This window comes from Hippoglossus stenolepis, chromosome 12 (genome assembly GCF_022539355.2).
Source record: "Hippoglossus stenolepis isolate QCI-W04-F060 chromosome 12, HSTE1.2, whole genome shotgun sequence".
NCBI classification, from domain to species: Eukaryota; Metazoa; Chordata; class Actinopteri; order Pleuronectiformes; family Pleuronectidae; genus Hippoglossus; species Hippoglossus stenolepis.
The window spans coordinates 17,354,291-17,917,166 of record NC_061494.1 but is presented as its reverse complement, the minus strand read 5'-3'; the positions used below and the strand labels follow the sequence as shown (position 1 = coordinate 17,917,166).

At 42.5% G+C, this 562,876-nt stretch overlaps 15 protein-coding genes and 1 non-coding gene across 29 annotated transcripts; 9 read left to right on the top strand and 7 right to left on the bottom strand.

The window, feature by feature from the left end:
• Window positions 1-5,043: 5,043 nt before the first annotated feature.
• Window positions 5,044-17,097, top strand: p4ha1b (prolyl 4-hydroxylase, alpha polypeptide I b). 2 transcript variants are annotated; one of them, XM_035171913.1, is made up of 15 exons: window positions 5,044-5,213; window positions 9,000-9,082; window positions 9,251-9,347; window positions 9,513-9,664; window positions 10,097-10,234; window positions 10,376-10,615; window positions 10,771-10,985; window positions 11,067-11,243; window positions 12,251-12,321; window positions 13,940-14,039; window positions 14,226-14,279; window positions 14,367-14,432; window positions 15,006-15,074; window positions 15,251-15,347; window positions 15,457-17,097. In XM_035171913.1, exons 1-15 carry the CDS (start codon window positions 5,200-5,202, stop codon window positions 15,525-15,527), a joined length of 1,644 nt encoding a protein of 547 aa, XP_035027804.1. In that variant the 5' UTR covers window positions 5,044-5,199; the 3' UTR covers window positions 15,528-17,097. The 2 variants fall into 2 exon arrangements, with proteins under 2 accessions (XP_035027804.1, XP_035027803.1); XM_035171912.1 differs by lacking the exon at window positions 12,251-12,321 and adding an exon at window positions 11,428-11,498 and having other exon boundaries at window positions 5,048-5,213.
• A 74-nt stretch (window positions 17,098-17,171) lies between these two features.
• On the top strand, window positions 17,172-36,938 carry actn2b (actinin, alpha 2b). The gene is made up of 21 exons (XM_035171911.2): window positions 17,172-17,511; window positions 22,207-22,321; window positions 22,480-22,599; window positions 22,711-22,797; window positions 22,987-23,074; window positions 23,433-23,511; window positions 26,132-26,213; window positions 26,684-26,769; window positions 26,993-27,085; window positions 27,342-27,572; window positions 27,767-27,914; window positions 28,250-28,400; window positions 31,000-31,108; window positions 31,796-31,936; window positions 32,285-32,467; window positions 32,760-32,894; window positions 33,203-33,382; window positions 33,498-33,644; window positions 34,936-35,001; window positions 35,102-35,260; window positions 35,453-36,938. The coding sequence occupies exons 1-21, from the start codon at window positions 17,383-17,385 to the stop codon at window positions 35,609-35,611; spliced, it is 2,688 nt and encodes an 895-aa protein (XP_035027802.1). The 5' UTR covers window positions 17,172-17,382; the 3' UTR covers window positions 35,612-36,938.
• LOC118118697 (histone-lysine N-methyltransferase 2D-like) lies at window positions 29,157-30,389 on the top strand. Its single transcript, XM_035171914.2, has 3 exons — window positions 29,157-29,248; window positions 29,343-29,401; window positions 29,500-30,389. Exons 1-3 carry the CDS (start codon window positions 29,226-29,228, stop codon window positions 30,282-30,284), a joined length of 867 nt encoding a protein of 288 aa, XP_035027805.2. The 5' UTR covers window positions 29,157-29,225; the 3' UTR covers window positions 30,285-30,389.
• A 1,774-nt stretch (window positions 36,939-38,712) lies between the features above and the next one.
• Window positions 38,713-96,669, top strand: ryr2b (ryanodine receptor 2b (cardiac)). Of its 3 annotated transcripts, XM_047342396.1 has the most exons (104): window positions 38,713-38,794; window positions 41,228-41,347; window positions 41,832-41,936; window positions 42,336-42,410; window positions 42,562-42,640; window positions 42,758-42,870; window positions 43,228-43,351; window positions 43,629-43,725; window positions 43,812-43,886; window positions 44,324-44,480; window positions 44,636-44,800; window positions 44,947-45,068; window positions 45,675-45,855; window positions 45,941-46,076; window positions 46,355-46,450; window positions 46,973-47,091; window positions 47,378-47,511; window positions 49,593-49,834; window positions 50,723-50,915; window positions 51,094-51,313; window positions 51,488-51,592; window positions 51,716-51,819; window positions 51,947-52,030; window positions 52,140-52,299; window positions 52,586-52,733; window positions 52,988-53,196; window positions 53,722-53,896; window positions 54,081-54,289; window positions 54,418-54,604; window positions 54,911-55,043; window positions 55,355-55,469; window positions 55,777-55,937; window positions 56,105-56,264; window positions 56,388-56,474; window positions 56,675-56,901; window positions 57,011-57,224; window positions 57,324-57,953; window positions 58,067-58,267; window positions 58,351-58,462; window positions 59,079-59,216; window positions 59,325-59,601; window positions 59,748-59,862; window positions 60,100-60,232; window positions 60,720-60,823; window positions 61,119-61,254; window positions 61,815-62,001; window positions 62,677-62,785; window positions 63,449-63,569; window positions 63,775-63,944; window positions 64,326-64,546; window positions 65,094-65,184; window positions 65,289-65,429; window positions 66,380-66,543; window positions 66,744-66,822; window positions 67,207-67,296; window positions 67,615-67,752; window positions 67,874-67,951; window positions 68,214-68,289; window positions 68,382-68,505; window positions 68,823-68,938; window positions 69,281-69,357; window positions 70,248-70,369; window positions 70,566-70,615; window positions 70,781-70,841; window positions 71,220-71,467; window positions 71,906-71,987; window positions 72,314-72,444; window positions 72,527-72,847; window positions 72,940-73,177; window positions 73,562-73,649; window positions 73,753-73,839; window positions 73,940-74,101; window positions 74,247-74,309; window positions 75,222-75,350; window positions 75,463-75,575; window positions 76,400-76,496; window positions 77,151-77,281; window positions 78,153-78,204; window positions 78,624-78,677; window positions 78,869-78,968; window positions 79,149-79,228; window positions 79,738-79,814; window positions 80,120-80,193; window positions 80,502-80,582; window positions 80,869-80,957; window positions 81,413-81,541; window positions 81,707-81,811; window positions 81,932-82,013; window positions 82,098-83,386; window positions 83,560-83,624; window positions 83,843-83,987; window positions 84,149-84,235; window positions 84,499-84,708; window positions 84,848-84,978; window positions 85,180-85,222; window positions 86,948-87,084; window positions 87,859-87,919; window positions 88,398-88,544; window positions 88,739-88,873; window positions 89,838-89,994; window positions 90,315-90,379; window positions 93,339-93,439; window positions 95,126-95,177; window positions 96,156-96,669. In XM_047342396.1, exons 1-104 carry the CDS (start codon window positions 38,753-38,755, stop codon window positions 96,249-96,251), a joined length of 14,868 nt encoding a protein of 4,955 aa, XP_047198352.1. In that variant the 5' UTR covers window positions 38,713-38,752; the 3' UTR covers window positions 96,252-96,669. The 3 variants fall into 3 exon arrangements, with proteins under 3 accessions (XP_047198352.1, XP_035029100.2, XP_035029101.2); XM_035173209.2 differs by lacking the exons at window positions 38,713-38,794; window positions 41,228-41,347; window positions 41,832-41,936; ... (14 more) ...; window positions 49,593-49,834; window positions 50,723-50,915 and having other exon boundaries at window positions 51,233-51,313; window positions 83,563-83,624; XM_035173210.2 differs by lacking the exons at window positions 38,713-38,794; window positions 41,228-41,347; window positions 41,832-41,936; ... (15 more) ...; window positions 50,723-50,915; window positions 93,339-93,439 and having other exon boundaries at window positions 51,233-51,313.
• A 21,920-nt stretch (window positions 96,670-118,589) lies between these two features.
• chrm3a (cholinergic receptor, muscarinic 3a) lies at window positions 118,590-193,438 on the top strand. 2 transcript variants are annotated; one of them, XM_035171742.2, is made up of 3 exons: window positions 118,591-118,850; window positions 144,899-145,013; window positions 189,566-193,438. In XM_035171742.2, the coding sequence occupies exon 3, from the start codon at window positions 189,585-189,587 to the stop codon at window positions 191,535-191,537; it is 1,953 nt and encodes a 650-aa protein (XP_035027633.1). In that variant the 5' UTR covers window positions 118,591-118,850; window positions 144,899-145,013; window positions 189,566-189,584; the 3' UTR covers window positions 191,538-193,438. The 2 variants fall into 2 exon arrangements, with proteins under 2 accessions (XP_035027636.1, XP_035027633.1); XM_035171745.2 differs by lacking the exon at window positions 144,899-145,013 and having other exon boundaries at window positions 118,590-118,850.
• trnag-gcc lies at window positions 140,132-140,202 on the bottom strand. Its single transcript has one exon. It is a non-coding gene; the product is annotated as a tRNA-Gly (tRNA).
• Window positions 193,439-196,099: 2,661 nt separating the features above from the next.
• On the top strand, window positions 196,100-232,902 carry fmn2a (formin 2a). Its single transcript, XM_035173190.2, is given in 18 exon segments — window positions 196,100-198,353; window positions 201,178-201,338; window positions 204,723-204,875; window positions 206,026-206,590; window positions 206,593-206,812; window positions 207,342-207,483; window positions 212,199-212,286; window positions 215,567-215,628; window positions 219,776-219,867; window positions 219,965-220,094; window positions 220,197-220,343; window positions 221,365-221,424; window positions 222,085-222,205; window positions 224,517-224,609; window positions 229,437-229,488; window positions 230,453-230,602; window positions 231,642-231,723; window positions 231,921-232,902. Coding segments are annotated over 18 exon segments (4,557 nt in total). The 5' UTR covers window positions 196,100-196,141; the 3' UTR covers window positions 231,948-232,902.
• grem2a (gremlin 2, DAN family BMP antagonist a) lies at window positions 232,848-239,982 on the bottom strand. The gene is made up of 2 exons (XM_035173191.1): window positions 239,516-239,982; window positions 232,848-234,464 (listed from the first exon to the last, which is right to left on the bottom strand). Exon 2 carries the CDS (start codon window positions 234,461-234,463, stop codon window positions 233,885-233,887), a length of 579 nt encoding a protein of 192 aa, XP_035029082.1. The 5' UTR covers window position 234,464; window positions 239,516-239,982; the 3' UTR covers window positions 232,848-233,884.
• Window positions 239,983-240,835: 853 nt separating this feature from the next.
• Window positions 240,836-293,626, bottom strand: rgs7a (regulator of G protein signaling 7a). 4 transcript variants are annotated; one of them, XM_035173601.2, is made up of 18 exons: window positions 293,375-293,626; window positions 292,292-292,413; window positions 266,766-266,862; window positions 263,584-263,634; window positions 249,706-249,812; window positions 248,336-248,387; window positions 247,260-247,324; window positions 246,807-246,883; window positions 246,542-246,623; window positions 245,530-245,604; window positions 245,259-245,357; window positions 244,682-244,743; window positions 244,154-244,264; window positions 243,942-244,067; window positions 242,639-242,825; window positions 242,363-242,452; window positions 241,855-241,891; window positions 240,836-241,703 (listed from the first exon to the last, which is right to left on the bottom strand). In XM_035173601.2, exons 2-17 carry the CDS (start codon window positions 292,367-292,369, stop codon window positions 241,871-241,873), a joined length of 1,380 nt encoding a protein of 459 aa, XP_035029492.1. In that variant the 5' UTR covers window positions 292,370-292,413; window positions 293,375-293,626; the 3' UTR covers window positions 240,836-241,703; window positions 241,855-241,870. The 4 variants fall into 4 exon arrangements, with proteins under 4 accessions (XP_035029492.1, XP_035029493.1, XP_035029495.1 ...); XM_035173602.2 differs by having other exon boundaries at window positions 240,836-241,698; XM_035173604.2 differs by having other exon boundaries at window positions 292,292-292,410.
• A 5,415-nt stretch (window positions 293,627-299,041) lies between these two features.
• Window positions 299,042-301,614, top strand: LOC118119413 (ubiquitin-conjugating enzyme E2 D4). Of its 2 annotated transcripts, none has more exons than XM_035173385.1 (7): window positions 299,042-299,299; window positions 299,800-299,863; window positions 299,967-299,998; window positions 300,317-300,394; window positions 300,540-300,645; window positions 301,082-301,175; window positions 301,259-301,614. In XM_035173385.1, exons 1-7 carry the CDS (start codon window positions 299,276-299,278, stop codon window positions 301,302-301,304), a joined length of 444 nt encoding a protein of 147 aa, XP_035029276.1. In that variant the 5' UTR covers window positions 299,042-299,275; the 3' UTR covers window positions 301,305-301,614. The 2 variants fall into 2 exon arrangements, with proteins under 2 accessions (XP_035029276.1, XP_035029275.1); XM_035173384.1 differs by lacking the exon at window positions 299,042-299,299 and adding an exon at window positions 299,339-299,684.
• A 2,787-nt stretch (window positions 301,615-304,401) lies between these two features.
• On the top strand, window positions 304,402-362,630 carry LOC118118982 (protein bicaudal C homolog 1). Of its 2 annotated transcripts, none has more exons than XM_035172588.2 (21): window positions 304,402-304,939; window positions 322,561-322,607; window positions 331,999-332,068; window positions 336,632-336,711; window positions 337,752-337,910; window positions 339,272-339,325; window positions 342,989-343,171; window positions 345,698-345,949; window positions 347,458-347,589; window positions 349,572-349,776; window positions 351,774-351,932; window positions 352,230-352,417; window positions 352,714-352,855; window positions 355,046-355,199; window positions 356,021-356,180; window positions 356,306-356,345; window positions 356,655-356,809; window positions 356,931-357,087; window positions 357,513-357,676; window positions 357,959-358,058; window positions 359,341-362,630. In XM_035172588.2, the coding sequence occupies exons 1-21, from the start codon at window positions 304,738-304,740 to the stop codon at window positions 359,466-359,468; spliced, it is 2,931 nt and encodes a 976-aa protein (XP_035028479.1). In that variant the 5' UTR covers window positions 304,402-304,737; the 3' UTR covers window positions 359,469-362,630. The 2 variants fall into 2 exon arrangements, with proteins under 2 accessions (XP_035028479.1, XP_035028480.1); XM_035172589.2 differs by having other exon boundaries at window positions 359,324-362,630.
• Window positions 362,631-369,650: 7,020 nt separating this feature from the next.
• Window positions 369,651-387,496, top strand: phyhiplb (phytanoyl-CoA 2-hydroxylase interacting protein-like b). Its single transcript, XM_035173194.2, has 5 exons — window positions 369,651-370,290; window positions 380,369-380,565; window positions 381,725-381,899; window positions 383,298-383,415; window positions 384,670-387,496. Exons 1-5 carry the CDS (start codon window positions 370,185-370,187, stop codon window positions 385,217-385,219), a joined length of 1,146 nt encoding a protein of 381 aa, XP_035029085.1. The 5' UTR covers window positions 369,651-370,184; the 3' UTR covers window positions 385,220-387,496.
• On the bottom strand, window positions 386,121-402,823 carry LOC118119326 (protein FAM13B). The gene is made up of 21 exons (XM_035173193.2): window positions 402,550-402,823; window positions 401,974-402,175; window positions 401,644-401,853; window positions 401,108-401,288; window positions 398,533-398,767; window positions 397,637-397,758; window positions 394,873-395,097; window positions 394,621-394,729; window positions 394,148-394,242; window positions 393,508-393,565; window positions 392,925-393,011; window positions 391,433-391,640; window positions 390,357-390,606; window positions 389,959-390,091; window positions 389,409-389,490; window positions 388,938-389,161; window positions 388,632-388,715; window positions 388,379-388,483; window positions 387,807-388,021; window positions 387,540-387,641; window positions 386,121-387,068 (listed from the first exon to the last, which is right to left on the bottom strand). Exons 1-21 carry the CDS (start codon window positions 402,577-402,579, stop codon window positions 386,909-386,911), a joined length of 3,117 nt encoding a protein of 1,038 aa, XP_035029084.2. The 5' UTR covers window positions 402,580-402,823; the 3' UTR covers window positions 386,121-386,908.
• A 733-nt stretch (window positions 402,824-403,556) lies between these two features.
• On the bottom strand, window positions 403,557-412,055 carry LOC118119366 (monocarboxylate transporter 9). 3 transcript variants are annotated; one of them, XM_035173279.2, is made up of 6 exons: window positions 411,897-412,055; window positions 410,403-410,660; window positions 408,985-409,128; window positions 407,561-407,656; window positions 406,215-407,090; window positions 403,557-405,983 (listed from the first exon to the last, which is right to left on the bottom strand). In XM_035173279.2, the coding sequence occupies exons 2-6, from the start codon at window positions 410,599-410,601 to the stop codon at window positions 405,799-405,801; spliced, it is 1,500 nt and encodes a 499-aa protein (XP_035029170.1). In that variant the 5' UTR covers window positions 410,602-410,660; window positions 411,897-412,055; the 3' UTR covers window positions 403,557-405,798. The 3 variants fall into 3 exon arrangements, with proteins under 3 accessions (XP_035029170.1, XP_035029167.1, XP_035029169.1); XM_035173276.2 differs by lacking the exon at window positions 411,897-412,055 and adding an exon at window positions 411,354-411,766; XM_035173278.2 differs by lacking the exon at window positions 411,897-412,055 and adding an exon at window positions 410,754-410,935.
• Window positions 412,056-415,769: 3,714 nt separating this feature from the next.
• On the bottom strand, window positions 415,770-432,086 carry LOC118118964 (coiled-coil domain-containing protein 6). The gene is made up of 9 exons (XM_035172555.2): window positions 431,690-432,086; window positions 430,347-430,496; window positions 428,302-428,430; window positions 427,611-427,714; window positions 426,269-426,429; window positions 424,093-424,249; window positions 422,523-422,623; window positions 421,128-421,249; window positions 415,770-418,008 (listed from the first exon to the last, which is right to left on the bottom strand). Exons 1-9 carry the CDS (start codon window positions 431,942-431,944, stop codon window positions 417,811-417,813), a joined length of 1,377 nt encoding a protein of 458 aa, XP_035028446.1. The 5' UTR covers window positions 431,945-432,086; the 3' UTR covers window positions 415,770-417,810.
• A 954-nt stretch (window positions 432,087-433,040) lies between these two features.
• ank3a (ankyrin 3a) lies at window positions 433,041-519,797 on the bottom strand. 3 transcript variants are annotated; one of them, XM_047342318.1, is made up of 49 exons: window positions 519,184-519,797; window positions 490,865-490,966; window positions 490,482-490,580; window positions 488,435-488,533; window positions 487,731-487,829; window positions 486,372-486,557; window positions 484,247-484,345; window positions 483,730-483,828; window positions 483,025-483,123; window positions 482,324-482,521; window positions 481,502-481,600; window positions 481,249-481,347; window positions 481,040-481,138; window positions 480,735-480,932; window positions 479,250-479,348; window positions 476,802-476,900; window positions 475,117-475,314; window positions 474,724-474,822; window positions 473,787-473,885; window positions 473,573-473,671; window positions 473,340-473,435; window positions 471,309-471,381; window positions 466,832-466,955; window positions 465,535-465,546; window positions 463,111-463,213; window positions 462,321-462,371; window positions 461,069-461,184; window positions 460,276-460,308; window positions 459,160-459,384; window positions 458,901-459,055; window positions 458,373-458,584; window positions 458,056-458,263; window positions 457,845-457,941; window positions 456,175-456,403; window positions 455,967-456,092; window positions 455,504-455,626; window positions 454,949-454,975; window positions 453,457-453,538; window positions 445,038-452,303; window positions 444,095-444,169; window positions 443,641-443,772; window positions 443,071-443,214; window positions 439,347-440,796; window positions 439,063-439,225; window positions 438,682-438,759; window positions 438,324-438,407; window positions 438,082-438,195; window positions 436,664-436,755; window positions 433,041-435,142 (listed from the first exon to the last, which is right to left on the bottom strand). In XM_047342318.1, the coding sequence occupies exons 1-48, from the start codon at window positions 519,304-519,306 to the stop codon at window positions 436,684-436,686; spliced, it is 14,061 nt and encodes a 4,686-aa protein (XP_047198274.1). In that variant the 5' UTR covers window positions 519,307-519,797; the 3' UTR covers window positions 433,041-435,142; window positions 436,664-436,683. The 3 variants fall into 3 exon arrangements, with proteins under 3 accessions (XP_047198274.1, XP_035028538.1, XP_047198275.1); XM_035172647.2 differs by lacking the exons at window positions 445,038-452,303; window positions 454,949-454,975; window positions 460,276-460,308; window positions 462,321-462,371; window positions 465,535-465,546 and having other exon boundaries at window positions 438,682-438,762; window positions 519,184-519,780; XM_047342319.1 differs by lacking the exons at window positions 438,082-438,195; window positions 438,324-438,407; window positions 438,682-438,759; ... (20 more) ...; window positions 490,865-490,966; window positions 519,184-519,797 and adding an exon at window positions 471,120-471,272.
• Window positions 519,798-562,876: the final 43,079 nt, after the last annotated feature.

Here is a 562,876-nt window from a genome sequence, read left to right as displayed (position 1 = left end):
GGCTCTGCTTCCTCTCAGCTTTACCACCTGTTTGTGACATTCCTGACAGTCCGTCTCCAGCTTTTCCCTGCTCCCCCACACCCCACACCCCCACCTCCTGTCTGGATCCCTCTGTAGCTACACAGGCCATCATGGAGTCCAGCAGGCACATAGCTGCATGAGTGAGGGTCTTCTTAAGTAAACAAACCCAGCAGACCAAGAGGATGGGGGCCTGTGCTCTCTGCAGCTCAGACAAACACAGTAGCAGCGTGAGCACCCTGACTGATCCACACAATAGCAAAAAGCCTGTTGTAGGCCTCAAAAGGCTTTTAGTTCTACCTCTGTGTGTCATTGCGGCTGGTTGAACATCACAAAACACAAACAATATAATGTAGTATGGTGACCAGTCGTGTGTGGAAACATGTGGACACTGATATGAGTGATATACAGAATGTATACACTGTTATGTGTGTTTATATTCTTCACTGAGCCTTCACAGTCTGCCGACTTGTTTCATTAAACTCACTATGGCAGTCGAATAGCAGTTATCAAGAAAAAAAAACACATGTGCACTGGATGAATCATTAAAATTATGTTTTCATGACTGTAGCCAACGCGAGAAGATTTTAGATAAACTTCCATCTTTCAACCCTTTAACAAGAAGTTAATGATTAATTAACAACTTTGGACCATGGACCATGTTTCAAATCCACACTCAAATAAAGACTCCAGAGTTCAATAAAAAATACATCACCGTACATTAAAGAAGCATGAAATGACAACAATTTCTGCACAAAACCATCCATTAAAAGATGTCTGCCAACATATCTGTTCTATTAAGTGCATCCTCTTCCTATTTAAATCAATATAGCCTGTTTGACAAGAACTGTCCTGAACTCTGTTTGGATTTATGATCAACGTGAAACCTTTTTGCGTTCACAGCAAACACTGGGAGTTAATTTGAATAAAGTAGGACTCCAGTCCACGTCTCTCCTCTGAGAACCTGTCACAGCCAGTTACCATGTGTTCCTCTAGAGCACTTAACCACTGCTGCGTTTCCAAGACCACCAATTAAATTAAGGTCGAGGCTGCAGCGGGGCAGAAGAAAGAAGCAGCAACTAATTGTGCATGGTGGGCTCAGATCTTTTATTTCTCAAAGTTTGTTTTTACAACATTTATTTGTTTCTTGGTGTAGCATGTTCTTCTGATGAAGGCCTGGTGGGAAAAGCTGATGCATCTGCCAAATGACTTTAACAACATGGGTGTAGTACTGTCCAGGTAAATCAGTTTCTTTTTTTTGTTAAGTCATCATCAGCTGTCTTGAGATGGTTTGTGCCTCTGTTTGTGTGTCAGAGTGAACAACAGTTGTCGAGCGGCCTCCAGAGAACCTGTCAACACATTCCAAACAGAGAGCTGCATCTTTGACAGAGAAGCCAATAGTACAGCGCTGGTTCCTGCTCTTCCGGAACCAGCTTGTGTGGAGCGAGGCTACATCACCCCACAGCAAGCGTACAACCTGCTGAGCGCAGAGGAGGGCCAGCCTGCCTTATACGATCCTCACTATATTCTCATCCTGGACTGCCGCAGTGCAGTGGGGTCGGTGCTGCACAGATACTCAACACCCCCATGGAAATCACATTATGGTCTTAAAGTTACCAGCTTTCAATCAACACGTCTGTTTCCACACAAAGAGGATAATGATGGAGTTTATTGCAGAACTTTGTACAGAGTTGTATAAGTTCGAGTAGTAGTTTCTATGTTCTTTCATTATTCGGAAGCTGTATGATACTATGAGTTAGTCCTGTCCTGATGTCGAGCACCAAACGTATAGTGAAATTAGTTTCTATGACAAATACATTGATGAGGTTTCTAATGAGATTTCATAGAGAGAGACTCATTATTTAGAAATTCTGCTATAACACTGTGTAAAAATAACATGGGAAGTCAAAGATTTACTGTGTGCATTAGGTACAGGGATCGCCATGTGGTGACAGCGCGGGCCGCTGTGACGGTGATCCACCCTCAGCTGGGCTGTCTGATCAGCTGTATAGATCTGCAGAAGTATTCTATAATACTGCTGTACGCAGAGGAAGGATCCAGCTCAGGTCAGCAATGCACTTCCATTCAGACTCTGGTGACGTTTTAACTTTTTATCCAGCACCACATTGTGTCAAAATGTTTTGGTTTTGAGCAAATACCTGCAAAATGAATGACATTCCCATCAGCCTGAGCTCTACTTTGTGTTCAATCGGCAAATGTTAACTTGCTAACACATTGAAGAAATATGGTGAACATGATAAACCTTTTGCTTAGCATGAGCATGTTGGCGTTGCCATAATGAGCATGTTAAAATGCTAATAATAGTCAGTGCCAAGAACATGACTGTAGACTTGTCTTGTTGAATGAACCAGGCAGTCAGATCTGATTATAGTGATTTACTGTGTTCTTCACTGTTTCTGTACACATTTCAGTGGGTAGCTTGAAGGCCAGGACAGACTCCCCAGACCTTCTCAGCCTTCCACATCCTCTACCCATTCCTGTGCACACCACGAATGGTCCTGCTCGAACCGGAGCGGCACAGCCTCACCATCTACCCCTCAGAGATCCTGGAAGGAGCTCTCTACCAGGGCTCTGCCTCCCAGGCCTCCGACTACCGCATCATCAAAAATCTACACATCACGCACGTGGTCAACACCACCGCCAACTGCCCCGACGCTTTCCCCAACACGCTGTGCTACCTGCGGCTGCGTCTGAGCGACAACGCCCAGCAGGACCTGGTGGAGGCCCTGCCGCTGGCGTTCACTGAGGGGTGAGCCTGCTGGCCACGTCCTGGTCCCCTGTAGCATGGGCAGGAGCCGTAGCTCGGCCCTTACGCTGGCCTTCCTCATGGAGCACCGGCGCTGGTCCCTGCTTCATGCCCTGCACTGGTTGAAGGAGAGGAGGGCCTGCACAGCACCCAATGTGAACTTCCTGCGTCAGCTGCTGACCTATGAGGAGCAGCTGTTTGGGAGCAGACTCACGTCCCTGGACGACATCCGCCGATGACTGCAAAATGGGAATGAAAAGAGGATACACTGGATTGTTTTCTTCCTGCAAAGCACATTGAGAGAATGTTTAAAACAAGCTGAGACTAAACAAACAGATTTGGATTATACTGCAAGAAAGACTCTCAAAGGCTGGATAGGAATATATCTTCCCCCACAAGTTTGACTTTCACCATCAAGCTCCACACAGTGTTTCTTGTGCTATGCTTCAATAACATTAGTCATCATACAGCTGTTTAATTATGCGACCTCAGTATGACTCAGTATAACCCTGGTATGGCGTTTTGTTTGGTGATAGTTGATAGAAAAAGTTTTATCTGTCATGTGCAAGTCAACAGTACAATGAGAGGTGTTGGACGAGATGAAACCGGTCAGCTCAGCAGTGCAACAATTTAAATTACAATAAAGAAAAGGTAGAAAGAGCTTACAATATAATAAAAGTCAACTACAGGACAATACTAAAACGATATACATTCAAAGATGTAGTGTGACATTCGTTGCAAATGTGGTAACAACTTTAACCGTATGAAGTGTTTGTAAATAAGTTATTGATCATGTGTATGTATAGTTATTGCACCGTGTGTCAGCTTTTTCACATTTTTCCAGAGGTGAGTAAGATTTAAAAAAAAGAATAAAGATCAAACAGGCAGGAAAACAGATGTGCAGAGGGTTGTTAGTCATGAGTTGACTACAAGTTTAGAAACCTATGGGCCTGTTGGTAGAAACTGGTTTTAAATCTTGCAGCCCTGCTCCTGTATCATCTGCCAGAGAGTTGAATGGCTGTGGTCCTTAATGATGTTGTGTGCCTTCCTCCGTAGACACTACTGGTGGTAGATGTCCTGGATGGCTGGGAGACTGTTACCAGTGACTCTACCGCTCTCTGCAGTGGCTGTGAGCAGAACAGTTCCCATACCAGACTGGGATGAAGCCTGTCAGCGAGCTCTCGATGGTACACCAGTAGTTTGTGAGGATGCTGGTGTTCATTCCAAATTTATAAAATTTTACATTAGAAATTATTTTTTCATTATTCTTTCCATCACAGTTTCTCAGACTGAAAAGTGATTTATATGATTATTGTCCATCCATTATCTGTACTGCTTGTCCTTTGGATGGTCCGCGGTGGAAACTGGAGCCAGTCCCACCTGACGACGGGCGAGAGGTAGGATACGCCCTAGACAGAATCAAACTACCATTCACAGTACTGTCAATTTAGAGACTCCAATTAACCTCCACCTCAGAGTAGTTGGAGTAAACCCACTCACACATGGGGAGAGCATGCAAACTCAACTCAGACAGACCCCAGCTGAACCGGGATTCAAACCAGGGACCACAGATATGGTGCTCTGGTACTCTCATGCTCCAGGACGGGCCTGCAAATACCCAGGGTTCAGCACATTCACATACATACTGTTTACATTACGCACACATTTGAGCATCTGGAAGTGGTGCAGTCAGTTTTAACAGCCTGCAATGCACACATGCGCGAGCACACACACACAACACACACACACACACACACACACACACACACACACACACACACACACACACTCTTAGCTCCACCCTGCTGACCTCAGATGCATGCATCAGGAATTCCCTCCCTCCAGTCACAGCTTTGGGTTTGGGAGGGGGAAGGAATTTTCTGGAAAAGGTTGGAGGAAATGGAAAGACTGTAAAAAGTGAGGATAGCAAAAAGAAAACTTTAAATTAAGATCAATACAAATGTGCAATGCTAAAGTCACGGTAAACACTGCACAACCCCACAAATCAACAGTTTGTTACATGGTTGAAAATCTGCTCTTTCTTCTTCTTGCACTACTTTCTCAACACGTGGCAAACGAGTGACGACACAGTCCTTTTACTTTTTTTTTTACGTGAAAATCGTAAAAAGTGATCCGTGCCTCTCCGCGGGTCAAGACGTCTGCAGACACCTCCCCCGGCTGCCACAGGCGACAGCCCCCTTCATAGTAAGAGGAGGACCGGGCGAATGTGAGGATCTGCACGTACTCCCCGAGATCCAGCCCTTTACCACCAGATGGCCAACAGTGCATCGCCGGAACACCACCGATAGGAAGAGCCCGGGTCCGTGCTCATCTCTCCGACCGAACCCAGTGCGACCGAGTCCGGCTGCAGCAGCTGAGGGAACCCGACGCATTCCTGCTAACTGCCCCCCTGGATGCTCCCGTCAAGGTAAATAAAACCTCTCCTGGGGCGGATAGAAAAAACAACAAACGCTTGACACATGCACAACTTTAAAGTCTCGTCTGGTAGTTTTCGTGTCAGCTGTGACTATACGCAGTGTCTTTGTTTTTTTTTATTTCGAGCCCGTTAAACGACGCCAAATTCCCGTTATTTCCCAAAGTTAAGTTAGCTTGATGCTAGCTAGCATGAGAACTAGCTTAACTTTAGTTTGGGGGAACTTTGGCTGTTTTGTGGTGGTTTCTCGCGTGCGGGAGACGATGTCACTCCGGCGGGCAGATGTGTGAGGGGGTGCAAGGAGCGAAGTCAGTGACAGAAAGGCGAGGAAACGGGATGAAAACTGAGCATTTTGCACGTTAATTGTCGGAGGAATACCGATGCACTGCAGCCGCCTCCACTCAGCCCTGTGTTGAGGGAATTAAACCAAGAATATACAGATTTTATTTCATAGCAGTCACTACGTTTTGACTTCACACAGTCTGTGTCGCACATCGCAACGGGGAGCTAATATATTCATGAAATATCTGCAGCCAAACAAATCCAACTTCTCCCTCCCCACTAGTTTACGAGTAACCTTCCAGGTGTTAGTCGCCTCCCCCGCTGGGAGCCAGTTAGGATGGGGTTATCGACAGGTTACTGCAGGTTCAAGTATTTCAGCCCGGCTCCACGGAGCAGTCCTGCAGCCCTCTCGTGAGCTTCCTCCGGCGGGGAGGGGCGAGGACGTGGCAGTCCTCCTCCATCCACATCCTGTGGAAGCCTCGGTGCAACCTGATTCCACCGCCTCGGTCCCTGTGGAACCCGGGGGAGATGGTCGAGGTGGAGGCGAAGGAAAGACCCCCACACACAGCTCAGTGCACGATGAGAGGAGACGTCTGTCATTAGGATCAGAAGCTCAGCTAATGTGGAAGTGAATCTGTCTCGTCAGGTTGTGAACTTTAAAAGCCCCTGAATCTGTAGCACTGGACTTTTTTTTGTGTGTGCAAAGGATTCATTCATTCAACAGCTGATGAGATGCATTCAGAGATTCTCATGTAATGATGATATCTGTGGAAAACTGCAAAGTTTCCTCAAGGAGTCAGTTTTATAGCCTTGTTCCTTTTTTATTATAGGAGAGTAACTTTGTCTAGGAAATAATATCCGTACACTATAGTGAGGTAAAATCCCAAAGTTGGTGCAAAGCCAGAATGGTTTGGATTTCTTGGGAGCTGATGCCGACACCGATATTAGAGAGTAAAACATGTATATGATATAAATATACAAACTGACAAGGATTCCTAAGATGTTTTTAAAAAGAAAAAAGAAATGTATGAGCTTGGTATTTTAGAGTTTAACCATAAACTTACAAAATACATTGTATTCTGTACAATAAAAGTTTTAATTTCAGCAAACACCAATATGTATGAAAGGCAGATTTTTATCGACCAGTCTCAAACAAAGCATACATTAATTATTTTATGGAATATTATTTGCAAGAATGGATCTTTTCCATATAGTTTTACCTACTGGATGATCAGATATTAATTACATGGCATCAACTTGTTCATTCCTTAATCAACGAGCACGGTTTCCTCAGGCATTTGCCATTTTGCTGAGGGGTTTTAAAATAGAACTTACAGCTATATTGTAAGTTCATTTATAATCTTGTTATACACATGATTACAAATCATTTAGTATGACATACTCTCATTCTCTTACATATATGATCCATAAGCCAGTGAGCACAAGGAGCATTGGGATATAATTTCCCTCAGTCAACATTACATATAATGAACATGCAAACCTAGTTTACTTCTAATTTGTGAGGTCTGGAAAAAAAGACTGCAGGCAAATTATGCTGAAGAATTTTCGGTGTTCTGTCTAAACAAGTGGCTCCGCAGGTTAAATGTTAAATGGTTTGTGCTCCATCAGGAATGTTTTTCACATGCCACTGAACAGCATTTATCCTCACAGGCACTTTCACTACAACTCACTCTCATGTTGGGCATGAATCATGGATCTAAATTACAACTGCTGTTCTCCCAGCTTTACTCTTGACACTACACTTCTACAGCACAGTGGCTGTCACCCTGTCATTACAGTAATTACATTCTACTGTTTTCTTTTATCCTGCTGGAAGTGGCAAATGCTTATTTATGGTATTCTGGACTGGGTGGCACCACATATACTGGAAGTACTATGGCAGCAGTGGCAAAGGATAATGGTAAATTGCACTTGTTTGTACTTTAATCGTGTTTTATTTTAATAAGTTCTGTCAGATATATTTTCTTTCCTCTAAGATGCCTGCTGCTGACTTGAATTAAAATCCTGTGTGAGGTCATTCCTTCATTTTCACTGAAGGCTTGTCGTTGTGGCAAATTCTGAACCTGCCTGAGCCTGTTGTCTGCTTCCATAGAAGGCTTCACATGCGTATCTACGTAGATGCACGGTTCGTGTGGACATAAGAGTAGATGTGGGTGTTTGCATGTGTGAATTTAAGGAATCTTTACAGATATTTGTATTACAATAACTTTATTCTAGTTTTTTTCCTCTCTTTTTTGATATACTATATTGTATTATACATATATTACACGTCAAGTACTTTATGGAGTCCAGTCCATATGTATAACAACAGAACCAATATGAGACATCAATCAGAAACAACCTGGAGGTTCTTGTCCTTAAATTAGAGGTTGGAAAAATCATTGTTTAGCCATTTATAGTTAAATGACCTTCACAACTTTTACATTCTCTGTGCCCTCTAGAGTTTGCCTGTTAATGACTTAATCACATGGGCCCCTTGTCTCTGTTATATGTGACCTAGAAATACACATTCCAAGGGTCACAATACTGTTTAAGGCCGAGTTTTCGAGAAGCAAGAGACGATTTGTTCTCAGCATGTTATCTTATGTTGTATAAACTTCATAATCCAAGAAAACAGCCGAGGTCCTCTCTGCTGACATGGTGACAAACCCAGTATCCCCACAATATTTGTCTGAGAGAGAATAAATATTTAGACCTGTTGAAGGTATAACTGCACTTGGATGAAAAATAAACGTGCACATGTATCCTATGATTTTCCATTTCTCTCTCTGTTGACGTAGCTCCAGATCTATTAGTTCACTTTTCTATTCATACAGTGAAAATGTTACAATCCAAGCACTTGCACATACTCTTGAGATACTGTGCGTACACAGACATTCCTGGACGTACCTTGCCTTGTCCCGTCTGTCTGTGTCGTACTCTGATTTCTGTGTGTATGAGCTGAAAGATCACAGTGGTAGTTACAGCTGTGCCAACTCCAAAGCCCAACCGGACACTTACATCAACCACAGACTTATATTTGACTTTGTGTGGTGGGTAGGAGGCTGCTCGTACCAAAGGATTAAGTTTATTCTCCAAGTCTTTTTAGTTCAAGGCTTTGACTATTCATTTTGCTTGACTATTTTATAGCTGTTTTCTCATGACCAGATCCATCTGACTAGCTCTTTTAAATCCCTCTTAAAACACATGTTTATATGTGTGTATTCTCAGGACTTGAGATCTGAATTCACCCTCAACATTTTAAAACCGTCCCTGATCTTACAGACTACTTTAATCATTTAATTTTATATTATTCTATTTCATTTGATCTATTTTTTATATTTTTGCTTCAATGTGCAATATTCATTTGTGGCTAAAAACATTGGTCTCACATGACACTCCATGATTAACATTGCTGATATAATTGTTTTTAATATTAATTTTTCAATTTTCAAGTACATTTAAATAACTCATTTAATTCTCTCACCCTTTGTTTAGGATGGAGCTGTTAAGTTGGTGCTTACTGTTGCTGAGCTGCCTGCCGTTGCTCTCAGCCAACAACGACTTCTTCACCTCCATAGGTAAAACCATCAAGCAACATATGGTGCTCGTGTTCTAAATAGTTAGTCTCTCCACTGAATCTTAATGTTTTACTAGACATAGCAAATGTCATCTCACAACAGGAAATTATAAGTTGCAGCCATGTGTAATTGGTCATTGCAGCACTGATTATGTGTCTGATTCCTCAGGCCAGATGACAGATCTGTTATACACAGAGAAAGACCTCGTCACCTCTCTAAAGGACTACATCATAGCAGAGGAGAACAAGCTTGAACAGGTGAAACGGTGAGTTTGTGGAAAAGGATGAGACACATATATAAGCATCCATGTACACAAGCATAGAAAAAGGGTGCTAATAAACAATCCATAATACGTATTATTAAAATGTATGATTGGTTAGCGATACAACTGTGAGTAATGCATCTAACTCGATTGCTTTCATTGTGATAGGTGGGCTGATAAGTTGGAGTTGTTGACAGTCGCAGCCATGCAGGACCCCGAGGAATACCTGGGGCATCCCGTGAACGCCTTCAAACTGATGAAGAGACTGAACACAGAGTGGGGGGACCTGGAGAGCCTTGTCCTCAGTGACACCACTGATGGTATGCATAAAGAAAACCTGGTTCACATTACAACTCGGCAATAACCATGTATGCTGATACGACCGCGTAGTTTGTTGTTTTTCCAGATCCTACAAAAAGGGCCAGATCCGTTAATAATTAAATTAAAGCAAAAAGCTAAAGAAAAGGACTTTAAATACACAAATCCAGGGAAGATCTTTATTTATGTTGTGCTGCATATTTGTTCCAGATAAACAGTTTTTCAGTAGAAGTTTCTGAGATCAAATAGAACATGACTCATTAATTTTCCCCACATGTGGCTTAATGGAAGTATATCTTTAAAGATTAAAGTTGAATCAAGCAGTCTCCCTGACCATTAGGAACGAGTATTTATCTTCCACTTGCTTGGGTTTTATTTATCCCACACAGAATCATCCTATATCTCTTCTGTCCTTTTCTCTCTATCTCTCCCAGGATTTATTTCCAACCTCACCATCCAGAGAAAGTACTTCCCCACAGATGAGGACCAAACTGGGGCTGCTAAAGCTCTCCTCCGGTTACAAGACACATACAGATTGGACGCCAACACAATCTCTATAGGAGACCTGCCTGGTAAGGGTCTTAAATCAGTGCGCACCACATCTATCTGTGATCAAAGACCTAGTTTTTCTTGGTTTCTGTGTGATTTGCATTAGAAACAATGTGATTTAGTTTTTATGTTAATGCTTCCATCTTGTACCCTCTACACACTAGGAGTGACACACAAGATCCGTATGACGGTAGAGGACTGTTACGAGTTGGGGAAAATCGCCTACTCCGATGTCGATTACTACCACACAGAGCTGTGGATGGCCCAGGCCCTGAAGCAGCTCGACGAGGGAGAAGAGTCCACTTTAGATTCGGTGACGGTGCTCGACTACCTCAGCTATTCAATCTACCAGCAGGGGGATATAGATCGAGCCCTGGTGCTCACCATGAGGCTGCTTGAACTGGGTGAGTCTCCATTCATTGTTTTTGGATTCACATTTTCTTTCATTAAGTAGAATCTGGACAGTGCTAAACACCATCCAAGTATAGCCGATAGCCTATATGGCTATTTGTGATGACCACTATAACTATACTGTTGGGTTTGGAATTTTCCTGTGTAGACCCAGAGCATCAGCGGGCCAAGGGCAACCGGAAGTACTTTGAGTTCCAGTTGGAGAAGCAGAAGAAGGCTGCGGCGAGTGAAAGTCTAGTAAAGAAGGAGCGAGGCACAAGAGAAACGGGTGAAAAGAAGAAGTCCAGAAAGAACATCACCAATCAGCTGCTTCCTGAGAGGAAGAAGTATGAGATGCTTTGTCGTGGGGAGGGCGTCAGAATGGTGAGGAAGACAAAGAGACACACAATTTCCTACTTTCAATTTCGACCTCCTTTTATAACCTCTTTCCCTTTCTCTTGTTAGACCCCCCGAAGGCAGAGCCGACTGTTCTGTCGTTACTATGACAACAAACGCAACCCCAAATATGTGCTGGCACCTGTCAAACAGCAAGATGAGTGGGACCGCCCCTACATTGTCCGCTACCTGGACATCATTTCAGACAAAGAAATGAGTACGGTCAAGCAGCTGGCAAAGCCAAGAGTAAGTGTTGCTTCCATACTACACAAACATAAACACAGAATGGTCGTTAGGATTTTTGTTTTGTTGATTTCTGTTGTGGAGTCAAAGCTGTGAGGCTGGTTCATATGTTGGACGAGCACACAGACACACACATCTTTGTATGTGTGCGTCTGTGTGTGGGTAAATCGTGTCCCTGGCTTCACAGCTGCGCAGGGCCACCATCTCCAACCCCATCACAGGAGTGCTGGAGACTGCTCCATACCGGATCAGCAAAAGGTAAGGCAGAGCCAGGAGCCGCCAAGAACAGAGGAGGATGTAGGAGAGAGCTGAGGGGGGAAAGTGAGGATTTCTCCTTTTCCCCCCTCAGCGTGTCATTCCATCTCTCCTGTGTATTCCTGTCTGTTCATATCGCCATTTCTCCGCCCCTTCCAAAGCTTAAAGGCTCTTGAGCTGAAGCACAGGATCCAAATGAGAATCATCAGAGCATAGAAACTTTGTTTTATAGGTCATGTTTTTAAATTTTCAAATACATTATCTTATGGTGCGTACAAATGACTCAAAAATGAAAGAAAAAATTTGAGAAATTTATCCTTGGAACAACTGTTCTTGGGAGGAAAATAGTTTGGATTCTGCTGCTGTTCTTGTGGAACTTGTGTGGATATGTTTCTGCTCAGGAGTCTGCTATAGAAAGGTAACACAAGAAGTTAGAGGAGGAGGAAAGTGTGTTACTTCTTCTCCTAGTCGATATTAACATAGTTTATTTTTGTGAGCCAGGAGGTGCATCAGAGGCAGTCGTCAATTCCTGATACGTTTTCTGAAATGGAGATTTGGTTTCTAGCATTGCCTCAGAAACACTCTGGTCTTTCTGAAGATAAACATTGACAACTAGTGACCACATCTGTCTTTTCTCTCTCTCTCTCTCTTGTTGCTTCTCTTGCTCTCCACTCATCCTCCTGTGTGAATCAAACTCTTTCAATCTTTTCTTTCCCCTCAACCTCCGTGTCCTTGCGCTGCTGGAACTACTGTAGTTAAGGCGAGCCACGGTGCATGACCCCCAAACTGGGAAACTCACTACAGCCCAGTACAGAGTCTCCAAGAGGTAAGGGGCACAGGTCTACAGGGAGGGCCACCTTCCCCTCCTCCTCCTCCTTATTTAACTCCATCTTTATCTCTGCGCCCGGGCTGAAACACTAATTCAGCCCTGCACCAAGCAAACTCTACGGAACAACAATGAAAATGTTAAGTTTCACCATGAAAACTTGACAGATGAGGTTTTAATTTGGTTTCAGTGAAAACTTTAGCACTTCTCTACCAGGACACCAGACTGCTAAAACATCATTTCAACCAAGTTAAACATTCCTCTGTGGTTTCTTGGTGTGGCTGAACATTCTTTTGTCTAAACAAGTTTGGTATTTTCATAGAACTGCACAATTGACAGGCTGTTTTCTTTACCTCAGGTTCAACAGTATGAGATGTCCAGAAAATCTCTATTCCCATTTGCACTCTCCAGGAATGAGGCTGTATCACATTCTCACAGCTGCTGTGACTCTGCTATGCTTCTTTAACTTCCATATCAGCAAGAAACTTCCAAAACTCGAGTCTGGATGCACAAATATACAGATGTAAACTGCAAATGTACTTTAAATGACAGTTTATTTCACAGATATATTTGTGATTGTTAGTTAAACGTACACCCCACCCTAAAAATAGCAGGTTTGGCGTCCAACCAAAACCCCCAAGTTTCTTTGGTTTTACTCGTCCTGGTAATAAATGTGAGTGTGTATATGTGGCCGTAAGGGTGTGGTGTCCCTTTCATGTTCTGTGTGTGTACGTGCTAGCCAGCATGTATTTCCAAACTCACTGAACATCTAGTGATAGCTGCGACAGATGGATGAACTCAGACGAGGTTGACCCGTCTCACACAAGGAAAGAATCTGTTGGCTCACGTTTTGTCCAGCCTTCCATCTAAGATATAACTTATTATCAACTCAAACTCTTAATAAATAAAGTTGAGTCATCTCACTGTTTCTCCCACACACATCTCTCCAAGTAGAAATTCTGAGAAAATGCCTCGTTGTGGGGGAATTGTGTCAGATGCTTTAAACAACCAAATTTGAGTGTTAGAAGCTGGAATTTATTTTGTATTTGTCTCCTGTGATGCTGACTTTATTGTAAGTTTATGGTTCATAATACTCTGTGGTTGGAAGTTTTTTTATATGTGGATAGTTGATAAAAAGGGCCAATTTAAACTCTATATTGTGGTTTGGAGAACTTGAGTCATGTTTTAATCGTTCACCAGAAACAGTTTGTTGCTGGGCTCAGTCAAGAGCTCATTCCAAAGGAGCCTTCACTCACACTGGGTTGTGGGAGTGAGTATGAAAGGCAGGTAGTGTCGGGGTTAAACCATGAAAATACTTTCACTCCTCAACCAGACTCGTGTGCAAAATGTCCACCAGACTCAGTCTGAAATCACAACAACCCTGTACCCTGAGCTGATTGGAGAACCTGAATCTTGGGCCTTTCTTTTTAATTTCACATTTTCCTCCTCACTTCTTTTTCCTGTCACCTGTCAACAGCTTCACTTACAGTTTGAGCTTGTCATGGCAAGTTTGCAGCATGAGATCTCTGTCGCCTGTTTTAAAAGAAATCTTTACCACCACCTAGTGGACGAATAGTCCTTATGTCTCAACTGGTCTGTTTTCCATCCTGTATTCCAGTGCATGGCTCACTGGCTATGAAGACCCCTTGATTGAAAAGATCAACCAGAGAATTGAAGATCTCACAGGGCTGGAAATGGACACTGCAGAAGAGTTGCAGGTAAAAAGCTTTTAATTAAATCCAGACCTTGTTTCTATTGAACCTACATGGTTCTTATTTGCATGTAAAATAAATTCTAACAATCTCCCTTGTCTTTGGGAAACCTTGGTTTGGAAATGTCCTTATGTTGGAAAACCTGTTTTGTACAGTTGTGAGACTTAAATGATGTTTTATTGATCTCTGCAGGTTGCGAATTATGGTGTCGGAGGTCAATACGAACCTCACTTTGACTTTGGAAGGGTAAGACTCTTTGTGATTGACAAGTTATTTTCTCTAAATTTACAGTAGTGGTAACATGTTAAACCTGATGTTTACTCTTCTCCACAGAAAGATGAGCCTGATGCTTTTAAAGAGCTCGGCACTGGGAACCGCATCGCAACATGGCTTTTCTACGTGAGTGAACCTGATAATTACACTCCAAGAACATTGTTGTTGAATTAAATTTATATTATGGCCAAATTTTCTCAGACTCTTGTGTGTCCATCATGACACATGCGACAGTCTCAATATTATACAGGTAACACTCACTCTTTATTTACATTTATGTACAGGTAGGACATGAATAGGATGACGGGAGAATAAAGTACAGCAATAGAAACTGAGCAGTCCCATTCTCACTGGTGAAACAGTGAAGTTTGCTATAAATCTTTTCATTGGTTTTGTTCAGTGTGACACCCTGCTATTATACATCAAGGACTGTGCCTCATCTTTGATTATGGACTTTTCCAGTGAGCAAAGTCTTTGCTGTCACCAAAGTAACATCTAAGTTAAAGTGGGTCCTAATACATTATTATGCAATAAGGAGGAAGCTGTATTTGATGGAAGTGAGAAAGAGACGATGCAAAATATCACATGGGATCATAACCATTCAACCTAGATTCAAGACAAACATACATTTAGTTTTATATATTAAATTAAATCCTCCTACTGAAGTCATTTGACCCCTGAACTCTGCCTCTGTTGTAGATGAGTGACGTCTCAGCAGGTGGAGCCACAGTTTTCCCAGATGTTGGTGCAGCAGTTTGGCCCCAAAAGGTAAATAAGTGCTCATACTTCACCACTTAATAACTATTACTGTCTCAATTGTTTGTCAAAATAGTTAATTTTAGTAGAAGTCAATTTAGGATATTGACACTCTGAGATTCCTGTCTGTTCCTGGAGGCTTTTCTCTGCTGCTGACCTCTCCTGCCTGTTGTCTGTGTGTGTTCCAGGGTACTGCAGTGTTCTGGTACAATTTGTTTGCTAGCGGCGAGGGTGACTACAGCACCCGACATGCAGCTTGCCCAGTGTTGGTGGGCAACAAGTGGGGTGAGCTGGAATTTGAAAGCAATTCAATCGAGTGTCATAGCGTTTAAAAGATGGGTGGACATTTGTACTGTGTCTCAAGTTCTGATTATTTTCTGTATTCCATCTTTAGTATCAAACAAATGGATCCACGAGCGAGGCCAGGAGTGGCGGCGACCTTGTGGCCTAAATGAAACCGAATGATGACAAAATAAATCTCCTCGTCACCTCTCTGCCCCCCCTTCTCCCCTTCTCCCCTTCCTTGTGACCAGAGGACACTGCCGCAGATCACAGATGACACATGTGGAAACATGGGGCTCACTCCCTCTCTTCAAAACACTCCTGTTATTCCCAGCTGTTACGCTCCGAGCCCACAGATTGTTTGGGTTAGCGTGGAGCCCCTGGACAGTGTTAGCATTGCTGTGACAGACATGTTCTTGAGGTTGTTGGCTGGTTTTGAGAAACACACGTGTCCTTTTTTCACTTCTTTCTCTGCACTCTGTATGAACTCTAGCTCTGTGGTGAGGTGGCGTCTGTCAGGACCAGCCTCTACCCCTCCATTTTGAACTTTAAAGGGGACAGTTCACATTTTTTACATACAGGCCAGACTGATGCATTATACTCATGCAAATGGAGCTGTGGTTTGTGAGAGAATGAAAACAGTTTCAAAAAACAATCCCACATTTCAATCAAATCAAGTTGTATTTGAACAGCCCATATTAACAAATCACAGTTTGTCTCAAAGGGCTTAACAAGGTGTGACTTCCTCTGCCCTTAACCCTCAACAAGAGTAAGGAAAAACTACAGCTACATCCGATACCATATCAGTACCCTAAATATGTCAGTTTGTTTTTGTCCATCAGGATCCATGAATTATTCTCTGGGGAATTGGTGAATATATCAAAAAGGCCCGATCTCACAATGTGAACGAAATAGAAAATTCCTGGATCTGTTCCTTGGTCCGGATCCGTGCCAAAATTTAATGGATTCTTTTTTTTGGCCCATCCTTCCACCAAGTTTCATGGTAATCCCTTCAGTAGTTTCTGCATAATCCTGCTGAGATACAAACAAACCAATGGACCGTAACCTCCTTGGCAAACAATGTAAATTATTTCTCTGTAAAATGACTAAATAATTTACACAAACTGTCATGTAGCAGGTTTACTGATTTTTCCTCTTATTTTACATGTTTTTAGCAAACTCTCCTTTTCAATAACTTGGCAATAAAAGATAAAGAAAGTTCTCTGTGGAAGGAAAGAAAGGACTCAGCACATAAGTGGTCAGAGAAGGAGAATCTATGCCAAACATCACATCTGTTGTTGGTCTGCCTCAAAGCTTCAGTGTTTTTAACTGGTCTGAATGTCCACACTTGTTAGATTGGTTGTACTTGAACATACCAACAGTTACATTCACCCAATATGCTGCGTTAAAATCAAGTGTTTTTAGTTTTCAATTTTAAATTGCGACGTTTGCTCCAGTGTTTTGTACGAGCCTGAAAACCACAGAACACGAACATTAGGAAACGGTGGAGCGGACTGGATCACGCCACATTGTGCCATAACAAGTTTAAACCCTTGTTTTTCTTTATAGCGCGACTGATTCTGATCTCGGTTTGTAACAGTGTCGGTAACCAACGCTTTTTTTTTAGAGTGTGAGAATATAATGGTTTTTCAAGGAAGAAGCATTTTATTTATATGTCCCATGTTATTTTTTGTTGTGGTTTTGTTTGAAATGAAAGTCTGATTTTTTTCTACATTAAAGACTGTTCTATTGACCTGTCTCCTGCTCTTTGTGTGTGGGGGGGGTTGAGTGGGAGATGTTAGGTATGAAGGTGTCATGTGACCACCCAGTACTAATGACAAGGCCACTTGTCCCTCTGTGGCACCAGGGCCAGACGTGTGTCAGGACGGGAGGACAAGGGCAAGCGTAAGAGAGACAGAGAAGAGAAAGAGAAGAAGAAGAAGAAGTCAGGAAATTTATCCTGTCCTCTACATCCCAGTCACAGGAATAACCAGGGTTTGAGTTTGTTTGTGGGGGAAACAGAGAAGTGATCGGCACCATGATGATGACCCAGGTGGAGACCACGGTCCACTACGACAACGGCTTCGAGGAGGTGTACATGACTCAGGAGGATGAGTGGGACCGGGACATGCTGCTGGATCCGGCCTGGGAGCAGCAGCAGAGGAAAGTAAGAATCAAATAAATGAAACCTGCATCAAAACTACTGGAGCTGCTTTGTGATTGGTGCAAAGCTGCTGTGACTCAGCATTGTAGTGAAAGTTCAAAGTTTAAAAAGTTTATTTCATGTGTTTCGTATATATAATATGTAGGAATCTGGTTTTTACAACATAGTTTTACACGAATCTGTTGAGACCGTCGTGAAGTTAACCGTAGTAGAAGGTTGGACTACCGGTTGAGATTTTCAAAATAAAATACAATTCAGGAGCATTTAAACTGCTTTTATAACACTTCTTATCTCATAGGAGTCATGAATTTGTCTTTTTAATCAAGTAAATCCATTTGAGTTTTCGTGTAACTAAGTCTGTGCTTGGAGGTTATTGAGTGATGTTCAATAAATACCTTGACTTGGAGTAAATAACCATTACGAACCCAAACATTATGAACCAACCCAACTTGCAGTGTAATAATAATAATAATGATTAAAAGCTTTATTTAAATGACGCTTTTCTTAACAAAGCTACAAAGTTCTCCAACAGAGTGTAAAACTACAATAAAAATGAAAACTTTACAAATTAGAAGGTTGTCTGTAAGCCTAGCTAACCACAGATAGGTGTGGATATCTGTCTTAATATATCTTTTTTTTATTGTTTAAATTGTAGCTCTAGCTGTGTAAAACCATGAAGAAAAAAACAAAAACGTGTCAGGGGTGAGGTCATGGGGGGCATTTGCATTTGCCCCAGCGGAAATCTGATTGTCCCTTAAGTGCCTCGGGTCTCTCGTCTTTTTTAAAAGTTATTAATAAGTCACTTACTAACAATAAATATGATATAATAATACTTTTTGCTTAGATTTTCTAATTCATAAGCTCTTAGTAGACGATGTTGTTGAAAAAGGATCAAAATACATTCAACTATGCGTTGCCTGTTTAAAGCAGTAGAGCTGTAATAATAATCAAGGAATAACTTAAATGTGCACTTCACTGAATCAGGACCTGTGCATGGATGTTGGACATACAATTGTCCCCTCTGTGGCCCCCCCACCTCTTACGGCCCCCTGATTTAGAAAAACCTCCAGCTCCGCCACTGCTCGATGGTGCTCTTTGATTTTGACGCTCCACTTCCGGCCTGGCCCTGCCTGCATGCCTCAGCCCTGACGCGGGCCCCGGGGCTCCGGCTCTGGGGAGGTGGGGGGGGGCCCTGGCGGAGGGATGCGGCGGGTACCAGCTAACAATAGCCGCCCCAGCTTCCAGCGGCTCCGCGCAGCGCCGCCTCTCTCCCCCGCTGATACGCGCGGAATGCGAGCTGTCAACAGATGCTAGCAACACATGATGACGCTCTCGGGATTAGAATGGACGCTGCGTCTAATTTTAGACCCCGGGACCAAAAGGCATTACAGCGGGTTAATCCAGTGTCCTTGGTGCGGGATTCTTTTGTTTATAGAAACCACGCAGAAATATTGAACCAGCACCAGGTCTTCTCAAATATACCCCCGGCCTCACACACCCTTTTTTAGGCCTTTTTCAAAGTTGCCCCAGGCCCTAGTTTTGCTGCTTCTCTGCACAACTGGAGGCCAAACAGCTCCAGACCCCATGACCTCCACGCGTGGCCCCTGCAGAGATGACCAAACTGTGTATTTTGGGCCACAGTGTGATAGTCAGGTCCCTGGTCCGTATGCACCATGTTTCCAGTGTTTATCTTTCTTACTGATTGTAATTTGGAGTTGACAAGTGCTCATTGGAGAGAGGTGCGGCCCTGCCAGCAGCTGTTCACAGTGATCAGAGCTGATGAAACAACTGAGGAAGGTGATGAAGCTGTGCCCGAGCAGCTTGTTATATACCACAGCCTCTAACATTCACAGTATATGAGTGTTGCCATGCAGGGTGGTTTTTTGTTTCCTTCATCAGGGGACACTTTTAGCTGCTTTTTCTAAAATAATTTCTGTCCAGTCGCCTTTGGTCCAGCTCATGTCGTGGTGCAGTCGGCTTATTTCAAATCCCACCAGCAGCTGTGGTAGCTTTCCTTCACTGGGTATTAATGGGACTGTGCTTATGTGGACTTTAAAAAATATCTATTATCTGACTCAGAAGGTTTATTAAGGAGATCGATAAAAGTCATCAGTGCTCGGTCGTGTTAATCCAAATCTTAAACCAAGTAACAGCAAAGAAAGTGGAAGTGCAGAAGTGTTATAGATAAAAAGTGAATCTGCTCATCTGAGTTATAAAGAGTTAAAAATGGAAGAGGGATATTTCAACGTGTTTCAACATTCAGTTTTTCTACTTTTCCATCCTCCTGGACAAGAGCGGTCATCCTCTGACCCAGCGAGGCCCCACAGGCAGTGACAGGGTTGGTCCTCGCTGGATGTGATTCATGAATATTTTTAGCTGTAATCGTCACTGGTCAGTTGTGCTGCGGAGGGAGGGGGCTCGGAAAGTGGGCAGATGGGTTTTGCAATTGTGGCCGAGTCAAATTTGGAGGAGAAGCATGCCACGTTCTTTTCTCTTTTTTTTTTTTTTAATTCATGGAGGAGGGCGGCAGTTCAATGTCACATCGAGCTTGGGGACCCACTCAGAGTGGAATGTGATTTAGTCTGAAGCTGGTAATGCTCCGTTTTTGAACCAGCACCCAGAGGAGAAACCTGAGCGGCTGGAAGGGCACCCAGTCCAGTCCTATGAGTGAAAGGCTGTTGAAGAATAAAGGGTTGGAAAAAGTGCTCAGATATATTTCTCAGTTGATGTCACTTGGCAAATAAAGCTACATATGTGAAAATACACAAATATAAAAGTAAAAAGTACTGTTAAAGTTACTTCTCTACTAACAGCTAATGAATCTCTTACTTACCGTCAGGGTCACAATTTGACCCCTGACTTTAAAACGGCCTAAAAAGTGATCACTTGTGTCTATTTGTATGAGTGAAGGTTGTGAAGTCAAAGAACAACATGTCATCAAAAACCTCCAGTTGATGGATGAAATGATTGACGGACGTTTAGGGATCAAGTCACATGGGATCATGTCACATGGGACTCCCCCGTTTGCTGCACGTCTTTTCCCTGCTCTGTTTCCCTGAGTTTCCTGTTTGTCAAATAAAGCCACAAAAATGTCCCAAAATAAATGAGAGATTATCCAATACCATATTTCCCTTACCAGTGCATTAAATAACAACATATAGGCCTAATAGATTTATCAGCTGAATGCTACTCAGTCTAAATCCTTTGAAAAAGAAAATACATGCAGAAAATGCTTTATGAGATTGCTGCTGTTTTAATAGACAGCACTAATGCCCCCCCCCCAGGAGTCAAAGTCTTGTAAATGAAAACTGTAGAAAAACCCTTCACACATCTGTGTAGTGGCCTGTAAGTCAGTGAAAAGTAAGTAACTCCCGCACACTGTCTTACTTGCAGTGATTTATTTTCAAGTGGCCTGATGAGGGTCCAGCACCGAAACGTCGCAAATAAATCACTGCAAGTAAGACAGTGTGCGGGAGTTTGTCCATAATGTTTGGAACTTTCCACTGTGAAATATCATTATAACAGTAACATTATTCAACCAGAAATCCTCTTCACTGCTCTAAAAAGGCACAACTGCTGTTTAGAAGCAATGAACGAAAAGGGATTTTCCTCGGAAAATAAACTTTAGTCAGGGTTAAACTAATAAACTTTACAGACGTGGTATCGCATCGGTACACAGATTACATGCTCGCCGTTAACCGACTCTGCATATTCGGCAGAATTGGAGGCGTTTCTGATGCTGGTATCGGAATATTTCTAAAATAAAAGAGAAACAAATATTTGCTTAGCGTACTTTACAGATTATTATTGTTTTATTTTTACAAGAACTGATCACCTCATTGATTCAAGCTCATATAAAACAAAATCAAGCTTCTTTAAATATTTTTTTGTTATGGAAGACAACAACATATTCGTCCTTGTGGTTGATCCTGAACCTGATTCTAAACATGAAATTTCAACTATGCTTCCATTCTTTTTCCACGCCTGCCCGTCCTCATACGTCAGCACGGTGATGAGTGCGACCAGGAAGAACAGCATACATGTGATAAAGTTATCTCCGTGCAGCTGTAACCAATCACAGTGACAGAAAGGGACGTGAGGGGGGGGGAACTAGCTCTGCATCCACGTGACATTTTCACTTACGTTGACACGGCGAGACGTTTCGACATTCCCCCCCCCTCCCGCCCTCTTATCGTGAGCCACAGCAGAGCCGTCTAAATTTAACACCTTATATCGGTCGGAATGTGCTCTGTGGTCGGCTCCCAGCTTTCATCCGTGAACGTGCTGAGCGCCTGTAAACTCTGCTGCTGGGGCTGTTGAGGGAAACTTTGTAAAAATAGGAGGAGAAAGACAATGAGCCCGTCTTAACGTGATTCACAGTATTTCAGGAGCCCACGTTTCTCCTGATTGTTGTTAGCGATGGAGCCATAGCAGGAAAAAGCAGGAAACCAGCCACTGAAAGGTCACTGAGGGTTAATCTGAAAATGTAGCACTGGTCAAAGGGGTGAAGATTGATTTGAAATGCAGTCTTGAAGTGAGGACTTGTTAAGCTGCGAGCTGCTTCAGTTTGTTTGGGTCCTCTGCGGAGGGGAATTTCACGCCTGTAGTGTGTTGCATCAGTAGTAGCTTCACAGGAAGTGAAGAGACAGCTGCAGTTTTCACGGTCACCCACGTTTTTTTTATCCCTTTTCCTGTCAGACCTTCACGGCCTGGTGTAACTCCCACCTGAGGAAAGCTGGAACTCAGATTGAAAACATCGAGGAAGACTTCAGGAATGGGCTGAAACTAATGCTGCTGCTGGAAGTTATCTCAGGTCAGCCAACGAAACGAAAACATGTCTGTCACAACTTCATGTCTTCTCAGTTCCTTTTCAATTCCTTTGTTTTTGAGTCAATTAAACAATCTATTAAAACGAGGATCACATTCAGTTACATATATATATCTGACTATTACATAATACTCTGTTCGCAGGAGAGAGGTTACCCAAGCCAGACAGAGGGAAGATGCGGTTTCACAAGATTGCTAATGTCAACAAAGCTCTGGACTTCATCACGAGCAAAGGAGTGAAACTGGTCTCCATCGGAGCTGAAGGTTACCGCAGCTTTCCTGTATACGTGAACATATATGGATCTGGGTGATAATCAGATTTTTTTTATCATCAGTGTTGTCCAAATTGATTTTAACGTGTTGTTGGCCTTTCAGAGATCGTGGACGGTAATGTAAAGATGACTCTGGGAATGATCTGGACTATCATCCTCCGCTTCGCCATCCAGGACATTTCTGTGGAAGGTGAGACGGTGAAACCCAAAGAAATAAGATCGAGATCCTTTTCTATAACACCAGGTCAACTGAGTGTAGACAATTATTCCAAGGGACATACATGAGGGGGTCCTCTGAATATTGTCTACCTTGTATGGGAGTCTTATTATCTCTGCTACATAGTGAACATATTAACCTGTGAATTCACTTTCTCCTCAGAAACATCTGCCAAGGAAGGTCTTCTCCTGTGGTGTCAAAGAAAGACTGCCCCCTACAGGAATGTCAATGTCCAAAACTTCCATGTCAGGTCAGTGTTTCACACACACTCTGTTAACTGAGCTGTTTGATTTTACTGATAGCTGATGCCATTAATAGTTACTCTAGGTTGTCCTCTTATTCCGTGTTGTCATATTCTAAGGACAGAGATGATAAATGCCGGCACCTTTTCCAAAATATTGTTTTTAATTTCACTTGGACATACAAGTGGGAACTGCATATTTTTGGTTTGCACAATAACTAAGTGAATCTTATAGCATCATGTCAGAACTAAGCTATGACAACAGCTTTGTGCCGTTGCACCTCCACCTGGAACTGGACTAACGGCAGCTTCCTGTCTGAGTCGAGCTCTAACTTAACGTGTTCTCTCTGCTCGTCGGCCGGTGCAGCTGGAAGGATGGCCTGGCCTTCTGCGCCCTGATTCATAGACACAGACCCGACCTCCTCGACTACTCTAAGCTCAACAAGGTGTCGTGTGGTTTCACCTGTAACCAGGATGCTGTGTCTCAGCCCCAAACACTAACAGAGTGGTTTCCACTGAAATTAACACCACCTGTTGAAAACGAACACACACTGAACTCAGGACAAGGACATTTCTTGGGGCACTTTTTATGATTTTTTTTTTTACATCATGTTGTGGAACACTAAGGAAAACTAGTCTATACTAGAGCAGGAGGTGTTGATTGCGATATCTGGATTGATGGCACTGTTGATCCAAACTATAGTATAGTTTAAACTTGAAGTAATTTAATGAGATTGCTGGTATTGTTTATGGTTCTGTCCAATATTTATCTATAGAGCTTATCCTTTGAGGGTCGATAATTTAAGGTAAGGTGTCTATGAGAGGTCCACTGAGCAGTAACACATGCTGTAGACAAACACTGTGTTATTGGGCTAATAGACATGCAGAGCATTCTTTTGCAAGTACATTCATTCAGTGTCACCTCATGCGTCATTGCTTCAATATTTATTAATTTACTTAATTTCAAGATAATTTGCATTAAAAAACAACCCGTTGCTTGAATTTTTCGGTCCATTTTGTGCTCCCCACTGTGCCCAGCACAACGTTTAGTTTAATGGTGGTGACTTGTGGCCCCGTGTGTATCACACAAAGTGATAAATATGCGAGCCGAGGCTTGTCTGCCTTCAATTAATGCAGAGTTTGACATTTCCTGTCCATTTAAAAACCCCCTTCACAATGTGGGGTGTATCAGGGAGCGCATTCCACTTGAGCTCCAGTGTTTTTTTCAGGGCAACAAATCCGCAGCTCATTTAAATGTTTTGGATTTGATGGATGGCCACGACTCTCTCTCACAGTGTTTGTGTGCAGACAGTCGAGGGGCTTATTGAGCCATTCTGCACAGCTGACAGCCCCCTCGGGAAAAAGCAGCGCACAAGTAACCAACGCTTTCCCTCCTGAACGGAAGGTGCTGTGCCGCCATGGCTCTGCTTTTGGAATATTTGAGGCTTCGCTCTTCCATTGCACGGCCGGTTAGGGAGAGTGACGTTTTCATTTGCTGTGGAAACAGAAGCGCTCATTTTCAGGCCACAACTCACTGGCCTGACTTGGAGTTGACCTAGAATAGTCACAGAAACATGAGCCTAGTCCCCGCAGAGCTCGGGCTTAGCTTTTCCTCTGCTATTGTCTGCAGTGTCACGTAGCGCTCCCCCAGTTAGAGGCTGGGAAAAGTCAGGAAGATGTTTATGAGATGATATTTCACAGTCAAATATTAAGTATCGTTGTGAGGATGGTGTTTCATAATGAGGATTAAAATGCTCTTGGTGAATGTAAGTGATGAGGAACAAAGAAACCTGATGTTCTCTATCTATTGCTTTTCCTCACTGTCTCCATCTCACAAACATATTCACTCACTCAGTCGCACCTGGGTTTTACCAGGAGACAGGCAGCTGTGCCAGGCAGCTGTTGAGTCTGGCTCCAGGTGAGTGTGTTTGTTAAGCTCGCTGTGTTCCAGCCCGCTGAACCGGTCGGGGGCGCGCACACACACACACACACACACACACACACACACACACACACACACACACACACACACACACAGAGGCCTTGGGGGGTATCCTTCTATCCATCCTTCCTTCCATCCATCCCTCCATCCCATTACTACCATGACTATCCTATCCATCTATCTGTCTGTCCTGCAGTGGATCTGTGAGCAGCTGGCCCTGTCATGTACTGTGCCAATCCTCACCCCCCCACCCTCTACCTTTATGGAACAGTGGTACAGAAATGGGGACAATAGCAGCAGCATGATAGCATGATCCCTTTACCCCAGTGCACTCTCACTGACTGTTCACCATCAGCTGTTCGCTTAATGCACCACTCCCCACTCTGTTATAACTCTTCTCCTGTTTGTCACAAAAGAGAAAATGTATTTGTCACCTCAAGAAATGTATGATGTTTATTGTTGTGAACTTTTTACATGAGTAATGTGGGGTGCCGATTGCAAAGGGTTGCATGCTTAAAAATAACAGCAACATTTCACCATATTTATCAAGTAATTTTGTTTTCCAGATTTACAGCAATATTTGTGAACTTTGTAAATCTTAATCCTAAATGTGAAATGTCAAACCTAAATGGTAAATCTAAATCTATTAGATCTAAATGTTAATGTTGAATATAAGTATTAAACCTAAATGTTGAATTTAAATCTAAGAATTCTTAAAAAACTTAAAAATCTAAATGTCAAATTTAAATCTAAGTGTAAATCTAAATATTAACAATCTGCGCCCCATAGAGTAATGTATTGGTTGATTGATTTATTTTCTATTTGATTAATTAATGACAACTTATCAGAATAGATTTGTCAATAAAGTCATTAAATCAGTTAAGATAAGATTCTTGAATCTTCCTCATGTTACAGACTAAAGGATCAGTACTTTGTCTGTACTGGGTTTTGTACAGAAGCTGTATTGAATATAAATGTAAAAACAAGTGCGATTAGATTAATGTGCATGGACAGTGGGTGGCCAGGGGAGAATAATGTGGTCATCATAGCACAGGGGTCAGTGTGGAGGCATTTTAAGTCCGACATTGCTGCCCAGTGATGCCGAATTGTGTTTCTTTATTTAGGATGATCCTATGGGGAACCTGAACCTGGCTTTCGACTTAGCTGAGAAACACCTGGACATTCCCAAAATGCTGGACGCAGAAGGTAATGTTTTATGAAATAGCAGGCGCCAAATGTTCTTTACTTCATATTAAAATTTTAAACCTTCTCATGTTCTGTTTTTGAAATATGATTGTGTCTGTGTGTACGTAGACGTTTTCTCTATTGGAGGTTTAGTTTCGTTCTTGTCTCATTCACATAGATCCAATCACAAGTTTTATATGTTATTGTTTTCATTTCTATACCGTAATTATATACCTGTATGGAACATAAACCATAACAAACAAGAATGGCAGTGCGGTGAAAATGTTGACCCATACCACATCCTTACACCAAGTTTTGTTTAAATCCGTTTTGTGTTTTTTTGTGTAATCTTGCAACAAACAAACAAAAAACCGACAGGGCAATAAAACTTTCAAACTAGTCTTTCTGTCTCCTCCCATTGTCTGAAATACTTTCCCACTGATACTTCTCTTTTCCACACCTTTGACTTTCCCTCCCTGTCAATGCCATAGATATCATCAACACCCCCAAGCCTGATGAAAGAGCTATCATGACCTACGTGTCCTGCTTTTACCACGCCTTCGCTGGAGCTGAGCAGGTACAGAGGTTGAAGCTGTCCCGCTTCACCAATTTGCATTTTATATTTTGACTTTGTCTCTTCTCTACAGTTCATCTGTATTTTGAGAACAGAGTCACGTGCAGAGCTTAGATTTTGACGTTCCATAATATATTTAGTTGTATTGGAAAGAAGAATGGGAGCATGGCCCGTTCTGTGTTACTTTGCCGATGTGGTACATTGTTCTTGTGTCCTGTGCTTGCAGGCAGAGACGGCTGCGAACAGGATCTCTAAGGTGCTTGGTGTCAACCAGGAAAATGAGAAAATGATGGAGGAATATGAGCGACTGGCCAGTGAGGTAAAACAGTCGACATGTAATCACAGAATATCTTCTCGTATGATGCTTTCAGACGTGCACTGTGGTCCGGACATTTTCCCAAACCCTCACCTGAATGTTCCTGACATTTTCTTGTTGTTGTGTAGGTGTCTTATTCTGAAAATCTCCTTTTGCACTCTTCATATGTAACTCTAGAAAATGTCCAGATGTTTGTTGTATGTTAACATGCAGTTATTTTGTGTCTCGACTTTTCCCACTTTTTCCTCGTGTCTCTCAGCTGCTGGAGTGGATCCGCCGCACCACTCCCTGGCTGGAGAACAAGACCCCGGAGAAGACCATGGCAGAGATGCAGCGGAAGCTGGAGGATTTCAGGGACTACAGACGCCAACACAAGCCCCCGAAGGTGCAGGAGAAGTGCCAGCTGGAAATTAACTTCAACACCCTGCAGACCAAGCTGCGCATAAGCAATCGACCTGCCTTCATGCCCTCTGAGGGGAAGATGGTATCCGTAAGTCACAACTCAATTCAGTCGAGACTGAGTGAACAGCTATCAATGGGTCTTATACCACATCATGTCTATTTGCCTAATAGCTAATGCTGGATTCTCACAAAGGATTTAAGAGAAACAGGCACTGGAATTGTACCAGCAGTGGGTGGTTTGTTTTACACTTCCATCCTTTTTTATTTTCATTTTGTTTCCAGGACATAGCCAGTGCATGGCAGGGCCTGGAGCAGGCAGAGAAAGGCTACGAGGAGTGGCTCCTCACTGAGATCCGTCGGCTCGAGAGACTGGATCACCTGGCAGAAAAGTTCCGCCAAAAAGCCACCAATCACGAGAACTGGGCCAGTGGTCAGTTTGTCACTATGCTTTTTACCTGGATGGTTTGTGTCTCTCACTGCAGTAACTATAAGTCTGAATGTTTTTCATCTACAAGCATCTGTATTATTGCTTTTCTGCATGTTTTCAATGTCGTAATTAACCTTGCAGTTGTTTATACTTGTTCCTAATGAGATTTGATTGAAGGTGTTAGTCTGTTTAAAGCAATCAGCCTCTAGTGGAGGGCAACAGGTCGGTTTCTCCATCAGCAAAGGCCAAATTAGGTCTGTGTTTGGATCTAAATGATCTTGTTTTTCTGTTCTCTTGCCTCATGCTTCCCTCTCTCTTTGCCTATTTTTAATATTCAGGTAAGGAACTGATCCTCTCCCAGAAGGACTATGAAACAGCCACCCTCGTAGAAATCCGAGCGCTGCTGAGGAAACACGAGGCCTTCGAGAGCGACTTGGCAGCCCACCAGGACAGAGTGGAGCAGATTGCTGCCATCGCACAGGAGCTGAAGTACGCACTCCCTAGAGCAGATGTTTGCAGTCGTGTCATGAGGCCCGGGGCAGTGGGTGGCGGGTGGGCAACGATGGGGGTGCCAGGGAAAACATTGTGTAAATATTATTCTAATACCATTAGCACTGCTCTTGCATAGAAGGAAATACTATTCTACTCATTCACCTTGAGGCGTTGAACTCTTTTGAACCACTTTGGTAAAGTGTACTGATGAAGATAGTGAGTTCATGTGGTGCCGGAATAATCGGGACAAATACTTGCAGAGTCAACAAATATTTTGGTATAGCTCTACACAGACACTATCCAGACGTTTTTTTATGATAACATGTGTACGTTTAAAATGATCTATATGTCATTACTGGCCTTTTTTCCTTGCACTTCGTTACTATGCAGATATTAGAATATTATTCAGTTTGATCTTAAACACTCCAAACACATGAAAACAACACATTTTGTTTACAGCATCTGTGTTTTTTTTCCACATTCCGACTTCAAAGCACACGAACGCACCAAAGTCAGAACATCCACTTTACAACTCGCGATGCAGTGTCATTGTGACTGCACAGTGTCATTGTGAATGCACAGTGTCATTGTGAATGCACAGTGTCATTGTGAATGCACAGTGTCATTGTGAATGCACAGTGTGACTGCAGGGGACAAAGGCGAAGGGTGAGCTTCACTGACATTTCCAATCAGCACTCAGCAATGTGCACCTGTACATCGTTACCTTCTCCGTCCGGGATTGGCCACAGAACACTTCCTGTTTCACATTTAACCGGCGCTCTGAGCTGAGAGGAGAAGATCACATTTCAGCTGGGAAGGAGAATGGCTGCCTGGAGTTCTGCAAGGTATGTGACAGTTTAATGATTATGTTTGTGTGTTTGTTTTATGCCTTGTATATAATTTTACTGAAGTTTTTGACCATGCTCTTTTCTTTTACAGTCTGCTGCTCCTCATTTCACTCTTCAGCTGCAATGTCTATTGTTTTCCTGCTAAAAAAGGTAAATGCAATAACCTGACTAATGTTATAAGCTGCCTCCAAAGTTAAATATTAAACTTCCATTTAAAATGTTTTAATACTAACATTTTTCCACTCTAGGCTGGCGCCAGTATAATCCTTATGGAGGCAGTTTCTCAACTGTGGAGACGCGTCCTGGAAGCTATCGTAGCTTATCCCAAGGTCCTCCTGCTCAGTCTGCCAATATGAATGATCCTGCTGTCTCTTACTACTATGACCCTATGAAGGGGGGAGAATATTCCAGTTACTATCCAGCGAGCACTCGACCTGCTACAGACCCCCCCAGTCAGGCTCCTTTTTTGGACGCTGAGGAGTCTACAACTGACCTCAGCGTGTCCAGAACATCTCCGCCCATCATGGACATCAATGTTCTTCCTCCTCCTCCGTTTCAGGCAGGTGAGCTCAAGCACTATGAAGAGAATTTTGAGGATGGAAACTATGAGGGGGAAGAGGATTTTAATGTGCCTCCTCCACCACTTCCTGAGTCTGAATACCAGGCTGGTGAGTTGAGTCACTTTGAGTCCACCTACGAGCATGGAAATGAAGAGCGGGAAGCGGAGGAACAAGGTCTTGGGCCACCGCCCCTCTATGAGCTGTCATCCACGTCTGCTGCTTCCACATCTGAGGAGAACTTGCAGCCAGCTCCACCAGAAGAGGAACCACTTCGACCAAGCCAGCTTTACCTATTCTTGACTGGTCGGCTTCCTCCTGGCGCGCTCTCCCACTTCCAGTCAGAATATGAGCATGGAGGAGACCACTGGAATGATGTCCTCTATGAGAGATACCAGTTTCCCATCGCTCAAAGTCCAACCTCAGGCCCTGAGACAAAAGAAGATCCCAGGGAAGAAGTCTGGCCGGAATACTAAAGAGGACTTTAGAACGAACAAGACCAGGGGGAAAGACCACTCTACTGGTTCCTGCAGTTTATCCAAATATGTTCTGTTTATCTTTCTAATAAAATGGAAAAATTATCACTCTGTATTGCCTGACTAAATATTAATTATTTTACTCGGGACAGGTTTCAGAGGGAATCTCGTTTGTTCTGACGAGCCAAACACACAATCCTCTGAAATGTTGTACATACGTGGGTCCCCTACATAATTTAAAACAAGTCAGCATGTTGCACCAACTTTAAACAAGCGAGTAAACTTGAACATACAAACGCTTGGATGACTTAAATGTCCCATCTCTAATAAACCATAGCAAGGAGACAGGTGAAGTGGGACACATCCTTATAATGAGTGGTCCCTTAAATGTAGACATGGGGTTAGATTACTTTATAAAATGCTCCACAATGTACATAATTATTACCTACATTGTCAATATATAAACTTTAATGCATATTCTACATATAATCTATAATTGGCATTAAGACTACACATGCTTTTAATTTGACTCCTACACTTGTGCCTTTTTGTAATTGGGGTTAATCTTATCACAAACATTTACTACATCATGATTGCTTTTTTTACTTTTTTTTTTTACCCAGTGGCCTTTTCTGAAAAATGCACCTAAATAACTAAATGATGCTGTGAAGCTCTTTCCCACAGCTGAAACAAAGTATGTGCTTTGTTTTTCCAGTGAGCTGGACTACCATGACGTGGCAGCTGTGAACCTGCGCTGCCAGAGCATCTGTGACTTGTGGGACAAGCTGGGAACCCTGACTCAGAAACGGAGAGAAGCACTGGAGGTGAGGGCTGCTGACAATTCAATGTCAATATATCAGAATATTTGACTGAAAGCACATGAAAAGATTTCAATCTTCCTCATATACTCAGTCATTTAAGGTCCCTAAACTTGGAAGGGTTGATTTCTTTTCAAGTGTTAGGACGACCAAGTCCCCACAAGAGTGCGCTAATGTTCCACATTGACTACAATAGAATGAAGTTGGGTCTGAGACCAGTTTAATCAAAATGTAGGTATAGGCATATTTAGTTACAGTGAAGACACAACTGATTGATGAGGAGAGATAATTGGATCCCCGCTAAAACCCCTGACCCAGAGAGGAGGGCAAAAGTCAGAGGGTGGAGGTGGATGAAGGTGAAATGGATGTAAGAGTCTGTCCAGGGAAGTGACTGGCTCGAAGCTCACCAGCCACTTCCTCTGATCCGTGCTGACCATTCCAGACCTGCGAATGTGTGAGGGCGCGGGAAGAGGGCCAGGGATTAAGTCTGAATGACAGGGACAGGGGTCTGTTAACAAGTCCATGCCAGTGTTGTATACCCAGGGATTAGTCATCAAAGGCGTGACGGAATATTTGTTTGGGGATTTTTATGGGAGACACGAAGATGATGAATTACTTCAGGCAAGTGTCTGTCAGATTTGTAGGATTTAAAAATAGACGATAACTGAATGCTGTATGTGTTGATGCTTTCAGCGCACTGAGAAACTCCTGGAGACTATTGATCAGTTGTTCCTGGAGTTTGCCAAGAGGTCTGCTCCTTTCAACAACTGGATGGAAGGAGCCATGGAGGATCTGCAGGACATGTTCATAGTGCATACTATTGAAGAAGTCCAGGTAGGATTACAGCAGTAAACATACAGATTCATTAGACTGTAGAATTTAGATATAGACCCTGTTCAGACCCAAATGTGTCCCCATTCAGGATGCATTATAATACCAGAAGTGAATAGACAAACCTGGAGCAGACCATTTGTGATCGGATCTCTCAGTATGGATGTTAACACCAGGTCTGAACAGGGTCATACATCTGCTTTTTACTCTAAATATCTATGAGGTATTTAATGTTATATAGCGTGTAATGTTTGTAGAGTTATTCCACCCACAAAAAAAAACACCTATTATCACTTTTGACAAATTTGAAAAGGTAATAACATTTCAGGTACTTCCCTTTTCCCCTGTCAGAGTCTAATCGCAGCTCACGAGCAGTTCAAAGCTACTCTACCTGAGGCTGATGCAGAGAGACAAGCCATCCTGGGAATCCACAATGAGGTGCAGAAAATTTCCCAGAGCTACGGGATCAAGGCCAACATTGTGAACCCCTACAGCACCATTACAACAGAGGAGCTTCTTAACAAGTGGGAAAAGGTAGCTGCAGCTTTAAAACTCACTCACAGACTCAACGAATGAAGTCGTTATTTCAATAGCGGCTGTCTGGCCTAATAAAAGCAGTCATTATGAAAGAGGAGCAAAGAGAGCCGAGCCTGTGTTCCACTGATAAAGTAAAGAAGTGCAGCTCTAATGTTTTGGATCTAAAGCACTTAATCCAAATATATTAGAATTATTCTGTTTGATATTAATGGCTCTTTTCACAGGGAAGTGACTTTTCACAATACCACGTAAGGCTGTGACTGTGTCTGTGCGTGTGCGTGTTCTCTAGGTGAAGAAGCTGGTTCCTCAGAGGGATAGTGCCCTCCAGGAGGAGATGGCCCACCAGCATGCCCACGAGAGGCTGAGACGACAGTTTGCTGCACAGGCTAATCTCATTGGACCCTGGGCACAGACCAGGATGGAGGTTAGACATGCAGGCTTCATACGCAATTAGACAGTTATCTCCATCTAATCAAATATAGGCCTAGAATGGAAGATAATTATATTCAAATGCACTGTACGTACAATGATAGTGACTTTCCTGATGATGATGATAACAATAATGAAATAAGAGTAAAATGACTGGACATTATTATGCACATGCAATTCTTCTTCATCAAATGCGGCATGTCCCGACATAATTTAGTCTTCGCCCCAGGTAAACGACTCCCTGCAGATCAAAATTTGTCCAAAAAATGAAGTTAACCTTGCTGCATGTGGTTATCCTGACAGGAAATTGCACGCTGCGCGATGGAGATCGGAGGTGCGCTGGAGGACCAGATGACTCAGCTGAAGCAGTGCGAGCACGTCATCGTCGCTTATAAGCCCAACATCGACAAGTTGGAGGGAGACCACCAGCTGATCCAAGAGTCCCTGGTGTTTGATAACAAGCACACCAACTACACTATGGAGGTACAGGGCCGTGGCAGGCAGTCTCACAAATATATGCACAGTAGATGCATAGATGTACTGTAGGTGTATTCTTTATGAACAATCATTATTTATAAACTCGTCTCTTTATTACCAGCACATCCGTGTCGGGTGGGAGCTGCTCCTCACGACCATCGCCCGAACCATCAATGAGATAGAGACCCAGATCCTGACCCGCGACGCCAAGGGCATCAGCCAGCAGCAGATGAACGAGTTCAGATCCTCTTTCAGCCACTTTGACCGGGTAACGCTCTTCACAGTTCACACCACTGCAGTTTTTTTTTTTTACCATTTCAGTGACTCATCTTAAAGTTAGCAACAGCAGGCTACCGATACATCCCAGCCCTCTTGTCAAAAGACTATGGCCAGATAACACATGAACGCGCACCGCCTGACAACTGCTAGAGGCCAACTTTTCCATCTCTGCTTCAGCGGTGCATGGCTGAAGTCTTCAGTCAGGCACAGTGAGAGCACGGGCAGGATGCACGCAGGTACGCCAGGGAATCATGTTTTTACCCAGTCCTGCGGGGGCCACAGACAACGGCTTATTTCCTTTCTGTATCTCAGAAGACTTTATTATAACTTTAGAATGTATTATTGGCTATTGGGACGTGAAGAGGATTTCAACAAATAGTAAAAACAAATTACCAACCCGACCTTAAAGCAAATCACATAGTATTTAGAGATGATCTTATAACTATGACCACGTTGACCCCAAATCTCACTCAAAATTCTTGCCAGACCCACGAGCAGCATTCAGCCTTTGATACTACATCTGACCCGAACTGATTTCTGGAGGAGAGGTTGAGGATGAAAGATTTTACATTTCTCCCTTGGCCATCACAAATTGCCATAAATAATCCATTAAAAAGAGCCACTATTGTGGAACTGTGGAACGTTTCGTTAGGAGTAAGATCCTTTGCCGTTTTGACTTGAAGTGTAACAACTGATGACTTCAATTATGCCGTTTTCATTTATTCAAGCTATATCTGTACTCTTTCCACAGACTCCCTCACCCTTCCAGAATAACAGAATAATGCATGGATTACACGCCCAACATATACAAACATGCGGCACAACATTGGCAAACTATTACCGTTTAGTGATATCTCAGATAAGGAATATTTTGTGTTTGTGTGTATTTTGTGTTGTATTTGTGCGCAGGCAAGCGTCTGTGATAGTAAAATTTCTTCTTTCCGGTTTTATGTTCTCAGACATTTTTCACAATCTCCAGCATCTTTAATGCTTTATCAGAAAAGCTTAAAGATTATGTGCTTACAGTTTAAATCCTTACTGCTAAGTTATATTTATTTTTATCACAGTATGGTTCATCTAACAGTTACTGATAAATTTAGAGAAAAAAACCGTAAAGACTCTGAATAATACATAAATTCAGCATTTAGTTTTACAATATTGCTGTGATGTTTAATGCTGTTGATCTTATTATCGTGTGTCTCTGTTTTGACTCTATCTTCCCCGACTCTATTTTTCTTATCTCCTGTGTTGTGAACCTGAAATTTGTCCTCCAACTGTAGAAAAAGAATGGAGCGATGGAAACCGATGACTTCAGAGCTTGCCTCATCTCTATGGGATATGACCTGGTATGGTATTTCACATGTGGTTTGATGGAAGGGGGGCTGTTTTCTGTATTCTACACATGTTTTGTACAAACACTCCTTGTATTCTGTCCTCCTTTGCCAGGGAGAGGTTGAGTTTGCCCGTATAATGATACTTGTGGATCCCAGTGGTACTGGACTCGTGTCCTTCCAGTCTTTCATTGACTTTATGACCAGAGAGACCGCTGACACAGACACTGCTGAGCAGGTTGTGGCATCCTTCCGGATCCTGGCAACTGACAAGGTATGCGCGTGCTGGCATGATATTCTTAGCTGACACTAATCTATTCTATTCAAGTCATTATTTCCAAGAACTGATCGTGCCAAGCTGATTTATGAGCGACAATTTTGATCATGACCTTAAGGGATAAAAGGCATTATAGCATTATACTTTATGCAAAACATGCCTGAAACACATTTTCCTTCCACTACGCAGCCCTACATACTAGTGGAGGAGCTGAGGAGAGAGCTTCCCCCTGAGCAAGCAGAGTACTGCATCATGAGGATGCCGCCTTACACCGGCCATGGAGTGCCACCAGGGGCACTGGACTACACTGCCTTCTCCACTGCGCTCTATGGAGAGAGCGATCTTTAACCCCAACTACTAAACCTTTAACCCCGCTGACCGTTTACCTAACTGCCCCCGGCCCGAAAATCTAGAAATCTAGAAGAAAGTTGGATCAAATATGTTGAATGAAATGTGTTTGTGACAATACTGAGTTTTTGTTGATGGATTTTCTGTCAAGTGTCGTGGTACTCTGAAATCCTCTTGGATAAAAGACGGCCTCCCAAATCAATAGAAATTGCTATGTTAAAATTATATTGTGAGAAACAATGCTGTCGCCAGTGCAGAGGCATAAAAAAGCAGATCACTTGGTAATACTTATGATCATGGTGTTTCGGTAGTTTATCACTTGAGGAAATAAGATGTAAAAGTCACCCTGTCATGTATTCTTTTCATGTTTCCTCGCAGTGACTTTGTTTTGGAAATACAATCTCCCCGTGAAAGCCGATGCTTAAAGTGAATTTAAGTTTGCAAAAGCAATTTCCAACAATAAATATTAGAAAACGGATTTCCCAAAAGGCTTAAAATATATGGTACTAACAAAGGGAAAAGTGGGAAACCACTTGAATGCAAAAGTAAATGTTTTGGCAGAGAACATGAGAGACTAAAAAATGAGTGTTTTGAAGATAACTTTTTTTGAAGGCAGCAAAGATGTGAAGGCTTGCATATGCATAGAAATAAGTATAATAAAAAATAAATAAATAAAATGTCAAGTGATTTCCCAACTTTCTTTTATTGACACAGTTGAAAGACTGTCAGTAGAAAAGTATATTGATTTATCCACATTTTAAAAACTTTTTGGCTCCACTTCACTGTACTCATGTTATTTGCCATTTGAAAATAACAATAAATTGTATTTAAATTAGAATTTACATACTTCTACTTCCATGTCATACATACAGTATATAACAGTATTTAAATGCAAATATTGATAATGATTTAACCAAAATGTGCCGGTGTTCATATTCATAACACTTTATACTAACAATACAAATTACCTACTGTTAAAACATACTTTCTGTGAGGTGCTTAATGAAAATAACGATAAATCAAACCTTTTGTTTGTGATTTCACACCCACCATGCAAGAGAGATAAATATTGTCAAAGTAATGGGAATTTTCTGCAAAGAGAATCATTGGCTATTTCACACAACCTTGAACCCAAGGCACTGGAGCACACTAATAATTTAATATCCCATTTGGATGCAAACAACCCCCTTTAGAAGAAAAGTTTATTTTTACTATTATGACTGTTGCGGCAGAAACCCACTGAGCTCTATGGGTCCAAGAGGTTTTTTGGTGAAGGCATTGGTTTGTTCTATTTTGGCAGAAAAATAAAGATACTCAGACACCTTGAGGGATTTACTGGTTCTGTTAAAACAATTCAATCAGTTGTACTTTGTGTCCAATTCACACTTATTTTAAACAACTCCACTGAAAAATGTGTTTTAATCTGTTGAATCAATGCTTGAAGTGCGTCTTTGATTGCAATGTATCATCATATTGGACAAATATACAGTAACATATACAGTAAGTTAAGGTTGGGGCTCGAACAGGTACCAGTTCAATAAAACACTAGCCTACATACTTTGACTGGAAGATACTAGTGAAATAGGTTATGTGAGTTGCATTGGTAGTGCCAGAGGTGCTTGTGTTTAATTTTACAAACTTAAGAAGTACTTTAGTATGCTGGGCCAGAGAGCCAAGCGAAACTAATGAAAAATGTATTTTTCGATACTTGGGAAAGTAGAGTGATTTCTGCAATGTTCCTCAGAAGCTACAATTATTCCTTCACTCTGTCATTTTCAATTGTAGGACGGGAAGAGAAATGTGTAAATGATTTAGCTTTTGCACTGTATTTGTCTCTCAGGGCTAAAAAACTTAATTCTCGGATGGTAAAACTCAAAATACTTCTTTCTTTGAGGGGAATGGATGTGGTCAGCAAATGTCAGCGCTATCAGCCCATTACGTTAAGAGGGTGTTACACAGAAAAGGTCATCTAATCAAAATGGACAGGGATCCTCCTCTGAGGAAAATGAAAGTACTTAGCTCAGAGTTTTATATATTTTGTTTACAAGTGGAACGTTTTGGTGAATTACAGAATGCTGGACTTTTTGAACAATGTCCAAGATGTGTCCCAGGTGGAACTGTGTAATTTGGTCATAATGGGAAAAATTGGTCCACATCCAATTCTTAGACTATCGATTTCTAGGGTAATCCCACCGTCTTTTAGTCACAGCGGGTCAGCTAAACGTGCAGAAAGGGACCTTTACATGCACAGTATGTATTAAGACTACGGCCAGATGATAAAGTTGGAATGGAGATGTTTTTTAACAGCCCCTCCAATTTTCCCAAACAAAATACAAAGTATTCAAATAGCTGTATTCACAACTAGAATACAGCAATTTTGCTGTGTCATACAATCACAACATTGCAGGTGAATAGCAGAGAAAGAAACGATCACTCAGTGCTCCTCTGCCAAATCGGAAGCTACATTAACGTATGAAAATTGCAGAGGTACTTTTCTCTACAATCCTCTCTTTTAACAACCTGAATGAAAAACAAATTTGAAGATATAAAATGTTTCTGAAACTAAAAAACATGGAGCTGCCGTGTTTGTTTACTTTCGGAAAGGGACACACAAGGGAAAATGGAGTGGCAACTTGGGAAAGAGGTAAAAACACTTCTTTTTGTTGTACAGAGAACTAAAGTTTGTTAAAAACCTTTTTGGAAGAGCTGTGACGTAGCAAAACACTTTGGGGTTGTCTGACAAAACCTTCACTGGTTTTCTAACATTGCTAGTTAATGCTAATTTAGAGAAATTGACTCAAAAGTTAACTAATAAATGACGGGCCTGGACCTTTATACTTTTTAGCTACACTAAAACCCTGGAAACATAATGGAGGATAGTAATGCAAGTAGATGGGGGTTACCGTGAGCTGTTGACGCTAACAGGGGACGTTAGCATGATTTCCATGAGCCGTTGTCGCTAACACTGGATGCTAGCATCTTTGACTCCTTCACTTGGAAGAAAATGGCGCCAGGAGACGACACCGGAAGTTATCGGCAGACTCCGCCCACACAGTGACGTGTCCCGTCATGCTCTCCGCCTCCCCCAGCTTCACCTGCGTCACCACAGCTGCTCTCGTGTTGTTAGCTCTGGTTTGAATAATGTCCGACTCTGGAGATGATGAATTCCACTTTCTACGAACGGTGAGTCACACACTTTTCAAACTAGCTCTGGATATAAAGAAAGAAATATATGTAAATAGGTCACACTAGAAAACTACATGTTTTTATACTTACCTAAGCTAAAAACTAGCTGCAGAGGTGTCAACAGTAAACATTAGTGGTGGAAGACTTACACATATTTTTTACTTTCGCTAAAAATACCACATTACATGCAAAGGTCATTTACAAAACCTAAAATATACAAAATGTACTTTGTAGGAAAATGACCCCTGTAGTTTATATACTTTTGATAATTATATTAACATGCATTCATGTGTAAGCAGCAATTTAATGTTTAAGTTGGTTGAGGTTTATTTGTTAATCAATTAATGGTTTAATTTGTAAAATACAGTGAGAAATGCTGATCAGAGTTGGTCAGAGCCCGAAACTGTCAACAAATGAAAAGCTATTGTTTTTTAATCTTTACACGATAGATTAATTTAAGGACTTTAATAATGGTTAACAATAAATTTTATGTCAGACAACTAATTGCTTCAGCTCCCACTGTTCATATCTTATGAAGCCACACAATTTACAACATCGTAATGTCTGCTATATAAAAAACTAAAGCTGCAAAATGTGGTGGAGTAAAACATATAATATTTCCCTTTGAACTGTAGTGGAGTTCATCAAAAGTGCACATGAATACTTCAGTGGAGTAAATGTACTTAGTTACTTCCCACCACCAGTAATGTCTGAAGAAATAGAAGTAGTTTGTTTTCTGTGTAACTGCCTTTTTTTATGAGGTATTTTCTATTATATTTATGTATCAACAGATTTTCTACTGTAGTATATTGAACTTATCACAGCTAGTTCAATATCAGTAAGCATGGATCTATCAAAATAAAATGTGATCCTATGGCACACACTCAAAACATTTATTTACTTTGCAACATGAATGATACAGTAATATTTAATTTACAAATCTGCTTTACTTTCAGTGCACAGCTTTGTTCTTTTTTAGTCACTGACAGTAAAGGATAACCACAAATGGCTTTTTCCATCTTCACTGGAGGATGATATCATTGTTCTGTAGTTGTTAGTTGTCCTCTCACAGCTTCTTATCTTCGTCCGCTGACGAGGGCATGTCACAAGTGTCTGCTGCGGATACAAGACACACACACACACACACACACACACACACACACACACACCACAAACATGCAGTGTTGCAGACCCAGTGCCCAGGGTGAAGTCATTTTTGAAAGGTCGATCCACAATATAAAATTACACTGCAGATATCTGTCTCATACATTATTACATCTAATGCAAGGTATCCCCGAGGAAATTGTTCAGTGGAGGCGGGAAGCCACAGTGATCCTGTCGAATCTCATCCCTTGATCAGTTTAGTTAGTAGAAGGCAGGAGTAGCATTATAGCCACACTTGTGTTTGTGAATGAAGGCCCGTGTTTAATATCACAAAAGTGAAAGTGGTCTTTGTTCGAGGCAAGTTTATCCACCTCCACTTTAAAACACAATGGGGGAAACTCTTGAGTGGACTACACACCAGCGTCAGTTTCAAATTCCAAACAAGCTTTTTGAAAGACTGTTCCGGACGAATGAACATGCATCTCCACGTTGCCAGAGCTTTTGACATTTGGATTAAGTCTCGTGGTGTAGAGAATTTTCACTTGTACCTGGGAGAGGAGCTGAGTCCTGTAGCCATCTGATTGCTCTGCTGTGTCGGGCAGTGTTTTTGACTGACTGCAGAGTACTGCTGATATGAAGAGTGGAAAGAAGGGTGAATCAGGGGTCAGACAGTGCCATATCTTCCCAATATGGAGATATGCAGCCTGGGTAGAGAGAGGTGTCGGTAGTCCTGGCTGGACGTCGGAGACAAGTTGTCTGTTGTCCCTCTCTACAGCTCTTTAAATAGATGTTAAAAGCCTAATTCTGTTGTCTTGGTCCATTGGCATTTAAATGAAGATATGATAAAGTTTAGATAAGAGTGATTTACAGTGCATACTTTTACAGTAGAGATAGAGCATGTTTTCTGATATCTACACCATGCCACTCTTTCCTGAGTATACTTTAATTTAAACAAGATTTAAAAACTTTGTTTTATATACAGTATACTGTTTTTCATGTCATTTCATGTAGCGTTTCTCTCTTTCATGTCTTTAGATATTTGTGGGTTGGTATACAGGATCAAGGCCTGTATTTATTGCATCACCATGCGGGAAAATGCAGATTTAATATTGCTGTGTACCTTGAGATTAATGCTGACTAGAGTATACTTCAGAGGGAGCAGCAAGTCAGCATCAGGGTTTTTTGCCTTTTTTTTACAAGATGGAGGCTTATAGTTGATCCCCACAGCCTTATCCTTCAAAGACAACTACATCGATTCTCACTATAGAAATTAGCTTTTTTTTTAATACACAGGAATCTGTAACTCTTGTGTGTGTGTTTTCTCAGGGAGATGAGTTGGTTCTGCAGAGCACCTTCACCTCCCAGGAGGAACATGTGAAGCTCTGTTTGGCTGCCGAGGGATTTGGCAGCAGACTTTGCAGACTTGAGTCCACGTCTAACTGCAAGGTAAAGGGCTCCACCTCAATGACTGTGCACTTTTCCTTTGTACCACGTTTTATTCATCATTAATCATCAAACTTTATTATTCTTGAATAAGAAGAGAGAGACCTGTGAGATAATGCAAATAATTCAATAAGAATCAGAAAAAACTGCCCTTTCTAGATATAAGTTTAACACCAAGATATACGGCTGACTGATCAAATATTCAGATTACGATATTGGAAACATAAATGACATTAAGTTTTAATGCTTACCGTGTCTGGCCTGTGCCTAGTATATCATTCAGAAATGTATAAAATAGTTTTCTTAAAATTTCTTACTAATTCACCTCTAAATGAATCTTATCACAATTAACATTTTATATATGTTCCATGTTTAATATGTTTCTTACTTGTGTTTTCAGTGTCTATAATATCTAAACAACAATTCCCAAGTAACCAGATACAAAGCTGCTTCAGTGACACAAACTCTACCATCTTTTTTCTTTCAGAATGTTCCCCCAGATTTGTCTGTCTGTGGCTTTGTCCTCGCCCAGTGTCTGTCTGTCCGAGCCCTGCAGGAGACGCTGGCCCACAGCGAGCACTTGGCTGCAGAGGTGAGTCTCTCCTTCTCTTCTCTCGGTTAATGGATCCTAATATTCCCTGAAACATTGGATTGATTTCTACTCTGTCAGTGTCATGGTGCTGAATGTGTGTGCAGAATGATTTACTGGGATTTCAGGGTACTAAACTGACCTCATATCAGCTACTTAAATAGTATAGTTATAGTAGTTTAAGTGAAGTAGATGAAGTATTCTGTACATTATTGACTACAATATAGAGTACAATTTTAACTGAGCATATATTTGAGAAGGATTTGACCTGTATTTATTCATCTTAAGCTACAGAGTTAGTCGTATAACACACATAACAATGACAAATGAGCCAACATAAAACTGGAACAGCTAGTATTTACGTAAAGTAACAAGTGGACATAATTTACTTGTACTTTACAGGTGGGAGCCGGAGGAAACCATCGCACCCTTCTTTATGGCCAGGCAGTGTTGTTCCTACACTTTTACAGTGGAATGGTAAGTCATCCTGACGTAATGCACATATTAATCAGGATTCAGTTTTACTTCCATGGTCTCAGTCTTACTCCCAAAAGTTTTATTAGATTTTTCCAAATATTTCTTCACATGATTGCTGAAAAATATATGTGTTTTTTTTTTTTACTCCCAGTATCTCAGCTGCTTGTCTTCATCTCAGTCTTCAAGTGACAAGCTGGCTTTTGATGTGGGTCTGCAGGAGGATAAAGCAGGTATTTGATGTCAGATCTTTGTAACAGGATGAACATGAATCTGTATGCAAGTAAAGATTTCAGATATGCATTTATTTTTTAAGTACTTCATGTATATTTCCTGTGTGTGTGGATCAGGTGAGGCGTGTTGGTGGACCGTCCACCCAGCATCTAGGCAGAGGTCAGAGGGTGAGAAGGTGCGTGTTGGAGATGACCTCATACTGGTCAATGTGTCCTCAGAGAGGTATCTGGTGAGTCGGTAAAGGAGTGACGTTCTTTCATTGTGAGTTGACAGAAAATCAGATAAGAATATCTCAGATCTGCTTTAAGAAATAATAAAAGATCACTTATTTGGCATTTGAAGTTGATAAATTGAATGTGTGTTTCATTTTCCACTTGTCTGCCCCCTCTATCTTTCTTTTGAGCTTTGTAGGATCAAAAAATTATCATTTCCTCTGACTTCACTCCGTAGTTTGCCATCTGTGTTCTCTGATGAGTAGATTAGCATAACTGTTTGTGATAGCACCTATCATTGTAGAAAAATCAAGCTCTATTTAATGTTGATGAGCTGATTTTTCTTTTTCCCTGAACGTTTTGTTTCCTACCAGCACATGTCCTTTGGCACTGTTTTTGACAACAGAAGCTTGAGTGACAGCCTGATTGTTGATGCAGCCTTCCAGCAGACTCTCTGGAGTGTGGCTCCCATCTGCTCTGGAGGTGGAGTTGCTCAAGGCAAGTTACTTTTATCATCTTTCCTTTTGTTCTCTAGGCATACCGGATAACATGATCAATGTCTAAAACAGTATAATCCAAATTATACCTGTGTCCAAGAAATGTGATTGGCGTGTCCCTCTGTTTTTCAAACTGATGTTGGCGATGGTCACTGAAAGAGCTTTGCCAACCATGAAAGTGAACAATACTCAGTCTGCTATTTTTTTATTAGAAAATCAACCCAAATCTGGCCTGTTTCGGTAGAAAACTCTTCCCATGTCTCTTCTGCTAACACTAGGGTACCTGAAGGGGGGCGACACGTTGCGGCTACTCCACAGCCACAGTGACGCCTGTCTGACAGTTCCCTCCACAGGGCAGGGAGAGGAGCTGCAAAGGTCGGTTACCTGAAAATACTAATCACCTCTCGTGCCCACCATAAACATCCTTTTGTTCCCTAGTCATGTCCGTTTTCTCAATGCAGGATGATGCATTATGAGGTTGGATCCGTCTCCAGCCAAGCCTGCTCGCTCTGGAGGCTGGAGATTCTGCGTGTAGTGTAAGTATAAATGGGATTTGGTGATCTGCTCACGTGCAGTAATTTTTAGCTTTTGATTGTATGAAAAAGATCAGATTTGAGTAGTGGCAGAAGAAGAAAAAATAGTAAATTATTGCTAGGAGCATAGAGGGAGTTAATATCAAGCCGCTGATGGTCACTGCCAGTTCAAGGTCTGGAGTTTTTGTTTCTTCTGTTTTTGCCTATAATAGCTGAGCAGAGAAACCATGTTTGTCTGGCCCAGAACAGAATTAGGGTTGTGTGTCCCCTGCTTGCTCCCCTGCCATGTCAACACTAAAGAGGGAAAAAACTAAATGTAGCAGACAATTCAATTCAGCAGACAGCGTAATTGTAGCAGACAGTTCAATTTCCTGGAAAAGAATACAACAACGACAACAACAACAACAACAGCGCCACACAAAGTCCTTGATATTCCTCAGGTGGAGCGGGAGGCATACATGCTGGGGGCAGCCTTTCAGACTGTGCCATGTGACCACCGGGAGGTATCTGGGTCTGACAGAGGAAAAGGGCCTGTACCTGGTTGATCGGGACAAGGCCGACATCAACACGACCTCCTTCTGCTTCCGTTCCTCAAAGGTCAGGGGTCCCATGAGACTGTTAAGATCAATTCATTATCTGAATCGATTATGAAATGATTGGATTACTGAAGGTCATTAGTATGCAGTGTTCCTATTTATTTCAAGGGGACACATTTGTTTGGGATACATGTGATAATAGATTTTTGCCTGTAGGAGAAGCTCGACACTGGCGTAAGGACTAATGTCGACGGCATGGGGACCCCGGAGATCAAGTATGGAGATTCCATATGTTACGTTCAGCATGTCGACTCTGGGCTCTGGCTCACCTACCAAACCACTGATGCAAAGTCGTCTCGCATGGGAGGAACTCAGCGAAAGGTAAACATGTAAATGTGTAAATTTTATTGATTAAACAAAGGCCTGAGGCTCATTCTATATTCCGTCTATAATGAATATTGAATGTGAAAATGTACTGAATCACACTTTTTATATGGGGAAAATAATTGCAAATGTTGTGCTTCCAGGCCATTTTGCACAGCGAGGGTCACATGGACGACGGGCTGACGCTTTCTCGTTCTCAGAGGGAAGAATCTCACTCGGCCAGACTCGTCCGGAGTGCTACTCTCCTCTTCAGCCGCTTTAGCAGGTGATGGTCCGTGTATTTACACCCTCAGATATTTGGTACAGCGACCGTGACATATCAGCCAGACCAATATTGGCTTATTAAAGATACATTGGTAAAGGTTTATATTGTATAGGCTGATGTGTAATAAGAACAATAACACACACACACAACTGCAGACTTCAGCTGTCTTGGAATGCCTTAAGGATTTTCTTGTGGTACACAGAACCGCAGTGATAAACTAAGAAATTTTGAAAAAATACCATGGGACTCCTACCACGCTTTTAAAAAGTGACTGGTGCATAATTAACTGAGAGAAAACTCTGAGATATGGAATCACTTGAGGCTCTGAACATTTCTCAAACTTTCTATTTTCTCGCTGTAAAAAACTAGAATACATCAGAATCATTCATTTGCCTCCCAGGACTTTACAGTCTGTGTAACATGCATCACTCTCCACCGTTGATTCAGATAAGCAGCCCAGAGCATAAGTCATAGTTGTTGGTTTTCAAATCCAGGCCTGCTTTACCACGAGAAGATTTAAAGGTCTGGTAGTTTGAGTCCAGGCTGGAAACTAATCATGTCTGTGAAATATAGTATTGTTGTATTTCTCATACACATCTGCTGTAGGAAAGTGGATGGCTTCAGTCAGCAAGGACACCTGTCCTCCGTCAGCGTGCCGACAGAGATGGTGATGTGCAGTCTGCAGGATCTAATAAAGTACTTTCAACCTCTGGAGGGGCTTGGCCATGAAGCTAAACAGAACAGCATGGCAGCTCTAAAGAATCGGCAAAACATGTTTCAAGAAGAGGTAACTGCATGTGTGATAGTTTAAACTTGTCCTACATGTTATACGTTTGACAGTGTTTCACAAGTGTACCCCTATTTCTTCTCAGGGTGTGATAGCTCTGGTCCTAGATTGTATTGATCGTCTACACCAGTACAGCAGCGCTTCTGATTTTGCTGAGTCTGCTCAGGGTGAGATGGGAGAAGAATGGGAAACCATCCTCAACCGCTTCTATGAGCTACTGGGTGAGAATGAACACACATCTAGTATAGACACCTTTTCATTTGCAAAACTGACCCCACAACATTTATTATCTACTGACGCAGACACCAAACAGGTACAAATGTTTTCTCTGTAATATCTACTGAGCTGATCGGAACACATTCATATGCATTTTGCTAAAAATATCAATAATTTAAAGTGATAAATTGTTGAAATGTGGTTTACACTCTGTCATTTTGCATAAAATACATGCATCGATGAGTCCTGAGCCTCCTCCTAACACTTCTCTGTCCCTCTCCAGCTGCTTTGATCCGGGGAAACCGTGTAAACTGTGCACATTTCTCAGGTTCTCTTGACTGGCTGATTAGCCGACTAGACCGACTGGAGGCCTCCTCTGGTTGGTTGAACTTGTACTTATTCTATTTTCACTTGCAAAATATTCAAAAATTACCACATCCTTGGGTATCGTTATATCTCCGTGCAACAGCCAGTGTTTTCTGGTTTGTCTGTGGTCCATCTGTCTGTCCCTTGAATGTGAATGTGACATACTAGTGACACCTGCTGGGAATTTTATTACACCTGACACAAACATTTACTTGGACTTAAGGATGACCTGATTAAAATGGTCATAGGTCATAGGTCTCGTGACCTCACAAAACCCTTTTTTTGCCTTATTTTAAGAACACATTTTCACGTAGACTCGCAGATTAACCTATTACATATTGGTGGTCAACGGTAAAGGCCCCGTTTTACATTTGTGATTAAATGGTGAGATATTCCCGGTGTTTAATGTTATCTGCTGCATATTAAGTCTGAATTTATCTTATCTCAGCATCATAGCAGGCACTCGTGATATTAAAGGCTGCACTACAAAGTATCTTCCGCATATTAATGAACAATTACATACTGTCATGTACAGGAGTCTTGGAGGTTCTGCACTGTATCCTCGTGGAAAGTCCTGAAGCACTCAATGTCGTCAAAGAAGGACACATTCATTCCATCATCTCTTTTCTTGACAAGCATGGATGCAACCATAAGGTAATATATTTAGTATTTTGTCTATTTGATTTTAAAATAGTATAAGCTTTATCCATACTGGCAGCAAAATGACCAAATATTGTCAATATGTTCATGCTACATCTGGGTTCATTGGCTGAAAAGCTGCAGCTCGTCCAAATACGTTTTTTGTGCGAGGAAATACAAAAGCACAGAAAAGCCGATTGCAGCCTCAGTCGCGGTTGTTGAACTTTTCCCCTAATGTGAAATCATTTCCATGTGTTTATCGAGCCGCTGCTTGATGGGGTGTTGACAGGTTGCTTTCCAGGTTCTAGAGGTGCTACGCTCTCTGTGTGTGTGCAACGGCGTGGCGGTGCGGTCCAATCAGAACCACATCTGCGACAGCCTGCTGCCAGACAGAGACTCGCTGCTCCAAACACGTCTGGTTAATCAGGTCATCAGGTACGATCGAGAATGCTTTCTCTTTCTTTTGTCTTTAAGTTATTCTTCTCTCTTCCATTCTGTCTCATTCTTTTCTTATTCAGTGTTTTTGGTCTTTTTCCTCTGCTGTTTGTCTCTTTTGCATTTCAGACACACAAACGTTACACAAACTATGTGTACAAATTAAAAACAATAACGTCCAAGCTCAAAAATCAAGTGTTGCAAGGAGAATATCTTCCCATAATCCACCTTACATTTTGTATTCACTCTTGGAGAATCATTTAATGAGTGTTTTTTTCCCCTCTTGTCCCCTCTTGAGCTTTCTATTCGATTTGTTTAGTTAACTGTAGAGATCGCACTGCTGCAGGCCTTTGTGTCCTTGAAGTCTTTCATTCTGCTCTGCTGTACACATCCGTGATACGAGATACACTTTACCTTTCTCCACAGTAGAGCACTCGGCTCTTTCTCTGCTGGACTCGAGTTAATTGAAGAATTACTTGTCTCCTTTTAGTGTTGCCTCTTAATTAGCTGCACAAATGATTGTTGTCTGAAGAGATCAAACCAATAATGTTGATGTCAGAGCTCACATGTCTTTATCTCAGCCGTATCCAATGAGACTGTGGAAAGGTTAGGGGCTTCCTAAGGTGATGTGACACATCTTTGGACATTCTTTTGTCATTTTTTATCATATTTGATCTTCTTCCTCTGTCTCTCAATATTTGGGCCCACTGTGTGAAGCAGTTTCCATTTTTCCTTTTCCTTTGAGCTTGTGTTTTTTCTGCACTCAATCTGCCCTGTCGTCCACAGCAGCTGCCTTCTTTTATCACGCTTTTCTCTATCAACAGCCCATTTTGCTCCTCAGGCCTTATAGCTTATTTTGTTTCATATTCCAAACACCTGCTCTGTCCAATCCCCAGCTCTCTCTTCCTCCTCTAGCCATTACTCATTCTATCACTTTTACTTCTTGTCCAACTAAATGTCTCATTAGTACATCTGCTTTCATTCATCTCATCGGTTTTCCCTCTCTTTTCCGTCTTCTCCTCCTTACCCTACCACATTTTGCCAGTTCTTCCAGATGCCCTCTTACATATTTTTCCTTGTCTGTATCCAGTCTTCTTATCTATTATTATCCAATCTCTTACATCATCTTAACCAAGTCATATTTTTCGCTCCGTGTCCTTTTCCCTTTCGCTCAACCCCCCCCCTTCCATCCTAATGTCTTCACTGTCCTGAGAGCTCTGTCAAGGGCAAGGTTAAAGTCACTACATGAACTAGCATTTATTCTCCAGATGTCGTCTTGGTCCTGATTAAATTCGAGCAACATATTGCCGATTTTCCCGTCCACAAACCTTTTCGTGTTATTGCTTCTCATGCTCTGATTCTAAATCTTCTCTGGTAATTTAGTTTCAGCACCAGCAGTGGAAGGTCAACCTCCAACAAAATGCCTGCTCTGTGTTTGGTTTATATATTTATAACAATGAAATGTGATGTGCTCATGAAAGTGTTATGTTATGGTCTCTGTGGGCTGCACCAAATTCCCCGAATAAAGGAATAGCAGTGTGTGATCCTACACAGAGCAGTACGGTAAAAATAAGCTACTAGTATTATATTGCTGTACAATTTAATTCAATATTCATGCATGACTGTGATGATTATGATGTGTGTCTTATATTTATGGATATTTTCTTTTATCATCCTATGTTAAGTGTCTGAGCAGTGAGACATTTAAATTAAAATTAAAACGGAAAGGATAACAAACATTAAAAGTGGAGAATGGTAAAACATATAGAATAGTTATTAAAAAAATAAAGTGATTGATTCAGCAATACATTAAATGGAGGAGAGCAGTACATTAAATGGATGGGTACTCTTTAATTACAGGCTCATCAAAAGCTTGCAATAATTGGTGTTTTTAATCTGCTGACATTACTTGCAGCAAACCTTAGGGAAGTGGTAGAGAATCCCAGAGAGTGGGTCTGCAATGACATAACTTAATAACAAACTAATTAAAACTATATACTATAACTTCTAACTATGAAAGGCACCATCTTTTGAGTTTTCTTCCATTTTTCTCTACCTCCTCTGGACTTCTATCGCCACAGCATGAGACCGAACATCTTCCTGGCCATGGGGGATGATTCAGCGCAGCATCGAAGGTGGTACTACGAGCTGGCTGTGGACCATGTCGACCCCTTCCTCACATCTGAGCCCACTCATCTGCGTGTGGGCTGGGCTTGCTCGGAGGGCTACCACCCCAGGCCCACCGGAGGAGAAGGCTGGGGGGGCAACGGGGTGGGGGATGACCTCTGCTCGTATGGCTTTGATGGGCTTCAACTCTGGTCGGGTGAGGATGAGACACAGGAGTCAGTAGTACAGTAGAAGTACTTCTGGGGATGCTGCTCACTGAATGAATGCATGAATAACCATATTTCAATCTTGAGTTTTTATCACAATAAAGATGATGATTGAAATGTAGGTTGGTGACATCACCTCCACAGGGAGATTAAAAAGAAAGACAGAAAATGAAACACGACCTATTTTAAAGTTTTTAATTCGTAATCTCTGATCTAAAATTGATTTACAGCCAAGTCGAGAAAATATGAAGACTATATTTTTCCAAACATCCATTTTTAGAGATGATTCAAATTAAAATTCCTATCATTGCTTTTTATTTAGTGCCATAAAAGGATTATATGGGATTTTACCATGTCTGATTAAAAGGAACAAAAAAGAAATTCAATAAAATCGATGCTTCTTAATTATCTTGTAGAAACAACTTGACATTTCAGTGACCCCCATTGTTGAGCAACACGTCATTATTCAGAGGGAGCCAGTGACATGGTACTGTTTGTTCCTTGAGCCTGAACAGAGACTATAATAAATCATCCTCAGCCGCAGTAAATCTTGAGTTTGCTGCGGCTGCCAAACTTTTGATTACGACAAAGATGTGTCCGTGTAAATTGACGATGAACAGACTTGCTGCCTTTTTAGATGTGTCTAGTCGGGGTAAACAACAATGAATACAAAGTAGACTGATTCCATATTGGCAATTTAGAAGTGTTCTGTCAGGATGATTTATGTCAGATTCTGCCAGAATGAATATGAGCCTCCGATGTTAACATCTATGGGTGCATTCATGCATTGTATTCACATTCTTGTATTTTTAAAGTACTGGGAGATTTAATTTAATAAAACATGGATGACTTAAGCAGTTGTGTCTTCTGAATTTTAGGCTGCGTGGGCCGCAAAGTGAGCTCACCTTTCCCCCACTTGCTGAGAAACGATGATGTGGTCAGCTGCTGTCTGGACCTCAGCACTCGCTGCATCTCTTTCCGGGTCAACGGGCTGCCTGTGCAGGGCATGTTGGAGAACTTCAGTGTCGACGGCCTCCTTCACCCTGTGGTCAGCTTCTCTGCTGGAATCAAGTGAGTAGAGGAGACACGATAACTGTTCTACACAGTTGGCTTCTGGTTTATCTCAAGTAAATTTTAAGTCATATGCTGTATTTAATACCATTTGTAATTTCTTTAAGGAGGCTGAATTATTTTTTGTTGAAGTTTAATCTTTTTAAATGCATGCCATGTTCTTTTTTCTCGACACCAGGGTTCGTTTTCTTTTAGGGGGAAGACATGGAGAGTTTCGCTTCTTGCCGCCACCAGGTTTTGCTCCATGCTCGGAGGCTCTACTCCCGAGAGTCAAGCTGAAGGTAGAGCCATGTCAGAAATACATCTTGGATCTCGGAGAAGGAAAACAAGAGCTCATCGGCCCATTAGTACCTGTCACTCCAGTTACCTTCACTCCCACACCAGTAGACATTAGCAAGGTAAAAGAAAGCAATTAAATCAAACCGATTAGATTTCCCCATATTTTGCAAAGATAAATTGCAAATTAATTTTTTTATTTCGAGATTTCAGATAAAAAAAAAATTCTGATAAAAATATTTAAAATATTTACATACAATTTTAAATGCATCTTTCCAATGATATTACTCTCATAGGTGGCACTGCCCTCACAACTTGAGGATATTCGAGAAAAAATGGCTGAGAACATCCATGAGCTCTGGGTAATCGACAAGATTGACCTTGGATGGACAAATGGACCTGTGAGAAAAGAGAAGCATATGCTGGCATTATTTAATCATTGCATGCATCAAATGAATAATTATTTAAATCCCCTATTTACAGTGTTTCTTGCAGTTTGAAAACTATGAGCTTTTGTCAAACAGGTGAGAGATGAGAGTAAGAGGCATGATCCGTGTTTGGTGGAGTTCTCCAAGCTGCCGGAGCAGGAGAGGAACCAGAACGTTCAGGTGGCTCAGGACACCCTCAGGTGAAATCTATGACCTTTATCCTACAATAGAAAAAACCTGATGTCTACTTTAATTAATTTGTTGAACAAAATTAAAAATAACTTACCGGTTGAGTAATCAGTGTTTCTGTATATTTCCGTACTGAAGGACTCTGCTTGCTCTCGGATTTCACGTTGGTTTGACTGATGACCGTGCGGCAGACAGAGTCAAATACATGAGACTAGCCACCAAGTATGTAAATATTATTATGTTTAATTGCATTTTGTTTGTAGCCACAAATACTGTAAAAGGACAACTACATCAGAGCCATTTGGTCATTCTTTTATTTTGTCTTTCTCAGATATGAACAGCCCAGTGGATATCGACCTGCCCCAGTAGACTTGAGACAGGTTTCTCTGAGTCCAGCCCACCAGGAAGTGGCTAACCTGCTGGCAGAGAACGATCACAATGTCTGGGCCAGAGAGCGGATCAAACAGGGATGGACCTACGGAGCCCAGCAGGTTTCTGTTCTGTATTACTGCATTGACCAGACACTGCTGAAGAGGAACAATATTTTTTCATTCATAATATTGCATGTTGCCTATAGACCCTGAATGAAAATGGACATAGACTCCGGGTCAGGAAATTGAAGCTACTTGCAGAAGTGTCTAAAATCTGTATCCTCTCATATCACCAGCAACCAACTCCACTGTTTGTACTAAAAGTTTGTTCTGTCAACACAAACACTGATACTATTTGCTGACATGTATAGTTAACCCGTATTGCTCTTTGAATGTGTGTTACCAGGATGTGAAAGCCAAGCGGAGCCCGTACCTGGTGCCTTGCAGCCTGCTTGATGAAAGGAGCAGGAGAATGGGCAGAGAGAGTGTCAGAGAGGCAGTGTGTACTCTGCTGGCCTACGGTTACAGCCTGGAGCCCCTCAACCAAGAACGGGGTATGTCACAAAGTCCTGTTACTAGTTATAGCTCAGTTAATACCCCCTTTATTTATTGTAACCAGCTTAAGACAATACAATTCAAGTTGCAACACAGCTGTCTTTTTTTATTGAGTAAAACTTTGTATAGCTATTGACAATTCTGCAACTTCTGTGAACATTGTCATGCAAAGTAAAAGTTCTGTTTAATGGGGCTTGAATGCAAATCACTTATTTTGCACATCACCATATTTTCTCTGTTGTTGCGTCTACAGCCACATTATCAAACGCTTGTCTCTCCTCTGCTGAGAAGTGCACAGTGTTCAGACCAGATAAATCATACGCCGTGACTCGTGGGAAGTGGTATTATGAATTTGAAATACTGACACCAGGGAGTATGAGAGTGGGCTGGGCCAGACCAGGCTGTATCCCTGATAAAGAGCTCGGCTCAGATGACCAGGCATACGTCTTTGATGGATATGAGGTGAGATACTTAAGGTTTACAGCTCTGAACACAGCAATAAGACCAGGGAACTTGTTGAAACAACACAGATCACAGTTAGACTTCAAATGTCTGTTTTTTCTGGCATAATGAACTCAGATATGTTGAAAAACATGTCTTTATGTTACCACAAGACATTTCTTGATTTACTCTCATAGTCTACAGAAATAAATTATGTCTGGATCTGGATGTAATAAAAAAAAGTCTTAATCTGTTCACATACTGGTTATGTGATCATTGGTAAAGCTGGAGGAGGATTTTGGGAGAGCAGACAGAACGGACTTACATCACACCTGTAATTAATCCAACCCTGATTTAACAATGGTTGTGATCAAAGCCATTCACCATTATGAAATAAAGTATGAGGGATATAGGAAAAAGTGGAGCACTGCAGCTCTCATTAATCTGCCGGGCTGACTCTGATCCTCCTGCTTCCTTCTCGTTTTACCTCATTCCGAGCTGTGATGATTCCTATTTCAGACTAAATTCTCCTCCTGTTGCTTTCAGGCTCAGTGGTACCACCAGGGTGGTGAACCCCTGGGACGTCCGTGGCAGAGGGGCGATGTGGTTGGTTGTTTGGTGGACATGGCTGAACGCACCATGGTGGTCACGCTCAACGGAGAGGTGCTGTTTAATGACAGAGGATCAGAGCTGGCTGCCAAGGACTTCGATTTCAGAGACGGTCTGGAGGAGTTTTTGACTTTTTATACTGTGTATTGCACAGATTTGATACTTTCTATTGACTGAAAGATAATAAATCACAACACAGATTTTTATTTTCGCAGTACTGTTCCTTCTTTTTTTTTTTTAAGTTCAACATACAGTATATTAAAGATTTTCATTTAGTCTCTCCACATATTTCCTAGGCCTGTTGCCCGTGGTCAGTGTTGGGGTGAACCAGGTGGGGAGGCTGAACCTGGGCCGCCACGTGGCCTCTCTGCAGTACTTTACAGTGTGTGGTCAGCAGGAAGGCTTTGAGCCCTTTGCTGTCAACATGGCCAGAGATCCAGCTCTGTGGATGAGTTGGAAACAGCCTCAGTTTACCTCCATACTACCTGATGATCACAATTTCCAGGTTAGTTTATGCAGTTTATACATTTTCTCTCCTTTATATATTGACAAGTATTTTGTCCTTTGCATGGCTGCTTATAGAACTGGTCAACTCACACTGATCCTGAAAATCTTGTTCAAATCTAACTCGAGGTCACTAAAATCAGTGGCTCAACGGAGTCCTTGTCCAGCCTGAGGGTCGCTCAGCGGTTGTTTGCTCACCACAGCGGAGGCAGTGAGATGGGCTTTTACCGGCTCAGCATGTCTGTTGAATGTGCTGATATCCTCACCAGCCCTGCAGCGGGCGTGCTTCCCTTGGCCTCCAACTCTCTCTCTCCAGGTTAAGATGGTATTACAGCATCATATACAGTGTGGCCGCAGAGAGCTCCACAAGACTTCATAGAAGACGTGCTCGGTTTTGCCAAAACACACAGCAAACACATGACATTATTAGTGCTGCAGCTTGTACAAATTACAGACCTGTTACAAGATGGAAATTTAACAAAATTATGAATGTGTTCGATCTAGATAGCCGTTGCTTCCATTTATCCAGATTGCTGATATTCTTACATTATGACCTTGCTGAGCTGTGCCGTTTAAGCTCCCCCAGGCCTCGCTGTAATTACTGTTCATTGTTCTTTTTTAGGACGGAAAGAACAGGAGGAAGTGGACTCTGACTTTGAAGTGCTGATGAAGTCAGCTCACAATTTCGCCGGCTCGAGAGATGAGCTCAACCATAAGGATCACAGCCAGGAGAAAACATCAAGACTGAAACAACGGTAGATTGTCGAAAGCTAAAATTAGGAACATACTATATGTAAAGAGATGTGTATAATTTGGAATATAGTAGAATTAGCATTGAAGCACAAACCTTGGTTTGAATTGTTAGTTTTGGTGGAGATGTATGATTTTTAGTGTATTGTGTATTCTTTGTTTTTCTATGATTGCAAAATAGGTTTCTCAAAATTAAATAAGAAATTCAAATTGTGAAAAGAAGCACAGATGCAAACAGGCTCTTGTCTCAGTACAGTCATCATTAATCTGCAAAGTTCATTGTGCTGCTCATTAATGTGTGTTTCTGCTCTGCAAGGTTCATGTTGAAGAAAACGAAACCAGGCCTAGTCAGCAGCAACTCGTCTGCACGGCTCCTCGAAGATGTCGTTGTTGACAAAGATGACCATGATCACCTCATCCAGAGCTCCAGAGTAAGGGTCATTATTTCATCCCATCTTAACCAGATAACCACAGAACATATAAAATGAAATCAGCACTAAAAAGAAAACCAATGTTTTTCAACTGTAATATTTAAATGACCTATAATTACCAAGAGATAATAACGATAAAGACTAAATGTGATTTGGGCACCCTGCTGCCTTAGAATCCAGTGAAGTTATACAAATTGTGCTGCAGGGCTTGTGCAGCGCTGGTAGATAATCACCTGCCACATTATGATAATGTAGAATACAAAATGCAAATACCAAACAATGACACCAGCTGACCTCTGGGTTTCAGTATTACTACTCAGTGAGGGTTCTTCCTGGCCAGGAGCCGTTCAACGTGTGGGTAGGCTGGGTGACCTCTGACTTTCATCAACATGACATGACATTTGACACCGACTATGTCCACACCGTGACTGTCACCCTCGGAGACGACAGCGGCAAAGTCCAGGAAAGGTCAGTGTGCCCCAATAATTTACATTTTTAGTATGGATGGTTTTTACCAAGAATTTAAATACTTAAATTAAATGCATTTAGAGATATTGATGATAGTTGCCATGATATCCTTTGTACGCCATATTGTATAAACAAATTAATGATAGTGTCCCTCTCCTTGTCCACAGTGCGAAGCGCTGTAATTGTTACATGCTGTGCGCTGGAGAAGCTACGGGCTTGTCTCAGAGTCGAAGAAGTACAGGGTTAGAAATTGGCTGTTTGATTGACACAGCCACTGGGCTGCTCACCTTCACCTCCAGTGGAGTGGAGATGGCAGCGTTCTACCAAGTAGGTCACACAGGAAACTTTCTGATTGGCAGAATAACTTACCTCATTATCTAAAGGAAATAATGTATTTATTTTTTTCATTTTATTACTAAACTTTGGTACGATTGTTTCACTGTTAATCAGGTGGAAGCCCGTGCAAAGCTGTTTCCTGCTGTTTTTGTCAAACCAACCACGGGCAACATGTTTCAGTTTGAATTGGGACGTGTCAAGGTAAAGGAAGTTTTCATAATCAATCATGTCAAATATGTCAGAGGAACATTGTGATACATAAAAAAGCAACATTGTGGAAAGAATGGATCCGTAGTTTATTAGGCTGTAGCTCAAATCAGTGAACAGAACAGTTTCTTCTTTTACAAAACTTTTGATGGTCTGATATAACATTACTTTTATTTGTCTTTCTCTTGGTCCAGAATGTAATGCCCCTGTCGGCAGGTTTGCTTCGCAGCCAAAGAAGAAATTCCACTCCTCAGTGTCCTCCACGGTTTCAGGTCCAGCATCTCAGCCCAGTTTCATGGACCAGAGTCCCAGAGCACGCATTACAGGTGTCGGTAGATCGGCCAGATGAGCACCACGGCTGGAGAGTCCAATGCTCTGACCCTCAGCAAGTCATGACCCTTCAGATCCCTGATGAAAACAGGTCAAAGAGCAGATATATACTTTGTTAATGCTATAATCTGTCTTTTGTTAACTGGAGTTTTAATTTGTTCTTGATTGACATTTTTTTTTTTTATGATATATACATTTAGGTGTGTCGACATTTTGGAGTTGTCCGAGCTTGATGATCTCTTGACCTTTCACCGCCACACCCTGCTCCTCTACTGCTCTTTATGCGCCCTGGGAAACACCAGAGTTTGCCACGTCCTCTGTAGTCACGTGGACCAGTCCCAGGTCCTTCATGCCATTCAGAATCCCCAACTCCCGGGGCCCCTCCGCTCCGCATTCTACCAGCTCCTTATTCAGGTGATTGCTTATTGGAGTTCATGTTAATTTTATCAGTGACTACAGGATAAGAAATCTTCTTAGTATAAATACATAAATATACATTTTCTTGTTGTTTAGGTCCACCTCAGCAGCCACAGCACAGCATTTCTCATGATGAACCACGAATACATTGTGCCTATGACGGACCAGACCAGACAAATCACTCTTTATCCCAGCCCTTCTGATGGTGTGAACAGGGGGGGCGGTCCACCTCCAGAACGAATTCCATGCTCTCGTCTTAGCACATCCCTTAAACCACAGATGCACTTCTCAAGTCCTTGTTTCGTGAGGAGTGACGGGATAGAAACAGATGATGCAGTTGAAAGCGTCTGCGCAGACAGCCCAGAAATCCCCCTGGACATATTAAAGAGTCTAACTGGGGAGATGCTGACTGCGGGGGTGTGGGCTGTGGGTCAGGGTGTGAGGGATCCTGTAGGAGGCAGCATTGAGCTTCTGCTGGTTCCCCTAATTAGACTCTTCTATACCCTGCTGGTAATGGGTGTATTTGGGGATGAGGAGCTCTGTAAAGTTCTGAGACTGATAGAGCCGGGAGTCTTCTCCCTAGATGTTGAATCCACTGAAGGGAAAGAGGAAGAAGATGTGAGTGATGATAATGAAAAGGAATGGAAAGGGGGCAGCGAGAAGGAGAACGACACTCCCACACAAGGACTTCTTCAGATGAAGCTTCCAGAAGCTGTCAAACTTGAGGTGAACAAATTAGAAGATTTCTCACATTGGATATAATTTTGGCTGAGCTTCAGTTGTGTTGTCACTGTCATACAAGTGGTTTAAAATAAAGCATAAAGTGTTTCTCTCCCCAGCTCTGCCATCTTCTGTCCTACCTGTGTGACAGCCAGGTGCGTCACAGGGTAGAAGCTGCGGTCGCCTTCTCTGACAACTTTGCGGGGCGGCTTCAGGAGAACCAGCGCTTTCGCTACAACCAGGTCATGCAGGCGCTCAACATGTCGGCCGCTCTCACTGCCCGCAAGACCAAGGAGTTCCGCTCACCTCCACAGGAGCAGGTCGGATAAGCTGAAATCAGATCGGAAGTGTCAGAGGATTAGAACCCCGGAGATGTTTGTGTCATCTGTTTATCTGTGTTCAGATCAACATGCTGCTGAGCTTTAGAGAGGAGGAGCAGCAGGAGACGTGTCCGTGTCCTGTGGAAACCCAACAGCTCCTGCTGGACTTCCATCAGCTCCTGAACACGCACTGTGGTTGGAACACTGTATTATCTTTGAGTCTGATTTATGAAAAGAGCCCCTTCTCCACTACTTTTCTTTGTGTACATTCGCTTAATAAACTCTCTGAATTCTTCAAGAATATCTTCTATACGAGGTCGTACTGTCTCATGTCAGCACTCTTTGCTGCCTTTATTCTGTAACAGCCATAAATCAATCAGATCGAATCAGCCTGTCGGACGATGTGAGGGGCTGCAGCTCAATCAGCACTTTTGAAACCAACTTTAAAAGATGTCTTAAAGTTGCTCAGCTTTGCACTTACTGAATTTAATATTCTCCTTCTTCTCGTGGTTTTGAGGACTTGCTTTTATCTGACAAGCATACATTTGTGCTGTTGTGAGTTGGGTTATATTGCATAGCTTGTGTGTTACCTGCCAAGGGACTAGAAGTGCAAATAAGATGGTAGCTATAATCTGTTACTGTGAATCATACAGGGACATGTATGTTTGAACTGCACACTGTCCTCTTTAAATTGATTAAAAAAATGAAATGAATCTATATTTAGTCAGAAAACTATTAATACGCTCCGAGGAGGGTGCTCACCACAATTACCACTGAAGAAGTCACGGCTTGTTTTGCTGTTGTCCTGCAGGCATTGAACTGGACGTTGACTCAGAGGTTGAGGGGGATGCTGAGATGTCTGTGAAAGATTGGCTTCTCAGTCTAGTGGCGAGAGGCTTGGGAGTGAGGAAGTCGCCTGTAGAAGAAGAGTGTAAACCGCAGAGTGGCAGTAAGTGTATCTGTGTTTCTCAATCTCAATCTCAATCTACATCACAATCACAACTCACCCTGCTTTCAAACACAAGGGTAATTTTTTCTCCCGCTGGTTCTTCTCCAGAGTCCCTCAAAAAGCTAATTTCTGAGACGATGGTGCGCTGGACCCAAGAGAGTGAGATGGAGGACCCTGAACTGGTCAGAGCTGTCTTCTCATTGCTCCACCGCCAGTATCAGGGGCTCTGGGGTCAAATGGCGGGACCCCTCAGCAGAACCTACACAATCAGCCAGGCCTCGGTGGAGGACACAATGACTCTCCTCTCCTCCCTCGGCCAAATCCGCTCCCTCCTCAGCGTCCGCATGGGGAAAGAAGAGGAGAAGATGATGATCAGGAGACTTGGGTAGGAGGAGGGTTGCATCTTCTGTGACCTCTCAATTATTGTCATCTTCTGTGGACATTGTTTAACATACTGGTAACGTCATATCCTCCGAAGTGTGGAATATATTTTTTACAGTTTTTGTGAATATTTTGTGTTTTTACATACAGAGACATCATGAATAATAAAGTTTTCTACCAACATCCCAACTTAATGAGGGCACTGGGGATGCATGAGACTGTGATGGAGGTGATGGTAAATGTTTTAGGAGAAGGGGAATCAAAGGTGAGAGAAAAAATAAAATGAATTTGTGGTGATATTTGGAAAAAAGTGTGTAACCGAGCAGCATTGTTGTTCCATGGGGTATATTCCAAAAATGAAAACAGCCAAAGCTAATGTAATGGGCTCTGGCTGATTAACTGGGCAATACTCCATGCAGTCGAGTTTGTTGTTTGTAACATCTGCCGTCATGTCACATTTAGCTTTTTTCTTTATGTCTACGATTTAATTTTGTTTTATTAGGAGATAACGTTTCCAAAGATGGTGGCCAGCTGCTGTCGATTCCTTTGTTACTTTTGCCGCATCAGCCGTCACAACCAGGGAGCCCTGTTTGACCATCTCAGCTACCTTCTGGAAAACAGCAGTGTCGGACTTGGTAAATCCTCCTCTCACACTTGGCTGCGTCAGTGTTTAAGTAACAGAAACTCAATACAATTAAAACACAAATAACCCTTCATTGCGCAACACAACTTTATTTGTTTTCGCCTGTAACTCACAGTTTTAACAGAAGTGTTTCAACTCTTAAGGTGTAAGCTACCATTTCGGTTTGTAGGGTTGTTGTGAGGATGTCATTACATTTTAAGTGTCTAACTTAGAGCGCTTCACAAAGGCAGTTTGCTGAGTAAAAATGTATTGAGGGAGTGTTGCATTGCGTCTGAACCTTTTGTACTTTTTGCTGGACACTCCCTTGCAAACAATGAAATGAAGAAAAAAGTTATTTTCTAAGTTGCTCTTGGTAGAGTTGGGCTGCGATACCCTTGTGATGGCCACAGTATCTTTATCCTTTGATAAGAACCTCCAACGTCCTGACATATAGTTTATGAGCTGGTGCTCTAATTGTCTAATGCCTTTTTGTCCCTCAGCTTCCCCGTCCATGCGTGGAGCCACTCCTCTGGATGTGGCAGCGGCCTCTGTGATGGATAATAACGAACTGGCCTTAGCGCTGACGGAACCTGACCTAGAGAAGGTGAATTCATATTCCTCTACGATCCCGATCTCAACCGTATCCATTATGTAGACATATATAAGTGCTCTGCTCTATATTGAACACGGGCTGCCCTTGCTTATCATTTTTCAGTGTCACTGTCATTTCACTCATGTTATTGATTGTCTGCTGTTGTGAAATCTTTGTGTTCACCCCCCACCACTTTCCTGCTGTTGATTTGATGATGCCAGCAGTAATAATGAGCAACACATTACACAACTGTTACCACTTGCATAAATACAATCTGATCTAATAAATACTAATAATCTGATCTAAGGTGGTGCAGTACCTGGCTGGCTGTGGTCTCCAGAGCTGTCAGCTGCTGGTGGAGAAAGGCTACCCTGATGTTGGCTGGAACCCGGTGGAGGGCGAGCGTTACCTGGACTTTCTACGTTTTGCTGTCTTCTGCAATGGTAATGTTTTTTTTTAGCAATTTGTTTAGTCTGTGGTTGGTTTGTTTATCCCTATTGTTGTCATTCGTCTTTAAACAAGTCATCCATCGTATCTGGGACAAGTCAGTGAGACTATTTGTGTCAGTTCAAGAACAGTAAGAGCAAAATGAAGCTGTGTGATTTCATGCTGCCATTTAAGTAAGCTATTTGCCATAGAGGTAATTAATTTTCTGGTTCGTGTTCTATCGATCTTCTTCACTCTGATGCGGTGCCCAGAAGGCATCAGTTCAAATTGCCCTTGAGGGTATTGACAGTTCAGCCAAAGGGCATTGAATTTCACACCACGTATCCATCAATGATATCAGCTTTAACCTTTTTTCCAGCCCGTCTTTAGCTGTATATAAATTAACTTAAGTGGCATCATTATTTATGTGATTTTGATATATCAATTTCCAGTCCTAAAAATTCACTCATGAGTCTGAGTCAAAAATGTTGCTCTAAGCTGTTCAGTTATTTCTCACAGACAATCATAGAGTTCACCAGTGGTTAGTTTTCTTTGTTATTTTATCATTTGTCGACAGGTGAGAGTGTCGAGGAAAATGCTTACGTGGTTTTGAGGTTGCTGATTCGTAGGCCCGAGTGTTTTGGCCCCGCCCTGCGTGGTGATGGGGGAAATGGTCTCCTAGCAGCCATGGAGGAAGCTATCAGGATCTCGGAGGACCCCTCTATGGATGGACCTTGCACCGCATACCAGTCCAACAGAACACTGTAGGTATTAAATGTGTGCATAAAAACTTTATTATTATACAATCAAACAAAGTCTTATTCATAAAGAAACTGCCTAACGGATGCTTTACAGGCTCTGCAGAGGACAAGACTGCAGTTGCAGTGAATTGTGTAGATCATGTAGAAAGATACTCATAAAATAACTTTCTTTAATTATTTTCTTTATCTCCATTTCTACCCTATCACTTTTTCTCACAGAAATGTGTAATCTTACTGGTTTTGAGTTCACCGGCGAATAAAATCCAATTTCAACATCATTAATCTTAATCAGAGTCGAGAGTTTTTTTGATCTGGAATTACATGGTTTCTGTAACAGTGATTCATCAAGTATAAAATCTAAATGTTAGAATTTTAAATAGGCAATGTGAGGTTATCGAAATGTAATCACTGTATTCAGCCTGCTCATTTGTGTTCGTGTAGAAGTTAACCTAAAAACAAAATTTCAAGTTTAAAAACACTGATATATTCAGCCTCTGGTCTGTCTGCATTTCTATTCAAAATGTAAAGTCTTTAGTAAAGCTCTTATATTGCCTGGCTAATGATATTAGCCAGATATGATATTGCTATATTTAGAAATATTGTATCTTTAACAATCCTCATTGATTATTCTACTTCACGACAAGCCATTCTGACCATTGTGGTTATTTCCCGGAACAGAGATGTTGTCCAGGACCCGGACGATGACCTTGTTCACATGGGGCACGCCATCATGAGCTTCTACTCAGCGCTTATTGACTTACTGGGGCGCTGTGCTCCAGAGATGCATGTGAGTGTTTTCCCAACCTTCAGCAGCCATTTCTCATCAACATCCAGTGATGGCCGAAACAATAAAGCCTAATGGAGAAAGTCTGCAAACTGCTTTTTGAAGATTGAGTCACAATGATGCCCCCCCCCCTTTTCATAAAAAACTCAGTTTAATGCTTTTATAGATTAACCATTCCACATAATGGCTTGGTCCTCATACAAACTTTTTAGACATAAACATGAAACATTAAATATTTAAAAATAACGATGGGAATTTGCTCTACGATTAAATTTAATGTCAGAGTCACTGCTTGGAATTGAAACTCCATGGCAATAAAATGTCTTTTATTGGTCCGTACTGTGTTAATACACAGTGAAAGATCATGTTTATTGTAAACACTCGTATATTATGTTGTTTCCCAGTTTTACCTGGTGCTTTATGATATCCATCAGAACAAAAGCTCTGGTGATATTTACTAGACGCTGACAGATCCTGTCTGAATGTGCTCCGCCTGCACTAGAAAGCAATGTGTTCAGAATACTTATCAAAGGTCATAGAAATGTAGTGAAACCTTTGAGAATATCAGGAACAGCAACTGCAATTGAAAAAAATTACGGGATGTGCCCATCAGTAAATTTCCCATCAGTTGTAACTGACTTTTTTTCTTCTGAATTCTTGGTCTAGTTAATTCAAGGGGGCAAAGGAGAAGCCATCCGTATCCGGGCCATTCTGAGGTCGCTCATCCCCGTCCAGGATCTGGAGGGAGTCGTCAGTATCTCCTTTCAAATCCCTTCAGTGTCTAAAGGTTTAAAGAATCCATCAGTCAATGTTAACATCACTACAGTACAACCTGGTGTGCTAAATTATGAGACATTAAACCCCCACTCCATGACTTTTTTATAGTCACCCATGTCCCCATTGTGTATGTACTGTATATAGATAAATGTACTGTACACATTATGTCAACATGACCTTTGTATCTAATCTCCACCTTGTATTTCTTCCTCCAGATGCTGTGGTGGTTGAGCCTGACCTGTCCACGGTTTTCTGCCCAGACCACAAAGCAGCTGTGGTTCTGTTCCTCGACCGAGTTTATGGCATCGAGAACCAGAGCTTTTTCCTCCACCTCCTGGAAATTGGTTTTCTGCCGGACCTTCAGGCAGCCGTCTGGCTTGACACCGTGAGCAGTGATAACTTAAGTTTCCTCACCCCTGACCCCACTGACTTCATATTGATCCAAGTTGTTTCGTGTCACCAATGAAAAATAGCTACTTCTCTGCCCCCCTGTCTTGAGCATCACAGCTCATAACATCTCTATGATTGTTGAATAGTCCTTTTAAACATGACTTCATGCACTGACTCACAAACGACTCGTCTGTCTCTGTGTTTGATTCCAATTACACAATTATACATGCAGTATATTTTCAGTCTTTATGTTCTATATAAGGAATCATTATTTACTTGACCGTGGTATTTCTTCTTGCTGCCTTCTTCTTCTTGTCAAGTGCCACTCAGGTAATTAGACTCTGTGCGAGCCTAACCTCCTTTTCTACCATTGCAGGCTGATTTAGGATCCACGGACATGGCTCTGGCCCTCAACAGATACTTGTGTACAGCTGTTCTCCCCCTGCTCATCAAGTGTTCCGCTCTTTTCTGTGGATTAGAGGACCATACTGTGCTGGTTGATTCCTTCATCCAAGCCGTCTACAGCCTCTCCAGAGCTCTTAGTTTGACCAAGGCTCAGAGAGACACTATAGAAGATTGTTTGTTGGTCTTGTGCAGGTAGGATTTTTAGTTTGTGTTATGAAGCTACCACACTACTCCACAAGGTTGTTATTGTGAGTTGTTGCTTTTGCTGTCTGCAGGTAGGGTATTCATTTTCCAGCAAGTTACTAATAGATCATATGTGATGCAGTGTTATTTTCAGTAGCTGTAACTTCAGTGGTCTGTTCTTTTTTATTTTTAAATTGTTTAATTGCACTATTAGCTTCTTATTCCCATTCACCTCACTGCCTCTTTGCTGTTTGTCCAAATAAAATGCTGAGACGAGAAATGAGAAACAACAAATAATTGTTAGCTGATGCGCACTCGTTAGCGCTTTCTCATTCCCACTCATTATATTTAATGAATCACTGTAAATCCATTTTTTTTTGCCTAATCCAGATATAATTTACCAAATTCAGTCTGAATGTTAATGATCTGATCAACGTCTTTCCTGTGGCATCTTCTTAATTATGTGTCATTCTTCTGCGACTTAGTAATCAGCCATAAAAACCAGTCACTGTGCATTTGTGCATGTGACTAATCCCGCACTCATCGGCGTCCTCAGCAAACTCCAACCATCCGTGATGCAGCCTCTTCTCCGGCGTCTCGTCTTCGATGTTCCTCATCTCACGGACCATAGCAAAATGCCGCTGAAGGTGAACACACACATTTTGCAGATTGCTACAATGATGGAATATAATAATAAACCAACCAAACATTGTGTGTTTTATCGATTTCAATTAATACTTTTATCTGTTAGCTCTTAACCAGTCACTATGAGCAGAGGTGGAAGTACTACTTGCTAAGTGGCGGGCAGGGAGACCAGAATTTGGCTTCCGAAGAGGAGCTGCACTTGTCTACAACGTTGTTCTGGGGAGTGTTTAAGGCCTTGGCCAAGAAGGTAAAGTACTGAATGAAAGTGATTTAAAATTACAGTCCTACTTTCCTGGAGCAAAGAAAAATATTTGCTCCAATAAGTTTTAGAAAATGAATAATTGATAACCATTGATTTCTCGCTTCATTTCTTTTCCCATTCTCCTAAAAAAGTCAATTTCAGGAGAAACAGCAAACATTAGTACACACTTGAGATGAAGAGTTTATTTTTCATATGCTGGAGGTAACTCATCCTTAAACCAGCCTTGGTAGAGAGAGACACAGAATGAGAGACGTGATCAATAACTGAATCTTCTTTCTCAAAATATTCCTGCCTGACACTTACTCGACTGATTCGGAAAATGAAAATATCAAAGAAATGAGCTCATGGCTTCCTTTCAGGCCCACGGGTGGCACATATCAAACAACCTTAGAAATTGATTCCACAGCTCTCATTGCCAAGAATTCAGTATCTTTTATACTGTATCCAAGTTTTACAGTATTGTTGTATAGTTGAAACTAAAGTTGAAGCTACAGTATCACACACTCTTAACATCCTCTTAAATAAGTGTAATATTGTTGCCTTTTCTTTTTTAACTTGACTTATACAAAATCACACAACTACAAAAAAAAACTTTAGACCTAACTTACTTGGCTTCTGAAGCAGGTTTCTTACATGGAATTTATTTGGTGTGCATGAGAACAGTGGCTACTAGTCTCAGACTTTGGGATCCCTTTGTATGTCTTTCTATCCAAAACAATTAAATCCGATGTGTTATTAAATTTGAATTGAATAAGCTGTTTTTCCTCAGCTGAGTGGTTCTATTTGTAAAATTCACACATATGTCCAAAGTAATGAAAACCAAGGACACGCATCGTTACTGTGGCAGAGCACCCAAAATCAGGCTTAGCCAGTATCTCTCTCTCACCCTGTCCTGGGCTCTCTCTCCCACACTCTCTCCTTATCCAACTCCACAGCCCTATGAGCCTCAGTTATTCAGGCTCTGCGTCCAATGTCTGGCTGCAGTGGCCAAGGCGCTGCCTCCTGACCACGTGGACTCGAGCCGTGTGTCTCAGATGGAGAAGAAATCCTCCACGGACACAGATGGACACTTTGATCCACGGCCTGTAGATACTTCCAAGTAAGATAATGAGCAGCAATTTTTTACTGATTACAGTAAAAAAAATTGCAATTTGATTCTGGGTTTTGTGGAAATTAGCTTTTCTGTTCCAATAATGACTCAAACTAATGTGTTGGACAGAATTCACTTTTGGGCAAAGGAGCATATTCAACTGAGATAGAGCAACAGAAATTGATATGTTATTTCCTTTTCTGCTCTAGCATATCAGTTCCAGAGAGACTGGAGTTTGTAGTGAACAAGTATGCAGAGCACACTCATGAGAAGTGGTCACTTGACAAGGTAATATCATAATAATAATAATTCTTCAGGCTGCTGAAGGTGCAAAGTAGAGATGATGAATAGATAGATAGATAGATAGTTTTATTGTCATTGCACAGTACAACAAAATCAGTACTCACATATAACAGACAATTATTAAATAAGTACAAACTTTACTAATTTAAGTGCAACAATATAAATAAAAACCTCTGAGACAAAGATGTAGGAAACACAATAGGAACTGAATTATTCCAGTTGGAGTATTGCACATGTGAGAGTTGATAGTGCAGTCATATACAAATATATAAATACACAAATACATGTATGTTCATAAGCTCTATGTGTAAAAAGTATGTATGATCACATCTGAACCACCGTATGTATCTGTGTGTCATCTTTTGTCAGTTTGCAAATGGCTGGGTTCATGGGGAGCAGCTGTGTGAGAACAGCAAGGTTCACCCTCTCCTCAAGCCATACAGGGCTCTGGCTGAGAAGGTACACCGAGAAATCAGTTTTTATGTGTGTGTGTGTGTGTATGTCTGTGAGTGTACTTTGTCAAAGGAAGCAGCGAACTGACAAATCCCAGAGGCACGTACATACCAAATGTGGTGTACGTAATATAAAAGATGAAATAGCCTCAGTTCGTGGTCTTTGAATTTTTACCCTGTTGCCAAAATCCTGATGTGTGGGGTGAAAAACACATGCTTTTGAAAATATCCAAATATTTCAAGCATGTTCTGCTCCTCTCCTTTCCTTTTATGACCCAAGTTTCAGTTCGACATGAGCGTTTATTTATATTTCGGAGTTCTGCAGGAGAAGGAGGGATACCGCTGGGCCATTAAAGAGACAATAAAGAGCATGCTGGCCTTTGGATGGACCATAGAGAGGACTAAAGAAGGAGATGCATCAGGCAGCCATACATGTGCACAAAGAGTTTCTCAGTCTGGACAGGTATGTGTACTCCACAGTCCCCATTTAATCAGCCACTTGGGGACCTGACAAGTCTTTGCATAATAAAACTAATGTCATTAAACGTCTCCAATACTGAGTTTGACATGTTTGTCTGTTGTAGCTTTCTTTTGAGGGAGCGTCAACTTTCAGCCCCAAACCAATGGATGTGAGCAGCATCATCTTATCGTGGGAGCAGTGTGTACGTAACTACACCATTTACTACTTTACACATCATTCAAGTCAGTTGAACTTTGGTTCTACTTTAAGTTTGGCACAGAGGCGACAGTGTCCTCTCTTTGGTTTGGTTGTGAATTAGAAAAATAACTAATCACCTAACCAAACTTTATTAACAATAACAGGCAGCTGGGAGATATTTGCCTGCTCTCATCAATAAAGAAAAGCTAGGAATAGAGGAGTTCATGTGCCAAACGTTTGAAAATAGATTTGACTCTTTTCTTCAGGCTATGGCGGAACAGTTAGCTGAAAACAATCACAATACCTGGGCTAAGAGGAAGAAATCGGAACTTGAGAGTAAAGGTATTCCTCTCCGCTCCTCCCCCTCCTCTCCTTTCCTCTCCCATCCTCTCCTCTCCTTAGTTGTAATACATTCAACTCATATCTGTTCTCAGGAGGAGTTAAACCTTCAATGCTTGTACCCTATGATACCCTGACTGCCAAGGAGAAGACCAAATTCAGAGAAAGAGCCCGTGACGTCCTTAAGTTCCTTAAGCTCAATGGCTACACTGTGTGGAGGTGAGTGCAGAATGAGCTTTACTAAGCAGAAAGGTGATGTGATACACTATGTATGAAGTGGGGAGCAATGAGGTGTTCCATGCTCAGGTCCTAGTGGTGTTACTCATGGATGTCTATCAGACCCCAGTATTTTTTTAAATAATTACCAGCACAGGTCATGACCTGAAGTGCACCACAGCCAGTGAATCACATAATTGTATTGCCTCTTTGTCTTCCACATCAGTGTCTTGAAATACTTTCTATAAAAATTTGGGAATAAAATACGTATATACATTATTGTACAGCGTTCAAGGTTAGTGTTTCACTCTCATCCACAGGGATCGGAAGACGGTGGACATGGACTTTCCAGCTGTAGCCAACTGCCTCAGCTACATTCTCCTTCAGCAGATCCTGTCTCGCACGGAGGAGGCCCAAGAGCACATGTTGGAGCTGGGTAACTTTATAGTGATCATGAAAGTATTTTAAAGACCAAAGAATATAAGAAGATAAAACACTTTGATTAACTTTTACATTATACATCCCAAAGATATGAGTGCACCACCTCCCTGACACTGTAAAGTTTTAAGCCTTCAATCTTCACACTTTAGTTTTGTGAATAGTGAGAATCAGTCTCTTGAGTCCACATTCATAAATCGTGCCTCAGGTTTTGCTTTGAATCATCACAAAAATAGTTCAGACAAGGCCTTGTGGCCCGGACTTGTGTGATAGTTTGTCCATAGTTTTAGGTTCAGTCTCGATATTAAAGGACTCAATGTTTCATTGTTTTTCTTTCCAGAGGTGATGCAAGCGAGAGGACAGACGACCAAAGGGGACAAAGTTTCACATCAGGAAGAAATGGATTTTTTTCCCAAGGTTTGACTCAGATCAAACATTATATCCAAACACAGTTGAAATCGCCTGTTTGATTCGGAGTCTCTTACATTGATTCTCAGTGCCCCACCCTCCTCATTTTTCCAATGATATTTTCTTTCTTCTGCTGCTTAGCCATTTTTCTTATTTAATTTGCATAATCTAATTAGATGTTGCCATGGGCAACCCCTCTAAGTAAGACCCTTTGTGGCTGTGTAATTTATTTAACCATTTTGGAAATCCATGTGGGCGTGTCAATTGCCATCGGGACATTGATTAAAGCTTCCCACACACTTCTGCCCCTGAGAAGGCAGCGAATGAAAAGAGTTTATTTTTCATTGATGGGACCCCTGAGTCAGACCCAGTCAGACAAGACCATGAACAGCCATGCCTCAGAGCTCAATACCCCCCCACACACACACACACACTCAACCACACAGTCACACAACCATGCACGTCTCTGTGTGTCCATCAGCCGTTCCATCAGTCTGTCTGAATTTCCAGTGCTTAATAAGAAGAACTAATGGAGTGCAAAATGTTTAACCTCTCTTCCCCTCAGCTCCTTGTATGGTCCATCATTATGAACTCGTGTTAACCTTGCAGCCACTCCTGAGAACTATTTTTTATTACCTTTGAAAAATGTCATGCTGAATTATGAGGCTTCTTTCTGTTTTCTATTCAATGTAATGGTTCAGTCATTAGAAATCGGATATTTGTCTAAGTGAGTGTGACGTAGCCTAAATGAAGCACTGGCACAAGCAGGCACAGAAACCGTGTGTTGTTGTCAAACAGCTTGAAGTTATTTTTTAAATGTAAATATTAAAGCTCATTAGATTAATTTAAGGTGAATGTTGATTTATGAAGTGACCATTGGCCATTGTTCCATTCACCAGGTCATCCTTCCTCTTTTGGAAGAATATGTGAAAAGCCACCACCTGTATTTCCTGTCCACGTCAGTCTGCTCAAGTGGGAACAGAACCCATGCCTCAAAAAAAGAAAAGGAGATGATTGCATGGTATGTGTTTTTTTTTTTTTTTATCCTGGTCTTGAAGATAATATTTTTGAGAATTCCTCGGACATGTTTTGCATAATAACAGTTTTATTGAAGTTGGATTTTTCTGTTCGGTCTTTTCTCTGATTTTAATTCCCTGTCATTACTCTTCCACTCCTCTTCTGTCATTATTTTACTTGTCTCTTCTTGTCACATCCAGCCTCTTTTGCAAGCTTGCAGCCCTCGTAAGACACAGAATCTCACTCTTCGGTAAGGACGATGGGGAAATGAAGCTTATGCAGATGCAAATTTATTGTAATTGTTCTCTTATTTGTTTCTTCCTGAGTTTTCCTCTTTCGTTTTTCCACAACTTGTGCAAATGCATATTTTATAATTGCATATTGCCGTTTTGAATTCATGTGTGTTTCTTCTTAGGAAACGAAGCCTCGCCAGTTGCGAGCTGCCTCCACGTTTTGGCTCAGGCTCTGGATGCCAGGTAGCTATAGATGGCACGACAGTCACACTCTGCCTGGATCGATGTCCTTGCTCTGCTGACAGCTAAGTCAGTGTCACTCCACCGTGTCTGAGGATGACATGACTGGTGTAATTGAGCCACTGATACACTGATGCTATCTAATTGTGGTGGATATCACTTTTATTCCCCGAGGACAAAGCCTCTGAAGCATGAAGCATAGAACCAGACTCTCCGCTCGGCAGAGATTGATAGAATTGGAAGATGGATTATCAGCTGATTAGTCCACTTACAGTCATTCAAAAGAAACCTTTAACATTTAAAGTGTCATTGTTCTTTTCACGACAACAAACAATATTTCTAAGCCTCTAAATTTAAACTCATCTTATCCTTTCACTTCAGTACATTGGTGAAATCATCCCCGGGGCCAATCCAAGCATCTCTGCACTCATTCTTTGAGGCAGCTGCTGCTGATCTGGAGATGACTGTGGAAAACCTCTCCACGACATTGGTCTCTTTACCTCCGAGTCGGATTCAACAAGCTAGAGGAGTGGCTAAGGTTCTCAGCTACACAACCTCTGTTCTTCTGCCCACCCTCACCTCTCTCTTCCAGCATCTTGGGAACCAGAACTGTGGGGTGGATCTCCTGGGTAAGTGCTGACCTTGTTGTTGATCTTTGCGACAGAAGAAAGTCTTAAATAATAGTAGTGTTACATCCTAAAACACACAGTTACATATTGTATCATCTCAGTGGTAGATACACAACCACTGTGCTGATGGGCTGGATGAACATCTGGCTTCCACACTGCTGAAATCACTCAGGGCTGCCCGTCCTTCAACTTCCTACCTTCTACCTCTTTGAAATCAGCTCTCATTAAATATCTCAGTCGTGGCCCCAGAGCAGCTGGAGCACATTGTCCCTCTCACTAATAATCCAATCTTACAGTAACTATCAATTTCCTGAATCAGCAGCTGTTCAGCTTGTCCATCTCCCTGTGATCGTGTGCTGTCAGCTTTCTCACCCTCTGTCCCCTACTGAACGAAACTTCACAACGATGTCAGCTTTAAGCGTCCTCTTGTCTTTCCAGTGGGGGGTATCCAGGTGTCCTGTTACAGGATCCTCAACAGCGTCTACTCTCTGGGCATCAGTAGCAGCATCTACATGGAGGGGTACTGTCTACATTCAAATGGGATTTCAGAGTTGGGGCTGCTGATGAAAATGTCTAATGTTTTCTATACTGTTGTCTTCTCCTGCTTACTTAGATATTTTTTCATTGTTTCATCCAAACATAAAATATTTGGAAATAATGGAAAGCAGATTTATGCCAATTGATTGATTTTACATGATTGTGTCTATGACAAGTTATTGTCAGGCTGAAATTGGGGGAAAGAGAGAAATGATTTAGCCTAATGCAATAATTAGCAATCCTGCTCTGAAGAGCTTGATAAAATGTGGAGATGAGTCAGTCTCAAACTAATGATGCTTATCTGTTCAGGCAAAGACCGGCCGCAGGTGCTTGTCTGGCGGCTCTGACTGCTGCTTTTCCTGTTTGTTTCCTGGAGCCCGACTTCAATCAAAACAACCCTTACTCCATTTACAACACCCTGAGTGCTACTGAGAGAGAAGGTAATAAATAAACACCACGCACATCCAAATCCTACATCCCCCCTGTTCCCTCAGATTTATTTTCCAAATCCGTTTCCCTTAGACCTGGGGCTGCCGGATCAGCTGGTGGACACGTGTCCCCTCCTGCCTTCTCTGGAGCAGGCTCTCGGGGTGGTGGAGGAGTTGGCAGGTGCTGGTGCTGGAGCTCGCCAGGCCCACTACATCCATGTCACTGAGGTCACCTTGCCCATGCTGTGTAGCTATATGTCTCGCTGGTGGCACTGGGGCCCTGAGGGCGAGCTGGGCTTCCCACTCTGCACCTCTGTCACTCCTCATCATGCGAGTGACCTACTTGGCCACATCCTCCATATCATCCATAACCATGTGGGCGCGAGCCAGGGTGACTGGATGAAACAGCTGGCAGGTATTGTGCTGCTGGCTTATCTGGATTCCGTGTCAATCATGCTTCTTATTCTCCCCTTTTCCCTCATGTTTAATAGTTGTCATATGCTTCAGTATTTTCTCAGCCAATTATATTCAGAGCTCGCACGGAGCTGCTAAAGAGCCACTTCCTGCCACTGATGGAGAAGTTGAGGAAGAAGGCGGAGTGTGTGCTGCTGGAGGAGGAGCAGATGAAAGCAGAGGGCTGTTGTGCCTCTGAAGCAGAGTTGCAGATTCAGGAGAAGTTCACTGTACTGGTGCGAGACCTCTATGCCTTCTATCCCCTCCTCATCCCATTTGTGGACTCCAATCGGTAAGGCCACGGAGCTTAGCTGTGGAGAATCAAGTTTATTTTCTGAGGCCAATAGCTCCAGGAGTAATCTGAAGTATTTATAGACCCAATAACTGAAAGAAAATGACTTACTTACTTTATTGTATTTTATTTTGACCTCATCCCCCTAAGAACTATCATCCGGACTTTAAATACCTTTAGAAACTTTTGAGCACACATGTCTCTTGGAGATCTCGGAGGTGGAATTAAACAACTGTACTGAAAACAGAGCACACACAGTTTCTGTAGATACAAAGGAGGATTTTGAGGTGGTTATATCCGTGATTGTTTCAGCCGCATGAATATCTTAACAGGAATAAATTCAGTGGCGATAATGTGATGTGTTCTGTTTGTGTCATGTCTCAGAGCCAACTGGTTGAAAGAGTCAAACCTTGAGGCTGAGCAGCTGTTCAGCATGGTGGCAGAGGTCTTTATATTCTGGGCCAAATCTCATGTGAGGATGACACATCACAGTGTTTTTTTTTATTTATTAAATGCCATAAATACTCAAACCTACAGATAATGTAAACTCCCCCCCCCTGTCTTTGCTGCAACAGAACTTCAAATGGGAGGAACAGAACTACGTGGTCCAAAATGAAATCAACAACTTGGCTTTCTTGGTCAATAACGACACAATGTCCAAGGTCAGCCATATTTATTATTTAACGCTGTAATGTTAAGCAGACACTGATATGTAAGAAATGCATCTTGTAGGAAATCACTAAATGGCCTTTAAACACTCAGTTCGACCACGAGAAGAGGAGGATGAAGAGAAAGGGGGATCGGTATTCAGCGCAAACCTCTCTCATTGTGGCGTCTGTGAAGAGACTGCTCCCTGTGGGGCTGAGGGTTTGTTTTCCTAACGACCAGAGCCTCATCACTTTGGCTAAGAGCGGCTTCTCTCAGGTCGGTTGGAAATGTGGACAATTCTAGAATTAATGCAGTTGCCACGATGAAAAAAACTTTTAAATCACAGTGCAATGAGTTTGTTTTTTGATATTTTTGGTATTTATTGTATATCTAATGCTGGGTAATTGTTGACTTTCCATAGAAGAACACTGAAGATGAGATTCGAGAGCATGTTTTCCACGGACTTGTACATTTTCAGAATCAGGTAAAACCTAAAAACACCTTTTTGTGTCAAAGACCTTTTGTACAATATGACTGAGTATGTGTTTGAACTCATTTTGGGAGGTTTTATGTCTTTGCACAAAATTAAATACAATCCTAAAGGATATGTTGACTGATATTAGTGGCATCAGTCTATGCTAAGTCAGAGTGTAAATAACAAGAACAATCTGATAACATTGATTATATGAATTCCTGTTTGCACTATGCTCAGATAATAAACGAAGTGCATATATTTTCTACATTCTGCAGACACTCTGAATATTCATTGACATGCCTGAGTGCATGTGACTTTTAATTTGTGGAAGGCAACAAGTGTGAGGGAAATGAGATTGAAGAATGCTCGCGTAGCCGGTAACATCCAAGGCTGCTTTTTTCAATGATCTAAATCAATGACTCATTCTTCACCAGAGACATCCATGTGATTTACTCACCACACTGCACAATATATGCACGCAGTGTTTGTTTATTCATCACTCGCTGATAAATCTGTTTATTCATACGTCAGGGATGAAAATTACTTAAATTCTGCTTTCTCATTCGCATAAACAAACTTTTTAAAACAGAAAGTTGTGTATCTTAGGACAGCCCCTCCTGTCATCATTTGTTGGTTGTTAGGAATTAATAATCAACAGTGTGTCTTATTCGTTGTTCAAGCAAACAAATTAAAATAAATGAGAAAAGCAAGATCGAGGACAATATCCCCTAATGATGACTGTTAGTCTGCCCATTTCCAAACAAACTCCTTCCTGTTAAAGGTCTTTAATCAATCTTTTGCCACTTATTGCCTCAAAAGAAATTACTTGTTTCATGACAGCTTTTCTGAAAAGGTTTTTATTTGAATGGTTGAAATATAAGCACCTTAGAAAAATAGAAATAAATACTGTTATCTTTACAGGCATCGAGCAGCTTGAAGCAGGAAACCATTCAGACTGAACACCCGAACCAGTCAGAGGCCGTCACTGGCACCCAGAGGAATGTAGACAGGATTGTAGGAATAGCTCGTGTCCTTTATTACCTGGACCAGGTGAGCTTATTATATATAATGATGTATGATAAATATAAGACAAATCAAAGCCTCTTTGGATAGTGGAAGTTTCGTACATCGCCCTGTGATCTCTCTTTGGTTTTGGGTTCAGGTTGAACACCCGCAGAGAGGTAAGAAACCAGCATGGCAGCAGGTCCTATCCAAGCAGAGGAAACGAGCAGTGGTCGCCTGCCTGAGGATGGCTCCTCTCTACAACCTGCCCAGGTACAGACACATCAAGCATTTACATAATTCAGACTATAGTGCGGCTCAGGCCAATTTCCTGTCTGATTGTCTGAGAGTGAGAGAAAACTAACTGAGCCTGTCACAGAAGTGAATGAAAATCTTTGATTAAGGGTAATCCACTAGTCTTTGACAGAGTTTTTAAATCAATAACTTTGTTGAGCATGTCAGTGACAGCTTTACTTTGACCCACTGATATATGAGTCAATATGAGTCAGGGAAAAACCATCATGTCATCACATTTTGTTAACATTAGTTTTCTTTGGCCTTGAAAAAAACTCTTCTGAACAATAAACGCTGAGGAAGCTGAATTAGATTGTACAGAAGCACAATAGAACCACACACCTATTCAGGCACGTAAACGGCAGCTCTACGTGGTTCAGGAGACACGCGTGTGATGGAGAGGTAATGTGAAACTTATTTAGGGTATCAGTCACAGTTGTGTCAGATGCAAAGGGAACAAACACATTAGCATATTAAAACCCTGTGGCTGTTTGTGGATCGCAGGTGATAGATTCATATTATTTTGGCATATTTGCATGTTGTGAATAATAGCTATAGCTTATGGTAGCGCAGGACTCTTAACTCCCTCACTCTGGATGTATAATTACCCCGGACAGGCATAGGAGTCCTTGACGAATTAGTAATAATGAGTCTAATCAGAGCTTTTTTTTTGTGGTTTAATAGTTTCCTTCTATGCCGCCTGTTTTTCAATGTTATTTATTTGCATTTGTCAGATGCGAATGGGGGACAATATAAATCTCTGGATGTCTCTCACTCTTTCCTCGTCCTCTTCTCCTCTCCAGGCACAGAGCTGTCAACCTGTTCCTCCAAGGCTACAATAAATCCTGGATTTCAGCTGAAGACCACAGCTTTGAGGAGAAGCTGGTGGAGGATTTAGCCGTGAGTGGAAAAGGAGGCCATATTGACATCACAACATGTCTGCATTAACGTCTACATAAAAGAGCAAAATCTTTATAGGCTTTTATTCACTGTGCCTTTCTGTGATAACGAACTAGCAGCTAATTTATTGCCCTGATTAGGCAGCTTTATCCTCCAGGTTGAATATAAATCTCGCCTACTTTGCCGCATATATACTAATAACAACTAAGCTAATTAAAAATGTATACTGACATCCTTGGGTATATTTATGTTCTTTGTGTTTTCAGTGTGGAAATACTGCATACATTTTTTATTAACTAGTAGTATTGTTGTGTAGAATTTAGACAGGATTGTCAGAATATCAGAGCCATTAAAACATCGACATGCTTCCTGGCATTAAATGTGTAACTGTATTCAAGCAGGCGTATCTACACACAAAAGTTAAAACGTCTTGTGATGCCCGATATTTCACCAGGTCGCCGATGCACTGAGGCTTAAATCTCCCTATGTTATTGTCCTCTGTGTGCACTTAACCACGATCCTGTTACGTTTGTGTTTTTGTGTTGGTGTGTAGCAGTCAGCCACCAGGGGGTTGTGGATGGTCAGTGTGTGGCATTATTTAAGAGCATGTATTAGTAGCTTCTCTCTCTCTCTCTCTCTCTCTCTGGACTGCAGAAGGAAGGAGTGATGGAGCTGTGTGGGGGCGACAGAGGAGAAGAAAGGGATGTAGAAGAAGGTGCCAAACCAATCGATCCCCTCCTACAACTCATTACACTCTTCAGTCGAAGCGCGCTGATGGAAAGGAGGTGTGTGTGTGTGTTCATTATAAAAGATCACATGCAGTAAAAACCCCATTCCACTTTCATCACTGGTACTGGTCTTACTGAAAATCCATATCAAATTGGTCAGAAGGGTAATTTATTTTTTGTGTCCAACATCTGTGGCCATTGTTTTCTGAAAAGCCTGAGATCGGCGATATCTTTGTTCAGTTTCTTTCAAAGTTCACCCTGCAGAAATGTTTACAGGTTCTATTCATGTGGACTTTCTCTTACTTAATTTTAAAATAGAGTATTAACAGTTTAGTTTTCTAATTGTGTTGTTTTTGTATTCAGGTTATTAATTGAAACTGCAGATTATGAAATCTTCATTGGCGTTTTGTTTTCTCCACATGCTGCTTGTCGAACAAACATGTAACTAAATATTTTTCTAGTATCCCTGCAGTGTTCTTTTATTTATGCATGTTTAGATCCAGCCATCCCATTGAGGTGTCGCTGTGATATTTCAATTTGATCCCTTCAGAGTCCCACACATTCCACTCATTCACACCAGATATGCTCATATATCTGAGGTCGCGACATTAAATTAACTGCTCGAAGTCACTCTAAAGACAGTAGCGGTGGGTGAGCACTCCCACTCACACCTCAGATGTAATCACATCAGCCACATTCCAGGTGAACTGGTGGCGATCGATAAAAATGTTCACATGGAGGAAAGACACGCTGCTTTGAGACGGTTGTCCTTTCAGTTATGCAATCAAGAGGACGATGTTTAAGCCCTGTGAATGGATCCACAGATGATCAGCCGCACATTTGCTTGGACCCTGTCACTGACGAGCCATTTCAAGAATCCTGCTTGCATCTGTCCTGATTGTATCTCATTTGTCTTCTCTGTCCACAGTAAGCTTGGAAATGACAGTCTTTACATGTCCTACGCTGCTATTATGGCCAAGGTAAAAGAACATGAAGAATGATCTAAATGAGTCTATAAACGCTGTTATTTTCAAATACCTGCACTAAATAATATATATTGTACTATTATTTGATTGGTTTTACTGTCTGAGAAATGAGTGGTTATATTATATTTATTAATTTCGTGGTTTAGGAGGCTAGAAAAACACTCGGTACGTGAGAAACTCACAAGATTCATAATTTAAAAGATCTTCAATTTTCCAGTCGCTACTACAAAGGTTGCTTGTACTGGGTCAAAGGTCAGATACCAGTACAGTAACCACATGCAGTACATGACCCAAAGTGCAAGTAAAAATTGGAGCCCGTGAATTTGTAAATGTTACATCTTTTTCTATATTGATTTACTGTATTTTCTTTCGTCTTTTTTTCATCTCAACCTTGCTTTGTCCGTCGGCTGCAGAGCTGCCACAGAGAGGATGACGACAGTGGAAACCAGGAGGTGGAAAGCTTTGAAGTGAGTGAATGGGCTCTCACTGAGAAAAATACCTGTTTGATGTGGCACAATGTTTTCATCGTATTATTTTCTCTATAGTGTGATAATAATAACTTAAAACGATTGAACATTTATTCAGTCAGTTTATTCAAAATATATTCGTAGCAGTGTGAAAATACTGATATACATGAACTGATCATTCTACGGCTCAGGAGAAGGAGATGGAGAAACAACAGCTGCTGTACCAGCAGGCCCGGCTGCATCTTCGTGGAGCTTCAGAGATGGTTCTCCAAACTATCAGTGCCAGCAAAGGTAGGAAGGATGGTGTAAATTACTCATATTGAGTCTAGTCTGTAGTTTGGGTGAGAGGAATTTCTGTATTTTTTTCAAGTTTCTGTCTCCTTTAATGAACCCCCCGTCCTACAAGTAGGTACCATGATCTGAGCATTATTCTTTTGAGTCATTGTTAGTATTTGTTTCGCATCCCATCAGGGGCCATGGGCTCCACCATTGCCCCGACTCTGAAGCTGGGTATTGCTGTTCTCAACGGAGGGAATGCCACAGTTCAACAGGTACAATACTGCAGTTTTTATCCCTATTACTGTAGTAATAGAGTAATCCCCCAAGATGATTAGAATGAACATAAATAAGATTAAAGATTAGATGAGATGACATGAAAATATGGTCATTCCAGAAGCTCGATTAGACTGCCATGTAAATTGTGTGCAGGAGAAAAGGTCTAAAATATAAACAGAATAATTCTCTGTGTTAGAATCATGTTTATTAGTAAAATTTGTTGTTGACTGTTGAAGTCTGTTTTAAATGAATATTAAATTATCATTGTCTTTTCCTGCAATTATGTTTTTGTCTAAATTAAGCTCCTTTTCCTCAGCATGTTGAATTCTTCCTCATTAAGGACTAATCACTTCTGCATCTCACTATAAACACGGTGCTGTGACTCACAGACACCGCAGCAAAGCTTCTTGCAGTAATGAAAAAGAATAATCTCCACCTAATCTTACCTTCAGGTGAGATCTCTCCACATTTGTCAGACCTTGTCTTTGATGCCTTTGTTTGACAGAAAATGCTGGATTATCTCCGAGAGAAGCGAGACGTCGGCTTCTTTCAGAGCACGGCTGGACTCATGCGGTCGTGTAGGTGAGTGAATGTAGGAAAAAGCCTCTGACAAGGTCTGTCACATGTCATGTCATATCACATGTCATCGAAGGCTGACAGGTTACAGATACTGATTGATCAAAATGGTAAAAATGCACCAGCGTTGCTTATCCTTTCTCTCTGTGTGTGTGTGTGTGTGTGTGTGTGTGTGTGTGTGTGTGTGTGTGTGTGTGTGTGTGTGTGTGTGTGTGTGTGTGTGTGTGTGTGTGTGTGTGTGTGTGTGTGTGTGTGTGTGTGTGTGTGTGTGTGTGCGTGTGCGTGTGTGTGTTTGGTTTTCCCCTATCCAGTGTTCTGGATCTAAATGCATTTGAGAGGCAGAACAAAGCAGAAGGATTAGGCATGGCCATGGACGAGAGCTCAGGTACTGTATTCATATGGAAATTTAAATAAAATGAAAATCCATTTCTGTGAAGCCATGTCACAGGAGAAGAGCCAGCTGTGAGATCCATGGCCTTGAACCTTCTCTAAATTCCCACTCTAAATTCCTATTCTTTCCTCGGCCTTTCACCGTGTTGAATATTATCAACAGCTGTCTCCCTTCACTCCATCGTGACCCAGTTTCCCTCCATCTCTCATTCAGTCTTGTCTTACCTTTTCCTACAGTATTGTTCCATTCCTCGCACGTTATCCTTTTATATCTCGGCCTTTTATGCAAATCTCTTTTCCCAGGGGAGAAGGTAATGCCTGACAAAGAGCTAACCTGTGACCTGTTCCGGTTTCTACAGCTGCTCTGTGAAGGACACAACTCAGGTGATTTGCCCCACATGGTTTCCATTTGCCCACTGTCACAAGGTGCATGTGAATTAAATGAATCTCTGTGGAATAAAGGACGATGATGTAACAGATATTTGAAGGGAAGAATTTGGTTTTTCACCTCGACTGCACTTTTAAAAGATGGAAATAAGAGCTGAGCACTGCTTTATATTCCTGTGCAACACACTGGCTTTGCTCTATTGTCTGATCACATTGTCCACACAGGATGAAATGTTGTTTTCACATTGTAATCAGCATTTTTCTTCATTTCTTCACATGATAGATTTCCAGAATTACTTGAGAACTCAATCAGGCAACAACACCACGGTCAACATCATCATATCCACCGTGGACTATTTACTGAGAGTACAGGTAAGCCTGCACAGACAGGTTTTCCTTTGTGACGCTGGACTAACGAACCGAACAGAGCTTTCAAACAGCTGCTCCAGTTATTGTCCAGAGACGTTTCTATTGTTGTTATCATCCCTGTAAGCTTTTACTTAGCTACTGTGTGATTATGGGTTAAAATACCTTCTAATTTTAAATTCATGACTAGAAGTTCAAAAATAGTTGATCTGACCCCGTAATCTAATTCACTTCACAATGGGTTTTTCCTTGGCCCTTTCCCCACCCTTCAGCTAAGTTACAATAAAATCGGTCCAGTAGTCTTTCTGCTTACACAACAGAAATAAATACCTCATTGGCGGAGGTAATAATGTAATGATCAAGATAATCTTTTCATATTCTTCATAGTCGTCATAGTCTTTTTAACGATCAGAATATTGTGATAATGAGCCACAAATAAATGTTTTTCTTTGCCACACTAGGAATCGATCAGTGATTTCTACTGGTACTACTCAGGGAAACCTGTGATTGATGCACACGGCCAACACAACTTCTCCAAAGCCATCGAAGTGTCCAAGCAGGTCTTCAACACGCTCACAGAGTACATCCAGGTCAGTCGGTTTTCATCACATGTTACAGTGTCACAGCATATTGGCTCTTAAGCGTGACTACAGCTGCCTTCTGGCTCTTTTGAATACATATTTATGTTGTGTCTTTCTATGAGCTGAGATGTTTTTTTAATGAAGCAGCTCAAAAATATCAATGTGTTCATCCAGGGCCCGTGTACCGGGAACCAGCAGAGTCTGGCTCACAGTCGTCTGTGGGACGCTGTGGTGGGATTCCTCCACGTCTTTGCCCACATGCAGATGAAGCTCTCACAGGTATCGACTCACATTCATTCTGCATATTTCACTCTAAAATTCATCAATATTCTCCATAATAAAGTAAGCGTGAATAGATAGTATAATTAGCCAATGTCAAAAGTGTTTTATTACTTACAGGATTCAAGGCAAATAGAGCTTCTGAAGGAACTGATGGATTTACACAAGGATATGGTTGTGTTTTTGCTGTCCATGTTAGAAGGTAAGATTTCCAAATATCCAGCTTTTTATACTTTGTGTTAAAAGTTTTTTATTTTATCCGGTATTTAATTTCTCCTCCCTGCAGGTAATGTTGTCAATGGAACTATTGGAAAGCAGATGGTGGACATGTTGGTGGAATCGTCAGGCAATGTGGAGATGATCCTCCGTTTTTTTGACATGTTCCTCAAACTCAAAGACTTCACCTCTTCAGACGCCTTCAGAGAGTACGACCCCGATCGTAAGGGCTGCATATCCAGGAAGGAGTTTCAGAAAGCCATGGAAAATTGCAGACGTTTCTCCCAAGCTGAGACAAATTTTCTCCTCTCCTGCACGGACACAGACAAAAGTGAGATTGTGGATTACGAGGCCTTTGTGGATCGCTTCCACGAGCCGGCCAAAGACATCGGCTTCAGCATCGCTGTTCTCCTCACCAATTTGTCCGAACACATGCCCAACGATTCACGATTGAGGACATTTTTGGAACTGGCCAAGTGTGTCTTGACGTACTTTCAGCCTTATCTAGGACGAATTGAGATCCTCGGCAGTGGAAAGAGGATTGAACGTGTCTACTTTGAGATCAGTGAGTCCAGCCGCAGACAGTGGGAGAAGCCACAGGTCAAAGAGTCCAAGAGGCAGTTCATTTTTGATGTGATCAACGGAGGGGGAGAAAAGGAGAAAATGGAGATGTTTGTCAATTTCTGTGAGGACACCATCTTTGAGATGCAGCTCGCTGCCCAGATATCTGGCTCAGACATCGGAGAGAGGCATGCTGGGAAAGAAGAAGACGAAAAGAGCAGGAATGAAGAAGAAGACTCGGACAAAAGAGGAGCATTTTTCATATATCGCTGGTGGCTACTGGTGACATGTCTACTTTCTTTAAAAACCCTGAAGACACTGATGAAGATGACTCTGAAGGATATCGTCGTGTCAGCTGTTTCCTTCCTGAGATTCATTTTCATGGCTCATGTCCGATGCATTTGTGTTGTTATTCGCTGCATCACATATATGCTGTACATAGCCTTCGTCAGTGGTGGGCTCATTGAGGGAGCCAAACGGATGAGAGTATCTGATTTGTTCGCTGGCATCCTTGAGCCAACTCTTGATGAGGTCATGGAGGCGCCAAGTGGTGTGAATCGGCACAGGAAGTACTCTGCCTGCGTCCCGTCTCAGAGGGAACTGAGGGAGATTGGGCAGGGGGCAGTTGCGACCTCCTCCAGGGAGGTGGATGTAATGTCAGACATATTCGGCCTCAAAGTGAAGAGGGAGGGAGGTCAATACAGACTCATGACACCGGATCTCACTGCCAGTCTGACTGACCTGTTCAACGCAACCTCCAGAGCAGCGGCTGATTCTTCTGAGAAGCATCAGAGGAAGGTAGGAATCATTTGTATCTTGTATATCAGATTACCCTAATGAGCATCTATGGTGCTCAATGGGTTTTATATCTCATGTTTTGTTTTGTTCAGCCTCATTTTCTTAATTGTATTGCTTTGATAGTGAACTGATTCCTATTAGTTTTTCATTTCTCATAATGATTTTATTGACAGCAGTTTCAGGCCCACGCTGCCACAGAGGAAAAAGCAGAAGATGAGAAAACGCCTGAATTAGAGAAGTGAGTCTCTGGCTGTTCAAAGAGAGGGATTTTTAATTAACACTTGGTATTGATGATAGCACATGAATGGTTTAAAACCAATAAAAAATATATTGTCAATCTAAGTGTTGGTGTCACACTAAAAAATTACTTTTTTTTATTCTTTTATTGAGAAATAAAGTCTGACTTCATCTCTCCCTTGTCAAAATACAATGAACATGTGTCTGGGCTCTTTGCAGAGGGATGGAATCTGAGAAGAAAACTGAGAAGGAGAGAGTGGAGCTGGGATGGAGGGACAAGAGATGCTCTAATAGCTGCGAGGAACCAGAGAGGCAACATTCAGCCTTTTGGGAGATGATGAGCACTTGTAACAAGAGCCTGCTGGTGATAATACAAATACACTCATACATGCTTGTGCTCTTTTGCACTCAGAGACAAACTCAGAGACGGATGCACTCTTACATCCCCTTTATCCTTTATGCACAGAAACAAACATATAAAGTAACATGACCACTTGAATGTTTTTCCCTTTTTTTCCCCCCCAGAACTACTTTGCAAGGAATTTCTATAACATGCGTTTACTGGCTCTCTTTGTGGCCTTTGCAATCAACTTCATCCTCCTCTTCTACAAGGTGATGCTCCTGTGAGAGAAATTCTAAGATAGATATTTTTTGTCTTATCAAGTTTGGAAAAATATAACGTATTCAATGACATGTAGTTGAATGTAAAGTGGGGTTCATACTTCTTTAGGGTCTGTGAATGTTTTGGACAAATAAAAAAATGAGTGAATATTTACTTTTGACATGAAACAATATTTTGAACATTTGAAAAATAGATAATAAATATTTGTCCTTGGTGAAATCACGCCACTTTCCGTCTCTTGCTGTCTTCTCAGGTAGCGTCCTTGCCTGCACCACCAGAAGAGGAAGGAGCGGTTACATTTGTCCACAGCGAAGGCGCGGCTGCTGCTGAAGACAATAATGAGGGCAGAGATTATTTTGTGCTGGAGGAGAGCAGTGGATTCATGGAGCCGTCTCGCTGCTTCCTTGCTGTCGTTCACACAATCATTTCCTTCTGTTGCATTATCGGTTATTACTGCCTCAAGGTATGTCGGCTTAAGCATAAACTTTCAGACTAGTAAATCTTGTCATTATATTAATTGATATTGATTCATATCATTTTGATATAACTTTTTTTGTGTATAATAAAAGAGACGAGATTAATCCAGGGATTTTAAATGACAGGTTCCATTGGTGATCTTCAAACGTGAGAAGGAAGTGGCGCGAAGGCTGGAGTTTGATGGACTGTATGTGACAGAGCAGCCCCCCGAGGAGGACATCAAAGGGCAGTGGGACCGACTGGTCATTAACACGCCGTATGTTCACAGTCACATGATCCACTGCACAAATGTCACTCAAATGAAAACATGTTTCTATCTTAAAGTTCCCAGCACCTTTTTATCATCATGTTACACATTGGATGAATGACTCACAGTGATGGTGCAGCTGTCAATATCATTTTAATCAATTTATTTTCATTAATAATGTTTTTGATACTATATTTCCTATCTTTTCAGATCATTTCCAAGTAATTACTGGGATAAATTTGTAAAAAGAAAGGTAAGATCTTCAAGGCTGTGCACACGGCAACAATATACATGCAATCCTAGATGTGCTTATGCATGTACTGTATCGAATTGTGTGCATATTTCACCTGCTGACACTACATTAAAAAGCTAACTGAGATTTAATGAAGCATTTAATGGCAGGGGTAATTATTCCCTCATCAGGTGACATAATGATTTTATTGTCTCCAGAGACAGAGCAGCATTTTCAGCTTCCTCGTTTAGATTGTCTCCGGTGTTATGAAGGCAGATTAAATTAGTCTTTGTTTTTAAGAAACTTCTCCATGTTTTATTTTGTAAGAACATTTTAATTGACTTGGCGGATTCTCAAATAAATTTAATTAAAAGTGTAGGAGAACAAGTTAATTTAAAATCCTGAAGTTGACACATTGTCGTCGTGTCTTACGAACCAAATACAGATGTCAGAGCCAAATCTCACCGCTTTTGAATTATATTGTTTAAAAAAAGAGCACTTTTATTACATTCTGTTGCATATTGTTCCAGACTTGACTTATAGTGAACAAGAAAAAAAACGCTCTTAATTTGTGGAATGATATTTATCAGTCTCCAAGAAACAGAGATTTTACCAGTCGCGAGTCAGTCTCAGCTTTCTAAAAATGATTAAACCATCTTTGAAAACCGTTTGTTTGATCCATACTCTGACTTTAGTTCGGTCCATGTCCCATCTACTGACAGGGAGGAGGTGGGATTCATGACCTAATACTGCAACCAGCCACCAGGGGATGATTGATGCATTTTGGCCTCACTTTTCGGGGGCTGTCTCGTCGCCCATCTATATACACAAGCACCCACATTAAAAGAAAGTCCCACATTGTCCTAAGAAAGAAATATATTGACTTTGTTCATTGTCATTGAGCCAAGTTGGCACATTTTTCAATTCACCTCCATGGAGTTAGAGATTTTTTAGAGCCAGCATCTAGCAGCCGGCAGTGACTTTGCATTTTAATACACGTCCGCTTCTTCTTCTTTGCCGGGGGAGTGGGGGACTCGTCCTATATAAAGCACGTCTAGCGCTGCCACATTGCATTTAAAACTCCGTATTGCATCATTTTAAGAGCCTGCACTACAATAAATGGTATAATGCCTTCAAGTGTTTCTGCTAATCCAATTTTGAGTTTGGAGGCTGTGGATATTACTTCCCATATGCTGAAGTGCTTATGTTTGTAATTACAAAATGGGCTCCGCAATGAAATTAGACTTTTGTTGGCTCTTGTTTTATATTAATAAATCAAATGACTGAAGTCTCACAGCACAATCAGGAGAAACTCTGCATCCGTCTTATGATGTAGTTAAATAAACATATACCAGCCATGGTTCAATTTACATATTCACACACATGAATCAATACTATATAACAATTATATAACAATAATTATATATTTACCGCATTATTTTTATTTATGTGTTCTTATCAGTCCTTTACACATATCTGCGTGGAACTATGGTGAATGGTTTGTATTTATATAGCGCTTTTCTAGTCTTGATGACCACTCAAAGCGCTTTGGGGCCACAACCACTACAGCCCTTAGAAATCATGCATTGCAAGCAGCACCATCCTCCTGTCAGCAGAGCCAAGCTGTACAGATACTATGGCACAGACTGCAGAAGGATTCAGCTTGTCATTCTGTATTTAGTTAAAAAGACACGTAAGAAGCTGTTGTTTCAGGCACCATATAAACCCATGTTCTCGCCCTGTCAGGTGATGGACAAGTACGGTGAGTTTTACGGCCACGAGAAGATCAGCGAACTCCTTGGCCTGGACCAAGCCGCTTTAGACTTCAGCTGTGAGAGGAAAGAGAGGAAGTGGCTCAGGAGAGATACTGCCTGGGGGGCTGTGTGAGTAGACTCCTCGCACTTCTGCCTTCTTGACGGGATCCACATGAAAAAAGCAGCTATCTAGTCTGTTTTGCATTGTATAGAGTTTCACAGGATGGCATGTAAGTCTTTTTCCCCCTTGTTTATGTTTTGCATACACTGACGCATACTGCATCAAAGCGTGAGATCTTCAAATAATTGTTCAAGCAATTGTGTTATGAATAAGAGATGATCTTCGACTTAGACAGCTCGTGCAGATGGCAGTTGAGTATTTGGCTGCTCTTTAGGCAGCGTGCAGTGATGATAGCCATATGGCATCCTTCTCTGGAGGGAAATCTCTGAGTGTGTTTACATACAAGCGACCTGATATTGATATCAAAAGAAAAATGTGGAATAAGGAAATCGATCCATCCAGCTCTCTCTCTAATGCATTTCTACTGTAGAGGTGAATGTGACTCCTGATGATGATGATGAACATTAACACCAGCTCTTGTTAGTCACACCTTGAAGTACAATTTCAGACGATTGCTTTTTGATGGCCTTTGCCACTATTAATAGCCATTGCACTTATATTACCTTTGGGAAGATGTGTGTGTGTTACCTAAGAGCGGTGACAAAAGAAGGTCCTGGAACATTATGTTGTACTTGAGGAAGAACAGGGTATTCTGAAGCCACCTAACAGATGTACTCTTTTAGAAAAGACACTGTCGCGTCGGGGCACTGATTCAAGCCTCGGACATTTTGACCTAATGCTTTTTTACCATCATGTGTCCGTGATGGTTCTGTTTACTTCAGATTTAACTCCATTGACATGAAGTACCAGGTCTGGAAGCTGGGAGTTATGTTCACCGATCACGTAAGTTCACTTGTGTCTAATATTGTCAAGCTTTTGTGCGTTTTTGTTTTTGTGTGCGCTCTCGTTCCTACAAAAGCAATGAGAAAGGTGTCACATCCTGACGTTCATGCTAACAGATAATGTGATATGCACATGTGATGTTTTATGGCTTATTTCTAATTTGTTTAATCCTGTGTTCTTCTGAGCTAATACCATGCGGTCTAATACAATCACACACATGCTGCAGGAGTGACGGTGGTAATATCCTGTGATTCGGCCTTATCTTAAATACACATTTGTCTCTCCTTCAGGCCTGGTAATCTAAATTGCCTGTTTTACTGTGCTTATGTGCTGTGTGTGTGTGTGTGTGTGTGTGTGTGTGTGTGTGTGTGTGTGTGTGTGTGTGTGTGTGTGTGTGTGTGTGTGTGTGTGTGTGTGTGTGTGTGTGTGTGTGTGTGTGTGTGTGTGTGTGTGTGTGTGTGTGTGTGTGTGTTCACAGTCCTTCTTGTACTTGGCTTGGTACATGGCTATGTCGGTCCTGGGTCATTATAACAACTTCTTCTTCGCCGCCCACCTTTTGGACATCGCCATGGGCTTTAAGACGCTCCGTACCATCCTCTCCTCCGTCACACACAATGGCAAACAGGTGCGTGTGTGGGGGCAAGTCTGTCTTCAATTCTCTTTCCATCTGTCTCGATGTGTGTTCATAGGTCTCATGCATGTGATGTTTACTTTCTGGCCGTAGGGTTATATTGGGGCTTTTCTAAGATGAAGAAGCGTTTATTAGAGACCATCTGCCTCTGTCTGTCCTGTCTGTAATTTTGTGTGTGTGTGTGTCAGTTGGTCCTGACTGTCGGCCTGTTGGCGGTGGTGGTCTATCTCTACACCGTCGTGGCCTTTAACTTCTTCCGGAAATTTTACGACAAAAGCGAGGACAAGGACGCCCGGGACATGAAGTGCAATGACATGCTCACTGTGAGTTTAAGTGCATATCGAGACTCGCACGCACTCGTACATACATGTAGTCCCATGTCGCTCCACATCTATCCACCCACTTCTCTGTCTCTCTCTGTTCATCTTACCTAACACAGCCACACACACCATTTTCTACCTGCAAGGATGGAGAGTGGTAGAGCAGGAGTCTGACAGTGATCCCCCGTTGTTGAAGCGAAAACAGCCTCTTGTCTTAGTCCTCCCGCTGTTTTTCCATAAAATGATAGACACATGGATAGAACGCAGCCCCTCAATCCTCAGCTCTTTGTTTGTCTATTCGCAACATTAACACCCCTTCACCTGCCCTATTCTAATGTGGACTTCACTGTCACTCATGTAAGCAGGCGAACAGGCAGTGAAAGCATCTGAATAAAACTCTGTCAAACGAGGCAGTGGATATTACATCAAATCCCCAGTCGCACCTTTAGAAGCACTTTAGCGACAGTAATTTTCAGTTGCTTTAGCACCATCGCGAGAACGCTTTTCAGACCAGTGGATTGCGACACGATTAAAAATTAATCCATCAGACAACATCTCACTCTCTGCTGTTTCGTCTCCTTTTGAACTTTCACAAAAGAAGTCACAACGATCAAACTGTAAATGTTCTTCGAAAGGTTTGCAGTTGGTTTTAATTCTGCCTTTGTTCGAGTTTGCTCCATCATCCTTGACACTTGAAAGCACAGCTCAGTCTCTGCTACACGACCTGGTAATCCTTCCAGTCTCATACATACAAAACCCAAACCCAAAAGTGGTCAACAAGGAGACAGGTGTCAAAATTATTCTCATCTTCTTATACAGCTTTAATTCAATTTCAAAACAACTTTATTTGTCCCCAGACGGCGATTCTGTAGTATTTCACATGCAGCTTTTTCTTTGACACTTGGAGAAACAACACTTTTGTCCCTCTTCGATGTACGAGACAATAAAAAAAACCATCTTCTTCCAGTGCTACATGTTTCACATGTACGTGGGGGTGCGTGCGGGCGGAGGCATCGGCGACGAGATTGAGGACCCTGCCGGAGACGAGTTTGAGGTGGAGCGCATCGTCTTTGACATCACGTTTTTCTTCTTCGTCATCATCATCCTCCTGGCCATCATCCAAGGTGCATCACACACGCTGTGTTTGTTTTACAAGGACAGCTCCTCTGAAAAAAACGTTCATCGAGACACATCAACACGTTTTAGTCTCAATTTTTTGACTGGAATACACTTGATACATTTTTAATGAGAAGTTGAAAAAATACAGTGTCTGTTCGTTTCATCTGGTTTCTCTGATTCCTCTCGTTCACACACTAGCGCTGCCATGCACACACACACACACACACACACACACACACACACACACACACACACACACACACACACACATGCATCGCTGAGCTCAAACAGATACAGACAGATACAATTGTGCCCCTTTTCTCAGGCTTGATAATTGATGCCTTTGGGGAGCTTCGTGACCAGCAGGAACAGGTGAAAGAGGATATGGAGGTAAGATTTAACTAAATTCGTCTCACACTCACACAAACTCTCTGGTACCCTGGATTTTGTAGTGTTTCAAAATCTAGATACAAAATCTATTGAAGGTTATATATCCTGTTACTATCTGATGAGCCTCTCTAGACCAATTATACTGTGATGATTCGGCAGCAGGTTCATTTGAGGTCAGCAGCTCAGGAACCACAGTCATAACGGCAGGTTAACGGCATCTCGACGATCCAGTTGAGACGTGGTACCACACTCTTCACTATTTCTTAGTGGGGATCCCAGAGACTTGGGAACTCACAGAAACACGTGTGATCAAATGTGACAAGAATAAAAACAATGATGGTCAGGTGGTTGAGCTTCTTTGTGTAAAGTGTGTCCACCTGGCAGTTGTTGTGCAAGCTCTCGTCACAAGAAAGGATCAGACCACTGGCCTTAATCAGAGAACACCCTTAATTGCTTCAACTGGATAATTTCAATCAGGAGAGACTTGATTCCCAATTTAACAATGTTTATTTTGGCAAACGCACAGAAGTATTGTGAATGTTTACAGTCTTTGGCATTTTAGACCCCTGTGAGATGTCATCAGGATTAGAAGGGGGTGGAGCAGAGCATCGAACAGGAATACCCCCCCGGGGTCTAGACACTGGTGGTGGTTCATCAGTCAATCGTTTGTTTGGATGGCCCATATTATGAGCATTGTCCTATTGGACTTCACTAAGTGTGACATCCTCTGCCCTCAACCCTCACAAGAGCAAGGAAAAACTACGAAAACCTTTTGACGAGGAAAAATGTAGAAACCTCAGGAAGAGCCGCATGCGAGGGATCCCTCTTCCAGGATGGACAGAAGTGCAATGGATGCCACGAGTAATAGGTATATTGTCAGGCAGTCTTGTAGATTTTTTGGTCCGCGATCAGCTGCCACCATGACCGGGTGCCGCCATAATCCACGATCCATTGTCATGATCCACTGATACTATTTGGATACATCATCATGGTCCATGATCGCTGCCAACACGATGTGGCATTATACAGTACATACGATCAGTTGAGGTCGGGATCCGGAAGAGGTGATGAGTATTCTTCTCAAGACTGGAGGAGATTGGGGTGGAGGAGGGGTTGTGCGAGTCACTGAATGACAGCTGACTGCAGAAGAGAGGAGAAGGGATTTTAAAAGTTTGACAACTGCTGAATGACTGGCTGAAAGAGACCGCGCCAGACCTGATTGGATATTTAGGAACGCCCACAATCAGCTGATCAGTATGCAGGTTAGGTCTTCCTGACTGAACTTACTCTAAGCTTCATTAGTGGGTAATAGTTGCATGAAGTGCAATCTGAGAAAAACAAATCTCTGGTATCTAAAAATCATTTGACAGTATAATTAGCACACATACAATTTATATTTATAATACACATTATTTATTTATTAGAGTTTCAGTTGTTATTTGCTCTCCACTTCCCGAGCCTTTGCCTCGTGTTTGCACGTGTTGGTGTTGTTAGAAAATGTTCATTTGGAACTTATTAAACGGAGGCTCGACGCCGTAGAATGCAAATGAAGCTGCATTTTACTCTTAATTGCAACTCCACAGATTACATTGCTCAGAGGTGGTGAGCCACAGTTAAATGGAACGCTTGTTTTGTTGCAGCCTGCAGAGTTTATTGATCAGGGAGCTACAGTGCCTGTATCCCCGGGTGGTATACAGGCTACAACAGGTGTGACCAGAACACTGTGAAATGTGTCTCTGCTGGCGGGAGGTTAAAAGAGACGCGTGTGGTCAGACAGGCTGACGATCGACAACAGGGCCGTGGTAGGAACACACAGACGTGTCCAAAGAGAGGCAGACAGGTAATCAAAGGCTGAGTCACTGAGGAAACAAGGCAGCACTGATGATATGAAAAAGAGCAGTGAGCTGCCCTCTCAATTTAAAGGGTTCACGTGTCGCCCACACAATCTATTAATAGCCGTTAACATTTAACTGCTCACCCAATGGATCTGATGTTGCCGGGTTGATTTACCTGTTTGATGAATCAAAGACACAATTACCTAATTCATGTTGGGGATCGAAAACTAAACCACGTACTGAATCAGTAAAATACCTAAACAACAGTTTTACATGGCATCGCTTCTAAATTTTACAAGATTTACAGTTGTTTTTCTTTGTTTATTTTCTGTTACCTTATTTCATCATTGTTTTGTGTCCAATATCTTGACTTTCCTGAAATAAACATATTAAAACTTAATACTTAGGAATTCATTCTAATGTTCATGTTCTACTGACCTATGCTTTAATGTCAGATTCAGTGGATTTTCACTCAATCTCTTTTTTTGTGGTATTTCTCCTCCATCGATATTCTCCACACCTGCAGTATGTGTACTAAAGGCTTTTGCTTTGTTCCACACAAAGAGAAGAATAGTCAATGACATGAAACTGTAAATGTAAACCACGGATCAAATATATGATTTGGAAAAACATGGGGGGGGGGGCGGTTGTCTCTGGGTACATTGGCTTCCTCCTACCGTCCAAAGACAGATTAATTTAACTGGAGACTCTTAATTGTCTGTATGTGTGAATGGTTGTTTGGGGTTTATATGTGTGAAGTTATAATTTATTTCATGACTCTTTAAACTGTATAATTACAGCGTGAGACTGAGACACGGCTTCATTTTGCTCCCATGAGAGAGAACTGTTACTCTGACAACGTCCTGAAGAGCTGGCAGCCAGTAATCCTGGATGTATTTAGTCTTTTGCCTTTTGTGGCCGTCTTTTGAATGGGTTTTTAAGAAGAAGCTAATTTAAAGGCGTCATGTTGTTGTGCGAGCAGAATGAGCATGAAAACAAAAGGCCTCTGCTCTCGAGGTTTTGATTTTATTATGATGTTGTTTATTTAACATACACTCCAGAGAGCATGTTTGTCTGAGCCTGTTTACTGAATCATTAGGTGTCTCATATCTCTCTTCCTGCAGACCAAATGTTTTATATGTGGAATAGGAAGTGAATACTTTGATACGGTCCCTCATGGCTTTGAGACTCACACTCTGCAGGAGCACAACTTGGCCAACTATCTGTGAGTTGACTCATGCTCACTACTTCGAGGCCTCGTGTTGCCGTCGTCTGAGTCTAATCATTTTTGCAAAGGCTGAACCCCGCAGCTTGATGTCTTGTTACTAAAATAAAAACAGGCATTTGTTATGTCACATTTCACAGATATAGAGAAGTGTAAATATCATGCATGCAGCACCGTCACTAAAACTTGCAAACAAAAAGGAGAACATTAAAAAACCCTATAACACTTCTATCTCTGCTTTTAGTTATAATTAACCCACTTGAATGTTTAACACAATGTCCCTTCGAAACATTTCTGCCAAACTTTGATTCAGTCTGTGTTGTTCTGTTTATTTCAAGACCTGTTGTCTTATCTTCACCTCGGCACTTGCATTTATAGTTTAGATTCACACTCTGTTTTGTTTTTAGTGTTTTGTAATTCATTTTTTTTACTAATACGTGCATCAGTTGAAAGAATCTCACTCTGAGGTGTGTGATAACAATCAGATAAAAAGCTGCACATCTCACTGTTTTGACAACAGGACCTAGGATCGAAAACTGTCGTCTGAGCAGGTCGTCCAGAATATTGGTCTGTTTGCTTAAAATGTCAAGGAGCTCCACCAAGATGCTAAAGTGCAGCTCGGGCTGCAATCTTCGATCTGAACCCATCGTCTGAACCTGACTTGAGCCCAATTATTGGCACATGCATTGTTAAAAGAAATCAAGTAGGTAGCGAAGCCAACGTGACCGAACCCAAATATAATTAACAATTTCCAGCCTGACCCATCAGGACCCGTTTTGTCCCAACAGGCTCAGGTTGGGTATCAACCCTAATACAAATACAGTGAATAGTAAACTGTGCAACACTTTAAAATATCCTGTTAGTTTGTCATGAAGTCTGATCCTTGCAAACTGTTCAAGGTCAATCTCGTGTTGCTCTTGAAAACACTTTTGCAGTGATGTTTTTTGACACTTCCTCATCGGTGTCCTGCCAGAGAAGAACATGCTCCATGCAGCAGTGTACCTTACATCACATGTGGCAGACTAACAAACAGTGACGTCACCGATCTCCAGTGATTCCTCTAAACCTTTAGCTCTTACTCTGACCTTCATTCACAATCCATACTGAGCCTCTAGAGTTTTTGTTCACGCTCAGAGAGAAGCCGCAGATCTTTTCTCACTGTGACAGACATTTATTTGGAAGACGTTGTCATCCTTGGCACTTAAAAGCTGTTGCCACGTCAATAATTGCCATTGGCAATAAGCTTATATAAGCATCAATAGTATGGATCCCACTAGATGCATTTGCATCCACTCACTGATGGACTCTCACGCTCATTTATATGCAAGTGTGGTGGCGCTTCATGTGACATTTAGGTTTCCCTGACAGAGATCTACACCTGCAATATGATTCATAATTTCATGAAATTAGTGATCAACAGTATCAATTGCCTATTGTCAATCATCAAAAGGTTTTAATCATTGAAATACATTTAAACCTGATTTCAATGTCAGTCAAAATGCAGCTTTTTATCTCTAGTTGTTTTTGATTTAAAAAAACCTAACAACTGCTTCCATAATCACCACAATCCTGGGATTTGTGCACTGGTTCTTAATTAAATAACTTCTTACCCGAGCGTTTATCTTAATCCAAGTATTTGTGGGAGTTTAAGCTGCTACATGAATTTGTCTTCTCTGTTTTTTACAGGTTCTTTCTGATGTACCTCATTAACAAGGATGAAACGGAACACACAGGGCAGGTATAACAGTCCTCTGCTCTGTTTCACTCTCATGATCCAGTCAAAGTGAGCACAGGATGTGCAGCAATTCTACTGTAATGGCCAAATCTCACATTTCCTAAATATATCCCCCCACAATGGTCCCTCCATGTCGCAGTGACCTATTAATTCCAGCGTTTGCTATGGAAGTGACAAAGCTGTGGAGTAACCTTTTCAGTGGAGACAGAGTCTGCATTCACATTGTCCTTCAAAGGCCGTATCAGTCCTGGCACACACATTTTATGATAATATACATGCCAGGGATGCCCCTCATACTTTCATTGTACTTCTGAGATACATTTAAATAGGGTGCTTCAGATTTCAAGTGGGCGAATGTTGTAATTCACTTGTCCTCTTATATTTTCACTGTAAAATATTTTACCTGACTTGTTGCACGGAGCAAAGAATCAGCGAAAACCTTTTCCTCCTTACTGTGTAAAACGCTGCATCTTCATCCTCCTGTGTCTCGCACTTATTGTGCCTAAATCTGTGAAATGGAAGTTTATCACAATGGAGGAGGACGTGTTTCTAAACGCTGCACGGTGTCACATTAAGAGGAATAAATCCATTCTTATTCGGGGGGTCATTTGGATTTATTTTTTTGATTTATCTCAATGTGCCGCTGCAGGATTAATGAAGTGAGGAAGTATTCCATTTTTTTTTTCCCAGCCTGAAACATTTTAGACAATTTGGTGCAGTTTCTAAATTGAGTCGGGTCCTGGGTCTTATCCACATGTACCGCATTTAATCTTTCTGCACGGTATTTTTTACTGAGGTGTGGATTAATGAGAGCGCGGCTCGGTGGAATCCAGAAAATGTGTCTCCCTTCGGGGGCCTGATGAACGTTAGATGAACTCTGAAAATCGGTATCCTCTGTGGACGCTGTTTAGATTGTTATTTTCACTCATCCAAAAGAATAGATGAGTTAAAGACGTGTTCCCGCTCTGTTGACTTTGCCAGGAATCCTATGTGTGGAAAATGTACCAGGAGCGATGCTGGGAATTCTTTCCTGTGGGAGACTGTTTCCGGAAGCAATACGAGGATCAACTGGGATGACAGGAAACAAGCCTCCCTCGATGATGTCATCACACAGAGGACATCTTTATTGATGCCCTTGGACTCATTTAAGTACCTTGAATTTTATGTGTTTGCACTGCATTGATTTTGAACTTTGGAGTGAGTGCACATACTTAACATTTATGCACACGGTTTCCTTAATAAAGCATTTGGATACTGAAGGATGACGACCACTCGTTTATGATTCGATGCAGAGTTAATGTGCTGTTGGTTTTGGGGGCAAGATGTTTCTCCTCAGGCTGCAAATCAAATATTCAGAGTAATGGGACAGGATACTGTTTTACACATCGTTATCTCAAAGCTGGCAATCCAAATTCAGCTCCATGGCACTTTGCTGGCAGGAAATGTGTCTCTGTGTATCTCATGTTTTGTGAATGAAGTGATTTGTCTTTCTAAACACGGCCTCCCATCCCTTTTTCCCCGTGTGACATCCAGATAAACGCTCTCCCTCTGGCATTTGTTCTTTTTACCCTCCTCTGCTCGGCTTCTTCAGACTCCCTCTTCTTCTGTTGTGCTGATCTCTTCAGGATCCTTCTCCTCCTCCTCCTCCTCCTGTTCTTGGATCTTTTCTTTATTTACTTCTCTCTTCCCTCATCTGTCACTCTTTTCCTTTCTCATTATAAGCTACTATGGAACATGAAAAGCATGTCTCCCGGTGCTCAGGTGACAAAGTTGTCATGGAAGTGGATCACTGAGCTCAGTGACACGACTCAGTGCCGTCACTGAGAGAGGAGACAGTCTCCGGGGGAATCCCGGCACATAACTCTACTAAAGGAGCGGGGCAGGTTCAGTTCAAGTGTTTCAAACTTGCACGGAGCTCAGCAGCGGGATGGTGAGTGTGGGGGGGGCCACCGACAGATGACCGTCCTCTTTATGCAAAGGTCGAACACAGAGCTTAGACAGGTCTGCTAATTGTATGTGGAGAGAATCAGTTTTATTCCATATGAGAAATGTTTCTGCTGGTGATTCTGTCTGTGTCTCTCCTCACCGGTTCAAAGTGATACAGGCTCAGTTGGGAAATAGTGACGTCACACGTCCTTGTACTGTGGCCGTGGCCTCTTCTCATGTTTCCTGGATCAATGCTGATCGAAACTTCTCCCACACTGCGCCAACGAAGCACATTAGCTGAGTCTTTGAGTCTTACGCTCTCAATGAATCAATGACACTCAGGGAATGTTCCTTTTAACAGATCATTTAGAAATGAATATTAAAATTATAAGTGCAAATCAAGAGAAACCACCAAAATCATAAACAATATCATTGTATGTTTCATTTTGAGTTAAACTTTAAGTTATTGTTGAAAGTAATAATGTGTAACCTGCCTACATAAATCTTACATACTTACCTACACTTTTTATTTGAAGCCCACATTTTGCAGGAGATTAATGAGGATCCTCGCTGCCAGCTCCCGAGCCGCCGGAGCTGCAGAACATCGCTGATCATGTGCCAGGTTGGCTTTAGTCCAACGGTTGAGGAATTAGTAGAAACCTCTAATTAAAAAGGCCCATTCCATCTGTCAATTTATACCCTTCCAGTGTTTAAAAATCAATCAGAGCATCATAACGTTATACCCACAAACTTCTAAAAACCACAGTTCTCGTCTGCAGGAGAGACGGGGAAGCTGATTCACCAGGAATTTGAAGCAGGTCACCTAACTCCACCAAAACAGCCAAGTTAAATAAACTGACTGTTCATGGGATAAATGACACATCCACCGGATCAAAAGATGTCGTGGAGAAGATGGATGTTGGTTTGTCGCCGCCAAGCTTCCCTTTGGTTTTCACGATCTTTTCCTCTGAGCGGTTTAGTGATTCTGGGCCTGGAAAGTCTGGATATGGTTTCAGCCCTGGACCATAACTCAGAGGTGGAACTTACACCGTCTGCTGCATGTGAACAGTAACAGAACAACGGAACATGACACACATCAGCTCGGTGCTGTTTAAGTAGTCATTTCACATGGATCTGGGTTTGCTCTGTGGGGAGCAGAGGATAAAACTTAGTTTGAACTGGGAATCTTCTAGTCTTCAATCTTCTACGATTCCTGGCGAACAATGGTGCCACCTCATCGCTGTGGTTATTAACTTCCCTTAGTAACACCAATCTCCAACTGCCAGGAATTCTGACATTAAACACATGACTTTTCTTTTCTATGATTTCTTTCACCTGCACAAGGTAAAAAGCCATTTCCTCTCCACAACGGTAGGTGCCTACTTTAAAGTGCCAACATCAAACAAAATCCAGGCCCAGCAAATAGTGTGTAGTAACCTCAATTCCTTTTTTTTTGTGTGTATTCCGAACAACGACTATACTGTTGTGTTAGTGTGGCAGCAGAAAGTGAGACCATTTGCAAGTTTCTTTTTTTTATTTTCATTCCTAACACTAGAATATTAAAAAAAATTCTACCTGCAGGTGTAATGTACGAAGCCTGACAACCTGCTAAAATTATATTGAAATGTTAATTTGGCACTGTGGCCTCACTGGGAGAAGGTTCTCGGTTCAAATCCAGGTTCTGCTTGGGTCTGTCTGTGTGGAGTTTGCATGATCTTTCTCCCACAGTCCACATTGGGGTTAGATGGAGATTCTGAATGTCCTGCTTATACTCGCACTTTTACCTAATGTTGGTGGGGATTTGCTCCCACTCCCCGGCGACACTCAGAAGATAAGTGTTATGTATAATGTATAGATGGATGGACGGTGGTTGCTGCTGCTGGTTCTACTTTTATCTTCCACACTAGCTTTCAGCATTTGATTTAAAGAATATGCAGAATATGCAGAATCTCAGTTGTTCAGCCATGAACAACGATGGAGCCCCTTTGTCTTTGTCAGACACATGCGACGCTGCATGATCGAGACAATATTCCACCGCCACTGATGCGTCCACTGAGCTGAGACTAAATACAGACAAGTCACTGGAATCAACACTACACACAATCCCCATTACAACCATCACTGAAACTAATGAACCAACGACAGTAATCCTGATACTTGGGGAAAATATCAAGAATGTAAGATGAGAGATCTAGAAAACCTGGAGGGACGTTAACAGACCCCAGGGAGGTGCAGATTGTGCAAAGATACGTCTGAGACAGTCCAGCACAGATCCTGGGACAGTGGAGGAGCACCTGGGCCAAGTGTGGATTAGGATTAGCCAAATGTTAATGGGACATACCACAACAGAGCTATAAGATCCTTTGGCAGCTGACAAACAACCAAACAAGCAGCAGAAGAGGACAGAAGTGATGGGTGTGGAATTCTCAGCTGACGAGTCCAAACTAATTCCTGGGAGGGCCGGCTCCAGTAGATTCCAGGTACAGAATCTCTGTCCAGAGAATTGGTGTCAAACTCAGGACGAGATCTCGAGGAAGATCGCCCCCGGGTGGGGATGAGAGGGCAGCTTTATATATGAGTCCAACTGTATTTCAACAGTAAATCAATGAGATGGATCCGTCATGCATCGCCTCCGGCTCTGCATTATTCAGAGCCGTTCTAATGTATGTGTGGCCAACAACAAGGAATCCAGGAGTTATGCATTGGCAGATGGCTTCAGGTCAGCACGCGGCAGCTGGGTCTGCACAGAGGGCATTGTAAAACTGATTATGGATGTGAGGGCATGTGGCTGCGTCATCCTGAATATCGCCTCACACTTTGGCAGTTGTTTGGGACGACAATGCCTCTGCACCATCGTGGAAATGTGATCTGAATTGTAAATCAATAAGTGATGACAAGAGGAAAGACAGTGGTGGAGAGGGTGCAGCTGTGAATTTACTCATATACCTGAGGCCAAGAATCCTGAATTAAATATGAGCAGCGACTCTGTAGTTACGGCTTCTGATTTCAGTTCGGGAGCTTGTTTCCGCCTCAAGCTGTGACTGTTTAACACATAATAATGCAATGATACTTTATTAATCTGTAAAAGTCATGTATTTACTTTGTTTTGATACCTGTCATTGTTAAACAGTTCTTTCTTGCTTTGTAAAGATTGTGTTGGAGCTCTAGGACTAAGTATGCAATAAAAGATATATTTGATGATATGAACAATGGATTTCTTTCATGTCTGGTTGAGAGTGTATGTGTGTTTATGGGCATTTGTCCCTTTATGATTTAACTTTATCACTGGTTTATTTCTCATCCGTGCCATCAGCCCCAGACGAAAGTCATTACCATCTTTCTTCTTTGTCTCATCACCTGTCAGGGAATCACTTGTGTGTCTGTGTGTTCTATCAAAGCTTCTTAAGGAGAAACACAGGTTGAGTCTCGGTCACAGTTTCACAATGAGGCTAAAATCTTCAGTTTAAAGTCGGCCAGTTGTTTTCAGGACAGGGACTTAGAAAAAAGGAAATAACCTGAGCTTTCTGCTGTTGCTGGTATTTGCAGAAGAACACAAATCTTCTTAATGCACTGGCTGAGAAAATAACATTTCCTCCATAACATTATTCCTCATGCCAGTCAGCAGTGTTCATTATTCCCAGATCTGTCACATGCTGACTCCGTCCCTTTTGGGTGATTAAACCCCAGCAGCCATTTGAAACCATCAGGACACTCATTGAAAAGTGCTGCACAGTGATGCACGTGTTCATCCGATGTGACTAAACCATCGTCTGCTGAACAATAACCTGTGGGTGACATGGTCAAAAATATCCTGCCAGTTTATGTAAACTATTGTAAGGTTTTGGTTAAATTAACGTGAGAAATCCTCGACACTGACTGGATGTCGGCATGTGAATTGGATAAGTGTGTGTGTGTGTGTGTGTGTGTGTGGGCAGAGTGTCAGTTTATTTAACCGCGGTGTCACTCTTCATAAAACAATTCACTCACGCTTTTAGCTTCAGTCGTTTTATTGTCACAAGTGAATTCATGCGTTACCAATCCCATGAGATTGACGCCATAAAATCCTGCTTGTACAGATTAAATAGCCGTGACAACCATTTTGTATACGATCATGGGATTTCCTCCACTACACATGCAAATGAACAGAATTGATCTGCCATTTACTCGTAGAGTTAGTTTTTTAAATTGTCCCGTTAAAATAACCCGTGAAAACACTGTTTCTACACTGTTGCCCTATTTCACAACTTTCATCCCAGATACTCTGTCAGCCAAAAATAAAAAATGAAGGGGAAGGGAGACAAAGAGCGCAGATCTCTCAAGGTCAGAAAAACAAGGAATACCAGAATATTTGTTTACCAGAGGCCTGAGACTTTGACGTCAATGCTTGGATATAAAAATGACTTATTGAAATGAAATACAAACCTGCTGTGTATTTGAAGCACGTCTGACACGTACGTCAGTGTCTGCAGGGAGGAAGAAGTTGCACAAATTGGCTGCATATTGAAATTAAATAAAATGATTATCTCGGATGAATGAAATATGACTTTTATCACAATATAGTTGAGGAAGAAAATGATGAATCAAATTTATCTTTTACCCCTTTTTGGCCAATAATACCACAGAATGGTAAAACTCACTATGCTGCAGTGTCACTCAGAAAGAAAGGCAAGAGGCAATCAAATATTTACATGATTAAAACTACATTAGAAGTTTTCATTAAACTAAAATACCCAAGTCTGAGAAGAGATCTTCTTCCTCTTGTTCTATGTTCACCTTCGTCTCTTTTCCAACACATTTACTGTCTGTCTTTACTCCGTTAGTTCTCTTTAAGATTTAGTCTTGACTATACCTGCATCTATTTCAGTGGAAGGCAGTGAAGCACATTGGACACGTCACATCCAGCAGAGTTAACACAAAGACAACAGGAATTTATACCCACGGACACTTTAGAGACTCCAATACACCCTGAATGTGCGGGACGACACCAAAGGACCTTCGGGAAAACTCAAGTAAACAAGGAGTGAGCACACACACTTTTCACTTAATGAAAAAACAAGTAGGTATTTTCATCTCGACTGTGTTTTCTCGTTCTGAGAGGCAATATGTAGTTTATCACGTGAAGTGCCCTTGACTAGATTCTCCGTTTTGACGTGTATTGTCTCACGACAGTCAGACAGGCCCCTGTCTTCTCATTACAACTCTAATTTTCTTATAGAGTAACTGTCCTTCAGTAATCAAGCATCACCACCGGTGACGAGAGCCAGGGCCTTCCAAATTACCATTTAGATTGGACACCTCCATGCCAAGAGAAAGCCAATTTCTCAATGAGGGTTGGGTAAGGAAACGGGATGGAGGACGGCTGGAGAGTGAGTGGCTGCGCCGGCGGATGAGCTCTGTTTGCATCATTCCTCTTTGAATCCGGTAACGCACCAACATCTTGTTTCATTTCAGAGGCGGTTACTTGAAAATCTGCAGACGGAGGAGATTCGGTGCCTGCGGGGCGACACGTGCACCGATCTGAGCCGCTGAAATTTGAAAGGAGACAGGTGCTGCCGTTAATAATTGAAACTGGCAAATTGGCTCACTCAAAGGTAAGAACCGGCAGCCGGGGAAATGACCCATTTTCAGCCAAGTGGAATTATGTGCATTACAAAAAAAGTCCAGTTTGAGTAGCACTTGTTTATTGGCAGGACTTGTTTGGGCTTTGATTTTTATCGTTGAACAGGAATAGGAAGACGAACCTGAAACCAAGTGAGATGAATATCAATATTATTCTGAATCATCATTTTATTCAATTTACAAAGACTTTAATCTGGAGTCCTGACTGGGTTTAAAGAAAAGACGGTGTCTGTCCACAGCTGTCTGGACATCTGCCTGCTCAGCTGTTATCCTTTGCCTGTGTGTGTGTGTGTGTGTGTGTGTGTGTGTGTGTGTATTACACAGTTTACACAGCACCATTGTAGTAACTCATTTTCCACAAATCAAGTTCCCCCTGAAAGCGAAAAGACAAACCTTTAGGGTGAAAGCTTTCAGTACCTTTGTCTTGTTTAAGGAATCCAGGGGTTAATAAATGCTTTTAATAAGTTTAACAACTCAACAAACCAACTTTTATAAATAATAAAGACATTTTATAGAAATACGTAGAAGGTTTAGCTCAGATAAGAAACGTTAGTGTATGTTATTATTGCTCTGATAAGTGTTATATTGCAGTAAAATGCTCAACCACCAATAGTCCATGGACCAACATGTACTGACTGTTTTGTAAGTATTACAATATATCTGTAAAATGTTCATTTGTTAACTTTTAATTGAAGCAATATAGAGATTTAAAATGTGTGCCTCATGTTTCAGGTTGACATGCAGCTTAAAAATATTTGTTTTCCCTGATAACGACAAAGGAGACAGAGAGATTAGACGTGCATGTTTTGTTGTGCTGCATGCGACGTGTGTGTGTGTGTGTCTCCATAATATTCTTTTTGTTTTCCTCTTTGTTCAGCTATTGTTCTTCCTCTACTCTATATCCTTTTGTTCTTCTCCACAGGATTTGATTCACTCAGCGCAAAAATCGCCCATGCCTAACTTTCTACCACAGCTAATCTCCTAGTGTTGTTTTTCTCTTTACAAAGGTAACACGGTTTTGGATGAAACAGATAGTTTTGGATTCTACTTTAAATATAGTGTGACGGTGTTTCAGCCAAGGAGGTTGTGTTTTCACCCCTGTTTGTTTGTTTGTTTGTTTGTTTGTTTGTTTGTTTGTTTGTTTGTTTGTTTGTTGAATGGTTTGTTTGTCAGCAGGTTTCTGCAAAAAACTACTGAACAGATTTCCGCAAAACCTGGTGGAAGGATGGGACCTGGGCCAAAAGAGAACCTGTTCAATTTGGTCACAACTTAATTAAAGGTCCAGTGTGTGAGATGTAGGTGAAAAGGATCTAGAGGCAGAAATTGAATATAAAATAATCCTTGTGATGTTTTCTCTAGTGTGTTTCATCTAAATTGCACAAATTGTTGTTTTCCTTACCCTAGAATGGGTCCTTTACATTTAAATACTTTATATTTACATCAGGAACGGCTCCTCTCTGCGGAGGCCACCATGTTTTTTACAGTGGCCCAGACTGGACAAACTAAACACCATTTGAGTTTTTATGACAACTGAAGGTTTCCACAGGTTCTCCTTCATGTTTGGAAGGGGAGGGTGGGGTGAGGGGTATTCAGCTGCAACATGCAACTCCACCACTAGATTTCACTTTATTCTACACACTGAACCTTTAAATGTAAGGGGACTGTCGGGCCTTACTGGAGATTCCTGCTCTACTGAGTCACATTCTAGTTTCAAATAAATAAGAAAGTCCGAGCAGTATAATAAAGCAGAAACTAGCTTGCTCGTGATTGTTTAACCAAATAATCCTATTTTAGATGAATCGATGGTTCGGCCTTTGAAATGTGATAAATGCTTTCTACAGTTGAGCCAAGCTGATACCAAATGTTTTCTTCTTCCAAAGTTATTCTTCTCACTTTAATTCAACCTGTTGAAAACCAGTAAATACTCTCATTTGAGGACATTCAGCCATTAAGCACTTGGTAATCAACGATCTGCCTCAAAATTGTTGCTGATTCATTTTCTGTCTCCACAATAAAAATCAATCACCCTTTTAAAGAAAAGACTAAAAATAGTCTCCAGTGCCCAGGATCTATGTACAAATCAATCTCTCATTTCTGTTTGGTACTTACCTGCAGATCCTCACAGCACATTCACTAATAATGTGGCCAATAAAGTTTGGCTTCTGCAAAATCCCTCCTCTCACCTAGAAAGGATCTTTGACTGATACCAATCACAGAGCAAATTATACCCATCTTAAAGTATCAAGGTCCAATCTGTTAATCTTGATAACGGGCTCCTGCCTGATAACACGCATGGATGCAGGAGTCGTCTTGTTCATTATGTCCTGAGGTTTCGTTTTGCATGGAGACATATTCTGCTCACATTCACACCAGCCCTGCTCTGCTCCCTCACTAAACATGCTGCTGTTTGCCAATCATTGTGCATAGAATCAATATTTTGTATATATATTTTTTGCACACTGCTGAAATGGACATTTTAAAACAGAGGGTCCCTCTCAGTCTGGGAATAAATGATAAGCTCACACCCATTCTGCCCTACCTGTGCACGGCAGGGTGCAGGGTGGCAGATGTCGTCAGTTGGCTTTGATGGCAGCGCAGCTGAATGAGAGCAAATGTGGTGTGTGTGTGTGTGTGTGTGTGTGTGTGTGTGTGTGTGTGTGTGTGTGTGTGTGTGTGTGTGTGTGTGTGTGTGTGTGTGTGTGTGTGTGTGTGTGTGTGTGTGTGTGTGTGTGTGAATGGCCTGACTGCTGGCAAATGGGCTTGTTTCTTGTCTCCTAAAATGACCCGGAGATTGCCAAGGGGACCCGTCATGTGCACACAGTCATAATTAAACTAAGTGTTACAATTACACACACACAAACACACACAATTTTCCCCCCGAGTGGACCAATTAAACGCTATTAAGTGCAGATTACACACTAGAAAAATTAAGTTTTTACAGAATTTATTTCATCTAATCAGTAAAAAAAGACTTGTCTCCTCTCTGTTTGTGTTGAATATGGCTCAAGGCGATGACAAACTTTACATAAGCTCGTGTAATTCACAGTAAATCCTCAAAATTCACTTATGAAAACAGCCAGCGGTATTGACTCAAACAAGCGGCATAGTTTCCAAGTTTGGTTTTCTTTCATCGTGCAGCCGCCGGCTTTGAGCACCTGCCACGCTCGATTGGTATAAATCAGAAAGGCAACAATCATGCCGTCTGCTGCTTGCAGTCACAGGGAGGAACAGAGGAATGAAATATGTGCTCCACTGTCAAGGTCACAGAGAGAGACCCCTCCCCTGCCAATGGAAATGCCTGACTGGAGGTTATCATGGAGATATTATCGTTTGCCGCTCAGTGTCTAACTGACACTAATCCCCAGCATTTCCCCAGGGGTCAGAGGTCAGGCTGGAAGCCTTGAGATGTTGTACCAGGGCTGATCACTGGTTTCCAGTTAAAGCCTCTTTCAGCAAATAAATGTAGATTTTTTTAAGCCCTTGTTGGTTAAAAAAAGATCAATTTGAATGTGTTCACGGTGTGAGTCTGTTTTTTGCCGGTGGAGGTTTATGAATATGTAAATGGGCTCATTTGGATGGATGACTGCTGCTGCTCTTCTATATCTTTACTATTAGACTCTGATTATTCATCTACTTTTCTCTTTGACGGAGCCAAATTGAGTTATGGAGGATTTGGTGGTAAATGTCGTGATCAGGTTCCAGTCGTCTGCTCTCTGATGTTAATTTACTGCCTCTAAGTTTAGTTTAATTTGTCTCTCCCTCACTGACTAATGCTTTGTGAATGTGAAGAAATGCCAGTTGTAATCATAGCATATTTCTATCAATCATCCGACACAGCCATTATCCTGTGTCAGAGTAATCAATGGCTATTAGAGGGAAGCTCAACATCTCAGTCACAAACAGAATCCCTGAGCTGAAAACAAGCGCTTTCCTGACGTCAGGAAACAAATCACTCGGATGCAGATGGTAAGGAGAGGATTCGAGTCGATAACATCCACCTTAAATCAAAGACGACGTTCCCCAGCTGCTCAGCAGCCTTGTGTTCCCTGTTACCACTTGTGGACATAAATAAAACTAAAATTACTGCCTGAAATGTTTGGGTTTTAGCCAATCAGGTGTGATATATAGCGTGACGCTGTGGCAAGGAACAAAGTAACTGAGAGGTTTTCTGTGAGAGTCCTTATCTGAGTTATTACTTTAGAAGGTTCAGCGGCATAATGTCTGAGAGAATGTTTTATTCACACAGCACATAAGCAGCTTGATGGATGTCAAGTTCAAGTTTGACCACACGGCCACAACTCTCTGTCCGCTGCTCGTTTCATTCTCCTGTGCCCGATTCTGTCTAAGAAGTTAGTGCAATTAGTTTATAGGCTAATTTGTTGCAGCCCCTTTTTGACACATTGAAATTTCCCTAGATTCAATTTTAAATTACATTCTCTCTGTTCCCCCATCACAACTTTCCATTGACATGCAACATGTGTGCACGTCAGGACCGGCTTTCAAGGAAGGTCAATTTCCAAACAAACCTGATCCTTGCAAATTGCATGGACCTTAACAAATCTAGCAGATTGGCCCATCGACCACACTGACATCATTTCTGTTTTACTCTTCTCCCTAAGGAGAGCGGCGCACTTCTCTGAGAGCAAAACATCTTTCTTCCAAATGGCCGCAATCTGAACCACCATTATTTTTAAGCCCAGGATGGATCTCACACAAGATGCCTTTCAAAAGAATTCAAGTAAATAAAGTTGAACTCTTTCATCCTCAAATGAACTGAGATCCCAATGATCCTATTTAATCTTGTTTTTATTTTGTACCACCGTGTTTGCTCTGAGTTGCAAAAATGACTGTCATGAGGCAGAAGCTGTACTTTCATGTTTCCACCGAGTAACATCGCAGACATTTTAGTGTTTAACCCAATTGCCCCAAAGCAGCTCCTTTTTCAATATTTCTACCTCTGGAGGGATTTGTGGTTATGAAGAGTCAGACTCCGCAGCCTCGCAATAATATTACTGTTTGAGAAATAAGGAAGAAAAAAAAAGTTTCACAATTTTTTGCCCCTGGCTGCTTTTTTCAGGGTCGCTGTGTTGTGTACAACTCTGAGAACATTGTGTGGCTATGATAAGAATGTGTTGTCATCATTGGACTCTGTGTTCCTGGTCTGCTGTCGCTGCTAGCTCAGCCGGTCTGTCTGTCTGTCCGTCCCTGACACATGAGGAATGAGGTCTCGCGCGCGGTGAGACGCGGGGAGACAAAGTGCGTCAGACAGTGTTGCAGTCAGTGAATATGTCAGGTTAAAAAGCTGGGACATTGCTCCTCTGTAATCCCCTTTGGCTCAGTAGATTAGGAGAGACATGGTTAAGTGCCAACCGCCCAATTTGTATTCTGCCCCCACTTCCCTTCTTTCCACGACAGGCGACTTTCAGCCATATTTGCTCCATTAAAAATGCAAATTTCCCCATTTGCTTTCAAAGCAAAATCAAGCCGGGGAGGGACTTAGTTTGCATGATGAACAGGTAGTTCTGTTTTGTCCTTTGCTTTTTCCAGAGGACAAAACTGAATTCATGACCGGACTCTGCGGGCAGAGATGTGCTTTAATTTGCTAATTGACAGATTCATCCATTAAAGTCAGGGGAGGAGACCGACTGCCTGTGTTTGATTTCATGGCATCAAATACTTGTTGAGGAAAACCCAAAAAGTCAATCTCATTGTGACACTAGAAGTGAATCAGGGGAATCACCTGTGTAGTTAGAACTCATTTAACTTACACCACAAATGAGTTGAAAAAGGTGATTGACTCTTTTCAGTTTCACGTGAGACGTTCTCTCACCTTGTTGTGTTGCCAGTGTTGCATTTTATACGTTAAGAAGGGAAAAATCTCTGTTGCACGTTGTTCCCGAGGTGTAAAAAGCAACGATCACATAAAAATCGGAGCCGGAGTCGATAAAAACATGAGTCTACTGAGTCATTTGAAACCGATTGTATCCGATCCCATTGCAAACAAAAGCCAGATGTTAGTGGGTGTTCTTTTGTTTTCAGACCAGAGGAAGAGGGGCTGTTCACTTTGCCTCCTGGGTATCTCCTCAGAATTCTTTTCTTCACTGACATATTTCACATTGTTGCACTGACGGACCAGCAGACCAACGCTGCTTCTGTTGAGTCGTACGAGCAGAGCGTGATAATAACCAAGCCGCAGTTGCACGTGGATAAAGGTTCAGTTCGCTCTAGTACAGATGTGAGTCAGCTTTTGGAGCCATGAAGAAGTGGCTGGAGAGTCACCGTCACCTGGTCTGGTTTAGATAATGACATTTTATCCAACTGTGGATATTCTACACAAGCCTTCAGACTATTATTGATCGCTTATTATCTGTCCTGAACACTTGCCTTTCATTGTCAGCTTTCCATTCTTACAGGGTGCGCCCCCCCCATTCCCTTATCACTCGCACATACACACACACATACACACACACTTTACTTTGTCTCTTATCTAGATCCTTTGTGTGGTGTAAATAAGCCTCGGAGTGCCGACAGTTACTCGGCTACTGGAATTGTTACCTTGACCTGTGGCAGCTCATCTCCAATGCAACCATTTTGGATCCAATTGGGATTTGGCTCTACAGTGTCTGCCCCTGTGTTGCTGTCCCTCTGTCTGTGTGAGCGGACGATGGAGGGACTCGGCACAAAGTGTGGCCGAGATAAACGGTTGTTCATTTCGTTATTCCTCTAAAAAAACGAGAAATACGGGAAATACAAACATTTATTACGACTGAAGCCCTGAGGTTGTAAAAACGAGGAGGCTCAGACCTAGTTTCTCATTTTAGTTGCTTTAATTGTCATCGTAAATTGGGCTTAATTTGTCAGCTGAAATGACATTATGATGATTGGCACAGGAGGGGATGACAATTTTAGCAGCACTAATTGGTTCCTCATCCCGCTCTGTCTAGAGCGAGCAGCCGGCGCGTCACGACCCCTCGTCTCTCTAATAAGGAACAGCAACATTTCACCCTGTCTGTTTAGAGCATTCTATTCTGTTTGAGGTTTACACTCAACAGCGGTGAGAGCCACACACACCGACACAGAGAGCTGTTCCATTTAGCACCTTTAGAATGTGATGCTCTAGAACTTGGCTCAGTGTCGTTTTCAGTTGTGTTATTTAATCTTGTGGATGCGTCCAAAGGTTCAAATTCAATCATCGGGTTCGACATTGAAAACATCTCAGAATATGTGAAAGTAACATTTTGTTGAAATTGTGTCCACCCAAGTCTGAATGCAGTGTCATGTGGGGGGGAGACACGGCAAAGGATTATTTTAAACTTTGACTGGTTTTACTATTGAAAAATCCATATATTTTTTTTATCATTTTATTGGTTATATTTGTTATTTTATGAAAAGAAAATTGCAACAAGACCCGGATCCTGTTTCAATATGTGTTGAATTGGCAAATTTAATTTGTTTTATTATCGTACATTGTTTCTTAGGGAACCCGCCTTCAGTTTGAAGTTTGATGTTATTTCCAGTGTGTTATCGATCGGTTAACGTACAGTGGACAGTAGCTGCTCCTGATGCATCCTCCTTAATGGCTACACAGGACAGATGCCTGTTCATTCCTGGGTTCGACTCTTGTGGCATGTTATCTTTCTCTTAATGGAATGTAAATGGGCTTCATTTTTCCAGAAAACCATATGAAAATCTATCAGGCAGCATTTGAAATTCAGATTCGGAGCTCGGAAGCAATTTGAATGCAGATATGTCCACTTAGGATTTTTTTTTCTTATCAGAATCCTGCATCTAAAAGACGGACGATGTTATGGGAATTAAAGGAGGAAGGAAACACACGTTCACATTTCCCACTGTAGCCGGAAAACTTATTTTGAGAGACTGATGATGTCATGAACTTTACCGTGTTTTCATGTGTAAACACTGAAAATTTGTTTCTGGCCGTCTCCACATCTTAATACAGGTCAAGTGTCACCACTGGATTTGAATAAACCTCTGTCTGCAGGATGTACAGCTGGATGTATGTGAGATGAATTGGTCTGTTTGTTGTTGTTCCTCCTCTCTGTCTTTTCCACTCTCCACTTCCGCTGTTTATCGCCCGGAGGGGATGTGATAAACAGTCTGTCAATTTAAATAACTTGAAATCCTCCGTATGTTTATTGTGGTTTGTCGCATGTTGTTCTCAACTGGAATGAACCACTCAGCTCAGCTGTATGAGATGTGTTTGTGCCAAAACCTCTGACGTTGATTCACTACATGATACATACATCTCTCATTGTGAAAACATGAGAGTGCAGCACTGAATAATTTATCAATAACCAGAATCGCCGCCTGTGGTCGTATCAGTCAAGCTGCGGGAAAACTGGTCTCAATGTTTCTTTCTGTTCCTGAACAATAGTGTTGAATAAAGTGAATAACGGCCAGAAAGTGTATATTTGCAGAACATTATTATCCAACTGTGGAGTTGACGTTCTGACCTTTGGAATATTAAATGTCATCCCATCGTCGAGGCATTTTTGTGTAATTCATCGTAATTGGCTTTTGAATTCAGGAGTTATGGTCGGAAAAAATGTTTTGTGAGGTCACTGTGACCTTGACCTTTGAAATCAGAATGAATGTAAATGTAATTTAATGTAATACTGTATATTCCATTGGAAACATCGTCAGCTTAATTCCTGTATCTTAACAGCGGCAGAGGGATTGTCTGCACATTTGAAAAGATGGAGAGTGTTTCAAGGGATTTTGGCACCAACACCCCCCCCCAAAAAACATACCAAACATCTTTTTTTGCAGTTTTAAAACAATTATTTTAGTATCAAAATGATAAAGTCCATATGTACTGTGCATTCACATACACATAGGAAATATAACGTTTAACTGCAAACCCACCACCATCCCAGCACATCACATTTAGATGTTCCAGTCTTCAACCACACCTAAAATAACACAGTTTGGCAGAAAGTTTGTGGCGTTGGTCCTTGTGAGGACTTTTCTATGTCTCCTGTACATAGACAAATCATAGAATTCAAGGGGGTTCTTACAAAATTGTCATTACTGGGGACAGACGTAATGAGCCGTTGTCAGGGGGCCCTTTCAGCTCGGGCTGCCATCGTCTCCTTTGTTGAAACGCCCCTGATCTGTCACACTGACTTTGTTGATCCCCTGATTCCGAGCTTATGGCGACAGCAGCACATGAAATGTTAATGTATCTGTGTGGGAACATTTCTACAGACATTTACATTTCCCCCATGCAGTGCTGGATCCTCCTAATCCGCTGACTTCCACTGTTGTATCCCTCTCAGGATGAATTGTAATAACTGTGAAGAACCCTCAGCTTTTACACCATCAAGTGAAGATTTGAGTCCTTCCAGTACTTTTCTTTACAACCTCATACACCTAGAGAAATGTCAGTATCAGCCTCAGCTCTGCCTTAAGGAGCCTCAGATTTTAAACATCATGAGCAGTATGTATTTTAACTCATGCTACACCAGTACAATAGTGTAGTCGTGTCACTAGTATCACATCAACGCTCCCGTCGATTTCTGTCCACATTAGCCGAGTGCAGACATCCCAGTGTCTGCAGATGTCTCCTCAAGAGGCAATGAGACGTGATGAACTGTTACCGCCGCTCCGTCTCTCACTCCATCAAAACAGTATGATCCAGCATTATCCCGGACGCCCGGCTGGGATGACGCTGATTAGTCCTGCATGAAGAGCTAATATGAGTTTAACAACCAGGACCAGATGTGTTCTTTCTTCAGAGAGCCGAGGAGAGGGGGTATTTATCAGCACTTAACCTGCTTGTGTAAGTGCGAAGAGATAAACAGGGGAAATTTGGTGTCTGTCAGACAGGCACGCAGACAGACCTGTGCTGCATGCACACACATGCACGGACACTAATTTGTTAACACATTGCATCCCTTTATTTGCCTTTGTTTATCCTGTCTTTGTCCGTTGAGGAGCGAGGAACCAAGCCAAGAATCTGCTCGCCACACAAAAAGGATGAGCGCCTTCCTGTCGGCCTTTGAGGTTCAGATAATATCCAGGACATATAAGGGATCAAAACTCAGAAACCGTGCTCTGCCACTATCCATCCTTCCACTTCTTGTTTTTCTATTGCTTGTTTTTCTCACTGTCTCACTCTCAACGCTTATCACACGCACACACACACGCCCCCATGAGAGCTTTCGTTTTTTCAACTGTACCCAGTAAAACCCACGTCGGATTTCTTCCTTTTATGAATATTGGGAGATCAGTGTTTGGCTAACCAGGTGTGAGGAGCCGGGTAAATCATTAGAGTGAAAAGGGAGTGGAGCCGGGGACTCGGGGAGGGAGAGACAAAGCAGCATTTGGAGAACAAGTCCACGGCGTCTTCATCCAAATAAGTGATTCATGCACTTTGGCTTTGTGTTGTTGGATGTGGGGAAAGCCCTGTTTTTTTGTGGCTCAAGGAGGAATTAGTCCAACTGGGTCTGTCAAAGCTCTGAGCCGCGCTGGTGAGTTATCTCAAGCATGGAAAAGCTTCAGTCTATCCCCTGCTTTATTTATTTTTTTATTATTTTTTCCCTGACTATGAATGTGAGCAAACACCCGATTTTGATGCAGAATTCGTTTGTAAAAATTTCGCATAATGTTAATGTTTTTCGACTTTCAAGCTCCCGCGTGTTGTGTGGTGATTGTTCGTTTTCTGAGGAGCTTAGAGAGAGAGAGAGAGAGAGAGAGAGAGAGAGAGAGAGAGAGGAGAGAGAGAGAGGTCAAAAGATAATTAGATTCATGTTCTTTATCTGAAGGGATGTTCCATTCCGCTGATAGTGATAATTAATTAGCTTATGCCTTCAGTGTAATTAAAACCCCTCCATAATCTGACTTTTGTTCTGACTGAATGGCTGCTGACTTGTGGCAGGACATGGAGAAACAGGGCGAAACAGGGAAACGTGTGGGGGGGGGGCGACTGATTGTGTTTGCCTGCCTCTGTTTTGTACGCCGCCTCTCAGCGATGCCTTCGTAAGCACAGTTGTTCCCCACTTTGCTTTCGCGGTGTAATTTCAACTTTTATCTGATTACATTGAGAAGAATTTGCAAGCTATTTGACGAAGGACACCGTGCAACGTGCATCACAATGAACCGGCGGCGTCTTCACCTTCAGTCTGACAATGAGAGCATGGTTGTGTCGCCGAGACTTCACATTGTTCGGTGGCGGTGAATCAAGGTGATGAGAGGTTGTGAGACGTTTCAAAAAATAACCTTATCCTTGTTGTGGTTTTAAAGGGAGCACTCCTCCAACAGATCAGTTCAACGAGCGATGTTCAACGAGCGATGTCACGGGTTTTGTTATTTATTCACACTGACAGCACTGTTCCTTTATTTCCGTGTTTTCCATGTTGAAAATAGACAGTAAAAAGATGTTTCAGTCGTTTCGAGCTCGTCCTCTCTGACAGATTATTGTCTGTTTGACAGCTTTTTCTTTTCTGGGTTCTTTTCTGCTATAAAGTCGTCAGGAGACAATAAGAACTTGTTTTCACTCGTTATGAATTTATTTCCTCTGTGGCAGCAGAACAAGACTTCAGGGCCACGAGCAGGTTAAACCGTTCCATCCAAACCCTTTTAATGCTGATTAACACTAAAAGACTCAAGATAGACAGAAATGAGAAGACGAGAAACATTAAGGCTACAAAAGACCCATTGTGCAGCACTGTAAAGGATCCTAGTTACACTGGTGCTTCACTCAGAGAGAGAATACCTGTTGTGATGAAGGAACATGTAATTGTGTCATCCTAAAATATAAGAAAAAACTATTTTTTTAGACTAAGTTTTAGAAAATAACACAGTCCTATATTATGGCTCATACAGTTTCCAACTCTCCAGAGTGGTAGATAATTAGCAGCATAGTTTTCTTTGTCAGGCAAATCAAGGGGTTTGTGTCTTGTGTATTCTTGCGTCCAATATATAAGTATATTATGTCAAAGTAAGACACAATTAATTGTCTGGTCCTATGGGCAATCTTGCACTGAAAAAAAAAACAACCTTTATTTATCTTGTGAAATAATGACAAATTCCAAAAAGACTCCTGAGGGCTGATAAATGTCATGGAACACGCTGTCGTGTTTCCACTGATTTATTCTTATCTTGAGTTTGTTGCTAGGAGTTATAAACCATGTGTAGCGCAGTAATGGGAAAATATGCAGCCAGATAGTTTGTGTTCCAGTCGTCACTTTGAAGAGCTTTCATGGTAAAGAACTGAGAATCCTGTTGACAGGCCGTTCGGCAAATAAGTTCTGCATGGACGCTGGATGAGATCTGGCCTTTTTGTATATTCTGCTAACAACTTGCCAAAAGCGCAGGGATGACAGTGGAGATGACAAGTCGGGCTGTGATCAAGGTCAGTGAGAGAATGTCGGCGAAAATGCAGAATTCTTTGGACGTAGTGAGAGGATTATGTTTTTATTCATGAGGAGGGGAGTGGAGAGGCGCCTATAAAAGGAGAAACGCTGGAGCGAATGTTTGTGTGTGTGTGAGCGCTCGAGGTGAGAAAAAGTGAGCGGAAGTACAGAAGTGGGAAGAAAGAGAAAAGATGACAAAGCAGAGTCGAGCTGGGAGAGCTTGATAATTCAACACTTCATTGATATTCAGATGCTAATCTCTCATTGCACATGTCAAGGAAGGACACAGACACAGAAAACACACACACACACACACAAACGGAAATCAGCCTGAGGGTGTTAGCTCCTAATTATTTTTTCAGAAAAATAACATGCTTTCAAAATTGAGAAGCCCTCTGGAAAACCAGAGACTGGTGGAATTCCACATGTCATCTGCACCAGTGCCCGAGCATTGTCAAAACAAATATTGATGTCTTTGTGTAAAAATCTGCTCGTGTGCATATTAAAACTCAGATTGTGTGAAAACTGTGATAATTAGTGTTACATCGTAATTTTCAAATCGGTGCAGATGGATTTTTCCTGATTTATTTACCAACACGAGGTTTTGAAACTTTATAAGTCGGAGCTGCGATCATCAGTGGAAACTACTCATGCTGTGAAATCAGAAACGCAGGCAGTATTTTTTTCTGAGTATGAACCTGAATAACCTCGACTGTGGTGCCTATAAAACATTTCATGATTTGAAGCAGTGATGCGTGAGGTTTTCATGCTGTGACTTTCTTTTTTTCCTGTTCCGACCAAATTAAAGACAAATTATTAAAAATGAAATATACCCTACCCAGTTCATTTGAAGCCGGTCTGTATTTGAATTACCCTTTTTTATTCCCTTCCAATGTTATTACAAATAACAAGATCACAGGAGAATATTACATCTCTGAAACATTTCTGTTATTTTGTTCATATTGCTTTTATGCTATTGTCATACTGATGTTGCCTTTGTGTGAAAGACGCTATGAGCAGCTTCGGTCTAGAGACCGAATTGACTTTATTTTATTCTATTATGTTTTATTTATTGGATTGTGTCATTTTCTAAAGTGGAAATATGTCTAGTTTAGTCTAACAAGCCAAATAAGAACCAGGACACATTAGATACCGTGTGTGGTCAATTTGTTTTTATAGACATGAGAGCTGTTGAATCTGTTTTAAATAAATAACATATACAACATTCATCCAAATAACATTTACATGCTTCCTGATAAAAAATAAATCATTTCCTCGCAGAGATTCTCGATCATATATATTTTTTGTGGGTGCGAATTCTTGTGGTTTTCTTTTTTCTGACTCCATGTTGGTCTCGCGCTTGGCAGCACTTGATGCCCTGCGGTCCACATTGTGTTCAAAGCTTTTTGACTTTCTCTTTTTCACTGAATTTTTATTTCCTGGAGAAGATATCCCAATAGGAGAAGCATATTTCCCTTTTTGCTAACATCTTAACAATAGTTCTGATTCTCTACAGAACCTTGATTTTTTTTTATTTGTTCTGGCTTTCGTGTTGATTAAAAGTTTTTTTTAATGTTTCCACTTATCTCTGTGTACATTTTGTTGATGCTCTTGAGATGGGGGGGGGGGCTGTTGTGGTTGAGGCCATTATGGAGTGAAAACTGTCTCTGTGGACTAGCGGGCTACACTATCAGTGTGTTCATGCAGCTCTGGTGGAGTCAGACAGTGTGAAATTGCAGGAAGGTGAATGTTGAGGCTCGGCTTAGAGTGTGCCGTTTATCGAGGCCCACGCAGCAGGTCTGCTGGACTAGAACCGCTCACCGGGTTACCACTTTATTTCATTTCATATTTTTCTATTAGCATGTGGTTTACACTTCAGGTGCGATGTATTTGATGCAGCCGCCACTTGACGTTATCCCCAGTGTCCCAGGTGTCATTTGCAGCCTTCGTTTTGCACTATCTGCTCTGTCAGCCCAGTGGCAGTAGTGAAATGGGGTTCATGCCAATATTCAACCTTCTTTCTGATTTGATTTATTTCTCTTTTGCTTCGCTACTTCACATCAAGTATAAGATTCTTTAAATACCCGCAGATTAGAGGCTGTAGGATGAGTGTCCACAGCACAGCATGCATGAACTCCACAACATTAACTAACCAGATCAACAGCTGTCTGAGCCATCCTGCTCATCTTCCTACAGCAGACGCTATATTACATAAGCCTACACACACACACACACACACACACACACACACACACACACACACACACACACACACACACACACACACACACACACACACACACACACACACACACACACACACACACACGTATATACACCAGCATCCAGATGGAAACAACTGGTTCCCCACGCGCTGGACGCAAACAAGCCACTTATGGGAAAGTGTCAAGCAGCCTACAAGGCTTTAGGATTAGAGGATGTGAAACTGTGTGAGGAAGCCAGCACAATGTCCTATTCATGTCTCTAACCATTTTATGTTTTCATAGAAATATTGCCCGTGCACTGGGAATCGGGGTGGGGGGGTGGGATGTGGTCCGAGGGTCCACAGTGAGTCTGAGCAGGAGGCTCTGAGGCTCCACTCCTCCGGCCCCTGCAGCCAGCTGTAATTGGCTTACACATTCCTCCGAGGATTACCTCTCACTCCTTATTTGTTTGTAGAAAAAAATATTAAAACATTTGCTTTGGCTCCCTGAATTACCCTGAGACAAGTGTCACAACACACTCCGCTCCCACTTGCCCCATTTCCCTTTTTTGTCACATTCAGTGACATAAATAATTGGAATGAAAATTCCTCCGTTTTGATTAAACACCTTTAAAGTTTTTATTCACGTGTAATTGTCAGCATCAATCCCTGAACTCTGACTGCACCTTTGCTCACATGCTGCTGCTTTTTCTTATTCTCCTTATTCTGTTGCTCTCTGTCTCCTTCTTTACTTGCAATTTTAAACAGCTCCTCTGCCCCATTAGTGGATGCAAATCATTTAAAAACACATTAATTAGACTTTTTGGGCTTCTTCAAAATAAATGATTTGCTGGAATAAAAAATAGAAGCAGAGTTTTTTTGACTTTTATTAACTTCTAGAAATTAGGAAAAAAAAATGGACATTTCTTGTGCCAAATAAGAAATGATCAGCATTTTGTGCCAAAGTAAACAGCATGAAGATTTGGCTGATGACACTCTCCAACAAAAACAACAAGGAGAATGACTCAGTTTATAGAAAGACAACGATGGAATAAGAGTAAATGAGACAACACGTCCTTTCTAAGTACCTGGTTAAGATGTGAAATGTGTTTAGGTTCAGGTTTGGCATGAACTGGTTATGGCTGTGTGTGTCTCTCTCTCTCTCTCTCTCTGTGTGTGTGTGTGTGCACGTGTGTGTATATTTTGAGTCCCTATTGTATACCAGAAGAATCATCTATGAATGAATCTGGACATTTTTATTCGCCGGGTGTGCCACCTGCCGGTGCGTCACGGCCGCTCCGTCCAATCCTGACGCACGGACTCTCCTTGGAGATCCCGCCGTGCGCGCCACATCGCCGTCCAATCTTCGGCTCGGTGACGGTGGAAGGTGGCGAGCCTCGTTAACCGCGTCCCGTTAGCCTGTCAGACGTGACCGGGCTGGACTGCCGTACACAGCCCGCTGTGCCAAACATGGAGCGGAGACAACTTTGACTGGATTGCCAAATTCTCCCGGCGCTGATTTTAACCCCGCGCATCAGTGAGTGCTACGAGGTAGGTGCAGAAAACACACTGGACACGGAAAGTTTGAGAGATATCTGGTCAAAGTAAATGTCGCTCTCCGGCTCCCGGGGACGATTTTACAGCTGCGTAATTGTCTTTGCTCTGCACAACGCTGCGTTTGGAAGTTGCGCACGACACAGAATAGAGTGGTTGCCTTTTGCAATGCCTCCAAAAAGCTTCATATACCCAAGGGTTGTGCAGGAAAGCTCCTATTTGATGTGCTTCTGTCTGAATGCAAGTTTTGGCAAACAAGTGGCGGCTGTGCTCCCTCTCGCTGCGCGGCTCAGCATCCCTGCCCAGCCCTGTGCGCGCTGCATCTCCCCCAGAAGGACCGCGAGGCTTCTCAGGGCTCTTTGTAAAGTTCATTAACAAAAGGTACAAATATTTGTCTTCTATTTATCTTCTCTTCCTCAAAGTGATGGTTAGATAAAAAAGAGAGGAAAAGCATTGTCACCTAATGGGTTGTTCTTTAATGTCAGATCAGATGTAGAAGTATTTGCTTAATTCACGAGTGTGGACATAGAAGATGAATGTGTGTCTCTACATGGCGAGTGGAAGGTTTTCATGAATCGGGGTGACTGTTTATTTATGCTGTCCATAGCTGGCAATGTAAAGGAATGTCCCCTCTCAGTGACCTGGGTGTACTTTGACATTGTGCTGGATAATGAGTAAGAGCAGAGCGAATGGCATCTGTGCCCTGGTGCAAATATTTTCCTTATACTCCACGGCTGCAGTTATTCATCGCAGCAGCAGCCACGGTGTGAGTTTGACAACACGGCCACGGTCGTATATGAATCATAAAAGTGGCTGCAAATCGTGATAGTTTAACATTTTGATATGTTGCATGTATCAACACAACCAGCATGTTTTTTATATCAATACATCAACACAGCCATTGTTAGGGAACATTGTAGTCCAGTTCTGTGTCACGGTCTATTACTAGTCTCTTGAAGGTGGAGCGGGAATGTGTTTAGATGATTGTGACTTTCCATTGCCTGCTGTGGGGAGAGACGCAGCGGAGGACATTCAGACCAGAAGGGGATGAGCAGCGGGGCTCCCTCGGCTTGATGTATTGATTGACTAATATGTTTTTTCCAGGCTTTCCCTCTCCTGATAGATGGATTTGTTGAGCACTGTGCTACTGCCGTATTGATCTTCGTTATGACTCTCCCAAATGGACTGGGGGTGGAGGACGGTACATTGATGGTGCTGCCACCGGTGACAGTGGTGGATGGCTCTAAGTAGGCTGGAAATGTCTTTTTCTTTTGTACCTGTTGGACGTGGGCGCTGCGTTGGCAGACGCTGATGCATTTAGCTTATCGGTCCCAAGCTTGTGGATGTGTACTGATGCTGCTGAAATAATGATGTGCGCTGCTGAGAAGTGTACGCTTACCTATTTGTAATTCCATGCTCAGGGTGTATTATTCTCCTGGACTTTAGTTTACTGGAACTTAGAGTCAAGTTTTTCATTTAGAGCTCAGTTCCTTGATTAAAGAAATATCCCACTGTAGTTTACCTTATAGGGAAATATGCTCATCGCTCTCTTGATGAGAGCATAAGACAAAGATCGATACCACTGTCATGTCTGTGTGGTAAATATGAAGATGCAGCCAGAAGCGAACCACCTAAGCTTTGTATAAAGTTGGAAACACGGGAAAACAGCTGGTCTGGCTCTGTCCAGCAACCTAAACACTTCCCATTCCTTTAGTGCCACCGTCTTCATTAATGTGTTCCCATCATCATGAAGGGAGCAACAACAGGGGACAATTTAAGTCCCTTAAAAATGAATGAATTATTCTTTGAGAAATCAACACAAATGTAAAAATAAGTCCCGATCTGACACTATTAAAGACAGTGAAAACAAATTCTCCGAACCGCCCCCCTGATCTGGATCCGCAGTACATAATGGGTTCTTCCTTTCCTCCTTCCACCAAGTTTCAGAGTAATCCATCAGGTAGAAACAGCCTTGAAATTGCTTGGATGTAAGTCGACATCTTTACCTCATTTACCTCAAACACACGTTTGAACTAGAAACCTACGAAGATTGAAGAACAACAGTCGCCTGTAAGTTGATGATGTCAGAATGGTGATGCATATCTGTCAACATCAGAAATGTGACACTAGTAGATGTTGTGAGTCTTCAGCTTCACTACGTTTTCAAAAAGCTAACAATGTGTCGCTAATGTTAGCTAAACCTTGGTTCTAGCTATTTACCAGCTCTGTCTTAGCTAATTTAGCTAACTTGCAAAACAATGATACAGATAATTGTCTACACCTGGCTTCTCCTCTGACACTCCACATAATGCAAATGAGTCAATTCATCAGAAAAGGGATTTTATATATCACTCTCTACAACTTAAGAAACATGGTGGTTACCGATGTTTTGAGCCTTCAGCTTCACTACGTTATCAAAAAGCTAATAATGTGTCGCTAATGTTAGCTAATCCATGGTCCCAATTGCCAGCTCTTACTTAGCTAACTTGGCTAACTTAGCTAACTTAGCTTGTGATACACTGATACTGATAATGAGCTACAGCTGGCTTCTCCTCTGAATCCCCACACAATACTTTAGTAAAAAGGAAAACGCCGCCATACAAGTTATTCGAATTCATTCTTTAAATCTGTGACGTATGAAACCCTGGCTGTATGTATCTTCAGTTCCAAGGTAACGAAAACTCAGCTACGACTTCGACTACTTATTTCACTCATGGTGTTGCTTGCATCATTTAAAAAACAGCACATGTACAAGTTAACACTGAGATCTTGAAAGAAACCAAAGTATAGGTTCTAAAGGGTAAACTTCTATAAAACCACGTGGAAATCCATAACTTTGATTATCCTCTTAAGTGTTTTAAGGGTATAAACAGGAATAAACAACAGTACACAAATTAATGAATGAGCCTTGAAGGTGCATTTATGTGGAGGTTTTTGTGCTAAGCTAAGCTCATTGGCTAAAGCTGGGGCTTTAAACTTGCTCTTAGAAAAACAAATTAAGTGTATTTCCCAAATTGAGAATAAAAAACGCAATAATAGGGGAAAATAACTGTGTATGATTAGGTGGATAGCTGTTGTTTGTCCAGACAAAAGCCTCACACAATTTAACCCTCGGGGCCGAGCAGACACTGAGTGGCACCACCAGGCTACTTTTAGAGCAGGCAACAGGATGGGTATTTTACGGGAGTCAGCTGGCCAAACAGACGGGCTAAGCCCCCCCATTGGGTTTCATTAGAGCTCATCTTGATGTTAAAGCCTGTTTAATCCACTTTCACAGCCGTGCAGACCACAGCGGAGCGAAGCACGGCGTCTATCTTTAGACGGCACATGGGCAGGAACTTCTCCGTCTCGGCTCGATTATTAAAACAATAACCCAAATTTCCCGTAGTTTGCCTCGAACGTCGAACTTTGCGCTGCTGGTTGAGAACTGGTGAGAAAGGTGATTTCGGCGTCAGACGGGAGGCCGTCGATCGGCGTCTGCGCGGTTAACTTGTTTGTAAACAGCTGTGGTTTGTGCAGCCCTGAGCTCCTGCCCCTCATCTTTGCTTCGTTCCAGTAACTAGACATGTTGCCTATGGGCACAATTTCAGTGAAGCCTTATGAGGCGGGTGTTTTGCCTCTTTGTCTTCGTCTAGACTCTCTGGGCAGCCGGCGATGTGCCATGTTTCATCGCGCCTGCTTAGCTTCAGAGACATAGTGCTGGGAAGACGCAGACACTTCAGTGGCCTAATAAGCAGCTTGACATCTTAGACTTTTTCAGCAGAAATATATATGTTGCCAATAATTTCTATTCAGTACAGAAGAGGAGGTTCAATCATAATTATACTAGGACCTGATACAAATAACGTGTTATTGACTTTTTTCCGTTGCTCCCTCATTACTCGGTGCACTGCGGGTGTAATGGAGGGTTTTATAGTGAACATAACATATGTGTTAAAACTGACAATCATCACTCAATGACCTTTACCAGTTCTTTATAAGGCGCTGCCCCCTTATTGGTGGCAATAAGGAGCTCACTGCAGGGCTGTTAACAGCTCGCTTCCATGTTTACCTTAGGATATTGTGTATGTTAGCACACAGCGATCCACACACACACATTTATGTAATGCAAGGGTGTTGCAGTTCAAAGGTCAGGTGATGGCCAGTAGCAGAAGGGAGATTTATAGCGGCCGGAGTGAAGGTCAGCAGTATTAAGTACTGAGGGTCATGTTGGTCTTTGAGGTAGATAAAGACTGGGTTGCTGTAAACGAACTACCCGCAGTGCTGCCATCCATGTACTTCCATACAGTTTATCTATAGCAACCCCAAGAGCTCTTCAATGCACCAGTGATCTTCTCTCTCTCTCTCTCTCTCTCTCTCTCTCTCTCTCTCTCTCTCTCTCTCTCTCTCTCTCTCCCCCCCAAGCCGTCTCACAATCTTTACTCCTGCACTCTTGACAAAGTAGACCTCACACGAGGGAATTCAGAATCATGTCTAATATACGGTGGCTCTTTTATGTCTGCTGTCTATCTGTTCTTAGCAAATAAATCAATAACAGGTTGTCCTCCATCCTTTTTCACTGGAGGTCCGGGGGGATTGATTCCAGGTATAAAAAGAGACCTGTGCTGCACATATAGAGTGTGAATAGAAGAGACAGGGAACAAGACAACAGAGGATGACAGAGCTCTGGTGAAATATTCAGCTGCAAACTTCCAGCAGGCGATGGACGTGCACCAGCTCCAGCTCAATTCTCAGAGAGTGAGGACTGGTGTTAGTGGAGGAATTACGCTGAAGATGGATGTTTGACTTAGTCTGGACCAGCCAGAAACTCTCATTACGCAACTGAATTATTCTTTGTTCCAATTAATGTTGCTGTCATCGATGGCTTGTTTATTATTCTCAGTTAATGTAGTTTCACATATTATCGATTGCGTTAAAGATTTCTTTGTAGGTTAAACCGTGACATATCGTAAACGTTCTTTCTCTCAATGCGGCACATTGATCGACATCAAAAACGATCCAGGGCGGCTCTGGAACATGGAAGTTTATGTAAAACTAACACATTTCCAACAAGAATGTGCTTTTCATAAACACATGCCGTAATGTGAACTGAATGTTTAGTCTTGCAAAAATTTAAAAACCTCTCGTGTGCCTTCCTCTTTATTTTGAATGCAGGCACTTGTGGCTGCAATTTTCAAGTGTTAATAAGACGGCAATTACCCTCTGTTGACACATATTGGCTTCAGCTTTATAACACTCCGCAGCTAATAATCCTGAAAATGACTTGTACAAGGTCATGTTTAGAGAGCAATGACTGGACGCCTGTAATTAGGGGTGAACTGCTACTGTGGATGAAGGGAAACTGAAAGTGGAATAAGAAGAACGAGAGGAACAGCTGTGGAATACATACAGCAGTTGCTTTTTAAATCATTTAAACTATTTTAAAAAAACATGCCACAATGCATCTTGTGCTTTCTCTTTAATTGTGTTGAGAATTTAAGAGTTTAAGATTCTTGTTTTCTCCAAAAACCACATTGGCCTGATGATGCGGCATTCGTTGTTTATTTTTGCCATAAGTAATTTATGTTCAACCAGATAAGTGCTCACAATTAATTGAAATGCTTTCTCCCATTAAATGTATTATCTTGTTCCCACCGGGAAGCTGTGTCTCAACATTAGTCCATCAGTCTAGACTGTTCAATTTGCACTTGTGGTTTTTGACGGCAGAGTGACAATGATGTCTGTCAGCGGGATGTTTGATTGAATTTTTCAAAACGAAGGAATCCAGAGGACACCGCCTACTGTGCCATCTGAATAATGGCACTCTGAGGTTAAAGCGCGATTTTAATACATAAAGATGAGAGGAGAGATGGCACCTGCTAGGCAGAAAAAAATACCAAGAATTTACATATTAAGATGATGGATATTTCATAATTCATGACGATAATTTCCAGTGACAGATGTTGGTGTAGACAAACATCTGTTGTTAGTTCAATCAAATGCTTCCTTAACTCTCGGGTACAAGCTCCAATAAGTACACAGTCTGATTACATTTCGCTTTATGTGCTCAGGCAACGTTTGCTGCACCTTTTTTTCTGTTGTTTTCTGTGCTTGTTGTTTGTTTTGTCACGCAGCTCATCAAGCACATCCCAAGTGAGGCAATGTGATTATCAAGCAGCCAGCTTTAATTCATATCTTGACTAACACATTTTAGTCACACATTTAGCATTTTTGTGGTTTGTGTCCTGAGATTGAAGTGAGGTGAAGAGCTTTGTAACGTAAATGATTTGTCCTTAGTGCTGTCTGCCATCTTCATTTCCTATAGGATGTTGTTTGAATTGGTGTTTTCCCCCAGAGGAAAGAGACGACCATGTCACCAGGATGAAGGAGAAGCCATAACAGAGAGTCCAATGTTTTTAAATGTATGAAAAACCTGACTTGCGGCTCCATCCCCCGACAGGCAGCCAGGTAGGTTGTATAGATTCCATAGATTTGTCTCATTGCTCAGATAGTGGTGGTTGGAATTGCTTTTGGACATGTGTAAGAATTTAAATCTCTGTTTTGGCTCTATGGGTCTGTGTGATACAGAGTGAAGTGTTGTCCTTTTTTGTTTCACGCTTTTATTTAACACCTGCCACACTATTAAAACAGCACAAGTGATCATTTTCTAAATCATAGCTGATCAAAAACTGTGGAGAAGCATATGGCACAAGAGAGACTGGAAGGGCCGGCCATTATGCCCACTGAGGAGATTATAGCTTTGGATGTGGATAAAGGACACTGTTGAGGGTTTTTTCTGCACAATGCCAAGCTCATAGGGATGCTCTTGCGAAAGAAGGTGAGCGAGTGCCTTTTCAAGGGGATTTGGAGCTCCCGATTGGCCGCTGTGCCAACCTGTTAGCCCTAATGTCTATGCTGAATCACAACCAACTGTGTTTTTGATAAGATTTTTGGCAGAGCTGCTGTGCAAAACAGCAGCATATCCACAGGCTCAGTGCAGAGTGTGTACTGCGATTTAAAACCCTCAACCTGTGTTCAACCCGTTGTCTGATGTGGTACAACTTTGCTCTGCTACTGAGGCATGATAGTGTCAGATTTAAGATATTTTTAGATGGTTGGTAGATACTACGACAACTACACATTTTTTGTTCTTCAGGCCCTCGCTTTTAACACATAGCACCAAAACTGCAAGGATCAAAAGTAATTTGACTCGTCGGTTCTAAATATCTCTTCAGCAGCTGTTTGTTTTTTCAACACTAGTTAATGTACAAAACAAGTCTGAGTTGATTGATTGATTTAGATTTGCCAAAATTCAACAGTTGGGTTCAATTTACAAAGCAGGGATTTACAACCTGGCTCATAGGGCTTGAGGATGACAGGAGTAATCATCATACCATGTTCATTTAATTGCTGGTAATGAAAACATGCAGCTGAATGGAGAATCTCACCTGATTTCACCGAGTTCATCCCCTGAAACAAGAAATCAACAGTGAGGGATTTCTTTGGCTATCCAAGAAACAAACTAAAAAAAAAGTCAACGCAAAGTGGTTGTTAAAGGAAGAAACGTGTGAAACATGTATTCCTATCCCTCCATGCTGATTAAAGTGTTTTCCCTTTCATAACTTCAAATTTTAAATGTTGATCATAAAATGCACTAATTGTCCACATTTTGGCTTCTGCTGCATTCGCTCTCTGTTTGGTGACTTCTGATTTACAGACAGACACACAGAGACCCTGATCTGACCCCACACAGAAACATGCACAGACTCTCCTGGCTCGGCGGTGTGTGGATGAGTTGAGGTACAGCCAGGGTCAGTTCTGCTCTGCTGTCTCGCCCTTACGGTAAATTGGCAACTATTTTGAGAAAAAGAAAAAAAACAGGTCTCAACTCTGAGTAACCACCACATCTGTCAATCGTGCTGGTTATGTTTTGGCTCCTATGTACAGGGCTGCGAGTGGAACTGTTGCACTGGCTTTTATCAACGTTTTCACTGCCGACAGAAGCAATGCAGAGGTACAGGATCCGTCTGTGGGAGCGTTTAGTGCATCAAAATTCAGTGAATGACATTTCATCAATCTGCACCAGGACAATCTGAAATAAACTGACAGGTGAAGCAACCAGACATCTTTCAAGGTGAAAAATATCCTCGACTGGCCGAGTCAATCACCTGATGTCAATCTGACTGAGCTGCACTGCTCTTGCTCAAGGAGTAAAGGCAGTGACTCCACAAAAAGCTTCAGCTTCATGTAGCGCTGTGTGCTTAAATTCGAGCTGCAATTAACAGTCATTTTCATTATTGATTAAGATTTTGAATATATTCTAAGTTATTTGGTCTGTAAAAATGGTAAAAAATTTGGATCTGTGTTGCCCAAACCCCAAGATGACCTTCTCAAATGTCTTGTTTTGTCCACAAACCAAAGATATTCATTTTACTGTCATTAGAGGAGCAAAGAAACCAGAAGATATTCACATTTAAGAAGCCGAAATCAGAGAATGTGTCCTATGTATGTCACATTGTAATGTGTTGTGTGTTGTAGTCAAACCGATAAATTGATTATCAAGTGATGAATCCATTAATTGTTGCAGCCCCGGCTTAAATGACTGCTCTTTATCTTCACACACTTCTATTTATATTCATGTAAACTTTCTGTAAATTGACCCTTTAATGTGCTGTTCATTATTTCATTTCAAATTGAATGTGCTGAAGCCTTAAAAATAAGAATCATGGAACTATCCAAATCTTTAAAGTGTGGACTATATGTCTTGAGGAGCAGAACCCAGAGCCTAAGCCCTTTGGGGATTGAATATTGATCTTTTCTGTTAAATTACAAGTTAATTGTTTACACATCTGGTTTTCATTAAATGAAATCACCTGATTGATCCAGGTAACCACAGTTTGTTTGTTATAGCTGGGCTCTAAATGATGCTTGAAGTTTGGCTCCTGTGCAGCTTTCTACTTGCCTCAGCTCACTTGTCCAAGTTCAAAACCAAACGTCAAAGTTAAGAGTGAGACATTTAAAGTAAAGTCAAACGAACAACACCGCTTGCAATTTCATTTTCTTATTTCTTTCCCCCGGAGCACTTGAGTGACAATTTCCTCCATCCTTTAAAAGAGTTCAAACCAGCACCTGTCTTTGGGTTTTCCTGCTTCCTCTGTTTGATTGACGTTTTAAAGAAAGAGTCAGGTAGTTGTAGAACTTGTACCAGGCTCGGGGAAGATGTAGATCGAGCCCTCTGGCTAAACTCTGGAGAGGAAAATTAATCGGAGCCAACAACACCTGCAGTCCCCAGGCCAGTGAATCAAATCCTGACATTTACACAAGTCTGAAGCAACAAAAGGCTACAGAAATCGTTTTACTGCTATTTGCTGACCCCTCACTGTTTCTCTAAAGAAGTGTTTGGTTCAGTACTTTAGTGTCACTCTTTAACTGCACAGTGGTGGATTCTTAATGGTCAGGTTGAAAGCTGTGACAAAATTAAACAAGTGGGATGCAGATGTACAATGTTACCATGGAGATCTGAGGTAGAAGTAGACAACAGCCTGATGATAATAAGGTAGAGAATTAAAAGCTTTTTCTTTCGTCAAACTATTTAACATTTTTAAGGTTTTGATCCTTTACAGTTAGATCTTCTGTCTTTTTTATACATTAACAATCTGTGTAAAAAATGGGATTATTAATGGAGTAGAAACAAAGAATTCTGCTTCACTAATTTTGATTGAAGTGTTCAGATAATACAAGATAATAATTTACCATGATCCTTAACATTGTTATTTTGTCTATGAAGACAATCTCACATTCATGATCAAAATAAACAAATATAAAAAGCTGCCTCACCTCTTAACAGCATAAAGCCTGCAGGATGCAGCGTGATCACCACCCCCAAAAGATTAATGACAGAAATGACTTTCACATCAGGGTCTCCCACAACCAATTAAACTAATGCAAGATGACAATTTGCATTTGGTCTCTAGTAGCAACACTCGCTGTTGCGATGAGCGGATGCCACCTTCCTTTGCTGGCATTTTCACTCCACCACCCTTTTTTGGATGGAGCAATATAAAACCTTTAACACCTCCCCAGGGATTACTTCCATTTAGCAAAGTGATAATAATCTGGAGCTCATCACAGGAATGTGTGTAACTTGGCATGGCATGAAAGCTTTAAGAGAAAAGTGCAATGACATGAATCACTGGAGTAGGTTTTTAGGACCGGTCATCTGTTTTCAGTTTGTCCTTATCAGCCGTGCAAGCCCTCTGGCTAGAGCCAACCTCGGGCACGAGCCTTATCGAGCAGCTTTGTGAAAGAAAAGTTGTAGAAGTATTTCTGTTGCCTTTGGTCCAATTTTTTAATCCATGTAGAACACAATCAACAGACTGAGGTTTTAGAGAACTAGACAATCACTACTACTTTAAACTTACTGGTGTCTTTGGGATGAAGAGCAGGGCCAGAGGAAAGAAGGATGGATGGAATTTCCTGGCATGTCTCCATACAAAAGTTTTTTGCAGAGTTATGTTGGTAGAAAAAAAGTGAAACTGTTTATTGGCTTGGTACCCTCTGTGTTTCTTTGAAATGTAATCATAACCCCAGGTGGACATATTTATTGCATACACAGGCAATACATTGTAGTCGCAGGAGCTTATTATTTATCAATATTTACTCAGAGAAGTATATAGTGTAAACATGAGAAAAACAATGGCTGAATCAGTTTGATTTAGAAAGAGCTGGTGTCCTGGCATAGAGCTCAGTTAAATCTCTTCAAATAAAAGTGGCAAACAAGGAAGACAAAGGACACAATGGACTGTTATTCTCCAGCAGAGCTGGCAGAGGCACAAAGCCAGGAGCCGTTAAAGTTATAATTTGGGAATTTTGCTGCTTCAAAAACATCAGCTTGTACTGAGGAGGATGAAGAAGCTGATGTTGTGGTCGTACTAATTACCGGGCACACTGCAGATTTGCCATTTTGTCATGAATTTGTGTCTGTGACTCAGACCGAATCTTCACAGTGGTTTTTACATTTCCTTCAGATTCAATTTTAATTTAGATTATTGCAATGGAATATATTGTATTATAGTGTGATTCTGATGAAAGAGTCAACACTGCAGCTACAGCCAGTAAACAGCTGCTGGGAGGATTTTGGGGATTCCTCTGCAAACAATGTATTATACATATATGTATTAAAATATGTAGGTACATATTGAAAGTTAATTTAAGCGTCTACAGCAGTGCTTGTGGCTCTGGGCGGCAATGGTGCCTGAAGCTAAATGCACTATAAGCACAAAGGTAAACACTGATGGTAACAGTGTGGACCAACGTGGTGGACCGACTTACCCACGTCACCATTCACAGAGCCACGCCCCTAGCATGGCTAAAAAATCCAATTTTGATTCCCCCTAGTGGTTTAAAAAAAGTACTGGAGCTGCTCACAACGTGCCCATTTACAATTTGTTTTTAACAGATGCTGCAATTGCATAATTATTTTTACATGTTGGTTGTAAATAACTGAAATGTCCAACATGGTGATGGAATGTAGAAAATGGGATAACTACTGTGATTGCTTGAGGTGTTATTATAAAAGGGCTTTGAGGATAAACTACCGCGGCTCTTTTGGGATATTCACTTAAAAAAGGCTCCGTGTTGTCACTGACCCTGAGCAAGTTCCTGAAGTTTTCTCTCAGGCTGTGCCACCTCTTTGTGACTTCCCCTTTGCTTATTTAATCACTTTTTTATTTTATCCAGATTAGTCTCACTAAAGCTCTTTAAATTAATCTAATTGAATCTCTTTTTCAGCTCAGACATCGAGGGGCAGTTAGAGTTTATAGTCATCTGCCTCATTTTCTTTAAGCTCCTGTCATCACATCAGTCACATCCTGCTTAATCCCCAACTGCTGAGAACCACCAGGGGAGCGGAATAACCCTGTGACTCCCTCGCCGCCACTCTGTTTATTATTGGTGCGTTTGGATATCAGGATTTGAGGTGATATAATGCCCCAACAATGATCGACGGTTCTTTGGAGCGCAAGTGAAACAGAGTCTGAGTCATTTCCTTGCTTTTGTAATGACCCCTTTTATTGTGTCTCAGCTATGGCAGAAAGTTTGAGTGCAGCACTTTGCTCTCCATATATCATAATCAGGATGTGGTAGAGGTTATTTACATTGTTCTCGATCCAGTGTTAGGGATCCTTAATTCCATTGTTAGTTTCCAAGCACTGTCCCGTGCAAGTGTAAAGAAGGTGGATCATGTTACTGCCAGATTTCTTGGTAATATATGTAAGTGTCTTGGTGGAGTTGAGAGTCAGAGCCTCTGGCCTGTTGTATGAAATGCTCCGTCGCTGAACGCTAACATTAACAGGCCAAGAATACTGATGAGACCTGGAGTTTCCAGACGGTCCAGATTCTTCAGCTCACACGTTGGTGTCACAACCAAAGTATTTTTATCTCCCTGCTCAGTGTGGCTCTGAGCTGCTGAAAGCTTAGATGATGGACAGAAATGTGATACTAGAACCTTCATTTATAGAATATACTTCTCATTCCGTTCCCACGATTCAAATTCTTCTTATTCAATTCAGCTGCTTTCAAACATACTCTGAAATCTAGATAATCTTCGGAAATCATCTGGGTGGGCTGTGTGTGAGAACGCCAATGTCCAAGTCAGTTTCTGTGGACATTGTTCAGAGTTTCTCCTGCAAGCCCCCGAGTAAAAACTATGAATAATGTCCGATTGAGCCCATATGAGAATACAGCAGGAAATGACCTGGAGGATTCACTGCAAACGAGTGGGCTTGTTGAAGACGCTTCTAACATAAAACGGAAGCAACACTCTATAAACAAAAAGAATACAAATACATGGAGTCATATATGTAGAAGATACCAACAAAGATTTCAACTTGGACAACCAATGAGATTCAAGAGCTTTTGGTGACAAGGGCCACCGCTGGTGTGGATGTGCTGTAAACAAAAACATGTTTTCATGGGTGGAAGTTTGATGTCCTGCCTCCTGCATGCAGCGCCACGCCTCGCTCGAACACTCTGGAGACTTTTCTGTTGTTGTGAACACGTCTAAGAATCTCCTGCTGTGTTTTTCATATGTGAAAGGCAAACTCCTGAGGAACTCCAAACCCAAGTGTGCAGACATTCTCCAGGGTTCAAGTCTGAAAATGGCTTTTCACTTCCCTGATACACACTTTTGGTCATTGAGGATTTTTGCTGCATCTCATGTGGATTTCCTTTTCTAAATTTATGCACACTTTCAAAAAGATGTGAATGTGGAGTCTTCACATGAGTCTGTGAATCTGCGCCTGTTTTCTCTTCCTCAACGACCACATGCGTGTCCTGGTAAACTGAAATTGAATTGTGGGAACTGAATGTGGAAGAGGTCTTATGGAGAGCGCGTCCCAGCTGGGTGCACCACCGTGCTGTGCCTGCAAACACTTCCATTTTTATCTGTGCTCCTCGCAGCATAACATGCACCAATATTTATCCAGTCACTGTGAGTGCTGCTGACTCTAAACAGACTCATAGCATTTACTCTTTCTCTTTAATAGGTAATCAACAAAATTGTATACGCACTTCGCATTTATTAGCGCCCCCATCGTAGCCTTATCGTTGTGATTGCAGGGGCATGTTTGCCTTCATTGCGACCATCAGTCAGCGGAAGTGACAGGACAGGAGCCAACCTCACACGAGGCTTCTCGGAACACTGAGGTCATTCGATCTTTGCTCCCCCCCCTCATCCATCACATTGACATATGCAGATGTACAGCCATAAGGCCATTGGACATAAGTGCCTCCGAATTCAACCTGCTCATAAGTCCTGTCTGAACAAGACCACCCGTTTTCTAACCTCACATCTCTGGAGTGTGAAAGATTGTAGCATCTGTTGATGTGTTGTTTAAAATGTGTACAGCAGCTTTTTTGATACATTAATACGCTTTCATAGGCCAGAAAATCCACCAATATTATAATTGGGGATTTTACAAGCTAGCAGCATTTTATATCACCCTTTCTTGACTTAACGATGAATTCTACCTCATGTAAGAATTCACTCATGCTTTTACTTTGGGTTATGTCAGCGATAGAGAGGAAAGAAACGAAAAAAAAGGTAACAGGAAAGGATGATATAACATTTGTGAACTTGAACAACACTTCCTAAAATAGAAACTAGAGAAGCAAGACTCTAATCTGTGATGCTCGGCTGAATTTATGGCCCTGAGGTGATCTGTGAACACAGGAGATTAAGAGGGTTGCAGACATGTGTGAACCTTAAAAAACTTTAGTATTGTAGCTATGCCAGGAGGTCTTAGCCTGGAGAAGCGTTCAGATGTGTGAGGGACAAACTATCCCAAAGCACAAACCAGCAGTGTGTCTGTTAATGGAAAATGCTTGTACGACACACACTGCGTTTGTGCAGTTTTCTCAGCATTAATAATCCCCATCTGGAGAAATATTTTTCTAACATGTAGGATCAAACTTTAATGACGTTCTCTCTAGCATCAAGCCCCCCCGCAGACTCCATAGATTCCTAACTTCTTTAATGCTTCATCTTGTAGCACAAAACATATGGCGAGGCTAAGATGTAGTGAGGACTCAAGTGACTGGCCTGAATAAAAAAGAAGAGGGGGTAATTAATTTACAAGGCAGCCCCGGGCGGAGAAAGCAAAATATAACATTTATAATGAATGATTATCAACATTGAAGTTTTGGGGTTTTAGATTTCTTAGGGAGTAGGTTTTCAATAAAAGTCTGTGCCCCTGAAAAACCCATTTTGAAAGTTGGAAGGTTTAGTTTTTTTGAAAAAGTAATAATATGCTGTGGTTTTACAAACCAGATCTGCTGCTTTCAAATCTTTCTACGTGGGTATCTGGATATTTTTTAATAGCTGAGAAGATGTCATGGTTAGCGTTGGATGTGTGTAAATCCATTTTCCTCCCTCCCCGGCTCAGTGTTTGCTTATACTGGGCATAATGAATCATTAATTCACTGCTGTCACTTGCAGCCCACAGTCACTCTGAGCAGAATTAACTCTTGATCCAGCCGAGCAGAGACGAAACAAAGAAGCTGAAGAGGCATGAACCTCTCTATATTTGTCTCACCCATCCAGTAAACTATGGATCCGTTTAGGTGTGGATCGGGTGGCTGTTTTCTAATAAGGTAGTTGTGCTGTGCGCTGTGATGCATGTTGTTTTGGCTGCTTTGCATTTTTATAATTTTATTGACTCTGATTATTTCCCGACCTCCTGTTCATCTGTGCTGCAGGTATTTCTCAGGCTTTGAACAGCAGATGAGTTTCTGTACTACAGTGGGCGACAGAGCATTGCTGGAGGTGATCTTTTTATTTTATTTCTTTCTAACAAAATGCCCTCTCAATCATTAAAGAGGCTATATCTCATGACATAGTGGTTTCCAACCACGGATACCTTTACCCGTGGGGCTACGTAGAGAGATGATGGGGTTTCTCAACCAATTTGAAAAAGCAGAAATATGATATTTATATGAAATCTTTTTACAATTGTATATAGCACTTTTATTCCATTTATATCTTGTTTTTATATTTTCCACATTTATAAGTGTTGCTACTTATTACTACTTTACTTTATTTATGATGATGATTTTTGAATGTCCTCTTCCTGCTGTAATGTAGGACTAATAAAGGATTATCTTATCTTACATATGTAAAAGTAATGTTTAAATGTTCTAAATAGTCTAAAGCTAAATGGTTAAAATAAACAGCTAAAGGTAATGGAAATAGTGAGTTATTGTAATAGTGTTAAATAACATCCAATATTATACGAATTGGAGGATGACGGTAGGTGTCGATGAAGAGCTACATGAGTTCATCTGACAGGACGGACAGACGGGTTAGAAACCACCGTCATAGAAGAAACACTTTGGTCAACTGAAGTAGTTTAAGTGAGTGTCTCTCTCCGATGATGCAGAGTTTGTTTTAATTAGTCTCAAAACTTCTCATTAATGCCTTGTTGGAATCTGGGTGTTGTTATTGCGGAGGCATGTACCTCAGCATCATTATCTCTTCACTGGATAATAAACTGGGCCCCACAGATAAGGTGGTTGGTGTCCCTCTGGATAGTGAGGCAGCTGTACAATAAAACAAATCATGAACCGACGCACAACCTGTTTTCAGACATGAACTCTGGAAACTGTTCGAAAGAATTCTGGACATGTTCCAGAATTTGGTTTTCACATATGAACAATGCAGCAGGAGGTTGTGCAGGTCAGACAGAGACATTGATGGAACATTCAGGTGAGGGGGGGCACCTGCATGCAGGAGGGAAGATATTACGTACTATTTCATTCCCTGCAGCATGTTTAACAGTTTAGGGGTTGGCCCCCAAAGGCTCTCGAATCTTGTTTTCCAGATATTTTACCAGGGCGCTGTCCACAAAACGTCCCTCCGCAAACATCCAGGAACATGTCCAGACTTCAGTGCATGTCATCAAGCTCTTTGTAGCATTGTGAAAGCACCAACATACCCTAAAGTGTCCTTTCAGTTCACTGTTGACATTCTTACATTTTCCTGTAAACTCCATTGAGTGTATTCTTGAAGTTACAGTTGTTATGGTGAAACTGTGTGATTTCTGAAGATGACTGCTCTGTTAAACAGCGGCCAGCAGGTAGCTTGTTACTGTTATACTGTGGTTTTAGTCCCTAAACCTCTGAGGCTCAGTTTCTAAATCTCACTCTCTTCTCCTTCTCGTCTTCTTTCTGTTTTTCTATTCTGTAGTCCTGAGGAGATTTTTCTTTTCTCCCTGATAAGACCACTGCTGTTTCGTCTTTTCTGTTTGTTACCTCCTGTGGCAGAGGCTCAGCTGTTCTGCCCCCCTCTCCTCAGTCACACAGACATAGAGACACAGCCAGTCTAATTGGTAATAACCCTTCAGCTGTCATAACTCCGGCTCACTGCTGCTTCCTGGGGACGGGTGAAGAATACCTGTCTGTTATCGCTGGTGTGCGTTAGCATACAGATCTGTAAGACAACTGAAAGACAGCATCAACATGCTGTCTTTTAGTTTCCAGGATTACTGGGAAGTTTCTTTTACAACTCAATTCACCACATTTTTTATTGTGTCGCTTATTTCACTCCTTCCTGCACAATTATCAGTTTAAATATTGTACTATTGTCTTTAAAAATGCTGCACAGACACAGCTCAGACGTCTCCTCCATTATTGCTCGTTCTTTCAATAAGTTCTCCGAGTGAAGATCCTGTTTCGGCTCCGTTCTGTTTATGACTTTCTGTTTGTGCAGGATTATCAGGTCAAACTGCACAAATAACTTGGGAGAAGGAAAACAAATGGCCCCAAAGATGATGTGCCTGTGATTTCTAAAGACAAGTTTTCACAACACTGGCAAACGTATGATTCTCTCAGAGCTTCTCCTTGAAAAAACAAACACTTCTCAGCATTTTGCAAGTTGAATCATGGCCACGATATATAAAAAAAAACACCCACTAAGTGTCATTAATATGTGAGAAAAGACCGTCTTCTTCTGCATCGTTTGTTTGTATGAGACACACAAAAACCAAGGAAATGAGATTTCACGATAAGTTTCCAATTCTTTTTTCGGAGTCCACAGGAAGAACTTCATGACTATTAGTGGTTTAGTTTAGAAATAGCTTTCGTCTGATTTCTCGTCTTAGCTTTCGTCTTTATTTGAAAACCAAGAATATTATTTCTGTTGGTCCTGGCGGTGGGACAATGCAGTTAAATTCCTTCCTGCATGAATAATTCTTTTTGCTCCTTTTGGGACATCATACAAAAAAAACTTTATTTTCTCATTCTTTCGAGCCGCAACCAGTCCTGAGCTAAATGGAATTGGAACGGAGCGCGGTGTCGGGGAGCCGGTGTTCTCCCATTTCTGATGACCGATGGCAGGAGAGAGATGAAAGGCCTAATGTAAAAAGCCATGCCTCTGCTTCTTCTCCTCCCCACCTCCTCCCCTCTCGTCTTTCCTCCCTCCTCGCCCGAGCTGCAGTGCATCTTTTCACAGTCACGAAAGAATGCAGGCGGAGGGGCCTGCCAGTTCTGTTCATATACACAGCACACAGATGCACAAAGATGCAGACACACATATTCCACCTCTTCTTCCTGTCATCCCCTCCATTCTCCCACTTCTCACTCTTACTTTTTCTCCCTTCCCTTTTCACCTTGTTTCTAGGGCACAGTACACTTCATGGGGGACACTTCCCACACAGCTTTTTGAACATGCTAAGAGCTTTTAGCTTCTGGGTATTATTATTTCTACTTTCGTGGTACATGTCGTGATGACACCCCGGATGATGACTGACTTAATGGACTGAAGAATTTCACCCTGTGCAACATTTGTCAAGCAGGCTGTCTTCAATTATTCATCAAACAGAACATTAACCACTAACATGAACTTCGATAAAAAGCTTATTTGTACACCAGCTGTGCATCAGACATTCAGAGATGAATAAGGATTTGGTTGTTTTGGGGTGATGTTGCCACCAGGAACATGTGGACGGACACACTGCTGTTGATTTCAGTTAGAAAGAGCAGATTCCATCTTAAAAATCTGTTCTCTGTGTTTGTGTTTCTCAGTTTTCGGCTCCTTTGTCCTGGTGGAGTTACATTTATTTATTTTTTCCCCTCTGCTGATCACACCTCCGTGCCTCACGCCTCCTCTTATGCTGTCGGTTCACATTCGGAGTCGCTGTAATTGAGTTTTTGGACAGCTGGCCCGGTCTCAAACGCTCCACGAGAGATAAAAGACATTTTGCATTGCAACATCAAAGGGGCGCCCCCGCACGCTCACCCCATTCCACTTCCATAGTCACCACAACATGACGAAATCAGATGAACATCTAAGGTCAGTGCGGCTCCGAAGGGTTAATGATGTGGAGACCGAGCTCTGATTTTTAATTCACACCCAGGGCAGATAACTGCTCTCCACCCATTCAAGTCTCACTCCCTCCACCGGTGACGCAGGCACTCTTGCACCTTGTGAACAACCTGTTTATTTAAAGCACTTTACATGAATACATTTGAATGTAATTTGACATGACATAGCTTAGACCTGTCATTATGTGACATTGTTTGCTTCAGCAGGATCAATGGGCTGATAATGGAGGTGGATGTGAGGAAGCATATGTAAATTCGGCAATGGCATGAAGTATCAGAGACTCTATTGATATTAGAGGGAATTCAGTGAATTGGCACATTCTGGAAATCACTTCACCGAGGTTCAAACTCCTATCATTTCCCATACAGCTCTCTTAATGTAATTCCCCATATTTTAAAGAGAATATAATACAGCACTTGTGCCCCTTGAGAGAGCAAATGATCCAACTATATTTGGGGGGGGCGTAAAGTGACGGGAGCTAAAACCAAGTGTTTCAGACAGAGGCTGAAAAGAGGAGCGGCAGCAATGAACAGAATGAAGAAAGTGGTGTGTTTTATGAACATGAAGAGCATGTAAATCTTTAAACCAATAAAAAAATGATGGCCGTGAATGTAAGCTCTATTTTAGAAGAGAAGTGGGGATATTTTGACTATGCTTCTCGGCCACTACACCGCGTTTAGTGATGTATTTGAAGCTTTCATATCTGGACCCGCACGAAAGGTCATCAACCAATGACCTTGACTGAGTGTCGTCAGCAAGATAAACACAGGAAATTGTGTGTGGTTATACCTGTGTGTTTGCCCATCCCGATTCAACGCAGAAAGCTCATTAATATGACCATGAGTCATTTGCTAAAATGACAAAAGGTTTTTTATCTGAGGGGCCTTTCAGCAGGCCATTCAAATGTTAACCCAGCAGATACCAGACCTTTCGAGAGCCGTTTACTGTGTTCACAATGGGCTATTATTTCAATGTTGGTATTACTTGCACCACAGGGTCATTGCTGTCAAAGCCACAGTCATCATGAGTATCTCTGCTAAAAGACCGAGGTGGAAAAGGACAGAGAAAATTCAAAGTTTATTAATTTACATTTCAATCACCAACTCTTGTATTCCTGAGGCCTCATGTGTATCCTTCACTCGTCCATTTGTGATGAAGGATTTTTGATTAATTTCATTTCAGCATTGTATATATCTGTTCTTGCATGTCTTGCTTTCCTTGTTGTTCCTTCTTGTTCCTTTGCCAATCTATGAGTGGACTAGCTCGTAAAGCTTGTGTTGAGCATGTGCGTCCTCTTGTCTGGATCTGATTAAATTTGGAGATCCAGGAATTGTTTTTTACTTTCTTTGTCGTGGCAAGATAGGGTATCAGCCTTGCAATCACCAAAGTATACTGATTCTAAAATATGAAATAGGCCCCTTGTGGTGCATGTTTAGGGAACTGCCATATATATTTATATATAATCCTGCTAATTTATTTGTCTTGATATGACATGATAAAGGATAAGTGGTATGGATGGATGATATGATAATGATTTGCAGCTTCTGACATCATTAATAACTTTTATTTATTTGTTGTCTAGTATATATTTAAAAGAGCTGTCAGTTTGAGTACTTTTTTTGAGTGTCATTGGTGGGATGACCTTCATGTTTATATTTGGATTATCACTTTGAGGAGCTTGGCAACTGCCTGGCACCGATGCAGTTTTACTGTGAGGTCACGGTGTCCTGTTCTGCCTTCAGCGCTGCTATGTCTGAAAACAAAGATTGAAGAAATCTTGAATGTGTCCTGAAATGAGCTGTGACAGTAGATATATTGTCTCTGTGCTGACATCTCCAGAGACATGGCTCTTCACAAATGTGAGCGGGTCAGAAAGCTTTCCTTTTGGCAAATTTTCAAAGACACTCTGTTTCTCCCTGGTATCGTGTTTCTTGGAAAGATTACACAAGTATACACAGAAAAATAACAATGTAGGAGAACAGATTAATGTTGTTTTATTGTTCAAATATGCTCAGTTTTCTCTAAAAGTTTTGGAAACCTTAACAAATATAGCTCTAAATTCAAAGTTCTCAGATCATTGATTGATAATGGGAAACTGCTTTTTTCTTTACTGAGGTTTTAGAGAACTTTTTTTTAGCAGAGTTCATTTCATTTGGATTTTATTTTAGCAATGTGGAAGTTTAATGAAGTCGCTGTAAAGTTTCTATGGTTTATTGATCCAAGCACCAGATTTCTGTTCTTCATGGCTAATGCCCAGTATCACCATGTCAAAGCAGTGTTTCATTTTTATCACACATATAAACAAAGCATCCTAACAGAACAGCAAATATGCTCATCATGAAGGAAGCCCCAAAGGGGACAATTCAATTTTTTTTAAATCACTATACTTTGTTGATGTCAAGGGGTACTTAGGTAAAGCCATTGCATTGGCCAGGAATCGGACCCGGGTCTCCCGCGTGGCAGGCAAGAATTCTTCCACTGAACCACCAATGCTGATGAACAACTTCAGAGTTTCTCACGGACAGTAGTACAAGGGGTTCCAGTATAAACTATGAGGGCATTGGTCAAGCACATACCACCGCCAGGGGCCAGCAGTCCGCTTAAATTCAATCAAGCTGCACCATATTGAACACACTCATAGTTATTTGGCCCCTAAATATGCATGATTTTTACACAAAGATCCATGAATTACTCTTTGAGAAATTGAAACAAATAATATTTCTTTATTGCCACTTTCTTCATTCACATGTAACCATCATCATGAAGGTAGCCCCAACAGGGGACAATTAAAGTTTGTTTGAATCACTATATTTTCTTAATTCCAAGAGAAAATTGGGTAAAACTACTGCTTTGGCCGGGAATCGGTCTCCCGCGTGGCAGGCGAGAATTCTTCCACTGAACCACCAATGCCCTAACAACTGCAGAGTTTCCCTCTGACAGTAGAAGGGGTTCCAGTATGAACGATGAGGGCATTGGGCAAACAGTTTCATACAGTAATTATTATCTCCCAAATGTTTCTGCAGGAACTGCTGACCTTACCCGAACCCTAGTCTTGAATTCAAGTCATTACAAGTTCATCTAAACAGCTGGCATATAGAAAAGTACAAACTGAAACATGCTCACACTGACGAGCTAGAAAGATATCTTTTTTTCTCTCATAGAACTTTTGAAGGGAGGCTGTGGCTCGCAGGGTACTTCCTGACTGTTGATCTCCTGAGATCAAAGCAGAGCAAACCTGCTGCACACACACCTCTTAACCTCAGTCCACTTAGGCCAGTTCAGGTCTTATTAAGGGTGAAGCAGTTTCAACCCTCTTTGATTGCCTGGAATTGAGTTTCTCGGCTGATATGCATAAACCAACTAACAGAATATCAAAGTCCACCTTTGTGGCTGGAACGATCCTCTCAGTGAAATTACTGAACAGGATGTGTGACTGCAGAGTGCTTCTTGTTCTCTTTTTTTTTTTACTGCAGTACATTATTAAAGTACACATACAGAGAAGTATCCTTCAGAAGTATCGAAGCCCTTCTTTATATTATTTTTAGGCCTCTATTGTACATGTGAGACTTACGTTGTCTTTATTGCGAATCCAAGAAAATCCTTATGTGGTTTAATCAAACTATATATCCACACAATACACAGAGCCACAGTGACTATCAGCTGCACATGGGGAGTATAGCCGGGCTTATCAGTGGTAGCAGATGGAGAGCGTCCAAGTGAGAGGCTCAGTCTGGCTCCATGTATGTCAGAAGTAAGAGGATGACCTTGGCTGAATCTCAACTGTGGTTCAACCATAAGAAACACACTCTTTTCCGTCTGTCTCCCTGTATATATCTGTCTTTTTTTGTCTCTCTCAATCACACACACACACACTCACACACAAACGGCCTCCCTCCTTCGCATTCTTGCATTCAGAGTTACAGCTGGAGACAATATACACTCCTCCACACTATCACTTCATCAAAAAAAAAAAGCCATTTGTAAGACACTCACTGAGGCTACAGAGGCTCTTGCAAAGCCCTTACAAGCAGGTGATTAGATACTGAGTCACTTTAAGCATTTACCACAGAGGGATGAAGAGTTTGCTGCAAGGTTGTTTGATACATCATATCAGGAGAAGACTCAGTAAACATTCTCCCTCTTTTGCCTCAACATTCAATGAAGTTTTCGCCCCATTTTTTATCACGCCTCAAACATCATAGCTCGCAGCTCTTGCATCAACCTAACGCAGCAGGGCACATGACTTGAATAACACAAATCCTACAGCACATTATTCACAGGCAGTTTTTTTAGTGTCCGTGTCGTTGCTCTGCACTAACAGGGAATGATAAACAGTCAGTGGAAGAAGATATAAATGTATTTTTGGCTAATAAATGTGAAGAGCTTTGGAGATTTACACTGGTGCATAGCTCGGTGAGACAATGGTCTTCATGTCGGAAGAAAACGATTAAGGATTTGCACAATCCAACCAAGTAACACAGTGGCAGTTGTCAGTCCCCTCTGTTGTCCCGAGGAGGCTGTAAACTCTCCCTGCCTCTTTTTATTACACTTGAAGCAGCCAGGTGCTCCTTGACACCAACACGTTTCCTTGTTGTTTAATGCATGCAGAAGTTCTCGTGTCCTCCAGGACCTGCGGCAGCTCTCTATAACTTTAGATATACTGTAGCCTTGTGTATAACTGACGTGTTTGGAGACTTATGCAATCACTTGATTATTACTTTGGACACAGGCACAGAAGAGTGAAGAGATGCAGCAAATAGAACTGGAGATGCCCATATGGTATGAGCCCGAACTATTTGGCCATCGGGTTTGTTTGGTCATTCACTAAGTGAATGTAATGTTATTACAGTCTGTCACAAATACAGCAGATTTATTAGCAGTGCAGGGAATCATAGAAGTGTTTTGTGTCTTCCTGATGGGTGAAAATTAATACGCTAACCATTTGCTCAACCTTTTTTTCTTTTTATATTCCACACAGTCTCATTTTGAAAGAGAACCCTTCAAGATTTCCTACCACAGAATAATTCACTGTGAAATGGAGGACTGGAGCTTATATAAGTTATCTATCACTTTAAAGTCGTGGCCTTCACATGTACTAAATGACACATTTCTCTCTCAGATTGATAATGAGCTATTGTACATTCACAGTCTCTGTCGGGATAATTACTGTTTCGTATAATGGGGGAAAAACCTCCTCATTCATGGGATATTTAATGCAAATTGAGACTCATATCAAGACTTAGTGCAGATTTAAAGTGGAAACTTGAAAAATGGTAATTGTCTCGTTCAGGCCTCTTTATGGCTCACTTAAGAGCGCCCCTCCAGACTTGGGGGGGAAATGTGAAGCAGATCGGCCACGTGAGAGCATCATTAATAGGAGGAAGTACTTCATTTGTTAGAATGCCTTGTTAGAAAACAGTGAGGGTTAAGATATTTTATTTAAATTTGTGTACTTTTACTTTAGTATTCATGAAGCCTTTGTGTCTCCCTGCGAAGAGAATCGTCCTTGCTTGTAAATGTCACACAACTTCCCCATTAGAGGAGAAATGCTTCCTAGATTGACCTTTGAGTTGCAATTTGTGAATGTAAGGGCTGCTGCAGACTAGAGGATTTCTATCTCGTGAAATTGTGGGAGACCACATATATAATGACAGATTTAACCGAATTTTAATCTTATAGTCATCACAACACACACACTGTAAGATTTGGCCAGAACGTCAGACCACACACTTGCTGTATGTAGGAGACAATTTCACAGTGGCGATTCTAGAGACTTGAAATCTCACAGAAACTCGAGATATCTTCTTCTTCAGTTTTTATATGGTGGTTGGCAAAGTACTTTTAGGTGCATTACCGCCACCTTCTGAACTGGAGTGTGAAGCACACATTAATCGTGTCTTCAGAAGAAAAACAAACGTGGAGGAAGACCGACAACGCGCGTTCTGTTTTGCAGCCGAAAAAAAAAAGTTATTGATGTAGTCATGGCTGAGAAGGTGTATACATTTTGCAGCGTGAGGAAGTGGAGCTGGAGTGAGCTGGAAATTGATTGATTCTTTTAGTCACAGCTGTACGAGTGCGCTACATCCGGTTGGTGACGTTTCCCGGTCAGCTCTCTCTCTCTCTCTCTCTCTCTCTCTCTCTCTCTCTCTCTCTCCCTTTCTCTCTCTCTCGCTATTGTGGGTTTCTGTCAGAGCCGATTATATCAAACATGTTTAATATTTAAGATTTGAAATCGGGGACTCAATCGGTAGCATTAAGATTATTTTGTAAACTTCAGGATTATTTGGGCAGATAATCGGCACAGAGTGACCTCCAGTCGAGAACCCCCTCGCAAATTTCTGAAGGGGCAAATCGGGTCTAAGATTGGCCCAAATATCCTCTAGTGTGCGGCAGCAGTAGTGGGCTTATTTGTTTCACAAAAGTGGAGGCATTTATGAATCGTCTGAATGTTAATACTGAGCCCCGGCCGTGACCGTTCTCCACTCATTTGTCCATCCAGGCCAACTATGTCTTCCCCTTATTAATAAATGTTTTTCTCAGTCTGGGAACTGGTCCAATACTTGTGATTATTTTTAATGACAAGCTCTTTTTTTTTATACTACGTTCACATTTGTCTCTTAAGACTTGAAGACTCTTTTAATGAGCTCTCATAAGGTCTGCTTCCTTAGCCCCTGGCCAGATCCAGCTATGTGCAGCAGGCAACTCTACTAGACCAAGACTATATAAGGCATGAACACTTCCCTAGACATGAAGAACTGCCATTCTTCCCTTTGACAGATATTATCCAGCGGGGAATGGTAGCTACAGTAGATCCTTGATTAAAACATATTGCATAAATAAAGCGTAAAGAAAGATTTTAATGCTAGTGCAGATGTTGCGGTAGATTTCAGAGGAACATGAGCTTTTTGGCAGTGACACACATGAAAACACTCGTTGCCGACTGAAGACTTTTGGCGCTGCTTTCAGAGACAGGATGTATATTTTCTGCAGAGAAAGAGCAGTCGTTTTGTCACAGTGTTATGGACGTTACCACCTGTTGAAGCTTCCCATTCATTTCACAAAGGCAAAAAAAGTTCAGTGTTCTATAGGGGTTCCACTCCCTAATTTGGACACATCCTCTTTAACTCCTTCTCTCCTTCTCTTCTTCTCCTCCTCCCTCTGCCCTTCCTGCTCCCTGTCTGCCTCCCAGACGCCATGATCTGGCCGGAGGAGGACAATCGCGCGCGCCCAGTAGACAGCATGGACACCGAAAGGCACTCTGCTGAAAGGTGACCTCCAGACACTTCACCTCCCCAAAACATTTGGTGAGTTAAGACTCAGAGAATCCCTTGTATTCACAAATGACACCATCTCCTCTCCCCCTGTCAACGTTTGGCTTGATGTGCAGCTCCCAACCATCTGTTAATGTTCACGTTAGACATGTTAAAGTGAGCCCTTTAAAACAGAGCACGTTATCATAAGTCTTTTTCACTGCTTTATGTCCACTCCCTTTGAAGTAAAAACATTTTTTGTCATTTTTCTTCCTTCCCAAAGCATTTCTCGACTTGCTTTAGAATTGTCATTTTGCCCTTTGGCCTGAGAAGCACTAACCTTTTCAAGTGAAAAAATAAAACATCATTCAATCATTAATTCGTAATTAAAGGTATCTCTTTTTCTTTAATGAACGAGGTGTATACTGGTATTTTATCTGAAATTGCCTCCAATAGAATCGATAAGCCTTTGCACATAATGAACCCTGTTTGTGCATGTGTGTGTTCATGTAAATGAGCATGTGCATGAAGAAGATATGGTGATGGGTATTGACAAAAATCCAATTTAAAAACACTAAACGCAACAAAACCCATAAACTCATTTATTTATCCAAATGTAATTGCTCAGTAACTTCCTGTATTTGCTGAATACAGCAGCTTGTTGTAAACTTAGGTTTAGTAATTGGTGTATTTGACAAACACAGTTTTCAGCACTTGGTTGTTCTGGTGAGTATTTCTGGCAGCAGGATGGTTGATGTGAGATTGACTCTAAACCGACTGCATTGCTCATGTTAATCATCATTAAGGGAAAATGTAATTTGGTGCTGAGTGTGGCTCATAGTAGTCTTTAGCACAAAGGAATAAGACACATCAGGCTTCATCTCCACAGGTAATTGATAGAGGGCTTTGGTGACAATAAGAAAAATATACAATAGCAATGGACTTTTTGAATTTTACACTCAGATCTGAAAATGATTTAAACTAAAATATCATGCTCCATGTTTGAAACCCAAAGTAGCCATGTGGAAAAAGCTTAATTTGGATCCTCATTCCAGGCAGTTTGTTATTAGCATAAACAAAGGCCCATATAGGGCTTGAGTCCTGAGTGGAGGGTGCAAGACATCTGTAAGCCATTACCTGCGGAAATTAAATATAAGTGCACACGCGACCGAACATTCAACAAAAATGATAATAACATCAACCTAATAAGAAGAACCACAACACTAAAATACCAATACTACTATCACTATCTGAGAAGCCCAGAGAAATAAGAAAATATCAGCCATGACCACAGCGTATGTGTGGTTTGATTGAAACAGGGGGTTAGGTTTGAAATAAGAATGTTATTAAAGGCAAAGTATAACGCTGTGGGACAGGCAGTGTGTTAGCCACTGAAATGGATTTGTGCATTAGATTCATAAATGAAAGGGATATAGGATTTTGGATTGCACAAGCTGAATTGCCTCTTGTGACCCAGCAGATATAAAAGACCTTATGTGATTTACTTCAAACCGAACAGGGCTGAATTCAACTGGTGTGACAACATAGTAATAAAAAGAATGAAAATAGAAGAAGCCATTAGAATATTTTATATTGTCTGTGTGCTTTTTAGGCTTCATCAATCAACCAATCTGGCAACAAAACAATTGGGTAACATGTGGCCCTGACCACACATTAAAAACAACTTGTTCATGGTGTTTTCTAAATGAAAAACAAATGCCAACGGTTATGAAGCAATAACTATGTTTCAAAGTAATAATATTCACCCCCATAGCTAACAGAGGGACGATTTTCTATTATAGTACTATCAACACAGTGAATCATGTCCTGTGCCAAAACATTACCTTCGACTCTCCTAAATAGTTAGCATTAAATAACTGTAGCCATTTTAACTATGGCCTGTGGCCAGAATGGCTCTTTATGTAAATCAGGCCTGGCAATGAAGTGATGATTGATAGCAGACCTCCATTCATTTGAAAGTCGAGAACCTTGGGCTAAAATCAATGCAATCTCTGTAAGTGAAGCTAACACAAAGTACCAAAAGTAAAGCAAACACAAAACAAAACAATTTTCAATAACTCGCCGAAGGCATGGCTCATTTGTCACGGTGGAAGCGGTGCATATGTTCAGTGCAAATGTTGTATCGAGTTCAGTGGGTTTACAGTTTGTCACCCAGCTATCTGCAAGCGTGGGTACAACAGCGGGAGTGGTTCAAAGCACTAGAGCATTGGATAGAACTCAGTCAGCGTGCATTTAATTTGGGTTTGTGGAAGCAGGAGGCGCAGACGTGGTTAGGCTATGCAAGAGAGAGATATGAGGTAGAGAACATTTGGGCACCAGTGTAGGAAGGCGCAGATAAACCATTTGTGTCACCTAATTCCTCACAATATGATTACCTGTCTGAAGCAATGCTTTGTTTTTGTCTCATCTATGTCATGAATTAGTTGTGTCGTTAGATTTCATTGGACATTCACGACGTTAGTGGCAGATTGTTATCATTCGGCTCAAGTTTTAAATGCTCTGACAAATGTTGTTTATCCAAAACCCACAATTAAAGTTGCGCTGGAGAAATCATTTCAACATTAAAGTGTATTGATAATCCAGAAAACTATATCGAGCATCCTCTTCAGTCTAACTTGTTACTTGATGAAGTCTAGATTGTAGATGGAAAATACCATAATTACAATCAATGTTTCTTATGATTGAAAACATTATGATTGAAAACAAGCTTCTCTAGATTGCTGCATGGATGTAAAATGCAGGTCTCGTGAAATTGAGACCAACTCGTAGGGGTCTAATGTTTCTTGCTAGATATTCTGGCCGTGTCTGTCATGGTGCAGCTGACGGAGTGTTTGTGAGAACAAAAGGTGAGCTACAGTGAATAAAACCAGTCTGCTGGGACTTCATTAGGCAGCAGTGCATTACTTCAAACATTATAAAAAGCTATTTGGTATTCAGCCGCATTTCTCAGGGGCTCAAACTTGCAATTACAGAATAATCTATGACTAAGTTAGGAAATCTCTCATCTAACAAGTCCATTACTACACACACACACACACACACACACACACACACACACACACACACACACACACACACACACACACACACACACACAGTGTCCTTACATATTTTACCCTGACTCAGCTCTTATTGTGCACATCAGTTGAATAAATACTGTCAGTCATATATTTTGTACAGTGCCTATAGTTTAGAATTGCTTTGGTTAGTGTGCATTTGAAAAATGAGTTTGTTATGATCTATTGGGACGGGAAAGTTTGGACAGGACATAGAAAAAACATCTCTCTTCCTAACATTCAATTTAAATACAGTTTTCAACCACCTGCAGCACTTAAAATGTGAAGGATGGTACCTGTGGAAAACCCTGATGAAATATATGCAAACTGACTTTATTCATCTCGTTGTTGTCAGCTTGTGTATAACTTCATTAAAACTGTTGGATGCTGTTCATTTTGTTCCCCTTTGTTTATTTCATCAAACCGAAAAAGTGTTGACGGATGGAATACCTGCAGCGCAATGGGTTATATTGAATAAAATATATATATACAGTCTTCAGGCAGCGGTTAGTGATTATTTAAGTTATTATGAAGTCTTTATTGTTCACTTGTTGTAAAGTGTAAATTGTAAATTAAAGATTTCCAGCAAATATTAAATTAAGGAAATTAACAGCAAGGATTATTCCAATAGTAATAATTTTTTCAGGGTTTAAAAAACATTTGGCATTTGAAACCTATATTTATATATAGAATACCTGCTGATTTGAATTAACCAAAAGATAGAGTTTTTGAGATACAATATACACCGCATTGGCCAATACTGGGTACCTGTTTCAAACAGTGTATTTGAAATAGGCACAACTGTTGTATCCTACACTGTTGTATTACTAAAGCCGGTATTGGAACATCTCTAAGTGTCAAAGATGAATCTGTTTCTTAAAAGAATCACTTTACATATACAAAGCATGTTCTATCAAGCCATGACATATGTCAGAAAACATACACCTTGTTATATGTATGTGAGTTGTAGCCAGAAGTCATGTGTGCTCTGTGAATGTCTTTGTTTCCTGTAGCTGTTTATGAATGCGTCCTATGCATTGCTTAAGGCTCCAGTGGTGAAGTTCACAAACAAAGGGCTGCTGAGCTGGAGCCTGGCCCCTTGTGGGAACGAGGCAGAGCTTCTGGGGGCAGATTGAAGAAGTGAAGGTTGTTAGGGAGAGTAAAGGTAGCGCAGCATGCAACAGCGCAGCTCCACAGCTGTGACATTGTTTTCTGATGACTTTCTGTTCTGGAGACAGAGCTCAGAGGTGCCGTCGTGTCAGAGACTGATGCTGTGTCATCCTCAGTAAAGGAGGCTACACATCTTGCCGATAAAACGTCGAGATTTCAAACCAACACATCAAGAAAGTGTGTGATCAATTTAATAGAAAGCAAAACACAATATGGTGCTTGTTAGTATCTTGGTAAAAAACACAACTGATCTAGATCCAGTTATTTCTACTGTTAAAGGGGAACCTGGCTCTATGTTTAGAAATGGGGGCGTGTACATCTGGAAACTTGTCAGATCTCCTACACCTGCAGCTGCGACACAGCGGCAGTGGCAACAATTCAATATTATGGGGCAACTGTGAAACTCCACTAAATGTGCTAATAAAAGGCTCAAATTGTTATTTTGAGTCTGTCAATCTACTGGATTGACTCCAAAGGATTTCGGAAGGCCATTCATTTACACACGCCCACATTTATAAACATTGGGCTCAGGTTGAAAAATACTCAAATTCCCCTTTGAAGAGTTTAGAACAATTCTGAGAGGCCATGCAGTTTTTAATATATTGAGCCATAACTGAGGGATTTGTATTTGTGCTACTATTCTCCAGTGTTCTTCAGCCTCATCTCACCCTCACTCTGCTGAGGTTTGGGGGGATGATGGGACGCACTATGCTGCACGTAACGAGTCTTGTTTGGTTTCTCGCCATATTTCTCAACCAAGTCGCTGACCTGCACTTTTACCAGCTCATCCACTGACTGCTTTGTCCAACGGCAGCTTTGCCTCTAATTGCTGCCTCTTCCTGTCGATATGTTTCGCTCCACAACAATCTGTCTTTTTTCTGTGATTGAGTTTTCCTGCCACAAAAAGCCAGCCCGGCGCTCAGCACTCATCTTCTCTGGCTTTGTTGGCTCTGCACTATAATGTCTTATTATGCCTTTCAGGTACTTCTTTCAAATTTCATTATCACTCTGTTGGCTCTGTAAGCTCCTGTACGTCTACCCTTCCCGTCTGTGCACTCTCCATACACACAGTTCAAAGTGTTTCCCCCTGAAAACCGCACTTCTCCACAGAACATCTTAAACTTGGATGTTTTTTTTATCTCCTTTGCATTAGCAAGGGAACTTATACCAACTCTTATCACCACACCTTTATACTAGGAATCAGGAGCTACACTATATAAACCGTGGGCCTCCAGCACATTTTAACTAGCTCCTGCCTTATCTCCTGAAAACAATCGTTTTTCATAATACCCTCATTTTCCAAAGCTATAATAATGCTGGAGTGCCGTCTGCTTGCCAGGTCTCATAGCTGTGAATATGTTTTTAGCTTCCATCTGCAGGTTGCGTGTGGTTTTAGTGTACGGGAACATGTTAGCACATAGAAGTGAAGCACAGCTGCTCTAACAGCCTTTTCCACTGCTTCCACCCACCTTCATGTTGTGATTGCACCAGTTTCCTTATTATCCGCATTGTGAAAGCAAAGTGGAAATTTGCTAATTTGAAGAAAAACATGTGGTGAAGATCACTTCAACATTAGTGACTCAGTTTTCCTTTTCTTTTTCTTTTCCTCTCCCTTCCTCCACAACGTTTCCTGACATTATCATCCTTCCTACATCAGCATACAAAGTTCAATTCCTCCTAGAGACGGCATCCAGATGTATCTCTCCAACTTTTCTCCTGTGGCATAAATAAATATATTTTCATGTGGTGGTATTCAGCTCCACAGTCAACCTGTAGACAGGTTATTCCTCAGATGTGGAATACAATGGTGGAACCAACACTGCGGTGTAACCTCTGGACATGTTTACAATATTTAATACATCCCAGATACACAACCAGCTCTCTCCAGACACTGCAGGAATATTAATGGGTACATGCTCTACACTTAGTTTTTTTTGTCACCTATAGTTGCTCCAGCTATTAATTCATTTTCACATGTTGTATTCACACAATATTAAATATTTGTTAACCGGCAACATAATTTGGAAACTGCTAGCATTTAAACCAAAATATGCTACAGCTACAATCCAACATTATTTCCAAGGTTCCAAATGTACCAACTTCATAAGCTTTAAAGTCTTACTAAACACATTTGATCAATTACAAATGGGATAAATGCCTTTTCTTTCAAACATGTTTAAAGCAGTCCATTTAAAGGCAAGAGCCCAGTGCAGTCAGGACACTTCATTCAATTGTATTAGCTCAGAATGACTCCATCACACTAACTGTTTTTTTTCTTTTAGCACTAAACGTTATTGGGTGGAACAAGGTAGCACAAGTTGCTATTGCACACTGCTAGGCTACATTATTTGGTGCAAATAAAGCCTGAGTTTATTTTGCTAAATGTTGCTCAGTGTTATACCTATAAATTAAGTATGGGTGTGTGGGTCTATGACGTGACATTGGTGCAGTAGTTCATGTTTTCTGCAGGCACTGAAGTAACTGAAGTTCAGCCATGGTTGTGGCATGGTCTGTTACTTTGGCCTAGACTGATATATCTTAACAACAGCTGTATATATTGCTGTAAAATTGTTTACAGTCATTCATTGTCTCCAGAGGATGAATCCTAATGAATTTGACGATCCTCTCATGTTTCCACTCGTGGTATCATGGATCTATCACAACTACTGGATGGGCTGCTAGAAAGTTTGATTCAGATATTCATTCTCACTTAAGGATGACTCATGATAACTTTGTTGAGCCCTAGAGTTTTCATTTGTCCAACTGAAACCCCAAATCTCAGCAAAAACATTACTTGTTTAAACATCACTATGTTAGCATCGTCATTTTGAGCATGTTAGCATGTCTTGTTGATAGAAATGTCACAATATTATCCAGAAGTTTACGACTAAATGACAACAGAGTACATGAGATTTTATCTGTGGTGTCTGGAGATGAACCAAACTGTGTAAGAGATCCCAGAAATGAAGAGGCGTTGGGCCTGGGACTTATATTTTTATGTATTCGAGTTTGTAGTTTTATTATAATGCACAAAACTTAATCAATTCAGAAGCAAAAGCACAATTAAGGAGACCTTCAAAAGGAACATTAATATGTTCCAAATCTGAATTTCTCCCATAGCCCTCATAATATTTTATACAACTTTAAAATGGAGCAAATCAGATGATTCATTTTGAATTTCAACCCTCTGCTTTACACACCCTGTAGGAATGTTTCCTTTTCAAAGTTAGTGATAGGAATCAAGGTATGTGTCATAACGGAGAGGTGATAAATTGGTGAACTGTATCCGATCAACACTGCGTCTTCGGTCTGTATCGTTATGACAGTGAATTACCGTGGCCCCTGTGTTTGCTCAGCCACTGATAGAGGGTAATGGACTGAGACTTCTGAGCGGAGCATCTCCTCTGCCAATTTTTCACTGGATCCTGACAAAAAGCTGTACTCTCCAGTGTTTTATCTGCAAAAGGTTTCAAAGTGCAAACCAAACCAAACACAGAGGATTTCATCTGTCTGACATAAAAGTCCAAGGAGTCAAGGCCGGTTAAGAATCGTAATGACTGGAGCTGTTGACTCATAGTAATGGCTGTATTTCTTTTTGTGGAAAATATTTTTGCTTAGTCGTCACCGAGCTGAGCCAAGGTGTGAATGTAAGTTTCCCCTTATCTGAAAATACACTTCTCTGTTTTGTTTTCCCGTTCTACTGCACCTTCCAAACTCTCCCCTTAGTTGTTCCTTCTCTCTCTCACCCCAGCTCCCCCCTGCTCTTCTCCCTTTCTCTGCGATGCTCCCCCTCATTTCTCTTCCACCAGGCTATCCATTATAGGCAGTGTCACTGAGAAGCTTGTCCTGGTGCGATGCATTGTGTGCGGCATAATTCACAGATACAGTATAGCGGCTGTGTGATAAAGACTGCATCTGCCGCGTGGACCCCTTCTGCTGCTCTGAACTAAAATGAACCATGTGTTGAACACTCACGCGGGGGGGAAAAGGGGATTTGCAAACTGGAAGTATTTCCAACACCTGGCTGGAATCATGTGAAAACTGTTAATTCCCTTTTTCCCTTAACAGGGCAGAATATGAGAATGTGTTTATAGAATGTAATGAAAGTGTTTTGTCACATTTAAGCTTTCCCATTCATCTGATCACCCTCCGATACTAACCTTTGATGCGTTTCCAGCTTCAGCCCCGCACGGAAACAAACTTCTCTCTCACTTCCAGGAGGCGAGGCGTCCGAAGACCTGAATTGATGATTCTGGCTTTAATTAGTATAGCCTGTTTTAGTGATATCAGCCATTCTTTACAGGCTATGCTAATCTGTGCCAGAATCAGCAATGCAATTGGGATGGATGCATTTCTCCATGACGTACATTAAGGTCGTTTGCTGCACTGCTGTCATTCCTTTAACTTCTTGTCCTATTTATTGCTGGTTTGGAGTGAATGCTTTGAAATATAATAAGGGCAACATTAATAGTTCCTCTAGATGGTTGGGAGTTCATAACAACCTTAACAAGGTGCAGGTCTGCAGATGAGATTTAATTTGTAGTAACCAGAATGAAAAATACCAATGTACAGTAGGTCTATGTGTCTATAGGTGCTGCGACCGAGTGGCCTTTCCGGAGACACCTGCTGGGCAGCAAATTGATGAGTGTAAATGTCAAAGATGATGTCAGTATCTCCCTTATTTTCTCGTGGATCATTGGTGCGAGAAAAAGTTCAGAGAACCCAGACTCCAGAAGCTGCTACCGTGCTCTGCTGGTGTCTTTTCCATTAACCCAGTCATCAGAGGCTGAACCCGAAGACACTTCATTTAACAGCTTGCCAGTCCTTTAAACAAAAAATCATTAACTCTGCTGAAGCTTGTTTGACCCCTATAATAAGAAATGTCTAATGAGAACCTTGTTCATAAATGCACATATGGGGAATTTAGAGGATATATACCCTATGGAAAAAGTGTGATAAGGCTAAATTTGGATAATAGTGTTTAACATGGTATAAAATCCAGATTTGATACTAGTTAAGGCTGGCACACATGTAATTAAAGGTATAACATTTACATAGATTTCATTTATTGAATTCAATAACTCTATTTTGGCTGATATTCTTCATATTGTATAATGTGTATATGTAGATTGTTGTGCAGATGACTTTGCTCTGTGTTTTCATTGTTTCTGTGTAGCTAGAAGCAAATTTTGATACATAGCATTATTTCTTTTTATTTAAAACTATATGATTGGATTATGTATTTTTTACTTTTTTAAAGCAAGCATCTTTTCCTGCATATTCTGTTTTAAAAAATCATATTAGCATTTATTGGACATTATATATGCTAAAACTGACATATTTGTCAATTTAATTGGCCCACCAATATATTGGTCACGCTCTAAAGGATCCATATTTGCATTGGTTCAAGTGTAGCTGCTGTGCACTAATGAAATTTACATCTCAGTAGCTGCTCATAGTGTTTTTTCTTCCCCCAGCGATCAATATTTGTATCATTTGAAGTCATCTGAATGATTTGTATTTTCAGGACATTCATTGCAGTTTTTATCAAATAGTACTCTGATTATACATATTTATCTCTCAACAAATTTCATTTTTATTCATGCCCACCACTCATAACTGATAAAGGCTTTGACTGTGGGTATGTCTTGCCTCTGTGTGTGCTCAGCGGGGTAGAGCACAGTGGGCATGCTCACATATAGGTAAGCCGCCTGAAAACCAGGGCTCTGTGGGACTGGCATTCTGCTGTGGCCCATGATTGGCAGGGGAGCAAATGGCGGAAGCATCTGGAGGCACTTGGATCAGACCGTGATAAAAATGCAAACACACACAGACACGGGCAGATAAACAGTTATGCACACACGCAATGAGTGCAACTAGCCCGACACTAACCCCGCAGACATCTTGACTCTATCTGACAGTGAGCAGGAACATCCCTCCACCTGTGAAGGCTTCAGAGCTGAGGCAGGACAAAAGTGCTCTTATTAACATAATCTCCACGAGAGTTTTTCTCATGTACGACCTTTAAGGCTTAATGTTTAAAGTAATTTGCCATCAGTCATTATTTGGCTTCCACAGGGGAACATGATTAACTTGTACATTTGCCCCGTTTCCCCTCTCGCACACACACAGTTTCCTCTGAAATCGGCAACAGGCTCCAGACTCAGGGTGATGGATTTTGGGTATTTGTTGTATTGCTGCCCACTGTGTCCTGTTATCTACATCAGTGTTGATAAAGCACGTGTCTCTGTGGCTAACAGCAATTAACTTGCATCTCGTCCTGCTGTGTTTAAAACCCTAATGTGGTTGTTTAAATCAGACCCACAGAGTGTTCGACTTTATAGAAAGCCAATGATTGCATTACCCCTCGCCAACCCCCCCCGACCCTTGCATCAACTTGGGCCCAATAAAGTAAATGCCCTCAATTAACCATTCCTCAGTTGGCCTTTTATCTCTGTCTGTTTTTCGTCTCATCAGTGGAAATAATAAACTAAACATTGTTGAGCTATGGGATGTATTTATAGATTTTACATTTGCATTATTTAATAGCTTGCATATTTATGACGGTCGTGACATTTTGGGCTGACGCTTTCCTTCTCAGTCTGCCTGCTCTAATCCACTGGTCATTCAAAGTCCCTGTTTAACCCTGCTGATACAATCCCAGCTGAATCCTGCCCATCAGCAAGGAGCGAGCAGAAAGTGCAGGGGCCGCCTGAGATCACCTCTCCACAGTGTTATACTCCAGAGCACCAGGCCCCTGCGTTTAGCCGAACGTAATTTGAATTCATTACCTCCCCTCCTCTCCGAACTGTATGCATGGAAAGTGTTATGCCTGAGCAGCTATAGGCTCTTAAGCTGCCGTACTTTATGAGATACCCGCCATGTGTGTGGGTGCGTGAGCCATCGCACATGCTGAGTATCTCCAACTCTGTCTCCAAACATTGATAAGCGCCGGGAGGGAAAGTTTCTCAATTTTGCATCGTAGCCTGGAGCGAGAAAAAAAAAAAAAAGACTAACACAAGTTCTATTTTACATTTTCATTTGCAGTAAATCAAGATGAGAGCATGTGATAAGAAATTGGAATCCCAGTAATTTGCTGGTGCTTTGAGGCAACATAAACTTGAGTTATTGAAGATGGTGGATTCTGCTGCATGCAACACGTAGTTATCATATATTTATATTATAGTTTGTAAAAGTTCAAACTGCAAAGAATCTGGTAGTGACAGATTTTTAATAATAACTTGATCAAACACAGTAAAAACGAGAGTTGAGTGACTTGACGATATATAATTTTTGTTTATCATCAAAGATTTTTACCATGGCATCTGTACGTATAATATTTTAGGGACATTGTGGGCGATTCTCCAAAATACAGGACCAGGACAAACCCAAGCTTCAACTTCTCAGATTGGATTTGCTGCTGCTCTTCATCTTTCAATACTGACTATCTCTCCTTTATTTTTAATAGGGAACAATTTGAAAACGTTCCCTTAGGCTACAAAACATTGTAAAGGTCATTTATTACCATTTAACGACAAACAAGTCAACAATCAACAGATTCATTGATAATGAAAATAATAATTGGTTGCAGTCATAATCAATAGAACTTGATTTCATTATGATTTATGTTGATGTATTCATATAAAGATATATACAGTGTGATAGAGGATTCAATCTCCATACCTTGATGAGACTAATAAAAAAAATTCCTCTTCATTTCCAGTGAAAAATATGCTGGGAAGTGGTCACAGACTGTGGGATCTCACTGCATCTATTTTTATAATACTCAAGTTATGCACCCTTCTGCTTTTGTTTTGCTCTCTGATCGAACCTTTGAGGATCACAGAGAGAAAGAACTCACATTTTCTCGAGCAGATTCAGACAATGTGACTTTAATGGAGCTCCACTTCTAATACATCATGTCTTGTTCGTTTCTCTGGAACATTTGAGCCTGGCTGCCCCTTGTCCGTCAGCTGAGCTGACTGCCAGTGTGATTTGTGCGGTGCAATAAGGCTCACAGCCATTTCCTCTGTGAATTATTGGAGCCAAGAATACCACCCTGTCTTGCAATTAATGACACTCCATTGATTCAACCCATTTCCTTTTGGAAAGAAAAGAAAAAAGCTCTCTTGAGGGTTTTTCCTCCCTCGGGACGCTTATATTAGACATAGATTTCTTTAGCTTAATGCACTTAGTTAAAATATTTTCTCTGGAGACATAAGCAGCAGAGCTTCACCAAAGTATTAACCCTAACAGACCCTAAATCAAGACTCCACTCAACTTGATTTGCAGGCAGCAGCTGTCTGGCTTATTTGCAGAAGCTCATATTGTGATGAAGTGGACCAGTCACTTCTGCTTTTGAACATTTCACTCACATCAGCGCAGACTGAGGTCAGTGGAAGCCGGCCGAGGTCTGATTATTCACGATGAGTTCAAATATACTTTTGGGATCGGACAAAAATTCATTTTCGCATACGGATTTCAGCTCATGTCGAATAGCTCGTGTGATTTGCTTTGAGAGCCAAGAATTGAATCATACTGTGGGTTATTTCTCCTCCCAGTGGATTTGAGCCTGAAACAGTCTCTGACATCTCATGATAGTCCTTCTCTTTGTTACTTGGAGAAATGGCAGCAGGTTAAGGAAAGAAATATCATTATCCTCTACCTGTTCTTGCTCTGTCTCTTTTTGTGATTCGTTTTCCTGCCTGTTACTGCTCTCGCTCTGTCTTCTTTTCCCCCACTGCCTTTATGCATCATACTGTACGATCTATTTAGTTGAGAAATAACCTTACAGATGCACTTGCCTCCACACTCACATGGCTGGCAGATGGCACAAAAAGCCTTCCATCAGCGTTATAGGGTGAGGGACCGTGTTATTGGTCTGCATCCAATACTGAGGGATGCGGAATCCTACATGGGGCAGAGGCAAAGTCTATTGAGAGCAAAGTCGCAGCTCTTGTTTGTATTGAGAGTGATGAAAGAAAGAGGTTGGAGGGTTTTGAGGAGCGTGCAGTCCGTCTATAAAACTGAGAACTTTACAAAGTTATGGCAGGGAGCTTTACAGAGTTACCTTGAACGATGTCCAGGATTTCACCTCCTCTGCGACCTTGACGAGTCGATCTGTGCAAAGTGTGAGAGGCTGTAACGTCGTTGATGTCGTGCTCTTATAAAATGTACAGAAAACAAGATAAAACATAGTATTTGTTCTCATACAAATAACTTCTTTTACCAAATTGGTGTTGCTTTGGCTTTTAGAACCTTATACGCTCTTAATATAGAAAGATTGTATAACACTTTATTTGACATTAAATACACATGACCATCTCTTATAAGATGATGCTTATATGAAACTACCTAAATGTGTTGAAATTAGTTCAAACTAATCACTTTCAACCAAACAACATTCAAATGCTGATTTTGATGATCAGCAACAATCGTTGAATAATATATGACAATATAATATTAATGGAGACCGTTTTTTACATTCTTTCACTTCTAATACTTAAAGCGCATCTTGCTTAAAGTACTACCTACAAATACCTTTTACTATTACTTACTTACTAAGTACAATTTTCATATGTTGATGTTGTATTTAAATATATGTATTTGATTAGATATCACCACATTAACTATAGCTGGTCTATATGACTTCAAAATGATATCATGATTATTTCAAACTTAAACTTTGATTGTGATTAATGAAGGATTATTTTATAACACCATATAGAAGCCTTGAAGTTATTTAATTCAGTGTCTTAGTGTAAATAATTTGTAAATAAAGCATAAAAAAAGCAACGGAAGATGAAAAAAAAGGGATTATTCTTGATAAATTTGTTCAAAATTTAGAATTTTCCAATAAAAGCAGCCTAGCTTCTATGATATTTATCAGATTTTTCATTTTGTTTATGTTATTTATTTCTCTATTTATTTAGTTTGTTCTTTGTTCAGTGTAGCGCTTCTCTTTTTACCATCCAAGGTCATTCACTGGCTTCGAAGTGCTGAAACTTGGGGCTGTTTTAAAACTTTTGACTGGTTGTGTATCTTTACCTGAAATCTATCATAAATATTTCAGAGGATTTAGAAGTATTGACTTTGGTCTGTATGACGTCCAAAAAGAAACAGTGAGTTGCAGGCGAGACGGCCACCACTCACTTTTCACAGGTTTTCCACTTGCTGACCATCTGCTCATCTGCTGAGTTTCCTGGTGTCTCACCTCTTTAGGAAATGAATCACCCTTTTATCATGTTGCGCTTTGTGTGAGAAGATCACATTTTGCTTTAATCTGTGATGACCCATTCTACACTTATCTGCAATGAATGATAAGAGGTGTGTTGCTCTTTTATTCAGTTATACGTAGACGAAAGTTAAATGTCTTTCCCTCTAACGCTTGTAGAAACGAATGGGTTATAGATCAGGACCAAGACAAATTTGCCTCAGAAAGGTATGTTCAGCTTAGCAAACACATTCAGTTGCACAATGCAATCAATCCAATTTACCATCAATGAAACAACCGCTACGACGGCTAATGTATTTCTGCCTCGATTTCCTGTCTCGCCCAGTTTCCAGGTTGTATTGGTTTGTGTGGATTCACCTCGTTTCCGCTGCAGTTTGTCTCCCCACACACACAAGTGGACTCAATACGACTGAAAATCTCTTTTGGAGACGAGGAGCAGAGACAATGAGCCTTGATCTGATGTGACTTCCGATCAGCACCTCTGTGTGTAGCCATTGACAGAGAACCGCCCCGGTGACACCACGTTAATGTTTTCACTGGGACAACATAATGCAGAAGCCAATACCCCAGGGCACCAACTGAACCATGCTTATGAATTTGTCCTTGAAGATGCGGCAGGATGGAGCGTAAATGACAAACATTACTTCAGTGCCGATTTATCCAGCTGCTCTAATCCAAGCCGTGTTCTCCCCCGCTGCCCCAACCCATCTGTGTTTTCAATTCATAATTTAAGCATGTCAAAAAAATATCTTACCTCATCAACGTCATATTATAGGAATGTAGCTAAGTAGGACTTATATCAAACCTGTCACAGGCGTCTACGGACAAGAACAAGTGAAGTCGTGACAAGCTGTGGGATTTCACTAGTTTCTGCATGGAAGGGTGCAATTTGAAGAAGGCGACGACAGACCGGGGGTGTGGAAAAGCAGAGACAGATCAAGAGGAGGCTGAAGTTGAGGGATAGAGATTGATGATGGTAGAAGAAAAGACCACAGAGCTTGGAAGTGAAGAAAGAAGGGTGGTTTTAAAAAGAGGAGGCAGTGTGGGTTCGTCGGAGCAGCGAGCGCACGGTGCTGCTGGAGGAGCCGCAGCTGTCCCCCCCCCGTCCAAGTGGCTGATGCCGTCAGACTAATTGATAAGCATGCATGGATAATAAAATCTATAGCCATCTGTGTGAGAGTCATAGTCTCAGTGTGGCAAAGACGCATTGGTGGAGAAAGAAATGACACAGAAAATAGAATCATATTAATCGTCTGCACATCCACTGGAATTATAATTGGACTTGACTGGAGAGGGGGTTGAATCGAACGCTACTCACGGCTCGACATTGCTGCAGTGTGACACAGCTGACGGGCCTGTTTTGCCACTGACATTGTAACGTATACCATATTGTCTGTGTGACCCCCCCCCCCCTCCTCCCACATATCTAGAGGTCATATTCTCCACATCACACGTAATCTGTAAAGCTGCGCGTGACCTGGGACACAGAGCGTGACATTTTACATAACAGAATTCAAATGAGATGCGGATCAACGTGATCTATTAGCTCGTTATTAATGCTGTTGGTTTAGCTTGTATCGCTGATTGTTAAAACATTGTGTTCAGCCGGTGTGTGTGTGTCGGTACAGTTTTGCAAACTGCACAATCTCTAAATTTGTGTTTTCCCGCAGCAATTACAGGCCTAATTTAGTTTGTTACTGTTTGTTGTTTTCTCAATCTGATAAGGTTCCAACACAAGCCACAATTCCTCCCAGGGTTTGGGTGGTCAACACTTGGCATAACTCAGACATGACTAAGCAGAGACATGTTTCCTAACCGACTGCTCTGCTGCAACCGGTAAATGTCTCTGTGGTCTCCCCAGACTGTAACTGGTGCACTAACACAATCACAGCACAGGGACAGCAGTGTAACCGACACCTGACCTAGAGGCCAAAAATAGCACGCCATTTGTTTGTTTGCAAACTTAATACAGGTCACATGGTGCTGTGTGATATCACCAGATTGAATCCCCACGTGGGAAAGTGGAGGAGGAGGCCATCAAATGTGTCCTCGCTCACACAGGCCGGGAATCTGACTTCCAAATGGCTGCGTGGATGATTTAAAGTTCACAGTAATAAACGTCTCACGAGGCAGTGTTTCATTAGGCGCTTGGGTTATTATATGCTTACTTGATTGCGTTGTCCCACTTCCCACAGTTCATCTCTCGCGGGAAACGTTATCTCAGCCCGTCCTCGAAAACCTTAGAATTCACCTCACTCAGATTTTTATAACGAATCAGCAAAAAAGAAAAGTTACACAGAAAACCAACAGCTGAAGAACTAGGACTGTGATTGTCAGCATTATGAGCATGAAAGAGACGTGTGGAGCGAGCGCTGTGGTGATATCAAGTGGACTTTCTTTTCAGTGCAGTGCACCTATTCTCCTGATTCTCTGCAGCTCTGCCACGAATGACTGATGTGTCCTCAGAGGAAGAGCCTATCTTCCATAATGGATTTTCACGAGTGCCTTGGAAATGTTCTCAGGCATGAATTTAAAGTGACACAATGTTGTGAAGACTGACCCACTTCAGAGGGGGGGAAGCCCTGCCTTGTTCTCCTTGAGTGACTGGGACTGCTGAAACATGGCAGAGTGTCCCGGTGCTCAGCGTCGAGGCTTCGCTTCTGTTTGTCCGACTAGTGACAACGGCTCAAAAGTTCCCTGTCACGAAAGGTGTCTCTGGGTGGCTAAGTGCGACTCCTGTCTCCTTATTGAAGAGACGCCTGTGACGAGGGTGTGAGGAGGTTGCTGTTCAATTTATTGGCATGTGCCTCCTCTGACAGACGCCTGTGGTAGCTGCAGTCGCAAAGCTTCATGCTTGTCATTTTTCATTTAAATCTCTCTCCTGCCTCGTGCACGGTATTTCCATAGCGCTGGGAAAAAAAATCCGCTTTACTTTACATGCATGTATTTATGCCGCAAATGATAACTGACAAAGTGATTTAGACAGATTATCCAGACTCTCACATACGAGTCACACTTGTCAAATCCCTGTTATATCTTAATTTCACTTAATTCCAGCTGTCGCCGGTTTAATCTGCAAATTTAGTCATAATTATCAGGATTTATAATTAGTTAATCATGACTCTGATCGGTGATTGGCACAGACTTACCGTGCATTTTGATGGGCACCACTTTGTTGGCAAGGGTTTCCATAGATGGTTAAATTGAATCCCTTCTCTTACTAATGAGCCCACAAAAGACCGGGGTGATACTGAGGAGCATCCCCCTGTTGCATAATTAGGCTTAAAGGTCTGAAAATAAAACGCTATTGTCGTGGTAAATTATACTCCACAGTATTTGAACGTGTACATGTGTGTCAGCATTTCTCACTCGCTGTGTGTGTGTCTGTAGATTCTCAGTCGAGCTGTACGAGTATGTTTTCGTAATGAACATTTACCACCTGAAGAAAAGCATCATTCAAACATTGTTTTCCCTCGTCCTGTCACATCAAAGACGTCCCCCCTCATCGCGCACCGATCTTAATTTCCTCCGGACAGCTTGTTTTCTCTTCTAATGATGCTTTGAGCGTGTTGAATTACTCTAAATGACAGTTTTAAAATGAGCTTCGGGGGGAATAATCGCAGAAAGCTGGAGCTGGAGGCAAGAATCTGTTGCTTGATGAAACCAGTCTCACTGTTGTATTATTCGGCTTCTGTCTCCATCATTATTTTTGATAGTAGAAGAAAAGACCATTCCTTTCATTAGACAGTGACTTTTCATTGTGATGCATCTTAGGAGCGGTTCTGTCAGATCTCCGAGAGTTTTTAAAGGAAGCTGCTGACGTTTGAAAAGATACTTGGGCTGCGTGCTAGGTCTGAGGTAATGATACTCAATGAAAGAGAATTACCACAGGAAGTTGCAGCTACTGGGATTTGTTGGTGTTCACGAAGAAGAACGGTGGTGCAGTGCAGGGCTATGAAAACGTTAAGTGAGGCTACTGTTAACTCCGCCAAGAGGTTACGTTCTCACCAGGTCGTTTGACTGTTAGTTGGCAGGATTACACAAAAACTACAGGATGGAAGGGTCAGAGAAGAACCCCAAAAATAGGTACCAATCCAGATTAGGTTTGGATCCTTTTTTTTAGTTTTTGACTTCTTTAACATTGTGATATTTTCAACATTTTCTTGGATTTCTCAGAGAAAAAAATTCATGGATCTTGATGGGAAAAATACCCCAAGCATGAAGATATATTTAAAAAATATCTGTGAGTGTGTGTAATTTGGTGCAGATCCAATATAAATTGCAGATCCACCCCATTTAAAAGTGTTTACTGTTGGGCCTTGGCTGTTTTTCAGCTGTTTTTCTTATCTACCTAAATGAGCCATGCAGGTTATATACAGGCAGTATTCAGCAGAAGAAAAAGGCATTTAGAGGACGAACATCAATATTTGGCAAACGTATCTCTGCCCTTCTCGGATAACACTTTTGGCAGGAGTTTCCGGAGTGTAAACATCTCCAAATCCAACAAAGAGCAGGAGAGAGCTGCTCACTGTTAGAGGATGGTGGGGCAATACTGCTCATTAAATCTTGTAGCTCGATGTACGTTAAAATCCAAACCTTAACAAACCTGCATCGCCTATTTACAACTGCTAATTGCTGTTTTTTAAATTTCTAACTCTACTAGTCATGCCACTGAATTAATTTTGTAAACGCATGCCTCACGGAGATTTTGCAGTAGCCGAAATTGAAAAGCAAATTTGCTGAACACAACTTGTGCATTTTGCTGAATTCAGCTGAGAGTGGGTCTCAGATGTAAAGATTAAAAAAACAAAAACTAAATATTGCCACATTCCAAGAAGCAATTATTTCCAGCTCTAACTCGCCACGTCTGAATCTCGGCGTGGTCGTACGTTACCATCATCCTGCACTGAGGAGTAGCCAGGTGGAACCGGCTGTAATTAGACCGTAGAGAGAAATGATGGACACGCAAAGCAGTCACACACAATTTAGCCCCGAAGAGGAGACACACTCCTTGCCTTTTTCCGCCCCAACACCCCCGTCCTGTTCCGCGGCCTCGCACAACTCCACCAGCTCAGTCGGATGTTAAAGCCACATAATCATCCGACTCCATTATCCATTATAGGTCATGACGACGTTTCTATGTGCTTATACTCTTCGTCCTACCTTGACCTGCCTTCCCTCGCCTCTCACACCCCAATGCCATGCCTCGTTACCTGCTTGTGTTTTCCCTGGCATCGTCTCGTGTTATGTTTCCCTCCTCGGCTCCTGCAACCTGTTTGCACTTCCCCACTTCTTCATCCCTGACTTTTTTCTTTCCTCTCAGTTTTCCGTTAAATGGATTGTGTTCTCCCGTTTGCCTGTTTTGTGTTTACGCCACACACTGCGCGCGCCAGCGTATTTGCAGTAATTTGTCTCTCTCGTGGTGCCATCACTGTCATCACCCTGAGCAACATAGTTTTAAATCACCTTTTTCTCTAAAGATTATTTTTCATGATAATGGGTAGTCTCATATCGGAAAAATGCCTCTTGGCAAAGACTGTGGCGCTGCATTGTCTCCTTCCAAACTGTGCATTTTCACATTTTAACAGCTTGGCTATCCATCACACATGCCGTGTTTGTCTGTCTCCAGGGTAGAGGTGATTTATTATCCCACTGGAAATTACTGTGCTGGTGCTGCTGTCATTTGGTTAAAAAGAAAACAGCCAAACTCTCAAATTCTGGGAAGAGAAATTGAGACAAAGCCGTATTTTTTTTCCTTCTTGATTGTCTGCACAGTCAAATTCAGGTTTTTTATCAGACCTTTTTTTTTTTTAACTCAAGATCTGCTTCGTCTAATTTTCTCTGTCTTGGTCTGACTCTCCTATCACACACCAATTAGTTTTTACCAAGTTATCCTTTCATTCCACTTTGCCCCTTCCAATTACACAATGATTATTGGCATTCACGTTTATTTACAGTTGAATGTTGACAGGACTTGCCTCTATGGAAAAACACAAGTACTGTACTTCCGCCTGAGAATTTTGCATTTTAAAATGTTAAAACATATATTTTAAATATCTAATCTCATCCTGATTGTCTTCTTCCCATTTTTTTCCACTTCATACATTAAACATGTAACATACCAGGTGTTAGCCAATCAGAGAGCTTGTTACATCCCAAGGCCAATTTGCATTGAAGAGATAGAAGCTAAATGACTCCGGAAATAGAAAAAGCTGATAGGAAAAGCAGAGGAGAAATTGAAATGCAAATGGTAACTGGAATTGCCCTGTAAAATACCTGATTACAGTTTTTATTCTTAATTCAGTTTGCAAATCCAGTTTTTTGTTTCTCTTGCATTTCCTGCATTTGTCTTTTTTGATGAATCAGTTTTTTATTTCTGAAATCCTAAATTGTGTTCATAAATAAAATGTACTGTTTTTCACGATGTCTGTGACACTTGAAGTTCTCCGAAGCTGTTTCACTCTGTTAAATTGCCCAAAGTATCACAGCAATAAAAGTAACTAACAGGAGAAATTGCAATTGCAATTACAAGAAACTTGCCCATTGCCAGAAAAACAAAGCAAACACTGGAACTCACCATGAGAGGTGCACAGCCATTGTGTTTGAGAGAGGAGCAAGTCTCTACTGGACTGTGCGTCCTCTGGTGTTTAGTATTGATGGAGATATTTAATGAAAAATCGATCACACTCATACAATAAATATCGATTTTATTTTCACTTATTTTAACAAAATCCAATATCCCATTTAAATTGAGTCACCAGTTGTCCGTCAATCCATCACTTTAGTCCTTGCTGAAATATCACATTGATTCAGGTTACATGTGGTTCAGACGTGCATGGTCCCCAAGGGATGAATCCAAATGAATCTGGTGACCCCTTGACCTCTCCTCTAGCAACCCCCATTACGTTGAATCTTTTTTTTTTTTGTGAAATGTCATAACAACTATTAGATAGTCTTCCATTAAACTTGGCACACACATTCATGCCCACGCTCTGGGTGAGTTGTAGTACCTTTGATGATCCTTCGATTTCTCATCTAGCACCTTTGTCGTGTCTGAATGTTAATTTGCAGAGAGCTTCAGTGGTTTGTATTAACAAGCTGACTGCCAATGTCCTGTGATATCAGTGATTTGTAAAAGGTTATCAAGTCACAAGTAAGTTATTTTTGATTAGCAAAGCAATATCAAAGAAACTCTGCTTTTCTTTCTACATGAGTTAGTTATTGGAGAATCTACGTATCAATTAAGTAACTTGATGAACAGTTGTTTCGAAAATTGACAAAAGCAGAAGGGAAAAAAAACACAAAAACAGTTTTAACAAATTTGGTGTATGACATTCTTTTTTTTTTTCTCCAGATATTTCAAAAATGTACAGTTGAAAAACAATCGCTCAAGCCTCAGGTTCACCAGCAGAGCTACTGCAGATACTGTTTGGATTTGCTGCTACATACCTGAGTACAATGCCAACTGGGTATCATTAATCAGTCATGTAGTTGAAACATGCTGTACTGTAAATAATTAAGTATCCAAAAGTGAAAAATCGCCCCTATTGTGTGAAAAATCAATAGCAAACCTTTCCTTGTCTGAATCAAATTGATTACGTTCGCCCTGAATCACAATTTTCTCTGCAAAAGGATAAAACCTTTGTACATTTCCCTGTATGGTATTTTAAACGAACAAATGCATTATTACGTTTCTCAAATGTCATCTGCTCTCTATTCTATGAAAGAATTCAATAAGCAACATACCAGACATCATTCCACCGGTGATAAAAGTGGGCAAAGGCTGTCTGAGATTGAATTAAAGGATAAAAGTCTTTTTTGCAGCAGCATCCAGGAGAGAGCTGCCGGGGTCCATTGACTTCTCCCTCAGCCGTTTGCGGATCATGAGGAGGGGGGGAGGTCAATTGGAAGGTGTTCTGTCATCCATGACAAACTCCTGTACAAGAAAAACTAGGCGACATGGATTGATTGGCCGGATAAACAAGATGATGATGATGATGATGAGAGTGACTGAACACTGAACAAACACTGGGTCCACTGAGCATTACCTTACTTTGCTTTTCTCATTAAACTTTCTGGTTGGGTCAGTGGAAGTTAATTAATTTCCCTTTACACGATTTTATCACTGCCACACAGACACCTTTTAGGGGTGTTTTTTTTCCCACTTTTTTAAAGTTGAAATAGCTTCCAGTGTTATTTATCCAAACGTCAATCCAATGCAAATTAAAATAGCATGCAAAGTAGAAATACCAAAGAGTTTGAGGGTAAATATCAAACTCTCTATGGCCCATAAGTATACTAAATTCAATTTGACTTAAAGTGAGACTTTTTTAGCTGAACTCAGAATATATCTTCACCTCTACAAAGCTGTATTGAGACTGCGTTAAGGCCAAAGCCACAACTATGAAAGTGACATTCTCTGTGCTTTTTACAAGGATAAAGTCCCATCCTCCATCCCCGGAAATGATTATTTATACCAACCAAACAGACGGGGAAGATACCTGGACAGAAAAAGGTTGTCCTTGGCTTTGTAAAAAAGCCCCAAATAAATACATCACAGAAAGCGATAAGTTCTGCAAATGTTGAGCTATGTACAGAAACAACGTTTAACATCTCTTTGCTGGGTCACAACGTGTGACTGAATAAATCTACTGAGTCCCAGGTTGAAGCTCATGAATTAGCACGAGTCTCCTTGAACAAATTTAGTCCCTACAATTTCAGATGTGACTACCTTTTCAAAAGTAATAGGTCTAAGCACCTGACACCTCAGGAGGTTATAATCAGTTTACTCATTAAAATATTTCATTTCTAACAGCACATAATCCTAATTTTGTTGTTGAAATTTTGTGTGTCTTGTATTTTGGATTCAACACAAATGAAATGTCTAAACATGGACAAAGGGAAAGAGTCACTCAGAAAGTCTGGAAAAAACCTGCTCTTTTAATGAGCACAGACCCGATTATTATAACTTCATCACAGCTTCATGAACAGTATCAAGTTTCTCTGACTAACACACTGATTCATGATGTGCACAGAAAACCTAAATCAGGCTGAAACTTATACAGGCCTGTTAGAATAGACAAAGACCAGAAACTCTGTGCTAAGTAACCAACACCTTAATGTAATTTATTAAGGCTTGTTCATGGTCCTTTTATATTATATATAGGAAGTGAAAATAATATGGATCTGGATATGGACCTTCTGAGAAATCCCTTCCTTTAGGCATGCCCCACAAAATCACAAAATAATAATATGGAAAATGAAATAATGTTTGGTGTAAAGCTTAACTAAGCTTTGCTGACTTATAAATAGAATAATGCTGATCTCTTTTTACTTCCTTTGACAGAAGTAACAATATATTTCAACACTCCCCCTTCATAACTGTTGGATAGTATTTACCCGCATTTACACAGTTACCTAAAGTCCTGGTTTAACAGGAGAAGGTGAAATATATTTCACAGAAATCCCAGCAGTCTCCCATGTATGTGATGATTGGCCCCTGGGGGGAAAAAAAAGACCTGTCCTCCTACGCTGCAGCACGCACTCCCCAGAGTGGCCCATATCGCCTGGTGTCAGACCATGAGCCTTAAAGTCCTCCAGAAAACCTGAGGGGACAAACACTCCCCTGTGGTGCCGCCATAATGGCCTCTTTGTTGTGTTATCTCTGAAAGTGAAGCGACTGGTTCTTCTTTAGTTTTTCAAGGACTTTTCTTTTTAAGGGAGGAACTCTTTGACTCTTAAGTCCCTTCCCACAGAGGCTCCGTAATCCATTCACCTTGAATCCTCTGATGAAATAGCTGTTCTCACCAAATTTGGGAGACACTGGTGCTTAAATGAACATATAAAGGAAAACTGATTTTGAATGATATTAACTTAATTCCATAAAGTAAAGAAATTAATAAATTAAATGTTACAAGACTAACGGCATGGTTTTTATAGATAAGTATGTCTCCATAGCAATATTTGCTCATTTATTAATGAATTTCACTGTATAATAAAATTATTTGCACAATTGCTTTATGTAATATATCATAATGATAATGTTGGCTGATTAGGCAGCTAAAATGCCCTCCGCTAAGTAATTTAGTTGTATTACTTTTTATTCAGTGCCGTAATCAATTTATTTATCTCCCTGCAAATGTGCCAAACTGTTCACACACACACACAGAGACCAGTGCCAAGTCAGAGTTGAACGTCTGATTAATAACATGAAGTAGGAATATTCAATACATCAATTTGCCTGAAAATATAAAAAGAATTCCACTGGCAAATACACATAAACAGAACACGAGAAGCTAATCTTAATTGAAGTTCTGGGGCATCGGGTTAAAACACGCTTGGCAAAACACAAACTATAGATTGAAGTTCACTCTAGTATTCCTCTAGTCTTATCTCTGCAGTTCACGCCTGTGAGGCCTGCACATGGCTGACGTGGCAGGAGAGCACCTGAAGGCAACCAACACGGTTGACCTCTAGTTACATAACATCCTGAGTCTACTGGGGTCCATCGACTCCCTGTGTGTGTTCCTGTTTCGATGGTAACTTCCACATCAGATGTAATATGTTTCCCATGGGCTGATGTGAGTTTAATGGATGAGTCTTTCTCCTCCTGGGACCAGAAATGCGTTTATATCAATCCAGACTATTCTGAATACTCCTCACTGAGTCCTCACCCTTTGCACTGAAGCTTGCATGCAGGGAAACTACAGAGAGGGAAGAGCAGTATCATAAATGGGTCTCTCCTCTTTCTAAAGATTGAATGTCATGACTTTATTCATGATTTTTGAAAAGAGCAGGGATGATTCTTCCCTAAGGATAAAATCTTAAAAACATCAACTCATGTTTAAATCAATAGATATTCAAAGTCACATTAAAAGCAAATGTTCACTGCATTGCACCTTTTCTACCCTGATATGTTGGAACTAGAGCTCAACAGTGGGGTTCTGTAAGTAAGAATCATTCATTCATTGTGATTATCAGCCGTAATATTTTAACCATCCGAGGTAGACTTCTGCAAGATTTTTATATTAATTTAAATCTACGAGTTTGTGAAAAGATGTTATATGCTCCCTGTAGAAGCTCCAGGTACAATGTACAATGAACCACGGCCACAAAAATCAAGACAGTCATTGTTCAGCTTTACGTCACGTTAGCGACAGAGCAAGCTTGATTTCCCTTTCTAAGATGCTGTGGTTTTTTGATGAGGAAAAGTGTCCAAAGGGGTGAAAATCACTACAACTCAGGTCATCTAATGAGTGTGAGTGAGGCCCAGCTTGTGGCTTCCCTTTTTCAAATATTATTTATATTATATCTGGGCTCTGAATAATTTTTTTTGTGGTCAGGATTTATATTGTAGCTGCTCGGCCTGGTTCCATAAGGGTTTTCTGAAAAGTCAATGGAGAAAAAGGAATGGGGAATTTATTTCCGGCGCCAGACTCATTCTAAAAGTGGGCGGAAATATGATTTATATAAAAAAAAGACAATATATGCATAAATCTAACAGTTATATTCATTTATTTTATTCATATTTAAAGAGAAAAATTGCGAGTCCTCCTTGACAGTCGGTGGAGGCAGTGTGCAGAGGTGACAGCTTCCAAATGAGAGGAACACTACGTGCAGTGTATCAAAGTGGTTAATTATCTCTCTGAGCATATTTCGTATGCTGTAGAAAGTGCTCACCTCTCTGAGGGCAGCTTGTAAGCATTTATTACTCTGTATAAATACCACACGGAAATGCAAGTTTGAGTCAGGAAAAAAACTTTTGCACTAAATTGCCTCTGGTTGCTCTGTCAGCATTGCTCGGCACCATCTGCATCATGCTCAGAGTGGGATCAGTTCCTTTTCGGGGAAAGCAATTGCAGACTGCGATGATAATTACATATTTCACGTGTTGCATGTCAAAACTCCTGACAAATAGGGAGAGCAAGGCATTTATATTTAGTCTAATAATGATAATATGTGTGTTCCAGGGAAGGAGAGAAGTGAGAAAGTGTAAATAACAGCATTATTGTCATTTCACACCAGCCTACGGTTCTCTTACTGTCCACAAAGGCAACCTGTCACCATTCCCCTCTTTTTTTCCACATAGTCAAGGCAACCTCCTCGACTGCGTTGATGTCGTGCAACAGAATTAACAACCAGGTTGAGATATTTCAGATCTCAGGGAAGCAGAACGCAGGGTTTGTTGTGCAAACTCCCTCTTCAACCACCAAAAATCCTCGAGGGCACACTGTAGCCCTTTGCATTTTTCCCATCCTGCAGTCTTGCCTAAATTGAATTCTGCTATCTGGTCTCTGTGGAGACATTTCCACCCACAGGGATTAATGAATCGAAACTTAAAAGCCAAAAGCTTCACTTTTAGAAGCAATGAGTAATCACTCTGCCGAAAAAAGGAGAGCACCTATAATGAAACTTCCACCTCTGTCCTGTGTAACGTTTATATATGATCTCAAACCTGCCTGGTTAATATACATTAGTAGAGCCGCATTAAATCCAATATAGAATAATTGTTTGAAAAAGTAGGTAAATACACATGAGGCGTGTCACATTACAGTGACTTATGCTATATTTGAAATAAGTGTTTGTACATCATAGTTGTCCCTTTTAGTTTGTGCCAATTTCTACCTCTCGGTGGGAACAAATATCCTGTGTTCTGCGGCATCTGTTAACAGTGCGCACACACACACACACACACACACACACACACACACACACACACACACACACACACACACACACACACACAGAATATCAAGTTGGGCTCTTCGGTGAGCAGCTACCGCCTGAGAACCTGTTTGGATCATATCAAACTGTGTGCACATACAGGTGGCAAATCAGAGCACGTTTCAAACGTGGATCCGGGGATCAACACCGACAAGTCGACAGCACTTCTAACATATCCTCATTCTGTCCACCCACAGGCGGAGCGCCTCGTAAAAAGTGTTCATTAAGTGTCCACAGCACTGACAGTCATAGGAAGGGGGCCTAATGTGGTATTTTGGGTAACTGTACATTAACAGGCTCTAAATTCAACACTAACATGACACTGGGAAATGTTCCTTTCCCAGAATATGTGGCAGAATGGGTGGATGCTGTGGCTGGAGCCAGATACTGAACCCCAAGTGGCCCCAGACGGCTGAGCAAACATACAGTAGCACTTGTATTTATGTGTACATGAATGGTTGAATGTGGCTTGTACTGTAAAGCACTTTGATTGGTCGTACTATATACAGTACATTTACCAAAATATCAGCATGATTCTCTTTTTGTCCATTAGGCCAAATGTTTTTATTCTCTAATGTCAGAAACAGGCTATGTTATACCTGCGTCCTATTCTGCGAATCCTTTTCACCGAAATGGCACAAAAAAAAAGCTTTAGTGCGTTTATGTCTCAAAGAGAATTATTGTTGTTTGTACCTTTCCTGGTTCCTACAACAGAAGTTTCTGTTTGATTCTGTTTACCACCAAAGAGAAAAGGTTTCTCAAGGTCAAAGGAGATAAAGGCAGAGCGATACAACACAGAATAAATGATACAGCTTGGAGAAAACATCTCTTCTCTATGAAAGACTTTAAAAGGGGAGATTTAGAAAAATGACAGAGGCACACGGAGTGAAACGATTCTGACAGTGTGAGCCTGGTCATTCTGAGGTTCAAGAATGGATCTCGGCACAGATTCGCTGCTCAAGCATGCAGGAGCTCATGAGGTCAGTGATTCAACATGAAACCAGGCCTCGTTGAACTTTACTAAATTAACCGTAAGATCTTACAAATCAATTCTGAAAAGTAAGGGGAAGTGTTATTTTGTTCAGTGTTATTTTATTTGTACGGTGCTGCCTCTGGGCGATCGTGCTCAAACAGGAATAAAGAATAGTGAGCTGCAGTAATCCAAGCGTGAGGAAGTGAAGGCATGGATCAGTATTTTTCAGATCAGGAGAGGAGAGTGGGAGAGGTTTTATTTTTCAGCAGAAAAAGAGGGACCATTTGTTATGCAATGAGTCCATGTGATCGGGAAACGTAATTCTCATTCGGTCTTGTAGTGTGTGTTTGAGTTTTGCTGTGTTTACAAAGAGGGTTTGCTCTTTTTTTCTCTACAACAGGAACAGAAAGCAGAGTAGCACGGTATCACAAAGACAAACAAGTCAGTGGTGCCAATGCATATCCATTAATGTGACAGGTCCCGGATGTGGATTTGTCCTGAAACTCCTGGTTCAAACTCCTGCGGGCCCTGATCTTAACAATGAAGAGTAGTGTGTGTGTTTGCTCAGACCTAAATCTTCTATCGATCTGGGTGTGGTAATGTAGTCGCCCCAACGACAGAGAGAAACAAGCACACTGAACTGTTTGTGAACTTCAAGTTTCTACAGGAGCTTGAAATGTGTGAATTGGATTTCATTTCGTCCTCTGACCTGATTTTTTTCTGCTCCGTCTTAATGACCAATTCTCCAAAAGTAACACTTTCTACTTTTCCTTTTTAAATGTGAAATACGTCCTCCTCGTCTTCTCACACGAGAGGAAGAGGAACAGCAATGTTACTTCAGAGTTTCAAAGTGAATGACTTTGGCCATATTGGGAGTTGGAAGAAGAAATAGATGATGATAGATGAAATAAGTTAATGAAGCATCGCGTTAGTTCAGGCAGGACGTGTTCTGTAAGTCATGTGCAACCCAGCAGATGATGGTCAGCTGATCCAACACACATCAATCATGTTCAGTGACTCGAACGAGGCTACTATCTGCTCAAGCTGTCAGCTGCTCACTCACCCCCGCACTTCACATCAGTTTACTTAGTAATCAGTGAATAATTACACCAGAACACGCAGAGAAAAGTGAAGTGTCCTCCACAAAAAATGAATCAGCAGTCGCATGCTCCCCTTTATTCATTCATAACATAGTAGGAGAAGTTGTTCCTGGTGATTTTAAGGGGTGTGGAAGTTTTAAACAGCCAATATGACATCATTCAATGAGTCCACAGTCAGCCTACGCCAGATTAATGGCAGCACTGTGTACAGTGGACTCAATTCGCTTTCTGTGCGTCATCAAGATGATTTTTAACATTCAATATTGACAGAGCTCAATGACCTACATTTAAAACACAAAAAAGCCTTTCCCATCACAGGTGGGTGCTTTCTCAATACTACAATATACAACACACAACATGTGCAGGAGCCAATATTTAACCAGTATGGATTCAGAGATGGTTGTTAGAACTCTATGTCGAAGAGATACTGAATGTAGAATTATATAGACGCCTCTACAGCGTCATCGTGTCCGTGGATGACATCCAACTGTGATTTTAATTCCCACATGGAAAGCTATAGGTTGAGGTCACCCGCTATGAAAAGAGAAAGATAATGGAATCATACCAGTCAAATCCAGGCCACAGGGGGATTTTCCCTCCTGCTCTATCTTTCTTACAGTAGCTTCTGCTTCCCTCTGTCTATCTGCGTCTCTCACCTCGTCCTCCCATCTGTCTACTTCTGTCTCTCTAAGCCATTACAAGTCTATTGAACGGCTGGAGATAAAATCATTAGCCCACAGGATGAAATTCTGCACAGGGGATGAGACAAAGTGAGGGATGGTATCTCAGCTGGGCTTTATTGTTTCATATAAACATTAAAGTTTTAAGGCTGGATCATTGTCCTGAGGAATGACTCTTGGGTGGTTATGGTGTTTATCTCATTCCATCTACCTCAACACTGAGTAATAAACTCACCCTCAGCACTGTTTAAATAAGTTTAAGGGCCTTAGAGCCTCCTCATTTGGTGTTGACATCTGAAAAGAGAGACGCACTAGAGCCTTTGGGGTGAGAACGGTGGTCCGGTTGATTAAAAGAGAGGTGGTTCAAAGCTGGGAGAGCGGAAAACTTCATTCTCGACATCACAAGAGGCAAAGAAAAGGATAGATTATTACTTCCTGGCAGCAGAAACAAGTGCTTGAAAAAAATATATTTTCGTGGGAGTAAGAGACTAATTTAATGGAACTTAAAAACCTTCACCTCTCTTTGCTGCTTTCTGCAGAAAATCAACTCCAGTACTAAGGTTTTTTTTTTCTTCCTTTGGCACACGTCAGTATGAGAGTCCATGAATGAAGTGTCAATAAACACAGCAAGCGGTAAGAGTTACGCAACACTGCAGGTGTTATGTGATGATGACAAATGAAAGTTCTCAAGTTGCGGGTTTATTTTTGACAAATAGTGGATTACTGAGCCACGTAGGCACCATTAGTTATGTTGTGACATGTTGCACCTGCGTTACTCTTCTTAGTGTAAGCAGTGGAGCCTAAAATAGTCATTTCAGGTTAGTTGTCACATTTTACTCTACAAGGCATAGACTGATTTTTACCAAACTTGATGTGAATATAACTTGGAACGGTATCTCCAGATTATTAATTTTGGGAGCCGATCGGTTCATACCAGTGTTGCGGGGGACATAGTGCACATAGTCAATCTACAGAGTTTATGCCGAGTCTTTTGTTGTGTTTTAACGGCCACTGACGCCAGTAGGATTTCTCTTGGTGTTGCTGACAGTCAATCTGACTGTGACAGAGGGACAGAGTGTCTCTGTGGGAGAGAGGCAAACAGCGCTGTCCTCCTGTTCTTTTCGACGCCATCCGCTTTCAACTCTTACATATAAACTGCGGATAAAGGACGTTCCACTGCTCGTTCGCAAATTCTCTATCAGCACATGCAGCAGTCTTTTTACAGGGGAGGGCTGAAGGCAAAATCGACAGGTTGTCAAGGGAGGCAGATTTTTTATCATTTTGGTTTAGGGTACAGCCTTTCGTACACACACACACCCAGTGGAGGCTTTTGGAAACAATAGTCAAATTCTTAAACTGATTACACCTGAGTGCTAGAATCTGCAACAGGTGAATACACATGGAGTCATTAAAACTAGAACGTTATTTGGGCGTGTGATTCCTTTATAGCCTCGAATGAGTTTTATGGCTCAACCGCCCACATGATATTCAGGGATCGTGCTCTGGTCTGTGTCGTCTCTTGCAGTTAGTGCTCCCACTCATTGCAGTCGTGTTATAAGTGCAATAGGAGTCAAACAGAGTCTTTCTTCCTCTCAGCATGGCTCCATACAGTATCAGAGGCTTATGAGGATCTCATCACTCTCCATCCTCATAATGTTCCTGTCAGTGTGCCGGATGGGAACCATTACATGCCACAGATCATCATTCACTGGATGCAAGGACCCCCCCCTTCCCCCACCCCATAAACGCTGTCAGTTTTATTATGTAAGATATTAGTCCATTTGTGTTTAAGCTTGGTGCTTTGCCTCTTGAGTTCCTCGGTCGAAGACAATAGGCTCTTGTCAAAGGGATTACACTTCTCCAATATTCCGATTCATTCAACACTATGTCAGTTTATGATCTCTGACTTCTCCTTCGATGAGTCCCATTGTAATCCCGCCCATGTGAATCCCTTTGCTGTGAATGGATTCCTTTTCACGTCTCCCTCCAGCGTCGGATGCTTTCTGACAGTCCAATAACAACATGCCTCGGCAGCGAGAGCCAATTGTCAGTGAGGCTGATCCATCATTCATCTGACACCGTTAGCATTCAAGGTTCATTAGCCAGTAAGTACCCGATATAAAATATTATTGTAGGCTATTAACTTTGACGTTTCGCTCGACCACTGGCATCTGAACATTTTTCAGAATAAAGGCCCTTAGGCTGTTTTCAATATGTGATCTCCAGATTTGTTATATTACATCTGATCAAGACCTTTTAAAACCTTTTTCACACAGTTTTGTCTGTTGTTATGCATCCGTGCCACACAGCAAGTGATCGGAGGTATTATGTGTTTGGGTTTTCAATCCGTTAATCCCAGTCTTGTGAACACGATATCTCTAGACCACTTTATGGGAATTTCTTAAAACTAGTTACATATGTTCATTTTTCTTCACATTTGGCACAAACACTCACTTGAACTCAAAGATGAACTGAGTTTCTCATGCTCTTGTGAACATGATATATCAGCAACAGTCAAAGCGAATTTCACTCCACCTGGCACAAATATACGATTGGGTCCAAGGATGACCTGATTAGAATTTGGAGGTCAAAGGTCAAGGTCACAAGACATAACCACATACACAGGGATGATCACATTAGTTTGTGTTTCTTTGTTGTCTTCTAATGTGTTACATCAACCTGTCTGGGTACTGCAGATTAAAATAAGCTATTTGGCTGAATCTTGGCACATTGATGTTAATTAATGTGCATTTCTCAGATTTCTCAGATCTCAGCATTTCCCTACATTTTTGCCCTGGTGAACTGTTTGCACACGTTGTGTTTACACAGGCCAAACAGCAAATGTAGCCTATCTACTGCACTTGTGTGGGTGCGTATGTGACAGCTCAGACTGCGACTGCTGTCAAAACTCAACAAAAACTCTTTACAATTCCTTTTCCCTGGGTGTTCATTAATTGGTGACTTAAAACTTTGGGATAAGGGCACATCTTATGTTACGTTTGAAACATTCACATGAATACATCAAAAACCCATTTCCTGCCACTTAGAACCAATTTATTCCTGTTAGTGTCTACTCACATTTCAGGATTGACTTTCCATGGAATCCTACGATTTCTAAAATGTGTTTTTGCCTTCACATGCACATTCAGAACTTAAACTCTCATCAACAACAACTCTCAACCAGCCAACACTTATGTATGAAGTATATATCCTTGTAATCACTACTCAATCAAACATTGAACTCTGAGCAGTAAGCACAAATAAAGTAATCCAGCAGGGCAAATAGTTTGTAAAAGAAGGACATTAAATATTGATAGCCACAAAGTCAAACTAGGTAAACTAAAAGCAGCTTTACAACGTTCAATTAAATCTTCAATATCAAGATAATATATTCTGCCGGTAGAGCTCAGGGTGTTGTGTTGAAAGAAATCATTTATATTCTCCACTGATTTAGTTCTGTGTGTGCATGCATGTGTCAAACAACCATATGTATAAACCTACTAATGACCCTTGTGGGTTATTTTTTTCCTTTTTGTCGGACCTGTCTCTTCAGATCTACATCAGGGTCTGAGGCTGGTTTAAAGACAACGAGCTTTACGAGAGAGAAAGACAGATGACACGTCAATGACTTCCAGAGATAAGGGAATCGAATTCAAAAGCTATTTTAGTCTCCATTGCCAGGTACAGACGTGAAACCTGGGCAGAAATTATTGGATGAAAATAGGATGCACCTTCTGCTAGGTTGGTGGGGAGGGGGTGGGCGGGTGTGTAAACCGGGGTGGGGTGCCTGGGAAGGCATTATTTGAGTAAACGAGACAGGAGGAGGCAGCCAGAGACATGAGATTGATTGTGTGAGTCTGTGTGCGTTTGCACGGACGCCCCTGCAAAGAGATCATGTTTGTAATACAGTTATCGCTCCGTCAGCCGTCTATGTAAAGCCTGTCGACTTCCGCCAGGAGAAGTGTTTGGACTGAATTATAACCAGTCCTGTCCGCGCCACCTCTCTATCGTGACGGTACTTGGATCGCTCGCAAGACTACGTTGTAATCACCTTGTTGACTCAGGGCCCCCCCTCAAGTGTTTGAGCTTTGGCAAGTGATGATGTGTGTGTTTTGCACGTCTGTAAGTGTGCGAGTAACAGGGGGACTCAGGTAGACTTGAGGTTTGCATGGTGTCTCAGTCCACGTGTGCTCGGCCTCACTTTGTGTGTGCATGTTGTGTAGCGGTGAACGGTGCAATGGTGGACATGGTCTCCATCATGCTATGTGGTTATAGCTCTGTTTTGTCCCCCCCCCTCTCTCCTAAACACATAATATCCCACTGCTGGATAACGTACACTCCCCATGCAGAAGGTGTGATTACTTATGTCTCCTGACACATTCCTCGCCCCCTACAATATCCCTTCACCCCCCCCCCCTCAGCCTCCTGTACCCCCTGCACAACCCCCTCAAGCATTTAAAGACCCCTTCTCTTCCTGCTCAAGCATGTTTACATAGGAGTGAGTGTGTGTTTTTTCTCCCTCACCGTCAAAGCTTCAAGTGCCTGTTCAATAGGCTTATGGTTGCACTTCCTTTTAAGGGGTTGATCGCAATAGCCTATCACTTACAGTACATGTGTATAGCATCTGTGTGGGATTGTACTGAAGTGCAGGAATGGGGAGCGAGGCAGAGGGTCAGGCCTGGAATTAGCCTCCTGCGGAAAAAACGACATTGTTTCTCGAAGTGTGTTATTTCATAGTTTGGATTGTTCCACTTGTTGGGAGCTGGCTGTCACTGTGGCAGATTGAACGCACAAGTAAAAAGTTTTTTTTTACTCCTGTGTTTCTCTCTGACATCCACCATAAAACTCAGGCCTAATTTCAGTGACAGTACCTTTGCCTTTGTTTTGAAAGACGTACGAGTTATGCATTGGACCTCATCCAGGTTGAGATTTACTACGAGAATGAAGGAAAGTTGAACCTGTGCTTTGTCTGCGCCGTCATCCTCAAGTTGCCGCAGACTTTTTCTTTGACATATTCCCGGAGATGCTCCTCCACCGTCTCTATTTTGCCTTTCTTATTTTTCTCCCTGTCTTTTGCTCACACACACACACACACACACACACACACACACACACACACACACACACACACACACACACACACACACACACACACACACACACACACACACACACACACACACACACACACACACACACATACTACAGAAGCATGTCTGAGTTTCTTAAGAGTGCCATGTCTAAAGACTTCCAGCAGCTTGTTACCGAGGCTGTCAAAAAGCATGGAGACCCACCACAGAGGTGAGGATGTGTGTGAAATCCCATGAGCCTCTGGCGCTGGTCAGATGCATAACAACATCCTACTCCTCGTTCCACACGGAGGTTTTCTCCCCACACGTTACTACTACAACACAAGAGCTGAAGCCTGCAACAAGAAGAATTACAATCCTACTTTAAGCTGTCGGCATTAAGTCTTTTAAAGAATAATACCAACAAAGTGTTAATTTAAATATAATTTTTTTATAAAAAATTTCCGATTTAACTGGCAAAATATGCAAAAAATGTGTTTGCCACATTTGTGTTGTCAAATTGATCCATTTGCATGTGTTGGTTCTATTTAAACGTGTTTCCTTAAATTGTAGTGTGTTGAGCTCTCAGGGCCAGTTTGATTTTGTGTTGTGAGTATGTGGTTGTGAGTATTTGGTTGTGTTGTGAGTATTTGTTCTTGTTGTGAGTATGTGGTTGTGTTTTGAGTATTTGGTTGTGCTGTGAGTATTTGGTTGTGTTGTGAGTATTTCTTTGTGTTGTGAGTATTTGGTCGTGTTGTGTGTGGTTGGTTGTGTTGTGAATAATTGCTTGTGTTGTGAGTATTTGGTTGTGTTGTGAGTAGCTGCTTTGTGTTTTCTTTTTACATCACATCTGTTGTCAAATTGATGAAGATGTTTTCTCCATTTGCGTGTGTTGTCTCTGTTTGTGTGTTTTTTTTCTTAAATCGTAGTGCGTGAAGCTCTCAGGGCAGCATATGTTTGTAATTTCCCTCCGGAGTGACATATAAAGCCATTTTCTAATTTAATGTCCCTGTCAGCAGGACGTCAGTGCCTTGGAGGACTCGATCTGACAGATGTGTGGTTTAAGGTTGCATGTTTAGGGAGAGATCATTGGATTGAAATCACGTGGAAGAAGCTGGGAAACAAACATGGGTGTTTTATATCAACATTTTTCTGATCCATTCATCCAAACCAGCTCCTCCAGTGTGTATACTGTGTGGCTCTAACAACCCCAGAGGCACCTTAAGAGCCCTTATTCTGAAACACCATAACAGTATTTTCTACTTTGCACTTAGGTCCCCAGAGGTCTTTGTCGCTTTAACAAGTGAGGCTGTTGGCTTTGTGGTAGGACAGTCTATATTAAAAATGTGTTTATAACGCACCATAACGCAAAAAATCTGTCAGTTATTTATGGTTTTCTTTGAGCAACGAAAAGCACTCGGTGTGGATGAAGGAGAGATGATGGTTAAATATTGAAAAACTCAACAATAACCTGAAGTGTGAGACAGGACATGTCCCCTGAGTTGAAGTCGAACACACCTCAGCCTTCTCTCTGTGCCTGTGCTGCAGTGTAAGAATGTTAAATGCTTCCTGTGTTGGAACTTAATGTTCCAGTGAATGTAAATCACGATCGCAAAATTAGCTGCGTGTGAAAATTAGGGACAGGGTTGCAAATTGTGAAGCCTGCCACATGTTCAGATTTGGAACAATTCAATCTAACCCAACCAAAGAGACAAACCTTAGGAAGTAAGGTACTGTATATGAGTCAGCTTACGTTTTCCGACTCGTAAACAGTTGCACTGTCCCTCTACGAGACAAATACCAGGTCTTTCCAAGTACCCGGGTTTTGGCAGGATCCTGTGCACAGCCGTCCTTGGCACTCTGCATAACCTCTCACGTTGATTACTATTTCACCTCCTCCTATTTTTACTTAATCAGACCAAGCTCCTGTCAAAATGCCATTTGTGTGTATGGCTCCTGGTGCCAGTGCTAGCAGACACTTCTGCTGCAGTAATCTGGACTGCAGCAAAAGAAAGACACCTCAATAAAAGCAGATCTCCTGGCGGCCCACGGTCATAAAGGAGAATAAACAAGGTTAGAGCAGAATAATTATGCGGAGCTGCTTCCTGGTATTAAGGGACTGACGTGACTTCTTCCATTGTACAGACACGAGACGCTGTTTTCTGGCTCTGCAGGAGGAAGAGTTTACACTGGTTAGGTTTACACTTTCTAATCGAGGAGCAAGATTCACACTTGATGACTGTGTATTCATATTTTTACTAATGTTCATTAAAGCCTAAAACAAACAAGTCACAGTTATTGAATACAAATATTAACGCTTTTTTACTCATGATTCATGTAAATATACATTCAATCTGACTACTATACTAAAATGATGTTAGATAAATTACATAATTATGTCACAAATGCTTATTTTAACAGTTCTCTTCTTTCACTGATCTTACCTGTGAACAAATAAATGAATAGACTCAATAGTGCTATGTTCAGTAAGAACAGTTAATATGTCTTAAATATTTCCAATACCTCTTAATTATATTAACTTTCATTTAATGTTACTACTGTCACACTCAAAAAGTCTGAAATTTAACCCTTAACTGAAAACCTGTGGAAACCCTAATGAAGAACCTCATTTGACCTCAGCGACCTGTCACTTATTCAGCTCCTGCGTCAGAAAACTGTGATTATCTCTGAATTACCAAGGCAGCAACAATGTAAAATCAGCGGAGCCCCGTTCTCTCATCAGCAGCGCCAACAAAGAAAGTGATTAGTTGTCATTCATTCCCGGTGAATGCCGGGAGACAAGAGGCACCAGAGAGCAGAACAAAGTCACAGGGAGTGTGTTTGTGTTCCGTTTATGCAAATGAGGAGCAACAGATTGTAGTAATTTAATGTTGAATATATCAGCGAAAAAAACACAGCAAATGAGGATATTGTAGTGAAAACCCTGAACAACCTCAGGTATTATACGATGATCACGATGTAAAATAACAGCCATGCATATATGGCCTCAGTGGCATCAGGCCAGAAGAGACAGACACTCAGAGACTTTTCATGCATTGCAGGAAACACACGATTGTTTTTCTGGCTTTTTAATTCACCTTATCGGCTCGTTGCATCCTCAAATGTCTGCCACTTGGATGCAGAGAACCTCGTGCACCGTTTGTGATAAGCGATGAATGGTTCGCTGCTTTTGGGAGGAACACTTCATGTCAGTTGGACCAACACTATGAAAGACGGGGCCTTACAGATGCATCTGATAAATTACAGAAATGTAAACTATGTGAAGTCGAAGGTACCGTCATCTAACACTTGGCTCCTGGAACACAGTAGAAAAGTGTCAGAAATACACGGGAGGAGCAGCGGTTGTATCTGTTTACAGTGCAGCCCCAAAAAAAACTGTCATTGAAACTCGTTTGGATAAAGAAGTCAGTTAATAATCAGCATTTTTCCTACGTGACACCGCACACAGCAGGAGGGGAAGGTAAGGAGCTGGAGGTGTGGAGCCTGTCACCTGAAAGCCTTCACTGAACAGCCCACCGCGGCTGCTCCCTCTTTGTTTCATTGCTCCCGGTTATATTTAGAAGTGATCCACTGTCAAAAAAAAGGTTAGCGCAGTCAGCCCAACAGTAGGAAATGTTGTTTTGCATTAGCAGAAACTTCACAGAGTTGTACGGCTGCGGAAGAGGCTGAGACCAGCAATGAAGGCAATTTGAATCCAGGGAGGAAATGACTGATTTCACTGCTGCCAACAAAAACTACGATAAAGAAAAACAACAATACAAAATAAACCAAAAATACAATAGAAATTTTTGGAAAGGGTGGTAACTTGAAACAGAATAATTTTCCTCTGTACACTTGTTTACTGCTGAGATCTATTCTGTCACTATAGCCCCTTTTCCACTGGTCAAGAAACCCACGAAAATCTGACTTTTGTCTGCAATGGGATTGGATACAAGCATCATTCGCTTCCTGGTCAAATGGCTTCACGGTAGACATCGATTATTATCGGCTCAGGCTCCGATCAATAGAGATGGAAACAACACCTTAGTGAGTGCATTAAATTGGCAACACAGCGGATGAGAGAGCCCCTTACTTTCCAGTGTGTTTGTGAGGTCGAACATGATGCACAAGGGTAAAAAACGGGTATAAACGGTTCTGTCTTCTCTGAATTCCTCAACCAGTGGCAGGAATCCACAGATTAAAAGCGTTCAAAGAAGATCATTTTTAAAATAAGCCGATTAGCTTCTATCTGTACCACTTGACTGGAAGAGCAGCAGCAGCTGGCTCGAGCTCCTCCTCCACAGCTTCTCCCCCTACAACTGATTCTGAAGTTCATGGGTCATGGTCGACCTCCTCCATCAGTCACCGCTCTCCTTCTGATCCCATCAGTTGTGTTACCATCGCCCCTCGAAGTGCGGCTCCACTAGTGATTACTTGTCCAGCGAATCACCTTTTGCCCGGTGATATTTCAGGCGAGACTGTGACGTCCTTTTTTTTGAGCTGGAGGTGCTGCAAAGCTGTCGCGTAACAACACACCCCTTTATGATTTCCCTGCCTGAAAATCTGTCAGGATTTTGACTCGGAGCAAACCGACACTAAACGGCACTAACTTGTTCTCGTCAGCACTGAGTACCTGACAGATGGTCTTGTGCTACTTCACAACTCTTGCCACCATCTTCTGGCAGCGGCCCCCATCACTACCAGCTTGTGATAGATTTAGATAACCCTCAGCATCTGAAAAATCCCTTTCTTTAATGAAGGACAGGCCCGGCACCGCTTCACCAAATGATGTAATTGTTCGGTAAGAAATGCTAGGTTTCGCAGAACTTTATTTCTAGTTAAAAGTTGTTAAAAAAGGATAGTTTATTATCATGTTAACAACATTATCAACTATCGTTTGTAGGTTTATCGCTGCCTGTTTTAAATGTAAAGGTTTAAAAAAAATCATGCTTTGGGCTCAGCACTTTCCCCCAAGACCATTTGCAGCTTTGTATTAAATCAGAATAACATCATATATTATTCTGGTTCCCTGTATTGTTTAAGGAAATGCGAGACATTTACAAGCCTACAAAAACCATTGTTAGAGCGGCTGTGACGTCTCACTGGACTCACGTGTCAGTCGTGGCGGGAAAAAGAGCAACAGACCCCGGTTGCTCCTCATCTCGTGTTTTGTGAACAGCTGTGTGCAAATACTGAAATTGTGTCACTGCGCTCTGGGCAACCAAAAGTCAGATCCGTCCTGTGGTGCATACACAGGTTCTGTTTTCCACCACCTAGAATACAGATCTAGTTCAAAGCCATTCCTCGATTTTATTATTCGTTTTTTTAGTCTTGATTAATAATATAGCAGATTGTACAGGATTTGTATAACTCTCGAGATGATGGTACCTTCCTTTAAGTCTCGTTTTAGAAAGTTCTACTGCAGTCATACTTTACGTGTTAATGTAAAATAAAACCTACCCCAGGTTCTGCTCACCAATAAGACTCGAACCGATTACTTCTGCAGTGGTTGTTTTTGTGGCAAAACTTTGCTCGATCACATTTCTCCCTGAATCACAACCTCACCACCTTTTTATGAATGAAAGAATGATCAGAACTTTATTGTCCGATCACGATCTGGATTGGATTTGAAAGTTAAGCCTCGTAACAACATCATTCAGCTTTAAGGTGTAGCTGAGGCTTTACCGACATGATCTAGTGAATGTTTTATAAATAACACAACCAATAAATCCAGAAATCTCTGTCTTCTGTACTTCTCTCTTTCTGTTTACGATTCTCTCAACAGCCGCTCGTCCGTTTGACTTCAAACTTTTGCTGGGGACCTGCTGGGGAAGTGTAGCGTTAACTGTTAAATGTGCAGGATGAGCGGTTCTCGAGACCTCAACCCTTACCCTAACCCCACTTTTAATTTAAACTGTGCATGCTGTGCAAATCTGTTTGCTTGCTTTAAATACATGGTCAGTGTGTATCACTGTGGAAAGTCCTGACTCCCTCCTCTTGCCATAGGCTGCAATCTGCATATTGCGTGACAATGCAGCACAGCCAAGTCAGTGATGGCAATCACAAAGCCACTGCTTGCATCGGCTGGGTTGACTAAAAATGGATGCAGTTCTGCACTCTCGGAATTACCAAAGCCTCGCAACTCTGGGATTGTCAGTCGGATCCACCCCCAATTCTTGATTAGTTTTTCTCTGCTTGTATCTGGCAGGGTGTGTTTTTTTTAATTTTATTTGCTTAGAGTCTGCGGTTGAATCTAATTCTGTTTTGTTTGGCAGAAACCTTTTTTGTGTTTAAGCCACTTATGCCTAACATATTTTTTTTATAATTATGCCTTATTACAGTAAACTCCTCAAACCCCTGTCTGCCTCCAGATGTCTCCCTGTTCTTTGCTCCAGCTCGGAAGTGCATGTTACATAAGGTCGTACATGAACAATGCAAGATCTAACTGTTAATGTTTTAGACAGAGCCCCACAAAAAAGGAAGTTAACGATATTCTTTACTTTCTTTTGAAGCAGACCACGACTAACCCCCTTGTACTGGATGTAAATAGGTCTGCTGGGGAAAACAAGACTAGTTGAACAGATTTCCTGTTAGTGAAGGAATGTTGTGTTGCCGAAGAGGTAATATTATAGCAGCTATAACTTTTGAAAAAGGGGCCTGTCAACATGACTCATACTTGCTGGATATCATCTGCCCGTATCACTGCTCTGCTAGATGAGCTGCTGAAAATAGAAACCTGAAATGGCCTTGTATTAGTCACCCAATCATTCAGATGGATCCTTGGACCCTACTTGGATTGCTTTGTCCAGCCCTGATCGGACAAATGCCTCAAAATGTCAGGGAGCAGGTTGTGTTGCAACACAGTAAACGAGTATCGATTTGTGTCGGCGTACCTGAAACTATCACCTGTCCATGTGCCTGCGAGTCAAACTTAAGATATAGGGCTTAACGTGAGCATGTAGAGATAGACACTATAATAGCTTCCCTGCAGCAGCAGATGCGTTTCAATGGTTTCACGAGCCCACCCATGTTGTAAGAGGGTGAAGTCATCTGCAGCGTAGAGTTTTTAATCTAAAAAAGGCTTTATCAAGTTCAGTTTTAGGGAAAAACAAACTATACTTAACCGCCCTCCCTGTGTTGTGCAGCCAGTTTCTGCTCTGGGGGACTACAGATATAAATTTGTATTAATTTATGGTAGTTCATCAGTGAAATGTGAGGCAGCACGGCTAGGTTTGTTCATGAATAAATATATTTGCCATGGTCAAGTCAATGTTATGCATGAAAACAGAGCTTCAATAAACAGTTTACTTACATTATACAGACACTTGTAGGGTTTTTGCTGAATTGTTCTATACATACAAAACTAGACAGGTGTTATTTTCTCCACCCTGTGTAATTGAAATTGTGTTTTTGATAAATAAGACGGATAAAAGGAGTCTGGTGTTTGGTGATATTTTCCCATAATATCCAGTCTCCTTTCTGCAAACCTCTGACTCCGTTACCCAAAATGGATTTCAAACATTTCACTGTGAATTGATTGTTGTTGTTTTAAAAACGTAGCTATTTCATTTTACACCTTCAGTGTTTACATCAAGTCAGTGCAGCCGATTTGAGATTGTTTTCCAAACTGTTTATGCCCTTGTATTCAAACTCCAATTAAAAGATGTTTAACACTCAATAGTAGCACATTTCTTTCGCGTGTGCACTCAAAAGATTTTGTTTTGTGAAAAGTTAAAAGTTACTTGTTTTCTGAAGTTTACCCCTCATCATATGTTGGAGCTTTTATACAGATTTTTTTGTTTACCTACTCTACTACTGTGCTGCATGTTTCTCTGCAGATTTGTTCTACACGATGCCCGTATTGCATATTTATGTGTTAAATGTGAGAGCATACTATCCGTGTTTGTGCATGGATGCAGTGATATGTGTCCATAGCAGGGGAGCCTCCTGATAACAGTTATTTCAGTGTGTGCTCGGTGTCAGTCGCTGTCGGCTACTGAGGTTCTTTAACAGCTCAGTGGGAGGTCTGAGATTGTGTCAAGGCACAGGTGCAGCACTCTGCTTCAAATACCTCTCCCCTTGGGATGAAATATTATGGGATTGTTGTGGCTGCGCATACATGTTTGTCAGCACATGTTATTAGGGTGTTTGCACAAATGGCGTGTTGTGTAACCGTGGAGATGTTTACAAGACATGAAAGGATGCCTCAAATCCTTAAAGGAAATCTTTCAATCTTTCTCACTTTATTATATTTGTTGTTAAATATCTCATCTTTGCCTGTAACACACAAACACACAAACATCTACACATCTGAATGCAAAACACCACAGTGATAATAATCGACTTCACAGGAAATGTTGAATTGGAAATGACACGTTTATTACAAAAGTCCCCATCTTACTATCCAATTATCAAGAATTGCTTTGACGGAAATCAGCAGGACATTTCTTTTGATTGTTTGTTTCTGCATCGGGAAGTGATCCCCAACAAACACCAAACAGTACGTCACGCTCCCCAGGATTAACGCCGCTGTTAGCTCTTGCGGTGCAACTTTCACTCTGTTTCACCACCGCACACTTTTATCTCTGCACAAATTTCTCTGTCTAAAAGGTGTCTTCAACCTTTTCTTAATTAGGGGGCTTACGGAACATCAGACCTACCCTGGTGGCTAATTAACATGAATTTACATGATCAAACTGACACCAAAAGCCACTGTATTCAGACAAGAAGAGGTAGAAGAGTACTTCCCAAGCCTGTGCAGTGCTTTCTCCTTTAAATGATCTTCTTTGTCCTCCAGCTTCAAGCCTAAACTTGTTGTCTACGTAATGTTGCACCCTACCAGTGCCATTAATTATTTAGACTTCGTGTATGAACAGACACTGCACCTGCTGTTTTTGGGCTGTTGTCTGCTGTGTCGATATTTTAGATGAATTAGTCCACAGAGTGGAAGCAGGATAACTACAGAACATAGAGGCAGAAAGACTGAGACAGAACCAGATGACACCAAACAAAAGAGCTAGAGTTTGATTGTTCATGTGTGTCTTAGTGTGAGCGTCTAAAACTACACCCTGCCTAAGGTTTGATGTTATGCATGGTGCAACAACACGACTGCCATGTTGATGATATCTTACATGTGTGTGAGTGAAATGTCTTTGCAATTTCCCGGATGTCATAAGAAACCCATAAGTGCTGATTGCAATCCCTCTCTGTCGCTGAATGCTTTGGCTGTCTAGCCTCGTTGATTCAGTTGTCAAGTTGTAATTTAATAAATGGCTCGCCGCGTATTTACACTGTTCAAACTGATCGTCTACAAATGTAGTTATGAGTGATTGTTTAACAGGAAAGACAAATTAAAACCAAACATCCTTTCAGTCTGTTCAAACACCCTGCTTAGAAGAACAGGTTTCTAGCCTCACCTACTGGTTGTGAAGAGGAATGACAGCTACTCATGTGTATTTTCTCTGTTTCATTCTCTTTCTCACTCTATTCTTCTCCTCCTTTACACCAAGTCTCTCTTCCCTCCCCCCTTCTCTGCAACTTCTTGCCTCCTCTTTCTGTCTTTCTGCCTCTCTCTCTTTAGAATATGCCAGGACATAAAAATGAGCTCCAACAGCACAGACCCTGGTCTCTTCCTGAGTGCCAACACCTCGCCACCAGCAGCCGGAGGCTACCCACAATCCAATGCTCTCCACCAAGGAGGAACTGGAGGAGCTTCCTTGTTTTATTCCCATGTGAATACCCTGGATGATAATTCTTCTTCCACCAGCAAACTCTTTAACCTCACCTCAGAAACCCAAAATGGAAACAGAACTGTGGATCCCTTGGGTGGCCACCCTGTGTGGCAGGTTGTCCTAATTGTCTTGCTGACGGGAATGTTGTCTCTCATCACCGTCATTGGCAACATTCTGGTAGTGGTATCCTTCAAGGTTAATCGCCAGCTGAAGACGGTCAATAACTACTTCCTTCTGAGCTTGGCCGTGGCGGACCTCATCATAGGGGTCATCTCCATGAACCTCTACACAGCTTATCTTGTGATGGGCTATTGGGCCATGGGCAACTGGGCCTGTGACCTGTGGCTGGCTATTGACTATGTGGCCAGCAATGCGTCAGTTATGAACCTCCTGGTCATCAGCTTTGATCGCTACTTTTCAATCACCAGGCCTTTGACTTACCGGGCCAAACGAACCACAAAGCGAGCTGGGATGATGATCGGCCTTGCCTGGGTTGTTTCACTTGTTCTGTGGGCCCCTGCCATCCTGCTATGGCAGTATTTTGAGGGTAAAAGGACAGTACCCACAGATCAATGTTACATTCAGTTCCTCTCAGAGCCCACGATAACCTTCTGCACAGCCATGGCTGCTTTCTATCTGCCTGTGACGATAATGAGTGTTCTCTACTGGCGCATTTACCTGGAGACCCAGAACCGTTCGAAAGAGTTAGCTGGACTACAGGGTTCAGGGGCTCGTGGTGGGATAGCAGGAAGAGGTGTGAACGGTGGGGGTGACAAAACCCGCTTTGTCCATCAGACAGGAAGTTCTAGAAGTTGCAACAGCTACGAGCTAACCAGGTTGTCCAAGAGGAAGAGCACATGTCGGGAGCTGGTTGGCCGCTTCCACTGCTGGCCCGGGGTTCGTTCTTGGAGACCTGGTAGTACAAGGCACAGCGAGGGCGATCCGGACCAGAGTAGCAGTGACAGCTGGAACAACAATGATGCTCCAGTCTCGTTGGAACACTCTGGGTCTTCAGAGGATGAGGACTGTGGGGGCAGAGAGATGATTTCCCAGAGTCATGCTATTTTCTCCATTGTTCTCAGCCTGCCAGGTATAAAGGCAGCCGTCAACTCCCAGCTCTCCTCATGTGAGGAACTGGACGCAGCCTCAGAGGTGGATCCGCTAAAAGGAGCGGAGTATAGCCGAGACAGTCTCTCAACAGTCGCCACCAACACCACTGCCACCACGACCTCTGATGGAGCAAACAGTTCAGACAATAGCTACCACCAACGCTTCTGCTCACGCAAGATTCAGTCAATGCCTATCATCCAGGCTACGTCTAACCAAGGCTCTCTGGATGATCCTCCAACATCTGCTACCACTGCCCCTGACAGGAATAGCACCAGCACAACCACCAAATCCCCCTCTCTCCCATTGTCCTTTAAAGAGGCCGCCCTCGCAAAGCGTTTTGCCTCCCGAGCTCGGACTCAGATAACCAAGAGGAAGCGCATGTCGTTAGTGAAGGAGAAGAAGGCAGCTCAAACTCTCAGCGCCATCCTCTTTGCTTTCATCATCACATGGACCCCTTACAACATCATGGTGCTGATCAATGCCTTCTGCGAAGTTTGCATCCCGGAGACGCTGTGGGCGGTCGGGTACTGGCTCTGCTACGTCAACAGCACAGTCAACCCCATGTGCTACGCCTTGTGCAACAAGACTTTCCGCACAACCTTTAAGATGATACTGCTGTGTCGCTGGGACCAGAAGAAAAGGAGGAAGCAGCAGTTTCAGCAGAGGAATTCAGTGGTCTTCCACAGGAGGATTCCTACGGAGACCACGTAAAGGACAAGACACTAAGATGGTCGAAATCTAAATTTAACATAGGAAGAGGAAGAAGCATCCATGTATTTATTTCTGTGGAGTTTCTTTACCTAGAGATCCTTAATGTGTCTCTCTGCTGGTACGTCACACAGCGATCCTATGTGGTGGACGTCAGGTGTCTGTTTGTGTCGGTTCATCAATTGAGCGAAGCTGTTTGTATGTGTGAAGGGTTTTTTAAGGCGAGGTCCAGAGATGAAACCTCTCCATCCGTACTTGGAGAACCATGTCACGTTTATACACCTGAGAGAAATGAACTGAGTGGAAACAATAGAAAAGGGCTTTAAAATGTATCGCAGGAGAGTTATTGAAGTGCAGTCGACACAAGGGGAGAAGATATCTTTGTCACAGGGTTTGGGATTCATATTTCTTATCATTGCTCTCTGTGGGTAACTAGATCTGTAACGTGGTTTTGCATTTTAAACAAAACTATGTATCTGTAATATGTCGCTGACAGCCAAGACAAAATGACTTTGTGTTTCACAGGCTTCTACATTGAACTGATTTGACTGGCTTGTGTTTTTATCAGAACATCTGTACATTGCCTTTCTACATGGATATAGCTTTCCTGTCCGATGGAGTATAAAGAAGTTCTTAAATTGTGTCCTTTTCGTCAACAGAGATTTGTTATTTTTGTGATATTCATCTTTGGTTTTTCTAGATATTCCTGAGATTTTTGAGCCAGTCTGAAAATGATTCTTCTGATGAACTGAGTTGTGAATATTCTGTGTGGCACTACAGTCGGTGAACTGCTGCTGTGTTCAATGTGATTGTTGTGGTTTTTATGGTGGAGACAATAAGTACATTGGTGTTTTATGTACTTGCAGTTTTTTGTCAAGAGTATTGATTATACAATGATGATATTCTGTTTGTGTACATTTGGATATTTCTGACTTGATACACAGTGGTTGGTTGCACACACACACACACACATACAGATGTCCATTTATAAAGATGTGTGTTTGATTCTACACTACCTTTTACATTTATACAAAACTACACATCCTAGGAGCTCTTTGTAAAAGGTGGCCCATCTTTTGTATGGTAGAGCAATGGCAGCCTCTAGTGGCCTGAGAAAGACTTGTAGTCCAGACTGTCAATCCAACTATGTTTCAGTTCATAATTTTGCTTATATTGAATAAATTTATATTTTAAATATATATTTGGCATATAAAAAAGAATGGCCACATTCATAAAAGGTACGTTTAACTTTCTGTCGTCATCTGGGTTTTTTCTTTAATTTTATATGATTTGTGGGTGAAGTATTTCTTCTTTAAAATGATTCATAAGACTCGTCATTGATTTGTATATAGAGTTGACACCTGCCTTGGTCTACGGTACATCATGTTTTTCCATATAGAAAATGGAGAAACACCACATACCAACAAAAGTAAGCATTAAGGTGCCGCCTAAGGCAAGAATTTTTATTTGAGTTTTATTTTAATGCACATTATGTTATTCTTATCTTATGTGGATGGTTTTTACATTGTTGCTGCACTGCATTATTTTCGTATGAATATTGAGCTAAAAGTATTTGAGGCAGAGGACAAACTGCATCGCGGCACCTGACGTGCTGAAGAAGGAGTAGAGTGGATTATGTTGGATGCAGTGGTCAAACCTAATGTGCTGTATGCAAAGGAGATGTAAAAAAAAGATATCTCTCGCCTGTCAACAGTGGATATGATGTCTGCTTTCAACCCAATGTGCTCCAGTGTCACCATAAACTCTTCATCAAAATGTGGGATTTTTGTACTTCGATATTGGGAATGTAAACGACCAAAATGGTGAACACAAACATTTTGTTACATTTCAAGTATGCCAATCGTACTCATATTTTAAGTCAATAAACTAACTTTTTGACAAATCATCTGTTTTTTGTGTCACAAGTCCGGACATGAATGTTTCTATTCAGTTTAACTGTATTTATTTCACTCAGAATGCTGAATAAACCTGAATATCAGCCTGCCTCATATTGGCAATATTACAAATTCACATCTGAGACTGGGCAATGAGGTTTGGGTAAGTGTCTCAATATTTTATAATGTTTTGCAAATGTTATACATTTTTCCATCAGTGCTAAAAAGTCAGAACTGTTGTTAGGCCTCAGTTCTTCTATTGTTTTCAGTGTCTTGGTCCATTAAGTACAAGTTATTTTAATCCAAGTGTCACCAAAGGACGCCACAAACATCTACACCCACTGTGCAATATTAGATCTGTAAGGACACATATGAATATGTTCACTGTTACAGCCTCTATTGTTTCTAGGATTACTTTTTTTATTTTAGAAATATGCTCCAATATTGTTTCGTGCTGTTTGCAAGAGCCCCCAAATCAGATTTTTACATTTTTTTTCCAGACCAAAAAATGGCAGACTTGTTTAATCCCATTGAAGTCTGGACCCTGCGTTGTTTTGAGAGTGTTTTCAATAAGTGTGATGTTATTATCTCAGCAGGGTTCTGGATCATTATAAAGCTGTGGAATTATTTAGGCCTAACAAAGGTTATTGCAGGATATTTCAAAACTAATTCATCATTCATGTCACTAAAAATCAATGACTCAAACATGTTCCAACATGATTCACTTACAGTTGAAGAAATTAAGAGTTTTTAAGTCTTTCGACAAATTCATTCGATTTACTTCCTCCAAAAAAGTAGGCTCACTGATTTTTTTTGAATGAATTTGTGGTGTTATACCCAGACCCTGCTCAAATTCGGGGAACGATCAATTCTGTCTATAGTAGTAATAGTATCAAAGCACTGTCGGCTCTTGCACAATAATGACAATTCTTATTTTTTAGTTTCTCTAATATTCTAGTTGTTAAAGAAATACAGTAATTCTTTCTGTCTCTGTAATTGGTTGAACTAGAGAGGCATGTAGAGATTAAGGTCACACACACACACACACACACACACACACACAGAGGCACACACATGGGAACAGGTTTTGTTGGGAGGACACATGCAGCTGACAGTCATCTGTTGATTGGAGGGATGGACTTAAAAGTGGCTCCAGGCTTCACTCAAACAAACGCAGCAAAAACTCTCTCAGTCAATGCAACGTGAGCGGGGGGGAGCGCTTTTATTTATTGTTCTGTTACATGTGACCCTCATCATTGTCTGACAATACAACAACATTAACCTGAACCAGAAACTGAATAAACACAAGAGTGTTCATCGGCTGTAGCCCAGTCCTGTATGTTCCCTGATGAAGTTAGCGAGAGGCCTGTCAGACAGTGCTGATGGGAGATGGCCTCGGAGACCAGACATGTGATGAGGAAAATACCAACTTCATGTGACCCATGGCTAAGGAGCGGCTCGTAGGCAAAGACAAGCACCCGATTGTGTTGCTCCCTCCAGTCAGGGCTGAGCCACTGAGGAGAATCCAGCAGTCAGGCAAGTACACTCGTTTAAGTCCAACAATTGGAAGAAAAATTCAAGACGCTTTGTTTTTCCTCTATTTCATATATGATTGAATTTGACAACAAATTTAGCAAATTTGACTCACGCTGATGTGATTACATAATTTGCGGTTTAGAAAGAAAAGACTCGGACATGTTCTGAAGCACTAAAAATAGAAGAAGAAAAGTTCATCACGAACACAAACTTTGTTGAATATGTTAACTGTTGATTTCTGGTAAATGTGCTTTCTTCTTCTTCTTTGAATTGCGTTCTTTAATTCAAGAATGTATATATATTGTTATGGTTAGGATTGGTGTCATTAAAAAAAGTCAGGAAGTGGTGACAATATTTATAATGTTACAATATTTGACTTTGACTGTACCAAGACGCATAGGCATTAATCACCTCCCATACTTGCGTGTGTTTCAGACTTAAACATACACACCTTATTAAATGTGTTAGCTCTATTTAAACTGTTTTTCAGAGATTTTCTAAAATTTGTGATTAATATTTGCTTGATAATTAAATGTGATCTTAAAATCATTGCTATTTTTATTTTGGATGGTTTGATGATGGTATTTTGTCAATAAATAAACATCGGGTTTGATTTTTACAGTAGATTGCATAGAGAATAATTTCCCAAAATCCATCAGCTGCACAAAATCCAAATATATATAAGTCATACAGAAAACCAGCTAATTTTTACATTTGAGAAACTTTAAATTACTAAATTCATGGTGTTTTGGTGTAAAAACTGCAACCGTTTATGATAAATAGTCTGAAAATAGGTTGTCATTTATTTTTCTGATAAATTAATTGATTAATCAACCTAATAGCTGTACATGTTTCTGTTTGTTACCACAGTAATTTCACTGTGTTTATGTTGCTGTCATCAGGAGCATCACATGAGTCTCACTGGACCTTTTCCTGAATCGCTCCACATATCAGTGTCTGTGAAATGAAAACATTTTTATAAATAACAGACACATACGTTCCAACAAAGTGTGAAAAGGAAATCAATACAAGAGAATCAGTTTGTGATCACTACACATGTGACATAAGAGTAAGATTCATCTGAAATCTGAGTCCTTTTAAATATAATTAGTTGTTTTCTCTTCACTGCAGCCTCTATAGACCATCTCCCCTCTGGATGAAGCCCCAGTGGTCAGGATGCAGACTATCAAGACAGTAGAGACCCAGGTGCCCTTTCTGAAAGAGAGTTTCTTCACCTCCACTTTCAAAGGGAGGAGGAAGAGCAGCGTTACCAACGTCCTCCGTAATCAACAGCACTCGCTCCTTAATCAACAACAGAGCATCATAGAGGATCCCCAGCAGCCCCCAGGGCCATTTCTGTCCCTTTCAGCTGAAAATGGGAAAGGGCAGTGCACTCCAGAGCATCCGCGGCTGGCTCGCTCGACCAGCAGCCCGTTATGCAAGACAGCCGAGCGCGCAGGAGCAGATGGGGATAGAAAGGAGGGGCAAAAAGAGAGGAAGGATCAGAGAGTGAAAGAGGCTGTGCAGGGGAGGGGGGTGAAAAGGCAGTCAGTGAGTGGTAGCAAGCCCGCGGCTGTCAGTGCCAGTCTCCTCCTCCTCTCATCATCAGCATCATCCGCATCAGCGTCGCCGAGGGAGGCAGCATCATCCTCACAGCTGCCTTCAACTGTGGTGGGCAGACAGCGCCGATTAGGCAGCTCTGAGAGTGCTTTGACCAGCAGAAGATCAGCATCGGCCGCAGCCAAGGAGGAAGCCCAGCGTGCCAAGCGTGCCCAGAGTGCCCAGCGTGCCCAGCCTCGACCCCAGCCTCAGCCCCAGCAGTATGGCCTGTTAGCCAAGGGAGTCCGCCTGCTCAGAAACATGGGGAACCAGGAGACAAAGCAGAGGAAAGGGGGAGGAAGTGGCGGAGCAGCAGGGGATGTGTCCTGTGAGGGTGACGCTGATGAGGTGGAAGTGGACAAAAAATCTAAAAGGTCCCACAGCAAGACAAGTAAAGGGGAACACAGTGGTAAGAAGAAATCCAAGTCGGAGTCAAAAGGTTCTGTGTTTTCTGGCATCAGGAAGAGTTTGTCGAAGGCAAAAGGGTTGTCCAAGGAGGACATGTTGGAAGATGGAAGGTCTGCACACGTTGGCAAAGCGGGGCTCAAACCCGGTGCAGAGGCGAACCTGTCAGCCGACGAGATGGGGATGCTATCAGATGTCGAGGGAGACCTAGGCTGTCGGAACACAGAGAGTCGCCAATCTGTGGTGGATGAGCTTGGCCGGAAGGGGAGCTCGGGGTCGGATGCTGACGTCTACAGTTTTCACTCTGCAGCAGCTGAGAATGAAGACCTGCTCTCTGACATCCAGCAGGCCATGAGGGAACAACGTGTGGCCAGTGATGGGGAACTCAGAAGGGTAAACGGCCAATCATCTGAAGCCTTGACCTCCGAGGGGACCAAAGCCCATGAGAAGCTGTTGGATATGGATAAGGAATTTGAAAGTGGAAGTAAAGCTCAAGAAAGTAAAGCGAATAAAAAAGTAGATGACAAAAGCAGTGATTTACCCATTTCAAGTAATTCCTCTGGTCCTGGTTCTCCGAGTGAGAGCGGTCCATCATCTTCTGCCGCTGATACAGAGAGAAGCAGTGGCAGCGTTTTCCCAAAGACCAACAGCACGTACAGCTTCCCTGACACGACAACCACCACCACTTCGTACGAGAGCGCCGAGGAGCCCCAGGAAGACCTGGAGAGCCCGGTTTTTCACCCAGAGCAGGGTCAAGGTAATCGGGCTGCACAGAGCAAAAACGTGAGTGTGCCGAGTGTTCGCTTGGCCCCTGTGGTGGCAGGGCCCGGGCCTCACAAAAGTGTGAGCAGCATGGAGCTGTCTATGGAGAGGGAGGAGCGAGAGGAAACTGGGAGATGGGACTTCCTGTCCCTCAAAAGGAGGAAGAGTAGTATGTCTAATAACCAACTGATGACAGATAGCTCTCAACCCAGACGGACGTCCTCCAGTTCCCCCTCCACTGTCAAACTCTACCCTCCAGTCCACCCCTCATATGTCAAGACCACCACCAGGCAGCTCACCTCTCCCATTGGATCCCCTATCACCAGCCCCCATGTGCCCAGGAAAACAGATGGAACCGACGAATCGGTGGAATATTACGAGGCCCCGGGATTAAGGAGGCGCAAGCAGAGGTCCTGCTCCATCGGTGGGCCCATCACTGGGTCTGCAGACTGGTGCACGGAGGTGGACGAGCACAGAGGAAGGCAGGGTGTCCATTTCCCTGAGCAGGAGGCACCAGAGAGGAGTCACGTAGGCGGGACTTACTGGACACTGGGGTCCAGGAGAGCACAATATGGACGACATCACTCCACGACCACAGCACCTTATCTGGATGTCTTCTCAGGTGAGTCACATGTGAACCACGTCACTGATCTGTTGCCACACAAACATCTGTCATCTGACATTTTGATAAATAATAGATTGGACTTTTGATCTAGACTCCACCTGATTATGTAAATAACCCATAAGCAGTACAACCCACCATCTTAGCCATCATGGTACTGAACATAGATGGTATTGTGAAGCCAGTGGTAGTTATTGTATGTGTGATATTAACATTATGAACCATAGATTTGACTTATTAGTTAAATATTGCGTTACAGTGGTCGCCCACTTTAAGGAACGGTTCTGGTTCTGGAAGTATATTTCCCGTTCATTTGCTCCAGTTATGTTTCAGAAAATCCTTACACACAGAGTTTTACGACTGGAACCAGGCTGAGAACATTTGATTTGGAAAACAAATATCGGTAAACAGAAAAAAGACACTGACTTTAAGAGTGGAGGAACGGTGAGTCTACATTGAATGGTTAAAATATTATATTATAAGAATATTAATGGGATTTGTACTTCCAGAGCCACACTGTTGAGATCTCTATACATCCCAGTGATAAGTGAGAGCTCCCTATGTGGGTATAAGAGTGGAGGAGAGTTGTAGGTTCAGGTAACTCGGCTGGATGGTGTGAACCAGTCTCACCAGCCGGATGATACAGGAATGTGTGAAAATATGAATGGACAGAAACCACGGGGCCTCAGAGGAAGTCATGAATGAGGAGGCAGAGAAGAAAAGGATTAAGTAAGAATCAGTGTTCCACACTCATGACCTCTGGAAGGTTTACGCCCTGACATATGGAACAAAACCTCCATTTATATCCTGTTAGCTAAAGCCAACGTTATATACTTTTGACTTTAGAGAGTGATATAATATAATTTTCTTGTTGTCAACATATCCCATAAAATCCCCCAAAACAGCAACATCACTCCCTTGATGTGTCATTTTTATTGGGAACAATTTTCAGCTCCAGATGTGGGGAAATAAAGATGAACATCAGTTTCCATGTTCATAGTAACGAAGGATCGTGTAACCCAGAGCAACGCTTTGATTTAATGTGTTTTTGACAACAGTAGATGTTTACGACACAGATTTAGATCATTCATAATAGGATTTGTAGAACAATTACTTTTTTGGTTACGGTCTTTTCATGAGAGTTAAGTCTATGATCGTACTTTTGATACTTCCCCCAATGGGCCGAAGTTCACTTTGAAATAATGATTATGGAAATTTCCTTTTTTACGATTTAAATCCTGTTGACTTACAAATAATCACATTACACAAATCATCAACGTCTACGTAAAGTCGTGGTTTAAAAGCACAATAGCTCATGAAAACCACGATGAATCACTGGGGGCTCTTTATTGAGAAGTGTTTTCAGAACAAATGACTCCCTCTAATAAAACAGTGTCGCTTTGTGCTCTCTCTCTCTGTTGTGGTGCCTTCAAGAGCTCAGCTGCTCCGCTCTGTCTGCGCCTGTGCTCGTCAAGCAGAGGACGGAGTGAAAGCACGGCGACGCCATCCTCGTATTCCACTGGCCGAGACAAAACACACACACGCATGCATGAGCGCAGGCACGGGAGCACACAGGCACACACACACACTGAACACTGTTGGACACTAAAACAAAGTGACAGCTTATGTGCATGACAAAAATAAGTCATGATGTCAGATCCACTCCCGTTTCATCAGGTGAATTTACTGTGGCTGAACAATGGAGGTGGATTTTTATCTCAAATTCCTGTTAACATTTGGCCTCACTTACAAAACTCTAGGACTTAGACTTTGTTGTTTGCTTGTTTATCTGGAAAGATTTTGTTCCCTCCCTCACAAGTTCAGCACAAGTGTGAAAACAACCGGTCACAATGTCACAAACAGGCCTAATAGAACAGAAAAGGGGGAAAATCATTTTTAAAAAGCACATTAAAAAAACTAAAACAAGAACAAAACAAGATTACAAGACAAAAAAATCTGGATTTAATCTTTTGAATTATAAATAAAACACAATCAGTTTTATCGTTTATAAGTGTTTGTCAACGAAACTACAAAGTCTTCAAATGATTCTCCACACGACCATGAGTCATGAGATGAAGTCAGTTAAGTCACTGGTGTTGTCCACTGAGTCACATGGTTTCAAAAATATTCAGCCAGTCTAACAACGTTAACAGTGTGTCTGCAGGGTCGGCCCCTGTGAAGTGAGAGAGCTTTGTTTCTTTACTAGCTTCACGTATATATATATATATGTCTTCCAACCCCTCGTGATCACTGCTCCTGCCATTGTCAAGAAACTAAGAAATGATTCTCCACCCGGGATCCACAACTGCTGTGGGACTTTTAGATTATGACAAATTTCTATCATCACGGCTCTAAATTACTTTTCTTTTACTTTGGTGCATCAAAATAAAAGTCTCCATCCTCTGCCTGCACGCTCACCACGACAGAATTGGTCTTTTATTATATTCAAAGGAAGAATTAACAAGCTCTGCAACCACATTACACAGTTCAACCATGTATGTACTTCAATCGAGTCAGTTTTAAAACCCAAATAGCAGTTTCAAAGCTGAGAGCGATAATATTAGAAGCTGTGTGGTAACTTGTGTCTCGAATATCATTAAACATTTGTGCATTTTTTTTGTGCTGCACAATTAACACCTTCTTTCCCGTCACCCATGAGCAAATGGTGCGAGAAGCGTCTGCAAATGTAGGTGTTTCATTACCACATGTGAAACTTGAGACTTCTGTCCTCACCTCGGTTATACTTATCTAAAAATAAGTATAACAAATATTTCTTCTGCAGACCAGTTTCATCCCCGCATTTCATCTCTCTTTATGTTCCCAGGTCGTGTTTTGTTGGACAGGCTGTGTATGCATCATGAAGATGGGTCAAGGGAAGAGGAGGGAAAGGAGTTGTGTGGCCGGATGCTGGGCCAGGGTCTGCTGCAGCCCTTCAGCGGCTCCGCAGAGCAACATGGTGACGGCACGCCCTCTGCAGGATTTAACGTAAGACCATTCTCTTCACTGACACAAGCTTCTCTAACTCAGCTCAGCCCCAAACTTTGGTTTCGCTCTCAGACGGCATTGATTTTTACCTTGAATTAAAGTTGTGTTATTGATTTATCCACAAAGCTTGAGAACAAAGTGAATTGCATTTCTCACTTCTCACGGCAAATCATAACCTGAAGACTTATAACTTGTCGTCATCGGGGAACTAATGGGTGTGACTGGGTGTGTGTATTCCTGTGATGTGTAATTTTGCCTTAATGTTGACTTTTTATATTTAATTACATATATCAAAATATAATTAAGTTCAATGTAAAAGGTCACATTGAATGAAGTGTTTTAGAATAAATCAAATAACTTTACTAAATTGAACTTATTAAATACATTTTCTCTGAGTGTATGTGTAACACCCTGTTGAAAAAGAGATAAATCATCTCGAGCAGTTTATCCCACCAATAAACATTCATTAAAGAGACCACGTGCTTATCAGATGAAATACTTAAATAAGGCCTTAGTTGTTTTCTTATTTGCTTTATACAGACTCCTGTAAAACTCATTCAGTAAGTGTCCCCTCATATATTTCTATGTTACTGTGATTCATCCCAGAATCATTTCATTATCTGAAGAGCAGCGGTGCATGATATCATGTGGAAGTTGATTTAATGAATCTTTAATTCTTCCGCTTTGCTCAGACATCATCTGACAGTTCACCCCCTATCTGGGTCCATGGGTGTCATGTTAGTATACTGCAGGTTTCAGATACATAGAACATACATGTGCTTATAACTTTAATGCTGTTTTACATAAACTCTGGAGCTGCTCTAGCTCGGCTGTGGGTCTTGTTATGTTTGTCTCTTGAAAAGCAAAAGAATGTCAACAGATTAGTGTTGGTCTGAAGCTCCACAATGCACCTCCCCCACAGATTTACATGCATGGATGTAAACTGTACATGCTCATATGCATCCACAAACACAAACAGCTAAACACAAACAGACACACACACAACAAAGATTACGTTCGTGCCCCAAAGCTGCTTTCTTCACAAGCCTCTCAAATTCAGTCACATCTCATTCTGCTTGTGTAGCGTGCGCTCACATTAGGCCACAAATGCAGAACGCTTCTCTTATTATGTGCGTCTCTGCCAACGGCCCGCAGCAGCATGAGTGTGCTGAAAACACATGTGCACTCATACATACAATAGGGCAAGAGACACACATACATGTACAGACATTTCCTCGCATGGCTGGATTAATAGCACTGCCTCGGACACTCAGTCCCACACACACACACACACACACACACAAAAGCACACAGACACACACATCTGTGCTTGCGTAGACCATCTGCTGACCATGTTATGCAACCGCTCCACATGCTGCTCTTCCCCAGTAAAAGATAAAACCCCTCCTCCCTCTCAGCTTGGCCTGGAGTCCTGCATTATTCAGCTTGACCAGGAACAACCTCTGCTTGTTGCCACTGAGAGTCCACACCTCATTGTTATTGCTCTCTATCTCCCTTTAATACATCTCCAGTTTGTTTCTCTGCCACTTTTTCCCATTTAAGCCCTTTTTTAATATCTCAACTTTTCAAACTCGCTTTCCATTATATCCTTCAGAAAATATTAACGAATCGCCTCTTCTCTTTCTCCATCATTCTGTTCTGTAATTTCCTGCTGCATCTCTCATCCCCTGTTTGTCCTGTATATGGCTTTTGTATCAGTTTCAGTCTCGTGAACAAATATGGTTTGTTTTTTGCTCTGCATACTGCATGAAATGAAATACTCCATCAGCTTCAATCAGGGGAAGGTAAGTATCTAAGGACGCTATATAAATCCGGTGTCATCCATTTCTACACTTGAGGAAACATCCTGAGTGGACAAATACTAATGAGTGGCATCGGCTTACATCAGTCTGGGAGGCTTGTTGTACCTGTGTGCATGTTGCTGGCTGCAGCTCAGGTTCCCCAAGTTCAGCAAATTGATTTTCACCTAAGAGACACAGAGGAAATCTCAATATACATTAAAATATGAAGGCCGCAAGTCTCTGGAAAAGATTACATACATGCAACGTAGTCTGAAAACTTAACAGAGAACAGCCTGACACATGATGCATGCACATGTTAAGTAGATTTATATGCTCTGACTGTCCGATGAGCTACGTGCCACTTTCCATTAAAAGTGACTTGCTGTAGGAAAATAGAAAATTATCCACAGTCTCTGGAATAACGTGATTACCTCTAATAAAAGGACAGAACATATTGTGACCTTCCAGCCGCTGAGCAGAGCCCCCACATGACGAGGTTGTCTGAGGGATCTTCACAGTGATCTTCAAAGTCTGGTCTTGTCTTTAGAGTCATTCAAATGAAAAGTACTGTAGCGTGGACGGATCCACCAACACACGGACTCTCACATTAAAGCAGTTGCTTGTTTTGAGGTGAACTATTTGAGAAACATGCTTCACTGCACGTCCAAGAGATTAAGCAGTTGTCACCCTGACCAAGGACGATTATGTAACGACACAGTCTGACAAACAGTTTTAGCTCGGCATTTTTATTTGCTATGGAAAAACACACACACACAAACACACACACACACATTGCACACAGACTATACGCAGCTGTGATTGTGAATGGAATCTTTTTCTTAATAGGAACATTAAGAGACCTGCTGCTAAAGAGGTTCTGAATCGAAGCAAGTAGTTAGTATCGCATAGAGATGTCCAGGAGAGGAACGTTTACAGAAAACAGAAAGGGGAGGAAATGGAAAGGTTCCTTCAGATCGTTAAGTGCAGACGTCATGTTTCATAAAGGAACAGGTTTTTTTGGTCATTGAATATTGTTCCTTTTACATAAGATTAGATATTGTATATAAAGGATTATAAAGGTTAGATATTAGCTTTTATATTATCAGTTTAGATCATCTTTTATTAGTCCCACTGCAAAGAGGACAGTCAAAATAGAAACATCAGTAAACAAAACGGATTAAAAACTATTAAAATGTGTTGAATACAATAGAAATAACATATAAATAGAATACATACTGCACAGAATATAAACTGTGAGTGCACATTAGACACTGAAACAACAAGATGCTCTGAGACATCAAAGTAGCTGCTAATTGGCTTTCACAGTGTCAGTTTTTTGTTTTTCTACATTGGCTGTGTGCAAAAAATGCTGCTTATTATCCTCAATTGTTTCCATATGTGAAGCTTATACATAAAGAGCTATTACTTCTCTGATTTATCTTTTATTCATGATGTATTCCACCAAATGTTCACACAGTACAGTACAAGTCCTAAGAAGGGCGCAGGTAGTTTGAAGCACAAACATCTGACCTTGGCTCCACTTCCACAATATGAACATGGTTGTCTTTTGAACTGTGTGCAGGAGGAGCAGCTGTACACGTGGGCCTCTGTCGGCCTGCCGGTGTCTCCACACCTGTGGGAACTGTACGGCGGCCGGAGCACAGGCCGAGTGCCGACCATGAGATCCCCTTTGAATCAGTCGTCCACCAAGACGCCAGGAGCTCCACTCTCTCAGGTTAATATTTAATAGTATGGTTGCCCTGTCGACACTCTGTCTGTGTCTAATGCCTGGTTTGATTCAGAGCCTAATAACATCAGAAAGCAGTCTTTTTTTTGTCAGCATTTGTCTGTACGTCCTTTTTTCTATTTAAACTCTACAGACATTGAATAAAAACTTCAAAACTTCACAGGTTTCTTGCAAAGTAGATTATTTTACTACCTTGAAAAACTAAATTATGTTCTACACTGAGCCCCATGCAGATAAATGCACCTTTCTTTATCCGAAACTGTGGATATAAATTATTTGCATCATAAGACTGGCACGACTCACAAATACTTAGATTGTCACCAGACTTGATAAAGTATAAGCTAAATGTGCAGGAGAAGAGATTTAGAACTAAATTGCTGGTTGGATTATTTACAGTTTGAGAGACGAGCAGTGAAGGTGATGCTAAGAAAAGCATATTTTGAAAAACAATCCAAGATTATGAGTCATTGACAGATATCATTGTAATTTTTGTGCACATTTGATCTTCTTTTATAATCTGAAACGATGTCACTGTTCAGTTGCTCTGGATAAACTTCCATCAACTCAATTTCTCAACTGCCTTTCCCTCTTTGTCCACCAGAGGTCAGGCTCGTCTTGACAGACTTGCGGGATCGTTGCAGCGACCCTCCCTCTTTCCTCGAGTAGTTAATAAATGAGGAAAGACCAAACTGACCCAACATTCTCCTTAAGACTCAATGATGTGACCACAACTGGGGAATGTGCACCAGCAGACACAGTCTCTCCCCATGTGAGGCCCAGTGAGACTCTCTGTCTCTGGGGTCAAATCTCTCAGTATCCCCTCATCCCAGCTCTAACCAGTCTGGAGCCAGGGGTCTGATGGAGTCTAGACATCGTGGACTTTCTCGACTCCTCTTTCGCTCATAGCTCCGTCACTAAGCTCCTTCAGTTGTGGGTGTTTTTCTATTGTGTACAGAGCGTAATTTATTGAATGATAGTGTGTCCAAGATTTAGCGGCAGCTCATTTTCCGGCTGACTTTGACATTTAGAGAACAAGTTGGGGCTTGATTAGCAGCTTCTAAAGAATGTTTCATGCTGGAAAAAACCCCAATGTGGCTGCATGTTAAGTGAAAATGATTTCTCTCCTGCCCGCTGACAGACAGAACCCAGCAGGTTGAGGTCAGGTCAGTCGTCCTCAGAGGATGAGAGCTGTGTCATCCCTCAGCTGGAGAAGACCATCGAAGACCTGCGGGTGAAGATTGCTGTGTTGCAGGGCCAGCAGGTCTCCTTGGGCAGTGGGGATAACATGGCAGCTCTGAGCGCTGCCCATCACAAGGCCGCACATCAGCCAAGAGAAGGTCGATTGGGAAAGATGAGCCAGGAGGTGTCGGTCCAGACCTCGCCGCTGGAGGAGGGATTTAAGTTTGTGCCTTTCGGCGGAGGATCAGGCGGCACCTCGTCCTCCGTTTCCTCCTCCATCCCCAAATCCACGGAGAGCTTTGTTTGCACGTGTCAGCAGAGGCAACAGAGCAGCACCCAACCAGCGCCTCCACCCCCACCTCCTCCCCCACCTTTACCAGGGGGTGTCGCTCCTCCTCCTCCTCCACCCCCACCTCCACCGCCCTTACCTGGCTCTGGACCATGTCCACCGCCGCCTCCTCCTCCTCCACCACCGCCAGGGTTTGGACCTCCACCACCTCCCCCACCACCTTGCTTCGGAGGTCCTCCCCGCCCCCTCCCCTGCCTGGTATGGGCCCTCCTCCGCCACCCCGGCCTGACCATGGGCCCCCGCCTCCACCGCCACCCCCAGGCTTCGGGCCTCCACCTCCACCAGGCCACATGCCCTCCATGATGGTGCAGGAAGTCGCCCCTGCCAAGGCTCTGATCGAGCCCCCCAAGCCAATGAAGCCACTTTACTGGACACGCATACAGCTGGAAGCTAAAAAGTAAGAATATGCTGCATAAAGTGAAGATAGACACGGGTCATTTGCGCTGAGGTACACTCTGAACAGTAGAGAATTGAGAGGAAGCTTGTCCACTTAAGATAAAGATCAGCCGCATGCTGTGACGGCAATAGAGATGCTAACCTCGTGGAAAATGAAAGTGATGCAGTCCAGGCATTGTGGTCAGCAGCGAATAGACTTGAACCAGGTTTTCTTTCCTTAATAAGGCTTGGAAAGTTGTAGTTGAATAAACATCTAGAAATAGAGCGCTTGATTTACTCGCAACTGAAGAACTTGATACTGAATTCTAATTCTCTGCCTGACAGATTGGACAAGTGTATCATTTATAGAGCTTTACTCGACATATGAGGAGCCATAAAACACAGGAAGATAATCTAGAAATGTCAAAGATGTGTGTTTTGGTGAAATAACATGATTTACGTTACGAGTGGACTTTTTCCAAACAATCCACGGCAGATTGAAGGTCGCCTACGTGCACTGTAAATAATTCCCTGGTTCCTCCTCACTTCAGACAGGCGAGCTCGCTGGTGTGGGAGAAAATCGAGGAACCGACTGTGGACTTTGAAGAATTTGTGGAACTGTTCTCAAAAAGTGCTGTTAAGGAGAAGAAAAAGCCAATTTCTGATACGATCAGCAAGTCGAAGGCCAAACAGGTACAGTCTACTTTATGGCTGTGTATTTGTCTATGGTTACTGAAGTGATGGAGGTGTGTGTGTGTACTTGTACTTATACCTTTGTGAGGTATAGCTATGTGTTTAGGTTAGAGTTTGGGATAGGTATTTAGTTTTGATGGTTAAGGTTAGGGTAAGGGGCTAGGGAATGTATTATGCCGATGAGCGTCCGCATTAAGATAGAAGTACAACAGTTTGTGTGTGTTTGTGTGTTTGTGTTTGTGTCCCATCCTGGGTCCCCCAATCTGACACACTCCTCTGGACTCTCCCCCTCTTCACCCTCACTCATCCGATGCCCGTTCCTTTGCTCATTTCTCCTCCTCGCCCTCGGCCTCCGGGTTGCTTTGAGTGACAGGAGGAACTGCTACAGCCAGACAGTTATTATGTGGTGTGAGCTCTGGCTCCCACCCGACTCCCCCATGACCATCCAGTGGCACCGAGCCAATGTCTCGCGTGCGGTGAGGAAACCTCACGACGGTGATGACTGCTGAGAGGGAGAGAGAGAGAGAGAGGGGTGAGAAGGAAAAAGGGGAGGGAAGGAGAAGCCTGGGAGCCGTATTTCGTGATGTGGTTCCTCCCGTTGTGCTTTCTGTATGACTTGGTTTAATAGTCCGGCTGTTTCCCTCCCCACTGCCCTTGTATGTCACTCCATCAATCTGCAAGTGAGACATTATCTACAACCTACAAGCTGATCTAGTTCATATTTATCTGGTGAAGTCACAGTATAAATCTCTTGTTGCAATGTTGCTCCGAGGTGACGACATTGGTGATGAAATCTTGACTCAAAGATTGACTTGCATGAAATGTATCGGTTTCCGAAGATACATTTTTATTCCCAGTGATTTTCCCGTTCCCATTGTCTTTGCTTCATGTCTGAAAGGTGAGAAATATCTGATGTCCTCTGGGACCATTTTGCATTTACTTTCCCTCCAGCTTTGATACTTGATACTGAATCTGAAGGAACTGTCACACACCAGGCTGAGTGGGATTTTTATTCTGCCAGACATTATAAGTAATGGCTGAGTTGCCAATTCCAGTAAGACCCAGTACAAACACAATATCAAGAATTTGTGTTGCTATGGGATATGTGACAGACGAATATTGGCTTGTGTTTTTGTCTTTTGGGGTTTTCAGATCTACACATAGTGAATATAATGTAGTATTGAGGGATTTTGTTACTTTTGTGATATCAAGGGTTTTTAAGTAGTTTTTACTTTCACAAATCCAGTCAATAATCCCACCTCATTGTATACTTCTGTTTACTGCTTGTATTCTTCTGTCTATAGCAGATATCCAAGCAGATACGGTTGTTAACGTTGCTCTGACAAACTGAAGTTGAGTACATGTATGAAACGGGGGTGGAAAACTCACCTTGCAGCTTTGATCCAACAGAGCACAAAAGTCAACAGCAACGGGAAACAGTAGATAAGCTAAGTGAGTTTGTCCTTCACAGGAAAAATCACACTTTCATACTGGAATTCCTTTTCAAACCCACTTCAGAAATAGCCGCCATCAAGCATGTTGACACTAGCGGGAGCTGTCGGGTGATTACTTCAACACCTGAGAGACACAACCGAGGGAATTCACTGCTGCACAACTAATGTGATCTAGGCAAGGACACGGGGCCGGGAGGTGGCGAACAACCACAATGAGTATCCTCTTCTCTAATAAAACCAGCTCTCCATATACTGTGATGTTCTGATTGATAGAGCTCTAAATAAGTAAGCCACCACATCATGAGGCGTCTCGTGTTGTGGTCGTGTTGCTAAATTGCGCGAGACAGGAGACAAATTGAGGTGGGTGTGGGTTTAATTCCCCTGGTCGTGGCTGTTGCCGATGTTCTCCAGTACAACAATGGTGCTGCAGATATTGCAATCAATAACGGCAAAAACAAAAAACATACGCAGAACTGCGAGTGACCCCAATTTGGAGCCAACCTTTGACATTTCCAGCTCATGTGAATCCGCCCCGGGCCCCAAGACAATTGATCACTCTCCTGCTACATCCAGCTCTTCCCATCACCCAGTGTGTTGTGAGTTTAACTGTTTTCCTGATTGGAGGGGACAAGCCTCCTCTGCAGAGCGACCACTAGAGAGCAGCTTTGACGTCAACTGGCAGAGGCCAGTTTAAAGGCCTCCGCTGACATCACTATCAGATGTGAGGAAATGCTACCATGTGTCGGTGATGGTTGTGTTGACCATTGCAGAGAGAAGGAGAAGCGGTTTTACAGATACAGGCAAAGCGGCTCAGTGAATGTTAGGTTCGTTTGTGTGAAGTGAATTTGAAATGGAAGATGTGGGACTTTTGTTTCATTGTTTTTTGTCCAAAATAATGTTGAAGCACAGTTTACGTCTCCTCAGTTTCTATCCTGCAAGAATGATTTATTCTTATTAGAAGATTATGGATGACAGGAGGGCTACAACTGATTTTAATGATCATTATAGATTAATCTGCAGATTACTTTATTTGGTTTATCCTTCAGTTGTGATTTGTAGGACGTAAGAAAAACGTTTCCCTTGTTGCATCCTGCCAACAGGTCAACAACCCTAAAGATATCAGGAATAAGACTGAAAAGCTGGTCTTTGTGAAGTTATGAAAGTAGTTTGAGATTCATTTTTTTGTTGATCACCTCAAAACTTAACACTTAAGTAATTTTGTCACTTTATTATTATTCCAAGTGTTACTTCTAGTTTTCCCATGATGCTTTGGGGGTGAAAACAGGAAGTATCATGTTGCCATGCCACTCAAGCTAGTTAGCTGTTTGCCACAATTTAAGCCCATGTTTAGTTTATTTTCGTTTTCATGTCATCAAATTGGCAGAAGTAAACAATGCCGAACTAGTTACTAAATGTATCTTTTCGAAATAGACCCAAGGGAGTACAGACAAGTTTTACTTTGTTACTTTTATGCTTAAAACTATTTAGAAACGTGATGATTCTCGGGCAAGATCTGGAGGTTAAAGGAGCGTCTTTTGGTAAAAGGATTTCTGAGCGGATATGGACGTTTATTCGTGATACATGTAAAGGTGTTTTCTGTCCTGTGTTGTCAAGAAATGTTCATAAAATGCCAAATTGTGGCTGCATATCGTATGTATGCATTTTCAGTAATGAACTTGAATGAATGTAATAATCTCAAACACATTTAAGTGATTCTGATTATTAGTTTCAGCTAAATCCAAAGTTTAACTAAATAAACAGAGACAAATAGATTAGAGGTAATTATTACTTTTTGTGCGACGTGCGTTTCAAATCTCTTTTCGAAACTTTTGAGAGAAAACATTATACCTCAGGGATTTTGTTTGTGACTCAGTGCCGAATGGATTTAATGAAAGTCTCTATTGGCCGAACCCTGAAATGATAAATGGATCAAAAGATGAAGATAGGATATATTTAAAAGAATTTCTTTAAACCCAAAACTCCAGACACATGGCTCTCATGAGACCAAAAAACCCCGCTGTATCAGATTAAAATTTCAGGCTTGTTTAGGATAATGTTGAAGATGTTCGTCAAGAAAAATAATTTCAGTGACTGTGGCGGCTCATCCAGCTGCGTTTCATTATAAAATAATAAAATAGGAAAGTGATCCTCTGTAATATCAGGGAGCTCCGCAAGGGACTAAACTACTGAACTCTTTAATGCAATTTAAACCTGTTTGTACATTTGAGTCTCAGGTCAGATAAAACAGGACTAATATCTTATTCTTCTGAACGCCCGTTATGAGGCCGATGTGCACTCGCTATCACGGACTCGCTGTGGAAGCCACTCGGCATCGTATCTCAGACGGCCTGTCCCCTGAAGCTGTGGTTGAGCCAGGAAAACAAAGACAGTCGGGGCCTGGTGATATAACTTCCTGTGTGTTTGAGAAGTCTGTGGTCTGTGTGATCTGGTTTAGATGGAAGCGTTCTGTCTGGATCGCAGTAGGCTCTGGGTTTCAGGGCCTGTCCCTTCACCACTCGGCTTCACCCAGTGCTTACTTAAACTCGCTATGCTTCATAATCGCCCCCACCCCTTGGATCCAGCTTCTCATGCATCGTAACAACTGGCTTGATATTCAACTCCTGGCTCCTTGACAAGTGGAAGCTATTATTATTCAGCTAAGTCGAATATTTACATCGACGCTTTCGGAACTGTTTTGATTTTGGAAAAAGAGACGTTTTGATTACAAACTATTATTATTCGATATAATGTAAACAAAAGCCTGCAGATTCTCTGTGTGTTTAAACAGTCGATCCGTGTCATCACGCTCTACTTAGCAAATAAGCCTCCTGTTGTGCAAATGATCTGGAAGTTTTTAATCTCCAGACTGCAAGATGATGGATGTGGAGAATTTGGAGAAAATGGAAAAAAATATTAATCACTGTAATTATTCGAGGGGAGAATTATCATTTTCCAAATGTTAGTGTGTGAATAGACTTAAGTTTTCCTCCCACAGAAAGAAGCAGACAGAGGGGAGTGATGATGATGTCTCTGGTTTCCGGTCCAGTCATTACATCTGTGTGTGTGTGTGTGTGTGTGTGTGTCTGTGTGTCTGTCTGTCTGTCTGTCTGTCTGTCTGTCTGAGGCTACATTTGGGCACAAGTTTTAGACCAAAGCAGGTCAAAAAGATGATTTGTGAGTCTAGAAAATAATGTGTGTGTGTGCGTGTGTCTGTAATGGTATGTGTAGTAGTAATATCCCTGTTCTCTCATCGTCTTGTAGGTGGTGAAGCTTTTGAGCAACAAGCGTTCGCAGGCTGTGGGAATTCTGATGTCCAGCATTCATCTGGATATGAAGGACATCCATAATGGTAAGTGTTACGTGGTCATGTATGCGAAGTGGTACTTTGTGTAGTTGTTGGACAATAGTGTTCTGACATTCTATGTACCTTTGTTTCATATCCTAGTAGTATGCTAGAAGTGACAATGCCCCTCTGTCTTTAATCCAAGCTGTAATATCACAGTTCGTAAATGTGAATAAACTGGAAGGACATTTTGTACAGATATTCATGGTTCCCAGAGGATGAATTCTAACTCTTGCATCGTCATGATGTTGACAGTTGTGGTTTCGAGTGAAATGTCGTAATTACTATGGGATGGATTCCCAGGAAATGTTGTGCAGACTGTTGTGTTCCGATCAGGATGAATCATAATAACTTTATTTGTCCACGAACTACAACCACCATCCGGCAAATCCCCATCAGCCTCAGCTGTATTGAGCCATAGTTAGCAAATATTAGCATGCTAACATAGCATAACTAAGACAGTGACTTGGTAAACATTATAGCTAAACACCAGCATGTCAGAATTTTTTATGTGAGCATGCTGATGCAATTATCATTTTATGACAACAAAGATTTTCTAAAATCGTCTACAGAAAATGTGGACCTTAGGGGTGAGAAGTTTTGTTTGTTCTTCGAGTGCTGCTCTGCTGTTGGGTTGGTAACGTACATCTTGTTCCAGTCTGCTGAGAGGAGAAGATTGACTCCTGGCTGAGGTCATTGCCAAATCTCCAACCTTCCTCTAGTAACTTTATCACATGTCACAATGTTGCAAGACGTCTGAAATGTTTTTCCTTTGTTTCTCCGGTCTCATTTTGCATAATCTCTCCCCATCGAACATCCCCATCGTGCTCCTCAGTGGCTCCCTCAGTCTTCCTCTGACGACTTGTCACCATCTTGTCTAAACGTCTTAGTTAACGTTGATGTCATTCAGGAGATGTTGATGGGAACAGACTCTCTTCCTGTTTTAGTTTCTCTCTGATTGCTCGCCAGTCTTCGCTCATCCATGTGTCTAAACACTCTTCCCCTTTTCTCTTCCATCGTATTCAACACTTCCGCAGCCGGAGACTTCATTACAGCTTCAAATCTTTCGTCTCCATGTTTTTGGCAGCTGCAGCGAAACGAATGTGTACCACCGAAGCTGTGGATGTACATATTGTCTACTTGTTATAAAGCATTACTGTGTAGGGCTGTTGCGTCTGCAGTATCTCCAGAGCATCTCGCTGACTGAATTTTAGTTTTCAGTCTGTGCCGCATCCATCTCAGGTCAGAGTGGGAGGGCAAGCGAGGGCCACTCTCATCAGCACTTTCATTCATCTCCTATGTTAGGACAGCTTTTGCCATAGTGCATAATTAGCCCTGATTGGAAACTTCAGTATATCATGGAGAGTAAGATCAGAGTGAAGATATCACAGTTCGCTCAGTATCATGTGCTTGTGTCTCCTCAAAACGGTGGGATTCTAACTGCCATGCACAAAGTAACCCTAGAAAGAGTTTTTTTTACTTTGTCTCGCTTTTTAATTGAAAGATTATTAGGCATGAACAATTATAGCCTTAAAATATGAATCGTTTCCCATTTTAAAAAAAAAAAACTAATCCCAAGAAACTTTATATTTGCAAATACGTTTGTTTTCCCATTCCTGAAATGATCTCATGTTCCCTCGTGCCATCAAAGGTTTAAGATGATTGAAGAATGTTCTTATGATTCATTTCGTTTAAACCTTTTAATTGTCCCTTCATGTGAAGTGAATCATTGTTTTGTTTCCCCTTGATTCTGTGATGAAGGCAATGACGAGCGAAGCCCTCGTCACCCGGATATCTCTTCCTAGAAGAAAAACAACTTCTGAATCATGGATTTAGATTGTGTGTTTTATGACAGCCCAGTTGCTCAGTGAGGAGTCAACACATTAGTCTTTTTTCCTCACAGCTGTTGTTGTTTGTTCTCAGACTTGGCCCGACACTCTGCGTGTTTCACAGGACACTTCCGTGTGGCGTCTGCTTCCTGCGAGGCTTTGGAGCGCCCGTCACAGTATTAGATGGTGGTTGCTGGCGCCACGCTGGGGTTTAATGTGGCAGTCGAGGTAGACCCGGGCAGATGGGTCGGGCTTTGTGGTCGCAAGAGGTCCGTGTCAGAGCGATGATACGGCTTTTCACCCATGTCTTTTTAAAAACCCGTCACCAGGCAAACCAGCCAGCCCAGACTCTGGTTCACATAGTAATGAAAACCAAATGCTTACGAGTGCGAGAAACAGAAAAAAAGGGAGAGTCGGGGAGAAGGAAGTTATTTTTGTGGTGGCTTTGGAAGAGTGTGAAGAGTTTAAAAGAATGACAGCAAACAACCAGGGAAGAGGGAGTGGATTTGCCCTTGTGGCATAGAAGTGATGAGATTAAAATGGTTTCAGGATTAAATAAAGAGAGAGAAGAGAATATCAAAGGTAAAAACATGACACAGAACTGACAGGATCAGTACTCTCTCGTTTTCTCTTGATCTTTTTTCATTTTTCTCTCTTAAGTTCATATTAGTGGAAAGCTTAGAAGAAGTCCTGTCATATCCAATGTCCAGACACAAGACGTGACGCAGAGTGAACATTACGCACGGAGTCCGTTTCTCCCGGCTCCTTTATCCCGTCTGACATGAGTTTTCCCCCTGTACCTCAACACCAAATCAGCAGATCAAAACAATGTGAGTAATTTGGACACCCACAGCACGCGGTGAAATACATATATAGGTGTCGAGTGCTTCGCTGGGTGACTGTGCGGAGAGCAACACCTCAGCCTCAACACCGCAGACCCCCGGGCTCTGTTTGTCTTTAAACATTTACTTTCAAAGGATTAATGCTCACGGGCGCCAGGTCCTCGTGCCGAGACAAAAAGGCGACACCAGGAATTCAAACACTGGAGTTCAAACACAGATCTTTGTACCTTTGACAGATTTCTAAGACCTTCGTATTTATGTTTTAGTTTGTGGCCCCTTGCATGCTATCGTGATGAGGGCTGATAACTATGTAACTCGCAGCATACGGCGCATGACGCTTTCTTTTGGCCTTACAGGGAGAGTTTTGCCCTTGTATCATGCCCCCCTCCTTCCTCCTTTTCAACTCCAGTAAAATAAAATCAGATTTGAAAATGTGTTTCTGTGACTGTTTATGGTGAAATAGCAACAATCTAGAGGTTCTGGAGGCGACGGCCTGTTTGCTCTGGTTTGATTTCTGACTTGTTAACGGCGTTTCCTCGAAGGAAGCCGAGAAATGTCACGACATGTTTTAGTGTTAACGTTTAACATGAACCATGTCGTCCTCTCCTTCCGCAGCCGTCCTAAATATGGACAACACGGTCGTGGATCTGGAGACACTGCAAGCCCTGTATGAAAATGTGAGTACAACAACGCGCTGTGGTGCTACTTGGAATTAGACATGTCTTTATGGTTTCAACAGTAATAAACATTTTTCAAATCTTGCAAATTCTTTGACTTTGAAGGGGGGGGGGGGGACGATGAAGTCTCATGTGGACAGTGGTTTCAGTAAAACCAGCAGACCAGTGAAAAGAAAATTCATTTCTGCACTTTCCTGCCAATGCTGAATCATACGAATACAAAGTGTTGAGCAACAAGCCCAGTGCAATTATTATACAAAGTAACAGCACTGACAGTTCAGGCTGATCCCGACTGCAGCGTTCAGGCTGGGAAAAAACTTTTTCTCCCCCCTTTCCCTCTGTGGTTTTGCAGTGAAAGTGTTATTTTGGAGCAGTTTTTCTTGTGAGAAATCGCCTGATTTATGGTTACACATTTCATGCCATATATACGAAGGCAACGAGGACGATCATTTTATTAGAGGAGGAAACCTGAGAAGTCTCAACAAGCTGTGATGTCAACAAAATGGCAAAAAAGAAAAAATCACTCATCGGCTGTTAGTGTTGTTTTATTTGGCACTTGACTGAGGGTGAACCGCAAAACATCAACTGCCATCCATCAAAGGATATACTCAAGATCAGCCTGAACGTTTGTGTACAGTGTAGGTGGGAAAATATCCTCTTTTAAATGCAATTCCAGTGTCTGTAATGTCAGCTCACTGTCAGGGAACATATTTCTCTATGTGGAGCTCTTATTCCAGGCTGCACTTGAAGGAGTGAAGTCAAGGAAGTGTGCATTAGATACCAAAACAAACAGGCGAGTCCCGAGCTGTACTGGTATGTGCGCTGTTTGGCAGCAGAGTCGCTCCTATACACGTCTGTCTGCTGGACTGAAAAGAGACCAATATTTTTACATAGTAAATATGTTTACAGTTATGTTTTCATTTCTGTCTGTTTGTCTATTGGTTGGTTTGTTTGTGAACAAATTAACACAAAATTAAATAAATGGATTTCCAGTGAACTTGGTCACTTTCTTTAATATTGCTAAATTAAGTGTTTTTCCCTTTTTTTTTTTTCTCAGAGAATAATTAATGGATCTTGAAGGAAAGTAAAAGAAAAGTTGTACAAACAAATCTGTACCTAGTGAAATTCAAATGGGGTCTTATAAGGGAAGTGATGGCTTGGTGTATGCTCCACTGATTGCCATTATACTTTATTGTATATTTCAAATTGCACTTATGGCATGGGTTATTGTTTGTTGTGAAAACTGGTGAAGTCTACATGTGTGTTGCCGTGTGGGGGATATTGACTTGTGTTGTTGTCTTTTGTTATTTTCGTGATGAGTCACCAAAGTTTACAGACTCATAGTGAGTATAATTTCTGAGTGAGATATTTTATTAATTTTGTGGCACCAAAGTTTTTCCTTTTACAAATCCACACAATAATCCCACCTCATCCTATAGTTCTCTTCTCTCCGACTCAAAATCCAGCTTTAGCGAATTTAAATGTGGTTTCACAAGAGGACTGTTGGGCCTTGGCGGAGGTACGAGCTCCACTGAGTGCCAGGGTAGTTTTTTATACTGGATCTGATTGACTCCATTTTTCTAATGCCCCCGCACAAAGGAAGCGGTAGTTGGAAACCCACCAGTGTTTGTGTCATACGGCTTCTCTTGAAAAAGACTTCACTGAGCTCTGCCAAGTGAAATGACCACATTGTATCATATAATATTAGCATAAATAGAATTACGGAGCTGTCATCTGTTTTCCAACAAGTCTCCATTTTGGCTACGAAGGCTTTATAGTAAATACGTATTCATCAACCTTCACTGATAGAAAGTCTGCCCCGCCCAGTGGAAGCGGTTCAGGTCCCGGGTCAGTAAATAATGGAACATGAAAACGGGCATGTTTTCCACATTTCAACAGTGATACAGTTTTTAGATGCTGTGAAATTCCTGTGAATTGCTTTTTGGCACAACTACACAGGAGAGGCCTGGACCTTTGGCTGCCAGAGGCATATTAATAATGTTGATCATGGGAATGAGACTGAGGCTTGAGACAAGCCGTAGTTATGAACCAATGTGTCATAACTGAGGATCAAAAGTCTTCTAACCTCTCTGCTCACCCCGAGACTTCAAGCGCTCTCCCTCTCGCTCTCGTTCCGTCTCCCCCTTATGGCCCGAGGCTGTGTTATTGGGTTGAGGAGCCAAATTGTTTCTCTTTTGTATTGCGAGACTCCATCCTGTCTGTGGGTCTCCAGCCCCCTAAACCACAGCTGGCAGCACAGTCAGCCTGTTTTGAGGAATGCGAGGGGCTTCTAATGGTTACACCCTCGCTCCCTGCGCTCGGAGCTCGATCACACGCTGCTCTCACTCTCTCTTTTTCTCCTCACACACACACACACACACCAACGTGCTCACAAACAAACATGTTGGCCCACACCAATGTGCACATACTGTACTGTAGGACAAACACACAGAAGCAGGGAAGGAGTTGCTCGGCCTCAGAGCTGTGGATTACAGCCACTCCTCTTTGAACAATAAGCCAATACCATTAAAGGGGTCACAGTGATAGTGGGACGCCGCTCCCTCCCCTCTAATGTCACCAGTCGTAATCTGGGTCCAGACTGGTTGTCTGAAGTTGGCTCCTTTCAGCTGACGGTAGCGAAATGTCATGGAGGTCAGTAGAGTTATAGTCCCTCCGACGAGCTTTAACACTACAAATCGTGTCCTCATGCTTTTTTACACCCTTGTGAAGTCTAAATATATTTATTACATGATACAGTCATATGGGCCTTTTCTCATAAATGGCCTTTCATTGAAAATTGAGTGACATAAATCGTGATCAAGCCCTAGCTGGCTCAGTTGGGCCCTGCTCTAGAAACACGGCTAATGAATACCACTTGGCTACCGCTCGAGTGCTGGCATCAGGAATATCATCCTCCTTTCCTTTGCATTCGATATTCCACATGGGCCTGTATTTCTCATGCTAACAGCCGCTGCAACATGCCCTAGCAATTCAAAGATCACACGCTAATGCCTACTTGTCCCCAATTACACCAAACACTGCTGGGCTCCACCGCTGCCCTTTGAAATGGATCTGCTTTGTGTTAAATATATTTACACTTGAAAAACATCTCGAGAGGAGGCGAAGGAGAGCTTGCCTTCCTCGGCAGAAGGCGGCAGTGTGTAGAATACTAATCGGGCCCTCGGTTGCGTTTGATGCCCGTGTTTGATGTTTTCCGAGGATCCATGCCGATGCTGAAGCCCCAGAGAGGGCGACGGAGAGGAACAGGAGGAAGGACCAGACTGCTCAGGCTCAGGGGGTCGACGGGGTCTGGGGGGACTGAGAAAGAGTTTACATTCTCCTCCTGGGGATGGTTTTATTGTTTTGCCCGTGTGCGTCAGACCCATTAACATCTATTGTCTTTGCCTCTTGTGAAACGAAGGGGCATTTCTGGCCTGTGTTTTTTTAAACCACCTTGTATAAAACTGTGGTCCAGCGTCTGACAGCAGCATAATGGTCAGGAATGTACTCTGGCTGAAAGCAACTCTTCATCAGTTATGAAATTTATACTGTATAGACTGGCATACGGTACGAGTTTGAGCACAGAGTGGCCCAATTTGAGAATACTTTTACCCTTCAGCGCAAGTTGGTCAAGGTCCATTTGGTCAGTGGTGTGGTGCTGTCAATCATCTCATACGATCCTCATTAGGAAAAAACTATGCTGCCAATATTGTTGCAATATTATTTGTTGGCGTGTGCGGAGAGTTGTGAAACGGTATCTCAAGCTGTGTGTGTGCGTAATCAGATTTGTTAATGTGTACAAGAATCCACTGTGTGCTGGGATTAGCTAATGTGTATTCAGAATGTGTGTGTGCGTACTCAGATTTGCAAACGTGTAAAAGTGTGTAATGAGGTTTGTGAATATTGAGAATGGTACATGTGCAAATGCATCAATATTAGTGGCTGAAACGTTTTTAGTTTCTTTGCAAGTCATCAGTTACAACTCAGACCTTCCTCGCAGTTTGCTATTGGTTTTTAACATGAGATCTGCAGATACGTGTTTTGGGGAATTTGTCCATATCCACGATGTGTACCTGGTGGTATTAAGCACTTAACTATTTATGGTACATTTCCTACCTAAATAAATCTGCCCTTTTTAATTTGACAGAGAGCTCAAGACGATGAGATGGATAGCATTAAGAAGCACATTAAATCATCCAAAGACAAGGAGGATGCCAAGCCGCTGGACAAGCCTGAACAGTGAGAGCCAAACCTCCCTGCTCATCCAAATTCATTAAATGAAGAGCTGTGTCATCGAACAGATATGTTATCGTGACCCATCATGTCCCTTCGTCAGGTTCCTGTTCCAGTTATCCAAGATCCCCAACTTCTCTGAGCGGGTGTTCTGCATCCTGTTTCAATCAACTTTCCACGAGTGTGTCACCTCCGTCCTCCGCAAAATAGAAATCCTTCAGAGAGTGTGCAAGGTGAGCAACTTGCCTGTCTCATTTCCTGTTTATTTTCTAAATTTAACTTCACATCTTTGTCTCATTTGTGTGTGTGTGTGTGTGTTTGTTTGTGTGCACCAGATTCTCCAGAGTAGTCAGATTGTTCTGCAGGTGCTCGGCCTGGTGCTGGCTTTTGGCAACTTCATGAACGGGGGTAATCGGTCCAGAGGGCAGGCCGACGGCTTCTCCTTGGACATTCTGCCAAAACTGAAGGACGTCAAGAGCAGTGTGAGTGTTACAGTGAGAGTCTGTGTCGCGCTACAAGAGCAGACTCTCAAGCTGCGTCTCAATTCAGGGGCCGCAATCCTTTCGGAGGCTGCATTTGGAGAGATCACAGCTGAGCGACTAGACTGTCCCATTCCCGAAGTCCAACAAATGCGTCCGAGTAACGTCTGGGCTGTAACGGGTGGATCCATCGTGGCGCTTTGGTGACAAACGTTTTTTCAAAGAGGTAATGGGGCCGGCAAGCGACGAGAAGTAACGGTACACATGTTTAAAATAACCGAGGGGCATTAAAACCTTCTCATCGTGTCCAGCTTCAGCTCTGTTGCTAGGCGACAGCAGTAAGGGCGGGACAAGCTGGTGACGCTGATCGAGGAAATCCTCTGTGGACCAGACCGTCTCGTTTCAGCTCAGCCTTTTGCGGCCCACGAAGACCACCGGCCCCCCCTGAATTGGGACGCAGCTTCAATGAAATGTTATTCAAGCAAACCGAAAATACATGTTTGAATCTGTGCAAAATGAGGAAAGGAGACAAGCCCCCGTGATTTATCTGCAACCGCAATGTTATTCTGAAATAAAAAATTATACTTGAAAATATGTGATAAACACAGATTCCAGGAGCAGAACGAGACCGAACCCCCCCCCGCTGCCAAACATGTAGAACGTAGCTGTGCAGATTTAGAGGCCATTCTGTTTACTGTTCTTATTTAATATCACAAGCGGCTCAGCGTACCCCTGGCACTGCCATATAAGGACACAGTGGTTAGAGTTTTTGTGGTGGTGGACTGAGTAAGGTATCCATAAAGAACATCAAACTTTCCACCAGCTCTGAGTTATGACAGCCAGCCCAGCACAGTTGTGTTTTGTTGCATTGCTGCTCCAACGTCGTGATTTATCCCCAACTTCTAAGGCCGCTGTCCTTATTCTTGTTTGCCCCGCGCAAATTAAATCATCCTGCTCCGAAATGATTAAATTAATAAATAAAGAGGTTTTAGTTTATTTATTTGGATCGTTTTCTTTCTTTCAGGATAACTCCCAGAGTCTTTTGTCTTACATCGTTGCTTACTATCTAAGGCACTTTGATGAGGTATGTTTTGGTTCCTGTTTATTTGAATCACTTTTCTGTTTTAGACTAATTTGCTTAGAAATCCTTCCAGAGCTCTCTTTTCATCTCCCCTCTTGCCAGAGGATACCATGGCTTATCCTTTATCAAATTATTTATTTTCCCTTTCCTCATTTACGGCAGGAACAAATCTCTCTCCCTCTCTGGCTCTCTTCTGATCCGCTTTCTGTCTTTCACTCTTCATCTCCCGCTCTCCCGCTCCGCTTTGGTCTGGCTTCATTCAAACCTGCAGCCTGTTCATTGGCACAGCATCCAAAGGAGCGCTAGTGTAAATAATTAGGTTCTCCAGATGAGATGAACTCAGTAGAGTGCTGCCTGCCAAAAACAACCTGCATGACATGAATATAGCTCTCATAATATCCTTGTAGTAACTCTGATGGAGAGAATTGCTGTGGACTTTCTGCACGGAGCTTAATGCTCATTTCTGCTGTACTTTCAGTCGTGTCTTCTCTGGGATGTTTGGGCTGCTAATGCATGCATGTAGGTCTCTGAGGACCTTTATTTGAATGTGGCCTGGTGTGTACAGTATATACTAGAGAGGCCTGCTCTCATTTGAGGAAGATTGACTTTGATATTGGTGTGTGTATGTGATTTTTTGTTTTTGTTTGTTGTTGCTTTTACCAGGATGCAGGCAGGGAGACGTCTGTCTACCCTCTGCCTGAGCCCCACGACCTCTTTCAGGCCTCCCAGATGAAGTTCGAGGACTTTCAGAAAGATTTGCGCAAGATGAGGAAAGATCTCAACGGTATGGTCGCCGATTTCCATTCTACGATGTAACTTCTGTTTGAGCACATTCAAAACCTTGATCACGCCATATAGCATAATGTTTAAAATCCCATACATAAAAAAAACAACAACCAGTAGACGTTAGCAGATGTTAGGGACATAATTTCAGTTGCGCGCTGAAGCTTTATTAAGTGTTTTGGCCTTGAAATCAACGATACAGGCCGAACTTGAGGGTACGCTGAGGCTACAGGTAAATCTGACTGGCTACTGGCTCGTAAGGCAGAACTATGAAAGCCATGTGCTCCGTAGATTAGACATCATTACCTCTGTGCAGTCTGATGCCATAGATTATGTATTAATCTATGTGCATATCTCCTGGTACAATGGAAAATAATTTCCCAACCCTTACCAGCTATGGTTACGTGTGGATCCTGGAGGCGGGTCAACACAGAGATAGCATCTGTTTGTCGTACAGACGAGCTAACCAGAAGCAGATGGGACTTGTCAGATGTAGACTCCTGTTGAACCTGGCGTTCCTTTACTGTCCTCATGAAACAGAGATCAAACTATACAGGGGCAACGTCTGGGAACTTCCACTACCTGTGTGCACTGTCAAAGGTTCATCAGCCTGGAAGACTCTGTCCTGCAGCTCTGAATCACCTCGCTGACCCTGCGAGCCACAAACCTCCAACACACAACAATGAGAATTTCAGAATATTCTGTGCACGTCATAGGTCGTCATTTCGCCCAGAGGGGTCCACAATGTGATTCACAGACGAGCTGACTAATAGCTGACTAAGTCGGAGCTGAATGGTTTAATATTTCACTCTATAATAACTCTTTCATTTTTTTCAGCCATTCATTATTCAACCAGTTCCTGAACCAATACATGTGGTTAATCTATTACAAAACTTTTCATTTTCTACCGACCAACAGAAATGTCATGAACTGTGATTATTATTCAGTAAAACTTTTATCATCACCGCTAATCAACTTTGAGGAAAAAGGAAATAAACCAACAGAAATGATTTGAGTGGGTTTCACAAGCCAAGAAGTTTGGAGACTGAATTTTCCGTTCAGCTCTGATTACATTTATTTAATCTCTCAGTGAAATCGAAACACAATAAAATGAGACCCACGATGACAGTATGACCTCATGCAGAGACCTGATATGTTACATTTCGATATATTCAACATGCAGTTGGCACATAGATTATCTTAAAATGTTGTGTGCGAGAACGAATGTGCCCTGTTGCTGCATGTCAGGACCTCGGGAAGTGTGGCAATTGGATTATGCTTGACAAGCTAAACTGAGCTGTTGAGTGAAAGAGAGTCCTAATGAATGAGGCAGTTGGGAAATACTCCCTTTCATTACTCTGTCTCAAGTCACACAGCACTCGGAACACTTTCCAAACGCTGCACTTCCAACAGGTGGTAAAAAACGTCTGTGTATCTTTGTGCAAAACGTGTGAGTGAGTACGTGTGTATGTGTGACTTTGTGTGCTCGTGGCTCGATCGACAATTCCCCGAACCTGGTCTGTTCTCTATCATGTTTTATGTATCTTTGCTGCTAAACCAATCAGGTGCCTGGTCCGTGTTTGCCAAATATTGTTGTTCCTCTGCCATAATGATTCTTGAGGCTGTTCATTATTTGCAATTCATAAAGATGGAGTTGCTCGCTGGGGAAACGGACTTGCGTCTGCTCCGACCCCAGTGGCAGTGGCACATGCTGTCCCTACATAAATACATCATCACATGCTATACCTGCAGACCTCTTCATTACCTAGCGGGGCCAGCTGAGCGCTCTAACAGACGCGGGGCTTCGATGACAGTTCCCAGAGGGAGGTTCTAATCGGTGGGCGGCGCAGAAATGGCCTTGGCTGGCCTGAAGGACATCAGCACAACACAGCAGAGTGGAGAGAGCTCAGTGTGTACCTTTCAGGTCGAGGCGCCATATGGTCTATGAATTACCATTTGCCTATTCCCAACCTTCCCGTTCCCTTAAGCGTCTCATGGCCTCTCCACCTCTAAGGCCTTGGCAAAGTTTGTGTATCTGTTGTGTTTGCAGATTGTGCGTGACGATGAGTTTCTCCCGGGATCAGAGCGCAGGCCTCCCTGGCTCCTGGGGGGGGCGTTATTAGTCATTATGGGTCATTATGTCTTTGCTCATTCAGCAGAAGCTCAGCAGCGATTTATCAGAGCGAGCACGACCAGGGTGAAGTGTAATGTCAAGTTTGTGATCACAACAGAAATTCTGGATAGGATATTAACGCTGTATCGCTCTGACAGACGTTTTCCCCTCTGATGCTGATCATCTCTTGCTGTTTCAGCGTGCTCGACGGAGACGCAGAAAGTTTGCAAATTGTCCTCTGAAGAGATCCTGCAGCCTTTTAAGGACAAGATGGACACATTTCTTAGCCAAGGTGAGCCTGTTTTCCAAATCAGTTGAAACAGATAACTGATGAGACTTTCAACAGTCTCATTAAAGGGAGATATTCTTCATTTTTAATTCCTGTTAACAAATTCCACGAAAAGATCAGAAGCAACAAGGAATTGATCCAACTAACAAGTGTTGTCTGTGTTTCCCAAGACTCCATAGTTGTCCAATAACAAAATGGAATGGTACTCTATTAAACATTTCTTTAACAAGGTCCAACAGTCCCCTTAGAAAATCACATTTAAATTCACCACATCCAGATGTTTATGCTAATCGGCACCAAAATGTCCACAGTCACAGACACTTATCTCCTAAATGTGCCTGATTTAATTTCTCCATTAAAATCCAATAATCATTTACAGAGAGGATAACGAAAACATGTCAAACCCCCCCCCCCCAAGATGTTCAGATGGATAGGAAAGTTTTGATGTGTTTAAAATAATTTGTCTATTCATTATATTCATGAGAATATCGCCAGGCTAATCCTTTTAGATATGATGTATCAAGTGAGTCTGTTTAAACATAATCTTTGCTCATGTGTGTTACCATCATAAGAGGGGTTCAAATTTAATAAGGCAAATAATGTTTTCCTCCTGATTTAATAGATTATTCTGTGTCGGTGTTCTGTTGGTATATCTGAGCTTAAGAGTCCTCTGTGGTGTGGGAGCCTGTGCAGCAGCTCATCACTCAGAGTGATGGAGGGTCTTCTATGTCTGCCGACACATTTCCAAATCTGTTTGATGCTGTTTTCACACGAGGGTTCACTCAGTGTTGTTTCCGCAGGGACTCGTGTTTATTCCAGGGTGTATTGAATAACTCACAGCTATTGTTTTGAGTTTGCCTATCTGCTTTGACGGATTATGATCGCACTTGGTAGCAACACTGTTTATCTTGACGAAAAAATGAGAACATCTTATTGTGCCTCAGAGGAGGATTCAGGGTGGTTAAAGAAGGTGAACCTGTCACGCAGTTAAATCGACTGCAGAGAGCAGAACTGGACACCCGAGAGGCTGGAACACGACGGACTTGTTCACCACACGATCCCTTTCACTTAGAGCTTTTGACATCGAGAAATGTTTTTTGTCCTGCTATGTGTTTGTTTCAGTTCCTAGCCTCCTTTATATTTCCAGTCGTCTTTGCTTCTATCACTCCACGCGCGTTAAAAAGATAACGATGAATTTAAAGAAACTGTGGACTATAAACGTGCAGCATTAATATATTGAATACTGCCAGCACCTCTGCAAAGCTGTTTGTACACAGGTACTATGAGCTGGTTGAAGATCTCCTGTATACGCCTAATAGATCAAGCTAAAGACAGAAGAAACTAGAATGGCATTCAGTAGAGTGCATATCTCCACCAAAGCCCAACTGCCCCCTTATGAAACATTTAAATTCACTAGATCCAGATTTTTTTTTTGTCAAACTCCGTGAATTATTCTTTGAGAAATCAATGAAAATGTGGAAAAACGACATATCTCACAATATTAAAGAAAGGGTTATTTAAAGAAATTTAAAGGGTTCTTTGTTTGGTCACACCACAGCCCTCCACAAAATTTCATGGAAATCTGTTCAGGTGTTTTTGCATAATTCTGACAAACTAAAACAAATAGACAAACAGACGGGCATGAAAACACAACCTCCTCGGCGGATTTCCAACACTTTTAAATCTCCAGTACACACTATTGAAGCAAGATAAATAAAATACATTTTGTGTTTTGAGTCTAAAAGCTAGAATTACATTTATTTAGATATTTGTACATCCATTTGTAAATCCATTGTGAACGCAGTCGTGTTTGTGCCTCACGTCCAGCCGGCGTCACGTACTCATGCTTTAATCTCAGTGATCTGACAAGTGGTTCACTTCAAATGTGTAGTTCGATGTGCATGTTTTTAACACGACAAGCCAACTGTCATTCCCTGTGTGGCGTTGGCTGTGAACCCCGGCTACATTCATTTAACTGCGTCCAATCTGTCGGAAGGACCCGGCTCGCAGGCCTCTCACCAACTGCTTTTGTATTCAAATGAGAGTATAATGTGTAGCATGTGTTCTTTCCGCGGTAATGCTCACTGTCCATTTTAAAGGAAGTCTGCAGATGAAAGCATGTCTCCCATTTCCACCTCTCCCCCTTCTCCTCTCCTCTCTTTTCCTTTCTCTCTGTGTTTGGGAGAAATATGGGAGCTCTTTCTTTGATGCAAATGACGAGATTTCCCCCTTCCGAGAGCAGAATGTACGCACCGTAACATGGACATGTGACTTCGAGAGGCTCCAGACGGGATTCTTGGGGTTCCTCCACTGCTGCGGTGAAAAAAAAGAACAACAGCCCAAATGTCTTATTTTTGTTATTTCTGTAATTTCTGAAAGCCTGAGGTTAAACTGTTTCTGGCTCCATAGTTTAAGCCGCTTTTGTTTATTTTCTGACCATGAAACTAACCACAGAATAACAGTGGGAGCGGACTTGTTGGAGCTCGGCTGTTTGGTCTAGCTCAATTTTCCCCGCTCGCTTCACAAATTCTCATGCATGCAGGCCTTTGATGGAGTCGCTGTGACTTGCGAGGGAGCATCGGCCATGTGATAATGTGTTTCTGATGGACGTGTAGATCAGTGAGACTGGCAGACTCATCCTGTTACATTATGTAGGTGGATGTGGTTTAATATCAAACCTAAGAGAATCTTTTTAATGTGTGTGTTTGTAAAAATCCCCCAAAAGTAGACATGTTGATGTTGGTTCAGTAACACAGACGGCCCCTTTTTAAATAATGTACTTAAAATATATCCGTATATTTTGTGGGTCTCATGTTGTCCCACTTTATCTTCAGATCTACCTTCTCATTCTACAAACTTCTGTCTGACTGTTGCTCGCATATCTCGAGAGGCGTTCATCTCACAATTATCACTTGTATTGTCGATGGCCTGAGAAAGTGCAGTGTTGAATTTGATACGTTCTGGACACACGATACGTTCAGTATTAATAAACTTTGATTAAACAGACAAACAGTGCTTAACAGTCAGTCTTCCTTTACATCCTTGGGTAATTTACACTAGTGCCCGCGGGTCAAAACTGGTCCACCAGCAATAATAACTGATAATTCGATTATTTTTATTTTACCACACATTTGACGGGAGTCGCGGGTGCTGATCCCCAACCTAGCAGCAACATTCAAAGAGTCATATCCGATTCCAACAATTCTCTACAACGTTAAAGCGCAACCTTTTATTTTTAATTTTTTGCTGCAATGTTTTGTATTGAGCTGAATTACGAAGCTTTTATTTTGAAAAGCTGTGAAGTTGGGTCTGAAGATTGTGTCATGTTGCTTAACAGACCGAAGAAATAGCCAACATGCAATGTATAGAAAAATAACTCTTGTTAAGTCCATCTTTTAACTATATAAAACACACGGACAATAACAAGGCAAATTCTGTTTCATTTTATGAAACACATTGGAGATAAACCAGGTAGGATGAACACAAAATAAAAAGTGACTCTATAATTTAGAGCTGTTTGAGGAGGACTCGCTAATGACAGGGAATAATTCGGAAGTAGCTCCGGAGCATTAACACAGGACAAGAGAGCAGCTCATTCCAAACAGGGAGGTCCAGAGCAGGCAGTGCACTCATCAATAAGACGAACTCCATGAATCGCTCAGTGTCAGGGGAAGGTTTAGTTAAGTATGTCAGAGTTTCCCCTTAATTGATATTCGATGTTTCTAGGAATAGATTTCACATCACAACAGCATCTTCCAGAGTCAGTGTTACAGTAAGTCGCATCTTCAATCATCTGAACTGTCAGGACTGGAACACATTCCTGATATTAACATGCAACTCACATTCCCATGTTTTATCAATATGTCATCATTTATCGATGAGCCGTCAGCAGAGAGAGAGAGACGTGATGGTGGGCCACAGGGTGATTTAGCACGGTGGACTGGTAGAGCGTAGTGCTGCTCTCAGCGGGTTTGTCCGGGACCTTTTAGATGTGGCTCTGGCTTCAATTACACGTAGCAACCAGATATTCCCAACATAAGAGGGCGGAGAACACAGATCGGTGCCAGGAAAAGACTCTCCGTCCCATCTACTGTCATGTGTGTCTTGGAAAAGCCACGACGAGGCCATTTCTGGTCATTTGACAGTTTAAGCCAAAAGCGACTTGGGAGGGGGGGGGCAGAGAAGCTGTGTGGGAGAATTTATTGTCCAACCTTTTGTCCGTCAGCGCACTGTAGATACAGGCCGGCATAAAATACAGCTGGATTGACTCCACTGCAGCTCTTTTATATATTAAAAATCAGCCCCCTAGATTCTGAAATTTGATAAGTAGGAACCTGTGGGAATTTCCTGACTGAGGCTGTCACATTTCACTGCTGTTCTCCTATATCATAATTTATAACACAGTCAAAAGGGGCCTGATGGCACAGCGAGATAAATGTTGCGGCCTGCTGGAAATATCTCCTAATGGGTACCGTCGTGTCCAACTCCTCGTTTTCTTACCTTCTCTCTGTTACTCACACATCTCACTCACTACACACACACACACACACACACACACAGTCATCTGTCTCCATTCGCAGTTACCCCGCACAAAGAAGCACTTGTCCCGAGGTCTGCAGTGCTCATTTGTCAGTTGTGCAACAGTGGACAGTTCAACACTTAATAACCTGGTGGCACAACACTGACCTTGAAAAGACGGGCGGCTTTAAGTAATGGTGACATGTGGAATCCTCCTGCAGGTGAAAGATGGATCTTCTCCTGTGAATGTGATGGTTCTTTATGTACCAATGATCTGCTGTCCCCCCCCCCCTCTTTTAATTTACTTCACAGCCAAAACTGAACTGGAAACCCAGGACACGCAGCTGGCAGACACCCAGAAGATGTAAGAACTTTTTTTTTTTATTTAAATGTTTCCCTGCAGCTGAAGAGTAAACGCAGTCACTTCTGTTTCCGTCACATTTGTTGCTCTTTGTCTCGAACGCGGCCCCAGTGATCAGTCCATGAATTTGAAATTGAAAACGCGGAATAGCACAATTCCAATGCATGCATTCTCGCTGCAGTGAAGAAATATAATCTCACTGCTTTGTCAATATTTAGGACTCCTGGTTCCTACAGTTACACGGAAGGTGCGGGCCGTCATGCCAGGCCAGGCCATCAGTAGACGGGAGGCCCCCTGTGCGGTGTCTGCGTTGTTTATCTAAGCGGAGCGAGAGTAGACAGCCTTGGCTCCAGGCTTCTGTTACTGCTGGCGAGGAATGTGTTCCTATAGCACACTCCAAACAAAGAGACCCCAACCTGTCCACTGTATTGATCCACTGCGAACGGCGTCCGCATTCACTCTGTACACGTGTTGTCCCCCCCCCCCGTCATGTGTTTCTTTGGCTCGATCTGCCTTTGTGTGCAAAGTTGTGCATCTTTTCTTCTCGCTCATGCCTCTACAGCATGTGGGTGTTTATGCACACACACGCAACGTGGAAGATTATGCACGCCAGGGAGCTCGTTGACAAAGCTAAACCCTGTGCATGATATTTATAAGAGTTTTATTTTGGGCCTGGAAGTTAATCCCACAGAAAACACAGAATGACTGTGCGGTTTCTGTGTCAGTAGATGCATTTTTTCTTTCCTCACGCTTTTCCCTCTGAAATGCAGAGTCATCATTGGGTTGTGTTTTGTTCGTGTCACTTCACCACTAAGTCTGTCAAAAAGCATATTATTCTAAGATTAACTTTCATATTTTGCATATTTGCGTAGCACAGCCCGATTTCACAACAATCGGTTGTATGTTTCTGTAATCTCATGTTGTAATAGTTTGGTCTTGAAGTAATGTTTTTGTTCTCTGCCCTCAGCTTCTTGGAGCTGAGCATGTCCTTCTCAGTCAAACCCAAGGCAGGAGAGAAAGAGGTCTCTCCCAACACTCTCTTCTCCATTTGGCACGAGTTCTCCACCGATTTCAAAGACCAGTGGAAAAAGAAGAATAAACTGATGTTACAGGAACGGTGAGAGAGGTTTCCTGTTTCGGAATGTGACATGAGATACCTTCTTCTGACAGGACACTTGAAGCTATCGGCCCAAAATCAAACCCCTTCGGAGACACCAGGGTCTTTTCATTTATTTGTCTTTGTCTTTGGGGGAGGTACACCACACTCTGACCCTTGCAATGTCATTACAGAAACATCAGTGTTCCCTACATTTCGAATTCTCCCCAAGCGTAATTTTCCGAACCATTAATAACTTGCAGGCCATCTCGTGTTCGCTGCAGATCCTATCAGATTCATCCAAATTCATGAAGGGGAAAAGAGGTTAAATGACCCGAATCTATGTCCTCACCCCAGTAATGAAAAAAACACATGGAGCATCCAGTTAGCTTCCAGTGGTTTGATGAATATAAAGATACTGCTGCAAATGTCAACAAAAAGCAAATTGGTCCATTATGCCAAATGAAGATTGAACTGTGATATGTATTTGTGAGAGAAGGGAAATGTCACAAGCTTTGCTTGTACAGTAGGAAAGAATAAAAACAAATTTGAAAGCACTTGCCCTTTGCCATCGGCAGTCATCCCAACATACTCCTGCTTTTTTTTTTTCCTGTTGGACTGCAGAGGAACTATAGATATTAATCCTCGCTTGCACTTTATGGACATGCAGTGCTGGAACTCAGAGTATCCATGTGATGAGTAAAGGCAAAGATGCAAGTCTGTCAATGTAAAATGTTGTACTCGCTCATTGCCAACATGCTGCTGATCTGTCTTTTTAAAGCCCCAATGAGTGACGCTGCTGGCTCGCTCCGCGCAGTAGTAAACTGGAGTGAGTCACTTCAGAGTTGGAGCTTTGGCCCTTTGACAAACCGACAGCATCGTGTCCAAATACCACATGACCATCGTCTGGATGATCCAAGAAAAGACTTTTGTGCAGGCTTTCTTTATTAAATGGTTAAATTCTGAATTCCAGCAGTGTGCATGGGTGTGAGTGCATCCAGTCATTTGCTCTTTAATTCTCTTTAGCATGAGTGATATTTACTGCTGGTCTTTTTTTCAGGGTCAAAATGGCTGAGGACTGTTTCAAACAGGCCAGGGAGAAGGCTGCCTACAACGTGAAACCCAAACACGCAACTGGAATAGTACGTTTTCTGCTCTTCTTATTACTCTCTGCTTCTTTTAATTTAATTCCAGCGGCATCAACCCTTTTCCCTTTTCTTCACTTGGTGCATAGTATTTCCTCACCTGGGGTGTTTAGAGTGAACAGTCCCAACTTATTGAGATGAGTGCTGGAGCTGCCAGTTTGTAAATAACTCTGACTTCTTATTTCATTCCACAGAAAGCAAAGCTGGGTCAGAAGATCTGAAGCAGAAAGTGGAAAATGATCATCATCAAGCCTGTTGCACAAGCACTGTTTGTACAATCTGACATGAGTCATCAGTCATTTTTATATTTATATGCTTTCCGTATTTGTTTTCAATTGATTTAGAGCTGTTTTTATTTTAAGTTGGTTCAAAGTGGATGTTATATTGTTTGTTTAAAAGCGGAATCAAAACATTTCATTCTCGGCCAACTTTTGATGGCACCAGCCAGAAATGCTGCAGAGACACTATTAAGATGAGATTAAATGAAACTGAGTCGTTTAAATGAAAATGTGCATCAGATAATTCGTAGCAACACGAACCTCTCTCAGTATTTTTAAAGCCATATGTAGTTTATTATCATTTTTAGTCCAACGTCAAAGCCGACTTTTCTCAGTAAGACACAAACCCTGTCTCTTCATTTCTCCCTTAGTGGTGAAAAGCACAGAATTTTATAACCTTTCTATACGTTGGACAGAAAAGTGCCTTATCGCACAGCAGTGGTCGAATGAGTGCTGCAGGCCAGAGTTTATTTTTGAGACACATCATCTGTGATTAAATGTTACACGTAAAGAAGAAGAGTCGTTTTGTTTTTTTACAGGCTGATGCCTGACTTTTCTTAATCATTTCATCAAGTGTGTTTCAGAACTAGTTTCACAAGCGGCACCTGATCTAATGTGTTTAAATGTTCTTTCAACAGAAAAGGCCTAAGGGGTGTGATCTCATATTGTTTTATTCAGTGCTGTTGTGGAACTTGTTTTGTGTTTTGAGCTGATGTCTATGCATTCGTTTTGCCTTTCCCACTGTGTGCGAGTGTGTGAACTCCCATATGTTATTTGAGCAACATTTATCATGTGATGTTCGTTTACAATAGGCCAACAACATGTTTTTGATTGAATACCCTGGACCATGAAAAAATATTTATTGAATAAAAGAAATTACATAAATCTTTGATATAAATTTAGCTGTTGCTGTTTTCTTTGTCACTTGTGTAACTCAGAACTAGATGCACTCGCCGCTGTTTTATATGAAATAGATTTAATATATTTTTTTACATACATACTTACACACATACACAAAACATATATACTGTATATATTGCATTGCACCCCGATTACACATGCTGTTTTATGCTTTCATGCTGGCGAGTGGCGAATGTACAGTATACAGCCGGGCTCGTGTCCAAGCACGTAGATCCCACCGGTCGATGCTGTGTTGCTTCATGTTTCTTGACTTCCTGTCCTTCACATAAACGTGTGTATCATCTGCGACATCATGTGAGTGAAGGAAAAGATACAGAAGAGCAGATACAATTCTTCTAAAACAGTCAATTTAAAAAATATAGTTGTCAAACTGTAATTACTGCAGATGTCATCTTACAAAAACATTTTAAAGGGGTCACGGGGTACAGTTTATTTTTTTTTAGGCAATTGATTATCAGCATGGTCTCTGACGGTGCACATGATGTGTCACAGAGCTCAAGAGTCACATTCTTATCTTCTTTATCACAAAAGAGCAGATCTACAAGTAGCAGGTAGATGTGAACGACGTCTGTGTGTCTCCACCGGACTAACCCTAACCCTTCAAACACAACTTTATCACAAAGGATTCTAGTAACAAACAGTCAAATAGCAGGTAGATATGAGTTTTGTCAAATAACAGGAGGAACATTGCTTCATCATCAGTGTCTCTTACGCAGCCACTTGGATCAGTCTCAACAGCATCAGCTCACCAACATCTCTGATTAAATCAATGTTGGCCTTTGTGTATTAATATCAGTTCCATGTTTTATGTCATTTTATTGTGTGACAGGCCATTATTTGTCAAACAGGATGCAGAATAGTTCAACTTGAAGCCAGTCTTTGTTTGGCAAAGTTTGGGAATATCTGCCTTTTGACAATATTCAGATGTCCCTTCGGTTTTCAGAGACCTTTGAAGTCCTTCACAGTTTCCCATGGCTGCTCACTTCCACAGACATGCAGCGACACTGTTTGACCCGCTGCACCTTGCGGTGTCTGAACGGCGGCTGCAGGTCCGGACAGTCCAGCTGCACCGTGAGCTGCGTGATGCGGTGCGGCCTGCAGAAGGAGCAGGACTGGAACGGCTCCTGGGCCTTGTTGTGGTTTTTCCTTCCAGACCCTGAGGCCTGGCCGCGGCTCTGGCCCTGACCGGAGCTCGGGCCCATGTGACGGGGGATATAGAAGGAGTTGCACTGGCCGTAGCAAAAACGGTTGACCACCGTGCGACTGCGGCAGCCCTCCTCGCTGACTGTCTGGCGGAGGGGTTGGGTCTTGCACCAGTCTCTGCGGAGGTAGCGGCGCTCTGTCACCACCAGGGCCTCTCTGCTGGAGGATAGCACCTCTGGTTTCTGCTGCAGTAGCCGGTGGTTCCGTTCTGAGGACAGGTTCCCTTTGGTCTTGTGCGGGGACGGGATGGATCCCTGGGGCCGAAGCTTTTTGGTCTCCGCGGTGATGCAGAGCACGCCAGCCAGTATGACTGGGATAGTTATTCTCCACAGCATTCTGCAAAAAGAAGGAGACACACTGCGATGTATTACATGTCTCAACAGAGTCAAACACGTGTTGTCACATTAGTTGAATCACGACAGCCGCTGACATGTTATTATCGATCGTGTTTGCAGTTGTGTGAACGTGCGTTCACGTCGAACCACCTCTGGAGTGGAGCCTTCCAGGCTTCATTGAGGAAATGAATCCATCACCAGGGCCCCCATTTGTCAGCATCTCTGTGTCATTACTTCTATTTGCTTTCCTCTCGGCTACGCAACTCTTCCAAAAATAAACAGATCCCTGCCATCAAAGGATACACTTAAACACCCATAACGAGAAGGGGAAGTTGATTTTATTGGTCCCGTCGCCGGGTAAAATAATTAGGGCTTTGCTTACTTTAGTCATGAACTATGCCGCAGATATGTAAACAGGCATTAGAGAGGCCCATCTGTATGTTATTAGGGGAAGAGATGGGGAACTCTACAGTACCCTTTGGGAGTCACCGCTTCTTCTCTTTGGTGATATAGTGTGGAGCCAACTGAACTGAGAATGACCTGTGTCCATAATCGCCATGGTATCTTCTGTATCATGTTAGAGAGACGTATGAAAGTTAGATCCAGGGAAATTATTCCTCTGCCATTCAGGACGGAGTAACCGCCCCGCGTGCACACGCTGTCAGTATCTGTGCCAGCACATTTTTGACCATCACTCAAGCATCTTTCCAGCAGATGTTGCTCCCGACAAGCGTTGCATGACATCAAGTCAGAAATTCTGACAGAGAACCAAACTGCCTCAAGGCCACTGGCTGCTCATATTCAGAGACTCTCCTTTGCTGTGCAAATGTAGCATGTTCCCTTTCTTCTCTGTCTTTCTTTCCAGGACCTAAAACTCACGCTGACATGGAACAAATAACTTTTTCATAATCCTACTTAGTTTTTTTGGCCTCCTTTTCTCTGCCCTTGACCTCGAGGTCATGGCAGGTTTGCCCCGAGCTGCACGAGCACTTAAACCCGTAGATGACTGTCCCAGCAGCACTTAGAGTGAGCTACACAGCAGCTGTGTGTCCATCGAGCTGAGATGCTGCATGGATTCTAACCAGCCTTTTTCTCAAGGATATCAGGAGACATATTGGAGTTAGATAGACACAGAACATGTACTTTCCCTTTTAACCCTTCCTTATGTTCTTTGTTTTCTTCATTGAGAGATCAAACCTGTGTAGGAAGGAAGTATTTTGGATTGTGTGAGTTATCTGCCAAGAAATCAGATGTAGGTGTTCTGCACTTACAGTCAAGTCTCTCGTTGATGGATCTGTGAGCACACGCACACACAAGCCAGTGCACACGCCCACACCCATCATAAGGTTAGAATAACTAAACCAAAGACTCCCACTGGGTCCTTCCACCACCTACAGCATCAGGGAGTCATGACCCCACTCCATCTTCCAGTGATCTACCTTCCATGTGCTACACAGTCTCATTTGTCTTTCACTTGCACTGTCCTGCTGACTGTGTGTTTAAAAGCATAAACCCCTGGTCAGAGGAACAGGCGAAGCTCCTGTGTGCAGAGTCTCGTTCTCTGTTTTCCACCATCCATCGCCTAAAGAGGCGCCCCGTTACTTCGAAGAGCTACGGTCTGCAAAGCCTCAGGGACTGTGGGAGGGATGACCCGAGCGACTGTGTACACATGGCATGACGGATGGCCCATACAGTCAGCAGCCGCGCTCCCTCTCCACTCCCAAACTCGGGCCTAAGTATGATAGTGCCGGCCCTGCCAAGCTATCCTCATCAATCTCTGCGGCAAGACAAATTGTGGTTTTGGGGCAGGGATTCGGGGGCTTCGGGGGGGAGTGCTGAGGTGGAGGGGCGGGTGGTTAGTGGTTGAGGTTAGAAGATAGAAGGAAAAGGGGGTGAAGATGGTGGGGTTTGGGACAAATGACCTACTGGGAAACAAAACCAGGCCTGCTTGGGCTTCATGCACAGTTTCTGCCGTCCCTCCGCTCCTGCATATCTTTCCACAAGCTGTTTGTCTCCTTATTTCCATCTGTCTCGCTCTGTCACTCTATCGTTCTGTCTCTCCTCGACGCACAGCACTAATCATCGCAGAGTCCCGGAGACGGAAGGAGACTGTGGTTTCGTGTGTTAATGCTGAGACAGGACTAAAAACCTAAAACCGGACCTTTCTGTCTGCTAAATACTAATATTGTCCACAAACACAGCTTTATGTTTGACCAGAACCACAAATACTTGGGGCTACGCTTCACTGAACTGTGGCAGAACCTTGGTTCCAAAATTCAGACCTCTAATGAAATTACAAATACCAGAGAGACTGCTGAGCTAGACACAAGGCTTTTTGAAAACAGCCATTATCATCAGTGGGAACTTGTTCTGTTTAGTTTTTTCAGAATGGCATTATAATACCCTGGTAATGTTTTCTGTCTGTGTAGTAATGGGTCTTTTTTTTTTTATATCCGCCCCCCTGCTGCTAAATATTTGAATATTTCAAAATCCGCTTGTTGAATAATTGAAGAAAGAGACGAGAACTCTGTCAAGTTTTTTCAAATTTGTACACACAGATGTACTTGGGCTAAAACCATGTGAAACATCCTCCCAGCTTGTCTTCAAAGGCAGGTTAAAACAAACAAAACCTGATGCCTCAATTATTGGTGCGTCAGAAAGTCTCATACACAGACTGGTAAATGCAGTTAATTACAGTAGAACTGCATTTAATTCACCGTGCAGCTCAAACCTCAATCACACACGAGTATCTGCGCGCACGCACGCACACACACACACACACACACACACACACACACACACACACACACACACACACACACACACACACACACACACACACACACAAACACACACACAGGATACAGAGGGAAAGAGAGGTAAATGAAATGTTTTCACTTGGAGCCAATTACACAAAGAGGAACCATGTCATTATCTGCATTTGCGGATTGTACTTTCCCATACGCTCGGCTGTTGGCTCATTAACAGTTGGGGAGTTGGTGGGGGCTCCTTTCGGGGGCTTTTCTGTGCAAATGTGTTTAATGCCAACATGGCCAGGAGGCTGCTCTGGGCCGTTCGGGCAGCCATTTGTCACCACAATCCATCTTGATAATGACTAGCAGCCCAGATATAATGCTTTCCAAGCTGAGCACTGGCAAGAGTGTGAGGCGACTCCTCTGCCTCGGTAACACGAAGCGCTTTGGTGGAGGATGAGGTGCAATTAGAGATGCTGTGATAGTGCAGGGTTTCTCCTTCCGCATCAGGATGACACTACTTAGCTGCGGTGATTAACACGATCTTCCACTTGCACTTAAAGTGGAGTTTATTTATTCCTGTTAATATAATTTTTTTTCCCATCACATTTCCCCCCTAAGTATCTTTAAAGTTGCTAAAATGGCCTCATTTCACACTGTCGTACACTGTCACATTTACAGTCTGTATCGGCTTCTTCCAGATCTCTACTGAAGCTATATATTTTTTTTACGAGTGAAATAGCCCGAGACCGAGACGGTGCATTTTATGGCTTTGCCATCAATCAAACAGAAAATATTTCACATGTCCCGAGCATCATTTTAAATCTATTCAAGTGTCTTTGGAAACTTTCGGGATCTCCACTAGAGCCTAAAATAAAGTTCTGCGGGTTTGAACAATGTTTGGCCCGCGCAGCGTGAGTTTGCAATGCCTGGCGCTCTGACAGGCCACAGCATGTTAAACAGTTTAAATACATTTCTTTAAAGCCATATTTTGCACACAAGCAAAAAGGAAGAAAAAAACCCCAGAATGCTCTATTGGTTGAAAATGTCGCCACAGCTGGATGAAGTGCAGCGTTTCTCCGCCACTTTAATCCACTTTCCTGCAGGATTTTCTCGCTGCTTGCTCATGTGTGAACTACAGGTCTTAGGAATGCTGTTAGGGTTTCTATCAAATACCTGTTGTACTATCTTTAGAGGCTTAGAATGAAGTGTTTTCTGTTGCTAAAGAAACTGTAATGTGTCCGCGCGCTAAATCCTCTTTGACATCAGAGCGGACTGTGCAAGGTGGTGCAGTCGCCGGAGCTGTAAGAGGGATCAGAGGGAAAACGCTCCACCATTCACCGCACGCACACTCACTCACTCACATACATACACACACTTAGATACACATCAGTATACACATGACTACACACAAATACACCAATGATACAAAAGTGAACACCCAAACATGGATATATTCCTGTACACATGAACAGAGAGAAAAATATTATTTTGTAAACATAAATACAGGTTATTTATATATATATATATATGTATATATTTTTAAAAATTGTCATTATCTCTCCTTTTTTATGTTTTTTATATTCAATGGAAAAACTAAACTGACGCTTAATCTCACTGAGACACGGTACAACATACTGTCATCACTCACTAATTCTCTTACTCACAACACTAATTCCCTGAAACCTCCAGCCACTAATTATAGTCATTTAGGAGACACTTTTATCCCGCACACCTTACAGTACCTTGAAGGCACCACATTTATTTTTGCCATGGGTGGCCCCCAGTGGGAATCAAACCATCGTTGTTGGCAGATATAACTAAATAGCTGCACGACTGCTGCTGTTCAAATTACATGGTTCTGCTTAGTCACCCAGAGACTCACTGAGTCACTCGGTCTCACACTCACGTGGGAGCGCCGGGATCACTCAGCTGCACTTTTCTCACTAACTCGAAACAGCACATGATGCTTTCACAGATACAGTCACAGTTTTATCACCTGCACTGCACAGAATGTACATCGTGAGATTATCTTTTATATTATATGTTGAAATCATGTTATTAGGAATTAGAATTCAAGCAATAAAATGGCTAAATTGGAATATTTCCATATGTAAACTCTTACGTGAAGAATTACCTTGAAGGAAACATGAATTTGGAAGTAGTGCATGCTATTAATTATAATACTCTACATTTTAAAACATCGATAGAAGGTTTTTCTGACGTGTAAAACTTTTGAAAGAGCGTTTTGACAAAGAGTTGTAAAAAAAATATAGAGGATAAACTGTGGTTCATGTACCTCTCACCACAGTGTGCAGTAATGTGTCAAGGATGGAGTCAAGGATGGTCGTCCACCTTCACTGGTCCTCGCGCCCGCTTCCAAGTTTGGGTTTCCATGGCAACATAATCTGTAGTATCCTCAGGCTCGGCTCGTCCTTGCTTCTCTGCTGCTTTTTTCTTCTTCTCCCTTCTTCCACCTCCTAAAGATTTAAAGTCTTGGACACACGATCAGTTTTCCATCTCCCTGGAAAATGAGTATCTCTCTCTCTCTCACTTCCTGTCTCTGTCTAACTCCCTGGTTTGGGTCATGTCTTCGGGTTTAAGAGAGAAGCTCCAGGTTGAAGTCACAGTAAGCCTGGATCTTAGCGCTGCGCAGACTGCCTCTAGTCTGTCTTTGGAGAGTGTTTGACTCACTGTAAACCCTGCCTTAGTTTGAATCCCCACCACCTCCTCTTCCCTCCTCAAGACTGGGAGGGTTTTTCCTATTGGCCCTGGTCATTGTGTGAATCAAACCAAGCCTCACGTCTTTTCGTTTAAGTCTGTCTCCCCCTGTGTGTGTCTCTCTCTGCCTATTGATAGTTTCATGTCTTTTATGGTAATTCCCACCCGTCCACAACAAATTCAAAACTGACAGCTTTTCCTTTATGTGTTTTTTTGTTTTTTGTTTTTGCTGTTTGACACTTGTGTTTGTGGTTTTTTTTTTTTAGGAAGCTTGAGACATTTTGCCACTAAGTAAAGAAACAATGATCTCCTCATAAAAACAACCCTACAGTAAATCCCCCTCCCTCGTTGACACTGTAACCACATCACATCACAGCCCCATACTCCCCCAATCCATAAATCACTGTACGCCAGACACAGCAAACAACATGCTTTGAAAAAAGGGGCCGTAATGCAAACGGAGACAAAGATGTTTGTCTGTGTTGTGGCCCCCTTTCTGTGCACTGACCACTGGGCACAGACACTGTCACTTGTGCCATCAAAGAGCTGAAACGTCAACAGACCCTGCGGAACCTCAGCCTCTGCGAAAAACGCTCTGAACAATGCGCCCTTCATCAGAGCGGAGGATGATGATGATGATGGGTTTTGCACGACAAAACTTCATTTGTCTGAAAAGGAGTGTGGTGCATTCTGCTGAACTGCACTGATGAGGAGCTGCTTGTTTAAAAGGAGGCACGTCCCTGCTGTAGGAAATAATGTATCACCCTCTGCTGGTGGAACACAACAGTGCATTGTTCGGTGTGTGTGTGTGTGTTATTGTGTTGTGTTAAAACCCTGCAGAATGAGACAAGACATTTTGTGTTCACACAGAGAGTGAAAAAACAACATCCATGCATAGTAACAGATAGAGGGCCAACTTTAATAATACAAGTAATTAAAAGTGTCTTTAAATATGGTATAAAAATAAATGCAGGAGAGAATAACAAAGAATTATGTTCTACATAAGACAGGAGACAGCATTTTATGTTTGATTTTGAATGTGACTTTACAAGTGCAATGGAAACCATATGTGCTAGTTATTGTAGTGCAATAAAATAATGCAAAGTAAAATAAATGCACAATAAATAATCATAATAATCATAATCATAATAATAATATATGTATATATTTATATATATATATATATAGTATATTCATTCTGCACAACACTTCCCATAGCGTGACAAAGTATCTGTGACCTCAGATCATGTAAAGCAATGACATTGGTTAGATTTTTCAGTTGAAGCTGTCATTTTATTTTTTTTACCTTGTGTTTATCTTTATTTTTTTTTCTCTCTGACATCATTTGTTTTAGCTGGAAGTGAGAGAGGGGGCTCAAATCCAGCACTTACGATGGAAAGAACAGGAATACTGGATTTTTATTCTTTTTTCTCAATGACAATTTTTTTTTTCATCTCGCCAGTCTGTCAGTGTCCTCACAAGTCCAGTAGTACCTCCTCTGTGGGAATACTGGAAATATAGCAGTTACTGTAAGAGGAGAGAAGGAGGAGCTTCCTCTCCGTGGACATGCAACATCCTGTGGACGACAGACGGACAGACGGCCCGACTCGTCGCCCAGCTGAGCCGAGAGCAGATGGACAGACAATGATGAAGAAGAAGAGATGGGATGGTCCCCCTCCCCATGTCCCAGAGAGAAGGATGGCATTGATTTTAGCATGATGGCACACGACTGGTCAGCCTCTTGGACGCTAGTGGTTTCCCCTGCGCTGGTGGAAGAGAAAGGAAAGGGGAACAGATGGAAATGAGAGAGAATGAATGAATTTATTTTGTGGCTGCAGCATTTATTTGTGGTTTTATTAAATTTACAGCAACCGAAATGCAAATGTTTAATATGAATGACTTTGTGTGGGACGTTACCTGGAAGCGAGAGCCTTCAGAACAAGTTCTTACTTTTCTGTGAAGATAAAAAGGGAAATGAAAAGACTTTGACTGACATCGTTATAAAACCATTAAAAAAGAGCAAAAATACACTTTGGGAAATAGTGAAGATTTTCTTCCAGTGCATTGTATTCACAAACAAAATGCTGTTGATGCTGATGTAGATTTGTCTGTTTCTACCTCTTTTAAATCTCCAGCTATAGCAATAAAATCGTCTTTTCCAGAATCACAGGCTGAGAAAGTGTAAGAGGTGTAGCAGGCACATTAATCCACCTGTGCTGAATGATTCTTCATGTTATGGCAGCTTCACAGCAGCTCCTTCGAGCTCGACAGGAGGCCTGATCAGCTCCTCCATCATCCTCACCTCCAGCAGACTCTATTAATGTCCTGTAGTCCCTGTCCCTGTCCCTGACTGTCATCTCCATGCACTCGTCTACGTTTCATCTTATTTATCTTGTGTTCCTATCAGTATTCTTGTTTTTTTTACCTTCTTCTTGGCCTGTAATAACTCCTGGTAGGCACTGGAACGAATGAAACGACTGTAAGAATCACTCTTCATCAACTTGTAGATATGTTCCTGTTTGGAAACAAATAAAGCGAACATGATATATTGAAGCATCAGATGCAAGAAACAGAACTGTGCTGGATAGAAATCGTGAAACGCAATATTCCGTGCAAGGATTCATAAGTAGCGAGCGGTGAAAATGTTCAAAATTGTACATATTGTATTTGAACTCCTATTATCTTTTTGCCTGACACTCACCTGTGCGTCCTCGAAGGCGTAGCGACCGGGATCTTTGACATTCTGGGTGGTTTTGGCGTAGCTCTTGGAGTCCACGTTGATGGCACTGGGCGCTCCGGGAGCCAGAAACTCCTGCCAGATCTCCTGGACCCGGGTTGGAACCTCTCTGATGGGACGTTTCTTTAGCTCCTGGACCGCTAGCCAGAACCTGCAGATCACAGTCAGTCAAAGATAGTTGCATCTTAACACGGCAGCGCTGGTCAAGGAAAGTTTGAGATCCACCCTGGTTCTATTTCAGAATGTTGTCAGCTGATTTATGATAGGTTTAGTAATTAATTCATTATTTTTTTAATGTCAGAAGTCAAAATAATAACTTTTTTGTGGATCAACCTTGATGTGAGCTCGGTTCTGGATAAACCCACAGACTTTAATTTCTACATCAATCAATAAACTTTATAAAAACAGCGGCTTGGCAAGAGACCTAATGGCTAATATGTAAAAATGATGGCTCACAAGCAGAGGAGGTGCTGGAGCTGAGACTCTTATTGCTGCAATATTAGTCATTAAAATACTTCAGAGGGAATTTACAAACAACAATCAATCATCAGTGACTAATATTTAGAGCCCTGCCTCGCAATTTTACACATAATACATACAATTTTGTTTGTTTGTTTGCACCTTTAATTCACTGCAGCGTTCCTGCTATACCATGAATAACATGATATTCCTGCCAACCTGTCTCATTCCAGCCACAGCTACAGTCGTGCATATGTTTTTTTTTAAAAAAGCTGCATCCTCCAGCTCTCCCTGCTTTGATTAAATTCTACTAAACTCTATTACTGTAGGTGTCTTCATTATACAAGACGCAACGACCCTGGTAACATACAACACGACAGTGACAGTTGTCAGCCTCCACGCTGCTGTTGGAATGAGAACGTAGCCGTAATTATGTGAGCTGTAAAAACCCATTTAAGTGAGATATTACTGGCCAAGCAACTCATGTTTATTTATTCCACTCGAACCATATGGGCGAGTACACAGGGATACCTGCAACGTTTCATATGGTGTGTGTCTGTGTGTGTGTGGTGTCGATAGGTTAAAGATCTAGAGAATGAATTCTTATTCATTATTTTAGTGTTTGTGTGTGTTAGTGAGTGTGTATATACTCCTTTATATATATAAAATAACCTCTCTCTCTCTCTCTCTCTCTCTCTCTCTCTCTCTCTCTCTTCTCTCTCTCTCTCTGTTTGTGTGTGTACTCCTTTAAATACTTTATATATAAAATAACTTGTCTCTCTCTCTATACGTGTGTGTGTGTGTGTACCTGAGATTCTCTGAGCTGAATTCAGACTCCAGGAACTTGAGGAACTGCTCCCTCCCCACAGGATCTTTGAGGACCTCATCGATGCCAAAAGCCCACCTCTTCACCCTCTGCTGGCCTGGCTCCTTACTGGAGAAACACGTGAACTGTTAAAACACATATCAACTGACCTCTGTGTCTGTCTGAATGCATTTACACACGTGTAGTGCACCCACCTGGCTTCCAGCTCCCAGAGCGTGGCGTCATCTGAGATCCAGGGGTTGGACGGATCTGAAGGCGTGAGGAACGGGTCGTATTCGACGTACTGCTCTGTGTAGGCCAGTAAACTGTGAAACAACAGAGAGCGTGTTAATGAAGTCACATCTCTTCCACTGTCTTCACATCTGTTTAAATTATGCTCCGTACCTCTCTGTGAGTGATTGAATTATTTATGAGCGTTAAACGGCAAAAGGATAAATGAAATCCTCTTGAGAACAAAACTGGAATGAAAGGTCTGACGAGAGACTGACCTCAGGGCACGAGGACAGAGAGCTCACTGCTGAATGCACCTTTCTATCAGTAAACACAGACACATTTGTGCGTGCCGTCCATGCAGCGCCTTGCTTTGTCCGCACTATTAACGCCCACACAATCGCACCTCAAGGTCACCAGGGCTCTTAATCCCACGCCACGTTAGGCCGTTTAACAGCTCGATAAACAGATCGATGGCCAAACTGAATAAAGACACAGAGAACATCACTCACCTCTCCGCCACTTTGGACATTTTCAGTCGATGCCGGTCTAATTGCAATTGCCAAAAGGTGATCTGAAACCAAAGCAGGGAGCAATTAGCAGGCATCCGTCTCCATGAATACACAAAGACATTTTGGTTATATTTAAAAACCGACTTCAAGGTATTTCTGTTATTTAACTTGACTCGACTACATTCTGTGCTTCGTCTGCTTAGTTGTGTCAAGATCAGAATTCAATTAAAGTAGTGAGATAAAACACATAGTGGATAAATCTGCCAAGGCTCAACAGATCCCTTAAATCAGATGCAGCTGCACTAAATTGCACTAACTCAAAGAAATCAGTTCTCTGAATATGCCTGACTTTTTTTTTCCCCATTAAAAATCCAATAATTATTCTCTGGTAAATTGTGAGAATGTTGAAAAACGCTGTATCTTGAAATGTTTAAAGTAAAACACAATTCCTGGATCCACGTCCTGACCCAACGCAGACTTCCTGTTCAGTAGTAAACCAACCAACAAACTGACAGGGGTGGAGGTAAACTGTTAAAGATCCTGTCTGTAATAGTGAGGCACCCCCTGCTGGTCTAACCTGTTCCTGCAGTTCCTCTTCTGTGGGCTGCTTGGCCTCTGGGGCGGGGGTGTGGGTCGGGCTGTGGGTGCGGATGTCGTTCTGCAGCCCGTACACAGACTGAGACAACAAGGAAAAACCATGAAAAGAAGAGACAACAATGACTTATACTGGACTTACAGCAGTGGACGAGCACAGCATGAAACAATAAGCCCGTCAGTCCAAGTGAGAGATTCAGTGTTATCAGCCCTGACTTTAACAGAGAGGTGGGATGTGAGAAGAAGTGCTGTACCTTTCTGGTTTTGTGGGGGTTTTTCATTCTGGACGACTTCTTTATGTCGACTTCTGTTGTGTTCACACATCCAGGCTGTGAGAGGAGAAAACCAGCATCGATTTAAATCAGACTAAATCGTGTTTTTTTTACGACTTAAGCATTTATGTAGGCTGGCGCCTCAGTCAGATGTGGAAAGGTGCGTTTTGTTGCCATTAGATGAGTTTTGTTAAATTAAATCCAACGTGCTTATGGCTGGGGCGTGAAGTGATGCCGAGGAGTCAGCGCAAAACAATGTGTCAGACGCCGGTTAATTAAACAAATCTAGCAAAACAAGTAAACCAGAGGGAAATCAGAGTCTTAGTGTGCAAATTCTGGCTGATTGAACAAGCGGTCTAATCTAGGTCTCTTCCACAAGAACAGAGCTAAGTAGCTTGACGGCGTCACTGTGAAATTTGAATTAATATTGATTGTGTTGCTCCAAGGACGCATAAATTGAACGTGTTATTTTCCAATTAAGCATGGAGCAGTGGCTTTCAGAGAAATACAGCAGAGGAGACCCTGAGACCTCGGGGGGGGGGGGACTAAAAATGCTAATGCTCCGAAAGTGTGTGTGAACAAGGTGAAGAGCAGCGGTAAAGCTGATGTGTTGTGACAGTTACTGATGTGACGCTGCGTGCGAATGGCAGAGAAGCACACAGCCGAGGGTTTACAGAGTTCGTCTCTTCGCACCATTAAAAGTCAGAGGAATCATAAAAAACATTTCATAATCTATGAAGTGCTTTTTCAAAACACCATCTCCTCGTCACACCGCTTGACGAATCCCTGCTGCAGGTGAAATGTGGGGAAGCCGATAAAAAAACAACCCGCAGAGCGTAGACGATTCCCCCGTGAAGCATTGTGAAATTATTATTTTCAAAAATTTTTTTACTTTGCTGGAGGAAAAAAAAATCAACACAACGCTCATAATGTCAGCAGTGATATCAGCAGGGCCAAAGGTGATCGCCACAGCAACATCAGTAATTTCACTCACCACTGGTCTGTGCACATCCCAGAACGCTCTTTCCTGACTGTCGAGGATTTTCCTCTCAATTTTGTCTCTTTTCTTGTCCACTCTGAAAAAAAAGAAAGGACGAGGAGTTCAGACCTGCTTCAACACGTTATCTAACTTATTCCAGCACTTCTACGATCTGTAGACCCCCCATGCAGGATTAGTCTGTGAAGGTGTGTGCAGGAAATTACAGGAATGCTGTAAGGTTAATCATGACATGATGATTATCGTTGTGTATGAGTCTTACTTTGCTTGTGCTTCTGCTTGCATAAAAATGAACTCCCATTTCCGGGCGAAAGCTCTCTGTAGCCTTGCTAAGCTCTCCTGCAAGTAAAGCAAGAGAACCAAACAGGAAAAGAAAGGTTTTTTTGGGGGGGGTTGTCGTTTTGAGGGATCTGATCCGATGATTACATTTACTGCACATGCTGCGAGCGGGGCACAGCTGGATTCCATCTTTAATGATCCCTGCTCGCATACAAAACAGAGAAAAACCCTGAGTGCAACTGATTCGTTTGATGGCATCGGTTAAAGGAAAGTAACAAATGGTGCAGTGACACGCAGGGGAAAAAACACAAACGTTTCCCGGTGTCTGTGTGCGAGCAGGAGATGGCGAATAAATCTTGAGAGAGGTGACAACACAGGAGCAGAGCAGATATGTGAGGAGGGGGAGGGCTGACACCACAAGACCTCTTTCACTTACCGCTTCATAGTCTGCAAGCTCCAGACGTGCTTTATTTTGCATTGTTCTTTTGCAGAGGTAAACAGCTGAGAGAGAGAAAGAGAGAGAGGGGGTCAGGGAGGTTGGTAATAGAGGCAGAGCGGGACCTCGGCTCGGTTATAACAGCCTTAAGTGGCCCAACCGCGTTTACTCATCTAATCCTCTCAACTGCACATTTACACTGGCCTGCAAATCACAAAGGTCATTCTCTGTGGATTGTGTCTGAGCGTCTGTTACAGCTTGCGTGTGTTTTGTGTGTGTGTGTGTGTGTGTGTGTGTGTGTGTGTGTGTGTGTGTGTGTGAGCGTCTGTTACCGTGTGTGTGTGTGTGTGTGTGTGTGTGTGACTTTTGATGTCTTCCTGCACTATCATCATCCCTCCTTCCCTTTGTTAACTGACCATTATGTGGAGGCTTTCATTACGCCATTAGACTGTTTTCATTAAGGTGCATCGTTCACATGAATCACGCGCCACATGCGAGACTCTCTAACTTCCCAGAACACCCACAAGCCGAGTCCCACAATGAGCAGAGGCCCCTTTAGTCTTGAGTCCCACAATTCAAACAACAAATGAAAGACCTGCAGGGCGGCGGCAGGCTATTCAACCTGCACCATTTTCGGAACAATGAAATATGAAATGCCAATATCTCTCACTGCGTTACACTGGAAACAATGAGGAGCTTGTCTTTCTTTGTCACTGTGAAAACGTTCAGTGCAACACAATAGCTGCACACATCCAAACACATTCCTGGTCACCCTCGCTGTAATCAGCCTGCGTCAGCCAGCGTCGGACTGAGGACGGAATACATGGAGATAAATACATTTAAATAGTGAAATATAAATAAAGCAGAAAGCACACAGAGTAAATACATGCCCGCTGCTCTATAATTGATTGTGCTGTAACTGAAGCATTTGAGTAGAACTAAATGTGATTTTACGCTTCTCCCAACCCATCCACGTTCAGCAGCTTCATCGTTTGAACCTTTGCTGACGTCAGCACTGATAATACATCTTCAGCACCCAGTAAGAACTCAGACTGTAAACGGAGCCGCTCTCTCACCATAGTCTGTGTTTTCTGGTTCCCAGCAGTTTGATGGCCAAAAGTATGGAGTCTGAGAGGGAAAAAAAAGAGCAGGTCATTAAAGAAACTAAAAACTCAAAAAGAAAGCTCGCTTTTGACAGCGTGCAGCTAACCGCATGGTGTTTGGATTCAAAGCGTGCACTGTCATGCGAGGTGGGCATGCAGGCACAGTGCCGCATCTGTCACAATAAAAGATTTTGTTGTATAATGGGGTCGGCATAATGTCTAAAGCACATAAGCTCCTTTGGGCGAGCGGAGAGAGCAGACAGCAGCGGGAATCTTGACCACCATTGTACGCACTGGTTTCCGATGAGAGCTGATTACATGTAAAGAGCAGAATGAAGCCCGAGACGTACACAGACACACAGACATTGATTTACTTTGCTCAGTCCTGTGCAGCACACTTCAGGGAGCTCACTGGATGTAAAATCACTAAAAGTGTCAGTCAACCCATTGACAGTCAGAGCAGTGGGTTTTTTCTTCCTTCTTTCATGAACCTGTAAATATTATGGAATGCAACAGCTCCTAATTAGTCTTATAACTCCAGGAAATCACACAGGGACATTTTCGAAGATCTCTATTTATTCCTTCTGCCTGTTGCTCCATTTATAGATACAAAAAACATCTCATGACTGCAGGTATTAGAGTTGGAAATGCATTATATTATATTTGATTTCCAATTGTTTTTTTTATATAGACTAAATTTATTTGTGTGTCTATAAAAAATACACAAAACAAATCATTTAATATCCCTGTAGACATCTCGTGCAACCCTGTCAGCTTTTCACATGACTCTGGGGCTTAAAGATATTTTTACATAAGGGAATTTCTCCCATAGGTCACGTGAAGAGATGACATATGGTACAGAATATGTACAAATACAGATGGATATACACTGTATTTCACTGTATATAAACACACACACACACACACATACACACAACACTCCCGTTTATATACATACATATAAATAAACATACATGCACATGCACAGATACATGCCTATGAAGAAATATCCAATAAAACAATTACATTAATCTAAACTAGTATTATTAATATAATTACTTTTTAGAGCACAATCCCATAATATCATTCTTAATCAGTTGGTAACAACATTATTAGACATAAAACATGTTTAATCAACATACCTCGAGTTTACAAGTAAAACTGAACTGTATTTTGATTTATTTGGTCAATTGAATGTCATTGACCCCATCACTTACAATTAAGATCTTCTAATTGTTTTATTTTCTGGAGGTCTTTATTAAAATAGCATTACCCTGTACAACTCAGGGCTGATATATGGCTTGCAAATAAAAATCATTGCATTACTTATATATCATTCTTACCTGAAACCTATAGAAAGTGCCATCGTCTTTGAGAGTGAGGACGTGGTCTGAGATGGGGAAGAAGTAACCATGTGCAGCCATCAGAGTTCCTAAGTGAAGAGCCTCCACTGGGAGAAAACACAGAACACAGAGATTTACTTTCATTCATTTAAAAGATTCACACACACACAAATCATGATGTCTTGACATTGTGTTCAGTGAAGTTCAGGAAGATGTTGTTCTTCCCAAACAGGAGAAAGTTTCCACGTCTTTCAACAATGGCGTCAACTGTCGAAATTATGTCATATGTTACATATGTGTGCTGAAGTATCATTTTTCATTTGAATACGTGTTAAAACTAGTTTTCTATATGTTTTTTATATTCTATAAACACCTACCAATACAACATATAACAAAAATCTGAGGCATAGACACAGTGCATGTGAACACACACGACTACAAGTAATTCAAAGGAAAATGAAAACAGGTTCAGGTTTAGTTCATGTTGTCATTACTCCTCATTTAAAAAGCTGAACAGTAAATCGGTTCTCATGCCTTTAAAGGGGTTGTACTGTTTTTTGCCAAAAACCCAATAAGCATGATTTCCACACTGTCAAACTTTAAGTACAAGGGTGATAAGACTGTTCTTTAATTGAAATTCAAAGAAATGCTCTGTTTATAAACACATTCACTTTAACCTGAGGTGTTAAAAGATAAATCAGCTCTCGGATCCTTTTCTTTTCTACTTTGTTCAAATTGGATTACTTGACAATCAATACTCTCTCATCTCAGATCCTGGGCCAGCGTGCAGCCCTTTTTAGCTCCCAGCCACTAATTAAAAATGTTTCACCTTTTCACCCCCCAAGTATAAAATTCCTCCTTGACAAATGGCCGGACTGAGCCGTGTTTTAATAGACTCTGACACAGCTTTGACAGAGCGATGGGTGGGTCACGGCTCCTGAACCCAACAGGACAGCGGGGGGGCCTGGCTGATTATTCCGTCTTCAGCCGGAACTCATCAGTCAAACCACTCGCTGTGGTGTCGGAGTGAAAACCTGCTTCCCTCGGGCAGCTCCGCGGCACATGACCGTCCCTGATTTAAAACCATCAGATAATGAAAACATGTAATCAACTGCGTGTCTCGCCTGCTACCAATTACTCCCTGCTGCTCTCGACCTGTAGGGGTCTGTGATTCATGTTTGGTTTAACGTCCTCACAGTTCTTTGTTAAGTCCTGGTAAAATGAAGAATAGTGGGAGAGTTTGTTTACACGCTGTTCCGTGTCCTCCTCTATTCCTGCCGTGTATTTGATTATTTATTGGAATGGTTTGTGCAAAGCCCAGGAGAGACTGGGAGTAAACTGGCCTAACACACTAATAAGCTCAGTTCAAATGCTTGACATGCTCAAAATAGGCGACGTTGTAAATGCTATAACTATGCATGCATAAAACATGCAACATCCCTGCTCTCTCACTCTGTCTCACTCTCTCTCACACACACATACACAGAGTGGGTGTGTGTGTGCGTGCACAGTTGTGCTTATGTCTGTCTGTGTGTGTGTGTGTGTGTGTGCATGTGATAATGAATATAGGTTGGCTTTCCCTTCACTACTGTCACATCTTTGAGAGGTCAGGGTACTTATATGTGTGCATCTGTGTGCATATGTATGGCTGGGGTCCATAAATTAATAAATTATGAGTCATACGTTATTTAAGCCTGTTTATAAACACACCCCCCCCCCTCCTCCTCCTCCATCCACTGTACTATTTCTAAAAGCAACAGCCTCTTTATGTTTATGTCATATTTATAAATACATATACATTTTCTCCATATATTATATTTATGTGCTTTGATGTATGTTACATTTACATCAGAATGAAGCTACTGGATGAAGCTACTGTCCATGAAATACTGAGGAAATTCAAGAAGACAGACATTTACAAACAGAAACCGTTCATCCGTGGACCCTTTTTACTTATAATCCATTCAAATATTTAATTTTCTGGATTGTTATCTCAGTAGGAAGGATGTCAGATGAAAGTAAAGTCAGCAGAGTATGAAAACTGACATCTGACAGAGATCGCTGTCTCCCGTCCTTCCACCACGGGGCTGATGTGCTCTGATGTGGTGTTTGAGCGTCGCTGTCACCTGTGACTGCTCGGCCCGTCGCTCTGCTTTTATCTCAGTGACGCTTTGACATTTTTCTGATGGTATTTTGAGGATGGATGCTGAATGTAAACTCCCGAATTGAATTTGTCTTATTTGCACTTGAGGATCACATTAAAAGACAGGTATTCATAACAAAGATCTACTTTCATTTAGTATATAGAAAGTATTCAAATGCACGAAGGTTGATGTGATGGAGAGTTTTTTTAGGAATGAATAAAAGATAAACCAAGATGGTTTTTTGTTGTTGCATTTCTGGTATCGGAGTTTATAAGGATCAAGTGGTTACAGGGGAGTTCATTTAACACAGCGTAGGCTTTTCTATAAGCTTTACAGCTGAGTAAACCTTGGACTGGAATAAGTGAAGTTGTGGAGAAGGGCCGGCCTCAGAGTCCAGGGGGAAAACACCCTTTGATTTCATCATATTAGCAGCTCGGTGCCAAAAAACCCAGCAGCCTGGAGGCCTGCCAAGTGGAGTGTGGGAGCCGGTCGAGCTTTTCTGAAGACGTGCAGGAGATTGTTATAGTTTGATGATTTATGTTTCCACTGTTCACTGTTTGAAGACGTTGAGGTGACGACGAGTCTTTGTTTCAATTAGAGATGAAAAGTAATTAAACACATTGACTCAAGTATAGGTGCAGATTTGAGGTACTTGTGCTTTAAGTATTTCCATTTCATGCTTCTCCACAGGATTTTAAAAGATAATAGAATAATAATAGAAATAAATATTGTTCTTCTTCTTCTTCTTCTTCTTCTTCTTCTTCTTCTTCTTCTTCTTCTTCTTCTTCTTCTTCTTCTTCTTCTTCTTATATATTTAGTGTGTTTCAAGTGCTAATCTTTTCCCGTAAGTTTGGTTTTAATTTGTAATTTGATGCTATAAAAATATGATTAACAGCTAAGACTGACTCGTGATTGGATTTGTGTGTATCTGCAGGACTTGTGGCTTCGCTCCATCACTAGATGCAAAGACTCCAAATGGCATCAAGAGCACAAGATGGCGGCATCTGAATGCGAGATATTTTAGCCCCATTTTTGTACGACGGGAGGAACTGGAGACACGTCGTCCATCTTGTTAAAGTCCACATAACCACATAATCTGAAAGAAGACTTACACTTTGATGTTTACTGTAGGATTTTGAATACATTTTACTTGTAATGGAGTATTTGAATTATTGTATTGATAGTTTTCCTAAGTAAAGGATCTGACCACTGTTATTCCAAAGCTTTTATTGAGCTAATGAGGAGGAGACAGTAGCATCATACGAATAAAATGTGCATCTGAACTAATAAGGGGGCTGATAAAAGACGACTGACACTAATGCATATATCAATGCTTTTCCTTTGAAGCGAGTTGCCGACTTCATGCCACAGTAGCGGCGCACTGATCTCAGGAGGCTGAAAAAGACCATATGAAGTGCTCCACTGCAGCAGTGACTCATGAGGATCAGGAGGCTTAGAGGAGGCTGCAGGAGGAGACCAGGACCATTATGCAGAACAGTGTGCACCCTCTCCCAGGCTGTTCTGACGAGCCATATGTCCCCTCTCTGACATCATGCCACTGTTTCCTGATGCTCCGCAGAGCAGATCATAGGTGCTCTTCCAAATGCCATTCACACCCTTGATAATACACTGGTGTGCGCTCACTGACAGGTTGATGGATGCTGGTTTTTGTGGATGTGCTCGTGGTGGAATTTGACTTATTTAAACGGCTGGTGTTAAATCCCCCTTAAGAATTTGAATTATTATAAATGAAACTATTTGGGGGCATAACAATAAACTATTTCACATAACATTTAAAAAATCAAAACACTTCTTTTAACTATTGTACTACTATTTTATGTAAGCTATGGTGATTAAATGAGAGTTTCATTCATCTGTTATCTCTTCTCTTTCCTCCACACACACACAAACACACACACACACACACACACACACACACACACACACACACACACACACACACACACACACACACGAAAGGTCGAAAGGTCAAACAAAACATCATCCTGAGGGGGAGAGATTTTATCACCCTCACAAATTTCACTTGGTGTTGTGTACGCTTCAGATTCTATAAAAGGGACAGTGCTGTGTTCTTATCCTATGTGTGGTCCAGCTCTATATATTGACTTTTTCTCTCCCATAAACACACACACACACACACACACACACACACACACACACACACACACACACACACACACACACACACACACACACACACACACTGCTTTCACATCAAGAGGACAACCTCTGCGACTCATCTTCTTATTTTTTATTCTTTTTTAACAGTTGTGACAGAAAATGGTTACAGAAAACAGACTTTTTTTTTTGTTTGGATGTGGTAAACTGGAGCTCCCAGAGTGAATCCACACCCCTTCAGCAGAAGACACGTATATGCACGTCCTCAATTAAAGCATTAGAATTTCTACCGTTTAAAGAATCTGCTCAAAGAGGAGAAGAATCTGGACATTCTGCTGGGTTTTTTGGACATGTGGCTTTCCATAGAGGCGGCGATTCTTTTCTCGACCTCTGGTTCTTTTCGATAAATGGAAAGCAGCAGCGTTTCTGGACAGTCCCACATCTTACACAGGTCCTTGAACACGGCCTTGTGGAGGACATTGATTATATCTGGGGACATGTCTAAGTCAATGTCTTGGACTTCGGCCCATGTTTTTTCAAACAGGTATTGAGTGAGGTGTATTGATTCGTCACACAAGTTCACTTTGGACTTTGCATACACTCGAGTGACGAACAGGTCAATGACGAGATTGACATACATCTTTTTGCGGGGCTCTGCCCGTTCCGTTGCACTGTTGATCTCTGAGACTGGAGATCCTACTATGGGCTCAATCTCCATTAAAGCGGAGGTCACCCTCTTGGTGTAGTCACCGGCCTGTTTTGAGAACCACCAGTTCATCAATAGCAGGAGAAATTGATCACTCTCTCCTTTATGTCCGCGTACATCTTTCTGTGGGACTTAGGAACAGACACTTTCGTCACTTCAGCTGGACTCCCCACTAAAATGTCAGTTGTGATGTACGTATAGAGGACATCGGTAAGGACGGGGGCGTTTGCAGGTGAAACTCTGTCCTTGGTCTCTGTCAGAAGCAGAGACTCCACACTATCCATCAGAGACTTGACTGACTCACTGCTCGGGACTTGGCTCTCCTTACTGAACTTCTTCCTGACTTGTGTCCCCATCTTGAGCATCGATGCTGTCGCAAAAACTTTGCAAAAGCTTCTTGATCCTCTTCCCCACTCCTTTCCAAAACTTCTTGTGGCTCTTTGAGGATTTGGAGCCTCTACTCGAATCAGATGATCTGACGCTCTCCTCTTCACTAATTATCTGATAGATTTCATCTGCAGCAGCTTTAAACTCCAGAGAAGATTCAGATATCAGCCCACTCAGGTCAGATTCTGACATTTCGTCCACAAGGGGCTCGATGATGTCGCTCACCTCCTTCCCGATGATTTCCTGGACAGCCTCACTTGTCCTATAGTCACTGCTGCGGACTGATGATTCTGAGGATGATGCTCTGTCAGAGCGAGAACTGCATGATGAAGTGTCAGTGCGTGAAGAGGTTGGTTTCCCCCTAGGGAACTCGTTTATCAGCTCAAATGTCTTTTGACTGCGTAGTTTCGGCTTGAACGAGCCCTCGATGTCGCCGGCAGATTTCTTCAACACTTTGCAAACACAATTGACCATTTTCTCAAGTTTGTTGGCTGTGGTCTGGTGACACTGTGGCAGTCTGGTGGAGCATCCGCTGGTGGAGCATCCGCTGGTGGAGCATCCGCTGGTGGAGCATCCGCTGGTGGAGCATCCGCTGGTGGAGCGCTCAGACCGGCGGGAATTGACCCTCTCTATCATCTCCTCTGCAACCAACTCAGTGAGTTGATCCAAACTCACAGACTTTTTTAAGCTGCCCGGTGCTAAACTCTGACGGAGAGCGTCCCCCAGACTGGACTGGATACTCTCCGCAGTAAAGGGAAAGTCGTTGTGTCCATGTGCTGTGATCAGGTCTGAGGACACAGACAAAGTCATGTTCAGAAGAAGTTCTGCCAACAGAAACCTTGTGACCTTGTCTGGTGTTTCTGATTTTAACAGTTCCCACTGCTCCGCAGTCAACTTGGTATAAAGATCCTCAATCTGCATGCGAATAGTTTCAACTGTCATGCTGGGAAGCTCCAATGCATTAGATGTATCCATGGTGAATGTCTGTATTGCAGTCTCCTCCATATCTGGGTTTAGGTCTATTTGATCCGTTTCTTTCCACTTAGCGCTGCTGACCAAGGTAGTACAAAACGCCCTTGATATGGGACATGAAGGGTATCTTCTTCCAACCATAAGTCATATAGACATCAAAGACATGATAAAGAACCAAAGACAATTTTAAAGATCTCAAATAATGTTGAAGATCAAAGCCACAAAAAGATTGTGACTTTAATAGAAAGTCCGGCCTCTTGTTCAAATACATTGTTATTTTAAGGGCGTTTTCAGTCATGAATTGCGGAGGATGTCCGAGCCTCTTCTTCTTCTCTGTTTGGTTTATTGGCGGGTAGCAACCAACGTCAAGGTGCATTACCGCCTTCCACTGTGTGTTGAACCCCCCCACAAAATATTTTATAGAAGAGTCAGTGGAGCATGTAATGCTTCACTTTAATAAGTGTGTTCGAGAACGAGAAAAGCTCAAGAGGAAAAGTGCAAAGCAGAGAGGAAGAACTAAGCTTGGAAATAGTAGTTACCTTTGGAATAGGGAGTATGTTCCATTAGCTGAGGGAGACAGGATTGGACAAACTGATTTAATATGAGCTAGATAACTCTGATATACACTCCAACACAGGAGGTTGTCACCCGCCACTCAACTGAACGAAGGAGAAGCTATCAAATATCAAGGGTAATAAGAGATACGCTACCGAATGGGGAAGAAGAGGAAGTAGGATATTGAAACACACACAGTAGTGGGCGGTAATGCACCTTGACATTGGTTGTCACCTGCCAATAAATCGAATAAAGAATGAGAAGAAGACTTGGGACTGGACTTTCTTTGGCGATCGTTTTTCACACGTGAAGAACACAGCAGGAGGTCCTGGGCTCAAACTCTTAAATTCAAGGAAGCACAACAACGAGAAACAGAAAGTAAATCTCGACGAGTTGTGTTTCATGCTGTACTTTTCTTAAAATAAAAATAAAAAAACTGATCAGAGATCAGGAAGTGTGTGTGTTGTTGTGATGGACACATGTTTGAGTAGAGTAGAGAAGCTGCTGTTAAAACAAACCCACATTTCTTCATGAGTACTGGCAGAGAGGTCTGTGGATGGAAAGCTACTGTTGGTCCAGTGTGTGGAGTTGTTGCAGGGAGTTGGTGGGCGTGTCCGCCTCACTCTTTGTTGTTATGGTTGTTGTGTATGTGAAAGTTCAGTGTTCAGGCTCCACGTCAAAACACTCTCAGTTTGTATCTGCACTCTGAAATCAAGGTTCAGGAATTAAAAGGTAATAGCTACAACCACTGGGCAGAGGGTGTGCTTGCCACATGCACACACACACACACACACACACACACACACACACACACACACACACACACACACACACACACACACACACACACACAACTTCATGCTATGAGATGTGAAAAGAGCTCATGGGACCAAAGCTCGGTTCTAATGAAGCAGACCCCCGCTGTGCTCCCCCTTCTCCCCCTCTTTCCTGCATAGTCCTCCTCACACACTGGCTGCTTTCACACCAAGAGGACAACCTCTGCGACTCATCTTCTTATTTTTTATTCTTTTTTAACAGTTGTGACAGAAAATGGTTACAGAAAACATTTCATGAGACTTTTTTTTTTGTTTGGATGTGGTAAACTGGAGCTCCCAGAGTGAATCCACACCCCTTCAGCAGAAGACACGTATATGCACGTCCTCATTTAAAGCATTAGAATTTCTACCGTTTAAAGAATCTGCTCAAAGAGGAGAAGAATCTGGACATTCTGCTGGGTTTTTTGGACATGTGGCTTTCCATAGAGGCGGCGATTCTTTTCTCGACCTCTGGTTCTTTTCGATAAATGGAAAGCAGCAGCGTTTCTGGACAGTCCCACATCTTACACAGGTCCTTGAACACGGCCTTGTGGAGGACATTGATTATATCTGGGGACATGTCTAAGTCAATGTCTTGGACTTCGGCCCATGTTTTTTCAAACAGGTATTGAGTGAGGTGTATTGATTCGTCACACAAGTTCACTTTGGACTTTGCATACACTCGAGTGACGAACAGGTCAATGACGAGATTGACATACATCTTTTTGCGGGGCTCTGCCCGTTCCGTTGCACTGTTGATCTCTGAGACTGGAGATCCTACTATGGGCTCAATCTCCATTAAAGCGGAGGTCACCCTCTTGGTGTAGTCACCGGCCTGTTTTGAGAACCACCAGTTCATCAATAGCAGGAAATTGATCACTCTCTCCTTTATGTCCGCGTACATCTTTCTGTGGGACTTAGGAACAGACACTTTCGTCACTTCAGCTGGACTCCCCACTAAAATGTCAGTTGTGATGTACGTATAGAGGACATCGGTAAGGACGGGGGCGTTTGCAGGTGAAACTCTGTCCTTGGTCTCTGTCAGAAGCAGAGACTCCACACTATCCATCAGAGACTTGACTGACTCACTGCTCGGGACTTGGCTCTCCTTACTGAACTTCTTCCTGACTTGTGTCCCCATCTTGAGCATCGATGCTGTCGCCAAAAACTTTGCAAAAAGCTTCTTGATCCTCTTCCCCACTCCTTTCCAAAACTTCTTGTTGCTCTTTGAGGATTTGGAGCCTCTACTCGAATCAGATGATCTGACGCTCTCCTCTTCACTAATTATCTGATAGATTTCATCTGCAGCAGCTTTAAACTCCAGAGAAGATTCAGATATCAGCCCACTCAGGTCAGATTCTGACATTTCATCCACAAGGGGCTCGATGATGTCGCTCACCTCCTTCCCGATGATTTCCTGGACAGCCTCACTTGTCCTATAGTCACTGCTACGGACTGAAGATTCTGAGGATGTTCGTCTGTCAGAGCGAGAACTGCATGATGAAGTGTCAGTGCGTGAAGAGGTTGGTTTCCCCCTAGGGAACTCGTTTATCAGCTCAAATGTCTTTTGACTGCGTAGTTTCGGCTTGAACAAGCCCTCGATGTCGCCGGCAGATTTCTTCAACACTTTGCAAACACAATTGACCATTTTCTCAAGTTTGTTGGCTGTGGTCTGGTGACACTGTGGCAGTCTGGTGGAGCATCCGCTGGTGGAGCATCCGCTGGTGGAGCATCCGCTGGTGGAGCATCCGCTGGTGGAGCGCTCAGACCAGCGGGAATTGACCCTCTCTATCATCTCCTCTGCAACCAACTCAGTGAGTTGATCCAAACTCACAGACTTTTTTGAGCTGCCCGGTGCTAAACTCTGACGGAGAGCGTCTCCCAGACTGGACTGGATACTCTCCACAGTAAAGGGAAAGTCGTTGTGTCCATGTGCTGTGATCAGGTCTGAGGACACAGACAAAGTCATGTTCAGAAGAAGTTCTGCCAACAGAAACCTTGTGACCTTGTCTGGTGTTTCTGATTTTAACAGTTCCCACTGCTCCGCAGTCAACTTGGTATAAAGATCCTCAATCTGCATGCGAATAGTTTCAACTGTCATGCTGGGAAGCTCCAATGCATTAGATGTATCCATGGTGAATGTCTGTATTGCAGTCTCCTCCATATCTGGGTTTAGGTCTATTTGATCCGTTTCTTTCCACTTAGCGCTGCTGACCAAGGTAGTACAAAACGCCCTTGATATGGGACATGAAGGGTATCTTCTTCCAACCATAAGTCATATAGACATCAAAGACATGATAAAGAACCAAAGACAATTTTAAAGATCTCAAATAATGTTGAAGATCAAAGCCACAAAAAGATTGTGACTCTAATAGAAAGCCCGGCCTCTTGTTCAAATACATTGTTATTTTAAGGGCGTTTTCAGTCATGAATTGCGGAGGATGTCCGAGCCTCTTCTTCTTCTCTGTTTGGTTTATTGGCGGGTAGCAACCAACGTCAAGGTGCATTACCGCCTTCCACTGTGTGTTGAACCCCCCCGCACAAAACAGATCAGAGATCAGGAAGTGTGTGTGTTGTTGTGATGGACACATGTTTGAGTAGAGTAGAGAAGCTGCTGTTAAAACAAACCCACATTTCTTCATGAGTACTGGCAGAGAGGTCTGTGGATGGAAAGCTACTGTTGGTCCAGTGTGTGGAGTTGTTGCAGGGAGTTGGTGGGCGTGTCCGCCTCACTCCTTGTTGTTGTGGTTGTTGTGTATGTGAAAGTTCAGTGTTCAGGCTCCACGTCAAAACACTCTCAGTTTGTATCTGCACTCTGAAATCAAGGTTCAGGAATTTAAAGGAAATAGCTACGACCACTGGGCAGAGGGTGTGCTTGCCACATGCACTCACACACACACACACACACACACACACACACACACACACACACACACACACACACACACACACACACACACACACACACACACACACACACACACACACACACACACACACGTGACTGTCCTCCCTGTGCAAGAGGCTTATTACAGCCCATATTTATGTTTTATTGTTAGGTGACCTCATGCGCCTGTAGAATATACAATGGGAGCAGAGAAGTGACGTACGAGTGACGGAGTGGAGACCCTGGTGGTGCGGTAACCTTAACTGCTTCCTTATTAAATGTTACCATGACGACCTGATACGTCAGCATCAAACACAGATGTATACGCAGTTTCCGAGCTCCCTGAACTAATGATCTACTACTACACGTGGCTCATAATGATCTGAAGAGGGTCACTATTTTGCAGCGAAACTATAGTGATGCTACTTTATGTGTCGGATTTGCTTTTGAATAAATGATTTCATTGTCATATTGATATGACTTATTTTAAAGAAACAGACCTGATGCATGTGTAAGAGCTTTGAAGCACCATAGAATTTATTTCAAGCAATAAACGGCCATATTGACCAGTTCTACTCCTGCAGGGATTTATTTTCAGGCAGGTGAGAGGTCAAAAGAGCTGGTGACACTCATCGGGTTTTTACGACCCTGCTGCTCTAATGAAATCATAATACAGCAAAGCTAATTCATAGAGTAAGTTACTCTGAGAGAATCAGTCTTTAGTCCATTAACCCCTTTGACCCTTCGGCTGTTTTTGCTCCATTTCCACTCTGCTCGTTTACAGGCTTAAGGCACCGCTACTATACATCTCTCAGTGACTGCAGGCTCCCTATACTGTTTATTTATAGTGTGAATAGTGCTTCTTGTTTTCTCTGTAACGTCAATATAACAATAGTTGACTGAATTACTTTATATATACGACTGTGTGTCATCAGCTGATAATATATAATCAAGGGAACTTATACAGTGAAAATAGAAGGTTGCAGATCATGTCATCCTGTGGCTCCTCGTTCACATTTATCTTCTAACTGTTTCTAATCCCTGCCCTGACTGAGCTGCGCTGTATTTGCCTGCTAATTAATCAAATCTGCCTGCCAAACCAATTGTCTCTGGGAGAACAATGACTGGCGATAATCTGTACTGGTCTGAATTGTAATGAAAGTATTATGGTTAAGCGTAACAAGAGCAAAACCGACTTCTTAAACATCCCCCTGAGACGTCATAGAACGTTTGAGATGAACTTTACCGGCAGAAATTTGCATTGGCTAATATAATGTAGCATTGGATGGAAAAAGGATTGAGGCACTGCAGAGATTGCCCAATAGGACGATAATGGGTTCATCTGGAGAGCGTCTGTATATTATCCGTGGCATGCATTTGGCAAAAAAACACTCTAAATCCCCAGTCATCTTTGATATAAACTAATCTGCCTTTATATAATAAACATGCTGCTACCGTGCTGTGAACCAAATTAATTGCATTTCACTTTGCCGTGTTTTGTCAGCCCCGCCAGGAGCTGCTCTGTGCTGAGAGTCACGTCGTTTTGCACAACGCTGTGTTGTGTTCACCACCGCAGGGCAACTGACAGCGGGTTTTGTATCTGTTTGCAAAAAAAAAAAGTGCACGGATAATAGAATAAAATCTTAAAGGACAGAGAACATCTGCTCGGGTAACAGATATAAAACTGCAGATTTTGACAACTTTAATTTAGAAAATTGCAGGTGACACAAATTATAGCACTATACATGTAAATTTGCTTGAGGTAATGACACACATACACACAAACACACCGTCAGGCACGGACGCACACTCACACACACAGACTCACACACACACAGAATGAGACAGGAAGATCCTTACATACAAATGGAACCACACAAAGGAATTCTGAGTCAGCTAATTGCACAATAGACAATGTCACCACTTCGAACTCGATGGTACAACACTGAGGCTCATACACACTAGAGTGGGTAAACACTGGATAGATGCACACACACACACATATAAACACTGCAATAACAGCAGTAAACACACACCTACAGAACTTTTTACATTGTTAACTGTGCTTCTCTTTATCTGTAATTCAAGCAAGCAAACGGTTTTTACTTTCCACATTCATCACAGCTCAAACCTGCCAACTTTTAAGTTATTTTATGTGCAGTGAAAGGTTCAACTAATGATCTGGCGACCGCCTCGAGACACGCTGGTTCTACTTCATCGCAGTGGAATGGAAAAAAAATTCAGGAGGGAAAGAAAAGAGGAAAAATAAGAACAAGAATTGCACAGTTTGATGTAGCTCAAGGACACAAAAAGACAGATCAAAGGAGAAGCAGAGCTGTGTACATTTACATAGAAGCTTTCACGCAGGATCCACAGGGGCACAGAAGAGGAGGGGGGGGTTCTTTCTTTCAGTGTGGACTATACATTTTGGGATGATATAAACATTTATTATAATGCTGCGACAGAGTCAGTCAGTTGGGTGTGGGTAACAACTTAAGCCATATTTTAGCCTATATTTGTTTTTAGTTAAAGATATAACATGTAACGATTATTCATCAAAATGTCTTCAAACAAGTAGACCTTTGTTATATATGAACCCAGAGAAATCCCCAATTGGATTCACAGTTACCAGGTATGAAAAATTAAAAACACGCTGCTAACCAGTTGGCTGGTTTTTCCTTCGTCTGTTTGTTTTGGTTCCTTTGTCATGAACAATAATTATTCATTGTTGTTCTCTGCACGTTCCGTCCCCAAAGCTGCAATCACACAGGGTCCCCAAGCGACCCAAGATAATGGGACAAGAAAGGGTGGGAAGGACAACAACTCCCAAGATCCCACGCTGCTTCATGACGTCATCAAACTAGGTCTTTTGTTATTGTTTTGATGGACACACCCATAGTGCATGAAGTTACTTATTGTACATTTAAAATCATTGACATTTTTTTGAAATTAGAGCAGAAATTTGTCTGAATTGGCTATTAGCAATTCCTTTGGAAAATGTATCAACCCATGCTATGAAGTAAATTCCGTATGATTCTAAGTTCTTGATCTGTGGGTGTTGTTTTGTAGTCAGGGATGATGAAGATGGAAAATGTAAGTAGCACTGAATGTCAGGATATATGTATCATAACCCTCTGACTGAGTTATGACCTCTAAAGCCTCCATGAGCTGTGTGACTTCCACTGCTGCAGCTCCAACATCTGATCACAGATCACAAATCAACTCCCCAAACCCTGAACTGTCCCACAGATCAATACTGATCAGCTCTTTTACCTTGATCTTCGATGTCCAGATTCTTGATCATCCACTGAACAATTTCAGCACCTGAAACCAGAGAAAGCACATAAATATGAATCACAGAATCGCTGATGTATTCACAGGGTGCTGAAACATTTTCTGCATATATATGCAAATGAAAGAGAAAACAATGGCACTGTTAACTCTACCCACCACCCGCCATCATCACAATGCATACCAATTCCTCTCACCTTGCACCACGTGGGTGGGTAATGGGCCATCCATTACCAAATATTATTTTCTGACATCCTCTCCGAGCCAGCTCTCTTCGGCTTTGGCCCATTAATATAAATGACCAGAGAGGCGCAAAGGCATAATGAAGCATCCATAGTTTATGGTAACAACACAATGTGTACGACTGAGTGACAGCACAGACATTGCAGTTGTCATTTTTAATTTAGTGGGTCTGTGCATCATGTTGGACATATCCAACACTCTCAAACAAAAGGTAAATGATGAAGACAGGACACTGCATCATTGTTTAAAAAAACGACACAGTGTAGTCATCAAAAAGTATTTTAGGCAAAAGTCTAGACATGACTAGTAAATCACCTTTTGCTATTTTCCATCTGAGGATGCAACTTAATCATTTTCACATCTCAGAAAAACAGTTCCCTCCGTCCCCCGGGCATTTTCACACCTCGGCGCAACATGAGACTTTGGCACTTTGGCTAAATATATATTTTCCGAGTTACTATTACTGTCTGTCAGGCTGACAGGTGAAGGTGTGTCGAGGAGACAGAGCCACAGCAGGCAGGGGGGAAAAGGTGTGAAATGGAGATATGAGGGAATTCATGCGTTGAGACAGTGCGTCCCTGTCTCTCTCTCCATCAGGATAACGTTCTGTCCGTCTGTGGTTTGTCTCTGCATTTCTTTATCACTGCACCCACTTCTGTTCAGTGCCCCCATAGCCAGATGAGATTTTCCATGGATTAACATCATTAATACAACCCCATTTTCACACTATCAAAGATGACCCACTTTCTAAGATAGAGTTTTAATGAGATGTGCAACGTAATCCTGTAACAAGGCTGTTCTCAGAATTGATTAATATCATGACCATAGATTGGTGTGTGTGTGTGTGTGTGTGTCTGTTTCTTATAATGTAACAATAATAAAAACAAAGCGATAAACAATAAGATCAAATCCTAATGATCCCAGTGATTGCACATATGGGATAATTGCTGCAGCATAGGGCAGCATATACAACTGCAAAGGAATACTTCAAATAGAGATGATGCATGAATAAAAGTATGAAATGAATTAAACGTACTTATAGCATTTAGAGGTTGTTAAAATCACAGCAGCAAAATCCTTTGAGTTGAAAAAATGAAAAAAACAAATAGTCGTAAAAACGGTATAAATGGAAATAAAATGATGATGACAGAGTTGCTTCTTAGCTACGTTTGTGTTTCTCACTTAATACTATTCACAAAACACCATAAAAGACACGAACAACACAACTGTATGAGTATGCACATGTAGCTATTAACAGTAAATGTTAGTAGAAATTAATGTATTTTGTCAAATTTGTGGGTCTAATTGGTGCAGAGGAAGAAACCTGCATTGGTAACATTGTTGTTTACAGTTTGGCCAAGTGGCAGTGTTCACAGAGGGGAAGCTACACAGGCACTGTTACAGCCTCAGAGACTGCAGGGGAGCTGTGTGTTTGCGGGAGGTTGAGTCCAACCCTCACACTCCTGAAAAAACAATTATACCTAAAAAAACAATGCACAGTTTGACTTCATTTGTCTGACATTGAAATATACTGTGATGGTTGTGTGTAGATGAGATACTAGTATAGTATTGTAGTTTGTAAATGTATTTACTGAACAGTATGTGCAAAACAGGGCTACATATAAACGCCATCTGTTGCATTCTGGGATGTCCGTGACCCCGTTCATGTTTCCTGCACTGATTCGAAAATATCTGACAAAAAAAGAAAGAACAGGATCCGAGCCGATGTTGCTTGGTCAGGTGTAAAATCATTGATCAGTATTGTCTGACGCTGTTTGTTTTGTTAAAGACAAACTCACACTGTGTAGCAGACTTGGCATCAGAGAAGACCTGTGCATCAGCTGCTCTTTATCTGCCCAAAGCATTCGTCATTGTTCCTCCCACGTCACCACAGCTAAATTTAGCCATTTAAATCTATATGTGTGTTGATGCATTGGTGCCACTCACTGCCACTCTTCTTTTTTAACGTCCTAACCAAACATGTCAACAGATCCAGGACATGTCCCTGGTTGTGACAGGCTCCTTTATTAGCAGTGATAGCAACCAGTGGTGGTTCTGGCCATTGTTGGGGTCCTGAGGTAAATGCATCCTGAGAGAAGTGCACGTTTGTGCACAGTTGACAGGAAGAAGAACTTATATGTAAATCTAAAAATTACATTCAGGATTTGGATTATTAATTCATAAGTAGACTTGTGTAAATGTTTAATATCTTATCAGGACGTTGATGCTATATTGATCTGTAGCTGTGGAATACACTATGCGTTGTTAAAAGCTCTAACTTATATTAGCTGACATAGGCTTTTTGAAATGATGCTGTAGTACTTTAAGTTTAATACAGTAAGTGCATATAGAGCACTTACAGGGCATTGTTTATTTTTATATTCCTATGCAGTAAAAAATAACATCGATGGCTGAGCGCTGTCTAGCTTTTAAATGCAGTGTTTAACTGAGCTCATCTCTTATAGAGTATCACTCCAGCATGAATCTTATCTATTAGGTTGCACAGCTCGAAAATCCAACATGATCCTCTTGACACCAGCACTGCCGAGATGAAATGCAAAATGGACAACTCTCTAAATACTTTCAGTGTTTTGTTTGGCATGAACAGTGTAGTTGGGTACTTAGTGTGTGGGAGAAGAGAAGAGAAGAGAAGAGAATGGAAGACAGGAGAGGAGAGGAGAGGAGAGGAGAGGAGAGGAGAGGAGAGGAGAAGAGAAGAGAAGAGAAGAGAAGAGAAGAGAAGAGAAGAGAAGAGAAGAGAATGGAAGACAGGAGAGGAGAGGAGAGGAGAGGAGAGGAGAGGAGAAGAGAAGAGAAGAGAAGAGAAGAGAAGAGAAGAGAAGAGAAGAGAAGAGAAGAGAAGAGAAGAGAAGAGAAGAGAAGAGAAGAGAAGAGAAGAGAATAGAGGAGAAGAGACTTACCTGAAAAAACACTGGGGATCTTGGTAAGAAAACTTTTCACCGTTCGGATGGGGATGCCATTTTTCTCATCTTGCATGCGTGCTATTACCTCCTCCATCTGGACAGCACAGGGAGAGATGAAAAGGGGGGGGGGAGAGGAAGAGAGAGGGTGAGCTCTTTCCATGAACTTGCCTTAGAAAGTGGAGGTTGTGTGTGAGCAGCTCAGAGAGACGTAAACAGATACAAACGGCCGTGTCTCCAGGGGAAAGTGAGGCAAGTAAGTTGGCGACTAACAATGTCTGCTGTCAGATTCCTGCCTCTTTTTGACAAATCCTCGTGATTTGTGTCATTTATCACAGAAAACTGCCAGTAAGCTGCACTCATTGAGTTCTGCAGCGCGCAAATTGAATTTTGGAAGCCTAGCAATGAGGTTTCTAGTTATTATCCATCACAATATATCTGTGTCCCGAAACAGCCACACGCACAAAATTTTGTGCGTGCGGAGAAGATAAATGTTTGTCACTCAAAAGTCAAAACACATTGCAGACACAATTGCTTTGTGTTCTGCTTTGACGGAGCTGCACATTTGAACCAAAAGCTGCACGAAGCGATGACATGCACGGTCGAAAAGACACGGACGGGCACACATGCAAACACACAAACATTCGCGAGCGTCACTGGGACTCAAATGTACTGGGAGTTGTCTCAAGGGCCTGGCAGAGCAACACAAGGCAGCAGCGTTTCCAAGAACACACAGAAGGGAGCGAAGCAGAGAGCAGAGCATGGCCCCGATACAGTGCTTCAGCCAGATCAGATGCCAAGAGATCTCCCTCAACTCCTTCCTCGGTGTAAAAATATACACATGGAAATATCTACGCAAACTTTAATTGCCTGGCAACACACTGATATGGGAAACAGGCACACAAAATGTTGAGGTAATTGTGTGTGTGTATCTTAACAGAGAAATAACACAGCCGGTCGATTTACACAGAGATTAATCTGAAAAAAAGCGATCATGGGCATTAGCTGTAAGACTTAATTAATTAAGGTGAAATTGTTTGTCAGTGTCTTTACTTCAAAATGATCAAGGTTGGTAAACAGTCTCATTAAACCCATTAAAGCCACTATATGTAGAATTAGAACATTTCTGACTGCTTCCTTTCAATGACAGTGTTATTATGATAGACAGTGATGCATGCTTCTCTAATCGGGTGCTTGACCTTATTAATCTCTTAATCAAGCAAATGTTTCCCTCAATAAACTCTTAAAATCTATTCTTAACAACACAGTGAATAGAAAGAATAATTTATTCAGATTCAAGAAGTTGCAGATAGTTCTATAAAATCCATCACTATTCAAAATAAGACAAACCATTTTGCCACAAATTTACACCTATATGACAACTTGTCTTTTCTACAAAATGTAGTTAATTTTCTTTAATGAAAAACATGTTCACAACATGTAAACATGCAGGGACCCAAGACAGATCCCTGGGGGACACCACATCAAAGAGGTTGAAGGGAAAAGGGTCAGTACAAGATAATAAAGGAATCTCTTCTGGAAAGAGACAAATTCCTACATGACTAAAGACATTACCACTGTAAAGTTGTACGTTATGTTTAAAATATGTTTTATCTAATTACTCCAAACATAAAACCAATCGTAACCTTGTGTATGAAAGTTTTGACTGTGACTGTGCACTGAACTGAAGTGATAGGTTGTTCTCATAGGTCTGACTTCATGGTTCACCAACCACAATTTTGTTTCCCCTCCGTGTTTGTGTAACACACACACACACACACATACACACACACACACATAAACACACATTATCGGTGGATCTCATCTTGGAAAGGCAACACAAAATTTAAATGCAGCCAGTTCCATTTTGTAACAAATGGAGGTTTTGTGTGGGCGAAAATAAAAACTCTGTGGCAAGAAGAAGTGGTGGAGAAGGAACAGTTCTGATTATGGAAAAAGAAAATGCTGGGTTTGATATGTAAATCTGCGATTACTTGGGTTTGGCACTTTCATGAGCTGGTATGAAAGCTTTTAGCTAGTCAAACCCCCCGGAGCTAAAAATCCTCCCAGTTAGTGATCGGAGCCCAATTCACAATGATGGAGCACAGGCAGCTACTGTGAGAGCTGCTGGAGGAGAGTTGAAAGGCCAAGAGAAAACAAATTGACATTAGAAATATACACTTTGTAAATGTAAGAAGATTTAATGGGAGGCAGGTTGAAGGGTGCAGCTCAGACAGACTTAGAATATGTCATCACATCATAATGGATGGAAGCTGTTGAACTTCAGGAAATGTTGACATTTGACAGTTGAATATCAAACGTCGGAATCTTTCTTTGGTGTTCCTCAACAATTCGAGGTAAAGTGAGACAGGAAGTCGGTGCTAAAATAAAAAAACACAAATCATCCCAGTATTAGAATCACTCTTCAGGCTGGTATTTTTACAGAAGCAAAGCAGAAATCTCCAGTGCTCGCGTGGCCTACTTTTATGTGCTGTGTGCATCAATCCTTTTGTTGTTTTTCAAACATATGTCTCTAAATTAATCCTAATTGTGTTGAGCTCATCCCAGTCGAATAAGCATGGCTTATAACGGCAGCCTCCTCCCGGCATCTAAGTCTCTCTATCGTTCTCTGAGAGTCAGCTGGCACCGGGAGACACAGAGCAAACGAGGACAACAGCAGCAGTGATCGATACTTCACACACCCGCTCCTATCTCTGCAAACCCTCACCGCCTACACATGGTGAAATGCCACCAGCGTGAATATTCGGGATCTAAAGCTCTTGAAGTCAGGATGCTCTCTGGCCTCATGTTGAGAGGAAGAGAGGAAGAGAGGAAGAGAAGAAGAGAGGAAAGTCAGTTCCCACAAGAGAGAGGGAGAGCAAGACTCTCTCTCTCTCTCTCTCTCTCTCTCTCTCTCTCTCTCTCTCTCTCTCTTCTTCTCTGTCCCCCACCCATCCACCCACCCAGAGCCGTCTGACTGCATCTCTGCAGCCCCTTAACAGATAAGAGTGAGTGTTTTGGCTGCACAGTGTGAATCATTGAATAATGATGGCACAGGACTCAGTACATATGAAGTGACTAACAGAAGCTCCGGATATCAGCACATACTGGGCTTCGGCGCATGGCTCCGAGCACTTCAAAGACAATCACCGAGGGCACTCAGGGTGCAATCACCATGTTCTGAAGCAACGTTTGGAGGAAAGTAACATTTCAAACCGGGTTTGTAAATCGATACTGGCCTCTTAGATTTCTTTTTAGGCGTTGTTAAGTGCACCATAAGTCCACTTATTTGACAGGCTTTTTCGAGGGAAAACGAGCCGATAAAAGGGCCAGTTATTTGAAAGCTTCTACCCTGAGCACACCAGGAAGGTGGGAGGTTTTTAAGAGGGAACAACACCATTTTTTTTTTCAATATCCTAAGACAACCCCAGGAAGGATAATAAAAAAAAGGGAGGCTGGAAAACTGTTTTGCTGCCTCTGTAGCAACAGTGGAAGGTGGAAATGTGGAATAGGTTCAACTCGAGCGCATTTTGCAACACACAAAAGTGAATAGTTGTTCAAATAAGATCCTTCCCAATGTGCAACTGTGAAAAAGAATAAATAAACATCATGATTCGGCTTGAGAGCTTTTATTTAGTTGGAGTTCAGAGATGTTACGATAGAGACCTTGGTGGGCTCACTGATGCAGGTGAAGAAATGTGGCTCATTATTTCCATTGAACAACCGTCGACATCTGAATTGAGCTGCAGGAAGGAGGCGTTCGTTCGTTTGTTGATTGTGCTGCGCAATCTACAGGCTGTAGTTTCGAGTGTTGACCTAGATTTATAAGATAGAACTAATTTCTCAGGATGCAATGAACTCAAAAAGTTGCACCTGCACTTTAACACTTCTCAACTGTGCACTATTCCCTGTGCCATGATTATCTGTCTGTGCAATATAAATTCATATATTTCTTTACACTGTTTATATCAGTCTAATTCCATTTGTGTTCTTCTATATTTCTATATATTTCTTTTATATTTCTACTTATTACTGCTTTTATATTGCAAATTACTAATAAAGGACTTCTTATTCTTATTTGTATTATTCAACATCCTTACCTATGAGCTCTAAATCCTTTAAGACAGATCAGAGCTTATTAGAGACTAAATAATCCATAAAGATGCGCTTTAATAAAGAAAATGTTGCCATGACGCCCACTGACAAAACTTGCAGGCCTGCACACTCTTTGAAATGCAGCTTGTCTTTCTGTTGGAAATTCATACCGAGTTAATTCCAGTTTCTGTCTGTCTGTGTTGACAGACTAACTAACTGTGCTGCTGGGGAAATTAAAAACTCCCCTATTCTCCATCTTCTCCTCCTCTCCCTCTCGCCTCTTCATTCCCCCCCCCTCAGCTGTGTTGCCTGTGCTGTGATGGGTGAGTGCTATACTGCATCAGATGTGCAGGCAGAACGGTATTACCTCGACAGTGTTATCTGTGGACGAGTGTGTCTACATGGGGAGAACAGATATTCCTACCAGCTCAACATCATACATTACAGAGGGGAACGCAAACATCCACACACGCAGAGAAACAGCATAGATAGTCCCATCATTACAGGATGCACAGAAAACACAGCAACTATCAGTCACCGTGCAAACAGAGCAAGTGGCAGAATGCACACACACACACACACACACACACACACACACACACACACACACACACACACACACACACACACACACACACACACACACACACACACACACAGTCTGAAAGCTTGTGAACCGCGAAGGTGGGGATGATTATATTTTATAATGTGCATCATCAAAATAGGTGAGCAACCCAGCTCATGTCTGGCTGCCTGAGGCGGTGCAGGGGAGCCTGAACAGACCCTGTGGCTACACATGGCAGCTTCCGCCAGATAAAACAGTCTTTGCAGTTGGTTGATCTCGGTTCCTTCTGAGCCGCAGACCTGGGCTCCGTGAACGAGGCAGAACCCGCGGTAAAATGAGCGATAAAATGTCACACTTAATTTTTGCCCTCAAAAACCAGCCGCGGTTTTTACATAAAAATACAGCACGCATATCAGAACTGGGGTCAGTAATTTTTAATAGGATCAATACTATGATAATAAAAGCACTCAGAGGTTCTGCAGCTGCATTAAGGAACATGGACACGCTAAGTCACCACAAAATGAATCACACATGTCTTCCAGACAGCCCGCTGCATTGGCATATGAAGCAAGTCCAAAGACACGATGTTCTTCATGCCATACTTTGGGGGACAAGAGTGGGACACAAAGCAGGCAACGCAAACTGTGTCTCAAAGAATTGCTCCCCCCCCCCCCGGTGCAGCTTTTGATCGAGTTACCTCTCGAAGTTATTTGGTCTTTGATCGACAAGGTTCCCTGCCTCCCTGTGTGCAAAGGTGACATATTCAAATGTCTCCGTTCCTCTTCGGCGGTGACCTAGATTTAGGTGAGGAGGAGAAATCGCAGCGCTTGATGAACTCAAACTGCCGTAATTAGATTATCCGTTCTTATATAACGCTGTAAATCTCTGAAGACAGACGAGTGCTTATGAGCGGGTGAAAGACTTTCTCTTCTTCTCTGCCCATCACGAGACATTAGACACACACACACAAACAAGCAGATGATGAATGGACACGTTTCCTAGACCCCACTGAGGAACGTAGAGGTCAACTGCTCATTTACTACCAAACACGGGGGAGATAACCTGACCAGAGGCGTTCATACCATAATAGCCCTTTGTTAAACAAGAGCACTTTGCATGGGCATTGTATCGAGCTCTTATATACAAACACATCAATCATATACGTGACAGCAGTTATAGAAACATGTCTGGCACGGTGAAGCAGCTTTTGAATAATTAAACGGGAGACATTTTCACATCAATGATTGAGTTAAATAATTCAAATATTGAAAGACAGTAAAAGACTTATCCTTCTATCACAGAGCAGTAGATACAATGCATGACAGACAAATGTAAGGGTTCAACTTAAAAGCTGCACAATCAATACGGGTGTTTTATTCGTGAAAGTCTGAACCAAGATTCGTGTCTTACATTGTTTACATTTGATTTAGGGTTTTCACATCGCAATTAAGAGAGGAGACCTTTGACCTTCTGTATGACAAACATACGTCCTGTCGTCATTCATGTCATCATTCTGCCCCTCAGGGAAAATAAAGACACCTTGAACCTATGTTGGCTGCGTTTACCTATACTTGACATCGATTGGTAGACAGGCATGTGTATCTGACGTTGTTGTGTTTTAACGTTTTAATAAACTACACAGAACTCCTTCGATTTAAACTGAGAAAATGAATGAACCAGTTGACATTGTTGCCACTGTAATATCATGAAGGTTTTACTTCCAAAACCAATGTCCTCATTGGTCAAACATTACACTGTCTTTTGAGTTCTGTTTGTTTTCTTATGATTTAGGCCTGTTTTGTTTATTTAGTTTATTCCTCCAGTTGTTATCTGTCTGGGCTCCTATAGGTCAACTCGGGTCCTATATGAACGCTGCAATAGAGAACGAGAGTTAAAGAGTATTACAAAACAAATATGTGTTAAAGAATAATGTTCTTTTGACTCAATGCTTTGTACAGTCACCCTGGGTTAGAGAGGCCCAAATATAAGATCAGGACGTTTACTAAGTGAAAGAGTATTGAAATAAATTCACAAAATTAATGAGACAAAACCTGTGTGGAGGCAAAATACATACCCAGGATTACACACCCAAAATAACATTTATTGTATTTTTATCAGGTCATAATAACACTCAACTGCAACCAACCAATTATATTGCAGGGCACTCATATTTGTGTCAGAATAAACACTTTATATGTCAAATAATAAAAAATAAAACACTGCATTTACTGCAATTCTGTGCTCAAATGCTGCACCAGATAAAACATTAAACGTATTCGCTCTGCTAACTGGCTGCTGATCGCTGACCCGAAAGAAAACACTGGAATACACACAAAGTTATTCAGACCTTCCAGGCTGCACCTGTAATGCACTGCACCACTCGGGCATTGGAAATGAGAATTACCCTGCAGATAGGTGAGGGAAGTTACCGAGCTCACGCTGACAAGGTTGTTGAATAGATGCCATGAATCTTAAGTCTCTCCGAGGTTACCGCTTCCGAGTTACCACAGCAACACGGCCCGCGACCACTATCACAAGGACATCTTTGGCAGCCTGCCATCGCTCATTCATAAGAGAGAAAGAAAAGAAGGTGGCTGTGGGGGCGGTGCTGAGGGGGAGGGGTCAGAGACAGGGCGGAGAGACAGAGGAAGATATTGTCTATAGGGGATCAGAAGATGGGATTTGGTTTTCTCTTCTTTTTCCTTTGTTGCCGTCACGTAATAACCTTCAGTTTACTTAGAATTTAATCATTTGTTCATCTATAAGCTGCACGATACACTGTGTGTGTGTGTGTGTGTGTGTGTGTGTGTGTGTGTGTGTGTGTGTGTGTGTGGTACATCAGAGAAATATTATTATTGTTATGATTCCACAGTATTATTTTGTACTGCAGCAGAGTTAGTTATCACCAACAAAGTGACGGGAGGAAAGCGAGAGGGCAAAAAAAAACGGCAACTCTTCCTTCTGCCCCGGCAACAGATGGTCATGCTCTGTTGGCTTTGCTCACATTAAAATCGTACATGCAACCGTCCTGATTCATAATCCATCCTATGTAAAATGGATTTGTATTTTCTTCCCTCAATACTCACGCCTGCTTATTTCTGCATTTTCCTTTCCTTATTTTTTTCCCTTTTCCCCGTTCAATTCCCCTGAATTGTGGAGACGCTGACTTCTCACACGCGGATCGGACAGCAGTCTGTTTCACAGCGGGCCCGGGTCAGAGAGCACGAGCAGCAGATGTCCAGGTGACAACACTGCCTGCAGAGAAGGCAATTACTCCCATCCAAACACAATGTTTATTTCTCCATGCTGCAGGCAGACTCTGCAAACCAGTGATTAGCCGTTTAACAGCCTCTGCAGTTCGGTGCTCGATAAGGCTTTTTGCTTTCAGTTGTATTCATCGCCACAGTCTCCGTGCACACAATCAAGCTCCATTGAGCCATCAGTCAGACGAGAGCATCTGTTTCTTGGAATGTCACTTCACAGTTTCACACTCCAGGATGCTCTCTCACTCGGCACATTTGTTCCCCCTGTCATCGTTGTTCTTCATTATATGTCATTTGTAATAACATCGCATTCTGCATAAAAAGAACCTGAGGAGGTAACATTCCTCTCTGCCATTTGCAGCTCTCATCTTTATCTTTGCAGCAAACTATGAATTTTTTAGGTGGAAATTATTCCTCCTCGGCGCCTCCTCTCTCTCGCTTCACACCTAATATTAATGTGTTTCATAATGTACCAGTTGGTGGTGTACTGCTGGATCCATCATTTCCATAATGGAGGACTGCAATAGGAAAAGCCTGACGCCACTGGAAAACACTCGTTTTCCAGTGGCATCAGGCTTTAGTTGCAGTATCATCATGAAGGACAGATGGTCGTCTTTCTGCAGACGTCGGTTTATTTGGACGATTACGAATGTCGTCGACCCCGACGCCTCCTCAGCTCTGAAACGATCCTCGAGGTGTGAGTGAGAGCCTTGTAATGACTTGATCTCATTTTGGTCGGATTTGCAATTGGATGAAAGTGAGACTGATGTTCGCAGGAAACAAGTAGATCTGTGATTCCTCGTGTGGTGTCACTGACTTCAAGGAAAGAGATATTTTGCTATTTCAGTTATTTCCTTTGCTCTTGTGTAAGGAAAAGTTCAGCAAAGTTAAAAAGCCCAAAGTCTTCGGTAACGGGAGCTCTTCTCCACCAGAGAAAACATAAACGCTCCTGAAACGCCTCGTCGGTGGTAAAGCGAGAGCAGAAGCTTAACTTTCCTATATGTGTTGGAAGTGGTTGACCAATCACAACAGAGTGGTCCCAGCTGGCCAATCAGAGCAAACTGGGCTTTATTGGAAGGGGGGGCTTAAAGAGACAGGAGCTATAACAAAGTGTTTCAGTCAGAGGCTGAAAAGAGGAGCTGCAGCAATGACACTAATCATACTGTCAGTAATCATACTGTCTATTGCTGAATGTGCTTTCTGAACATTAGAGCGAGTAAACCTCTCAAGTAATAAAACAAATGAAACCTGGCTATGAGCAGAATATGCAGCATCTTGTGTCTAAAATAATAATAATGTAATACTTCAGTGATTTGAAATAAATGAAATACACTTGAAACTTAAAACTGATTGTTTGAATCTGTAGCCCTGTGGAGATTTCTTGCAAACAAACAAAATGCTAGTTTACTCACAGCATGGTCAATTAAACAAATTGTTTGTATTCTCAATGTTTAATGATTGTAATTCTAAGTGCTAAGATATCTTCAATTCCAGCATTTTTAAATCGGTGTTTGTTTCTTCTAATTTCCTGCCTAATCTGACAGATGCTGCACATCCTGACATGTTGCCACCACCTGTAGATCAGCACAATACTGTAATACCATCGGCCGGAATATGTGACATGTCCTCCCTGAGCACACGTACAAGATGAACTAAACAGCAGCCCACTCATAGGGTCTGGAACCTCAAATGTTGCTAAATAAATAAATCCATTCATGTTTCTTTTGGGCTGTCAAATAATGCACAAGAAGTTATTAAAGATTCATCCTCATCAGGTCCAGAGGGGAAAATAACATCAAGCGTCTGTGACAGGTTAAAAGTGCACAAATATCAAAAATACGTGTTTTGACAAGTCCTCTAACTTTCAGAAACCGACAATCCCGACAGCACACAGCAGATTCACAGGCGTGCAGGGGTGAGGAAGTAGTTTGAGCTTCTCTTTCAATCTCACTTCTTTCATTTCTCATTTCTTTTATTTGTCCTCAGATGTGGTTGGACAACACTTCATACCGACTAGTTCATTTTGAGCAAACTGACTCGGGCCCATAACACATCTCTTCTGCTGTTTTCCTGCAGCAGCAACACACTGTCTATTTTGTGAGATAAATAAGAATTGATAAAGTACAGATGCGATGGAACTCATAATCTTTTAACGTCACATCTCTTAAGGGTCTTCTGCCGGAAGATTTCAGTCGATTGTGTTAAAGCCCCTAAACCCACAACAAATATATAAACGTCCTGCTGAAGGCAAAACAAGATGAGATACTGCAACTGCATAATGAACGACCGGCCTCTAATTTATTAAAAACTGCTGCAGTGAACAACTGGTGTTCTTCCCAGGCAGACAAAGACCAATCAGGGCCCAGCGAGTGTTGCCATATGAAAGATCGATGCTGATGTCGGACTGAAGCAGAGAGCTGTCAGTCATCTGTTGTTCAGCCGTCTTGATGTCTGTCCCAAGCTAATCCGTGCAGACCACAATCAGCAAAGAGTAAATCTGCATGACGTTGGCCGATTAACAATCTTGTATTTGCTGGATTATTATATTTTCACTTTGCAGTTATCTTATCAGTCATCCATCTCCTTTGCAGATCCAATATCATTAAATGCCTTTTTTTATAGAACAGACTACTTGGTTGGTGTTGCTTCTTCATCTAATGATAAAAAACACAATGCCACAGAATTCCTGTGCAGAAGCAGCCGTCGCAGTGTTGTCATCTGGTTTGACGGGCAGATGGTATTAACACTATTTTATTTAAATGCTTTCCAGATGGTTGCCTCAGATACTTCCACTGTGTCCTCCTTCGCAGTGTTTCCCGTCAACTTCTGCAGCTTTTTAGAACACACGGCCTCTCTCCTCCCCCCCCGCGTCCCCAGAGAATCATCATCCCGGTGCATGGCTGCAGAAGGATGCTCAATATTTCCCCTGACTCCTCAACATCACCCTCCCCCAGGGACGACCCTCTGCTATAGGCAGAAAGAGGCGAGCGTTGAATCATGGATGAGAGGTAAACAGCCGGCTATGCCTGCTCCCCGGAAAGAAACAAAATGAAGCACGGGCATTTATCCCCGTTTGACATTGCTGCAGTTAATGCAGTTCTTGTTTTGAATTTGCCAGCCAGTAGGTCGTCATTTCATGTTTTATGCAAAAACAGAACGTTTTCACAAAAGTATCATATGATTTGTGGAATTTGTGTTGTATAGTCTTATTTTGTAATTCAATTTCAAGTTAGAATTCTATGTGATGACTTTTTCGACAGTAAAATACAAACCCATCATTGTATTTGACTCTGACATGATGCAACTACCCTTTTATTTTAACAATAGACCCTCAAGGATTTGATATTCAAATATATGACTGAATGGTACTGACATCTGTTTTTGTTTTTCATGACTAATAAAAATGTTAGAACATTGCTGGTGCAGCTGTGAATGTGTTTCTCTGATCGAAAAGAACTGGGCTTGTTTAATGTTGTTTACTTGTTTAAAAACCGACTGCAGTTCAGATTTATGTCTTTGTTTGATGCTGTGATGAACGAAGAACGTTAAATTTAATACTTCTACTATAAAAAAGTAAAATAAATAAACTTCATTTATTCACAATAAGGCAGCATTAGTCATTTGTATAGCAGTGGATCACGTCTACATGGGATTGGAGAGGGGGTTGCATGGAGAAAACCCCACAGCAATCATCCAACTAAAGGATATTCAAGTTCTATTGAGCATTATAGCAAATTTTAGCTCAGTTTTGGTTTGAGTACAACTTCATTGTTTTGTTTCCTTCTCATTAATTTCATCAGTTTCATTTTTAAGCCACAGCAGGCAGCTGTTTTCAGAAAAAAGAAACTTATTGTTTGCTACTTCTGCAACAAACAGCAGGTAGACAAGTCAGTGACTGAGCAGAGAACACAGTTTAACAGAGAGAAGCTTTATTTCAGAAGATTGTTGCATTGAACGACTCGGCTAAAAGCAGAGTGAATATCAGATTTAATTAGGTGGACAAAAACATAAATGCGAAGACTGTGTCCACAAGTTAGCATCGTAAAAAAACAATAAATATAATATAAATTACAATAATACAATACTGTGTACATATTATTGTCTTGATCCTTTACGGCCATTCTCTCTAAAATGTATTGTTAATCTTATGTGTCTTACATGCAGCCTAATCTACTGATAGTATTAGTGTTGAGTATTAATAGAAAGTTGTAGTAACGGAAGATTAAATAAATGATGTTGATACTGATAAGTGAAACTCTGATTGTGTGTGTGTGTGTCAAGGTCGACAATAACAGGTTGGTAAGAGACAAATAAATGCTGTGCTTTTTTCTGACAGACGTGACTCAGGGCATTGAATCCATGAACACACATTCACACACACCCACGCACACACACTTTATTACTTCAGTTTCAGTGCTGTCTTCTTGTTTGTTTTATTCCCACCACTACTCACATTGCACTGTGAGTTTCTGGTCCATGTCGGGACAATAATCTTGCAGTAAAACCGTCTTTATTCCTCTGTCTCCACCTTCAGCTGACTCTGTTTTGCAGACACTGATTTCTGTCTATTTCTAAGTCTACTATGATCTGCTGTTCCTGGCTGCTGCTGCTGCTGCTGGTACTGGTGGTGGTGGTGGTGGTGGTGGGATAGTGTTCCGAGGGCAAGGCCTCTCTCTCCCTCTCTCTCACTTTCACACTCTCTCTCTCTCACTCTCATCTTCTTGGTGGGCGGGCAGTGGGCGTGATGACTAAGCCAAGGTTGGCCATGTGCTGGAACATAATCCACTGAAAGCCAATATCCCTCCTGCCCACCTACCATGATTTCATCACTCAAACAGCATGCTATCATAAATTAGCAGATAAAGGAGGAAGAAAGCTGCATCACTCTCAGATGTACTGTGCAAAAGTTTTCCAGAAATTAAGTTTATCTGCCAGTAATTGGTAAAGATTACTGAAAGGTGTACACATGCATGGTCTATTGATCAGTCGTGCACCGGTTACATCCAATCTATAATTCAATCAAGATTGGTTTTAAAATATCATACAGTGATTACACAGGAGGATTTTTATTTAGGAGTTATAAGAATCAGACTGTTGGAGGTTAAACTGTGCAGTCTGGCCATTGGAATCCTGTATCACCCCTATAGTTATTCCTTCATTAAAGCTGTTAGTGGCTAGACTGTCTGGTATTAAGTTTAAGGAGTCTTATCATTGGGCAGCAGAGAGCATGTTTACTGATACCAAACAGAGGAACGAGGAGGAAGAGGAGATGGATGAGAGGAACACAGAGAGGGAGGCTGAGTATGGAAACATGGATGCACTGGGAATAGAAAAGAAGGGAGGATGCTGTCTATTTTTAGGTCCAGATAACATGAGAGAGATGGGGCCTCTCTCCTCTCTTCCTCCTCTCTCCATCCCCTCGTTTCCCACATTCCTCCTTGGCACGTGCAACAGACACTCAGGACGGCTCGGTGTGACCTGAATACCAATAAGAGAGAAGCAGCTGGATACTGGCAGGCTGACATTCTTCTGCTTTCTCCTGTCTGCACAACAGAGACAAGACAAGGACTGGGTGTCTGACAGGACACACACACACACACGCACACACACATGCACACACACGCATGCACACTTCAGAGGACACATCAGTCAGGATAGACGATAAACCGATGAGGGCCGAGCGTTTGACGTAAGAGACACTTGAACCGCTGGAAAGTGAAGATGATGGACGATTGTTGAACCTTTCAAAGCGACCATCGGCAGGTAGAAACCGTTAATATGCGGATGCCTCACGCAGATAAGTGGAAAGCAACAGTACCACACTTGATGTGCTAAATATGTTATATACCAATTATTATTACCACTAAGGTGTATCTGAAGATTATCAGTCATCCAGGTCATGGTGTCTTCCAAAGTCGTCCACTTACAGGAATCAACAGCCTTTTCCCAACTTGACCCAGGTGATCCCAATGACCCACTAGCTGGTGGGGGGGTCAACGACCTGCCTGTTTAAAGCCCCTACAAGAGGTTTTTTAACTGGTTATAAAACGGTCTTATTTTAATATTGCTGCCGCTTTATGACCTAAAACACTTAAAAGAGACGATCAGGGAGAAAATTGGCCTTTTCTATAAACTATTCTCGGTGTCTTTCGCCGGGGACGGATCCCCCACGAGGTCAGAATGAGAATCACGATACATCACCTCATCACTCTGCATCCTGCAAACAGCTGTGTGTAATGGTGTGGTTTGATATTCCAGCCAAATTGAAGCCCCTGTACATCGAGTGACTTGGTCTTGTCCCAGGTGGGATGTTCCATTTGCCCACAGTAAGAGGAGGGGGAAGTATGGGTTTCTCAATGGTTATTTAAAATCAGTTTTAATATTGTTAGACGATTGCGTTAACAGACAAATGGGATCACATATTATTCATCTTTATTTTTATATGAACATGTTGAGTATTTTGATCCTTGAAAACATTTTTACATCTGGAGATTCAAATCATTCACGTTCATCCTCACCCTGTCATTTCCTCTGTCTCCTGCCTCAGTATAAGAGCTTTTCCTGTACAACAGATGCTGATATTGAAGCCAAGGGGAAGCTAATATCAACAAATCAAATCAGGCTGTTGCAAAGAATAGAGACCCTTCCCGCCATATCCTAATGCATTGTTAGATCCAAGCTCGCCGTTTTTTTCTCTACTGAGCTCTGGCTTAGATAACAGATTTTATTCTTTGTCCAGCACAGGCATCAAGAAGGAGATGCGTGCTGGGCTTATATTGAAAGATGAGAAACACTACTTACAATATCCAGTCACTGATATACAGGCTGTGCAGAGAATCTAATGCAATCATATCTTTTATTCAAGTAAAAGTAAACAACAAAATAACAATAGTAAAAAGTGTGAAATGAGTAAAAGTACTGAGGTTTCAATTCTTGCCTTGCTGCAGTGACGTAGATGTGTACTTCAGGGTGGGTCAGTACACAGTGACATCACTATGTATGGGTGTGGTTACAGATGCCACAGAAATCTAACTTCTAGCCACAGAGAGGCAGTGGAACTCAGTCTGGTGGTAATTTACTCTTTGACCTGAGTCATGAACAAACACATTTGATCACAAAAGATGATGATGAATCTTTAATAATACAACTCGAAAAGTGATTAGTGCTTCATCATCGGTTATTGGTGATTTCTTGATTAATTGATTCATTTCTTATTTTTCTAAAGAATCTGAGGACTGTGAAAATGCCCTTTACAATTTCCAGCCTCCTATTATCAAGTCTCTTGTTTCGTCCGACAAATGGTCTAAAACCCACAGAAATGCAATTCACATTAATGTTAAGACGAGGAAAATCTGCAAATGGTGACATTTAAGAAGCTGGTCTCATCATGTTTGGCATTTTGATTTCAAGCCTGACTTGGAACTCGGAAAAAAAGGTTAATAAAGGATATTCATTGGATATCATCCAGTGAAAAGCACAATATATTTTATCTTTATATCTTCGGCATAAACATATCAAGAAGCAATACAGTGAAAAAAAATATGAAAGAACGTTAATTTCTCAGGTCTGGTGATCCAAGAGTTTTTTCATCCTTATATTTGTGTAGTTGGAAAATAAATGTTCTGGTGACAGAAGCATAAACTCAGCCACTGCACTCACCAGACGGAGCAGCGCCCTTAAAAGCGTGTAAATGTTTGCTCACTCATACACAGTGACACGCACAGATACACAGAACGCACACATGTACACACATTCTGCCGCTCAGCTCAGGCTGTGTTGGACACATTCTTGAAGTGTTTGAGATAATAGCACTTGACAGGCTGCTGGTGTGGTTGTCATGGGGATCCCGATAAAACCGCCACCAGCCAGCGCAGCACAAACATAATGGAGGGCAGGAGAAAGCACAACCATTCTGGACGTGATCCTCTAAATGCAGGGACGTCACCTCTCAATTAACAAATCAGACACTATTGCCAGGAGTCAGTGTCTGGGGACACAAGAAAGTAATGACCCTTGAGGTGAGGAATTGAAATAAAAGCAGTGGGACAAGGGTTTTGTTGAAGATATTGGCCACATTATTCCTGAAAAGAGCATTTAGTTTGAAGTCCACTTCAAACATAAGAAGGTGACATGCTAGCAGCCTTGTTCACCTCTTAATGCTTTCCTTAACATACAAGCAGGTGGAAAGTACCAAGCACAGCTGAGGCTGATGGGAATGTCATTAGTTTGGCAGCTATTTTGTCATAAACTGAAGTATTAGAGAAGTTTAAACGTTTGAACTGATGACTAAAATAAAATCAGTGGGATCACACGTCTTCCTCTGTAGATCGTGAACGTCTCTGCAAACTTTCGCAGCAATCCATCCAAACTGGAGTGAGAGATATTTTAGTCTAGATAAACGTAGTATAGCCGCCAACGTGCCTAAAAACAGCTCTTATCCTAACAACGTGCATTCAAGTGAAATTGAGAATTAATATGCGTTTCCATTGCCAACACACCAGAATATCAGGGATTCATCATCTTGTTTACATCTCTACCCCGGACAAGAAAGACAGAACTCGATTTCATCTAATGAGGCCAATTCTTCTCCACACAGATCCTTATTTACATCCATCAAATGCTAAAATATATGGAAATAACATTGGCTGCTTAGCGTTTGCTTCCAGATTGCATAAGATACTTAAACCCCACATTTTGAATCTTTCATTTACGTCCCGGCATTTACAGATCTCATCTATATTTATATATGTAGAATGCAGCTACGTGTAGAATTTAAAGTTTGCTTGACTTGAACAACATTATTAGGGAACTCTGCTGAGGCTTTATTGTTTGATAAAGGTGCACTTATGTATACAGCCGGGCTATTTAAGCTGCGTGCACTTTGTTTACGGCTTGAAATCTTTACGTTGCAACCCTCAGCAGTGGAAAGGCACAAGACGAGAAGAGGAGGCAGCAGCCGGCTCAGTCAAGATGGCGCCCGAGGTTTATAGACGGGGCCGTACTGTGGATGGCTGAGCTTGCTAAGCTGAACTAATGGTGTGAAGCTGTGAGCCTCAGTGGGCTGCAGGTGGAAGCAGCTCAGAACATTGCAACAATCAAGCTGAGCGTGTGTGTGTGTGTGTGTGTGTGTGTGTGTGTGTGTGTGTGTGTGTGTGCGTGTGTGTGTGTGTGTGTGTCAGCCGCAGTGAGAAGTTGAGAGGTCACAGGTTTTATTTTTTGACAAAGGTGTGTCTGTCTGTTTGGCAGATGAAGACGTGCATGGGTTTGACTTTTATTATTTAATCAGTATTGGATCAGTGCAACGGCACTAAGTCGCGGCAGCTAATCACTGAGACGTGATTGCTTCTGGGAGAGCGGCTCCTCGTTTTGAGGAAAGAGGCGCGGAGCTGCGGTGGGACCGTCAGGCCAGCACTCTCAGTTACAGTTACAGTCAATTTGGATAGAAAATGCCACATCCAATGGTTGTTTGTTTAGAGAGGGAGAGAGTTCCCAATAAAGCAATGAGTCACAAGTGAATCATTTCATACAGGAGGAGAGATGACTGTGCTCCAGCAGGGTCTAAATCCATTCCTCTCCTGTGATGATAAAAGCTGACTGGAGTGGCATGGGCTCTGACTAGTGCGCTAATGACTTCAAAGAGAGGCAAGCGATGTGAGAGGAGGGGACAGCGAGATAGAGGTGGAGGGATGCTTCACAGGTAGGGAACAAAACACAGGGGAGGAGGAGAAGGAGGAGGAGGGCGGCTGGGGCAGGGGGTGGGGGGGCGTAGAAAAGAGAGTGCACGTGTGTCGGGGAGCGTGCAAGCGAGACAAAGAGAGAAAAGTTAGTGTGATACTGCGAGTGTATGAAAAAACATCAAAGACCCGAAACTGAACAAAAGAGGCCGCGAGCGTGGGAGGGGAGAGTGAGGAGAGTGAGGGGATAAAAGAGATGGAAACGAAAAAGGGCAAAGTGTGAACAACCGGAGCATGAGACACACAGAGAGGCTTGGGACACACAGAAATATTTTCACAGGTCTAGACGCAGAGAGACAGACAGACGTGCAGAGGGAGAGACATAAGAGTGAAAGGGATGTCTTGCAGAGAGACAATATTCTTCCTGCCTCGAGCTGCCAAAACACACGGAGGAGAGGGGAGGTAATGCATGAGATACTCCGCAGAGAAGATAACAAGATTTCTTATTTCTGTTTACTTTTGAAGGCGCTTGACGTGCAAAAATGATTTTAGCTCTGGCAACGATTTTTGAGGCTGCTGTGAAATATGCAGCATTTGTTTGGAGAAAAGCGTCCGTCCAATTATTTTATTTTTCTTTGGCAGAATGCTTCAGTGGATTTAATTATTGATTCGAGAAGCTCTGACGTAAAAAAAAAAAAAGTAAATTTTTTTCCATTTAGGAGATATTAGGTTGGTTGCGTTTTTGTTCCCATAATGGATCATTTATTAAAACTGATGCTTCACAATCCAAATGGTGTCTGCACTGCAAACATTAAACCAGCACATGTTGACATTACAGTTTTTTACAGTAATGTAAATATCTCATTTATCTGATTTATGTCACAGCAGAAGAAACAAACCCCTGCAGCACCCGCCTGTATGAAAATGGTGCTGTGAGCTAAATATAACTCAAAGTTAAGGTATTTGAAAGGTATGCAATTGCGAAAGACAACATTTCTAACATGTCAAGACAAAGAGACAAGCAGGCAAACTTGATGAGACGGCATGGACATGAAATGCAGATGGTGTGTGTGGAGTTGGAGGCTGGGGAGAGGAGGGACACAGACATAAACAAGGAGAGAATGAGCACATGTAGATGTTAACCAGCGTGTGGTGGACATGGAGAAACATGGCAGAGAGCTCAAACTGTCGCGCTGCCTGTTTCCCTTACTGAGCATCTCTGTCCTTAATGAGACCATCACACCGGAGACGAAGGAGGACTCATTCACGACTGTGACCTCGGTTTGTCCCGGAGTCTCTGGCTAAATGCTGAGCTGCAGTTAAGTGACCAGACGGATGCGAGGCCTGAGTCAGCTTCTATCTTTAATGCCCGGGCCTCCTCAGACCCTTATATAACCCAAGCAGACAGGACCAAAGACTTGGCAGACGTATAAAGAAGAGAGAGTTTAGAGCAAGACGGGCGTAAGTATTTTTTTTAACCGTCTTCACAGAGCAGCCCAAATCCACTGAAGTCCATTTTTGTATAATTACCACTTAATTTATACGTTTAACTACATTTTTTACACAAAATACAATTTCAGCAATTTTTTTAATCTAAAATATGCAAATAATGTGCGATGACAAACTCTGCTCATGAAAAACAAACAACATCCATGTACACATCTGATACTGGAGACCCAGGATCATTCTCAACTTCAGCCAGGTTGCATGAAATGAATTATACTTTAAGGAAATTCTTGATAGCAGATAAGAATATTAATATCTTATGTGTGTCTGTTCACTATATGAAGCCAGAGTCAGGAGACAATTACCGTAGATTAACATAAAGAAAGGAAGGAGCAAACATCGAGCCTGGCTCCGTCTGAAGGTGAGACAATCCTCCTATCAACACCTCCAACCTCATATATATCACACTGTATTCCATTTGTTCAAATCACATACTTATATCTTTGAACTTTTCCCCTATAATAAACCAATTAACTCCGACAGTGAATATGTAACAGATACTTAATATGATGGTGCAGCATTGTCCCCTCATGGCAAAGCAGGTCTCACTGTGTGGAGTTTGCATGTCCTCGCAGAGAAAACCAATGTACTGTATGTGTGGATACTCATGGCTTCCTCCCACAGTCCAAAGACATTCAGATTAATGTTGAGGTTAATTGGAGACTCCAAATTGTCGATTTACGCTGGCGACCTGTCCAGGGTGTATCGCTCCTCTTGTCCAGTGTCAGCAGGGATCGATGCAAGGTCCCCCCATGACCCTCAACATGATAAGAGATAAAAAGAGATTTCTGTGTGTCACAGTGTCATTTTGTGATTTTGTCACAGGAGGGTGCCAAAGTTGGATATTTTTCAAATTCTTGAAAAAACTAAACCATCCCATACAACCACTCCTAATAAAAAACAGTGCCTCTATGGGAGTAATGGTTTGCAAATGGTGGCAGAGTGTCACTTTAACGGATCTGGCTCTCAGCCCAACGTAGTTTATATCGCCAAAACAAGTTTCAGTATTTAAGTTCAATAAGCACTAATGTTCACTAACTGTTAAGCTACCAAAGACAGAACCAATGAAAACAATGAGTGTTTAGATGTAGAGACAGATAAGGTAACAGTGATCACTTGCCTCTAACATCGTAGTACCACCTACTGCGTGTATTCTCTCTGTCTGTTTGTTCTTGTCTTTTCACTTTGTCTCTGTGAAGACTAAAAGTAGGACTGAGGAGGATGAACTACCCACATAGACGGCACTCTGTGCATTCTCAAATTGGTTTTATCAAGAGAGCCTCAAGTCATTTGTGGCATTTGTGCAATGTATATATATAAATTTAAATTGCATTGTGACAAGATGCAGCATGACCGGATGGATTATCTGAGCCCCCCAGCCGTATGACGGGATACCAGAAGAACCCCGGAGTAATATTGACTGTCGCATGTGTCAGTAATGCCAGCAGCTCTAATTGGCGCTGAGGTATTGACGTCAGAAAATCCAAACAAAATGGATTAGATCAAAGCCATAAATGCCATTTTCCATCCGACCGTGTCTGCCAAACAGCCACACTTTGCCTCACAGTGTGTGCAGGGAATAAAAGAAAGAACATGTATGTTTTCAGACACTGTGGGAGAAAACCGCCCGGCTGGCAAGCTGACATACAAAGAGCCGTACTTCACACACAAAGACTTCTCTCTGATCTGGCAATTATGGATCATCCCACCTCACCCTTCTCTCCCCCTTCTCTCCCCCTTCTCTCCCTCTTTCCCCCGGTCTTACTGATCCTCTGATTGCAGATTGGGGGAGACAGGCAGCACGAGAACCCTTCAATATGACTCTTAGCTGAGAAAAAGCAGAAAATGTATTCCGTTGCCTCTGCTGTACGACTCTTGAATCACACAGGATGGTTGGGAGATGGTATTGATAGCAGAGCGTGGCTGATACCTGAAAACTGTTCTCCAGCGAGGAGATCTCCACTGAATTTCTCGCAATGTAAAACAAGACTCGGCGTATTAATGTGTCTGCATCCCTGCATCGTCTAATAACACTGTATTACTGCTGTGTTGCAGTGATGTGGAGGAGAGGGGAAAATCGTGTTCCAGCGAAATGATCTCTTGTACACAACCACTTAATCAGCTGACAAATCAATAGCCTGCTTTAATACCTTTGCCCTGTTTGTTATTTCTGTTTGTTCATTAGTGAGTCACACAGAGGAGAAATGGTTTAAATCTCACAATGTGTGCATCAACACCTCTTTGAGAAGTGTTAAGGACAGAGCTCCCTGTAGCTGAAAACATAAAGAGTGCTATGATCGGTAAAGTACATGAATACACACAATGCGTAATCTTTCTACTGTCGGCTACAGGTCAAACATAAACATGAAGGGATATTATAATTTAAGTGAGGTGTTATATTCCATTATCTGCCACTGTTTGGCCTTAATAGCTACAGACACAAAGTGCCAAGTGGTGAAATGTACATAAAAAATAAGAACTGCAGACTCATACATTGAGCATCATCGTCATCTGCAGAAAACACGAAGTTTCAACAGGGGACCAGTTACTTCAAAGATGCAGGGTACTGACATCCATCTGAACAGCAGAATGTAAAACAGTCCTCCCCCACATCGACTGAAGACAACAATAACTGCGTGATGGAATATTTTACGTGAAAGGGAAAAAAAATCACAGAACAGAAAAAACAATAAGCATACAGTATAGGATTAAAGGCTGTGCACAGAGACAGAGGCTGGAAGAACAATTGCCGGATGCACGTTGGCAGCTCAGATGTAAATAAGAGTGGGCTGTCAGATACGACACCACAGGGGACGATCAGGCTCCTGCTGTTAAGGTGCAAAAAGGTGATCTTGATAATCATTTATTTTATCCTAAATGGAGTCGTACATTTTTTATCTTTCTAGAGACAATCTTCAATTGTTTTTCGGCTAATCTGGAATCAACTGCAAATATTCCCCCGTGAAGTGAAGCTGCAAGTTAAATTTAGTCGCTTATGAATCACGAAAATAGACAAATCACTCACTCAGATGAACGTTCTTGTTTTCACTAAATCTCGGATAATTCGATGTGGTGTGAGATGCATCTGAAATTTTTCACATTGTCTCCTCCTGTGCCATTTCTAAGAGGAACTGTGTCAAAGATATAAAGCTACACGAGGGAGTAAAGGTGGGTGTCTGGTACATGACAGGATTTCAGTTGGGAGACTGTTGGCGGTGTCTGCAGCCACGGCGCTCGACTTACATTCTTTTCTTACTAACAGAGCAAAGTTGTAGGAAACTGGTGAGTAATACAGACCCTCACTTTCTGAGGGTGATGCCACATAGAGAAAAGATCAATATTTCACTTTGTCTTTCACCTTTAATATGCTCATTATTATTATTCTTTCTTCATACGTCTTAACTAAACGAGAAACATCACAAGCGCACACAAAGCGTCGGCGGGTGAAAGAAGATGTTCCCTCCCCTCGCTGAGTAGCTGTGAACTTCGCTGGAGCTGTTTTAGGCTCGCATAAAAAATTCAGGACTCTCTCTGAGCAACGTTCGCCCTACATACAGCACACACACACATGCTCACACATGCATCACGGCATTATTCATGGTGCACACATGTGAGCGGGCTTGAAAAACACACGCACACACACACAGGTACACTTGATGATATAAGCCTGGTTAATGTGTGAGCAGCGAGACATCACAAAGACTTTTATATGATTATCCTTTGAACAATGAATTTTTTATTGGCATTTCACGATGAACCGAAGCAGTTCTGACACATTACTTGTTAGCATCTTCCTCGGATCCATTGGGTGAGTGAGGACATTTTCCGGGTCAATCGACTGTTGCATGTAATTCAGTTACTCACAAGCTTTGTTTGTGTGTGTGTTTGTTCATGTGTTTTAAGCACATGTAACAGGATGCTTGTGTGTGTGTGTGTGTGTGTGTGCTTTGTGCATTTAGATTTTTGATATAACTGTATTATGCATTCAAACAAGGCGCTCGTGTGTGTGCGTCTCGGCAAACATCTCCACAGCAAGCGGGTCAACACCTCAGCTCGGCCATCCATTTTCATTAGACCATAATGACGAGAGTGGAGGGGTAGATGGACCAGAGAGAAGGAAAGATTGAGAGAAGTGAAAGGATATTCCCAGTAGAAAGACTATCAAAGCATGATCGGCTGTCCTCAACTATAAAACTCCCTCTGCTGATATTACATAATCCTTCTACTCCTATACATCAGCCCATTGTCAGGTGGACGCAGCCGCCTGCTTAATATGTAATCATTTTATAAAACACTTCCTCTGTATAGTTACTGATGTGAGAGGGTCTGAGCGGCAGAGCACAACATTAAAGCAGGTTTTCCACTTGAGAATTCGGCTCCATCTCCGTGTGGCCCAGTCAGTGTGGGTTGCAACACCTCTGCCAAGTCATCTCCATCTGAAAAGCATTTGGGGCACTCGCTCGCCCCGACAGCTTCCACATGTCTAGAGACGGCGCTCTTTGAGTTAAACCCACTCCAGAAACGCGATTTCATCCTCACTGCTTTCACCGTGTTCTTTCACTCTGCAGTGTACCTGGGTCAGTCAGTTTACAGAGCCAAGCTGTGGTCAAGTTGTGAGTAGAGAAGAATTTCACGATTTCTGAAAGTTTAATGACTGAGGTATTAATCTGGCCGAGCATTTGACCGCAAGCAGTTACTTAAATCTAAAATGATTCTTGCCTCTTTCTAGCTCGGAATTAATATACACACACCCTGGTGTTTTCCTGTTTGCATACCCGCTTCAGCAGATCCTTAATGGCATGATCGAAAAAGCAGGACTTTCAAATCAATAGAAGGAGAAAGAAAGAGAAGTGGCATGTAATTGAATAGCAAAGACCTCAAGTCAATATTTGATGCTCTTATACAGGATGCAACTGGTTTTAGAGGCCCTCATAAATTTCATACTGGTCCGTGTTAAAAATGAAATTCAATAAGAGATTTCCTCCACTGTCTCCACAAGTAAAACTTACAAGGAAAAATAAAACCGATTCACTCATCCATCTCCATTATCTTTAATATTTGGCCCACTTTATGAACAATCTACTTCACAAACCTGTTGTCCTACTTTGGGGAAATGCAGAAAATTGTGTCTCAGGAAGAAAGAAAATTGCAAAGCACCCCTTCCTCCTAGAAGCATAGCAACACTTCCAGCAAATCTTGTCCCATACTGGCAGTATTATTGCCTAACACGCTGTGAGGGCTATAAAGGACCGTCAATCTATGGTATCATGCTAAGCGTATCCTCTTCCCGGTGTGCAGAAGCAGTCAGTGATGGAATAGGTGCATTTGCCGAGAGGTGAAAAAGAAAGAAATGAGGAAATTCACTCAATGCTTGAGTCGTCTACAAGTAAGACGCGAAAATGACCTCTTCATTGGTGCATCCGACTCTGAAGTCAAACATTACACTGCCCATCACGCCTTGTCACGTCCACAGACATACAGCTGTTGGGGAGATACTTTTGATGTTTAATACATTCCCAGGACACCAAACGAGAAACCACAGCCTCATTTCATTATTGTGTAATGATGCTTAGTTTAAGTGAATTATGCACAAGATTTCATGTGCAAGAAATTAACATACCATATGTTTTTTACTAAAAAAGATCAGAAAAAAAATAACCTTAACTCTTAGACAATAGCTGATGTGCCAACAGGGAACAGAAACCTGGTTGTAGCAAAAGCAATTTTCTAAATGGCTTATTTGTAGGTTAATCCTAAAGTTAGCTGTTTTTGTCCCGGGAGAAGGAAACATCAGAAATCAGCGCACGTACCCTCATACATCTATATTCCACCCGACATGTGCTAGAGTTTCTTTAACTGGACCTCGAGCCACAAAGTAAACAAGTGCTATTTTCCCTGCGGATTATTATTTCATTAATCCATTTGATGTTTGGAGCAGTACTGGATTAAGGTGTCTCAACATTGGGCCATTTCACATCCCACCCGCTCTCTCATTCTCTAATATAGGAACAGATTTAACAGTGAAGAAATACACCAGTGGAACTGTAATGAGTGATGCTTAAAAAGCCTTTGGCTTCCTTTCAGCTCCATTAATGTCAGTCAGATAAAAATCCATCCTCGGACTTGTTAGCGATAAAAGCTGATGGTTTAACTGGGAAATGTGGGTGTTTATTTATGTGGGTATGAATGCTATTAATCTACATTGCATGTCATGTATGATGTGAAATTAAAATTGCATGTTCTCTCCATGCCCTCATCAAGCCGAAATTACACCCCTAAATCAACCACGGCACAGGAACAATGTCTCGGCATTCGTATTGGCAATTTCCATTGCACTGTTCGTCATCAAGTAAACAGATACAAGAGAGACACATTCACAAACACACACATGCACGTGCAGGCTAAAAATAGCAGCAGCCTTACCTTTCTGTACACTATCATGTTGGGGGACTCATCCGCCACCCCATTGGTCCCCTGCCCACCACTGTTGGTCTGTGCCATGATCCAGTAAGTAAATCTGCCACAGGAAATGTCAGGTGCTCCTGCTGTGGACAGAATGGATATTTTGGTCCGTCAGAAGAACAACAGAGCTTGAACGTTGCCCCTTACCTTGCCCCTTACCAAGAAGGGAACAATTTACATAGCTTGTGTGGCCTGGATCACCTCTCAACATATTTGACATTTCCACATGGAACAGGTGCGCAGATCTGCTATTTGGCTACACGTGTGCTCTTCTCACAAGGTCTTGACAAGGACATTTATTTGAAAAGGAAGGGAGCCGATTTTTGCACAGGTGAAAAGTTTAAACTGAAAAGCAGTGATGGATGAAATGCAGGAGTGCCATCACTCCTTTTTTCGGGTGCATTCATTGTGCGCGAAAAAACTGTCTGAACCCGTCATTATTTCTGTTTGTTGACATCGGTGCACTCAATCGTCTCCTCCTACTGCAGACGCATGCTAAGACTGAGAAGAATAGGATGGGGTGAAGCCCCGGACCCTCTCAGCCAGCGGCAAATGCAGTAAAACAAAACACCGTCCCTGGAGGAGGCTCCACAATGCAGCTCAGCTTCATCTACTCGGTTACAGCCACCGTGAGCCAAAACACGCACGATCGCCGCGGACATCGCATATGCACGTTGCAGCTCCTCGATGATTTCCTCCCACACGACATCCTCGGGAGTCTGCAACACCGAATCGCCCATAGCATGCAAACAGCGGAGTCATGTAACCTGCTCCGAACACGAGGCCGTTTTTCTGTATAAACACTGGGCTGGGGTTTCTTACCACGAGCCGCTGGCCGCTTCAGCACCTTGGACAGCGACTGCACACACACAAAAAAAAACACGCCCGCGCCCGTTGTATCCGTAATTCAGCTTTAATGACGAATAGATGCACGGACAACACAACACAACACAGAGGAGGAGGAGGAGGAGGAGGAGGAGAAGAGAGAGAGATACGAGGAGGAGAGGAGGAGAGAAGGAGGAGAGGAGGAGGAGAAGGGCTTACCTGAAAAAACGCGCAGCCCCGCTATAGGACTCCTGAATCCGTGCAGCGGTGGAAGCCCGTCCCTTCTGGTTCAGGGTGTCAACTGGCAGACATAGGAATGCGAGGACTGTTCATTGGCAACGCGAGGGAGACAGACACTCGGTGGACACTCGGTGTGGCAGCCTCTCCGTCTTGCTCTCTCTCTCTCTCTCCTCTTCCCCTATCTCCCTCCAAACGATGCCGTATACCGAGGCACGGGCTCGCCACCTCCGAGCGCCGTGAACGCGCATCGATCCACGACCAATTGCGTGCGAGGAATAAATTACAACGCGTTTTGGGAGACAAACAGCCATTCTCTCAAATTGTGCTGCTATGCTGCTGCAGAGATATATGTGCTGCTTCTGGAGAAGCTGGGCCGTGATAGAGAGAGACTTGCAGTTTATTAATATTTGAACAAATGCCAACCTTGCAGTCAAAGGTCAAGGTTCAAAATGCTGCATATTTTATATTTCATATTTCATTTTTTCTGAACCTGGAGGAGAAACTGTCTTGCCTGTCTGCATCGGTTACCCATACACTGTAGAATTGATTTTAGAATTCTTCTAATTACATATAGAGCACTACACATGCAGGCTGCATGGCCCCTCATTATATTTCTGAATTATTGTGTCCCCTGCACACGGTGAGATCTTTGCGGTCGACTGACCAAGGCCTTCTGGCCATCCCAAAATCCAGATTAGAAATTAACCCTGGGCATTTTCTGTCATGGCTCCCACCCTCTGGAACCGTCTTCCCTTAGTAAATGCAGAAACCGTTTTAAGAGACTGTTAAAAACTCACCTATCTGGTAAATATTTAAACTTGGTCCAGTCCTTATGGTTCCATTGTTTCTGCTTGCCCTCTGTGTAGTGTTTTAATCTTCTGTTGTTTGTGTTTTACTCTGTTATTTACAGTCTTTCTCTTGATGTTTATTTTGTACAGCACCTTGTAACTTTGGTTTTGAAAGGTGCTTTATAAAATAAATATACTTACTACAACCGTTTCATGAGAAAACATTGCTATAACACTGCACTATTGTTGCATTTGAATGTTATGGGATATTGTTTTGTCTTAATTTGGTAAATTGGATTTATTCAGTATAGTGGAAAGTGACTATGAGTATATTTACTCAAGTATAGGTCCATAGTCTAAAGTAGATCTTATACTTACGCATAAACTACAACACCAATGTATTTTAATTTCTGTTGCTTTGATTCTACAAGAAACAGAGGGGGTGAAAATTCCAAGATATTCCAAGAGAAGAAGATATCCAAGTAAAATTCTCCATTTTTTTTTACAGGAAGTTCCATAAAACTGTGTCAGACACCAACTGCAAATGTAAGAAACTGTTATAAATCATCTATGAGTTTCTGTGAATCAGCGGCGGAGCATCCAGCTCTGCGGCGATAAATGAATAAACAGAAAACCTCGTAATTCACTTGCAATCTGTGGCTTTGAGATATGCAGCAGTCCAGGCGTGAAAGATGACAGATGTGCCCTTTCTCCCCATGTAGCTGCTGTACGTGTCTTTATGTTTATTTTCCTCCTGTCCTCCTTATCAACCCTGTGGCCCTCTCTCAGGACTGAAGCTCTCTGCAAGATGGATCTAACAGTCCACTCAGTTTCAAAGTGAGCTGCAACATCAGAAAACACCCAATCCTGGATTTAATAGAATTGGTAACTGATGTCACAGCGTTGGATACTGAGTCAGATGATGTCCATATTTCATTCTCTCTTTGCATTATCTCCTTTGTTTTGCTTGTGTGTCTATTTTAAGCAGGATCTGCTGCAAATGGGTCACTTTGATCAGGCTGTCACTTATTGCCTTCTCAAAAACAAGCAATACAAAAAAAAGCAACATAAAATACTTAAATCCTACGTTTATTGGGCAATTATTAAGGAAAATTTAGTTTTCAGGTCAACAACTTCAACATAAAAGGATCTTATCTGAAAATGCCATCAGAGAGCACTATTAAATTACTTATGTCTTTATGATTCAGCAAAAACATCCGACTGTGCTGCAGGAAATTAATGCAGCCTTTTAAACCGCTGACAATAAAATACTTTTAAATAGACTGGACATTGATGATTGGTTGTCTACTACAGTTTTCTGTTGGCTGCGTAGAGGGCAGGGGTCATGTTGTTAACATTTGCCATCATGAATCTGTTCATGAATCTGATCTAATCGCTTCGATTTACAGATTCATTATGCTACTTTTAATCTAAATCCCGTAATCCCGCCAACTACTCTAAACTCGCTTCATGGATGTAAATGCATTAAGAGACTACAGAGAGAATTAAATGTTGGTGTTATAATGGATTCAGATATGAGCTCCAGCAGCTGCGTCAAAGCAGTCGTGGCATCAGTCCATTATGATCTAAACATCGCAACAATTAAGATTCATTTCTACAGAAGGTGAAGAAAAATGCAGTCTCGAGGAACCATTCTGACATTGTATTATCATTCCAGTAAGTTATAGAGTTACATTGTTAGTGTATACATTTCTTAAGGGCTAATTGAATACATGTTTTAAGAATAATCCCAACGGACCCATCAGTTCTTCAGGAAGCATTCAGCTAAAAGTGCCTCAGGCCAAAATCAAACGGCACATTACACTGAGTGACTCTGCTGCTCACAGACAGAACCAGCTCCCATTTATCCATCATGTACTTTACCTCAACTTAACCACGTTGAAAGATAAATTAAATATAAAAATATCCTTTCTCTTTGGCTGAGTATATTCTATTATGTATAAATTCCCCCCCTATATTAGATGCATTACACTTGTAATGCACTGTTATACTGTACAATAATATATGTTGAATTATATTATTCTCTGTTGATACATCTATTTCATCTCCATGGGTTGGCTCCTCCTTGTGTACACATTCACAAAAATGTTTTAAACATGCTGCCTCTCTTCCCTTCAATAATCTGAAATAGAAACTTGCCCGAGCTGGTTACAACGAGGGAATTTAAATCGATTAAAGAATTGAGAAAACAGCTGTTATGCTCACATGTGGATATCCTTTAAATTGTTATTGGAATTGAGATTGCACGTGTGTTGTGTGTGACAGCCGTAGTTGTCTCTTTGTTTTGTGTTTTATTGATGTTGTAACAATGTTTTGTTGCCCTCTCGCCACGTCTCTCTTAAAAGAGATTTCAATCTCATTGAGACTTTTACCTGGGTAAATAAAGGATTTTTTTTAATGTTGTTTCAGTTTCTGTGTTAAAAAGCTTTAATATAAATAAACTTGCCTTGCCTTGTTTTTTATATAAATATTTCATGCTCATGGTGATGCCATCCATCTGTCTTGCCTCACCCTGACCAATCAAACTGCTCCCCTCTGCACATGAGGACACTTACAACCACAGAAATAACCTTTCCCACAAAGCAGCATTAGGTCAAGGTCTTCCATATTTTATTTGAATTTCTTAAAAATGCCACAATTGAAAAAGAAAATTATATTTTTTAAAGATTTCTTCAAACCAAAAAGGCAGAGGCTACAGCTTATTGTACATAACCTTTTTACAAAACACATTTGACATCAACTCTGTTGCTGACATCTAACAAAAACATAAAATATGTCTTTTAACTGGAGGAGAATTATATCTTGTATATCTTTTGGTCCTCTGTATTTGTTGTTTAAACGTGCAAATCTGCTCTCTAATAATTTCCAACTGTATGTTTTGCACCATTGAAATTGTTAACGCCATTAAACAGCTGGTTGATTTATGGTAAGTAGTTTTATTTACAATCTCTTCTGACTGTTTTTACTGTATCTTTTTAATAAGCAAAGCGCCGAAGATATCATCAACTCATTAGTGAAGCTTACATCATAGTCACATCTGTCCAGTTCAAATACCATATGTTCCTGAAAGGTCAGTCATCAGTCACAACAGGGCCCTTAGTGCAGCTCATACGTCAGAGCGCCACTGATTCTAAAGCTGTAAATGCAATAAAAAGAGGGTAATAGACAAGCACATGTCTAGAGAGAGATAAGCCCTTAATTTGAATGTATCCTTGTCAAGTATGATTAATTTGAATAGTAAAAATATAACAGCTTTGCAGAAAATGTGTCAGAGTCAGCTGTCATTCCCATCTGCAGTATTGTCAATGAGAGGTGAATAATTTATATGTAATGTGACTGGCTTTTACATTCAAGAATAGTATAATTGAAATAAACCTGAGGCCTGCACCATCAGTTAGGTCAAGCCCGGAGGCTCTGAATCTCTTTGCCTGGGGAGATTAGACTGGCCAGCACTTTAACAGTTATTAAATCATTTCTTAAAACATATTCTTATAGGAAACGCATTTTCGTTGTTTTAAATACTTTCTTTTATGTTATCTTTCTTATTTTGGTTGTTTTGTTTTGTTTTGCTCTGTGTTGTTTTAGGGCATTTTGTAACATTGTTTAGATAAGTACTGTTATTATTATTTTTTTATTATTACTTTATTTTTATTATTATTATTATTATATTATGGAACTCTGAGTTTTCAACCGCTTAAAGGGACCATTCACCCAAATAAATAACTAAAGGCTGGTTATGAAATTAGTAAATAGGCTATTGTAAACAAGACTATATTAGTAGTAGTAGTAGTAGTAGTACTAGTAGTAGTAGTAGTAGTAGTAGTAGTACTAGTAGTAGTAGAAGACTGTTTCTAGCCAACTTACTACGTTTAACAACCAGCATTTGGTCACGTGTTTCGGGTGAACGGTCCCTTTAAGAGGCTCGGGCGAAAACTCAGGAGAGACAGCGAGCTCTAATGGTGGCAGCGGCAGCTCGTAGAGGCACTTCCGGTGGAAAAATAGAAACTGCCACTGATATATAAAAGGCAACTGCCACACTGTTTGGAGGCAACTACCGCTGTTTATGTGTTTATGACTTATCCACAGAGAGTTGGACTAGTTTATGAACGTACTTGTTATTGTTCCGGGGCATGGATGGTTGAGACACTGCGTACAGTGGTGTCATCCCTTCACATCTGTTTTATTCTTTTTCTGCTTTCTGTGCTCACATGTACAGTAATTTTATACAGCTGAATTCCCAAATAAAAATGGTCTCTACTAAATATCCAGTTATTGGTTTTCATCTGGAAAATGTTTTTAGGGGTTTAGTTCAACTTTAATAAGATTTATTAAGCATTTTATGGGCCCATGCCATGTTAATTATTATATTTTTCAGACTCCTAACAGCGACACAGAACAAAGGACATAATATTCAAAGCCATTACAATAGACAATGCTATAATTGAGTTATTGTGATCTGCATTTGCACAAATTACTCAAACATAAAAAAAAATAAAGGCGATTATTAAACACATTTTGAATGTCTATCTTTCATCAAAAGCGAAACTATTTTTACTTTTCAAGTTGTACTCTGTAACCTTGGTGGAGATTTACTTGAAATTACTGTTTAGCCAGGAAAGTATAAATAGCAGTTTGCTTCAAATCAGTACATTTCACTTTATTTGAACAGCCTGTATCAATATGGCTGGCCACGGAGTCAGTGTCAACACCAAAGGCAGCTGCCTCCAAACATGTAAGTATAAAAGGCAGCTCCTTTTAAACAGTGTAACAACGATGGCAGCTGCCATTGTTTAAAAGGCAGCTGCCTGTACACATCAGTGGCAGTTTCGTTTGACACCGGAAGAGCCTCTGCGATCCGCCGCTGCCACGACTCGAACTTGCCCTCGCCGAAACTCAGAGTCCCACAATGCACTGGCGCATTCTTCGTCGTCAAACAAAAACGCGGAAACAAAAGAAATAATCAGTTTGTCAAAACAAATAAGCCCGAGTCGCCTCGAAGTGAGCTCAGTAGTAGCTGACAGCTGTCAAAGTTAGCGCCGTAGCTGCTGCCCGACCGTCCCAGCGACCCGCCATGGCCCTGAAGAGAATACAGAAGGTGAGGCTGCTGTTTATCTGATGCGCTGAAAAGGTCGCCGCGACACGGAAACGTCGCCCCAGCGTTAGCCTCCCGACCGCCTCGTAGCATCGCTCTGCTAACCCAGCGTGCCCCGTCGTCGTAGCCGCGTCTTCCCCCGGACCCGTTTTTTTAAAGGCTCCATCGCGATTCCGCCTCCCCTGGATTTCGCCGTCTGCGAGTTGGGGATTCGAGCCGTTGGCGGTGACACGACAGTAAAGCGGTTAAACGCGATCTAGCTAACTTCCTGCTAAAGACGGCCTAAGCGAGGCGAGCTGTGCGGAAGCGGGGTTTTTTCTCTCCGAGTCGTCGCTGTGTTCCTGCGCTGTGCTCGATGTCTTCTCGGTGTCAGAGGTTGTTGTTAAAGGTCGGTCAGCGCCGTTAGTCCGTTAAATGTGAGTTTAAAGCCTGTTAAACGTTGGGCGGAGGCAGTGAAACAATGAAGTTGTGTGTTTTTTTTTTTTCTCTCCTTCCCCCCACAGGAGTTGAATGACTTACAGAGAGATCCTCCGGCTTCGTGCTCGGCTGGACCTGTAGGAGAGGACAGTACGTGGCAGAAAAATACAATAAAATGTATAATTATATGTGTTAATACTGTAAAAATAAAGATCCCCACTGACTCTTCCTTTACCCGTTTGGTTTCTTCTAGTGTTTCACTGGCAGGCCACCATCACAGGACCGGTGAGAGTTTTCTGGATGTGTTTTCTGGATATTTGTGTGTTTTTTAAAAGCCAAGCTGCTTCTGGATGTCTAGACAATAGTGTTTTTTTGTTGACTTTACAGTATTTTCTGGTTTGTGTGTGTGGGGGGGAGCACACGCACACTGGCACACTCTATCCCAGTGTTCCTCACTGAAGCCCACAGCATTATAGGGAAAAAATACCATAATATCTTCATTTAAGCATCTTTTGTTTCCTCTCTACCTGGAGGTAGTTATTTTATCTCATTCAGGATCCATCCTTTTATTTAACAATTTAGTTTAATCCTCTTGTTTTTCAGAATGACAGCCCATATCATGGAGGAGTGTTCTTCCTCTCTGTCCATTTCCCCACTGACTATCCCTTTAAACCACCAAGGGTAGGAATAATATGTCTCTTTAACACTCGTATCCCAAAAATACACATTATTGTATTTGGTCATTTTAAAGTATCTGTTAGATGCAGCTTTGTCGAATTTTTTTTTTTTCATTTTACTGAGGTTTTTTTTTTTTCTTTCTCCACAGATTTCCTTTACAACGAAAATCTATCACCCAAACATAAACAGCAATGGTAGCATCTGCCTGGACATCCTGAGGTCCCAGTGGTCACCTGCGCTGACAGTGTCAAAAGGTAACACCGTGAAATACAGTAGAGAACATTACAGCAGCACGTAGTGTGCTCTGGGTTTGTACGATTCAATTTGATTTAACAAGGATTTTATTTTTTCAAACAAATTTGAGTGAATATGTTGGAGAATGTAAATCACAACAAGATAGGTGAGGCAGTGAAACCTGTTTGGTTACACCATCCCTGTGCTGTGAAGCCATAATGCTCAGCCTCTAGAAACACAGGATTTGCGAACACTTTGTTGTTGTGACATTTTAGAAGGTTTCAAGGACCTGAAACCAACAGTATTTTGGTATGATGGAACTTGAAATCGAAGCTTGTTCATTTATATTTAAATTGGTTGGTGGAGATTGAGCGCAGAAGTTGAAAACGTCGTGTTTACTTTAAAATGAATAATATGATTTTTTTTTTTTAACCTTATTCTTTTTTTCTTTTCCAGTTTTACTATCCATATGCTCTTTGCTATGTGACCCAAATCCAGATGATCCATTAGTCCCAGACATTGCACACACCTACAAATCGGACAGACCAAGGCAAGTATGAAAGCTGAAGATGTTGGCTTGTGGGAAACCTCAACACTCAACAGCCCATTCTAATGTCCTTTTTTCTTTTCTAGGTACAACAAACTAGCCAGGGAATGGACCCATAAGTATGCAATGTGAAGGAACGTAGTCTCTGCAACCACGACGCATCCCTGAACACCTCGAAATATGACAGTACTGTTCGAAATGCTCATCCACACTGGTTCTAGCTGAGGTGTTTTATACGCTTGAAGCACTTTCTCTACTCAGATTTTACTTGACTCAACTGTTTTTACTGTTTATTTTTCCCCTTAAATTGGCATTATTATTATTAGCAGTGGTGAGATACCCGGATTGTATTTTTCTTTTAAAATATTTACTGTATATTGTACAAACCTGTACTGAATTTATTTTGCATTGTTTTGCATTAAAAGCATTAATCGAAATCGGATTAACTTTGAGGTTTTTTTTGTGACACATAAAACATTATATTTGTATTATATTTATATATATATTATCTTTCTGTGGCATAAAATGTGTGCATTGTAATTTAAACAGCGAGAGGTGTTTATTATTCATATGACCACTAGGGGGGAGTCTTTACTTTTTACTGCCCAAGCCTTTTTACATAAGAGCCTTTTTGTCCTTGACAACTGGATTTTCATATTTGCGTTACAGCCAATCCAGGCCCATTTGCCTAATGGTGATTGATTCATGTGGATAGTGTCTATCACAGTGTCTTGTTTGTGTAATGAGAAGAGAAGAGCTGCTCTGTCCATTGAAATCAAACCGGGCATTATCCTCACTTCTGCTGGCTGCAGCACAATGACTGTACAGCTTTTCAACAATAATAACCCACCACTAGCAAAACATGATTGAGGACAATTAAACATGAAATGAATCATTTTAGCAGGGACGGGGTCATTGCTGGGAAAATTGTACTCAAGGACAACTTGTATTTCTCAAGTAGAAGTAAAATTACCTGTTATTCAGTTCAATTTCATTCAAATTCGTGCACGGTGTACAATAAAATTAAGTACAATCCATTCTAATGAATAAACATTAAAACACAAGCAATAAATTGAATACATCATAGGGTATTAAAACAGATAAGCGTGTGTACTCAGTTATATTGCACATGATAATATTGCACAGTTGGATGTTAAGTTCTCTAATGGCACAAAATTAAAAACTGTATAAAAGTATTAAATAAGTAAGTTAAATGTACTGAGTAAAAGATACTGCATTGAGAAGGGGTAAGATATTATATGGTGATAATAATAATATAAGATCCATACATCCATTACCTGTACTGTTTGTCCTTTGAGGGTCGCAGGGGGTTCTGGAGCCAGCTGACACTGGGCGAGAGGCAGAGACAGATAGAAATCCACACAATCATGAGTCTGTGATTGACCTCACCTCAATCTGCATGTCTGTGGCCTGTGGGAGGAAGCCGGCGAAAAAAGTACCCGGAGAAAACCCACACAGACACAGGAAGAACATGTAAACTCCACACGGAGGGACTGGAATGCAAGTGAGGAACATTCTTGCTTTGAGGTGCCCAGCATGATGTAGGATACAACTGTTAGATTGAAGAGCATCTTTAGGCTCTCAGGTGTACATGGGGGGTGTATATGTGGAGCTCTGCCCTCCAGCATCCACAGACCGTGATGCTCCAGACTCAACAACAGCTTCATCTCTGCTGCAGCCAGTGATTCTCACACAGGAAACCATTACTTCATGTGAGTTTAGGATTTTGACCCTAAATCGAGCAAAGAAAAATACTTAAAGTACAAAACACTTCAGAATGAAATTCCGGATTTTAAAAAATAAGGTAGGCTACTGAAAAAGTAACTACACAGTAATGAGAGTAAATGTAACTACTCCCACTCCTGTAGTTTAGACAATGAGGAGCCTGTCTTAACCCTCTGGGGTCTTAGGGAATTTTCTAAATTTGTACATGTCGTCTTTAATTTACCTTTTAGACGCACTGGCAAAAAGCCCGATACCCATTTATATCATTTTCATCAGGACAATCTAAGTGTTGTCTATATCCTGGGGCTCAAATGTGACCTGGAGCATCACGTAAAGAGATAACTTGGCCCTAATAATGAAAATCTGATTTCAGAACTTTAAGAATTTCTTCAAAACTCTTGTGAAAAAATAGCAAATTTAGGTTAAAGACACAAATTTCAAAGCTGATCCCAGTTTTTAAAAGTTCTGTTGATGGTTTTTCTCAGAGTAAAAAATCCAGTTATCAAGTCATTTCTACCTTTGATCCCAGATTGTATAACGATCAGTTGTTTTGTTTTTGTAAATGAGCAAGAAGTGGACTGAGAGGGAGACCTGGTCCTGCAGCTCTATGGCTACTGCTTTGTAAAGTGGGCCCCAGCTGCCAGTGAGACTCACACCTGACTAGTTTATTTAAACATGAAGATTAACAGAGATGGTGGCAAAATATCACTAACAACACGGCCTGGCATGTTCAGGGATGAGAAAATATTATTGCGAACATGGAGAGTGACCAACAGACACAAGACGTGTAAATTCATCAGATGGAAAACCTCATTTAACAAGGTCATATAACACTGGGAACTGTCATCAATCATTTCCTGGACACAGCGTGAGAAGAAGCCCAGAAGAACATTTCTACGAGGACCTGCAAACTTCACTGGGCTCACAGACCTCTTGGTTCTTTCTTACTTTACAAGAGCATCTTTGTTTTTTTGGGGATTATGGCCTCTTTTCTTTTTTTTTTGAGTCTGTTTAACTTATTGCAGACTTACTCCACATTGTTTTGGTTTCCCCTTCCTGTATTGCTTCCTTTCAGCACTCTCAGGATCTGTAGTGTTTCCTCTATAACCAATAAATGGGAAGCATGGGGTGTTACCAGCACCAGCCATGACATATATAGAAATATAACTGCATCTTCAAGTCAGGCCTGCTCAGTTGTTCATGTTTACTTTATTTATACAATGTAGTGGTATGACATTGACTTGTAATGGGATTTCCAACTCATAATAATTGTGGTTTTGTTTGCTCTAATTGGCTATAACCCCTCCACGGTTTCCCATAAACGAGACATAAAAAGTCTTGCAGTGCACAAATTGAATCCAGTGAGTAAAGTTTTGGGACTTTCACAGGAACCCAGGGGGGAGGTAGTAGATGCTGGTTCTGGGAGGAGTCCTGCCTCCTTTTTTTTTTTTTTTTCCCAGTAGGATGACACGTGAAACTTTGCTGAGGAGGTGCTGCTGGTTGGTGTGTTTGCAGCACTGAGCCGTGCGGAGCTCCGTTCACTTCGGGAGGGACTCAAACCCTCCACACCCGTGTGGCTCCTGCCTATTTTTAGACTAATGGGGGGAAACGAAGGGGCTTGAGGAAAACTGCAGAGGAGAAAGGAAACGGGTCTCGACTGAGCTGCGATGAGCTCGCACAGCGCCGCGGAGTGACGAGGGAGAAAACTAAGAATCCAAAGTTTTTTTTCCTTTTTTACTGAAGCTCGACGCTTTTGGCTGCAGCGAGAACTGAACTTTGAATCAGTGGCCTCCGGAGCAGCAGCAGCGGCGCAGCACCAATGGCTGCCCTGTGCCCAGACACTCTAAGCGGATACTTGCAGCAGCAGCAGTCGGACCAGGGCTCCAACAGCGAGCGCAGCACCGACTCCCCTCTCCCCGGCTCCGAGGAGGACCTGAGCGGACCGCATCCGCTGCCCGACCCGGAGTGGACCGAGGAGAGGTTTCGGGTGGACCGTAAGAAGTTGGAGGTCATGTTGTTAGGTAAAGAAAACACGCACACACATGTGCTCGTTTATTGGAATAGTCTCACTTTTTAATGCGTTTTTAAACTTCCTGCCCACTTTTATATATATGTCCTCTGACTTTCCTTTGTTTGTGTTTCACACATAAAACAACATTTAAACAACACAACTACCACTTCTACCAACCTCCATGTGTTGCATTAGTCGTGAGCGTGATCAGGGAACTTCAGGGTGTCACGTGCCTTATCTGGAACCAATCAATTAATCCAATTAACGCGAGTCAATTTAGGACTTCCAATTAGTGTCACCACCTTCTATAAACAAAATAAAAACCCCATTTTCAATCTTTTTCCGGGTTAACAGTTGTGTGATCGTTCAGGCTGACTGAAACTTAACTTTGGACATGAAGGTTGAGGAGGTCAAAGACATGAGAGAAGGTCAACCATCAGTGAGTCGTGGTGTGTGCATGCAGAGGTAGTAACGTGCCCCGGCCACAAGCTGTCGCTGTGCAAACTCCCATGGCGCCCATTTGTTTGTAGACTAAACTGAAATTGACCTGAACTTGCAGCTCACTTACTTATCTGCAAAACAGTTTGCATGGAGACACAACTGATTCAACAGTCCAACAGTGGACTCAAACAATAACAGAAAGTCAACGTGATAAATAATCATAAGTACATTAACCACAGATTTAATTAGAAAATGACACTTTCTTTTCTGTCATTGATGCATTTAGCCTCAAAACTCTAAACCAGAAAGTTCCTTTGTGTTGCAGGCTACACGCGACAGCACATGTGGACTCTCCCTGCTCGTGTTGCGTTGCTGCATGTTTTCCTTTCATGATTAAATTGATCTAGTGTGTGATCTGTAGCTCTAATGACGTGACAGTGAACAGTTAAACAAACGATGACAGGCTCATAAAGAGCCAAGGCCGGGCCCTGAGGTCCCTGGAAACTCGGGAGGTGTTGGGCATTTATCACATGGAATGGAATATTGTTATAGCGTTAGGTAAGTTGGCTGGATTCCTTATTAAGTCCACCGGAAGACAACAAGCCAGAGCCGGGAAGCAGCCAAACATGACCTTATGAGAAACAGACATACTCGCCCTGTAGTTAAAACATAATATTTACTTAATCCACATTTCTGATGTGTATAGCTTTAAAGATACAAACTTGATGAAAACTGCTCGTTCGTAGTATTTAAGTTTGTGACTTTCGGAGTATCCTCAGCGAGCAGCTGGTCCTGAAGTAAGTTTATCCTTTATCCTATACACACAGACGCACACACACATTTCCCCCTGAGAATGTCCTGGTTGCTGCCTCGCTCCTCAGTACATTCCTCAAAGCTCCATGTCATCCCAAACTCTTCCAGGAAAACAACTTAACCAGAGGCCGGCCCTAAATCTGAGTGTCCCGGACATGCCGCGCGCCACGTCACACACAGGGCGTCTAAAAGTGCCTGTACGTTGTGTTTAATCCATGTAGTTTACTGTATCTTTACCGTTTGTTAGTTTACTCTTGTATTTCTGCCAACATCCTGTTTCCCAACTGTTGCTTCGTGACATCATGGCTGACGCTGGTCGTGTTGTTGCTGCTGCTGAGATGCAGAACAGGAATTACCGCTGTGTTCCACCATGTCCCGGTCTTTCTGGTCAGTTGTAGGTTCAGGTTTAAATACCACGTTATCTCCACTGTGAAACTGCTTTAACCTTTGACCTCAGGCCTTCGGGGAGAATCCAGGATGTCTGGTTGCATCACATGTTGCTTTGTTATCTCTCAGTAGACATTACGCAGTCCAGGCATCTGTTGACTTTTAGACATGATGTATTAATAACCACAAACGGATAAATTATGATCTGGATTTGTTTCGACTTAAAGAATCAGAGATTCTCATCCCGTTTTTTGTTCCTTGACTGAAATTTGAAACTCGAATATTCTAAATAAAAAAAAATAGCATTTTTGGTCTCATCCAGTTCAGCCCGAGCTGTATAACATCTGGCTGTGTTTTGATTGGATATAATGTAGATTTAGACGCGGTACATCATGTTCTGAAGGCCTGAGTTTCGACTATAATTAAATAATTTTATGGGAACTCCAGCATATTTTTACTCAGTGTTTTATTGTCTGTGACGGTATCTCTGCCTTTTTTTTGTCCTGGAAAATGAATTGTGCTTGATCCGACGGCAAAGAGCCACACGTTCAATCAAACTACAATCACTTCCCAAACAACAGTAAGTTAACATGTTTTTGATAGATCCAGGTAATATGTCTGCACGCGGTTCACTGATCACCTAGTCCAGGAAAATTACATATTAAAGATGCTGTGACGGACGCTTGGAAGGATTCTAGTATGGCTAAATATTTATTTTAACACATTTCTGCCACACACATTCATTAGAGATTTGGGGTGAAAAATAAAGATTTGTTTCTTTTGAAATACAGAATCTGACCCGATAAACACGTTAATCAATATATTGTACAAATAATACAAATTAATCGAACTATGAACAAAAGATATTTATTGGCTATTACATGCACAATTGTCTGTTTTTATCATCAAAAATAATAGTAATCTACTGATTAGTCACATTCATTTAAATAGCACATTTAAAAGCAACAGGAGTTGACCCAAAGATTAATCATCAAAGCAATTAAACATAAAGCTATAAATAGTCAGGATGAACTGTAAGAAAAACAAGAGATTTGAATAAAACCAACCACAATAAAATGGCATTAAAAACAGGTAAATAAATTAAGATTTACACAAATGTGTCTTGAAGTTTGACTTGTTTTGTTGTGAGGGTGACCTTGGTATCAAAAAAAAATTGTTAGGTGATGTGGAACTAACCATGAAGGACTTTTTTAACAAAAGATATTCTGTATTTCACCACTGGTAACCTGCCCGAGCAGGAGCGATGTATTGTCTCTTTTTAGTACCAGTTAAAAGTCTGGCAGCTGCATTTTAAATGATCATTTGTAGATCAGAAAAAGTGGAATAGATAAACCCCCATTTACAAGGATTTATAGTAATCCAGCAGAGAGGTGATAAAAGCCTGGACGACTGTTTCCAGGTCCTCCTGAGACAAAAACAGCTCTAATTTGGCTGCGGTTCAGAGCTGATAAAAACTGCCCTTTACAACACTGCAAACTTTTTAGTTTCAGAAACTTGTCCAAGAACAAAATACGATCTAACAACATGGTGTAGATGGAGGCTGAAGCACAGGGGGCAGACTTTAATATCAGTTTTCATTTTGTCATTACGGCAATTAAAAAGGTTCTTCATTGAGTAGGTGCTGTCAGGTGTATATGGTTGGTATATTAGATATATAGAATATTGTATTTCTGGAAGATAGAGAGTCAATGCATAGTGATAATAAAATTGCACAAGAACCAGAAACAGCAGATGTCATTGTGTACCTGGTGGAAGGTTTTCAGTTAGGAGGAGGACTGGGGGAAGACAACTCCTTCCTAAATATTTGAAATAAAAGGTAGCTTGGAAATTGGCCTGTGTGATTATGATGGTCATCGAGATCTGGGCTAAAAGGCAAAATAAAGGGGGGAAATTGCAGTTAAAAACCTCCTTTTTAAAGAAGCATTATTAATTCAGTAATTTTTTGTATATCGCTCAGCATTTTATCCACTGCCTGATTGATACGGCAGACAGACTGTTAAAGTGTTTAAGGTACTGCCAGAAGTCCTTTAAGTTTATTGTATCTAGTGCCAAGGCAATAATAGCAATTATTTTGGCCGTTAATTATAAATTGGAAGATCTTTTCCTAATAATAAGCCTAGCTGTACTCAGACGGGTATAGGAAGTTGGTCATAGTGGGACGTGGGACTGGTGGAGAGGCATATAATCAGGGGTTGCATGAATTCTGCAGAGTAAAAATGGCTCAGAAGCTCACCGGGCTCATTAAAACCTGTTTGTGACTCACCAGCGTTTCCCCGCACTGAAGCGAAATCCCAGCGTACACACTTTAACAAGCCATTATTTGACTGTCGTAGTTTAATTCCCCCGTTCGAGCCCAATTTGCATCAGGAGAAAATGGCAAATTATTAACTGCTGAGCAATTACAGATTTACTGTCTCTCACTGGCGCTCAGGTTTCTGTGCTGAGATCGGTAAATAGAGTGTAAAGTGACAACTAGATCTCACCCTGACAGCATCTGGGTTTACTGTTGTACTGCTGGCACCCTGGAATAGAACTCTCCAGTTAATGGCTTGGAGACCTTGACAGAGGCACGAAGGCTTGAAAGATAATTTTATGCGTTCAGGGAACAGTGTAAGAGAACTTTTGTGACTTTCTTTTTTTTTTTTTTTTAAACATTCATTATGAAGTTAAGAGACCAGGGACAAGTGTGGGAAAGAAGTAACATTTTCTCCAACCATGATGAATCGCAATTGAGCATCTGCAAAAAATCGTTTTCCATGGATTTATTCAAGCGTACATTACCGATGTCTTCTAATGCGATTGGGCCAGTTTGAAGAGCTCTTCCTGCTCAGACTGGTATTAATGGGAGTTCAGTGACTGTGCATAATGTCCTGGTGGAGCAAAGTGTGTGTGTGGGCACACATCGTAACAACATGTTTGCTGAGTAACGGCGACAACAGCCTACAATTAGGCTACATGAGGCTAAGTGAATCATTTTCCTCATTGAGCTAATTTGTTTTGCTGCTCCTGAACCACAGACCATTATTGGGTGGCTTCGTCTCAGAATGGGGAAAAACGGTTCCATATGACAGTGATTGGCAAATTACAAGGGTGTCACAGGTATTTTCAATATGTCGTGATAAGTATAGTATTAGACCTGTTGTATCTCTGGTTACTTATTCTTGGAGTTTTTCTGAATGAGCATGTTGGAAAAACTGCAATTTGAGGCAACAGACAGAAAAGTAAGTCATATTGGAGGCCAGTGGAAACGCTTCCTCTGAGCAAGTAAACCATCCCTCCAGTGAAAATTGGACGATTACATCTTCAATATTTCTCTCCTTAATGTTTTCACAATGATTTCTCTGGCTTCTTCTATGCCCACATAATGAGGGGAGTGTGTGTGAGGGCCTCATCCTCCTCTTCCTCCTGGGTGCTGAGTAAGACTCGCAGACAGGAAGGAGTGAGTGTCTTTTGGGGAATGTGCTGCAGGCTTCGCTCCCTCGTGTCCCCCCCCCCCTTTTTTTTTTTTTGTTTTTGTTCCCTCTCAAGCATTCAAACACTGCTCTGTTGTTCCAGCTTCCATCAGATCCACTACGGAGTCGTTGGACCTTCACGGGTCATTATTCCTACACTACAACACAATCCTTCCTCTAACCTCCGAACTCTAACCAAAGCAAAACCAAGCAAAAATTTTATTGAATTGACTGATTGTAGTCCTCCGCTTTGAAGCCAAAAAGTGAAGCTATGGCTGCACAAGTAAAAACAAACTGGTCGTTATGTACAATATTGAAAGTATTTTGAGTTTCAGACATCGTGCTGTATCTCATGTAACCCTGTTGTATTTCACTAATCCAAAATGACAAAGATGGTGAAGTAGGGGAATCTTACAGAGACCACCCTTTGGAAAAAATGCAGTAAGGAGTGGAAAACAATGGACAGAGCCAGCTTTCCACAGGAAAATCCTTCTCATGTAAAGATGTGAAAATCCCTTATCCCCTCAGATGAGGTTATCATCTGTCATTCAGCGACATTGTGTTGTTTAAACTAGATTCGGACTGGATTCTGTGTGTGGCAGCTGTGGCCGTGCCAAAGCAGCTATTGCTTTTATTTTGGAGCCTCGGATCCACTTAAAGAGAAGTTGCCGCTGTCGGGAGAAAGAGACGCTTCCTATTCAGTAAAGTAGAGATGTGTTTACTTCCAGATGCATTCAGCTTGGTCAGTAATAGGTTCTGGACTTTAGTCTGATTGAACTTTGGCCTGGGAAATGGTGAGATTCTTCAGATGTCAGTTTAAGGTGGATGGGTAAGATGGAGTGACCTGCAGGGAATATTGTTAATTTGTGTGTTTGTCTAATGTCTTGAATACAGGATGGTCATTGCATTTAATTAAGAGCAAGAACTAGAATATGGGGGAAATAAGTGTTGGATTAGAGATCATGTTCCGAAGTTGAGTTACTAGCCAGGTTCGCTCCAGCAGCTTTTTCCTCAATATTATTGTATTGTATAAACTATATTCTTTACAAACCTCTTCACTTTTATTCAGTAGTGAAGATATACGTAACAATTCATCATTAAAATGTCTGAAAAATGTCTAGACCCTATATCTGCTCTACCTGTGGCTTTGCCCGTCTCTGGGGTAAATGATGAACTAAGATCCCGCTGACAGCCAGTTAGCCAGTCAGCTGCTTTTCCTTCCACAGTTAATGGATCATGGTTATCCATTACCGTTTTCCTCTTAACGTAAATACAACTTTAAACATTCCCTCATCCGAGCACATAATTTGCACCCTGAGTATCGTCAGGTAGATTTTCATCGGCCATGGCTGTGAAGACAACAACTCCCATGATCCCACGCTGCTTCACGGCGTCATCAAACTAGGTCTTTGATTGAGAAGACCCCTAGCAGCTGAAGTTACATATTCTATGTTCTGATCACAATAAGACATATTAGAGCGAGTAGAATTTCTCACCTCTGCATCAGTTGAGAAATATTTTGGTTTATCTCCAAAATGGCCACTTTTCCCAAAGCAAGAAAAATACTCTGGCATAAGCATTCGATTTCTTTAGTTGGTCCAGAAATGTCTGGTTTTCACTCTTTAGCAATATGTCATCCTGCCTTCGGGAAAATAATTAATCATTTGTCTCTGCCAGTGAATCTGTTGAATGTTAAGTAGAATAATTTCAACAAGCACTGTTGATAACATCTTAGATAGAACATTTTGCAGCATTTTAAAATGAATCCAAAGTGTTTTTAAGGAAAGTACAACATCAAAACAACCAGACTCCAATTTAGATGCTTCAGTTGATTTAATTACTCAATTCCACTCTTCAGTCGGCTTTGCCCAGTTACCTCTCGCCACCTTCCCCCCCTCTCCCCTCTCTTTCGTGCCGCTTTCACAGTAACATGCTGATACAATTAAACAATTCTATTCAACTTTGCTTACGCGTTGAATTCCTTCATCCTGGGCATGATGAAGCTTTCAGGAGCTGTAATATAGTTCACCTTCAGTCCGTGGAAAAACCTGTAATTCATTACTCGAGAAAATAAAACCGGGAGTCCTATTTCAACAGTCCAAGTGGAGCTGGAGTGCTGTGACCCATTTCCCCGCTCCTGGAACTGTAAATGGGCTGAAATGAATACCTGTTTTTCTACATCCCTCAAAGCTCTTTTTCCTCAACTCTTTTCAAAGTGCAGATTTACATTCTGTCTGGTTTGTGGTTGCTATTTTAGAAAGGTTTCTTTGGGGGGTGCAGCCCTGACTGATGCCGCACGCGTGCGCACCCCCGACGCACACACAAATGCAGAAACGCGAACGCATGCACGCCACCCAGCCACTAACCACTCCCCCCCGAGAGCTTTCAGTGTTTATCCTTTGGAGAACCTCGGGTTTTGGTTTGTTGTTCTCACTCCTCATTCAACATCCAGCATAATCTGCCTTTTCTCCACTTGCCTTGATTGGAGAGAAAGCCTTTTTATAACGGTGCCTTTTAAATCTGCTCGCTGCTGCTGCTGCCAGATTATCTCCAGTTGAACAAAAGACAGAAGGTGGGGAAAGAGGGAAGGAAATCTAGTTCTGCATAAATTGGTCCAAGAGCTGGCGTTTGATTAAAGACCATCGAGCTGTTCTATTATGCATAAATTACTGCTAATTCATATCAGTAGAGATAACTGAGGCTGAGTTATCAAGTACAATTATTGAGGAAAGAATGTCCATCTTGGAAATCCTGTACAGATTCCATTGTGGAAGCAATGGTTTGAAAAACACAGACAAATGTGAAATGTGAGGGATTTCTCAAGACTACAATGTTGACAGTGCAACTCTCGACCCGTGAAGTGAGACTGACTCCCTTCGCTCCATGGGGGGTTCTAACACAGTAGATACCAGGCACCGGGAATGTACAGTGTTGTGTAATCACTTGGCAGCGTTCACACAAGGGAGATGAAGGAGGAGACGATAACCCAAACATCTTACCAGTGACGGCTTGATGCTTGATGTCTGGTTTCCTGGACTGTGGGATTCAACTGTGTGAACTCATAATGGATTTAGTGTTTATGGACGTAGTGAAAAAAACAGTTAAGACCACCGAATATTTCTAATTACTTCTCCACTGTGTCATCCGTGTGACCCCGGGGTCAGTCAGTCCTAGTTTCCTCTGGCAGGCGATCGTCTTTGTGTGCCAGAAAGCAACATCTGGCACTTGGTGAATGTATTTGATAGCACAGTTACTTGGCAACGCTGCAGGAGTTGAGAACGAGGCGTTCTAAGTACAGAGGTGACTTCTGCTTGACACAGAAATACATTGACAGGTGTTCAATTTTATGGGAGATAATTTCTTTACCAAAAGCTGGAAGTGCTTGTGGTTTCGAAGCGTCAAGTTATATTCCTTAGGATTTCAGTCTAGTGTCACCCGCAGTCACTGGTGAGAGCAAATTCAGTTTAATACTAAAGTACACACGCAGTGAAAGCTGTTTTCTCAGAAATGCAGCAAAAGAGACATTTTTATCTGTTTTAGTGCAGCCAAATAAACTCCATCCATCCATTATCTATACCGCTTATCCTTTGGGGGGCTAGAGGCATTTCCAGCTGATATTGAGCGAGAGGTGTGTTCACCCTGAACAGGTCTGCAGGATATCGCAGGGCCGACACACAGAGACAAACAACCACACACGCTCACACTCAAGGATTGGAAGTCTCCAATTAACACCAATCTCTATCACCAGTCTTTGGATTGTGGGAGGAAGTAACCAGATAAAAAAACCCACACAGACATGGCAAGAACGTGCAAACCTAAGAACCTCTTAGTGCTAAACCTGCAGAAATAAGTGCAGTTGTGATCAGAGTTTTTGCACAGTTAAACATTAACAGTGAGACTGGATTACATTCTGTATCCCTGGATTTCCTTGTCCATTAGTCAGCAATTTGAATCTGAGGGAATGAATGACTTTGCCACAATCAATGAAAGCTACTATATAGAGGTAAATACAGAACATAGAAGTAAATACAGAACATCAAATTATTTTGTATAATAAAAAAATCTAAATGTATTTGGTTTCCTATTTGTAAATGGGCAGTAAAATATCATTTGGTAGGAATCCTGCCATCACTTTCGCTCAGAAAGCATCTGTGTAAAGTGAATCTTGAGAAACAACCGTTATGCAAAACATTTCACATAATAAATAAAAGGCATAACAACAGTTCTGTTCCAAAAGCAGGATTTGTAGTAGGAGGAAAATCACGAAATATAAATAGCCTCCAGTTTTTCTTTCAACAAAGTTAAAGCAGTCGGTGTTGAAAGCTCAACATGCTTCTCTGGCAGTGTTGATATGAAAGGGCACATAAGGTAGACGGCTGCTTCTGCTGTATATGTGTACTGCTCCAATCCTTACTTGGTGATTAGCTGCCAACAGTTGAAGTGTTTCTCAAGATGCCAACTTGCCCAAAGTGTTCCAGAGCAGCTCACAGGGAGACGGAAGTTCATAACACATCTTTTCCTTTTATATCTCTGCAAGAATTCAGCGTCAGATCTGGATTGACGTACTTGTTGCACCTTGATTTGTCCGATTTTAAATTTTTATGAAAATCCTCAATGGATCTTCTGGGCAATTTACTATATCATGACACTGTACATATCAATATGGCAAAGTACTATTACAAAACTCTCAACAGAACTTAAACCAATTCACCTGCTCTCTCTGAATGAGTAATACAAATATATATTGATACTAGTTTAGCCTTTAAGTAAATTGTTTGTCTCACTTTTACTTACCACATTATCAGTAATTTCAATATAAGAGAATCAGAAGTTTTCTTGCCAAGTAGGTTTACACATACAAGGGATTTGCTGTCCAGGTTGAAAAATGGTGCTGTCTTACTCGGGCCCGCTGACGATACAGTGAAAATACACAGAGCAATGAGCATGGTTTCTTACCTAATGAGCTTGTTGCAACACATGTGTTTTCATGTTTTGCTGCGGCTCCCTGAGGCTTCCATGTTGAATCAGCTGTGAGCTGCTGCCTGCACTGGAGGGAGGGACGTCGGAGAGCTGGTGCCCACCCGCTCTTTAAAGATATCTAAGGGAAATGTCCTTTTTTTTTTTTTTTTTTCAATGTACTAGTAGTTGTCGTCTGTGTGTGTGTGTAAGGGGTGGGTCAAAAGTCTGGCTTTAATACTAATCTGTCTCACTTCAGAGGACTGACATGTCGACCGTTTCCTAGATTAGGGTTGTCATTTGTTATGAAATCCTATCCAGGGGGAAATAGACTTGAAATGCCTGCGTAGACGTTTTCGGTGAAATGTCCCACGTTTCACCTTAAGTCCTCGTGTGGTTATTGCCAGTACAGAGGATTTGGTCTGAGCAGCCCTGCAGTTTTGAGATTTAGCTGGTGCCTCTGGGCTCTTTTGCTTTTTTGTAATCTAAATCCTCCCGTCTTCGTCGAGATCCTTCGACGTGAAAGATTTCGCTCAATAATTCTGGGACAGCACGAATCTCTCGGCAGCCAGGTGTACAAACTCCCCCTTTCATTATTTGATACTTTTTTTGAATGACTAATATAACTTGTTAAAAAATAAGTGGATATTGGTTTACATGTGAGCCATGAGGTATTTTCCCTCGTGTTATTATAAAAGTCATTGTGGATTTGTCAATTCTAATTTGGCTTTTGTTAAACTGCGCCTCACTCTCAAGCGTTCCATTGTACCTGGTGTAGTGTAGAAAGTCAAACACGCTGATAGTGAAAACATCCGTATCAAAAATGTCCTCTGATTGGATTTATTCGATTTAAATGTCTATTGTTTGTTTGATTGTTGCGTGTGCATTGAAGCCAGGGCTGCAGAAATCTGCGCTATTTACATTCCTCCAGTGTCAAAACAGCGGAATCTCCCAGAAAGTCAAGTCCCTCCACAAAATAATGGAAACCAGACCCGGTCACATCTGCCAACATCCAGTCCTCTATGCTTTTCCACTGTAACGTCTCTCACTCTTATTTTTTAAAATGTGACAGTAATTAGAAACATCAAATACTGTAAATTCGAGGATCTGATTAACCGTGTTTATTTGATTAATAGATTAATGTTCCATGTAAAAAAAATAAAATAAAAAAAAAGCGGACAGAATTGATTGCGACACGTGATCAAAGCTCAGGGGTCTCGTGTCGTGGTTCAGCTGTGATGCCTTTACAATCTGCTGCGCTGGGAGGGAGGAGCGCTGCAATGTCCTCATATAACCTGCTTGAAAAGAACAACACCATCGGACCATTCTAGCACTTGTGAAACAAATGAAGCAAATCCGCTTTGATGCAACTCAAAGCTACTAAACTCTGAAAAATGTACTTTAACCGAGGGGTATTCTCTTCAACCCCTCGTCCAATCATTCCATCGATTTGACATATGAAAGGCCTATAATTTACACCCGGGCTTTTTGGTTGGCAGACAAAGAAGTGGGTTTCTGGGCTATTTAAGTAATGAGGCATGAGCTATGCATTTTTGTGGTGAAATGCCTGTCAATACTTTGAGGAAGGGGGCAAAGACAAATGTAAAAGATCTCCCCGCTCTGCTTCTCCTCCTTCTAATCTTATGTCGTTGGCAAGTACAATCTACAAGTAAACAGAGACGTCTTGTAGAAGAGAACGTCAATTTGTTGACCGCCGTATTTGATTTTGGTGTTTTCCGGCATTGAAAGGTTTGCCAGTCAGCAGCCATCTCCATAGTGCTGTGTCAGCGCTGGAGAACGGCTTGGCTGCACCCAGTATCCTTCTGCTTTAGGAAGGAGAAAAAAACACAGTCTGGCTTGTGTGCGTTTCTTTTTTTTTAATCGCAGTCGTCTTAGGTGGCATGGATCCAGCGACTACTGCTGCAAAGTACCGACAATCCCTTTTTTAAAATTGCTGGGAAATGCCTCAAAAGCAGAATGTTGCGTGACGGCGAGTTTCACATGTGCGCTGAGAACTTCCTGTAGCAGAGGTGATTTGGAAAATGGTAACAGGCTGGAGGTCGAAGGGGAGGAGAATGATTCCAGAAAACAGAGGCCCAATGGGTGAGTCCAACTAGTCAGCAGCCGAAATCTGAGTGCACCCTTAACTCTAACAGTAACTTTAACAGCAGAGATCAAGAAGTATATTCAACGTGCAGTTTTAATGACCTAGCGCAGTGTCGAAGTCGGCGTATAAACGGATTGGACTGGCTTCTTGAACTTTTCTGTTCTGTCTTCATCGTTCTCACTTGACATGAAAGCTGCAGCAGTGGCCAGTTGTTTTTAGCACTCCACTTAATCATTACCAGCATTACCGACAAATAACTCGACCACTGACCGTTCGGGTGGAGATTCAGTTGTGTTACGCTAGTCAGGATTAATGCAGCCCCGAGCAGAGGATCCAACTGACACTAATTTTAGTGGCATCACTTGTGGCAACTCATCAGACTTGGAACAGCTTCCTCTAGAGAAGTTTTATACAACCTTCTTTCTTTTTATGCAGTAGTTGTCCCCAAGATCTTTAAACAGACTTTCAAGTGTTCCTCTTTAACGTTTGACAATCTACACAACCGATGTAGCTCTGCTTTTCTGGCCCTCGCACTGGATGATAACATCATCATTGCTAACACCACTCATATCGATGAGCACAGCACTAAAACCTTCTATTCAGAGGTCATGAACCGAGCGTAGTGCTTTGGGTAATGACCTTTATCTGCTCTGTAAGAAGCTTGAGTAGCTGCAAATGCCTAAAGCAGCCATTTCATATAGAGCAGATCCAAGTTAAAACTGTCATTTGTGTGTTTTTAGGAATTTGTTTGTTTTCCTTATTGCAGATTTACAAAGACACCGTACTGATGTATATCTCCGAGCTCATAGCACGCCCCGTGCTGCACCTCTCCTCTCTCCACTCTGGGTTCTCCCATGATCAGTTCACACAGCACACATGTTCCAACAGGATGTTTTGCTCTCCGCACATGGCTCATATTTTCACTCATGTTCCGATTCCTTTCAGCTCCCTGCGCTCACATGCCACAGATTATGCTGCATTGTTAGTCTCAGTCTTCGGTTGCTGTGAGGTTAATAACCAAACACACTGTATAAGTTAGTTGTCGTTATTTGTGTCTCTGAATCATGTCGTGGCCTCGTTTGACCTTCTTGTTTGACTCTGACCAAAGTTTTTTACTTGGATCTGAATATTTGAAGATTCAGAACCAAGCAAAGTTTTATAGTCTGTGTTCTGTTTGAATTCATCTGTTGTAATACATCTTTGATTTTGTGTTTTGGCGAAGGTGAGACTGGATTAGAAATGTTCCTGATACAGATTCCGAAACCTGGACTTTGCATATCAGTCAATAAGGAGGACTGATCCAATACCTATGCGTGACGATTGCTATCATTGTTGAATGTGCTGTTACTAGTGTTGTTATTGGCAACCCCCCCCCCCGAAACTAAGGTCTTGCTCACAGTACACATGGCCATTTTACTTGTGGAACATTCCACAGTGAAACCTTGCCAAATGCTGACATTTTATTCGGTTCTGGTTAATGTTACTCTCCTGCAAATCACTTCCCCTTCTTCACAGCTCTCATAGCAGTACTTGCCAGTGGCAGTAAAGTGCAACTGCAGCTTTGGTGTGACGAAGAAGTGATTTCTGGGAAAAGAAAATTGCTGTTTTATCTGGCTGAAACTAATTCACTGTTTATCAGATCGGTGCATCGATTTGCATACTCGTCGATGTCCAACCCAACATTTTTGGCAGTATTGGAGGTGTTTTGGATGCTTGGTATTGGAAAATCTCTAAGCTGGATGTACGGAGACTCGTTGTCATGAATTAATACTATGAAAATCATATTCCATTCGGCACAGAATAAAAAGTGTTATTGAACTAGTGTTATAATGAGCAGTTGGTGGTGTTTGTTGTGTAATTACTTGATCTGACTGTCGCATGGCTCTGCTGTAGCTACACACCTTTTGTCACTGACACCATCCACACAACTCAGGCAAATCAGATGGTCTTCTTCTTTTATTCCTTCTTCACGCATGCATCGTATTCTTCATAGAGAAAACATCTGTTACACATCCATGACAGTACTAGTTGAACATTTAAGCAATACAGAATGATCAAAAGGAGTTTAGCATCATTACCAAGGAGAATTTTCTCATGCAAATTTCTATATAAGTGGCATTTTAATTGGTTTGCCACGTTCCTGGTTGCATTAATTTGCCACTGAGACTTTACTTTACCGTTGGGATCTATTATTGGTTATTTAATGAAAGACTAGAAACCACAGAGAAAAACAGCCACTGACCTGCTTCTGCTAAACTGTCTCAGTAGACGAGTGGGGGGGAAAAACAGGCTGTTAGATGTTACTGCTCGTCTTTTTTTGTTTGTCTTAGTTCTTACAGGAAACGTTTCCAGTAACCGGGTCTTTCATAATCTTGGATAACTGCAGGCCACCTAGGAACTGAGAGCTTCCGTCACAGCTGTTCCTCACGAAACTAAACAGTGCCCGTGCCAGTAATATTCATTTTCAGTGTTAGTTAATCTAAGTCATTTTTAATTAGTTATCCTGTAAATTTCACAAATGATGGCAAGTAGCCCGACTAATTCCCACAGCTCTAAATCTCAAACCTCCAGTTATTGAGTGTGGGAAGCTGCGATCAAGTGTGTTTTTATATTTTGCTTACACAACAACTGGAATTACTAAGAGGAATTGTTTAAAACAGAGGTCTTCAACAGTCTTTTTTTTTTTTTTTTTTCAACCAATTTTTATCCCACGAATCTTATTGTCTTTAAATACACATTAACATGAATCCAACATATTGGCAGAAGACGTTATCTTTCAGTCAGCAATGCACACATTCAGTGACACACAGGAGCTCTCTCAAGCTGGGCACCGGTTCACTCACAGCACGAGACTAGCCTAGACCTGTCCCTCCAAGCCTCCTGTACACAAAGAGGAGGACCTCTTAAAATTGTGTATTAAAAACACATTTTATACTATATATATATATATATATATATATATATATATATATATATATATATATAGTAGGGGGTCCCTGCTCCATCTCTCCATCAGTCCTTGGCCTGAAAAACGTTGAAGACCCCTGGTTTAAAACTATTGTAGAATTGTTTCAGCGATGGTCCTAACTCCTCACTGAGACGTGTCAGTGTTCTTTGGCGAGCCGCACGTCATTTCCACTGTCTTCACCATTCTCGGCATGATCTGTCATCTGATTATCCACAGGCTGCGTCACTGCGAGCATTAGCCACTCGGTAACACTGCTGTGACTTTAAACAAAACCTGGCGGCTCTGGAAGCTGCAGAACAAGTGTCAGAACTTGTTTTCGCAACTTTATTTCATCATCTGTGACGGTTTCCATCTGTTGATCTCTTTGTAAATTTCTGTCACAACTGCGTTTCCAGAGTAGGGCATGTATTTAAAACATGGGCCTGCAGTAATTGGATGTGTCACAGGTTTACTTTTGTGGGTAAAAATACTGAATTGGACATCGTCCTGTTTAAATTGAGGCTATGCAGATTAAGCGGGATAAGAATGACGGAAGGGTGATAGTTGGCGGTTGGAATATTTCCTTCATTTCTTTGACCGCTTTGAGAAAACAGATTTGAGAATCCTGTGAAACTATCGTGTTTCTCTGCGTTGGACATCAGTCTCTGAACTACGTCCTTCTTGAATTTCCTTCAAATCATTATTTATCAGCTGAGTGCTGAGCTGAGCAGTTTACTTACACAAACCTCATTTTCAATTATATCACCAATTCAGCCAAGTCAGGCCACTCCCCATGTGTTCGCAAACCGCGGCCTGTTGACTGGGCAGCCTGCGTAAGTACACGTGTTCAATTCTTCCGATAACTGCAGCAGCAATGGTTGGAAATGAAACTGCTCAGCGATGGTTTTCATTTTCTGTGTTTCTCCTTTTGAAATGTAGTGTTGACAGTAGGAGTTATAACAATGTTTTTCACACCCAAGTTTAAAATGGTGATTGTCCTTCAGCTCTGCGTGCAGTGCTGCCATTATATATTCTTTCTAAGGGCAAGGGTGTATACATTACAATAAATTTAGCATAAAATAGTATCTAGAGAATATAAGTTTCCATTAAGACTCATTCTTACAGCCGTGACATTTTCAGTCTGAAGGAGAAAACACCATCATATATCATCATCCATCTAATAATTCCAGAAATCTGTCTGTCTGCATTTGGCTCATATATCTCCAGAACCGTTGGCTTCACACTTGCCATGTGTATAGATAAGTGCAGGAGGAAGTGCAGTGTTGGATTTGGTGCGATTTGTACAGGCAATGTTTCAATAATAATATACTTTGAATATTTGTATCTTGTATATAATTGACGACCAGCGCTCTGGACTCATTTTAATGTAATTGACATCGTTGATCATAATAGGGCGTTCACAACAATTGAAATGAGAACATACTTATTCATTTTCTGCCCTTCACAGTTTCCTAAAGCCCAAGGTGACATTTTCAGATTGCGCGGAACAACAATCTAAACAATAACAAACAATAAAGATACTGAATTTACTTGAGTTGATTGTATAAAAGTGGATTGATCGAAACAGTCTCTGATGAACGTTCAGTCGACTCAGCGATACTTTTTCTTTAAGCTATCATATCGTTCTCTTTGAGCAGCGAGCTCAGCTTTTACGACTGAACTGTTTAACCCGGATCGACTGTGCTGCTGCTCCTGACCCAGATTTGCGCAGACAGCAGCAGATCCATCCTGGAGAATGCTGGCTGATATGCATCATTAAACCTCCCCTGTTCTCCCAAATGACAGAGGAACATGAGAGTACTTCTTGGAGTGCAAAGATGTATTTTGCATCAACAGAGCCGCCCGCAACTTGAAGGATTTGCAGATGTGTCTTAGTGACTACAGGCCCCGACTTTCTTTGGTCGTGGGCCCTGGGTTTCTATCCAGCCCACTGTATCAGCTGCGGATAGAGTTTCTTGGCTTTTTCACCTGTTTGGGAAAACTACTTTAAAACACCAGTGCTCTCTCTAAGTGCTTATTTAGTTTACAGGTTGTTCACAAGTTTTCATATACTGTGGTTCCCAAGGCCGGCAGCGCACTGTGTGCTGACAGACGGATTTCAAACTTGCGAACGCCTCTTTTGAAGAAGTGCGAAAACCGACACCAGTGGACTTTAGTGTGGTACGAAATATTCCATTAACTGCTTCTGTAATATGCCCAAATATTTTCACTGTATCCATCAATTTGTTACACGGAAGCTGAATCCAATCTCTAGGATTATAGAAAATGACTTGGAGAATTTAACGCCGTTACTGCAAATGAGCAGCGCGTGTCCCGGTGCCAAAGACAATATCCAAAGGAACTGAGAGCCGCTGTGAGTGCGAGTGAAGATACTGTGACACTCTGAGGTGACCAGATAATCAGTGTGTGATTTGGCTGTGTCAACTTTACACCGGGTTCCTCAGAACGGATATTTATTTCTTCTCCTTCTCCGTCTCTCTCTCTAGCTGCCACAGAGGGGAGAGTCAACGGCGGGGAGGATTTCTTCCAGAAGGTGAGTTTGTGTGTAGTCTGCGTTTGGGTCGTGTTTGCTTTGTCTTCCTCATCTCTTTCGCTCCAGCCCCCCGAGCAGCGCTTCTCTGTGTCTCTCTCTCTCTCTCTCTCTCTCTCTCTCTCTCTCTCTCTCTCTCTCTCTCTCTCTTCTCTCTCTCTCTGTCTCTCTCTCTGTCTCTCTCTCTGTCTCTGTAAGGCTGCAGATGTCGGGTGCTCCTCCGGTCACTCATCCAAACAAACAAAGACAATAGAACGAAAGTGACGTGAAGTCACTCCGGGGCTCTGATCCTATAACACAGCTGACACAACACACTGAGCCCCCTCTCTTACATAATGTACCATAGTAAACCAGATCATCTCTGCAGTTTAATATGAGAGAGCAGTTAAACACAGGCTTCACCAGGACAGAACTGCCTCATTGACTTTGTCCCTCATTTAATTAGTTAATGTGATAAAGGTTTATTACACGCAATGAAACAAGGATCCGCCTCAGTAATTTTAAATAGTGTCGAATGGGAATTCTTTACTCAGTGTGTGACCGTGTTGGTTTTTGCGGTAATTTTGAATTAATGATCTTTATTGCAAGCTATAACTACAAGGATTTTTATTAAGTTTGGGACCTATTAAAGCTTCTATGTCCTTAATAAATAAATTATATGTGAACATTCATTCATCGTGCTGCTATTAGTTTCCTCAAGTTTTATTGTCTAGTCCTGATCATGGCTGATAGCTGATAAATATCAACTTTATAAAACAATAAACATGCGTGTGAAAAATTCCTCAATAAGACAAAAAAATGCTGCTTTCATAAATGACAATTTGCAGTTATTAATCAACTAACTTCATTAAAAATCAAATTCTTTACACTACTCGAAATACTTTTGGGTTTCCACTCTTTTAACAAAAATCTGCATCTACGCCTTTTGTTTAAAGAAATATCTCCGTCCAGTTTTGCAAAATATCCGCATTAGTGTTGTTGAAGCACCAGTGCTCCATTGTACACTTGCTCACATTTTTCAAGGTCGGTCAGTTGTTGGAAACTTTGCCTTTGTTCCTCTGAGGCCGTCTCAGTGTTTTCTCTCACTTCTTGTTCTCCTCGTCACTGAAGATGGTTCTTTATGACTCTGTGTTTGGGTCGTTGTCGTGCTGCAGTATTAATTCTGGCCTCCCTCATGGTGTGTGATGGATAAGAATCCAAACTTCTGAAATCTACTTTTCAAAGTGCCGTATATATCCATCGGAAAATAATTAATCTTGGTAAAATTCTTATTCCATATTTTCTAACTCTAATCTTGACACAGTTCATTGTATTTTTGAAGCAAAATCTGACCACAGTTGGCTTCATTATTAGGAAAAACAGACATTAACGGCTTTGGAGTGAGAACATGTCTTGTGAATTGGCAAATAAATAATTCTGATACACCCCATTGAAATCATTTAAACCCTAACGTGCGTGTGTGTGAGTCGTGTCATGATAAATGAAGTCATGTATTGAAATGAATCTGAAAATAATGAAAACGGTCACATGTCAATCATCACAGTCGAGTATTAGCGTTAACTGAGTTTCATAACCACGGAGGTATCCTGTTAATCATGTGGTTTTCCTTTTAAGTGTCCGAAGTGGATTTGTTTGTGTTTCCTGAGAATGTTTAAGTCCCTCTATAGCATGTTAATGGGCTGTAATGAAATAAATGATGGACGGCGGTTTGTTTTAGTATTCCCCTTTTGTCTATTTTCCGTATTTGGTTTTGGAGGTTAGGAAGCTTGAGTTAAATGTCAAAGAAGGAGGCAATTTAACTGTCCCTGAAGCAGTTTTTTAAAAAAAAACCAAGTAATGCAAACCAGGCGCCTTGAGATTCTGCTCCATGGAATTTTAACAAGAGCTATAGATGTACTGAAGCTGTGTCTCCACCTTTTTTGGTTTGGATGTAACTGTAAAGTTTAGATGTTCAATGTAGGTGTGAAGACTGAAAAAATATGGCTGCTGGCGCATCAACTTCTACCGGTCGTGATTTTTTGTTTTTGTTTTAAGTCCCTGGCTTAAATATTGTCACAGTTCAAAGAGTCGGTGGTTAGCAAAGGTTAAATTGTCAATTATGAATTTAGTGTGCAGCTGTTTGGGTTGGCAGGCTGGTGAGCCTGGTGGAGGAGGAGTACATTCATGTTTTTACTGTAGGTTTTCCATTTGGATATATACAAGGTAGGGTCCCTCTTGATAGCGTGATCACCATACATGCCCAATTAAAGCCAGGAAAATAAACCCAGAGCGCGACTGGAACGGTATTGTTGAAAGAATATGGATGAGGTACGTGTGTGTGTGTGTGTGTGTCGAATACCTTGAAGTTGATGAAAATGGAAATTCCTAGTTGGACCGCTTCCTGCCTGTCCAACACACCCATGTACTACACACACACACACGCTTGGACTAATAAAGAACAACGCTCTCCCTCATGTGAGACGGCGTTTGCTCATTTCTGACGCACTCTTATGAGCAAAGCTTTGGGAATGAGACTAAATGTTTTTTACTTGTTTGCCATGAAAGCACGAAATAGGCTGTTTTATTTAAAATTTGCCCTTTTTAAAGATATTTTTATATCTCACAGTAACTTATGTGTGATTTGCTCCTGCATTACCACTGATTTTAACAACTAGTGAAAACTTGCTGTTGTGTTAGAGGGTTTTGATTTGTGTCCCAAGATACTGATGTTAAGACAACATAGGGAAAAGCTGAAGTAAAAGTGTGTGTGTGTGTGTGTGTGTGTGTGTGTGTGTGTGTGTGTGTGTGTGTGTGTGTGTGTGTGTGTGTGTGTGTGTGTGTGTGTGTGTGTGTGTGTGTGTGTGTGTGTGTGTGTGTGTGTGTGTGTGTGTCCCTTCCTTTATAGTTATTTCTAACAAACTTTATGGTTAACCTGTAAAACATAAAACCTCAATTTCATTTCTTTGTCAAAAGGTTTTGATAACATCTTGAGAATTATTGCCAATGTTATTTTTAATGTATATATCGATCAGTTGCAGTATTGGAAAAATGTATTCGTATTTGGATCAACCCCCCAAAACATCTGTCCGCCTCTTATGTACGGGAGGGTTTTAAGTCAGAGGACATTAATGGGGGATGTAGAGTCTAGTATTTGATTGAGCTTTGTCACTTTAATGATGAGGAATTATTTAAAAATAGTTGAGTTATATCGTCTGAAAGGATTTCCCCTGTATTTTAAAGGCACAGAATCTGAATCATATTTCCTTTTCAGTTGTTTTTCTCACTCAGAAGAAACTAGAGGTGAACCAACGGCCACAAGCAGGAGACCTCATGACTGTGATGATGACTCTCCCTCATGAGAGGAGCCATGTGGTGATTTCTGATGCACGTGCACTCTAGACTTTGGGAATTAGATTTGGTCGTTTCCTCAGCAGTGAGAATTAGAGTTCAGTCTCTGACGAAAGCAACATGAGATGGTCCACCCCCGCACTTTCTCCCCTGTTGCTCTTGCTCCCTCTTTCTCAGTCTGCTGAACTTCCTCTCAGTCCAAAGAAACATGTTTGCAATAGAGCGCAAACAGTCCTCCCTCTTCATGCAGTCAGTTGAAAAGTATAAAGGAAGACGTGATGAAGTGGGACCACAGGAGGGTGCCACAGCTGGGAAATTAGCCATGTGCACGGCCCTGCTGCTCACATGGGGGAATCTCACCAGCTTCATGCCCCTCTTTCTTTTCCATCTGTGGTTTAGTCTCAAATCTCAGTCTCATGTTTTCCCTCCCGCTCTCCCCTCATCGCTGCTCCTCCCTCCTGCTGTTTTAATGTTATTTCATCATTTCACTCCATCAAACCACAAGTGTGTCATTGTTATCAGTCTGTAAAACGGGGATTTCTCCACAAATTAAATGCTCGATTGTTGAACAGAATGAAAAAAACCGTGTCATTGGACTGTTTTTGCAGTGAAAGTTTTAGACTGAACTGTCGCAGCATCAAAACCAGGACACAGACCAATTAGCTGTTTGGGGAGCTGTGTGCGATAACTGGGCACCGCACCGCACCGCAGTAGAGCTCGCAGTGGCTTTGTGTTGAGAGACTCCTTTGAACCCCTATAGTCACTTCATCCCTCTTCCATGGCTCCTTCCCGGGAGTTGTGGTTTGCGTGAACAGAGCCAGACATGACATGTAAGTGCCAGTGCACTCTGATCTCAGGCCAGGCGTAATTCATTTCATTTGGTTTTATAGCATTTGCACATCTCACGTTTCTGGGTGTTGAAAGGAACAAAAAAAAGGTTAGAATATTTGGGTGACAGAAAATTGTGAGATGTTGAAACAACTTGGTCAGTATGAGCGCCATCAAAGCAAACTATAGAAACTAGAACGACACTCGGTTCAGTGCATTAATGCCACCGGGGCACAAAAGGCACCTTAAATTCAATCATGCTGCACCACACACTAGAACATATCAGTGCCTTAAAGGTTTGGTTGGGGATTTGTTTCTGAAAGACTTTTTGTATATCATTTGTTGAAATCCTTTTCAGGTCCCGACAGCCATCAATAATAAAGTTGTCTAAAAGAAAACATCTGGTGTTTGTGGGTCTCGTAGGACTGTGATAAACACGACCAATCATTTCATTTGGACTGTATGAACTGATTGGTTGGTGTACCTGTCCATCACTAATCAACCTGCCTACCCGAGCTCTCCCTGTGCATGAGTCTTCTGCTGAGGAGGCGTTCTCGTGTTTTGGGGGCGTAGCTTTGACGAGGGGGCCGCTGGGAGGGGGTGGGATGTATCTGTTGCGTTTTCTTTTTCAAAGTGTAGCCTGCTCTTGCTTAAGCGTCTCTTGGATTACCAACCCTAGATTCAAATATGCCAATTTTTCATCAAGACCCATGAATAATTCTCTGGGAAATAATCAAAAATCGTTCAAAGTGGAAAAAAAATCCTGGATCCACACAAAAATGTTCTGTCGTGTTCCATCTTTCCACCAAGTTTCATGAAATTTGCGTAATCCTGCTGACAACAAACCAAAAGCTACTTGGACGGGGGTGAAAATCTTTGATTCAAATCTTGACGCAAAGGAGAAACCTTCTGCAGATGTTGTAATTTGAGTTGCTCGTCTATAACCGTATGTTGGTATTAGACCCGAGGTGTAATGGGGCTTTACCTGCAAGTTAGCACTCGGACTGTTAACATGAACTCGGTTATGACTGAGTCTCAGGGGGTTGGTCCAGTCTGAGCTGACAGATTTCAGCTCTTTTGTTCCCTCAGTCGGTCTTTACACCCCCCCAACATCCCTCGGTGCCCCCCTCCCAATCACACACACACACACATGCACACGCACACATTCCAGCTGAATAAACAGCTGCACCATTGCAGCGCGGCCCAGGAAACATACCTCCGCCATGCTGATTGCTGCTTTTTACGTACATACAGAGTCACGTGTGTGACACATGTGCCGTCTTTCAGGACTTCACTGTTTGGTTTCACCCAAACGCCTCCGTGCACCAGCTGCGGACCTCTTAAGAGCCAATCATCACGTCAAGGTCGTGCCATGGAACTGATCAGAACCGTCGTCATTTATGTATTTATTCTTTTCAGCATGGGTGGGGCGGCGGAGAGGAACACTAAATGCGTAGGTAACTCAATTTGCGCAAATATCTTGACCCATTTGAGAGGTATTTGCTCGCTCCTTCGTAAAAATAAACGGCGTCCACCCTTTTAAAATGGTGTGTGGTCTGTTAGAAATCAGTCCCATCTGCAGGACGCTGCCAAGAACAGCAACACTGGACAGGAAACAGGTCTCTCCGAACAAAGCCCTTTAGAGAAAAAGTTGATGAGGCATAGGCCATATAGTTTGATAATTCAAGGAAAGTGTGATGGGAGTCACCTGATATTTTTGCTGTTTCTATCGTAAGCATTTACTGGGTTTGTTTGGTGTTAAATGTTTTTGCATAGTTGGTAAATAAACAAGTCTATTATTCTTGTAAATTTCTACTTTTAATGACATTTTTATTCGGATCTCTGTTCTCTTCTGTAATTCCAACAACCTCCGAGTCGCAGTCATGTTTTACTTCTTTCCCTTTTAATCTGTTTTCCAAGAGACAGAATTTTAAGATCAAAAGCCAAACAAAACAAAAAGTTGGAGGCAAAGTGAAGGATTTTCTCCTTATCACAGAGAACAGAATGTTTTAATGTTGCTCGTGATGCGTCCAGCTGTTGGTGTGAACATGTGACTTCAGTCGATGACGGACAACTGTTTTGGCGTATTAGTGAATTAATGTCTTTCCCCACATATAACCTATCAAACGAGGTTGAGGTGGTAGATTCTCCAGGCTTTTGCCTCCGACTGCTGAACCCTGTAACACGGAAATCATCAGTTGTTGGTTTGACGGCTGAAATTCATTACGTGTAAAAGTGAGAGACTGATGATGATGATGATGATGATGGTGCAGCAGGTTTCTGGTTGAGGGGGGGGGGATGATCGGTGAGAACTATGCTTGGCTTCGTCACTTTAATGATACCATAGAAGAAGAATTTACTAAATTAGCCAAGATCATCAGAAAGGAATTCTCCTTTATTTCCACAGCACAGAGTGATAATCAGATTTATTTTAGTTTTGTTATTTTGATTCAAACTGGAATCAAACACCACAATCAGGAGACGCAATAAGAAGTAAGGATGTTTCTGTCTGTAGGTAATAATGATAACAACCAAAGGAATTCAGTGATGAGCCAAGAGATGAAGAGGGAGAAAGAAGAATCTCACAATAAAACACATTGGTTATACGAATGTGTTTTGCAATTATTTTATTGGGTCACACTTACGTGTTTTTGTGAGCAACTTAAGAATCTCTCACTGCAAAAGTTCTTCCATCTGGTTGTGATAAATCTAAAGATGCTTCGAAAAAGTTACACTCCCGAGTCCAGGTTTTATTTTGGTTTTCTAGTAACAGAGGTTCCTCAGGCTGCCGCTCATCACGGCTGTTCACTTTCACCTCGGCCAAGGAGGGTTTTTTTTTTTCTGTTTGTTTGATTTTAAGCAGGATTACACAGCAAGTAATACTAAAACAAAGGGAAGGGCGGGCCATGACCCGAGGAAGAACCCATCCGATTTTGTTGTGGATACGGATCGGGGGGCAGATCCTGGAATATTCCCCTCAACATTGCACAATTTTCAAAAATGTTATTGTTTCTCAGAATAATAAAAAAACAAACAATAAAATGAATGTGTTTACGAGTGTTGGCAATTTGGTTCAGATCCAAATAAAAATGTGGATCTAGTAGATTTAGATGTGGTTTCCTAAGGGGACTGTTGGGCCTTGGTGGAGGTCTGCGCTCTACTTGGTGCCATTCTAGTTAAGTGATTGTAATTGTAATTTATTCATAGAGCCCTTTTTATTCGCTAAAGCCAACCGCTTCACAAAGAAACAGACTGGAAACAAACTAACCAGGATTAAATTAGAAAAACTAATTGGTGTATAAAACAAATTCAGCAAAAACATGTACCCTAACAATCAAAAATAGAAATCAAATTAGAAATTTAAGCCCAAGTAAAACCAGGTGAGTCCAAGTAAAGAAATCACAGAGTGATCCGTCCTGATTTGCTCAGGCAGATGGTTCCTGAGCCTTCAGGCCTCGACTGCCACTGCCCCGTCCACTTTTTATAGGATTTCACAGAAAATCATTGAGGCTTGAAAGGGCTTCCAGTCAACCATCATGGACTGTGAGTAGCTAGCCGCAGAGTAAAGAGCAGAGCTGTCTCTGTGCTTTACAGGTGTGCGTCTGTGTGTGAGACTGGCAGTGGATTCGCTGTCAGGTTTTGTTTTAAACGATGCCAAACAGACTGTGCTACTTCCACAACAGCATATGGAGGAATTTAAGCACTTCCCTTTTTGATTTGTGCACCGGTTCCTCTCGGTGTACAGGCTGTTGTTTTTGTATATTTTTGGCAAGGAACAAGAGCTGAGATAATTCAAACATATTTGTGAAAAAAATTAAAAGGCTGTGAGCTGCTGCTGCAGTGTTAATAAAACTAATAAATAATCTTCATAGGAAGCACTTATGGCTCTTAATGCACCTCCTCTCACATTTGAGTTACACTATGCTGCTTATTGCGTTAATGCACCGGACCACCAAGGAATATGAAGAGGTAGCTCATGTAATGGGTCGAGGGAATCCTCAGGTGCATGATCACGTGGCTTCGAGAACTTTTGAGAGCTTTTAAGAAATTCATATTCTGAAAGCACAAACCCCTGGAAAGTACTAAAACAAACAAACCACAGGGCCCTTGTGAAAACAAGGATAGTGCACGTTGAGGACATTATGAGACACGGCCTCCCTCCTTTTTTAAGGTTGGGTGGTTTTTTCCTCTTGTATTTTCTTCCCCCTTCATATTTTTTTCAAAAGGGTTTGTTTGTGGGTTTGCAGCCAAAAAGCCAAGCGATGCAAGTTTTCCTCTGGGTTGAGAAGAGGAGCAGGAGATCGGGGGAAAGACTTGTCCTGATTGGACCGTCGACAGCATCTTCACCGGCACCTTACACCGGCAGCACTTTGCTTTTTTTCACGTCAGGACATATGCTCCTGGTTACGATGACTAGACTCGTCAAAAGGCTCTCACGTTAATTGCAGTTGGCATTTTTCACATGTTCCGAAGCCAAGTGTACTCCTCCGACTTCTCCGGGTTCCATAACGTATGAAGAAGTCGCTCTGTGCCACTTTTCATCATGTTAGGCTTTTCTTTGTTGCTGCTCGCTGCTAATAACTTGTTTCATATGTTCTCCTAAAGTCAGCAGAGTTAAAGTTTGCTAGCACGGGCGAATCAGTGAATAGTTTCCCAAACTTCATGCTAATCCAAAGCCACATTAAGGCGCTGGAGAAAAAATCTACAAATTCCAATATAATACTGACGAGAGCCCAGTGGTTACTAGGGTTTTGTTACTGGTATTAAAGCATAAAACTGGAATTGCACTCTGTAGAATGCATACATCAGCTTAGAGCCAACAGTCTCCTCATGAAACGACATTTAAATCCTCTAGATCATGATTTTTATTTGGATCTGCAGCAAATTGCACACAGTGATAAACGTCAGTCCCCTAAATACCAGATTAACCAAAAAAATCAAGATCAATTTTTGGATTTCTTTTTCCTGCGAAATCTGTTTTAATGTAAAAATGTCCAATCCCTAATGTCTGGACATTATCCGGAGTTTAAGTCTGAAAACGACCATATTTAATCAACATAAACTGAATGTAGGCTGATGATCTGTTATTCTTCCGCCAACTTAAATGCTTCAAACTGACAGTTTTCTCCTATGAAACTATATAACCATGAATGTCAAGATTGATAATCAACATGTGTTTGTTTGCTTGTGTTTAACATGTGTGTTGAGCTAACGTCCGTCCTCCTTCACTCTGTTCCAGATCATGGATGAGACCCAAACGCAGATAGCCTGGCCGTCCAAACTCAAAATTGGAGCCAAGTCCAAAAAAGGTAACTTTTTTAAATTTCCCACGAGGTGTTTTCATCATGTTACATTTCACGACTTTCCTTGAACGTATCACTTCACCGCCTGTCACCAAGGCTCACAATTAATTTGTTAGACGGCAACAAGACCAGCAGCTGGACTGAATGTGCGAATCTTAAGCTTGCAGCTCAGGTTAATGATTACGAGTCACTGTTGTTTTTAACCAGACATATGTTCTCAGCAACGTCACTGGTCTGTCATTAGTAATAAGTCAACGGAGAAGATGAAAGCTCGCATGTTTTCTGTTCCTCACAAGCACGACATTTCATCTGCACTGAGGAATTTGGGAGTTTCTTGTATGAATCTCACACATTTATTGGCCGAGGTTGTTCCTGCTCTCCTACCAATAACAAAAAAAAAGACCATGGTTATTTAAAGCTGTTCCGGGAGGGGGTGAGGCGGGGTTTAAGACGAGTGGGGGGGTGCAGTTGTGCCCGCTTTGTTGTTCTCAGGAGGATTGCGAGTGTGTGCGTCCTCCAGCCAGATGTGGAGTCCGATGTCATTATGTAACTTCCTCACTCACTCGCTCTCTGTACGGGAAGGAAAGTTGACGTGGTTCCATCAGAATCTCAAACATTTGTCTCTCTGGATACTTAATCAAACTGCAAGAACTGGCAACCCACTCGCACACACACACACAATCATTTATTTGACCCAAGTATTATTTCATTCACAAAACTCGCCTCCAGCACCACCTGGGAAGGATGTTCTGTTCACGAAGTGAGAATATAAAAGAATCTGACCCATGATTTGGCGCATGGCAGATTTTTTTTTTTCCTCTCTGCGTTACGTAAACGGAGAGGAGAGGAAGAGTGTTGGGTAATCAGCCCATTGTCTTATGAGACGTGTGAGTGGTCTGACCACCTGGGCTCATGGGAGGAGGGAGCGAGTGCAAGAGAAAGGACAAGATGACTAGATAACATATCTTCTTACTAATTCCACACGTCTGTTTGTGGAACGCATCTCGTGAACCGTTCATCTAATCAGCTTCACACTAGGCTTGTCTATGGTTAATTACAGAGGGAGGTGCAGAACCTAGAACATGTCTTCTTCTACGTCCTCGGATAAGCCACAGCGGTTGCAGGCTACTGGGTCAAACCCTAACCCTAACCCTGTCAATTGCTGAACACCCCTCTGAAATAGCTGACATGCAATATATGAAAGAATAACATCAGTTCAGTAAAATCAAGATTATAAATATGCCACACACACACGAACAGTAATTAATTAAATGCAGTTTCTTTTTATAACAAAACATTGACTGTTAAATCTTCATAAACCAGGTGGGATTAACGCAAAGTTTTCAAGTTTCACTCTGCACCATAGACTGTTCTCTGCTCTACTCACAACGTCCAGCACACAGACAATAAAAAGTGACAGTATATTGTAGATGTGTTTGAGGAGGAGTCACTAATGACCAGGAATAATTCATTAGACAGACAGACAGATGGATACTTTATTGTTCCCAAAGGAAATTAAGGAACAAGGAGGATTGAAACAGCCCATCTCAAACAGGCAGGTTTAGAACAGACACTAGTTCTATTCAATTTTAGGACAACTGAAGATGTACGAGGGGTTAAAACCTCTTGGAGGCCACCAGGAAAATGATGATCCACATTCCTGTCTCCCCTCCTCATCTAACACAGGATGTGACAACACGAAACCCACTCTGCACTTAAAAATAGCTGATGATGTAGCTATTTTGGTGCTGGATTATTTTCAGCTATCCCGTTGGGTTTGTTCGCCTCGTTTTCCTGGAATTCTGCATCGGCGTCTTCTTTCTTGTGCAGTCTGGAACCAGTTACCCTTGGCGGGACGGCGGCTGATGCGATGGGGATTTTGTCTGTTTGTAACCTCTGCCCATGCGGGGCCGCACTCCATCAAAACGCCAGCTCCGCCTTTTCATTTATCCCCTGCAGCTAGCTATGGCTGCCACCTGCATTAGTGTGATAAGGGCTGTTGTGAGCCTCTGGGGCAGGACGTCATCAGGACGCTGTCTGCGATTTAAGCAGCCATATCGCTCACGTGTGTACGAGACAGCTCTGTGTTGCAACTTCTGGCCTGCCTTCCTGTTTTAAAGCACCTTTTAATCCTAAAAGTTAAATGTATAATATTTCTATGCAGTAAATATTTTAATACCGCTCCCTGCTCCCTGCCATTTGTCTGTTTCAACATTTCCGCAGATGTTTTGAATGAGAAACTCCAAACCAAAAGGACTTAATTCCCTTCATTTGTGTGGTATTCTTCCAACGTAGTCCCGAGCTGGAAAAATGCTTCGGCCGTGCCAGTACAGAGCTGCAGGTCAAAAGGGTTTTTTCTCTGTCAAGTGAAACTGTGTAAAATCTGTGCGATTGAAAACACTTCACAGCTGCAAGCCTGCTCTTGTTTGTGTTTGACTCTATATGTGTTGCCTTTGCCGAATTAAGACTAAAGGTGTTCATTTCTTATTCCACAATCAATCATCAAAAAAAAAAAAAGCATACAGCACACTCCGCTTTAGAAAATACGGGGGTGTTCTACATCCCGGCTGCAACGCTCGTTCAGCCTGGCTAATGTTTGCCAGATGTGCTGCACAGGTTAGACGCTGGAAGAATCATACTCCCTCCAATGGTCACATGAGGCGCCACAGGAGGAAGTGTAAAAGATTTCTATTGTTCACGGCAGCAGCTCAATGGTGGGAAAGTTTCCTGGAACCGGTGTTGAGGCCGCGACGCATCTCTGACCGCTCTCGCTGCTGTTTTTCTCTTTTTGTGTTGTTTACCTGTGTCAGTCTGCAGCTTGGCTCTTAAGTTCTGACCCCTCGAATCGTCTTGGAGCGGTTGTTGCTCCCTGCGACGCGTTGTGTCTACAAGTGTGTTGAAATCGCCTGACCCTCGTGACACACTTAACAAGATCAGTGCTTGTTTGCTGGCGCTCGGTGGTTCTCATGGTTCCCAGGGCCCATTAAACAGAGCGCTGGAGCTTCTTCTGATGTGTCAGAGCAACAGAATTCTTCAAACTCCGGCCACGAGCCAGGTTCTGTCGCTCTCTGAAGAAAACATGCAAGTAGAGAGCAAGCATTTTAACTTTGATCTCCAATTTATCAAGGAGGTAATCTAGACCTACTTCAAACAATCCTATCCCACTTTGGAATAGTAATTGTAGCCAAAAATAATACTAATAAAAGGTAATAACAAGAATAGCGGTGCATTTAAATTGTCCGAAGATGCCCAAAAACTCCTGATTCCCATGAGATTTTCCATTGATTTACAAGAGAAAAATTCATGGCTCTTGATGGAAATAGACATGTTTACAGGACTGATATTTGCGAGTGTGAACTATATCATGCAGATCAAAATAAAAACCTGTATCTAGCTAATGTTAATGTAGTTTCATAAGGAGACTGTTTGGCCATGGTGGAAAACCGTTGAGGATTTTTCACATGCAGACCTCTGCAAAAATGTAAACACGCATAACCAGGGGGTTCTCCAAGGTCCCGGTGACTTAGAAAAAATAAATCTGATTCAGCAGGTCCTGTCTGACAGCTATACTGTAAATCTGAGGTGTGTGTGTGTGTGGGGAGGGGTATTCCTGGAACGGGGCTTACTTGACTTCCTGCTGCACAGTACAATTAAGACGATGGGCCATGGGTATGTAGTGTGTATTACTGTGTGTGTGTGCCCACATATTCACATTTTGATCCCCCAGGGGTCGTGCATGTACCGGAGCCAGATGTCGACCACAAACACGAGCATTAGCTTTCAAAACTTTAGCTATGCAGCGTTTGTTATTGTTGTTTTTTCTTCTAAGTGGAGTGTTTTGAAGCTGAGGAGTTCTGCGGAGGCAACGTTTTCTCAAGCTATTAGCTCCATAATTGCACGTTTTTTCTCTGCGTGCACTCTGTGTATTTCCACTGAACACTGGGATGTCGCAGTGTCTGCTGCGGCCTGGTATCATGACGGCTTGAATTTGCAGAAACAACGTTGGTTTTGTGCGTGTCAGTTGAGAGAGAGCGCACACAGACACACTGACTCCTTTGCTACTACGTCTGCAGAATCACTGACTGTGTGTTTTCTGAATGACAGAATGAGGTTTGGGAGAATGTCGTGATAAACATCACATGATTGCGTCCGTCTTGTATTGAGGCTAAATTGAAGCAGAACAATTATCTTCAGCTCACAGTGTCTCTATGGAGCTCGACTGACTCAGGGATTGTATACTTCCACTCATCTGCGTGTACCCCCCTCCCTCCCCGTGCCGTGTGGTTACTCGCCGATTTAAATGAGACCCGGCAGATATCAAAGCACCAATTACTGCTGCGGAGCTTTTCTCTGACGCGCCGTAATTTGTTGATAAATGCTGACTGCCGTGTCGTGTTTGGTTAAATGGGGTTTCACTTGTGTCCCACTTTCACATTCTATCTGCCATTCATCACCACTGACGGACTCACTCACACTGAACTGTTTGAACAGGCACACGTATTAAACACCAGCTCTGTCTCTCCCATGTTTAATGTTGCTCTGTCTCTTTTTTTTTCTCTCTCTCTGCAGACCCTCACATCAAGGTGTGCGGGAAGAGGGAGAATGTGAGGGAAGCCAAAGATAGAATCATGTCAGTCCTCGACACAAAGGTACAGTACACATCTTTATTACAATGTAGACTTCATGTTTCTGTGTGTACTTCTCTCCCTGTCTCCTCAGCTTCTCACACTTTCTTGCTTTCCAGTCAGACTGAACGTATTTCACCTCCACTGTCCCTTTTGTCCAAGTGACAGATTGCACACAGCAGCGCGGTGCAACTCGGCACCAATCTAGCCAGATACTCGCATCCTGAGCTTGCCATGTGCGTGCAGGTTTCCGTTGCCATGGCAACACGAGAAATCCCCCACCTGGGCAACTGCACCGTAGCTCCCCCTGGGGGCAGGCAGTCATCCTTGCACCTTTGGAACAGCCACACACCAAAGGAGCAACACATGATTGGCTTTGTTTGCAGCATTTCATGTGGTTCTGTCACGAAGAGACTGCTGCAGTCTGGCAATCGCTGCAGAGTTATTTGACATTTTGACTTTATTTTGAACACACTTCATATTTTGTTGCTCGTTCGCTTCATTTCTAAACAACTGCAGCATGTGAGAGTGTTTAAAGGAGAGGAAATTGTTTTGGATCTTGTTGCTATTTAGGGAAGGATGCAGATGCTGAGCTGGACCGACTGACTAGCATCATTTATAATCAGAGGAGCAGGGGTGCAAACCAGAGAGAGCACTTGGGTTTGCTCCTCCTGGTTTTTGCACTTATAAAAGTCACTTGGCCATAAAAACAGACAAATTTAGATTTGAACCGAGATGGCGGGTACTGTAAAAGATTATTATAACCTGTCAGAGGAGATATTAGACACACAATCCGGCCTCAGGGACACAATCGACTGTACAGTTTGTACCAGATGCCTGCACGCACAAGTCATTTGGCCGATACAGCAATATTTTTCACAAATAAATGCGGTGTAGGACATCTACGGGATAAAGTTCAATATTTGGTCAGACGCTGTGGCTTTTTTCAAATTGCCTTGTTTCTGCCGTTCTCATACACCTTATATTCACAATCCACTCACACATCCGTTGTTAAGTGTTATCGATCTTCATTTCACCCCATCCCTGTCTTCTCTGCTCATTAGAGTAACAGGGTGACGCTGAAGATGGACGTCTCCCACACAGAGCACTCCCACGTTATCGGCAAAGGCGGCAACAACATCAAGAGGGTGATGGAGGAGACGGGCTGCCACATCCATTTCCCCGACTCCAACAGGAACAACCAGACGGAGAAAAGCAACCAGGTGAGTGGAGCTGCAGACATGGATTCACACAGTGCAGACACACCGGGTCAATTACGAGTGGAGCGAGATGTTTCCTGCTGAGTTTGCTTCTTTGAATCTTTAATCTTAAAGTCTGTTGCGTTCTGCTGTCTCGACTTAACTGTCATCATCTCTCTGCAACAGGTTTTCTTCATAGCTTCGGTTGTTGGTTTTTCCGTTCTGGAAAGTGTATTGGATCTCTAGTCTGTTCACTGAGTGTCACAGGGTCTCAGACTGGACAGGTTGCAGAGAGTTGGTGGACTCGGCTGTTTAGTTTGGCCGACCCAGAGGAAGCCGGCGTGTTTTGGCTGGACTCGCTAGAAGAGCAGTAGGATCCTGCTGTAATTACCATCAAAGTTTAGTACGAGTATTTGAGGAGAGCTCGCTGCCAGGCACGGCATCAGAACCGCATGTTTGCCAGGTGCTCTACAGTTCACCTGTGAAAGTACTGACAGGTTCCTTTTTTAACTTTATCCATTTTGACCTCATCTCTGTGGGTTTTGCATTACGTGCACCCCATTAGACATCTCAGAGCATCTCACAGACAGTCGAACCGCCTGCAGTCTTACTGTAATGATGCAAGTACAGGCTGATAAGTAGCAAGAGACTCCTTCATTAGACATAGGAGCCCTTAAGCAGTGTCTATTCAAAGGCTTTCTCACTGCGGCAGAAAGCATCTTAACAAGCACAGTGATGCTGATGAGCGAATATATATATTTTTTTTTTTTTAAAGATAAAATGGTGTTCACAGCACAACCAATACCCTGCAGTTTGCGTGTGTGTGTGTTGTTCTCTCATTTGTGAAGGTAATGAAGACCAGAGAGTTTTAGTAATAGTATAGATAAATAAAGTGTGTATTATTTTGCATTGGTTAACCAACTCTCAATGTTTCCTGTTCTCAGTCCTGTTCTCAGTTTCATTTCTCTTTCAACAAAAGCAGGTTTTGATTTTAACCCAGAGCAGAAACACTGGAGCAGCTCTTGGTTTGTTCCACATCGATAAACGGTTCCCTATGAGCGAGGGGAAAGAAAAAGAGACGAGAAATCTGACAAGAGTCTATGTAGTCCTGTTTTTTTTTTTTAGCCTCTCATCTCGGTGGTTTTGTTTAAAAGAAAATCACTTGAATTGTGAGGGTGACTTACTGATTATGATGTTAGTCATGGCATCATTAGTGATGTGGTTCATGAATATAAAACGTTAGTTTTAAGTTGAGAGGAAAATGTTTCCTGTTGTTTGTCCTAGATTTTGCTCTTTACACTGAAATCAAGTGCAGCTATATGCAGTGATGTGAGCCTGGCGAACTGGCAAACGGATTTACATTTGTTGCTTTTTATTGTGAACAGGTGTCCATCGCAGGGCAGCCAGGAGGGGTGGAGGCGGCTCGAATGAAAATAAGGGTAAGTTGGAACCCGGCCACGTCTGTCCTGAAGGGATACTCCATCTAAAGTCCAAAGTTTTGAGTATCAGTCATTTCCTGCCCTGCAGGCTTGTAAGTTTGTAGTTTTGACCTTCATTCAACAGGGCGATAGCGTTCCAAGAGAAGAAAATATCAAAACATCCATATAAAAACTTTTAAAACCCCTCCTGCAACATTGTGCTCACTGTGCTCATAACAGGCCTGTTTCTGCCAAATATACGTCTGCTGCTGCTGCAGTTTGGACACATGACGACATGTGGATTAGTTTCACAGATTGTTGTGAAGTCCCATTATATTCTATGTATGACAGGTGGAGGATAATACACCAGCGTCCTTTGTCTGAGTTCAGTCAGACTTAAAGGTACAATATGTAACTTCGGCCACTAGGGGTTCGTCAATCAAAACCATAACAAAAGATCTAGTTTGATATCGAGAAGCAGCGTGGGATCATGGGAGTTGTTGTCTTCTCCACCATTGCACGTTAAAATCCATCTGATGAGGCTTTAGGATTAATCTCTCATTCAGGAAATATAAATTATTCATATATTTGTTTTAGAAGTGCATGGCTGAATAAAACCAGCAGCAGAGATGGAGGGATTCTGTTGAAGTTAACTGATTGGTTCAGGAGTTTCCCTTTAAAACAGATACTTCCTCAATTACCAGACTCGACACAGCCAAGTTCACTATCGAATCATAGGAATGGAAGAGCGCCAGTTTTATAGTAGATAACCGTGCACTCCAGGGACCGTTTCAGCACTTCCTCTAAGCCACGAGCACTCTTCCTAAATTATTCCCAGACCACTCCTCTAGAACATTTATTGAAATACAGGCCTTTTCACCAGCCAATCTCCAGCCTGCGTCCAAGCCTCATCTCCCTCTCGAGTTTCATTCTGACTGGAAGCTGGACCTCCAGCCTCGGCTCTGTGGGCAGAGGGTCTGCATGCTCACGTGCACTGTTAACGGCCCTCTACTGTGGACTGACCGAGCCGTGCGTGCATGGGAGGCTGTCTGAGTGAAGTGTGTGTGACGAGGAGGGAGAGGGGGGGTGGGTGGGTGGAGAAGGTCATACTGGATATTTGTGCGGTGTGTATTGGCGAATGTCAGCGTGTATGCATACCCCCTCCCTCTCCGCGTTTAATGGTTGTTTTCATAAGCAGCAGGCCACAACCCAGTTCATCAGCTTTTTTTTCATTTTTTTTTGCTATGGATGGAGAAAAAGAATTAGAATCAAACCTAAACGTAGCAGCTTTGTACAAAGGGGGTTTATAGTATAAGCTGTAGAGAACCACAAAGATTGTTCTGCCCTCCAAAGAACACAGAGTCAGCGAATCAGAGGGCTGGATCTAAAGACAGGTTTCCCTCTCCGTCAACTGGGCGTCTTTTGATAGAACCAGACCTTGATACTCCCCTCGTTCCGTGATCCTCAATTACCTTGAATGCTGATCCATAAAACACTCAAAAGTCACAACTACACAGTCCTTCCACATGTGAATTTAATCTTTTATTAGCTTTACCACTAAACCTGGAGGCAATTTCCTCAAAGTGCAAGCGAGTAAAAGGACACTTGAAGCGCTCTGGAGCACTGTACAACGCAGCTCTCCTCAAATACAATATATGCACAATCTAATCTCCATATCTTATTAATGGACACCAAATTTAACAAACATAATTTACTTTTTTATACCAGTTATGCTTTAAAGGATTTATTTCCTGGCTTCAAACAAAGATTGGAACTAGTAGAGCACTCTGAGAGTGTACACCTCCCCCCCAAGTCTAATTCCCCATCTCTCCATGTCAAGTCAAAGCAATGTTTCCCAATTAATTATCTAGACTGTGATGAGCCAACATATTGTCCTGCCACATTTTCATAATAACCCATAATGTTGTGTATGAGAGCGATGTTAGCATGTGCGCACAGAGAAAGTGAAACCAAATTCCACCCATTTATTTGGATCCGCACCAAAATGGAATGGGTTCCCTCCTGATCTATACCGTATCCTCTTGCCAAATTTTGTGGTAATCCATCCAGTAGTTTTTGTGTAATCCTATCCTACTATCTGCAAAATCCCTTATTTTCATTCTAAGCTAATTTACCACCTCCTTATCCCAGCTTCATATTAAACAGTCAGATACATTAAGAGAGGATTTAGTGTTTCTCAAAAATCAATTTAGATTTTGGCAACACACTGTAAAATACAGAAGTCTGGGTTTATTGCAGTTTCTTGAACCCCCCCGCCCCCGCCCCCAATCACCACTACCCCACCCCTACGGCAGAGGTTCACCATTGCATAACATAATACAGATCAGTGTGTTTGGTCCTGGGTGGCCTTTAAAACCACATCCTCCCTCCCTTTCTTCCTGAGCTTCACTAGCAAAAATGTCCCTTTTGACTTGCAGATACACTGTTGTGGACATTTAAGATCAAACTGTGTTTCTGAGGTCTTCTTGGGTGGAGCTCTGTTTGAGTCTGTAACAGTCGGTTGTTTAGGTGATGGATTCTCCGGGGGGTTTTCTAGGAGGTGGAGCTGACGGGCAGGTGATGAAAGCTCTGGCCAGTTGCTAGATCTTGAAGATATTGTCATTTCTCTTCATCTCTCCCCCTCGTGTCAGGAGAACAGAGGCCTTTTAACGCCGCTCTCAGACTGAATACATGTGAAACTCATATCTGCCAGGTGAAAAAGCTGAGGTCAGCTCCAGCAGACAAATCAGTCCATTCTTCATCCAGCTCCCGACTCCTGCTGTTCAGCCTGTCCTCTCCTGCATTTCCCTCAGTGCTGACCTACATTTCTCAAGCCCTCAGAGAGCGAGTGCTGAAACGTGATATAAATGTAAGGCCAAGCGCATATGGGACTGATCAGGGATGCATTTCTTTGGTCAGAGCAATTCATGCTGCTTGCCCTTCACTGGCAGCCAAAACCATAGTGGCGCTCTGCCCAAGAGTCAGTGTTTGGATAGCGCTCCGTGTGTGCGTGCGCGAGTTCTCTGTGTGTGTGCACGTGAGCGTGTGTCCTTTGTTAAGTGTGTACGTGTACATTCCCTTTAGTCTGTCTGTGTATGGGTGTGTGACTCGTCTCCCATGCATACATAAGTACGTGTATACACAAAGCAAGGCCTTCCTGTCTGCATCTATTTTGTTTGAGCGACTGCTGCGATGCAGAGGACGGGAGCTAATGCCTGTTGCTGCGCCTGTGGTTTGAATCGCACTCTCGAAATTAATGTATGAGAGTGAACAGAGCACAGATCTCTGCTGTTTTGCAGAATTTTAAAAAACATGAACATTGAATGACTGTGTCGCCATAATATTTCAATGAATGGCCCCAATGATCCCACCGCGGTGTACATTACAGACTTAAAGCAGACTTAGATGCCACCTTATACTGAAGGAGGGGTTTTGCATCAATTCACATACGTCTGCACCATTTAAAGAAAGCATTTGTTTTTAGTTTGAGTAAAGATACAAGACTGTCTATTGTCTGTTCTTTGTGTTTTATTTCCCCCTTTGCAGAATCACAAGGGTCAAATATCTGCAGTATTCCAGTTGTGATGTTTCATCTCCACCTTCATGTAGAAATCTGATTCATTTTCTCTCACTCTCTTTCTTTCTCTCTTTCTTTCATTCCCCCCCCTTCCTCTTCCCCTCCAGGAGCTGCTCCCTCTCGTGTTGTCATTCGAGCTCCCCGCCATCATGCAGTCCGACCCCAGCTCCCCCACCGTGCAGCACATCTCGCAGACCTACAACCTCACAGTCTCCTTCAAGCCCCCGACGCGTCTCTACAGGGCCACGGGCGTGGTCCGAGGCTCGCAGAATAACGCCAACGCGGTCAAGGTGAGGAGAGAATTTAAATCACATTTCCTCACTTAAGTGCACTGTTGGGCCTTGGCGGAGGCCGGCGCTCCACCGAGTGCCATTCTGGTTGTTTCAGTGCTAAATGTAAATTCCAGGCCATCTGGTACATTCCATCCAAGTAAATGGAATATGGGCTGTATTTATATAGCACTTTTCTAGTCGAGACCACTCAAAGCGTTTTTTAATGCAAGTCACATTCACTCGTTCACACACGAACTCATGCAACGCTTCTATATGCAGCACATTTTTTCCTCTCACACGTCATTCAAACACTGTGGGCACAGTCGTTAGGGGCAATTTGAGGTTCAGTGTCTTGCCCTGAGGACACTTCGGCATGCGGACTGGAGCAGCAGAGGATCGAACCGCTAACTTCTAGTTGGTGGACCAATCCGCTCTACCCTCTTAAGCTACAGCCGTCTAACTTAGCACTAACAGTACAAATTTACCTCCTCAGCAAGAGACCGAATCATAAGATCCTAACAGCCAGTGTTACTTTAATAACTGAACCCTCTCTCTCGCTCTCGCTCTCGCTCTCTCTGTCTCTCTGTCTGTGTGTCAGTCATTTTAGATTAGATCAATATTTGCCTTCGCACCCTTGCTCTTCCCCCCCACCGTTTACACGGCGAGCCACAGAACCAGAAAAGGTTTCCAGAGCCTCACCGCGTCGAGGCCCACCAGCACTGTCGGTGTTCCTCACTTTTCTTGTATAAACTGCCTCATTACCCATCGGCACCACAGGGGCAGGAGAGTGCTGAGAGATGTTCGGTAGCTTGAGCCGGACATTGCTCGTCTGCACGGCTCTTTTAACTCGGGCCCACTACTGGACCAGCAAGTTCAAACATCTCCCCTTAGTCACATTTCTGTTTGAAAATTGGTCTTTGAGTTTCTCACTGTTTCACTCCTGCAGCTTCATGAACATGCTGTACTTCTTTAATGCGAATGTCCAGAGCTGTGTCTAGTAAAAGGTGCCAAAGGGTCCTCCCATTATCTCTGCCAAGAAATCCTACTCACCAACTATCCTGTCCACTACTGGGCCTCATGTCACTTGGCCAGCAACTGCATTTGCAGACCCACGTGCCGTGTAGTGCACATTCCTGTGTTCTGTGTACTGCAAATGCATAAATGTGTATGCTTCAGCACAGCCTCTGAATGTGTGGTAGGTCCGAGGGGTCAGTCGAGATGGGGAAGCGTGCCAGATGAAGCCTGGAGGAATATGTGTGCGATGTTTTGTGGTAGTGTGAGACCCTTGGATCACCATCAAGTTGCCAAAACCACCGCGGATTGTTGTGTTACGCTGGCCGCAGTGTGTAGATTCCTGTAGCACGCTGGAAATGACTGACTTTACTAGGCCAAGTGATGACTTGCAGAGGCACAGCAGAGACAGTGAGGAATTAAACTGTTCAACTGGGCAGCAGACGCTGTGGAAAATACAGTAATAAAGATAATCGTTTCCATCGGTTATATAGAAAATACTGTTGCTTGTTTAACTTGTAGAAACAGGCCACATGGTTCAACATCTCTCATTGTTCACTGGTATTAATGGATATTCTTCTGCACTAAACATTTTAATGCTCTTTTTTGAGCGTTAAAAGTGAGATTTTATTGTGTCATTACACTACACACTTAAACATTAGTGCTGAAAAGAGGTGTTTATTTACCGTTAAAATGAATGAGGTTAACTAAAATAAACAATTGACAGAACAATTTATTTATCTCACATAAAGTGACAAACACTCTCTGGCTCTTGTGAGGATTTGTTGCGTTTCTTTGTTTTTTTGTGGGTAAATTGAAGCTCTTGGGGTTTTAGACTGTTGGTTGAGCAAAACAAGTAATTTGAAGATATCACATCAGGCCGCAGGGAAATGCAAAAGTCATTAACTCTTTTCCGAGCTTGTTGCGGACGAAACAGTTCCATCCAGAAAATGATTCACAGATCATAATGAAAACGAACAGCAAAGTCTGAGAGCATATACCACCACCACGAAGGCTTATGCCATATCTCAACATGTCAAAGCAGTGTTTGTTTACCATTAATTATCCAGACTGTGGAGACCCACCATATTTTAATTTGTCCCACCACAGTTTCATAATGAACCCCCCAAAAATGTGACACTACTCGTAATAACATACGAGATGTTTAACTTGGGGTTTTGCTCATTTACTGCATTGTATAGCTCTGGATGTATTTGTTGCAATGCAGTTCTCTCTCACGCACAAACTTGTATGTCACTATTTAGTGTGTGTATCTGTCAATCATGACCTGTTGCACTTTAGCGTTTGTGTGCATCTGCCTCTGCCACTGCTGTAGATGGAATGAATTCTGTGTGACATAAAAATAATCTGTTTGGAATAATAATGAAGACAAGGCATTAACACACTTTATCCTTAAAACAATGCCGACTATAATTATTTGGTAACAATAAGCAAAACACATCTTAAGTGCAGGGAAACTTCTATTTCGATGTTATTTGAATGATTTGTCTCCTGTGGTCCTTGTTTCTCCAGAGGGGTACAGCTCTGTTGTTAGAGCACCTGGCTGGCAGCCTGGCGAGCACCATCTCGGTCACCACCCACCTGGACATCGCACCGCAGCACCACCTCTTCATGAAGGGCCGCAACGGCAGCAACATCAAGCACATCACCCAGAGGACGGGCGCCCAGATCCACTTCCCCGACCCCAACAGCCCCCAGAAGAAATCCACCGTCTACATCCAGGGCACGATCGAGTCGGTCTGCCTGGCACGGCAGTACCTCATGGTGCGTAGCTCTGTGTTTGGTTTATTGGCGTCTGCTGGTTAAGAACAATAACTCAAAACTGCTAAGCATTGTTTATGTGGTTAAAGGGTGGCAACGGCAATATATTCTTCACATGCACAGACTCCACATGCAGTGCGGTCGCTGTAATGGGATGTCATTGTTTCACGAACGTCATCATGGTATGTGTGAGTGATGCCTGGGGTTTGAGATGGGACTCCGCCACGGATGCCTTCGAGGGCTTTGACTCGATTCTCTTGGCTCTGCTCAAAACTGGCGAAATGTTCTTGTCAGTTCGTCAACAATCTGTAGCCACCTCAAAGTCGGTCTGCGTGATTTATGGCTACCACATACCTGCCAGTGAGGAGGTCACGCACATTTGCATCAGATTCCCTGCGTTCTTAATATCCCGCGTGTATGAAGATTACCCTTATTGGTGTTAATGGTTTGGCTTGACAGTAGATTTTGGCGAACTGGAATTTCGTCCCTGCCAGTAATTCAGAGGTCAGCACGTTAGCATTAGTGTTTTGGAGCAGCAGCCTCAGATTTAAATTTCTAACAGCTGAAATGTTATGTGGTCATTCTTGTCTTCTTGCCGGTGACCGCTGAGGCTGCTCTTATCTGAACGACTAGAGAATATAATCAGAAATCTGCTTCAAAAATGTCCAAAAGTGATGGCTGCTTAATTACTGTTGGCTCGGAGCTTCTGCTGAGCTGGTGTGTATGAGACATCCCGGCCATAAACAGCTTTGGCTCCGTGTTTGGAGATCGGTAATGTGGGGCAGTAATTCTGCCAGAGCTGCCTTCTCTTTGTCTGCGGTCTCCCATTTGGCCCCGGAGACATTTAGCAAATGCCAAAGTTGCTGCAATGACTAAACAGGACTCTCTCCTGCTCTGGAAACAGGACACACAAGTGGGATCCTCTCACTGTCTGTCTGAGTGGGAGTGAAAAGCGGCGGATTTACGAGAGAAGAGTTGAAGAAGAGGGAGCAGAAGCGCAGAAAGCAGGGGGACTGGAGAGTCCATTGAAATAGAAGTTTAAAGAGGAGTCCGGGAGTCACTATGAAAGTAAAAGCCGTCCTGCCCGCAGCTCCGCACTGTGTGATTTGGCCTCTTCCAGCCAGACTGTAGATTACAGCTCCGATCCCAGGCCCTGTCACAGCCATCCTGCTCCTATACTCTGCTGCTAATTACACCCACTCACAATAGGAGCGCTGTCCAGCTCTCGGCGCAGAATATAGATGTCTGTGGCACTTGCGGTGGTGATCATGCAAAACAGATTGCCCTCTTGGCGGAATTTCCCCAGCCCAGTGTGGGATGGATCCAGCAGTGAATCTTGTATTTATTGGTATATGGCGAACATGTAGGTCTACAATGGTGAACTATAAAGAAAACTTTACTACTGTTGTGAGAAACGGCTGAATATAGGAACAAAGATGCATTACGGTCTGCTCCTGACCAAGAAAACAAGTATTTTTGTTGATGCATTTGATCTTTGTTTGCTCCCGCAGGGCTGCTTGCCTCTGGTATTAATGTTTGACATCAAAGAGGACATCGAGGTGGAGCCTCAGTGTATCACAGCACTTATGGAGCAGCTGGACGTCTTCATCAGTATCAAACCAAAGCCAAAGCAGCCCAGCAAGGTAAGAGACCAGGCCTGCACAGTCACACCGCCCACTAAGCTTTAGGGAACTGTTAAATGTTGAGATATTGACTCAAATAGTTCAACTTTTGCTTTGATTGGGATTTAATAATTTTGCCCACTGGTTGGTGGTGCCCAGTGGATGGTTCCCAATGACTTTGGTGTTCCCTTCAGATTCCTCTGGGGCCAACATGAGGTGCAAGTCCAGGTTTTTGATTTAAACGGCAAGTAGTTTGGTGCAGGCGCTCCTTGTGCAAGATACTGAATCCCAAATAGCCCCTGATCGCTGTGCACATAGTGTATGAAAAAAGATGGCTGCACATAGGAGATGTGTATGTGTGTGTGACTTTAAAGTTCATTGAGTTTTCGATAATACTGGAAAACACAACATGAATACAGTCAATTTACAAGACAAATAAAATGTTTCATTTCTACCAAACCTTAAAGTTTCGAAGGAAAAACATCCTAACTCTTTACACAGAAAAAACATAGCTGCTGTCGTACTTGTTCCAACGCTGCCAGGCAAAAAAAAATAAAAGGACAACCGTGAAACAAATAAGCCTCTGTTCTGTTGAGTCACTACTCATCATCAAATGTACCAGCGTGACACTGAAATAAATCACAGATTGCCATGTCACATTTCATCACCTCTTGATGAAATTTAAAAGGAAAAAGTGGAATCTTACACCAGGAGGACTCATGCCACACCAACACTGAGAATAGTTTTGGCAGATTTGCCCCGATGGGGGAGTCACAGTGTGCACACAGCTTGCCGTGTGTGCCTCTCCTGACTGACAGAAAAACTAAATATTGTTATTATGCCTCAGCTCTTCCAACTAAGAAATGGCTGACTTGATTTTCAGTGTTTTTTTAGTAAATCATGTCGTAAATTGGCCTTTCAGTAAACTGAGCCTGCGTCAGTAAATCATTCCAAAAAAAAAAATTCATAATTTTTCATATATCATAAGAGGATTTGCTCACGCTTACACTAACATGTGCTGCACCTGCGTTGTATTCAAAGACAACCTCCGATGTTTCTCGTGCTCTGCTGTTCCACCACACATAATATGACTTGTAATCATGTTTCACCACTTGGCCCCATCCTGACTGTCTCCTCGAGGTGCCCACGTTCCCACCCTGAGCCAGGGCTCGATGCCCGAACCAGACAGGCCTGTGGGGACTGGTGTGGAGGTGCCAGTGTAAACACGGACCCAGCCCAGATCCTCTTAAGACCCCTTCACTTTAACATTTTAACGAGGTGACAGCGGTAATCCAAAAAGGCCCGTCCAAACACATTCCGTAGCCTCTGTGCTCGCGGCGCTTTGGCAGACCTGTGAGTGACCTGAGTGTGTTTATGTCTAAGAGTGTGTGTGTTTGTGTTTGTGTGTAAGAGTGTGTGTCGGAGAGACCGATCCTGATTGGGATCCATTTTTCCTACGGCTCAGCTCTGGCACAGCACAAAGAGCCCGGGCATGATTTATACACGTGTCTATTTTTATTTGATGATGCTAAAGGGCAGGGGTTTCTGGTAAATGAAGAAACAGTTTCTCTCACTTCAATCTTTACTGTTTTTGCCACTCGAGTGTTGATATGGTGCTTCGACGTATATGAGCAAATAGTGTTATCTCGGCTTCTCTTCAGTCATATCAGTGAGCTCGATATGTGTTTTATGCAAAAGATTGAGAAACGCTTTCCGTCAGACTTTGCTCCCATGTCTCCTTCTCTCTCCCACACTGCTTCAATGTTTATCCTTCTAATCTGCCTTTAATTCCCTCTTCCTTCCTCCCATTTATGTTTGTCTCCCCCTCATCCTCCCTTTCGCTCCCTATCTCTGGGGCCAGCATTCCCTACCCTATCTATCCCTCCCTCCTCTCCTGCCTCCTTCTCTTCTGCCTCTCTCCTTTCGTCCTCTGCCTCTCTCCTCCACCTGCTTTTTTTTTTTTTTCGTTGCTCATCACCTGTTTCCCTCAATCTCTCTCCCAGTCTGTGATCGTCAAGAGCGTGGAGAGGAACGCAGTGAACATGTACGAAGCCCGAAAATTCCTCCTGGGCCTGGAGAGCAACGGGGTGTCGTGCTCCTCGCCCTCCGTGGCCCTGAACCCCACCAGCAGCGGCCCGTCCCCGTCCCTCATCTGCCCCGTCGGCCTGGACATCCTGGCCTCAGCTGGCCTGGGGCTGAGCAATCTGGGTAACGACACTGACTAACTTATTAAGAGGCTTTTTTTTTTTTTATCACGATGGAGGATAAAGATAAAACCTTTTTTTGTTTCTCGCATGCAATCCATTAAAATTTGAATATCTTTTGCAGATGAACGAATGCTCTCGTACATCTGTGTCGTGTCTGTACGAGAGAATTTTCCCTCTTAGCAGCAACAACCATCGAAGATCTCTCGGAGCCAGATGTCCCTAAAGCCTCCTATCTCCGTGTTTTCCGAATAATTGAGTGCATGTGATTCTAGATACAAATATTTTCTTCAGCGTCCACATAAATCACATCCATTGAGCCGTGACGCCGTCGTTTCTATACGCACTCTACCATACGAGATGTTTGTCCGCAAAACAAACCTCTGGATTTCATGCGAGCTCCAAATGTGGAAATCTTTGATCAGTCAACCATCAGAAAATAACCTCAATACCAATTTAGTTGCGCTAGTTTGAATGAATCATGAGCTTATGAATCACAGGATGATGAAGAGTTATTATGGCGTAGGAGTTTGTTTGTCTGACCTCAGCGTGAAGGCACAGAGTTCAGCTTGGAAGGTATCGAGATTTTGTTCAGTGTTTCCATGGGCAACTTTTAACTGGAATTAGTAAGTTTCGTGTTGTAATGGATATTTAGCCCTGATTATCTGCTCTTTGCCTTCGTATGATGCAGTTATTTGGGCCTCGGATGCGACTTGGAAATGAGGACGTGAGTAATTTATCAAAGGAAATGAGATAGTAGATTAAAATGATTTATTGCTACAAGCGCTGCTGCTGCTGGCAATGGATCCATCACAGATCTGCTTAAGTTAAATAAATGCAGCATATTTCAAAGTCTTGCCACAACAAATCTACATTTATATTACTGATAGATTTACATGTTCGAAAAGAGGAGGAAGATTATGATCATTAGATAATATCCATGATATGTTTACATCTGCCAAGGAGTTCATGTTTGCAGCCACGTTTGTTTGTTAGTCTGTTAGTAAGCAGGATTAATGCAATAACTACTGGACGGATTTCCACGAAACTTGATGGAAGGATGTGGTTTCGGTCAGGAATGACGTGGTGCGGATCTGAATCATTGCATGGATCCTGGAATATTTAATCTCATTCTTTAACATTGCAAAACATTTTTGTTAATTTCTCTGATGGATCTAAAATAAAAAAAAAAACAGGCATGTTTAGAGGACAGATATTTATAAGTGTGTGCAATTTGCAGGTCCAAAAAAATGAGCCCTGATTTGTATTTGTGTTGATAATTTATTGATTATTCAAATCTTTGTTTTAGATTTTGGGAAAAATGTAGCACATCGATCTTTGCAGATTAGTTTTTCTCTAATGAGAATGTATGGAGGTCATGATTTTCTTGGTTTTGTTTGATGTCCTCGTGTCTTCACCAATTCAGATGGGACGATCAAATAAAAAAAAAAAAAGCAAAATGAAGAACAATGTGCCATGAAGTCCCAGTACAGTAGTATTGGGTTCTTACTCTTTAGTTTAAACCCAGGGGCCTGGGGGTGAAGCTGTGGACGGCCACATCCTGGCCTTTAGTAATTGCTACATGCTTCTCTTCCTCAGATTACAGGCCCGTCTGCCAGCAGAATCCATGGCATTATTCCTGGAGCCAAACTAGCCCCTTGTTAAAGCCACAGACCTGCTTCTTTCTGTTTTCATACACTGTCTTTGGGTAAAGACACCAAGCACCACATTGTTGGTGCTCTCAATAACATGGTTTTGTTGGGTATAAGGACACACGAGATATGTACTTTTGCATCCATGACCTTGTAGAAATGTAAGAAATCCTTCCCGTCATTCGCTGTCTGGTTGATGGCAGTTTGAGGGAATTCCAGTTAAATAGCCTGAAGACCGAAGATTATTTTCTGAGGGCCTCGGTGTAACGTGTGATTAGCTTGAAAAATGGCTCCACGCTCTCGACAGGACCACCGCTGATCCATTCAGCTCCTGTTCTCTCCTCCTCAGGTTTCCTGGGTGCAGCGGCGGCCCACTCCCTCGCCAACTCGGGGGCACCGAACGCCGTCCTCAACAGCTTAAACTCGTCCATGAGCCCTCTGCAGACCCCGAGCCCCAGCGCCCCCACACCCCCCTCCCTGTGGCCCAGTTCACTCACCAGCACCCAAGGTCCGTCTGCAGTATTTCTGTCACTTAGTCGCCCTGGTGTGTGGTTTTGTTGGCAACCTTTCATTTTAAGTGTATTTCAAATTAGAGGTGTTATTTTTACCAGTGTGATATTGTAGAGAACTTATACTGTCCATCATAAAAAACAACAAACATAGCTTGTGGTTGAACTTTATAGGTCATTTGTTGGGCTTTTCCTGTAACTACTATTGTAAAGTATCTAGATGCAAAAACACACAGTAGCCGACAGACCTTGTATTTCTCTAACGACTTCATCAAATCTACGTTCTTTTGTTCCAGGCTTCTCGTCTCAGCTGATGCTGCACCCGGCCGCCCAGGCCACCCTGAGCAGCATCCTGCTGTCGGGCGTGCAGGGTTACACACACAGCACGCCGTCCCCTCCTCCGGGCCTGGCCCCCATCGACAAGCAGCCCAACGGGGTCCCTGACTGCAGCAAGGGCTCCTGCACTCTCAATGGACATGTCAAGGTCGGCACATGCTGCAATTACCTTTAGTTCATTCGGGGATTCTGCATGGTCTTAAAAAGTCTAAAACAAGTCTAAAATATAATAATAATTTGAATTTAGGCCTTAAAAAGTCTAAAATATGTACAAATATTGGTAGGTCTGTTTTTTAGTGTTCATTTAACACCTCTTTCATTGGCTGTTAAATTAAATAATAACAACATTATTTAATTATGGTCTTAAAAAGGTTTTACATTTAACACGTTGACGCCTGTTCATCTGTTTTGTATGTTTTACATGTTGTATTTTTTTTTTTTTAGCATCCTGGCTCAGTCTATGGGAGAATGGCGACTGCGTCACTTGCAGAAACAGTTTTGAGCCCAGCTCAATGTGATTCGGTCCAAGAGGCCAGCGGACACAATCCGTCTGAACCGCTGTCGAGCAAGTCGAGCCCGGATGAAGGTATTCCTCTTGAGTAAACTCTGCTAGCCCGGCCTGCACACTGTGAAATCTCTCCTTGTGGCCACTGGATGCGGTTTTTCGCATGAATTTCCAGAGGCCGCATTTAGCTGCAAAAATCTTGCATCATTCTATGAAAGTTACAAAAAAAAGTATGAGGGCATTTTAGAAAAATAGATTAAGGTTGTGTTATTGTCTCTTCACAAAGATGCAAATTCTGGCTTTGTGCATGATCCATCTGCTCATGTTGCAAGGGCTCGCATTCAGATTTATGTCTGTGCCGGTTGCACACACTGAAGAACATGTGTAGAATATGTCAGTCTATGCAGCCATTTAATGTCGTCTGGATAAAATCATGTCCGCATCTGTTTTGAATATATTCACGCAGTATATTCAGCTCTGCAGAACATAAAGGTTAGTGAAAACACCTGCATTCCCAAGCTTATGTGCTAATCACCTTCCATCCAAAAAACATGAGCTTATCCTGTGAAACGTTGGAAGTTATGAGGTGAGCAGAGCCCCCACATGCCCGTCATCTGTACTGTCCTAACTTATCCAGAGACGCTCATGTGTGTGTGTGTGTGTGTGTGTGTGTGTGTGTGTGTGTGTGTGTGTGTGTGTGTGTGTGTGTGTGTGTGTGTGTGTGTGTGTGTGTGTGTGTGTGTGTGTGTGTGTGTGTGTGTGTGTGTGTGTGTGTGTATTCCTTAATGTTTTTAGTACACATAACAAATAGAAAAATTCCCAGAAATAATAGAAAATAAAATAAAGAAATACAAAATTGAAGACATTTAAACAAATGGTAAATATATCATAAAGTAAAACTTATTCCACGATAGTTAGACTAACAGTAACAGATTGGACTAATCCACAGGTGTAATATGTTCTCTAGAATTTCCTCACATAATTTTTTTAATCTCTTACTGTTGTAAGAAAGGTGTTCATACCATGTAGAATGTGGGAGACAGCCAGTGCATTTAACTATTTATTGTTACTACAGTTGAATATTTATTTTAAGAAACTTTCTTCGGGGATTAAATATTAAGGAAACCATTGTGAACTAAACTTTCTACGAGGCTCAGAAGTCAATTGTTTAAGTCTACTTAAAGCAGGTATCTCGCCCTCTTGTGAGTCACTTCAGATCTTTCTGATTTATGTGTTATTCTAACACTGGAGACACAATTTTTGAGCTGTTAACATTTTTGACTCCGCTTCACCTTGGCCTTTGCCGACTTAACATAAATGTACAATTTAAACTTTTCCACTCGAGATTTATGCAACCCCTTAAACCCACTTTGAGGAAAACGCCTCGAATGAACTTATTTCTATTTGTCTGCACTGTCCTCTTAACCTCATACTGCCTCTGACTACTTTTATTGTATTGGAACGGAGACAGATTAACTGCTGGTCTCCTAGTGGTTCAGAAAGGCCCTCATTTCCTCTGTGTCTCACACTCGCGGTTTTCCCCTCAAACCTTCACTCTCACGCGTCTCGTTTTTCCCCACTGTTTTCTGAGCCGGTCCTCCCCCGACTGCAGCGGGTCCTGGTGAGGTTTCCTCTCCCGCTCCTTGCCTCCTTCTGTGTCCCGGAATTGTTTGGACTGGCTCGCCCGGTCCGAGCCGACTCTGCGTCGCGGAATGAGGGAACGCTGTTGGAATAGTTCAAACATTAAACCCCAGAGAGCTTTATTAGATTGACTGACATCATATTATTTTATGTTATACAGTACACCATGCACATTCAGGCTCTTGATTATACAAATGAATGCACACTCACACACACACACATGGCACGTCCTGTTACACAAAGCAGGTTCCTGTCAGGCTGAAAGTAGAGAAGCAGATGAAAACCACTGTAAGTACAGAGCTGCTGTGTTTTTAATTAATCCAGGATCCAGCTGAGACTAGTCACACTTTAATGCACACATAGTGTACTGATGCCCACCAGGCTGCACACACTCTTTACTTTACACTCAGTGACCCAGCTGAGAACACAATGGCACAAATTGAAAAATTCAATAAGCCAATAAGCATTTCAGATATGCATGTCATGTATTTTCTGCACAGAGGACAGGAGCCAGCTGTAAAGTCTGTTTCTGTGTTTTCACTTGAAATGTAGATGTCGATTTAACTGGAAAGAAATTTTAAAGAAGGGATTAAATCCAAATGTGCTTGTCTTTTGTTTTTTTTGCTTCAGGCTCTGACACGTTCGTGGAGGTGGGCATGCCCAGGAGCCCCTCGCACTCAGCCAATGGGAACGAGCTGAAACAGATGCTGGCTTCGTGTAAGACGTCATCAGGGAAGCGACAGGCGGTGGAGCTGCTGCAGGGCACCAAGAACTCCCATCTACAGTACGTTTGAATGGAGAGATCGTTTACAGCCTGGACTGTTTATCATCCCCTGTGGGAATAGAATGTCTGGCAGTATTCTATTAATCCCTTTAGACATGGATGTAGTGAGGATAACCACAGAAACACGGGTGGAAATACATCCAGTACAATCAGAGTGCACACTTTATTTGTTTGTGCCTGTGAATTGTACATTGAAAAACGAATTAATTAGATAAAACTGGAAAGTGATACAAATGGACATTTTGTCCCATGTGGACATTATGGGTTTATTGGCTGCTGCGTGAGCTGGACGATTTTTACCCCAATTCACTTGCCAACAAATTATGGAACATAAGCCCCAGATCGGAGCCAAATCGGCGTCTGATCATCAGTTGCTAATCTCTACTGTGTGAACGCTCGCTGACACATCGTCTCCTCAGTCCAAGTTTCTAACTAAATACCGAGACAAATCTGCAACAGCAATGTGCGTAGTTTGGAAACCTGACATACTAGTGGGCGGTTTCTCCTCGTGAAACATGGTGTAGTGTGTGTGTGACCCATTCATGTGTAGTATGACCCACAACCCAATACTTCCAATCACAAGACAGCAAGTCATGAAGTGTGAACTGCACAGCCATCTGACAACTTTGAAAGTCTTGTAGAACTGAAGTAGGCGTTAGAGTAACCAGCTGTAACTTGTGTGCAGTCAAACCCAGTGAGCTGGAAACTTTAAAAGCCTCAGAGATGATGTGAGGAGAAGATGAGTTCGGAGGAAAACAACATCTGGAGGCTCTGCACTTTCTGTGTGTCACAATACTGTTGTTTTCGTCTAATCCCAACAGTTCAGACTGTCTCCTCTCGGACGCCGAGTCCAGCTCGTCAGACAGTCCCGTAGCGGATAAGAGGGCGCCGGGTAGCGAGCGGGCGGCCGAGAGAGCGGCGCAGCTGAACGAGAGGGAGAGAATCCGACTGTCACCACAGGCGTCCTTCGCCAACATGCAGGTACACGTGCACTCATGCACCCAACACACACACACACACACACACACACACACACACACACACACACACATCATGCTCAGTTTTTGAGGATTAAAGGAATAAAACTCTGTTTTCTGACTTTTCAGGCATTTGACTATGAACAGAAGAAGCTGTTGGCAACCAAAGGTGAGTTTGTGTCATTAGACCATAACTTCACTTTGTGTAATGTTAAGGTCACAACTGCCAGTGAATCTCTTCATTGTTCAAATAAATAAAATATTATCTGAAAATGTAGTTAAGATTTCAAAGATACCAACACAGTGAATTATTCCTAAATGTGCATAAATTACCACAAAATGAATTTCACTCAAGAACATTCAACTAATTCAAAATCATAATCTGTTTCATTTGGGGTCGATTTTAAATGTTTACCAGAAGTATTATCGTCTCTCTGTTGGTGTATGTGTGCATCACTTTATGTCTCTATCCACGCAGCGATGTTAAAGAAGCCTGTGGTGACTGAGGTGCGGACCCCGACCAATACCTGGAGTGGGCTGGGCTTCTCTAAGTCGATGCCAGCCGAGACCATCAAGGAGCTGCGGAGAGCCAATCATGTGCCCTACAAGCCCAGCATGAGCACCACATTCGAGGTCAGACTTTCAGGCCCTCGGTGTTTGTCAATCTCGAGTTTATTTATTGTCATTATGTGTGTGTTTGTAAAAGATTACATCGATGCAATGGCCTTATTAATGTTTGCGATGCCTTGCTCAGGGGTCCCCGCTGTCCTTGTCGCGATCCGGCAGCCGGGAGCTTGTGGGGAACGGCAGCGACTCGGAGAACTGGCGAGACAGAAATGGTAACGGGCTGCCGGGTCACCCAGAGTTCCCCTCCGCTGTCGGCAGCCCCAAGAGGAAGCAGAACAAATCTGGTCAGTGGAGCAAATGTTTTTACAGCATCTTTGTTACAACGACAAAAAAGCACTGATCATTTCTCAGCAGTGCAGCTTTAGCAGAGCAAAGTTTAACAAGATGTTATTACATTTATGGCTCAGGAGGTAGAGCAGGTCGTCCACTGAGTGAAAAGTCTGTGGTTCGATCCCCGGCTCCTCCACTCGGCACGTCCTCAGATTGTCACTGATGTAGCAGCATGTTAAATGTTGTCATCTCACTTTTATCAGTTTCATTTTTTTACTTATTGAAAACACAGCAGTCACTTCGCACTAAATACTTTAGCTTGTTTTTTGTTGTACAACTCTACATCTGTGGGAGCTGACAAGTGTGTAATCTTCTTTGCTTCCTTCAAAATTATCTTTGTTTTTTTCTTCCATTTTGGTCTTAATCCTGGAATGGACAGCTGCGGAGCATTTCCTCAGCAGCAGCAACTACATGGACTGCATCCCCTCTGTCACTGGCAGCAACGGCTGCAGCCTGAACTCATCTCTCAAAGGCTCCGACCTCCCTGAGCTGTTCAGCAAGCTCGGCCTGGGGAAGTACACGGACGTCTTCCAGCAGCAGGAGGTAGCGTAGAATGTGAACCATCTTCAAATATCCAAATAACTATTGAATCATCAGTCCCCAGAGGATGAATCTTACAGACTTTGCGGATCCATTTGCTCTTTCTTTAAATATTTTTATCAAAGGATGGCATGTTCAGGTTAAAATAAGTTTTATGATAGTGTTTTTAGTCATGGATATAATACAGCACTTGTTGTACTCATGATATTTATGGTTAAAGGCCTTAATTGGAACATGTTTAATTGTGGCAGTAGTTGTATTAAATTGACTTTCTGCTGCCTCCAGATTGACCTCCAGACATTCCTGACTCTGACGGACCAGGACCTGAAGGAACTGGGCATCACCACCTTCGGCGCCCGCAGGAAAATGCTGCTCGCCATCTCGGGTACAAAAGAAAAAGAGCATCTGTTCATTACACTTCATTTTTCATGTCTGCCCAGCAAAGCCGTAACTGACACAAAGAACATTAGCATGAGGATGGATGATGGTGCAGAGATGCCTTCATACGACCACATTAGTCATTTTCTGTGCCTGTTATCACTGATGCCAACTGAGGGCTGTGTGCTGCCAGCTCACTTCTGCTGAAGGCAGTTCACACAAATAGTTTTTTGTGTTTCATTAGTCTTTCTTATTTTGTCACTGCTATGTGGCAGAGTAGAGCCTAGCTGCACGTGCACAAGACAAAATGTGTGCATCTCCTCCGCCAACCTCTGGATGTGAGAGCTATATGTGGCCCTTATTAGTGTCAGAAGTTCAAAAGAGTGCTACTCCAACTAATTTTCTCGTAAACACATGAGGAAACATGTTGCAGTAATTTACACCAGCAGGAATAAATGGCATGAAGGCACATTCCTCTCACATGAGTATATTGGTGTTTGTCCAGTGGCTCCAGCTGTCTCCCGAATGCTGATGTGTCCTGCTGTTGCACCGGGTCTCAATTCACTCTTGTGGGTGTCACACTTCATGACTGATGTCATATGTTGGACGTCGTAATTGCCGCAGTTGTTAGCCTGCGAAGTCAATCATGCACGTGTTGGGATCAATGGTTCGGACCTGAGCCAGGCCGGGCTGAGCGAGCAACAAGGGGAAACTGTAGAGGCCAGTGCTCTGATTAATAAGGAAGCAGAGTGGTCCAAGGCTAAAATAGTTTTGCCGCCCGACGCCTCAGCCAAGTGCAGGTCAGCTTTCATCTCTGCTGACACAACTCAGCGGCTCCAGAAGAGGAGCATGCACGTCTCTTTGCTTTTGCCGTGTTATTCTACCTCTTTATAAAGAGATCGAGAGCCAGTCGAGGCAATCCAGGTTTCAACTTCCTGCAGGTTTGCCAGTAAAAAGAGCTGCAGGAGTGAGCCGCCTGTCTCCAGAAATTTATCTGGAGGTTTGTACTGGCAGCCGCAGGACGTGGCTATCGTATGAACAACCCCGAGATGCCATGGTGCGCTTCTGACATTTTTATGAAGGCGTTTGGTCCAATTTGTAAAACCAGATGGACACAAAGAGCTTTTGTTGTTCTGAGCAATCCTGTAATGATTTAAATCCCATGTTTATGTCACAGACTATCAATGGAGACGTGTACATTATTTTTTTTTCTTTTCTTTACTTTGATTTACAGTGGCTGCCCAAATGACTTCATTCTCATTAAAAAAATAGTGTTTTTCTTTCCCCAGAACTAAACAAGAACCGGAGGAAGTTATTTGAGCTGCCCATCAGGTCCTCTTTCCTGGAAGGGGGAGCGAGCGGCCGCCTCTCGCGCCAGTTCCACGCAGACATGGCCAGCGTGAGCGGGCGGTGGTAGTCGCCTGCGGACGTCCAGCCCATCTCTGAACCGTCCACGATGGAGATCAGCCTCAAGCATCAGCAGCCCAGGGTTCAGCGGTTGTTTACCTTCTTTCAGCTGAAGTAAGACTGTTACCATATAGTATAAATAAATACATGTGTGTGTATATACATACATACATATATGTATATTAAAAAAGCCATAGTTTTACCTGAAGTGCCAACAAGAAAAAAAGGGATTTCTCAGACACATGCGGTTCAGTGTTTACTCCTGATGGAGACATTCAGTCTATTTGGAGCATTTATATATGAAGGTTGTTCTGATTCTGAAGAAAAGGTACTGTCCAGTATTTCTGTCCACTTTGTTGTTCAAGGGAACAGGCGGAATGATTAGTACAATCATTTTACACATTGATACTACCTGCATTTGTATTATGCTGTCGTATCAGTGACATGCACTTTAACAATACTCGACTTTTGCCTGTGAGAGCCTTAATTCCTTAGACTGAAGCAATGAAAACTATGCATTTTTTTTTTATTTTTTATTGACTAAAAAGCACAGATGCATTTTGTACCAAACGAAATGTAAGCACTTAGCCAGAGATTAGGGCGCCACCAAATGAAGTGCAGAGTCGCCAACGTGGCGACTTCATCAACACATCTACCAAAGAAAAGTATCCTTGTGGCCTTTGACCTTTGGCTGCCTTAAGTGTTTTAATTGGTGGACATTCCTCCAAGGTCAGTGTTCGTGTCCAACCACAGTCTGTTTGTCTGTCTTTGTATTTCTAGACAAAACTAAAAAAATAAAAAAAAACATTTTGTACTCATTATACATTATGATTTTAGTTTTAGTTTTTATTACTATTTTAGGGGAGTGGGTGGGATGTTTAACGGTAATCAGTTTACATATGTATTTTTTTATACGTTCATGAACGAGTTTCTATGATTTTTTTTTTTTTGTAATTAGATTATTAGTATCTTTTACTTCGTTGTTTGTTCCTGCCCCTTTCAATCTGTGGAGCCGTGACGTGGCTGTGCCATCCGACAGCAGCAGAGGCGTGAGGCAGTTTGGCCTGAGCTCTATAGGCCTCGCTCTGATTCTGTCTACAGGCATTTCTCTGTGGTTTGCCCTCTGTTTGTTTATAGTGCATGGTCTTTTGTCTGATGTGTTATTTGTCAGCGTCTGTCGGCCTCCTCTGTGGCTCCCTCTGTGTGACTAAAATCTCAATGCGCTCCTCCATATATGCGGAAGAGGAGTCGCCTCGCTAGAACCGCAGCGTGATATTCTTTCTTTTTTTGTCTTTCTGTTCACTGGCTGTCCTGTTTCAGAGCGAGGAGCGACCTCATCGCCGAGCAAGCCGTGCCTTTGTGGTGAGAGGTGCCAGAAAAGTGCCAATGTACATAACTAGTTCTTCAGCAGGGAGATATTTCGTTAAGAACACTAATATTTTTGGTCTGACCTTGCTCTCCAGATAGGAGGTGCATCACACAAAGAGCCAGTATATTCACAGCTGAGTCCGTTGCATATGAGCGCTACCGCGAGAAACAAGGGAAGAAGAACCGAGTCGTTGAAAGGACCGTGAGATTTAAGATGAAAACAAACAGAAGTCTGGAATTTTCTAGTATCAGCCTCGCAATCAAATATCCAGAGAGACCAGGTTAAGTGTTGTTTAATGAAGTCGCAGGATTATGCATGCAGCAGCATTTATCATTAAAGCTTGTGTTTGTTCTACGCTCCTATATTTTGTTTTGAAAAGGGAAACATCCTTTTTTTTGAGCAGTTCATTAACTTGGGATCACTCCAGTGTTTTGTTTTTTTTCTTGCGTGTGTGATGTTCTTCAGATTTGTCTGAGGATTTAGCCTAAAAGCCGAATCGTCTTCCAAGGTCCGGAGCATTTCGTATCAAGTGCAATTAAGTCTCTTTGTAGCTTGTTTTTTTTTTGTTTGTTTCTGGAAAAGATGTTTATTTGTAGTGGATTAAATATAAAAAGCTCAGACTTTCTTATCTTGGTTTAAAAGAGAATACAGTGTTTGAAATCTATCGAGTATGTAGAGGACACTTCTGAGAATTCGAACATTAACGTAGACAAATCTGACGGAACGTTCCTCATGTCATCTCGGAGATAAGCCAGTCGCCTCTTTTAATTTGCAGCGATTCCTTTAATTTGTTGTTTATCATGTTCACTTTAAACCACTTTCCATCTTCCCTCCCATCTGATTAGAGCCGTTCTCAGTGGATGTCACGATAATAACACTGCTCTGAATAACACTTCGACACGGTTGCTGACGCCAACCAGATAATTGTCTCGTTTTTCCCCTTTTGTTACATGTCACGCCCCCCCTCTCCACCCAGTGTCTCACGTCCTGTCCTCCTCTTTGCTGTTGACTGCCCTACAGAGGCAAAAAAAAAGCCAAAAAATAAGTGAAGATAAAATAATATTGGGGGGTGGGGGGGTCTTTATCCTGAGAGGAAAACCTGGGGCTGGTTCGGGCCCCCACTCATCATGGTACTAGATTTAAATTGTTGAGCACTGATTCTCCCAGTGCTGTGACTCGTGTTCCTGCCAAGCAGACATTTGTTTTCATCCTTCGCCTCGTTCGGATGTATGTGCTCGGGGGGGGCAGTGGAGGTTCTTGTCTTATCAAGTGAATGTTGTTTCAAAATAAAGCAAAATATTGATGCATGTTATTGCAGAATTATTATGGATCAGTGAAGGGACTCATTAAGTCAAAAAAAGTTTACTGCCAAGCTTGTCAATTCTTTGCCCTCGATAGGATAGTTTCACAATTATGTCTTTTGATTTGTTGCGTTTAGTCACAGTGTTGTTCCCAAAGGGATTTATTCGAAGGAGTCTTTTGAACTGCAATCAAATGGTACATTTATAATAAATGTAAACCACTAGAGGAAATGATGTATTGCATAACGTTTGTACAACTTTTTTCATCTTGTACAACCTTTTGTTTTTGTGTGTGAGAAAGGTACAATTCTGCACAAAGGTTCCAGAGGAGAAGAAATTTGTGTGTAAACATTGCCATGTGGCCAAAGCTCTGTTCACTGTTGTTGTTATTCTGACTGTGTTGTAGTGCAGACATAAACAGGAGAAACTGTCAAGCAGGCAAAAGGAGATGTTTGTTCAAACATTCAAATGATATTAAGGTAATAAATGTATGCAAACAAAATGTCTGTTTGGCTCTTATTATAAAATGTTGTGTTTTCTGCAGCTCACAGAATATAAAGGGATCGGCGTCAATCGTCCTTGTTTGCTTCTCCACAGTCTGGAGGGAAGATGATATCTGGCAGCTCTCAGGAAATCCTGGATTTCACTGCACCGACTTTTCCATCTCCAGAATATTCTGCAAGTAGCAATATAGAAATAAAAATAGCGAAAAAACCAAAGCACAGAAACACTGATTCCTCTGCTGCCGCCAGCAATTTTAATGAGGGTGTTATAAAATCAGAACATTTTAAATATTTATGCCAAAAAATACCGCTGACAAAGTTTTATAATATTTTATTCATCTTACACAACTAAACAGCATGAATTGTAAAACATGAAAAGATTAGTTCACATTGTTGTGAACCTATTTCAAAGGGGGAAAGGGGGGGGTCAATGTGGTAGGTGTGGTCGACCCTCTCTTCAGGAGGCAAACAAGGTTGTCGGATATTATATCAAAACGTTTTCACAGCTCTGACTCATTCAATAGGAAAAACTTTAACTGTTTCTCTGGGAGGTTTTTCCTTCATGAACAAAAACATTGCCTTACTAGAAGTAGAAGTTTAACAAATAAACTCACAGTCCATTGGAAGAGGAGATCTGCCCTGAAGGTTTATTCAGGAGAAATAAGACTGGTTCTGTCTTTGCAATATTTTTCATAAACCTGGATCTTAAGGGACATTGACAGATACAGAGATACTTTACCTGACAATGTTAAAACTATGATAATTAAGGCTGGTAAATAGCCTCTTCTGTTTTTTGTTTTCACACCACATCTCTGTTTCAAAGCCTCACAGTCGACCACAATGAGAACAAACACACACTCTTGCAGGTTGAGGAGCAGCACGGTGCCGTGCCGAGTCGTTGCAGCACCACGCATGCAAACATGAGACCTAATCCGCACAGCTTGGATCTGCTTAATCCATCAAAATGAATCTGCTGTGACTGACGGGGACCATACATGCTGCAATGCACGAGAAGAAAATCAGGATGGAACTGGGTGAAGGGTTCAGATTTTCAACTCATCTGTTGGATTGAGGTCAGTGTCCCCACCTCTCTGCTCTGTGTCACTCAGCTGGGCCACGTTTACTTCAAGCCATGAGAGTGCATCTTACTTTATATGAGCATTGCAGCAAATAAGAGAATGAGACCAATGTATTTAAAAGATAAACAGACGACCTATGTGGTTTAATGTGATGATTTCCTGTTGAATCACTGACTGTGCTCTGCGTTGCAGTTTCATTAAAAATCTCAAGGGGGCAGTGTTGCCACTCATAAAGGACAAGGTTACTCACCAACAGATAACATTAACAAATTATTACAAAAATACAAAGATACTGATGGTTATTTATGAGATTCAACAAACTTGCTTCAAAAAAGGTTTTGAGTAGTTTAGTCAATTAATTAGTCAATTTGTGTTCACAAAATACAAAACATGCACCTTCGCTTGAGGCGAGGAAGGAGTTTTCATTTTAGTCATCTTTTTTTAACTGCTCCAGTCGTCGTACACAGGCCTGCCTCTCTCTCTCTCTCTCTCTCTCTCTCTCTCTCTCTTCCCATCTATCTCTCTGTCTCTCTCTTCTCTCTCTCTCTAACTGTCTCCTCTCCGTCTCTCTCTCTCTCTCTCTCTCTCTCTCTCTCTAACTGTCTCCTCTCCGTATCTCTCTCTCTGTCTTCCATCTATCTCTCTGTCTCTCCGTCTCTCTCACTGTCTCCCATCTCCCCTCTCCATCTCTCTCTCTCTCTCTCTCTCTCTCTAACTGTCTCCTCTCCGTCTCTCTCTCACTCTAACTGTCTCCTCTCCGTCTCTCTCTCTCTCTCTGTCTTCCATCTATCTCTCTGTCTCTCCGTCTCTCTCACTGTCTCCCATCTCTGTCTCCTCTCCGTCTCTCTCTCACTGTCTCCCATCTCTCTCTCTCTCTCTCCCTCCCGACTCTTATCCACCTCAAATTGAGCCCTCGACAGAAACAGGTGGTGCAGTTGATCTATGTTCTGTGGCAGCTTGTCACTCGCTCACGTTCTCCTCACTCTGTCATCATTTTCCAGTGGAGCTTCTCGAGCTAAAGAACACAGATCGTCTTCTTGTTTACATAACAACCTGAACACTGAATAATACGATGTAAATATACTGGTGTGTGTTATCCTGAGGAGTCCAGGGAGAATGTACTGGAAGGATGTTAAGAAAACATTCATCATGGTGTCTGCTGCCAAGTCCTGAAAAGTAACTTTTTTATCTTGATCAGAAAACAGTTTGATCTCTTGAGTTTCCATGGGAACAAATGTACATTTTCACCCATATGCGTGAAGTATAATAGTTCTGGAGAAAAGCTTTTAAATCACATATCAGAATCTCTCCATTTCATTTTCAGCAATTACGTGCATGGCACAGCTGCCCATCATTCTTAGCGCCCAGCATGACTAATTTTAATTTCATGTGCTATTGTGACAGACAGACAGAATGAAGGATGGCTGAATTGCAGAGAAATGGAGCAAAGGGTTTTTAATCACCAACCGAGCATGTATTTATTCAGCATCCTGGCGCCCTCGCCTCTTGAAGACCAGCAGAGTCCAGGGGCATCACATATTGTTCTCATGGGCAGCTTGCCTCTGCAGGAAAGGTGTAATATAGAGCTGGGACTTGCTGCCTCACAGTACCTGGCTCGTGTCCAGTGGACAATATGCTCTCAGTGTCTGATCCGTCTGGCTCATTGTGTCTGTCTACCTTCTTTTTTCATCCTTTCTCATGCAAAATGACTCAAATCTCACAGAGAACCACAATGTTCCCACTGTCTGAATATCAGCAGCTCTTAGTGGATTCTCACTTCACTTTTCAGTGTGTTTGTACTGCTTTCATTTATTCCCTCCGACAAAGAGGATCAGCCATGTGTGTGTTTGTTGGCCGGTTTGTTCATTTTCAGCAGGATTATGCAAAAAAATGACTCAACTGATTTCACCCAAAACTAAATGGAAGGACGGGACGCAGGCCAGAAGAGAACCCATTACAATTTGGCCCCAGGGATTTTATTTTCACTTTATTTAACATTGTGAAAGGCAGATTTTAATTAATGGAGCCTGGTGACATTTGGTGCAGCTTGATTGAATTTAAAGGGGACACTTGGGCCTTGGTGACGGTTTGTACTCTACTGAGAACCATTCCAGTTTATCTCTCAAACTGTTTTAGATAAAAGTAGAGACAATTTGAAGACAACTTATTTTAGAAATAGCAGTTTTCTTGGGAGGGTAAAATTATGATTCTTTGTCTCTGAACACAATTGATTCATATTTTTGAAAATACACTTATTCACAGTGTTGCTATGAGATGAATGAGAGGATTGATGCCACTCTTACACTAAAGATGAAGCTAGAGGCAGCAGCACCTTAGCTTAGCTTAGCATAAAGACTAAAAACTATGGGATATACCAAACCTTGCTCTGTCCACATGGGCATCAAAACCCAGCATCATTTAAAACTCAGTAACTAACATGCTGTTTGGTTTTGGTTTTTTTGTACCAAACCAAAAAGGTGAGGCATTAAAAGGTTATGAATGTTATTAGTTATTATTTGTTTTATAAAGGCCTCCTCTATATTTCTTGGTCAAGCAGCCCATTGAAACTCCAGGATGTTATTGTTCCAGCCAGTTCAAGCTAAATTGATATTGATTGAAAATTTCTTCAACAAAGCAATTAAACGTATTTCCCCAAATATCACACTGTTCCTTTAAGCTTTTCCTACATTATATTAAATAAACTGAATAAATTAATAAATGTTCTGACCCTGATTCAAATAGGTGGGTTTTGTTCTTGAATGTTACTTTAACACTCATTATCTTTTACCATGACAACAGGGGGGGGGGACAGTGAAGGCGTTCCGTTCATGAAAACCTCAGATAAACAGACACACACACACACAACCCTTATCAATCCGACAGCAGCCACGCTACAGGCAGAGCTCATGCTGAAAATCAATGACACACTTCATTTGCTTCCCCCAGATAAATGTGGTTGTGGTGCACGCACACACGCACATGCACACGCACACACACACACACACACACACACACACTGAACCCTGCAGACTATGGTATTGTGTTCTGCTCATTTAAAATGTTGTGACCTGTGCTCCATATACTGGCTTGGATGAGAAGTGATGTGTGGTGACTGCAGGGTGTGTGTGTGTGTGTGTGAATGTGGGTGTGTGACAGCCAGAGGAACATGTAGAAAGTGATGAGTAAACATAATGAGATAGATATTTAGCGATGGATCACTTCTTTGTCCTCCTCCTTCTGTTATTTTGAAATTTGGCCAGTTTGGTCCTATACTGTCACTGCACCTCTTTTCCTGCGATTTCTCCATCTGTCACTGTTTTCATGCGGCCTGAGCAAATCCGAGTGGACTGCCAATACAGGGCATACTGTGATGTGTAGTATGCACACACAGACACACACTGACACAGCAGAGTCAGGTGCACCTCAGAGACCAGGATTAAGAGAGGAGGGAATGTGGGAAAAGTGATGGAGAGAAAAGGAGACAAGAAGGTTGAATCTGAAGAGGGAGAGAAAGGTAGAGGAGTTGAGGAGGAGGAGGAGGAGAGGGAGGATATCAATGAAGGGGGAGGGGAAGGCCTTGGCTGGGTGTGCGTTGTGTCGGGCGCAGTGTTGCTTTCCCCCTCGTCCTCCTGCAGCTCCACTGGAAACACTGACGCTAACACAGGGTGACTCTGGCTGGAGGGGATGCGAGTGGATGGAGAGAGGGATGGCAAGGAAGACAGATTGGAGATATAGGATGAGAAGGAGCCCACGAGAGTCGGTCAGCCACATCCTCCACCTCCTCCTCCTACTCCTCCTCTTCCTCCTCCTCTTCCTTTCCAATAGCAGATAAGCGCATCAGGCGGAGCGGGGGAAATGGACAGGGGGAAGGCCACAAAGAGAAATAGATGATGGTGTACATAACAATGAGCTGTGTTTCATTTGGTGCAGCTACTTCAGGCCATTAGATGAGCTCTGGTTCTTATTGTTTATGTTTGTAACCACTAGACCTTGGATGAGCTCACTCACTAGTTTAGTGAGAACAGAGTCAGGGTCAGACATGTGTATATATACTGTAAACATAAAGCTGCATGTAACTTCCCTGCACTAGGGATGCATAACAGAACTCAGATCAGTTCATCTGTTGATCCTGACTCCAGCAGCGCCCTCTCCTCACACACAGGCGATGTGCACGCTGACCTTCACTTTTAATCAGTTGTATTTCCCAGGCAGGAAATTTGAGCCGGATGCATCGTCGCCCTCGTGAAATCCGAGCGTGGAATAAATTCAGGCCTTCTAGTGGTGCATGCGTCTGATACCGAATCTGAATGCCACAGTGATTATGAGCTTACTCTGAGTTTAATTCGCCTGCCCGCCATAACCTCATTCACTAATCCTGGGGCATGCATGAAAACGCTCGGCAACTATATTCTGGTTTGGTGCATGATTGAGATTCTTACTTCCTCCTCATATCTAGAAGTGATGATGATGATGATGCTGTGTCAGATGAGTTAAGGTGGCTTCCCTCCTATGATTCAGTGCAGACTGGTGCAGCAGTCCCGGCCCCCCCCTGTCGTTTTCAACAGCATGACTCAGGGGCCCCACGGGCGCAGCTGCAGAATCCGTTGTCCGCTGAATAGATAAACACTGTGTCGCCTCTCCTCAGGGCGCCGTGTATAACACACGGAGACAAAAACTAATGGTAAGTGACACCGCCTCAGTCTGATGTTCCCCTGTGAAGAATGGAGAGGAGACAACACTGGTTTAGGAGAATGAAAATGAAAATGTCTTCATGATGATCAGATTTCACTTCGGCACGTGTGATAGGAGCAGACAGTTAAGAGGCGCCTGCAGCCTTCATTGTGCATTTAGCCACAGTTTACCCACGCACTTGACCTTTCATGCTTCAGCAATGCAGCCTCTGTGGACCACTGATAAAGGAGGTGTAGTGAGCTAGAGTCTGTAGGGAGATAACACACACACACTCAACCTTGTACTTCTACCTTGGTGAGGACATTCATTGGCATAATGCATTCCCTAACCCCCTAACCCTGACCTGAACCATAACAACTACATAACCCTAACCCTGACCTTGAATCGAACCCTTACCCTGACTGGAACCCTAAATACAAACTAAACCTCATTCTAACCCTATCCACATCCTAACCATGATCCTAAATCTTACCATAACCCTAAACCTAATTCTTACTCTTACTCTTAATACAGACTCGATCCATACTTCTAACCCTAAGTACAAACTAAATCTCTTTCTAACCTTAACGCTTACCACATCCTAACCCTGATCCTAATTCTAACCCTAACACCTAAACCTAGTTCCAACCCTAACTACATCCTAACCCTAATTCTAATTCTAACCCTACTCTAACCCTAATTTAATCCATTCCCTAACCTACACCTAATTCTAAACCTATCCCGATCCAAACCTAATTCTAACACTAACCCTAACCTTCATTTTAACCCTAATTCTCACTCTAACCTTAATCTAACTTTAACCTTAACCTTACCCTTAACACAACCTTAAAACTTGATTTACGTTACGTTTGTCCCCATAAGGAAGACAAGTCCTGAACCCCCACATACACACACACACACACACACACACACACACGGAGCCCAGCATAAAGCACATGGTCCTCTGACATGTTTTGCATTTTTATTATGTGCCATTATGTCCACAGCGCACACATGGTCCTTTATGAGACATGAAGGCAGAGGGGCTCATTCATTATGCGGAGCAATATGTCCGAGTCATCCCACTGCTCATTACTGGGCGCTCCTCCTGCACCTGAGACCTCTAGCTCACCATATAAGGACACGTGAGACCCTCATCGGCCTGTCGTTGAAAGGGAGTGCATGTGTGGATGGAGACCTAAACCGGAGAGGGGGGGTCGGGGGACACATGGATAATCTGGTTACATAAGAAGCCATTGAATTTGCAGAACGTCTCTGCCGCGCTAATCCACTGAACTATTCATGTCCAACTGTCCCGCGGCGCACACTTGTGGCTCTGAAGGCACCAGACAATGCGCGGCGTGCACGACGGAGAGCGCGTGGAATAAGAAAAACGCACGAGACGACGAGAGTCTCGGAGGCTTTTAAGTGCAAACGCGTCTCTGCGGGAGCTGCTATGCTCCACGTCGCCAAAAGCCGAACCTGCAGCTCGGGCTTGTGCTGTTTCGCGCCCGTGACGATTCCGCTGACGCGCCAGTAGCCGCACCACCCAGGAGACAGAGAGCTGAGCTGCTGTGCGCGGCGGAGCGAGTGGAACAACGCGTCTCTCTCTCTCTCTCTCTCTCTCTCTCTCTCTCTCTCTCTCTCTCTCTCTCTCTCGCTCTCTCTCTCTCTCTCTCTTCCTCTTTCCTTCCTCCGTGCGTAAAGGACCGAAGCTGTTCTCCTGCAAGTCCCGTGGACGACACTCAACGAGCCGCAGCATTTCCCCCCCAGTGACAGCATCACCCAGGCACCGCTGCAGAGATGGAGGTACCAGCCTTGGCGCACAACATCACCAGTCCGCTAAGTCCCTGCGAGGGGATGATCAAGGACCTGAGCCTAGACGCCATACAGTTGTGCGAGCGAGATGGTGAGTAGGTTTTGCTTTCCACATTACAACATGCATTACAGGCCCAGTCTGCAGTTTGCTGCGGCGCACAAAGAGTGTTCCTCTTTGGCTTTAGATGCATCATGTTCCCGTGTTGTGTGTTTTAAGGGGATAATAGGGGCCGCTCGCTCCGCCGGTTCCTCTGCTGAGTGGATGGATGGATGGTGCGCCTGTGCCTGTGCGTGTGTGGAATAGCTGAGCGTCTTTTCTGTTGCAGTCGGGCTTTTGTGCATTAATTCTCTGCTAAAAATCGAAACGTGCATTCCTGCAAACTGAACGTGCACAGACGAGGGGACAGTGTTAAGTGATGGGAGACTTGGTTTCAGCACCACAGACAGAGGCCGGCGGACACCCCGCCTATGACCGCTGCTCCTGGGCTTCTCTTCTCCGGCACCTGCCTCAATTCATGTATTTGCATCTAAAGCATGACACAAACAATCATCTTTATAATCTCATATCCCATAATCAACTGGTAATAACTCCCACTGGGTTTAGGTTTTTGATGCATTAAGTCATTCACCTGCATCTGTGCTGGATAAAAGTTTTCTTTTCTGTATTAATCATAAAATATAGTCTTGATATCAAATTGATCACTGCTTAGAATGCATATATAAGCCACTTATATTATATCAAAGTATAAAAGCAGTTTTTAAATGAGCAGGTTTAACAGTGATGCAAATATAATGGTGAGGAGGGGGAAAAAAGCAAGTCATCATCAGGAGAGAATGAGAGGCTCAAACATGGCTGCACCCACATGTGTGTGTGTGTGTGTGTGCACAGGCGGTGGAGCCCTACACACCCATCTCTGCAATTACAACCCATTGATTCCACATCTGAGACTAATGGTCACAGCGATTCCCCCCTTTTAATTAAGCGTGTCGATTAATGCACATGCATGACATTGAAATGAGACGGCACCTTTTCAGAGCTGAGGGGATTTTAATGAGTTTTTCCCAGATTTTCTTGATCTGTATTTGGATTGGTCGGTCAGGACGCGCCTGGAGTCAATGGTGTGTCATCGCTGAGCCTTCAAATGACCCCTAGCCTCTTATCACTCTGCCGTCATTGTATCACACATGCTTCATTTTCTCATCTGCCGGAGCTGCTCCTCATAGTGTAATACAGCAGGATGCAGTTTATATCCTCTTAGTGCTTCGCTGGCCTGATCCTAAAGCTGTAATTTTAATAATGGTGTACACAGGCTGGGGCTGGACTTCTCTCTAATGGACCCCTGTGCCGGTGTTGTGCTTCCTATGCTGCAGCTCAGGAGCTTTTATGATGAAGCTGTGTTGGTCTTTGCAGCAAAACAGCCCCTTTCCTGTTTGTCAAATAGATTGTCCCGGTGTAAATAGTGCCTCTGTTTCATTACGACACCCACATAGTGTCTGTTTGTGGAGCAACACAGTCACAATGTCTAGCTTCTGTGCAGAGGATCTATCAGTGGTTTCTGGAAATGACCGTCAATAGAATATGGACCGAATTCTCTCCACCAAAGACTTCAAGAGAGTTACTAATGCTTTTGATTACCTCGCAGGTCGATTATTATAATTCCTTGTGTGTTGGTGTAGAACTGACTTCTCTTCGTCATGTGCCTCATCATCTTCTAACTGGAAAAAGAAAGCTTGATCACATTCCACCAGTACTGGCAATTTCCTGTGAAATTCAGGATGGATTTTAAGATTTTATTGTCTAGTTTTTTAAAGGATTTTAAATGAACTGGCACCACTTTATTCAGTTTCACCCTCCTGCTCCATCCTGAGCACTGGGGTCGACCAACCTGATGTTTCTAGGCTCAAAAACTGAGGTGGCAAATCTCTGCAACAGTTTATCAGAACCACTGTCACCATAGAAACATCCAAATCATTGTGTTCAATTCAAGTCGAGTTTGACACCTCGATTTCATCTTCCACTGTGCAACATTCTAATTCTCAAATATCCATGATGTTAAACATTTAGTTACTTTTGTATCTTCAATTTATTTGGACTTTTTATATATAAATATAAATTAGTATTTCTATATTCTAAGCCTGTTCAGCACTTTGGTTAAATGTGGTTGATTTGACTTATATCCAAAAATTCCCTCTTTAATTAAGCAATTGATGATTTTTGCAGCTTGCTATGCAGATGATTCAGTCTGATCACCAAGGTTTGGTTTCAACACACATGCGACAAACAAACCTGAAGGCTACACTATTTCGTGTACAGTATAATCCAGTAGTGTCCTCCCTCAGTCAACAGTAAGTGAAGCTTGTCGTGTTAAATTCTGGTTTGTACTGTTTGTTTTATTTAGTTTTGTTCCTGTTATTTCCCTGAAATTCGATGTTGCACACGTTCATTTAGAATAAGTTCCAGAAATACTGAAAAGTTTCCACCTGCCCGGCCACACCCCGTGTAGCAGACCGCCCACTTCCAGTTTTCCCAGAAACAGACTATTTTTATTATCCGATCGATACGCCCAATCTTTTGACCGTATTCCTTTCAGTTAAGCACAGCTGTCTAAATTTATCTCCCATATCCATTAATATTTAATTGAGAGGCAGGAGAGGCTTACGTGCCTTGTGCTGACCCAGCAAATGGAAAATAGATGCAGCTCCAGTAATCTGTGGGAAAGAGCTTTCTCTCCCTCACACACACACACAAGGACTGTTTGAGAATTTCAATGCACAAAAGTGGGATACAAGTTGTTTCTGTGTGTGAGCCCTGTTAGAGGGGATGTCACAGCCTTAATGGTTCGGTTTAGCGACGGGGTTGTGACATGAATAAGCAAGAGCTGGGGGATGTTTTGCTTTTACTGAATCTGCACTTATGAAAGACACGTCTCTGTTGCATGTGTGTGCGGAGATCTGGGGACACAGAGCTTCCCATAATGTTGTGCTGGACAGAAATTTGTCCCCAAGCTCCGAAATGTTGTGACTGAAGGGACCACCTGTTTGATTCCACATCCACAGTTACTGTGTATTTACAGGGGATAATGAAATACATGCTACATGTCTCCGAAGACCCTCCACTGTGGCCGTTGACATAATTCGGTTGCCGTGATGGATGACTGCCATTTATGCATCCAAGTACTCTGTCTGCACTCTGTGAAATCTCTCCGAGCGAAAATACTGCAGCTCCAGCTGTGTCACCCTCAATCTGACAGTGTGTGTCCATGATAGAGAGATGGTTGTTCTTTCTCGCCACTTTTCAAAAACACTGTTGAGCTGAGAATCATCATGAAAATTAGTTTTGCAAGATTAAATCAGCAGCTGTTTTTCTATTTGATTGCACAAAATATGCTGCTTCTCAGACATAAGTTAATATTTTTTTTTAAATATGAAATGTTGGGGTGAGTCCAACACAGTCATAACTGAAACATCTAAATTATAGTGAATATATCATATCCACGCTATCCATCTTTTTCCAATGAGTAAGATTGATGACAATCTTATCTGTGCGGGCTAATCAGCAGACGTTAGCCTGTTTACATGCTCGGCCAGGATGGTAAACATCATAGACTGTGTATAAAGATGGATGACGCATCTCTGCTTCCTCACGATGTGCAAAACCAAAGCTAAAATATCCCGAATTTGGGTGCCGCCATCTTGGGGAGTTGTATATTTTCGACCAATTCCCAGTCAGTCAATCGAACGCTACATCGATGTGATAAGAAACCATCTTTGAAGAAAAATGTTGTGAATGTGTACTTTTTTAGTTTGCTCCATGTCCCATCTGCTAACATGGAGGAGGTGGGGTTTACGGCCTACACTGGAACCAGCCACCAGATCAAGAGGATTTGATAAACACTATATGCTGAGGATTAGTGAAACATTCAGACTCACAGTGCTGCGCGATCTTGTAGAGAACGACAACTCCTGTGAGCTCAGTCAGTTTGTGGTGGTGCAACAGGCGGCCGGCCCGGTGACACACAGCAGCGGCTGAGTAAGCTGGCATTTCAGTTTGGCCAGTGCTCAGTGGGAGCAGTTGTTTGCCATGACTGTGCTGGCAACAGGCTCAGGTGGTGCACTGCCACTTATATTTGACTTTACTGATTTAAATAGTGAAGAATGTTATTTGTGATTGATTTGCTGTGGAAATCAGCTTCAAACATTTTCTGTCAGACATTTTCCTTTTTGGCATGAATGCTTTAAACATTGATAAACCTCGCTTCTTATGTTTGACACTGTTATTTCTCATGAATGTTTAAAAATATTGTTGTTTTGTTTTATAACATTTTGAATAAATAGCGGTAGTTTTAATCTTTTCACTCTAGTCGAGGCTTCAGGACTGAGGGTGTCGCACCTGAACCAATGTTAAGCCGTCTGAGGCAAACTGGGATTAGTGAATATGGGAAATAGAAATTTGATTTGAGACACTAATGCTAACATAAAATCCTTGTATACAGAATATATGGATTTTTACTGCAGATGCTTTTAAATTCAAATTCTATGCCAATGAGAAATGATGACTCATTCTGGGTTTGGACAAATTTTGACCTTCTATTAAAATGAATGTATAAGAAAAGGGGCGGGGCAATTCTGAACCAATGAGCACATTTGTGTTATTTATTTGTCGTCGTTTGCTGTTCAGGAGCTTGTTGGTTTTGTAAAAAGGTGGAACTCCACATTGTTAACCCAGATGAACGGGGCTTTGTTTATCTCACTCGGAGAGAAAGATGCTTCCCCGTTGGCAGCTTCTCTCGCTCCCAGCGTGGTCTCTGTCTCTGTCTGTGCATTCAGAGGAACAAAGGCCTGATTTTCAAAAGGCCTGCGAGCACCAGCGCTCAGCGACTGTCTGCTGCTCTGCTTGTGTCTACACCTCAATTTTAGACCTGAAACTACTGCAACTTAAACTGTAGGAGGCTCATCCGTCTGAAATGAGTGGCCACTTATGTGCAGTCAGAGACGGTCAGTCTCTTTTTCACATCCTACACCCTCCTACACTTTTTAAATTGATTCTTCCACATTAACTTTAAGCCTTTATCTTGGATATGGTGGCGATTTTTGAAAACAATATAAGGTAGCCTGATGTAAATGGTCTGTATCTTTTATAAGGCTTCTCTAGTCGTGTTGACCAAGATCAACTAAAATTGAAGAACCACTCAGAGCACTCTACAGAACAGTTGTTGCATCTACGTGCAGCCCTTTCTCTGTCACACATCACTCACACACTGCTGCCACAGCTCTCAGGGGCAATCTAGGGTTTGGTATCTTGCCCATAGACACTTGGGGAGACTGGGATCGAACCGTAGACCTTATGATTAGTGGACGACTCGCTCTACCTCCTGAACGTCAGCCGCTGATAAACGAGGTAGAAGAACAAAGTGATAAATGGGGAATGTATTTAATTGTTGTGTACTGTCTGTGTTTCGACATGAGACTATCTGTAAATATTCCCCTATGAGCTGGAGGAAGTGATGAAGGGATGGACGTGGTGTTGGTGCAACAGAATTGATAATGTAACAGTGGTACAGTGGACGTTGCACAGCTTTATTGGACATTTCACATTTAAGTACTGATGCCCTAATGTTGAGGGTTAAGGACAAAGGATGTTGCATCATGTTAAGCCCTCTGAGGTGAATTGTGATTTGTGAATATGGGCTATACAAATAAAGTTTCTTAGAGGTTTTTTGGAGCTGATCTGTGGCTTGTATTTCTTTGCACCTCTGTTCAAGGCTGATTGGAGATTTTTTATTTTAGTGAAAATATGAAAAGTAAGAAAAAGAAGTGTGAATCTTCAAGTGGAGCCACACACGTCTCACACTGTTTACTTCCAATGTTCTGCTGAGTACATTTGGCCTGAGAGGGAATTGAATCACTCACTAGCTCGAACAAGTAGCTCACAGCATCAGGCCAGGTGTGACTGGAACCAACCCCACCACAGAGAGCCATTAGGACCAACCCATGCACGCACGTTACCAAGATTCGTATTGATCCTGGTGCATCTGCTGCTATTCCACTCTGGCATTTGGCTGCACGCTGAGTGAAAGGGCAGCACGCAGCGTTTGATGGGGTTTGTCAGAAGAGTACACTTTCCATCTTGTGAAATGTGATGCTTTCTGCAGCACCAGTGCAGATATTTCTGCGTCCTCCATTTTGTTTCTCTGCTCAAGCATGTGTGCTGCTCTTGTGTATCAAGTTGAATGTGCTGCTACATTCTGTTGACCCCCCCCATACATGTGTGCACAGCATGAGTAATCTGCACAGCAAGGGCTTACAAACTGACTCATTCTGCTTGATCATGATTAGACAAAAATCCCCCCACCCGTTGTGACACAACTAAATGAATATTGGCTGCAGCCGCAACCCGGGTGCAAGAACAAATCTGTAAGAGCGATGCCGGCTACAATACTGGTCTAATTATGTGACGCTGAGGGGTTCAAGTCTCCCATGTGAGACTGTAAAAGGTTCTGCTCTTCACCTTAATGACCTTGGCTCTCACTCCTCCATCTTTCCTCCTGAGTCCCAGAGGAGTCGGTGCCGAGCTAAACCGCTGGATCTCACTAAGCCGGTGTGTTTACCTGCAGGCAGCTTATTGAATTCATATTGACAAGCTGCATTTTTTAAAATACATTTGATGATTATGTTTGCATAATGGTATACTGCCAAATTACATTCTCCATCTGTTATATATACTTCTTACTCTGCAAGGGTTGCTGGGGCCAATCCCAGCTGGCATTGGGCAAGAGGCGGGGTGCACCAGCACATCACTGGGCCGACATGTAGAGGCAAACAACCATTCACATTCACATTCAAACCTACGGTCAATCTGTGGACTGTGCAGAAGCAGGAGTATCCAGAGAAAACCCACGCAGACATGGGAGAACATGCGAACTCCACACAGAAAGACTCCTGGCAGGGTTTCGAACCAGGAACCTTCTTGTTGACTCAAGAGAGTTTAACCTTTGGATCTCACATAGCCAGAGTGTTTACCTGCTTGTATATTATATTTATATTCATTTTGATGTTGAATATGTTAGCATGATGGTATACTGCTTAATTAAATATACATATATAATACATGTGTTTGTTAATGAAATTCATGTTTTTATATTGTTTTCATTTCAGAAGAATAAGAGTGAACAGACGTTCTGTTCTTTTCTGCCCAGTAGACTGAAGGCGGCCCAGATCTTGTTTTCCCTGATAGCATCATTTTCAGCCTGACTGAGCGGCCTCTGGAGTGTTGTGTGGGCAATATCTGATTGCGTTAGGAAAGCCTCGCTGTGTCGGTGTAGTGCCTCCGTGTGCAGGTTAATTAAGAGAGCATTCGAGTAAACAGGAGCTAAATCAGCAGTGTGGAGTCTGAAGGAGCTGCGCGGGTGAAAAACCTGCATGAGGTCTGTGTGAAGGGAAACATCAGTGTTGACGTTAAACCTTTCAGGAGCTCGCTCATTCAGGCTCAACACAGCGACTGGGTCAGCAGGAGCATCGCTGCTGGTTGGTTCAGGTTCATGTTTACAGTAACGTTCAGGTCACACTGTATAAAAATTATCCTTCAAGGGATTCAACCTAAAAACTTAAGTTTAATTGCTGCCTTAGAAACGAGAGTAAACTCTACTTCAAGGTGAGCTTTGTTTCAGCTTAAATTTTAAGTTGTTTATTATTTTTTATCAGTCATTCTTTAAAAACTTGATACTTTATTCTTTTATGTTAAGTCTTCAAATTAAGTAGACTAATGTTTAACATTTTTATACCATATCTTGATTAATAATCGCAAGTTTGATAGTTTCCTTAAACATAAATTTGGATGAATTTATAATTAATCTCTTCAAAAAGTATTTATTGAAACAGTTACGATCATCTCCTTCAAATACACTTTAGGCAGATGAATTAGACAGAAGCCTAAAAGCTGATGTAAATGAAAATGTTTATCCAAGAAAGACCTACACAAGTGAACAGATGTGTGTTGGAGTGAGACCATAATTTAAGAGACTTAATTTCCTAGATGCAATAATGTCCACATTTTAAATCTACTCGTTTAGGTGTAGTACTTTATTTTTGATTGTGTCTGAACTTAAGTGTCTTTTGGACTTTTCTTCTTTTCCCTGACACAGACGCGAGAGATGTCTTTTTCTTGTTTTTGGTAGAGGTCAGCAGCAGAAGGTCTCAGGGGGGACATGATTTCGCTGAGATCACCGTCCGCTCCGCGCTGCGCTGACTCACTGAAGCAGTTTCTGACAGAGTTCTGCACCGTCATGTCCCATGTTGACCCTCTCAGTCTGAACCGAACTTATCAGCTTAGTGGGGTTTAGTACGACGAGATGTGGATCAGCAGCAGGACGAGGTGTTTTCACAAAAAACGGACAGAGTGCTCACATGATTTCTGATTAAAAAATATAATCTCATTTTTAAAAACACCAGCTTTCTCTGGGCTGAAGATTTATATAATTTCTGTCTGGTAAAGTCATCTTTAAACTCTTAATTCCCAAGTGCATGTATTTAGTGTTCATCGTGAGCAGCAGTATCTTCCAGGCACTTAACGAAAGAGGGTTTCTATTTAGGTTAAAGATGATTATTTGCAGTAATCAGCTATAGTCGTGATTAGGAACTAGTGATTAGGACAAAAGTAAGTAGGGGGTCTGGTCTGGTCTGGTGGTGGAGACCATACTTTTGTCTATGTGTTATTTTAAGTCGTAAGTCATGATCGAGAAAAGAGCCAAACCAGAATAAAATTATAAGATGTTCACTGGTCGTAGGAGTCACTTCCTGTTTTGTCCGTTTTCCTAAAATGATTCCATCTACAGACGCTCTCATTGATGTGTTGAGGCGAGACAGAGGAGTCCACACAGCCCAATTATGGGATTACTCTTTTATCTGGCCCGCTCTCAGCTGATGAGCGGAGATGGATGTTCCATGCTCGGCTGCTTCTTCCTTTGTTTGGTCTCCGTGGACTTTCAGTGGAGTTGTGCATTTTCTGCATTTTTGTTTTTTACTCACTCTCGTGTTTAGACCCCTGAGCGTGCACAGAAAACGCATTGTTGCGATGCCAAGTGGGCGTGTCCCAGCGTGACGCAAAGTCTATATTCATCCTAAAACTACAAAGCTCTCATTCAACCGCTGACATTTTCTGTGGCCTCTGTGTGCACTTGGGATTGTTCTCCTCTGTTCCATGTTGTGTCACTTGCGGGGACCTGATTAATTGGTGTTGTGAATTTCTGACCAGGTTTATGCAACTTAAACTTTCTAAGCTTTCACCAGTATTTTAAACGTTAAAGTTTCAGGCTCTTAAATAACTTGAGATTCAAGATTCAAGAACTTTACTGTCATTGTGCACGAACGACCAAATTGCGAAAACGTCATTCTCAAAACAAATTGTGCCTGTTATACAGATTTACAAATATGTAGTAGCTCATTAAAAATGACTCTATATGCAGAGAGGAGATTCATTCAGCGGCGTTTGAAATATTTAATGCAGCGTATGTTCTGAGCAGCAGATAGGTGTGTATGTGTGTGTGTATATGTGTGTGTTTGTGTGTGTGTGTGTGATGAGGGACTGATGTGTTTCCATGGCAACTCTCTGGGCTTGGCGGATGGTGGATACACTACGAGTGCTGTTTCCTGAGAGACCGTAGTAGTATGGAAGGTTTACGTGCAATACTGAGGGCTGAATAAAAGCTGCGGCACGGTGATACAGTTGTTAACCTCGCAGCAGGAAGGTTGCTGGTTCAAATCCCAGTTCAGTGAAGAACCTTTCTTTGTGATGCTCTTTCCTTATCTGGGTTTTCTCTGGGTATTCTGGCTTTTCTCCCACAGTCCACTGCCTGTAAATAAACCGTACAGGTGTGAGTGTGTGTGTGAATTGTTGTTAGTCTCTGTGTGTCGGCCCTGTGATACGCTGATGACCGGTCCAGAGTGAACCCCCCCCTCTCGCCGAATGTCAGCTGGGATTGGCTCCAGGGGTTCAGATAATTGATGAATAAATCTTGGCATAGATACAGAATTTAAAAGTCTGCACCACATGTTACAATCACTGACGTCTTATAACGCTGAAGACATTATGAGCAAAGTATTTAAGGCTTAACTCGAATGATTAAGATCATTATTATCTGAAACGTCAACATTGATTGTTGTTACCTTCACAGGGAGTAAATCCCAGGACGGCAGCATCTCGGAGATGGAGGAGCTTCCTGTTCCCCAGAACATCAAGATCAGCAACATCACCTGCGACTCCTTCAAGATCTGCTGGGACATGGAGCCGCGCAGCAAGGAGCGCATCACACACTACTTCATCGACCTGAACAAGAAGGAGAACAAGAACTCAAACAAGTTCAAGCACAAGGTAACGGTTGAATCAGCTCGTCTCAACAAAGGGCCTCAAGTGGAAGTGTCACTCGATGGAATTTGTTGCTTTTTCACAAAGAAAAGGAAGGAATTTGTCGAGAATAAGAGGATTTGTAAAAAACGTGATTCAGTGTGTGAGGAAAAGTGAAAAATCACAATGAGCTTGCAGAGCACAAAGAAGGCAGCATGTGAGTTTGAGTATTTTACCAAATTCTAAAAACATGAAAAATGTTCCCAGTGATCATTCAGCTCCAAAAAACTATTTCATCTCTTTATTTTAATGTCCTTGAGGTTTAAATCTTTTTCATGAGCTGTGTGGCCAAACTAAAAATTCTAACATAATTTTTCACATTCTGAAAAAATGGCAAGAATCACTTGACAGTGTTTTATGTTACAAATATGTATTTTTTGTGTAAGTGATGCATTTATAAGCAATAGAAACTATACAAATGGTCCTAACCATTCTGAAACAGTCTGTATTTTGATTAAGTTTGATGTTTGAAACCTGAAATGTCTGTTTGAGGCTCAGACACAGGTAACCATGTCAGATAACATGTCTTTAGGCAAGGAGACACTTTGTTCACAGTGAGCCGGCGGTCTGAGCTCTAATGGGCGAATATCACACACCCAGTCTCTCTCGCTCTGCCTGAGAGTAATTGCTTTAGGGGCAGCAGGAGGAGGAAGAAGAGGAGGAAGAAGAGGATGAAGACTGCACCTTCTTACAGACTCCTTTTAACATTCTCCTTCCTCTCCTCCTGCAGCCACTTCCTGGGTGCAGTTAAGGGTTTCTCCTCTCTGATATGAACCAGGTTGTGTCTCTCATAATTTTCTATTCCATATCTTCAGGTTTCAGATTTTGTCTGTGACCAATAGTGTTTGTGCAGCGATGGCGCTGAGTCTGTTGCTAGGCAGAGGCTCCTGGTCCAATCAATGACCTGCTCACACCCACAGAGACTTGGGCGGGTTAAATAGAGTAAAAAATGTTGGACATACATAAATAAAAGTGCAGTGACAGCCACAAACTACAGTCCAGCACTTATATATATGAAGTGTTTACGAGCAGACGTCTGCCAATACCTGCATGTGGCTGAAAGACGGCCATAAATGGAGAAGTTCCTCCTGACTCTCCGACCCCCTTCCTCTCTCCCTCCCTGCAGGATGTTCCGACCAAGCTGGTGGCCAAGGCCGTGCCCCTGCCCATGACGGTCCGGGGCCACTGGTTCCTTAGCCCACGCACCGAGTACACCGTGGCCGTCCAGACCGCCTCAAAACAGACCGACGGGGACTACGCCGTCTCCGAGTGGAGTGAGATCATCGAGTTCTGCACCGGCGGTGAGAAACACAGGTCACGGGTGACATCACACATTTCAACAGTGACCAACTGAACCAAAAAGGACAGAGAAGGAGGAAACAATGGAGTAAAGGACACAGCACAGTGAATATTAAAGGGAGGCTAATTTAAATTGAGTGCAGGCAAAGATGGATGGAGAGATGGAGGAGGGGAGGGCTGAGGAAAGAGAGGGATTAAAGGAAGGAGGGGAGCTGTGCTGTATATCTTCTGATGCAGGGGTCACAGAGTTCAACATTGCAGGCTGGAGGCTTAGCGTGGGGGAGGAGGAGAGAGATGATGGCGTGGAGACTGGCGAGCAGAGTAATCAGAGAGGGTGAGGAGGCTAAAACATACAAGATGTAATCACATGTAACGGCCCCCGCACCTCCCCCCCTTTGTTTCCTAATGTGCACATGCAAACATGGTCACAATGACATGTTTATGTCTCGAGTTTACAATAAACTAAAGTATTAATCAAACTGAGATTGTGTCCTGAAGTTAAAGTGTCACGAAGCATCGGGTCCCCTCAGGACTGCCAGGATTCAATCAGTCAAACTTTATTTATATAGCACCTTTCAAGCTAATCAAATGGAATCCAAATCACTTTGTTGTTATATATTCAGATTTATCTTAATGAGTTCTTCTTTGGGTCATGTGCCACAAAATGTCAGGGAAATGGGTTCAGTAGTTTTTGTGTAATCCTGCAATCTAACAAATAAATGCCCATGGAAACAAATCCTCCTTCTCTCAGTAGAGATTCAAGTACATACATGTGAGAGAATACAGAAAGAAATACATGTGTTGAAAAATAAAGTGTGTGTGTGTGTGTGTGTGTGTGTCATACGAGGAGGTGATGAAGGAAAATACTTAAAGATGTTGCTGAGACTTTCTCTTACTATAACAAATAGGCTCAAGGTCTAAAAAATGTTTTGACAGCTTTAATGCTGAGTAATCCTTCTACAACAAGCTGATATTACACTAATAAAATATGAAAATAAACAGTATGTCTTCTTTCCTTTTCCTCAAAATGAGAGAGTAGAGAATCTTCCCTTTTACTCAAATCGTCCTCAGTGGTGTGTTCGAGTTCCCGTAGTGAAATTGGGATGACTGCATCATTCAGATTTTTTGCTTTGGATCAACTCCACACCCAGTTGGCAGAGCTGTGTTACATGGTTGTGAGGGAGAGTAGGTTATATTATAGGACTGACTGAGAAGGTTTCTGGTCTAAATGCTGAGTCATTTCAGCCTGTGAATAACTATGGAGACGTGAGGGAGGGCAGAGCGTCAGGATCCCTGAGCTCATATGCAGAATTCACATAAAAATAATTGGATTTCTTATAATGATGTTTGTCAATTTCCTTTCACTAATTCCATTAATGAGCTGCTCTGTGTTTTTGCAGATTATTCCACGGTGCATCTAAACCAGCTGCTGGAGAAGGCAGAGGCCATCGCCGGCCGGATGCTGCGTCTCTCCGTCTTCTACAGGAACCAGAACAAAGAATATTTTGACCATGCCAGGTAAAAGGCAAATAAAGACCACGTAGACTTAGGCTGATGCATTGGACTCCAGATTAATCTGAGGATCCACCTCTAGAGTGAAGCCTGATGATTAGATCCATAAATCCACACATGTACCTCAATCTACTGAAGCAGCATCCAGTGACTTCCTCTGCACATGCACTGTACAGTTGAATACAACAGAGAATAAAGCAGCAAAAGCCTTGTGTAACTCTGTCAGACAATAGCAGACAGTTGCTCGGAGATGCGGGCGAAAGAATAGAGACAGAACAAATCATACTCGTGGCAGCAAAAGTCTGCTTTTATGTAGGAGGAGAATGTGACAGACAGAGACGGAGAAAATCGCTGGAGCTTCTGCGTTCGCTGCTTTAGTAGAGTGTGTTTTCTCCCCCTTCCCGTCTCGTCCTCCTCTTGGAGTGTTGTCTTTTTGTTCTAATGGCTCCTCTCCATCCTCTCTGTCTCTGCACTAGAGCCTCAGCCTGTGAGCACTCTTTTGTTGGAGCTTTAACACATGACGTCATCCGCACAGGCTTCATCCCCTTTTGCTGAGTCGCAGCCGCCACGGTGTGCGCTTCTGTCAAACTGCACCACCGTGTGGCGAACAGCAGTACCGACCCGATGAGGCCTCCGATCATTTGACCTGAGCTGGGAGCTGTATAATTCTATAATGCCCACAACAAAGCATCAATTATGAATATAATGACAACCTCTGGAGTGATATCACATAATTATGATTCATAACTGGAGCTTCGGAGATTAGAGTTGCTCTGCGGGGGTGGTGCAGCTGCCACAATAGTGTTCATTGCTTTGAGTGTTGGTTTGTTAATTTGCAGTCTGGAAGCAGCTTTTGTTTTCTGGCACTTTGTGAGAATGATAAAGAAAAGTGTGGGTTTTTTTTTTTTTCAGCGACAGTGAATTTTCTCTCCCGAGGACGAACTGGACTCTGCTAATGTGATTACAGCTCGAGAAATGCTGAAAGTACAAGAGAGAGTTCTCTCTGCTCGCTGTGTTTTATACATTCAGACAGTTCCCCCCCCCCACGCTGTCTCGACACTGTTCGTGATACTTTAATGAAACTGAGTAAAGTGGTGCCACTGCTTTCTGGCAATTCAAAAATCCCTTTAATTGGTTTAGGGGGGAGAACTTTATTAAAAGATGAGCAGTGTTTGTTACTGATCGGCCCCAGAGGGAAGCTGATGAATCGTTTGCTGCTTGTTCACGACACATTTCGTTCTCTTCTCTCCGAAACTCCAGGGACGAGCAGGAGAACCGAATGCTGCCGTCGGTGAAGGACAACAGTGGCAGCCACGGCTCGCCCATCAGTGGGAAGCTGGAGGGCCTTTTCTTCAGCTGCAACACAGAGTTCAACACCGGCAAACCACCGCAGGACTCCCCTTACGGCCGCCACCGCTTCGAGGTTCAGGCCGACACGCTCTTCAACCCCGACACCAACCTGTACTTTGGGGATTTCTACTGCATGTACACGGCCTACCACTTCGTTATTCTGGTCCTGGCGCCGAAGGGCTCCAGGGGCGACGACTTCTGCAAGCAGCGTCTCCCTTTGCTCGACATGGGCAACAACCCTTTCCTCACCTGCAAGCGGATCGAGGAGGGTGACGGCGGCGGCGGCCTGCTGTTTCATCACGCCCAGGACGTCATACTGGAGGTCATCTACACGGAGCCCGTGGACCTGGCGTTGGGCACGGTGGCCGAGATCAGCGGGCACCAGCTGATGAGCATGTCCACGGTAAACGCCAAGAAGGACCCGAGCTGCAAGACCTGCAACATCAGTGTGGGGCGCTAAGCAACAGCAGATTGTAGGAGAGCAAGGGAAGGACTCGGAGGTGACCGCCCTCCGCACACACACACAGGAAGTCCACGTGTACTGATGAAGCAGACCAACACATGCATGAAGCAGCAGATTTAGTAGACTCCCAGACATGCACACCGACATCTCTCTGACACAGCTCTGTACTCTGAAGAGGCCGACAGTCCCCAAAGAAGAAACGGAGGAAAAGAGAGGAAGGAACTCACACTTTGACACCTGCACCATTGTCTCCTCGTCTTTAAAGGGGTCGCCCTTAAATGTTGAAAGCATACATTAGATCTAACCTGAAGATGTCCACACAAGGGACCACCAGCTGACACACCACCACAGACTCATCCATCCATCCTGCAAGTCATCTCTGGCGTACTGACCAAACCCTTTAACTCTACTAAAAACATGAGCTGCTTCCATTCAGTTTCCTGTTTTTTTTTATCTTCATTTTGTTCATGACCTTTGCCTTGTTATTATAGATATGCTGTTGATCGAGCGTCCACAACCTGTGTGGACGAGCATTTTGTTGTTTCCAATTTTCCTCTTTCTAGAAATGTTTTGTTCTTTTTCCATAGTCGAGAAAATCTGACTTCTGTTTTTTTTTTTGTAACCTCCTACTAGTGGCATGAAATGGTACTACAACATTCTAGGGCTGCAGCATTAACGGTCATCTTTCTTTAAACCAAAGGTGTTAAAAAACCAGACATGAAACTGCTGTGGAATCTAATGCAACAACCAGTAAAAAATGTGTATTCATGTGAACTTCTCATGAAAAAGCAGCAAAGCATGACGCAGTTCTGAAAGCTGACCTCTAACATAGCAACCTTTTCTGTAACATTCTTCTTTTACTGTAGTCAGTGGAAAGAAAGTAGAACCATAAACTGTGTTTAGCAGAATAAATGTGAAAAAATATTTATTTTTTATTGATATTCATATATATATTGTATATATATAGAAAATTATATAAACCAGAAGTGCACAATGTCACACACTCTGATCATTGTCAACAACAGCATTTAGGGGGAATTAACTAAACAAAGGCAAAAATGGGGGGGGAAGACAAATTCGACAGCAGTAAAACTTGCACTACAATGTCAAAGGTTCACCATCATTTACATGGTCACGATTTAGGTTTACTATAAAATTCAGAATGCATTTCATAGCACAATGCAGGACTAAAAAAAACTGACATGCACAACCACGACAGGATTGTCTCACTGATTGCATTTAAACATTCGCCTTTTGTTTTACAAAGACAGGACTTTTTAAAAAATGCAGTCTCCACATTAACAATGGACACAGTTGTCCAAAAATAGAACTTTGGCAAGAAAAAAAAAGGCAAAGTGCGATAGCTATACGTACGGTAATCTTAAAATAACTAATATGTAACTAACATCAAGTAGTTACAGCGCTTCATCTTTGATACGGACTAATGCTACATAAGATACACGTGCTACATCGGGTTTGTAACGAGATATGTCACGACATGATAAAGGATGTGTTGTTTTTGGGACGAAAAAAAACAACTCTGCAGTCGCCCAGAATTTCTGTCAGATTCTCTCCAGCTTCCATCACCGCTCTCCTCATGTAAAGTGCGTCCACATAATGAGCATGGCATGTAAAAAAAACAGACCAGGCCCACCAGCTTCTCAGATCTGATCCAGTCCTGTTAAGTTACATTAAAGTCCCACTGTGAGTCAACTCAACTGGTCTTGGTCTGGTTGAGTCCTGTTGTTTACTGAGCAGGGCCTCCAGTAGGCGGAGCTTCGCTTTGAGGTTCTTATACTGGCAGTACTCCTCCGCCATCTGTCCACGGTCCTCCTTCTGACAAGCCCTGTTCAAAACACACGGAGGAAAGACGATGCAAACAAAGGCAAAACTTCTTTTGTAGTTTCTTAACAACCTGCAGCAGCTTCCATAACTGGTTGATAGTCCCTATGTTGCCTTACTCAGATTGCTATGTACAGTGTGTATTGTATTCAAGATCTGACTGTATTTGCTTTGGACGACTAACATGTACAGTACAAAGGATGTGAACAGTCCAGAGCAAACGTCTTCTATCTCTTCGTCTCTTTCCTGAGCTCTCTGTGCTGTGTTAACGTTACGTAAGTGTGCATTACACTAACGTCGTACCACTGCGACGTTATTTCTTTTGTGGATGTTTTTTTTTCTTTGTTTTTCACACGGCGTTGTTGAAAACCAAATGTTCCAAGTTTATTAAAAGACAAAAATAAAATTCAAAAGCCAAGTAGTTTGGATGGAGCTGTGTGTGTGTGTGTGTGTTATTTGTGTGTGTCACTTTTACCTGCCAGTCTGCGCGTGGAAGTGGTTTTCAAACTCTCGGAGTGTTTTGTGAAGCCTCCGCTTCTCTGATCGAGCGACTCTGAGGTGATCCAGCAATTCTGATCTAAATGAACAGAGAAATAAACAATTTATTATCATCTTTTTAATCATTATTTACAATTAAGGATGCAGTGGTGCATTTAATTCAAATATAACAAGTTAATTTGAGTTGGAAGATAAACTGGACATCCCACTGAAGAGCTGTTAGAGCTACATGCAGAATCCATACCTGGAAGCTTCGTGTAATGTTGCCATGGTGATGATCTGCGGCTGGAGACTCTTCGCCTCCTCCAGCGGAGACACCAGAGGCGTTTCGGACATTTCTAATGAAGGCGGTTGCAGCAACTCGTCTGAGGACGCACACCTGGGAGATTTAAGCCAATGTGGCGGCTGCCTGGGGCTTCGCTGTTTGGGATGACCTTCATCAGAGTCCTCCTCTTCTTCCTTTGTGCACACAGAACACAGGGGGGTTCATTTTCTCTCAAACACATACAGCAGTGTTAACAGTGCTCTGTTGTTACCCATTCTTAAGGAAAATATCTGAAAATGGTGAGTGACATTTATTCTCCATAAATATTAGTTCAATAATCAGCTGTCCATTGTTTCATAGAAGTTTAATGTAGCTCTTCTATCAGGCCATGAGGTGGCAGTAGAGTGACTCTGCCCTGGCCCCCTCAGAGGCCCAGCTCAGTTTTATCCTCATGGGTGAAAAACAGCAGGGTTGTGTACTTGTCAAGATGTTGTTCCTGTCTACAAGAGCACTCTCCCTTATTCAGAATTCAGTATCAGATGGTTACTCACAATAGTTGTAATGACTGTCGAGGCCACAGAAAAAAGCAGAAGCTGCTTGAGAAGACGGTATCGGTCGTAGAAAGGTTTCATGAGAGTCCGCTCCTGCTTTGTACTCTGATGACACAAACGAGACACAAACAGAAACCCCTTTGTTATTGGTGATAATATAGAAATACAAAGAAAGATAAATCAGTCAGGACAGAGAGAAGAGAATCAAACTACTTTGGGTAAGAAATAAGAGATGAACACAGTTTGTTCTTACCGGTCGTCCGTGCAGACTCTCAAAGTAGAGCAAACACTTCTGCATGCTAGTTTTCTCCATGGTCATCTGGTAATGAGTCATCTCCTGCACAAGTAGGCACAGGGAACATTGTAAACAGACCATCAATCAGTAAGAAAGTTTCAAAGATGATTGTGATGCTCTGTTTTGATGTGTTATATTGCAAGAGAATAAGCAAATGGTATTTTCATCCATCCAGGGTCAGTAACTCACAGTTTCTCCCTATCTCCGGTCAATTAGAACAACAAACCCATGTAACAACAGGACATTTCATTTCTTATTATCCACCTTAATGTGGTCGGGCAGGCGAAGCTCCCTCCGTCTCTCCTTCAGCCTGTTGGTTATCATGTTGACGGTTTCCTCCACGTTTGGCTTTGTGTTGCCGTTGTTGTTGAGCTGCTGCAGCTCCGTTCCTGTCAGTGCTGCCTCGCTCTGGTCTGTGTTGGTCCTGCGTGGTTTGAAACGTCCCCGTCCTCTCAGCCCGGCTTCTTCTGTTTGTCTCAGCTTTAGCTCTGAAGGGATAATCGGAGTTTAGAAAAAGAAAGGACATGAAAACCTGTAACTTGAAAATCTAAAATGCGGAGGTGTGAACAACAAAAAAATATTTAGCATGTTTACAACTGCAAAATAGATTTCATCAAGTTACTGGTACAATACATATATTTGACATTGTTTTAATAGCACTTTTACAAACTCTAAGTCTGAAATACCGATGCAGTCATTAGGACTCGACTGTGTGTTTATGGTTATGTAACTGACCTTTAAGCTGCTTGCGAGTCTTGATGAGCTCCTTCATTAGTCTGGCCACCTCTGGATCTGCTGTCTTGTCATTATGAGCAGGCTGGAAAAGAAAATCATAACAAAATCTCATCATGAAAAGTACAGCGGCTGTCTTGAGATCAGATTTCTTTAGTTAGTCCCTTGTTCTGGGTCTGCTCGGTTGTCATAACAGTCAATGGCTTGTGTGCCGCAGCAGTTTATCAACCAGTTGCCTGAGGATGACTTGTGTAACACACAGTAATTTTGTCCATGGACCAGCAGAGGGAGTAATTCACTATAGTATGCATGACGTGTTGGAGGTAAGCAGCAGCAGCATCATCTGTTAAGAACCTAAACATCATCATCACCAACAGTCAGGCATGGGATTAAAAAAACACGATAAATGAAACCCTCCATGGCTCTGAGAGCGCTGGTTATGTGTTTGGAAAAAAAACCCTTAGTTTTTAAATTCTAAAGGAAATAACTTCCAATCCAATCATGACTCAGGAGAATAAAACTGTCCAAGCAGCTCTGATTTCTCCCTCCTCACCTTATAGTGCCTCTCCTGTTCGAAACGCTCCTCAAAATGCCTGATCCTCCTCCTCAGGGTGTGGATGTGTCTGTTGAGCATGGAGATGGACACGGAGCCCTCGTCTGGCTCTGTGTGGATGCTGCAGCGGGCCCTGAGGACAGGAAAGGACACATCAGACCATTTGCATTCTTGACGTCCTGCATATTTATGCCTTATTATGAAATCAGGACTTTCTAAAACACATCCAAGTAACTCATTTCCTACCAAAGTAGCAAATCCTCTAATGTGTCACCTCATTAACACTCAGATTATTTACAAACTACATCCAAACATGCATCAAGAACATAAAAACTGAGACTATCCAAGCTGTGAGCCACTACTCCTGAATATAGCTGGTGAGGAAATGATCTTCTTACATGCGTATGTGTTGCGAGCACGGTGGAGAAGGGGCTGTCTCCGGGTCTAAGTTGTAACGCAGGCCGTGGCTGAGGTTGGGGCAGCGCGGCGAGGGAACGGGGCCGTCGGTCGTCGTAAAGCAAGACAGAAGTGGGCTGGTGTTGGGGCCCGTTGTGCTCGACAGGGTATCGTCTCCTGAGATGTCCTCAGAAAGAGTGGCAGTGGTGGGGACGGGACTGGACTCCGATGAATGAGGGGAAGGTGTCTGTACTGTAAGATAGAAAGCGAAAGGACAAAGTATGAACTGAAATCTTCTGCTAAGACAGATGGGACAACATGAGAGAAGGGAGATTGGAGAGAAAGGGTGGAGGAGGTAGAACAGAAAACAAGAGGGAGTAGAGAAGGAAGTAGAATGAAAGAATAACAAACATCTCTTTCCTAAACAAGCTAAACATGTGACATCTTTCCTGGAATTCTTTATTAATTTGGTTTGTTACAAATACAGCTTCTTACCTATATAGTTAAAAAACACTGTTTTCTTGCAGTGTTTACTCAGATCAACCATGAGGAAATAAATGAGAGCAAGAAAAGAATCTACTTTGGTGTCTTGATATCAAAAACATTATATATTATGGAATATATGAACCTCTTCATTATGTCACTGGTGGCCGTACAGTGATGCAACAGTGACAGCATCGTACCTTCGTGTACTGTTACTCAACTTATCAAGAAAAGACACACCCAGCTTTGGGAAATGATGAAGCTCGCCACTCGCTGAAAAGCGATACTGACTGTTAATGAACATTTAGAAGGAATTACAGCAGCTTGGAAGATGCTCTGAATGAAAGATGACAAACGCTATAAATAAAGGTACTACTACAGCATGTACAGAGTATAGCTCTTGCACTAATGGACTGAAAGTACTCCACTGTGCGGTCCTTTGAGAACACAATGGCATAAATACATTTATGATATAGTGTCATTATGACTTTTATTTACTTTTTATTAAGGCGCAGGAGGTAAAATCTTAACAATCTTAACTCAAAACCTTAAGTATTATCAATTCTGTATATCATGATGTGTGCCATTGTCTTACCAGGCTGTGATAAGTCCACCGTGTTATAATCCTGAGCAGGTGGTGATGGTGGCAAGTGGAGGAACGGCTTGTGGCTCAAATACAGACTCTGCTCTTCAGGAGAAAAAGGCTGTTGCTCCGCAGGAAGGCTGTCCCCAACTTGGGGGTCTCCTGCCGCTGGCAGGGATCCCGAGTCAGCCTCCAGGGCTTGTAGCTTGAGAAAGGGGCTCTGGAAACAGAAGCAGAACATGGCTTCAGGGATGCAGACGGACAGGGAGAGGAGAAGTCAGGGAGATGTGTCGTCTTCAATGTTTCACACACTGCCCAGGAAGCTGGAGAAGTCCTGCAAAATCATTTTATTCTCTCATAGGAAAAGAAATAGTCTGGGTGGTCTCCTTGTCCTCTTGAGAAAGGTTGTAGTCAAAGCAGGGCTCTGCTTTTGGCTGAAGTACTGAGGACAAACTTGTAAAAAATATCTTTCAAAGCTCCCAGTCAGGTACAATCACTGATAGAAATGGTCAAATCCAGAAACAGACTCTCCTCTGCTGCAGCTCTCCTCAGGTCTCCGCCAGTCATCCAACCAGCTAAATGTATCCTGCTGAATTCAGCCAGTGAGTCAGATTCCGAACGTGCATCAGCATCCAGCGTGGGATCCCTAATAAGCGACACGCTTTCCTTTTAACGGTAAAGCTGTGAATCCCATCACCAGGTCGGTGTGTTTGTGGGTGTGTGGGTGTGTGAGCGTAGCTGCCCCCCCCTCAAAGAGAATCCCTACATCCACATGGTTTTTCCTCTGAATGGCATTCCCGGCACCTCAGCTACTAAACTGCCTCCACATGGATTATTCATCATGCTGAGGAGGAAGGGGGTCGGCGGGAATGCCGCTCCTGTCGGTGCGTGCGGTGTGGGCGTTTGCGCGAGGGAGGAGAGGTACTATATGACGAGGCGTTTCCACGGCAACGTTGTCAGACCGAGTCTGTTTGACAGAGCTGCAGGGAGTCACGTAGCCGTTTGCCTCGGTGTGTGAACGTGGATGTATATTTAATGAATTCTGACGATCAAATAAAGATTTCACTAAAAGCATCCTGATCTCAATGAGGAGGTTATAAAGCAGATTGTTTTTTTGTGTGCTCTGACATTCTCAGCATCATCATCATCATCATCATCACTATCATCATCATCAGCAGCAGCAGCAGCAGCAGCAGCAGCAGATAAGGGCTTGGTTTCTCCTTTCTCACCCTCCTCGGCTGTTCATTCATAAAAAAAAAAGAAACGCTGCTTTGTGCGTCACACAGAGGAGGCGGAGGGAGTCAGGCTGCTATTACTGAAGCAAAACACCCACAGGCAGGCGAGCTACACCTACAGACACACATATAGGTGTGCACATAAACACACAGGCACACATCACGCACACAATCACCGGAGGTATCGATGGTCCTGTTGTCATAGATACACTAAACCTAAAGGTTTTAATTTGTGTATCTAAAAAAGACTGTGGGGAAGGAGAACTTACATCATGGCTGTTGTTCCTGCCTCTGCAATCATTGTGACTGTTAGAAGAACCACGACCTCCTCCTCCTCCTCCTCCTCCTCTTCTCCCCTGTAGGAGCAGACAGCCCTCATACTAGTATGTGTCACATCCACATATAGTGACACATAAATAAATTAAATACATTTTTATATATTTTTCACCAGTGAAGAGTTTGAATAGTTTCTTGAACAAAAGTCAACACAATTATATTTTCAAGTTTGACAAATTTAGCCCAGATTGGGAGTCATTGAAATTGTGGGTGTCTTTTGTTACTGCTAAATAAAACCATCAATTACTGTCTGTTCTGGTGTCTTCACTGTCAGCACCTGTTCTATGCTATAATTTTACACATCACTAAATTAGTTTTTTTGAATTCTAGTGAACTGACTGAACTCTCTCTCTCTGTCTCAGTGGTGGGTTTTAAGGTGCATTAGTGAATTGCATTTCACTAGTTTGCAAACCTAAGGCTACAAACTCTGTAACCTGGCTTTCACAGAACGATCCTCTCCGACCTGACTTTAAACAGTTGCTTTATGAAATGATTTGGAGCTTGCTGTTTGTTTACCTTCCAATCAGGCCCTTTGCTTTTGTCATCTGTCTTTGACTCGATGCAGCACAGCAGACTGAAAAACAAAATGATGTCAACAACATAAATACACAGTCCATATAACCGTGACACACAGTGTGCTTTATCTGTATTTAGTCAGCTGTGTGCTATATGTACCTTGAAGGCCAGACAGTCATCTGGCTCCACCGTTAAGGTTATGGCTTATTTATGTGAGACACTAATGAGGCACAACTGAGATGACCCGTCCTGTGGCTCATTGGAGGCAGCGCAAAAACAAAAACACCAGCACGCCACCATGCTAGGTCGACCCAGGCAAGCTAGCTCGGTCGGCCTGCACCACGTGGAACCCTGTGGCAGTCAGTGTTATTTGGACTGGAATCTTATCAAAACCATGACTGTGAGCAGCACATTGCTCCCATAACCTACTTCCCATTTGACTGCAGGGCTGAGACATGAGCTGATCCCAAACCACCAACACATCCCGTCTCACTAAAGTGCTTCAGTATTTATGCTTGTGTTTGAATCTTGGTAGAAATGTTTTGTTATTTAAATGTTTTACGATAATAACTAGGAACAAATGTTTGTAGAATCAACATTGTGATTGAATTTCGTCTTCATGTGGAAGCTTTCGTCTCACCTCTCTTTGTGCTGACTCTGCATTTGGGTTTTTCTCTGTGATCCATTGGCTATGCAGCAGTCGGAAACAGATGTCCTTCCTGGATTTGTAGAAGCCTGAAAAACAATTGAATCCATGATATATAACTTTTCAGTCATATAATAAAGGACTTTCCTCTTCACACATTATAAATATCATTGTGCAACACTCCACTCCACAGAATGTATTTATCAGCATATGTAGGAGGCGGCAAGTTACTGTACATCGTTTTCACCACACTTTACAGGTCTATGAATAAATGCGAAAGACCATAGAAACTGTTGATACTGAATGATATTAACACTCCGAATCGTGACTACTGGAGAGTTTAAAGGCAAAAGGAAGACTGGGAATAAAAACAAGAAATTAAAAGAGTAATTTAAAACAAAAACCCCAAAACAAGATGCAAAGACTACGAGACCTAATAAAGATAAAAGAAAATGAACACTGCACACCAGTGAACAGTCATCTCTAATGGGAGAGGACGGTGTCCGTCTGTCCTCGTCCTTGTTTCCTTCTGTCCTCTCTTTCCCTTTTGATGACGAGTTGAACGGTGAAAAGGTCCTGTTGAAGAAAAATAACACAATTTCAAGGAGTTCTTTAATGAAAACTGATTGTGCATTAGAGTTTTGTGAATAGAGAAAACACATTTCTCAGTTTAGGGGGAAATATATCCTGTGTGTATGGCAAACAGCAAAGACACTCACCCCACTGTGGTACACATCAACTCTGATGAGGTCTCTTGAACCTTTTGAAAATGTCCCCTCTGGTGCAGATGGTGCTCTGGCCCTGGGTCAGCGAGGCGGAAGGGCACACAGCCTGCCCCTGTACTTTTCCCCTTCTCTTCCAGAGCCTGCCGGTCTGAAATCAGCCTCTGAATGTCAGCACTGACGTCAGAGCTGGTTTCACAACTCTGCATCAGAGTGTCAGCACTATGGAGGGACAGAGAGAGACAGAGGGTGAGGACAAGAAAAGATGAGGAGAAGATGAAAATAACAGTCTCTGTTGAGGCATCCTTTTTAAAGTATTAAAACAAGAACTCCTGTTCTGTAGCTATACGTTGATAATATCGTTAATAGGTGTTTTTGAATAATTCATGATATTTTTAAATAAAAGGATAATACATGGATTTTGCTCCAGATTCTCTGTGGCCCTGTTATCCAGAGGTCTTTGATCAAACACTCATTTGTAGAGATTTTCCTGAAGAACAATAATGCTTCTTAAAACCAACCAGTGCAATTTCAGTCTACATCATTTTTCCCCCACACTCATATGAGGTCAGCATGATCTTTACTTTTGACAAATGCATCTAATCAATTCATCTTTGAGTCCAAGTGACTGCTACAACTAAATCAGTAAAATATTAAACAAGTATGTAAAAACTGGCAGTAGCAGACCCATGTCGTGTTGGAGGGGATACACGCATGTAAAATCTATGACTGCAGATTTTAAGTGTATTACAAGGCTAACACGAGTTGTGTCCCACACTTAGTCCCTGAGAAAACTGTTGGCCTCTGCAGCAGGTGGGAAGAAAAAAAATGCAGAGCATGACTCAGCAGAGCTTGATTTAATGCCACAGAGGCTCTAATGAGCTGCTCCCAGCAAAAACAAGCACAACTCATTTGCTGTGACGTGAACCAAAAGCCGCCCATCTGTCACGTATACTTGGGTAAAACGGTGTATGACTCCGGAGCTGTAACCTGCAGCCCGACGGGGTCAGTGCGGCAGCAGCAAGAAACTAATGACTGTTACTGCTACATTAATCAAAGAATGAGCCGAGCAGACGGCCGCTGCATGATAAACATGAATCACTTCTGTGCTTCGAGTCCCCCGTCCTCAAACATCTTTCATCTGAAGAGAGGCAAGGCAAGAGTGGCAGAAACAAACAAACTCGTAGGAAGGATCTCCTTCTGTTTGGAATGTCATCTTTTTCTACACCTCACCAAAGTGTTGTTTTACAGGTGTGATGGGTGAGAACTCACGAGGCCTCAGCAGGAATGTTTCAGATCAGATGTTTTATGTTTTGTGTTCGGAGTTACCATCCTGTCTCCTACATGGAGATAAGATGAACCTTGAGAGAGTCTCCGCTCTCACCATGATAATGACGATCCTGACAAGAATTGCTGTGACCTTGACTTATCATCTGTCCCCTCCCATATGGTATAATACTGAGGTGCTTCTGTTGTTCTCTTGTGCAGCTGCCTGCATGTGAGACGTACACAGAATCCTCTCTGTCGACAGTTCTGTGAAGCAACAACAACTGAGGCTCTCAAATTTGACTCGTGAATTCACTACAAGATTTTTGATGTAAGACGATGCTACTACAGAGGGACGAACCTGATCCTGCACTGGACGACATGAGGAAACCGTTTAAGTGTCTGATGGACAAAAATAGCGATCTGGCAGGTGGGCAGCTGGTCTGAGTGTCCTGAATCAACATTAGCTGAGGAAATTAATACAGGGCCATGTCTGCTGTGCACAGACTTGGACGTCTACCAACCTTTTCCCATGTCAGCTGGGAAAGACACACACACACACAAACACACACGCTGCACATTTCAAGCCACCTGTTGGACAAGAAAAAACTGGCCCGCATCTACTGATGACTCATTTTCAAACTGACACGTGTGGGTGGTTTAATTACGGTCTGGCTAGTCCGACATCTGGCTGCCATATCATGCTGCAGCCTTGGAATATTTCTGTGACCTTATCTCACTTTACTTTAAGTCCACCACAATATTATCAGTAACCTACTTCATGCGTGTTTTCTGAATTCCACCAAGGACGGATCGTTGTCATTGCCCGTCTGCTTAAAATCACAACAAGAAATTGTTTATATATCTGTTAGCGTCATTAAGCAGATCTCTCATCCACAGAGGAAACACAAATTAAGACAGCAGACACACAAATACTCGCACACATGGCTAACTGCCACAAAATGAATCAGCGTGTAGCGAGCCTCAGAGTGCACATAGCCAACATGTCACATGCTCACTGGCAGCAGACGGAAACAGATAATATATCAATGTAATTTGATTCCTTTATAGCAGGCTCGTGGCAAACTACGCTCACGAGTTACAAATATATAATTGCCCGGTAACTTTGAAGTTCACCACAGGCAGATGACTGTCATTACGTTGATTCTGTCTGGGTGACCAATTTGTCATTATTCTACTTCTCTGCTCCATCCAGCAGGAAAACAGTGATGCCTTTTTCAGACACAAGCAACAGCTCTATTTCCTGTTGACTACTTGGGGGACACAGTTTGTGGAGCCAGATATGTAGCCACCAGTGTATATTACTTCAAAGTAAGATTGTTCATGTCACAAACAGCACTGATGTCCTTTCATAAGATTCAGATTAGTTCCAGCACTATCTATAGCACCGATGAACAGCTCTAGTTTGTTCGAGGAAATGGGACCTGATCTGATTAACGTTAAAACAAAGCGACATCTATCCCCATGACAGTACCTTTTGAGTTGAGCTTGGATCCATACTGTTTGGTTAAGAGCACTCGTCGCTGAGACGGACGTGGCGTCTCGCTCCAATCGGTCCACGCTGCTCTGCTCTGAGTGACAGCTGCTGGGTCGGACCTACGGAGGACAACAGGAGTGAACAAACACAAAGCACTGTAGAGAGGCAATAAAACCTCAGAGCGTATTTGTGCATTATTTTTATTGACCTTTTTAAAAACCTCTTTTCATACTACACAGAACACATTTTGTCTTCACAGTCATACCAGTCAGAGAACGATGGAAAACCAGTAGGGACGGTGAAGCCTATTATAATTTATTACTTGTATGAATATATTGAGATTTAAAAAGCTTTTTTGATTCCCCTGCTGTATATATTATTAATTCCTAGTAACTGAAATATACTCAATCAATTTACAAAACCTGGAACCAGAAAAGTGGAAAGCGGTGGATTAACTAATTAAAACAGAATCTTATTCAGTTCATTTTTCTAAAAACTGTCACTTATCCATTACCATTTAATGAGCTATTTAGCAACTACTACAGGTCTGATGCCACGAATCAAATCAAACCAAAAAAAATTGAACAGCCTGCAGCAACAATCCTACATTTAGTTTAAAGGTTTGAAAATCTTACTGTATATGGAAAGCAAGACAAAAAATTTCAAAACCTTTTTAAATGTGATTTCCTGAAGCTTTTTCCTAAATCTTCGAAAATAATTTGTGAGGGAACTGAAAGACTTTATAAATTCTTGTGCTTCTTGTATGACATGAGTTGAGTGACTGGAATAACCATGGCTACTATTTGTCAGTAAGTGCTAAGATTACTTACTGAATAATTCATGTAATTGAGAAGTTGAAATTTCCACCAGAGGGAATTAAAAAAACTGTTCACCTCAAAGTGTGAGAGAGCGGAGAGAGTAGGAGGAGGTGGTGAGGAGGAGGCGATCGAGGAGGAGGCGATCGAGTAGGAGGCGATGGAGGAGGAGGCGATGGAGGAGGAGGCGATGGAGGAGGCCAGAGTGTTCTCGGCTGGGACTGGAAGGAGAACGCTCTGATGCTGGAGAAGATGGAGCAACAGGGCATTACACACACTCTGCTCCTCCAGCATCCTGGGTCCTGCTGGAACACTGCAGGAAGAGGAGATGGGAGAGCAACAATGCAGTGTCACACATACAGCGCCATGTACTGTGTGTTCACAATGGTCCTCTGATAAGTGCTGCATCACAGATAATTGCAAAGGGTTCCATCTAGTGGCAGAACACAGCACAGGCATGAGATAAACTACTCAGACTGCAAATGGTGAAATAAAACCCCAAATACTTTTCTCTTATCAAAATAAAATAACAGTCAATTAAATGGAAAAAAGCAGGCAGGCAGGATAAGCTAATTAAGTTTCCCTTTTACGTATGAAACTTCTACATGTCAGAGATATGTGGAGATTCTGGTCACAACACGTCTCTAAGCCCCACCTCCAAACAAAATGTCTGAGACTTCAAATGGAAGCAGCTATTTTTTACTATTGGTACGTGATCGTATATTCTGCTGTTGTCGCTATCATCCATTCTGTTTTTTTATTTATGTTGTGTCGCATGTATACATAGTAGGCACTGGTTGCCATAGCGAACACCCAGGGGAAGAGAATGTGAAAAATCTGGGTAAAAATAGATATCTGTTTGTTGTGAGGACAGGAGCAGTCACGTGGATTTCCTAACAAACACACTCACAAAGCCACGGGGAGATAGAAAGTGGCTTGGACATATATGCAGGAGTTATTTGGGGGGTACGTTGCCAAAGAACATGTCACGTGAAGAACATGTGCTACAGAGTTTCCCAAATACAGGCTGTGCTCAGGCAGCCTGCTCCACCCAGGTTGATTAAGAACCACTCAGGGAGATTACTTCACTTGAGGTAAATCTGTTGCGTGCAGTAACCAATTATATGTTTCTTTGTGCCCTACTGCTTAGCTAGTATTTACTTTATACAGACTACTACTATCCTCCATATCAGGCCTTTAAGTTTTCACTGTCTCTATTTATATAGCACTTTTGTAGTTTTGATAACCTCTCAAAGCGCTTTACAGTACATTCATACATTCATACAGTGCATCTGTGTGCTGCCCTTTCTCTATTATACATCACTCACACAATGCAATGTAATTTGGGGTTCAGTATCTTGCCCAAGGACAGTTCCCCACCTGGGGAACGAGGGAGACTGGGGTCGAACCACCAACCTTCTGGTAAGTGGGTGACCCGCCCTACCACCTGAGCTTCCCCAATCAGAAAACTAACTTGGGCTACACTCTCCACATCTAAACTGCATGAGTCCTCCAGCATCCTGCATCGACCTCTCACCCACGACCACAACAAATTCTCAACCTGTGTGAACTTTTTGAAATATTAGTAATAGCAAAAAATAGAGCCAATATGTGCCTAGACATACAGTCCCTATTGTTTGGCACAAAATAACAGCTTTTTTTTAGCTTGATACTTCGGCATATATTTATCTCTTAATCACTCTTCATTCAAATGATTATACCGTTCCTTTCCTGCCCTGTTTGTTATGTGAAACCAACGGCAGAAAGCACACGACGTTCCCTGACCCCAAGCCTTTGATACCAACTCAACAGCCAGCAACCAACTCTTCTTCCTCCAGCTATGATCGTCTGACATTTTGCCAACATGTGCCGAACTTCACAGTGTGACTAATTCCACATTGCACTGACATGCCTTTATCTTTCACAGGGAAACAACTCTATAGACATATTGTAGATGAGACTCTTGGGAGAATAAGAGTGAAAGCCTGCTGTTTATATCTCTTTGATATTGTAATGTCTTGACCTACGCTGTAATGAATGTTGCGAAATGCCGCAATATAAATGAAATTGAATTATATTGAATGAATGTAATGAGTCTTTTCCTCAGTGGCAGCGACTTACAAGTCTGATAAGTATGAGTCTTTCCCCGGAGAGATTGTATTTGTTTACAGTGACGTCAACGTTCTATAAACAAGAAACGACTAGAAAGAAAAAACGACTGTGATATGTTTGTCTTTCTGAGTGTCATGCTCTCCGTTATCAAACCATGATCCACAACCATTTCCTTGAAGGGACGAACCCGACTCCACCCCAACTTAGTGGAAAATGGAGCAGACACAAAACCACTGAGGCTGATGAACTGGGCCTGACATGTAAAACGCTGCTCTCTCGTGACAATCAGACAAAGCAGTGTTGCTGTTGATCATACTAAGAATCTCTAGGTGTATCACTCACTACAGCAAAACCGGTGTGAAAACCATCAATTAAAAATGTCTAGACAGGGGAACATTCTTTTGTAAATTGCACAGTGACAAGTTACCCTTCAGTTTTCAGGTCAGAACGTATCCTGAATATACTGATTTGTTTAGAGCAGCCTTGTGTCCTAACAGTGGTTTGAATAGGATTTGAATGAGACATTACAACAGCAACTTACTGAAATATACAAGGCCCAAAGATGGTTGCCAGGTTTTCCACGGGCATGTGATTTGTTTGGCTGTGAGCAGCCACTCTGGACAGGAAGCGGATGAGGTAAGACAAAATAATGAGGTTGTCGGCAGGGAGGTGGCGAAGTTTCCCCATCAGAGACTGGTTCAATTCTGCCTCTTCTGCATATCCTGAAAATAAGCAAAAACATAAAAACACTATTTATCAACCCACACTTCCATCAATGTCTAAGAATCCTCAGCGTCAATGGATATTCAGCATGTAACCAAATTTATATTGCATTTGTTGGTATTTGAGCCCATATGTCCCCTGAGAATTGCAATTTTGCACATATGAGCATGTGAGAAAAATTTAAAAAAGCTGTTGCTGATGGACCTTGAATAAGTCTTGTTTATTATTTTCTTATTGAACATACAGGGTGTGAACACAGGGTACATTAGCGTAAGAGACATGGCGTTTTTTGGCTTTAAACACATACAGATCATGAAATCTGACCCCGACAACGTCAGCATGATTTCCTCGTACCTGAAAGGCTCAGGAGGAGCTGTTGGCGCTGGGGTTCGGGCACCACGGGGGTGGGCAGCTCCCGGAGGAAGAGTTTGAGTAGCGAGGCCACAGTGGGGACATCAGCCTCTTCCTCCAGGCCCACTCGCTCTCCATGGTCCCACAGCTGCCTCAGCTGCCTGGTCCGCGCCACCGAGCTACACAGACGAAACAAACCCCTGTGATGCAGTCCTGTGATGAGAACACAAGTATCCTCCATCAGTGCACAAGCATGGGATGTGTGAGTATTTATTAGGATTGGAGAAGGCAACAGAGATGTATAGGATGAAAGAAAGGATGTGCCTGTGTTACCATTCCTCTCCAGAAACTCCACCATGTCTCTTAACACGAGGGGCACTCCACAGACCATCTGCCCTTCCTCCCTCAGCGTTTCCAAGGCAACACCAAACACACAGCTGGCGGCCACTTCAGGCTCTGAGTCCAGGGTGGGAGCAGGGAGCTGCGGGTTGACCTTAGCGCTGGGCCTCAGGATCCTCACCGAAGACGGGTCGTTCTGTGAGGAAACAGGACGCGCAGGGGTTAACTCCAATGGAGGAATTAAATTAGTTTATCTTGTTTAGATAATTGGTTGCTCGGTTATTAAATTAGTTCATCCTGGATGTTGGCGATGACCCATTTCACGATGCTTTAGAAAGCAAAAACAGCACAGGACACAATTAATTCCACATTTTTGGATCGAAATGACATAAAATTCAATGTAAATTCAGCTTTTACACTTAGTGGCATAACACGAACTAACTTATAGCGTCACGTTTCTGCGTAAAACCAGCACTTTTCTTTATTTACGTGGAGCCACTTGCTAATAAAACAGCGACACTAGCAGCTGAACACACATCAGAGTAACGAGATAACAACAGACAAACTCACACACAGCGCCACCGACGCCCTCGCTCCCATGTTTCAGCTCGGACCGTGACATCTCTCCATTTTTCCCCCCCTTGGCAGACGTGTTGTTTCCCTCCTCCGCACGACGAGCCCGCCTCTCAAACTATCCCGAAGTCCCGCAACCGGAGAAGGGAATGGCCGCCTCGGTCCCAACACCACCCGACTCCCGCCGCCTCACGGTTCGTCAGAATCCCGTTATCCCGGTAAAACCGCGGAGCGTCGCTAGCAAGAAGCTCCCGCAGCGTTAGCTCCCTGACAGTTGTTTACGTTGCTAGTCACGTGACAGGTGCGTAGCCATGGCGACCAGAGGCGGGGTTGCCAGGGGGAAATGAAAGCAGGAAGATGCTAAAACTGAAAGTTCGCGTTTAACGTAATGTGTATGAATACTTCCTGTATTTCACCAGGACACAACCTCAAGGTATGTCTTTAAATCAATGGCCTTTACTTCTTCGTCTTTTTGTTTATTGCTCTATGTTTCCTCGATCATTTTCCATAACTTTTAAATTATGTTGTAATATTTGAATCTGCTGTCCTTGATTTTGAATTGTATCTTTGATTTAAAGGCCATTGTATCCATTTGCTTCTTCTCATTCTTTGATTTTTCTTTTTTAGAAAGGTGCTATATACATTAAGTTATAACAACAACAATAATAAGTGTTTTTCTTATTATTATGATTAATAGATCAATCAAATTTTATTTGTATAGCCCATATTCACAAGTCACACTTTGTCTCACAGGAGTTAATATGATGTGACATCCTCTGTCCTTTAACAAGAGTAAGGAAAAACTACTAAAAAAGAGCTTGTTGCAAACTAAATACTTGCACACCTGTGTGGAGATATACTGTATGTATGTTTTAATTATATTTATGATATATGATATAAGAATATATATTTGATATATTTTCAACAAATGTTGAAAGCTGTTTTTTACCTTTCATTTACAATTTCAAATGTAGACTCCATCATAAATATACCAACATCTCAACTTCTTTAATCCAAATATATTGTATTGGCACTTTATAAACGAAATAATAAATCAGAAATACATACATAAATATTGTAATACTGGCATAAAAAATAAGAGTAGCTAAAAGGTGACAACAAACCATACTGTCACTTTTAGATCAGTACTAATTGTACCTCATCAGCACACTGTGAGTATCCTCTACACAAAGAACACAAAGAAAACACTAAAGTCTGAAACTATCAAAACGACATTTGCAGTTGTGTATTTAACAGCATTTGAGTGATTCTCAAAGTGTGTTGCAATATATTCATTACAATTGTCACACTAATCCTCTTTCAACTTTAAAATAAAAAAAATTACAGCTCTATGGCCAGTTTTGTGCATACAAAAGTCACTAGCATGTGGGACTTCACAAATTAGTGCTAGTACAAAAGTTTATCAAACAATGCACCCTCACGCCTGTGCACGTAGGAGGGTGTGCATGTGCAAACACGTACACACACAACGCACACATTAACATATACATATATACGTATACACGTACACAACATGATGAAAAGGACCAGCCAGGTCAAAACGAATGCCAGCAGAGATCATGATAAACATGCCACAGAGAATCAACATGCTCATGACGTTGGAAATACAGTACGACCTCTTCAGTGTGTTTACATGTTTTTGAATCAGCATCTTAAAAAGGCTCTGTATGATCCATAAACACGAGGTATGTTGAACTCAAACAATTAAAAAAGGTAAAAATTGAGTCAATGCACTTGAAAACCAAAATTATCTTTAAAGCAAGGCTTTTGTATTGTTCCAACAGGCATTATGTGTTGACAGGCATTGACTATAATTGATGCTTTGGTAAGATACATATTGGTGTTTTAAAGATATAGTTGTATATATTTAAACCAAAATACAAAACAAAAGGTGTGTTGCTATAATTACGATTATCATAAAAAAAGACTCCCTCCTTCATTCCGATCCCTGTATTGTCTGTTCAAGTCAGATTCCTGGGAGATTTTTGTGCATTTGCAGAGCGATTCTCACTGTGACAAATGAACCGCAGCATTAAGTTAACCGCTGATTTTACAGATGTCTCCCTACCCAGTTTCCCATGAACAAGAACATGTCTTTTTTTAGCTCTGCAGTTAAGTGACAGCCACTGTTTGTATTAACACAGTGTAGAATTTGGGAGTTGAACAATATTGCTCAGTTTGCCTCGTAAAATGAGGCAACATTAAAAAAAGGATTATCAACACAGACACCAGAGTCAAATCTTTAAAACCAGACACCATCTTACAATGGGAGCTCACCAGTTCAAACCCATGAGTACTCAGAAGTTATTATTATTATTACATCATTACTTCTCAGTACTCATGGCTCAGACCCATACACAGTATATAAGGAAGGACAACATGACAGATCCTCAAAAGGGAAGCCAAAGTGTCTGGCTGCAGTATAGGTCATAAACCCCAGCTCCTCCGTGTTAGTGGATGGGACATGTACCAAACAAAAAGTCAAAGTGCATGTTAAATACAGTTTCTGTTGTTTTAGGTAGTTCTTATCACACTGATGTTTTCTCAAGAGTTAATCCTCCTTGTAAGTTTGATTTTAATTAGATATTTGATGCTATAAAAACAGGGAGACAGCTAAGACTGTCTCGCAATCGGTTGAACGTGTGTATCGGCGGGACCTCACTACAGCTCCATACCCTGATCACCTCTGTGCAGACTCTGGCCCCAAATGTGCCACATGGCAGAGTTCGAAGGGTTCTAGGACATTTTGGCTTAATTTCTGAATAATGGGACATGCCGTCCATCTTACACACAGTCTACAGTCAGACCACACCTAACTTTGAACTCAGCCTTCATTTTGATCACAACCATAAACCTGTCAATCTTTGTGTCTGTATCTTTCACAGTTGCCAAAGTATGCCAAACTGCCGCTGTGGTACAGTGGGTGCAGTACTCCACCACATTTTGCTATGTTGTCCAACACGAAGACACACAGGGTGAAAATAAAACTAGCCCTGTTGGTTGGTAAAGATCTCCAGTAAAATTGATTGAACCTGAGAAATGCAGGCAAAGTGCAGAAGAAAGGCCTGAATTTCAAAACCTCTGCAACTTAATTTGGTAAATTAGTTTACAAGAGGGGAACCCCTATATACTCAAAGAAAAATTCTGCTACAGGTGGTTTAGGTACAGTGGACAATTGTTTGGCAGTAGGGATAAGATGTGAGTCCTTATGAGAGAAGGTCATATTCAGGCTACAGAGGCAACTTTGTCACAGTTGCTGGTGTAATGGACGTCTGGTCTGTCGTTGTCAGTGTGCTTCCTGTTCCAGCAGGGAAGGGTGAGCAGAGTGAGAATGAATCCTCCCAGCACCACACAGCTCCCACTAAAGTAGAACGCCAAATCATATGACTGTGTCCAGTCAAAGAACCACCCTGGGAGGAGATGAGAAAAACAGACAGGAGCTTGGTCAGCAGAGATTCCTGGCAGATGCAGCAGTCAGCTAAATGACAAACCGCCTGACTGTCTGATTTAACATTAAGATTTTTGAAAAATCTCTAAAAACATGACTAGGTTTATTTCTGCACAAGTAAAAAAAAATACATGCACCTAGAATCACTAGTTTATCAGTATTTAGAAATGTAAATAAAGACAAGATCTTTTACCTACAACCGGGGGTCCAAGCATGATCCCGAGTCCGCCGAAGAACATGAGGATGCCGTGTGCTTGGGTTAGTCTGTCCAAGCCCACAATCTTTGTGGTGATGTAGGAGGTGAGAGACCAGTTTCCAGAGAAGAAACCCAACACAGCAGACAGGATCTGCAGTCCCATGTAAGTCTTAGTGAGAGGTAGAAGGAGCAGCGTCACACCGCCTGCGAACATCGTGAAGGCATACAGATAAATGCTGTTGATCCACCGGATGTCCACCAGCCCACCGAGCACTAGTTTACCCACACACGTGGCGATGGCCCCTATTGATACCAGAGGAATGACGCTAACTTCTTCAATGAGTCCCTCAGTCTGCGCAACATCCTCTATAAAGAGCACAGGAGGGAACGACCCCAGGCTGAACAAGAACACAGCGAAACAGAATGCCACCATGGCTTGGTCCTGCAGGATCTCATACATGGAGTGCATGTACCTGGAGTACGCCTGCTGCTTCTTCTTGATGACTTTCATGATGGCCCACCCAGACAGGAAGCTGCCTGTCTTCTCCGTCTGGATGGCCACATCCTTGCCATCGACGGTGATGAGCATCTCCTTCACTGTCAGACTTTTCTCTGGACTGGTCACGGTGGAGCCTGCGGTGATCTGCAGGTCATTCACCTGGGGCTTCTCGAAGAGCTGCTCCTCCGTGTTGCGCTCCAGGGCGGCTTTCTGTCTGAGGTAGTACCCCGGCATGTAAAGAGGCCTCATGAAGCCGGCGCATGCCATGAGGTTTAGTGCTAAAGCACCGATGATGAGCAGGCAGCCGTCCAGGCCGTACAGTGCAATCAGCTCATTCTGAGCGGTGGCATAGATGAACGCTCCAATACTTGTGCCTGGGTGAGGTAGGGGAAGACAGAAATGTTTTGTTTGTGCAAGAAAGTCAGAGACTAATCAATTATGTGTAGATTTTTAAATGACTGCAGCACTATTCAAGTTATTCTGATGCCATGAAAAAATAATACAATCCTGGAAAACTTTTTACATCACTGCAGCAAGGCAATTAGTTAAAGCACTGGAGGTCAGCAAGATTTAATGGGAAGTTTATTACACTTAAATATTCAGACAGTGACAAAGCTAAATAGTTCAGGATTTACAATGGACTGAATAAACTTTAGAAATAAACTTAGGTTCCAGAATGTGAATTCAAATTTTACAAATTATAACTATACAAGTTTTGATTCACAGCTCAACAAAACCTGGTAACTGGCCACACTGGGTTTGCTTCTCTACAGATGTTTTCCTTTGCTTCAAAACGCTCCCTATGGCTCATGCACAAACAAAGTACTGGTGTGCACAGCAGTACCTGTGGTGACGATCCCAAGGGCGAGGCCGCGTCTTTTGTCAAAATACTGACAGGTGATTGTCAACGTGGCAGCGTAGACCAGACCACAACCCAGGCCTTTGGCAGGAGAGAGGACAAAGACACACAGAAGGAGAATTTCCATTAGGCTGGATGAAAGGGCAAAATACTTTTCGGTTGAATACAAAACCGGGGGGGGGGCACATATATCTATTCCTGTCACATCACAGCAAGGAGGTTCTGAGTTTGAACTTGAACCTGAACCTGAAATGTTCTTTCTAGGAATTCCGCCTAAGTCATAAGACAGGTTAGGTTAAATTGGTGACTCTAAATAAGTGTCAACATGACTGAGAATGACTGGTGACCTATCCAGGGTTTCACCCTCAGCTCGGACTGACCCTTCAAATGATGAGCAGTAAAACTAGGAGGTAAGTGGATTTAAGGATGTTTCGCTACTAAGATGCAGCAAAACAAGACTGTGCTCGCTGTTGTTTCGATGTATGGAGTCAAGGAATCATCACAACCATGAATGTACAATGAGCGTGAACCTCCAAGTTCAGAGGGCGGTGCGCTCAAGGTGTCAACAAGCGGCAGTAAACAAGCGGCACGTGCATGCACGGTCACAGCCATCATCTAAGGGCATCTCTAAAAATAAATGTCTGTCTTCAAATATGCATGGCCTCCCCTCTCTCTCTCCAGTGCTGCATGTGCCAAAGACCTTCCTGACTGTGAAGGGGTTCAGCAGGATTAAGCATGACTGAGCTTTGGTGTCACTTAATGCAGGAGAACAGGTGGTGCTGGGCCCACGCAGAAAGACTGGTGAAGGTGCAAAGGCAATAAAGGGTCACATTGGGATCGAGTAATCTGTAACAGCGTTAATATCTATGAACATATTACATATGGTCTGGATCTGGATAATGATCCAGATTTTATGAATCAAAATAAGTATGTGTAGGGGGGGGTGACCTTTACTCTGTACAGTAACAATATTCCTCTAAAATACTTCAGAGAATTGATATTTAAGCATTTTACAGAAAACCTATGTGTACGGTGATTATATATCTGATCTCAATAAGGAAAAAAAGGGTGAGGGTTAGGGTTAGGGGTCCAACCCTAACCCTTGGAGCAGATCCATATAAATGGGTGGATACAGGATTTTGTTATTTTCTTTAAGGGTGTGGTGTTTTTTTTGTCGACAACAATAGTCATTAACTTTGTAGTTAGATAATAATTGGACTTGGCATATCAACGAGCTTGTTTTACATGATTATACAATGTGTTATGAAATTTTCAAATGTTCAAGAGATAAGAGGCTTAGTTAAGTCCCATGACCAAAGCAACTTAGAACACTTTATTAGCGTTAGCTTTGCAGTTCATTTACATTACTGTATAGTATAAATACACACAGGAATCAAATGGTTCCTTACCAACAACAATCCCATAGGAGAAGATGAGGAACTGCACGTTGGGAGCAAAGGCACTGAGCATCAGGCCACCTGCCACCATTACGCCACTGAAGATGGTCACGGGACGAGCCCCGAAGTTGTCCACACATGCACTGCATATGGGACCTGAGGAAGAGTAGAGAGGACAAAACAGAGGGTCAGACAGTAGAAGAGCTAGAAGGAGACGGTGAGGGACAGAGGAGCCAAAAATACTGAGAGAAGAAACAACGTGGTGATAGCTTCTGTCTGGAAAAACAGAGTTTGTGAGGAAATCAAACCCCCGTCTCACCAAGCACTGCTGAGTCTGACCATGACACCGTCACACCACATTAGGTTCAAAGTGGCAGCCTGACAGAGGTGTCGCAGCATCACCGAAGAGGATGAGAGGACCGGTGTTCATCCTCAACTCTTTGTTTACCCGTTAGTCTCCCCTTTGACTCACTTTCAATTTGATAAAACACCAACTTATTCCTTCCTGCAAGTTGGCATCACATGTTTGTTTATTTCATTGTTCCAGCTTTTCATTAGCGCTACATGATGTATAAACTGAGTGCAGCATTGAAACCTAAGATGCAATGTTTCCTCTGTGCTTAGTGAATACTCCAATGCCCTGAGGCTGTTGGACTCATAAATCATGTGATACATCATTTACTGTTTCCTTCCCTCCAGTCACTGGGGAAGACCCTACTGTTGTGCAGCCGGAGGTCGTATATTGCAGCTGCCTGACAGCTAGAACACATGTCCAGGACTTAGCCAGGTCCGAGGCTAAATCTGTCCAGTCATCAGAGACTCGCTGAAGGATGACATGTTCCTACTTGTTTTCAAAGTCCAGCTTTAACAACGCGGCCAAACCTTTAGACTCGTAGATCAGGTTCAAGTAAGTTTCTACACGCTGCCACGCAATCCGTCTTCCTTTTCCTCCCTCTGGGGTTAGATTAAGGGCTAAGTGATCCTCCTACATTCCTAGTGTGGATGACTTGCACTTGCATCACTCTGTTAGAAAATCAATAACAGCAACGCAGCTCAACTGAGTGCCAGTCTTTATGATGGCAGTGGCATTTCTTCTCCTCCATCATGTTGAAACGTTAAAGTAAAAAGGACTCTCTAACACCTGTCGCTATGGTAAATAGATCCCATGACGACAGCTTGATTGCAGTCATGGTTTTTGACTTGGCACATTTATCGTATCTGCTTTGTTATCAATGGCATTATGTATCATCGTGAAGGAAATAGTAGGAGGTGACGTGTAAAGGTGAGTGTTTATTGCTTGGTTCTTTTAGCCATATAAACAGATACAATATCTCTTCCTCAATCCTTCATGTCAGCAGATATATTCCCCATAATGATATATAATGCCAAAATATCGGTACAGATGCATTATTACAGTGTATAATACTCACTGGCTATTAGTCCCACTCCACCCACGAGGGAGCCCACCCAGGCCGTCATGCCCTTGCCCTCCTGGTAGGCGTGCAGCCACTCGGGGTAGAGAACGCCCACTGACTGGGGTGATCCATAGGCCAGGAGCTGGGCCATTAAAGAGGCCACAACGATGGCCCATCCCCAGCCTCCGTCCAGCACTTTAGCGGATGGAGCCATGGTGCTGAATTCACTGCTGCCCTCTGGGATCTGCTGCAGCTCGGACGGAGCAGGGGTTCCTGGGAACGGCACACAAAACACAGAAATAAGGATGAGAGCCAGATAATTGAAAAGATGATACAAACGGTCCACTTCCAGCACACAGCACTTACACAGAGCCTCTGTGTGGTGAAGGCTGCTGCCGAGCATGGCCTGGCCAAACAGGCAGGTCACCTGTGTGAGGTCCTGATCACAACAGTGACTGCAACTAAGATCCAGCCTGCTGCCCCTTTTTGTTCCTTTCTCTAGAACCACACCTTGGAGGAGGAGAAACTAAAGAACCTGCACTGCCTGGTGTGTGTGTCCCCCCCTCCCCTCCCACACCGGGCACCCTGAACACACATGGGAAAGGCCTGTCTCCTGTGCCGACCTAAGTTTTTCAGACCTCTTCCATGAATAATTTGTAGACCACAGCAACTTCATAAATCACTGCAGCAGCATTTCTTTGAGAATGTGAGAAAAGAAAAGTTGGCGCAGAGCTCTGCACATTTCACGTGTTTGCTTGTAAATCAGGTTTACTTCAATGTTCCAGCGCATTAAAAAAAACCAACGATGACAGCTGAGGAAAATCATGGAATGCCCACGGCTGGAAAATAATGTCATCTCTATGTTCACCACCAACACTAACCGTGTTGTCATCATAACACCGCGTTACTTTCATGCAAACACACGCATATTGTGCTCGCACCGTTAGAAACACAGGATGCACTCACCTCAGCATCTACACAAACATCAGCAGCAGCAGGCGCCTGCACAGCTGCGCGCTCCACAGGAACTTTCCATGCAGGAGCGTTCACCGAATAAAACCCCTTCTTACAGGATCCCCAGCTAATCACGCAAACGAGAACGCATCGTCCGCGGATACTGCTCCACCTGAGCCTCCGTGTGAGCCGCGGTGCGTGTGCGAGGAAAGGACCGAATAGCAACAATGCGCATTGTGCATCAGTCCGCTTTGGTAAGATGGCACGAAACCGGTTCAAAGCTGTTCCTGCTGGTCCAGAAGCAGCAGTCGGGAGGAAGAGCGCCGCTTCCTCCTGCGAGTCCGGGAGCGAACAGCTGACTGAGGAGCGGCACGGCGCGGCACGGCGCGGCACGGAGCGGATGCGCTCAGAGATGCGGCGGCGCTGCTTTCCGGGTCAAACTGTGCAAGGATGTGCGTCTAATAATGTTAAGGGATAAGAAAAACTTAACGAGGAGCGTGCACACACACACACACGCTCACTCACGCACATGCACAAACACACAAAACGGTTTACCTGATAGGTGCCCAAATCAGAAAAAAGCATAAATGTACATGAGAAATGATATCAACTTATTACAAAAATGAACATAATCTGTTTTATTAGCTCGTCTAAAAGATGTGCTGCAAGTTGTGGGTCCATGTGCTGAGGCTGAGGCTGTGTGTGTGTGTGTGTGTGTGTGTGTGTGTGTGTGTGTGTGGAGCCACATCTCTCCAGGAAACTGTTAATATTGCCACCAGGCCAGTCTGAACCGGTTGATGGATGGGAATAACAACACCACCGTGCACCAGCAGGGCGCAGCTGCCTGGGCTCCTCTCCCCCATGATTAAAGACGTACATGCACAAACCCCCAGAGTCCAAATCCTTCTCAGCCGTTCACGTGACTCCAACACATCAATGTTGATTAAAACTCGAGGAAGTTCAGAGCAAAACAGGAAGTGGCAGCAACGTTTCGAAAAGAGTCAGGCCGACACAATGAGTTAAAAATAAACCAAAAGGGGGAAATCCTGCAGAGACTGGAGGGAGAAACAGACAGTTGGTGTTGAGTGTTACACAAATAACTAGAAATGCAGTTGACATGTGTGAGGCTGTAAAGAGTAGGGTTCCACAGTGGGGGGGATAAAATGGTTGTAACCAAGGAAACACAGGTGACTTATAGACCTAGAACTCGTAATTTATTAAGGCCATTTATCCACTTTCTCATTTTCTAAAGGTCTAAATAACTTAGTGGCATTTTATTGGCTCCAACTTCACATGTTTCTACTTGAACACACAGGAATAGACACGTTATATTATTACTTACATTGTAATGTGTTGTTTTTGCATTTATTCACAGTTGCGTTTGTTGATTTCATGCATTCACATAGCGAGAGACACACTCCTTCTTCTTCTTAACCACACCGCAGCAGCAGCAGCATCAAAATGACACCCCCATGTTACCGTGCAGCCTTTCTCGTGACCTGCATGTCAGTCACAATGTGGAGCAGAGTTAATGGAAAGAAGAACCCAAAAGAAAGGTGGAAACAAAAGATGAAAGCACAGGGAGCAGAGCTAGAGAGAGCGGGGGAGGGATGAGGAGAGCAGGACCACATTTCAACCTGGTTTTCGCACTGAATGACCCGAAAACTCTTCAGAAACTTTGATGCCTTTTCCCATAGCTGAGGTCTGCAGCCAGAAAGGGTCTTACAGAAAAGATTTGGCTCCTTAATCCCCCCTCTGCCTGGAAAAACGAGGTGAAAAAAGAACAAGAGAGGCCCAGTTAATTGTACTCTACACTGGCATTACATTGACATGTTGTGCCAGACCAGTTTGAACCAGAAACAGTGCATGTAGGGGACAGTGTGTGTGTGTGTGAATCTGAGGGGTAGGGGTGTGGATAGTTACACAGCAGCTATGATTCGCTTGTAACACTATTGACAAGTGCAAGAATCAATGTTGGTGCGGAATTTCACATGCTGACATAAGTTATTCAATACTAGAATTGAAACATTTCCAGTTTCTTTATAGGGACCTCTTCTTCTACTGGGTTAGATGAGTAGCAGTGAGTGTAGTGATCTGGAGGAGAAAAACTACCTTTGATTTTCTATACCCTCGCTTTGATGCCAGCAGAGTCTGGGATTTCCTGCAATCTCCACATTCCAGCCAGACTATCATAAAGAGGCCGTATACCTGCAGCCCTAAAAAGCCCAACTGTTTATATCATTATATTATCTATCTGATAACAAGTCTATGTACAGTACCAGAGCTGACAGGTCAACAGCTTAGCACAGGGCACATGAGGGCAAATAAAGTCTACTGGCCCACATTCCTATGGAAGCCAGATGCATCTAGTTAAGAAAAACATGTTTGCCCTGTGTTATTGAATAAACAAGTTGATTATGTTAGACTTAGAAGGGTAGTAATGTTAATTCAGAATAACAGGGTAAAACCTGTTCTCTGCAAGTGGTTCCACTGTGTGAAGGTGGATATTCACTGTTGACTTAAATAATACGTCAGTAATGTTCTCTGGCCACAGCGGTGACGATTTTGTCTTCATTGTTGTTGCAACTGCTGTTGTGGGTGACATTGTTTATCTGATGAATAAAGTGTATAGAAACAATTTTATTAGTTTGATTGTTTGAAAGTGACATAGTGTTACACTCTTGAGGGTGTCCCACAAGGATCCATTTTGGGGCCCTTTGTTTTTGCTCAATATTGACACATTCCTTAATTTATTCAGTACTGTTTTCTCAAATTTGATGTTGATCTTTTATTGGTTCTGCTACATATTAATAACATCTAAAACCACATGTATTATCTTAAAAGCCAACGGTCTATTTGGCAGAATATCATTTGCCTTCTGACGTAATATATTAAAATAGCAGTACAATTCACAGCTATTTAATCTTAACCCCTTTTAATCATAATTTTACAATAAGGTGTAATTAATAAAAACAAGCAGGGACTGAGATTTCATGTTCATTGGTGTGCGGTTCAAACCAACACTTATTACTTTGCTGTGCTTAGGATAGTTTATTTAGTCAAACTTTAGTCAAGTTACAAGGTTTTGGTATTTTATGTGTCATGTGTCACCTCAGAATTTATTGTAAGTATGAAAACTACAAAATGGACTAATATGAAAATTGTATTGTTTCCTTCAGCTGGAGGTGCGGAGTTTACATTACCTAGTAACAGACCATCAGTAAACACACCGGTGTGACTCAAGATAACATTCCATTGACTTACATGAACGTTTAGACTTACTCCAACCTTAAACACCACTACTACCACCTGGCGAACCTTAACATGTATTATTCTAACTATAACTTAAATATATTTGCTTCTTCACCTTAAAATGTAATGACTGATGTTATGGGGACTTGCAGTTTGTGCCTTTTATGTGCCAGTGTACTTAAGTCCCCACAACATGATAATACACCGTGGAAAACACACTTCCCAGCAGATTTACATGAGCTGAACTCGTATTTCTTTAGTATATTTTCTTTCTCGCTCTCACTTTTTGTGACACCCGAGATCCAGCCCCCTGCTGACATTTTACACAACAGGCTTGGCAGTTGTAAAAACACAGAGCCACCCTGCCGTCTGGATAAATCACTCTGGGTCCAGGCCACCTATATCCATAAAGCCGCAGAGGTGAAAGACCAACTTCAATACCCAGCGTGGCGAACCCGAGCCTCCAGTCCAGATTCCTGCTTGGATTAGTTCAGGTTGCCGGCTTCAGCAGCAAGAGAGAAAACTGGAACATAGTAGAAAAACAAAAGGTATTCACTTCAGTTGTACCAGAACTCAGCAAGTGGATGGACACAAATATATTGATGTCAATCTTATGGTGGGGGTGTAGGCCTATATTTTCATCCTGGGGAGTTTGAACTCATTGTGTCTGTGAACAAGCTACAGTTACCTGGGGAGCCTGTCGTCACTGCCATGCTCCCCTTCAACAGCGCGCACATTATAAAGGCTAACATCTTAAATGATCCTGGAGGGATTCATTTATGAACAACACCCCTCAAGTCTTCAGCCAGTTGGAACTGGTTGAGACCACCGGTGTTGGATACAGGCACAAAACCACACGTAAGAGGCTTATCACAAGATGTAGTGGTGTCACAATAGATTGATGTCAGAGCAGAAGTGCTTCCATATTTAAGGTTTAAGTCATGCTACATGCATGGCTGTAAAAGTGTAAAGGCCCATCTGTTGGTTGGTCGGTCCAGCTCCATTGTTTTGATTTGAACATATAACTTTATGAAACCTTAACCATGGGTCAAATGCTGAGGATGCTAGTACTGCATCTCACAGGGTAATGGAGTTATGAGAATGGTTGATATACAGTTAAAACAATTTGAAAACTTGTCTGAAACAATGAAAGTGAAGAATGATAGCAGGTATGTGTACGATGAACATCAATTTTCTTTAATAAAATGTAGCATGCTAACATTCACTAATGAGTAGCAAACAAAAAACAAATCAGCTCTTAGCTTGAAGATGGGGCTATAGATGAAATGTCAGAGGATGATTATAATGACGAATCATTGTCTGGGGACCATGAATGTCCGCATGTATTTTTTCTGCCAAACATGCAGTAGTTGAGATTTTCCCAAAAGCATCAAAAGAACATTCAGGGATCAAAGGCAGTTGGTTTTGACAAACACGGGTACCAAATTTTATGGCAATCCATTATGGTTAAATTTATGGTGGTGCTGAGAGTAAAAAAGTCAAAGGAATCACGAAAGTCATTGGATTGCTAGGAAACGTTAAAGATATTCCCAGAAACTTTAACTTCTCGGTGGCAATAGATGAAACGACAGTAAAGATGTTTAAATTTATCCTCAAAGGACCTTAAGAGTCTGTTGCAAATTTTGTGGCAGTCCACCCTGTAATTATTGTTTATTTCAGTAAAGATAACACAAGGACACAAAAGACAAAAATGAAAAATGAAGCCTTACCAGTTTTCAAGCGTAGCCTGAGAGGTCAGTTTAACATGTTTCTCATTAAGCTGGATGGTAAAATCTTTAGATACCTCCGTGCACATGCAACACTAAACGCAACTAAAGGGGATTGTTCTGTGAGGTCTGATGGTGGAGTTTTATTTAAGGCACAAACACTTTCCATCAACTGCTGTGGGGGTTTAGTGGGACATCATGATTTGAAGGAAACAATCCAGTGAAGCTAAACACACAAAAACATCAAACCCACGTGGAACCATTGCATCGCTTAGGATCCGTTAAATTCTGTGTTTAATGAAACGGACGTCTTCTGAAAAATATGACTGTTCCTACATAGTCTACGAAGCTCGTCAATGCTTAACTCTTGCAGTTTTCACAATACTATCCATAAAATTGACAATTAAAAACAGAAGTTGTCATCTCAAGAGCTTTAATCATACATAGAAATTTAGTTCAACAGTACCATTCATTTAGAATGTTTTTAGCAGTATGTATATTTAGTGTAAAGAGCATTATGTTTTTTTTCCTTTTTCTGATGAGGAATATCCATAAGGATGATAGAAGCTTTCAGAAATACACCAGAGAGAGAAGAGCAGAGAAGAGACCGAGTACATGACTAAGTTGTAACACCTCAGACTACATTTTTAAACACCTCAAAAGGCAACATTTATCTGTGGTTTATGTCCCCGCACCCGTCCTCCATGATGTTTGTTTTTTTTCCTTTTCATTTGAACTGAAAAGCTGCAAAGCCTCAAATGCTTTCAAAAACTAAAATAACTGTGGCACATGCCCTGTTTGATCAATGCCCTATAGTGGAGAAACTCCCAGCAGTCTTCTGTGACACTTCTTGTTGACCTAATCAAAGCTGTTCAAACTTGTGGTGGGGGGGTGGAATGTTGACACTGCTTCGGAGACCTAACGGGGCAGGGGGATGAGCTGGAATGGCGGACATTACTGCGGTTGAGTGTCATATTATAGGCTCGCAAAGAATCAACCACATCCATCTATCAATTCATCAATTTCTCTAGCCATACATCCATCCACTGATCCAAACATCCAACCTATCAGACAACACCACCATGACACATACTGTATGTGCTGTTTGTGCTATCTTAGAAGCGCCACAACAACAATTCCAACCAGCTACAGTCCCAAGCAAAGAAAACAAAAACATAACATGTACAAGACAGAAGGTGGAACAGATAATTGGCCTACAAATCCCAGAAGCGATTATTTTTCTGTCCATCCATTCCTTAAAAGAGTAGTTAAGTAACGCCACGTGTGGATTTGGCAGGCGGCTTGCTTCATTCAGCTGCCGACTTGTTTCTTTCCACCCTAAAACTTGTTGAAGCTGCTTCTTTTGTGGAGTTGGTAGAGATTAAGAAACTTGACTTCCAGAGCTGGTAATGATGGAAGCTGCTGTTGCGGTAGCGTCGTGCCATTCAGTGGGCGCACTCACGCGCAAAGACAGAGACTTGTGTGTGGCGTTAAGGCTGGGAGGGAGGATGATGTGCTGCTGCATGCTGCGACATAGCTGCCGGGGAGGACATGGACTGGACCATGGGCTGCGCTGGTGGGGGTAGCTGAGGCTGAGCCTGCTGGGCCCCTGAGTGCGTGTTGGGGGAGGGTGGGGGCGTTGGTCGCTTGAATTTGTCCGGGCTGGTGCTTCTTCTTGGAGAGGGCCTCTGTTTGAGAAAGAGAGAAAAACTAATTAATGAGCCTGTTCTATGAAACAACTGGATGGCACCATCTATACCTTTGGTGCAGAAATGAGTATTTAAGCGGTTTGTAGAAAATCTGTCAGAGCAACATGTGTAACTATTCTCATTTTGAAATTTACTTGGCAGATAGAGCAACAATGAACCTCAGTGTGTACAGCAGTGTACAAAAGGGAGGCAAATTGAAGGGCTTTTTTGTTAGACAGTTTCCAGTGTTCCAAACCATTGAAGGAAAATAAAATTGTTGGTGAGTCATGTTTTCTCCACAGAGCTATTGCTCACGAGCTGAAATTTGCAATTCCACTTCATCAACCAGTCAAGCTGCAGTGTTACATGTTGTCGTCTTTCAGGTCACAGTGACCTTGGACTCTGAACAACAAAGACGTTCCCTGGAAGGTATTCCTGGTATTATTATGTTGTTTTTGTGATACGATCACAAGCGGGCAGCTTGTACAGTACAGATGTGAACGTACTCAGATCGGATAGAGATCACATCCCACCAGACCAAAACCGGAGGTGGTCTGGGCAACGCAAATCTGTCCTGGGCCACATATGAAGGACCTCCTACTCAGCTGACATCCTCTGAGCCGCTGCAGTTTCACCATGAACACATTTTCTCTCTTCCCGTTGATTTGTTTGTAACCACCACGACATAATGATAGATACTTTCATCTGTGTTCATGGAAATTCAACAGACAGATGGACAACTAGAATTCATAATGCCACTGGCCGTGGCTTTTGCCAGCAAGGAGGCACAAAAAAGGGGCTTTAGAGAAAAATTAATCCTTCTGAAGTTCTGATCTTCCAGACCAATTGTTACACTCCTGGGTGGGCTGTGGGGTGATGGGAGAGATATGGTCTGCATGCAAGAGAAAATGAACGGCTGCAGAGCAACGGGAGGGAGAAAACCAGAGACACAGGCTACATCGGCACTACTACATTTTTGTTTGAAAACGCATCAACTCCGCTACGTCTTTTCGGTCAAGACGTTGCCTTCGCCGATTGGTCAGGCTCCTATCACATGACCCCCCCCCCGGAAGAAAACAACCGCCATTAGACTTGGCTACCAATGTAGAACACAGCATGGATGATCAATTACGGGCATTGCTGACCCAGTTGTCTTTGTTTACAGTGGTTGTGCAGTTAAAATCTGAATCTTCCAATAATACAACTGCTGACAGTTAGAATTCGAGAAATCTGCAACCCCCAACCCTCAGACCTGCGAGCTGTGCATGTCTTCCTGTTTACATCGATCCACACATGCCCAGTGTACATGATTGGTCATGTGCTGGGCGTCTTCATGCGTGTTAGTATGGACGGGGATTAAAACAAATCCAAAACTCTTGTGTGGACAGAGATCGCTTTACTTTGAAAACACCCTTTCAAACTAGAACGTAGTAGTATGGATGTATCCAAGGATATAAAATAGAGTGGGAGGTAAAGTTTAATTATGGAAGAAATAGTTTAGAGACTAGTTACTATAAAGTCATAAGGAGGAAGGACACACTTAAGTGGTCAGTTAAAACTATTTGAAATACAAGGTTAACGTGTACAGATTGTAAAGTGAATTATAAAAACGTACGATAAAAAAATATTTTCAAGACAAACTTCACATGTCCGTGTTTGTAGGAAAATGCAAAATGTTAGCAAATGGTTCAACAATGAGTCAAAGTTGTCTCACAGTAACAGTCAAGACTCAGAGTCACAGTGACCTGGTAAGTGCCTAACTGGCAGTGTTCCCACGAGAAGTGAGTGACATGGGCGTAATGAGCTGGTACGGATGAGCAGAGAGAAAAGAGACTTAACTCCGAAAGCAAACCAACAATGACATTTATTCTAATCTTTCTCATCAAGCCCTGTCACGGCCTGAATACGAAACTTTTGGCAGCATTTCTGCTTTTACAAGACTGTCAGAGCATTTAGACTCATCCATTAAGAAAGCTTGTGAAATCTTTATAACATTCTTAGTTGAGATATTTTCATAAAGCTCTCTGTTAATTTCCCCATCGCGGGACTAATAAAGTATTATCTCATCTTATCTGATATCATCAGTTACATATTAGGTAATTTCATGTCAAATCAACAGATGCCGCCCAATTAACCATCATGGATGTGCATTATACTTTATAAAGGTTTTCAGCAAGCTATGATATGTATAAAAACTTACCAAGGGCTAGAAAGCAATGCCAATTCAACTTTTGTTTTGCTCCTATTTCAAACACTAGCCCCAGCTTGTCCCATCTCATACTCCTCTTAAGATAGTGAGTCACACCAGCATCCAGTGTTCGCTTAGTCCAGGGGGGGAGGACGCACTGCTCAGAGAGAGTGATCTGACCTCTTGTTACCTCCAACAAGGATATTATGTTGGTTTGTCAGCAGGATTATGCAACAAATACTCAACTGACTTCCATGGAATTTTGTGCAGCATGATGAAAGAAATAATATTTTTTCTGTAATATTGCCAGATAGGATATTTTTTCAACAATGTTGTTGGGGACTGTTGGGCCTTGGTGGAGTTATGCACTCTATGGAGTGACATTCCAAGCTCCTGACAGGCAACCTGTATCACCACCATCACCGGGAAGAAACCAAGTTCGGCAAACCTTTACAAGACAACAATTAAACTCGTACATAAATGAAAATGTCCCAATACTGAAACTGTCCAGTACCAGTGAACAAACTGGTGTGATGGCCAGGGCAGCATCTTCAATAAAAAGAAAGGGCTGAGCTTGTGCCTTTTGTCAAAACATAACAGAAACAAAAAGTGGAACATCTCACTCAACAGTGCAAAGATCACATGGGAACTAAGATTTTTATAACTTCTATTAACTTGGAACACATTCGGTTTTACTGCTGGTAGAATAATGGGAGAAAGAAATATATCCATGATTCTTGTTGTTTACCTGTGTTGTCACATTCAAACCAGAGCAACTAAAATTTCAGTTGGATCTGCTCGCTCTTTGCAATAATTATGAGAACCTTGGGCTGCAAACTCCAGACAACAATACACAACACCTAACACATTCTGAAACATTGACAAGTCAACAGATGTTTGTTTAAGATGTGTGGATCTGCATGTTACTTACTGCTACGGCGTGAGAGGAGCTTCCGTGAACGTGCAGGGCAGGAGTGTTGTAGTGGGAGATGGCAGCTCTGGACAGTGTAGCTGGAGGGGTGAAGCCAACTGTGTGGCTGCCATATGAGAGACCTGTGACAGGAAGACAACATTGTACACAATGTAAGCACTTTTATTTTTTAAAAACAGGTTATTATATTATCATGATTGAAAGTGCTGCCATTTTCTTTAGAACCGGTTCTATGATTATTTAGTCCAAGAATGCGTGAACATAAAGTGTATCTTGCTGACTGAACAGAAAAACAGCAGTGCTTTGGCACTGCAGCTCTGTTTTATGATTGAGCAAACATTTGGGCTGTAATCTGATATCATGCTGAATCACAAAAAAGCATGACTCAACGAACTTTGAACCCTGAATGGCCTGATCCCCTCTGCATTGTATTTGCCGTTTTTACAATAGGATTCAAAAGACACCCAGGGCTCAGTTTAGATGATAAAGAAAGTGGGAAATTTTGATCTACAAAAAATACCTGTCAACATCACAAGTGTGTACATTTTATGTCCCTAATGTGCTTTTCCCTCAGTACTTTGTTTGTTTTGTTTATCCTACTCTTACACCAGTTCCACACTAATGGTTATGTTAGCTGAGCAAGAGCAGCAACAGTTCTATCAAACTCTCTGTGTGGACAAGATCATATTACTCATTAACTATAGTGACATAAAAACCAGAGGTACAACTGGTCCTTCCTCTTGAATATCTGATAAACCTAAACAATGTCTGTTACCTGGTTTGGAAATAAAAACTTCTGAAGCTGAGATGACTTCATTAGCTATGTGAACTTTTCTCTATCAGACATTTTTGAGTATATTTTGGGGGTTTTAGCCTTTATTTTGATAGAGACAGTAAAGGATGGACAGGAAACGGGGTAAGAGAGATGGAGGAAGACACACAGTCAGTCAGGAGTCAAATGTAGACGTGCTGCTCTTCCTGGGATACACGGCAGTGTGGTCTGCACCCAAACTATTCATCAACCCACCGTCATTCATTTTAATCAGAGGAATGAATTTGATTTCCACAGAAACAGGGGGCTGCAGATACAAAAGGTTTAGAAGGGCACAATAGATAAACTGATTGGCCAGAAAGGGGATAAATAAACATTTTTCACTGAAAATGAATTTGTGGTTTCGCTGACCTTAAAGAAACTTCAACTTGTCAAAGGATGTTTTTCCAGATTTGATTATGGATTTAATGATGAACTTTATAACTAAGATAAAGCTTGTGTTTGTGCCAATAAGTCATATCAACTGACACCAAAGGTGTTTTTTATTGTCGGCCACCCTCTGATGTAATGTACCTTGTTGACTGCTGTATTCTTTGGACAGTGGCCATGTCAAAACTACCTACCAGGTGATATGGGTCGGCTGGAGCTGGGGGAGGGGGTGTAGGGGATGGGGCTGGACACGGTCCTCGCTCGCAAGCCCTGTGCAGACATCTCATTGAAGTACCTGAGAGGGTGAGAATTTACAGCTGGTAAAAATACATATAAAAACATGCTATAGTTGTATTTAAGATAAACATGAAACCGAGAAGAAGAAGAGATATTTTAGCTGACAGCAACATGTGATCAGAATCTGTGTATGCAGGCATGTCCTTACATAACTTCTTACTCTGATAAGATGCTAATAATAAATTGGCAACCATCATTGACATTAACAGTGCAGGGTAGGAAACATTCAGTTTATCAGGTGCAAAGCGTCACAGTCTGATTTTAGTGGTTGGTCCTATCAGCTGTAACTAATTAACTAGAGAACAGACAGTCACAAATTAAACTCGTCTGTTGTCTGTACATCAATGTCTGATCGAAGATAGTGACAGATGAACCCCCAGTCTGTCACACAACTGTACAGCTGCGAGGTCTTCTGCTGTTCCAACAAATCCAACAGAGTGAGACATCTTCAAGAGTTTTGTTTCAAGTCACCGTCAAGGATGGCATCGTCTAAAAATGAACTTTGATTTACATCATATCAATAAAATAATTTGACAGACCTGTGACCTCCAGTATTCAGAACAAGAAGCTCATAAAAACAAGGTGTGTGAGATTAACACGTCTACAGCCGCATGGTTTCACTTTGTGAGATTCACAGGCTGTTCTATAAACATTTGAGTATCGTAAATTCTATATAGGATCGGGCTCAGTTCCTGCAGATACCCAATACTGAACGAAAAACTTGAATGAGGACATGGTTCAGAAATGGTCGATCATCCTCGTCCATTGGCCCAAACCTAGTGAAATGTTTATAATACCTTGCAAACTAAAGGTGAGCGAAGAGTATTTGAATGTTTTTGCGACTGTACGTGAAGCTTAAGAGCTCACGTTCACTAAGAAACAAAGCAGTCACTGGCTTAAATGATCCTGAGAGCTTGGCTCCTTTTCAGTTATAATGAGATCTGGCAAAACTAAAATCAGCTGCTGTTAATATCCAGTGTTACCACTGGTGTCTTAAGTAATCATGACAGCTATAGTGTGATTCAACACTGAAAGAAAAAACACAGGCAATGTGGAACGACGTGGTTGGTGACAAGTTGCCAACAGGCATGTTTAAACAGGCAGGTTTTGTTAACTTCCTTATCACAAAGAAAGCCTTTAGAGCGCTGAAAAATACCGGCCATTAGGAGAACAACTGCTCTGTGTCTTTCACATCTATACCTCTTTTGTTCCTTCATCTTTTTATTCTAACAGGTTCAGGGCCCCTTCATCCTATCAGCAGTGTCAGCAGTATGAATGGCCAATGGAGCCAAATGACTCTCCGGCCTCTCCCAGCAACATCAGACTCCAGCAGACAGGCCAAGCCATTTACTGAGATGAATTCTCTTTCATCCATTTACCTCGATTTGCTGACACATATGGTTTTTTCACCCCAGAGTTATTGCAGCGTATTTATTAATCTGTCATATCATGTGTCCCATCCTCTACCTCTCATCGTCCATCTCCAGACTGGATTCACTCTCTGACAGTTGTCTGCACAGGGCCTCCCTGCGCTCCATCTCTCTCTGAAGCTTTCTCTGCAGCCGGATGTTCTCCTCCCTCATGTGTCGCTCCTCCTCGATGTACTGGGCACGCTTCTCTGTGTCTGGGAGGGGGACAGAAAACAGATGACATCAGCTGAGACTATGAAGTCACTCAATAGAGCACAAACCTCCGCAAAGGCCCAACAGTCCCCTTAAATACATTTAAGCTGCACCATAAGTCACACACTCAAATATCAGTTCCCTAAATAAGCCTCATTTGTGTCCCTGAAGATCGATGAATTAATCTCAGGGAAAATGTCCAATCCGGCAATGTTAAAGAAAGTGAAAAATAAAACCCTGGATCTGCACCAACATGTAATGGGCTCTTCTCTAACCCATATAGAATGCATCAATCAGGTTTTCCTTCAGTTGTTTTTGTGTAATCTTGCTTACAATTAAAACAGACAGGGGGGAAAACATAACATCCTTTGTGGAGGTAACAAGGTCCATCTAAAAAATGTGCAGAAATAACACCCCCCCTTCCTTCCTGAAACATCCAAGAACAATCTAGTTTGATTGTACTGGAGTGGGTCAATGCTGACTGCCACTAACACAAAGGATTATCAGTGAGTAAATGCAATGGTGTGATTTTCTCCAGTAGAAGATTCAGTCTAGCTCCTTGTCGCAGCTTCTCAGACAATGTGTTATCAGTTGGACTAAGATAAAATGAGATAATCCTTGATTAGTCCCACAATGAGCAGTAGTTACAGCAGCAAGAGTCAAAAAAACATCAGCAAGTAATAAGTAACATGCAATACTGAAGTGTAAGGAATATAAATATATATATATAATATGAATGTAATTAAAATAAGATACAGTGTAAAGACAGGAAAAGTATACGCACAGTGAATATTGCATAGTTGAGATTTAAAGGGTTTCAGAAGCAGTCCATAATGTGGAGTGGTGCATGAACTTTTTACTAGGAGCAGAGCTGGTTGTACAACTACACTAACAGCTCCCTCTAGTGGTGAAAACAAAACATTGACAATATCATATTTAGTATAATCTGCTTTGATTCAAATATTTTAACACAGTTTAGACTGTTTTGTTAACTCCCTAAAGGTAAAGAGTTGGGGGTCTCATCCCAAAAAACATTAAACAGCTATTTTGTCACTTAGAATAAAATGAGAAAAACTTTGTTTGTTAAGTTTGAAACTCATACTGTGAATAGGGTTATTTTATCCCTATGAAAGAGTTGCTCTTGAAAAGTATCTGGTGCTGTAGTGTTCTTAAAAGGCATCAGCAAGATTACTTTTCCCAACAATCACCTGAGGCATCCTTGAATGCACTAAACACTGGTACTTAAACTGGAACCTGTTTGCTAATGTATTTCCATGCAGTATTGCTGTAATATATAGTGCAAAATATAGCTGGGAATTGTGTTTGATATGTTTATTAATATTTTATGGTTGAGTGTGGTATGGTGTAGTGCTTACTGTCATAATTATGGTCTTCTTCATGGTATCTACTTTTTAAGTTACAGGTTTCTACAGCAGGACTGGAGCTGCAGCTTGTATAATCGCAATAATTGTAATAATACTGATCAGCTTTTAACAAAAATAAGAAGTATTTTGCTCCATCTGAGGCTTTGCACAAGTTGAGAGCGTTGTAGTCAGAACTGTAGAATAGTAATAGATAGTAGACAGAACATGTTCACAGGTTTAAGACCTTTAAGAGAATCATTTGGATATTAATACAGAGCTCAAATGTAAAGGGTACCGCTTTCAAAAGGAGTTAAGAGAAAATATTTGTATTTTAAGATCAGAGAATCTTTCCTTAAAGGCTTGTTGCTGACCACTGTGCAGTTCCCCTTCTTTATAAAAGGGCCATCTTACACTGTCTCAGGTTTTAATTTGACCAGTAAATGACAAGAAGGTAACAAGGCTGTAAACTATGTCAGCACAAAGCCAGAGAGTTCCCTGTTCTCCATTAGCCAGTACTGGTTTTAGGGGGAATCTGCCCGTCACAGCTTATCTGATTATCACTTTTACCAATCACATCCTTAATTAGCCATTAGGGGAATTTGCCCCCCAGAGAGGCTGCAGCCCCTGCGGATCATATGACAAGTTGAGGCCACTTACGCTGCAGCTCAGTGGTGCGCAGGCTTTTCTTAAGCCTCTCCACCTCATTCTTTAGGAAGCGGATATGCCGCATCATGTTCTCCGGTGAGTCTATCTCCATGGAAACATCTCTTGGGGAGGGAGGAGCTGATACGGGCTGGTCCAACTTCTCCTGAAGGATTCTAGTTTAGAAAAACAAAGATAACACATCAGTGAAATAATTAACTGAAATAAGCCGTTTTTAGACATGACCTGCGGGTAAAATCCGGAGAATTGGCTACGGAGTTTACCCGCAGTCTGCCTTTCACAAATGGACAACACAGCGGGAGGTTCTCTGCACAGACGCGTTCACAACAGAAACAGTGGGGGATCCCCTGCTGTGTTCTCACATCGACATCTCTTGGATTTCTACGGACATTGTACTAGGAGGCCAGGCACACAAATACCGCAGAAACTGAGAAGCGTCTCACTCAGACCTTTGCGTTCACACATGCATCACCTCCGGAGAAAATACAGAGGAACTGGGAGTTCAGTGAATGTCTGAAAGCAGCTTTAATGAAAAGGTTTTTTAAATAAAAATCCATATGAGATCCTGTAGCTTTAACATATCTCTGGGCTACAGCCTACTGGCCACATCTGAGACTATTTATTTAACTCTCAAAAATGAAAAAACCTTTTCAATCCTTCTACTGCATCCGTCTGCCATATTGAATATTGATATATAATCAAGCCTTCAGGATGCAATTATTCACCCTATTGTAAATCACTCCAGTAAAAACATTGACCTTAAAATGTGTCATCTAGATCAGAGAGTTACTGTTATTCTGCATCAAGTGAAGATGAGTCAACTGTTGAGTGACAGACAGGCATTTTATTTATGCCTGTGAATATGTGTGTGTGTCTGTCAGACACAGAAAACCGACCAGAAATATACTTGCACAAAATAATTATTTTTCTAGAAAGAAAGGAAAAAAAATTGCTGAAATTTAGACATCAAGACATTTTGTCTTCTCTTAGGTAACTAGGAAACCACAGGAGTGCACTTGCAGAATAGCTTTAAGGTAATTCTAGATTAAAATGAAGGTTCTTTTGTAAAAAAAATAAAAATAATCATGTTTAACATAAGTATAAAGTTTTTGAATATTGCTAAATGTGAAGCAAACCCATTAGGCTTCATATTAACTAGTGCAACTACTGGCCAATTTATGGACAATCATCAGATGCTATATGAAAGCCACAATATGTTTTGCGAAAGACACTACAAATTTTTAATTGGAGTCTCTTTTTTGAGTATGAATATGGGTGTAAAAAGGAGCAGCATCTCTCGATACTTAGACAGTTATCATATATTATCATTCCACACCTTTTCTCAGCCTCCAGTTTGTCCATCCGTTTCCACAGTCTGTTGACCAGGGCTTCTTGTTCCTGCTCTAATGTGTTCTCAAGGTCAATCTTCTCCCGCCTCAACTGGAGAATAAAAGAAAGCGTGTGACTTCCAGAGATAGAGAAAAACATGACTTTGGAAAGCATGCGCTGATTTGCACAGAAAATATGCTGCATTGCAAAACCAAGGTCTCTGTCCAGATAAGCTTCTCTTTCAAAGAACTGCAGTTCTTATGTCTGCTTGTGAGAGAGCCGGAGTGATAGAAAAACAACATTGAAGAAACAAGATGTCTTTATCACCGACTGATACAAAATAACCCCACAACAAAACTAAGCTGCTGATTTGTGTTTTTGCCTTGCACCTCCATCCGGGCAAAATGCACAACAGTATTACATTAGTATCACTCTTACATTGTTGAGTGAACAGCAACAATAAATACACACATGCACTCCTACACAAAAATCCTGACTTCAGAGCATGGAAACTTTTTGGTTCTGCACTCACAGGTCTGAATCCAGCCACAGACCAACATGTTCTTTCCAGCTAACATTCAATGGGAAGAATTAAGGGTGGTGAAATGTTGGCAACTCGCTTTACCGCAATAACTGGACACAAGCTCAGAGATGTGTAGTTCCACACTGGATACTTTGCTCCGCCATGTTGTACATACCTGTTCCAGTGTTAGCTGCTTTGAGATGGTTTCGTTCTCCATCTTCTTGATCTTTTTCATGAGCTTGTTAACCTGGAACTCCTGCTCCTGTTCCAGGTGCTGCTCCAACTCCGCCTTCTCATGCTGGAGCTGGGATGGAAAAGGGGAGGATAGGGCAAGGACAGAGGGGAAAAAAGGAGTTGAATGAAACAAAGGAGATGAGAAAGAAGGGAGAGAAGCAACAGCAAAAAGAGACTTGTGGTGAGTCGTGTAAGAAGTATTTGATGACCACAGTGAACAAATACACTCAGATTATGTTATTTAGCTTACACATAGAGAATAAAGTAAAATATTACAATTCCCAGAGGAATAAACAGAGTAAAATAATGATTTGGCAACCAAAGTAACCACCTCTGGCAGCTCACCAGTACAAAGAATGGGTGCGGCTCAGCGCTGATTTAAAACGGGACGGCTGTGTGATTTATTGCATAAGTGATTACTCATTACAGGAAAAAGGGGGATGCAAATTCATTTATGGGAAAAGACTGGAAAGGGAAAAATAACAATTTCCATTATGCTACCAACAGAAACCACAAGAAAACCTCAGAACAAGGCAGTTCATCTTCACTTATGAGTGCGGTGCATTCATAATGGAGTGCTCTGAAGTATCCTGGCTGAGAGAATGGCCAATAGAGTTTTGACACACCCGGTGCAGCCACCATCTTTTAATTAACAAACTAAGAATTTTAGGAATTGTTTGGACAGGGTTCCTCCCTTAAAGTAAATCAACTACTGGCTACTACCCTTCGTACTGTGTGGTGAGTTGTAGCTATGCCCAGGTCTGAGTGAAAATATGTCTCTGTATTTTCAGCCTATGGACACCTTGAGATATTATATCCCCATTGGATTCTTCTGTCCTTCAAGCAGAGGCCATTTGTTAGCAACACTAGAGCAGTGGCAATGTGTGCATGTGTATACAGACGTGTATGAAGGTATCATGACAGACTCTCCCCCTCTCATTAGTCCATATATTAATAACAATTGATCTGAAATAAATTATCAGCTTTCTCTATAAAATTAAATCCTATTGGCACTTTAGAATATATCAGAATTAACAGTGTATGGGTCATAAAATCAGGACTGATTCAAATCCTTGCTGAGGCTGATGCATAATTTGGCTACTGAACTTTAGACAACTTCAGCAAAAACTCCCATCGATGGGGGAAATCCAGGTCAGACTAAACAATCGACAAAAGTGCTTCTCTTAAGGAGCATATACACACCCAGTAAAACAAATGACCGCATTTCCTCAATTCTCAATCCATCATCACAAGACTAAAACACATGCCCATGTACACAGACACAAGCACGCACGCACACACACACACACGCACACACACACACACACACACACACACACACACACACACGATGGGGCATTTGTCAGCACCAAGTCTACAGGCAGAGGGAGGCACAGGTCTACTTCATGTTAAGTGAGAAGGTAAGACAACAAAATCCCAAACAAGTCCATCTGACCTTAAGCAGGGTCTGCTGAGGCATTTGCATGTGTCCCTTTCAGACTCCCACGTCATGACACATCAACACACCATTAGTCACCCTTCAGTTAGCCACTGAAAGTGTGCATGCACATGCTGCGTGCTCTGCAGTTGGGAAATAAGATGTGGAAAACAGACACAACCAAATAACCGACAGACGGGAGGAGAGTAATTTGAGAGTCATTTGGAGCAGCTAGCAGCCGCAATGAAGTCATCCTGAGCCTTTCCAGGCTCCAGGCGAGTACCAGGACAGTTGATGATAATGCACTAGCTGCCCTGCACTCAAACATAGGGTGGTGTCCATAGATATACACATACAGCAAGCTTATGCTGAACATGTTTGGCAATGCCGTAGCCACAAACTTTGCATAATGGAGCATAAAGAAAAGCACATCTGTGCCGCACTGATGTTTGATATCAACATGATTAGTTATCAAATAGGGGTTCAAACTATTTTCTCTATTGTGCCCGATATTGACAACTACAATCAACGGTATTGTTCCCACTCACATGCATGAGTTTCCTTGACAGTTCATTGGTGAGAAACTCCTCTTCCTTCTCATAGTTGACCGCCAAGGTCTCTTTCTCCTTCTGGAGGGCCTGGATCTTCTTGAACAGGGTGTTGCTGATGAATTCCTCCTCCTGCTCTGCTCTCGCTTGCTGTGGGGATGGAAAAGAAGAAGAGACAGCGGCACAGGCGAACATCAGTCCGGTAGCATGTGAAAACTGTGATTTTCAAAGTGTATTCAGATTATAATGTGATCAACGATGCACTGAAGTATACTACAAACACACACCACCCAAAAATCTGGTGCAGTGAAATGTGTCAGCCAAAGAGGAAGCGGAATTCCCCCCCCTCCCCCAGTGACTCAAGAGCTGCTGCAGTAATGGGTAGACTGACAGTGAGGGAAAGAGTGAAACATGGGAGATGTGTTGAGGCAGCTACAGGCAGCTACAGACAGCTACATCAGCTAGCATTACAGGGCGATGATACGTCTGTCCTTGTTAGCGCCAGTCTCAAATTCTCCACTGACCTCAGAGCAACAGTCTGTTCTGCGAGCTGGACCTTTTTTTTTTTCTCCTTGTGTCAGTTGTTCATAAACATGGAGAAGGACAATAGAAAGCAAAATGCTGGTTAAGCCTGGCACATTTTAGGAGGGTGATGCAGGTTGCAGTGTGGCTGACTTGCCAACATACGAGCCTGGCATTTAGCTAGCTCGCTAAGTTTGGCCTACATACTTCCCATCTATCCATCAGATCAGTTACACATTAGTACGAAGCGGAGGCTGATTAACCGAGCATGGAGACGTATGACGCATCGCCCCATACCAGTGCTGCTGCTGGGCTATTTATTTCCCAGTGAAGTCACTTACACCACCTCTGACGGAGGTAAACGTGGTGACAATGGCTAACGCCGAGTAACCAGCTGACCAAACGGCTAACTAGCAGTCCGGTAACTGGCATCGTGAGGCGCACACCTACTTTTTAAACGCCCCTAACCCTGGCGCTAGCCGCTAAGCTATTGTTAGCCAAGCGCAGGCAGGCAAAACAAACTAGTTCGACTGACGATGCCCAGCCACCCCAGCGAGCGTTAGCCCGCTGGCTAAATTAGCAACATATCCAACCAAATGCTAGCTAGCTAATATTAGTAGAGCTAGCGCTAGCAAAACACCAGGAAGATGCGCTCATACACAGGTAACACTGCGAGTTAACTCATCTAACGTGTCGCCGTTGGCCGCTCGGCGCTAACCACGCAGCAGCAGCCGCACCTGGCTGACTGACAAACGCAGTGCAAGTGGCGTGAGGGGGGGGTGGTAGCATGTAGCTAGTTAGCTCGCTCTCCCGTTACTCACGATGGTGACGCTAGCTTTGCGGAGGTCCCGGTTCTCCTCCTGCAGCGCTTTGCACTTGAGTTTGAACGTCTCCAGCTCGATCTTCAGAACTTTGTTCTCCTGCTGCAGCGAGGCCAGGCGGTTCGTCAGCTCCTCCAGACGGAACTGGGAGATCACTATGCTCGGTTTGCCCGAATTCGAGGCGGAGGACGACATCGGCGTGGCCGAGCTGCTGCCCGCCCCGTCGGTGTCGCTCTCGCTTGCGCTGTCCGCCATGGCTGTGACGGTGTGAAGGGGAGAGGACGGCGGCAGTTTGAGGAGCGAACACGGCAAAGCTACGGTTCAACCGTGCGCTGGTACACCGTGTGACCTTGCTCACACATGTCGGCACAGCGCCACCACCCGGACGGCTCCAGTACCGCCCAGTGCACCATTGATAAACGACACGCTCCATCCACGACCTGGTGCTGATGATCTGACACCTGACAGCACGTTCACCTGGAATGATAACTTAACACGACCACTGCACATGGACGCGTTATAAGACCTTTTAATACTATTATACTGCATTAGAAGACATTATAATACAGTTTAATGAAGCCAAAATTGCATAATAATACATTTTAATATTATTATACTGCATAATAAGACATTATAATATATTTTAATACTATTAAACTGCATTATTAGACATTATAAAACTGATTAAAAAAGCTAAAGCTAGATTATAAGACATTGTAATAGTGTTAAAGAGCATTATAAGACATTATAATTATGTTTAATGAAGCTAAAGCTGCGTTATAAGACAATATAATAGTTTTTAATGAAGCTAAAGCTGCATTATAAGACATAATACTGTTAAACTGCATTACAGGACATAAAACAAATTAATGAAGCTAAAGCTGCATTATAAGACATTATAATACTGTTAAGCTGCATTATAAGACATTACAATACTGTTTAATGAAGCTAAAACGGCATTATAAGACAATATAACAGTTTTTAATGAAGCTAATGCTGCATTATAAGACATTATACTACTGTTTAATGAGGCTAAAGATGCATCATACTAATACTAATACTATTAAACTGCATTACAAGACATTATAATACTGTTAAACTGCATTGTAAGACATAATACCGTTAAACTGCATTGTAAGACATAATACTATTTAATGAAGTACTGTTTAATGTATGAAGTACTGCAGTGGCTACAAATTAGTTTCGTCATCCATTCAAAAGACCGCCCTATGTGTTGTTAATATTAAATCTGGTTGAAGGACAGCGTCTCTCATCACATCACCGCCGCAGCCGTTGCTTTACTTAAATAACAAAACCTTCAAGGACACAAAGACAAGAACAGAAACGAATGTACTGCGAAATCAATGCATTTTTATTTATTTTTTTGTCATTTTTAGTTTGATTTTTTTTTAAAGACGTCTGAAACATTTGTGATGGCATCATTGCTGCTATAGCCTCTAAAAGACCTTGAATAACCAAAGTGCTAGAATAGTTACATTTCAATGGCTTCACGCTGTTAGTAAGAATTGTACATCAAAAAATCTGCTCGTGAAAACACATATCCAACAAAATTGACAAAAATTGATAGTTAGACCATATCAAAGGGTCCCTATACCCCTTGATTGACAGTTTACGGGGATGTGGTACAGCACTCGACCTGATTTCCTTTTAACCCCCCACCAAAAAAAAGAAAAGTTACATAGTCTTCATGTCCACAGCATAGACATCAGCATACTGAGCCATCGCCCCAGTAGAACACCACACTTTAACTACATGGGTCATCTAATGAAAACCAATACAAAAGAGAAGTCCTATTGTAATGTGAAGTAAAAGTTTTGCCAATGAGCTAGTGAAAACGACTCTATTCGACACTGCATATACAGACTCTCAAGCCTAAAAAGATCACACAGTTTCAGAGTTTAACACAATTCATTTAATGCTTAAATAATTGTTTGTTGACCATCCAGTGTATTTGTAATACAATATGCTATTTAGAGCTACAATCAAATAATGTCTTTATGTGTCCTTAATGTGAGTAGTTTTAAATTAAGGAAATATTTCACCCCAAAAAAAAATAAAAAATAAAAAATCCTAAATAAAATGCCCCCAGTTTTCCTTTAATACCACAGCAGCCGTTAGGAAACCAAATTGACACACTGCTAAAATGATTACAAACAGTCTAACAGTGTACAGAGACTCCTACACCTTATAGCCAATACGCACAATAACAGTTATAATTTTACAGCGAGCCAGCCTTCTAGCATTTACATTCAGATTATATCGTTCTTGTAGCAGAAGCTGCCCTCCTCCGGTTTTACATAGACAAGACATCACACCCTCGAGAAGCCATAGATCCTTTTTTTTCTCTCATCCTCACCCCGACATGATAAATGCTTTTAATGGTTTCCTTTTTCAATTCAAAATATAAAATCGGTGACAAATGTTTGGACTATATGTGTACACAGATAAAGGGTTTTATTTGTTATTTGAATACAGTGTTTGCAAACTTGTAAAAATCGTACTTAAAATAATGTGAACAGCATGCATGAAAATAGGAGTACTCTGAAAGGCTGCTTTTTTGCAGGATTAGATCCACTCCCACTTTGGGAATTACTGAAATTGATTTTCTGGAAATGTCCTCTGTTAAAATCAAACCAGCTCTTTTTTTTTTCATGTACAAACATTATACCTGCTCTAATAATTAATTATACAAGATCCTGTGAAGTTACACTCAAATCTTTAAAAGAGGAACTGTTTCCATCAATTTTGAAAGCACTTGAAAAGGTTTGTCTCCTCAGTGCGTTCTCAACCAGAAACATGCCCTTTTTTTTTTTAAAGAATTTTACACATCGCAATTTTATATACAGAAAAAAGCTTTTGTGTTGTTTAAGTTTTTAAAAAGGAAGAAAAAAAATCCCAAGACAATTTACATCCTGACAACAATGGGTTCAAGAAAAAACTATAAGGCGAGTGTTGAAGTTTGAATCAGAAGTGTTCAATTGGATATTTTTTGTGTTATTGTGTCTACTTCATTCTTTCCACCCACCGAGTGGATTGAGCTCTTTGTGCCATCTTTGGTCACAGTTGCGCCTGTGGTTGTCAGTACCGGAGTCTTTCGTTTTTCACGAGAAACGATGCTCCTCCTCACAGGGCTCTCACGTCACCAGTGGACCGATGGCATTTATTATTGTCTCACACAAAACGGGAAGCAGAATCATTGTCCACAGGTCCACCACAGTCGGAGCGTGAGAACCTCCTGGGCCTTTCTGATTGACAGGGAGTGAGTTTTTCATGCTCATGCGTAAGTCAGAGGGGTCGACTCCTCTCACGTGAAGAACGCTTGTTTGAAGAAGACAGCTGCAGACTGGACCGGCGCCTGCAGTCCTCACACCGCAACTCTTCTGCCCTCTGAACACATATTCCCAGGAAACATCTAACCCAGTTCCTGTACACCTGTAAAACACAAGATGTACATCACATAATCAAATACATTTTATGAAACGGCTAACAATTTATATATAAATTTATATATTTTTAGTTGGCTAATTATATAGATTATATAGATTTATGTTTGCTGATACGCAAACCTTTATTTAGCGGCATAAATAATAATGCAGAAAAGATGTACATTATAATATGTTTAGATCTTACATAAAAAGTTTATCTATTTTTTGAATTCAAGTTCTACATAATTGGTTGTATTTATTTTTGATTATTTATAATTTATGAAGTTACAAATCATCTTAGGAATCAGTTGGGCTCTATTTATAAGGGATTTCTTTTTAACATAATCTTAAATGCCAAACATTACCTTATATCTAAAAATAAAAATGAATGGAAATATCTTAATTTACAGAATATAAATACAATTTACAGGGTGTAACTTCTCTACAATGTCTGAAAACTCAAAAACACTGTTGCAATCTTTCACTTCTTTGTGTAACAAGATGACAAAGTTAACAAGACCCGATGGGGTTGTTATGGTGATACTATAGAAACTCCATGCCAGGCTCACAGCAGTGCCATATTATTTCTGAGTCACTTTTGTACAGATGGAATGATTCACTGCAAACACAACACGAAGGTGAACAGCAGTGGGGATTAACAGTCTGGCCAGTGGGATAACAAAGTCTTTTGGATGCTACAATGCTGTTGTTGAGTTGGGGATTTACTGGACAAAAACAGGCACGGGGGGAATCACTGGGGTAACATAATGCTGAGGTGTGTACCATCCCTCGGCCCTGTTTCCATTGTAACTGCTCCCTATTCACACGTACACACCCAGTGAACACAGAGGGCAGAAATGTTGCCAGAGGATGACCACGCTCAGGCACCAGTCAGCCCTTTGCAGCCTGTGGGACAGAGCGGCTATCCGGGGAGGGGTAAATTAAAAAAAGTTTGGACATTTTGGAAAACACACTCATTTGCTTTCTTGTCCAGAGTGACTCAAAACCACCATCATGCGAGTATTAAGCGCAGGGATGGAGCCAGGAGGCAACTAGTTAGCTCACAGGCTGGAAACACAGGGAGACAGTTGGTCGAGCTCAGTCAAAAGTAAAAAAATAGAACTACCAGCATCTTTAAAACTCACTAATAAGCACTAAGTGTCTTATGTTTCTAAACATGACAAAAGACAAAGACATGTCTCCCATAAAAGTACAAAATGTCCTTGTCATATCACTGAAACAGTGAGTTAAACCTGAGGATTGTGGGTAGTGTAGTAATTACAGGAGCATCCATCTTTTTCACTATCTCGTAGCTTGTGGTTAGTCTACCGTGGATGGTTATAATATTATGGCTGATATTCAAAATCTCTAATCAGATAATGAATGGGATTTTTTACTTCTGGAACCACACTGTTGAGCTCTGTGGTAGAGCTGGAAAGAATGGGGAGAACAATACTGCACGGACACTGCACACTGACACATACACAAACAAAGACAAAACACAGTGTTACAGAGAAACCAACGGTACCTGGTAGAGCACAACCATCCCTATGAGTGGAGCTTCTTATCCCCCGACCTTCTCTCATCCTTCCGCCTGCTATTCCTTGACACGTCTCCCTGCTACAAAACACACACAAGAAGATACAGTTGAGTAGTGGTCTAATTTTCTTCTGATGGGAGGAAAATAAGGAGCAACCCAACACACAAACCTGAAAGTGACACAAAGGAGAAGTTAAACCACACACGTACTGCAGGAGTCTGACACTAGTAAATGGTAGTAGTGTCTTTTTTGTTAGAGAATATAATTAGGACCCAAACCACACAGCAACCAGACACCTGGAGGAGGAGAATGTATGTTATGTACGGAAGGCGTTAGAAACAAAAGAGGCAGAGTGTATTTTCACAGCACTGATTAGTCATACTGTGGAATAATCAGTTAAAAAGACCATTAGAACCACACAGTCAGGGGGAGCAGAGTCAGCGTCCCCATTGTTCTGTAAACACAACAGACACCACACTGTCACAACACAAAACGCAAGGCTGCACTTTAAAAGGCGGCATTTAGGGTTTTTTGTGGGGTTTTTTTCCAAGAAGAGAAATTAGGAAAAAATATGCAGAAACAGCTAATGTTAGTCAAAAGTTGACCTACACCAATGAAAAAGAAAACCATCACATCAAACTGATTCCATTTTGACTTGACTGTTTGACTTAAAGCTGCACTCAAAGAGCACTGAGATGTAAGTTAGAGGTTTTCAATATGTAAAAATAACATATGGTATCAGTATATAATTTTAAACCTATTTAAAACCCAATTTACTTCTTGAAATTCATCCCAAATTTACATTTACAGTTACTGTATGAGTTTATTCATATGAATGACTATGTCATAATCAAGCATCTGTTTTTTCCAACACTTCAGTGGATGAAATATGTGGAATTATATAATACTTATATATATATATATATATATATATACAGCAGCTGGTATGTGTAACAGGATTATAAGCAACACTATGCAATCTTTTTAACCTAAAAATAGAAGCCTGAAAATTTGTTTGATGTTACACTGACTTGGAATAGGAAGAATGATGCTTAATCGCTCGGACACAGAGCCCAACAGAATTAATCATGACGTGTGGCTGCAGAGGGAGGGCGCTGTTGCTCGATAAAAGTTACATAGTGTTGCTTTAATTTAATAGGTTACTTCTAAGTAACTGTACATTTCTCCTTTAGATAGGATTTGATTTCCTTTTATGTTGCAGCTTTGTAACTTTCTGATTATGTTGATCAAATAGGTTATTTTTAACCTCAAGTGTTGCCCAGTGCAGCTTTAAGCCTAACTTCTGCATTGGCTGTGAACCTCCCACATGCTGATGTTTTCCGACACGAGGAGAACACAGGTCAGACTTTGAACCCAGGAACACAGACGGGTGTCTTTATGCCAACCTCAGACCCGTCTTCCTGCAGAGTGGGACTGTGCGGAAGGTCCCGGAGCCGCTTGTCACCTCCTTGGTTTTCTGGTGTGGGAGTAGAAACCCTCCGAATAACCTTCCTGATTACCTGCCCGAGGAAGAAGGAGGTAGGAAGAAAAAAATCTCATCCTCTATTGGGAGAGAAAAATGATCTACTCTCCCAGTGGTTGGTTGTATTTCATCTGGATGGGAAATGGAAGTGAAGTTATACATTACTTTTCTACTGATGAGGTTACCATCTCGGTCCATATAGTGTTCCTCGGTCATAGACTCTCCTGGCATATTCTTTGCTTCTTCTCCCTGCAAGTATTTCTGGTTAGCACATGAATACAGGCTCACAGAAGATGCCATCCCATCACCACACCGAAACAACACCTCAGGAGAAAAGAACTGCGATTGACTCAGCAGTGCACAGACACAAATACATCTATGCACACACATATCCACACTGGCATAGAGTGTACAACTATGCGAACACCAAGCACAACTAGTATTATGCACACCAGAATTGCCACGTCAACTACACCAAACCAACCCAACCCCGAGCCGACGCCCAGCCTCTGCTCCAGGGTACCTTTAAAATGATACGGCGTCTGAAGATTCTGGTGGTTACAGTCTGTTCTTCCTCTGAACCGGAATCTACACTAACCTTCTGCTGGGGAACGCATTATCACATCATTACACAAACACATGGAGGAGTCAGAAGGGGAAAGAAGCACATGTATGGGCATGATAATTGGTTAGTTGGAACATTTTGTACATTTATGAACTTTGTTTGGCTGGATCACAAAAAAAGAAACCTGGAATTAAACACTGAAGTTTGTTTCTTTAACCCAACTTGTACCATAGTTTCTTCTGCAATTGCAGATTAACAATTCATAAAGTGCTTTAGGAGATTCCAGACTGTAATAGCTACAATTTATTCAATTGTATTAATTATTATTAGTAACATTACCTTGACTTTTTTCTCTGAAACCAGCGCCCCCTCTTCCTTTTTGCCATTCGATGACTCAGAGGAGCCGCCCTGAGGTGAGTGCTTTGAGCTGCCGCCGTTGTGCCGGGATCTCCCCGATTCTGCCCTTGACGAGGAAGTGATGGACTCACTGGAGATTTCTTGGCTGTTGGGTAAAAGCAAAGAGTAAGAAAGATTTCTGAGGTAGATGCATGAGGAAAGGAATCACTTTAAAAGTCTGGTTGGCATGAAATTAATGAATTCTTTGAGACTTAACGGTGACTTACCTTTCCCGTCTGTCGAGCAGGTCTGAGCTGACGCTGCGGCCTGGTGTTGGTGGTTCCACGTTGACGCTGGAGGAGTCACTGTGCCAACCTGAAAGTGAACACAAGTCTTTTTCTGCCTGTTCAACTGGATCAGCGATCGCCTGAACCCTGTCCTGCATCATCTCTGCGTCCTCCTCCTTTTCCTCTGAGACCTCTTCATTCTTCACCTCCTCCATCAGAGTTCCCAATGCCTCTTCTGGGGTTTGTTTGTCTCTGTGTCCCTCCTCCTCTTCCTCATTAGATCCAGACCCACTCGACTGAAGTTCTCCAAGTGCCTCAACCCAGGCCTGAGGGGAAAGGCGAACCACAGCCTGGTCCTCGGCCGCCTGGTCCCCTTCTGCTGTCCCGCTAATATCTTTTTCACAGTCACACGATCCTTCATCTTTAAACTGGACTTGTCCATCTGTGTTATCCACTCTGTTACTCTCATGGACCGAATCATCACCGCCCCCAGCCCCCTCCTGTACCTCTGACTTTTCATCAATATCCTCTTTCACAGTCATTGCTTTTATTGTGGTACAAACCTTTTCCAATCCCTGCTCACTTTCTATCACATGATTCTGTTCTTCTGACAGACTCTGCACATCTATCACCTCTTCCATCCCACAGGCCGTCTCCTTACTCTCATCTGCAACAAGGACGTGCTGCTCTTCCAGTGCAGACTCCTCCCTCTGTTCAACCAAACCTTTACTTTCCTCCGCTAACTTAGACCTATCTTTTGTTATCATCTCACACTTTCTTTCTACATTTTTGATCAAGTCCTGCTCTACCCACTTTAATCCATTTCCCTCTGCTACCTCTGCTGCGACCATCTCCACAACGTTCTTTATCTCTTCTGTCACTTTCTTTTCACTTCCTTTCAAACCTACAACACCCTGTACCCCATTGGGGGAACCCATCTGCAGTCCTGTGTCTCCTATTTGTGCTCTGTCAGGCGTTGAAGGGGTAATAGATGATATTGACGATAGCGAAGGGGATGACGTGAAGTAAAACGTGTCTAACTCGCACATCGCGGGGAAGGACGGTGACTTGGGCCTGTGGCTCAGCTCCATTTCATGACAAGGCTTGTCTTCCTCCTCGCTCAAAAGCAGCTGGTCGTTCAGCGCGATGTGGGGCTTTCTGACCTTGGAAGGGACAGGATCGGGGAGTTCAAAGACTGGGAAGGAAAGGGTGAGCTCACAAGGCCTGGGGGGGCTCCTGGGAGGGCTGCCTGGCTCTCTGCTACCGGGCTCTATCTCGGGGCTCCAGGGCAAGGGCTGACGATGGGAGTGGGCCAGCAAAGGGGTGTCTGGTTCTGGCTGGTGATGAGCAAGGGAAGGGTTAGGGGTGACAGGGAGTTCGGGATCCAGGAAGTGGGGATCAGAGTGCAGTGCGGCGGGAGACTGCAGCTCCGCTAGAATGCTCTGATAATCTGTTGGTGACAGGATGAGAGATGTAGAGACATATCCACATATACGAAGCATGCCACAAAAAAAAAAAAACACGGAAAAACACCATATGACGTGGACAATGGCACAGAGGTTGAAATGTAAAGCATGTTTCCAGGAAACCACCAGCTGAGATGGTGATTTGTCAGTAGCCAATGGCGGTAAATCCAACATAGGCAGTAAAATGGAAGGAATATATAAAATACATATGTCTATGTATGTTTGAAAATATCATATTGAAAAATATAAAGAAATGTAAAGAAGCACATTCATATTGACAGTACTAGTGCCCCAATTTTTTGTGAGTATTCATTCAGTAGCTGCGGTTGCGGTGAGACATTAAAAGTTGGACACGTTAAGGCCATGTTAATCCTGTAGCATGGGATGTAATGAGTGTAAGATACTAATATTTGCCAGGATGTTCTGTTACATGTTCACATGAGATAAGTGACAGATGAGAGATGTGAGAAGGAATAGGGGAAGAGGGGGAGCGACATAAAGGGCTGAACATGCTACATGTACATCTCCGTTGTTAAAGGATCAACAAGAGTTTGAGCGGCAGGTGGAGGGATGGAGGGAGTGCACTGGCAAGCCGGGCAGGGAGACAGGGAGCGGAGGGGAGGGGACAGAGGGCTGGGGCTAGGACAGCGGGACCCAGAGGGAGAGACGGGAGGGAGAGTAGACAAGGAAAGAGAGGAGACAGGGCGGGAGGAGGGATCCAGCTGGGTCACTAAAGAGTCCCTGCTATGAGAGGCTGTTACAGAGGGTGAGACTGTACCTGAGGGTGGGCAGGAAATCGACGAAACAGGTATGGTGATGTGTTCAGATAGGGTAGGGTCCATAGAGGAGGATTGGGGGGTGAGGTAGGTGGGTGTGCTTACAGGTTTGGAGGGGGAAGTAGCCTTAAAGGACAGGTCAGAGGTAGACGAAATTTGTTCTGAGGATTGTGATGGTTTGAGAGTTGCCATAGTGAAGGAAGAGGAGGTTGGGGCAGAGGTGGGAGAGCATCGGACACAGGTAGCTGACGGAGGAGTAGGTGATGGAGAGTTAGCAGCAGATGAGTAAGGTAAAGGTGAAGTAATAAGTGGGATCGGCGAGGAAGGGTTGGGCGAGAAAGGGAAGGCAGGGCATAGACAAGGTTTAGCAGAGGGGCATTGAACGAGGCACGAGGGAGTTTGGGAGAAGTTGAACTTTAGCTGTTTAAATGGCACTGAAGGTGCCAAGTCTTTGAGCGAAATTGAGGACTCGTAGCTGGGTGAGCGGCGTGGGGGGAAAGGACAGCAGTGAAGTGCTGCAGTAGGTGTGAGGGGAGTTGGTGGAGGTGTTTGGGTTTGCGATGGAAAGTAGGGACCGGGTGTCTGCACAATGAAGGCAGCTTCAGTGCTTCCGGGAGTTAAGGGGATGATAATGCAAACTACGGAAAAGGAATTAGGCAAGAGGTAAACAGAAGAGACAAAAATGAAAAAGTGGAGAAGGAGGAAAAAAGACATCATGAATGATTGTTTGATGTGAAACATGCTTGCACAACAAGACAATGAATGGCATCACATGAGGGAAGTGTGTAGGAGGCACGCAAGGGATGGAGAAGGAGAAGGCACACAGCGCAACACATGACTCTTAACTTGTTAAGAGCGGTTATGTGCTGTTAACAGCAGTGGATGCTGCTGTAGAGGTGATGGGAGGCAGGAGGAACAGGAGGAGGAGGAGGAGGAGGCAGTCTGTTTGCAGAGGAAGAGATTCTCTCATCTATCCAAGGAAGGCTCAGAGGAACTGGAGGAGAACTAGGAGAACTAAGCTAAATCATTACAGGAAAGCAGATTCTACAGGGTTATGTCATTTCTACACAAGTCAGACATGACTGAAAAACATTTAAAGTAGTATATAGTTTGCAGCATGCACCTAATGGATATCGCTCATTTGTGACAACTGGACACACTAGGAGTTTACACCCTGAGCAAGACCTGACTTAAATAAAAAGAGTGGTTACTTCAGCTGGAGCCAATTCAAATCAGTGTGTTAAAGTGTTTAAATAGATTTTTGGTTCAAAGTAGAATACTATAATTATTTCATTGGCATCCAAATGATAGAATGTGAAACTCAGGATTGTATTTGGGGAAGAGCGGGAGCCAGTTGTCCTAACTGTAAATGAGTTTCTCCACAGATTTGCACTGGGACTGTTTGTATGCAGACCATGCACTGGAACAACAGAAAGGTAGCAGGGAGAGGTAAGAGGTCAGCTAGACAGAGCTAAACTTTACCATCAGCCTGATCCCGGAAAACAGCGTTATCATCGGCAAAACATCTCGTGCCTGAAATGTTACCATAGTCGAATATTGGGCCCTCCAGTAAAGTCACAATATCCATCCGATTGACTTTGGTCAGCACTGTAGTTAAGGCATCCGCTGTGGAAGAAGAGAAGAAGGAAAACGTTTGTTGAGACGCCTGAAATGATGGAACAAATTTTGTACACTTGAGCAACACAGTCTTTTACTAATGAGAATAAAATACATGAAAAGAAATATTAGGAAAGATAGATAAAATTGGGTATTTTGCTTTAGTTTTTTTACAGGACACTAAAACAATACGTCTGTTGTCCAGAGAGACAGGATATGAATGTTTTAACAGGTAAGAGACAAGACAGACAGAAGAACAGAGAGCAAGACAGACAGGGAAAGTACTAATACAAAGATGGACTACACAGAACCTTTCATTTCCCTATGCTAGCAATTGTAGTTTAGAAGAGACAAAGTGAAAGAAAAACACACAGAGGAGAAATAGTGACAAAAACAACATTTTCAGAAAGCGGAATAATAAAATCATAGTCTTACTTGTGGCGTTTTTCCCTTCCCGACTGACCCATTTCTTGAGCAGCATGAAGCTCTGTGCTGTCAGAGAGTTGGGGTTCTCTAGTCTGATGTGGTTGATCTCATCCACTGTGAAGTTCATCTCCCGGGCCAACTCTGTGATGGGACACAAAAGAATACTCAAGACATAAATACTCAAACTCTAATATGCAGTATTCAAGTGTCTGTTATTTTATTCATAGTGCAAATACTGGATTACATATTAAATATACACATTTCATAATTAAAATCCATTGAAAGGCTTATACTGTCTGTAACAAGGAGATTCATTATTTTAGCTCTTCCTTTCCAGGGCTACAGGTAACATTATAATTCTTTGTGAGATATACTGTTAGCCTGAAGATGGCAGTAAATTACAGGGTTTGAGATTGAGAAAGAAAGCCAGTTAGGTACATGAGCAATGCAGAATGGGCCTCACCTGTCCAGCTAAGTCCCAGGTGATCTGCAACGATAGCCATGCGCAAGTCCGTCCGCTCACAGGGACTTTGGGGACCTGGGGAGATAAAGGACACGGACCCATCAGTACCATTCACATTCCCATTCCCCTATACAGTAATGTAAGAGAAAAATAAACATATAAACCGTCCTTTTCTGGCCACTTATTCATCAGAATTAACGTGATTAATCAAGGTTGTGTTTAAAATATCATAATAGTTATAGCATGTTATTGTTAACATAGCTGTAAGATTGGTTAAATTCTTCTCATGGGATGGCAAGAAAAGGATATATCACACTTGAGACATTATGGGCAACTTAAACACGCTCATAGAGTAAGTGGGTTTCTGTGATTGTGTTTGTGTATCCTCTAGGCAGGCAGTAACAACAAAACATAACATGACTCTCAATAACAGACTGATCGCTCTACAAATCTAGGGTGGAAAGTTCGATGTTACGAGCTAAAATGTTGACATGCGAAGACGCTTTTGTGTGTCAATTGCTAATACTAGTTAGTATAAATGACAATTGAAAACTGTATGAGAACAAACTACTAGAGTAACTTTGGTAGCCACCCTGCACAGACAGACAGACAGACAGACCAGGGAGTTGTCAAACAGGGGACTGGTTGTGCCAGTGGACCAGTCACTACTACTGGCATGCTCTCTCTACTATATGGGGGTTAAAAGGGGTTGACAGTGGGGAACAGAGGAAAGAGAATCTTGCAACAAGGACAATACAGTACACAGTACATCAATGACAAAAAAATAAATTTAAATGACAGCTAATGCTCTAAAGAGAATATGTAAACACGCCACAGGCATTCCAGTCAAACCATTAAACGATCACAACGATGTCATGCAACTAAAAGTGAAATATATAAATATATAGATGTATTTTAAACATAGTGTGAAAGTTTTACAAACTAGGCTTGATCTCTGCGATGGGAGGCGTTCGAGACCCTTTGAGTCCCTGACTGCCCTCCTTCCCACCAGTCCGCCTACTCCTCCTGCTCCTCTCACTGCCGGAGGCCCTGTCCGTCGTCGCCACCTTTGCCCTTACGGACGCGGCCCCGGCCTCAGCCCTCGAACCTCTACCAGACCTGGATGAGCGGGAGGGCTGGGAGGGCTGGGAGGGCTGGGAAGGCTGGGAGGCGTCCGACAGAGAGGTGCTCCGGGAGGTGCTGTCTTCCTCCGACTGCTCTGTCTGCGTCTTTTTCTCCTCGTCTGACAGGCGGTCCACCAACTTTAGCGTCTCCCCGCTAATGTCTTTAAAGTATTCAATGGTGCGCTTACAAATTTCATCAGGTTTTTCCTGTCTGCCCTGTCTATATCCCTCACTCGTGACATTGCTGACCTGATGCCTGTCCTTCAGTGGTAGCCTTGTGGGCAAACGTATGGCTGCTCTCTCTGAGTCCAATGCCCTCTTGGGCTGTGAGGTAACCCGAACTGAAACCAGTGAGCTAGCTGCAGCAGCAGGGCTGCTCTTTTTAACATCCTTGATTGGTATTCTAGACCTGGGCTCTACTTTGGCTATGGCTGGCTCTCCTCTTTTCCTGACTTCAACTTTCACTGCTCGCTTGGGCTTCTGTTTGCCTATTGCTGTTCCCTGCGTGTGAAATGACCACCCTGATGCTTTAACTGGAAGCCTTGACTTGGGCTGTTTCACTTCACTCTCTTTGACGGTCTCACTTTTCTGGTCCTGCCCTTGATCGATGCTGTGAACATCGACTCTCTCTTCTACATCCCTACAGGACAGTGTTTCTATCCTGCTAGCTTTCTGAAGAGTGGGCTCAGAAGAGGACTGCAAATTGAACACCACACTACCACACTGAATGTAGTTGGCCTGAACACTGGAGGACTCAAGGTTATTGTTGTTGTTGCAGTTTTCTGAAGGGTATTCTCTTCTCTCTGTCTCGGACTCACTCTGTCTGCTAGACTGATTCTCCGTACACTGACCCTCTATACTGATGTATTCTGGCACCATTTGTCCCTCTGACATCTCAGCTTTACACTCTGTGAGATCCCCTGAGTCTTTTTTCACAGTTATAGAGGCAGCTATGCCCATCTTAATAGGAGTGCGTAATTTGGGATCAACCTTAGAGGCTGTAATTGTGCAAGAGGAGGCGGTCTCAGCTATGGCTTCGCAGGTGGGGGCATCAGTACCGGTATGGCCAGTGTCACTGCCAGGCTGTGCAGGGCTGCATTTTGCTGTTGTTGCTGTTGGTGTTGCTGGTGTAGTGCTGCTGTCTGTGGTAGTATCTATAACATTCACCTTTCCATCTACTGTGGCCCTCTCCCCTGTTTTTGACTGAGAGGAAATTACCCCCTGGATCTGGCCCCCTCTCCCCTTTTCCCCTGTTTTAGGGTCAGAGGAATGCTCACCAATCTGGAAAAACTGAAGCCTCTCTTCAACAAAGTCCCGCTTGCTCATGTCAATAGCACCACTGCGGGTCATCTCAAACATCTTTCCTTCGTGGAAAGGGAAGGGGTTAGGCTCACTAGTTGGTGTGCTCTCATCAGTCGGTGTTCGAGCAGGGGTTGTGTCAGGTGTTGTAGCCTGTGATTTGTCGTCCACCGATAAACCAAAGGGCTTAGGATCCTCGTCTTTTGTTTTGGAATCAAAAACTCCATCATTATCGCCCCCCTTGGTGGACCAGGGGTCAAAGTCCAGGCCTTTGGTGGCAACAGTCTTAAACGTTGAATTCAACTCCTCTTCAAGTTGGTAGGCAAAGCAATTTTCTCCATAGATCTGCCTTTCTGGATGTCTTCCTTCAAGGGTGTAATCTTTTTCTTCTTCTCCACAATTTACTGACGATGTACTGGTTTTAGCCTTTCCATTATCCCCTCCTTCCTCAAATTTCTCTTCCTCAATGACTTCAAGCTTGGACTGACTAAATGAGCGGTCGGTTGGTTTTCCATCAATGGACAGACATGATGTTTTAGGGTCTTCAGTCAGTCCATCATCCTCATCCTGAAGGTCATACCCATCTAAAGAGTCTATTTCAGTTGCATCCGTATCATGAGAGAACTCAGCAGTGGATGCTATAGAGCAGTCTGTGATTGACTGGTCATTGCCGTTTTGTTCATAGTCAACATCTTCTACCTTTACTTCACCATTGATCTCAGACTCAATGTTTTCGTTTTCCTCAGATGGTTTGTTTATTAAGCGTTTGTCTCCCTCCTCTTTCATTTTGAAGGTGTACTTTTTGACAGGGATGGGATGGAACACAGATTCATCATCACTAGAGTCACTGTTATCAGCTCCAGGGGGAATAGGGGATGGAGGCTGCACCCTGATGATTGGCTCAGCTAATAGGTGCCTATCATGCTCCTCTTGTAGATTCACCTCTATCATCTCTGTCTCTGCCTCAGAAGAAGCACATGATCCCCTTTTCTCAGGGTCAGACTGCTCTGTCTCTAAAGGAGGAGGAGGTGGGAACTCTATATAAGCCACTCTTTTCTCTTTTGATTTCTGTCTCTCTGTATCATGTTGTTTTTTACTGCGAGTTTCTGGGTGAGCTGGCTTAGATTTTTCCTTCGAGGGCTCCTTGTAGATGAAGGTCTTTCCTTCATCCTCCTCGGACTCCTCTGCGATAGTGCTTGGCATCCCGGGTATAAGGCCTATCACAGAGTCTGGTGCTCTTGAGGTCAGGCTGACTTCCTCAGAGCTGGGGGTCTCAGGGGTAACAGGACTTTTCCCAGAGGTATCCATGAAAGTCACTTGTTCGAGAGTGTCATCTTCTGGGCTTCCTTGAAGAGATGGAGACTGCTTTTGCTTGACAGTGTAAAATGCACCCCTTGTCTCATGCACTGTCCTACTCTCATGGCTTACTATCTGTTTGTATGTTCCCAACTGCCCCGAGGCTGTTTCTTTCTCGTACTGCTTTCCTACTTGGATGCTAACATACACAGGCAAGGGTTTAATATCTTTGAAACCCTCTGTAACAACTACAGGAGTTACTTGATCCAAATACTCTATTTGGTTGTCGTCAACACCGTTGCACACTATGGTTGACTGGCTACCATCTGATGAGTCTGTGGATTTTCCTAGTGATGATCCACGAGTGGACTTGTTGGATTCAGAGCTACTGTGTAACCGATTTCTAGTTAAAGTCGGTATATGAGACCCCGCCCTCTCACATGGTTCAACAGAGGCATCTAATTTTAAAGGGGTGGATTTCAGATTTTCTGAGAAATTAGAAAGCTTTCTAATAGGAATTTGTGATTCCGAGTTTTTTTTTAGACTATCATTGGTATTTGGACTTTCATGAACAACAAATTCTGTGTAGATTATTTTCTTGGTCGTTTCCTGTCTTTGGGAATCACTGTTATTGTCATCATTCATGGAATCATGGATTAATGAATGAGATAGCTTGGGAGATTGGGGTTTGTAGCTTCCATAACCTTGGCTCTCCCAAGTTTTGAATAGCTTTTTCTCCTCCTGAGCATTTTCACTGGTTTCGTGCTTGGGGGAGAACTTATTTGATTCACTACCCAAACCTCTCCTCTGATTTCCTGGACTGTCTGGAGTTTTGGGAATATTTGTTGAACCAGCAAACACTTGATACACAGGTAGCTTACTTTCCTGTAGTTTCCTAATAGGAGCATTGGAATTTTGGACACCTTGAGGAGTCCTATCCTGCCTTTGAGCCTCTTGCTCAAACTTAAGCCTCACTGCGCTCACTTTTGAGGAAGGTATTTGAAAAGGTTTAGACATTTCCTGGGATTTACCATCTCCTTGTTTACTTGGGTCTGAATCACTATACTGCAACAGTACTCTCCTCTCTGGACTGCTGGGTAAGCTGGCACATTTCCTATCACTGGAGCTGAACCGGTCTCTAAGCCTTTCTCTGCTCCACTCTTCCCCACTTGCCCCATTCTTGTACGCTGACCTCTCTGGACTGCTGTGTGTAGAGCTCGGCCCTGATCGCGATTCTCTGAAGTCGGCTCTACGAGATTTTTTCTCTGGAGATGAGAGCTCATCATCGAGCTGTTCTGTTCTATCTCGAAAAAACTGAGATACTTGACTGAGTTTTTCCTGTGCCTCTTTCACAGTTCTGTCCACTCTGTCCTCATACATGAGCTCTTCTCTCTCCTTACTCTGTGTGTCATCTGACACCCGCATCCAAACAGATTGCTTTGGGCTTCCAGGTTCAGAGGAATACTGCAAAAGTGTCAGTTTGTCAAAGTTATCATCAACACTGGCCATTCTTCCTGATTTGTCAAACACATTTCTCGGCGACCTGAAGACATACTCTGTCCTTGGCCCAACAGATCTACCCTCACTGTTACTGCTTCTCTCTGGTGAGTGGAAGTGAGTCCTGTCTCTCAGATATTCCTCTGTGTCAGAATGAGACTGGTCAAATTTCTCAGAGAGAAGCATTTTCTCTGCAAAATTATAAGATTCTCCCCTAAGCTCAGATGACTCATCCTCATTGTACTCTACAGACTGCTGACTAAGTAGCTTTAGGGTTTTGTAAGAGTCATCTGCCATGAGCTGGGCTGAACTAGGGCGACTGTCTTCCTCCTGAGACATGGGTGCGTTTACTCTGGGGCAGTCAAGGTACACTGGAAGTGATTCCTCAGGCTCATCCACTTCCTGTCTGTTCCCTGGGTAGTAATACATCTCCTTCTCTTTTGTCTCTCTGATGATGACCTCTGTTGGTTCTGATTTATTGCCTTTTTCAATGTGAACCTCGATTATTCTTTCAACTTTAGGTTTGGAGTTGAGGTCCTCAAGGACTCTTTGTGATGTCTCTTCACTGCCAGACTTGTGTTCAAAGAGTCCAGCCAGTTCTCTAGAAGGGTCCTTGCCTGACTGAAAAGCCTTCATTATGTCATGCACAGACATGGTTTCTTCACACCTCTCAGATTGTGCTTCTTTGCCAGGTTTGTGGTAAACCATCCTGGTGGTGGTAGTGATGTGAGTCTCCTCCTTTACCCTCATCCCCTTTCCCATTGGATCTTCATCAGGACTGACTTTTATTGAGTAGCACTTATTCTGTTCTGAAGTTGGAGTAGCTTGATTTAGATACCCTTTAGAATCTGAATCAATATATCTGACAGCAAGTGTATCCTCCATTGGAGGTTGTTTGCTATCTTCCGGAGACTCATAGCTCCTGATGACATGGACAACCTCAGTCCTAGTCTCAGTGATCACTGGCGGAACTGGGATATCCTGAAAAAGGGCCTTGGGGCCCATTCCTTCAGCACTTTGAGGGGCAGAGGGTGTCCTTTCACTCCTGGTCTCAAAACCACTGTCTGAGAGGGGGCTTTTATCCTGTTCATGAGATATATCATCAGGGGATTCTAGCACAGTGTCAGCTCCAAAAAGTGCACCTGCCACTTTACTGATCTCTCTGTCTGAAGCTGAAGATCGCATGTTTGTTGGAGGCATTTTGAGTTTGTGCTCCTGAACGGCTATGGTGGGTTTCAGGACACGTTTCTGCTTCTCCTTGCCCTCTCCTTCTCTCTTGCTTTCATCGGCTTTATGCTTTGTGTCATGCATTTTGGAGAAAGAGCTGCTACCAACATCATTGGTCAGGTAGTCAACCACTTTGGAGAGATTGAAATCTCTATCCGGTATTGTTTTTGATTTGGCTTGAGGAACCACAGTCTCGTATCTTGGCGGATAGCTCCAGTTGCTTGGTGGTTGTTCAACTTGCACTTTCGAAAAGTGTATGTCATCCAAAGCACCCCTTGCCAGAGAAACCCTACCATCCTTCACAGCATCTTTAGTAAGGATTTCGCTCACTTTAACCAAATCTTGTTTTACTTTCTCCACAATCCTGTACGGCTCCTCGTCCTCTATTTTGACCTCCTTGGGAGAATCAGACTGAAATCCTTTATTGGCTGTGGAATTCGGATCTGTCTGTAAAATGGCTGACATTCGTATCAAGTCTTCTTTCATTTCAGCTACATCCTTCAGAATCTCTTGGCTGGATGACAATGGTGATATGGTGTTTGATTTTAGGCCAGCAGAAAAAAGAGAGGCTTTGATGGGAGAAAGAGTTCTGGAAAAGGAAGACTGCAACTGAGAATTAACCTCAGTGGGCACAGTCTTCCGTGGGGACAGGAGGGCAGCAGCTGATTTGGACACCTCCGGTAACTTTTTAAACTGGGGCTCTGGCAGCAGATTAATAACAGAGTACACTGGGACAGTCATTGTACTGGATGTAACAGCAGTGGTGGCATTTGGAGAGGGCCTTAGAGAGGTGTAAAGGGAATTAGAGGCAGATGATCTCATGGACTGATAGGAGGAGGATCCGGAGGAGGACAAGGACTTCAAGGTGCCATAGCCTGCAGAACAAGAATTCAATGTTTTTTCAACCTCATCAAATGCTGCATTGACATTTGTAGTCGCAGCATTGGTGGTTGCTTGTATTCTCTCTTGCAGGCTGTTGGAGAGAAGAGATGTTGGGGATGAAGAGCGATACTGTGAAGGAGATGCCGTTCCATTGATCAGAGATGCAGCACTTGGAGGGGTGTTGGATTTAAGTGGTGATGTAAGAGATGAGAACAGGTTTCTTACAGGGCCAGTGACTTCTGAAGCAAAGGAACGCACAGACGAGAGACCAGGGACTGTTTTGATTGGTGAGGAGGAAGGTGTGGAGCCACACGAGCCCCCCAAAACAGTCTTGTATGGTAAAGGTGAACTGAACATATTCAGAGATGATTTGGGAGAAGTTGGTGGCGTCATGCCTATGGATGTTCTCTCAAGAAGAGTGCTTCCTCCTCCAGAGACAGTTAGAGGGGAGGTCCTAGCAGATAATGCCGCCAGTCCTTTCATAGACATAGGATCTGGGGCACTTTTCCCTGGTGAGGCCAGGGGACTAGACAAGACCTGGCTCGGGTACTGGACTTGTTGGACTACAGTTTTTATAGGAGAGGAGATGGTTCTGTAAGATCGGATGGGAGAGGCCATGTCACTAGCTGACTTAACAGAAGAGGCAGGTGATCCAGGGATGTTGGTCTTGATGGGGGAGGCAGAGTTGATGGACCAGACAGACTTTAGTGGAGAGGCAGAAGGCGTGTTGGATGACGAACTGGAGTGGGAGCCAAACCCAGATTTGGCTTGGCCAGGGACGGCGACAGGAACAGGCGACCACGCCTGATAAGATCTCGTTGAAAAGACAGGTTTGTGAGGGTAGCTAGTAGGCTGTGTTCTCGGCGAGCTTCGATCAGTTGTTTCTTCGACCATAATTTAAACGAAAAGCAATAAGGAGGCAAACATAAAATGTAACGTAAAATAATAAGAAATAAAAGATATAAAACAAGAAAGAGAAATTTGAGTCAGTCAGAAACAGCATTATTGACGTTGGCAAGACAAAGGTTCAAAACAACATAACAGTTCAAACTGAGAAAGTCTGTCAAATGTAATAAAGGCCCTTATTCAAATATCCAGGATGAAATGGCGGTGACTAATGACAAAATACACCTGATAAACAACGTATAGGAACAAAAATGATTGACGTGATAAAGGTGAAAAATAAATGACATAACCAACAAAAAATGTCATTGACTTTTGATGTGCTTAATCTATTTGCCTTCTCGCAGCAGTGCCTTGTACAGTTTTCACTGACTTGTGATCATGATTTCATTTGGTCCATTTCCAATGCCAGAGACGACCCCACAAGTGTATAGAATAAAATAAATATCACTTTACTTGTCTGGTCACGGCTTAAAAATAAAATACGAGGTTGCACTTTACAAAAAAGTAAGGAATCAGTCATCGTTGTTTACAACACATTTGTTTTAACAAATGACACAAGTGGATCTGGAAAAATAAAACAAAACACAGACATCTAAGAATGTGTAACACTTGTGTGTCCTTAGAAAGTGCAGCAAGGACACTGCATTTATTAATAAGGATTCCATTGAAACGTATGCCGACACTTTGTAAATGGCAAAATGTTCTAACATAGTCTCGCTGTAGAGAAATCACATTATATAAAGTGCAACCCGTTACCACATTGATATACACAGCAGCACACAATCATAAAGCCAATAAGAGTGAAATGGCCACTAAAAGAATGCGAAGAATTCAAAAAATATTTTTATTCAACACGAATTGAAACATTTTTGTCCAAATGATAAATGAACAGACAGACAATGATTCCCAGTGTTTTCACAAATGTAAAATAACAGTTGAACCAGGGAGACTTTTTTTTTTGTCAACATGGGGAATGTGAGCGAAGCGTAACACACAGTAAACCATGCAAATGTTTGATGAATGACAAATGACCAAAGAGTATGTGTCACATGAAGAGGGCATCTGATTCAAATTACAAAAATATCTAAAACCAATTGAGAATTTTCACGAAAGTAAAAATGGGAAACTCACTCGCTGCTGGGTCGGTCAAATAGCTGTAGCGCTTACGCAAAGCTAAGGAGGCAAAGGTATGACGTCGTTCGGGCTTTTCAGTCTGAAACAAACAAATAAAAACAAAAGATGCTTTAACATAAAAAAGTGGAAGGTGAAATGTGGTTATTATCTTTCAGAGTTAGGTCTAAAAGTTAATGTTAGTCGATGTTTTTTGTTAATTGGACGCTGTGGTGCGCAGACACTGTCCTGGTTTTAGTGAATCGGTACATGCTGTTAGAACTGGCACAAGGAGGCACTGCAGGAGAACTGTAATGTCTCATCTGAAGAGAACTGGACTGTTTCTCTACATCGCTTCTCTCACTGCATTTCTCAACGTCATTGCACTGAAATAATTACAGACAATGTAAGCTTTGTCCGTATGGCCTATTCCAGCAAGTGACTAAATTCAACCTCCATCACATGGAAGTGACATGTGACAGGTGACATGGGACACCTTAATAAAATTACGATAGCGATAGGATAGTTGTGTTAATTTCAATTCAAGGCCTGTGATACACTTTCAGCCCAGTCTAGTTTATAATGGACAGTTCTGCAGTTCAATATCTATAGAACCAGGCAGTTCAGATAATAGTTTGCACTTTAGAACAAGGTGGAAAAATAATGCTGCCAAATAAATGTGGTTCTAGAGTCTATGTATTTAGTTTTGTGTCACTCTAAGACAATCAGTGCTGGTTTTTGAAAGTACGACTAGTCTTTTGCAACTGTGTGGTAGTAGATGGAATCATTTTTGTATGTTGGCATTGAACACAATCTGGATTTAATAATCTGGTGGTTGTCCAACATAAATATTCTGTCTAGTGAGAGGGTTGATATATTTGTGTTGAAAGAGCAAAACAAACTCGAACGCCACCTACGTAAACACTCAAACATTAAAACAGCCTAATTTCCCTTTGATTAAACTTGTAAACGTGTTGGCATGCAGCTCAGAGTGTTAGCGTTCAATATAACATAAAGGCAGAGGACGAGGGTGAAGAAAGGATAATCCAAATAGAACGCAACAGTGGGACAAATAATAAGAGTTTCATCTTTCGCCCACAAGAGATACCAGAGTCCAGTGTGAACCGTTGGACGGGTTAATAGTAAGGATGGAGATTTGGTGATTTCTTGTTGAACACGTATGTGAAGGGAGATAGAGATGAAAAACAAGCCGAGGTGTGGCACAGTAACTGTTCTGTACTGGACTTGGGATGAAGACAACAATAAATAAATCCTCGCTGATTAAAACAATTGCCACTTCCACTCATGCACTACATGGGGGTCACTTCAGCAATGACGTAGCTGCGTTTAAAAAAAACAAAAAACGTGCGGTCAGAAGCATCTTTCACACGCAGGTGCTGCACAGAGACAAAATATTGGCCACGCGCATATTTACCACAGCATCTGCAGTAAAGCAAACAGAAAGGACAACAAAGAAGAAGCGGCTCCATGTGATGATGAAGAATCTGTTTACCTCATCATCAGGATCAGACTCCATATCCTGTGGTAATCCAAGATGCATTGCAGGAGAGGAGAGAGATGACACAATGGAGAGCAGGGAAGTTATCGGGAGCGGGGGGGGGGAGGTAGAAATTAAAATTCAGGGGATGAAAATGGAGCAGCAAAAACAACAAAAGGCATCAGAAAGAACCTGAGATTAATCAAATAAACAGCAAAATAACAAAAGCAAAAGCAAAATGATTAAAGTTTCCTGTGATCAATCAACACCACAAACACATGGAGTGTTTTTTTTGTTGTGCAAAATTCGTATGCACCCACAGTGAGCCAGGCAATACAGCAAAGCATGATGTGCATGTGCGGCCGTGTGTGTACGTTGTGGGGTCTTATGACTGGCACAGGCTTTAACACCAATAGACACAAGCAGCAGGCAGTCGTTTCTAGACCAAATGAATGTCAGTGGCTCCTCTTGACGTCAGGACAACACTGCTTTCTGTCTCTCAAGGTCATTTACATGTGGATGATATGATGTGGCCCTTTGTGGATTAACTATTCAAACACTGGATCCTACCTTCTTGTGGGTTGGCAGTGTGATATTCAAATTACAGATGGCAGTCTGTGGAAGGCCTTTGGCGTTCTTTGGCTCTCTCAGGAAGGAGAGGCGGCCACATGGCTCCTGGCCCATATCTCTGATCTGTAGGAGATAGCCAAAAGATTGCATCACAACTTGGCCGTGGCAAAATTTGAAGAGCGACGCCGCGAAGTGGAAAAAGGTGAAAAGGTGGTTTCCTTTCTGAATCCAGGAATACAAATTTCTCAATATTTTTTCCTACCTATTCCCATTTTGTAATAATTGTAAAGCTTAGTGTAATTCGGTTGTTTTCCTGGAAAAAATGCATTAATCATGGCAAAAGAAAACTGTTATTTCTATATTAACGAGCAAGGCACATTTACAAATTAAACGAGAGTGAACAATATGCAGAGTAAATGCTTGTGGAAAGAGGGGATGGTGATATAAGGAATAAGTGTTTTACCTTCACATTGAAAGGAAGCCTGTTTTCCTTGAAGGAGTAGAAGTTAAAAACCAACTGCTGGCCACTTTTAGTGAGAGGGGACAGGTTGCCATAGCAATCCACATGGATAGGCTTGCCCTCGAGAACCTGCGCAAGAAAACATGTCATTTGAACAACATGCAACAGATATATTCATTTGTTAGTGTTCGACACGAACACACAACCCCACCTCGATATCCTTGCTTCGGGCCACTTCCTCAAAGTTCTCCTGCTGCTCCAGCGTCTTGTCCACCTTATCGTCCGTCATGCAGAAGCAGCGCAGCCGAGCCTCAACTATGTCGTTCATCTTGGCGAACACCACAAACTTGGCCAGGTACGGCACGCAGATCAGCTCCCGGTATAACTGAGACGCTAGACTCACCGTCTCAGGAATCTGGTGACAGTCTGCGAGCCAGAACCTGAGGAGAGGAGAGGAGAGGAGGAAAAACACCAAAAAGGAAAATTACAAATCTGAAAGTCAGCCAAGTGAACAATTTGCCTGATACTAGGATGATTTAAAAATAGTCTGGAATGGAGACTATTTTTGTATCAAACCTTTTTTTGGGCCTGAAAAACTATAGGATAATTGAAATGATATTAATTTAAATAGTAAATAAAAACGACTGAGGTCATTTCCCTGAAGGTTGAACACGGACACATGACAGCTGTATAGTAATTAGCAAGGAGTGCTCCTTTAATAACAGGCCACACACTCGCCACATGATCCAAATCTAGTTAAGATAAGAGTTCATGACTTTGTGTCATGTAACCGAGAGGTTCGCTGGCTGAGGTCGAGGCCTGACTTATCAATATACTGCTTGTGTGACACTGTGTCCCCTCAGGTAAATGTGTGTGAAGGTGAAATTGTTCCAGGGACACAGAGAGAAAAGTTGACACGAGCATCAGGAGGAGAAAAACAATATCAATATCACCTTGACAAACAGATTCAACTTTCTAACTGTGTTCGAAAGTGCATTGTGCATTTGCATTCGCGGTATCTTCTTTTTCCACTTTTGCTAGTTTATCGGAAGTGAAAAGGTAGATGCACCATTTTGCAGCATTGATTTCAAATTATGTTTTTAATGGACAAAATCAATTTCCGCTGCCTCAAGAGAGCAATGTGTCAACAATGCTCCTAAACAAAATGCAGATGTTTGTCTGCAGAACACGAGGAGGGGAACACGCTCTCTTTGTGCGTGCACTGAAATAAGCAGATTTGGGGGGAAAACAGGAGTCAGGAGAATAAACTGCTGTTCTGTGGATCCGAGTGCCAGCTGACAGTAATTTGAGATTTTCTCTTGTGATAGATCTTTCAACTCACTGCCAACTCCTCTCTGCGTCATAGTGCTGCACTGTCTCTTCTCTGAGGGCCTCCGAAGAGGTCTACTGTCTACTGGCTGTGACAGGGAGTAGGACAGGGCTTTTAAATAATAAATAAATCTGTCAATTATATTTTCCACTATTTCTTTGGTACATAAAACACAATCTGTCTTGGTTTGTCCAAATAAAAGTCCAAATTTTTTCATTTAACAATCTGGATCAAATGCTTTACTTAATTCATTGTCAAATTAAATGAATTTTATTTTCTAGCAACGGGGAAGAAAAACAGGACATGCTCTCATTTGGGCAAAATGTGAATTATTATTAGATTTTTGTGTCAGCACGACTATACTGTGTCTCATTAGTTTCCTATTTAGCTTCAGCAGTCAAACTTTGGTATTTCAACAAAATATAATAAGCTCTACATTAGCTGAGTGTTAATTCCCTATATCACAATCAGAACTCTCTTCTTTGTGGTGCTACATGTATAATCTTTTGTTGTGCACTGTGTGTATATGCATGTGTGTGTGTGTGTCTCACCTGGCCGACACATTTGTGGTGAAGGAGACACAGTCAGTTACAAAGGACAGCGGTGTGGTCCCTGTGATGTCCTCCCACTGGGCAGGGGATGTCCCTCCTGTATGAAGCAAAGGACAAAGCATGACCTCACTGAACTTTCAGTCGAACCTGTGTTTCAGCTTTTATACTCAACATATATTTTCCAGACTCTATCGTTTGCAGGTTCACTTGCCTGTGATGCTGCACAGCAGACGTAGGCACGGGGCAGCGTCCCCCCTGTGTCCGCTGGGATGTCCCTCTGCCGATCTAGGTGGGACAGGGATCGTCATTGTGATCGGCTTGTGGAACTTCCTCCTCCTGGGCTCCACGGTGACGATGGGGCTGAAGGTGGCTCTGTTGCCGAGGACTGCCCTCACCATGTCATCGGGTACAGGCTGGGCCTACACACAGGATGATTCAAAGTCAATGTTTGTTCATTTAACTGTGAGAACTTAAATCACTTCCTAAATGTTCTGTTTAAATGACTGGGCAGCAAATCACTTGCTGTACCTGCAGGCCAACACGGATCTTCTTGGTGAGCGCCCCCTGTGGGAATGACGCCTGCACCATGGGCACGGTGCTGCTGGACAGCATGCCTCCGTCCGGACCCATGTGGTTCGACTCCTGCTTTATCCGCGACACCACCGCGAAATACTGAGGGAAATCTCTGGTGACAATGCGGCAAATGCGTTTCTTCTCCAGCTCAACAGGGCTGTCCAGCTCTGCGAGAGAAAATAGTTCCATATACATGTGGTTTTAAGCAACATTAAATTGGTGTTATCTTTTTCCTAAGCAGTTTGACCATTGGGTATCATTTGAAGTATGGCATTTTGGTCAGTATCATGACAAAAAAAGACAGTAAATAGGCCAAACTGCTTAAATTAAAAAGAAAAAAAAGCTGTTGGGGTGGAAATCTGATTTTCTAGGTCACCAGCTGACATAGCCCTGGGTTATGTAGTATAGGTTTTTCCTGAGTGGTACAGTTCACCTTCACTAACTCAGAAACACTGTGGAGAAAATGTATAACTTTTCCTGTACCTTCATCCATCCCAGAGAGCAGTTCATAAAGGTCTTCTGGTCTGGCGTCAGACTGGTGCTCCTTCCACGCGTCACCATTGTCGCTCCTCAACACAATCAGCTCCCTCTCCTTCCCTCGCATGGAACCAAAATGAGGGATCTCCACAATCACAGGGCTGAAAGAAAAGAGAAGTTTCTTGTTAATATGTTGCAGTACATTATTTGAAATGATTTGTCAGGGGCAGGAAAACAACAACTCATGAAGTCCTGCGCTTCGTACCCGAGGAACTGAGCCCCGGCTGGTCCAACCTCCACCAGCCGGCTGACCAGCCCCTCTCCCTCCACCATGGGAGGGGGGTAGGCCAGCTTGTGCCTCTTGGCCAGACGACATGTGATGCGTGTGGGCGCGGTGCACTTCCTGGGAGGGATGATGATGCGCATGCCATTGTGGCGGCTGCCTCTCATGGAGCCACCGCGGGCATCCACCATGAAGCTGACCAAAAACCTGCGGGATCAAAAAGAGCAATGTTAGAGGAGGGGGGGGGGGAAAAGACAGACAGGGAGAAGGATGGACAGAAGTCAAACCATGGACACAAGTGAGGAGGACGATTCCCATGCTGTGATCACCGTACACCCAAATAAAGAAAGGAAGAGAGAAAATAACAAAGAGAGAGAGAGAGAGAGAGAGCAAGATATAGAATGAGAGAAAGAAGAAAAAAAAGGTTGCTTTGAGTTCTGAAAGTTTCTCAACTTCATCGGCCTCAGTTTAGAACATTAAACACCATCTGAAACTAAACTGGGTGCTAATGAAGGCACAGAGAGTTTAGTTTCCAGTTCTGAGGCTGAAAGTTAGATTGTTGCCAAAGTTTCAGTTTCTCTAAAGCGGCATTCAGTGATCCAATATTAAACACCTGCACAGATGTTTTCACCAGGAGAGGGTTAATGGGATATTTGTAATGTGTCCCATTCTTCTTCCCATTAATACAATCATAGACACGACTTAAGTGTGATGATGGAGTGGAGTAGAGGCGTAAAAACTCTTCATTGTATTTTTATTTTTTCCTCAAATACTGTATGTTGCGAACACGAGAATCCCTGTGATGTTTTGTGGAAGATGTATTCTTTATGTGCACTGAGAGAGAGAGAGACTGTGTGAGAGAGAGACAGCACATCAAAACTCCCAAACATGTTGTACCACACACTTCTAAAGTCTACGCAGTGCAAAATGTAACACAAGACCACACAGATGAGACGAGCACAGACTGGAGGAGTAGAGGAGGCTAAGAAGAGAAGAGAGAGAGAGAGAGTGTGAGACGAGATGAGGGGGAGACAGAGGTGGAGGAGTGAGAGACATCACTGCGGCATCATGGGTGTAAGCAGCGAACTCAGTCATCACCTGGAGTCATACTGAGGGAGCGGGGAGGAGAGGCTGCAAAATAAACACATGGAGACAATGCAGGAGGCAAATCCCCAGAACTCAGTTTTAGTATCAGAGTTTCACAACCACTGGTGGGATCTGTTATAACTACAGCGGATGAAATGGGAGATTTAAAATCAAAGGAAACATTAAGAGACACAAAGGACTTAATGGCAATGAACAAAATAATATAGACGGACAAACATAGACAGCGTCGGAGATACGTGACATGACAGATCCCTCATATCTGAGTATAAAAACGAGGATATGAAAAGCCAGCAGCCTTTATAAAGAGCAAAATTTACATATCATAACGTCATATATTCAAAGTGCATGAAGGACATGAGAGCAAAATCTTATCAGTTTATACAAAATGAAACAAATGAGCCCCTGAGCTCAAACAGAGGCTGTTCTTTGTAACTGCGACGACAGGACCGGAGCATATCAGCGAACACGGCGAGAGCTTTAGAGGATGAACTGTGGATTTATGCTGTAATGTAATGTGCACAGTAGCAGCACTGCAGAAATCCCACAGCCCTGCACCTTGTCTGCATCAGTGCTGCAGGGTTTGCTGAATATTGAGTCTTGGTGGGAGGGGGGTGCGGAGCAGAATACAATACATATTTGCGCAATAAGTATATATAATATGTGATTTCAGCATAAATTGCATGGATGCACATGCAGAATATGAGTCTATGTAATATACTGTATGCGTGTGCATGCTGGTAAACACGCTTTGACAGATCACATGAGAAAGTACAGCTGCTCTTACCCAGAGTGAATGGGGCTGGACACGGTGTTGTGGCTGTGGCTGTGGTCCACGGTGTCTGGAGTCCAGCTGTAGCGCCGCATACACTCCGAGCTGTAGTCCCTCGTCACGGCCAGATGCTGGGAGACGTCGGAGGAGAAGAGAGGAGGGGAGAAAGATTTAGGAGTGGAGGGGGGGGAGATAGGCAGATAGAGATTGAGGTGAAAAAGGAGGGTGTGAGAAGAACAAGGAGGATAAAAAGAAAAGGAGTTGAGATAAATCATTGAGATAAAACAGAATAAAAGACAAAAAACAGATGATAGAGGATGGAAGTTAAAGAGCTAATTACTGATCACTGCATGAACATAACAGGCAACTTCCCCCCTCCCTTCTTTTTTCTCAATGGTCCCTGAGTCATGCAGGATATGGAACAATGAGCTGATGTCATTCACAGCTTCTTGACTCATTTTCTAACCTTTGTCTCTCCATCATCAGGACAAAAAGACACAAAAAATACCAGTAAATGTGCAACTCTAACGATGATGATGGTTGAAGAACTGGAAACTGAGAATCAGCTTTAATAAATCGAGGGCTGTAGTCTCCCATTCGATTGGTCAACCAGTTCAATATGCTCTCGTCCGACTAAATTATAATTGGTGTTACATCAATAACCTTCCAAGATGAACCCCTTATTTTCAAGGGGTACAACTTTATATTCATCGGCTCCAATCTAGTTGACATGATGTGAAAAAAGTCATCAGTGTGGTAGCATTAAGTTTAAGCCTTGCAAACTTTGCAAAAAGCAGTTCATCTAAAAACTGTTTCCTGTGTTAGAACAATTTGTGTTTAACGCTTGAGGCTTTCACTGCAAACTGGATTGGCATATTTTAATATGTAGTTTTTAGTTTTAATCTGTAGTAACACTAGTTTATTTTTACTGTGGCCAATTAAATTAATGTGCAGATTATTTTTCCCCAAAGAAAGCAGGTATGATTTCAGGCAGTCGACCAAGTTTGTCTCAGTTTGACCACAGCCCTCAGTGAAACATTATCCATGTGAACACTGACACATGGGAACTTATATACAGCCAAAGTACCATGGGAACAAACCATCCACTAAAAGCAGACCGGCACTAATGAATGAGATGAGAATGGCAAAGACCCAAAATAAACACATATACAAAGACCAAAACTCAAGAGCTGAACCACTGCGGCCGAAAAAATAAGAAAAACTGACGAGTGAGTCAGACATCGACCAAACGCTTTATACTTTATACCTTATTCAGTGGGTCAACCAAGTAGGAAATGTCTTTACAGACACTCTGAAGCTTGGGGGAGAAGAGAGACGGTTCAGAAGTCACACTTTGTTTCACTAGAGGGTTCAGTTGCTGCCAAAGATCTGATCTCAATGAGGACGAGCCTTTAAATCTAAAGAATCCTACTACGCTTTAGGTTGTAGCAGATTAGCAGATTATACAAAAGCACTGAAACATATCCATGTATAGTTTTTTAGCAGATATAAAACCAATCTATATAAACCTTTTTGACAAAGTAAGTCTGTCCAAAACATGTTCTTATTCTGTCGAAGGACAATGAGCTTATTTTGGCCATGTATAGTTTGAGATCCTGGGTGACGATGTCCTTGAAGTTGTAGGTTATATTACTAACACTGTTTATAAAGTAAGAGGTTACGGTTTCTGTTTTTGCTCCTGGCCACCAAAACAAGTACTGGACAGGCAGCTTGAGTTTTCCATGAGAAAGCAAAGAGGGGCCTCCCGAAGCCCTTAGGTTTGGATAAACTCTTCGACAAGGTGCTATACACTCCCCCTCAGCACTTTGGCAAAAGTAAGCATGGCATCAACACTGCCTCTATTATGAAGGATTATATTCACCCAGCTAGTGTTTTATAAACAGCTAATTGACAGAGGGACGGAGCACAAAAGTGCAAAATTATGGTGAACGATAAACATTAACGCTTGAAAAACAGACAGTTGAGGAAAGAGAGGACAGGGTGAACTGAAACTGAGATTTTTAAAAAGAAGAAGAAGAAGAAGACATGGGTCTTACCGTGTCCTTGGTGGGGGCCAGAATCTCCTCGATCATCATGCTGTCTCGTGCATACGAGCTCCGGTTGAGTGTGTTGGACCTATCCGAACTGAAGGAGCGGAGGCTACATGTTACCACGCAACCCAACGCCGCGGGCAACGACAAACGAAGGGCAGGGGAACACGAAATAAAACAAAAAGGAATTCCATTATTACATGCAACCTCCAGGGAATCAGTTTTGTACTTGGACAGAGAGAGTCCAAGAGAAATATGTGGGAGAATAGAGGGAAACGATAGAGCCCGCAGTTAGAGAAAGATAAGATACTGCAGCAGGTTATTCAGAGATGGAAATGAGAGCAAGGTTCGGTTGGTTTGCATTAAGAGAGAGACTGAAAAGAGGACAACTGTTTCTACATGAAGGTGTGGATAGGGGTTCGAACACCGATGTGAGTGTATCTAAAGGATGACATATGACAGATTAGAGGACTGGACATTTATATATAAGGCCGGAAGGTGAGAGTTTAGGAATCACAAGACGTCTCTTGTGATAATGACGGTGAAAAGAAATACGATTTCAAACTCGAGCCTCAAGTCTGACATCGCTTTATTCTAAGATTAGCAGCTGACCTCGACCTGTTTCAGAGCAGCCCAACATGAAAAGGAAGCTGTTCTCCTCTGTGCGTCCTGCTGCAGTCTGCTTTATGCCTGCGTGCGGTGACGTGTGTCTATTTTTGCAGCCTCTCTGGCTCAATGCGGTGCTTTGGACTCCTTTCAAGGTTTCTGTCTTGTGCTCATTTCGCTGCGAGGAATTGATCAGCGCACAGGAGCCGAACCGTCTGCAGTCGCTTGCAACATGTGCGCTCGCTCGTATGTGCGTGGAAATAACACATGTGATGAGGAGTATGTTTTTGTGCGCTGTAGGGGGCTCGGAAAAGGGGTACCATCAAAGCTGATAGCTCTGGCTCTCTCTTATTTTGTCAGAGGGTGTGTGTATTGTAGATGTGTATTTATGTGTCGTGTGTGTGTGTGTGTGTGTGTGTGTGTGTGTGTGTGTGTGTGTGTGTGCAGGAGGGGAGCGAGGGGGAGAAAATGCAGAGCTCAGCGTGTTTGAGTGGGCACACTATTCAGCACAGAGAGAAGCCCTTTATTCAGCACAGCGCTGCCTGCCCCGCCATCCAAGTTACCAAGCAACTCTGTGCGGCCTGAATGGACTCGCTGGCATGGCAGACGAACCCCACCCCCCACCCCCACCTCGCCGCTCTGCTTTCACCAGGACTGTTTGTTCTTCACAGCTTCTTCCTCTTTCTCATTCTGTCCATCCTCCTCTCCCTCCATAAACATCCGTGCTTTTTCCGTTTCCTTCCTTCTTTGCTCTTTCTCTTCGCTGTCTGTCGCCTCTTTCTCCCTTTCGCCCCCACCACCGCTTGTCTTTACGACGCTGTCCCATCATCTCGTCCCCATTTCAGAGTCAATTTTCTCGATTACGCTGCAATTAACTCCATGGAAGACCCCCCACCACCCCATGCTTTGTCACCACCACCTCTTTCCGCTCATCCAATCTTTGCTTGTCACCTTCCCTCCCCTTTCCACACCTCTCCAACATGACTTGCTGTTCCAATTTTCTAAACCACTTGTTTTCGTCTTTCTCATCTCGACTATATTTTTCTAGGGGGGGGGCGGGGTACCTGTGTCTGTCTGAGTCATTGTGCATCCATGAGACTGTGTGTGTGTGTGTGTGTGTGTGTGTGTGTGTGTGTGGCCGAGTCTTTCTTCGATGCATGGGGGCGATTTATATTATTTTCCATCTCTGCAAACCGTTTAAATCCAGAATAACTGGGACATCTCCAATTACTGGCGTGTAAACATTGCATTACATGTCATTTGGCGGACGCTTTTATCCAAAGCGACTTACAATTAGTTTATCCATCCATTAGTAAACATGGTGGATAAAAAAGATGGATTATGAATAAACAGATTTTTTTAATCCCTGGAAGTTACACTGGGCGACACAATAAAAAAAACTAAAATGAAGTGCCACCTTAAGAACAAGCCACGTTAACAAGTGAAGCGATTAGTCCGCACAACTCAAACTTAAGAAAACGTCTGCACAACACACAAGTGTCTCTTTTCCACACTTGCAGCAGAAAACACATTTTTTGTGATGCGATGACTTAAAGGTGACGGGTGATGGGCTAACATGGAATGATGATTTCAGAATAAAACACACGAGACAGCAACAGAGTGATGAATCTGCTACCACACACACACACACAGAGGAACAGCGAAAGTGGATGACGCCAATGTAGGATGGATGACTGGTGGTTTGGATTAGAGGTTTTTTTATGGATGTAGGGAGTTAAACAGTAGATCAGGGGGTCACAAGGGAGGGACACCATTCACAGGTAATGTTGCCTATGACTACTACGACCACTACTCTTTTCTTACCTGATTCTAGGGCTAGAATGAGGTACGGGGCGCAGGGGGGGGGGAAAACAAGGAAAAGAATAAAATAGAAGAGTGAAAAGCAAAGCATTTTGCAGACATTCAAGCATGATGTGGCTTTCTTCTTTCCCCCATATGACATTGATGCTGTGCCTTTGCATGGTCGCCAGCTACGACTATAGGCTGCATGTGTTCCTGAGGTTTACATGAGTGTGTTTGTGTGTTTGCAGCCCAGGGAAAAATCAAACCATGCAATGTCGATGTCATAAACAGAAAGCTAAGGAAAGTAAAAGAAGTCGCTCAGCATCAGGCATTCATCGGTCAATCAACGATTTCATATTTTTTCACAGCATTACATTCACACCCCTGCAAAGACACCTGTCGAGAATTTTTAAAATCTATTTCTGCTTAATCTGAAACAGTAAAAATAATAATAGAAACAACTTTCATATCTGTAATAGCTGATTCGAGTAAGTACCACAAGAGTAATCGTTACAAAACCCAATGTACTTTCTCACCATTCAAACTAATGAACTTTCCACGTAATTACATTCGCGAATTCTATCATAACTCTTTCCGATATTTATCCAAGAGCCTCATCAACCAGGCTTGTTTACATGGAATCTCTGGGTTTAATTCAGCGTTTCCCTTGTTTGCTGTGGCCCTGCTGACGACGGCAGCTTCCTCTCACAGTTAGCCTGGTTGTTTTTATCAATCCGACCATCACAGAGCATCTGCCATCTGTCAGTGTGGCTACAGCAACACTGTGGGGCCGCACGCCACCGCGTCGCTGATGTGTTTTCACCGGCGCCTGCCAGGTTTCCACTGTTGAAACTGTACTTAGGCCCGAGCTGGGCTGGATCTCAGAGTTCAGAGTTATCAAAGTTCAAAGTTACACCTTCACTATCAAAGTTCAAAGTTACACCTTCCATGGAACGTTTGTAATCTTTGCACGGGGTTTGAATGAGGACACACAAAACGCTGAATCATTTTGTCAGGTTGAATCATTCGATGGCAACTTTCCAGCTGCTTTCTGCAGCGAATTCCATTATTGTGTGTTTGTGTGTGCATTTGTGTGAATGCTGAAGGGACTGGCCAGTATCGTATCGTCTGGACCAGTCCAACATATACAGTCAAATCTGGCAAATGGCCAACCATATCAGGTATGGTATTATAAATCTACGGGTAAACAGCCACAGCATCAATTGCCAACGTGATACTTCAGTTGAACATAATGTGGTTGACAGCACCTGAGTACATCAGTGTTTATATGTCTGTAATAGAAAGGGCAGGTGCCTACCTGGCGGAGCGGGCTCCTATGCTGAAACCCATGTACCCCTCCTGGGGGAGGGAGTCGTCCCCCAGCTCTTTGAGGTCCTGAGGCCGCAGGTATTTGTCCGTGTCCCCGGTCATCGCATCCTCACCTGGTGGAGGCATAAAATCATGAGATCCTCCGGTTGACCACAAAAATAGGAACAACAAACCGGAGCAGAGAGGCGATGCTGCACCACAGCAGAGAAACACCAGCCCTCATCTCATCACTTAGAGGAGGCCCTGGGATAACTGATCAGCAGCAGTGTGACGCTGAGCCAAACACAGGCTGCCTCACTGCAGAGCCCACTGCAACTTTTCCTCTGGTCTCTTTGTCAGCGACACAACAACAACAACAACAACACACAGCAACAACAACAACAACAACCACCACACACAGCAGCACCTGTGCACGACTGTGTCACGAGGTGAGACAGCAGTGGTTCAGGAGCGAGGTGCCACCGGAGGCTGCAGCAGCAGAGCCGGTGCTCTGCATATGTGCATCGCTCCTGTAAAACACAACGCAGCTGCAGTCACATCACCCTCAGACACAGCCGGAGGTCCCACAGCCACCGGAGCCTCAGCACAACACCCGGAGAATCTACACACAGAGCCCGGCCGCACCGCACCTCGATCCGCGGACCGGTGGACGATGACACGCCGGTCTATGAAGCCGGCGGAGCGGCCACAGCGCTTCTCCTTCTCCCTCATGTCCGGATCCGTCCTGCAACAGTCCGCTCCTTCACCGCAGCCCCTCCCCCCCACCTCCAACTCTGCCGCACTACCAACACACCGTCACACTGCGGGAGGGCTTCCGGTGACACCTTTCAAAATAAAACCAGCAGGCTTCTGCTCGTTCAAGCTCAGCCACCAACCAATAAAACAGCCAACAGCTACAATTCAGACTAAAGTCATCAAATCAACCCTCAGCGGTTTACAGAAGGGCAACAGGACACTGATGATGAAAATAAATGAAGTGGAAGGAAGGAAATACTAGTTGGTTTCCCATTTTATCTAAAGGGTTTTCTACTTATTTAGACAATCACATATTCATCTGTCTCACTGCAGCAATCTTTGAATCTTGAATAAATGCATCTTGATTAAACATACATTTCTCTTGGGATCAATGAAGTAATATCTATCTATCTATCTATCTATCTATCTATCTATCTATCTATCTATCTATCTATCTATCTATATAATTGAAAGAGTGATGATAAAAGCAGTCACAAAGAAGAAATACCTATGTTTTTAGATGTGCAAATAAAGTGACAATTTCTTTAGAAACTGTTACTTCTGCACAGTTGTTGTATTGTTTCCTAAGTTTGTTGACCTCTGTGAACTCTTTTCCCAACACTTAACACAGAACAACACACCGTGTGTCACCATGGTCTCATATGGAGACTCACCATCCATTATTAAACATGTATCAACTCCAGAAGAAGGAAACCGTCATGATGACATTTTGCGGATTTCTAAGAAACGTTCTGCTTTTATTGTTGTGTTAAAAATCGATCGATTAACTTCCCGTCTCTCTAGTGGTTTCTGTCTGACTTGACAAAACTGGAAAACATTTAGCTCCCTGCTGCCCTCATACACCACACACGCACGCAAACGCACGTACACGCACGCAAACGTAGACACACAACCCACGCACACACATGAACACAATTACACGCGCACACCCATTGTACAATTTGTTAAAAATGTTAAAAGTCACTGTATCGACGCACACTATGATTTTTCCTCGAGAAACAATAAACAACTAAATAACACGAGAAATATAAAGTGTGTGTTAACTTCGATCCATCTTTATCCACATAGAGAAGTAACAACTATAAAAGTGAAACATTTTGGGAGATCAAATTTCTCCTCCCACCAGTTCACCTGAATAATAAATCAGCCTCTCAAAAAGACCAAACTCCTCTTGGCCAAAAAACTTACCTTTGTCCAGTTCTGCCATTTTCACTGGTCACTATTCTTCTTTATATCCCTGAGTTTATTTCTCCTGTAAAACCTCCACACAGAGAGAATCCAGTCTGTTTCTATAGTCCCTTCAGTGTCTGTGCTGCTGATGGAAAAAAAGTTGCCCTCCTTTCACCCCACGCACTTCGCTCCACTCACACCAAGTTGCGCCTTTGTTGCTGGTGCGCACATCTCTGCCGCCTCCTCTGCGCAAAACACACACAACTCAACTTCCACTCAAGTTTTCTCTGCAGCAAAAAATGAGAAAACGCATCGGAGTTGAGCAGCAACAGAAACCATCTGACATCGCTATCGGTTAATTCTCCTGCAGGCGGGGTCACGACAAAAAAAAAAAAAAAAAAGCCCGTCTTATTGGATTTACTGGGAGGAAGCGTCGGTGCGTCCCTGCAGCTCAACAAGCAGCAGCGACAACACACTGCGGGCTGAGCGGCGTCACCACAGGCTGAGCACAGTCAGCTGACACAGGGTTGGAGCAAATGCACGGGAAGCCTCAGTGGAGGAGACAGTGACGGAGAAAAATATCAAATAAGTTACTTGAGGGAGTTTGGCTTCGTGTCAAACTGGGAGTGAAGCTTCAAATATTCACTTCATTCATCACTTTGTCAACTTAAAAAAAAAAAAGGATTGAGCAACATCTCCCTGCTCAGCTCTTCCTTCCACACGTTGCACAAACAAGGAGTAAAAGTTGCACAAGTCTGACATTAAGAACAATTATGCAAGAGGTGTTTGACAGTTACAGAACCTGCAGTATACAGAACACTATATATATATATATATATACAGTATATAAAACACTATAGAGCACATAGCACCAGTGAGTCCAGTGCTACAGGGATTATGGAGATATACTCTACAGTGGGATGACAGTTTAGAGGACAACCAGGAGTTGAGGTGTTACTTAAGGTGGTGTATAGTAGTCTATAGAAAGCAAGGGGTGAGCGTGTGATCGCGACACACACACACACACACACACACACACACACACACACACACACACACACACACACTCAGATTGAGTCACTTCAACTTGCAGCCTAATAGGATTGACCTCCACCATATAGGATTAAACGGAGATGTGGAAACTATTTACTGCCACTTTCTCTCTCTCTCTCTCTCTCACACACACACACACACACACACTCACACACACAGCGATGATGAAGAAGTGCAGGCGTGAATGCAGCAGCAAACAGAAGCCAGTCTGGTTCTGGCCACACATCACAAATACAGTACTCATGAATTATTTTTAAAGGAATTCTTGTTGAGAAACAATGATACACTGAATCATCCATAAAGCATTGAGGATCTTTATCACGTAGCTGGGGCACACACCTGATATGTGTGTGAGTGTGTGTGTGTGTGTGTGTGTGTAACTTGTTGAGTCTGGCTGTATCGCCTGACATAGAAACTCCACACCCCCCCCTCCCGTGCGTCCCCTAAGCGACAGTCTATGAACAAGCTCATCAATTTTGCAGACCCATCGGCTCTGTGTGGTTCCAAAACAAAGGACAGCAGCCTGAAACTGTGACGCTTGCACCACAAGCTCCACAGTGCTGTTTGGCTCTGTAGTTCTACAGCAGATATTCTACATACACTGATATAAATAATGCTATTAATGCTAGTTTACATACAATAGGACATGATCATTTGTTGATTATATGCAGGTCTCCTTATAGTCTATTACTTGAATTATGAAGGGAGTCACGTCGGCCTAATTTTGATTTTCTTGCAGGAACTCCTTCATTGCAGGGTTGGAGTCAGGACGAGACTGAACAAAGTTTCTTTGATAAAGAGCAGAATGAGACTTCTGATGTGCATGTGGTTAAAAATAACAAATCTGTTTTTCTTAAGTAGCAGTGAAAATAACATCAGCAGTGTCAGTTAATGATCGGAAACAGACACTCAAAGCTGCCAGGAAAAAAACCAAGACCAGATTCAAGGATAAAACAGCTTGAAAAAATAACTGCTCAAAGTTTGCTGATGGATTTCTTGGACAAAATGGAAGTAGCTGAGACTTGGGAGGGGGCTGGAATTACAGCAAATAAAACAAAAACAAACAAAACACAAATAGAATATCTCCAGCTCTGTCCAACCCCAAAATAACAGCAAAATAACAAAACCGACAAACCAACGTTGGGTGAGTGAGCTCTGATTCTGCTGCAGAGTCTATGAGAAGCAAAGCTCGATGTTAGCTCTTCAACAAAGGCAGGTTGTTAGTTCTGCTGAAGCGTCTCACGTTAGAGGAAAACAAACTATCTACAGAGCGCTGGAGTCAGACTGTCGACAAATACCTTCGTCAACATCAGAGTAAGATTCCTCTTTGAGAATCTCTGGCACATTGGCCCGAACTGTGACGCACATACAGTGAAACATGCACATGTTAACGAAAATGGCAAAACCAGTAAAAATTAATGAAATCTTAGCAGCTAATTGTTGAAGATGAGCAAGATAAAGAGAATTTGTAGCGTTTCTCTACGTACCTTCATCGTCTGACATGTCGAGGAACTCGTTCATGGTCTCTGGAACATTGATCTTGTGTTTTTCTGATGCACTCTGTAAATATGATGACAGAGAGATGGACATTTCAGTTTTTTTTAATAAAATAAATGTATATATTCCAAACTAATCCCTAACAGTCTGAGCCAGTTCAAATCGAAACCCCAAAGTTACAAAGCTGTAATATGTTTTTCAAATAATATTATTTATTATAATATAAAATTATCATTTCAGATTGTCACATGACGCAGTGTTTTGCCTGTTTCCTGTATATTTACTCGTTGACATTTTCAACCTGAACCTTGAAATTAGAGCCAGAACAATATGGATTTTTGGGGGCTGATGCCGATGCAAATATTAGGGAATAAAATACATTTGTTACGTAAAATGTAATAATATAATAAAAGTTTTCAAATCGGCAACCATAAACATTGATACCTATATATATATATAAAGGCTCATGTCCACTGATTTTATCTACCAATCAATAAACAAGTTGCGCTCCACTTGAAATTATTCTTGCTGTATTGTTAAAGTGGCCAAACATCCTCAAACGTCCTACCAGTACACTTTTGATGTTTTAAATCAACATACAGTTATTAATTTCGCTTTCATCCAAACCAAAATCAGGGATCACATCTCGAAGGTCTGACAATATCACATCCCCTGAAAACGAGTCAATGTTTCAGAGACAACTGCGTCAATTAAGGACAACGTCAGCAGTTACATTCCATCTTGTGTGAAGTGTGACCTTCACGTGTGTTTCCTGAACATTTAGCTGAATCCTAGTTGTGGCTCCTGTCCCATTAAAAAGTAATAATAGGTGTTTGAAGGCCACATGACCCCACACAGCTGAGCAGGAACAGGTCCAACAGAGGAATGAAACAACGAGGCCTCTGCACAGTGAATAATACATCACTCACACACACGGGCACGGAAACGACCTTGATCTTTTACTTTCATCCCTATCGATAGAGACAGTTATGACTAATACACTTTGCTGCTGATTGTGCAGTATCCTCAGTGACCTCCCATCTCCTCACCCACTGTCCCCCCCTCACACGCCTGTCACCACTTCATCATACCACTGCCACGCTTTCTTTACCACTCCCCCTTCCTCACAGACACGTGTGTTGATCCGATCGCTGTTAGTGACCTGAGCTATTAGAGGAGAAACCTTAAGCTCCAATCTAAGCCCTCTCTCTCTCTCTCTCTCTCTCTCTCTCTCTCTCTCTCTCTCTCTCTCTCTCTCTCTCTCTTTATCAGGACTTCACACACGTGACACATGGTGGCTGACTGATTGACTTGCTGGCTGATTTCGCAGGATTCACACACTGACTCTACCTCCAGTATGCTGCTGCCTGACTGGCCAAGTTTTGGGCAAAGAGTCGCTCACACAATTCAGCTCAAACCAGCCACTGAACACTGGAGCATTTACTGGTTTCAGTCCAGTAGTTAGAAAAACTTCACATTTCCACATAAGCTGCATTTTGAAGCACATCATCCATAGTAGCTATTTTTTCTTGTTTCTTGCTTCTGATTGCAAATTAACAACCGGTGCTGGTAAAATGCCAAAACATTTTAAAGTGACAAATCATTAACAGTGATGAAATTAACGAAGATTCCATGATTCTTATACAGTTAAAGTGTCTTTAAAAATCTATAACTGCCTGGAAGGTGAGAAATCATATGGAAAAAATAAAATGTTTACATACTGAAAATGAATAAATGATGCAACAATATAACATATGTAAATATATGTATGTACTAAAACAGGCAAAATGTATAGACTGTATAAAATAATACCTAAACTGATGATGCTGGATTATTACTTCCTAAAACATTTAATACTTTTCAATGATAAACGTTTAATTAATTCAGTGTCACATGTATTGTATTGACCTGGCTCTCGTTCTCAGTCTAAGTCCATGTTAAATAAAACATCCACAAGAATGGAGTTAGTGTGGAATGTATTGGTGACACCTTCAACCATCGACAGGAAAGCGGTGTCTCACCATGGTGGTCAGGTTTTCGTCCGTCATGGGCCTCAGAGTGTCCACCACAGAGATGTACCCGAGTCGATGGGCGACCGAGAGGGCAGTGTTCCCATTCTGAGCAGCGACACACCGAAAGAGAGTTATTCAGAGGAGGCGCACGGAAAACAAAAAGAGCATTCAGTGATTCGTCAAGCTCCGGCTCTGTTGGAGGGTGCGTGTGTGTGTGTGTGCCAGTGTGTTTGTGCACTGACCACGGTGAGCTCGTTGGCCGAGGCCCCGTGCTGAAGCAGCAGGTTGATGATGTGGGTGTGGCCCTGCTGAGCTGCCTGGTGTAGAGGCGAGTATCCGTTCTGCACAGAGACACATGAACACAGTCGGCTTTAGAGAGGAACAAAGATCTAGACAAAAACAGTTACACAAGAGGGTGCGTTTGACAGGTCGGTGAATGAGCATGTGTTTGTCTACCTTGGTTTTGCCATTGATTCTGGCTTGGTTCTGCAGCAGGAAGTTTGCCATCTTTGCGTTGCCATAGTGACAAGCCACGTGCAGCGGAGTGTAACCCATCTGCATGGAGGAGAGGAGAGGAGGAGCAGACACAGACGTGAGAGGTCGACTCGATGAAAAGACGGTTACGTATGCGAGCTGACATCTTTTTACGTCACAGATAAGAATTATTATTATGAGAAAAAACTAACAGTTTATACATGAAAAATAATTAATCTTATATTTCCCAGCATGCTACCTGATTCTAAATATAACTTTATAACGTCCAAACTACATCACATGTCATGTCCCTGTTGAATAATGTGTGTGGTGCATAATGATAATGGAGATCAGCGAGTGAATAACCTGTTTGCTGTAAACAACTGTCCTGTCAGCACAAACACAAACACACACACACACAAACACACACACATGGAGAATATAACCTTGTGTGAGCCCAACCTTCAGCGAGTACGTGTTTGAACGTGAGCAGCGTGTTATGAGGCCTGTGAGTGTTTGTGTATCAGTGAATGAAACTGAATATTAGATCGTGTATGAGCTCATGTGCACGTGTGTGTGTGTTTGCTGCAGTGTGTGCTGCATCCGTAAAGACACAAACACCAGGCATCAATTTTTTATTTAAACGATAGCAGATGAATGTGTGCAAGTACATTTTTTCCATTTGCTATTAATACATTGAAAAGAAAGTTCCAGTTAAAATAAAGAGCAAAACAGGTCATGCCTCAAACCTCAACCACAAAAAGAGAATTAAAGACGATTATCTTGTGTGTGTGTGTGTGTGTGTGTGTGTGTGTGTGTGTGTGTGTGTGTGTGTGTGTGTGTGTGTGTGTGCGTGTGTGTGTGCGTGTGTGCGTGTGTGTGTGTGTGTGTGTTTGTGTGCCTGTGTATGAAGCGTTACCTTTGTTTGTGGGTTGACATCAGCACCGTGGTTGAGAAGGACTTCTGCAACATTGACCTTGTCCTCCTGAGCTGCTAAGTGAAGTGGTGTAAGTCCGCTCTGTACATGAAGGAAGGACACACAAAAACACGTGAGAACACGTAAATACATTTGTTACAGTGGGAACATATAACAGCACTGACACATGTTATCCTTCAGGAAAAATGATGCTGAAAAATTTTATTAAAACTCCCAAGACACTTGTTTTTCTACTAATTTGATTGTAACCAGGTACAATTCAGGATACTAAAGATGTATTTACTTCCAGAAATAGGTCATTAGAGAAATAATAGCACAGAATACAGGTTAGGTGCATGCACTGCTTGCTTATTTTAGCTTTGTGACTGAGTTCACCTTATTGCACATGTTAACGTTGGCGTTCTTGGTCAGCAGCAGGGACACCAGGTCCACGCTGCCCTCCTGCGCTGCCAGGTGAATGGGACTGATGCCTTGCCGCGTCATGGCGTTGGTGTCGGCGCCGTACTCCAGCAGTGTGGTCCCGATGTCCATTTGGTTCTTTTTGGCAGCGATGTGCAGTGGAGTGTAGCCGTTCTGAGGGAGGTGAAAGATACGCAGGAGGTTGGATTGAGCTTGGGGGTGTTGTTTCATTCTACTGAGAAACAGTGGTTATGCTCAGTGCTGCACAAAATAGGTGTTTTCTTCTCTATAATGTAGTTGATTCCATTCTGAAACTAAATGGAATTCACATCGTACGTTATAGTCTAAAGTGTGGACAAAGCTACAGGATGGACACAATGATCAGGAGAGATTGTTGTTTTTATAACATCTAAATATATTTAAAAAATAAAGAGACAGAAAATGAAAAGAAACTATTGAGAGTGTGAGCTGTAGCTGGGCTTTATTCAACCCTCTGGGCAGCTCTGAGGTTCACAGAGAGGTGGGTTCAGCTTCAATGAAAGTCAATGATTAGTACGAAAAAGAAGAGAGTCATATATTGTGAGTCTCAGTGTCACTACTGTCACTTTGCATTGAGCACTAAAAAACACACAGCTATTACTTTCAAACCATCCATCTATGAAACGTAATTGTCTCTCTTGGATTGTTAGGATCAATGAGACAAATTTCATGAGTCATAATATCCTCAGTATCCTCTTGGCTCAGATATACGAGTAGATATGTTTTGTGCAACTTGATTATTATTCACTGCTACGTCTGTGCGTGCAAATGCTCGTGATCATCTCCTCTACTCCACACGGATGGATCCTGATTTTCAAAATGCACTTAAATTACACCCAGCAGACCAATTTATAGAGGAGGAAACTGAGAGAAAGGGCGGCAGGGAGGAATGAGTAAGAGTGTAGGAGGGAAGGAGGCAAAGAAAAGTAATAAATAGAAACAGATGAAGATGAAGGGAGAGAGAGAGAGAGAGAGAGAGAGAGAGAGAGAGAGAGAGAGAGAGAGAGAGAGAGAGAGAGAGAGAACATGCAGGAAACAGAGGCAGTGACGAAAGGGGAAGATCGAGCACAAAGACAAATTACTGCTGCAATCTTTGGTCTCCTCTTTCCAGATGTCTGTCTTGAAAAAAGGGGCATTTCCTGCCATGTTTTGTCTCTACTCCTGTCATCCTGCTCGTACTTATTCTGTGACTTCTAAAGCTGAACAGGGGATGAACCACAACGACGTGTGATTGTGTGCGTCAGACATTATGAAAGCAGTATTACTATATTAGTATTTTCTTTTTGGGAACGCACAAAATGTATGGCTTTGGAAGAGAGTTCACAAAATTGGGCGAGTGAGTAATTTATGACACGTAGAAAACATCATCCGTCCGTCCTTTTTGTGAGAATACTCATGAAATGTAGCTGAATGTAAAGGAGATAATATTTCAAAAAGTTTGCTGAGCTCAGAGAAAAAGCCACACACACACTCACTGTGTTATAAACAACAAAGGGTGGAATGAGAGAAGGGGAAGGAATGAGATCTCCACGCACATCACAGGAAAAAAAACTGTTAATGGTTAATGGAGGAGGCACTGGGTTGGTTTTAGTGTGAGTGTTTATGTGTGTTTTTGCGGATACCTTGGCGGCAGCGTGCGGGGAAGCTCCCTGATCCAACAGCAGCAGCGCCACTCTCTGATTATCGTAGTGAGCAGCTACATGCAGTGGAGTTAGCCCACTCTAAAACACCAACACACACACACACACACACACACACACACACACACACACACACACACACACACACACACACACACACACACACACACACACACACACACACACACACACACACACACACACACACACACACACACACACAGATGCAGAGACACATCCACACGCAGGAAAGCAACACAAAACGGAGTTAGAAGATTGCCAGACTCATACAAGCAAAAACACGAGTAAGAAGCAAACAAACGCGTGAGGAGAGATGGACATCAAACTGATGGAAGATATTTAGTAAAGGAGACCGTTTGACCGTTTGTCAAAAGTCTAGAGCCTAAATGAACCAAAGGCAACTCTTGACCCACATAGGACATTTTACAGCTTTTTCCCACATACACACTTGTAATGTTCAAGCCTTGTAAACAGACTCTGCTGTGGGACATTTGTTGAGTTTCCCCTTGTTTTATATCAAAAAGAATCAAAAGCACCAAAATGGGAGATTCAGGGTTTTCATTAAAAAGTGATGAGGAGACACTCAATGCATATTTTTAGCAGCAGCAGCAGCAGGAGTAGCAGTGTACAGGTCCTCTGCAGACACGTTTTCAGACATATATAATAAAAACATGTCTGATAGGGTTTTAGACAAAAAATATCAATTGGCTTGATTGAAAAATCTTAAATTACATCTACTCCTTTCCCCCTACAAGAAAATCTACACTATGCAAGTACTTTTCAACTTCTTTTTTTCACAACACTGGTGGACATAGGGCTGAGAGTTAGATGATGGAGCCTCACGCCTCTGAGCTACATCCAAAGTATTACATGCACACAATACACAACTTATATCCCACTCAGAAACCAGCACTGAGTCAGCAGGATGCTCCCTGAGCCACTGGAATGTCCCACTTACTGAAATGACTCAGAAAACATGTGTCCCAGAACACGTCCTGATAATCTTCTGACCTCTTACGATTACAACTCTCGTGCTTTTGGTCAAAACGTTTTTTCATTTCTTTGTCTCTTGTCTTTCTTCTCATTTCAAAAGAGTTAAACTGCAGTAGGAGCCCTGGTTTTGCTCTAAGTTTAGACTCAGGATTACAATGGGACCGATTTGAGCGTGACACCAGCGAGCAGAGTGGAAGCGTCATTATCATACCTGACCGCCATTATGTTAAATGCTCTCAGATGGTGGCACAGACACACACACAACCAGCGAACATTGTAGTCAGTGCCAGTAGGTCTGTGCTTGGTAAATGTGTCAATATGTGTGTGGATATAAACGCATTTGTACAAGGGTGCACACGGAGTGTGTGTCATCTTGGCGATAAAAAAGCAAATCTGCCCAGGAGGTTTTTTAAGAAACAGGACGAGCATCTGTTTGCGGTGTGGTCCCGAGATCAGTCCCCAACCTGCCACCCCATCCTCACAACCGCCACCAGCCCCCGTGTCCAGCTGCAGCTCGGAGAATTCCTCTCAGAGAGGGTCCTGTTTACTCTCTCAGAGACAGGGTGGATAAGAGCGGGCGACCGAGAGACTTGCAGGATGATAAATGGACACATTATCTGAATGACTTCCTGATTTGGGCCATTTGTTATCTCTCCAGAAATGTTTACAGTCTGCAGCTCAATGACAGATCTTTACAAAGCTTCAGGAAAGGTCAACACTGCAGATGTATAAATTCTTTGTTCATGCTCTATGCTTTGTTGTACATTACTGGTTTAGTGCACGTTCTAAACCATGGGCTTGGCCTGGGATATTTGCTGGTTGCAGCTTTCTTTCCGAAATTGTAAAAGGTGACCTGCAGCATTTGAGCCGCGGCAAATAAAGACCTGCTGCTGGACTCAGTCCACTTTACCCTGAGGCTGCAGCTGCACAAAGCTGTTCACCTGTTTAATTAAAGTTCAGTGAAGCTCACTCAGTACACAGAACCCAGAGGTGGAGAATCAGTGGCTGATGTGATCTACAATATCTCTTTTGTTGATGAGTAACAGCCGCTGTTTTATTAAAGGTTTATCAATACCAAATGTATCACGTGTACAAATTGCACCTAATTCAAAATTACACTTCTTTGGGCCCTAACAACACACATGCCAAGTGTGAAGCCGACAACATGAACGGTTCTCACGATATGCAAGCCACAGACAGTTTGAATTATTAAATTAGATTATCTTCTATATACAATTGCCAATAATCAATAATAAGACCCCTTGCTGCTTGTTACTTTTGACGATGATTAGTTTGTAAGTTCTGTGCCAGGACCCCCCCCCCCCTCCAGCAGCAGCACATCTGAAAACATCCTTATATGTTGGTCAGGATTCGTTCCCTGACACTAACATGTGTTGTGAGCTCTCCACATCTCACCTTTCCAGCAGCATCAGGCGCAGCTCTCTTCTGCAGGAGGAGACTGGCCACCTCCATCTTGCCGTACTTTGCTGCCACGTGCAGTGGACTGAACCCTTTCTGTTGGACACAAATTAATATCCATCACTAAAATGAACGACAGTAGAGAGATGAACAAATAGAGAGGAGGATTAGAGACGGGTGGTAGAACAGGAAGTGAATATTTGTGATGGTCTGTATCAGCTTTCGTTGGATCTGCTTCATAAGGAAATCGTTTTTCACTGAGTTGTAATGAACTTTGAAATTTAACTGCAATGACAAATAATGTGTTTTCACAAAACCTGTTTCATCCATTTTCTTTAACTACAATGTTTGAATAACCTTTGACATGAAACATGTTCATTTTATCAACAGACACAAGCTAAAGTATTTGTTGTAGAAGAAATTAAACTTTGTGTAAAAAGGTTTGGGTTTGTTTAAATCCAGTTACAGTTGATTTTTAGAATGAATTCATTTCATCGACAACAATGAAATTCATGATGACCGGTTATTGGTCTAAGCTTTGCAATACCCTGAGAAACTCTTCAAATCTATAAATGGCTGTTGTACAATGTGATCGTGTTAATCTTGGCTTCCATCTTGTGTGTATGTGAAGATATTTAAAGACATTAGGTCAGATTGTCCACAGGAATGTGAGACTCCCACAGATTCTCATTCCACGCTCTGAAACACTTGGCCTCATTTTCGCCACTGTTCACATTCCCCTTCTCTTACAGTTTACACAGTGAATGATGGACAGACGACAGATTGCTGGATAGAAAGACGGGTTTTTAAATGTTTTAAAATTAGCCCACTTCTTTGATGTATTTTTTTTTTACATAAACATCAAAAAATGGGTCAAATTCTAGTTCTCATCCCCCATTTCCCTTCTTCCCAGGTTGGTATGACATCATTTCCCTGAGCAGGTGACTCAGGTGGCGTCCCAAAAGATGGCAGCATAGGGTTTAACCTTCATTCATCTGTTCCACTGACAGAGGTCACCTTGAGAGACAGCCCCCAGCAACAAATCACACGTGCACAAACCGAGCTCGTGAAGTCCCTGTGACCTTAATCTGCGCAATTAGACAGAAATAAATGACAGTATGTTTCCATGGTTGACTGCACGCATGAGAAACTTTAGTATTACCTCTGACCTGAATGTGAACGCTGTAAAAATGATGTTAATCCACAACGTGACCGAAATTCACAATAGTTTGAACAGTGTCAGGTATTTGTAGGAAGGTTATGGGTCTATAACAGGAGACTATGAATGATTTTATTAAGAGGAGAGAAATTATCAGGAGCAACAGACTCCAGCTAATAAACATAGGACAAGCTCCAAGGAGTCTGCTGGAAACAGAATAGCGCCCACTAGTGGAAATATAAGGCACTGGAAATCATTATAAAGAGAAAATATTCATCTCAGTTATCTTCTGCACTCATCTAAGGACCCTCCTCCAGTCTTACCTTAGTTGCTGAGGAGAGTGAGGCTCCATTATCCAGCAGCATGGCAGCAACGTCTTGGTGTCCTTCACGGGCAGCCAGGTGAAGGGGGGTGTAGCCTGAGGTGGTGGCGGCGTTGGCAGAGGCGCCGCACTGCAGCAGCTGTTGGACGATGTCGACTTTCCCCAGTCGACTGGAGATGTGCAACGCTGTCTGGTCGTCCTGCAGAGAAGGAAAAAAAGTCAATTTTGCCCCAGAATTTGATCTTCGTTTGTTTTTGTATTTCTTCACCTGACACAGTGATGGATAACGGGGCTCAGTGCTCTGACCTTGGACTTGGTCTCCACCTTGGCTCCGTTCTTGAGCAGGTACTGGACGACGTCTGCCTGCCCCGCCCTGGCTGCCATGTGGAGAGCGGTCTCACCCCGCTGGAACACACACAGTGACTGAATGTCAGTGGGAGCTTTTTATGTGCAGCGATGCAAGTTGAAAAAAAATACTTAAAATGTAAAAACCACTGTATGAATGATCCACTCACTACGTTGGTGGTGTTGGGTGATGCTCCGTGATGCGTCAGTGAATGGACAATGTTCTCATGACCCATAAAGGCTGCCACGTGGATGGGGGTCAGGCCAGACTATAGGGAAAACACATAAAAGATCCACATAAAAGTACTGTGAAGATTAAACAGTAGAAGAAAAGCTGTGAATTCTGACATTGACAAGAAAGCACTTCTGGTGTCCTGAGGAGGTCGTGAAGCAGAGTGAACGAGTGTCAGTGTGGTACAGTACCTCAGTGACGGCCTGGATAGACGCTCCGTGTTTAAGTAACAGCTCCATCACTTTCACTCTGTTCTTCTTGCAGGCGATGTGAAGTGGAGTGAAACCGTTCTGCACACACACAGAAAGAGGACATTGGTGTAAAGCCAAAGTGTAAGGGATGATTTTAATTGGCTGATGAGTAAATTATCTGAAAATGTACACAGTGCAATGGTAAAATTGTATTTTTATATCTTTGCATGTTATTACCTCTGCCATGTGGATATGTTTTTGTTTTTTTTGTTTATAAGCAAGATTAGGCAAAAACTACTCAACAGTTTACGACAGACTTTGGTGAAGAGAGGCCTCAGGGGTGGATCTGGATCAGGAATGTTTTTATGACTTTCTTTAATATTGTGAGACAAGGTGTTTGACATTATCACAGACTTCCTAGATAATAATTAATGGATCTTGAAACAAAAATAAGGCATGTTATCATTGATATCCATGACTGTGCAGCTTGATTACATTTAAGGGGACTATTGGACCTTGGTCAAGGTATGCGCTCTACTGAGTACCTCTCTAGTTATGTATTGATTTAATACATTATTGTATTATTCTTTAAAGAAAGGATCCAACTTTTTTGCCAAGAATTTTGCGGGAGAAACTTAAAGCTTAGTTTTTAATCTAGAAAAGGATCAAACATAAAAATATTCAACATCAACATGAAACTATCCACGAGTTACTAATGATATGACCTTTGCCTTCAAACACCATTATCTTCTGAATGCTTTTGTGCAATTTGACCGTATCACTTTTCATTTTCAGCCCCGGTATCAACCCCTGTATCCCTACCAGCGCCTTGGCGTTGGGGTTGGCCTTCTTGTCCACGATGAGCTTTGCCACCTTGTAGTGACCACAGTGGGCGGCGACGTGCAGCGCCGTCAGGTAGTCGTTGGTGACGTCGTCCACCGGCACGTCGTGCTGGAGCAGGAGCTGGACACAGTTCAGGTGGTCCCCCTGAGTGGCCATGTGGAGCGGTGACAGACCGTTCTATAGGTGGAGGAGAGAGGGAAAGAAAGAGAGAGAGAGAAGAGAGAGAAGAAAGAGACAAACACACGCAGACGGACACATAGACAGATGGACAGACACAGGAAGTTAGGGCGTGGCCATGCCCTGCACAGAAAGACTGTGAAGGAAGTTACAGAAGCATTGTTATAACGAGGCCATTACAACAATGTCTATTTTGTTACACTGGTCGTCCTGCGTGGCCAAACTGTGGAGCTACGCAGCGGAGACAGGCTGTTCTGGAGAAGTCGCACAGATGTTATGGAGACAATGCGACAACACTACAGCAACAACAACAGACCTGCTATCTGACTGGTTAACAGATGTCAAATAGCTGTGTGTTATAAATCAAGTGTGGCCCTGTTTGAGTGAAATGTGATGGATTCTATTCTATTTGACAAAAGTGGGAATAAAACATGAGTTTGTGACCTTTCCTTCCCTAATCTTATTAAAGCAGTGAATCCTGAATTGATCGTCCCAGTAGCTACCTTGGTCTTAGATAGGAAAGGTGCTCCTCGGTCGAGTAGAATTTCTACCACCTGCTCGTGTCCGCTCCTCGCCCCACAGTGGAGAGGTGTCAGGCCGTCCTGGAAGAGAAGAGGGAGGGCGAAGGTGTAGATAACTCATGGGAAATATAAAATCCCACATGGTTTCCACAGATTCTTGAATATCAAATTCAAAGCCTTTTCAAAGACCAAACATGGCTTTGATTGAGACATGGAACATGGTTTATTAGTGTTACAACAATAATGAGAAATATCAGGCTTTACAGAGGAGGAACAATTAAAGAGAGAGTTTTCAATGTATGATTCACTCTCTATTGTGTTTCAATCTCTACATTTGCGAAAATATATCAAGCACTTTCAAAGACCCATGTTCATTTATGTCTATTTTCAACTGTTTTTCTCTCAAATTCACGAACTATAAAGTATTTAAATGACCCGTGGGCTGCGTGAACTGTGGTTTGCTGCATTATCTCACAAATATCCTCACAAATCTTGACAAGAAACATCAGACAAGACAGATTTAAAGACTTTTTCACTGACTTTTTTCTCGCAACATATGTATTTTGGGCAATAGGTACCATTTTCACAAATGTGCAGAATACAGAAAAATCGGCCTGCAAAATACCGCATCTCTCGGCCTCATTTGCTTTATCTCTGATCACAAAAAAAATGGGTCCCCGCTCTCACCTTGGTCTTTGCATCAATTTTGGATCCTCTGTCGAGCAGCAGCTTGACCATGTTGCTGTTGCCCCTTTTCGATGCCACGTGAAGTGGTGTGATGTCGTTCTGAGCAAAGAGGAAGAAATAGCTGTCAAATCACATGTGATGTTCAGGAATTACACAAAAGCTTACATAATGTATTCCCATTTAAAAAGTGAATCCTATTAGACCACATGTTGTTGAGGACTGAAAACTAATTGCAGTGCTTTTATTTCTACTTGGTCGGCTCTGATATAAACTCCACACTGTCCTGATTAAAGGTACATAGTCATTTATTATCAATCAGAGACAATATTAATGTTATTACTACTTAATAGTAAAAATGTCCTGAAGGAATATAAGGTTCTTACACTTTTGGTGACAACAATAAGTCATAGAAATCCCGGCCTCAGCATTTAGCATTTTACTATTTACTCCTTTACTCTTGTTTACCTTTACTCATGGTAATACACCTCCCAGACAGCAGAGGGTAGACTAAACTCACCCGAGCCATGAAGTCCACAGCAGCTCCCCGGTTCAGCAGGAGCGTGGCCACGTTTATGTTGCCATAGTGAGCGGCGATGTGGAGGGGGGTGAAACCACTCTGAGGGTTGAGGAAAACCGTACAACACGCACATGCAAACAGACAAACACACACATTACGTTACAACCGATGAAACGCAACACTCGTGTGCCAGGTGAGGCCTTACAGGAGTCTACAAAGGCCTGTGGTTGATGTTCACTCACACTCCAACAGACACATTTTACTACACACTGTTACACTAACACCTGACTTTTCTCTCACAGCAGCAGAAAAAGTCTTTTATTGACGCATCAAACATGGGGCCGGTGGTCTGCTGACAACTGGAGGGGTTTAAATTCAGTATACCATGTGTGCTTCTATGTGCTTTCATGATACTGTGATATACTGTAAATACACCTTGGTCAATATGTAATATACAATTCAATAAGCAAACTGTATATACAATTCTGTTATCTATAGGCATCCTGATAGGTTTAGTGTTCTGCAGATGAACCTAAAGTCCATTCGCTGACTTTAAAGGGTGATTCCCCGACAGAACCCCTGGCTTAGTGCGCAACAGCTGTCAAAGCAACAAAAGGACAGTGGAAAGAATCTCGTCCAATGAGCGCGGGAATCTCACATTAAGCTACTTAATCGCTGGAAACCCTATTTGATAAAGTCAATAATCTAGTAGGAAGCAGGTGTCTCGGAGTTGAGACATCTGGTGTCCAAAACCTAAAGCAAAACAACTACAAACATCTAATATTTAAACTTCACACTCATTGTCATCCAAAATGAAACACAAAAATCTTTTAATTATCTCATGTTCCTCTATAAAATCTGAAATCATTTTCCATCAGCATACGATGCAAATTTGTTTACCAACCATGCACGAGCCTCATATCAACAAAGCCGTTTTTTTTAGACATACCAGATAAAAGGCCCGAAACCATGCCAGCCAAAATACAGGCTCGCCCAGAAGGATGGTCACCTGGCTTTGGTGTGACAAAGCGCTCCTGGTTGCCATAGAAGCAGTGTCGAGATAGCGTCTCGCTTTGGTCCCATGCAAAATGCTTGAGGTGCAAGGGTTGAGGGGTTGTACTAAAATCACTACGGGGTTGCAATCTAGTAAATTAATTAAACTGTCTGTTGCTGGAAGGCTGGGTTCCTTAACAGCTCAATGGGGATTTGGTTGCCATGCAGGTTACAGACAAACCGCTGCTATTCAATGAATGATAACCACATCTCATGCTTACACTGGTTATCATGTTAATCAGTTTCATGGACGGACTGTGTCGGGACACATCAGGACAACATGTTGTCCACAGTCACGAGGAATTTGGCAGAAAGAACAGCCGTAGCTTAAGCTTTGGACACCATGAAACCATTAGAATCAAGGAAAACCTTGATAGCCAAGCCTCCAGCCTCAGGATGAACTACATCAGTATTAGTGGAACATGCGCTACTCTGACTTTCTCTACGAGCGGAGATATTATTCACTACATGAATGAAGCGATGAGGAGCAAGAAGACGATAGTTGAGTTAAAATGGAAAAGGAGAAGTGAAAGGGGGGGGCTGCAGATACACTACTGCATTAGGTCAGGGGCACTGAAGTGTATTTTTTTTTCCCAGAGTTTTTTAATGAGCTGCGATGGAGACTACAAAATGTACTGAGTAGAGGTGTACCTCTGTTGTTCTATTCACCATCATCTACAAAGTCAGCCAAGAGAGGAGAGAATGAGCGGTTAGTGAGCAAAAAACTGAGAAAGGCCTCCACTGACAAGAAGTGGAGCAGCTCCGTACAAAACATACACACAACAAGTCACTGTTATTAAAGATTCAGGATGATAAGATTTGAGTTTGAGAAAGTTATTCTCAAACTCAAATCTTATCATCTTCCATACAAAGTGTTGCTCCTTCCCCCTTTCTGCCAAAACAAGCATCAAAAAACAATTTCAACCGAGAAAGAAGGAAAAGCAAAAGGCAGCGAGAAAAAAACAAACCGACAAAGAAAAACGCAATCAAAGAAACAATCAAAGAAACAATCAAAGAGATAAACCAACTGAACGTCCTCCCGCAGAGACAGACATCAGGCGTCGTCGCTCACCTTAGACTCAACGTCGGCGTTGTGGTCGTTCTGCAGGAGCAGGGCCGCGGCCTTGGTGTCATCCTTGCGGGCAGCGATGTGCAGGGCAGGCAGGCGCACCTTGCCCTTTGTATCGTTCTCCAGCAGCAGGGAGACCACCTGGTCATGGCCCTGCTGTAGGGCCACCGCCAGAGGGGTGAAGCCATCCTGCACGTGAGGGGAGAGACAGAGAGGAGTCACCGAATAATAAAGGTGTTAAACAATGATCCAACAACTTCAGGCTTTTCTTTATGTCTTTTGATGCTTTATCAAATCTTTTATTTGGGATTTTTTGGGGAATAGATCCATAATACTTTTGAGTTCAAGAACCACATTTCAAACAGATGCAGATTTTCAAGCCTCTCCTCCATATAGGACACTAATGTACGTTACATAATGAGAGGATGTGGTGGAAAAAGGTTTCTCCCACACACTCGCACACATTACCCTCATGATGCATAATTTAGCTGAAAGCTCCCTGTTCTGGATACTGTATATCTGTGTATATCTGTGTATATATTGGTCACTGGCATGTGCTGGCATTCATATGTGATGTTCACGCGAGTACTGGATCTGTGTGTAGTTCTGTGTGTGTTCTATTTGTGTATACATGTCTTAAAGGGCATCCCCCTGTTCTACCATGTAACCCATAGATGTAAACCAGTGGACTGCAGACTGGCCTGGGTATTCCATTAGCTCCATCAGCGGTTTGTCTTCATATGTGCACATCACATGCTTGTGTGTGTGTGTGTGTGTGTGTGTGTGTATATACGTGTGCTGACAGGTAATTATGTGTATGTATGGGTTCCACAAGGCTGAGCATCGTAAATCAGAGCAGTAACGTCAGCAGCAGCAGCAGCCGTGGAGGAGAGGCAGCGAGCGGAGCGGACCTCGTGTGTGACCCGCTCAAGGTCACTCTGCCTCCACCACCGCCACCATACACTACCAATCAATGAAGCTCTGCCCAGTCGCTCATGAAAGAGATGGGGAGAGGAGGGAGGAGGGGAGGCGGAGGAGAGACAAGCAGGAGGAGGAGGGAGAGAAGACGGAGACAACGAGAATGTGAGACAGAGTGGATGAGGGAAAAGCAGGGGAGTAAAGACAGATGAAGAAGGAGAAGGAGAAACAGGCAGATGCAGAGTGAGCAGAGTCGGGATGACAAAGGGAAGACGGGAAGGAAGGAGGAAATGCAGGTGGTTAGTACAACACATGTAAAGACCATACATGACTTAGGCAGAGAAAATGCACAACGGTACAACAATAAAGAGGTGAACACAGGACTGACACACATATGATCACACACCTGATAAAACACAACACAGACACACACATGTACAGTACCTCAGTGGCCATACTCTGGCTGGCGCTGTGCTCCAGAAGGAACCGAACCACCTCCAGGTGATTCTCCTGGGCGGCCATGTACAGAGGAGTGAAGCCATTCTGTGCACGACACGGAACGGAACACAAACACGCACGTTCAACAACATGGCAAAGCACCTTAACCTTGAAAATACAAATTGATAGATAAATCTGTGTCGTCAGTTCTTTTAGATTGGATTTGAGAGGTTTTCTATTATCAGAACATTACAGACTTTTCCCTCCATTTTACATTTACATCATAAAACATTATTATATTATAGAAAATAAGAATCTTGAGAGTAATATGATGATACGTAATGATGTGAAATGTTCAGGTAGGACTTTTGCGATGGTCTTACACACTATCGGCTTCAGGGTTTGATGAAACCAGACAGAAAGACGGGGTTTGAAATCTGTCTCCTCTCCTTGATCTGTCAGAGTTAAATGCAACGTGCCGGAGCAGCAGTTTTCTTGAGAGGCCCAGTTGGAGCGATGCCAGATTCTGCCGATGAGGATCTTTGCAGCAAGTGATTCCCTCAATATAATTGACTTCATGACACAGTATCATGGAAACAAATGTGTGAATCACAGCGGGGGCAAATTCCCCCAGTAGCCCAACATGACCTTACTGTCACTGTGACATTGTGCACGTGTACGTGTGCGTGTGCACGTTGAGTATAACCTACCTGAGACTGTGAGTTGACATTGGCTCCGTTCGTGACCAGCTCTTTGACGACTTCCGTTTGGCCGGCCAGCGACGCTATGTGCAGAGCAGTGTTTCCTTTCTGGATTAAATGGAACAACCACAGGGACGCGTGTTAAGCTCTGTCCCACCTGTCCCGCCACATTGCTTCAGTGTGACTGTCACTATCCTCTGTATATATCCATGACAATCCCCTCATGCCCCGACCATACTTTTCTTTTTCTTTTTTTTAACAGCCTGCGTTCCAGCTCTGGCATCCCCCTGCCCGCACCGCCAACAATGTGTCACTTCCGATACCCCTGGTCCTAAACAAGATGAGCCCCCACTGAACCTCTGCTATAAATGAAGACAGGACAACAGGAGGCTTCCCACAGGACATGCACAGGTCCTTGGGACGGCAGAGTTAACCCCTGACCTGTGTCCTGGACGAGTGATACTGAGCCACGTTATTATAACTGCTGTTACACAATCGTGATCATGTGTCACATGTATCATACACTACAGAGAGACATCTGCTGAGGCCAAGGCAGAGTAATATAGAGACAGACAGGACTGGTTGGTTTATTATGCAGCTGAGGACAAGAGTTTGATAACTCGTTTCAATTTCTTTTTCTACGGAAAGTTGATTGTTAAAGTGAAGTTGCAGGAGATATGGTCTCAATCATCCCTTCTGGTCTGAGTTATGATGTTAAATAATGTCCAGAAATGTTTTTTGAAGATAGTCATTTCATCTTTGAGTCCAATTTCACATCGTTAACCAAATGTTAGTGAATTCCTTCAAGGCACTGCAGAGATATTGCCTTCACGAGAACGGCACAGATGGAAATACAGACAAAGTGAAAACATAAACATAAAATCTGGCATTTTGAAGCAACAGACCCAACGTAATTAATTAACATTTATTCAAAAACCACCATCTGCGCTTGGTGCGTCCGCCACCAACACTAACAACCTCCCTGTGACTTGTTGGTGGAACAAAGCTGCAGCTACTACTTCACTGGAAAAACATCTCCTGCCCTAAAACACATCTTAACATTACAAAAACTAGGATCGTAAAGGGATTGCTGTGAGATAGATGCACCATGAACGGTTCAGTCCAGAACAACAACAACACTACAGACTAAATATTTCAGTTCAACCATCTTTCTTTGACTGTTTCAAACCGAACAGTGAAGGCTTGAGTTAATCCAACAGTCTGAACACTGAGGAAATGACAAACCCTCTTGTTTAAATCTTCCAAAACAAGAACATTAAAGGGCCTGATACAAAATTACCTCGATCATCAAAAAAGCCACAAATTTAAATGAAACACTCTGCATAACTAAGTCTAGATATCAACAGCACTGCCTCCCTGAATGCATAATATAACTTGTAGGCATTCAGGGTGCAGCCAGTGGATTCCCAAAATCTCAAACTAATCCCTCAGCCTCCTCAGGGTCACAACAGAGAGGTTTTTAATTGGGGAAGGTTTTCTCCTTGATCTTGAATATTTCATCGTGTCCTGTGTTTATGTCAGCACCAGGCATATGGCCCGTGGCAGAGGAGCTGAACCAGACGACTAACTTGGAGTGAAACCCCCCTGGAAACAGATCTGGGTTATGTTTTCAATGGCTCTCCATCTCATCTCCTTTCAGCTTCACAGCAAAGACGCTTTCAAGGAGGAGCTCCTCCCTGGATGTATTATATGATATGAGATCATATTGTACAGTAGATAAAATATAACAATAGTGCTACAACTGTTGCTGCTTTTAATCACGTACATTTAATATACTCTGCTGTTGAAATCATACATAAACGTTCCTTTTGCTTCATTTTGGCATCTTTTTCACTTCCTTCATTCTCTCACTGTTTCCAGTTGTGATCCCCACAGGGGTCATTAAATATTGATCCGATATTGAACACTAATGAAGGCTTCACACTCGCAGCAGCCAAACTGTAACTACACTGCAGCAATACGTTTCGTGCAGGGATCCAAATATAGTCGACCACAACATCAGGTGAGCTGCAAGAGGTGACAGGGTCTCCTTTACCTTTGTGGCTGCATCCACCGCGGCTCCGAGCTTCAGCAGCTCAGCAACAACCTCCACATGCCCCTCCTTGGAGGCTAGATGAAGAGCGTTCAGACCATTCTGAGAAAGACACACATTCAGCTGAGTAAGCGCAGCTCATGCACGAAAATGACGCTGTGACATAATGTGTAATTGTGCTTAATGGATGGATTAAAATCATAAAAATGTTCTGAAATAATCCTGCTTGTTCAGTTCGAGCCCTCGAGCTCTTCATTTGAAATTTAGCTGACGCAGCAGTATGTGATTGAAAAGCATGTTTACGTGTGTGGAGGAGAGACCCTGAGGAGGACAAAGATTCAAATGAACATTTTCCACTTTCTTAATTAGAGTGTAAGAAAACTTGCCTGATTGCAAATGTTTATTTCAACCCCCGACTTGAGGTAGTCAAGGACCTTTTCAAGGTTTCCAGCCCGGGCTGCTCGCAGGTAACTGGCATTACTGTCAGACTGCGAGAGAAAAACGAGACAAGAGAGAAAGAGAAAGAAAAGAGAAGAAGACAATGTCAGGTCAGACACTTCACATGTTTATCTGCGTAAAATTTCCAACTGCATCAGCATTTCAGTTGTGCACAGAGGAGAACAAAAGCACATACAAATGCCAAAATGTTACTGTACCAGGTAGAACTCTGTCATAATTTCTCACACATCCAAAGAACATCTCAACAAAGGGAAAAACAAAGCCAATATCCACACACAGAGGAGGTCCATCGTCCCTTTTAAGTTAGAAGTCTGCTAAAACGCAAACAGTGCAAAAAGTAAATCCATGAGAACGCAGCCGCAGCACATCTTCCCAACATGTCACATCACCCTCGGTCACCCATCACAGCCGCTGGACTGTTGTTTCAGCTTTCTTTAATCCAAACGTCTCTGAATCCCAAAGGTGGGAAGTATGGTGGCTGGGTGGTCCTCACAGCTGCCACAGAGACCTCCTCTCTTCCCTCTTCCACAGAAAATCTCTTCTGAATCCAGCAGGAGAGCAGTTGCGACTCAGTGTCGCGTTGCTACGAGAAGCAGAGCATCTTCTATTCTGCTTGGCTGTCCCTTTATTTCACTACAGAAATAGGGCTTTGCACACCAAAATAAATTGATGAGGCAAGCATATTTTGTCCCTATGACAAATGTGGTGTGCATGTGTGTGTGAGAGGAAGAGAGAGGGAGGGGGGGGATGGAAAGAGGGATGAGAGTACACAAAGAAAGAGAGAGGGAGAAAGCCAAAGAGACAGAAGAAGAGACGAAGGTTCATGTTTGCTCCTAAGACGTCTGGTTTGACATAAAATGACACACAGCCAACTCTGCACATTTTGACTTCCGTCCTCGCAGCAGCCTTGTTAAGAGCTTTTTGTAAAACTCAGCACTGGAGCCGCTGCGAGCGGGAGGGCGAGAGGCTGTGAAAATGCTGCTTTATAATCGAGGCTCAAAAAATACAAATTCCCCTGAATTATCAAAAGCAAAGACGTGCTAAATTTAGTCTTTGCGTCCGGAGACACTAAGGATAAACCCAGCGCAGCCAAACAGTACGAGCGGTTATCCAACATTGTGCTCTCCGCCTCCCCCTCGGTCACGCTTTTCCAGAAATAACTCTGACGAACAGAGAGGGATGTGACCCAAAGCCAAAATGTGAGAGACCAAGACATGCAGCATCAGATTGTTCCACGGATAAATAAAACAGTAAGAGGAAAAGATGTGTCACTTAAGCATTAGGGTAAACAAAACACTGGCAGAGGAAACAAGGTTAACTTGAAACTAAGTCATTCCCCGATTACAAGGGACCATTAAGCTAAATCTCTGCAGCTAATCAGTCCGCATCTAGAAATGTCTTCTTCCTTTTTCCATAACCCCCCCCCAGCTCCCAGAGGACTGCTCCATCGCACCGGACAACTAATGACCTCTCTGTTCTTGTGGCCTTGAGAAAAGTCATGATGAAATACAAAAATATTGAGCAACAAATGTGAGGCATAGGTCAACAACGATCACAGATAAACCACTAGCATTACTAGGTTAGTGTGTGGAAGTAACATTGTAAAACATGTAAAAGGTTTAAAGACACTTAAAAATGATTTCATAATACTGCTGGAGGTAATGAAGTGAGGGTCCCTGGTAGCACTGCATTACAACCACTGCTGCCCTATGCTGTGAAATAGGCAATTGACTGTGAAAACTCATACACATCAAGTACGCTGGCCTAAATCTCCTGTTGCCACACGACAAAAAGTTTGTGTGGATGTGCAAATGGACACTTCACTTGGCTTGTGAACTCAGTTGTGTTGTGTTTCTATGATTCTAGATGTCCGTGATGAAGAGCAAACTCATGAGACTCATAGATTCTATATCTTCTGGATGATAGAATTAGTAGAGACCTGTTTATTCCCAGAACTCAGTATCCTCCACCAGCTCTCTGTCAAACTCCTGCTGGGACTTTTCCTCGGATACTTTCCTTTACTGCTGCGTTAAGTGTACAAGTCGTATATAGTATCAGCGTAATTCACAGTGACTGTTGTTTACATGTGGTGTCCTGCAGGAATGAAAACACTGTTTGACTGATGAGAGAACATATATACGAACAGGAAGGGAATCTAAACTGAGCCAGATCATGAGAACATTTAGACAATTTATACATTAACTTACATAAAGATCTATTCAAACAACTCGATGTTCGACTGTATAACTGTTATATTTAAAGGAGATGTATTATGCTTTTTCACATTTTTCTTTCCTCTAGTCATAGATATAGTTTTCTTTTGTGAATAAAAAGTCTTCAAATTTAAAACAACCACTGCAAAGTCCCACAAATGTTTCCAGGGGACCCCAAAAAGTGAGGAACGTGGCTGTAGTTCAATGCTTTGTGAAGTTATAGAAGTCTGCTACTTGCCAGTGGTGGTGGGTTTCTTTCTGGTTATGTGCACTTAGAATTTTTCCATTTATCTATTTGTTTTTAGTTTTTTTTATCTTATTGTATTTTACTTCCCTGGTAGATCAACAACATTTTAAAAAAAGTTAGCTAATGCCCAAAATCCAACTAACTTCATCAGCAATTATTCAATTCATAATATCAACATAATATAATTTCTGTGCAGCATGTGTGTGTGTGTGTGTGTGTGTGTGTGTGTGTGTGTGTGTGTGTGTGTGTGTGTGTGTGTGTGTGTGTGTGTGTGTGTGTGTGTGTGTGTGTGTGTGTGTGTGTGAGCCTCCATCCCAACAGTTGTCCCATCTCTTACGTAATATGTGTCCTCAGTGAGAGCCATGCATTGTACAGCAGTGTGACCCACGACTCTCAGGCTTTGTTCAAGTGTCACCAAATGCTTGACGGCTCTAAAACCTCTGACATTAGAATACACAGGGCTGCACTGCTGAGGACGGGCAGCGTGCATCACAACTACTCAGTGATTCACAGCTTTAAATATTATATAAGTCATGATATCTAATACTGTAATCTTGTTGCTTTGTCCTGGCAGATGTGGTTTTTTATATATATAACACAACAAGAAGATATTGACGCACTTACAGAAATCACAAGCTCTCATTTTAGGGAACAATTTTAAATATAACGTTAAAGTGTACATGATTTTTGAAGGGTTCAATTTAGCATTTAAATATCACTCAGTGTTCTTTGCTTCTCCTTCAGCATCTGCTTAAGCTTAAGTGCCAACAGATTAAGTAGTCTTCATCCATAAGTCACCATTCATTGCTCTCGTCACTTTATCCTTTAATGCCTGCAGTGGAAACCAGTGACCAACATGTCCGACCCGCCGCGCGTATCCGATCTACGTCCAGCACGACGGATCTTCAAGTCTTTGTGAACGAAGCATTACCGAGGACGAGGAAAGAGATTAGCAAGAGAAATATCATTAAGCCGCCGCAGATCAGAGGTTCAGAGAAAATGGGGCCATTACAGACTAGGTAAGCCTGAAGGAAAGCATTAATCTAATGGTGGATAGAAGGGAGAGGGTGAAAGAGAAAGAGGGAGAGAAATCCGACGCACGGGTAATAACTGGTAAAGCGGTGAGTTTAACCATCATTCCCAATTACAGTCTTACAAAGTCAGAAATGGCGTTAATTTTGAGGGCAAGTTGCTGTAAAAATGACAATTAACCGTCTCATATCTAATTAAAAATGCCCTTTGGTTAATGACTGCTGTTTTCAGACGCTCTTTAAAGTATAGGGAGAGAAAAACGTTAAAGTTTAACGGCTGAAGTATGTAGGTTTGATAAAATCTCTTCAGCTCTTTTCAGACATGAACTCTTGACTTTCACATATGAAGAAAACAGCAGGAGATTGTCCGGGTCAGACGTGTTCACAACAACAGGAGATGATCCTTCAGGTGAGGGCTGACACTGTGGAGCTGAACATGATGGATACATTCTGCTGTGGGAATCAGAGGTTTTTGTTTACAGCACATAAACACCAGTGTTGTTTTCAAAAGCTCTTGAATCTCCTTGTCTTTTCCTCCAGGCCTGTTTGTATGGCTCCTCCTTTTCATCCTGATATATTTGTATTGCAGGATTTGTCAGTCGCGTGGGTTAGGGTTAGGCTAACCCTAACTCTATTTCCCTGCTCTATTCTCACATGGACTCACATGGACGTTTTCCAGACATTTCACTAGGGGGCAGGTGGGAAAAAGTTCTGTGAGCAACTAACATTTATATTCTCACATTCAGCCCCTCTGGAAAAGATCAGGAACATGTCTGGACTTCAGTGCTTGTCTGAAAGCAGCTTTACTGTCAAAGTCGTTGAAGATGAGCAACATTAAAGCTCAGTGGTGTTGACATCGCTCCTGGAAATGTATTTGTGACAAAATATATGAATAGAAATATAAATTAATTTGCTCTCTGTTTCTGGAGTTTAATTACACATTCAAACAGCCACCTGGCGGCTGAGGTGAAAACAAGTAGCACTGAAATGGGACAGGGTGTCTCTCATGATCTCAAACAGTTCACCTCTTTCCCTCCACTCTGAGTTTAGAGACATGTTGGAGCAGCAGAGCACGTGTTGTTCATTCTGCTGAATCTGTACTTGGCACTTCTCCTCATGACATCAACGCAGTGATAATCTACACGGATAGAGGATATTTAGCTGAATAAAGACTGATACGATGCCAGACTCCAATATGTCAGTCTGGCACTCTGCACCGAGCATGTGGCAAAACAAGGACACATTTAGCTCTAAAGACAAGTACAAGAGGGACAACACCTACATGTCTGCAAACTCTTTTTGCACTGTTCACATGCAGGTGAGAGGATGTAAACACAAACACAGAGACACAGGGCGTGTTGATGTTATCGGCTCTGGGTGAACTGAGCGAGCTTAGGGGAGGAGAGCCGGACCAGCAGCGGCTGCATTGTTTCACTTTATCCCCTGCTCTCCTGACAGCACAAAACACTCCGTGCTCCACAGCTCTATGAGCACAAAGACAGGGGCTTCCAGTGGTCGGCCACAACACCCAGCGGTGCCAGAGGACCTCAGCCCACCCACCACCACCACTTCCATTACTCCCATCTTTAAACCGCCGCACTCCCCCAATCCCCCCGACTGCCCTAAATAGTCCTTCGTAGTATCCTGATTCCTCTGGTTCTTTCAAGGCTAAATATAGCAAAGCCATTGATGAATTAATGCTCCCATTTCCCTGTCAACATGCTCATGCCAGAAAATCATTATCAAGGCTGATAGAGGTAAGGATGGAAAGCATGATATTGATAACACAATGAATAATAATCTATAACCAGAGAGTTCAGATTTTCTTGTGTGCATGCATCGTGTTATCTCAAGCATCAACATGGCTCTAAAACAAACACAGCTGTAGGAAAAGCATCGTGGAAAGCACCACATCTTTCTTGTAGTACGACAAAGGAGTGAAGTGGTTTGATGCTGTTATAGCAGCGTCCTGCCTCCTGATGGCCACTAGCAGGAATGACATTCAATTAATAAGTAAGTAAATAAAAGAATGAATGAATGAGTAAATACTATAGACCCATTTCACATCTAAAAAGGCAACAATGAACCTTTCTCCAATGAAATAGAGCTTTACTGAGAAAGAAACTAATGCTTTATCAAATTCTACAAACGCTCTGTTTCAAGTGTGATTCAGCTCCTCTCTTTCACTTCCTCTAATAGAACCAACATTATATGTAGATACAACTTTATTAATCCCAAAAAAACAAGATACAGACATGCACTGACAAACATTCACTTCAACAATAACACAACAAAACAAGCTGTTCAGCTGCATTGAGCTAAAAGAGCAACTGCTTTGAAAATGTCTGGAGAAGCAAATAAGCATATTTCCTAAAATGTCGAAAGCATATAAACAACATGAATGAAGTCAGTGGGCATTTGAGAATAATACTTAAATGTGCACTGGAACAACATCCTGTATGTTGTTGCCATGCAGTTTCAAACATGTCCCCCTTTCAGGCACCGTTCTGATTCTGAGTTCGTACAGAGCCAAACCCCAGTTCAGTCATAATTCATGATACACAGGACTGTAGTTGTTGCATCACTGAATCCACAACATCAACCTCAGACATCAGCACACAGCACAAATCTCAGTCTTCAGAATAAAGCAAATGAGAATAAATCCAAGTCTTAGCACTACTCACTTGTGTCAGGAAGACAGCACCGTCCTCCACAGCCATGTCCACCTCTCTCTCTCTGTCTTTCCCTCCTCTGTGTGAAGAGGAGTGAAACCCGAGCTCAGACAGTTAACCCCTCATCTGTTCTGTCAGCTCCGTCTTTATCTTAACCTCTTGGGCACCGAGCCCACTCTGAGGGACCAGCAAGGTGCCGTCAGCTCAGGTAACAAGAGTAGAAAAAAAAAAGGGAAACGAGATGCTACAGCACTGGAGGATACAACAGCTCCTTCCTCTGCCTGGTTAACGTCGTGCACCGGAAAGAAAGAGGGATGGAGGAGTGGGGAGGAAAGAGGAGAGCGGGTCTATCCAACTCTGCAGCGGCGAGTAAACAAAGCATCTTTCAGGGACACACTGCAAATCCCTTCTGCTGCTTCTCTCTCTCTCCCTGTCATCCCCCCATCTCCCTCTCTTTTTTTTTTTAATGTGTCAACATGGGTAAATCCCGCCGCCTCACAGGAGCTGGCCCCTGCCCCAGAAAGCATCTTCGAAACGGATGGGAGGGGGGGGGATGCAGGAGGAGCACTTGACTTACCATAATAGCCGAGGCGTCTCCCTCCTCCCTCTCTGCCTCCTTCCTTTTCTTCCTCACCTTCATTTACTCTGAGGGGTGGTGGTGGTGGTGGGGGGGCGCTGACACTGAGATCTTGATACCCAAGGTTGGGGAGGCAAGAGGGGCCGAGCTGAAAATAGCAGCTGAGACAAATACTTTAACTGAGGTGACTCGAGTGGGATATGTCAAACCCCCTCCCCTCCCCTCTCGTGTTATCCCACCCACTCTCCCTCTTTCCCTCCTCCCACTCACTGGTTCACTCCCCCTGCCATCCTCTGCCAACACATGGCTCTGTATTATCATCCTGCTGATCAGCTTTTTCTCCTCCACACCGACAAAGACCAGCGTGAATGTGTGTTTCCAGGCTTATTGCTCTAACAGTGCTGATTCTACGTGTGTCTGCTCAGGGAAGTTTTCAAGTCCAAATAACAGCAGAGAGCAACAACAATAACACCAGACGCTATTTATGGGGAAAGTGGACCAGTGGGGGGGCCGCCCCACAATCAATGGGGACACTGTGACAGCGGATTAGGGGGCTTTTCCCTTGGTATTAGGGACACCCTCTGTACTCCCACCTCTCACCCCTCAGCAGTCAGCTGAGCAGGAACTGGGGATGAGAAGCTCACCCCCACTGATATCCCCCCCCTCCCTCACAAATCCTGCTCACTGTGCAGGAGACCAGCAGCGAGTTAAACTCCCTGCTCCCCTGGAAAATGTGCACAAAGAGCCTGGATCTGATGCAGCAGAAGAAACGGAAACGTCCACATCAAGTGTAGCATGCAGCATTAACCAGTGTGTCCATGTAACATGGCCGTTTCCACAGCCCACACTTTAACGTGCCACAGGCCTAAATGTTGGATCTTGGGTAATTACACCTGTGAAGCATGTGATGTGATTATCTTATCTCGGAGGACCACTCACAACTGTAAAGATCTCCCACGGCTTTTATGTTCATGTTTAAGAGGCCATATGATTTCATACAAACACAATTTTGAAAAAACTACTCGTTAACCATCACATTTATGAATGCTAGAAATTAATATTTTTACTCTATAGCTTCATGTACTTTTTTCATATATTTGTTCGTACTGCCAACAAACTCAAACCAAAAGGTGTTCCAATATTCTCTCACATCCTTATCATGTCTGTGGCCCTCGGCCCCAAGTCCACATGCAAATACAAAATACATTTGAATTTATTGAATTGATACATTTCCCAAAACAACTGGGAAATAGCAAATACTCAAACTGAAGTAAATAATGCATTTGATGGGATCACTTTTAGCCATGGATTTTTAATGAGGCTCACTGATGTGTTTTTAATCATTTTGGACAACAGTGAATCCATCACACTGCTGGCACACCGATTTGGGGTGTCTTGCCAAAGAAACCTTCCATTCACACTTGAATGAATGAATGAATGGGGGAGGCTGAGATTGAGCAGACAACTGTCTGGTTAGTGAACATCCCGCTCTACCTCCGCTCTACCTCCCCTTTGCCACAGCTGCCCCTTCATAAGACGTCCCAACTTCATGTTCCATTCCTCATCACCAGTGTCTGGTCTTCGGGGGAAGTCAACTTCTATCCAAAGCTCCTAATTCATACGACTGTTTCCAAGGCTTAACTTCTGCCAAAGTCTGTTCCTCTTGTTCACAATAAATTACATTTCATTGTCAGTCTCATTTGTTTCTCTTTAAGTCTCGCCTGATAGAACTACTGATTACCAATCATTCAGCAAATAAACCAAACATCATGTCCGCCTCAGCCGCTACTAGCGGTGCAGCATCGTTGAGCAGAAGCATTATTCCTGCAGGGAAACTTGGCTAAAAACACATTTTTGTTGTTGATGGAAAAGTCGCTCTCCACAGCTGAGTAAACAAATGCTGTGGCCGTTAACTTCTACAGCATCTGGAAAATCCCCTGGACACACTTTCCATCTGCCAGCAGCATTTTGATTATGAATGATAAGCACAGTTCATCAGTGTCCCACCCGTGCATGTTATTTATAGCAGGAATAATGCTGTCCTGGCAGCACTGCCTGTAATATCATGCAGCTCGTCCATCCCTCAGCCGCCGCTTTCACATTCTGTCACTATTCCAGAGGAATGGCACCACTTGCATCATGGGTATTTTCCAGCGCTATCAGCTTTCGGACGAGAGACAAAGAGAACTGGAGAGCGAGTCAGAGAAATTCGAAAGGAGGCCGCGACAGAGAACGTGAGAGCTGACAGAGGGAGTGACAGATGCTCTGGACCAGAAGAGGTGACTTGAACATGTGATCGGTGGATCACAGGCTCCTTCACGCTAACGCTGCAGCGAGCAGCTTGGATTCTGCCGGGTTGCCATGGCTACGGGGGGGAAGTCACAACAGAGGAGGATGGGAGTCAAGCGTACTTATGAAAAATGATCTCTATTGTCAACAATCAAATTATATTACATCTGAGAATCATTTTCTATTTTATTTACAATTAATATAATTTATATCTTTCTTATATTGTCATTTAACATTATATTTTCTCTTTATTGATTTGTACAATTGAGATCTTAAGCTTCAAATGTTACTATAGGTAGATTATAATACTTTATTTATTTGAAAAATGTACTACTTATTGTTTCTCACTGGTCTTTTGAGAAACCATTTATAGATAAAATCACCAGATGTGATATGTAATGCAACCAGATGTAATATTGAGTGTGACTGTAATCTGTGCTTCAGGAAACATTGTGACCAAATAAATGATTTACTGTTCACTTTATTCAGGTTAAACACTCAAATAAAATCTGTAACTCGTTTTTATTATTTCTCAGTAATGTGCCTTTGTATGATTGATGTACTGTAGAATGTAATGTCAAATTATAGCTTGGATTATTAAGCAAAAGAAATATATAATTTCTTGGAAGTACTACTTTGCATCCGAACTGTGTTATGCATGTTAAATTCAAGCCTGAAAACACATATATGCTTATGTATTCAAATGGGAAAGAAAGGGCTGTGGGGCAAAAGCAATAATTGTGACTGGTTTTCACAACCATAATGTGTGAGCTCAGCCATCTGAGGGAAGCTGTAAAACATCCCACCATTCTCATTCTGGAGAGTATCCTCTGTATTTGCGGAGAAGATACAGCACATAACACACACCAGACGGAAATTTACTGCCCCCGCTGCACAGAGCCCGCTCAAGGGCACAGCTCCTCTCTGTCACCTGGGACATGAAACCGTCAGGGAGGGAGGGGATAAGGAGAGGAAGTGAAGGAGGCAGGGAGAGGAAGGGTAGAAAGCACAGAAAGAGGAGGAGAGGAGAGGAGAGGAGGGAGGGAACTTGGAAAAGGAAAATAGGTGAACCATTCAACTGGAGCAATGAGTGAATATGCAAACCTCAGACGTCATCATGCACCACCACAATATCAGATTCATTACTGAGCTATTACTTTATCAGAAAAATCTTACAATGTAAATAAATTAAATATCTATTAAATCCACATCATTTTAAATACTACATTCCTGTTTTTTCTGGTACTAAAAAAACATTAATTACTTCCAAACTTATTATCATATGTAGTTCTACTACACACGAAGCCTCCTACTGTCTCTCCTGTGTCTGGGACCAGGGGAAATAACGCTGACCCTGACTCGGGGAGAACCTGAATGTCGCATTGGATTTCATCCAACTGACTTGTCAGCTGTTCGGGTGAAACCTACACACTAGTGCACGATGCTGGATCAATAGCTGTCCCGCCAAAAAGTCACCATAAAGACTCCAGAAGAGCAAAGAAGAGGACAAAGAAATACAGACTGGGGAAAAGAAGTGGGGGGGGAGTAGGTTTGAGAAGAGAAAAGGTCAGAAGGACTGGAGAGTCTAAGGAGAGATAGAGGAGAGTGAGAGAAGACCTGAAACGATTATTAGATTAGTCGACTGATGATCCAGTTTGATATTTGGTTAATCTTCATTTTCAAGGATCTAAAAGTAAATGTGCTCTTGTTCTGAAAAGGCCGAATTTGCTGCCTTACTTAGATAGTGACTGGAAATCTTTGGGTTTGGGGATGTTGTTTTAACAAGAGAAGACGTCACCTTAAAGGCTTTATTCACTATATGGTCACTTTGGCTGTATGCTAGTTTATTGACCAAACAATTACAAGGTTAATCAACTAAATACTCAACAACATAACCAATAATAAGAGAGAGAAAAGAGAATGTAAGATAGACACAGAACAGACAAAGAGGAGGACACAAAGTTATAGAGCAGAAGAACAGAGCTCTCAGCCAAACAGCGACAAGAGAACAAAACTACACAACATGTCAAAGTTCAGTTAAATCGAGCACAAAGTCAGAGACAAGTCAAACATCTCCTCTTCCTCCTCCTCTTCTGCTTTTCTCCTCTATAGCCTCAGTCGGACCTGCAGCAGATTCTGTTCAGCAGTCAAACACTGGACTCTGGTGGACAGTCTCCTGCATGACAAGTACTTTCATCATCATGAAAACATCACAGGTCTCACATGTGTCCACATCTGGAGTATTTACTTAAGTGGAAATGCCACTTTAGTCATGAGATCAAAACACACCCAGAAAAACTGCTGCTCCTGTTCAGATGACAATTGTCTCCACTGAAATATGGGCTGTATTCATGCTGTTAGATGTGCATCACACTGTAGAACAGAAGTGACGCTATCTCAGGTTAATGACTAAAGAGACTTAAGTCCATAAACCATCTTCAAACACCTTGTGGGTCAAAACGCCAGTTCTCCACTGATACATGATTTCTTATGAGTGAGTTTTTGATACATCACTGGAACATAAAAATGCAAATGACGAACCATGTGGATGCACTGAAATTACTTCTACCAATAATAAGAGGCAATCTTGTGTGAACAGCAGGTCACATGCATGAGCTGCAGGAGGTGGAATTAGATGTAGAGGAGAGAGGGGTACATGTGACACACACATTTTCAAATTTCAGTGAGGGCAACACGTGACAAAGAAAGAGGTCAATATGTTGTCGTTAGAGAAAAGATTAAAGCTTACTAGAATAATAAGACTAAATCTCCTAATCACAAATCTCAGCCACCATACTTCATCGTCTTCCCATTAAACAGAAAAAACTCAAACATCTAGTGAATATGTGTTAAATTGCCACTGAGAGAAGATACTTTCTTTTTCAAAACATATAAACCATTTTATCAACTGCAGACGCCCATTACTACAGTGTCCCTCTATTCATGGTGGAAAAGAACTGGAGGGACTTATGTGAAAAAGCAAGAATCCACTTCTTTCACAACTTCTCTGTCTCTATCTCCCTCCTCCATCTTTCCACCATCCACCATGTTCCCCGATTATAGCCTTTTCTGTGTCTTCATGTCAGACCCCCAACCCTAACCCTCCTCGTGTGGGTCTGCACATGTGTCACAGACAGGTACAGTCTATGATGTGCCATGTGCGTTTCTAAACTGCCCTAGTGTCCTTGAAAGCAACAGAGATCAACAAGTTTACCGCCTTCTACACATCCTATCTGTTGCACTGGTTTAGTGCCACAGCTGCACTACAGTAAGGGAGAGTAAACTTTGTAATAAATGTGCATCTGGCTCCACAGGGCATTGTTAAAGTCAAGTTAAAGTCAATTCTAAGTGAACTCAATTCCTCTTTTTTATCTTCTGCTATAAGTTTATTTTTCCATTCATCCTTTATTTAACCAGGAAGGTCACATTGAGATACAGTATCTCCTCTGCCAGGGAGTCCTGGTCAAGATGGGCAGCAATGAAATAAAAAGCTTTAAATATAAATACATGCAGGGGAAGATAACACACACACACACACACACACACAAAAACGTTCAAACATACAGGTTAAAAACACAGAAAAGACATACAGGAGTAAAAGAAGCATCAATATATCTGGGAATGCCAGCTAGGCTAGATAATTGGAGTCACTTATTAAGTCAGTTAATTCAAGATATTGTGTGTTTTTTGTGTATGGATCTGCCACAGACACACTGTACTGTATATACAGTGTGTGTGGGGGTGTGTGTGTGTCTGGCAGTGATAAATATCTCTCTGCTGAGACCCCTGCAGCAGACGGCGAGGCTCCTCTCCAGACTTTGTGGAGAAGGAAGAGGCCAAGTCTGAAAGCTTTTTGTCCACATTATCACTTCTCACTAAACCACCACAGCAGAGAGTCCCATACATTTAGCTTGATGCTCTCACATCCTGCAAACACACAGACTGTATCTAGGTTGTGACCTGGCATTCATTTGTATGGGAAGACTTGAGTGGAACAACATGAAATATCTGTATAATTGTTGTGTGTATTTTACTTCTCTGGATTTCAAATTCTAGATATACTATGTTCTGTAGTATACTGTCTCGCAAAAGAGCCAAAGAATAAAACCTGGTATTTATTGTAAAATACAGTCCGTCAGTGAGCCCAAACTAAATCTGCTGTAGATGTAATTTCTGTAGCTTCGACTCCAACATTATAATCGCTCATAAAGTTCTCTATAAAACAGAAAGAGGGCTGTTGTGTCGGCCTGTCGTCGAGCAGGCCTGAATGGAGTAGTGCTGAGTGGTGTAATGGTTTGAGCCTGATCTTTGGCAGGCGGAGAGCACCAGACGAGAGCAGACCATGAACCATCTGTCCCCCCTGAACCCCCTAGTCTCCACCCCACACACACACACACGCAGACACAGTCACGATCATGCACATGTAAAAACCTAAACTGAACACACACAGACGTCTCAGTAAACGTGTTAAAATTGAGGGACGATATTCTAATCTTCTACCTTTGACATGAGGCCAAGTGGATCAAAGGCTCCATCCAGACAGAAACGGATGAAGAGGAAAGAGGAGGAAGGAGTGAAGCATAGTGAGGAAGCGTGAGAGGGACAACGTGCTTGAATTTATCCAATGTCCAACATCCTGACCGATAAAACCGCTGATCTTTCATGTATACTTCTTAAATCTCTGCTCCTCCACAAACACAGGGGTTATTACACGTTGCAGCCTTCTATACGCTGGAGTAATGGTCTCTCAGATCCTGGCGTTCCTGCTTGGCCAACAGAAGGCTATTAGGTGCTGAAGCAGCCAGCTGCCCCTCAGGCAACACAAAGTAATAGGCTGTTGAATGGGGAGGCCCAAATCCATAATAGCAGCAGCGTGGCAACAAGACAGACAGCGGCAGTGTTGAGAGTAAAGAAATTCACCCGTGTTTTGTTGCTATGAAATGGTCGTTATCCCAAAAGACAAAGCACTATACTACAACTGCAACACAGCAACACGCATTCTGAAATGTATATATTTCTTTCCAGCTGGAGGCATGACAGCAAATACTCTGGCACCTTAGTCCCTTAACAGCAATTATGACGCCCTGACCAAAGCACAACCTCAGACCCGGAGGTCATGGGAGTTTAAGGGGTCAAGCGTGGCCTGAAGGAGGATTTCATTATTTTTAAGGGGGCGGCAGGGGAATGATCATTCATTCCGTCTGTAGACCGGCTCATTTTGAATAAAAACACCAGCAGATGTCAGTGCAACAATCCTCGTCACTGCACGTCAGGTGGACCCTGGGAGTCGCATCATGTGACTTTCTAAAAGGGAGACAAGAGAATTAAAAAAAGCTTTCTCTGATGTCATCTCTCCTTGTGTCGCTGGCCGGGCTTATGAGCAGCGTCTCTCTGTCAAATGTGCTGTGTTGAGACATGGGACACGGAAATCGATAGAGGGAGGGGTACAGGATGATCCAGAATGTCTCTCTCCTCCTTCTCCTCCTCCTCTCTGGGCTGATTTTCTTTCAGCGGGACACTGCAACATGAATCTGCTCCACTAGTGTTCAGTAATACAGTAACGCAGGATTTAGACCGATCCTCAGGAGGCACACAGGCTCAGGTAGATCCTTCATGATGGATATTCGGCAAAACACTTTACAATACAACTGTAACAAGTCTCAGGTGTGGACTCTTACTTATTGTAACTTTATTTCAGACATGCAATACGAGGTTGAAAGGGAAAAGTAACCAGAACAGCAAGAAAAATCCAGCTGCCATCATTTGTAACTGTCACCCAGCAACACATCCACTCTTGTTTGTTCAAACTGTGCAAAAACTAGAGAATAAAAAGGAATAAAAAGCAGCGAGTCAGTGTTTAACCACTTTTCTGATGCATCACATTCTCAATAAGTCAAATATTTGGGTGAGAACTTGATGTGGTCTGCACATCACAGTGTAACTGTCACAGCAGGTAAAAGGCAACAAGCAGCAAATGACTGCTGGCAGTGAGGACTCAGCCTCTTGTCCCGAACGGCAGACATATATTTATTTTTATTGTGGGTGGCAGCACTTTTACTTTAGACCAGTGTTAGTGACATCCTCACGAGCCGTCCCCACCCCCCTTTGCATGAGGGCATGTTGGCTGACCCTCTGTGACACCCCCCTGTCCATCCATCCATCACACACAGCTGACCGCTCATCTACGGTGCAGCCGTGTACGCCCTCACAACACGTTTACATACAGTAGGCAGTCTTGAACACGATGCAATACACAGAGCAGGATGGGTGCACGCGCACACACACACACACACACTCATTTTGCCTGATATGGTGCATGTGCATGCAGCGCGCTTCAAGGTCGCAGCTGAGCAGAGAAACTAATGACCTATAATAAGACACAACCTTGACTGATGATGGGTACAGTTGGTTAGCTTGGCTAGCGCACACACACACACACACACACACACACACACACACACACACACACACACACACACACACACACACACACACACACACACACACACAGAACAATGATGCTGAGCTGCTTTCTTCACTGAGGTGGTTTCTCATCTGCCACACTTATAATTTGACCTAATATTTTTCAGCCGTTGTCTCATCTCTCCCTTTGTACCGAGTGTTTCTGTTTTGTTCTCTTTCGTACTCACCCCTGACCATCAGAGATTTCCGAAAAACGTGGATGGTTTTCTGTTTATTTCAGGGGACATATCTGCCACATATATCCTCCATGTTGGTTTAACCTTGTGGTAAAATTGCGTTGACATGTGTGGCTATGTTGCCACAGCAAGGGGGACACAAACATGTTATATCAGGGACAGAACCTAAAGGGTTCTCTTCACCTGATTAAGTGATATGTGTTTCCATGAGGACACTTTGAGGCCATGACGGTGTCAGCAACAACTCAAATGATCAAGTCACGTCTAAGAGCCTCCACCCCCACACTCCGCTCACCTTGAAGTGCCTCTTACATACAACATTAACATGTGGTGGGTGTAATCTACACTCACACAAACACACATGGACAAAAGGCACAGGTTCAAAGACTCAAACACAGACACACACTGCATATACACAAAGAATGTGTATAATGTTGATACTGTATTAAATTATACAAAACATTTTATTGAATTGACTCTCTTTCATGTTTGGAAGGTCAGGGTGAGGTTCTATTCACCTGTAACATGCAACTTCACCACTAGGTGTCCCTAAATTCTACACACTGAACCTTTAAAGACCTTAAAAATCAATTTGAAGTCAATACGCTCCATCTAATTTAAAAGGTCAAAAGTACAAAAGTCACGCTGACCCTGTGAAACGATGAACAAGCACTGCAGCTTTTTTTTTTCTGTTGCTGTCTCCTCTGTGTCATTTCTGCTTAGTTCCAACACTTCTTCTAATTGGACGCTTCAGCAACTTGCATGTATGTAACGGCCCGAGTGGCCATTTGGCTGTCAGGGTAGGAAAGGTCCCGGAAAAGTTAAAAGCGCAATGTGGGTGTCAAGATGGCTGACACACAGCTGACAGCATCCCCATTCAGCAACACACACACACACACACACACACACACACACACACACACACACACACACACACACACACACACACACACACACACACACACACGGTGACAGCAACCTAGTCAGCAGCAACACTAGCAACAATCTGACTCATGTTGCTGCGTCTCGTTGCATCAGATCAAACCTTCAAGCTGACAGATTGCAAAGTGTGCAATTAGACAGTAAGGACAATGTGGTGTCTACTTTTTAAACTGTAGTGTATAACTTCTTACTGTACTTACTGTAATACCAAATCTCGATTTTCAACATTTTAAAATAGAGGAGAGAAGTTTTTGTCGCTCATTAGTAAATTTAATGCAAAAACTATTTCAGCAAGTACCTGCTCCGACACAACTGTAATACCAATATGACAGGAAGTGCCAATAAAGTTGTGGTAAACCTCAACTTTAATTCAATAACAGGAGGATTTTAGACGAACACAGAAAGGAGTCCAATCCTTGTTTGTTCTAAAATCGAGACAAAGCGACAGCACACAGACGATCTGCTGTCTGTGCTATTACTCACTTCCCTCCAGGTAGGAAATGGCTGGGTGGGAACATACTAGTACTATAGATATACGACGACATCTCTGAGTCGAGCTGCTTTCAAAACAACAACCAGAGAGGAAAACCGAAAATATCCAGTGTGAGATTGTCAACACAGGAACACACATCGTCATCAAGGGAGCTGGCTGAAAGATGCTGCAGGGCTGTTCTATTTCCAACGTGACGGGTGTTTGTTAAAGAGGCTGAAACCAAACAGGGTGAGAAGCACCAGAGGAGGAAGAAGAACGGGATGATGCCGAAGATCATTTACAACCTGTTGGTTCAGTGATGGTGGAGAAGAATTAACAACCACATTGGGAAACAAGAGATTTCACCGTGACTCAGTTATGTCTGGGAGAGCGGGCTCATGTGTTGGTATTGACTGAGTGAGCTGAGAGATGATGAAGCAAAGATCAGGTTTTACCCTCATCATCAGTATTAACGGTCTTCATTCCTGTGTGATGTTAAACAACAGCATTTCACTCGTGACAGATCTTCCCCGATATAAATAACGTTGAATTCAGAACAGAAGAAATTCCCCTTTGCAACTTTCATGAACAACGGATTATTTTTGGGGATAAAATCAACCAATTATTTGGGTTTAGAAATTGTCAGAAAATAGAAAAATATGTCTGTTACAATTGTGACGCTTGAACCAATGAATACTTTGCTTAACATTGAACGATTATCACAATTGTCCATCCTTCTATTCATTCATTATCCAAAGTGCCAATCTGCATATATTTGGACAAAGCTGCACCCAAAGACAGTTTCAACCTAGATCCAGTCTGTGAGGCTGATACATTTTCTGTCAATCAACAAATCGATTAACTGACTAATCATTTCAGCCGTGATAATGGGTTTTATCCATCCATCTGTTCAAAATCCCGAAAATCAGTTTATACGATAAATCATTTCCCGTGTCGACTCGTTTAGTTTCGGCTTCATTGAGCATTCTTAGTCCTGCTTTACTCTTTTCACTCTTCACACCACCTCTCCTCCTCCTGTGTTTGTGCCCTTGCTGTACAGTATTAGTGATGGATTTCTGGCAGGAACAGTGGGCTTGAAGGGCACCTAGAGCCAGAGCACAGCATCAATCCTGAATTACTGTTCTGCCCTATGGGGGTAAACTCATATCACAACATATACAGATAGTTCCCCTCGTGGCACCAATCCTTTCTGGATATAAAGTCTGATTCAAGTCGGCATAAAATAAAACATCTAGGATCTGTGAGACCAGATAAATGTCACATTCAATATAAAGATACAACAGAAAACGATCTCTTTGATAATTCTCAGACACCAATGGTCATGTAGGCGTATTCAAGCCAACCATAAATGTAATCTCACATTTTCCTGATTATTCATGAACAGAGTGGAACCAGTAAGAACCAGTAAGAAGAAGTAAGGAAAATCAAAAAGAAACATGGGAAAATCCTCAGAAATGAAGCGGAAGCACAAACACAGACGTGATCTCCTGCAGTGCCTCATCCTGGGTTTTCACACATGGTACAACTTGATACTGTAATTCAGGAATCCTCTCTGATAGTAGATAGTAAACCAGGTTGTGATGTTACGTCACGATATTAATTCTCCGCGGCCTCAGTCACGTTCCGGTGACGAGAGTCTTCACGTGGATGATAAAACACACTTGCGTCCCCACAATATGCTGTGAGCGGTCACTGACAACAGAGTGCAAACATGTTGGGCAAAGCTGCTCGTGAATAATTCAGTATCAAACATTAGGCAGACAGAACGCTTTGCTACTGTTCTGGCTGTGCACACAACTGTTAGAAAAACACACGAGAACTGCAGCCAAAGACCTCACTGTGCATGTGTGTGTGTGTGCGTGTGCGTGTGCGTATGTGTGTGTGTGTGTGTGTGTGTGTGTGTGTGTGTGTGTGTGTGTGTGTGTGTGTGCGTGTGCGTGTGTGCGTGTGTGTGTGTGTGTGTGTGTGCGAGGCTCTACTGTCTAAAGGTCTATTTATCCAGTGATCTGACACATAACCAGCTGAGTAGAAGAATACCAATCCCAGCTCGGAGCTACAATCAACCTTTCCCCATCAGCCGACATTATGCTGAATTACAGCGTTCTGCACAGGACCGCTTTAAACTTGTATCACACAAGCCAGCAGATGACAAAACACATCATTTCACCTCGTGTTTTTACCGCTGACTGTACCGCGCGGTACACACAAGGCCACGCACACGCTGAAAATACAGAGTTTCCATGCTAAGACCACACTGCTACACAGACCGCAACCTTTTCACACTAAATTACCTCCTTTAAGGTGCGATGGAGTCGCTCCCCCAGGGCCAGAAGCAAAAGTACATTTGTGACAAACCGGGTTTAAGAGCCACTGTTGTCGCTGAGTCTATTAGCCGGACATTGCACGAGGTTTATTGTGCTTCAGAGTAAACATTTCAGAAGAAAATAAAAGAGAATGAACCATAACAGATTAATCCTTTACAGGGAGAAAAAGAGCAAGCGAGTTGTATTTGGAGAATGGGGGACGGCTGGACATGCACAAGACAAAATTATTTCCCAGCACAATCAGCATGTGCAGAGAGAAAAGGTGCATCTATGTTTGGGAGTTGGGGTTTGGTAGATGGGACAGAGGGGGTGGGGTGAACATGTTCTCTAATCATGAATCCAGGCTTTTTTCTGCTCCCAAAGGGACCCTGAATATCAACCCCTCCGACCCCCCGTGCTGCTGCCACCTCCTCCTGCTGCTTCCCCCCTGTTTTACTCTCCCTCTCTCCGGCCCTTTTCTCTCCCTCCCCCCACGCGAAAGAGCTAACTATGAAGAGGTGTGATTACCATCGATCTGTCCTAACAGAGCCCATTTCCTCAGCCTCTGAGCTCCAGCCTGCATGGCGGGGGGGGTGCCACGGGACCAGGACCACACCGTCCCGCCCTTGCCCAGCGAAAATGTGAGAACACGAGGGTGACGTGACCTTTCACAGATATCGTGAATTTAAAGTCTGAGACATGTTTAAAATATATTTGCATTGCCGTTGTCTCCGTTGCTTTCAGAGCTGAGCTGGGACCTCGAAGCTCGTAGACGGAGCCAGACGACAAAAGTGATGATCTCTTGATTCCAGTTATCGCTGCACATGATGGTGGCGTGGCAGGTGGTTAAGTAGAGGACAGGGAACCGGCGTGGTGGTGGAGACGAGCAAAAAGAAAGTAATTATCAAGCCATACAAGCATCAGTCCCATGGGTCAACAGAGTGGTGTGTGTGTGTGTGCGTGCGTGCGTGCATGTATGTGTGAGGGAAGGGGGGGGCAGCATCATTTCAATAGGATAAGCTTTATCTGTGAGTGGATGACTAGCACCTGCCACATTTGCATTAATGCACACACACACACACACACACACACACACACACACACACACACACACACACACACACACACACACACACACACGCACACACACACGCACACACACACACATGGCTGCTTCAGTCAACACGTCCTTTTCCTTGGCCACCATGAAAGGCGCTCTATGAATCAAGGTTATTATTACTAACATTATTATTATTATTATTACTGATCGTTCACCGTCCAACTGTGTGAACGTGTTTGAATGGAGCGCCGACATCTTCCTCTGCCGTCTTTCATACACCAGCTGCGCCTCTCGTCCACTTCTCTATTCTTATCTCTCTTTTCTCTTATTCCCTTTTTCCACTCCAACAGATCCTCTTCTCTTCTTCTCTCTGGAACTCCTCCACACCTGCCCACCGCCTCTTGACCTTTCTTTTCTCTCCCTCTCCGTCCATGCCTCATCAAGTCCGCTGCTTCGTCTCCTGCTCTTTCTTTCCCACTATTCCGTCTCTGTGCCCCCTTACATACCATTCAGCCCTGTAATCACATCATTAAGCAGCATTACTGTATCTGTAACTACGCGCGAATAATCTCACGGTGAACTGCGCTCGCTCCTTTTTCGGTCTCACCCTTGAACATCAGAGGTGAGGTTGTCCCGTTTAAATGAGATGAATGGATGACTGATGGAGAGGTGAGAGGTAACTCTGTGGCAGACTTGTTCCGAGGGGAAGGTCCCTGCACTCCGGTTTAACCTGGTGTTTTTAGAGATGTTCCTGCTCCAGTGAATCTTACTATCTGCTCTTGTGGTTGGTTTATGTGTTTGCATCCAACTTCAGGTATAATGCTGCATCTTCCTTCTTCTTCTCAGATAATATGGCCAACTGCAGAAAAGCCATATCCTGCCCGGGAGGACTTTTAAACCTCCGTTACTGAGCAGGATTGTAGATTCATTCATCCGATGCAAACAAAATTAATGAAACACTTTATCGCATTAATGTACCGTTCATTTGTAAAGCAGAACAAATACACCACAAGCCCAGGTTGTATATATTAACACGCTTATTATATTCTCTAAGCCCATGGCCACAGGCTGCATTACATTGTTTCTGTGCGTTTGTTGCAGCTAATAATTATTTCCATAACTGATGAATCTGCTTATCGCTTCCTTGATAAATCAACGGGTCCATAAAATGTCAAATAACAGTAAATCCTAATCCCAAAACGATGCCAGTTCACTGTTTGTTTTGTCCAAGGAAACATAAAACAAGACACGTAAAAATATTCAGACTGGTGTCACATAAAACAAGGAAAAGCAGGAAAGGCAAAAAAAACTGCCATACCGCAAGTTTTATAGTTAAACTTGAAATCTGTCAAATAATTTCGGCTCTTGATCCACTGACGGTGTCACTAAACCCCCAATAATTATCTACACGTGCAAGTTTAGCCGACCAAATAACAAATGTGAATTTAACACAGGTAAAACTCCACATTCTTACATGGTTTGTGTGGGAATATGTGATTTTCACACAGAAACTGATAGATATCACACGCGAAGACAAAAATTTGAAAGGATTTTTTCATCAATCTCCATATTTTACGATTTTCTGTCACGACTGAAGGACTTAACGCTCCTTAACCTTATGGATTCATATAAATCTCCTATGTCTTCTAATACATGCTAACAACCCTCTGAGTTGTAAGGAAGTGAGAACCTCCGTTTGTGTGTCATTCTTACTCATTTAAATGGATCCAGCAATGAGCCCTGAGATTATGTAGAACTTTAATCTTTATATATGTGTCATGTGGAATAACATAAGTAGTCCAACATACAGTAGGGCACTACTTCAGAGAGAGCGAGCGGGAGGAGGAGGAGGAGGAGGGAGGGTGCACATGGATTGGAGGAACGGCGAAAAAGACGCCACTCACCTTCAAATGACCTTTAGGCTTACGATCATGCTCTCTCTCGCTCTCTCTCTCTCTGACTGACTCTCTAATTCTCTACATTTCTTCTTATCTCTCACTTGCTCCTCTCTGTCACACACATGCTCTCTCTCTCTCTCTCCATCTATTAGTCCTCATCCTTTCCTCTCTCGTTCTCTGCCCCTCCCTCTCGCTGCTTTTCTCTCTCCGACTCTTCGGTGCAAACACACACTTCATCAAGCGCCCGCATAAAAAGACAGACAACGTTATAATATAGTCTTGAACACAACTTAAATAACCTGATTGCAGATGTCAGATCTTCTCAACCGGGAACCACGACTAGACAACATGGATTTTTCTCCCCAGTGGTAGGACAAACAAATCCCCTCTTGCACTGGTTTCCAGTTACGAAGGCTCCATAAGAAATACCATCACCACAAACACACACACACACACACACACACACACACACATAAGCACACGCCATCCCCCAGCAGTACTCTCAGTAAGGACCCTCAAAGTGGTGGATCAATAATTAGAACAATCCTTATTACACGCTCTCATTTCCCCTTAGAGACTGAAGCTAATCTAGAACAATAGCAGCATACAGTAGAGCATGTCGCCCATTGGAGCATCCTGCACGTTTGCGGCCATGTGAAATACAAGTGTGCGGATTAAAGACTGACTGATTAACTTGTAGTGTGTTTAAGTGGATAGAACGATTGGATTGACATTCAACGAAATCTAATTTGATCTGTAGATCTCTGACCTGATTTCAGTTAGTGCAGCGGATCTGAGTTTGTCTTAGACTATAACGTGGCAACAATATTTATGGAAAAGGTGGAGGCTGAATGATGTTAAGAAAGACAATCACAAATATTTAATTTGCTTTAGCAGGAATTAAGTGATTAATCAAGTGCGTAAAATCTATCAATTTAGCACCACTAAAGATTAGACATGAGACTCAAATAAATAACAGAGAAATAGTGGTGTAATATAATTCTGATATGGTGTAAAGAGAGTGAACATTTAACTGTGAGATCAATGAGATTAAATTGTGGTGGATTAAACTCCACATTGTTTTCTCGTGAATCCCTTTTTACTTAGGTAAGCAATCCAGCGTGTGAGAGGTGGACTCCAGCTAAAACTATATGGAGCGGTAATTACTGAATGTTAATACTTTGAATGACCAGTGCGGAAGCAATGCAGACCATAATAGTCAGGTGACCATGTGACCACAGCAGTGCACAGTTTTGCTCGCTCTAATCATTTCTCCTGTTCATACTATTAACTGATCCATTCCTACGATGACAGTGATGAAGGACAAAATCCTCAATCCTCAGTTTGCTCTACATCTGATTCTAGTGTATGAGCTGATGTGTGTGTGGGTATATGTGCTCATACACATGCAAAGTTTTACTATGACCTGCAACAACTGCTTTTTAGTTCAATTTACACACATCACACTCCCACCATGTTCATAAAAAATACAATATACTCGACATCAATTGTCATTTCAATAAACAGACGCTTGGCAGGCTCCGCAAACTCACTCCTGCCAGCCGTCCTGGCGGTGGCCATCTTGATGGTGAAAACATTTTGTAATAATGGGAGGGGTTCCCAATGCCAATGCAATTAGCTGAAGCATGCATGAGCGCTGAATTCATTAACCTCCATCATTTATGGGCTGGTGGGGAGGGGAGGAGGTGAAGGAAGGAGTAGATGGGGGAGAAGGGAAGCGACACACGTGCCGGCTTTGTTTCAGCCAGGACAGAAAGTGGAGTGGAGAGAGATAGTGAGCGAGTAAAATGAGACAGAGAGCAAAAGAAATAAAGAAAAATGAGAGATAAAGCTATTACATTATGCAGTGATATTATGTATCGTCCCTTCATGCTTCCCTAAAGCCTGATGAGTGTTTTCCCCCACGGTTTATTTTTCCTCTCAGGGCCAGGCAGACTCTTGCCTTGCCACTGTTGCCATGGGCTTGCTCTGAAGGCAACCAGGCTGACATCCAAATTCAACACTCCCCATCGCCTTCCAGCAGTCTGCTCAGATTCACCACTGAGATACGGTTTCAGACTAACTCCCCAACAATGGTGACGAATGATGACGACATTCACTTCTGATGATCGGAACATGCCGGTGATCTTTGGAATTTTGCAATTTTGTAAATTTCTATTTTCATTAGGCTTCCAGTAAATAAAGTTGGACGATGCATCTCCACTTTTATTAGAAATTAAGTCATAATATCATTGAGTCTGAGATATGCAGTAGCAGCAGGGGGTGGAGCCCCTGTGCCTCCGATGTCAATATTTTTCTAAGAACATACACTGGTGTAATAAGAACTATCTAGAATAAAAGACACCATCTTTGAGAAAACATTTTGGACGTGTACTTTGAATGAGGAAGCAGAGTTTATGTCCTAGTTTGCATCAAGCTGCCAGAGGCCGACTGAGCCGCTTTAGCTTCACATTTGAGAAGCTGACATTTCATACATCCTCATATACAGTCTACGGTTTAGATAATGACACAATAATTGGATGTAGTTAAGAAACACCGGCAATCAGACGCAGACATTCCTTAGAAGATAAAAACACGATCAGATTATAGCGTTGGGAGAATCCAGCTCATGGCCCATATAAGCCCTGTGAGAGACACAATAGGTACAGTACCAAGCGTATTCTGTGTACCGGAACAGTGCGTAAAAATTGGGACACAGCAGAAGGAAACCTATGCTTTGCTTAGCTCTCCCTCTCCCTCAGGGAATCCATTGGGGGCTCCTGGCTCTAGATAAAGTCATTAGAAGTAAAGCAGCTTGGAGAATTTATGTAACAGTATAACAGGGGTTTCCCGTTCAGATGCCCACTGTTGGTACTGAGTTTACACTTGTCACAGACTTTTTTATTTATCACAAGCTCTCAGGAAAATGAATCCACGCAAAAACATTTTAAAGAAAAACAAAGATGCACAGAGACGTGGCTTCTTCTCTCTAACTCGTCCTCAGAGCCTCAGGTGGACATCCTGGGATCCCCAGGGTGCTAAAGTTAGGAACTTTATTTTATTCAGTGCTGCTTTCCTCACACACACATAGTAAGCCAAGTTGTTTGGCATCTGGCAGGGATCCCTCCCCAGACACCCTGGACTCCATTAGACCAACACTGAAGTGAGTGGCGTCTGATAAAAGCAGCATCTACTCCCTCACATGCGCTTTTTTGTTCTCATTCTGCATTTTGATAGTCAGTTACTCAGGCTGTGTTCAATACAGTGTATGATATCTACTCTCTAGTATTTTACTGGAGTCCATGTAGAGATTCCCACAGTGGAACATACCAAGAGATGTTCATGGTTTGTCCACCTAACTTTCTATGCGACTATACAGGTCTGTGATGGATGACAAGACCAAAAATCCCCATGTTTATTAACACTAAACTATAGAGAAGTTAGAGAGAAGTGAATGTGAGAATGAAGGCGTGATTCTGGACACAGCCTGTGTTTCATTGAACTGCACATTTCATAAAACAAGATGGGAAATTGCAATTTAAATAAAACACGAGACTGGAATATCCACACTGACACATCCTTCAATAAATTAACTTCTACTACTACTACACTACCTTAAACTAAATATGGGTTTGCTGCATTTCGACCTGCTTGGTGACTAATGCAAATGAATACACCAATGGGAAGGCAGCACTCTGCCTTTACAAGTGTTCTCTACATAGTTATACACTCGCTTTACCTAAATATAGCGTGTAGCTCTCTGACAGGAGTGACTCAAAGCAGTTTGATGCACAGTTTGCAACAAGACGAACAAATGGGTTTACAACAGGAGCAACAAAGCTTAGTTTGAGGTAGAAAGAAAACACTAATGACAAACTGGTGATACAACTTTAACATTATTTGGGCTCCAAAGGATTTTCACACATGGAGACACGTTGAATGTCAAACATTCACATTTCTGTTTTCTTATTCTGCAAATCTTTCATAGAGTCTCTGTCATTCTCTGTTGCCGCCTGTGACTGAAATATTCGACTTATCTCTCTCTTGTGTGTGTGTTTTATTCACACGTGTCTGTGTGTTTCCATGTGTTGTTGGACACTGTGAAAGTTGGAAGGCCACCAGCAGGGGTAAGCATTGCGTGATCAAGGTCGGCCAAAGAATAAAACCACAGGAGTGAACACAGGAGAGAACCTGGTGTGTTGAGAAACACATTTGTGGCTGATCTGTGAGGGTGTGTGAGTGAGAATGACCCACAGCGACAGTCTACGGTTCAAATCTCTCAAGTAAATATGACAAAGACCCAGAAAAAAAAGGGGACAGAAATAGTGAGCAAGACAGAGGAGGGAGAGAATGGTAGATTGGTGTGAGGACAGAGGGAAGGACGGAGAAGAGAAAGCTTATTATTCTTTGGATGGCACTGTGCACAATCCAGTCAATACAGCAGCTCTCCTGTCTTCTCCTCTCCTCTCATCATCCCCTGTTCTCGTCTATGAAACACGAGCCATCATGAGGACTATAAAACCTCCTATACTGATCAATATCTCAGACACATCATTCTCATACACAGAAGCACAGGAAAGATAAAGGTAATGCGCACCCACAGGCATGTTCACAGACTATCCTCTTTGCGTTATTTATTTTTTGGTTTACAAAAGATTAGACCGTGAGAGCTTTATTTATGTTTAGGCTAAGGTCAAATAACATTGCCAGCAGCATAATTCAAAACCCGGCACCCATGGGCGCAAAGTACAGTAAATGTCACTGTTATTGACTCACGGTCAGAACACACCACATTCAATGTGTAGATTGCCGACAGTTCAGACTGTTGATGTAGATGACAAGTTAACCTTTCAAGTTAAAATTCCTGTTTCTATCAAAGGTAGCTGATCGTTTTTATACCTTGTGGCTCCTTTTCACTATTTTGCCTGAGTTTCTCCCTCTGGTTTGTCCAAAGTAAAGAGCTGACATGTAAGAGAGGAAGAGGAGCAGGGAGGGAGACCCACGTGCACTTCAGTTCCTCCTCCATCATATGAAAAGCTCTGTCATCAATAAATCAGTCGTGTATGCATTATACATGGCTGTCTGTGCATCCAAGCACACGCACACACACACACAGATATAAACCCACTGAACTACACACACACACACATTTCCCCCCAAAAAAGTAAAAGGAGTGTGAGATGAGTTTTGGGGGTTTTGTGCATTTTAAACTGTGTATAAACAAATATGACCTCACAGTTTACACAACTCCCAGCCCGCGTCTAATTTGAAAGGAAGCCCACAACACGGTTGCACAGATCGTACTCCTGGCAGAACAACTGACCAACTCTTTGCTCACTGACACAGGGAACGATACGCAGATGTTTAAGGAAGCCCTGAGTGACGTAGTTTTGCTTAAGAATCGAGAAACGTTCAAAGAGTCACAGGCAGGAAAACAAAACGCTCCATGTGTCCTTCTGTACAGCGTTCACGTCTAGAGGCGGCTCGCTGGGATCATCAGGCACAAACAGGTGAAGTTATGTTACACTCTCAGCTATCGTGTAAAAAAAAAAGACACACACAAGCATATGCACACACTTCACAACACACCAGCGCAACATCATCACACACGCACACATTTAGTCCACAAGGTTAAAGATGCTGCATGTCTTGAGTCTCCACGTGCACATGAATATGAGCATGTACATGATGTGAGGAGGAAATCTCCAGACCAAGTTGATGTTGCTGGTCAAGAGGAGATGTAGAGACCCACACACACACAAACTCACACACTCACACACACACGCACGCACACTCAGTCATGCTCGATTGATGCTAGCGGAGCAGATGAAGCCACCAGCCAAGCCAGCCAGTCCTCGTTACCTTCCTCTTTTGTTCCCGGGACGCTGCTCTCCTGCTCTTCCTCCGCTTCTCCTTCTCGTCCTCTAATGCATTCACATCCACTTCCCCCCGATTCTTCTTCAATTGGGAGGCCGCGTGAGCCATGATAGGTAAAAAAATTGAAGAGGCACCACACACCACACACGCGTGCCTCACCTGAAATCCTAGAGAAGTTCAGAGGCTATTGACAAAACCAGGATCTCAGAGGAAAAAATGGGGTAGAAAAGGAAAGGGGGGGAAAGGGAAGAAAAATGCCCTCCTTGAAAAGGAGAATGGAGAAGAGTAGGGTTTCTCTTTTGATGTATATCCTGTGTGTCCTTTCTTTTGGTTGTTCCTTTGGTCTGATATGCCCTTTCTCTTTCTCGTTCTCTCTTTTTCTTCTTCTTCTTCTTCTTCTTCTTCTTCTTCTTCTTCTTCTTCTAAAGTGATGAAAATATGGGAGAGAGGAGGAAGCAGCTTCTCCTCATCTCCTCGTCGTCCTCATCCTCCTCCTCGTGTGTCATCCGCTGGCAGTGTGAGAGGAGCGCGTCCAGGAGAGGTGAGGACAAACCGGATGGAGAGAGGAAAGAGACACGAGCATCACCAGTACAGAGGTGGAGGGAGGAGAGAGAGAGAGAGAGGAGGGAGAGAGAATGGAGATGGAGGGAGGGAGGGCGGGTGCGAGAGGAACGGTTACCATGGCAACCACGCTCTGTTTCTGGTCTGTCCTCTTAAATGTTTCTCTTTCCCCCTCCTCCTCCTCCTCCTCTCGGGTCCTCACCTGGTGCTCCACCGTGCAGTTGTGTGTGTGTGTGTGTGTGTGTGTGTGTGTTTGCTCGTGCACGTGTGTGAGATACGGTGTAAAAAAGATTAATTGTGTGTTAGAGCGTGCGAGTGCATGAATGAATGAAGCAAAGGCACCGGGGGTAAGAATAGGAAAGGAAATGGTGAGCGGAAGAAACAGCAGTGTGTGTGTGTGTGTGTGTGTGTGTGTGTGTGTGTGTGTGTGTGTGTGTGCGTGCGTGCGTGCGTGTGAGTGTGTGTCTGGGAGAGAGATTGTATACCCCCCACCTATTGGCTATCACACACACACACATTACCAGATGGAGGTGGCCAAGTGTGGGGATGGAAATGGTGATGAAGAGAACATGTAAAGGACACGGGTGAAGGGAAAGAGGGAGGGAGCATAGTGCACTAACTTTACAAACACACACACACACACACACACACACACACACACACACACATATCAGCATAATTGACTAATGCCAGTTAATTGCTTAATTGTAACTGCGACAATGTACTTGAATTTTTCATGTAATGCTCATACCAGAGAATGAATGAATGGCAAACGAACCCCCCCCCAAAAAATATAGAGTGAATTAAATATATAAAAACGTATTAATGATTCATCAAACGACTGCACAAATAAAAGAATCTCAGTTCAGAAATGTCCGAGTTCCTGGTCGTGTGCCTCTCTAACCTCAGTGTGCTCCTCCCACCATCTGGGTTCACTGACACCATGATGGGGAGGTCAAACAGGACCAGGGGAGCTTTTGTTTCTCCAAATCACTCAGGTCTTTGTTGAAAACAGAGGAACAGAGGAGGAGGAGGAGAAAGAGGAGGGAGAGACAGGAATAAAGAAAGATTTACACAGAATGGGCGAGAGAGAGAGAGGGACACAACAAAAGATCCTGTTTGATTTTCTGTGACTGAGGAGCGGAGGAAAGCGATGAAGAGGAGGAGGTGAAAAAACACCAGACGTCTTATTTTGGGACGTCCTTCACATCGACCACGTCTGACATGGCAGCGGGAGACAGACGTGAGCACGCAGCAGCCATCTTTGTGTTTCTTTGCCTGCCTGCTTGTCAGAGGCACCTATGAGCCCCGGCCGGGTCCTGTTGATACCGAGAGGCTGCCTCGCCACATGCCTGTCGGCTTTCGACAGGATCTACTGTATCTGTGGTCACGCCTTTAACTGTACACACAACCAAATGGAAACCATATGGTGAAAAGCCGAGAACAAGCGAGTGGATGATCGAGCACTGCTGCTGGAGAGAGAGGAGAACAACCCTCCAGGGAGAGATGACAGGTTTAGCCAGTGGACACCAGCCATGTAACAATACGAGCGTGAAATTCTCTTTTATCCACCTCAAATATATTCATCCCCTCCGCTTCATCTTTCTTTCTTTTCAACCACAAACCCCAGCACGAGGGGGGGATGATGCTGACTTATAGCCCCCATCATGCATCAGGGGGTGTCACATTATGCCAAATTATCGTGCGGTTGCTAGGCGAGGGCCAATGGGGTGGCTTTGGGGAGGACAGGATGGATGGATAAGGAGCGTGGAGGTAAGAGGGATTGGGAAGGGAGGGAGCAGGGGGGGGTGGGTGCATGTGCATGTGGAAGCATGGCGAGGACAGGGGATATGTGCACATGATAAACAAACCGCTATCATCAGGGAAAAAAAAAGAATAAACCCTTTGTCCGAGGAGAGATATGCGAAGAGGAATCACGATGAATGAAGAGGAGCAGAATGTTTTAAGAGGGATAAAAATACTGCAAAGCAAATATATATAAACCTACTACAATAATGAACTAGGGTTTAGTCGCTGCCAGTTCTAATGCCTTTTTAACAATTCATTAAGTGACTGAAAATAATCCATTCACACGTTGATAGCCAAGAGAACACCCCCAATAGCCGTAGTAAGAGCCACTGCCAAGGTGGCCTATATTTCAAACAGCGTTTTACAAGCAAGGAAAAATAAAGACGACTACAACAGAGCAGAGTTGGCCGGTGGCCGCTGAACTCTATAGAAGTGGATGAATATTGGACGTTTTCCACTGTTTTTCAGGCACTTTGCCACAAGTTACAATAAACACACACCCTGGGACGATAAACCACACACACACACAATGAAGAATGTGTACTATACTACTATTAATGTACCTACCACTACTAAACATTAGTGGTATTATTAGAGCTGAATAGAGAGTTAATTTACAACTATATTGACAATCAATTAATTGGTTTTATTTCATTTAAAGTAAATAATGAGTATATTTGGGTTTTGATGAATTTGTTTCTGAAACCAATCAATTTATAGAGAATTTAATCTATAAAGCATTTCAAATCCATAAAGAAAATAGTTGAAATAAATAGAAGAGATCATGTTACAGTGAATCTATCTTTGGTCTTTTCGGAATATACATATTAAAGTTAAGCATTGAAAGTACAAGGTCAGAAGGGAAACTTTCTCAATCCTCATATGTCTTTTAAAAGCCCCCGAGACGATGTTACTGGGCTCAGTTTCTTCACTGTTATGAGCTGCGTTGTCCTGACTCTGTGTGACCCGCTGCTGCAACTCCCGTGGGTGCAACACGACCAATCGCGGCATCAGTGTCATTGGCCCTTTTGACCTCTGCAGCCACAACAGTGTGTCCCTGTACACCAACAAAAACAAAAAGGGCCAAGCTAAGACAGCATCTGGAGGATGTGAGCTGGACAGGTCACTGTGAGGTTACAGAAGATTACCAGCACAGCCGAGCTCTGAATTGAACTGCCCTGTTACTGTCCTGTCCACGTTATTCACCATCACCTGTCCTGAATACTAGTTCCTTTTTGCAGCCTTGTATAGATTATTCACTCACATGCACGAGCACAGTCCCCGTGCTGCAGGAATTGTCACAAACTGTAAATCGTGTGTCGTCATGTCTAACATCTGATCTGAGGTTCAGAATAAAGGAAGGAAAAGAAAAGCAGCTTGTCAGTCCAGCGTAACTGAATCATTCTCTGTACTCTGCTACCCTCCAGTGGTCCACAGCATCAACTGTCCCATATGTCCTGGGAGCACAGCATGATATCATGTAAATATAGGTCTTGGATAATACAATTAAATCAGTGTTTGTAATTAGAAACATAAGCAAAGCAACGCGTATTTGTCAATTTATGCCAAATTGTCATTGAATAACATCAAAGCCAGGTTTGAATTCAGGCAACATGACCTCAAAAGCGAACATGTTGATCTGGTATGAGTAATACATGAATGGATTTCACATGCTTTTATGAATTTCACCTATTTTAAAGGTTCCCAATTTCAAATATTTAACATTTTTCCTCTCTTTCTAAAACGTTCACATTCTAAACACCAGATCTCGAACCAAACTTAGATCCAATATATAGAAAATAAAAAACTTAGCTACAAGGCCAGGGTCTACCTGTCAGTGATATATATTCTTTATACAACATAAATCTCTCTGCTAATCCCAGAGTGTGAAGAAATCTTCGTCTGCTCTGACCGGTCTAGAAACACCTCGAGGAAGAACGAAGAGGAATATGAAAGGTGCCGGGTCAAAAGGCAAAGTGGAGAGACTGACAGGAAATGATCCACCCACACAGAAACCCCTCCTACGCCACCTACACTTAGCCCGAGGCCTAACGCATCAATATGGGGGGGGATGTGGTGAGAAGAGGAGGTGATGGGGGTTGAAATATGGATTTGAGTTTTGCAATATATCAGAGATCCAATGAAATATCTGGAAAATTGGTTGTGGACATTTTTCAGTTTGTCTTTCACTTATCAACAATGCAGCAGGAGATGCTCTGAGTCAGATGTGTTCAGAACAACAAGAACCTTTTCAGGATATTCAGGTGATTGTTTGGAGGAGGCAGGAGACAGGACTTGATAAATGACGCTGCAGGAATCATGTGCTTTTGTTTACAGCACGTTGACACCAGCGTCGTCCCTTATCGCCAAAAGCTCTCGAATCCCTTTGTCGTTCCTCGTTGACAAGTGCATGCCACCTCTTTTTCATCCTGACGTATTTGGATTCTTTCTAATTTCTTTCATTTTTCATCTGTCATGTGTTAGAATAATCAACACACCCCCTTTTTCTAAATGTGAATTTATGGGATTTTGCTGCCTTTTTTCTCACATGGGCGCTCACTCGGCCATTCTCCAGAGAATGTGTGGATCCACTGATACGAACATTGGCGTCCTTACATTCGGCCCCTTTGGGAAATTTCAGGCTAGTGTCCACACTTCAGAGCACGTCTGAACGCCGCTTTAGACATTGTTTGGTGTTCGAAGATGTTTGCAGACTGGTTATTAAGGCCGAAGCTTATAAGGCAGTTCAATATCATGGTGGTTGTTTCTTTTCAGTGTTTCTCGTGTCCACTCCGGCTCAACCAGTCATGAAACAGTGTCTCACTCTCACACAGATCTCTCTCCCACACCCTGTATTCTACCTATCCCCCTTTTTCCTTTACTCCATCCTCATAATGATTTGAATGACTCCCCTCCAGACAAAGCATAATGTACCCTGAGACATGCGCTTTGGCTTTAACCCACTTAGCCACCAGTAACCTACCTAAATGTGTGTCACGACCGAGCACTCCCTTTCAAACCAGAACAAAATGTCCTTCCATGGTTTCCCCACTGAGGGGCAGACAGGACATTCACAGTGGAGAGGAGAAGCACACTGACACACATACACACAGACGGAGGCAGGCGTGTGCACCATGAGGGGGGGTCCTCTGCAGCTGACTGACAGTTGGGGGAGGTACGTTCTTTTCAGTTTGATGAGCATGAATTGCTTTTTATTTTTTTCATGATGCAGTCGTAGGCAGAAAGATTCACTGTTTATACTCACAGATACAGATTATATGGGTCACATCAAAGCAAGGAAATTAATTAATCAACCGAAAAATTACTGAAGTTACTGAAAATGTGGTCACGATGCAGAGGGAATAAATGAGATTTGAAAAACAAGCTCTGATTTCACTCACAGAGAAACCAGCGAGCATTTCTATCGCCTCCATCATCAAAGCATGATTATTACAATTGTGCATGCATGTACTGCGACATGTTCCCTACATGCTCCACCACCTCCTCCTCTTCCTCACTAGAATCAGAAGAATGAGAGGAGCTGATGAAGAGCAGCAGGTTAGCGCAGGATCAACCACTAGGGGAGGAGTGATTTACACTAGAAACAAAAAGGGTTTGGATTTATGTACCTATAACACCAGGGGAAGAGTGTGAAAAGTCAACGGCCATATTTTCAAGCATTTAATTACCACAGTCTGGTTTGATGGAAGCAAAGCAGTCGTGTTTACGACTCAGAAGCCATTTACAAGCAAAGATACTTTGAAAAATAATAAAAATACTAGGAAAAACTGTTCAGATCTGTGATGCAATCAAGTGTTGTTGACTAATCTAAGTCCATACGAGGACAAGAAGAAATATAATCAGTGTTTTAATTAGGCTGAAGCTTTTTTTCCTAGACAATAACTCCAGGGAGTAGCAATGACTTCAGTGGGATATCCAAGTAACAAGGAGAGCGAGGCACTGTTGCCGGTTGATTACGAATTTCCGGTGAGCAACGGGGAGTTAATTTTCTTGGCTGAAACAAGTGGCGGTGTGACAGGCTCGGCTGTGCAGTGAGGGAAGTTATCCCTTTTCTGTTTTACACAGGAACGGCAGCAGAAGAATAAACAATTTCACGCTCGGTTGGGAACAGTAATACATGGCGTCGCACAATCACGCCCGGTGTCTTCCTCACACTGCAGAGGGTTCTGCAATAACTCAGGGCTTTAAATAGTCGGTCAAATCCTGTACAAAACAGCGAGAAAACAATTTGGTCACCCGGGCAGTGTCTAAACTTTCCGGAGAAATGATTTAGAAGTGGTGCATTTTGATGAATGTCTCTCCTGTGCACTTGTCTATTAAATGTCTCGCTCTTAATTCCCACTACTTCACTGCTGGTTTACAGTAAGTCCAGTTATGTTATGTAATCTGTTGTGGACAGAATAATTATATCTGTGGCTGAGGAGGAAGTTCAATTTGGTCATTAATAAAACACCATTTCCTGATGGAAGCCTTTACGATGCAGCTTGAGTGGTTTTTAATTGAAAACAGACAGGGAAAAATGCTGAAATTCTGAATGTAATGGAAGGGCAATGGAACTGATGGTGAGAAGCAATAAAGTGAAATAGTGAATCTGTTGATGGTTGGATTCGTGGCCTCAGAGGTCATGACCCTGTCACTCAGCCAATCAGAAGCCACGTTCAACATATCAATCTTTGAGATATGACTCAACACCATAGCAACTGCCTCCCTATATGACAATACAGTCCCTGGACAGTTACTCTCTGGTGGGCAAGGTGGTGGGATGTTCCAGGAACTTCCCATGCAGGACAAATATAGAAAACAAAAGTTGCCATGGAAACTGTGGGTTGATTTTGCTGACGAGGGAATTAAGAGGATGTTAAAAGACTGAAAACACTAACACGATTAATGTCTACATGATAATATGGTTCAGGAAGAGTGTCAGTGGTTTTAGCATTATAGGTGAACCATCTCTTGTAAAAGACAGGTGTTTGTGATGTTGTGGTGCAGTGATGAAAGAAGAAATTAGAGCTTTTTATTAAGTAAATGCAAATAAAAGTGTTAAAAAGTCCTGATGGCAAGTCTGACTGCTTATTAATACAACCGATTGTTTTTGTCTACCTTCATCATATCACTGAGGACCAGGTTTCCAGTTCAAACTGAGATTTGAATGGTTGTTTGTTGCTTTGGACACTAGCCAGGCTACTTGCGGTAGCCACGGTTCTGTGACAGCAGCGGGGGGGACTTTAGATTCAAAATAAAAACAATCAACATGTTTGTGTGTGTGTGTGTAATTTCTTAAAACACACAAATTGCAAGTTTGCTCACAAGTGTATAGTAGCCAGTGGACTACCTTTTCCGTAAGTCAACTGTAATTTTTTATAAAAAAAAGAAATTATGTAGTAAAGATACACATACTGTTAAAAACTGCAGTATTAAACCCAGGACTGCAAAATCACAAAAACTGGGGAGGAGGCCTGTAAGAGCCTTTGTATTTGATTTGTTTTTTTTAATAATGAGACAAAATAATGCAACCCAAACAGTTAGTGATTTTTAGGCAGCACTTTATGTGCTGTGCTCTGTGATTTGGAGGCTGATCAAAGGCAACCACAGAGCCTTCCTCCCATGCGAAGCAACAGAAGCCACCAGCACCATATGTGTGGGCCCATCAGTGGGTCCACATGCCATATGCCTGAATGTGCTGGTGTAATGCTTTCTCTGTGCCAATCATCTCAGCAATGGGGGTGTTCATTAGTACAGTCTTGGGGGGGTGTACTTATGCATGCATATATATATATATATAAATACACACATTATATTACATATACACATATATACAGGTGTTCAGAGGTGTATTAATGTAGTTTGGCACACTTAAGCAAAACTATGCACTGTACATGTGGTCCTATGTTAGGGTTGCACAGTGCACAGTGTGTGAAGCCCTGGGTGTTTGTGCAGCCATAACCTCAGCAGACCCTGTTACTAGAATTGCAGGAGCTGCGTGTTTGTGCAGCCTTGTTACCCTCCCTTAGCTGCTGGCCAGTGGAATATCCTCCCCAGTGTCGAGTTTCCCCGTCATGATGGGATCATAGAGATGTGCCAAGAAACACTGTGTCTGGGGAGCCTCACTCGCTGTTGCACAGTACGCAGGCCCCATATCAAAGTATCATCACACACACGAACAGACACAAACACACAAAGCAACCACCTGGAAAGTGCTGCTGCACCCTGAAAACCCCCAGTCCTGTGTTACAGGGAAGTGCACACACATTCAAGCACAGACTGACTCATGCTATTGCTTTTCTTCACTGAAGAAAGGTCAACTGCCACCTGAGCATTTTCACTCCGTGCTTATTGAGCCTGGAGATATTTACCATACTCGTAAAAGTCATTTAAACTCCCATCACTCAAATGTATTTGGTAATAGATCCACGTCTTTCTATGCCCCTGGATGAAGTGCCAACACACCTCAGGCTGATTGGCCAATGTACAGTACAAGCAAGTTAATAACATAATAATCATGTAAAACAGTCATTGAGTTGCAATGAATATCACGTTTTGAAATAAGATGCATGCACGTCACAGCAATTCTCACCAAAATTAAGCCAAGTAACCAACTGTAAGATCAATGCACCTCCCTCTATTTCGAGCAGTATCCTCAAAGCAAGGTGACATATAAATACACTACTATCAGTTTCTCAGTGCCATCAATTATGATGTTAGCATGCCGGGCAGACAGTCGTCCGGCAGACAGTTTGGGAGTGCTTCACAGAAACTTGTGCATTCAGCCAAAGTTGTGTTTTCAAGCATTTTACCTTCCGCGGCTCTCTGAGACCACAGATACCAGACGTGTCTCCTGTCAAAATATAAACGTGTAGCAGCGCAGAGGGGAATGAAACCTACCAACTGGAATTAAGCCCAGATTTTACAGTAGTACCCTCTGGCCTAATGACAGTAACAGCTCCGACGCTTGATCACATGCAGGCCTCATGTTCAATCAGTGGAAAGAAGAAGCCGAGTGTCGGCCGGAGGTCCGAGCCATCCAGACAGCTGCCGCGTACAGCCAACTCTTGATAATGGAAATGTAGCACTACTACGCTTAGCTCATTCCATTTCTCGTATAGGTGCTGCCAAAAGGTCGAAATGCCGTCTGATATGGCATCTGGAAACGAGAGAGCAGGGAAAGGTTAAAGATTGAGTTTACTGAAGTTCTAATTGGATGCAAATCAGCTAATTGTGTTTGCACAGTGGGAGAGCGGAGCAGCAAAGTCCGTGAACTAAAAGTCTGGGTCACATGCATCCAATCACCTCATGTTTCTCACACCTTAGCAATGGTCGCCATGCACAAACACACTCACTGGGATGGTGGAGGTGGTGTAAATGTCAAGTCTTCTCACTCACCCACACATACTCTATTGCAAAGTAGATGAATATTATGACACGTTTTCATTCTATATAGTCAATTCTACGCAATTACACCGACAATGCATGAGTCAAACATATATAAGGCAAAGTAAAAACTACACAAGTGTTCAAAATAACAAAAACTAACCCAAATAAGTCAGTGAAACATTTGAGGAAGTGTCTATGGAGATCCTGGTATAATCACTTAGAGCACTCGAAGTAACACTCTGTTCTGGCCAGAAACCCATTTGTATTCAACGCACTGATGCGGTTTCATTAATGTGGGGCTGAGAACATCAATTATCTCATCTTTGGTAGCTTCGGAAAACAAAACCAATGTCATTCATTCGATGCTGCCAACATCACGGAGGCTTCCATTCGCTCCATCACTGAAAGCAATAACGCACGGAGACAGAGGAAGAAAGGAAGGGAGAGAGCTTATCATTGTTTTTACCCCATAAACCATGAAGTTGTGAGATCTTGCCAAGTCTGATAAGCGACATCCAACGCGCCTCTCTAATGCTCTCTCTCTCCCCTACTCGTTTCACCCCACCCCACCGCGACCCCTCCCTCCCTCTGCATCCCGACAGCTGGGGCCCCAGTCCCACATCAGTGGAAATTTCCTGAAATGTCACTCCAGTAGATGGTCTGAGCGATTGGATCGCGTGGGGAGTATTGCTGCAAAGGCCATACGCAGACACACACACACACACAACTCTCCCTCAGCCCATTGTCCCCAGTCCCCACACGATGGCTGTCACCCAAACTTCAGCACTTCGAGGCAAAATTTGTTCGGCCATGCGTGTATTATTCTGTCTCAAAACCCCGCTGTGGCTCGCCTCCCCTGAACCCCTTCACATCGCGTCCTCGCCTCCTCTTCTCGTAGAGTTCAACCTGTCACCGTGGCTCAGCCGGGGGGCCGGGATGAAAAGGTGAGGGGGTCAAACGGGACACAGGAAGTCTCTTGGGCCATGAATCTACACTTTAAAGGTTAACGTAAAATTGGAATCGATCTACACAGACTCTAGGTTGCTTCAAGACAAAAACAAAAAAAAGTCTGTGATGCTAGCAGCTCTGTGTGTTTTAAGCTTAAGCAGCAGCAAGCTAACACTTTTACAATAACAAAACAAACATGCTGATCATTCAGCAGGTGTAATGTTGACCATGTTCACCGCCTTTACTTTAGAGAGCTGTAGCTTGAAAACACTCTTCAGTGAAACGAACAATACGTAACTTCATTGGTCAGGGGTCTCTCAATCAAAACAATAACAAAAGACCTAGTTTGATGACTGAATAAGCGTGGGATCATGGGAGTTGTTGTCCACACCACGAGAGCTGTTGAATATCTACCTGAAGATACTCAGCCCCACAATCCTTCACAATATGGTTAGCGGATTTGACCACAATTAAACATACTACTTCCATCCATAAGGCAATGAGGACTTAAAACGATAGCAAAACAAATAAGAGAATGACAAAGCACATTTATTAGATTGAGATCTATTATTGTTTCATCCATTAGCTACTTACTGGCAAAGGAAACCGCCCTACATGACTTCCCATTTTACTTAGATTCACACCGACGTATCCAACTAGCAGATATAGGTTACCAAAGTATTCTTGGTGTTATCCTCGTGTTAGCCACACTGCGGGAACACCCGTGCAGAAGATAAATGATATGTAAACAAAAACATACAGCTCCATGTGCTTTCATACTCACGCTTTCCGCTCTTCGCATCTTCAGTTAATCCCGACTGTCTCTGACATGGTCCGCAGGTGCACCGGGTGCGAAGAGGGAAAGTGTTTCTGAGGCCATGAGCCGACTGCAGCCGGGACAGGGAGAGTGTGCACAAAGCTCTGCCCAACCCACTTCAGCCGCAAGTGGCAGCGGGGGTTACAGGCAGGCAGTTAATCAGACAAGTGCTAATCTGGTTAGGAGATCAACCAACAAATGAGCCTCTCAGTGCTGAAAAGGAGGACACAACCCCCGCAGACAATGGAGCGGGTCAATGCCATTGTGTAAGAGAACAACAGGAAGGAGAGAAAGGGAGAATCACTGTCATAATTCAGATCAAAATTAGTGTCGAGTGAAGAGCAGGAGCATTAAGCTGCGCCTGCTAGTGGGAATTTCTACTGGAATAATCTTTATTGGACTAATTGTTGCATGGACTTCATTTCTGAAAGCATAAAGCATAATATGATATTTTAGAAGTATTGAAAACAAAAGTAATGGCTGTGAGTGTGGTCTATAACTAAAACAACCACCTGTTCATTCTAATTGGCAATGTCAAGAAATTGTGCCTTTGCACAGTGCCTGGTCCTGAAGGTCTGTTAAGGGTAAGTGGTGGCGGCTGGCAGCACACATGACAAAGCCAGTGACCACAAAAGGGGCTTCAGGATCTCCACACCTCTTTTGGTCTCCATGGAAACAACGGCGGGGATTTTCGGGTGCACAGGAGCCGCGAATACACCGTCACAAGGGGAGAGAGAGAGAGAGAAAAAAATGAGTCCTGCTACTGACATTTCACACAATCCAGACGTTTTCTCACCTCCTGGAATCAAAGTGTTGTTTATGATCTACAAAATTCAGAGTGGGTCATGTCACTGCACACCTGATGTTGTACACTGTGTGTGTGTGTGTGTGTGTGTGTGTGTGTGTGTGTGTGTGTCTGCTGTGCTTTAAAATCAAAATAGGTCAGACAGGATAGTCTGGCATATTTAACTACTTTAGGGCTAAAGTGACAGTCGTTTTAATCCATATCTAAGCCATAACAAAATTCCTCTTAAAGGATGGTTCAGATCATTTACAGTTAAAGCAAACTTTGGCCTGAGTTGGAAAAATACATTATTTGTATCCCCCCAGTTCCAAATCATGATGTGGACATAGTCTGGTGATGACTGATGCTTTTAACAGTTAACGTTCCCATAAAGAAACTGTTATGCTTCGACGAAGAGCATCTATAAACTGTTATAAACACACTAAGACAGTGTTTATTAAACTTTGCAGTAACAAAAGTGGCAAATTGCTTTTGCTGTCAAGCACATCCAAACAGTGGCTGCTCAGCAATGACCAAGGGAAGAGCCCCCCCCCTCTGACTCACATGCATTAGATTGAACTTTGCAGTTTTTAAAAAACAGATGGTCATTTTACATGGGAGGTTATATAAGAGCCCATTAACTTTTGGAAATAGATGGAGATCTTCAGACATTTAGGCGACTGATATCTATAAGTTTGTGCAATTTGGTGCAAATCTCAATAAAAATCCAGATGTAGCTGATTAAAATGTGGGGGACTGTTGGGCCTTGGTGGAGGTATCTGCTCTACTGGGCCATTCTGTTGATAATGTGGTCTCATACGATCATTGTTAGTTCAAACATCTTTGATAAATTATTCTATTTTAGGCTTTGTTCCGAGCAGTCATTTGCTTTACGTACATTTTGGACAGGAGCAGATGATCAGTATCAGGGACTGACCCAGACAGAGGAGGTGAGCGACTGAGACAGGGACACAGACAGAGACAGAGAGAGAGGGAGCTCTTTCCTCGTCAACATTAACAAACACTGTCCTCTCCGTCTGACCTGTATCTTAGCTAATGATGATACCAACATACGCCAGTGCAATTTACAGCCAAGGTGAACACACATTTCCTCCATCTACACCCACGGTGACAAGCACGCCACACACACACACACACACACACACACACACACACACACACACACACACACACACACTGGGGGCCTTGTTAGTGCGCTTGCAGGCAGGTTCCCGTTGCCACATGCTGTCTGAGTGGCAGAGCCAAAAGAAGAACAAGACTCGGAGTAAACACAAACATTTACAGCTACAGCTTTGTCGAGCACAGACAGAGAGGTACAGTGCAAGTCTGTTTCACATTATATCTCCTACCCCGCCCTACCTCACCTCATCTTCTGCCTCTCTCTCTATCCTGGGCTGCCCAGTGATCTGGCTTGTCAGCAGAGAAGGACCGGAGCTTTGATGTTTGAGACTGTGACTGTGTGTATGTTCGTGTGTGTGTGTTAGTTGGTTTCTCAAGTCAGAAAATTGTGCCCTCCTTCAGGTTTTCACAGTTACTTCCCATCTCTCTGAGGCAGCAGTGAGAAAACGAGCAGGTTGACACTGAAGGGGGGGAACTGAAGAAAGAAACCAAAGAAGACAGTGAGAAAAAGAGAGAGGGAAAGAGGGAGAGGTGCAGCAGTGACTCTGAGGAGAAAAAGGAGGCCAGACAGTGGATAATGTTTTATTGCACTGGGCCAGAGAGTGAATGCCTGAAGCTGTAAGGGAAGGGAGGAAGAAAGGAAGGGAGGACAGAAGGGAAGGAGGGAAAGAGAGGAAAGAAAGAAAGAAAGAAAGAAAGGAAATGGATGGATGGATGCTGGTACAGTATCATGAAGTAACATGTGACTTCAGGATCATTTTAAGACTCTTCTATTTTGAAACATCAACTTATATTTTCTGTTGTTTGGTCCTTGGAGTCACATGCTGTCATCACAGAACTTTTCCCTTTTCCTCCACAGCAAAACACTGAAGGCTTCAAAAGTGTTCAAACACAAAAACTCTGAGCAGAACTCTTGAATTGCCAATCAATTTCATTACATTCTCTGTCAGACAAGCCGCTGCTGGGTTTGGCCTTTTCACTCACTGGCTGCATGATGTTCCTTCATTATTTCTTCCTCTCACACACACACACACACACACACACACACACACACACACACACACACACACACACACACACACACACACACACACACACACACTCACACACACACACACACACACACACACACACACACTCTCTCTCTCTAATCATCGCTCTTAGAAACGCAGAGGGTTTTGCAGCGCCTGGTTGAATGGCACATTCTAGTACAGATTATCAGCAGCTCCAATTAGCTGGTATTACAGATGGAATAAAAAGGTAAATCTCCCGCTGTGACACGTAGAGCGTTTGTCCTCTCCAATCTCATCCCCTCGTGACACCGGAGAAAATCCCTGCACATGAAACCGTCTTCAATAAGAAGATAATCTGACTACAAAGTGATGTGAAGTTTCATCCGACAAAAAGAGTGACCTCGTGCCTTGGCCTCAAATGCCTCTGCTTGTCTTTTTTATTTCTTGTTTGCTGTAAATGTTCAGACCCAAACATCAAAATTGCTCTTGAGCATAAACCCCAGTTAGCTGATTTCAAAAGAGGAGCAGAAGTCACGTTAACTTAATTTGCCTGTGTCTGCCGCTCTGTCAGCCACATCATCCTCAGCTCTCCGCACATTACCCAGTCACAGGCTCATGTAGGGTCAATACTAATGTTGTCTTTATCCATTTCTAACTGTGACACTGCTGCTAAAGCAGATAATAAGATGCCAGTTTCAGTAAGGAAATGATATTTCCTCTGAAACGTTATTGGATGTTTTAGCTCAGACAAGACAGCTTGGCGCAGAGCTTTTATTACAATCGTGCTAATCAGACAACTATCTGATTTTATTAAATTAAATACAAGCTTCCAGCTACGCAGCCTTTTATGAGACAGAAATATTGAGGACAACACTCCTCAGAGCTCACTTTGATAGACGACATGTGGATAATTAAAACATGCAGCCTTTAAATGTCTTCCTGGCCATGTCTCTTTGGGTAAGTAATACATTTTTAACAATATTTGCCATCTGCATGAAAGAAGTAGGGCACAAGGGGAACCCTGGAGACGATTCGGGAGCCAGTTGCTCGAGAGGATGCTTAAAACTTCATGTCTTAGATACAGGGACATAGTCAAATATAGTAGGTCAAGTTGAAGACAAGTTCATGAACTAGTACAGTAGATGATAAAAGTCCTACTGCATGTCACACTGCGGGAGATGGTCTGATTAAGTATTCACACAATCTCTGTCAGACTGTGTGATTCAAGTTCTGGGATGGTGCAATACGTGCCTTGTAAATCATCACAATGTTTACATATAGTGAAAAACACAAATGCAAGCAGAGACATGCCGTCAACTCACATCATGTACTTACTGTACTGTTTGGAAAATGTTGTCAAATATTTAATCATAATAAACGAGAAGAGTGCATACCTCCGAGGCTAATGCCCAAACTCAGCATGTTAACAAGAAAGTGGAAAAACCGCCCCTTTATCTGATCCAAAATTTAAGGGCTTCTTTCTTGGGTCATGACCCTCTCCTCCACAGAATTTCTGAGGAATCGTTTCAGACATGCAAACAAATGGAAATAAAAAACATAACCTTCTTGGTTGGTCACAGCACCGACACTTCTATGCAACCACAAGCTGATAAGAGGAGGATGTGGAAAGTGGGATCAAGGAGAAGCGGGAAACGTGGGATTCCAATTCTACGAAATGCGTCATTTCATGTTGTCGTCTGATGGGATAGTTTGCAAAAGTGGGTCACGGCAACAGTCAAATTATGGGATTTTGGTTTAGTAATTTCAGGCACAAGCTGCTTTTACTCACTAAAGCAGAGAAAAGGTTGATTTCAACATCAGGCAGAAACAATTTGATCAAGTTCAATTCTTTATTGTAATTTTTTATTGCGAATAAAAGGGGATCTTCCTCCAAACAGGTGATATTGACGCAAACTTCACAGTAAACGCTGCATCTCATAGGGTCCCCAGCAACAAACCCTTCTAAGTTTGAAGTCAGTCGTCAGATGGTTGGGGAGAAAAACGGACAGGGGATGAAGATTTGTGGATTTATTTTTCCCCGTTTAAAAATATGTCTGATGGTAAATGCACACAAAAAACTGCCTGATAGGAGAAATGTGTTGTGTTCAAAAAACTCACGAAGCAACATTCTGTGACCATGCTTTTCTCTGCAGGGAAAGAACTGATAATTTTAACTTTGAAAGTCAATTATACCTCCAACTATTGCACTTTCTGACTCCTTCTTTGTCTCCACGTCTTTTACATGCCTCTGTAATGAAGAAACACACAAGCACTGACGAATAACACGATCAATCACAGCCCCAGTGAAACACTCAATCCGTCTCTGTCTCGGTCAGCGAGGAGGACGTCTCCATTGTTTAATGACGCTGAGGGAGGAAATGGTTTCTCTTTGTTCTCTTACAAAAACCATTACTTCCTGCGTGGCTGTCCAGTACAGTACCGAGTTGACAAGACTACATCACTTAGTAATTTTGCCTAAACGTTTTTTTCTTTCTCTTTTATTTTAGGCACCTATCTTCTCTTCCCACTCGCTTTTATATAACACCCTCCTCTGCGACTGTATTAAAGAGGGCAGTGATTTTTTAGATAGATTCGTGTACTGTTATACAGTCACAAAAACCTGCACATATACGGTGGTTATTGAGTTTCATCTATAACCTTCAAAATAAGTTGTTGATATCTGATCATTTATTGTAGTGTTTATTAAAAGTATAATTTTGATACTAGACCTTTCTCATCATTCATCTTTCACATATTTTTTGCAGACTGGAGATGTTTTTACAGATATTATCACAGTTGCTTCCGTGTTCCTCTTCACATGGTTTTTCTGTTGTTCACGCAGGTATTATTAAATACAGGGGGTGTCCACGTTGTTAAATTGGTTTTCCCCGATTCACTTGTGCTGGGTAGTTGATGACAGATGAAGCAATCGTCAAGCGTCCCCAGCTGGCAAAACACGACTTGGCTTATTCTCTGAGGGTAAACCAGGACATCTGGGATGAGCTATAACTATGAAGGCCCCCTGGTCCACGGCGGGCGAGACAGCGAGGAGATCTCAGCTGTGATTTATTCATGACACAAGTGGGTGAAGACTCTGCCTTTTCTCTTTCCACCCCTTCTCCCTCAGCTCCCTCTTTCCCCTGCTGCCTCCTGGATACCTTCATCATCATCATCATCCCCACATCCTCTCTGCTGTATCCCAGCACATTAACTCTCTCCATCCCTTCATTTTCTACCTACTGATATTAATCACATTAAATCACTGGGCAGCAGGGGCCATTCATTTTCACTCCCTCGGCATGTACTGGATGTGCGTGTGGAGACTATTTTAACTTCATAATCATAAACAATTGATGGATTTAAAATGCATTTACAGTGGTCTGAGACTGTGGTCTGAGACTTTTGGGACCCCATGTTCAAATCATAGCCTGGAAATAAAAATGCGTCAACACTCCCTCCCACTATCCACAAATGAAGCCAAAATATCCCCAGATGTGAAGGCGGCCATCTTGTGCATCTGGAGCCAGTCTCACCTGTTAATCAAGATATTTTCACAAATGTTAACAGATAAGTAATTCAAATTTAATTTACTGGAAAAAATTTAAACTTCAACATAGAACAGTGTAATAAGAACAACTTCTTTGAGAGAGAAAAATGTATTCAACATGAACATTTTAGTTGGGTCTAGACCCCGTCCACCAACATGGAGGAGGCAGGATTTAAAACCTAAACTGATAACTATATATAAAGATGGCTGTTATATTATTATGTTTAAGGCAATAGTGTTGAAGTAAACGTTAAACCATTTCTCCACATTACATTTAATAGATATTAAATGTACATTTCACTGTACTTATCTAGTTTGCTTTGTTATTCCATTAAGACAATTTGCTGCTCTACTGTGATGTGTTGTGAACAGCTGATGACAGAGTGATCTCTGTATAACCTTGTGTAAGATGTTTTCACGTAATTCCATTAACAAACAGAGGCACATATACAAACACACACTGGTCCTGAGGGTATCTCATTTGCGGACTCACACCCTCCCAGCTGGGTTGTCACATAGTGTGTGCTGTCAATGACCATAGGGCAGAAGAAACCAACCCACACACCAACCTTCTGCGGAACCACTGGGCAATTCAACAAACACACAAACATAGACCCTTTCTTCGCCATGCGATCCATGTACGACTCCCACATGCCTCATTTGAGCCTCAGGCAACGCTACTCTCACACCTCAGCTTATTGCAAGGCCAGTAAACACAGTTCAGTGTGTGTACACAACAATTTGCAACTGTGGCTAGAAGGCACGCTGCACTGGGGCCGCAATCCATGATCATTTTCAAAATCCATAATCTTCTGTTTTTCCCATTTCAGGTAACCATCCATCCGAAACCGGTGCTTTCCAAAGCAGAAATACTCTCTACAGTTTTATGGCTGAAAATCCCATCATTGTGTAGTGTCAAGAGAGAGACAGGTTTGTTTTAAATGCTGATGTGATCGTGAACTTTCACAGACGTAGCTGAGCTCCCTGTGATGTGGAGCCAACTCTCTGTCAAGGTTCTCAATAAAGCTGCTCAGAATTTACTGCTGGTCAACAGGAAGCATTTATCACCTTTTCGTCCAATCACCGTCTAAATCTAATGTTTACATCCGACAACTACAACAACAAAATGCTCGTACGTTTTTTTCTGTGTTCATCCTTACACCAATGAAGTGATGGCACCGGAAAAGATAGCTTCTACAGCAAACTATCCTCGGCCCATGTCATCCATCTTTTTCATTGAATGGGCCATTACACCACGGCTATTTGTTCAGTAGACACCATAAATGGAGGTCCTCAGTAAAACAGCAATAACATCTTGAGATGTGTGTTGCTGAGTGAAGCGGGTGTTTTGGAAAATGAGCACATATTACCATATTACCTCATTAAAGTCAATGATGTGGGGAATAGAGGAGAGGATGTAATAAGACCAATATTGAAAGTTTTCAACATCCAAATAAAGACTGAGATGACCTGATCGTTAAAGGTTAAAGTTCGCTTGAAGCCAGCACACAGGCACATTTTACACTATCTCTGAGGAACAGGGAGTATCGTCGAATCAAAGCCACAGTGGTCCGTCTGCAACAGAAATTGAGTTATCAATATCGATATGAAAAGATTCCCATCTGTCTGGCTCCTCAGCTGTGACTGCAGAGAGGAAGGCAGAGTGTGACAGGACAGAGGAGGGGAACAGTTTTGTTCTTACACTGAAACCAGGACAATTCCACGAGTTATGTAATAGTACGAGAGAGAAAACTGTAGCATCACTGTCACAGAAGCACCTGGGAAAGTGGATCTCATGTATGCCTGCAGGGGTTGATTCTAGGCGCACATGTGAGCCGTCACTTACATACATTCATGTAGTCATCGACTTCTCCTACAGCTCCTCTCCTCCCACTCTTTTCTCTACTTAACATCGCCCGATCCCGTGTGGTTTCACCTGTCATGATTTCCTGCACTCTGCTCACTTCTAAAGATGTTTCCCACTCCTCCGCTGTCTCTCATCCATCATCATCCTCCGCTCTGCCTCTCTGTACCTACTCCTTCCATCCCAAATGCCATGATGCCATTCGGCTCAGGTGATGTAGCCTCAGGGCTCACATTATGCCGCTGTCAAATCCCTGAGCTGAAGTCCAAAGAAGGGAAAATGTTGAACGCGATCGTCGGCTGTCACATGTGCTGTTTCGAGAACACCGCTGATAGAGTTGCCCCTGTAGAAAGCCAACAGACAGCCTCGGAAAAACCCATGAATAAGTAAAGCGTAACATTGTGGAACCCCTGCTGAAGGCTGATGAAAATCCCACGGTTCATGCAAATTTGAATATGTAAAAGCAATTCCTCCTTGGACAGATCACTGATATTGGTTTCATACTGATCCTGCCTCTCACCCAAAGTCTATAGGATTGGCTCCAGCCTACCTGGAACCTTTAAAAAGGTACAATGGAGTCAATCTATTCAACTCCGTGAAGCAGTAGACTGGTACATTTTGCTGTAAGTTGGGCTAGCAGCATGGGGGGGAGCTAAAAACAAAGAATTGGCAATTTGGAGGTAATTTACCTTTGCTACACAAACAAGATCTATGTCTTGGAGCAATCCCAGTCGCAGGCGTATACAGTTTATTAGTAAGTTGTGGTATCAGATCAGTACTTGGTATCGGTGGATAAAACCTAGAAACCCTGTAAATCCTGTAATGTTGACCAATATTTCAGTGATCCACAAGGGAAATTATCTTTTTACAGCTGTGCAGGTGTTTTACAACAGGCTCAGAACAAGGTCTCAATATTTGGGGGAGAGGGAACATTTCTTATCTCATCCAGTTCATTTATTTGGTAGAGTGGTGAAACTTTGTTATGGTTGTGTTGTAATTGTATTAGGTTTGAAAAATACCTTATAGTCTTGGTTTGATATTGAAAAAGTCAACCATGACTTCAAGATTGAGACACAGATTTACCTAAAAAACATTTACTCGAAACCATGATCTTTCCATAAACTTAACCAAAGTGCTTTTCTTGCCTAAATCTAATCACACACAAGACTCAGGATCCTCTTCTGAGTGAAATTATCAACTTTCTATAGCGTCCATCCATCCCAACCACCTTTCTTTGACTTCCATGCACTATAATGTACGACACCTAGCTCCCACAAAACATAACACGCGCAACAATTATGTCCCCATCAAAACGCATTAATGTCTCCAGGATGTCGCCCTCACCCAATTTTCCTGCTAGTTTAGCATAAATGGTGATAAATTGGCGATCTGCTCTATATTTAAAAACACAACCAAAGTTCTGTTGCTTCCTGGCAGACATTTTGAATTTCGGAGGAAGCCAGTTCCTGCGGTTAAGTGCATTTTCAAGCTGAGCGCCAGCACAAGGGTCTTGACACACTGTCTGTTTGAGAGACACTGCAGCTATCTCCTCTGCCTGGGATTACATGCTTCATCTTTCATTTCATTCACCTATTTTAGTCTCTCGCTAAAGCTTCCATTCTTCATCCCATGGAGGAAGCAGGGGTGAGCCATCTGGTTTGGCTCCGCTGTGGATGTATTCCTGATACATCATCTGACTCAAATAAACAACACCTGAGAACCAAAGGGACAGCGAGCGTTGCAGACAGCCTTTCCTCCTCGTTTAGTTAATTAAAACTGTGTTAAGTGAATTCTTTCAATTACAAACAGCTTTGGATTTTGCGTCGCTGGCACCATTCAGATCCTGGTGGAGTCGCTGCTCGGAAATCTGAAGACGGTTTTCACCCACCACAGTTTGCCTGTCTGCATTTGTTGTGAATAAACACAATAAGTCCGCACATCAAACACGATGAAGAGGAATTTAAAACATGCGGCTGGAGGTATTTTCCCTGCAGCTCTACTGTGGGAATTAGTGTGGGAATAGTGTGATCTCTGTCAATTCTCACACAATAGATGAGATGTTATATTCCCTGCATCGTGACCTCGGCCTAAATAACTCATACATCCATTTTCTGTGGTGATAATTGTTTGTGAAGGACAATTAACAGCCAGTGCATCTGTGACTTCATGTGGGTATTGTGGTCATAAATAAACTGGTGACTTTAATCTGTCAGATTTCATACATTTATACAAACATTCAGTAAAACCACTGATGTCAATTATAAAACAAGATCACAGTGAGTTTAAACCTTTTGTCTTTTTGGAACACGACAAAACCTTTTGTTATCCTGCTCTGTTGCATTTTACAGTTGCTATGGTGACGCTGAGCCAGGAGAGGCTAAAGCAGGATCCCAAAATTCGATAAAAGGGGGTTTCTTAAATGTGACAGCTAGTGGAAGTTTTTATTTGACTCTGTCCTTTTCTCTTTTGTTTTCCATCACTGACTCGCACTGTGCTGACTCTTGAAGTGGGGACAAGAGGGAGAAGAGGAATGGAAAGAGCATAACGGAGCGAGATGTGAAGAGCCTTCCGGATGAAGCTGTGAAACGGAAGGAGGCGGCCGGTTCCAGGCAGCTGCGCCTGCCAGCAGAGGAAAACACCAGTAGAGTGGATATGAAGGAACACATTACTACAATGTAGACGTCCCTAGGCAACTCGTCTGGGCCTTAAATGAATGAACAGTTTGATTTATATGAAATAGATAATCACCTCGACCAAGGAGGCCATGTTGTCCCCATGTCAATTTGTTTCTTGGATGGATTTCCACAATACTCGGATGGACGGGACACGGGCCAAGAAAGAACTCATTTCATTTTAGCGTTAAACAAGGAAAAAAGGGGCAGATCAAGGCATTTGTTGGTATTTTCACCAGAAATACACATATAGACCGATATGTATGAGTATGTGCTATTTGGCGTGGATTCAAATGAAAATCTCGATCTAATGGATTTAAATGTGTTCATATGGAAGGATAGGCTTTTTCAGCCACTGTACAGTACTAAACTGTCAAACTGCGGGCCAGACTTCTTTAAGTCTACAGAAGAGTTTCACAAGTGTTTAATGGACAGAATCGTTCTGATACCAACAGCCCGACACATGTGAGAGAGAAACTCACTTCAAATTGAGCCGAGCTCTCACGGGAACAGATTCATTCTCACCAACAGCACATAAAAACCTCACCGAGGCATTTCTTCAAATTGCTTGCCTCTGTTGATGTAGGGGGGGGGGGGGCTAAGGAGAGAGGTTCGTGTACAGACGTGAGAGAATAGTGGCGAGCCCTTGTTAGGCTTTTTTGTTGATTGGGTCTGGTTCAACAACCTTGTTAGTTGGCCATGGCCGCTCTATTTCTGTCAGTAGTGTGTGTGTGTGTGTGTGTGTGTGTGTGTGTGTGTGTGTGTGTGTGTGTGTGTGTGTGTGTGTGTGTTTGTGTACTGTGCACTTGTATTCAGACTGAAGCGTGCTCGAGTCGATGAATGCATGAGTCTTTGTCATACAGCAGCTGCCTCAGGTTTACTGTATCTCCAGAGTCGTGTTGTGATTTATAAAGGGAAGCCATAAGAAAATCAGTCAAATAACTAGACCTTCAAACTGTCAGAGAGAGAACCAGTCCACCAGTCAACCAGTAAACCATAAGAAAAATGCCAGGACCACGTTATGTCTGGAAAGTCGATGCATCAGTAGATTTTGGTGGATCGGTATATTTATAGCTGTTTCAAAAGGCCACATGCTTTGTGCATCAGTCATCTAAACATCACCTTAAAGACATGATGTGGCAGTTTCTGTGTTACGAATGAAAAACAAAAGCTTGAAGGATCAATTCATTTCCAAACATCTCACCCCCCCTGCCCAGTCACTTTGTGAAGTGAACTTCAGATTGTCGGTTTTAGCAAGTTAAAGTTCAAGTTAAATCCAACCACATACTAATATAAGTTCTAAGACCAAAACAATCTCATTCTAGCACCAGTAATAATCTAAAATAGTGTGGATGTAATCAAAGAAACTGTTGTACAGAGCCCCCTCTATTGTGACTTTGGAGACATGTGTCGATAAGAGGTTCTGCGGCTCTTTGACCGTCCGACAGGCTCTTCAGATGAATCATTCTGGCCCCTTAAACCTCCACTACAAGCTGAAAGTTAGAGATCAACAGAGAGTTACAGAGAAAAATAAAACACTTCTCCTTCACACGTTCCTCTCCCCCCTCTTTTCCCGTCTACTCCTCCGTCACTCCCCAGCTCACACCTCACTCGCACTTCTCCCTCTTCTGTCGGTCTCCTCATCCCTCTCTATTTCACCTCCTTCTCTCCCATCCACATCCCCCTCTTCCGCGGCTCCTCGTCTTCCTTTTTCACCTCATCCCTTTCTCCGACCGAGGCAGTTCATCTGAAGTAATGGAGCTCTGACAGGCTGATCCCTCTGCCCTCTCCCCGGGGTGTGCAGCTGTGCCCGGGCTCTGCGACGCCTACCTCCCCAAACACACATCCACGCAGAGTGCCAGAATACACCCACCTACACACATGCATGCATACATTTATAGAGCTGGAGGGAGCACACATGTTCAGGCACTCACCCCTCCACGCGTAGAGCATGTGCGTATAGAGCTTTACATAAGACATCACATTTCCATGCTGCACAAAGGATAACCGGCAGAAACAAGTAATGTCATGGAGGTGATGGGAAATCACAAGTAAAAAAATGTCTGCCTCATACCAATATCAAGTTGTTTTTATACTGTACGTTAAGGGAGAAGCATGACTTCGCAACTAAAAGAAGATAAATGTGATTCTTGATTGAATCTTAAGATGTGACATTTGAAATGTTTTTGAAAAGTGTCAGTCCTTTGACATTTTTCTGTGTTTCATACTGACAATATCCGAACAGACTTCAGTGCACTGTGGCCAGTATGAATAGACATGTAGGTTCTTGATTCAGCAATAGGGTTGAAACTGATGTTTATTTTCCATCATCAATTAATCCATAAATAATTTTTCAAAGATTTATTATCATAACACTTTCCTGTAGATTCCAGGGCCAACATCTTCAGAGTTACTTTCTTGCTTAGTCCACAACCCAAACATTTCTTCCTTAGAAATATAAAGCAGAGAAACACAGCAAACTGGATAAATATTGATATTTCTGCTTGAAGATGACTTCAACAATGAATAAATGATCAAATAATCTTTCGAATGAGCCACTAATCGATTAATTGCTTCAGCTCTATAGGACAATTTACTGTATTTACCGTATTTTCCCCAGAGAGCGCACGCACATTTTCTCCCAAACAGCCCATCAAGCATAACCTCTTAAGGGTTTGATCTGTGCCAAGTCCATTAGCCTAATCTGAGACACTAAAGCAGCACTTTGTTTGCTCTCTCTCTCTCCAAACACACACACAGACACACTTCACATCTTCCATCAGCACTTTCACCAGTGCCCTGCTGATATCTGGGGGATGTGATGTGCCATTTTTTCTTTGAAGGCACTGTCACAGAACGGCTTATTTCACCAGTCCTCCAGACGCGGGGCTATCTGTCTCTGGCAGGGTTTTTCCATCCGAGACAAAGAGCAGAGCTGCCTGAGCCTCGCTGCCTTACTGCCTTGGCTGTCTCATTTGGAACAAGACAACACAAAAGAGACATATACACAGTCTGGTGAAAAGTGGAAAATGAGCTCAAGTCGATGTCCTACTTTTTTTTGTGCTGTATATTTATCTACGGTACAATAAGAGTTCAGTTGGTGAACAGCTGTTTTTTTGCACGCTCGAATGTCACATGGATTCTACGTGTTGCTTGTGGTCATGTTGTGAGTGTGAAATATACTGTGAGGAGCGAGCAGCCGATCATTCTGACGGCGCAGACGCACGACGAGCTGCAGTGACTTGTTTTTTTGTGACAGAATTTCGGTTTAACCACATTTCTCAAACGTCTCCATTCATCAACGCGTTTGACAAAAACAGCGAAAACAGCTCCGCTCGGGCTTGTCGGACGGGGACAAGAGAATCGCTCCCTACACAAACCTTACACAATCATCATATGTGTAAACACGTGGCTCGTCTTGCAGTTGAGGGCAGATTATTTTTGGGAGATATAAATCTGGTGAAACTGACCTGCACTGGTGGGTGAGCGTGGTTTTATATAACAATGTGTTTACTTTGCCGAGGAGACTCATTGGAAAAGCCGCGGATGTGGACAAACTGTTATTGTTGGCACTACATCATCTCAGCTTCAATTTCATTCCCGGGCTCACATGCTTTTATCGTCTGAAACCTCCAACATCTATTGTATATGAATATAGTCCAGTATATATATATAGGAATATAGGGAACATTAAGTCTTTAGATCTGGGTTAATAAAACATTTACTGTTCTGATAACATAAGCCCTTTCTTCCTCTCTGTAGTGAAGCAGCTAAATGTTGTTGAGCTCAGTTATAGTTATTAGTATTCTAGAATGGAGATACTTCCATGTAGGTCCTCTGGGGTCTCTTTATCTCGCAGGCACATTTCTGTCTTTTGTGCGAGGAAACGGTTCCATGAGCAATTTAGGAGACTAAACTACACTGAAAAGACAAGCGTGCACTTCAGACATACGTGCACACACACAAACCCACACACAAATATTCGGGTTCTCGGTTTCCCTTGACCCGTCAGCAGCTTCTGTGTGTGTTTGTGCATTTGTGTGTGTGTTTCTGTGTGTGTGTGTGTGTGTGTGTGTGTTATGTAAAGCTCATTATCTCTATCACGACACCAAACTCTTATCATTAAGCCTCTGTGAGACCATAGAGCATTTGGAGAAACATCAAAGTGCAACACAAACTGACTGTAACTCACAAATGCACGCGCACATCCAACACGGAAGCCCTGAATACATGAACACACACACACACACACACACACACACACACACACACACACACACACACTCACCACTCACCACCACTCACTCACTCACTCACCACCACTCACCCACTCACTCACTCACTCACTCACTCACTCACACAAACACAGATGTGCACAAATAACCACAAGAAAGCAAACACAACGTCATGTTTGGTGTAGATTTACGACCCCCGTCATAATCAAGATAAGTCTGGGACCTTGAGTCAAAAGATGTTTGATTGTATCCTTGAGCCCCCCCCCCCCTCCCTCACAGCAGCTGCCTCATGAAAAATGTATTTCTGTTCAGGCCACAAAGTTCACCAGTCCACCCCCTCCTCACTCTCTCGCTCTCCTGTCTGCTCTCAACCCTCGACATCTTTCGCTCAGAACAGAAACTAGTTGCCATGGCTACAATCATTAACACATCTGGCATAGTGATGTGGCACGCACATGCGCACACGGGGAAACGGATATGAGCATGGACACGCATTTGTACACACACACGCACACACAACACAACAAACAAGCGACATGCATATGAAAAAAAGCATCAATATGCATTATTTGGCTGCGCTATTTTCAGTCTCAGGGCCGCGGCCTGGTGCTCGTGTGAGGGAGATAACGGGCTGAGGCTTGTTGGGGAAAACACATCGGCACAGAACTTCAGCAATAATCCTATTGGTGAATTTAACCCCACCTCCTTTATCTTAATCGGTTGGGAAATGCAGTCGGCGATGGAGAATTGAGTCTTTATAATAACTGGGATTTTCCAAACCTGATATTTAATGTTAAAAAACTAAATTGACACAAAATGACACTGACACAAATCTCGATCAAGAGTTTGAATGTATTAAATTATCTCCTGTTTTTCTTTTTACATAAATAGGCTACAAAAATTTAAATGAGGATCCTTTGACTGTGACCTATATACATATAAACAGAAAGGGACAATTTAAAGTTGAAAAATCACCATGCCAGTGCTCTCTGGTGAAAACTATGTAGTATTATTTATTAAAATTTCTGCACTTCATTTGTGTCACTTATCAGCTGATATCTATGCCTCTTTAATCACATCCCCCAGCAACATTGTGGTTTGGGCCTGACCTTTATATATTTTGGTTCTATATTAAAGAGACTTTAATTTGATTTCCCTTGATGAAATATTTCATTTTTCATTTGATAAAGATTTCTGAACAATTTATTGAGGAATATATGAAGTTTCATTTAGTTTGCTGACATTCCGCTGTGTCAATATTTTATTGCTGAAATCAATAGTTTGAACATCTCGTCTCTTGCTGTTGTCGAGGAACCAGACTGACTTTTCCACTGAGGGTTTTACACATCACACCTGCTTTAAACTCTTTATTGGGAGACACAGAATAGATTTCTGTCAAAATAACAGACCCGCTCAGCCTTGTAAAACAGACAGTGTGTATCTACTGTAGCTGTGCTTTGCTTTGGTCTTTCATCCAACCTACAGATCCCTGATCTCAGGGGCCAACTCCAACGTCGCTCCAGCCCCAACTCAGCTCAAATGGACGAGAAAATACTGCTCCGTGTCTGAACCTGTCAGTGACACTGTTAGTGTATGATCAGTGGCCTTCGTCCTCACAAAGCATCCATCATAGGTTTGACACCATGGCTTGGGAGGGACGGGAGCGAGCCAGAGGCGTGCTTTAGTAATGCCACAAACAAACATCAGCTCAAGGTGTTAAAGGGATAGTTCACCGAAAAATGAAAATCCACTCATTATCTACTTACGACTAAGCCGATGGAGGGGTGGGTGAAGGGCTTGAGTCAACAAAACACTTCTGGAGTCTCAGGGATAAACAGCGTTGCAGCCAAATCCGATACAATTGAAGGGAATTGTGACCGATTCTTCAAACAGTAAAAAACAACAGAAAAAAAACATTAAATGCCGCCATACTGCTCGTGTGGCGTCATCCGAGTGTCTGTATACCCAGACATTCAAATTCGGCTCAAGCAGCGGACATTTAAAACGTGGTCGAAATGATGCTGTTTCAAGTCGAATATGAATGTCGACCCGAGCAGTATGGCCACATTCAATGTTTTTTTTCTGTTGTGATTTTACATTTGAAGAAGTTTTCGCCAGTTACTTCAATTGGATTTGGATTTGGCTTTTTACCCCTGAAACTCCAAAAGAGTTTTGTTGGACTCAAACACTTCACCCCGCCCCTCCATCAGCAAAGTGGTGAGAAGATAGAGCTGATTCTCTCTTTGGGGTGAACTATCCCTTTAAAGTGTGAACCACAACCTGAAAAATGCACCTATAGGTGTACACGTGTGAGCACAAGCAGCCGAACCCACAAACACACAGCATGAGTCAAAACACGTTCCTGTGGTTCCAAACACCTTCAATTAAAAATCCTTGATAACAAACTCTGAGGGAAACAACAGGACAGAGGTGGGTTTAAAACATCCAGTGCATGTGTCTAGACACACGTACAGGGAGAGACACATGCACGCACACGCACACACACAGCTGTGGAGGAGTGTAGCCTCCAACGGATTCCTATAAGGTGCGTGCATCCTGCTGCCCCCACCCTAACCCCTGAGGACATCCCCTCGCATCCCATTATACATACTCTCTCAGTCACTTTACATACCGCCGCTCCCCCAGCCAATCACCCAGAGCCAAACAACCAGACCGACCAGTCATGACGCCAGGATTATTCTCACCGGTGAGTGACAGACTCGCATCTGAGTGCGGGCTCTGGTGACATTCCAGGTGAGACTCAAACAAACATTTCTCTCTCTCCTGTCAGAGCCACACGTGAGCTTCACACCTGAGAGTGGAATCCACCAAAGAAAACAACCAAGTGAACAGTTTGTACTGGTAATAAATTGGCTTCCATGTAGTAAAGCAAAACCAACCTCTTACTTCCCAACACAAGCACATGAATAAACCCTTTGCTGAGCAACAACTGAGCCAAAGGAAGCGCACACCAGGACAAAGAAAAAGCTTTTCTCTCTCTCCCTTACCTTTTTGCCCTTCTTCTTGCGATGGACTGCTTTCCCACCGCCTGCTTTCTCCTTAGCTTCCTCACTCATGTTCAGAGATCTCCCCCTGTTCCACTCCTCTCCTCACTTCTCTTATAAATCCAGCATGGAGGAGCCTGTGGAGCGGGGCGACAGCGGCTGAAGCGGTGCCACAGAAATGTCCATTTAGAAGCAGCGGAGGGAGGGTCGGTCAATTCGGAGTGGGAGCGCGCGTAAAGAGAGGAGAGACGAGGAGGACTGAGCTGGATGCGCTCTCCTTCTTCTCCTTCTTCTTCTTCTTCTTCTTCTTCTTCCACCTCCTCCTCCTCTTTACATTCACAAACACACGCACACACTTGCAGGCGCGCTCAGCTGAGGTCCACTCCCACTTGCCGCCTTTGCCGCGCGCAATTGGCGACTCTCTCCGGTGCGCTCAGAGTCAGGGTGTGGAGGCAGGAGGAGAGTGGAGAGAGAGAGAGGCGGAGGAGCACGACGAGGAAGAGGAAGAGGAGGAGGAGGAGGATGTTGGTGTGTGGATGATGAAGGAGGAAAGAAAAGACAGAGAGAGAGAGAGACAGACAGACAGACTGAGGGAGATGATTCCCGGCTGGATCCTCACCTGGAAAAGAAAAAGAGATGGAGACGCACAAAAAAATAGGAGGAAGAGACAGTTAGAAAAAGAAAGAAAAAAATGGGTGGATTGGAGAGAAAGAAGAGAAAATGAAGGAAAAGGGTGAAATGGTGTTTCTGGTGTTAATGAAAGAAGCAATGAGACAAAAAAGGGTGTGTGATCCACACAGTCTCTCTACTCTGCTGGATTATTTCTGCTGTGGCTCCCTGCACAGACGCTGTGATATGAAATGAGACTCTCCACTCAGAGAGGGAAAAGGAGAGAGGGTGAGTGAGAGAGAGAGAGAGAGAGAGAGAGAGAGAGAGAGAGAGAGAGAGAGAGAGAGAGAGAGAGGATCATTAACACGATGCATCAGGTCCTTCCAGAAAAGGAAATCTCCCCACTAGCCTCTGCCAGCAGGATCAGTTTACTGGAAACTGGAACAGAACAGAACTCCACCCAGCACTGACTGACTGGCTCACTGACTGACAGCCTGGCTGGGTTGATCGAGGTGTGTGTGTGAGAGAGAGAGAGAGAGAGAGAGAGAGAGAGAGAGAGAGAGAGACGGGCAAAGGTTGGAGGGGTGAAGCAGAAGAGGAGACACACACACACTCACACAAATTTGCTAATATCCAAACATAATCCAACCAATAACCATCTGAAGGCCTGTGTGACGACTCCACAACCACAGAGAGACTTGGACACGTGATCACACCTTCCGAGCCTCAACAAGCAACAGCTCTCCACCAATGAAACATCCAGCTAATGAGGCAGGAGGACAGCCAGTGAATCAGGGGAGAGAAAGAGAGGGGGGGAATAAAATGGGAACAAAAAGCCCTGGGTGACACAGAGGGAGAGATCACACGGACGGGTGAGGTTATTGGGATGGGTGAGAAATCAGAGCGAGGGAAGAAAATGACAGTGGGAGAAGGGGAGGGGTGCAACAACTACAATGTGACATCAGTGGAACAGACGAACCCAGAAGACATGGAGAGGATGAAAGAACAAATGAAAAGAGAAATGAGGAGCAGGCCGAGGCTCGGACAGGCCGGGTTTGTTGTGATTCCCCATGAAACAACAGGTTCTTTATTCTGGGTGTTATATTGCCGTTAACCCTCCCTCCGTCCTGCTCCTGTCGAGCTGTACACCATCACCACCGTGCTGTTTAATGTCAATTACATCCTGGCCCCCGACAGAGAAACTCAGATCGGCATCTACAGAATTTCCGAGAAATATGTTGTTGCAATGAACGCAACAGAAACAAAAGTGTATCTGTTTGACTTGAAAATGTTTTTAAATAAAGCAGGAAATCATTTTTCTGGTGAACACTGAGCTGCCTGCATCAAACGTGTTCACATGTGTGTTGTTAGGGCATCTTGACAATCGCACACACACACACATTCACACACACAAAGTGGCAAAGACATGTTACACTTTCAGCCTAAGCACACATTGCACTGACCTATTTCGACAATGACAACTAGAATGGCACTCAGTGGAGACTACAACTCTGCTTAAGCAGCACCAAATTTCACATATTCATAAGCATCACTCCTCTAAACATGCCTGATTTTTTCATCAAGATTTATGAATTATTCTTTGAGAAATCAACAAATGCTCTATCTCCCAATGAAAAAGAAAGTGGAGTATTTTTTTTGATCTGCCCTTGGATCCAGGGGTGAAAACATAACCTCCTTGGTAAAGTGACATATCACAGTGTAGCCTGAAAACGACTGTGCATGATGTCCACCTCACTTTTATTAGAAGCTTATATAACTTCGTGGATGTGCATTTCCTTTTTCTCTTGGAGGAATCACAAAAATGTTTCTACTTTCCATCTCTCCTTATGAGCATCCATCTGGTTGAGATCTGTTTTGAATACATTATTCAGAATAAAAAAAACCCTGCTTGGCAGACGTAACCAGGGGACACTAGGTATTTTATTTCTCAAATGTGAAATGTCCATTTAATGACAAAATGTAGGTGATTCTCACCAAAATAGTTGCTCGCATAATGTGGAAAAAGGGCAAAAATTATATTGGTACATATTGATAATGAATCAAGCACCAGTTGGACCATGACGACTTATTGAGAAAGAGGCCAAAGGTACATGCAGATGTTATAACGTGTAATATTAGCGGATATAACTCACAAAGCAACTGAACATGCAGTTCACCAATAATCTCAGTCATGTCCATCTGGGTGAAACTAGTTTCACTTTAAATTACATCAACTGGTCCCTTTACCAACACAAGAATACATTGTCTATCAAATCCCTGGCACAGCATTTTCTAAATCCAATCAAATTACAGACATGCTGTAGTAAAGATGGCAGAACGTTACACCCACTTTGTAAAGCCACTGAATGGGAGGTTTAATAGTGGAGAGCATTATCCACTAAGCTCTCACTAAAACAAGTTAAATCCACTGACGTTTGTTTCTTTTCCAAAGAACAACTGTGTTAATGTGACTTTTTCCACGTGATAACTGTTTAAATGATCGTAAGTTGGTTTGGTGGCAAACAGTAAATCTTATTAGTGAAGGTAAATAGAGCTGTGACGGCTGCTGCACCTTAAAGGGGATGTTTTCAGTTTTTTATTTAGAATTAAAACCCCAGACAGTCACTTTGCTTTAGCCCACTTTATTTTTTTCTAAATTGAGTGAGTGAATTGGTTAAATTCAATGAGGTAAGAATCGCTTGCTTAATTACTTTCCTGTCAGTGTCTTGTCGTCCACCATCCTCCAGGCAACCTGGCTTTGCTGCTGTTTCCGTACAGAGACATTGTTCTGCACCAGTTGCCCTTCAGCATTTCTGGCAGATACATGAGTTTAAACCCCTGAATGAATTCAGAATGTGGGTTCAATGACAGTAAGGCTGATTTCAGACGTGACTTTGCCTTTCACGTATGAAGAGTGCAGTGGGTCAGACGGGTTCACAACAACAGGTAAATGTCCAGAACATTCAGGTGAAGGGTGGTGTCTGGGTATCAGGACATGACGTCTAAATACAGTTGCAGAAATCACTTGTTTTTGTTTCTTTTGTGTTTCAAAAATTACATCTTCGTGTACAGCACTTAATTTTCATTTTTAAGTTTTATGTCTGTTGTGTGTTTGAAACATCATCAACTCGCCAACACGCTCACCGTCTATTTTCCTGCTGAATTCTCACATGGGCTCACTCCGGCATTTTCTTGACATTACAGTATTATTTATTTTATTGGCGCTGGCAGGAGAATTCCTAGAAAATGTCCCCAGCATCTGACTCGGACATTTGCGTTCTCATATAAAGAGGCCAGAGGAGGGAGAGGGAAAAGTAAAAATACATTTTGATAAAGGTATAAGAACTCCTTTACATGTAGAATATGCACAAATTAAATCATCATATTGTAACAAAGTCATTAAAACCATCAACTCGGTGAAGGTTTCCTAACCCTTCATGCTCTAGCCCAGTCAAAGCTGACAGATTAACCAGCTTCAGCTCCAATGACATATGTCCTGCAGTCAGCACCATCATCTTCCTCCTCTCGGTCATCCTCTCTTCACTCCACCTTTCCTCATCTACGACACCAAGTCTTCAGACTGAGAGCGGAGGAGGATTACACTCTGCTTCACACATTAATCTGCAGCTAGATATGTCCTCCTCACTCTCGTTTCGTATGACGGAGAGCGTGAGAGAACTTAAGCACACGTGTGCACATGTTTTGCGGATGCTTTAAGCGGATGTACAGCATGTACCCGTGTGTATGTGTGTGAGTGTGTGTGTGTGTGAGTGTGTGTGTGTGTTTCAGGGTGTGGTCCCGCCGACTATTATTGATTGTGCCTGAAGGCAGCTCCATCAGCCAGTCATGTTTTACACTGGGAAACAGCAGAGTCATAGAGAATTTAAAATCATTTACATCTGTGTATGGCAACAAAATAAAATTACCAACATTTTCATTATAATAAAAAAAAAACACTTTGAGGATAATTTCCTGTCACAACAAAGAGATGTTACTCAGAAGTAAAGTCAGTTTATTATGTACACCAAGCTGAAAGTAATGCAGTATAATTCACGTATTGGATGATGCAGTTTAGGTTGTTGTTCAGTTACATTTCATTATACAGAGGTGTTTCTGTAGTGTAGTCTCCCCTCACTGTGCCATGACTAAATGAGCCACCGTATCGTCGTCAAATCTCCAGCTACGGTCCTGATAACACAGCATCAATAAAGAGAGGGCGAGAGAAAGACACAGATAGTAATCTGACCGACTGAAAGATAAACAGACAGAAAGAGACAGATGCACAGTCAAACGTGGCATCATTCTTTCTGCTCGGTTCCTCTCTGCTCTTGATTAGATTACATGCAACACTCTACGAAGCCATATTTTATATTTAGCCTTCAAAACTCCCCTCTAGTCCGTCTGTTACCTTTAGAAACACAAGACCCCATATTCTGACAAACTATATATGACATTCAGCTACTGAGCAGCTGCACAGTGTTCTCTTATACCTGCAGGCGAAGGTGGGGGGGCACAGGTCATCACAGTAAGGAGCCACTAAGCTATCTCCAGTACAGTAGGTTATCTGTGAGGCCATCACTCACTATGGTGATCCTTGATTACCAATCCATATTAAGAGGGTTACAGTTACATGTCCTCTTTAATTACCTAGAAAAGCTCTAATGAGCTGCTTGTAATTAAAACCTTGGTAAAACTGCTTCAAAACACTTCTGTATATATTTACACGGATACAAGGTGTACTGATAACAATGCTATGAATCTAAAGAGTGAGGGATACCTCTATGCTGAGTAGAATATTAATTTGATATAAAATATAATACAAAAAAAAGGGTTAGGGTTGGGTAAGGGTTACTCTAGGGTTAGGGTTAGGCTAACCCTCATGGCTCTAGCTTTTCCTGACTGGAGGTAACTGAGACAAACATTAAGAACGTGTACAGTTTCCATGATCTGTTATGATTTGAGTCCTGTCCTTGTGGCAAGGACCAGACAAAGTCATGGGATCAGGCGGGGATCTTAGCTGGACATTTGCCATTAGTGTGAATTAGATAATCCAAACACAGACATGAAGGGATGCACAGAAAACTAACTGTGCTCCTACTGCTTGCATGGTCAGCCTAGAACTGTGGGGGGGTTTTATTCTTGTAATGTCGAAAGATTTGACGAAGAGTAGAAAGAGTGAAAATGTAAATAACCAGGTGTACAGATATTAAATATAAGAAAATCTCATCCTTGGAAATCCGGGCTGGGTTCACCTTGGACAGGTGGAAAACCGTTCATCTCCTCCGCTTCACTCTAAGCATGTGTGTTGTCACGGGCTCAAGGAAGTGCCTGGTCTGCTTTGGTGGGGTTTGAACACATGATATGTTCAATATAATACAATTTTCATGCACTGGCGCTCTGTGGCAGCGGCTACAAGGACTCATCAACACAAGTGAATACATCTCATTGTGTTTGTGCATGTTTTCTGTGAACTATCCCTTTAATTACTGCAGGTCACTTTCACAGTTTCAGAAAAAAAGCTGCGACCAGCATTACCACAGGCCAAACAAACAACCATTTACACCTACCAGCAATTTGGAGGCTCCAAGTAACTTAAGCTGCATGAACTGTGGGAGGAAGCTGGGGTCGTCCAAGAGTCATGTTTATCTGAACCTGATTTTATTCCACTCCTTCACACAATATCAATCACAAAAATATTTAAAAGTGCATTGATGTGCGGAATGGACGTTTCCTATCAGGGATTCATTGGAGATTTGATCTTTCCATATTAATTCTACGAACAAAAGTAATAGAAAACATCAGCTCAGACTTTTTCTATGTTCATGGATGTCTGATGAGGAATCTCCATCACAGCTGTAACCCAGACATGTCAGCTACCCAGACTGAAGCCACCCTGTAAGCCTCTGCACTGAGGTGTCTTCTCACATCCATCATGCTTGGGATCGAACGTCTGTGATCGATATCCTGTATGCAGAGGCCAGGTAGGGCCTGACAGACAGCTCTACAGGGGGTTCCCATCCCAGGCTCACAAAGGGAGATGCTCCGTACAAATCAAGCAACCTCTTCACATGAAATCAATCATCGCATAAGATGAATGCTGCTCCCTCCATGAAAACAACCCTCCAGTGAATCAAATGGAGGCAACTTCTTCCTCACTGGAATTGGAACATCAGAATCCAGCGGTGTGTTTATCAGCAATCAATAAATTGCAAGTGAGGTTATCATTACCCCAGTTTGCCAACGAGAGCCGCTCTTGTTTTACTGCAGTAATCTATAGATAATATGCCAATCAAATGAAAATGGAAAATTCAAGACCTTACAGAGAAAAGACTGCATTTAGATTTCAAGATCAATATATTTGGTGAAATGAGTGTCCTGACACACTGCTTTGTTTTGTTCTTTGCATCTTCTGCATCTGATGAAATGAAAACTTTGGCATCTTCTGTGCCAATGAGGTAAAAGTGGATCATCACTCCAAAAATGAATCCAACTCAGATCAGTCAATGTGATTAAACATATCATGACTATTTTAGTTATTGTTCAAACTGTCTCATTAGCTCAGATAAAGTTGGAAAAGTTAAACCTAGAAGTGAATCGACAGTTTGCAGCAGCCTAGCTTTTTACATTAGCTTTGGTATAATCAGATATTATACAAAATTAAAGTTAAAATCTTCTGAATGCAGTCGCCGTCATCTTTTCCTTTGGACGTCATTGGGCCCATGAAAGTCTGTGAAATACTGATTCTGGTGTAGAACCGAACACGACAGAGAAACCCATCCGCTACATATTCAAGCATCGGTTGAGAGATTATTCAAAATACTACTACATGTGCATATATTTAGTATTTCTATCATTTCTACCACCTGCGGTCCTGCCCTTAGCCAGAAACAACTCTGAGGACCTGAAAGAAAATTGCTGATCAATTTGCAAAGCTGTCCAAACGCTGTATCTCTAAAAGACAGACGTGGAGGAGCACACAGCGTTTCCTTTTAACTGTACCCAGCCTGTACAGATAAGAGTGAGGGGCTTGTTTTCAGCTGTGTCCTTTCAGGTCCACTGACAACAATGAGGGTTGAATTCAGACCTACTTTCCTCGGTAATCAGGTCAGGTCCGGACAGGTGCTCCCTGACTGATAAAAGAGCTGTGGGATGGAGGGCTCCGTTTCACCAACCATCTCACTCCAATGTCTCCGCAGACGTTTGTGTCACTAAGAAACGTTAAACACACAATGAAGATTAACAACCAACCTGATTCTCTTCAGCAGGACGACAACACACTGAAAGTAGCTCTGATCAATTAGGATTTATATATATTTTAGGAGAGGAGAGGAGAGGAGAGGAGAGGAGAGGAGAGGAGAGGAATCTACTCTATTTTTCCAAATTTAGTCAAGCACCAGTTTCATTATCGTCCTTACGATTTGGATCCCTACAAATTAGATAATCTAATCTATCCGTTTTAGGAGACGAGACCAAACCAACAAGTACAAGCCTTTTAGTCTACTTTCCAGGGTAAATACTTAATACAGCAAAATGATGCTCATAAGGTTTGTTGAAATATTCACAGTACGAAAACGACTCGTAAGGTTCAAGGAAACATCGTGGTTTGGTTTAAAATTACTTGTAGGTCAAGATAAGGGGATCTTCATCGTCATAAAGCTATGGTCAGGGAACGATCGGGTTCATGGTTAAAGCAGTGTGCTGGAAAACACTGTCTGCCGGAAACGGGAACCAAACAGATGGACAGGAATCCTGACTCCTACAGCTGTTGGAGGGATGGAGGTGTCACCTGAACGTGAACAGCTACGACTGACACTGGCCTTCCTCTGAGGATCGACAGTTCAATCATAAACATGCAGAAACACAATGAGATGTAGGGAGAAATGCATCTTCAATTTCGACTCCTTTTCTGCTATTTTTCCTCATCTGTGGAACTGCGACATCAGACGACAGCTCACTTCCTCACTGTCACTTAATCCACTCTGCAAATAGTGGAAAGCTCCTGGAAACACATCATCCAAGAGCAAATAAACATGACACGTTTTAATTGGTGGAGACACATTCGGCTTTGAAGCAAGCACTGCTCTTAAAAATCTGTCCTGTTGCATTGTATTATTCAGTATATTGTTCCTGGCGCCAAGCACTCCCTTCAGAGCTGTGTTGCTTATTGTGAAAATTAATGCTGCATGCAAAGCAAACATGACAAAGGGACGAATATTGATTTTTGCATTTTGATTTCTCCCTTAAGGCGACATCTTGCAGTTTTATGGTCAGGATGCTGTCGCAGAGGCTTTTCTCACATGTCTCTACAGAAAGTGTCCACATGTGTAATATCTGTATTCATCTTTGTCTCCATTTGACAGAGGGAATTTGTGTTGTAAGATAGAGATGTGCAATGGTCCCACTATTGGCCTGTATCTAGTGTGAGTGGTAAATGTAGTAAGGAGTCTTGCTCTCGCCTCACTTCTGCTGACACTGCAATGTCCACAGGCCGCCTGATCGCTCCAGTCAATCCAGCTGCCAGGGGAAGCAGAGGAAGGGAGTTACTTAAAGTTCAAGAGGAGGCAGACAGAACACTTCCACGCCCACGATGGTGCATCCGACACTGCCTTATTTAATAAGTGTAATCTTATCAAATTACTTTTACAGGAACTGTGTCTAGTCCCAGAGCAAAGCAACAACAGGAAAGTGGTGAAACGAAAAACCATATTTATCCTGAAAGTGTAGAAAGTGTAAGGTAAAGTGCTTTCAGATCAAAATTTGAATCAAGCCTTTTCCTGTAACATGTGGTGAGAATTGTCTGTAAAACAATAGATACTGAAACTACCAATAAAGTATTTTAACATTAACTAATTATTTTATTTCAGACAGATAATAAAACCTGGTTCTGGCTTCATTTAAACATTTGTGTTTCCACAGAGCTCTAACACCAGGGTTTGGGTTAGAGTTTATCAAGTTATATATATATAATGTTGATGACAAGTGGTGTTTTGTGGATTGTTTGCTCTGTGACTGTTGAGTCATGGAATGATTGAATGATAACTTATCCCTGTGACTCAGCACACAGCACCATTAGCCACCATTACAGCTTGAGATAACTTTGTTTGAAACGGCACAAAATTACATTTAACTGCCTAAATGGGCGATTAATGTCAGGACGGCGTTCCCAGAAGATGGAGAACTGATGTGTGTGTGTGTGAGAGAGAGAGAGAGAGAGAGAGAGAGAGAGAGAGAGAGAGAGAGAGAGAGAGAGAGAGAGAGAGAGAGAGAGTGCTCCTCTTTCTGAGTCGGACAGAGAGAGTGGAAACAAATGCAGCGCTCATCTGTGAGGGGGTGAAAGGAAAAACATAAAAAACCACACAAACTAATTTAAATCACAGTCTCAAATAAAGATTCAACATGTGGCATTTAAGAAGCGGAGGAGTAACACATTGTTTTTTACTCAAATAAAACCAGTATTCCTTTGAATGTCTCCTGTTAAGATACTGAAATGTGCCTTATTATAGTGAAATATAATTTGTTTTCCCCCGAGGCCCTTCTACTGCATTGCTATGTCTTCATATTGAAGAGATGTGTTTGAGAAATGTGATTGTGCTGGATGTCTGTTGCCCCTCCAGCTCTGTACACGTCAGTCATTGTCTCTGTAAATATCATCCCCATCTATTATGTCAGACGTTCAGCAGAGGAGTTCCTGCTGAGTAAAACCCTATAAACATGCTCAGTGTGGAGATGAACACACAACAGAAGCAAAGTCATCATTGTTTTTTAGAAGAGAAAAATCATTACAGATGTCTGCTGGACGTCTTTAAAGAAAACATCTGCATAATTACAGGTTCTTAGCGTCACACTAATGCCAATAAAGCCTCCAATGTATTGTTTTTTCCATCAATCCATGTAAGTAAGGATTGATGATCAATGTATGGTGGATTGATGATCTCTGAATGGCAGGAGGGGGACATTTTGTTTTCCCTGTGGACAACCAACGGACAAAAGGGACAAACTGAACATTTGTTCTTCATGATATGAGACAATTTCATCTGTAAATATCGAGTTATTTTAACTACTTTGATGGTTTGTAAATATTAAAGCATTTTCCCACAGACACGACAAAAGAGCAAACATGTCCTGTCCTTCACACTCTGACAGGTGTTTTCAGTTCTTCTGGTGGATAAGTGCTGTGCTCGTGTTCAAATTGGACAAACAAGAGAATTACAAGGTGAAACACTGCCTTATCTGAGAGGAGGTCTAATCAGGCAAAACAACACCAGTGGGAGTGAAACAGGCCTACGGGGACTATTCAGGGAAAAGAGTCTCAGGTGGTAGGTCCCATCCTCCATCTATATATAGTGTGTACCATGCAAGTCAGCATTCTTTGCTAATTTTTACAAACAAGAAAATGATTTGACATTTAAACACACTGGCATCAATCAAATTCAAACATTTTTAATTTCACAAAGCATTTATTTCAATCTATATTATTATTTTTCACCCTGGATCATCACGGAGCTAACTGTCACCACCGTGTCTCAATGCCTCTTATTTCTTTGTGTTCTGCTGTTTTATGAATACACATCTTTCACATCAGACACGTTAACATGTTGAAACATGAACGGTGCAGGTACACATGGGGTTTCCCTGCTTTGACGAGTCTCCGGTGAAAAATGTCTATTTGACTAAAACAGCACACGCAGCTTTTTTTATATCTACACTAACTTCACGAAGGAGACTTTATTTAGTCACTTTTGTAGTGTGATAATGAACAGTTTTCCCCCGATGCTCACATCTGTCTGTTGAGAGGCCTTGGGCAAGTTTTGCCTAGCAGCAACAAGCCAGCAGAGAACAGCTCTGCACCTGAGCTCCCTACACTTCCTATTTTAGGTCTGGACAACACTACCAGAAACACATTTTAATTTAAATGTGCTACTTACAGACAGAAACCTGCCTGAGCAGCCACCACACAGCTGCAGGCTGCTAATGCACCACCGCCTTCAGGTGACACCGTGCAGTCACGTGTCCTCGGAAGGTCCGACTTCCAGAGTCGTGAAGTCGTTGATTCGAAGTTGACGTGTTACTTGAATAAAGATGGACGCTATAAACAAAATGTGTTGAATTTTCAATGTTTTGCATGATGATGAAGAGCAAATAAAAAGGATCAGATGTGACAAGCATGGAAATAATAAAAAATGTATGCGAGTTGATCATAAAAACGTCTAAACTGGCTATAAAGTATAATGTTATGAGCTTATAAGAGTTGGGCAAACAGTTTGCAGGTCATAAAATTCAAATTGACTATTTAAAGCTTATTCCTCACTTTCCCAGTTGTTGTTCTGGAGCGTTTGCCTGGATTTTCTCTGTTGGGAACAAATTTTTCTGATTATTCTGACACCACATGAACACACAATCACCCGAGGTAGCTAATTGCTATCTGGCATAAACGATCCACTAGGTGACATGTCTGAAAGTAACTTAGCTTCTTACTCTCTTCTGTATGTCTTAAATTAACTAATATACAACCTCAACTTTATATGTTTTCCAAGTTAACATAAGAGGTGTCACCACTTACCACCATATTTATAAATCTATAAAAGATCTATAAAATATAGAAAATGTTAAATATATATAGGCTATGTATGATTTATGGGTGTGCAGCTTTCCCCTCCTGCAGCTCTTCACAATAACAGTGGTGCGATTTAATATCTTCTGATAAAATCTGAAAAAGTGCTGGAAAAAACTGATCAAATTGATCAAAGCAGTAAAATTTCCGCTCTTTGCTGTTATCGCAACTATAATAATGTTTTAATCTGTGTTTTTCGACTTGTTAATCTACTCCACATTTGATAATACGGTGCAGTGATGTTTTTTCGACGCTGACCTGGTATAATGTTGTCTGGATGATGAAAATGCAGTGAAATCCCACTTTTTGCCATTTTAAAAATAGAATAAAGTCTTCACAGCTAGTTTTAAACCAGCATAACACTTTTAACTGTAAAGTCTATTCCCCTTTTACAACCACAGATCATGGGCTATGCTAAATATCATCATTTATAGTTTAATTCTCCCCCTAGCCTTAGAATTGCTGTAAAACATAAACCACTTTCTTCCTGTTGGAGTCAAATGTCCAACTAGTCGATTATTTCTCTGCAAAAGAAAACCTAATTGTGCAAGATGCTTCATCCCAGTATACGCAGAAAAATAACAAAGATTGAGTGATCTGGTGAGTGCAGCTTAACCCATCGATCAACCAGTCCCTCCATCGTCATCTCCAGCAGAGCACCATTCACTCATGACGCATGAACACGCACCCTTCATGCTAAACAATGACTAACGGGTCCTGCCCTCCATTTCCACCTCAGAAAATTGGCCATTAGCACCTCTTCATCACCATGGCATTCACAGCTCCGAGCTTCATTTAAAAAAAGGGGGGGGGGTTCACAGCTGGTCAACAAAACAAAGATGGTTTTAGTGGCAAATACAAAAGCCTGTCCCTCTTACGATTGCATCATCATCACTGTCGTCTCTATTGTATCTGCGACTGCAACCTCAAGGCATTTTGCTATTTGCAATAATCTGGAATTCTTTTGATACCAATGCAAATTCTATAGTCAATCAGATATAAGGCCACGTGAAGAGTTTATTTTCTCTGTGAAGAATCGTTAATCATCTCCACGGACATCAGCCGAAGAAAATGAGAGATGGAGCAGAGCTGTCATGTTGTCGCTGCAGCTCGAGAGCTAGTTGTTAAATCTGAATATGTGAGAATGAGTGTCACAAGAAATTGCTTGCACTCTCTTGCTTGTCACAACCTGTGCCATCAATCAATGGCCAGCACGGCGTCGCTTATCGATACCGGCTGTTTGCTCTCCTCCTCTGCGTTGACAGGTTTTCTTCTGAGTGGGGAAAAAAAGAAGCTACCTCGTAAACCAAATCACCCATCTTTACAGACGGAAAATATAATCTCTCTCTCTGTCTCTTTCTCTGTGTCTGTCGTGTACCCACACAAACACACACACTGAAACACATGGTTGAATCGGGACCGCTGTTCTGCCAGCAACATCATCACTCTCCTTCCCACCCTTGTCTCCATGGAGACAGGCTTCCAGAGCTGGCTGGTTGCAGACGGTTGTGAATCAGCACAGACTAAAAAGGGAAGAGGAGGAAGAGGAGGAGGGGGGGGGGTCTCTTTGTGTTTAAAAACATGACTAAAAGAACACTGAGAGCTCCACGTTATCTCCCTCCCAACGCTAAGGTGATCAAAGTATCCGACCGCTCGTGCATGCAGACGTGA

What these genes read in the sequence shown, in the direction of transcription:
- p4ha1b (XM_035171913.1), top strand. An exon ending in CATGAGGCTGCTTGAACTGG is followed by an intron (nt 10,616 to 10,770) that starts GTGAGTCTCCAT and finishes TTTCCTGTGTAG; the next exon opens with ACCCAGAGCATCAGCGGGCC. An exon ending in CTCACTTTGACTTTGGAAGG is followed by an intron (nt 14,280 to 14,366) that starts GTAAGACTCTTT and finishes TCTTCTCCACAG; the next exon opens with AAAGATGAGCCTGATGCTTT.
- actn2b (XM_035171911.2), top strand. Translation starts at nt 17,383, where the DNA reads ATGATGATGACCCAGGTGGAGACCACGGTCCACTACGACAACGGCTTC. An exon ending in CCTTCGCTGGAGCTGAGCAG is followed by an intron (nt 26,770 to 26,992) that starts GTACAGAGGTTG and finishes CTGTGCTTGCAG; the next exon opens with GCAGAGACGGCTGCGAACAG. An exon ending in TTCTTAACAAGTGGGAAAAG is followed by an intron (nt 32,468 to 32,759) that starts GTAGCTGCAGCT and finishes CGTGTTCTCTAG; the next exon opens with GTGAAGAAGCTGGTTCCTCA.
- LOC118118697 (XM_035171914.2), top strand. Translation starts at nt 29,226, where the DNA reads ATGGCTGCCTGGAGTTCTGCAAG. An exon ending in GCTGCCTGGAGTTCTGCAAG is followed by an intron (nt 29,249 to 29,342) that starts GTATGTGACAGT and finishes TTTCTTTTACAG; the next exon opens with TCTGCTGCTCCTCATTTCAC. An exon ending in TTGTTTTCCTGCTAAAAAAG is followed by an intron (nt 29,402 to 29,499) that starts GTAAATGCAATA and finishes TTTCCACTCTAG; the next exon opens with GCTGGCGCCAGTATAATCCT.
- ryr2b (XM_047342396.1), top strand. Translation starts at nt 38,753, where the DNA reads ATGTCCGACTCTGGAGATGATGAATTCCACTTTCTACGAACG. An exon ending in ACGTCTTTGATGGATATGAG is followed by an intron (nt 53,197 to 53,721) that starts GTGAGATACTTA and finishes TGTTGCTTTCAG; the next exon opens with GCTCAGTGGTACCACCAGGG. An exon ending in GATACTGCCTGGGGGGCTGT is followed by an intron (nt 87,085 to 87,858) that starts GTGAGTAGACTC and finishes TGTTTACTTCAG; the next exon opens with ATTTAACTCCATTGACATGA.
- chrm3a (XM_035171745.2), top strand. Translation starts at nt 189,585, where the DNA reads ATGAGCTCCAACAGCACAGACCCTGGTCTCTTCCTGAGTGCCAACACC.
- grem2a (XM_035173191.1), bottom strand. Translation starts at nt 234,463, where the DNA reads ATGCTGTGGAGAATAACTATCCCAGTCATACTGGCTGGCGTGCTCTGC.
- rgs7a (XM_035173601.2), bottom strand. Translation starts at nt 292,369, where the DNA reads ATGGCACAGACCAACAGTGGTGGGCAGGGGACCAATGGGGTGGCGGAT. An exon ending in GCACTTTCTATAGGTTTCAG is followed by an intron (nt 248,388 to 249,705) that starts GTAAGAATGATA and finishes TTTCCCTCTCAG; the next exon opens with ACTCCATACTTTTGGCCATC. An exon ending in CTCTGGGAGCTGGAAGCCAG is followed by an intron (nt 244,068 to 244,153) that starts GTGGGTGCACTA and finishes GTGTTTCTCCAG; the next exon opens with TAAGGAGCCAGGCCAGCAGA.
- LOC118119413 (XM_035173384.1), top strand. Translation starts at nt 299,652, where the DNA reads ATGTCTTCTCGGTGTCAGAGGTTGTTGTTAAAG. An exon ending in ATCCCTTTAAACCACCAAGG is followed by an intron (nt 300,395 to 300,539) that starts GTAGGAATAATA and finishes CTTTCTCCACAG; the next exon opens with ATTTCCTTTACAACGAAAAT. An exon ending in TGCGCTGACAGTGTCAAAAG is followed by an intron (nt 300,646 to 301,081) that starts GTAACACCGTGA and finishes TTTCTTTTCCAG; the next exon opens with TTTTACTATCCATATGCTCT.
- LOC118118982 (XM_035172588.2), top strand. Translation starts at nt 304,738, where the DNA reads ATGGCTGCCCTGTGCCCAGACACTCTAAGCGGATACTTGCAGCAGCAG. An exon ending in TGGAGCCAAGTCCAAAAAAG is followed by an intron (nt 332,069 to 336,631) that starts GTAACTTTTTTA and finishes CTCTCTCTGCAG; the next exon opens with ACCCTCACATCAAGGTGTGC. An exon ending in GAGGAAGCAGAACAAATCTG is followed by an intron (nt 357,088 to 357,512) that starts GTCAGTGGAGCA and finishes TGGAATGGACAG; the next exon opens with CTGCGGAGCATTTCCTCAGC.
- phyhiplb (XM_035173194.2), top strand. Translation starts at nt 370,185, where the DNA reads ATGGAGGTACCAGCCTTGGCGCACAACATCACCAGTCCGCTAAGTCCC. An exon ending in CAAACAAGTTCAAGCACAAG is followed by an intron (nt 380,566 to 381,724) that starts GTAACGGTTGAA and finishes CCCTCCCTGCAG; the next exon opens with GATGTTCCGACCAAGCTGGT. An exon ending in GAATATTTTGACCATGCCAG is followed by an intron (nt 383,416 to 384,669) that starts GTAAAAGGCAAA and finishes CCGAAACTCCAG; the next exon opens with GGACGAGCAGGAGAACCGAA.
- LOC118119326 (XM_035173193.2), bottom strand. Translation starts at nt 402,579, where the DNA reads ATGGGAGCGAGGGCGTCGGTGGCGCTGTGT. An exon ending in CCGCTCTCTCACACTTTGAG is followed by an intron (nt 397,759 to 398,532) that starts GTGAACAGTTTT and finishes TGTCCTCCGTAG; the next exon opens with GTCCGACCCAGCAGCTGTCA. An exon ending in TTCCACGCGCAGACTGGCAG is followed by an intron (nt 387,069 to 387,539) that starts GTAAAAGTGACA and finishes TGTTTTGAACAG; the next exon opens with GGCTTGTCAGAAGGAGGACC.
- LOC118119366 (XM_035173279.2), bottom strand. Translation starts at nt 410,601, where the DNA reads ATGGCTCCATCCGCTAAAGTGCTGGACGGAGGCTGGGGATGGGCCATC. An exon ending in CTCCTATGGGATTGTTGTTG is followed by an intron (nt 407,657 to 408,984) that starts GTAAGGAACCAT and finishes CTCCTGCCAAAG; the next exon opens with GCCTGGGTTGTGGTCTGGTC. An exon ending in CCTTGGGATCGTCACCACAG is followed by an intron (nt 407,091 to 407,560) that starts GTACTGCTGTGC and finishes TACCTCACCCAG; the next exon opens with GCACAAGTATTGGAGCGTTC.
- LOC118118964 (XM_035172555.2), bottom strand. Translation starts at nt 431,944, where the DNA reads ATGGCGGACAGCGCAAGCGAGAGCGACACCGACGGGGCGGGCAGCAGC. An exon ending in GCAAAGCTAGCGTCACCATC is followed by an intron (nt 430,497 to 431,689) that starts GTGAGTAACGGG and finishes CCATCCCCACAG; the next exon opens with CAAGCGAGAGCAGAGCAGGA. An exon ending in AAACTGGAGGCTGAGAAAAG is followed by an intron (nt 426,430 to 427,610) that starts GTGTGGAATGAT and finishes TTTCTAAACTAG; the next exon opens with AATCCTTCAGGAGAAGTTGG.
- ank3a (XM_047342318.1), bottom strand. Translation starts at nt 519,306, where the DNA reads ATGGCTCACGCGGCCTCCCAATTGAAGAAGAATCGGGGGGAAGTGGAT. An exon ending in AAATTGATGCAAAGACCAAG is followed by an intron (nt 483,124 to 483,729) that starts GTGAGAGCGGGG and finishes CTTCTCTTCCAG; the next exon opens with GACGGCCTGACACCTCTCCA. An exon ending in ACCACAAATGTGTCGGCCAG is followed by an intron (nt 456,404 to 457,844) that starts GTGAGACACACA and finishes TCCTCTCCTCAG; the next exon opens with GTTCTGGCTCGCAGACTGTC.